General features: G+C 47.6%; 12 protein-coding genes and 1 long non-coding RNA gene across 21 annotated transcripts; 8 read left to right on the top strand and 5 right to left on the bottom strand.

Annotated features, from left to right (window-relative positions):
- The first annotated feature begins 61,203 nt into the window (after nt 1–61,203).
- On the top strand, nt 61,204–73,512 carry TEKT4 (tektin 4). The gene is made up of 6 exons (XM_051632337.1): nt 61,204–61,737; nt 68,210–68,280; nt 69,253–69,396; nt 70,426–70,648; nt 71,583–71,737; nt 73,231–73,512. The coding sequence occupies exons 1-6, from the start codon at nt 61,204–61,206 to the stop codon at nt 73,460–73,462; spliced, it is 1,359 nt and encodes a 452-aa protein (XP_051488297.1). The 3' UTR covers nt 73,463–73,512.
- A 22,438-nt stretch (nt 73,513–95,950) lies between these two features.
- Nucleotides 95,951–104,361, top strand: C1QTNF8 (C1q and TNF related 8). The gene is made up of 3 exons (XM_051632359.1): nt 95,951–96,035; nt 102,694–102,919; nt 103,677–104,361. Exons 2-3 carry the CDS (start codon nt 102,694–102,696, stop codon nt 104,222–104,224), a joined length of 774 nt encoding a protein of 257 aa, XP_051488319.1. The 5' UTR covers nt 95,951–96,035; the 3' UTR covers nt 104,225–104,361.
- Nucleotides 104,362–124,072: 19,711 nt separating this feature from the next.
- SSTR5 (somatostatin receptor 5) lies at nt 124,073–132,231 on the bottom strand. Its single transcript, XM_051632331.1, has 2 exons — nt 132,204–132,231; nt 124,073–125,604 (listed from the first exon to the last, which is right to left on the bottom strand). Exon 2 carries the CDS (start codon nt 125,538–125,540, stop codon nt 124,428–124,430), a length of 1,113 nt encoding a protein of 370 aa, XP_051488291.1. The 5' UTR covers nt 125,541–125,604; nt 132,204–132,231; the 3' UTR covers nt 124,073–124,427.
- Nucleotides 132,232–257,351: 125,120 nt separating this feature from the next.
- Nucleotides 257,352–263,275, bottom strand: SOX8 (SRY-box transcription factor 8). Its single transcript, XM_051632607.1, has 3 exons — nt 262,535–263,275; nt 260,643–260,881; nt 257,352–259,705 (listed from the first exon to the last, which is right to left on the bottom strand). The coding sequence occupies exons 1-3, from the start codon at nt 262,975–262,977 to the stop codon at nt 258,969–258,971; spliced, it is 1,419 nt and encodes a 472-aa protein (XP_051488567.1). The 5' UTR covers nt 262,978–263,275; the 3' UTR covers nt 257,352–258,968.
- A 7,813-nt stretch (nt 263,276–271,088) lies between these two features.
- LMF1 (lipase maturation factor 1) lies at nt 271,089–451,425 on the top strand. Its single transcript, XM_051632446.1, has 11 exons — nt 271,089–271,310; nt 280,150–280,459; nt 294,100–294,110; nt 325,787–325,935; nt 343,382–343,447; nt 394,462–394,629; nt 424,791–424,974; nt 426,149–426,302; nt 429,286–429,469; nt 438,903–439,015; nt 449,389–451,425. The coding sequence occupies exons 1-11, from the start codon at nt 271,124–271,126 to the stop codon at nt 449,561–449,563; spliced, it is 1,701 nt and encodes a 566-aa protein (XP_051488406.1). The 5' UTR covers nt 271,089–271,123; the 3' UTR covers nt 449,564–451,425.
- Nucleotides 451,426–458,786: 7,361 nt separating this feature from the next.
- LOC127390538 (uncharacterized) lies at nt 458,787–481,270 on the top strand. 5 transcript variants are annotated; one of them, XR_007890883.1, is made up of 7 exons: nt 458,787–458,981; nt 460,201–460,374; nt 472,116–472,239; nt 473,230–475,966; nt 476,572–476,882; nt 480,445–480,616; nt 481,211–481,270. It is a non-coding gene; the product is annotated as an uncharacterized LOC127390538 (long non-coding RNA). The 5 variants fall into 5 exon arrangements; XR_007890886.1 differs by lacking the exons at nt 480,445–480,616; nt 481,211–481,270 and having other exon boundaries at nt 473,230–475,044; nt 475,753–475,966; nt 476,572–479,489; XR_007890885.1 differs by lacking the exons at nt 480,445–480,616; nt 481,211–481,270 and having other exon boundaries at nt 473,230–475,044; nt 475,693–475,966; nt 476,572–479,489.
- Nucleotides 481,271–483,535: 2,265 nt separating this feature from the next.
- LOC127390588 (uncharacterized) lies at nt 483,536–509,663 on the top strand. 2 transcript variants are annotated; one of them, XM_051632397.1, is made up of 25 exons: nt 483,536–483,930; nt 484,535–485,704; nt 486,531–486,658; nt 487,545–487,800; nt 488,624–488,765; nt 489,499–489,719; nt 494,931–495,250; nt 495,692–495,821; nt 495,974–496,067; nt 496,839–496,989; nt 497,624–497,786; nt 498,609–498,734; nt 499,686–499,748; nt 501,107–501,229; nt 501,575–501,730; nt 502,424–502,477; nt 503,163–503,380; nt 504,447–504,523; nt 504,695–504,805; nt 505,340–505,426; nt 506,226–506,333; nt 506,534–506,655; nt 506,877–506,999; nt 508,353–508,395; nt 508,597–509,663. In XM_051632397.1, exons 7-25 carry the CDS (start codon nt 495,136–495,138, stop codon nt 508,672–508,674), a joined length of 2,142 nt encoding a protein of 713 aa, XP_051488357.1. In that variant the 5' UTR covers nt 483,536–483,930; nt 484,535–485,704; nt 486,531–486,658; nt 487,545–487,800; nt 488,624–488,765; nt 489,499–489,719; nt 494,931–495,135; the 3' UTR covers nt 508,675–509,663. The 2 variants fall into 2 exon arrangements, with proteins under 2 accessions (XP_051488357.1, XP_051488356.1); XM_051632396.1 differs by having other exon boundaries at nt 487,545–487,906.
- A 3,958-nt stretch (nt 509,664–513,621) lies between these two features.
- Nucleotides 513,622–515,821, top strand: GNG13 (G protein subunit gamma 13). Its single transcript, XM_051632501.1, has 3 exons — nt 513,622–513,989; nt 515,030–515,152; nt 515,272–515,821. Exons 2-3 carry the CDS (start codon nt 515,055–515,057, stop codon nt 515,375–515,377), a joined length of 204 nt encoding a protein of 67 aa, XP_051488461.1. The 5' UTR covers nt 513,622–513,989; nt 515,030–515,054; the 3' UTR covers nt 515,378–515,821.
- An 18-nt stretch (nt 515,822–515,839) lies between these two features.
- Nucleotides 515,840–528,050, bottom strand: CHTF18 (chromosome transmission fidelity factor 18). Of its 2 annotated transcripts, XM_051632500.1 has the most exons (22): nt 527,965–528,050; nt 527,637–527,822; nt 527,372–527,498; nt 527,115–527,289; nt 526,895–526,984; nt 526,707–526,759; nt 526,366–526,507; nt 525,649–525,855; nt 524,787–524,884; nt 524,561–524,684; nt 523,728–523,861; nt 523,022–523,115; nt 522,841–522,939; nt 522,478–522,608; nt 522,026–522,188; nt 521,549–521,773; nt 521,304–521,453; nt 520,587–520,717; nt 518,411–518,555; nt 517,376–517,492; nt 516,594–516,651; nt 515,840–516,150 (listed from the first exon to the last, which is right to left on the bottom strand). In XM_051632500.1, the coding sequence occupies exons 1-22, from the start codon at nt 528,044–528,046 to the stop codon at nt 516,014–516,016; spliced, it is 2,868 nt and encodes a 955-aa protein (XP_051488460.1). In that variant the 5' UTR covers nt 528,047–528,050; the 3' UTR covers nt 515,840–516,013. The 2 variants fall into 2 exon arrangements, with proteins under 2 accessions (XP_051488460.1, XP_051488458.1); XM_051632498.1 differs by having other exon boundaries at nt 527,372–527,822.
- A 46-nt stretch (nt 528,051–528,096) lies between these two features.
- On the bottom strand, nt 528,097–528,891 carry LOC127390620 (uncharacterized). Its single transcript, XM_051632445.1, has 2 exons — nt 528,869–528,891; nt 528,097–528,670 (listed from the first exon to the last, which is right to left on the bottom strand). Exons 1-2 carry the CDS (start codon nt 528,889–528,891, stop codon nt 528,097–528,099), a joined length of 597 nt encoding a protein of 198 aa, XP_051488405.1.
- On the top strand, nt 528,211–533,157 carry RPUSD1 (RNA pseudouridine synthase domain containing 1). 3 transcript variants are annotated; one of them, XM_051632503.1, is made up of 6 exons: nt 528,211–528,736; nt 528,880–529,071; nt 529,163–529,286; nt 529,399–529,501; nt 529,591–529,692; nt 530,323–533,157. In XM_051632503.1, the coding sequence occupies exons 2-6, from the start codon at nt 528,890–528,892 to the stop codon at nt 530,724–530,726; spliced, it is 915 nt and encodes a 304-aa protein (XP_051488463.1). In that variant the 5' UTR covers nt 528,211–528,736; nt 528,880–528,889; the 3' UTR covers nt 530,727–533,157. The 3 variants fall into 3 exon arrangements, with proteins under 3 accessions (XP_051488463.1, XP_051488465.1, XP_051488464.1); XM_051632505.1 differs by having other exon boundaries at nt 528,212–528,736; nt 528,932–529,071; XM_051632504.1 differs by having other exon boundaries at nt 528,212–528,736; nt 528,880–528,990.
- LOC127390618 (mesothelin-like protein) lies at nt 532,339–543,615 on the top strand. The gene is made up of 16 exons (XM_051632444.1): nt 532,339–532,404; nt 532,959–533,066; nt 533,159–533,408; nt 536,483–536,514; nt 536,966–537,015; nt 538,604–538,753; nt 538,854–538,944; nt 539,030–539,178; nt 539,710–539,923; nt 540,124–540,279; nt 540,455–540,603; nt 540,869–541,002; nt 541,173–541,273; nt 541,460–541,720; nt 542,348–542,909; nt 543,533–543,615. The coding sequence occupies exons 1-16, from the start codon at nt 532,339–532,341 to the stop codon at nt 543,613–543,615; spliced, it is 2,556 nt and encodes an 851-aa protein (XP_051488404.1).
- A 1,176-nt stretch (nt 543,616–544,791) lies between these two features.
- On the bottom strand, nt 544,792–563,568 carry MSLN (mesothelin). Its single transcript, XM_051632290.1, has 28 exons — nt 563,392–563,568; nt 560,488–560,528; nt 559,925–559,946; nt 559,778–559,805; nt 558,972–559,056; nt 557,841–558,002; nt 557,225–557,427; nt 556,701–556,792; nt 555,870–556,000; nt 555,625–555,746; nt 555,024–555,195; nt 554,499–554,714; nt 554,246–554,416; nt 553,145–553,291; nt 552,943–552,992; nt 551,991–552,111; nt 551,608–551,693; nt 550,973–551,102; nt 550,668–550,858; nt 549,797–549,887; nt 549,197–549,308; nt 548,780–548,964; nt 548,262–548,408; nt 547,893–548,026; nt 547,197–547,324; nt 546,480–546,574; nt 545,728–545,917; nt 544,792–545,323 (listed from the first exon to the last, which is right to left on the bottom strand). Exons 1-28 carry the CDS (start codon nt 563,432–563,434, stop codon nt 545,229–545,231), a joined length of 3,390 nt encoding a protein of 1,129 aa, XP_051488250.1. The 5' UTR covers nt 563,435–563,568; the 3' UTR covers nt 544,792–545,228.
- Between the last annotated feature and the right edge of the window lie 3,087 nt (nt 563,569–566,655).

Raw genomic sequence — 566,655 nt, 5'->3', positions numbered from 1 at the left:
AGCAGAAGGGGAACAGCTGCCCTCTTTAAAAAAGTGTCAGTGATGTGAGTTCTGCCAGAGGCCTGGAGCAGAGGCACAGCTCAGCACGGCTCCCAGGGGACAGGCGCTGGGCAAGAGGCACCCCCCAGCCCACCTGTGTGTCCCCTCGGGGTCCCTGGCAGGAGCTGGGTGGCTCTGCATGGCACCAAGTGCTGCTGCCTGCTCCTTTGGTCCCCACAGTCCTGGGCCAGCATTGACAGGACAAGAGGAAATGGCCTCAAGTGGTGCCAAGGTGGATTTAGATTGGATAGAAGAAACTTCATCACCCAAAGGGTTATTAAACACTGGAACAGGCTTCCCAGAGAGGTGATTGAATCACCATCCCTGCAGGTGTTTAAAAAGCTGTGTAGCTGTTGTCCTTAGGGAGGTGGTTTAACAACAGACTTGGTAGAGCTGGGTTATTTGTTGGTCTTAAAGGTCTTTTCCAATCAAAATGGTTCTATGAAAAGTTGCAGCCCGAAATTGCTGCTCACTGGACAGGGAGAGGAGATGGGACAAGCCAGATGGATTGAAATCAACATCATCAAACCCAACATGGTCCCATCAGCCCCTGAAAAAGAACACAGCTCAGTGGAGCCCCCAGCCTGGGCTCTCCAACAATTAGCATCAGCAAATGGGACCTTCATGCTCCAGCTGGTGCCCCAAGATCCCATTTGGTGTCACAGACTTCATGTGGCAACAAGGTCCCCTCCCCAGGCCCAGCATGCACAAAGGGCCAAAATGGACCATCTATCCTGAACATGAAAATCTAATCTGCTCTCCAACCACAGGCATGGCCCCTCGGAGGGAATAAAACCAGGGGTAACTGGCTTTCTTGCAAGAATAATTTGCTAAATTACAGCAAATCTCTAGGATTCTCCCAGGAAACAATCAAGCTGTGTCACAAACTGGCACCAGACAGCAAATCCCATTCACCAGGGAGTTTGCTGAGGGTTCCAAAAATCAACCCTGAGTGAATGGCTTTCCTAGAGGTCTTGTCTGTGAGATGGAGCTAAGGAGGGGACTGGCTTCTGGGGACAGCAGGAGCCACTTCTGTCACCCTCAGCCCCAGCACGGTCCCACAGGGCTCTGGCTCAGCCCAAGGCAAAGACCAGGCTGAGGTTTGCAGATGAGCATGCAGGGCTCACCACCACCTTCCCCTGCCCTCTTGGGGGATGTAAAACCACTGCAGAGTCAGTCACATAAACAAACAAGATTTTAGGCAGTGGCAAGAAAACGAGTGTGGAGACAAAAAACCCACAACTATCCTTGAGAATTACCTCTGCAGCAGAAACCCCCAAACACAGGCTGGCAGGTAAACAAAGCAGTGTGAAAGCTTTTGGAAGGAGGCATTTTTTTACAGTACAGATGGTCGTAAGAGCAAAATAAATCATCTTTCTTTTACCATGAAAATGTTTTATACCATTCAATTAAAGCCTCTGAGATAAAATAATTTCTCCTGGGTGTTTTCCTTTGCTCTTCTCTTTCTGTCGGAAGTCATTTCAATATTTTACTATCTTAGCAATAAAAAATACATAATGGCTTGCCAGGCAATATTATTTCAGCAGCTTTCTCACTATATGAAGGAATTCAGAGCAGTCTTTTGCTTCACATTATAGTGGAGATAAAAACATGTGCCTGAGTGCCAAGGGGTTGTGACCAGAATAGGTTATTTGCTTGGGGTTGCCTCAAGGGCTCTGGGGAATCAGAGAGAGCCAAGCCAGATGGCTGTTCCTAAAGAGTGTGGGTAAGGCATTGCAGATCCACACTTCCACTTCTTCCCCAAAGTACACATGAAAAAAAGAAAAGGAGAGGTGAATCAACACTCCTCTAAATATTAATCAATCTGTGCAGCCCCATTGTCTCCTTTAAAACACTATATGCCTAAGTGGTCCCAAGTGGAATGGTGCATCTTTCCCCTGGTGTTAAGAAGAGCAATAAATCTACAATTACTTTATTACTCAGTCCTACTAAAAAATGCATTAAGCCCTTTTAGCAAATTCTAGTTTTATAAAACAATTATTGGATCCTGACAGTCAAAAAAGCCTGAGTTAAATAAGATGCTGTTGGTTACTTTTTCAGCCCCCACAGGTTTCATTTCGAAACTGATCCTCCGTCACCGAGCTGTGGTGTCACCAGAAAGGAATTCCTTAAGTTAAAAGGAGTAAGGTATGTCTAGGGTAAATAGCAGGAAAAGGACTTCCAGGGAGCTGTAGGTCCACACAAATAAGACTCACTTGGTTCAGGAATGTGTGTGTGGATGTATATGAATATATACACATATGCACACCCAGACTAAAACATTAAAAATACTCTTCTGCACATCATTTAAGAAAACTCCCTTCTGTTAGATTTAATGGTATTTTCCCTTCTTGTGCAAGAACAAAGGGGTAAAAAGCCCCTTAGGAAACAAAGATCCCGTAAAGTCATGCAAAGGCTCCATTAATAAAGGATGAGCGAGGAGGAGGGCAGGAAACAGGAGCAGAGCTCTGAGCCTAATTAGACTGTTTCCCAAAATTTCTCAGGAGGCTCCTGCTGAGGCTGAGGAGGTAAATATTTTATAAGGGGAGCTCCCTTTCTCTTCACGCTTCTCCTTGTGCCCTCTTCTGAACTAATTACTTGCTTGGTAGAGGGAAACACTGCTAATTTTAGCCTTGCGGGGCCCTGCGTGGAAAGCAAGGGATGTTCCCTGGATGCCTGGGAGAAGCATTTTGGCTCCCATCTGACAGCAGGGCTGGCTGTCACTGGAAAAGGGATCTGCACAACAACCTGGCAAACGTGCTATCCTGGGGATGTGGGGTGGCCCCACCTTGTGTGGCCAAGGACAGGGCTGGGGACATTGCAGGTGGGGACAACACAGTGCCCTCTGTTTGTGTCCTCCAGTTCCCACTGCTCATCTGTTGGGCCATTCCCTCTCTCCCATGCTCTGAAATCACCCCCGTGCCATCCCACCCCTTGCAAAGAAAAGATGGAAGAAGCAGCTACCAAGGAATTAAAGTTGTTCAGATAGCAGAGAAAGAGATAAAGACAAAGAATAAGAGGGAAAGAAGAGAAGGAGGAAGAAATACTCCAGCACCCCAAATTAAAGAAACTCAGAAATCTTTCTGCTCTTTTCCCAAAAGCAAAGCTAAAAAAAAAAATACAGAAGGTATGTGGAGCTCTGACAGAAAAGTCAGAGCCACTGGAAGGTTCCTGCACACAGGAACGTGATGGGCTGAGCATGTCTGGACAGACCAGAGCAGAGTTGCTCAGGCAGCTCTTGCTCTGACCTGTCCACTGCTAATGCAAGGAATAGAAGGGGTTTATAAGCACCCAGCTCAAAAAACTGGCTCCACACTGAGATTCTGGCATGTTCCCTGATGCCTCAGTGTTCAGTAGCAGCCTCAAGGCCAAGGCCGGGTTGGGGGAGCACGTATGGGCTCCTGCACGTGGCTGGAAAAAGCCTCTTTGCTGTAAGGATCTGCCAGCAGGCTCTGGGGTGGGGAGCAGACCCAGGGTGCCCACCAAACCCTGGCTGCCTCCAAACCACAAGGCTGGGGGAGACTGGGCAGGTCTCAGTTTCCCCACTGGAAGCTCAGACAGGCTTCTCCATCTTCCCAGAAGGATGCAAGGAGACAAACCAAGGCTCCAGTTGAACCCTGCACAGCAGAAAACATAGACCAGTAGTTGAGGGTCCCTGGTACAAGACCCAGCACCCCATACTGTGTACTTTGGGGCATCCTATTCCCTCTCCCTGCAATGTTCCCCACTTCTTCAAGGGAATGACTGGAATAAGCCCCTGGGCTGGCACAGCCCTGCTTACTCTTGTGCTTTCTCTGGGAGCAGAAAGGAGAAAACCTCTGGGGGATCAGCATCCCCCCCTCCTGATCTGCCTGGCTTTTCCCCAGGCTGGCACTTGCAGACCAACATCGACCATTCTGGGCATGATCCTGCTGACATGTTGTTCTGGGTCCCAGGGGAGGGAGGATGCTGTGCAGCAGACAAGTGCCTGAAGCAGCAGGGTGAGCCACACTGCCAGCCCCACGGGGCTGCACGCCAGGTGGCAGGAACGCCTGCCTCATCCCTGCCTGCCTGAGAGTGCACTTCATCCCAGCGGGCTGGAGTTCACCTTCTCATTGTCTGTGCCCTGCTTAATCCATCACCTTTTAGGCTGCTCAGATGTTTCCCCTTCCTTTCCTCTCTCTCATATTTCAGCATACGAAATCCCAGCTCTGGGATCCCACGGAGCTGGCAGCAGTCCTGGCACACCTGGGTTTTGAGCCTTTGCCAGGGCAGGTGCTTCCCCTCTTAGCTACACGGTGCCAAGGAGACAACATGAAAAGCAGCAACTGCAAGCAGCATACAACATTTTCAGGGCATTGAAAAGGATATTTTTTTTCCCCTTTTTTCTTTGAAAAGCACTAAGAAAGGAATTGGACCAACAAATTGATCAGTGTGTGGCCCCTCTGCCTTTCGTTAGGACTTTTTTGCAGCAGTCCTGCCCTCCTGAAGCCCAGGGATCCAAAGGATTCTCTGAATGAGATGTAACACTTCCCTCAACTCTGAAAATCCGCACTGATCCTTTAACAGGATTTCCCATGGGGTGGCTATAAAGTGGATTAAATAAAATAAATAAATAAAAAACCCCACCCAGCTTTTCTCTTTCAGCTCTAGGCACTTGCTCAGCTCAGTGTGCTTTTATGCCAGGGAGGAGATTTGGAAGCTGTGAGGATGCAAAGCAGACAAAGGGTTTGGTCTGTAAATGAACACTGAATCCCTGTAAATTCTTGGAAGTTTATGGTGCAGCTTTCCCAGAGAGACCAGAGAGCTTTTGGTGGAGAAGACATTGCACCTGACTGCAAACCACTTCCCACTGGTACACATGTGCACAGATTATGAAGAGATGGCATCTTAGCACTGCTTCATGCTGGTAGCATGTCCTCTTTACTCATTAAGAATAATAATTAGGTGCCTGTAAGGTGTGAAGCCAGCCCTGCAGGACCCTCAGAGCCTGTGCACTTGGGAAAGGCTCAGAAACACACTGAGGGATCATCCTCGTGTTCCACAATCCCTGGGGATCCCTATTCCCATCCCCTGGCTGTGACTGAAGACGTGGGCAGGGCAGGGAGGAAGGCAGTAGAGCATCTTCCCCCCTGGGAGCCCTGGCAGCCCCAGAGCTGTGGGGACAGCAATGTCCTGTTGCAGAGCTGTCCCCCTGAAAGCATCAGAGACAGTTCAGCACCAGGATCCAAGCCAGCAGCAGCAAGATGGGCTCCTGGGCTATTCAAAATCCTCCTGCTCCTGCCCCACAGCCCACTCCAGCCACCTTTCCTCTGCCTGCTCCCCCCGAGTGCAGCACAACCAACTTTTGCCTTTAACCCCTGTGCAGCAATAGCTAAAAACCACCCGACAGCAGCAGCCAAACAACCCCCCAGAGCACTAATCCCTGCTCTACAATTACACTTCGGGCCAGATGAAAAATTCATCACTATAACACAGCCACCCTCATTAATCCCCCAAAAAGCTTTTCTTGTCTCTGCCCCCTCCCTCCCCTTTCCCCCCTCGCCCTCCCCCCGCTGCAGGGGTGTAGGAGACAGACAGAAAGGAGGGCCAGGACTTCTCCAGTCATCTTTGTCTCCTTCTCTGTTCGAGACAACTAATGAGAGCTGCGTGGGCGAATGTCTCCTGCGCCGTGTCAGATCTACCCTCACATGGATCCAGGCATGTGATGGGTGCACGGCGGGGGCTGGGGGGGGGGTGTGTGTGTGCACACACATGTGCTGGAGGTGCTCACACCAAGCTGGGAGCTGAGCACACCCAGCTGCTAATGCACAGCCCTGCTCTCCCCCCCTACATTTTCAATCAATCCATTATCTCCTTTATGAAGCTTCTGCAGGCTGGAATAGCTGTGCAGAAGGGGAGGGGGCTGTCTCTTCCCCTTCCTTGAGTTGTCAGAGGAATGAACTTGATAGGATTCAAGCTTTAACCTTTGTCCCCCCAAAATCTCTACCACCAGGCTGCCAGCCCTCTATCCTCCCTCTCCACTAATGCACCCTAGAGGGGGCAGCAGTGAAAAGCTTATTTAATGGGAGCAAGTTACGGACTCTGAAATCCGCATCTAATGCTGATGTAATGATGATGCTACATGTTCTTTCTTGCTGCTTTGCTCCCCCATAAAAGCTTTTCCTCAGTGTTAATCTGCTCTTCTTCCCCTGGGCAGGCTGGAGAGATTAGCTCTGCATCATGTGAAATGAGCTGGGCAGGTCTCAGACCTTCCCATCCCAGCCACACAGCAGGAACGAGCACCCCAGGAGGACCTCAGAGAGGAGGTGCTGGCACTCTGATAATGCTGCACTTCTCACATCAGGGACAGCAGGAGACAAACAGATTTAACCCACAGAAAAAAAAAAGATACCTGGTCCCACAGCAGAAAAGCTGAACCCCCCTGGCTGTTCATTGCTACGCATACTTAAATCAATCACGGGCCCAGATTTCTGGAGAAAAGTGGATAGTTGCTTAGGGGTGATTGGTGTTTTTCTGTCATCATGATTTTGTTTTGATTTTTGAGCTGGAAAGTCAGCCTCGTCAGAACACAACATTTCCATAAGAATATGTAGATTTGTGCATCAGTTTCTCAAGAAAAACCAAACGAAGACAATACCCACAAGGTCATGTTAAAACTGAAGCAAAATCTGTTTTTTTCTTGAGCTCAATGTTCATTTGCTGCTTGGAAAACTTATGGACATCTTAATTTGCCAGTCTCCAGACTGTCAGCTCATCCATCCCTCCCAGCCTTAGGTATTTATCTGGGTATGAACTTTTCTGGATCCACTCAGCAACTACTTCCCCAGACTAGGTTCTATATTAAAAACAAGAGTTAAAATTTTTATACTCAATTACCTAAGAAAGAGAACACCCAGCAAAAAATCCATTTACACAAATCTCCAGTGAATGCTTGGGCTAAAAATAAGCTCATTTCCTGCAGTTAAAGCTCATACCTGCTGCCGGAAACCTGAATCATGCTGCCAGCAAGATATCAATCTCCAAACATAAACAGCACCTTTGGCTTTTGAAAACTATTTGGAGATCATTGGGTGGATCCTAATAGATTACAGAAACTGTCCAGAAAGGGCCAGGAATGAAAATGTAAGTGGCAATGACAGCACAAATCAGAACTGGCTGGATTATTTGCCTAGGGTCAATCAGCAGGAATCCATGGACTTCCACGGAGCCCTGTTGTTCTGTAGTGGCTGACCCACACTTTCCCTTGAGAAGACTTTAATTTCAGTCACCAGGAAAAGAACAGGCAGGTTCTAATTCCCACATGTGGTGTTAAGGGTTCTACTCAGCATCAAGAGCTTGGTGGAGGTGAGACATTAGGTGATGCTTCTCTTGGGGAGCAATGGGTTTCTCCTACATGAACTGTCCCTTCCCTTGTGCCTCTGGTGGGCTTCTCACAGGAACAAGATCACCTGATTACAAAAATAGCTGGAAAATTTGAACACGCCATTTTTTGAAGCATGGTACCAAGTGCCTTTGCTCAGCTTCCAGCACATTCCTGAGTACAGCTGCTCCCTTCCCTACTCCTTGGAAACATCTGGTTTGATGCAGGTTTCTTGATCTTCTCACCACCATTATGGCCATCCCAGAGTCTTGCTCTTCCCATGGTTAGAACCATTCATTTAATGTCCAGTTTAAATTACAAGACCAGCTTCTCCCACATCATTGCTCTTTACAAAGTTCTTCTCCCTCCTTGGCACTTACTCTCAATGTCTGCTATCACAAGCAATGGTGCCTCCTCAATGCTCATTTTGGTAGGAGAAGTGTCTCTTCTTCAATTCCCAGCAGACAGGCAGGTCTGGCTCTGGCTCATCTCGTGTGTGGCTTCAGCTTGAAACTCCCCTTGAGAGCCAGATCCCAGGACTACCCACAATCTCCAGCAAAGGCCCTCCCACTCCCTTGTACAATGAAAAAACATCACAGATGAAACGTTAGAGGAACAATTTTGCCTTTTTTTCTTTTCTTTTCTTTTTTTTTTTTTTTTTTTACATCTCAGCTTGTTTATAAGCTGTCCTTTGGTCCTTTGCTTTGATCTCAGATAGTGGTTTCTGTCCTCCTTTTCTGAGGGAGATGCAGTGAACATTTAAACAGGATGTGGTGTGTGTGCGTAGCACTGCGATAGCCAAATAAATGATGAAAGGAAAATAAAGAGGCCAGAGCCCTGTGTTTGAAGGATTCCCTTGGAGGCAGCTTCCCCTCACCACTTGGCAGGCAGCTACTCAATTTACTTTTTCCTCAGTGGGATTAATTACACAGCCGGCAGAATTCAAGGAGTGTGATGTCCAAACTTGAAGCTTTAGCATGACTTGTGCAGGTCAACACAACCCAGCTGAAAACCAGCACGTGTCATACAGCGTGTTCAGTGCCCTACAGCAAGACCCACGCCACAGCAACGGGCAGAGTCCCTGCAAGAACCCTCCCATCCTGATCACTCTCAGTGGGCATTGCTCTGTGCTGCATCCCAGCAGAAGTGTCCAGCCTGGTGCTCACTGTCTCATTCCTTTTCTGTGGACAACATGAGCCCTGTGACTGGAGCTACAGATGGAGGTTCTCTCTTTCATTGCACCATGTCATAGGTATGAAACAACTGAAGAGTAAATAGGCTGGTCTCCCAGGCCTGCAATCATTTCTGTTTTCCCAGCAGCCTAAATGCACTGGGCCATTTTTACTCTGGGATGTCCCATGGGAACTTCCCAGGTGAGGTGTGCACAGGAGCAGCAGCAGCTACACAGACACGGGGAGCTCACATGGGTCGTCTGCTGGGGCAGATGCTTCTCAGCCCTTTGCTAAGGAGGGCACTGACTGTTACCTACAGTTACTTTCACACATAATTGGCTGTTTGTGAACCTCTCCTTGCCGTGACAGACTCCGATTTCTACTGCTATGTGAAGCATTAATTAACAGCAATTTTGCCTTCACTCAAGCTCCAAGAGAGCAGCTAGTGAAGCCTTCACACATTTAGATGCTGCTTTTGCAGCCTGCAGAGAGGTGCCCGTGTGCTCCCCTCTCTGAGCTCAGCCTACTTGTGCTGACCTTGCAAACTCAGGGGACTTCACTGGTGGCTTTTCTCACGTTCCCCAACTGGAAGGGCTGTTGATCTGTTTTCACATCTTACAGTATGTTTCTGTGCTGCTTATTTATTTATTTTTTCAGTTGGTTTCCCAAGGAAACAAGGCTTACGTGATTATCTTGTGTTTGTGCGTGAGACAGAGAGAGAACTCGTCTCTTAATAATCTTTTAAACCTGCTGGGCAGTTGCACCCAAATTAGGCAGCCAGGTTAGAGATAATATCTTCTGTAGATATTATTTTGCTGCAAACAGGCTGCATTGAGAGTAAAACCAGGGCATCTGTGTCCCTGCTGAGAAAGAGCCTGAACTAATGAGAGCTAAACCCCACTGCAGTCATCAGGGAATACACACAAAATGACCTGACTGCACAGGGAGACCAGCTGCCCTGCCAACTTCATGTAAAAGAAAATGAAGAGTGGGAAGTATTTATACAGGGCCCACGAGCATAAAATATAGCTAAGAAGGATAGAGCTAGGGATGGAGCCATGCTGGGGGATCTGCTGTGGGGTGCAGGCAGGCTCTGGCTCTGCAAATACTCATCGGAAACCCAGGTTTTCAATCCCTGACTCCACTGGAAGTCTGAATCCTTTGATAAATACCAAAATGGCCTTAAGCCCCTACAGTTTGAAAATTCCAGCCTTCCCAAAGAATCCCTCTTTGTTACCCTCCTGACACTGCCTCAGTGCATCCGCAGACAGACCACACGGCTGCAATTAATTTTTTAACAAGCTTTCAAAAAATCTTTCAAGCAAGGGACCTTCCTGGTCCACCACATGTTCCCTTTCACGAGGGCGCCAGCTTTGATGTTTGTGGGGGAAAGCTGCTGGGCCGAGAGGGCAGCAGACAGCAGTTTGGTTGCATGTGTCATAGGAAATGAAGAAACAGAACCAAAGCAAGAGACAAAAAGGGTTTATCCAGCTCCTAAGTGGGAAGTTTCAGCAGATGACACACAGCACGAGGAGATTCCTTTCATTGCTGATTTATTCTTGGGCTCTCAGGCTGTTTTTTATTTAGGTTATATTCCAATACACACTGAGCTTGGATTAAACAGATTTCCCTCTCTCTATTTATGAGATGGCAAAGGATCAGGGTGCTACTGGCCTGTGCAGTGAGCAGCAGCTCTGCCCAGCACTTTGCTTGCCCAACACACCCCATCGAGTCCAACAAATTCTCTCCAAGGCTGTGCTGATGCTTTCAGCCTAAGAGGGCATTAGGATGGTCTGCCTCTAACTTCAGAGCCCCCCTCCTGCCCTGCCCTCTCCTTCCTGGGCCTTGGCCTTTGCAACAAGGAATAAATCACTGTTAAGTTTATCCCTGCATTGTGTTCTTTTGTACTAGCAAAAGGGCTAACTGTTGGTTAGCCCTTCTGGCCAAAAACTTTCTTTCCAATGATGCTCCTGGAGCTCCAATGCAAACTCAGGCTCATCCCAAGCTCACTGAACGGCAGCTTCTGAACACCTGAAGCTGTGAACAGCTCCACTTTTCAGCCTTAAATGCAGGCAGAGTGAGCTTTGGGTGTTGGCAGATCAGGCTCTTGGATCTCAGTCTCGTCTGCCTGGCCCCTGCCTCTGATGATCCTGCTCTCTCCCTCTGTTCCATGTTCCCATTTGGTAAAACCGGGATATTGCTTGCAAAGTTTACCTTTTTTATTGTGCTAAGAGGGAATCTTAATGACCAGTCCCTGCCTGTTTGTCCTTTTTGCTCATCAGCCAAGCTTGCAGCAAGGAGCCCCCTCCCCTCCAGCCCCAGCCCATCGCCCGAACTCTCTGAGCCATGATTTCTGTGCTTTTCCCCAGAGCCAAAGAGCACAAGACCCTGGCAGTGATTTTCTGCATTTATACCTTCCAATTAAAATTCATAACTCTGCTGGCTGCTAAAAATCAAGGACTGGCAGAGTTGCTAGTGCTATGACATATTGTAAATTTTTCCATCCCTGGTTAATCCATCAGCAGGGCAGTGAAAATGAACTGTTTGCCTCTGCTCAAAGCAGCTTTGTGACTTTATTCCTGCCCTTCTCAGATGATCTCCGGGTACCAACCCCCTTTTCTCCTACAGTGTCTAACAGATGAGCACGATGGCACCTCAGAGCAGTTAGTCTCAACCTCCGTTCAGCTTGGGAAATGGTTGCTTTGATTTTAGACTAAAGAAATCTTTGTGGGTCTAAAAGCTCATCCTACTTCCCCCCCGACAAGTATGCACATGGTTTAATAAATGATGCTGCCTCTCCCTACAAACCCTGCTGTAGTTTATCCTCAGACTTCTAACAATACTGACAATACTGTTTCTGCTCTGCTCATATTGCTCTTTTTTTTTTTTTCCCCAGCTTGGATGGCAGAAGTAGGTGTGTTTGGAATTTACCTGCCAGGAGGTTGCTGTGAGGGATACATTTCCAGAGAGGTAAAGGCCGAGCCAAAAGGTTGGAGAGGAAAGCCCTGTGCCCCTCCTCTTGCACACACCATTGGTTTTTTCTTTATCCTGTGCCTCCAGGCTCAAATTCCCACCCAGGAAAGGCAGGTGCTGTAGAGTGGGGTTTTTTTGTGGTGTGGGTTTGTTTGGTTGGTTGGTTTTGGGTTTGTGTTGGTTTGTTGTTGGTTTTTGTTGGGTTTTTTTTGATAATTTGTTTGTTTGTTGTTTTCGTTTTGTTTTGTTTTGGGGTATTTTTGAGGGTGGGTTGATGGTTGAACACAATGATCTTGGAGATCTTTTCCAACTGTGAGTATTCTGTGATCTTAAATGCCTTTTCCAACCAGAACAATTCTGTGATTCTATGATGGTACCAACTTCATGTAACCTGTTCTCAAAACCAGCCTCAATATGTCAGAAGTCTCCAGGCTCGCTGGGCTGCAGCAGGAGACGGTGGAGGACAGCACTACTCTGTATTATGTTGGTAGCACATCAGATTAATTCTCCTCCAAGCTGTGCTAACCTACCAGCCTTGCAGCAATGAAGTATTTATGCTTGCAAAATGTGTAATTTACCCATATGGAGCATTTACAAGCCACACTGATTTCTCAGGAGTATATGCACATGTTCATCTAGGTACCCAGGCCTATATATTTAGCTGTATTAAAAGAGATGTGCTTTGATTGCATCTGATCTGTGGAGTGATGGAGCTCCCTGGCATCTATGGCTTCTTGTCACTGCTATTTACCACTCACCCAGTGAGTCATCTGCATTCTTTAGTAGTTATGATTCCAGTTTTTCCTCCAGGAAATACTGATACAAGTATTGACATCCCAGTATTGACTGGGATGAGAAGCCATCCCTGAAGGCCAGCACTGGGCACAGCCTCACTTGGAGCTGCCTCTATCAGAGATTACACCCAGAGATCTATTTGCATGCACTGACAAGGAGCTACAGATGTTTTGCCAAAGATTTCAGGAGAGGTACAAGTCAGTCCCAGGTGAGTTGTCACAAATGATTCCATAAATTAGATCCAGTTGAGCTTTTGCTCAACTGCCAAGATCTTGCACTGGAGGTAAGGCAGGGCAGAAGCAAACAGTTCTCATCTCATTTCATGGGAAATTTACTTCTTCAGTGGGTTTTTGCAGTGGAAGGAATGCTCATGTGGAAGGAGGTTAAGCAATCAGCACACTCCCTGCATCCCTGTCATTGCCTGGAACATCTATAACCTGATGAGCAGAAATCTCTTTCCAGGTATCATGGAAAATAAATCAAAAATATATTTGATACTGTCCAGAGAAATAATTAACACAAGAATCAATTTGGCCTTGCATAAGCTTTTTCTTAGTAAATGAGCCATTAACCTTGAGAAGGTCAATACAGGGTCCTCACTGAATTCAAGTAAAGCAACACTTAAAGCAGTATTTAGAAGCAATTTATTTTTTTTTTTTTTCATAGCTTCTTAATACACCCTCGGCTCCTGAACTATGACACCAAATCAGCCTTTTTGCTTCCCTTGCCACCTGCCCAGCACCTCCATCCTCTGCTCCCCTTCTCAGGGACTGTCAGGAATTTGGAAATGAGGGAAGAGCATTGAAGAAGCAGAAAGGCTCATCTTTCATCCAAAGAAAGCCCGAGTGATGCAGGTAATTTGGGGTCAGATTTCTTGTCATGGTCCAACACAGAACACATCATATTTTGGTGGAAAGAGAAATTTTTCAGCAAGGCTTAGAAGCTTTATTCAAACCTCAGTGAAGTCACCAACCACACTAGTCCATACTGAGTGCCCAACACAAGACCTTACAGGAACAGTGACTGAAGTAAAAAAATATCCCCTTCCAATTAACACAAGTACTGAAACTAGAGATTTTTCATGGCCTGAGGAGGAAAATAAATGTTAAATAAATAATTTGGGGCTGTAAAACCACCGTATGTAAGTGACATGAAAATAGGTTTCATTTTGATTTAGGTTTTTGCAATTTATTTTTTCTTTTTTTTTTTTCTTCTTTTCTTATTTTTTATTTTTATTTTATTTTTTATTTTTCTTTTTTCTTATTTTCTCTTTTTTGCTTTCTTATTTTTTCTTTTTATTATTTTTCTTTTTGTTTTTTTTTCTTTTTTCTTTTTTTTCTTATTTTTTCTTGTTTCCTTTTTTCTTACTTTTTCTTTACTTTTATTTTTTTCCTTTTTTCTTATTTTTCTTTTTTTCTTATTTTTTTTCTTATTTTTTCTTTTTTGCATTTATTTTTTTTAATCAAAATAGACTCTTTCCTTTGTCCTGACTGAAGTCACTGTTCCTGTAAGGCCTTGGACTGGGCACTCAATAAAGGCTTAGTATTACAAGGAGTTAAGGTGATGGCACCTGTTCTAAAGTCACTTCAATATCAGAAAAACCTTATCTGGTCCACTTTACTCAGTTGGCAGTCCAGATCCACCAGGAGTGGGTACCAAGCTATGCTGAAAGGAAAAGGGAAGCCAGAGGAAACCAGAGGCATCTCTGAGGAGAGCTCACTGGGAAACAGAAGGCAAACACAAAGGGTCTCCTGCTCCCCCGAGGACCAAGCACAAATGCTTTTTGATTTTGATTTAGGTTTTTGCAATTTATTTTTTCTTTTTTTTTTCTTATTTTCTTATTTTTTCTTTTAATTTTTCCTTATTTTTCTTTTTTTCTCTTTCTTATTTTTTCTTTTTATTATTTTTCTTTTTGTATTTTTGTTTTTCTTCTTTTTTCTTTTTATTATTTTTTCTTTTTTCTTTCTTTTTCTTATTTTTTTCTTTCTTTTTCTTATTTTTTCTTTTTTCCTTTTTTCTTATTTTTTTCTTTATTTTTATTCTTTCCTTTTTTCTTATTTTTCTTTCTCTTATTTTTTCTTTTTTTTCCTTTTTCCTTATTTTTTCTTTTTTCCTTCTTTTTCTTATTTTTTCTTTTTTCCTTTTTTCTTATTTTTTTCTTTATTTATATTTTTTCCTTTTTTCTCTTTTTTCTTATTTTTTTCTTTCTTTTTCTTATTTTTCTTTTTTTTTTTTTTCTTAAGCTAAAATTGACTCTTTGTCCTACATATTTTCAACTGAATTTTTTGTTTCAACAGTTTCAGTGCTTCCCCTTGAAGGAAATGGTTTCAAATGGAGAAGTGTGTTAATCAGCTCCCATCAATGATTTTGGTTTTAATATATTATACTTTCCTAAAGGAAAAGAAACCACAACAACTAACCTTTCATAAAAGCAATTAAAAAATCCTGACCAGCTGTTGATCTCAGAAACTTTAATTAACCTGGGGGACAAAAATGAAGGTTTGAGAGACCTGGCCATGGGTTTCACAAAAAGCTGTGAAAGGACTAGGTAAATAAATGCAAACATCACAGGGTTTGGATGAAGACTCTCTTGGTCAAGGTCACTGTGCCTCAGTCTCCCCATCTGTGCAATGGGGCTTTGCATTGTAAATACTCTGTGGAAGTGATTCCATCTCTGACTAAGAAAGTAAAAAAATGATTTACTTAGGAAAAAGAAACTTGTGTTTCCTGTCACAGAGGAAAACTGCAAGCGAGAACAAGATGTCACAGTTTTGTTCTCAGGGCAAAGAGCTGAAGTCAACAGCAGGCAGTGCAGAGCTGGTCCCTGAGGGAGCCCTCAGGAAAAACTTCAGGTGAGAAGAAGGGACTGATCTGCTCTGTATGTCCCTTGGGCACCGGTCAAGAAAGAATCAATCTTGTGCATGAAGATTTAGGCCAAAATGTAGGAATGGTGGCTGTCAAGGGGGGAGGTGAGCTGTGACAGGATCTGCCCGGGCACTGCAGGATCTCTCTCCAGGGCTCTCCTATCAGGCTGCTCCCACCCTTGGGGATGGCTGCTCCTGCCCTGGGGCAGGGGGTAGGGTAATCTACAGATGTCTCAGGGTCCCTCCAGCTCCTTTTCTCTGGTCTATAAAAGGTCTGTGCTATAAGCAGGGCTATAATGTTTCTCATTTGGCTGTTCAGTTCACAGAAAGACCCTGGGAGTGAGCACGAGGCACTTCCAGCCAGTATCAGCCAGCCTGGTGACTGCAGGCAGGGAGAGCTCAGGGGTGCTCAGATGGGAGCACAGTTTTCAGTGCTTTGTCACTGAGCTGCCTTAACTCTTCCACAGCCTGTTCCACATCCATGACACCCAACTGCTGCAATGCCTCTGGCACTATTTTATACGTCTTCCCCAAATGTCACTGGTGGTCTGGAGAAAATCCAGCAGCCAGCAGAGCTCCAGGAATCCACGTTTTGTTGCTCCCTGTTGAAAAGGGGTTGGATTTTTAAGGAAACAAACCCCAACAAAGTAGGACATAACTAATGTCACAGAGATCACAGCCATGAAAACAGCCTATGCCAGATAAGACTTAGCTGGGATCCACAGTATAACTGCTTAATATTTTGCAGAGGAGAGAAATGGAGACACACAAAAAATGAGGAGCTCGTAGAGAACAGACTCCTCACAGAACCTATTCTTGAGAGATTATTATTTTTTTTTAATTATTTTTTTTTGTAGCTCAGGTCCAGAAGGGAGCCAGTCTATAAGGAATCACAGAGTAGGCACCACTCTGGTTAAGTACTAATTATTGTAAAGTACTAAAACTGTAAAGTGATGCTAAGTGAGATGAAGAGGTGGTGCAGCCTTGGCAGAAGTCTGGATAGATGTTGCCTCTCATAGAATTACGCAGGTGACCTCTGCAGCTGCAAATGGAGTGACAAACAGCAACAACTCAAGAACAGTCACTGTTCTGAGAGGTCATTAAACCTGAAGTAAATAGTCGATGAAGCAACTCAAGCAACCACTTCCTCATCAGAATGCCACAGCCCCGACCTTGGCAAGAAATCAAGCAGACCCATCCTGAATAACCTCCCTGCTTCACATGCAGCATCATTTGGAAGTTATGAAGTAGTCATGTCCTCTAGTGTCCTTGCTGAATTTCTATTTAAGTTCTCTCCTTTTCATGCCACAACTTCTTGTTAAAATACAAAGGTGGAAAGGAAGAAGAAGACCCTGTGTAAAACCCTGTCTGCAACAGATCCGAGCTGGAGCTACCTTTGCTCATGTGCTTTTACCGTATCTACATCTGTGCTCATTTAAGGATAGGAGACACTGAAAATGTCAGTCAGGCTTTGCTGTGATTGCTGCTCTCGTCAGAGATGTCTTGATAACACCAATAACCTTCCTGGCCCCTCGTGCTGTGTGGCTGCACCGTGTAACACGAGGCACCAGAGCAGCCAGCACTGCCTGGATTTCTCTTTTGGTCAAACCATCCCACGCACTGCTCGTTTGGGAAAGTCATTTTGTAAAATTAAATGAGAAGAAATCTGGAAACCAAATCTCTGCATCAGAAAAGCCTTTTCTTTAGTGAAGGTCAACTCTGAGGCTAAGCAGACACAGCCCTTTTTCAGCTACCACTTCTGGGTAGTAAACAGATAAGACTAACAGTCTTTAACTGATTTTACATCTCATGCAAAGGATTTCCTGCAAATTCCTTCCTCAGGCAGTGGCTATTGGAACTTGAAATTGTCAAGGTGATTTTTCAATATTATTTCCCCCCCCCTCCTGAAGTCAGAGGTTTCCACTCTGATGGATGTTTTCTCATTTTCTGATTTCTTTTTTAGATATTGGCTCTCTGCATTCCTATTTTTTTTCTCTCTTCACTGTTTTCAGAGGACAAGGGGGACAGGTGAGTAAAACCAAATCAATTATTTTTTTTTTTTTTTTTAATTACAATTTACAAAAGGAAGGCATATATTTGTACTTCTGATCCCTTCAACCTCAGTTATCTGTAGATTGTTACCAGCTGTGACAACTTTATTGTGACAGGGAGATCTGCTGAACAAACTGGGACATTCAGTGCAATACACATGGGCCACTGAAGATCTCCTTTCTCTATTTTTGCCTTTACAATGTCTCTAAATGCCCAGCGAGTCTGGAAAGCCTTCTGCAGAGTTCTGGAGCTGGTGGCCAGCTGGGAAAGGGCTGGAAGGAAGGCAGTGCAAGAGCTCCAAGCAGGGGAAATTCCTCATTGTGTTATACTCTTTGTTTGGAGTAATGCTGGTAATAAAGCACTGCTCTTCCAAAAGCAATGTGCTTTTAAGAAGCCAGGCTCTTTTGAGCTAATCCAGTGCCCGGGCACATGACAGTGTAAAGGCCAAACTCTCATTCCTCTCATGCTGGGCTAAGAGGGTGTCATGTCACAGGCAGGCACAAATGTGACCAAGTTTAGGGTCTGGGACATCAACGTGTTTCCCAGAAGATTCCTACAGACACTCTTTCTGATAATTGCAGGGATGATATTTTACAGTAATGATGACATATTACTTTTGAGAGTGATGCTTTCACAAATTTAACAGCAATTGTGTTCAAAAGAGCAATTTGGAGGCCGGCTGTGCAGGTACATTACCTGAAATACCTGTAAAGACAGTCAGATAAAATAACTGGAACATCACTTGGGCTCGTATGATGCTCTGGGGGCAGCTAAAACACTTTCTTTTTTTCTTTTTTTTTTTTTCCCCCCATAAAACCTTTAAGTCCAACATAATAACTTCCCCGGGGAGCTGACAGCCCTCCCCACGTGGACTTTTTCTTTAAATAACTTAATGTGCAAAAGTAAATACTTGATTTCATCTGACAATAGCAAGACAGATGTTTTGCTTAAGGATAGGAATGAGTCAGGCTCTTCTCTGCCTTCGATGCAATCTGTCCTTGGCTACTTATTTCGGAAGTAACAATCCCTGCAAGCATGGACTTGGAGGTCAACCGGAGGTTGGGGATAGGACTGTGACCAAATGCTGTCTGAGCAGCTCTTCACTTGGTTAGATCCAGGCAGGCTAGTTTATGAAAAGGAGTCCACACAGCTTATCCAAAAGAGCAGGATGAACTGTGAGCTCGCCTGATTTCTATTGCCTGGTGCTTCATTTTTGGCTGCTCCAAGCCTTCGGAGTGGCCCAGTCACCAGAAAATGAAATAAGCCTCCACTCAGGAAAGGCACCCAGATTGGAACATTTGCTACTGCATGAGCAGGGAGTATGGACAGCCTGTTCTTCAAGAGAAGAAAAAAATAAAGGAAAATAGCAAAAGGAAAAGGCCAGAGTGTAACTGTTCCCTGTACCATGATGGCTGCATGGTGAACCTTGTCTAAGAAGAGTTAAAGGACATAAAATCTAGAGAGTACAGACTTAGTCTGCAAATTAGAAAGTTTTTAGTCATCAGAAGAGCAGATTTTTGGAGAGTCTCCTCACTGCAATAATGAGAGCATGATTTCAGGTGCATTTATGGACAGGTCTGTGTAATACAGCTGTTTGCCACAGCTGGGGCTGTTCACCACAACCCAGGACTCCTTTGGTCTTGTTCCTTACATGCCCTGCGCTGCTGGGTGGGACCCTGAGGAGATCAGTCCCCAGTCCCTCCTTGGTGACCTGCCTGGGGAGCAGAGATGGACCCCTGTATCTTTCATACACACTTCTGAGATCAGAAAACATCCTAAATCCTGTAACTAGGATAGCGAAACAAAGGCAAAGCAAGGAAGGCAGGAAGCCTTGTCAAATACTTTTCTTCTCTGCCTCTTGCTCTCTGTTTATGAAGCAACCTGAAGAGACACTCGAAACAGGGAGAGGAAGCAGTCACTGCTGAGCTCATGCTCAACTCCTTTATTTCTGACTTCTGTTCATTTTTATACAGGAGCAGGAGGAACTTGTACTCTCTGCACTTTTTTGGAATCTAAATACATTGAACACTTCATTCAAGCTGCAACAACCCTCAAATATTGGTGTGCCCCCAAATCAGTTCTATTTATTCTGGGAGAGAGTCCATTTTGCTTTGGACTGTGCTTTTGTTTCTCTTGGAGCTGCATGACATTGCACAGCTTTTCTAAGGATAAGATCACAGACTATGCTCTGTGAAGATTAAGGGGGCTCGTTCATGGGGATACTGTGGTTTTGTTAATGGACAAAAAAGGAGATTTTTGCGAGCTCAACTTACATACAAAATGAATGTACATTACTGTGTTCTAATTGCAAATAGCTTGGCTGGGGCTTTAAAAGCCTTTCATTCCAAGTCCAGGGTTTGTCAAATGTCTTTTAATACTAACCATGGTTATAAAGTGCACATTATTATTGTTAATACTTACAGGAGCCCTTTCAGCTATTGCCCTGCTCCCACCCAGTCCAGCACAAACACCCTCCCTCGCACGGAGAACTGGAAACAACAGAAATTCAAAGGGACCCAGATAAGAGGAAAGGAACCAGTTTCATGAGGACTGTGAAGCCTGAAAGAACTCTGAGAATACTGAAGACCTGGGACTGCATAATCTGACTGCAGACCCCCCTCCACCCACCTCACACTGCTGAGCTTGCAGAACTTTCCCCTTTTACACTGACTTTCCATATTTTTTTTGCTTTTTTTTCCTTTTTTTTTTTTTTCTCTTTTTTTTTTTTTTTTTTAAAGTTTTCACAGAAAAAACGACCCCCCTTCATTTCACACACCAGAATTGCAGGGGAGGGTTTGGCTTTTCAGTGCTGCCAGGGCAGATTTGTCTGTCTCCTCCTGGCCAGGAGTGAGCAGAAGACCCTTGGATGAGCACCCTGCACCATCCTTCCCTGCCCACTGCCAGCACCTTTGGGAAGTGCAGAATGGCTGTTACAAGCTCCCCCATGTAACTAGGACAGTAAGATCCTGATGTCCAGAGATCAAGACAGAAATCTGGATGAAATTCAGATGTCTCAGTCTATGAAGGATTAGGACTTCCAGTGAGACTCCAGTGAACTTTTAAGTGTTGACATCATCTTTGAAAGTACTCCCAGATTGCTGCAGGACTTCGTACTTTGAGTGACTTGACCAAGGCCATGAGGAAAAGCCTGCAGCATAACTAGGCATTAACTCAGGTGCTCTAAATCTCTGTATAGCCCTTTAGATCTGACAGATCCTGGTTGGTGCCATGCTCCAGGTAGGTCTACAGCTCTTTTTCTTAACACTAGGTTAAGCATCAGCCCACAATATCTCTTTAGGAAGCATTATACAGCAACCAAACAGTAAAATGTAGAGAAAAAGATTAAATCCCTTAATTGCTATTTGTTTAATTAGTTGTGAAATGGTTGAATAAGAAGTCTTATATTGATCTAAAGCAGACAAAGAACATTGATTAACAAATATTTGCTGGAGATGGCTACATGGACACAAGAGGAGCAGGGAGAAACTGAGGCAAAGGATGAACTTGAAGCCACTCAGTGCATTACAACACAGCAAGTAACATCCACAGCCCTGTTTGGTCATGTAACTCCACCACAGCAAAATTAGAAATGGAGTTGAAATTAAATACAAACCACATGTAATGTTATTCAGTAAGCAGGATACAATGCAGTGTAATAGCCTGATATTGTATATGAACCCTGGGAACTGCCCATGCTGACAGCAAACAAATACCTGGCCTGTAGGGTTGAGAGAAGAGACATTTTTGCTCTGCAGAGTCATAATCTGATATTTCTGCCAGAGACTTAGGAGATAAAACAATCCAGGAGAAAATGTCAGTCCTCTCTATGTACATTAAGTGCAATTTACATAAATTCCATGCTGTGAAGGATTGATCTATGATCTTGTTCATGGCTCACATGTTGTCTTCTCCTGTCACCCCAGGAGTGAAGCAGGAGGTGATTCATGTGTCAATCGATCCACAGCCTTGTGTGGCCAGGCCAATGTCAGCCCCCAGCTCTGGCCCTGCCAAGGACATTCTGAGTGTCTTCAAACTAAATGGCCAGGCTCCAATCTAGGCAATTCCCCTGGGTATTTAACATACTCTTCTAACCAAATGAAAAAGCAGAAATTTCTGCTTAAACTACACCCAGACACTGCATCTAACATCACTGCAGCTGAAGACGACAGGCATGACCTCTTTCCTTGGCTGTACAAGGGCAGCAAGAGCAGCCTGAATTTTTAAGCTGTTTGTTGTAAGTTAGGAAAAAACCCAGTTGTCTGAGAAATGTGAGACCCCGCAAGAAACTGTGCGATAAGATTATGAATGCTGCAAACTGCATGAAGTGTCCACAAGAAACTCTGCTTTATTGTTTCCCAGGCTGAGAACTCCTAATTGGAAATACCCTCTCCCAGGCTTGTCCAAACCCTAATGAGAACTGATGAATCCAGCAGAAGAGGGAAATCTCCTAGTCAGCAAGTCTGATTCTCTCCCTCCACAGTAGCCTCAAACATGCCAACCTCTACCTTAAAACATGGGAGGTTGCAGGTCTAGAGGGACTTCAGGCTTCCTTCTAGCCCTTTCAAATGGACAGCCTCATTTGTCTGAATCTTTCTTGGCCTCCAGGGAGATGAATAAAGCAGCAACCTGCACATCAGCAATTCCTGGGCTGTCTACCACTGTGCCTCTTGGCTGCAGCAGCTGCTGTGGAGAGTGTGTCTGGCTGTGCCAGAACCAGCCCACCTTTCAGATGTGTGGAGATTTCCTCTCCTTTTTGCAAGACTTCAAACCTCTCCTTATAACTTGGACTCCCTTGGCAAAGTATTTCAGTTTGAGCTTTTTCACTTTTTTGACTGCTGGTCTAGCAACACCAACTCTTGTTTTTACCCTGATTCTTTCTTCCCCCAGCCCCTCAAAATAAACTAACAACAAAAAAAGCCAGATGGCACAGAAATGTCAATGGTAGTTTAATGGTAAATGTGAGAAATAAAACAGAGGAGGGAAAAGCAAAGAAATTTGTAAGCAGTCCCTCTCCATCCAAAGCAACCCAAGGAAGCAGATTCTCCAGAGATGCAGTTCTTCTGGATTGGAACATATGGCAAATAGATTTTCTATTTTAAACTCACAAGTGAATGTTGGAACTTCCAAGCCAAAACCAATACACATTTTTTTGCTTTCTTTTTTTTTTCTTTTTTTCTTTTTTTCTCTTTTTTTCTTTTTTTCTCTTTTTTTCTTTTATTTTTATTTTTCTTTCTTTTTGTTCTCTTTTTTCCTTTTTTTTTCTTTTTTTTTTCTTTTTTTTTCTCTTTCTTTTTTCTCTTTTTTTTTTCTCTTTTTTTTTTTTCTCTTTTTTTTTTTCGTTCTTTCTTTCCACACAGCAGTAGTTAGGGCCTTCTACTGTGTCCTCCTTTAATAACTGAAAGGGCCAGAAGTGAAAACTGAGGCCTCCCAGACATGAGTGGCAAAAATCATCATGTTTACCAGAAGCAGGCTTTCAGTTTGACCCTGCCAGGCTTTCTCACTCAGAAGTCACTCATCTTCCACGCACTGAAAGCAGCAGAATCCCATCTAAGATCCTGGTGGCATTACAACCACACTCCAGGACCCCATCCCTCCGTGGGCAAGTGACAGGTTACTCTAATTTTAGAATAAGTTTACTGAATTCTTGAGATTCAAGAATGAAATCTTCACGCTTCTAGTGAACGTGCCTCTCTTGCTTCTCTCAAGCTGGCTGCATCCTGGCCTGCATCAGGAACTGTGTGGCCAGCAGGAGTAGGGAAGTGGTGGCACCCCTGTACTCAGCTCTGGTGAGGCTGCACCTCGAATATTGTCTTCAGTTCTGGCCCCCTCACTATAAAAAAGACAAGAGGGGCTGGAGTCCAGAGGAGAGCTACCAAGCTGCTGAAGGGTCCAGAAAACAAGTCATATATGGAGTGGCTGAGAGAACTGGGGTTGTTTAGTCTGGTAGGTTTTGCTTTGGTTATTTATTGTTTTGGTTGATTTCTTTGGGCGGGAGATTTTTGTGTGTGTGCTGAGGCCTGGACTCTTGGTGATCTTACAAACCCTTTCCAACCATGAGAGGATTCTGTGGTTCTGGCACTTTGCACCACAGAGAGGAGGTGTGTTAATGTGTCACCTCCCATGTGCTACCTGTCCACTAACATCCCTCTCTGACAGATAACAAGTGTGAACCTCATCTCCTTTCCTCAGCAATGGCAAGCTCAAAGCAACCAAACTGCTCATTTATCCTGTGAGCTGAGAGCCAGCAGAGTGGGGAGCCCTGCTTCCATCCCAGGAGCCCAGCAGCTCCTTTTGCACAAGGCTTTTCCTTTCCATCAGCCTTTTCTAAGCTGGCTTCCACTAACCAGCTGTGAAATGTTCTCTCTGAGCTGCTGCTTTCCTCCACCACAGCAGAGGCTGAGTTTCCGTCTCTGCTGGCTTGAATCTGACAAATTTCTTATTAAAATTGTTATCAATGTATCTGGCCTCAGGACTAGGCCAGCAGTTATGATGCAGCCTCGGGCCCTTTGGGAAGTATTTTTAAAATGTAGGATGGTGTTATTAATGATAAGGAAGGCATTACAGTGTATAAAATTAGGCTGCTGGAGACATCCACCTCCTGTTCCTTATGCGCTGTGACATCCTTATGTCTGTGCTCTTATTATCTACACCAAATTTAATTTAATTAATAAATTGGAATAACTCCATCTCTCTTAATTATTCATTATTTCTTATAGCTTGTTAAGAACAACTGAGATGTTAAAAAACTTGCTGAGCAAAAGCCACAGCTGCCTCCTCCACAGCTGCCTCCCGCCTGCACAGCCCCTGGCTGGCGCTGCCACGCCGAGCGGAGACCAGCGCAGCCTGGCCTGAGAACAACCCGCAGCCCCTTGCCTATCAAAATCTCCATTATTTGCTTTCAAGCTCCCCTGTCACCCTGCCCAGCCCTGGGGACAGGAGCTCCCTCACACAGCAGACGACCATGCCTCTCCCAGCTCTCCTGCTGCTGGTTTTCTCTAGAGGTGAGGGCTCCCGGACCCCACCGGGGCTTGCAGCAAGCATTTGTATTTAAAAACCCCATTCTCTTAAAACATGCGAAGCCAACTTCTGAGAGACTTCCAAGAGAAAACGGGTTTCCAGTCTGCAGTGGCACAGGCAGGCGGGAATCCAGAGGGAGCAGAAATGACGCAGACCATGACTGGAAGACACGTCTTGCAGCGTCCCTGCAGTGACCGCTCTGCTGCCTCTCTGCCCTCCCCAGAGCCAAGCCCACAGCCTGGAGCCCCCTCCCACAGCAAGCAGAAAAATCAACACCATGATGCCAACTACGGCGTAACGAAGGAAAAACCAGACAGCGCCAAGAGCCGCCTCCAGCCTGAGGCGCGGGAATGTCGGACATTGGGGCGCGGAGCCGCCCTGAGGGGAGAGGCGGGAAGCGCTCTGCCCGCCTCCGGGGCCGGCAGCCGCCTTCTGATTGGTCGGCGAGGGGACGAGTCTAAGACGTGATTGGCTGGCAGGCAGGGGGAGCGGGAAGGCGGGAAGGGCGGCGCTTCTGGCGCCTTCCCCGGGTCCGGGCTCCACTTCCAGCGGGGCGGCGGGAGGGAGGGCAGGGAGGTCGCGTCGCTGCGGGGCGCGGAACCGTGAAACAATATCTGCAGTACTTTAAAACGGGAAACCAGGAGTGAACCGGCAAGGGTTTCCGGCAGCTCAAATCCTATCCCTGTTTGGAATCGCTGTCGGCTTCTGAGCGGGCAGGGAATGAGAAGTCCAAACTGTGGTGAAGGATGAGGAGGCTTAGTTGTGCTTGCTGCAGAAGAATGAGCCCGTCGAACGAGACCGGGCTGTGTGCCTGTGTGAGGCTACAGATGCGCAGCACGGAGTGCACTGCTAATGGGGTTGATGCTTCTATTGGGAAAAAAAAAAATAAATCAGATGGCAGCACCTTTAAATTGGCTCTTGGCAAGTAGTCTGTTATTGCAAGAGACCAGTTAAATCAAATCAAGCTTAAGAGTGTCTCAGGGCAGGGACAAACAGTTATCAGCTTTGTCTGGCTTGTCAGAAAGATGATGGGGGGGTAATCAGTCTGCTGGGTATGAGGTTCCAGTCAGCAAACTTGTAATTGGATTCAGTCTAGTGTTTTGTTTTCTTTAAAATACTTTAAATTAAGGAAAAAAAAAAAAAAAAGTGTGAAGGGAAAAAAACCGTCCCCTGAAAGCAGAAAGGAAGGCAGGCGGGGAGCTAGGCATGCTGCTGTGCCCTCGCCCAGCCGGGCTCCAGCGCCTTCGCACTGCTGCGCTCCTCTGGGGCAGACCTCACCACGGCGGAGGCAATGCTGCCATTACTTCGGGGATGAAATTCAAGCATTGTCCAAAGCCCTCTCCATCACCCGAATACAGTTTAAACCCTTGTGTTAGGGCTGTAGAAATGCTTTAAACAATATACTCATCTTTTTGCTGTCTGTAGTGGGGAAGGCAATTGAGTCTTCCCTATGAGACCCATTTAAAAGCTGCTTGTTATTAAAGACTCACTAAACCCCCTAAACACTTGAGATAAAATGATACCTATGTGGGATTCTCATTATGTTGAGGAACACAAATAACTGCCTCGTTGTGTTCAGAGGGATCTCACTGCTGCTTAAGGAAGACTGCACCAGAGTCACTGCTTATCCTCTGGAGAGGGGTAGCTTGCTGTGACCAGAATATAAGTGATTTTTGCTCCAAAGGCAAACCAAGGATGGACTGTTTGCCAATGACCACAGTGACTTGTGCATTAATGTGGTCAGGACTTGTCCCAAACACTTCAGTGTTCGCAAGAACATACCAAAAATACCAAGAGAAATCTTGAGCCTGTTGGGAACTGCGCTCCCACAGTCAGACTTGTCTCAATCTCAGAGATCTGAAACTCTGGGCTACCAATTGATTTGTATTTGACTCTCTAATAGCTCTGAAAGATTTCTCCTGCATTGGCTTGACAAGAGCCTCTTCATCATGCTGGCTGGATCAATTGAATCCTGCTGATAACTCTGCAGTGTTATTTTCTGTGCTCTTTACATCTACATGGACAACATATGAAATAGGATCCTCTAAAGATACTGGGGGGGAAAAGTACAATATCCAGTATTAATATACTTAGACATTATCCCAGCGTCTCAGCGGGGACTGACTTCACCTGATTCCTCATTTGGTACATTAATACTTTTCCAGATCAGGTTACATAATTAATAAATCCTCTGTGTTATGGAGCGTTTTATTGTGCTGAAGAACATAGCAATAAAACAGCCTTCTGCAACTTTTTAAAATATAAATTCTCTTTGTTAAAAAAAAAAATAATAATAAAAAAATCCTTCAATAGCAAAATGCTACTCATGTAGCCTGTGTAGGATTGTTAAATATCTGCTGCCTTTCCAAAGATTGTTGGGGTCATTAACAGTACCTGGAGTATAGGGCAGAAGCTGGTAGTCACAGATGTGATTTTCATATGACACAGCAGACAGCTGGATTTAAAAAAAAAAAAAAAAAGACAAAAAAACCCCCAACAAAACCTGGAAGGCAATATTTCATACAGAAACCAATACCATTACTGACATTCAGGGGAAACTGAGACTCAGTAATGCAGAAAGCCAGTGGGTCCAATATTTTCATTCCCCAGGCAAATACTAGATCCTTTATGTTTTATGTTTTTCTCCATCATGAACATGCTCTGGTGGGCTTTTTTTTTTTTTCTTTCTTTTTTTCTTTTTTTTCTTTTTTTTTTTTGGTGGGGGGTGGGTAGGAGGGAGGTTGGGGTGGGGAGTGGGAGGAGGGAGGTTGAGGGTTGGACACATCTGTGACTGCACTTAACTGCACTACCCGTGTCTGGTAACTTTGCCCAGACAAGCTGTTAATCTCCTCTTTCCCTCTGTCCTTCTACACTCTTCATTACCTGCTCTCACAATCTTTAACCTTTATTTCTGTTCTGCCTGGCTGCTTTGTTAACACTGCATTTATGGATGGCACGTGCAGAGTTAGAAACAATGACAGCTCTTAACAAATTGATAAATAATGCAAATCATCGTGGACTACACCAGTGTTTGCAAAGGTGCTTATAAATAGTTTATAATATGTTAATCAGAGATGAAGACATGGTTTAATAAATAGTTATCAGTGGTGGCTATCTGTGTACAGTGATAAGGTTTCAGCACTGTCTCTATCGCTTTTCAGCTTTCTGGTGTTTACTGCATCTTTCCAGGACTAGGGAGGAATATGTTGTTTTTTTAATTTGTACCATTCGTTTGCCATTATTAAAACATCTCCTTCCATTTATTATCAGTTTGTAAAAAAGTCCTGGTATGAGATGCAGTTCCTCTTGCCCCTGCTCTCTCCACAACACCACGAAAGCTGTTACCCTTCCTTGTTTCATATTCCAGTTCCAACAAAAGTCAGTGACTTCTGATCGCACGTTTGTGTCACCACCTTCCTAAACTGGCTCTCTGTGTTAGCAACACTTGAAAGGAGCTGGCAGCTTTCTGCCAAAGATTGATTGGTACCAGCACCCGGGTGGTGGGTGAGACAGTCGTCACTCATCAATTCAAGTCTGGGCTGTTTGTTTTTTTAAAAGAGATAATGGGTTCTTTTGTACACCCAGGGCAGGACAGCTCATCTGTGTGCTCTGCACACAACTCCCACAAGCCACATTTTGAATCAAGGCCAGCATAGCACAGTGAGGTTACAGGCATGCCCAGGTTTTCAGTATTTGCTTAGTGTGATTATAATGTCTGAAATGAACTCCTGAGCCATCGTGCTGCAGGGATCATTTAAAGCACTTGCTGGCCTTCCTGGCCTTTGGAACCAGGTACGAGGAGACAATTGCTCTTGGCAACAGATCACCCCACTGCAATCTTCAACCTTCCAGATGTACAAGGAGTAACTGAATGGGATTATGATGACTTTAAATTGGCAGAGACTTGTTCTCTACTCTGTTTCATCTGAAAATGAAAATAGCCCAGCCTGGCATTGGCCTGCACAATAACCTGGGTCTGTTAAGAAATTTCCACTCCTCCAATCTGGAAATGTGTGTTTTGTTCAGACAGATAACCCTGGAAAGCTACTGATGGTAACAGTTGACAAACCAAACATGTTTTCTATGGCTGTTTTTTCTCTGGTATGATTCCCCTCAGGTACTGCTTTCACCTGAGTCCTGCAGTTTTCACTGGTTGCCATCAGGAGCTCTTCTGAGCCTCCTGACTCATCCCTCCTGAGTTGTACAGGTTGTACAGGTCTGGGGTAGAACACACCACCCTCTCATCTCTGCACATGCACCTTCCTGTTCCACCACAGGTGAAGCTCTGTTCTGTTTTCACCTCTCGATTCTCATCCCCTTTTTCTTGGCAAAAATGTTCATTTCAGAACCAGAACACATAGCCATGCTGTAGTGGAGAGCTTTCTTTTACCTTGGAACAAGTGTGTGCAGCTCTTCTTGGTATCGGTGGGAGGTTTGAATACATATTTAATATCAAAAGCTTTTTTTTAAAAAAAAAAAAAAAAAAAAAAGAAGAAAAAAAGAAAAAAAAAAGGCAAAAAAAAAAAAAGGCTGATGATTCTTGTAGCCCAGCTTTGAGGCACATGAAAGGGATCTGATTGTGAAGCCACACTGAGCTGAGAATCAGGCCAGAAAGTTACACACCCAAAATACTTGTTTCTTTTTATAAATCCAGCTGAAACAGCTAGATTTTAGAGAAGCAAACATGTATTTGTTATCTATGTCATGTTTGTAATGGCAGTCCTCTGCTTTCCCTGATTTCCTCACCATTTACATATGAACGAGACATCATATCACTGGGTAGCTTTACTTCTCCAAAGCACTGTCAAGTATGTTGACAAAATTTTGAGGCTTTTAAATTAAATCTTTTCACTAAACACATCATTTGTCATTTAGTTTAAGAAGGAACTGATGTAAAGATATGGGGAGGGCTTTGAGAGCAAGCAGCACAGCAGAGCTAAAGCCCAGAAGGTTCCCAGTCTGGCTGCTGGTCTGCCTGAGAAAGCAGCAGTCACATTTCTCTAAAGCCGTGTCCAGCAACGGGCGGGTCCAGGAGAAGGCAACTTTGTCATCTGCAGCAATGGTTTAGGCTCATTTAGAGCCAGTTAACATCTACTGCTTAGTGTTGAGCAACAAATTTTGCCATTTAGGTACTACTCAATTAACATAGGGTAATCTAAAGGAACTCTTTGGGGCAATTTACATTGGATGAAATAACTTACGTAGGACAATATTTTTTTTTAATGCCTGCAGATCTAATCCTTTCATATTATCCCTCTCATTTACCTGTTGCTTGTTGCTAGGGATGTGGGCAGGGAGGAGGCTGGCGAGGAGCTCCATGTCCTGCTGCTAATTGTTTGGTGCATCTTTATGAGATGTGTCCCTCTGGCTCTGATGTGCTCACAGCTATCACGGGAATCAATCCCCCCTGGCTGAAGTAGGGTTATTGCTGATCCTCTTCTCCTCAAGACTGTGAGTCATGGGCACAGAACCTGCCTGGGCCTGTGTGAGGGAGAAGCACCAGCTCTAGGGATAGGCCTTCTTCATGCAAAATGGAACAGATGGAGACCATGCGAAGGAGTTACAGTCTGCTTAGGACCCAGCACATCCCTGCACAGATGAGTAGAGTAAATCCCTGTGCAGCGCCTAGTTGCAGAAGAAAGACTGTCAGATCATGTTTGTGCTTTGAAGAGATCCCAAAACTAGAACACAACCAGCAGCGTTTGCATTTTAGGCTTTGTTTTGATGCAAAGAGTGTGCATCCAAGCATATGGTTAGTCACCAAACCTTTCTGAGGACTCCACAGGCAGAAGGAGGAACAAAGAAGCATGGGATCCATTAAAAGCAAATGATGGGAGAAAAGCAGTTAGTGGCGGTGTTAATAAAGCATTGCTTGCCATCAAAGCTGGATTATTTCTCCAGCTAATCATCTTCAGAGCATAAAGACACTCTGGAGCAAGCATGATTGATGACTGAAATTCTCTTAGCACTATTGTAGTGAGAAGGGATATCTGTAATCCTTGCTGTGGTGTTACCCTAAAACTCAGAGGTGCTGGAACAAGCTGGGGCAGATAGCAGGCTGAACCTGAGCAACAATAATCTCTGCAGACCTCAGGATCCTCATTTTTTTTTTTTTTGCATGATTTAGGGTTTTTCAAAAACAGCAGTAATCCTCCCAAGCACAAGTAATCCCTGCCAGGCAGTGTCAGGATTTAGCCAAGCTTCTGGCTCTAGGATGTGGCAGATTCACACTCTAACCTGCCTTTCCTGCGTGGGAGTTGGAGCCTGGAGGAACAGGATAAAGAAAAATCTTGTTATGGGCAAGAGGACGGGCCAAAACCTTGGGAGTCACAGAATCACAGGATTGTCCTGGTTGGAAAAGACCTCCAAGATCATTGTGTCCAACTGTCAGCCCCTCCCTCATGCCCTAAGGAAAAAAAAAAAAAAAAAAAAAAAAAGGAGAAAAAGAAAAAAAGGGAAAAAAGAGAAAAGAAAGAAAATAATAATTAAAAAGTAAAAAAAAAAAAAGAAAAAGAAAAGAAGATAAAAATAAAAATAAAAAAGGAAAAAAGAAAAAACAAGAAAAAAGAGAAAAATAAAAAAGAAATAAAAAATTAAAAAGGAACAAAGAAAAAAGGAAAAAATAAATGAAACAAAAAATAATAAAAAAGAAATAAAAAATAAAAGAAAGAAATAAAAAATAAACAAGGAAAAAATAAGACAAAAAAGAAAAAATAAAAATAAATTATAAAGAAAATAAAAAAGAAATAAAAAAAGAAAAAAGAAAAAGGGAAAAAAAAGAAAAATAAACAGAAAAAAAAAGAAAAGAAAAAAAGAAGCAGCCCACTAGAGCGTGTCCTGAAGTGCCTCATCTACACAGATTTTAAATACCTCCAGGGATGGTGAGTCCACCACCTCCCTGGGCAGCCCATTCCAGGGCCTGACCACTCTTTCAGTACAGAAGTTCTTCCTCATCTCTAGTCTAAACCTCCCCTAGCCCAACTTGAGGCCTTTTCCTCTGGTCTTATTGTTATTTAGTTGAAAGAAGAGGCCAACAATCATGTCCTTACAGCCTCCTTTCAGGTAGCTGTACAGAGTGATGAGGTCTCCCCTCAGCCTTCTCCAAATAAACAATCCCATTTCCCTCAGCCTCTCCTCACAGGATGTTCTCCAGCCCCATGACCAACTTGGTTGCCCTTCTCTGAACTTGCTCCAGCCCCTCAGTGTCTTTGCTGTCCTGCTACTTTGATCCTTTTTCTCGTATTTGTCTTTGGGTCACTGAAATGCTTCCCTTTCTCTAGCAGGTCTAAGTTTCCTTCTGGATTTCACGGGATGGTAGTTATATTCAAACCAGAGTGGCACAAAAAAAGAGTGCCAGAATGCACAGATAAGGCCAGTTACTGATGGATTCACACTGATTTATTGCCCATTGCCAGATTTGGGGGTTCAAAATTATGTTACAATTTACAGTGACACTTAGAGCTGTGAAAGAGAAATCAGGGATGCTCTGCCAAATCTATGTACCATCATCTTTCATTTATCAGTTGGATCCAGTCAATCATCTAACTTAATTCACTGCCTTTATAAAGACAATTATCAGTTTAAGGTCTAAACACCACATCTGTATAATCCTGGTACTCCTGTTTCAGTGTTGTTCTGGGATGGATAAGTAATTGCATGTTAGGAGGACGAGCTTCTGCACTGGCTTTACCAGCCCACACCATCATCTTCTGTCAGTTTGGCATGTGGACTAACTGCCAGCAAATTAGATCAGTGTATGTAATTTTTAGAGAAGGAATGTGAGGCTGGAAGCCACTGCAAATGAAGCAGAAATACATCCCAAGCTAGAAAGTGTTTTTCCAGCCAGCCTGGTAGGAGATAACACGTACACATATTAATGAGTTGTGACTGTAGGCACCAAGCTGTAACAGGAGTGCTGGAATAGCTCAAATCATTCACAGCTACGCTTCCTAGGGCACAGAGATTTCCCTCCTCACTGAAGTTTTGACAGGGAGAGAAGGGGAAGCATCTAATTTTATGCAAACAAGGATTCTGAAATATTTCACTCGTGTTAGTTGTTTCATTGCTGGGGACGTACAGCAAAAGCATTTTCAAATCCAGACCTATTAAAATCCAGATTTAAAATTGTTTTATTTCTTGCATGATTCTGGTTCCTGGGTAGCCCATTGAGAAGCAGGACCCTTGTGCTCAGAGCTGCACAACCTCTCACAGGTTGGTGCAGACACAATACTGTGTGCTTGATCCACAGTGATCAAGAGTCATTGAATCATAGAATCATAGGGGCTGGAAGGGACCTCTGAAGACCATGGAGTCCAACTCCCCTGCTGCAGCAGGAACACCTAGGGCAGATCTCACAGGAACACGTGAAGATGTTCACGTGAGTGCTGAGTACTGGGTATAAAAAAGGTAAACCAATCTTTTTTCTGAAGATTTTATGGTCTAAAAAGAAGGAAACATGGAAAACATGCTCCAAAGGGGCAGTGAATTAGCAGAACCAGAAGCAAAACCGCATTCAAAAGGCACCTGCCCCTTAAAACACAGCTCCTCCATTCCCCCACGTGTCTCCATCCACATCAGCAAGGAAAAGCTTATTTTTCTTGACATTTTTAATAGGCATTTCGTTAGATATTTTTGCCAAACACTAGATCTGTGTGTAGAGGTGACAGATAGAAATGCCAGTTGTTTTCAAAGGACTGGATTTGCTTTTCCCACCCAAAAGCCAAAAGCCAAGGTGCAAACAAATATCACCTGGATTTTTTGGCAACACTGGAGCTAGAATATGACATTCTTAATGAGACCCCATATGCTCTGCCATCCCACAGAGCCCAAGGGGCAGGCTCATGTTTATTCCTTGGGGTTTGCTACAAGGGCTCCATTCCAGCTCCTATTGCAATCACAGGAAGGATTCCAAGGAATGTGGAAGGGAATTGTACCAGACCTGCCATGGTACTCCTGCAGAAAAAAAAAAAAAAAAGAAAAAAAAAAAAGAAAAAAAAAAAAAAAGAAAAAAAAAAGAAAAAAAAAAAGAAAAAAAAAAAGAAAAAAAAGAAAAAAAAAAAGAAGAAAAAAAAAAAAGCACAATAGTCTGCCAATGTTTTCCACCTGTTCATTATATCTGGACTAGCTTTGAGAGAGCTTGCCAGAAATGCATTAACCAACTAGTTGGGATTACCTTGCAATCCTGTCCTGACATCCCTTTAATTGCTAAAGGGAAGAGCTATAGAATGTCAAAGAAGAATTCAGTGCTATTTAGCAAGTCTCTGGCAAGATCTTAAGGGCACCAATGGAAAGCGGAGCTCAGGGCAACCTACTCACTCTTTTTCAGTAAGTGTATGTATTTATGAGTATTACACGCCCCCTCTCTAGATACCCAGCATTCATTTTAAAAGGATTCACCTTTTCTGGAAGATCTCCAAACATTGCATGCTGGCTTTGCAAAGAGTCAGCCTTACTGCACTCTAGTGTAAGTAATCACTTTGGCTCGAAGTCCTGTGATTAATCAGAAAGCAGTGGCCAAGCTGCATGGCCAGACCTGCACGTTTAAACTAGGTGTTCCATTGCAGCTAAAGCACAGCTGTCTTGGTAGGTGACTTTTTTTTTCCCTCCCCCATTATCCAGAGTGGCCTTGCAAAGTCCTTTGCACTCCCTGACTAGGAAGTCTGGGATGGATCAACTGTCCTTAGGCCCTTGCAGGGATATGAATGAGGAACAGAGAACTTTCAGATTGGCTGTAGGAGTATTGGAAAGACATTATTATTGAGCTTCTCCTCCCTTAAAACTTGTGGGAAAAGACCTGTACAATAGGGGAGAGATAGATGTTTTGGAGGGGCTGAAAAAGAAAAAAAAAAAGAAAGGAAAAAAAGAAAAAAGAAAAGAAAAAAAGAAAAGAAAAAAAGAAAGGCAAAAAAAAAGAAAAAAAAGAGGAAAAAAGAAAAGAAAGAAAGGAAAAAAAAGAAAAGAAAAGAAAAATAATGAAAAAAGAAAAGGAAAATAGAAAATAAAAATGGAAAAAAGTAAAAAAGGAAAAAAATAAAAGAAAAAAGAAAAAATAAGAAAGAAAAAAGAAAATAAAAAAAGAAAGAAAAAGAAAAAAAAGAGAAAAAAAGAAAAGGAAAAAAAGGAAAATAAAAAAGATCTAGATCACCAAGCCCAGGGGAAGCAGCTAACAGGAACCAAGTGGTCTGTGTTTGGTGACCTAAGGCACGATGCAGCTGCTTCATATCCAGGAGGTTAATGTGCCATGTGCAGAAAATGTCTGTAGTGCCATGGAGACAGTTCTGGCCTTTCACAGCAGGTCAGCAGAGCTCTTCTGTGCAAGGGCTTCATCAGCTCCTCTATAACCATGGCTGACAGAAGCTCATGATCCACACGCGTGACTCAGACTCTCCTGCAAGGCACTTAGCACCGTTATCACTCCCATTTGGCAAATGGTCAGGAATGACACTTGATTTGATGAGGTGCTGGGAGATAAATTTCCTGTCGCCTCTCAAGACAGACGTTGTGGAGCAGCAATCAGTGCCAGCCAGCAGATGTGAGCAGCACCTTCATGAACAGCACTTGCTGGGAGCTGAGCTGAAGGACATTCACTGGGTGTTTTACCTGCTCATAAATATTCTGCTGCACAGGGGCTGCCCCTGGCCTGGGCTGCAGCCTGCCTGGTAGTCACTGTGCATGACCCATGCCAGGTCTGCCAGCACAGGATCTTGGGACCTGCTCTCTGTTTAATCCCAGGAGAACTAATGAACTTCAGTTTGTTGGACTGTCTTTTAGAGAGATTTTTACTTCATCAGTTTTATCCCAGTATTTCCTGTAGGTAGGTGAATGCTAGATACCATAGGAATACACTCCATTTATACAACCCAAAAACCACCTCACGAGCCAGCAAAAGACCTAAGTACTCAGTTCACTTCCTTTCTGTCCCAAGAGAGTTTACCCAACTATCAGCATTTGGGGCCAGCATTGGCATCTTGTAACCTTTGACATCCCATTTCTATCATGGTACTTTAAAGGTGGGATACTTGCTGGGGAGCATCTTGTCTATTATTTCTGTACATTTTTGTATGCAATATATTATATATTGTATTATGTATGTTGTCTGTGCAATAATTAACATAATTCCATTAGAACAATCTTTAAATGTCCAAATGCCAGCGAGAATATTACTGAATTTAAGCAGATTGTTCCAGTATTATTTACATTATAGTAAAAAAACCACAACAAAACAAAACAAACAAAAAACACAAAACAAACAAACAAACAAAAATAAACAGGAAAAAAAACACAAAAAAAACCCCCACACTTTTTTTTTTCTTTACTGGAAAATCTGCCTAGAACAGCTGATATTCAGTGTGGCTGCTGGGATGGATGTCAATGCTTGCTCAAATGACTACATTATCTTGTTGAAGAACACTAGGGGTAAAGTTGAAGTCACTTCCTAGGGAATGCAGGACACTGCAATGCACTTTTGCAGGGCTGGAACTCCTTGTGTGTGTGTTTGTGCTTTCAGTGCAACTGGCCCAGCTCTGGGTGCATCCAGCCCCAGGGAGCCAGGTCAGTGATCTACAAGCCTTTAGATGGAGGCCAGGGATGATGTGCAATGTTCTTAGTGTGCTTGCTGCTGAGTCACATTGGTGCATTTCTATCTGCAGTAGGGCTTTCTCTGCTAGCTATTGAAGGTGCTAATCTGCATATGCTGTGTTAGTTATGTCTTTAAATATAAGGAGTGTAAGAAAAGCAAAAGTCTTGCCTAGAATTTTAAGTTAATAATTATCTGTCTCCCCTGCAACCTGCATATGCTTTCCTCATTTGGGCAGAATTAAATCTACAGCACTTAAGGAATCTCCAGATGTGAATGGATCAGAAAATAAAAGCCATTTTTTTCCCAGCAGCTGACTGTTCTTTCACCCCCACCCCAAAGACAAGCAGTGATTTGTAGCAGGGATTCCACTCTGCTCCTTGGAAGTGGTGGTGAACAACATGATGTGGTGTTATTGCCCTCTTGCAGGAACGCAAGGACATGTCTAAATTGATCTCTTTTCACTCCCATTTGGGAAAGTGCTTCAGCCAGTCCTGCAGAAGCCATCATAACTGACTGATGTGTTCCTGCTGGAAGAATTTATGCTGTAGACATGGATGCATTTTGCTAATGGAGATTGTTCTTGAACATGAGTATAATTGCAGTACCTCTGAGTGCAGGCCAGCCTGTGTAGCTGTCACTGACTGAGCTGTTGGGTGGAATTTTCTCATCAGGTGCCTCTTCAAAGGCCTTTCCCTGGTTCCTTCTGTTAGCAGCAGTGTATTGCTCTTCATTTGCGAAGGGAATGAGATTTAGGAGAGGTGTGCCAGAGAAAAACTGGAGACTGCTGTCTGGCCAGGCATCAGCGTCCAGCCAGCATCAGACAGCAGAATAGTTCAGAGTGGCTCGTGAATGAAAACACCTTACTAAGACTCAGCTCTGCAGCTTCCCAGACAGAAGGCATGTTCCCCGGTACCATTCCCTGTCTTCATTCCTCTCCCTTGCTCCTGCACAGCTCCATCCGTGCCTGGTGGAGCCAAGACCCACACGATGAGGGGCTGCCTGGGATTTGCTGAGAGAAAGCCCAGACCCAGCAGCCTGGTCCTGTGGGCTCTTGCCTGCCAGGCGAGGGGGTGCACGGGGGCTCTGGCTGTCGTGTGACCCAGGGCACTGGCACAACCCCTCTAATGTCCCTTGGTCCTGCCCCTGCCATCCAGCCCCACACTGTTTTCCTGCAGCCCTGGGCAGCCCGGGGTTTGGCAGTGTTCTCCATGGCAGGCCGTGTGCTGCAGCAGCACTGAAATGGGTCTGGAGGAGGTGGAGGGTTCATGCCTTCCCCAGGTGCTCTCAAGGAACTCAGATGGCTGGGTCAGACGTAAAGCCAGGCAACAGACTGGGAATCCTTGTATCGTGGGATTGTGAGAGTGCATCATAGCATGAGGCAGGAGCCTGCTGGAAGGATTGATGGGCAGGAAAGCTGGGTGCTGGCTGCTTCTCCAGAGGGGGTTGTCTGCTAAAATCCAGCAGAGGAAAGATGGAGAGGACACAGGTTAACAATAGTTAAATAAAACAGGCCAGGCCAGGCAGGCTGCCTGCCATGAAAGCCTTGGATCTGGGGCCAGCATGCAGCTGAGCAGGCACAGCTCCAGCCTCCAAAGAGCCAAACAAAGCAATGGCAAAGCCTGCACTGGCCGAGAGGCTGGGGAGCATCTGGGAGAGCAGAGATGAAACTGGAGCTTCAGAGCTGGCAGGCAGCTCACCCACACCGGTGGGGTGGGAATGGGAGGAAAGCTCAGGAGCTTCCATCCCTGCCTTGCCTCATGGAAAAGAATCAGAAGAAGCCTTGGAGCAATAGGAGAGCATTGTCCTGCAGGCTGGGCACAGGCAGGAGGGAGAGGAGAGGAAGGAGAGTGGAACCCAAAAGCCCCTTACAAGGGATTTAATGTGAGAAGCTCTTTGAGAAGAGACACTGGAGAGTCAGGGTGGGTGTGCAGGGCTGGCCAGCCAGCTGAGCTGCAGAATTGCTGGAAATGGTTGTCTTTGAGGTCACCTGAGCTTAGATACATGGTTTGTCCACCTGTTATTATTCAGAATATGCCCTATGAATAGGCACAACAGACAAGAACAGAGGAGGAAGAGGGGCAGAGGTGGTATAAAGCTACCCTTGATCACTTTTGAGCAACGAGTTCCTAGACCTGCCATAGAGATGCCTGTGGCACCACTGTCTGCAGAGCTATGTGGTTTTTCTCTGTCCTCAGTTACTGCAACGTGCAGGCTCTGGGCCTCGGATAATTGGGCACACGTTTGGGTGTTAGCAGCTTGCAGTGGGCAACTGGCAAGATCAGAAATGGAGGAGTTCATGTCAACCCTTCGTGCTGCCTCTTCTCCAAGCATCAAGTCTGGGATCAGCACCATGGGTGTGAACCAGCCCCAGCAGACCCAGACTTCATGGATGTCATGCAATTCCTCTGCCAAGCATCAGACAGCACTCAGGTAGTCCCAAGCACTGTTGTAACAGCACACAGTGAAGTCCAGGGAGATCTCACTGTGGGACTAAAAGAAAAAAAGAAAAAAAACCCACAACAACCCATAAACAAACAATCAAACAAAAAAACACACACACATACAAAAAACCACTACAAAAAACCAAAAGGAAAACAAGCCAAAACAAAAAACCCCACACCTTTATTTCTCTTCCTTACTCTCCCAAGAAACAAGCAGAAGACTTTATCTGACATTAAATTAATAGTTTTTAAAATAATAGATTGAGAGACTATTTATGTTTAATTATCCAGCTTAGAGGAAGAAAACAGCAGAGACAAGTTGCTCCTGCTGCAATCTGTTTTGGTATTCGTTGGGTGTTCTGGGGGTGCAGTGAGAATCTCTGTGCTTGTCTTGCTCTCAGTCTCTCTCCTTGCATCTGTCCCATCTTGCCAAGGTTTCATTCTGCACTTCTCACAGCAGGGGACTTGCTGATTACTCTCCTCTAATTGAGTTTGGGTAATGAAAGTCACTAAAAATCTTGTATGTTGTCACAGATCTCATTAAACCATTAGATTTGTTCTAGACCCTTTGAAAAGAGGCCAGAAAAAAAAAGAAAAAAAAAGGATTAAAAAAAAAAAAAAGGAAAAGGAAAAATAAAGTAAAAAAAAGAACAGAAAAAAAAAAGAACAATGTGCTAATATAATATTTTTCAAATGTTTCCAGAGAAACTGCAGAGTGTAATTACAGCTGCTTTTGCATTATTTAACCTGCCTACACACCCTTGGGGCTCAGAAGAGAGGAAGTCAGAGAAGATCCCAAAGAGCTGCTTTGTCACACAAGGTGTGTGGGATCAGGGTATTGAGGGCACCAGAGATTTTACAAATATTCCCAAATGCAGGTTCTCCTGACCAGTTCAAGGTCATCTGGGCACGAGGCAGTGTCAACACCAAAACCAGACCAGCCTGGGCCTGCTCCAAAGGCACATCTTATCTAGCTATCCCCTTAGCCCTGTCCTGTTTGCTCTCAGTAGCTCACATTTTTTAGCATATTTTACATCTTTCTCTGCTTGTATTTCACCTGTAATAATACTATTTACTTCAGAATCTGCTATGGCAAGTGAAAGAAGCCCCTCTTTTTCAAGGAGAAAAGGTATTACACCTCCCTCCAGACTTTGCTATGCCTACAGCCCATGGCAGCCAGCTCACTGAGGTGTCCACCCTCCCTCAGACCTGCTCTGTCACTTGGCCAGGGGGTGGCACAATGGGTGTCCTTGTCTGGACAGGACCTGCTTGGGCTGCAGGTCCAGGCACAGGCTGGAACAGGGAAGGTTAGTGCTGAAAGTTGTACCTGTCACTCCCTGGACATCCAGACCTGCTGTAAAATTATTCACAGCTGAGATCATGGTGGAAACCTGCATCCTGCATCTCTTCTGAGCTCCCCTTCAGTGGCTGCAGAGTAGGGATGGAAGACCTAGCCCTAAGAAAAGGTTCTGAACAAGCTTTTACAGCCTTTGCTTTGGAAAGATCACGTTCATGGGTGTGTTGTGCTCACCTGACCTGCTGTAAGGAGCTCCAGAGACATGGCAGTGTTAATGCCCCTCCTGGTACACAGAACCCCAGCAGGTAGAAGCAGGAGCATGGATATTTGAAATTTAACTTTCCCTAATATCACCCCATTTACTTTATGTCAGACTGTGTTTATCTTCCACTGCTCACATTTAAATGTCAGAGTATCAGCATGTCTAAATTCCTCCTTTCACAGATGGAAACTGTCGATTTTTAAACACAAAAGGCACCCAGGAATGTGATATACATATTACCCTAGCACAGAGTTTAACCTTTAAAGACTGTTCTTTAAGAATCTGCTTTAGGATAAAGCAAATCACTTCAATAAAATGATAATTTACTGTTATATAGCTCCTGGATCCTGAAGAAACCGTAAGTACTTTGCAAAGGATAAAAGCAACATAGATCAGGCTCTAAATAATATGAATTAATGTGCAAGATAATGGAGGACTAAAATTTTCTATTCCCAATGTACCTCAGGGTCTCCCTGGCACGGGCACTGCAAGACTATTAATAAAGAGGAGGAGGGCTTAGGCAGAGCCTGGGAGGTTGGTTCTTTGCAAGAACTGAACCTGACGACCTATTTTCAAGATATTTCTATATCTTTTGGACCCCAACTAAAGATGTGACAATTAATAAAATAAGGCTCAGTAAATGAATAGATGTTTTAAGTAATCAGAGTCTGCTTTGGGCATTTTGTGAAAGATGAAAGCAATTTTGCTGTTTGTGTCCCACAATTTTGTGTGCCTTTTGGGTGACAGTGGCTGATTATTAAAGCAGGTGAATTTCAATGCAAACTTGATGACAGGAGCAGGGGGACAAAAGAACTCAGGGACATTATTTAGAAGACAAAATGGAGGCAAATTTTCCACATATTTTTGACCCTCAATGCACTCCAGTGGGCTTGGATCCTTCCTTGCCAAGAAGCAAATTCCAGGGATGCTTTTCTATCACAATCACACCAAAAATGCCTGAGCCACTAAAAGCCAACACTCAAAGAACAAGGTTTCACTGGTTTGGACATCAGGTGGAAATCTATATGGATTCCTTTAATTTGGGTAATACCTCCCTCTCTTCTGTAGAAAAATATGCCTCTCTTTCACTGTGGGAAAATCTCTCTCACTTATGGAGCCCTGGAGATATCACCACCAATTACCATGTTATTAGCTCTTTTAAAGGACAGAAACAAATGGGCAATTGAGGTTTGATTGCATTACAGAATGGTCTTTTTTTCCTCTGTTTATTTTTGTCAGCTGTGTCTAGGTAATATATTCCAGGAAATGAGACAGTGGTGCTATCTGGGGGCAGGGTTAGCACAGACAAGTCTGCACAGGTTTTTTTGTCTCAGCTCTATGGACACCCTCTGGAGTTTCATACCCAACCCTGCTGCTGCTGCCTGGCTTGTCCTTGCTTTCATCTCTGCCAAATTCTGCAAAGCTGTGTTGAGAAAATGCAGTTTTGCTGGGCGTGGGGAAAGGGCTGCTCACGTGCAGCAGTGGAAACAGGGTCTGGGATCAGTCCTAAACTCTTTGCATGATATTAGACAAGTGGCTTCCGGGGCTCCCTCAGCACTGTGGCTCCTATCCTGACTGCTCCTCTGCACCCACTGACCTCAGCCAGCCCGAGGAAAGGGTGTCACATCCCCTGTGCTGTGTTTGGAGTGGGCTCTAAGCTTTTACCCAGACTGGAGAGAGGCTGAGTTCAGAGACTCACGCAGAGAAGCTCATGGAAACAAGCAGGGATTAAAGGTGGGACTGGCACGATTCATCCCGTACAGCTACACATACTAATCCAGCATGCTGCATTTCCCACTGATCCCTGAAAAGCATCCCTGTAACCATTCCTTGATGTCTGTGTGACACAAGAAATTGCTCAATTAAATCACAATGAAATGGTTGTTTGATACCCTTCATTAGAACAAAGCTCTTTGGCAGGAAAAGGTGACGAATGGGTAAAACAGTCTACTAATTGCATTACATTTCATCCTCCAGCACTGTAACCTCCCCCTTGCAATTACAGCAACTCTGAGCTAGAGGTTTTGAGGGATGGGGAGTAGAGAGCATAATACTGCTGAGGAAGCAGTAACTTCTGGTGCTAAGAGGAGAAGGGCTGGGTAGGACATCTGCCCAGGGTGGCAGGGTGTCTCTGAAATCCTCTGTCAGCACAAGTGCAGAGCTCTGCCCGCTCGCAGCTGCAGCCACCAGATGCTGTGTAAGCTGATTTACTGTGTAATTTTATGGCTCGCTTTTAAAATATGACTGTTGGGCAGTGATAAGCCTACAACTTTATCTGCAAAAGAGAGTTGTTATTTATCTAGATTGATTGGATTATAAAGTCAGGACCTTTAATTAAAGAGTTCTGTAATCCAAAATCAAAATAATACAAGTTGGTGCCCAGCACATCAGGAGTGGGTCTTCCTTAAAGCAGCTGGGCTCTGTTCTGCTGCTGCAAGTCCATTCGTGCTCTTAGCACCTTCTGCCCAACTCCATATTCTGACTGGTTTTCCAATAAAATCTATGATCTTGAATTCACCAGCTCACATTTGTGTACACTCAGCAGTCAGCTTTACGAAGAGGTGCTAGCAGCTAGCGCACAATTTCCAAGCATCCCCTTTGGAAGTCACACCAAAAAGGTGGTTTCTCCCCCTCCTCTAGTGCTCCAGTGTGCCAGGGCAGTGGGAGCACTTGTCTGTTCGTGTCCCAGTCATGGCTTGTCTGAAGGGTGCAACTCAAAGGAGCAAAATGGACTGTTCCCCTGGGGGTGCTCCAGCCCACAGGGAGCTGCCAGCAGCTTCTGCTTTGTCCCAACGTGGGCAAGTTTCACAGGGGGAGAACAGCAAATCCTTGCCCCGCTCTGAGCCTCACATTGGGATTTGAAAGCTGGTCTGTTGGTGTTCACAGCAAAGCAAACCATTGCCTTGCCTTTACAATAAGGCCTAGAATGTATTTTTAAACCTCCCTCTTTTTGAGCAGCTGGAATATTTTAGCCGGTTCCTCTTCTTCTCTCTCTCTTTAATTTAAATGTTACAGAGGAAATTTCAAGCTGATTAGTTAGAGTCTGGAAAAGTAATAAAGTGACTGAGAATAGTGTATGAAAGCAGAATTCCCAAATCCGAGCCAGTTGTGTGGCTGCTCTGAGGTCCCAGGCGGGGCGGGAGCTTCGCTGTGCCCGTGGCGGAGCTGGCAGGGAAAGGTCGGGGCTTCGCTGCGGAGGCGAGAGGCGACTCAGGCTGAAGTCACTGCAAGAAGCTTTAGTTTCCCCTGAGCTCTGAGCAGTGCAAAAGCCCAGCAGCGAGTGCTCCTGGAGCCCGGCTGATCCTGGTGGAACAAATAAAAGCCCCAAACCTCTTCTCCAAGATGAAGGCATCATGCAGCCAGGGACTGCAGATGAGCCTGCTGGTGGCTGTGCCAGGTTGCAATCCTGCCTTCTCCTCCCCGATTTCAGCCTTAGGATTTATTTGCTTTTCCTCCTGTTCACTTTTGCTTGTGGGTGCAGGCTCAGGCAGGGAGCGTGCTGCGTTCCAGATGCTCAATTGGATTCCTGGATTAACTCCTCACAGAGGCTGGAGGTCAGGGAAGTTATTAATCCGCAGCCTCCTCCATTTGCTTACTGTGAAAGGACTGGAGCTATTGACTTAGAGTCAGTGGGATCTTGCAGCCACATTCCAGCGTGCATTTCTGTCAGCAAGAAATCAATCTACATCTTTTGATGCCTCTTGTTATCAGACAAAAAAAGAAACACGCTCTATCACGGACACATACATGCACCAAGGGGAAAAATGCAGAGGGTGGGAGATGCTCCAGCCTTTCCAGCTGCAGATTTTTTTAAAGATGAAATTATTTCAGGTGTAGCCTTTTGGCTTTCAAGTTGCTAGGAGGGACAATATCCCCAGGAGACAACTGAAGAAGTTTCTGTGCATCTGGAATTGGGCTTTAACATGAATTTTATCCTGCAAGGAAGACAGATTTGATTGCTGTACAATCCAGAGCATAAGAGCTGATCTGTTCTTATAAGCGTACGAACAAAGAAGCCCTACCTTACTGACAGAAGAGTGGTTTGGTTTCAGGAGTTTAACATCTATATTGGCTGCTCAGCTGCTCTTGAAATGCAAATTGCCATTACTAAAATGCACTATCTTATACTTGCTTAACAATAAAAATAGGGATTTTTCACTTGTTCTCTGTCCTTAGTCTAGACCGATTGTTAAAGATCAGTTCTTATTTTTGTATTTCTAGTATTCCTTATGTGGCAACATGAATCAACTGTCTATAAATAAACTAAGATGGAAATCAGAAGTGTAATTCTAACCATCAGAGACATGAGGTTCAGAAACAGCCTTTTAATATGATTAATGAAGCGAAAATCTAACTAGTTTGAAGGAGGAAGTCAATAAATATAAAAGAATGATGTGACAAACTTGCATGCAGAGCATCCTGAGAGAGTCCTTTTGAGCCAGTGCTGCTTTGTAATCAATAAAAATATAATTTGTGTAATATGTTTAGAGAAGCCACCCGTTGGGGCGTTTTTAAAGGGAATTCTGCACAGGAGTGTGAGGACCATCCCACAGAGGGGAGCAATGCTTGGTCTAGCCTAGGACTGTGGCAGAGCAAGTGGGTTTGGGGCATCAAGCACATGGGTGTGGAGCAACTGGTGATCAATCTCCTGGGAGAAAGTGATGCTTCATGGGGGCTTTTGTCCTTCTGTGCTTCTGTCTGAGCCACCTAATACTCATGAGAATTCATGTGTCAGGGTTTGACTGATTGTGGGCAAAGTCTGAATAATATGAACTGAGTTGGGCACCCTTTGAAAATCTATTTGTCTATTAGTAATCCTCGGGCAACAGGTTTTGGCCAGAAAGCTAATTCCTAATGGGGATTTAAGGTTGCAAACTGAGCTGGTACATCCCGACATGCCTGGTCCCCTCTCTGTTATTTTTCAGCACAGAGCATTTTCTTGAGAGAGATCCTTTGGTGCAGAAGGATCTAATAACATTTTGGATTTGCTATAAAATGTTTTAAAGCTTTACTGTGTCCAGGAACATCCACAGAGTATGGACTGATTGTAGGCAGGAGCACAAGACATGAAAACATCTGTGTCTCTCAGACATGTCCAGTCCTCTCCACCAGCTGTGGAGGGTGTTGCAGAAAAAACCAGCCTCTTCTTCTGGAGCTGTTGGTAGTGACAGTGCCAGGAGGAGGAAATACCAGCTCCTTAGCAAGCAAGCAGAACAAAGAGAGCCCATTGAAGCCTCTCTGTGTGCCAGGGCAGAGACACCAGGAGGTGAGACAGGGAGCTTCAGGGCCCCTGGAGAGTTGCTGGCAGAGGGTGGGTGGTAGGAGGAGGAAAAAACCCAGTAGGGAGGATTTGGTTCAGTTTGAGATCCAAAGACATGGTGCTGAGCATCCAATAAAAATTTAAAATAAAAAAAAAGAGCATAAAGAGTTAAAAATCCTATTTCTCACATGCACCTGATAAATAAAATAAAATTTCCAACTCAGAGATGATCCAAGACCATTTTCCAGTAAGAAGTAAACCCAGGACTTAGAAAATGCACACAACACAAAGCAGATGAGAGTTAAAAGCATTTTCCCAGCACAGTAGTTTTTTGGTTTTGCTTTTGTTTTTTAAAAAGGTGACCTTTTAAGAAAGCCAGAGAGAGTTCATTTTCAGTAAAAAATAAAAATCAGCTGGGTTAATCCAAAAAGCCTTACCTGCCAGACATTCTTCTGCCATAGTTCAGTACTCTTTTTAATAGGTGTTTCAGCATTAGGATTTAAAAATTCATTTTCTTTTAGTGCTGGAATAAATGGCAGTCAAAGGCTGAAACAACCTTTCCTTTCCCATCCCCTGTCTCAGTGGAGCAGAGCCAGGGGTGGTGGCTGCTCTCTGGCCTTGCAGTGCACATTGCTTTCATCCAGAGGAGTCTGAGCTTTCAGTGGCATCAGGTGGTGAAAGGGCAGAGGTAGAACATCTCCCTGCCTTCACTCTCCCCAAGATCAGCCCCAGAGCTGAGAAAAGTCCATTAATTCCATCCAAGAATTCTTTAAATTGGGAAAACCTGCCAGCCTAGAGCTTTGCTCCACACGTGGCAGTGCCCTAAGCAGATGTTGGAGCATTGCAGAAAGACATCTTCCCGGGCAACTGCTGTGAAGTCTGGGGTGAATCTTTTGCTCCCTCCTCTCAGGAAACCCACTCTGGGTGCCCACATGCACCAGCCATTTATGTGTTTCACAGTCCTTCAAAGAACATCTAAACCACAGCCAGGTGGCACAGACCTTTGAGGTACTTGTAGCCATGAAGGTGTCTGTCCCCATCTCTGAGCTGTTGCTCCTGCAGCCAGGGAGCCTGGCTTTTCTGATGGGAGCATCATGTCCTCCCTAGGACCAGACCAAGAACATTAATTTCCTGTTGGAAAACATGACCATCACAGAGCAACACTGTTGTGAAATGACTGCTGTGGAGGTCTCTGGGGCAGTGGTCACTCTGTCTGCCTCTTCCCTGCTATAAGACCCATTTGTGTTTAAAAGGACAATGGCTAACTGAAGATGCCAGGCTGAACAATTAAGGTATTATCGTTACACACAGGATGTCCTTGCCTTTAAAAGATCAGAAGAGAATTATATATATTTATTTCATGGTTTTCAACGTCATCAGTTCATGCAGCTTGAGGCTCTCTATGTAAAGCACCAGCTGGTGGAGACATATCATGTGGTGATGGTCTCTTCATTAAAAAATAACTGAGTGATGAAAAATAAAAGAAGTTCCAGGTGAGGGACTGAGCTGGAATGAGGCTCCCGTGCATTACCTGCTGGCCTGACAAACTAGAGTAACTCTGGAATAATCGTGGTGTTTTCCCAGGATTTAGAGCAGGGAAAGCCCAGCAGGAGTTGAGGAAGGTGCTGGGAACACAGCTCCTGCTCCCATGTGCATGCCAGCTCTGCCCAGCTGGCACACCTGCACGGGGGGGGGCAGCATGCCCCCCTTAAAGAGCTGACTGGCAGGGCAGCCTGCACAGCCTTTAAATCACATCATCCTTCATTGCCTGTTACAAGTTTTATTAATTTTAAAAGCTTTCTGATCTCTTCCAGTTAAGCTTTAATTACTGCTCTTCATTTCCAGCCCATAGGAAGATCAAAACCAGTTCAGAGGAAGAGGCCTTTTATTCCTTACCAGCCCTGCCCCTGCCTTCACTGGGGATTATATTTCTTCACTTGCACATCCAGGAGATCATTAAGTATAAAGCAGCAACATGTCCAGACCCCCATTCCCACCTCCTGTGGCAGGATGCCAAACACAGTAAATATGACTTTAAGGTTGTGCAGTTGGTCTCTTGAGCTTTTACAGTTTCTAGCTGGAAGGGGAAAGCAAAAAAAGGGACCAGCTGGTGTGATTACTCCTGTTTTCAGTTGCCAGTTATGCAACAGGCAGGTACAGGGATCTGCTTCAGACCCTTCCTATTTGGTGTAAATCCACTGCCACCTTCATCTTAAAACAGCAAGAAGTGGCCAAGAGATGTCACAGGTTGGGGATCTCATTGGTCGCTTCATTTGAAATGCAGAATTGCTTTTAAAGAGTGATTTTTTTTCCCATCAGTGCCCAGCAGCTCTGACATTTGGCTTCCTCTCTGCATCTTCTTACAACCATCTGTAGGTTTGTCAGCTCCACAGAAGGTGACAGCAGCATGCTGCAGCTCACCAAGAGCCACGTGGGAGAACTCGCCCATGCACAACGTGACGGTCACTCCTGTGGGTGCCCAGGTGGGCTGGTGTTTGGCTTGTTGACCAGACTTGCCAAGCTGATCTTCAGCTCTAGCTGTGGTGTTTAAAGCCTGCAGACTAAAAACTAAACCTAACAAGTTCTCAAATTCCTAAACAAGCCACTTACTCTCTAAGGGGCTGGAGAACTGAGGGGCTGTTGTCCTTCTGCAGCACCAGTTCTGAACGGACCGACCCATGAGGTCTCCCAGTACTTGGCAGTGATAAGGCTACCACACCAAAAGCCCAGTTGGTGCTGCCCTTCCTGGGAATGAAATGGTATTTCCTCTGATGAGATATAGTCTGGGATGCTGGGAGCTCTTACACTGAGCTTTGGACATGAAGGGGTCCCTGCTGGAGGACCACTGGATATCTATCATCCCATCATCCTTACTAAGGTTGGAAAGTAAAATATGAAGAGCCAGCCACTGTCATTCTCAAGTGTGGTTTCTGCAGGGACTTCTCTGGGTTTCAGAAATCTTTCCCTCTCTTCCCCAGCTGTTGTGAGATCCCTTGACAAGGAGTCACAACTTTCTCTAGGTTTCACTTCAGTCCAACAACAACTGCAGTAAAGAGCAAAACAAACAAGCTGAGAAGTGTGCTGAGCAAGTGCAGGGTAAATATTTTTTACAGAAAGTCTGAGCAGTTTTGCAGAGCTCTTTTCAAGTGCATTTACTGAAATTTCCCCAGAGCCTTCCTAATGTAAGTACCGTTGGAAGGAACCTAACTAAGAGCAACAGCTCCTGCTGAGTGATAGTCCATGGCTTTATTAGTGGAGATCAAAGAGAATAAAACAATTACTGTAATTTCCAAGGAACATTTTTTTCCAGGGGCAGGGGAGATGAAGCCTGTGAAAATGGGTCCATGTGTGCTTAAGTAATGGGCTGGCATTTCAGGCTTTCATTTTTTGCTGGCAGAGGGAGTCACCTCCTATTCTGGGATCTACTAACGCAAATGTGAAGTAATTTTTTTGGCTTCCATAGAGTCCCTGTGGTTTTAAAGCTGTGCACATGGTGTGAGTGTGTGACTCTGTGGCTCTTTCAATGGCCTAAAGCATGCAGGACACAGGCTGCCACCCAGCAGTGGCACTTGCGGACCTAAGAGTTGGGTGGGGGACAGGACCCCCTCCACCCTCATGTGTCCCTGGATGAGGTCTGATTCAATCCCGTGGTCATTTTTGGGGTCCCAGGAGTCAAACCCTGATGAATCAAGTGCTGCCACTGTTGCATTTGCATGTGAGACGCAGGGTGGCGGGGGAGCCGTGGCTGACACGTGCTCTGCAAGTCAGGCTGTGTCACCTGCTGTAGATGCACAGGGGACAATCCTCAGGCTGAAATGACCCTACAGCTGGTCTGGGCATGGCAGCTTCTCTCCAACAAAACAATTGTCCTTTTATCCTATTATATCGTAACATGTGATTTAGAGATGATTCATCCCTTTTATTCGAGCCTGGACTTTGCCATTATCTTGCCTTTCAGCCAAATGTTATTAGGAATGTTGATGTGTCTACACAGGGACATTTGCTGCAAAATTAATCTAAGAACTTTTAAAATGAATGGGCATATATAAAATATTCCTTGGGAACTAAAACAGACTTAATTTTGTTTATCTTAATGCATTTTGGAGACAAATCACAACAAACCAAACAAAAGCCTCTGACATTCTGGCCATGTAGAAGCGAATGCAGCTGAATGAATCTGCTTCAGATTCCAGCCTTCAGTTAGTCCAGGTTAGTTTTCCAATGTAAACAAGCCCTAAATTAAAAAATAAGAGGCAGAAACAAACCCAATTCATTTATGACAGTTGTACTCTCAGCTTTGGAGTCTGCAGCTCTGGCAGGCTGTGTCTCAGGCTGCATTTACAGAACGGATCTGCTGGAGGAGCAGAAGTGCCAGAAGGTGCTACCTGCTCTCTCCATGGCATGGCCAGACTCTCACTTCACCTGCTTCAGAGCAGCTCAAAGCCAAGAGCAGCAGCAAGGTTGGCAGGTCTGTCAAGCACAAACCTTCCTGTAACTTCAGGTGCTGGAAAACAGGAGTGTTAGTGCAGGTGAAGGGAAGTGACACTGCCCAGAGATCAGAACTGCGTGATCTGAAGGAGACGTACCAGGAGTGAAGCAGGAAATCTTTTTCTTCTGTGGGAGAAACAAACTTACAGCTCTGAAATCTTTCTCTTGCCTTAGGAGATCAAGAAATGGATGGTACAAATCACTAGGGTGTCCTCAAGAGACACAAGTGTGAGGCCAGAGGCACTGCAGAGCACCTGGGAGGTGGGCAGCTTTGTGTCCCGGGTTGGGAAAGGGAAGAGAAAGAGCACATTCCCTGTGGGCTCAGCCCATTACACAGCACTATCAGGGAGATGAAACAAATCTGACAACAGCAGTGACTAAAGGGAACAGCTAATTAACTATCAGTGCTGATGAGGGGAAAAAAAACTGCCAAAGATTCTTGCTACAAAATGGGTCCTCATGTGTAGTCACAGCCCCGGGAAAAATGTTAATTTGGCACATGTCCACTCATTTGAGAAAATCTTATGATAAAATTCTGGGTAGCAGTCATGGGTATCTCTGAGAGAAGCTCATCTCTGCTAGAAGAGGGAAGGCAAATTGGAGAGCTGGTGCCCATCAGAACAGGGGTGAGCAGACCCTGGGACCTGGACCCAGCAGAGCTGAGGTTGCCCTTCACCAGCTCTTGTCATGCAAAGCCTTTAGTGTCTCCAGTAAATAAGCAAGGGATACAAACATTTTAAGATAGCATCTTTGTACTGTAAAAGACACCAATCCTTTGTTAAAGATGGGAGAAAATGATACCATCAAGAAGAGAGAAAACTGCTGTCAGAACAGTTTTTACATGTAAAACTCTGCTGTTTCAGAAGCAAAAATTAGCTTGGGAAGTGCTGTCCAAATGTGATTCTAATAGGAGACCAAGCAGAAAAAAGCAGAATTTATCCTGTGGATGGTTAGCTAAAACTATCAGTGTCCATTACCAATGTGCAAAGATCTCAAAATCACATACAACATTTTCTTAAGATCTTCTGCTTGTTTTTGTTTTCTCTTCAATTAATTTCCATTAAATGTTAGTTTCCCTTTTATTACCATTTATCAAGCCATTCTTGTGCAGTTTTCTGTAGGGACAAGAATGTCTCTCAACCCTTTCCAGACAGAATATTCATTATTTAGTTGAATGGACTGAAAAACAAAAAGGCCTGGCCATGGCCAGGGCCACACAGCAGTAACTGGGCTGGGAGCAGGTCCAGGCTGTGGCTCCTGGTCTCTGCTCTCATCACAAGGACAGCCTCAGTGTTTGAAGGCAAAAAGGGAAATGAAAGTGATTGTAGGACACTCTCCAGGGCACAATCACAAGCTAAATAGCCTTTGTTTATGTAGGCAGCTTTCGAAAAGTCAAACCATTGATAATGGGGGATCTTAATATCAGGCTGGTGTCTGGGATAACCACAGCCAACCTGCTGGGACGGCCCTTGGAGGGTGTACAGCAAGCTGCCTTTACACTGAGACTCCAGCAGTCAAGAGCAGAAGCAGTTTTGGACTCAATCCTAGGACATGAGCCAGGTATGGTAAATAAGATAGATTCTGGGGAATATGTAGGGCCAGTGAATGACAGAGGCAGGTTTGGTATCAGGGCTGACTTGCCTCTCACCAGTCCCACTGAGAACACAGCCCAGTGTCACCCAGATGGCTCTGTGAATCCTGAAGGAGCACACTTGCCTCCCCAGAGCATCCAGGACTTGGGTCCTTTCCCTCTGCCACTCACAGCAGCTCTCCAGGCTGCTGAGCCAAGCCCAGCCCGAGCTGTCTGGGTGTCAGGAGCAGACAGGGGGAGGCAAACAGCATCATTCTGGGTTAGCTCATACATGCATGACTTGATGTTTGAAAAGAGACCTTGAGCTTTGCTGAACCCAATGTACTCATCTTTAATTTTCACTTTCCCAGCAGAGATACACCCACATTTCTCCAAAGAATTTCAGTTTGTTTGGTCCAGGCATTTGTTGAATAACATTCAACTTCTCATTGCCCCTGCTTTAAAGCATCTGAGAGAATAAGCTGATCTGGAAACTCAACAGTTCTGTTTGCTCTTTCCTAAGGGAACTTTGTATTATTAATGTTTTGTCATAAGTATCTGGAAATTATGGAAAATGTTCACCATCTCCTGCATTCAGGGCTTATAGAGCCACAGTTTTATCACCCAAAACAACGTGCCAGAAAGTCAACTGCTGGTGTCAGCCAGGGAACAGGGAGCAGAGACAGTGTTGGCAATTCAGGGGACCCATCAGACTTCAAGATTAATAACAGAGAGTTACTATGAACAAATGATTAATGAGAAAAGAAACAAGCTGAGATGCTCTGATGCTGCTAAGTAAATATTTACCAACAACTAATAGCATTGCAGAAGATCTGTTAATGTCAGATTTTCTAATAATAATAAGAGAGTAATATATAATGTGGATATTACTCAAACTTAAACATTCGAGTAAGTTCCTTCCCAAGACAAGGACATTACTTTTCAATTTTCCTTGCAGTTTATGAAGATAAATTCAATGGCTGAGATCAGAAGAATCTTAGAAGAGAAACACACTCCAGGAATTTTAAGTTGTTGTCATTAAACCCAAAACACACATCAATTTTAAATGCATGTTGAAACCTCCCCGTGTCCCCTCCCAGACAGTGGCCTGATGGAGCTGCAGCCTGGCCACTGGTAGGTAATCAGCAACCCACAAAAGATGGGGAAAAAAAAAAGTGCTTTTAGTGCTGATCAGTCAAAACCTGACACATCATTTTCATTAAAGCTTTTTCCACGTAGTGGCTATGAAAATCCTGCTGTATCCCTGCGAGTTTTCCTACTGAACACCTCCTAGCAAGTGGGATGCACACGGGAGTAACAGATCAGTGATTCTCAGCTTCCTAAAAGGAAACCTGGTTTGTGGATTTTTTTGTGTATTTAAGAAAATTACTTTCAGATCCCTCTTCATATTCACACAGAGGCTTTTATTCACTAAATCCTCATCACTCTTCCCTCTTCCTGGGCCTGATTTTCTTGAGAACATTTTGAGGGACTCATCCTCCACGCTTGGAAATTGTATGGGCCTTCAATTTTTTATTTTTTTTCAGAAAAGGAGAGTAAAAGTAAAGAGCTTGAAGGGTTGAGCTGCACAAGGTTGCTGCTTTGGTTAGAGGGACTGGGTGTTGAAATCTGGAAAAAGCCCTGAGCATAACCTTGTTGTCTGTACAAACATTTAGTGCCCTTTTCCATACCATGCCCTTGCCACCTGAGTTGCTCTTGTGTGACCCCCAGGGCTCACTTGTCTCCTGGCTCAGCTCCCCCTGCTTAAACCACCTGGGCTTGAAGCTCTGGACCTTTCTGATAGGAAATAACATCTCAGCACAGTGTGGCAGTTCAGCTAAAGCCATTTCCAAGTGACTCACTGCAAGGTACTGCGGGAGGTGACAACTTGCAGGGTGCAGATTATCAGCTTTCTCTCCTGCTGACTAATTCCCTGGTACAAAGTGAGATTCTCAGACCATATTGTGCTTTTGATTAGTGCTGCCAGAGATATGGAGAGCAGCAACAGGGCCAGCCCTGGCAGCAGATTGCAAAGACACAAATCCTGGGAAACCACCTGCAGCAAGAGGGGTTCTGCCTCCAGTAGTGACATTGGGCTGGAGATCTCCTCCTGCTCATCTCTCCAAGGGCAGCCCTGTCCCAAAATGTGCACACTCCCTCTTTAGAGCTTAAAAAGACAAAGGTACTAAGTCCAAACTGAAGATTTCACCACCTCAGATGTTTTTCCTATGGCTTCATGCAGCAGCGTGCAGCTTTGCTGCCCATATAGGAGCTGGGGATGCTCAGCAAGCCCAGAACACAGACCAGTTTGCCCAGGATACAGGCTGGTTTGCCCTGGTGGGAGCAGGGACTACTTTAGGAATGCTTTTCAGGGGAAATGCTCCAGCTCTGCAATGGAAAAGGCTTTCCAAGACTACCGTGTGCTGAAATTCCCACCAACTCAGGTCACAGCTTTTGAAGATTTTTGTCCCTCCCCTCCCTAGTTTGAAGCCAACATGAACACCACACAGTGCAACCTCAGCTCAGGTTTAAAAAGAAAATCAAATGTTTTTCTGCTTACATTTTGCAAAAACCTTCAGGCTCAGGCTTTTGTACTTTTCACATTTCTGCACATTTTATATCTTGCCAAAAAACCCCAAAGCAGCAGCTTCACTCTTTAATTGTCCTTCCATTATGGGGCAAAACTAAACATGGTCACTGGGGCTTCAGTGAATTTCTCTCAAGTACTAATGCAGTGGCTGAGGAACACTCCTTATTTACTAACAAATTATTAATAAGAGGCTTAGACATGCTGAGAAAAACAATTAAGCCCCCAGCATCAGCTCCCTGACCATTTCACCTGGCATGGTTTTACAGTTGGAGCCTGCCAGGATCAGACTGTGGAGCGGTGGAGGAGACAATCACGCTCAGCATTGAGGGGGCTCTGAAGGAAACCCAGGAAGGCCCAAGAGGGAAGAAATAAAGCTAATTTATGCATCTATTAATGCACAGTTTATGCTAGTGTACCTCATGATGTTGATAGACTTGAGCCATCCTTCATAAATCTCAGGCACTGGCTGGCTGCGTGGAGGCCACAATGAGGGTGGATGGTTCTGGTGGGGCTCCGTGCCAGAACAAGGATCTTCCCAGGATGTCTCAGCGCAGGATCAAGGCCCTGGTTTGTACCAGACAAAATCCTAAACAGGCCTGAGAGCTTGTTCAAACAAAATCCCTGCTTTCTGCTCTGCCTGCAGATGTACGTTTTGGCTGCAGAAAGAGAACAAAGCCGAAGAGGAGACTTTGTTTTCAACTACAAAGTTGGAAGATGCTGGGAAAATGAAGCTAACAGAAACTGATGGCCCATCCTTCCAAACCACAGCAAACCTCCAGGCTCCATGCAGAGAAAGCAGCGGCCTTGGGTGATAAATTGATTGTTTTACTGTTAACTGCAGAATTTGTTAGTGCTGTAAAACTGCTGTCCATGCTGAGGACTCCTCCTGTTCTCTTGAACCAAAAGAATAATAAAAGGCTTCTCTGGAAATTCTCTGCATCTCCATGTTAAACAGATGGCTGCTGAACTCTGTCAGGTCAGCAGTACACTGTCTGATTATCACCACGTGGCTTCTTTAAGCAGAATAAATTAGGAAAAGAGAAAGAAAAGCACCAAAAAGCCAGCCCAAGATTTGCTTTCTGCAGAAGAGCTGGCTGCAGCTGCGCACAGGTTTCCATTTTGAAGGATCCCAGGACACCATTCCCAGCACTTCCCAGGATAACAGCAATTGTTGGAAAGCAAAAATAAAGGTGTGTGACTCATTGTTCATGCAGGTCTAGGGGACAGAGCACCAGATCCTTCACGTGGGCGGGCAATTTGGTGAAGGAGGCTCAACAAACTGAAAAGACTCAATCAGAATTCAGCACTGTGCTCCCACTCCCACACACAGCCCGATGGGACCCACGCTCACGTGCCAGGTGTTTGATTCGGGAGGAAGACGTGCTCCAAAAACAGAGATCAGGATGATGTTTGGTGAGCATAAGGGACTCAGAAGAAAACAGCTAGGTGGAATTTGAAAGTCACAAATCGGAGAATTTTTTAAAGAGAGAGAGTATCTTGTCTTGCTATAAGCATGAGATCAGATTTTCAGCTGGTAAACATCAGTGTAATTTAATTTACTGACTGGAACGAAACCAGTTTATTCCAGTGAGGGTCTGAACAACCAGTCTGCTTTCTCTGTCCTGCCCCCGCCTGTATGAGAGGCTCCCAGCAGCAGGAAGGGGCCTGGCAGCACTGGGTAAGGATGATATCAGTGATGTTTCAGTAACTCAGTGCCCACCTTGCCCAGTCAGACCCTGACCAGGCACTCGCCAGCCTCCACTTCCAGTCCTTCTGCCCAGCAGCACGTGGCAGGCAGCTGCCTCAAGGAGGGGAGATTTAAATGAGCTATTAGGAAGAAATTATTTCCTGTGAGGGTGGTGAGACCCTGGCCCAGGTTGCCCAGAGAAGCCTCATCCCTGGAAATGTTCAAGGGCAGGTTGGACGGGACTTGGAGCAACATGGTCTAGTGAGAGGTGTCCTTGCCCATGCAGGGGGTTGGAACTGGATGATCTTGAAGGTCCCTTCCAACCCAAACCAGTCTGGGATTTCAGCAATTATCCTCATCCCCAAGTGTCCCTACAATGCACCTTGTCAGTTTGACATCCCTGCTGTGGTGGCGTAAGCAGCAACGTCCTCACTTTTCTCATTGCCACACAGTCCTGACTCACCACCACCAGGAACGTGGACACGTCAGGAAGTCATGGAGGTGAGACAATCTCTACTTACTGTCCCTATCCCTTCTGGCCCAGACTCACTGCTCTCCACCTAACTCTTTACCCACGTCTGGTTTTAATCAAACCTGTTGGCACGGAGACCCTGACCTTCTGAAAACCTCCAGTCCCTGCACTATAATTAAAATGATTTGTCTAATGCTGCCCCATCAAGATGGATTTCAGGAAGGAGAAAGTGCAAACTCCCAGAGCTGGTGGAAAATGTAAATAAACCCAGTGTTGAGCTGGCACAGATACCTGTCACTCTAGCTCATCTCCCCTGCTGGATGGATCTCATCAAACTCAGTCTGCCTCCAAGATAGAAGGCTGGGAAATGAAGCTTTAAATGGTGTTTTCACCCATGCTGAAATGGCTCAATTTATGCTTTGTTTTGTTTGTGCATTAACTGCTTTGGAAAAAGAAATGCTAACACTGCTACAAATAATTAATGTTATCCAAATCTATCAGATTCTAGAAGGGAGGGGTTAGATTCAGAACAGCAGAGATATTTCTAATCTCAGTTATATGAGACAGTATAAAAACAGTGCCTGTGTTCTTACATGACCTTTGCTCTCAGTCTTTTGCTGAACATCCATGCTCCCGAGGCTAGCCTATGTTTATTTCTAAAGCTGAACTGTAACATTTTGCCCCTATGTTGATATTAAAACAAAAAAATTCACTTCTGAACTCTAGAATCTTTTTATTCATGTGTTCTGTTGCTCTCAGGCAGGAACTGCAAATACCAGACACTGCCTTCTGTAAAATAATTGACTGTATTCTCTCTCCTCTGAACTAATTCACCACATTTTCTCCCTATCTATCATCTAGATGACTGCTCTGGGTTTTCCATCCATCACCCTGCTAAGGTACTCATCACTGGGCTGTGCAGCCAACAGATAAAGAGTATAATGATGCTATATTAAATAAAGAAAATCGATGTCTCACTCTCAGTAAAGCTGAGCCACATTCTATCAAGTGGGTCTCCACAAGGAGAATTTGGCCCTCTCTTTCCAACAGAGGACTTCTACCAGCATTTTTTCTCCTTGGTCAGAGGCTGGGTTAGAAGCTGCTTTTCAGAGCAGACCTACAGGTTGGAGAGCTGTTCAATGGCTCAAGAAACTGGATCATTCAAACGGGAGCTAATATGACAAAGCTCCAGCAGTTGAACAGGTTTTGTGAATACCTGCCTGATTCGTGCAGGAAAGAAAAGCAAATCAGGATCCTTGGCTGCAGGGCCTCTTGGATGTGAACCAGTGCATTGGTTAGGGGCCTCGGTGTGAACTGGTGTGTGATGGGAAGAGTCCCGACTGCACGATGGGGGACTGGCATTTGAAATGCTGTGAAAGTAACTCCTGGCTGCTTCACAGACAGTTCCTCACCAGGATGTCCATTGTGCACGAAAAAAAAAAAGGGAGATCAATTTTGGAAGCAGGTCTGTCCCGAGAACAAGCAGCTCAGGCCAATGCCCCCCTAATGTGCCATCTAAACTGCAATGTTCCACCTCTCCGTTTCAGCTGTGTCTTTTTTCCCCCTCATTGCAAAGTGCTGAGTGACACCAAAGCAGCAGCTGGTGTCTCCTGCCTGGGTGGCTGCCTGCTTGCCTTTGTGCATGGCTGGGCATTGGTGAGCAGGGAGCACTTGAAGGCCAAGCAGCCAGCCCAGCCACCCAGCAAAGTGGTTCAGCTGTCTCTGCCCACCCCACTGTGGTAGTTGAGAGAGAGGAATCATCTTCTGGCACTTCACCTCAGAGACATGAGAAGTGACTGCACTGCTTTTGAGGCAGAGGCACCGTGTCCTCCTGCCAGCCAGCACATCCAGACATTTTCTCCATGGAAACTGGGAGAGAAATGGGAGTAAATTATATTTATGCCTGCTGATCAGTCTGTGGTGTTTGCAGTAGATCTCTTCATCGCTGGCCAACTCTAGAAGGTTTATGATGTGCTCTCCATTCTTAGCAAGGCTTCCCAAAATTAAATGTGAGAACAAAACTCCTTCCAAGAAAATATGTGGCAGGTGGGCTCATTGGTTTTGTTCCTGATTTCTCTGCTAATGGTACAGCATTTAATTAGTAATTATGTTTATTAATTCGAAGAAAGGGGCCATGATGTAGCTGCTCTCTGCTGAGATTTTGTTAAGCTTGGAGCAACTAAGTAATTTGGGTTTCCCCCTTCAGCAGGTCCCCACAGGCATCCCCCAAAGCATCAGCACAGCTTGAAAAGCACACTTGCAGAATGCTGTCTCATGCATTGGCCTCTGCTTGGGGTAAGGGGTGAGTGTCAGGGAGATGGAGTTAGGCTTTTCTCAGTGATGACCAGTGATAGGACAAGGGGTAATGGGTGGAAATTGGAGCATAGGAGGTTCAAGGTGAATATACGAAAAAATTTTTTTACTGTGAGAGTGACAGAGCCCTGGGACAGGCTGCCCAGGGAGGTTGTGGAGTCTCCTTCACTGGAGACATTCAAAACCCACCTGGATGCCTTCCTGTGTGATGTGCTCTAGGTGACCCTGCTCTAGCAGGGGGGGTTGGACTAGATGATCCTTCGAGGTCCCTTCCAACCCCTAGGATTCTATGATTCTATGATTCTATGAAGTGGGTCACATTTTCAAGCTTTCAATTGCCTTTACAAAGAGTATAAATAAACATTAAAGTACCCAGACTTTCTTTGGAGAAACTGTTTCCAGTACTCCTGTGCTGTGGACAAGACAGGAACTGCCCAGCTGCTGGAGTGTGAAGGGAAACCCTTCCCTCCTCCATGCACAAGAACAACTCTGCTCCACTGAGCAGTTTGCTCCAGTCAGCAGCATGGAAGGAATTAGATGTGAACATGAAGACTGGATCCAGGTGACAATGTTGCCTTGGCCACTCGAGCTAATGGGAAAAATCAAACAAAGGAAAGAAGGCAAAAAAGCAGCAGCAGCAAGTGAAAAAGCTCACAGGGCACCTGCCTTAAACAGGAGCATTTGCTGTGGGAAAAGAAAAGGGATTCTAGCCATGAGAAATCTTAATCTATTATATGTCAAAAGAATTGAGCTGGAAAACATTTCTGTTCTTTTCTTCCAGTGTGTTTTGTCATCTTGTGCTCTGGGAACATCTCAAATAGCTGTTCATAATTTATATGTTACAGTGGCATATTAAATCACTTGGCTGTCAGAGAGGCTCTGAAACACAGGGTCCCTGGGCCTGCCCTGGATAATGAAGGGAACTCCTGAATCTTCCAGGTGCCAAAGCCCTTGCTTTTATTTCTTACAGCAGTGTGATGTGCAGCCTGTTAGGACATGATGTATCTTGTGAGCAGTTGAAAGCAGATTTATACTGATAAAGTACTCAACAAACCAAAACCCAGCTGGATCAAAACACTCTCCAAAACCAGTCTGGTCCTTGGAAACACAGACCAGTTGGGATAACAACCAAACACTGCTCACTGATGTAATCCTTGCCCTGGATCAGGAAGAGTTCATTGTGTGTGTGTGTCTTTCCCTGTTGGAGAAGGTTGATTTACTGGTCTCACCTGGGCCTGGGACTCAGCTCCAAAGTTTGCAACCTCAACCACATCCCGTGGCCCTGACTGACCCTTCCTCAGAACTGCCTGGGTGACACTCAGTGGGCTGTGATAAGATGCCCCTCATAAAAGCTCCTTGGAAACCTTCAGACAAAAATGCTACTTAACAGCAAACTGGTGCTGCCCTTATTTTCAAAAAATGTGTTTTCCATGCTAAAGACTTTCACTCTGAATAGCTCAGCAGGGCTTTTCCCGCAGACTTATTGTACTTTTAAAAGGCAGAATTTGCACAGATCGTCGTGCAGAGAAGGCCACAAGCAGAGGAAAGAGAAGGAAAGGGGCAGGCTGGGACTGGTGAGTAGGACAGTGAGAGGAAAGGGCTGGGAGCTGCAGCACGGGGTGGGTGGGCAGCAGCTCCCAGCCCAAGCAGGACCCACCTTCCCAACGCAGGTCATAGAATCAGCAGGGAAAACCACCTGGTCTTTCCAAAGAGTGCAAGATCCCATCAGGAAAACGACCGTTGACTTTCTGTGGATTTAGAGCAAACTCTGCTCAAGCCGAGTGCCTGCTGTCTCTCAGCAGCGGGTGCTCCAGGCCCGGGGAGTGTGTGTGTTCTCTGCCCTGCACACCCCGCTGCAGCTCTGCCATCCCTCTCCTCAGCACCGGGGAGCAGATTAGCCTGGATGACCCTGGGCGGGCTGCAATGCACGTGGCTTTTCCTTCCTTTTCATTTTCTAAATCCACATGACATGGAAGACAGAGGATGTGTCGCAGTGCAAGGACGAGAGTGCCCTCTATTGTCACTCCAGCACCTTCCCTCCTTCCTCCAAGTGCTCTGAAGAGACGCCCCTGCCTCGCAGCCTCTCCTGTCATTGCTTCCTTTGCTGCCCGGTGCTGGCAACCCCCACAAACGTCCTAGAGCTCCAGCACTGCGTGTCCTTATCTCTCCCAGGGAAACCTGAGCAGGAGGAGATGCGGCAGCAGCTGGATTTCCCCTGCACCCGGTCTGTGACAAGGTGCACAGCTTTGCACAAATGGTCTCAAGAGGGAACGTTTAGTTATAAAACTGGAGCGAGGTGCAAAAATGGATTAAATTGAACGGCTTAAAAGCAGGGGATGCTCGAGGCCCTTCCTGAGGCCTTTGCTTGCTGGGCCAAGGGGCACCCAGCGCCCCCCTCACCTCCGGCTCTCGCTGGGCAGCTACAGGGCTGCAGCCCTGTCAGGATCCTCGTGCATTTCCAAAACCAACTGAAAACCGCCCTTTGTGGCGCACGCGCAGCGGCTGGAGCAGAGAAGCTCCTCAGCACAAGGCGGAGGCGGAGCGCGAGGCAGGGACTTCAGCGTGTCTTTGTTCTCACCAGCACAGCCGCACCGCGATCTACCGGCGCCCCGGGGGCCCCGGGGCCTGTGCCGGGTCCTGCCCCGGCCCGGGCAGCGGCGCCGCCGCCATGACACCGCCCGCGCGCCGCCGCGCTCAGCGCCCTCCCCATTGGCCGTCCGCGTCGCCATAGCAACGCGCGGCTGGGAGGCGGGTCCGGGCGGCCGGCGTTGTCCTATCCGAGGCGGCCTCGGGGCGGATCCGCGCTCTGATTGGTGGTTGCCGCGGTGAGGTAAGGAAGGGGCGGGGCCGTTCCGCCCGCGTACCGCCTCGGGTTTCCCCTCGCGCCGGGGACACCCGGCTGCTGATTGGCCGCTGCCCGTTGCCCCGGCGACGGGAGGACGCGGTGCGGGAGCGGGAGCCATGGCCTGCCCCGCGGGAGGCCCCGCCGCCATGGCGCACCCCGGGGTGCTGCTCACCAAGCAGCCCCCCCCGGACACCGTGCCCGTCTCAGACCTGCCCATGAAGGTGTACGAGGTGCCGCTGAACACGGGGCCCGACTCCTCCAGCGGCCTGGCCACGGCCGGCTTCCGCACCGCCAAGTACCTGCCCCACGAGTGGCACCAGAGCAACTCGGAGCTGTACCACGAAGCCTTCATGGGCTGCGAAAAGGCCGAGCAGGACCAGGACAGGTCCAAAGAGCTGGCCGAGCACACCGCTGCTGCCACTCAGCGTAACCAGCAGGACTCCACGACCGCCCTGGGCCACCGCCTGAAGGACATACACTTCTGGAAGTCTGAGCTCCAGAGGGAGACTGAGGATCTGGATGCCGAGACCAGGCTGCTGGCAGCCCAGAAGCTGCGGCTGGAAAGGTCTCTGGATGCCACCGAGTTTACTTACGCTATTGCCATGGATAACCTGCAGTGTCGGGAGAGGAGACAACCCCCAGACCTGGTCAGTGATGAGGTGGAGAACGAGCTGCTGAAGGTGAGCAGGACCTTAGGATGCTAAGGGTTGTGGGCAGCTCTCAGTGCTGCTCTGGCCTGTAAAGTGACAGCTTGGTCAGAGCTGAGAACTGCAGCTCATGAAGGTACCTTCTGGAAATGCACAAAGACCTGGTGCTCCTTCTTAGCAGCCTGCACTCTGTGTCACTCTGAGGTTTAAGAAGGATTTAAAACCCTTGCTCTGTTCACAAAGTATTTAAAATCACATGAGCATGAGTAGAGGAGACCAGATCCCCCCTCTCAGGCCAGGTGCAAACAAAATCACAACACAGGTTTCCTGAACGGAGATGGGCATCCCATCCTGGCATCAAATTCTTCCAGCCTCCCCTTGGCTTGAAGTCCCATCATCTCTGCAAGGTACTCTTCAAAACTGCAGTACCCAATAAGCAGCCAGAATGCTCAGTGAAATGTTCCTTGCCTTTTTCCACACTCAGGCTGTCCAAATCTGGCAGTCTCTGCCATTACCTTTTACTACTGAGTCTGATGCTGTAGCCTTGCCAGGGTTGATGTGGAGGTGGTGATCCAACACTGCACAACAGTGTTTCCACACAAACCATCCCTGGAAACATCCTGAGGCAGCACAATGAGCAGTGCAATGTCACCACCTGCATGGGATGATGCTCCAGGCAAGTTGGGCACAGACAGACAGGTGGTTATTTCTGACAATGGGACTTCAACAAACCTGAGACTCAACTGAAATTTGCTTCATTCTACTAGTTTATCCAGCTGACACTTGGTTTTCTGTCACTGAGGTGGTGACATGCTTTATTTTGCCTTCAAAGCTGGTGTAATTATTGTGGCTCCACATGTTACAAAGAACAGATTCTGGGTCGTATTTCATTCTGGAAGGATTCATATTCTAGTGTCCCACAAAGAAATGAGTGATTATTTGCCTGCAGCCACCAACACACTGTGAAGGTTGATTCATGATGAGTTACTGGCTACACCAGATGATTAATATTTGTTGTTAGGAAAATACTGAAGAAACATCCATAGTTGATGGCATTATTTAGCAATATTTTGAATACAAATTGTGTACAGTTGCTGAATCATAATCAATGTTTAATAGGTTGTTCCAGTCAAAAGTACAGAGATGTGAGAGTCAGTGTATGGGGTATTTCAGTGTGTGGCTACAGGAGAGAAACTTTTCATCAGCTGCTGATGTTTCAGAGAAATCAGGAAATGAAAGATTTTTTTAAAAGAAAACAAAAGCATTTTCTGGCAGGATTTCTCTCCTGAATTTCTTCCCTCCTGATCTCAGAGAATAGTTTGTTCATTGCTCAGCAGTCCAGCTGCTGCTGCTGCTAGTTCTTCACCTGAAGTTGTGGCTGTGCTTGTGAGGACAGACCCTCCCCAGCCAAGCAGGACGTCATCAAGGAAGAACGATGTGAGTTCAGCTGAGGGGTGGAAGCCAGCACAGATGGACTCTTGAGAAATGAGGATTTTGTTGCTATGCCAATGACCTTTGCAGTGCAGAAGGAAGAGGAGTACATAATATCAGAGGAAATTCTTCCCATTTTCAGAGAGGAAGGGATTTTATGGCACAAATGGCTGCAACTAGATGTGCCCTCTGTGGCTTTGCCAGCTCTTCAAGCTGCAGCTCTGCTCTGCACCTCTTTCACTGCAAGAAATCAGACTCTACCTTGTATTTCTTACTCTCCAAAAGTCACTAATAATTCCTGACACTAGAGCTGCTCTTCCATGAGTTCTGACTGTTCACTGTGCCATTTCCAAGTTAATGGCCCAGTTCCTGGGTAGCTCCGTGTTACAGCGTCTGCTGATTTGGAGCAGTTATGCACATTTTATCACTAAAGCACTGACCTACTTTTTCTGCATGTTGCTCACTTGTCCAGTCGCTCTCCAAGCCTAACTCTATTGAGAAATGGTAACTCAAGGGGGATCAGGAGTGATTTATTCTCACCCCATGCAAAAAATGAGGAAAAGAAGAAATAGTGCCCAAAAGTCAGCTGTGGTTCGAGAGAGGGATTCTTTTCCTTGCAGTTTTAACTACACAGTTAATTGATGTTCTGGGACTTTGTCCTTCCTGTGAAATTCTTCCTCTCCTCCCAGCAGCCCAAGCTTGTGTTGGAGTCATTCTCTGGGATCTCTGCCATGTCCCTGCCAGCTCCCATGAAGGAATCTGCACCTGGGGAGAGAGCAGGTCTGGACAAGGGACTTACCTTCACATTGTCACTGAAAAGCTTGGCATAGGACATAGGTTTTGCCTCTGCTTTCTGCAACGATGAACATTTCCCAGTTCCCAGAACATCCTTGCAGCAGCAGCCCCTTGGCAGGTGACATTTAAAGAGACAACATCAAATACATGTAATACAAGCAGTGTTGAACCTCTGCGTGTAATTGCACTTTCATTACCTCATCAGTAGAAATCTCTTCAGGTGACTCACAAAGAAAACAGAAGTATCTCCAATGAATGTTTTATGCATCCAGATAATATTTGGGGTTAGGGTTTTTTTTCACTGCATCTATTTCTTTTAGGGAGTTTTGGTCCCAACTCGTCCATCCTGTTTGTCCAGCATGGAGTTATATTTAGATCACCTGTTGCGATCTCTGCCTCTACTAAACAGCCACAGCTGCAAGGAGGGATAAGGGTATTTAAATTAAACCTCCTGACATTGGTAACAAAATCAACTGTTACTCAGGAGTTCATTAACTCCACAGCATATTCATCTTTTCTTAATGCAGCTCTGGTTAAGAAATAGAAGCAGAAGGACACAATTGTTTTTCTCAGTAAAGAAGAATCCTTGATGTCTAAAAAGAAGATAAAATCTCTCAAATAGAGTAGTTTTATTTCTTCATGCTGCTGCACTGGAAATGGCTGAATTCATAAAAAGCAGCACATGCATCTGTTTTTTAGGAGGTTTTTGACTTTCCTAACCTGTATTGCACCTCCTCTGAACCCCCTTTGCATCAGGTTTGTCTCAGTTTAGTGTGTTTATGTGAATGTATTCAATATTGAAAAGGTAAACAAAGCAAAGACTATGCCACGTGGTGGTATCCTGTCCATAAATCATGTTCCAGCTGCATAGACACTGCTTTTCAAGGTTATTTCCACATGTCCTCTGTCCAAGCTCAGTAACTGAGTGCCAGCTACAACTCTGGAAGAAGTGGATGTACTGCCATTTGTGCCATGTTTTGACCCTAGACTCAGAGTGTTGATTTGTCACGTGTTCATTTAACAATGAAGTCAGCCCCAGCTATTCCCTGATGCTGAAGACAAAGGCATCAGCCAAGAGCCCATCAACTGGGGAAAATTAAAGTTTAAAAAAGTGGAGAAAAGCTCCACATGTATGGATTCCTGCTGACTGCAGTCACGGGGCAAGGAGAGGAGCAGAATTCCCATTCCAGCCACCCTGATCTGTAGCTTTGCCAAGTAACTCAGACCAGTAGGACAGTCCCATTCACAGCCAGCTCCGGGATGTGCAGTGCTGGTTTTCAACAGCTGGATTTTGAAGCTGCTCCCCCAGACCAGCAGGGGAAAGGCCAGTCACAGAGCTGGGGCTTTGAAGGCTGTCCCCTGCTTTCACTCCCAACTGTCACCACTAAGTTTCCCTGTTACACACTCCGGGGGTTTGAATCTGCTGTGGTCTGTAGGTTTGCTTTTATTTGCTGTGCTGCTGGGACATCTGGTGTCACCTTGTTGCTGGGGGCTGGATGGAGCTGGATGTGCAATCAAGGGCAGCTGCACAGCCTCTGCCACGGGGCTCCACCAGCTCCTCTCAGCTGCCCTCATTCTGCTGCTGTATTTAGACATGACTGACAGCTGCAACTCCCTAAGGCTGCAAAAAACCTGGGTTTGGAAATTCATGGAAGGCACAAACTTCTGCTCTTAAAACGTTTTATTTGCACCGTTAATTAGACACCTCCAAAGTCAGGAACTGGGGGATGGTTTTATCACTAGGTTTGAGGAAAATCCATCTTTTGCATCATAAACATAAAATAGTGTAATAAAATAAATGGCATGCTAAACTGCAAAATGTTCTCTCCCTGTTAATTGACAACCATTTATAATAACAGAGGTTTATTATTAGTGGTAACTGTGAAGAAGGCAGCTGTAAAGAAGCCAAGATCACTTCAGATTTGACAGTATTTCATTTGAGGAGACAGCAGAAAGGAAGAATAAGGAGGGGAAAAAAGACATTTCATCCATCAAGTCCCCTCATGATCTGAAGAAATGCAAATCTCAGTTATGTTGGCCTCTGAACCAGAGGTGCTCAGTGCAGGCTGGGCCTTCAGCAGAGACCTGTGCCCACTCTGCACAAAGCTTGTCTGTTCTGCCACTTGCTAAAACCCAGATCTGCCCCCAGGATTTTAATGGGGAATCATCCACGTTTTTTATGGCTGAAATCCCAGAGTCTGGGAGAGTTGTGCTCCCAGCTGTTCTCAAGTGAAGAAAATTCATTCAGGAGATAGGTATTGAAAATTCATTGTCCTTTACCTTGCTTATTCACTCTAATTAGTCTCAGACTGCCATTAATTAGGAGAACTGTGTCCTCTGTTTTAAATGTCATATTTGAATGCCAATCTCCTCAGCAGGGGATCCATTTTGAAAGTTTATGTCAGGTCATTCAACAAGAGAATTCTTTATTTTTGCATCATTTCACTCTTTCCATGGGAGAGACCTTCTTTGCCAAAGGAAGGCTTTTCTCACTGAAAATTGTGCACGTTGCTCCCAGGAAACTTGTTAGCTCTTTATTTACATGGAGACTGACTCCTCTCCAGAAAATAATATCAGTGACAATAAATGTCATTTTGAGTGCTGAAGCTTTCTAGCCCTTTAAAATCCTCCTGAATTTTTACTTCCACAACTCAACCATTGTAATACTTTCACCCTGCAGAGTTTTAGTGTTCTCACAGTTTGTAAAATGATACCTGCAGCTAAGTATTGATTTTAATTCTGCTTTTTTAGAGCCTGAAAAATAATATTTTCTTTCCAATCAAGGTTGTCGCTTTCCATTTGGAATAAAATGACCTTTGCTGTGGTCCCCATTGGTTCTTTAGGATGGAAAAATTGACAGGGTGGAGACACACGCACTCATTTATTTGTCAAAAAAAGTACAAGGATGAACAAGTGCCAGCAGTGTTCTGGGAATAAAGTTTATTAGTCAGAATATACTCCCTGAGCTGCCACTGGGTGACTGTCATGGAGGTAAGCCAGCAAAATTAGTTAGGAGTTTTTGAATACAAAAGCTCTTTTTAATATCTGAGCCTCAAATATTAAATTCCTTTAAATAATAATAATAATAAAAAAGAAAATGCTTGCTGGTCTGGCTTTTATGTAACAAGTTGTGATCAGCAGGTCAGAAGAGTCACTTTGTGGAGCATTGCTGGTTAATCCCTAAAGCACCATCACTGCAGCCCAAAATGAGCAGCAGGGACTTCGTGTTTAGCAAGAGATGATTAGAAACTCTGCTCTTTTCTGGTTTGCTCACCTCTGTGGTGAAATGAACATTCCTGCTAACACCAGCTTGAGCTGAAACTTCAGACTCTGGGTCCCTTATGGGCTTGGAGCAGTCCCAGTCTTGGAACTCAGAGGAAATTAACCCCTCAAACAACACTGTGTGGTTGGGAGAATTGTGCAGTCCTCAATCCTCCCCATCACCAGAGGCAAAACAACTTCTGGAATAAGTAGATGTAGTAGAAAAATCAAAGTGTCACTGACCTTATGTTTGGGCACCTTTCCTGTCCCTGGTGGAATTGTGGAGTAGTAACTTCTATTTGTAGTGAATATGAAGCATTCAAAGGGGACAGACCAGCAGCAGATGATGCTGCTGCAACTCCTGTTAGTTAATTAGCAGCTCATCACTGTAAGTCAGACCAGCTGTAGGTCTGGGGAGCTGCAGGAGCCAGGTGGGAACCTCCCCTTGCAAATGGCCCCAACCCTGGCGAGGGTCAGAGCAAGGCAGCAGGCTCTGAAGGGTCTGCAAGGGCTCCCTGGGGTCTGGAAACCAGTGTTTTGTCAGAGAAGCGGGTCTGCTCCATCCCACCCCTGTGCAAGGCAGCAGCCTCTGGCATCTGAGACTGTTCTGGAGGGCAGACAACTGTCCTCCTTGGCTTTAACATGCCCCCTTGTGCTTGACAAGGCAGCTACTCTGGTCTTCTGCTGAGACGACTCCTTATTTTTCTCTCCTTCAAGGCTGTGCTAGTTGTTCAGATATTTTCTTTGATATGATGAAACATGGAGGTTTTTTCCTAGCAGACACACGTAATATGAAAATACTGAACCCTCAGGCTTTAGAAGTGTTCCCAGCACTGCTGGGCCTTAGGTTTCAGCTGAGTTCCCCCAGTACCTGCTAACTTGGTAAATGATATCCTGCAATAACGGGGTAAGAGGGGGTGATGATTCCAGCATTATCCCCAGCACTGAAACCAAGCTGCCCTGCAGGCTGCTGGCACCTGCTGGGGACATCCCACAAGCCTCCCTCTTTTTTATCTAGGAAGCTGAACTGATCAGAAGCATCCAGGAGCTTCTGAAAAGAACTATGATGCAAGCTGCTACCCAGATGCGGTAAGACATTGGTCACAACATCTTAGCAGCTCGTTCCTGGAAGCAGAGAATTCCTGGCACATGGGGGTGCAGTGCCCAGGGGATCAGGGTGTTACCAAGGCCAGGCTTATGAGCCACAGGAGTGGTTGTTACAAAGAATGTCTGGAAATGCAAAATAATTCGAAGCCACATCAATTAGAGTGTGGGAGGAGGCTGCCGAGTTAGGCTTCGCTTTTTAGGATAATTTTTAAACCGTTTTAGTGCCTTTTAGTCCCTTGGCCCCCAGAGTCTTCTTCATTCCTTAGGAGTGAGTGACATCTGGTGTTAACAGCTGGTAACGACCCACTCTCTTTTGTCATCCCAAATCATTCTAATTAATTTGGTCACGTGTGACTCATTTAATTGACAACAGATCAGGAGTTTTAACTCTCATTGTACTTGAATCTTGCAAGGACAGATGACGCTGTCCAGGTGCCGCAGCCTCTGAAAGGCTCAGAGAAAGCTACAGGGTCACTTTGTGAAGGTCTTTAATTTGTGTCAGCCTCATTATACTAATGAATGAGGAGCATGGGTCTTGTACAATCACTACCTGATGTCTTACCATGAAAGAGTGCTTTTGGGCAAACCTCCTGCCTATTCTCCCCATATTCAGCTGGCACCACTGCTGAAAAACTCCTCTGTGATTTAGAATTCTTATGTAAAATCCAAAGTCCAACAACTCCTTTGTCTCAGGCTGTAAGGGCTCTAAGATTTCAGTGGGCACAGACCAGTACTGAGGGTCTAGGGCAGTGGTTAAAACATCAGGCTTGCTGTCCTTCTAGCAAGTAGTTGTGGGAGTGATAGAGTTTGATTTGGATTTGCAAGACGAAAAGGGAAGTTTATGTTCTGGTCACTCTTTGAAAGACAAAGGCTCAGAGCCCAGCTTCACAAGTGGGTGTGATAGTTTTAAGTGTTGTGTTCCACTAACGATGGGTGAGAATAATGACTTTTCAGAATAAATCGAGATCACAAAGAGATTTGTGAGAAGGACTGGTCAGACAAAGTTGAAACCTACAACATCGATGATAAATGTGGAAGATACAATAACCAGAGCACCAACATCCAGTTCCACCCCAGCTCCATCAAGTTTGAGGAGAGGTGAGTAGTCACTCTCATCATCCTCCACAAGTAACTCTGGTGAGACACAAAACCTTTGTGTCAGGGAAGGCTGCACTGCTGCTTGGAATTAAAGGTGTGATACCTGCTGCTTTGGACATCCAGTGGCCTGGCTGTGATTCAGCTGTGTGGGAGTGGTGGTGGTGCTGCCACCTCAGCATGCTCACCACTGATGGCAACGCTGGTTTACTAGATGCAAAATGAGCTTGTAGGTATTTTTCTTGGAAATAATTGGCTTTATGCTTTTAGAGGCTGATCTGAAGCCTGCTGAGGTGTTCTGTGTGCCATGGGCAGGCACACTGGGCTTCAGGAAAGGCAAGGGCTGCTCCCTGAGACAGTTACTATTGTCATCCATCCTGCTGCTGCCTCCCCCCTTTCAGGGAGTGTTCATGTCATGCAGTGTCCCCAGTGCTGTGGAGTTCCTTCTGCTGCTCAACATGGCAAAGTATAACTAAAGATCTTGTTTCTTGTTGTTTCAAAGCATACACGGCCTGTAAAGCTTGAATATGTTCAGGTGTTCATTTGCTGGTGACTTAACTGCTTGTGCTTGCACAAAAAACTATGTGTATATTTTTTTTGGCCTTTGTATTAGCTGAAGATGGAAGAACCTAGGGAAGTTGTGGGTACCACCTCCCTGGCAGTGTTGAAGGGCAGGTTGGATGGGGCTTGGAGCAACCTGGGCTGGTGGGAGGTGTCCCTGCCCATGCAGGGGGGTTGGAACTAGATGTTCTTTCAGGTCCCTTCCAACCCAAACCAGTCTGGGATTCTATGAATTGGGATGATTTTATGCCAGGTGTTACTTCCCTCAGAGGCCACAAGATGAACAAGAGTTCATTGATTTTAAATGATTAGTTTTCTTCCTTCACAGTAAGTCTAGACTACATGCAACAGCAGAAACAGAGCTTAACAACCCTCTTGCAGGGAGAGAACCAGCTTTAGCTTGTCTTCTTAAGTGCACCTTGAACAAAAGAGCAAGATTCCTATGTGTGTTCGCTTCATCTCTTCTTCCAGTGCCTCAACACCAGAGACTTGGGCCAAGTTCAGTCATGACAACATCTACAGGGCAGAAAGAGAAAGAGTGGCTTCCAGCAACCTGCGTGACTTGATTGACAGTATTTTGCATGATGTGTCTGAGGACCTGAGGAGACAATGTGCTGCTGTCAACGAGGCTTTTGTCAAACACTGTGAGGAGCTGGACGATGCGAAACACAAGCTGGAGTATCATTTGGGAAAAGTAAGTGTCATATTTTGAATGCTGGCTACAGGTGTGATAGTCTCCTTGGAGAAGATCACAGGAGATTTATCCCGTAGAAAAGGTGGTCTTGGTCTATGCCAGGTATAAACACTATTTTGTGTGTCTGGTGAGAGTCTTCAGAGCTGGTTTGTGGCTCCGATTCAGCTTTTTCTGGCATCTGTTGTGCTTCTGTAAAGAGGGACTTAAATGTGAAGAAAAGCACTTTCTTCCACAACTTGCTGAACTAAAACCTAAAACTGTGTGATCAAGGAGCTGATCTTTGGGCCAGGCTTCCTGGGCCAGGCTGGTTAGAAGCAGCAGCAGCAGCAGATCCTGGCAAGTGACAAGAGGTGCCTTCAGCCTCTGCCCCTTCTCCAAAGTGGAGCAGCTCCTACTTTTGTGTTAGACCATTGACAAGTCAGGAACAAACAGTCATTCCTTAGCCCCTGCGAGCAGTGACAGCTGGGCAGGCTTTGGTTTTTGGACATGTGTCAGTGATAATGAGGGAGCAAGGATTCAGAATTTCCTGTGTTTTCCATTTCTTCACCGATGCCAGAAATCCATGTGTTTCCAAGCTGATCAGCAGTTCTCAATCTTATTCAACATAACTTAAATTTGTATTGGATCATTTACAGTTTAAAAACTACCATTAAAAGCAACTCATGGAGGTGGGATGTGCTGTCAGGAGACGTGGAAGGGTTTTTGAGCAGGCTGCAGAGTATTTTCTGCTTATTTTCAGTCCAAAGATCAGATTCTGCTGGTAGAAATAAAGAGATCAACATCACCTTAATGCTTCTATTTCTTCTATATTCTGGCCAAATGTAGGTCAAACCTATAACTGATTCACTAGGGCCATGAACAGATGGGTGGCAGGAGCAGAGATGATGTGAATCTGTTTTTGAGCCATTCTTTTTTTCCTGGGTATCCTCCTTAGGTCCTTCAGGAGATTGGAAATCAGGAAGCCAACATTGCTGCTCTCAAACAAGCTATCAAAGACAAAGAAGCCCCAATGAAAGTTGTTCAAACAAGGCTGTATGACAGGTCTTTTAGGCCCAACGTAGAGCTCTGCAGAGATGAAGCCCAGTTCAGGTAAACACTATTAAACTGGCTCTCCAAGGCATCCATTCCAGCCAGACATTTTTTGCACTTTTAATTGGCAACACGGAGCCTTGAGCTTTTATTATGAGGCTTAGTTCTGACTTAAGTCAGAAATAATTCAGTTGCCTGAAATCACTGTGAGGAAAATATCATTTGAACCTGATCTACTGACAAGTAGACAAGCTATAGACTTAATTCTGCCTTTTGTCTTTAAGCTTTTTTCTTGGAACTCTGGTTTCTTTTTTGATTTAGATGATCCAAGCAAATCTGACAGTGTGTGAATCACTTGCAAGCCTTTTGCTGTCAGCAGAAGTTCACCACGAGGTGGACTCTGTGCCAAATAAATTATGCTTCAAGTGCTGAGAGTGTAAATGGGCTGCACATATTCCTAGGCAGAGCCTCAGCACTGGGAAGCATTAGGCTGGTGACGTTTGATTTTCAGTAATAATCCATTTTTAAAACTGGAGGTCAACAAATCCTTTCAAATTAAAGGTCTGAGTGTCACATTTGTCAGTTTTGATCTCGTTATAAGCTTTGTAATTGATTCTCCTCCTTCATGTTTTCCTACCCTTAGGAAAAAGGGGGAATCAGCTTTTGCAGGCTGACAAAATCCTTGTAGCAAAGGTTCCTGCTGATCAAAGCCAACGTGCTCTTCTTCATACAGTGAGGAAGAAGTTAGAGTCAATCCAAATGCTTTATACTGTCTCAGAGACCCTCCTTTGAGGTCCTGTTTCAGCAAACCAGCCATGTGCAAGCTTTTCAGCCTGCCTGTTGCCTTTAATGGGATTTAAGGACACAGGCAGGTCCTCTGCTGAGTGGGCACGTGTGTGACTGCCAGGCTCATGCTGTCAGGAGTGACTGGGTTTGCACAGCACCAGGGGGATTGCTTCCCCAAGAAAGTAACTCTGTGCCTCTGCAGGGAGGTTGCCTTCAAGCACCCACCCTCATGGACTTGCCCTTGAAATGATGTGCTTATTTTCAAAATGCTTTGCTGTTAGTTTTATTTGTTTTCTTGATGTGCAGCTACTCTTTAAAAGCTTTTCTGCTTTCAAAGTACAGACAAGTACCAGTTTCATCTCTAATACCTGAGTTCTGCACCAGGGATTAGGTATCAAAACCCAAGCTTAATGCAATGCTGATCCAGTCCAACTGAGGGACTTACCCAATGATTTCTGTCCTGTAATTCTTAGTACAAGTGTCCCAGAGAGCGGAAGAAGGTAGGGATGGGTAGTTCCACAGTGCTTGGTGGCAGAAGGTGTCCTTGATGCTGTCTAAAACACGGGAGACTTCTGTACAGAAGCTGTGAAAGTCACCTCTGCTCTTGACCACGTATCCAGGAGCTCTCTGAGGCCCTTTGTTGTTGAGTGTGGTGGATCCATAGCTGTTGTTCTCTCTTCCCCTTACAGGTCATAGGTCTCTTTGCACACTGACTGGCTTCTGCTCTTTTTTTGGTTGTTGTTATTACTTCATGTAATTCTTTTCAGGTTGATCAATGAAGCTGAAGAACTAACAGAGTCCATCGAATCCTTGAAGAAAAAGCTGGTGGAATCAGAAAAGAGGCTGAGGAACCTGGAAGACACACGGATGAATTTAGAAAAAGAAATAGCTGTGAAAACAAACACTCTTTTTATTGCTAGGCAGAAGTGCATGATCCATCGCACACACTATCCTCCTGCTTTCAAATTAGCAGGTTACACACAGCAATCTCTGTTCTAACCATGCAAAGTCTGGAAGCAAAATATAGTCTAAAATCTTTCATGTAAAATTCATGGATAATATTGTAGACAGAAGTGCTGTATTCTCTGTTATTTTCCTCTTTTTGGAGTAAAATGCAGTAGTAAGGTGAGTTGGCTTTGAATCTTGCCTTCAAAACTTCTGGGTACAGATGTTTAGAGTGAGATTAAAACCCAACTTAAAGGTATTAAAATTTATCTTACATGTTTATTTTGCACAGGATGTGATATGTGGAGCTTTCACCATAAGAGAATATGTTGAGTGAATATTTATTGTGAATAATAATAATAGACACAGATGCAGAATAACATTTATAGCTTTTTAGCATTTTCAGGCATCCTGAAATGAGAGCAATAAAACTGGTTGCCTGGCAGGGGATCACATGGTCAGCAAGGAAGCAGATGAGAGACTTTTAAGCTGCTCAAACATTATTAGTTAAAAAAAAAAAAGGTTTGCACGGGTTAGATGACAATGTGACCATTGACAAATCCACTCCCAGTTCCTGACTGGACTGGGCGGGTTGGATGGGACTTTGAGCAACCTGGTCTGGTGGGAGGTGTCCCTGCCCATGCAGGGGGGTGGAACTAGATGATTTTTCAGGTTCCTTCAAACCATTCTATGATTCTGTGACAGTGCTCATTAGTTGCCTGCTTTTTTCCCAGGATGTGCCCAAGAGCTGGGTCAGACACTGGCTTCACAGCAGCTTGACAGCAGGAGCACTGAGGAACCTTTAAAGCAGATCCAAAAATTCCTCACACAAGGGCTGCCTGCAAGACCATTGCAAGGTGGTGGGTCCCCGGGCTCCAGGAGCATGACAATGAGGCAGGCAGCTCTCCTTCCCCCTGCTCTCCCTCCTGCTCCTTAGGTTGGGATCACAGAGAACTGACTTCCCCGAGGCTGTAGCACGGTTTCTTTGGCACAGCCCCAGCATAGGAACCACTACATCAGCTCTGCTGGGATTCAGTCAGGCCACGTCGTGCTCCTGTGGCTGTTCCCTGGCTGAGAACATCACCTGCCCAGGCACTGCAGGACAAGAGGGTGCAGGATGAGACCTCTGCTCAGCCAAGATTCCTGGCATTTTGTGACACTGGGTTTTGCCCAAGGATAAATTTGAGTCTGTAAAACTGAGGGAGGGGTCATAAAGCCTTGGAACTCCCATCCATATGGATCAGTTCATATGGGCTGCACTCCTGAGAGAGCTCTTAGGTCCCTGTGTATGGATCTTTGGAGCTGCAAACAAGACACTTTGAGCCAGCAAACCAAGCCCAACCTGCGAGTCACTCGTGGTTTTGGCTTCACCACCAAAGGACAAGCAGGAGGTGGATGGGGCAGAGAGCAGCCAGGAGCTGCAAAATTGTCATCCTAAAGCTCTCTAGATTGAAGCAGAACCACAGGGTTTGTCCCAGACATGGAATGGCAGAAAAAGTGGCAAAACCTCTGAGATTAAAGCTTTTCTGAGGTTGGAGATGTTTGCAGTTTCTCCTTCCTTAACCAGCTCTTTTTGAGAACCTATTAACTGGGTGAATCATTACTGGAGGGAATTAAATCAGCCAGGACTGAGTCAAGGCTTCCCAGCAGCTCAGGGGGGTGGGATGCAGGGAGGTTACAAATTTAATCCGTAGCAGCTTTTCCTGGAGGAGAAGGCTGGCAGAGACACCAGTGGTACAGGAATATGGAGGGATCTGTTCATTTTGGGAGGGACATTTCACTTTGGGACCATTTCATCTACCAGGCAGTGAAGTTACCTGCTGTAGCATGAGCCCATCAAGGTGGCTCAAAATCCTTTGTCACCCACTTAGAAGCAACTGAGTGTCACTGGCCCCCATTGGGGCACATCTGGTGGAGGTGGAGCCCCCAACAGTGGTCCCTGAATTGCCCTGTGTGCTCAGCACCCTGAGGACAGCCCAGCTGGCACAGGTGGTCCCAGCTGGGGACAACACTCCAAGCTGCCTGTCCAAGGTTTGGTGGAAGCATCACTCCCTGGGCTGAGCACATCAGAGCAGGATTACACTTGGGATACATGGAAATCCAGTAAAGTCCTTGGCTGTATTCCCATTTCATACACTTATCCCAGAATGATGGAGTGTCTGGTTCAGATGTGAGCTCATGATGAAGGATTGTCTTCAGGCCTTGCACACAGAAGATCATTTTTATGCTTGCTGCAGTGGAGGAGCTCTTCATAGGGAGGGCTTTTAAATGTGCATGGGTGCAAGAGATTAACGCAGGGCTCCGTGCATCCACCTCTGGCTGCAAATTCCAAATTCCGAAGGCCAGTCTGGTTGGAACACTGCTCTATGCTTTCTGTGAAAGCCTGGGAGACTTTCTGTGCCCCTGCACAGTGGTCACTTGTCTGGAAACCTGGCAGGAGGTCACTGTGAATCTAAAAACAAGGGAGTAGCTGTAAAAACTTGGGTTAAGTCTCTACCAGCTTCCAAAGCAGGGGAGGGCAGAGCTTTGCTGTGCTGGGAGATGGTAAAGCTGAGCAAGCAAGTTCTTACCTTTCATTAATTTTAGATTATTGCTTCCTGCTATGTGGGACTTGGGGGTCTAAAGCAGAAACTTCCCCAGGGTCTGTGCTCCCTGCTCTGAAACCAGTGCTGGGAAGGACCAAACCTCACCCTTCTCCTGCACCCCTTGCTCTGTCCTCCTGCCTCTGACAGTGCTGTTTGGTCACCCCAGTTCTGACATACTCAGTTTGCTTTGCAGGCAAGCGTGGTTTTTACAAGGATTTTTACCAAGCACTGTCTCACTGAAATCACTGGGAATTAAGTGCTTTCCTAGATTTTAAATATCTCATCCAGCAGGAAGCACAGGACGTCCAGGAGAGCAGGAGGAAGCATCATGCCCAGTTTTGGCCTTTCCTTGGGACAACGCTTCACTAAACCCCTCTAACATCATTTATCATTTCTAATTACCTTCCTACTTGCTTGCTGTGAGTTTTTCCAGAGCTTAGTTCACACTTTGCTCCAACCTTGAACCAGGCTGGGCTGGTCCATGGGTTGGGGATAACCTCAGGCTGAGGGGCTGCTTGGGCTTGTCACTAATGTCACTTCTTCCTGTCACCCTAACACTTCCCCATGGCTGGACTCTGCTGCTGAATAAAGGCCCATTTTTCAGTGCCTGCCAGAGAGCACCTTTCAGAAACACAAGCATCAGGCTGTGATTACACACACAGCCTCCTCATTCACAGCTTGTGTCACAGCACAAGATGTTTGTCTGCTCCCAGAGGGAAAATCATCCCATAGCTTTTCCCCAAACCCAACATTTAAATTAAAAGAATTAGGCCTCCCACCCCCAACCAACCTATGTTTCAGTGCTTTGCATCTGCTTCAAAATTCCAGCTGACAGTTTAATCAGAGCTCTTACAAATACATTTTCCCCTGCTTGCTGCCAGCTCTGGTTCTGTCTGGTTCTCCCTGCACGCTGCGATGAGCTGAGGGTTGGGTGGGAAACATCCCCTGTCAGCCCCATTTCCTGCCTTCTGGTGATCAGGCTCAGCAAATCTCCTTGTCACAATAAGGAAAACCAGAATTAAGGCTCTAGTGTGGAGTTATGTGATAGAGCAACCCAACAGACCCCTCATGCTGATGCTCTCATCAGGTGTTTCTTTGGGAAAACACGATGCTGTGTGTAGGACTGGCTGCTGGGTTTTGTGTGTTTGTTTTTTCCCTGAAATGTGTTAAAAAACAACCAGAAATGCCCGAAGCACCTCTTCTCGAGGATTCTTAGTGTTGCTGTAGAACTGCAACCATGTCCTGAAGGTCAGGTACAATAAGAGGATGTTCTGCAGCAAAGAAAGGGGCTGGAGAGCAGGGACTGAGGACGAGGTGTAGTTATTTTGTGTGACCTCGTCTGACCAGCTGCTGCCAGACCAGTGAGGAGCTTCCAGCTACAGAGGAGGGAATAAACTGAGGTTGAACCCCCAAAATCAAGGAGAGATGTGAAAACATTTCTAGTGGGTTAAAATCCTGCAGGGAAGGGGCAGCTCTCTTGCTTGCCTTCCCTTCTGCTTGACTTCCATCTCTGGGACCTTCTCTGGTCACACAGCTCCAGGTGGGGCTGGGCTGCCCTTGCACCAGCTTCCAGCCTGAGGCTGGAGCAATCCCACCTGGAGGGAGCCAGCTCTGGCATAAACACTTTGTAAATGTATTTTAACAAATGGTTCATTGCTGCTGCTGTGTGGGATTCTACCCTGGCCACCCGTGGGGTTGCAGAGAGTGGGACACCCCGTGGACCATCACCCTGGTGCCTCCTGTCCTTTGTGTCATTTACACTCTAAAAAATCCATCACTGCCTAATAACTGTGAGACCTCAGCCACCCTGCTGGAGGAAGATCTATTGAGGTGTTGGAGGCTACAACCTTGTTCTTCTGCCCCACATTGCAGTTAGTGGATCACAACATTTGATGCATTGAAAAGAGATTAAGGAAATTAATGAAAAGGGGAAATCAGCCTGAACCCACCTTCCCCTCCCCACAGAAAGCAGAGAACAATGGTTCTGCTCCCATTGACGTGCATGTCACTTGAGGCTTCTAATTGTTCCCTTCTGACACTTCAATTATATGTTTTATGTAAATAAATGTCAGTTTTGGGGTTGTCCAGAATAGGATCTTTGTGGAGACTGCCTTCAGATCCTCATTACTGATCAGGACTGACTTACCAGCTATCATTCCATCTCTGTCAGGTTGGGTTTAACTGTAGGGGAGGGAGACTTCCCAGCGCTCACACACATCTCTTTTTTTCCAGGTTCAAAACTCTCCACGAAAAAGAGCTATTCCTTTCAATCAAAATCACTGCTAACACTTTTCCTAGGCTGACCTGCTAAGTGCAAAAAGCTAAAAAGCATCTTGCAAATGGAAGTGGGTTTTAGAGAAACAGTCTTTTTCTCTGGCAAATGGCTTGAAGGGAAACAAAGCAAGACGGAGCCGGAGTTTTGCCCTAGAATGAAACCAGCCCTGTGGCTCCCAGGAGTTTCTGCAGCAGTGCCCTGGCTCATTACCCTGCAGCCTGAAGGCTGACTTAAATGATCAGTTCAGCTATTATTTTTCACCATGATGAATGCTCAGCTTCACTCTTACCCGAAATAAAAGCTTTCTTAAATCCAGGAGAGCAGCAGCTCCCCCGAGGCACCCGGTGCTGCTTCTGCATCCTCCACCGGTGGCAGAGAGCTTGGCCTTGTCCCTGACACCCTTCCACCCAACATCTTGCAGCACAGGGCAACCATAGAGCTTCTCTGGATTTGTAGTCTCTGGTGGAAGATTTTTGAGCATATTTTTTGCAGTTTGAGGATGCCTGGGCAGGCTCTGGAGGTTCTGGGCACCGTCAGCCCCAGCTGACACTTCTGTGCCTCCAAGAGGTAAATAAAATATCACCAAAATCTCTCTCTTATTCCCACTCCTGTGCTGGCATTGGCCTAAAAATATCCCTCTGGGAGCAAGACGTCATTTGTGTGAGCCTGGTTTTGGTTCACTGCTCAGTGCTTGCCCCAGCTCCAGAGGGAACCTCTCTGGCTCCCCTGCACACCGGGGACTGACCCTGAGCTTTGCTGTCTTGAGGACATTTTTCCTGGGCTTTGGTGAAGGGCTGGAGCTCTGCACAGCAGCAGGGAGAGCCCAGCGTGACCAACATGCCCATCTCTGAGTTACTAATGATCAAATTCTGGGTGTGCAAAGCCCTTTCCCCTGCTTTCCAACCCCACTGTTCCAGAGGCAGCTGGAGATGTGCCCAAACCACTCAGTAGCTGTTCTGCTTAAAGCCAGAGCTGTCTCCTCAGCCACTTCCTTTCAACTCCACTCATCTTGTATTGCCAGGATCAGAGGAATCTCTTCACCTTCAGCCTCTCCAGCTTTTCCTGCACAGTTGGGTGTTCAGGGAAGGGGAAGTTTGTGTCCAGGTCTGACCAGCACTGTGTTTAGTGGTGACCAGGCACTGAAGTGGCTGGGAACAGAGAAACCAGCACCCACCAACGTGTCCTGTCAAACAGCTCCAGTTTTCTACTTTAATCTCTGAATCACTGCACCCAAATCCACTCAACTACATTTGAGAAGAAAAAAAAAATAAAAATGATGGAGGGCAAAGAAAAGCCCAGAAGCTGTTTTCATGCAAGAAAAGGAATATGATCTGTCACAAAGATTATTTTTTACAAATTGTTTGTCTGGTTATGATGCTGAACAAGAGTGACATTTCTCTCCCTGACAGCTCATCACAAAGTGAGTGCTGAGCAGAGGAGCACTTATGAGAAATGGAGCAACCAAGATCCTGCTGTCCTGGTTTATCTGCTCTCATTGCTTATAATCCTCGTGGATGAAGAGGAATTAAATTCAACAACAACCGAACAAACCCAAGAGCTGCCACAACTTGCAAGTGCTTTTCTCTCCTGCCCACTTTTTCTACTAAAGGAGAAAAATCACAGCTTGAGAAGACTCCAGGACACATTCACCTTTGGTTTTTCAACCAGGATTTTCCAGACCTTACTGGGTAGGACAGGGAAAACATCACACAAGACTTTGCCCCATTTCTCCTGTGGTTACAGTCAGCAAAGTGTGTGTACTGCCTGTGCCACCAGCTCTTAGGGCATGAAAAGTGGGACTATGGAGTGGGAAACCACTCTTTAATTAAAAATAAGTACAGGAAGATGGAAAAATGGACTGGAAAACAAACTCAAACCATCAAAACTAATTTGTCTTCCTCTGCTGATACGAAATTACATCTTTTTTTGCAGCATGTTTGCCTTAGTGAGATGAAAGTTGAGGGGGAAAACTTGATTTACAAGTCAAGCGAAACTTACAGTGTGACCTGCTCTGAAACAGCCTGGTTGGTTTGCTGATCTTGACCCTTTTAAACCCTGCTTAAAAAATTATACTGGGTAATTATCAAGATGGAAATATTTCCTCTGGAAAAAGCTGGAATTAAATGTCCTGACTTCTTTCATTTTTCCTCTGCACTCACTCACAGGTCACTCAGGCTGCCAGGTGAGCTGCAGATGGCTTTAATTTAGCAGAAATTATTAAACTTCCCCATCTTGCCCCCCCAGAATATAATTTTGTTGAAGAAACAAGTGGATTTTCTTATCACTGGTTGAAAGGAAGAGCTCCTGGGCTCATTAGCAGAGGAACAGCACTGGGATGTATCAGGTTGTTTTCCTTCAGGCTTTTCAGTGTCTGGCAGCAACCCTGGCATGGATCAAATTATGTCAGTCACTGGACCTTGATGGGAATTGGTTTGAGCACATCCTCCAGGGCTGGACTGGGCCCTCAGGGCTTGGGCTTTCAGGGTCATTTAGAAGAAATGAAGTGATTATGGGTGAAGATGAGAACAGGGAGGCAGGTCCTCACCACCCTGCTGCTGACCCCAGATCCCAGTTCAGTGCCCAAGGAAGGACCAGCAGCAGCCAAAGGGCTTTGCCCCCTCCCCAGTGCCCACATCCCCAAGTGGAGATGAGCTCTGCCTCTGAACACTCAAATATAATTATTTATGGAAATGAGAAGCCAGGCAGAGCAGCCAGTGGCTTCTGCACAGGGACCCAACAGGCTCTTGGCTTAAAACACCTCCAAGGTCCTCCTGGGCTGGGAAGCTGCCTGTGACCCCATTTCACACCCCACAGAAATGAACTTTTTTCTGCTGTGCTCTGAAGTGGTCAGACAGGGGGACTAGACTGTGGTTGTAGGGCCCTTACAGCTGAAATATTCTATTCTAGCCCATTCCATTCCAGCCACATGCCAGTTTTCACTGAACTAGAGACTTTCCAACCATGCTGCATGAAATGATTGAGAAATCCAATCTCACACAGGCTCTCAGGCTTTGCCAGGACCTCTTTAGCCCCTTCAGGGCCATGAACCACAGCTTGTGCCAGTGATGACAGTGACTTTCTCACTGGGAGGTGTCCCCCAGCCCCAGGCTGCAAGTTCCCAGCAGCCACAGCCAGCCCTTGCCATCCTGCAGCTGGGAAACCCCGCAGAGCTGCTGCTGGGGGCACAAGCCCTGCCCTTCCCAACCCCTGCCCTTCTTTTTCCCCCATTAAATGATCCAAGTGAAACCCAAGGAGCATGTCTCTAACTGTCCTGGCTTCTGGAACACCATAATGTGCTAACATTTCTGCAAGTCCAAGTGGTGAGAGATTAACTCCCCAGCACAGGAGGTGCTCATAACAACATAGCCATGATGTGAGGAAGCCTGAGGAGCATCAAGGGGTGTGTGAGTGACCCAAAGGGAGGTGTTCATCCCTTTCAGCTTTTCTCACCAAGCCATTTTCATTCTGTCCCTATCGAAGGTGACAGTTGCTTTTCCAGCTGTCCACCCAGGGAGCTGCAGTGTCAAACCCTCTGATTGAATTAGTGTGGGTAATTTATATGGAGAGAAAATGGAATGAAAAGTAAAGTAGCCAGAAATGAGATTATTTTTCAAGGTACATTTAACTTACTGTGACATTTGAGACCACAAACCTTAACAGAAATAAGCAAGGCCCATTTGTCTGAGAGTTTAAATATTTAATTCCCAGGAAGACTGACACCATTTTTCAGATATAAGAATCATTTTAGACTTGTTCAGCAAAAGAGAGAAGTTTTGAGCTGGAATAATAAAAAAGTCAAACAGGAAATGTAATGACAAATTTGCCATGGGCTGGAAGCCCTGCACAGCCTCAGGGGTGAGCAGCTTTGGGCTGAGAGTTAAAGGACTGGAGCTTCTGCTAATCAGCAGTTTAGGAGCCACAGACCAGTCTTGCCAGCTGGTTGCTTTTCCTTCCTGCTTTGTTTTCATCCAGAGCATGAGCTGTTTGCAGCACAGGAGCCCTGTGCCCTGCCTCAGGAGTGGTGCTTGAGCCCTTCTTCAGCCTCTGGTTTCCAAAAAGAGCAAAACCAGGCACCCAGAGGGAAAGGATTTGACTAAGTTGCTTTTAATTGCCATGGTGCTAGCTGGTTTGAATCTGAAGTGGTTGCTTGGAGGCTTATCCCTGTGATCCCTGACCCAGTGTTGTGTCAGTGAAACCCATGGGTGCTCACCACCATGGGGAACACATCAGGTTCTGTGATGGGACCTGCACTTTTGAGGAGCAAACCTCAGGAGTCTGAGCAATTACACCTCACCCTGCAAGAACCTGTGAGAGGCTCTGAAACCCCACCAGTGTTACCCACCCAGCCCTGCCAGGTAATAGTAATTATTCTGACCTGACCAAACAGGGCCATACAGAAGAAGACACTTGGCAGCAACAGAAAAGTAATTGTAGCCTTTTTCCTTGGCAAGCAGCTGGAATGAACTCTGCTGCAGCAGTGAGCTGAATATATAAACAAATAATCCATTCCATTAGATAAATTATTAGATCAAAGGCCACCAGATTTGTCACTTTCTAAAATGCATCTATGAACTGTTTAGCAGGAAGATCTTTTTTATGTTTGATTCATTGCCACCTCTTTATTATTTTACTTCTAATTTCTTTCTCAAGTGGTCCACAGAAAGGTTTTTTGTCAAACTGAGGCAGGTTTTCTTTGTGAAATTTTCCAGGCAGCTGCTGAAAAACAAGCACATTGAATAGGCTGAGCAAAAGGGTCGGTCTAATATAAAGAACAATAGAGCAGAGAATAAAAAAGAACAAAAAAACCAGGGAAATTTCAGTCCATGTGCAGTGATGAGGGTTTAACATGTTGAAACGGTGACTCCTTTTGAGGACTAATTTTGGGAATTCAGACCAAAAAACCCCTCATCGATTCAACAGTAACTGGCAAGAGTTTTGTGTTCAGAAAGGAAGGATGTAACTGAAATGGAACAATTTTTGCTGGGAAGCATCACTAAAGCTTGTGAGCAGTAGGATTCCAACAGATCTGGCTGAGCTATCAGGGATTTTGTGCTCAGATCCCTCAGATACAGTCAATATTACTCCCTGGCAGCAGACAGAGGAGCACAGTCCCAAGACCTGTGGGAAATACCTGAGCAGTGCCCTCAGTAAGGCTTATGATGCAGAAACAGGGATGGAAAAGCCCAAGAGTTTTTTTTTCCTGGTACTTAAGATCAGCATCTTCCAACTCCTTGAGCAGGTAGCTCAGGATAGGCTGCACAGAAACCCTGGGGAGAGCCCAGGGGCTCCTGCCCACAGTAGCACATCCTGAGAGGTCTCTGCATCAGCCTCCTGCACCTGGCTGGGAAGTAGGAGGAAGCCTGAATATTCATTTCTCAGTTTTTTCTAAGGGTGGGGACAACTGGTGTGTTTTGGATCCAGGTGGAGCATCAGAAGATGCTATTGTCACCTCCCAGAATAAGGGGTTTAACCTCATATTCTCCCTTTTCACAGTAAAAGAAGAGTCTTTATCCATTTTGTCCCCCTTTGCCCCACTTTTTGAGGTTTCTGGTCATTGTGCAGAAATCACAACAAGAGACCAGGTTTGGAAAAATAATCATGGAATCATAGAGTCACCTTAGAATGGTGAAGGTTGGAAAGGACCACCTCCAGGGAGGGGGCTTCCACAATAACCACAGGGGGCTTCCACAAGAATCTTGATCCAGAAATGTCTCGAGTGAAGTCTTAAGGTATCAGGTGGCATCTCCACCACCAGCCCTTCTGCTGGATGACATCCATGTGTTTCTTGCACATCTCCATCCCACCCCTCCTCCGTGCACCATCCATTTCCAGGGTGCTGCTCAGCCATTCACATCCACTTTGATTTATAACCCTCTAAAGTGAAGGGAAAGACCTGTCTTTGGTTGGAGGACAAGCTCCTAATTTCACACTTTGTCTGAGAAACAGATAAAATAGATTTGAGAAAAGCTTTTTTTTTTTCTCCTTGGAAAACTATTCTTCTTTAAACTACTTGAAGAATGCAGAATTATTTCTAAAATGTCCTGTAATAGGAATAACTGGTACATGGGAAATAAATAGATTTTACAGTAATCAAATTCTTCAGCCTGGCTTTTTATCCTGTTTCTTGCTCTGTGAACTCCTCCATCATAAACAGCAGCACTTAGAAAAACAGAAATAAGTCACTGCCAGGAAGCTCAGAGGAGCTGAGAGATTTGCTGTAATTATACAGCCTAACACCCCCTGAATGTGACTGCACCTTCCAGGTGTTTATCTGATTCAATTACAAGGTGCACGGGGGGAACAGAAAGTACATCCCAGTCACATTCCTGTCAGCGTGACAAAACGTGACAGCTCCTGCTGGAATGCTCCCCAGTCTGCAGCCCCAGTTATCCCAGCTGGGACACAGGTTGCTGGGGTATGGGTGGCTCCACTGAGGTGGGATGAGTCCTTCATCTACCACGTGCCTTCAGGAATTGGAATAGATTTATGTAATTAAGGAAACCCCAACTATTGATTGTAAAATTAAATCTTCCAACCTAGATAGCTAAACAGGAGTCACAATCTGTGTCTAGCAACATCCCATTTGGAAAAAATCCCAAGGCAGACAATGTAACTGACCCATTAAAGCAGCCAGAACTGTGGCTGGGAAAAGAGGCACCTTGTTTCATTATTTTTTTCAACTGAACTCATTTCCATTGTAAAATGGAAGTAATTTTCTAGGAAAATATACATAAAATTAAAATCAATACAGCTGGTCAGCTGAGCCAAAATTCAGAAGTTCATTGATTCCAGTTCACAGAAAAAATGGAGGTTTTCCATCCTCTCACAGGTTTGGGCTGGAAAACCACTGGGAAATCCTGCAAGCTCCTCGGGGAAATGGGAAATCTGTTTCTGTTCTGCTCTGCTGGAGATTCAAGTGACTGAGGCTGACACAGTGAGGATGACACCCCAGGGGGAATCAGCCCTACAGAGCAGGTTTAGCTCTTACTGAAGGTGCAAACCCTGACACTTTGCTGCTTTGCCATGTTTTTGACTCATCCTGACTGAGGGTTGGGGCTTTGGACCTGGATGATGCAGGATAAGCCAGCTGCTGCTTTGCAGCTCTGCCTTCCCTCTTCAGTGTAAAGTCCACCTGGTTTTCAATTCTCCTTCCTGAAAATATTGACCAAATTTATTTTTTTTTTCCCCCTCCCTCCTCCATTTTTTGTTTAATTTACTCTTTATTTGATGTATCTATTTTATGGCATCCATTCAGGAAACAGAAGTAATATCCCATGATGGGCACACTAATGAAAAGCTGGGATTCATTAAGTGAACAGGAACAAGTTGGGCAAACATGTTTGTGAACAGCCCAGAGATTGGAGCACGTTTGCAGGAAAGATATATTGAACAGTTAAGAACAAACAAATTAGGGAAAATCTAAAGCCAGATCTCACATGGTAATGATGGAGAGGGAAGCTGTAATCCCATCAATAAGCCATTAACCCCAGTGACTTGCAACTGCTGGGGCTCAGCTCATTATCCCTCTGCTGTTCACTGCTCCCTGCAGCTGGGTGGTGGGTGCTGTCCTGGTTTGAGCCAGGAAGAAGCCACTTTTTCCAGGTGCTTTACCTGTCAGGAGCCCAACACCTTGGTCAGCCCTGAGCTCCTCCTTGGACCCTTTCCCCAAGTCCTGGTATTGCTTTGGGAAGGAGACAAGAAGACCACCTTGTGTCGAAATGTCCTCTTCTGACCCTCCCAGCATGGAATACACACATTTTATTGTTTTGAAATTAAACAGTTTCCTTCTATGCACCAATATTTATCCCTGGAAACATCCAAGGTCTGAGCAACCTGCTCTAGTTGAAGATGTCCCTACTGATAGCAAGAGGGTTGGACTAGATGATCTTCAAGGATGCCTTCCCACCCAAGCCATTCTAGGATTTGATGATTCTATCATTTTATTAAGTTTGAAATCCACATAAAGCATCATCTTTGAATCACAGCTTTTCTTCATGTTTAATTGCATTATGTTTAATTCCTTTCACCATAAGAAGCACCATGGGCTGGAATCCAGCTCCTGGCCAAGCCCACAGACACTGAGCATTGTCAGAGGCTTCCACACCCTCAGACCAAGAGCTGCATTAAACCCTGAAGGTGATTGAATTCAGGGAAAGATTCAAATTCCCTGCTGATGTGAAGCCACCCATTGTAACAGATTTTTTTTTCAGTTAATAACGTGACCCAAAATGGCACAAGTCTTGAGTCAGTGCTCTGCATGACACAGCTGTCATAAAACCCTGTCCCAGCCCCAGGAAAAACCTGGCTGCACTGATGAGGCAAGCCTCGGGATTCTCTTGGGCAGCAGAGAAGTGCCATTTGATTGCAAGAAAAGAGCTTCTCTGCTCTTTGAGCACAGGGCACTGCAGTTGAGAAGGGTTTGTTTTGCTCAGGGTTGTGCTGGGGCAGAGCTGAGCAGCCCCTGTTGCCACCACAGGAGGGAGGAGGGAAACGTGGGCTCATCCCACACCAGAGGGACAAGCTACACTCCTTTCCTGCACAGGAACTATTTTGCAAGGAGGTCAGCATAAGAAAAGATGTCAAAGGAGCCTTAAAGCTCTTTGCAGGAAGCCCAGTGATGCTCATTTTGACTGAGACAAAAAATGATGAGATAGGCTCTTACAGTAACTTCTGGGTTTCATCTTTTTCTGAGTGGTTTTCTGAGAAGCAGCTCAGAAATGTCACTGAGCCTCCTCAGGACACGCAGCAGCTGGTGACACTGGGTTTGCAAAGCCTGGAGGCAACTGGCTCTGTGCTCTGACAGGTCCAGCACTACCTGCAAGTCAGAGGAAGGTGGATCTATCCCAGGGGCCTGTGTCACCCCAGGCACGTCCCACCTCTGCACTCCCTATGCTCTGAATTTTCACCCTGAATAAATCCTTGCCCTGAGGCACCTGATGCTGGGGGTGCCTCAGGGCCCCACCACAGAGTATTGATAATAAATCCTCAGTGCCCATCCATGGGTGTTGTGGGGGGAGTACTTGTTGCCAGGAGCACCAGTCTGCTGAACTGCAGCGTGCCTGTGTTGTGGAAAGGTAAGAAAACGGACCTGACAGCAGCTCTGCTCTGGGCAAGGCAATGAGGCTGCCCTAATTAGAGCTAATCGGGGCTTTCCATCACATTAAATTATAAAGCAGAATGTTTCAGGTTAGTCCATGGGTGAGTCACACTCGCTGTCCCCCTCCTTCCCCTAGAATGTTCAGTGATGTTTTTCTGCCTGTTCAATCGGCAGAAACGGCCGCTCTTAGAAAGCAGCATGGAGAGCTGAGTCCTGCTGGCTGGTGAGGAGGAACCTCAGGGCAGCTTGGGGTTGGAGAAAGCTCTCCTGCTTCTCCAGGCATTTGTGCAAGTCAGCTGCACCCACACTGCTCCATCATCTGCCTCCATAAAAACCATGGGATGAAGTTTTGGGTCCACCCTTATTGGGAGTCTGACACTGATCTAGGTGGATCTTCTGGAGATTTACCTCCTGGAGAGGTTAACCCTGCAAGTCTGGAGCCCTTCTCTGTGGGTTGGGTGGGAGCTGAGGAGATGTGCAGGATCCTCTGGATCAGCCCCCTGGCAGCACAGCTCTGGGCTGGGCTCTGGCTGGGTTTTAAGCTGCAGTGAGCATTCAGTTCTTGGCATCTCCTTGGGGGGTTACTCAGCCAGGTCTCTGAGATCCTGTCCAGGAAAGGAAGGCAGAACTGGGGTGGGAGAAATGCTGCTTTACAGCCTGGATCTTCTGCATATTCATGGTAAATATCTGCTTTTTGTGGAGAATTTGGGCTCTTGCTGAAACTCATCAACATCCAAAATGTAATTTATTTCTTTTTTCCAGCCAGGAAAACGATGCTTCCCCAGGTTTTCTCCTGTGCAGTGCAGAACACAAAGGATGCATCACCCCCTCTATTTTCACCAAGATCTTCCCATGCAGAAGATCAGGACACCCTCCCAGGCTGCCCTAGAGACTTCCTACCCACAGCCCATTTCCCAGTGGTTTTGCATAACACCCGAGTGCCTTGCGGTGGGACCTGAATATGCAGAGCTGCCCAGCCCCAGGGCACTGCTGTTCATGAGACAACATCTTTTCCAGGCATGCAGGCAATGTCATTTAAGACCAGACAAACATCTGCCTGTTGGCAGTTGCTGTTCATGGCCAGGCAGATCTGCTCTGGCTGGGTCTCTGCTCCACATTAAGTCCCTGGCAGATCCTTTCTCTTCTCTGCTCTATCAGCTTTGGCCATCCTGAGACAGGAACCCAGACAAATGATGAGCATCACGAAGAGCAGCTGTAGACTTTGCTCCCTGGCCAGGCCTCTGGACAGCTTTGTCTGCATCTGCCTTTGGTCCGTGGCAAAGACTGAAGTGTGGAAGCAGAGAGACAGGATTTTGATTTCACAAGGCTCAGCACTGATGCATTTTGCTGCAATTGCTCATTTGATCCAGGCAAGAACACAAATATGAGTAATCTTTGCTCACATTTTTTAATCACAGGTCCTTGCCCTTGGAAATCTCTCAGGTTGGGTATCCTTCAAATGTTCAGAGCAACCCATGACTTCATAAAACACCCTCAATTTAAGAAATAGACAATAATTCTCAGAGGATCAGAGGGGACAGATATTTCAGCCAGCTCTTCCTCATTGCTTCTGCAGCCACTGTCAGGGAGACAAAATTTACTGACAGCTTCAGCTCTGTTGGCCACGGTACAGAAAATCGGTGTTAAGCTGGAGCAGGGAGAGCTGGGGAGTGTTTAGTAGGAGATTGTTTGAGGAACTGTGAGCCAGCCAGGAGTGGAAACTCTGCTGGAGCTCAGGAGGTGAAAAATCCTTCAGAAAAGGCAGCCTGAGCTCTTTTGTGCTGTGGAAAGGTCTGTGAGGAAAAGCTGAAATGCTGGAGTAAGGATTGGGCTGGAGTGACTGACATGTGTCAATAATCTGCAGGAATGGGCTGAGCCATCCAGGCAACGTGTTCCCAGACAAAAGGCTTGCTCAGACCTGTCCCTTGTGTTTATCTCCCCAGTGAAAAATTACTGTGACAGCTACAAAGCTGAAAACAAATTTTAAAAGCTAAAAATAAAAATCTGGGCGGAAAACCACCCTCCATCATTTTTACTCTGTTACCCACAGCCCATCTCACTCTTGTGAGTTTGAACCTTTTGAAGATTATTCTGACACCATCCCTGCATCTCTCTCTGGAAAGCAGCAATCATGATGTGCTACAGGGTTCTACCCATCATTACTTCTGCATAAGCAGGCATGGGAAAGCTATTTCATTCAGCCTAGCAAATTAAACCAGCCCAGTTGCTGGAATGCAGAGCAGCAACGTGATGAATGACACACCAAGTGAACCCTACCAAGGGATTAAAACAAACTTCCAAGCCATTTACAACAAGGTAGAGCACCATCTATTTGCTCAGCACCATATAATTACAAGTAATCTAAAAACTGGAAAGGAAGTGAAATCGAAAAATCCAAACTCACTTTTGTCCTGGAAACAAAACAACCAAGACAAATATTTTCCTTCTCAGCTCATTTTGGTTTCTGTACAAACACAGTGAGTGTGGTGAGCCCATCTGAGCCCTGAGCAGGGGTGCTGTGCCAAGGGTTTCTTCCTGGGTTTGGCTGTTTTGATTTGAGTCTCTCACCAGATTGGATTTTTAGGAGAATCTAAGGGCAGGAGCAGGGCTCACTGCCTGATACTGTTCTAAGTGAGGAGAGTTTGCAAGAAAATGAGTTTTTGAGAATAAGTCAAGCCACCTTTTATGTTACATGATGGGAAAATTTCAAGACTTCACAGATCTGAGCAGACACTCTTCCCACCATCAGACACTATGAGGATGGCCACAAAGCTGGGCTGTTCCCCCCCAAAAAAAAAGCCCACAAAGGGCTCAGACAGTGTTCTCAACACAAACCTGAAGTTTGATGAGGTGGTGCTAATCACTCCAAGCCCAGCGTTTCAAGTGAATTCTTCTCTCCATCCTAAGAGGTTGTTCAGCAAAACACAGCTGCTGCTTCTGCAAAGGGAAGGTGGACACAGGAGGAGATGGATCTGCTGTTGATGGCCCCTGTGAACTCCCATTTCCATTTAACAAACGTTTAAGTCAAAACCAAGTTTCAAATCTTTCAGGATTTCCAAATTTGGATTTCAGAACAGGGCTTAAGTGTCTGCAGCCTGACAGGTGGGGGATGAGGTTTGGTGACGAATCGATGCTGTGGCTCAGCTGAGTTGCAGTCAATGTTAAGGGCATCAGCTGCTCAGCAGGTTCCTGGCCAAGCTGACCCTGTTCCTGGTCATCAGGACTTTGTCAGCCCTGATGGCAGGAGGGACCAGCCCTCCCCAACACGCTGCTGCAGACACACTCACCCATCTCTCCGTGCCAGCCTGAATTAGTATCACTTTCATTTTTTAATTAAAAGCTGTTGACTGGTGCTTTGGTGAAGTCTCTGTACCTGCATCAAATAAACTTGTAATAAATAATAGCAATTAGCTCTGAGAGCTCTGTTTCCCACCAGGCCTGGCTGATTGACATTGGCCTTGTTACCCTCCATTAACTCTTCAGTAGAGATCATCAGCAATTCTGCTACTTTGACAGGCTGATTAACTTGTATTTATCCAGGTCGTTTCACTTCTCTTTTGCAAATATTGCTCAGCATGAGCCTCCCTGGAAGGCTCCAGCAGCCTGGGGAAAGCCACCCACTTCTCCTCCTTACCTATAATTTGCAGCATTTCTTCTCCTCCAGAACCTTTCAGTTCCCCTCTGAGCCAGGCTCTAGATGTAAAAGTTTTCTCACTCTCTTGTGTAAATTTAGTAAATTTAGTTTTTTATTTTTTTAGTAAATTATTTAGTATTATTTAGTAAATTATTCTTAAGTAAATTATTCTTAAGCAGCTCCCACTTATCATTCACAAGTTGCTGTTTAAAGTCCAATTAGCCCCTCATTAGTTTTTGGCTTTGTGCAAGTGGCCCCTTAAAAGCACCACAGGCTCACCCATGTACATGTATGGAGATAATTTGTTGCATTGAATTATTTTATTGGTGGGGTTTTGCTACATTAGAGGCTTTTAAAAGCTCTGCCTGGGCTGACAAGGCAGAGCACAGAGAGCTGCTCTTCACTTTTTCCACTCATTTTTGGAGCTTAGTGTAAGTTTAATCATATCTCTGTGCACACCCCCTGCATGGGCTGGGCTCCCAGGGACACACTGCAGGGACCTGGCTGCATTTTGGGGCTGCTGGGGGGCTGCTGGGGTCCAAACTGGCACCCCAGCAGAAAGCCAGGAGGGACACTTGGTTTAATATTTAATGTTTCCATAGGAATCATCTGTGTGTGTGTGTGTCCCTGCCACGTGGTGCAGACGTTGTCATGGCTCAGAGCCCCAGCCTGGAGCAGGAGGGGAGAACAAACACCAAGTTCAGCCTGGTGGAAAAATCCATATAAAACCTGGCTTTTTGTTTAAAGAACTGGCTACAACTCTAATAACTTCAGCCACTATATGTAGTGCGTTTGCAGGCTAGCAAAAGGCTAAAGAAGATGTACCTTCATTCAAGGAGAGAAAGGATGAGCTCTTCTGTGGACACTGGCTGACATGATTCCAATGCCTTTCTCCACCAGCAGAGCCAGGACTGTGCCTGGACCATGCAGGGAAACACGTTTTCAGAGCAGAGGCTCTGGCATCCCAGCACAGCTGGAACAGCTCCAGTGCAGCACAGGGTCACTGATCCTGGTGACCTGGAGCCACAGCTCGTGTACCTGTTTGCCTCTGGGTGTCCTTTCCCAGCGTAAATGCTCATCCCCAGCATGCACTCCCAAAGAGACAAAGCTCCTCGTCCTCCAGCACCCTTCTAAAAACCTAGAGGCACTTCATCAGTCAATGAATTTCTTCCTAATATCTCATCTAAATCTCCCCTCTTTCAGCTTAAAAGCATTTCCCCTCATCCCATCCCTCCCTGCCCTTGTCCCAAGCCCCTCCCCAGCTTTCCTGGAGCCCCTTCAGGCACTGGAAGGTGCTCTAAGGTCTCCCTGGAGTCTTCTCTTCTCCAGGCTGAACACCCCAGCTCTCCCAGCCTGTCTCCAGAGCAGAGCTGCTCCAGCCCTCAGAGCATCTCCGTGGCCTCCTCTGGACTCACTTCAACAGCTCCACATTGTTCTTGTGCTGAGGACCCCAGAACTGGACCCAGCACTACAGGGGGGTCTGATGAGGGCAATGAAGAGGAGAAGACTTCCCTGCAGACCAGACTGTCTTTAGCACACCAAGCCTGCAAAGAAAACCATGGCTTTGCCAGCTGACCACTTACATCCCTTCAACTCACCATCGATGTGTCCGTTTTCTAACTGAGTGCTGTTTAATTTCTTGTCACACTCATGGCAGGAACTGCCCTGCTCCCTCAAGCAGGGAGGAGGCAGAAGAGCTCAGCCCCTCTGGACACACTGCTCCACCACACACAGTTTCCTATGAATTTCCTGCAAACCTTCAGCACTGTGCAAGCTGATTTTTATTTTTTAGATTTTTTTTTTCCACCTTGCTCCCTGCATGGCCAAAAGCCAAGCTTTATAAATCAACAGGGTAAACAGAAACATCCTTCTTCCTTGAATGTGATCATTATTTCAGAAAAGGAGGCTGTCGTTTGAAGAGGCGGAAAAGCTGTTTAATCCGGAGACACCAGCTCTGATGCCAGGCACTGGTTACCATAACGTTTCTCTTCTGCCCTAGGTTTCAGGGTAAAAATCAAAATATCTCACACAGCCTGGTTTTGGACAGTTTTTGACCAGCTAAGATAGTTTGCAGGGCCCCAAACACTCTTTTTATTGAGTTACATCTATAAACTATTTTTGTATCCATGCAAGTAAGCTCTCAGTGGAGGCCTCCCACCCTCTGTGAAACCAGAGCTCTGCCCACTTGCACTCCCCTCATACATTCTTTTTGCCTTAAAGAGTTTAATCTAAAAATAGCAGATCAAGAATGGGAGAAGAGACGTGGAGGGGAGAGCCTTCCCAAAACCTCAGGCCTCAGCAGCAGGGCCAGGAACCAAACCCCAATCTCCTGGGCACTGCTCCTCAGCTTTAAATATTTTGGCAAACACAGATGTCTGCTTGTGTGTGCATTGGTTCCTGTTGGAGGGATGTACTTGATGCAAAGCAGCTCCCAGGCCTCAGCAGGGCTCATAGATATTATTTACTAATTGTGTTCTAATTATAAATATTTGCCAGATGACCAAAGAAGGAAAGAGACTCTCCACAGTGTGCAGAAGGTGCTCAGAACACACTCACTGATCTGTTCCAGGAGGCAGATAAACCCAAATCTTGCAAAGACATCGATGTCACCCATGTGGTGTCTCAGATGACTGCCACACAGATCTGTTCATGCAGAATATTTGCTTCTGGAGTCCAGGTGATTTGTGGGACCAAGTAAATGAAACAGCAACTCCAGCAGTATGACTCTGGTGCAGGACACATGGAAAAAACTCTCCCTTCCATGGAAAGTGCCAACCAACATCACCAGGAGAACAGGGAGGTGAAGCAGGACACCGAGGAAACAAAATTTATGAGCAAGGATTACTCAGATTTGATGTTTAATCCAGAACAGAGAAGATGACAGGAAAGGATTTTGGTTGGTGTTTGTGAGGCAAAGTAATTTCTTCAAGTCTGTTTGAGGTCCCTCCAAAAAGAGCATGAGTCAGGTTTTTCTTTTCCTGGCAGCTCTGGGAAGGCTGCAGAGGCATTTCCTCCATTCCCAGGTGGCTTTTGCCTGGCTCCTGCCCATCATGTGGGGTTGGGATGGGGACAACTGCTGTGGTAGGATAATACAGGGACAGGGACAGGGATGGGGACAGAAACGGGGAGAGGGGGCTCCAGCAAGGCTGGGCTGGAGGAGCCCAGGACTGGAGGGGCACTCATGAAGAGCTGGATGCTGCTGGGGTTGGTGCCAGGACAGCAGAAAACCCTGATGTTTCTCCTCAATGGAACCAGCACAACCCTGGTGGCACATGTAAATCTTCCCTCTCCCTTCTCATGGGGGCAGCCCTCCCTCCCCAGCAGCATCTGTTCCCCTTCCTCATCACTCTGGACGCAGATTTTGTAATTAATCACCTGCTGGTTCTATTTAACACCACCAATATAAAACCATTCCCAACATAAGCTGTCTGCAAACAATTTGAGTTCTCCCCAATGGAACCCAGGTCTACCCACATCTTTAAAGGTTGTTTTGTTTCTTATTAAATTTTGAAAAGATGTGCAAACCCCCTTTTCCATCATGACAGCCTTTTCCTTGTCTCTGATCCAGAGAGGACTGCAGGGGAGGAATATTTAAAGCACTGAGTTGTGACCTGAAGTGGGGAAGGGCACCAAGAGAGGACAAAACACACCTTTTCCTTTCTGATCTTCTCAGGACAATCAAAGCATTGCTCTTCTTCTTTAGTCCCAGTGCAGGGATGATGCTGGCACTTGCACTGTGCCCAGCTCCACTAACCACCTCTTTTACATCAATGGGAGGCAGTTACAAAACAGAAAAAGAAAAAAAGAAAGGGAAGAGAGGGTGAAACAACCAAAAAAAAACCCAAATTCAGAGCCCAAACCTGGCTTTAAACAAAGCCACCAATGTGTTGGGTTTTTTTCCTCAGGGCTGGACATGGTGAAATTTGCAGTTCCAGCTGAGAAAGTGAGGGCACTAAAATCTCACAGCCTTGGTGCAGCTGCTCAGCTGGGGCCAGGGAGGTGTGTCACATTCAGGGTGCTCTGAGACCCCCCTTGTCCCAGCAGGCCCTCGGACAAAAGCCACCTGTGCTACAACCCCAGTTACCTTCTGGCAGAGGGATGATCCTGTGGGCATGTGTGACCGTGCTCAGTTCTGCATCCTCCTCACCCCGTGGTGGCCATGAGCCCTCCCAAGGGACTCACACATGGGCAGGACCACCCTGAGCTCCTCTGAAGATGGACCAGCCCAGCAAGGACAGGTCTGGACAGCTTCTCTGAAAATGCCTGGGAAGCAAAGAGGGCAAAAAGCATCCTGCAGCTGCACATCATCTTCCTGAGACTGGCCCCACTTCTGCTGACACAAAGCAAAGAATCACCAGTTTGTTTTTCAGCAGGGAGGTGACACCTTCCCTTGTGCTGGCCTGTTCCCAGGCCCCCAGACACACACCTACACCCTCCCCAGGTCACTGCAGGGGCAGTTCCTATGGCTGCTCACTTCAAAAAGCTTTTGGAGCTTCTGCAGCTTGTACACAAAAGCCAGAGCTTTTATTGTGGCTTGTTTGGTTTCGGGTTTTTTTACTTCTTCTCCTTTCTCCTGCCTAAAAAGATGCTGCAATCTCTCACAGAAAAATTATTTCCATATGATCCCAGCACTTTCTCTCTTGGCTGGAACACTGGATGTGGTTTTGGGTCTGTGGTTTTTTGCTACATTTTTTTAATTCACAGTTTTTTCAGTCTTCATTGTGAGAGGCACCACGCAGCCTGGCTGCGAGTCCGCAGGAAACTGTAACGGGACAAAAGCACAGGAACCCAGCACGAGTTGATGCAAGCAAAGAAACAAGAAAAAAAAAATAAAAATAAAGCCCTGCTTTTGCAAACAACTTAGCTGCTGGGTTTCACAAGGAGCTGGGCTGACTTTCCATGTTTCATTTGGACTCCAGCTGGGAAGCTGCAGCCGCCACCGAGAGCACAAACCCCCGAGTGAAGGGCACCTTTCAGTGTGTGTCCTGCTCAGCAGCAGCCAGGACAGTGAGAGGCAGGGGGTCCTGAGGCACGGGGTAAGTTAAATGGATCTGAAAAAATTGGGGGGAAAAATATGCTGTTGGGAAGAAAGATCCCTGCAGAAACAGGTTGCTTGGTGAGATGTGCAGTGCGGTGGTCTCAGCCTGCTCTGCTTTGCCTCCTTTTTTTCTGCTTCTCTGCAGCAAGAGCAGTAAGTGCCTGATTAGTGCTGAGCTGAGCTTTCATTTGTTCCTCCCAGCTCTCCTTGTTTCACTGCCCACCTTTAGCACTCCAGGATGCTGCTTCCTTCTGGTCTGACTTTGCACCCAGCTGTGGCTGGGCACTGGGATGGGGACGGAGCCCCATCTGGCTCAGCTGCAAGCTCAGGAGCCCCGGGCAGGAAAGGGCCATTTCCTGGCATCCTCTGCAGATATGGAAACTTTCATGGGACTCTGCTTCTCCAGCCTTGCTGGAGAACTGCAGTCATTTGGAATGTGCTGCTCATTCCTGAGGTGTAAGCAGGGATTCACAGTGAAGATGGGATGGTCCTCTGCTGCCAGCACCCGTGTCCTGGTGCTCCCACCCACCCAGCTGGGATGGCATGGGACCCACTGCAGGGACACCTCTGCTGGCTTTCTTTGGGCACATGTAAAGCCAAGTTCCTGGAGCACTGAGTCAGCAGTGACAGTCCAAGGAAAATTGCTCTCCTCCTGGGAAGGGCAAAGGAGGGGTGGGTGCCTTCCATTTTGTCAGGAGGATTTGCTCTGTGGGAGAAGCTGCCCTGGAAATTACTGACTGTACGTTCGCCTGTGCCTTGGCAGCGGAGTCCCTGACTGGGCTGGCTGTGGAGGTGGGATGGCTTTCAGGGACCCGCCCAGCCTGGAGCAGGGCCTTTTCCAAGACATTGCCAAGTACACAGGACTGATTTCCATCAGACACAGCTCCTGCTCCCATAGCACCTGCAGGGAACTGCTTTAAATCCATCCCATCTCCCAGGTCTGTGCAGGTGATGGGAAGGGGTGTTTGCTCGGGCTCCTGGGCTCTGCCCGTGGCTGCCAAGTGAAATCACAGCTGGAGAGAACATGTGGTGACCCCACGAGCTGCTGCTGCACAAGGACATGGGTTGATGGGGTGAAGATATTTCCCAGCTCCTTCCAGGACAGCAGAATTAAGGCCCTTCACCCACACTGGAAATAGGCACACTCTAAAAAAGCACCAGAAAATAACAAACAACACAGATAAAGGAACTACAGCTTCACGGACCAAATATTCCCCCAGGCCATCATCAGTATGGATGCAGCTCACATCCTTGGACCAGGGCCAGATCCTGGCTGTGCCCCTGCAGGGCTCAAGCCACTCCAGCTGTCCTCCGCAGCTCTCCCAAACCTGCTCCTCTTCACCCCAGTGCCCGTGTAAACACAGCAGGCGGGAGGGCGTTAACATGGGTCAGCTGCAAAGCACTGCAGGCAGCCGAAACTCTGTGACCACATTGCTTCTCAGGATCCAAATATCCCTGTCTGGGAGCCCTCCAGTCACTTCATGGCTGCAGATGGGCTCCTGGTGCTCGGCTGGAGTGGAGCATCCCAGTGGCATTGAGTGGGAAGGAGCTGCCCTGGGCTCAGCTCTGGCACCACGGACAGAGGAACGGCTGAGCTGTGGCAGCTTTGCCTTGGAAAATCACACAAGATCTTTCAGTGTTTTGGGCTTTTCTACAAGAAGTTGCTCATGAAGAAATTTTAGATCCTCCTGGGGAAGAAAATTAAAAAAAAAAAAAAAGAAAACAAATCTGAAGAAATAATTTCCAAGAGGAAGTCCAGTGTCCAGACAAACCCAGCCCTAACGATGCTTCGTTTCCTGCTGCTGGTGATGCAAGGAGCTCTGGAGCAGTGAGAAGGTCAAGGCTTGACACAAGATAAGAGGTAAAAAAGCAGAACTGGAATATTTTCCACCTCTGGAACAGTGCTGAGATGTGAGGCAGACACATCCATGTGTTTTCCATCTCTGCAGTGCAAAGAAGTGGTTTTAGTCTTCATGCCCCTCCAGGGTTTTCAGTCAAGGTTTGTCACTAATTAAAATGGGCAGTGGCCTCTGTTGTCCCATGTGCTGTGAGTTTAGACCAGACAGTCATAGGGGGCTTTTCCCAGTGAAGTCTGAGGAATAGCAGGAAGGAAAAGATTGACAGAAATTTAAAGCACAAGCTCAGGGATCCAGGAGCAATTTCTGCAGGGTGAATTCTCAGTATTGCAGCGTGTGAGCTCAGCACAGTTACTGGTGGGATTTATTCTTTGTGCGTCACTGCAGGAGAGGACATTCTGCACCCAGTGACAACCTGGGTGGGTTTGGAGCTGTACCTTTGCCTTGCCCTGCACACCCCATGGGCTTCTGGCAGTGCTGAGGGACCAGTCATGGCTTGGCCAAAATTCAGCTTCAAGTTCCAAACATCAGGTTGCTTATCCCAGGGAAAACCTTTTGGTCCAGCCTCCAGGGTGGCTTGCTTTGCATTCTTGCTTTACTTTCTCTGGGTGCAGAGCAAGTGAACTATTTTTGCAGATATGATGGGGATTTCTTATCATTCCTGTTGCCCAGATCTGTTACTTTATATCAATGTGTTAAAATCCTTCAGGTACACAGGATGATTAAAAAGCTTTGCACAAGCAAATGTACCTCATACATAAACTGTCTACCTTGATCTGTAAGATTAAACTCAATCATGAACCAAAAAAATCAATCAAGGTTCTCTCCAGCTGTAATAGTGTCAAGAGAATATATTCAAAGTCGTTATCACACACAAGAAGAAAGAATCACATCACTTAACTCCCTGAACTGGGACTAATGGTTTCTGTCCCTCCCTTGTAAAGGTTTGTGGCCTCTCTGAAGTCCTGCAAGGGAGGAATTTGGCTTTTCTTGCTGGCAGGAATGCCAGTTGTTGCTGGAAAACCAGGTCTTCTGGTGTAGACTATTCATGGCATGAAAAAAAATGCAGAAATAAAAAGCTTGGTGGATTGTACTTAAATCAGCATACTTCCAAGGTCAGTGCAAAGCAATAATCTGTCACTTAATCATCTGTTCTGCCTTAGATTGAGCATGGTAGACAACAGCATCCCTGGTTTGGGCACTGCATCCTCACCAGCACTGTTGGGCAGCAGCCATCAAAGGATTTGTGTTTTCAGCTCTGCTTAGACAGACCAACAGACCCTTTAACAACAGGAGGGGTTGAGTTTTAGGCAAGGAGACTGGTAATTTCACTTACTTTTGCTTCTTGTTTTGGTCCAGGCAGAAAAACTTGAACAAATATTTTAATTTTGTCTTTCCACTCAGAAGTTCAAAAAGGAATAAAAGGGAGAGAAAACTCAGTCTTTTTAAACCTTGGTTAAAGGGTGGTTTCAGTCAAAGAAACCTTTCATGACATTTAAATAGGTCTCCAACAATAACATATATTTTAATGTTAGAATGAAGGCAACCACCAGCCATCCTCATCAAAATTCACTGAAATTAACTGCCTTTTCATCAAGTTCAGCTGTCTCATTTCATCATTCCTAAATTTTAATTTGGTTTGTAAAAATGTTGCCCAAAAGCTTGATCTGCCCATTTACCATGTGCAAAATTCCTTCCTCGGCATCAGATTAAATTCACATTGATTAGAATCATAGAATGGTTAAGGTTGGAAGGGACCTTCAAGATCATCAGGTTCTAACTTGGTTGTTGAGTTTCACCCCAGTTCCACTTGCAAAAGCTGTGCTGTGCTTCATGGCTTTGGAGTGGAGAGGCTTGAAAGTGTCATGGGACAAGCAAACAATTTATCTTAAAATTATCTATTGCAAGCAAAGGAGTCATTCTTTTCTCCAGGTTAACATGATTTTGGTATAAGGAAATCTTTACCTGATTTGTTTCCTTTCCTATTGCACATTTGATTTCTCTGGTTTCAGGTTACTCTTCACCCAATCTCCCATTTTGTGCTGGGTATCTTCCAGTAGTCATCCCTGCTGAATCCATCCCCCACTGCTTGCAGTCCTCTCAGGCTTCTTTCTCCCCTCCTCTTCCCTGTTTCACTTCTCCTGTCAGGAGAAAACTGGAAATCTAAAGCTGTTTATTCATAGTCATCATTAAAGTTTCATATCACAGATACTGTAACTAAACACACATTTCTGTCACTTTAATGAACTGACTCTTCTAATTTTTGGAAGGAAAACCTGGTGTGGGGGTGTCAGCTCCAGGATGCCCTGAATCAACTGGGTAGTTGAATCATTTATTTCCTTCTTTTTTTTTTCTTTTTTTCTTTTTTTCTTTTTCTTTTCTTTTTTTTCCCCAATGCAATTTCTAGCCAATAACTTGAGAAATTGTTCTTCATGAATCATGCAAGTAGCCACAATTTCTTCACTGGGTGCTTGGATTAGAGCAATGTGCAACGTGCACAACCTGAGCACTGATTTGTCAGACTATTTTTGCCCCTGAAGTCAATTCTAAAAATAGGAAAGCCATTCATCTTGAGGAGAAGAATGACCTATAAAAATGTAAAGCAATTTCTTCATATTTATTAGTCCTTTCATTCCACCCATAATGACTACCACATTTAATGAATGCTCTTTCTCCTTCACAAAAGTATTATGAGCACTCATGTCTTCTGGTTTTAATGTCTTGATAGTGTAATCTAATACTTTATCCTGAAGTTATTGACTGCTCACACTCCTGAGAAGGGCTAAATAACTTCTAGTTCAAAAGAGGATATATTGGCCCTGGTTGCCCAGGACTCTGAGTGAACACAGGATGGTTGGGATTGGAAAGGACCTTTAAAGTTCATCTAGTCCAACCCCCCCTGCAGTGAGCAGGGACATTTTCAACTAGATCAACAGAGACAATTTCAGCTTGCCCTGCAAGAGTCTCCTGGTGCCTGGCTTCTTGGGGGGTCTTCTTTAAACCATTGTATATATACATGAACTATAATCCCAGCAGGGGAGACTCCAGAAACATTATGTGAACCCTAGATGATCTCCACAGTACAAACTTTCTGTTCTGGTCACGTATGAGCTGGTTATTTATGACCTGCTGTCCGTTTAGACTAGTATTGCATTCCTGTTCAGAAGCACAAAGATGGCTGAAGAAGAGCACGAAAATTAAAAAGGACTTATTGAAAATGGGATTCAGGCTCTGAAGGTGGATACAAAAGGTGTACAAATCCCTCCTCAGGCTTGTACCTAAAATGAGGTACAATAATGAATAGAGAGATCTTTGCAAGTTATGAGAGATTTCATGAAAGAACTTTCACTGCTGTCAGAAGAAGTTATTATGTTGCTGCTAAGTATTCAGCAGGCTTCCAGGGAGGGGGATTGCACCCAGTAAAAGGTGTGAATGACAGTTCTTTTGGGGCAGGTAAGAACTAGAAGAAAGCATCTCCTGAGAAGGCCAGGAGAATCCAAGTACCTTGCCCTGTGCTGATCTTTTGTCTCCCCATTTCCTCAACTGTTCATTTTGTGCCCAGTGAAGCCTTTGCAGAGCTCCAGGCTCCTTCCTTCCCTCGGCAGATGGGACCTGTGAGTTCACTGAGTTATTCCCAAAACCCATGGCATCTAGCTCCAACTTTCCCCAGATATTCCAGGAATTAAATCTGGTAGAAGAGGAGCTGGAAAAGTTGTTCCCAGCCTGAGGTCAACAAGAGTCCATGGGACTAATTGGGCTTTGGATAAGGTCCAAAAAGGCATCAGTCCAAAATCTGTCCTATATGGAACACCACTGCAATCAGGAGAATGACATTAATTACACCTGGTAGGAGGCAGTTGCCCATCTCCAGCTCCAGTGTCTCCTCAAGAAGGAAGGCAATGGGGAGCTGGAGAAAACTCTCCTCCTTTGCACCACCTGAAGCACTTTGTCTCCATTATTTCACCCAGTGTTCAGGGCCTTTGGAGCTTGCTACTGGCAGATGAAGATGCAATAAATGATCTCAAAAGCTGGTGTTTGTGAATCCCATTTCACTCTGTTTTTTTGCAGCTATTTGTTTTTCCATTCTGCACATTGGAAAATAAAAATACAAACCATACACAGAACTTGTGCTAAGAGCAGCAAATGGATATGGTCAAAGCCACAAACTTCTTGGCATAGTCACCTTGGAGAGAGGTTGCCAGCAAGAGGCTGCAGGAAACTATGTAAAGGGACAAATACTTTTGATTTCTTATAGTTTCATTTCCCTTCAGGTTTTTCCTAAAAACAAAACAAAACAAATGAGAAAAAACCAAACAAACAAAACCCCAAGGGAAATAAAACAGCTTTAGGCTCTATATTTAAATCAATTTTCATTTTCTGCTTCTAATTTTGAATTTTTCAGGGTGGCAAGAAACCACTGTCAGAGGAAGACATTGTGCCTTTTCCCCAGGACCTTTTGCCAGGCAGTGAGTGTGCCCTGAGCAGAGCTGCTGTGACAGCTCTGGGCATCTCAGCCTTAGCTTCTGATCTCACAGGTTGTGGTTGGGTTTTGGGTTTATTTCTTCTGTTTCCCTGATGTCTCTTGCCAGCTATTTCAACCGTAATGGGAGGCAGGGGTTGCCCTTTGTGTTGCTTGTAAACAGTACTTGGTGGGGCACCCTTCCCACCTGGAGTCTCCTGGTGCCACTACCAATCAGCTAATATTTAACCAGCAGAAACACACTGTGTGGCGACACTGACAGATGGCCCATCTGACTGGAATCACCCTGTTAATCATTTCTGTTCCTTTGCTTACTCCAGATGGCTCTGGTGTTTCTCCTGCTCTTGGTGTCCACTGCACCCGTGGGTGCCACCCTGGAGCAGGGGCTGCCGAGGCGGGAGCCGCGGCGCCTCTCGTGCGTGCGCTGCTGCGGGCCCCAGGAGCAGCCTGTCTCCATCATCTCCTCACGATACACGAGGATGAGCAGTGACCCTGCCTACTCGGTACCCAAAGTCCAGCCCACTATAGATATCACCATCCTCAAAGGTGGGTAAAGCCAACTGCTGTAAGGACATCCTTTGTCTTGCTTGCTCACCTTCGTTTTGCACGCTGAGCTCCTCCCCACACCAAGGAACTCCTCTGCTGATGTCACCCAAAAGAAGGTCAAGAGGTGACACGGCACAGCCTCTAAATTGGTACAAGTAAGGAGCTGGCAAAAGGCTCGTATCCATCAAAAAGCAGAATCCCTGGAAGCTCATGTTAGGTCACGCTAAAAGCCAGATACAAATGTTAGTTCAGAATTACTAAATGCAGCTTCAGAAAGTGGGAAAGAGGCTCATGCCCTCCTTCTGGTGCTCGTTGCTGTCTCAGTAAGGCAGGCAAACAAAAACTAAGTGTATCCCAACTGGAGATGGGCCAGGAGCCCTGGGAGAGGGAAAAGCAGAGCAGAGAAAACCAATTACCTCTCCCAGGCCCAAATCAGACCTCTGCAAAACCAGGAGCATTTCTTGCCCTAACCTCTGCACAAAGGGCTCATCAAGGCTGGGTTCACATAAACAGCATGATCAGGTCATAGAGTTCTACTACTGGATGTTGAACATTGGCACCAGAAGTTCCATGGAGCCAAGCTCTCACCTGGCATTTTCACCCTTCTGAGAACTGAGAAGGTGCCAGCGTCTTCCAGATACCTGTGCTGAGGAGATGATGGTTTAGCAGCTGCTTTGCTGGTTGTCTCCAGCAGGAGGTGGCTGCAGCTTGGGGATTGTGGGCTTCTGTTTGACAAGGTTTTCCTTTATGCTTGCAGGTGAGAAGGGTGAAATGGGAGAGAAAGGATACCCTGGAACAGTTGGGAAAGCAGGAGAAAGAGGGCTACGTGGCTTTAATGGGCGGAAGGGACAGAAAGGCCAGCCTGGCCCTCAAGGCCATTCCTGCAAGCAGCTCTATGCTGCTTTCTCGGTGGGTCGGAGAAAACCCCTTCATAGCTCCGACTACTTCCAGCACGTCACTTTTGACACTGAGTTTGTGAACCTCTACAAGCACTTCAATATGTTCTCGGGGAAGTTCTTCTGCTACGTTGCAGGAATCTACTACTTTAGCCTCAATGTCCACACCTGGAACTTCAAGGAGACCTACCTGCACTTGATGAAGAATGAGAAAGAGGTGGCCATCCTCTATGCCCAGCCCAGTGACCGGAGCATCATGCAGAGCCAGAGCCTGATGCTGGACCTGCAGGAAGGAGATGAGGTCTGGGTGAGGATGTTCAAGCGGGAAAGAGAAAATGCCATCTACAGTGAGGAGTCTGATGTTTACATCATCTTCAACGGCCATTTAATCAAGCCAGCAGTAGAGTAGCCCTTCATCAGCTCTAGGCTCAAAGCTTTGGTAGATACTTCCCTCTTAGAAATGCATGTCTAGTCCCACATGGAGGGGTTACAGGCCTCCTGGCCTGCTGACAGGGTTGTCTGCCCATGCCAAGAACACCTGTGTGGATGGAGGGGACTGTTTCAAGGTGATAGAAGCTACCCAAGTACCAAGAAGGCTTCAGCCCTTATGTGCCCTGGGGAAGACACATACAGAAGACCCCAGTTCGGCTGCCCTCTGTAGACCCCCAGCAACATCCCTAAAGAGTTTGCCAAGTTGGTGGCAAAAATTTAACTTCTTTGCTCTGCTTTAGAGAAACCATTTTAATTCTATCTAAGGATCACCTGCAGGTACCAGTTCTCTGGGTGCTAGTTACGAAATGTTTTTACTCCCACAACAATACTCAGGTACCTTTGCAGCGTGCAGTGTTGCCAGTAAGAGCCCACACTCACCAGCATCTGCCCCAGCTCTGCTCCATTCAGGTAGGCAAGAACCCAGCTGGTGCTAAGAACAATATTTTGCACAGTACATTTACCCTAACTTACATTTTTTCTCCATTTTGTGTAATATTCCCCGCAGAGAGCACGATGCTGGAGTCAGCTAAATACCAGCGTGTCCACCTGGCAAAGCTTTTTCAGAGGGAAAAGGCTTTCAGTAGAGCTGGAGCCACGTGCTCTGCCTTTGCTAGACTTCGTGCTGCTGGCAATGCTTCTCACACCAGCACCTCCAACGTGGCTGGGAATGTATTTCCCATTTTAAGGAATACTGTGGGGCCTGCCTTAGGATCTGATTTCAGAGCTGGAATTTGCGGCTGTGCTCAAGGCTGGAAATCATGAACTTACAGGACCCTCATTTCTGGGAAGCAGAAAACTGGAAAAAAAGAAAAAGAAAAATAAAACAAACGGTGCTTTGCTGCAGGCAGAGATATTTTAGGGGATTTATTTTCTTTCTTCCTCCTTTCCAGTGGCAAGGTACACACAGCAGCAAGAAAAATCCTTTTCCCCAGTTCCTCCTTGCCCACCCCCCAGCCTCTTGTTTGCATCCAGAGCCATTTGTGTGATGGGTACATTAAAATTTCTTGCCAGGAAAAAGCTTCACTGCTGGACTTACCCGCAGCTGTTTGGAAAAGTAGCTGAAATAAAGATATTGCTCCAAGCACCCTGGCTTTGTTTATCTTCTCTCCATGCTCTCTTTCATAGGACAGGGCTAAAAGCACTAGACTGAACATATGACAGTCTCAGGTGGCAATTTTACCAAAAGTACCAAAGTACTCCAGAAGCTAGACTGGCACCAGCTCCCATCCCTGCTGGGCAGTAAAAAACCATCATCATGTATCAGGATGGGAAGACACAGAAGTTAATGACCCTTGTGTAAAACAAATACCAAATCTTTGAGATCTCAGAGCCTTTGCAAAGACAGAATCTTTTAAGTGGCCTCTCCGCAAAGTAAATGAATGATGAAAATGGGTTTACAAGCCTGGAAGCATCACCCCTGCTCCTGCTTCCATCACAGCCTGCAACCCTGAAGAGGATGCGTGAGAAATTTGCATACTTAGAAACAAACCACTCTCAAAGGTATTTTATGCAGGTCCTCCCCTGCTCTCAGCTATCTCAGCTGCTTGGGTCCCATTGCCCAGCATTTCCTTCCCACCCTCCTCATCCTCTGTTTCCATCAGGATGCTGGTGAGAGCCCCAATGGCTGCATTGCTCATCTACAGCACATCCCTTGGTGCCCAGAGCCCTGATGGGAGGTGCCAGCCCTGAGCACACACACACCAGCAGAAACCTTCCCTCTGCTCTGGCCTCAGTGAAGGCTTTTGCAGACCATTTTTCCCCTCCACGTACCCCATTGGAGCCCTCCAAAATCCTTTCTCCACCCTTTCTTTGTCCCTGTTTCTAGCCCATTCCCCAGCCAGACCCAGATGTTGCAGCTGCAGGAAGTCATGCTCAGGGTGCAGGGTACTGCTGGCAGAGGGACCTCAGGAGATGCCTGTGGTGGAGGAGGCTTTATCCGTGGGAGGATAATGGGGTTCCAGAGCTATCTGACATTCCTGACACATCCAGCAGTTTCACCACAGCTTCAGCTCATTCCAGTCTGGAGTTCCCTGCATTGACTAAAATTAAAAAGAAAAAAAATAAATCAAAACTATCCAGTCCTCTTAAAACTGTCATTCCCAGCTGGAGTTACTGACAGTGCTTAATCCAGATCTGGAAAAAAACACACCCAGAACTGATTTTGGAAAAGTTACTTTCTACCAGGAAGCCAGCAAAGATCCATCCATCTATTGCAGCATAGATGCAGCTCTCCATGACACTGAGACACGCAGGGAGAGACAGGCTGGGTACTGGAGCAATAGGACACACTCAAAGTGCTCATGACTGATACGCCACTGGCATAAGCAAGTAAATCATTAAAGCCCCACTGGCTTCAGGTGCAGAATAACCTTTCAAATAATATGAAAGGTGATTGGGTTGCATACATTATTCAGAATTGTCATTTACAGAGGAAAAAAACAACCACCTAGAAGTCTCAACCTGCCCAGCTCCTTGGGGAAAAAAGTGAAAAATCTAAAAAAAGTCTTAATGTACAAAGACATTCCTACTGCCACCTTCTGAATGCAGCTATAAGTTTTTTCCAACTTTGAGGGCTGGGACCAGCATCCTTGTTTAGAGAAGTTTAATGAGCCAAAACACAAATATTTGAGATCTGCTCTTCAACACACAGGCAGCTTGCCAGGGTCTCTCATATAGGAACATCATTTAAATCCCCTTTTTTTTTCCCCAGCAATATGTATCTTGGAAACTAAATATTAAAAACAGCTTTTTTAGTTCTCTTTTGGAGAGAAGAAAGTGGGAGGTTTAAGTGCTGAAATCTAAATTAAAAGGAAAAAAAAACCTTAATTGGTATTTGTTTTCCCCAATTATTTCCCTAAATTGGCACTTTGTGTTTCATGCTTGGAAATAACTCATCAGGGATCTGTCAGAATCTTTCTTCCAATTCCTTTGATGACAATTTTACACAGAAGTGACAAAACTGCCTCCACTGCCATAAATCCCTGATGCATTTTATCAAGATCTATCAGATCTCCTGGAGGTCCCTCTCAGCCCAGGATCCTGGTGGGAGATGAAGCCTCCGTGGTATAAAGCCCCAATAAACCAATTTGCCAAAAGGACTTTACCTGTCCTTGGGGCTGGGCCAGAAAGAGGGGAAGCAAAGGAACCTGTGGAAATCATACCCAAGGAGCTGTAAATGGAGAACTGGAACCTGCTACAGCAGAAAGATTATGGAAAACACCAGGCGAGAAGCACCGACCCCCCAAAAAAAATCTTTTGGTTGGCACAGGAAGATGAAAACAGGCTTTAAGACAACAAACCTTTTGTTTTCTAACTGCAAACCTGTATGAAATTTACACTTAGTAGCCCAGACTTCAGCAACAGGAGATGAACTCACCTAACATCCTCTCCTTTAGTTCTTTGGCATCCAAGCCCCAGAAGAGCAGCTCACAAGGAGACAGTGTGTTGAGACAGCATCTGTCCTTGTCTCAAAGAGGAGAGGAAAGGCAGAGACCAAACAAATGATCTGCCAGTGTCCACTGGGATAGGGCAAGATTTATGTTCAATGTAAGGAAAAAAACCACTTTAATCTGGAGAATCAGACTCCACAAGCAGCTGCAGCAAGAAAGACAAGCTCTCCATCCCAGGGAGCCTTCAGTAGCATCCCTGAATCTGCCAGGAGTGATAAGGGCAACTCTGGCTTGGAGCAGAGGAACATACCCCAGAGCTGCACAGTGTCCCTTTAACCTGCTCTTCCTGGAGACTTAGATTTCAGCTTCTTTTCTTTCTTGAGGAAAGCCTGAAAAAAACCACATTAAATAGTTCCCACTAAAAATCCCCTTCTGAAGAAGCTGAGCCAGGCTGGTTTTCATAGCCCTTAAATCTGCTCCAGCTGCAATTTCCAATATCACAAACCCACACATAAGAAATCCTGCAGCCCAGCTCAGTAATTACTGGGGATTTATCTGCCCCATTGAATCCTCTGCTTAAGTCTATTTTATGTTTTCCAAATGTGCTCATTCCCTACCCTGCATGACTGCACAACATGAAGCAGGGCATTCTGCCTGTAGGATTTCTGCAGGGTCCTTCCTTAGCTGCAGATTTGTTCTACAACTTGGCCTTACTCATTTTCTCTGTTCTTACCCTTGCAGGTATAACACAGGAGAGAAAAAAAAAACACAACTCCTTGCACTGCAGACTTGACCTAAAGACACAACTTCTCTGAGCCCAAACACAGAAATAAATATTTGACATATAACAGAGTCCCTCTCTTCCCAAGAAACTGAAAAACAGCATAGACCTTCCTTCCCCTTCCCTCCTCTCTTTTTTTCCTGAAGCAGAAGTTAGGAGTGGTGCTTGAAAACCTCTTTATATGGAGAAGCAGCAAATTACTTGGAGCCCACCTGAGCCTGCCTGAACCAGGTGAGGACTGTATAAGGCAGCAGTGAAGGCCATAGTGCCTTTTGGGCTTGCTGGGAGAGGTGAGTCTCATGTCATTCAAATGAGCGAGGTGCTGGGGAAAAAATGATTGCATTTTTCACTTAGTATTTAATAGAGTATTAGAGGAGGTGCTATTTTATTTTATAGTGTTCTGAGTGTGTTTATGTCTTCTCTGTTGCCTGTGATGAGTTGCAGCAGTACTCAGTGTGAGGGTGTTGTTATAAATACTCTAGTCCTATTGCTGGTCCTGGAACTTCTTCACTGACCCAGCAGAAGACCTTGCTCCTAGAGAATTTAGTGCCTTTTTGTGCAGTCTTTAAGCCATGCTGTAACTGCTCAGAAATATTCTCTTGAAAGAGGTGTTAAAGGGCTGTGACAAACACACACTGGTCGGGTTAATAGCTCCTACAGTGCTATTAGAGCTCATTTTCCCTGGCAGAGCTGATGATGGGGCTGGTGCTTAGTGCCCTTGGTGCCAAAGGGCATCAAGGAAGCAAAAACCTCGGTGTGCTCCCAGTTTTCTCTCCTAATTATTCTGTTCCTGTGTACTTGCTCCTGCTCTGTACTCTTTGCCTCCTCCAAGTTGATTAAACTTCTGAAGCAGTTCATTGACTCTCTGAGACTCTCTGAGACTGTTCTGGTGAGCTGCAAGCAAAGGAAAAATCATCTTCTTTACAGGAACCCTTCTTATAGCACCTTGTAATTCTCCAGACACAGCAGCAGGTGAAGGTGAGCTCCTCATCTTGTGGTAGGTTCAGCAGTGAATCTGAGGCACAGTTAATTGCCTTGCTTGCACCCCTGTGGTGGTAATGAGCAGTCAAAGCCAGGTGAGAAGAGGACCTGGAAGGACTGACACTGTCTCCTGAGTGTCCCCAGAGCTACCCACTAAAGCAATCTGGCTCCTGTGCTCTCTCCTGCTGTTGCTCCCTGCTCCCAACAGCTCTCTGAGCCAGGGTCAGGGTTGTGAAGCCTGAACTCTTGCTCTGTGCTCAGCCTTCCAACTGTGCTCTTCCAAGACAGCTCCGTGCCTTGATTTGAGACCAGCCTGCACAAACAAGTCACTGCTTTTACTAACTGCTGTAACCACAGCTCTCTGCTGGCTGATCTTAAGCCCAGTAAGGGCTGTGAGCTAGGGAGGGTCATGCTTTTCCCAGTCAAAAAAAGAGTGGCAAAATCCCTCTTCTGCCAGCTTTCACTCCCAATAATAAATTCCCTTAAACTCCAGCTCTTTGTGTGGCTTTTTTCCTGCCTGTAAATACTCAGAGCGGGACCTGTCATCAAACACCCTCCTCCCCAGCAGCAGTTACAAGGCTGCCTGGCCACTGAGCAGGTGGCTCTTGTAGATGTGCTGGATGCTTCTGGAAGTTTCATTCTTATCCTCTTGAAACCTCTCTTCAGGTCTGAAAAGCAACCACCACACGAAAACTAAAACCTGAAAAACTCTTCCCCAGCACATCTGGAACATCTGTGGTGTGGATGAGCTGCAAGCATGCAGCACCTTGGGTGCTTGGTCCCTAAATTAGATAATATAGCAAATATCTGCCCATGCTGCCCCTCGCTAGATCCTGTCTGCTCTGCTTGTCCTTGCTGACCTCCCTCCATCACCAGGATATTCCAACCTATGGCAGCAGGGGCACCCAACACATCCTGCAACCCCATCTTCTCGCAGCCCGGTTTGGGGCTTTAGTCCCTCTTGCTTTCTGAGGTTTCCATTTAGACCTTCTGGAAGCATCCTTCTCTGTGGTCAGGGTAAGAACAGAAGGAACCTCTGCCTTTGGCAAACTGCTTTCTTCCTCTCCATGAGGAAACTTTTCTTTTACAACAGGAACAGGCAGATAATATCAAAGCAGATAAGGAAACCAGGCAACAAATAAAGCTAATGGGTTGCATTGGGGTGAGTTGAATGGGATTTAATGATTCTAGCAAGAACCTATGCTCTAAAAAAGATTCAAAGTAGCATATAAAATGTAACAGATAGAATAGGAAAGTGTTAAAACAAATAGAAACCACTTAGAGGCCAGGGAGCAATACATGGCTAAAAGGCTGGAGACTTTGGCCTGAAAGAGCTGTGCTGACATTGGCTGCTTCCCCTCCCTGCTCGGGAAGGGTCTTTCCCAAGGGCTGTGTCTCCAGACTGAGCAGCAAGGAGTGCCCCAGGACAGGCTGGGAGCCCCCAGCCTCCCCCATGAGCTGCTCAGGGAGAGGTGGGACAGGCTGGTTCCCTGTCCTTGCTCCAGGGCTGGCCCTGCCCAACCTTGGTGATGCTGCTCTTCCTCCTGCCCCCTCATTTTCCCTGGTGGCAAAGGTCCAAGCAGCAGCACCTGGAAACTGCAGACCTGGGTGTTCTCCCTGCCAGTTCACCCTACCTGGCTCCTTGGCCCCTTTTCTTTGCCTCATTTGGTTAGGGTTTTAGATGTTTTCTGCCTAACCAGGTCTTCAGTCCCAGAGCAAAAAAGTTCATGTGCTGTGTGACTACAGTGAGGCAGGACTGATGGTGATGTGGGAAGAGCTCAGAGCTGGTTACTCATGTCCTTGCAGCTCTGGATTTGCACAGGGCAGATCTCTGTGCCCTCTGCCCCCTCAGGGACTGGCGCACGGGGAGGATGAGCTGCTGGAGCCCACCCAGTGCTGCTCTGCTGGAGCCTTCTCTTCCCTTCTCCCGAAGCAGTGCATGTTTTCTTGGCAGCATCTCCAGCCAAAAGCTGCTGCAGAGGATCTGGGCACCCCAACAATTGCTGCCATCCATTGGACATGACAACCTAATGCTATTTGCAGGTCCTTTTTTTTTTTTTTCCCCAGGGAAAATTGCATTAAAGCCAGCTTGCACAGACATTGCTTCCTCCCTCAGTGGTGGGGGGAGCAGACACCTTTTTGCTGGCTCCAACCACAGCGTGAGCAAGTGGAGGTTCTCCTCCTGCCCTTGCCACTAAAAAGCCATTTAAGCAGTGAAACTCCTGGTGCAGGAAACACAGGAATTGCCACTGGGTTTGCTCTTTTGTTACTGTAAAATGCTGGGCTGCCTGCTCCTGCCCAGGGTAGCACATCCCCCTGTTTCCAAGCAAGGAAGAATCCAAATCAATTACCCCACAATATCTTCTTCCCTCTGTTCCTTTATCTGTGCTTTTCACCCCTTTTCCAGGTAGAATTTTGACTCTCCCTTTGATTGAAAAGGCAGTGAGGTGTAAACCCCACACTGCTCTGGAGATCTCGGATGGCAGGTCCAGACATGAGGTTGCATCCAGGGAATTTAACAATGTCTGCCAGATTTTAGGGGTCTGCCACTCTCATCTGCGGTGTCTGTATCCCAGTGATAAAAATTCAGTTACTGGGCTGCAGCATCAGGCAGGTGCTGAGTACAAGGAGTTTGTTTATGTGTCCATGTTTGTACCTAGATTACATCCAGCATCACTTTTGGTGCAAAGTGGCTTGTGCTGTTGGTTCTGATGCAAAGAACAACTTGCAAAAGACCCTTGGGGAGTTTCAGGTGTGATAGAACACGTCAAGCCACGGAGCAAAGTGGTATTTTCCTAGCTTTGTGCTGCAGGAAGAGATTTTTTCAGGCTTTTTGAGCTTGCTGTGATTGTTACTCCCTGGAAATGACATTTGCTAAATTGTCATCTGCCACAAATTTGTGCTTTCGTTTCCCTCTGAAATTCAGTTTGACTGGAAAAACATCAGTGAAAGGCTGTGTATGTGAGCTCCTGCTGTGCTCCTCACCGTGGAGCTTATGCTCCTGAGAATTTTGCAGCACCCACGAGTTTTATTCTTTATCTCTATTAAACCTCAGATCTGTGAGGCAGCCAAACAGGGCAAAATATCCCAGCTAAAATGATGGAATTGACACAAAAGAAGGCTATACTGATTTTTTGGGGAAAACACACCAAAAAAATGTGTTCAAAGCAGAGCACTGACAGTGTAATTCACCCTCCCTCCCACTCAGCTGAGTCCAGCTGGCCACAAACCAGAAATCAGTTTGGAGCAATTCTTCACTAAATTATGCAGAACCTGCACCTTGTTTTTCTGTTTTGGTCACATTAAGAATAAAATAGCTAGTACTTGTTCAGAAGTGTTGCATGAAATAGGGGTTCTCTGCCCGTCCCTGGACCAGCAGCACCCTCTGGGATGCTACCACAGCACCCAGAGTCCAGCAAGGCCCTGGGTGACACAGACACTCCCCAAGCCACAGCTAAATTAAACATCTCAGCTCTGTGTCCTATCAGCATTTCAGTTACTTGTATTGATTTATTACAATCATCCTCAAGCTAAGATCTCCCCAGTCCCAGAGTGAATCAGGGAGCTGGTGATGCATCATCAAAACTCTAGATATTATTGTGGGGTTTTTTCATCTTGATGGGCAGGATATGCTCAGCTTTGAAATTTTTCAGCATTTTAATGAAGTGATTAGGACCAGCTTCAGCTTTCACTTTGTTCCTTTAAAGGGCTGGGGAAGTAGAATGGTTGGAAAAAGGAGGGGGGGGGAAGACAAACAGCTTCATGTATGGGCTTTTCATACAATTCCATTTCACACGTTCTCTTTTTGTGCTTTGTGGAAATTACAAATGTTCTTTGCTCGCTGAACAATAATGGAGGTGTCTTAATACCCTACTGGAAAATTTCTCAAGGGATTCACCAAGGCTGGAACCCACCCCCATGCAGCCAGCCAGCACCAGGTCCCTTGTTGTGAGACATAAGTGGTTCATAGACTTCACTCTGTTCTCTTGCACAGCAGTGAATTTCACCTAAATGAACTGCCTGAAGTGATTTGAGGCTAAATTCAGGCTGGTTTTAGCTGGTATCTGTCACTCTGGCTACTGGCATTGTAGAACCTGGACAAGGACCCCAGAGTGGAAGGCAGGGTTGATGTTTCCCTGCCAATAAACCTGCCCAGTTCAGGGGTGCAGAAAGGCCCTGCTCACATTGCTTGGCTTGGTCTGCATGTTCCAGCTCAGCTCCACATTCACATCAGGGCTACAGCAGGTGGGAAAGCAGATCTAGTTGCATTTCCCCCACATGAGCTTTCACGGGTGTTGGAGAAATCCGAATACAATCTGGTGAGGTGAATTTATTCGATGTAAATGAGTCTTTGCTGCCTGGAATAGCCAGGCACATGCATGCCAGAAATGAAAATATTTGCAAGGCTGGGCTGGGAGGCCCACCAGACCTCTGTCTATCACCTGGCATATGGGACTGGCTTCACACGTGTGGCTGCAGCAAGCGAGCCCAGGCTGTGGTGTGAGGCTCCCGAGCGGCGCAAATGGGAAAGCAGAACGAATTCTGGAAGCTGCACAATTAATTGGCCCTGCCCATGGGAGCTGCTGTCATCACGTCCCTTCAGAGCCAGCATTTCTCCTTGTGACGTGCCACAGCTCTGCCATTTCTGCTCCCTGCCTTTGTTCTGCTGGTTCTGCAGAGGAGCTGGGGTGCTGTGCCGCGGTCCCTCCTCTTGTGCAGGAGCTGCTGCAGCCCCAAGGGTCAGTGGTGACCGTGACTTGTGCCCCAACCTCAGGTGGTGGGAAGAGCCTGTGCAATGTGTCATGTTATTAATTTGAGTAAAAAAGTTCCTTGTTGTTTTGTGAGGGCTGTAAGTTCATGGGTTACATGTCCTGACCAAGCACAGACTGGAAGGAGCTGCCTGCTGGAGAAATGGTGGACTGGAATAATGGACCTGGACTCCTGAAGCCTTAGACCTACATGGTGTTGCTAAGAGCCCTTCATAGAGTCATAGAATCACAGAATATTTGGGTTGGAAAGGGACCTTAAAGATCACCTAGTTCCAACCTCCCTGGGTGGGCAGGGACACCTCCCACCAGACCAGGTTGCTCCAAGCCCCATCTAACCTTTTTTTTTTGTAATCCCCACCTCCACCCAGGTTCTGTTTGTACTCTCTGGGCATGCTAGGCACTTCTAGGCAGTGACACAACACACCTTTAGTTCAAGTTTCAAGAAAGCACTAGAATGTTGTACTGGGAAAAGCCAGGAGAAAGTCAGTTAATTGAAAACTTGAGAGGAAATTTATTTTTTCTTCCCCTCCAGGTTCTCCACAGAAAGACGTGGTGGGACTTGCCCCTGGAGCACTGGGAGAGGAAGCCCAAAATCCTCCTCTGGAGTTTCAAGATGGGGAAGCTGATGGCACATGCTCTGGAACAATGATGGCTGCACCCTGGACCTCCCATCCAAACACTCTTCTCTTGCACAAGGAATACAACACCCAGATCCCCAGTCTGCACCTAAGGTTGCCTGGCAGAGGGACAGCCTGACTCCATGAAGAGGTATGGTGATACACTTCTCCTGAGGGATGTTCCCAGCCCACCGTTGAGCTGCAGGGCCCGGGCTGTGCTGTGGGTACGTCTGGCTGAGCTGTGGGTACTTTTGCAGCATGAGGGCCTGTTGGGTCACCAGAGGACAGGACTGTATGTCCCCAGAAGCACCCACTTCTTTGAAAGGTTGTTGCTTTCCATGACCCACATTGCAAAAAATTAAAACACTACAGCAACTCTGATGGTTCATCCCAGGAAACAGAGAGTAGGCTAAGGGAACAGGACACAGCTGATGTTTGGGACAACTCAGTGCTCGAGGTCAGAAACCTGGACTGAGAGCTTAAAGGCTCAAGATATAGACGGTAAGAGAGCAAGTAGAGAAAGCTGTCACCTTTAGTGGCTTTTCAGGGAATGATGAAGAGATACAGAGGATTAACTGTTACGAGATTACAGCAGGAAAGAGAGAGAACACAGAAACCCCAGAGCATCATCCATCTCATAGCAACAAGGCTGGATTTAGATGGAGTTATTGAAACAGCACAAAAATGTGCAGGAATAAATGTGGCATGAAAACAAGGTGCAGGTTGAGGTGACCAGCTATCTCAGGTAACCGAGATGGTGAAGCTGGATGAGCTGTTCTTGGAACACAGCACAGAATTATAAAAAGAGCAATTTTTGCTTTCTTTCTGGCTGCAGAAGGTAATGGGCAGTGAGCAGGAGCAGGGGACAGGCACTCTTTGCACATGCCAGAAACATGACCTGGCAGTTTTTAAGGATGCTGCTGCCTGTGTCAAGGCTGTGCCAGGACCACATGCCCCAGGAAATGGTTGGATCTCAGTGATAACCCAGGGCCAGCAGCTCTCAGAGCCTCAGGGAACAGAGGTCTGGTTTTAACAGGTGTTTTCTTAGGGCTAGGGTAGTCCCAGGGAGGTTTGCATTAAGGCACATACAAACAATATGGATTTGGAAAGTTAAACTACATTTAACTGCAACTCAAGGAGAGAAGGAGCAAAAAGTAGGCACTGAATATGTGACTTTACCCCCACACTTACATCCAGTTCTATTGGAATAAAGAGTGACTTTCTTAAGAAAGGTGCTCTTTGATCCCAGCTCTTGCTTGTTTGGATTTTGCTCACATGCTTCAGGCAAGCAGTTCAGCATCCAGCAGTTGGAAGTCTGTTTATTGAGAGGTCTGCATGAATCTCAATCAATATCCATAACTGGGGGCAGAAACAGAAATGGCAACAAGAAAAAATATTTTGCAACCGAGGTTGGAAAAGGTCAGATGGGCACAGGACAGGGTTTCCTTGACCTTCACGTGCATGTGGGTTTTTGTTGTCAGAGCTAAGATGTGTAATACTTTAATGAATTAAAGTGTTGGCCAAGAAATCCGTATTTAAAGATGAATAGGAAGTTTTAATGTAAAGAATTGTCTGGCGAAGTATTAAAAGTGTCAGTCAGTCCCTCAGTGACTGGATTTGAAATGTGTAAAAAAAAAAATAACTGCACTGGGGAGTGTCATGCCTGTCTCTTGCTTTCTGGGAAGGCCTGGCTGGGAGGACAGATTTTCATCTGATTTTGTCAGTCTTTGTCAAAGCATGACATGTTTTGATAAAATGCGTTCAGAGATGCTGTCAGCTTGCCTGGCTCCTCCAAAATCCACTGCCAAGCTGCTGGGGAAACCCACAACTCCCTTAGAGGAGGGTGGAGGCTTTGGAGAAAGAGCAAATGGAGCTTTTGAAGGCACAAGTCAAGTCTGAGAAAAGTCTTCCTGGGATGAGGAGAGGATCCATGGGGAAATGGCACCATGTTGTGGGGGGACATGGTCTGCAGCTCTGCAGGAGCCGTGTAGGAGACCTGTGAGGAGCAGAGCAGCTCCCTGAAAAAAAAAGGGCCAGATAAAAGCTGTCAAATTGACTCTGAACAGCTTTATCTGGGCCATGCTGAGGAGATGACACCTCAGAGCCCAACTGGACTGACCCAGGGGCTGGATTCTCCCCGAGGGTGGTAAGCAGACCCTATGTGTGTTCTTGGCTGCAGGTGCCCCTGGTGCTTCCTCCTCTAACCACAGCTGGGGTGTTCATTATGAAACTGAGCTCCTCAGACAGTTGTTTGTTGGAAAGGTCACCTGGCTGCCCTATCTGAAAACTGATGCATTGAAAGCTTTCCTAAATTTGCTCATTTAATATGATGCATTGCAATATTATCAGCGAAAATGTTGGCAGGCAGACTTCTCACCAGGACATCTATTTTCCAGCAACTGTGGTCCCAATCCTGACCCAGGGGTGATGGGAGTAGAAGCAGGGTAGGTCTGGCCCCGGTTCAAAACCAGGACCCCAAATGGTGCCTTTTCAGACCAACCTCTTTCGCAAATTGTTGTAGTAGGTAGATCCAAGGTTGATGAGAATAGAGGAATAAAAGCCAAAGTTGCAGGAGAGATGATGGAGCTGGGACAAGGTGTGGGAATGCCTGTGGGTCAGACCTGAAGGAAAAGGAAAGCAAGTGCAATCAAGAGGAAATCTCCTGTCTCTAGAAGCAATACTTCAGCTCCCTGCTGGACGTTATTGCTCCTGCCAAGAGCTACAGGGACTGGGACATGTTTATAGAGATACAAAGTGCCCCCCAACCCATGCATGGTCCCTGGCAGTCCAGCTCCTCTTTTTCAGAGACATTTAGGGGTTGCGGGAATCTGTGTGTGTTCAGAAACCTGAAACTGTCCTCCCAAGAGAAACATTGTACTTGATACCAGTGCCCCAGCTCTCCCCATCACCTGCAGATGCTGCAGTAGCTGGTGGGCCATGCGGTGGCGTTAGAAAGGATGTCCCTGTCCCCTCTCCCTTCCGCCAACCTCTGGGAGCAATTTGTCAAAGCAACGCTGAGACGCTCTGTGCTGAGGTTTTCAATTAAAGAACACAAAAGCCTGTTTAATAAACTCTTAGAGGCTTGTTAACTGAGACATAATTAAGATTAATGTTGACTGGGGACCAGAGGAAACAGGGCTGAGAGTGAATCAAAGCAGGGCAGACAGTTTCCACCATGAAGGTAATGCAAGAATGAGTTGGTCTCCTGGTAGCGGGTGCGTTGCTGTGCCAGAGGGACCCCTGCTTGTCCTGCCCGGTCCTGTCAGAAGATCAGGCTGTGTTTGCTTTGGGCTGAGGGGGGTAAGGAGGGCTCCCCAGAGCTGCTGCAGCAGCCCGGAGCTGCAGACCCACTGCCAGCAGGAACAAGGCAGGTGAGGTGGGACCAGGGCCAACTTCTCAGCAGCTGCAGGTGGCCCAAGCGGCCACGGGGCTGAGGTCCCAGCAGGAGATCCCTGTCCTTCTGCTGTTGCCTGGGGCAGGTGTGCTGAGTGCAGGCACCACTGCACAGGCCTGTGCTTGGCCAGCCTGCCAAGGCAAATCTGCTGGCCTCCTGGGAGCAATCTCAGGAGTTGGCAAGTGCAGTGTTAGCATCTCTGTGGGACCTCTTCCATCAGGTCCTCGGGGTAGATGATGGATTTCATGATTAATAACATGCCCCTTCTCATCATCCTTGAGAGCATAAATCTAGCTGACAGTGCAGCAAAAGGCTGAAGAGAAGAGGGGCTGTATGTAAATGCCTTTGGGCTGGGCAGGGACACTCCAATGTGGCTCAGCTTGAGACAGGTATGGGTGGCCAAGGGTCCTGCCAGGCTTGGGAGGAAGATGAGTCAGCCCAGCTGAAAACCTTCAGAATCTATTTAACCAGAAACTCTGCTCTAATGCAAACGATGAGCATGCCTAATTTTTTAATGTGCATAAAGAGGATTTGGCAAAAACAGTTCCCTGCCTTTTTAGCAACAGGAATGACATGTTTCTCATAGATCACACTGACACTTTGCAATCCTTTCTGCATTTTCACAGCCCAGTCAGTCATCTATTTGCCAGTCATTAGCAACCAGCAGAGAATGAACTCAGCCAATACCATTTAGGTAAGGTTGGTTTTGAAGCACTGGCAGAATCCTTCCACTGACTGTGCCTTGAAATTAATCAGCAGTATGACCTGGCAGATGCAGATTTATACTTCACCCTCTGAAGGTCTTTGGTGTTATGTCCTCATTGGTGGGAATTATCTTGTTCAAGACAGACAGGGTGACAGCAGATCTCAAAACACCTGCATTGGTGTCGGATACAAAACCTATTGCAAAAAGCTAAAAGTGCCTGGCTATCCTGGTGATTTGCAGGGGGGAGGAGAAAGAAGTATTACTTTATATTTTTTATTTTAATTCAGACCAGTGCAGGGCTTTTGAGGAGGTCTGAATGAAAGGTCTGGCCACGGGAAGCAGAGCATCACCCTGCTCACGTAGCTCTGCTTGCAGGGCAGGAAATATGTTGGTGGCTCAGAGATAGGGAGGGAAATTGTGGACAAGGTTGAGTGTGATAAACACAACAGATAAGAGGGAGCAAATATCAAGGGCAGATTTGGCTGCAGAAGGACACAGCAGCCTGGGTTCCATTCCGATTTCAGCATTCAGGTTATCAAAGCTCCTGTTTCTTGCTGTATGCTAAAATGCTCCTTCATGTGCTTCAGAGATGTGACTTCCCAAGGCTTTACCCAGATTTCATTCCTCCTTTTCTGTTACTGAGTACAAGTTACGAGCATTCTTTCCATAAATTGAGGATAAAATGTTCATGGAGCATTGGTTGGCACAGCTTTACATCATCACCCTTGTGCCACAGATGGATGGTTCATTAGCATGTTGAATGGTCCATCAAGGCTCAGTCTGTGTCATCTATTCAATCCTCTTTGTCCCAAAAGAGTTGCCCTGGAATTTTCTTTCCAAGTGGTCCCTCTTGGCAGGAGTAATGACACCCAGGCTTCTGGTGCCCAGACCCAGCTGCAAACTTTCTGGAGATGCAGTGTCAACAAAAGCCACCTGACTGACCAGCTAGCACAGGTTTTACCAGCAAAACTCCCACCTGAATAAGGGAAAGGAGACTTAGGTCACAGAGACACAAAATCAATGTGCCAGAACTTGATCCTTTTCATAAGAAGTGACTATTCCTGCAAGACATGGACAAAATTGATGCCAATTCAGTGGTGCCAGCACTGAACATGCACTTGGTGCTGGGACATTCCAGTCCCTCTGCCACATAGGACAAGTGTGAGAAAGGAAAACCTGGGTTAGTTTTACAGGCAGAAAAATGTGGGAATCAGAGCCTGCCTCACAGCCAACCAAGTGGTAAGGTTATAATTAGGAACTGAGTCAAGGCCTGTGGGTCTCAGCTGCCACCTTAAGCACAAGCCCATCTTCTCTTCACAGAAAGCGCCTGACAAGACAGTCATCCCTTCCTCTTTAGTTCCCTGTTTTTATGGGAATATATTGCATTAAATTAAATGTGTTTACAAAACAAAAATTCCTTCTGAAATGCACGTTTATCCAATTGCTGGAGCGTGAGCATTACTCTCCTCTTAGTAAATAAAAGCAGGTTTGATTTTTTTAAATCAGAAAACAAATTAGCCATTAGCATAATGGAAAGCTTGTTTCTGTCTTCTTTTTTTTTTTTTTTCAGTCATGTGGGTACATTCTGCATGTATTTCTAAATTTGTTTTGGGTTTTGTTTGCTTGTTGTTGGGTTTTTTAATGAAAATTAATAGGAGCTTCTCTGCTGTAAGTTAGAAGAGGAATCAAAAGTAAATTCAGACACTTGTGAGGCTTTTCTGCATTCTGGTGTCATTCTTTCTTGGAAGGACTTAATCTTGAGTGTTTTATCAAAACCAATTCCCTTTTAAATCAAGGGAAAGAGGATCCCTGGCTTGATCAGCAGATGGATAGTGGTTGTCAGTATCTTTTGTGTCTTTCACTGGTGGTCAGAGCATCAAATGGGCCATTATAAAGTACTGGGTGATTAGCAGGACATTGTGCTTCCTTGTGGACTGCAAATTTGATCTCACACTGAAATCAGCTCTGATTTGTTCCACTTCTGCTCAATCTTGACCTGGCATTGAGTTCAGGGGTAGCTTGGACATGCTGGTGAAGCAGCCCTTATGTCCCAGGGGGCTGAAGCCACTGTGTCCCCAAGGGGACAGTGCTGTCACTTGGGAAATGGGCTGAGGGCTGAGAAAACAGCCTGGCCAGTTGGACTTGGGCAGGGGTTTTATTCCTGATGAGAAACCTAGGAGTTAGCATCATAAATAAGAGCTGGATGACTTTTTTTAAAAAGACTATTTAGTTGTGCACTTGGTTCAGAATGTTTTAACGGAGGAAAGTGAAGCCAATCTCTGCAGCAGGAGCCTGAGGAGCACAGCAGATTATTAGTCCATAGTAATTCCACCCAGTACATGCTGACCTGACTCAGAGTCAGAGAAAAGGACTAAGAAATTTTGCTGGGTGCACAAAGAGCTTATAGTTTGCACTAAAGCTCTTCCTCTGTGGTAAGAGCTGATGCTGTTGTTAGGACAATATTCATGTTTATAAAGCATGTTGGCATGAAACACAGCTGTTTTTTCTTTCCAGCATGTTATGAAGTCATCATGGAAAGGAAAACAAAGTCTCCCTAATACACCAGGTTAATGTTACACTGTTGTGTCCTGATATCACACCAGATTAACATGACAGAGGCATAAAACTCTGAATCTTCATTAATCACCCCTCTTCAGCTCCCTCCCGTGCTCAGAGAGGTTTGAAATGAGTATTAGCTTTTTCCCTGAAGAGAAAATGAGATGTTACCCAGAAATTATCACTATTCCAACACTGCCAGTTTTTACTCAAGTGTTGGTCATGTGAGTATTTCTCAGCTCTTCTGTCTTCTTAACTAATGCACCAAGGAGGTGTTTTATTTTCTTTGGTTTTTGTAGTTTATTCTTCCATCTGCTTCTTGTTACAATGCTCAGTCTTGAGGTGTGAGACTTATTCTAGCAATGTGGTTTTATTTTTTGAGACTGAGACACTCAAGCAGCCCTTCTGCCAGGCAGCCTTAGGAGGGCAGGGATTACTCCTTTCCCCTCTCTTCCCAATACATCGTCACTCTCCAGGACTGCCAGGTTGGAGTTTTATGGAGCTCCAAGCACCTGGGTAGGAGACAGCAAAGTATAAAAGTTCTTTTTTGGGTGCTGACTTTCAACCCTGACAGAGATCAGCACCATTCTTCCCAGTTTTACAGCTACAGAAACTGGTGCCCAAGGGTTGAAGTGGTTTGGGCAGAACCTCTCAGCCTCAGAGGCAAATTCCTAAATCTTACCCTGGCATTTCAAATATTTTCTGCTCATAACTGTTTCTTGCCACTTCCACAGCAAATACTATTATAGCAAGCAGCTGGTGAGAGCAACCAGCATTGCTCAGCTTTGCTGTGAGTGTGAACAACCCCCTGGTCGCTTCATTCTGCTCATTTTCCCTGTGCTTGAGAACTCAGCTGCTCCAGAGGATCAGGCCAGCGATGGACGATGGCACAGATGTTCTCAGCAGCACACTTTGATTTGAATTATGCATCCCTGTGTTCTGCAGAGCTGGCTCCCAGTGCTGTGTACGTGGGGCACCCTCCCTCTGTGAGAGCATTAATTATTACGGCTGCTTGCAAAATGATCTGTGAACTAAAATGGGTTTTTCTGATTTTGTCACGGGAGAAGAACTTCTGGCTAATCAACTGGGGGCAGATGGAATTGGCAGAGATGACATAAAGGCCTGCACTAATTATTCCATGTGTCTCAAGAACTGATAAGAGAGTTGATTTATGCCTGGAACAGCCTGATAATTCTGGAAATAATAGATATTGCATAACTGAATTAATGAATGTGAACCTGGTTGTGCTGTGAGTTTGAATTAACAGCCATGGTGTAGCACAGGGCTAGGGAAGGTGGGCTCCAGCCTGCTCCTGTGAGAAGCCTGGACATGCCTACTAATGGCCCAAAGCAGGGACCAGGACCTGGATACATCCTGCAAAACCTGCAGTAATTTCAACATGGGGCCTCTCACATTAATCACTCATGTCCACGCTTCTCTGGGTTGCACTTTAGGGGGGGAACCATCTCAGCACCACACCCTGTTTACAGTTATTTCAGTGATCTGCCCTGCTTGTACAAACACCAGGCTGATGTTTGCTGCTGGGCTCAGCCATGTTCCTTAGAGATGCTACAGAAGGTCACCAAGATTGGAAGGACAGCTGAGATGCCCTGTCCTATTTTATCCCCTGCCCCACTGGCTGTTCTATACAAACACATTTATTTACAAAACTGTTTGACCTGCTTGGGTGGCAGTGGTGGTAGACAGTAATTTCTAAAGAGAATAAATCATTTGTGCCTGGATAACAAGAGAAAAATACATCTAATTTGCTTTCTTCCTTTGGGTTTATGAAGGGTCCTCACTCAACTGTGCAAGCAGCTTGGATCAGACAAGAGGCAGAAATCAGGTTTGAGTCTGTTCCTTGCTCCCCTCATCCTGCTGTATGGTCCCACTTCAGCTGTTGGATCTCCATGGATCTACTGAGCTCCTGAACACCACGAGGCACAGTGACCTTCCTTTTGGTGCTAGAGCAGGACAGAGTCCCTGTACTTGCCCTGCCATAACACCTGTGCTGTGTCTATGATGATTCAAGCATCAGAGACTCATCTGTATTTTTTTGGCAGTGCCTGGCAGAGCTATGAAATGGATAGTCAGGAGGGGATTGAACTTGTTTTAATTTCTGAAAATGCAGTTTATATTCATGTCCATACTTACACTCAGAGCCAATAAATATACACAACAGCTTTTCCAGGACTTCACAATCATCATCACTTATATAATAATAAAGTGGTTACATTACATTTTATATGCAGTTTGCCTTAAAACGTGAAAGTACCATGAACACAGTGAATCCTTCCAGCAATTTTTACCTAGTCTTGTTTTTATTCTTTCTTATTTTGTTGGAAAGATTCTCCAATACTACAAATCTCTTATATGGGTTAATGACAGTAAAACAATGTAAATGAACTCCACAGCACATTATAGCCATGGCTCCTACATAATGTCAAGATCTGTGCTGTGGCCTTTTTTTTGTGTGAAACTTCCTCTTCAAAAAAAATCATGGTTTTCTTTGAAAAGATCCTCTTGAAGACTTCCAAAGATGTTATCTGAGTTGTTTTCTGCTTTGAGCTGATCCAAACAGTGCAAAACAGCCATAAACTCAGCTGAGCAAGGTAGTTAAAACAGGTTTAGTGTTGCTTTCCATCACCAGAGCAGTAGGAAACCAGCAGTGTGCACCAGTAGATCAGGTCTCCAGGCACAGAAAGTGGCAGCACACGCCTGAGGCAGCTGAAACACCATAAGGGCCAAAGCACCATCACAGCCCAGTGCAACCCATAACACTTTTAGCTGGGAAAGGAAGGGGAGTGAAGAGACATTTATGTACCTTTATTTGAGCTTGTGGGTCTTAGCTTTTCGCTTTGCTATGAATACATCTCTCCTTTAAGTCCCCAAGGTCTACAAGAGCTTTGCAGTCCCAAACCATGCCCTTAGACCTTGCTGGTCTGCATATGCCCATTGAATTCAATATTTCTCTGGGTTAACATGGATTCCTGCAAGCGGCTGCTGTTCTCCTGCCTGTGTTCAATGGGGTCACCATCCTCTACACCATTGCCCCTTCGGAGGCACAGGACTTTCTGAAAACTCTGCTTGAAGTTGTCAGAAAGGAATCCATAAAGAATGGGGTTGGCACAGCTGTTTGCATAGGACAGGACCACCACAAAGAAGTACACTCCTACCAACACAGGGTCTTCTGGCAGGATGAATATCAAATTGACAATGTTCATCATGTAAAATGGAAGCCAGCAAAACACAAAGACCACCACAATGATCACCACCATCCTGGTCACCTTTCTCTCTGATCTCCTGCGCCTCGTAGACCCAACTCGGATCCCTGAAGACTTGACTTTAATCACAATCAGCAAGTAGCAGAGACAGATCACCAACAAAGGACCAAAAAACCCAAGGACTGACGTGTAAATGATGAATGCTGCTGACCAGATGTTGACAGGCTCTGGCCAGTTCATGTTGCAGGTGTGAAAGTCTTCCTGCACATCTGAAAAGATGATGACTGGAAGCACCACCAAGAATGAGAATGTCCAGACAGTCACGCTGATGAGCTTGGCCACCCTGGGACGTCTCCACTTGGTTGATTTGATGGGATGAACCACAGCCAGGTATCGGTCCAAGCTCATCACAGTCAAACAGAAAATACTAGTGAATTGGTTAATACCATCTACAGTCATCACCAGCCTGCACAAAAAGGAGCCAAAAGGCCAATAGGAGATGGCATTTTGGGTGGCCAGGAATGGCAGGCCCAGCATGAAGAGCACATCAGCAACAGCCAAGTTCAAGATGTATATGTTGGTGACAGTTTTCATCTTGGCATAGCGCAAAACCACATAAATGACCAACGTGTTGCCACTGAGTCCAACAGCACATACCAGGAGGTAACAGATGGGGATCAGGACTTTGTGGATGTATTTGAACGAGGGCTGCTCTGAGAGTGTCCCATTCTCTGTCACACTAGTCAGCAGTGAGGAATTCACATTGCTGGAGCTAACTTCTGGGCTAAATGTGTTGGAAAAGTATAAAGGATCCATAACTTTTAGTCCTCAGTTTTTCTTTTAAGGCTAAGAGAGATTAAACTTCATGGGCATCTTGTTCCTAGAAAGGAAAAAAAAAAAATAAATAAAAAAATCAAGAAGAGAAGGAGAGAGAGAAAGAAAGAGCAAACTCAAAGTAGACTGAGTTTTACACATCATTTCATTTCTGTCTTTAGTCAGAATTTGTGCTGGAATTATGCCTGAACAAAGAAACCACACAGTGAGAGCAGTCAAGTGCTCATCCCAGTAGCTGGTGGTATCTGTTTAATTTTCACAGATTCCATGGGATGGGGTCAGGGCTGGATGTAAGTGTGAAGATGGGAAGCAGTAACTCAGCATGCATCCTGCCAGAAGACACCAGAGAGAGGACAGAGGGTGATGGGGCATCTCACTTCCCAGGCAGAAGCTTTCCTGCAGCAAAGGGCTCTGAGTGCCCTGGCACATGGGCTGCTTGGGTGCAGAGCCTGCTGGCCACAAGGCCAGTCCTTCCTCTGCTGATGAGCAATGTTAATTTTTGCTTACTTCCTGTGCCATGTGGCAAGCAAACCTCTCCCTTGGCCTGTCTCACTCCCATAATCTGCTGTACACACATGTCCTTCTTCCCAACTTGCACAAAAATACACAAATCCAGAACCCACCTTTCCCCTGAGCTTGCAGTCTAAAAACCTATACAGAAAATGTCAAAAGATAATATTTAAAAAACTGACAGCACAGCAGACACCAATCAGACTGAAAGCAGAGCCCTGGCACTAGTGATAAGAGTTTTCAACCTGATTTGATGCAATTCTGCTGTCACTTGGTGGAAGGTGCCTGGAGAGGCTCAGAGACTGAACCAGTCCTCTCTCCTTCCAGTACCAGCTCGGGGTAGTTTCCCAGTCCAGCACCACAGACAGTTCCCGGCTCTTCCCATCGGAAGCTGGGCTGTTTCACAGGTCTCCCTGTTTAGAGAGAAACAGTCTCAGCTTGATATTTTCAAATGCCACTTACTGCCTGGCAGAACCAATCGAGAACCCCCAGGGAGCATCAGCAGCTGTGTAGGAGGGGAAATAAAACCCTCCATAACATCCAACAGAATTCTAGGAAAGGAAAAAAACCCATTAACTCCAAGCTGGAAAGGCCCATAACTGAGCACACCCCTCCCTGGGGTCAGGCCACACTCACACAGCTGAAAATCACAATGGAAAGGAACAAGCTGTTCCTTTGCCAGCTCTTGAGACTGCGCTTCTCTTCAGTGTGTCTGAATCCCTCTCCTCTCACCTTGAAATGTGCTTTATGTCTAAGGAACATCTTTCTTCTGCCAGAACTCCAAACTGCAGCAGGCAGCTTCAGGACACAAACAGCTGAACAGATTTGCTGATAAAATAGGTTTTGTTAGACAACTGAAAAAGGCTGAAAATGTCCAACACGTTTTCTGTGGCGTGCTTGACTCACATTAATACTTCTTCATTCTCTGTCTGAACAGGGTCTAAGTCAGTATTTATAAAGCTTTCTGCTAGAAAGACTTCAAAGCATCTGCTATAAAAGAGCAGAGATTCCAAAAAGGGATCTGGCCCAAGATCTCTCCTAGGTCTGGCCAGCAGACAGTGATGAAGGTGCTCAAGCAGAACATGCCCAGCAACTTTTGTTCCCATCAACCTGATAGTTTAATTTCCATAATAATCTGGGGGGAAAAATGTGGATTCAAAACCACCCAGCCCACATGACACCCATGCCTGTCAAGCACAAGCAAAATCCTCTATCCTGTAAGCATGTAAAAGGCTTCTTGTCTCCAAGAGGAACGCAAACACCTCCACGGGCTGGTTGCTGTGCCTTCTCTTTGGGTGAGAAAACTGCAGTGGGTGAGAGCAGAAGTCCCTCCAGCTACCAGCAGTAATCATAAATATGTTATTCTGATTTGGAACTATGCAGATGGAAAGTAGGTGTCTCGCATATAACTCTGGGGTTGGGAGGAGATGTACCAGAGAAAGCAGAAAGCCAGGGTGGCTGCGATGGGAAAGCTGAGAGAGCTGCCAAAGCCCAAACAAATGCTGGCTTGAAGATGGAAGTGAGAGAGGGACAAGAGATAAGAAATAGCAAATTCCAGTTCTGGCCCATAAGAACAGACTTTTTAATTCTGCTCTGACACTAATTTTAAATTGTAGAGTTGTATTAAAACTCAGATTATTTATAGGGGAAATCTAGGAGAAGCCAAAGCAGCCCCACACTTAAGCTGTGAGGGTTCTGGCCTCTGGAAGAACACACTTTCTTGCAAGCCAGATGCTGTGTGACCCAGCTGATATCTTTGATGGAAAGAACACTAAAAAAAAAAATAAAAATGGGTGATGCAACCTTTGTGTGTTCTCCACGGAGGAAGACAGCTTTTCCAGCCTCCCTCAAAAGTAGCTGTGATGGTCTCCTGCCTTCCTCAGGAGCCAATGATGCTTCACCAGTTTGTCTGACTGCTTCTTTAGTATTTTGGGCTCTTGGTTTTGTGTAACATTAACCTTTACTCTCCCTTCTTTTTGTTCCATTTATGAATTTTCCCTTTCATAGCAGGTAGGCTCAGAAGGCAATGCTTTTGCTGAGAGGCTCTCACACAAAGTCTTTAATGACTTCATTTGGTGACAGCCAACTGGTTGGCAGCACCAGCAAGGACCTCACATCATCTGAATGCTTCCTGTGCACTGGCTGGGGATGAGATGTATTTAAAGTCATCTGAGATCTGAAAACTGAGCCCAGATCTCCAGAGTCCCCATCCACTTCTTTATCCACTGAGCCCCTGAAACCTCATCCCTTTGCCTCATAGCCACTGGTGGTTTGGGGTCTGTTCTGGCAACAGCAACAAAACCTGAATGGCTGCAAAAGCACGTTTTGCTGGCAGGCTTTGGTGAGCACAGATACCCCCTCTGTTTCCCTCTCTCCAGCTGACAGATTGTCCCTCACCAGCACAATTTTACCTGAACTAATATTGCCACTACAGCAGTTGATGACCATGAACCTCAACAAAAGACAACTAAATCTAATTAAGGCATGCTGACTGATAATCTTATACACTCAATCTGGTATTCTTAATTAAAGGATCAGTCAAAAAAAAACACCTCTAGGGGACTTCCTGGTGTTCAGATTTTTTTTTTCCCTTTAGTGTCTGATCTCCAAGACCTCACATTGGTACACTCCATAAATTCTGGACTTTCTGCTTAAAACACACAAACCAAAAGGGACAAGCTAGGGAGCTAAGAACACAGATCAGAGTAATCACTAGTGTAATTCCAAGTTCTCCTTTCACAGAGCAAGTACCCTGAAACACAATAGGCACCCACTGCAGCTGAACACCTCTGACTGCCTGTGTCCCTGCCTGAAAAAATGGAGAGAAGAAATAGCAGAGATGTTCTGGTACAGACCATTCCACCCAGAAGAAGGTATTTAGCCTTTGTGGAAACTTCTCTAGCAGGTATCCTAACATGCTTTTGCTGGGCACAAGAGCAGGTATCCACCAAACAGCACAGAGCAGCCCTTTGTGACTGAAGCATCATCACAACATAAGGAAGAACAAACCTTAAAGCTGTCTTGGCAGCTCAAAGTTGAAATTCCTCCTGGCTGTGGTTACAATAGTAAAGCAATAATAACTATGAAGTGCCTTGCATCAGAGTCAAAGCTGGGTATGGCTGGGACCAAGAAGAAATTGCATAAAGAAACCCAATTTTAGGAATCAAGGTTTGATCTCACTGCCTGTTTACCACTGGAGTCATAGCTCTCTCTTGTGCAGCATCAAACAAAATTATTGTGATGAGAATTACAGCAACAGAACTGCAAATTACTGCTTTCAGGTGCAGAATAACTAGCAGGAGGAGACAAAAAGGTAATCCAAAAAATAAGTTTTTAAAAGAAGTATTCTTGGTAGTAATGGGAAAAAAAGTAAATCACCTGGAGAAGCATCCAAGAAGTATCCAATAGCAGCAGAATGTCACCTTTGCCCCCCTTCTCCTCCCCCCAATCCCGTGGAGTTGGCTGTGATGGGTAAGTGCAGCAACTTGCTGAAATGAAGAAAATTAAAACTCTCCTGGACCTGTAGCAAATTTGGGGGTGAATGTTCATCACCTGCTTCCCCAGGTACAGCCTAAGGGGCCTCAAGCTTTGTGTTGGTGTGGATGGAGGAGGCAGAGGCCACGTGAGCTGCTGCATGTGGAGAACTGGTGGAAAGGGGTGGGAGGGAGGTGGGGAGTGTGGAAGCTGGTGTGACCTGACAGAGGACTCTGAACTAACACAAACACCCAGGCAGGGCTCTGATGAGGAGGAGGGAAATGCAGCATCATGCCAAAACCTACTTCAACTTCTTATGGTTGCAATGTTCTTGTACTAAAGCAGTAGCTCCCTAAGAGCACAGAAATCTCACCAGTTCATACACAAAATTATTGGTTTTCCCCCCCTCCCATGCCTATTCCATCACTGGGGGCAAAAAAGCAAAAGGATTCAGCTTGGATGGGAACTTTCTCCTTGTTCAATCTGCCATTTGGTATTTCTCAGGGTGTGTTTCTCACTGCAAAATTGATTTTCCTCTACAGAAGACAAACCAATGTTCTTGCACTAAATTTTGCTTCTGTTTTAACTGGTTATATTGGTATTAACAGTGACCAACTGAAGTCAAAATTAAATAACATCTTGCCACCTCTAGCACTATCAAAATCTTTAGAAACTCTGTTTTCAAGTTGGCAACACTTCGTTATCACCCTTCCCAGGCCAGCAGTGTTTCCCAGAGCCCTCTGCAGAGATGTAACCTGAGGACCTGTTCCCATTTTTAGTTTACAAACAAACAGCCCATAAAACACTTTCTCTTTTGCCAAATATCTATTAAGTACTTTTTTACTCAAACACAGGCTCTGTTACGCTCTCAAGTTACTCACTTTGGCTGAGGTGGTCCTGTCACACCAGTCCTGTAAATCACATGCTTCTGATTTGGCTCCCAGATCAGTTAATTTAAGCAACTTCAGCCAGAGGAAAATGTGGATGGAAGCCCCCAACTCTGTGCTCACACCTGGGCAGATGTGGCTGGGGCTAGACTCCAACCCCTGCATCGCTGCAACCAGGGAGGTTACCAAAATGTTTCTTTTTTTCCCCTCTCTCCTCTGCAATCCATTAACATCAATTGATTTCAGCAATGTAACAGCTTCAAAGACAATTCAGCTGAGGAGTATTTAACTACAGGCTGTGAAAGAGCTGAAGCAGCTTCAGATCCTTTCAGCTCAGATTCCTTCCAGGACAGAGTCCACCAGTCAGACCAAGCTCAGTAACAGGTTCTCTTGCTGCATGAAGTGGAGCAGCTCCAGGAGAGGACCTCTGGGGATCCTTTCCCACCAACAGTCGAGGTGCAAGGTCTCTGAAGCTCCCCAGGTGCAGATCAGATTCACTTCAGCCACCAAGCTCTAGTACCAGGCTGCCCCAAGGAGCTGGGATTCCCTGAACAAAGACTAACAGACTGATCCCAGCACCCTAAGTACTGCCTGCCTGGTGTGACCTGCATTTCCCCTTCCCCACAGAACTATAAAAAATCTCTAGTCTACCCCAGTGCAAGCCTGCAAGTTCAACTCCTCTGAGTCAGGTTTTCTTTCCCTGCTCTTCAGTGCAGAAGTCAGGGCACAGGGAACAAGCCGTGCCCGGCCCTGCGGATGCTGGGAGCTGCAGTGACCCAGCGAGGCACAGGGACACACGGGGCTGCTCCCAGCCCAGAGCGATGGTGACTCCCAAGACTTAGCTTTGACCTTGACCATCTCGCTGACCACCTGAAGCACATCCCGACCTCCTGCTCTTCCCTCCCGTGTCTTAACAGAAGGAAGAATGATGCCCCCCCCCGGCTTGCTGTGCCCCATCCTGCAGAGCATTCAGGGCTCTGCCACCTTTTTGGGTCCCGATGGGGCTTAAGCCTTGCCGAGCGGCTGGCGGGTCGGGTCGTGCACGCGCATCCCTTCCGCGGGTGCCTCGCTCCCCGTTTCAAGCTTCAAAGCGAGGCGAAGGATTGTCCCGCCTCGAACCCCGCATCCCCGGCCCGCCCCAGGCTCCTATCTCAGCCACCCCCCCGGCCAGGACGGGGCTCCTCCGCAGAAGCCCCCGAAGAAGGGCAAACTCAGGGGGGGTGCGGCAGAGGGGACCGAGTGCCTCCTTCATCCTAGGGAGCCCCAAGAACCGGGGTGCTCCTTGCAAAGCGCCCCGCCTGCCCAGTCCCATCCCTCCCGTCTCTTCCCTCCCCATCCCTTTAGGCTCCTCCAAGCCCTCACGCTGTTCCCTTTTCCTCCGACAATGATTACCTGCAGCTCCAGGGATTCCTCTCCGTCGGGTAGAGGCATGAAACCTGCTTTCCCCCCTCGGGCCTGCGGCTGCTCCGGCTGCAGCCCCCCCTTCCCGGGGAGCGCACCCCGCGATCCGCCGCTTCGCTCCGGCGGCGGGCGGGGACGGCGGCCGCTCCCCCGGGAGGGAGGGACGGGGCTCCCTCCGGGTCAGGCCTCCGGTGGGAAGGGGGGCGGAGCAGGGACAGGGGAGGGGGCCTCAGCCCGGGGGGGGGGGCCAGCCTGGGGCCACCGGCTCTGCAGAAAGTTGGAGCCGTCGGTGCCGCAGACGGCAGGTCTCTGCTCCGCACCCCGCTCCCCCGGCACCCCGTGCCCCTCTCCCCACGCTTAGGGATGCCCTTACCTGGCTCTGTCGTCTCGCTGTGCCCCCCGGACCCCCACTCCAGGCACGGGTGCGGAGGCTGCGCCTTGCGCGGAGAGCGGCGGCTCCGGGGAGGGGCTGGGAGCACCCGCTGTGTGCCCGCGGAGCAGAGCGAGGGCTGCCACAGGAGACCTGCATGGCTTCCTCCGGTCTAGCTCCCTGCCAGCTCTGAGAACTCCTTTTAAAGGCTCCCGCAGGCTGACGCGGAGGGAGCCCCCTCCCCAGCGCAGGGACCCGCTGCTCCTGCCCGGGCCGCGCAGCCCCGCGGGCGCGCTCCGGGGCGATGAGACGGGACCGGCATCTCCAGCACGTTTTACTCTCCTGTCCCTGGTGAGCATAATGGAAGTGATAGGGTGGCTCTCAGCATCCTGCCCCTCCACGGCAAACGGGAGCCAAAATCCCATTTTTTGGGGGGGCACGTTTTACTCCAGCTGGCTACAAATCAAGCCCTAAAATTACTAGCTAGAAGGAAGATGCAGGGCTCGGGATCCAAGCTGGCAGGCTGGCCTGGGGCTTTGCTTTACTCCCTCCTAATCTCCCATTGACTTCACCTGCTGGGCAGGAAGAGGCTGAAATATTTCACCCTTTGAATGCAACAGGTGAACAAAAACAATCCACAGCCCCCCTCCCTCTGCTCTTACATATCTAAACACCCACACCAGGGTCACCAAAGGCCCTTTGCTTCACCGCAGGGGGTGGTCAGAGCTGGGTGGTGAACTGAGCCCAGGGCTCCTCAGCCCCTGCCTTGTCCTCATCAGCATGCACGAGGTGTCATGTTTCATAATAATGTATATGATCTTAATCCAGGGCTGAGGCTTTTCAATTAGAGATCTATGATTGAGTCAGATGTGTGAATGCACAGAAAAAAAAAGAGAAGCTGCTTTTGGCATGTCACTTTCTAATTCAATCTGTTGATGTATTTATGGTCATGTATTGCTAAATTGAACTAAGACTCCAGTCTGCTTTTGCCATGACAATGGGGAGAGTCATCTGATAAAAATAGAGTTGGGATGATAAACAGAGAAGAGGAGATTTTGATTGTCTTCTCTGCAAGCAAAATGGGATACAATAGTCCCACTGTGAATACCAGCTTGAATCTAATTTAGTGAATTTCCCTCGTATATTTTATTAGCATTTTATTATCAGTTGTTACATTAAAGAAGTTGCTGAGAAAACACAGCGGTCCCTAAATTTCCCTGCAGAAAACAGCATTCTTCTTCTAAATAAACACCTTGACAAGAGCATTTTTACCAGGATCTGTGCTGTGATGGAGACAGGATTTTCAAAAGCTCTCCAGGCTTGTTGAATTCCTTACCCACTCCAGACAAGAGTGACGCTCCATTCTGGGGCTGAATGAAGGGAACACTAAGGCTGGCAGAGGACACTGCTGGTTATCATGCTTTCAATGGCTAATGCCCCTGCTCAGAGACCAAAGATCACTTACACCACCTCCAGAATAAACATGGGAGGAAAAACAACTCCTGGCACCCAAGCGTGGGCACAGAAGTGTGTGCAGCAGGTGAGATGTGTGGGGGACGAGCACACAACAGTGGTGTGCCAGGAGTCTTCTGCACAAAAACACTCTACTGAAAAGCAGGTGAATCTGCATGGCTTTGCCAGGCTGGAAATTGACTCCTTAGTGCTTCAAAATCTTCCTAAGTGGTGAAAATCTTTCTTTTAAAAAATGGGAGTCAGAGGCACTGGCAAAGAGTATGTTCTTGGTTGAACTGCCAGCTGGGGCGGGGAAACATGCCCCTTCCACACAAGAGTCCCCAAGTGCAGGATGACCATGGTGTGAAGATGCCTATCCCAGCATACTACAACACTGGCTGTCACTGGGTCGAGTTGTGGCTCCCAAGACTCAGATCCTACATGAAGGTTACAGGAAAATTTTCTCTTCAGATTTTGAACTTTTTTTTTAAGATTGTCAGTTTTGAGGGAAAAAAAAGAAGTGATCAGGGAAGGAAGAGCTCTGCTATATTACCTTGAAAGAAAATCATCGAGCTTGCTGGATGAGAGTGGTTGCTCATCACTTGGAGTTTTCAAATCCAGCTGAGATTTGGGCTCTAGTGTAGCCCTGAGTTATTCATGTTACCATAGAAATAAATGGATCCATTTTCTGCTGTTCACTGTTCAAAGCTTCAGACCACACTGGCTCCAGATTTCTGTCACACGTCCACCCCGTCAGCCCTGGCCATGGCTGTGGGGTTGGGTTTCCAATCTCTGCTTCTCCCAAGAACTCCACATACAGCAGGGGCTTTTTTTTCCCCTCTTTTTCTTTTTTACTTTTTTCTTTTTTTCCCCCCCTCAATGATTGGTTTGCATTCAGCTCAAACACTTTCCAAGCTCACAGAAAATATTCCTCAGCACAGCTTCTAACTGGGACATAGTTGCTCCATTCCCTTACATTCCACTGGGCTGGCTGAAGCTGAATGTTTTCACTTTTCCTGCAGAACATGCTGCAGAAAACCAGGCAGTGGGAATCACAGTGAGGTTTTCTTCTCTTTGTTATTCTCCTTATGAGGAAGAAAAATCAATGCCTTTCAATTCAGTGCATTAAAAATCTCTCAAATGGGCTGTAATTACAGACCCACCTGTTGTCCAATTGTGGAATCACCCCTGCCGGAGATGCATGAAGATCTCACCAGTTGGTCACTGCTGAGCAGCCTGGGATTCCTCCCCACCTTGGTGATGCTCCAACAGAACTCTCTGCCTCCTGGGAGCCCTATTGGAGGAGAAATCACAGGCCAAGGGCTTGCTCACTGCTACCTCGAGCGATCATTACTCTGCTATTTCCAACTTGGTTGGGGAAGAAAACTTTGTTTTTCTTTCCATGACTTTCGAATCAGCTGTTCTCACCAGCCATGCACCAAACTCATTGCTCCTTCAGCCCTAGATCTGGCAGACAAACTGTTGTTAAGGTCTAAATTTTTGTCCTGTCCTGCTGATCAAAATATGTATCCTTCCACAGAGCTTACTCCTCTCTGAGCAAACCCATCTATAACTCTCTGCCAGCCTCCAAGCACCATTTCCCCAGCACTGGAGAAGAATCACTGGTCTTAACCTTTACGTGGCAAAATGCCACACACACCACTTTGTACCAGCAGCATCTGGTGGTTTCAGCCAGTATTTCTGACAATGCAGTTTTTGATGAGAAGCTCATTTTCCATCAGAAGGACTTCATTCTTTTTTCTTTTAACCAATTGTTAAAACCAGTGAGGGGACACACCTCTAGGTGTTCTACCTGTTTCTCACTCGGTTCATTGCTGGTGAAGGGTTCTGTGACCTTCCAGAACCTGGTTAGAGAGGCATGTTGGTGTCACATGCCATCATTCCCACCATCCCTGTCCCTCCTCCTTCTGTCCTCCATGCGTCACTCTCCAGCAGCATAATTGGTCCTGAGCACACAGGAATGGTCCTGGAGCTCTGATTCTGTCAGGTTTTTGGGCACTGTGGGTTTGAAAGATGAATAATTCAATAAAATAATTTTGCCCACATCCTGCTGTTTTCTGGTTTTGAACTGGCATCCTGTAAGTGTCTCCAACAGACTCAACTGACATTTGAAGATAATTTCCCCATCCTATTGAAGTCATGAGGAAAATGGCAAGATTCCAGCTGCAAAGCAAAACCTTCTTAAGACCTTGCTGGGTTTCATCAAAGGGATGAAACAGGAAAACCATTTGAGGTGACCAATGGTTAACTGCAGAATAGTTGTGGGAAGATGTTTGCAAGTGTACATGTTTTCCTGTTTCAAAGCAGTGTACTTCTCTGTGTTGTGTTTCAAATTGGTTCCATAGATTTGTTCTCTGATAGTCTACAATTAAATGTAATTACATGCATTTTCATTTAATGAAGGTGCTTTGTTTTCAATGAGGTGATGTCCAAGCAGCACATCTTCTTCAGAATGTGACCTCCTTCTGTTAACCTTGTGTTAGGAGAAATGTGAGGGGTTGCATATTGAGAACCAGACTCAGACCTGTGATGTGCAGACCTGCGGCTCAGAGGAAGGTCTTTCCCTGAATTCTCATCATGTTCTGCCTTATGCACCTGCTCCTTGGGCAGCACTTCTGTAAAAATGCTCTGCATTCCATGGCCACCCTCAAGCAGTGAGAGGACCACATGGAGGCCAGAATACCAGAAAAGCAGAAAACCAGCTTTTCAATGAAAACTTCTTGTCTTCTACCAGTGCAACGAGCAGACCACCATGATTAGTTAGTAGGTAGCATGTAACCCTTTCCAGCTGTCTTCTAAACAAAGTTCACCAGAATTCTTCAGAGTTCAGCTGTCCAAAACAAAAATCTCCTGCATAAATGTCCTCTAAACAGCTCAGTGCAGCTGAGGTGCTCCAAACCTGAAATGGTTATTGCACTGGTGCTGGCACTTCCAGGAATATGTTCTGTGGGAAGAGGACTGGAGCTGCTGAAGTCACTTTGTGACCTCCATGAGTGGTTTTTTGTTGTACTGTTGTGACTGGAAAGCACAGAGAGGAGGTGATTTACCTAATGATTCATTATTCCTTTTGTAGTTGTTAATGGGAGCAGCAACCAGCACCTCAAGCCTGCAAAACTGTTTGGTTTTCTGCCAGATTCCTCATTATGTGGGTGTAAACACAGGTAAATCATTTAATAGAACAGCCTTTATTAAATAAGGAGGGAAGCCTCATTAAATGGAAAGCTCTGGAGGTCTAATGACAAATATTTACACGCCTGGGGACTTGTTGCAAGATTGGAGGGGATAATAGAGGCAGTTTGGTAAAAATGAAGTATTTGATAATATAATGCTCATTTTAGGATTCAACTCCAGAACTTGTTGTTCTCTCCAAGGAAAAGAGTAGGAAAATGATCTTTGACTTACAAGTGCTCTCCAGCACAAAGATGTGGAGTGTAGAAGCAATAGCATCTGGCATCTGATACAGCCCTAAACAAGTGTTTCCTTTGTGTTATCTGAGAAACACTCAGAGCTGAAGGAACAATATTCCGGTGATACAAACAGTTTTTTAGAAACTGTTGATTCAGAAAGGCTTGCAGCATTTTATTTCCCCCCCCCCCCTCTTGTTTCAGTCCAGGAAGGTTTTCACACACGGTTGAGGCTGTGTTTTCTGCATCTATTCTTTGCCATGGCCTCTGCTGGCACTTTAGCTGTTTTCTAATGCAAATAACTTGCAGCCTTTAGTCCTGTTAGGAAATTAAGTCTGCAGACAAATTCACTTCAATGTATTGCTTTGCTTTTAATGAGAAGCAGGAGCAAACATAATAATAATGATTAAATATTAAAACCCATCTCCATGCTCACGTGCTGATGTGTGGCACATAAGAGCCTCATGATTAACCTCCACAGTCGAATTTGCTTTGGTGCTGGGGAGAGCCTGTCTCATTAGCAGGCTTACTACTCCTAGCAAGTGTTTGGTTAATAGGTAGGATACGTCTTCTTGGATTCTTCCTGGCACTTTACACATCTTGCTCTATGAAGAACAACATTACACAGGTTGGTTTTTGTCAGCTATAATGTCCTGTGCTTAAAATATTTCAAGTCCCTCTTCTGAAATGCTCTACCAATACTGAGTTCCTGGCCCTGGGGAGTATTCTGCCTGTTCTGCTGGCACACTGTGTTCTGCAAAGCCTCGACTGTGAGTTGATAACAGCACTGAGAAAGAAGCTTTGATATCTTCCCTCTCACTCCACAGCAAAACCCAGATATTTACTGAAAAAAAAGCTGTATTCCTGTGACCAACAAGTTTCATTTCCATTTTTGAAGTTGTTATGAGACTGTGATTTTTAAGACTAACATTTAGGAAGCATTTATTTACTCCTTATTTACTTCTTTGCTTCCTGGTGTTAAGGTGGAAAGTCATATCAATTTCTGGTGAGGTTTTGTTTTGATCCTTGAAACAAAACCTCATTTCTGCAGCTCGAGTTTCACCACTTTATTTTCTGTCTGCTTCAGGGAATCAAAAATGCCCTGCACAGAGAGACTGGGAGAGAAAATTTGGTAGAGATGGTTATATTGGTGCTTCTAATGTCACATTTCAAACCATGACTCAGGCTGGTCAATTTAAAATGAAAATTCTTTGGAGCAATGTACCCCCTAAAGTGTGCAAACCTCCCACCTCTAAAAGCAGCCAGCAGTGCATTAGCTGAGATTGCAGCTGCTGTAAATGGACAAGGGAGCAGGGTTAGTCCTGCTGCTCACCAGATTTCTGGTTTATATCTCAGCAGCCTGCTCAGCTCCTGTCCTTCAGCCTCCCTCTGCAGGTGGGTTATGGCCTTCGGAAAACCAGCATGGGGGAAAGAAAGAGCCAGACTCAGATGGTAGCAACTGGAGCTTCCACTTCCCCAGGTGCCTCAGTGCTGCCCTTGGGTGAGGTTGCATCTCGTGAGCTTCCAGCTCCTGGGAGGAGCTGAGATAGCCCACAGGGACACTGGAATCCACTGGGGATGATCCTGCACCAGGGAAGATGCTGGAAGCTGGGATGATGTTCCCATCAAGTCCTTGTCAATAAAAGGTTTAACAAACAGGATTCCTCCTCTACCAGTAACCTTCTTCCAGCAGGTGCTGGGTCTTTGTTGAGGCCTGGGTGAAGCTTAACCCCAGTCTGGGTGCAGATATAAGCTCTATGACTTTTAATCTTTATGATTAGATGCTTCATTCAGTTGTGCAATGGGCAGCACCACCTCAGTGTTCAAGGTAGAGCCTTAAACAAGCATTAAATCCACTTGGTGATGGATGGAAGGCTCTAGAGAAGGGCCTGTCTTGCCTATCACCTTTTTTTAAGGCTTATCAGATCTATTTTACTGTTTCTCTTCTTCAGCTTTATCCAAGTTAAACTTCCCCCTGGTCGCTGCACATGAGAAGCAAAACAGATTTTCTCTTTAATAGAAAAAATTCCTTTTGGCAAGTAGGATTTCTTGTCAAATAAGTTTAATTTGTGGCTGTTGCATCCTATATAAACCATGGAGGCTGATCACTTACATACAAAGTTTGTCTTCTTCTCTGCCCTTGTTTCGTTGTTATTATAGCATTTTATTGAAGAATCCTGGGCTGGTCATTTTACCACCTCGTATTGTTGTTTTTTTCTTTAAATACTTCAGTGTTTGCAGCCCTCAGCAGAGGATTTCATCAGGTGACAGATTTATTATAGTGGTTTTACTTACCCATTGTATACAACATTCCTACTTTGCATTGACAGTCTTTGTGGTTTGATGAACTTCCTGAGTGTTGCAACTTTTTGAACACCCATTTTCTGTCACCCTTTGGAAGTCAGGGTATGAATGAGCTGGGTAAAAATGTCTGTGTCTTTTCCCAAACTTTATATCCATCCATTCCTACCCTTGTTTCTTTTCTTGAATTGAAGACACAAACTATCCAGAAGCTTTTGTGGCTCTCCCTACGTCAGGATTTGAGCATCTACAGCCAGTGATGACATTTACATACAGAGTGTTCTCTTCTTTGTCAGATGGGGAAAGCAAATGCAGGGTAAATTAATTCATCTCCCCAAAATCACACAAGATTTTTGTGCCTTGTCATTGCTCTCATGTCCTTCTTGGTCACGAATTGGGGATGAAATTCCCTATTTGTGCTCATATATTCAGATGAAATGCAAAGTAAAACAGTGCTGGGAATTATTTTTTTTAATCAAAATGTTTTAGAAAATCAAGATATTTTGGAGTAATTTCTGCCTTACTGCTATTTTGACACTTTGCTCTTAATTTTTTGCTGCTCAGGTCTTTAAGTAGCAGGAGACACCTCCACTTTCATAAGAGCTGAGGCACAGATGGTGAGAAAGGGAGGTGGGTGGTTTGTCTTCATCTTTGGAGCCTCTGTCGTGAACCAGGAGGGAAGGATGGAGCCCCTTGGGATGCAGAGGCTGGGTGGGAGCTGCCAAGATAATTTCTTGCTTTCAGCACCAAGCCATGGGGTTGAGCAGAGACAAGAAAACCTCCCTACAAGATTATTTTTTCCTAAGGTTTTGTAGGATTTTTGGTTGGTTGGTTGGTTTGGTTTGTCTTGTTTTCCAAATATAGAAAGAAAAAGAACTGTGAAAATGTTTTTCAGCAGTTTAATCTCTTTCCACTTCAAGAATAATTGCAGAGTGTCCAAGCTATGTCTCTCTCCTTTGCTTTTAGGAGTCACACTTTGGGAGTTTTTCCTCTACACAGCTAAAATAAGACTACACCCAAGATCAAATGATGCCCGTGTTCCACCTGGAGTCCTTCATACTCTGTGGGAGCAGTGAGAGGAGCTTACACTTGGCAATTCACTTTCTTCCTCTTAATTTATCTCAGATTTTTCTTCCTCCTTCACCATTTCAATTGGAGCCGGTATCAGGAGAGTTTCTGCCTTGCATCCCCTCAGCTGGCAACACAATCAATTCTAATGTTAATTCAATTTACTTAATGTCTGGTTGCAGATAAACACGGGGCAATTAATCCTGAATTTCCAGCTTACTGGAGGACTGGCAGCAAGTACCTGCTGATGGAAACAGCCTTGTGTTCACTCTCTCTCCACGTCCAGCACCGACAGATGTTTGACAGCCACAATTAGTATCTGTCTTGTTTTCCTTTCTAGCTTTTACTTAGTGTATTGACAAGCTGGATTGGATTTGGAGAGGGGCAGGGAGCCAAGCCTGAGCCACCAGAAGAAATCCATTAGATCATCTGAGTACTGGCCATGTCACTGACCTGCTCTGCTCTCCCTGCTCTAACAGCTCAGAGCTGAGTAGAACAAAGGACGAGGAAAGTTTGAACCAAAGGATTCAGCTCCAGGGAGCATCAGATATTTCAAGGCACAAAAAGCTGGTTATGATCCTTTGGACTGCAGCAACACAAGAGTTTCCCCAGTCATCTAGTCTCAATGAAAAGCTGTCTGAAGCTGGAGGACCATCCCAACCCCCTTGGTAGTTAGTTTGGGAACACCACAACAGGAACCTGTGCCTTACCCCAGCCTGAATGTAACCTTCTCCAGCACCCAGCAGCCCACTGGGATGAATGGAATCTGAGAGAATCACAAGCTATTCCCACACTGCAGAAAGCAGACATATCCTACAGCTATTCCTGTTATGCTGGTTAGTATTTAATTTCTCCAATGTGGTCAGTAGCACAAGAATATCCCTTTGTCTCTTTTTATAAGCATCTCGTCCAAACTAAATCTAAAACCCCCAAATGCTCAATATTTTCCAATACTTGCATCTCATTACCCCTGGGGAAATCCATTACATGATTGCACCTCAGTTCTTTCTCATTTGGGGCACTTTTTGCAGCATTCATCCCCTCTGAAATGCATTCACCTGCAAATGTGCTGGATTTCTGTCATCCATCTTCTTCTTGGAGCCCAGGCTCCGTGACTGGTAACACAGACTTCCAGAGACTGACACGCATGAGGAAATGCTCCTGAGAATGAATAAATGCTGAGCCATGCATCAGCTTCAAGTAATTTGCAGACTATTAAGTTCCTTCCTCTGAGGGTTAGTCAGGCTGGGCTTTAATTACTTCTGTTAAGCTTTCCTCCTAAATGAATTTCTTGAAACTCCAACTCCTGTCTGTGTCCTGAGTGTAAAACACTGCTCTTATTTCCAAAGCAAAACCCAACAAAAGCAGCCTCTTCTGAACACAAAGAGCCCTTAACTCTGCTTTCTCAAACACTGCCACACACATTTGCAACGTTTATCAAGCCCTGATGAAGGATGCTATCTCAATTTTCTGGCCAGCAGCCAGCTCCCAGCACCTCAGATGTGAAATTAGATTCTCCTGAGACTAGTGCACCACAACATACTGATTAGGTGATTTATGGCCTGGGCACGAGGGCCTTAATATGGGCAAGTCTGCAAGGGGCACTTAGAGGTGTGTATTTAAGATATTTTAGTTCAAGCCCATTAAACCCAGGATGGATGTTCTTGTTCAGAAGCACAACATCCACACTGGTGGGGAGGGAAGAGAGGGGAAACCCTTGACCATAACTCTCTAACTCCATAACTCTTGTCTTTGGCTAATCCAGCTCAATATTTTTTCTTTATCTTCTCACAGAGACGCACTGGAAATGTAAATCCAACACCAAGTATTTAATTCCTTTTTGGGATAAGACTTCTGCTTTTTAAAATTATTTTGGCTACAAAGATTTTACCCAGATTTGTACAATCTTGCTTAACTCTGGGAAACTCTTCTTGAACGCAAAGGGGTTTAATGTCAGTATTTCTCTGCCAAGAGTGACAAAGTCTGTCCTGCACTGCTGCTCATCTGCTGCTAAAGCTCTGCTGTACTCAGGGTGCAGAGCTGCTTCATGGTTAGTGTTGAGGAAGAAGAAGGCAGATTAAGTCACTGCCTGGATCACACCTCTGTATGTGTTAGCTTTTGTATCCAGGTAAGGAGCACAAGTCCTGAGAGACTGGAAGGGAACATCACATTTACCCCCCAGCTTCCAGAGTCTAGAGGGGTTCAGAAAAGATACACAGCACAGCTTGGAGACTATTTCCTGTTATGTAGTACATTTGGATCATCATTCTATGAAATGTAAAGCCCACAGCAGGCTGAAAGCTACAATTTAGGTGCAATATGGATGAGGAGCATCTGGACAACACACATATTTATACACATCATCTTGGATCCTTTCACACTTCTACCAATGCACTTTGAAGTTCCCATGAAGGTGCTCATTTGCAGCTCTTCATGTTCTTTGTAATTAACACTGTTGCTCAGATGACAGCCCTGTGCTAACAGAGGGATGGCACTGCTGGAATGCCAAAAACAATGGGAAGGGATGGAAAGGGGCTGTTTATGCAAGGCCCCTGTGCTCCTCCAGCTCCACTAATAAAATGTCACACCAGGGAGCACTATGATACCATCAGTGCCTGGATCATTGTTCTCTGTCTCCATGAGAAGCTTCAGAAGGGTAACGGGATAATACTCAATAGGAGGCATCACTCACTGCTGCCTTTTCCTGCCTTGCTGAAAAGGAGGGTGAAACACAGCGTGTGCTCCTGCAGCTTCAGCCACTGCAGCTGCCTTAAGAGAGTATGGTCTGAAAGGGACAGAGGCTTCAGAACACAGCTGAGACCGTTCCTGTGTGCAGACCGAAGCAGGCAGACAGAACTCTGCATCCAGAATAGCTGGTGATGATATGGACAACCTCAGTGGCACTGAGGGGAGTGAATTTGCCAAGAAATGTGGGCAGAGCCCTGAGCAGTTTGGCTCTGCTGGAGCTCTCCACGCCTGAGGGTTTTTCTGCTGCCCCTGCCAACCTGTCAGTTGGTCTGATAGAAGATGTCACTTCTGCTGGCTGCTTTGCCTTCCCCTGGCTGAGTGGGGGAGGACATTAAAAGGACACTCTCCAGGTGACTCAAGGTTGCACCTGTCAGTGTCAACGCTGGTTTGGGAAGAAATTTAGACGTTATGGACTAGATACACCAGCTCCAAATAGAAAAAGGAACAAAATAAGGATGTTCAGCACCAAGTGGAGCAGACCATTTGGCCAACAGCACAGGTCCCATTCTGGGGCTGCTGCACTACCAGCCAGTTTCTCCTCCATAAATGATTCAGGTTTTAAAAAAAACCCAGAATGTCCCAATCTTTTCTGCTTGTGTGCAACAAGCTCTGCTGCCCTCTCTATCAACCCTCAGGAGTATAGCAGGTATTAGACAGCAACAGAAGACCTTCTTCTAGGGGAAAAGGGAGTGGTAATCCTCCAAGGAGAAGGGTGGCTTGTTCTTGTGTTCTCTTGTTCTAACCCCTTGGTGGTAATGCTGCTGTTAATTGCTCAGGCAAGAGGCAGCCATGAGCAAGCCTTGCTTGGAGTGAAGTAAGACCTTGATGTCCATCATTCTGAACATTGATCTTGTTCTATTATGAATGAGAGATTCTGGACAGATGAACTGATCCATGGCAAATGCTAATTGTATTCATGGTAAAAGCTTCCTTGTCTCAAAGCCATCACAAAACTTAGGGAAAGAGGAAGATATTAAGGATGGTGATGGAAACTATGAGCTTGTCAGGAAGCTTTTGTCTGAAAATATCTCTGGTGGGGTTCATTAATGTCTGATATGGGAAATGACAGGGTGTCCATTCCCAGCAAAAAGCCTCTCTGGCTCCATCATGCACTTGACCTTCTGTAGTCAGCCCCTGCACTAAATGCCAGCAGTGTCATGCTGCATATTTGATAGACACCATGCAATTCAGAATGGGTCAGAAATAGAAAAAAAAACCACACTCCAAATCAATAGATTTTACTTCTGAGTTCAACAGGACTTCAGAGCAGTTAAGCCCCAGCTGCTCAGCTGTGGTCTATCTGCTCTGGAGCAGAGCTTTCAGTAGTAGCCACTTCACTTCTTTTCAAAAAAGAGTTTCTCAGGCTTGATCCATGAATCAGAAGCACAGATCAGACTGCTGCACAGCTGGGCTGTTGGTGTGCACTCTCTTCAACTCAAAATCAACTTGGGTTAGTCCTAACTTGCAAAGGGATAAAATCATATTCTCCCACAAAACACTATGGCTCTCAAACTGTTTAACTAAGGAGATTTCATTTGTTTCCCAAAGTGGTGCAAGAAGTTCTCACACTTAACCAAAATGCACTCACACAAAGAGAAATTCTTGGCTCTGTCAGATGATCATAGAAAACTCAGCAACTTTCCACAGGCTGACCTGTGCTTTTGTGCTTGGTTGGGTAAAATGCTGCAAAACTTGTTCTATTTTTACATTTCTATGTCTTGATCTCACCAATAGCCACAAAATGTTGGGCAAAGAACTCTTTCTCAGGCTAAAAACAAAATAAAAATAAAAACATAATTTTACTGTATACAGGTGGATTTGGTTGAAGATTTCCATCCTTACCTATTTTTCACTTGCTCCTCTAAAAGAGACTTCAAGAGTAACTGAATGAATCCTCCCAGAAATTCATTGCTTACAAGAATGGGAGAAGTGGTCAGAGTCTTATCAGCATTTTCAAAACATTAATTAACAGGGTTCCCCTGTGCTTTTGGGACTCAGTCTCCCCACAGAAGCAGGTGACCTTTTGGATTCTGTTTCTATTCCTTCCAGCAGCTCTGTCTTTCCCAAGCACAACTGCAATGCAATCGTGTTGTTCTGAGAAAGGCCCCACAGGGGCTCCTGGGGTGCTGGGGTTAGAAAAGGGCCGGTGTATTCTGATAGTCCTAGAATTCAAATTCCGAGTGCTTCAGGTTCTTATGCCCTTGGGTACACCCATCCATTTTCTCTTGCTTGCATAAATGACTGCCTGAATGATATTGATAAGAACCAGGGCGTTCTTTTCTTTGCAGAGCAGAAGCGTTTCACAGACACACTGCAGGGGGCTCGGCAGTGTAAGCAGCGTTTGCTGCTGCTGAAGATAAAAGCAGGAGTACAACAATCATTTGCAGCCCTGCTCTGTGGAAGGGAAGCCATTCTGTGAGACCCTTCCACCTCGAAAGGTTAATAGCCTTTCTTTCATATTATCTGGGGACTGAGGCCACCCAGTTTAAGCCAGTTGGCAGCTTCACCAGTTAAGGACTGTAATGTTATTGAGAGGGGGTCATTATCTTGCTTGGATGAGCTCCCAGTGATCTGTGCAGACCTCTCCTCCAACCAGCCTTCAAGCTGTGATAGTCACCCTTGCTCCAGCAGGGTTATGCCTTGTAGCTCAGCTCGTACTGACACTCCAGGTCACTTCTGGTGGAAACAGACACAGTTTGTTCACTTGTCCTCAGTGACATCCAGAAGTCAGCAAACCCCATTGCAAATAATTTTTGAGGTAAAGGTGCAAATGGAGCTCAGTCACCTAAATATGTCAGTGGGAAATCCTGTCTCAGTCCAGAAGCATCAAGAATAACCAGTCTGACCTATTCCATTTCCTCTTGACCAACATGGAATGAGACGAAGCTTCTGTTGTCCACCACACATCTCATATGTTATGTTCTCATCTAGTTACAGCCAGGCAAGGACTCCTGCTGTCTTCAGAACTGCTTTTGTTCAATCTCTATTCGTATCAGTCTCCACCTACCAGGATGGGTTTGGTACCTTTATGTTCTAAGAAAAAATATTATTGTGCTGCAGAACATGAAAGCAAATGTTAATGGAAACTCTGAGCTTTAACATCTTATTCAACACCATAATTAAATGTCACCACATTATCTGTGTAAGTGTTGTCATAAGAAGGGGAAAATTGATAACGTTTTGGCTCTTCTAACATTATTATTTCAGATTTTAGAAACAAGGAGATCTAAGTGTTTCACAGGTATATGCTCTAGGATCTAATCAACTCTAAAGTAAAAATTATTTTTCTCTGAAAATAAGGTAAACTGAAGCCAAAATTTGAATAGCAAAATAACAAGCTGTTCTTTGCCAAAGGCAAATAAACAACAACAAAAAAAATCCTTATTGCTGTGCCTACTGATGTCCCTTCATAGGCCTTGGGTTTTATCAGTTATTGACACCTCCATCTCCAGTGTTATTTAGTAAAGCCTCAACCAGACTGTGGGATAATAAATATTAAAAATTATGGTTTTAGCTTAATTCAGACATTACAGACTATAACGGACCCTATGAAGAAATCTAGCATGTGAGTCATTTAAAACATTCATGCTGTCATTGTGGGCATCCCAATCTGTTCCCTTCCCTGCAAGCTGGGGCATGAGGAAACCCCGGGGCTGTTTCCCAGCACAAGGGGAGGTGGCTTTTGGAACAGGTGTTTGTTGATCTCACCAAGCTCCAGCCTGCCCTCCGAAGCAGATTTCCGAAGCAATAATCTCATCTATTTGTTTGATGGATTAAAAAGTCGTAAGTCAACTCCTAGATCTTCCTCAGCTGCCCTGAGAGGTGCCCAGACCCAGGGAATTCCTCTGGAGCTGGAAGGGGCGGCGGGGGCGCGGGGGGAGCTCGGCCGCTCTCCATGGTGCTGCAGAGCCCGGCCCTGCCCCAAACTGCTGCTTCTCCTCCAGCTCTAGAATGGGTCGGGCTGGAAGGGAACCTAAAGATCATGTAGTTCCAGCCCCCTGCCATAGGCAGGGACACCTTCCACTAGACCAGGTTGCTCCAAGCATCCAACCTGGCCTTGAACGCTCCCAGGGATGGGGCAGCCACAGCTTCTCTGGGCAAAGTGTCTCACCACCCTCCCAGAAAAATAATTCCTTCTCAGAGGAGGCTCTCAGAGCACTTGAACACCCAAGTTTGTGTGTCTGCCCCACTAAATAAGAAAGAAACCCCGGCTTTGTTAAGTATTTTAAGCCTTTCCTTTAGAATTTTGGTAAATTCTCATAGAATCACAGAATCATGGAATGGTTTGGCTTGGAAGGGGCCTTTAAAGGTCATCTAGTCCAGCCCCCCTGCAGTGAGCAGGGACATCTTCAGCTAGATCAGGTTGCTCAGAGCCCTATCCAATCTGACCTTGAAAGTTTCCAGGGATGGGGCCCCTACAATCTCTCAGGGCAAACCTGGGCCAGCATTTCACCGCCCTCAATTCAAAATTCTAATCTCTCAGCCTCAGATGGAAAACCTGGTGCTATTTTGAGCTAGCAGAGTTACTCCAATTATTGAAAACAAGTGTGTGGGCATCTTGGAGAGACAACAGCAGAGTCTATGAAAACACTCATTTCAGTGAGAAATGTTTTTCCTCACTGGAATTTGTAATTAATTTGTTGGCCTGAGGCAGTTTGGATTTTCTGGCTTGTGATAAGAACAACAAATGATGGAGTAGCTTTTGTCTGAAGTTTGTTACCATTTGTGCAGTGCCCAAGGGGCAGCTGGAAATTAACTACTCTGAGGAAGCAACAAGATTGTAGCCACTTAGCAGATGTATTATTATATGACTTTTGTTTGATGCTCAATTTCTTTTTGTTTCTAATGATACCAGAGATGAATAGAGGTGGTGCTGAGGCACTGACACGAACTCACAGTCATAAAAATGTACACAAAATTAAGAAGGATCCAAAATGAGCAATTGGCTGGCACAGGGGAAATCAACTTGTTCTGAAGTAAGATCTTCTTTTTACCCTGAGAACTACTCAGTGTGTTCCATCAAGCTGAGTTTAATCAGGATGCCTCGTTCACTCACACGTTGCAATCCAAGAGGCACATCCTGAACATAAGTTCCTGAGAGTAGCTGCACTTACCCTGGGACCTGACATGAAGCCACAGTCACAAAGATCAGCCTGTGCAGAGAGAACATGAGCCATGCAAATCCGTGGAATAGTCTGGATTTGGTGTCATAGGCTAAAGGGTGTTTTAAATGAGGGGCTTCAAGGTATCCCTAGATCCCATTCTTTCTCCTGGGACTTGATATCCTGGAAGAACTTGTCAGAACATGATGTTCCTGGTATTCATTGGTGCATGTTCTAGTGGTAAAAGGAAAAGTATTTGGTGCAGAACTTCTGAAAAGAAGGAAGAGCACGAAGGGACTAGATCCAAAGAAGTCAATAATCAGATAAAAGTATTGTATCAAAACATGTTAAACTTCCCAGCACCTTGGTAGCCAGGGCAAACCTCACCCTTGGTTGGAAGAGAAGAGCTTATCCCACTCTATGACTGATAAATCGTGCAGATAGTTATATATATGGTCCCTCTTTGTGACAGTGCAGCCCTAAGCTCCCTTGGAAGATGAGTTGCTCTGAGATTTGCTGCTATTACTCAACATTATTTCCAAAGTAAAGGATCATTTTGAGAATTCATTCAACATTGTCTCCAAAAGATAAATGCATCACTTGGACACTAAACATGCAGATCTACTTAGTGTCATCTTCGCTGTAAACAAGAAGAGTTTGACCTGAACAACAGGGGGGAAATTGAGTCATGCAGAAGGACTGTTCTACCAACACAAACTGTTGTGCTGTCAAAATAGGACTGAAGGATTGAAGTGGCCTGTGGACTTTCCTGTCAACCTTTGCACAAATATAACTTTGATTCATGGAGATTTATTGTGTTTTATACCTTACCTATTGTCTACACAAGGTGAATTTCAAACAGAACAAAAGTGACTGAGTGTATGTGCTTAGACTTGGAGGAAACAGGTCCTTGGTATTTGCATTAATAAGTCTTGTTGTTTCATAACACAGTTCAACACTTTATCACTCAGAATGGTGTTTTGATGCAAAGTTTTGACTGAATTTTCTTCTGGCTTTTATATGAAGGAATTAAAGCAACTGACAAATGGAACTTTCTCTATCATTGATGATTTCAGCTGGTCTGCAATGAAAATAGCAAAGCTGACAACATCTCAGATTTTGGTGGAATCTATTTTAGGATCAAGCCAGTCCATGTGTTCTGCTGTTGTACAGAGATAATCTGAAATAGATCTTCACCGAATTGTTCATTTCATCCTCTTCTCCAGTTTTCAGCCCTCACTCATGATTTTTTTCTAATTTTATTAAAACTGGTGCAGCTTGACTTGAAGGTTTTGTAGCTCATAGGAATACAAAAGCCAAAATAGAAGATGGGATGATGAAATTCCACTTTAAAAAATTGTAAAACTCTGGAAAAGTGAAAGTGAGCAATAAACAAATTATTTAACAACTCTTTTCTTTATGCCAGTCTTTGAAAATATCATTATCTCTTCTGGAATAAAATTCAGGCTGGTCTCACTGGAGTAAGTTTTTGTCTAGTCTCACATTTGATAGAAAAATTAGTGGCTGATGCAGAACATGCTTTTTAAACCTTGACAGGTTAAAACCTGAGAATGACTGCCAAAATTCATGAAATCTCATTAATTAAGAACCTAAAAAAAAGTTTTAAAATTCCCCCTTGCCCTCCTTGGAGGGGATTCCAGCCTTGCAAAGCAAATGTCATTGGAAGAGTTTGAGTTCACGGAAAAAGAAATTCTGTCTGACAGAAGAGAAAATTTGAGGGCCCCAAGAGTGTAAGAACACAAAGTCAAGCCAGAGCAAACCAGATCTGCAATATATTAAGCCTGAATCATACTACTGAGTCATTCCCACACTGAAGGAAACCAGCTATTTTGATTTGGACCGTGAGGTCCCAGTGCTCAGATTTTACTCCAGTAATACTCTCACTGAGGATTCTATGTAATAGGTTTACACATTTGTTTAAACTTCCTCACTTGCTGGTCATAACCCCCAGTCTGAATAAGGAAGGGGAGGGATTAATACTGTTAGATATCAATGGCTTTTTGACAGTGTGGGATGGAGAGACCCACACTGTGCCCCAGCCTGGGCTGGGGAAGTGTCTCAGGCCCTCAGGGCCAGGACAATAAATGAATCCAGAAGAACTCTGTATTTCTGGGCTTTATCTGCCCACAGAGATTGTGCTGTTATGTCTTTATTTTCTAGGTTTGTTTTTTTTCCCCCTCCTCTCTACTGTTAAGCTCTGAATTGTGTTTCCACAAAAAGACCTTGGCAGGCTGAAATTCAGCTTGCCAGCATGGTTTCCTTTGACAGCAGCACAATGCTGGAATTAAATACCAGTTGTAGGCTCCACTCAGTCATTCTCCCAAGCAGATTGGAGACCCGCATTGGAAAGTGCTTGTGTTTTTGGAATTGGATTGCTTTACATCACTTTTCTACATCTAGTGTTTTTGTAGCTATCTGTACTCATCACACTAAGTGGTTTTAGGTTTACCAAACTCGTGTATGGAAAATAAATAGGGATACATGTTTGTGTGCACACACACATATTGTATTTACATATGTATAAGGTCACTCAGCCCATAGCAGGCAGTTGGAACTGGATGATCTTTAAGATCCCTTCCAACCCAAACCAGTCTGTGATTCAATGTTTCTATTATTGTGTATGCATATATGTAGATGTATTTCCACACATTGGCCTATGAGGAGCAGGAAAACTTTGTCTCCTTTTATGATACGTTTCCTCAGTTGCTGCGGGTCCTCTCTCTTTCTGCTAGATGTGATGCAGATTAACTGACAGGTCTAAGAGTTCCTGGAAACAGATCCACTTGCCATTCATAAACTCTGTAGATGCTGCCCACACCCCCATGTAGGGCAGCACCCACACATTCCACTCTGTACCCCTAAAGAGCTATGGCACAGATTTTTGGTCACCTTCTTGCTAAGCACACGCTTCAGACACCTTTGCCAATGCTGTAACATTCATGGCAGACTAATTACTCAGCTCTTTAAAGCATAGTAATTAAGCTGCAATTAAACTGACACCCAGAATATGGTCCTGGTCAAACACAAACAGTATTTCATTCAGGTCACCTTGTCTAAATCAGAATCCCAGCACACACCAGCCTGAGCAGGAGGGATGAAGCAGTCCCGGCAGCTGGTGGGCACGAGGAAGCAGAGGGAGCTGCTGACACCCAGCACGTAAATCCCAGCTCTGCAATCTTGGCTGCCTCCTGGCAATGTGTGAATCCTTGAAATAGCATTCTCTGCTTCAGCTGTCAGGAAACATTCCAGGAAGCACCACGCAGGTTTATTAAAGATAATTTCCTGGAGTACAACACACACCAGTGTTGCTGCCGCCCGGTGCTGGGATTTGCAGCCTGTTGTACTGGTGTGCTGAGCTGCCTCCTCAGAGCTTCGGGGTTCCCACTGCTGTCCCTCTGACCTGCTTGTCATCTCAAGGGACTTTCTGGTGTTTGGGTCAAGTGCTACAACAAGAAGTGTAATGAGGCTGTTCCACAGCAGCTTGGCAAATGCCTGTCCCATTATAATATTCATGGAGGAGAGGCATGAATAAAAAGCCATGAATTCATTAGGGGGACAGAAAGGGGCAGATTGACAATCCTTTCTCTTGGTAATAGAGATTAACTGACAAATACTCTGATACCCCCTAGAGAGTCAAGCAAGAAGCAGACCTGTTCCCTCTCCATCCTGCTGGTCTGACTCCCCCACGTAATGGGAATCAGGATTAAAGCCTTTGGGCCAAATTAATTTGCTAAAGTAAGACAAGAAGTCTGTGTGCACAGCACTTCTCTTGCTAGCTGAGGGCCTGATCTAGTTGGCATTGGGATGTAATCGCTGAGAGTTGAAATCTATTTCTTCAAAGGAACAGTTCCTGTGAATTGACTCTTTAATTAAATCAGTGATTAACCAAACGTGGCTTAGAGTGGCATGAGGAAGCATTCCAGAGCTGAGCCCCAGGAATACTTTCAATAGAAAATTGCTTCACAGGAAACAAATAACCCTGGAAAAATCAGTGTGATTTATGAAGGAAGCTCTGATCTGTGGAGGAGAGCTGAGCCACTGAAGTCCAAGACACAATTCCATAAACACTGTGTCAGTTCTAAGCACCAAGCAATAAAACCCCAAATAACTATCCTCTATGTCTCTGCAAAACTCAGTGTGTGCCAAAGGGAAAGGAATGAACATTTTTGGTGATTGGACTGCAAGAAATCTGCATAACAGGACTCAGCTATCAAAAAGAGAAGGAGCATGCCCAGAGGAGAGCTCAAATGCAGCTAACCACAGGTTGGGCTGAGAAGCATGGAAACAAAAGTGAATTTGGATGAGAACTGGACTATACATCCTGAGGTTAAGCATGAATGTAAGTTTTTGGCTTCAGGGCTGGCCTGCATTCAGAGAAATCTTAAAACAATTTGTTGAGTCTTGGTCATAACACACAGACCTTTAATATCTGTGGTCCTTTGGAAAACTATTTATAGACACATAGTTGGTCTTGCAATAAAACACAGCCAGGATTCCCTTGTTAAAATGGGTCTGTATTCCAGAGGAGAAGACAAGAAAACATTTCCTGACAGACTGGTCAGCAAGTCCTGTGCTTTGCCAGATTTTGCTGTTTCTTTCCTTCTGTTCTGAGGTACCAGTATTTATTTGTGCTTTAAATTCATCATTGTTGTGTCTTCAGCCTTTAATACTCTGTGACCTTCCCAAAGGCAAGGTCTGGAGCCAGGTTTGGCCACAGGCAGCTGGGGTGGAGATGCTGAGCACCAGAGCACAACACACAGAACATGCAGAACATGCCCTGTGCTGGGCTGCAGCACCCAGCCTGCTGCTCACCCCACAGAGGCACCAGAGGCACTTCCAAAGCCAAGAGAAGCCCCACCACAGCTCCACCAAAAGGTCTGGAGACTGTCCCTTGCTGTGGCCACTGGGCTCCTCTGCTAGAGCTTGTTTGTTTCAGAAAATGTTTCAGATGGTTCAGAAAATCCATCTCCAAGATAAGAAAGCGTGGTAAGCTGGTGACATTAGCTGGGATTTCCACAGGAATTAAGAGATCAAGCAATCACAATCCCTTAGGCTCCAGCTGAAACAACCCTCTTTGTACTTTGCATTGAACAGCATTATAGCAAATGCTGCTTTTTTTTTTTTTTTTCCTTTTTTTTTTTAAATCTTCACAGCAAAAAATCCCAGGTCTTAAAAAGAAAACAGATATAACAGGGAACAACGTGTTTACCACCTCTGCAGGTTTTTGCCATTAAATTTTTACTCAGGCTGTGTTAGACAAATGTGGCCCACATCATCCCAGATTAGGTTTTATTTCTTTCCAACAATTTGTGTTTATTTAATTCTCTCCTTTTTCCACGTCTGGAATATCACCTTCCTACTGCCCCAGCAGCAGATGCTCACTGAAACCTGAGAGCACAGCAAGGAGAGCTGCTGCCTCACGTGTCACTGGTCAAGGCAAAAGCTTGGGTTTAGTTTGCTCAGGTTTCACCTTATTTAGCTTTCCCTTGTTTTATTAGACATGTAGTAAGAGGAGTTTACTCAGGCAAGCCTGAAAGCAGGCTGGGCTCTTCTGGTTTGGCTCAGGGAGAGGTAAAAGGCAAAGCAGGAACACAGTGCAGGGCTGAGAATCAATACAGGAACCAAACTGGAAGAGATTCAACACAGCTTTGTAGAGCCATGCCCTGCTTCTCCTTCCTGCCCTGCCAGGCTCTCCCTGCCTCATCCTCCCTGTCTCAGAGTCCCCCATTTAATTGTCCACTGCAGAGCACAACCTCTGTCTTGCTTTATCTCTTCGATAAAACTGCTCAGTCTCTGCTTTTGGCTGATGATTTTGTTTTGCTCCATGATGCCACTTCAGATTAAGAGAGTGGAGACAGCTTGCCAGGAAGAAGGAACCTAAAGCCAGGTTTGTCACCCCCACACTGCTCCTGAGCAGTACCCATGCCTCAGGCCTGGGGACAATTTTACCAAGGTGCTCAATCTTCATCCTTGCTTAAAAGCAAACTGTTTGAAATAGACACATTAAACCCAGAGGTCCCAATCATTGATGCCCAGATTTGGAAGCTCTTCTTAGTGGTTTGAAGTAGCCAAGCTGCCTCTTTGGTCTCCCACGTGAGTTTTAGCTGGTTCAGATTTCGCCCCCCCATGAGGACCCCCACGTGTGCAGATAATTTCTTCTGTGGTTCTGCCATCAGCCCATGGCATCAGAGCTGCACCTGAGCCCCACCTTGCAGGACACCTGGAGGACAATGTTTATTCACCCAGGACTTCTGAGCATTCTTCAGTCCATGTTTCTGTCACATGGAAACCTGGCAGATCATAGCCAGAAGCAGCAGGGTAGGAATTTACTAGGCAGTTTGGTAAAATCCTGGGATCTCTGATCTCTCAGGATGAGGAAGGTGCACAGTGGTCCCTGGGGCTCCCAAAGCTGTGTGCACAGCTGTCACTCTGGCAGTGCCTGCTCCTGGAGAGGCTGATCCTCTCTCCACAGGGGGTGCTCACCCCAGGGCTTGACAAGCTTCATGTGAGCCCTGACATTTAAACTTGTCTTGACATTTTGCCCCTCTAAGCGAGAACAAGGCAGACACAGAGTCACAAGGAGTCAACATAAACCTGCCTGAACCTTGGACCCTCAGGGAGGTGTTTGCCCCCTTGGTGCTGAAGGCCAAATTGTTGGTGAGGCAGGGAGGGCAGCGTGCTCCCCGAGAACAACACCTGCTGCTGGAAAAGGATGGAAAGACATACAGGTCTGAGACAGAGAGGTGTAAATGACTCCCTGTCTGCTGGACCTGAGCACTGACTTTCTTGTCAGACAGGAATGCAGGTGATAATATGATATTTGTGTCTAGAAAAGCTGAGAGGTTGCAATAAGCTTTGGCTGAGCCAGCTGTATTTCCAAAATGAAAGATTGCTGGCAAGCTGGCACATGCCAGGGCTTGGATCCTTACACGTGTGATTGGGATGCTGGGCTGCCTTCCCTCTCCTCCACTTCTGTTTCACAAGCTCACTTCACCCATGTTTGGGTAAGTCCTACGTGGGAGGACTCAGCAGGTGCACAGAAAAGCAAAACCACATCCCTGTGGTCTGGGAAAGACTGGAAGATCCCTCGAATGAACACAACAATGGCTTTTGTAGAGGTCAGCTCTCCAGTCAGCTTGGCACTGGCACAGCTACACAGAGGCTTGTGTGGAGGCTTGTGTGTGACACACTTGTTTTCTAGTTTACAGAAGAGGGTGGTGGTTGAGTCACACGCCATCTGTGGGTTCACTCTTGCGCACCCTGGAAAAACTCCTTCATCTCCTTGTGCTTTGCTTCATCTGGACGTGGCAGCACTTCCTGACTCAACAGGGAGGATAAACAGGATTAAAGAAAAACAAAGATTTATGCTGTACTCATTCATCACAGAAGCAGGAGGTGACAAAATGATTATTTTTTTGTGTGTGAGCATCCAATGTGTAGATGTGAAGGACCTGTTAGGACTTTCCCATTGGACAACAGCTTCATCCAGTTATGTGCTAACACTTGCCAACCTTCATCTTAGCATGGTCCCAATGCCAGCATTCCCAGGCTGCTCCAGGCAGTCAGTGGAATGGGATGTAGCTCTTCAAAAGCACATGGAGGCTGGCAGGCCTGGGCCATCAGGCTTTCCCCAGGAGCTGGAAATCAACAGACAGCCCAGATGTTTTTACTGCAGCTGCACTGAGCCTGGTACTGATGTTCCAGCTGCAAACCCCCCTGTGCATGACAGGGTTGCTCTGCTCTCCCTTTCATGACCTTGCCTGTGCCCAACTTGCGGTGCCTTTCTGTGGCTTCTTCTCTTCTTGGAGTATCAGGGGAGCCCATTCTCTCCTACCCTGCCAAAAGGGGCCTTAACTGATGGTGAAAAGTCTTTATAGCAAATAAAGACCATTTAACTATCCAAGACAGACAGCACATTGCATCAGGAAAACTATTTTGGCATGGATGTCTTGTAGCCAGGTGTCCCACGTGTGGGTCGAGCCTGGGACATGCATTGTCAGTGCTGCTACAATGCTATCAGTTACCTTTTCCCAGCTGTCCTGTGCTTTAGAAGGATTTCCCTGAGCTCCACACTGAATAAGAGGATTTCTGCAGCACCACAGCAACACTCTTGTCCCCACACGGTGAGCTTAAATATTTGGTTTGTGGCTAAAACCTTATTTTAAAGACAGTTTTTTATTTCAATGAAGTGATGTTAAAGTGTCACACATTGTAATTTATGACCCATTTTCCCCAATTAATGAATTTATCCTTTATCCTGTGAGTTATGGGAATAGTATTACTATTATTTTGGAGATCTTTTAAAAATATTTTTTATTTATTTTATATTTTGTTTTATTTATATTTGATTTCCTTGACATCCAACATGGAATTGAACTTTGCTCTTCTGCCTTCCAGCTCTGTGCGTGAGCTGTAAAACATGCCTGTCCACTCTCCTCTCTCTTTATTTTCTGTAAAGTGTAGCAGGTAGAGTCCAAGCTGGTAAACACAAAGCCTGGGTCTAACCAAGCCAAGGTCTTCTCCCAAAGAGAGGTTATGGTCTAAGCTTGCAACAAGAGCAAGCAGATGGCTACAGCAGACAGATGGGTAGCAGAGGGTTTGCTGTCATTTCTTGCAATCTTTTATTCAGTCCACGTCAGTTATCATCTGATCTGAGCCTTATCCTGAATCTTGGGCTTCAGATTTATTTGCACTCAACAGGAAATCTTGGAGCTTTCAGAAACCTGCCCAAACTGGCAAGGATGTGCTGGGACACTGGGTATAGCCAAGGATGGAGAGAAAAACAAAGTCCTTGGTTACTCCTGCATTTCCAGGGAAGCACAGAGCTGGGTCTGGCAAAGTCTGAAGTGTGCTCAGGAGGTCTGTGCCTCTCTGATGCCTTGAGTCAAACCTGATCTCTGAAGGTGGAAGGTGAAGTTCACCACCACTCTCCTTGTGCCCCTGTGGCAGCCCATGGCAGCAGGGGTACCTGGCACCACATCTTCCTCTGTTCCCACTCCCCCTGGCTGATGCTTACCAGGTTCTTACCTCTTCCACACAGGTAGAAAAACCACAACACGATAAAAATCCTTAAAGCCCAGTTTTTCTCTCTCCCCATCCCAGCAAAGTACCATGTGATAATGAAATCTGACTCTATATTTATCTTTGCAAGAGCCTTGAATCAGAATTAATTCCTGGGAGCTGCATTTATTAAGAGAACAGTATTTCAGATGGGGAAACTATGCTGGCAATTATTGAATTAGAAACCCAGTGCCAGACAGCAGAACAGGATGTGCCCTGGGCTAATCACTGCAGGCTTCACAGCTCCCCTCTGCATCGTGTCCCCTCCTTTAATGTGCCTCCAGACAGACTCAGGGGAGGGCAGGGCCAGACAACACACAACTACACATGCACCATGATGGGTTTTACTCCCTTTAAGCCTTCTGCACCTTGGGTCAAATATTGTGATTAAATTCGACATGACCTCAGCATCTCTGAGGGAGAAATGGGGGTGTGACATGAGACAGACTATCATGGCACAAATCCTGATCACTTTAATTGACAAACCAAAAGATCCTCAGGTCCTATACTTTCTCTTTGATATATTTTTAAATCCCTAAGAGGAGTGGAGACTCAGTCTGGGTTGCTCCAGAGGTTTTTCTGGGCAAGTTCCTAGGCCAACTGCAACGCTCAGTGAAAAAGTGACTTTGTGGAATAGCTTGAGCTTCTTTTTTTGTGTGTGTGTGGGAGCAGCTTGTGTGCTGCAAGGTCAGGAGAAGATCATTGTGCACCTGAGGAAAAAGGTGGTGGGTCATGCATGGTGATGCACAGGCTGGGGACAGCTTTCCTTGCTGTGAGTGAGCAGTGCAGATGGACAGAGCTTTGGTGCTTTCCTCCTGCACTCTGGTCTCTGGTGTCTGTGGAGAGCAAAGGTGACCTTCCTCCTGCAGCTCTTCCTCCCCAAGCCCCAGACCTCCTAAAAAGGGTCTGTTGTGCTTTCTCAGAGGAAACTTCTCCTCCAGGCTGGTCCAGAGCAGAGCTTGGTATGGAATCCCCCTGTTCCTCCCATGCTTCCCCAGCAAAGACAGGGCTACCACTGCTGTTGCTCCTGCAGAAGGTTGTCTTGGTTTTGCCCTGTCTTCTTGCAGAATTATTGCCTGTGATGAGGCCAGATCTAGAGACCTTTTTAATCCAGGAACCTGGAAAAAGATTGCCATGTAACTTCTTTCACCACTTTTTTTCCCCTTTTGTTTAAAGGAGTCACACTGGATGCTTTTTGTGAGATGATGATTTCTGAGCAGCTGTTGCCTGCCCACCAGGAACATCCAGGTTCACACAGATCTTCTCTCTAAATTTGAAAAGAGAATGTGTTCTTTCCTGTTTGCCCAAATCTCCAGAGCTGCTCTTCTCCTCGGCTTCTTGGGAATCATCATTTATCATCATTTCAATTCTTGCTGAGGTGGGAAAGAGGGCACTGTGTGAACTGCACTGAGCAGGGGGGTGAAGTTGGTTGGAAAAAAAAAAAGAAAAGAAAAAAAAAGAGAGAGACATAGAAGAGAAATAATAAAAATAATCAGCTGAAGTGATTAGTACAGCTTTTGAGAGAGCTGGTACCAAAGACCAGCCCCAAAGCCTGGTTCTCAGTGCTTTCAGGTAATTTAATCAGGCTGCCTGAGCTTGTCTCTTCAGGTGGAAATCAAAGCCTGGTCTTGAGCGCACGAGGCTCCTGCTCAGATGTTTCAGTGTTTCTTCTGGTGAGCTGAGGGGACAGGGACGCTCTGGGCACTTATTCTGCAGCATGTGAACTTCGCAGTGTCCTCTGTGAAGTGCTGAGGTGACAACTCTGCAGATGGCTCTGGAGATGGGCCCAAACCAGGCACGTGGCATGTGCTGCCTCCACTGCTCAGGTGTTGAAAATGTTCACAGCTGGGGAAAGAGTTTTATTGAAAGCACATGAGCCTGCAGCTTTCCTGGGCTTCTCTGCCCAGGCTGGTCCACAACAGGCTAATCCCTTCCCCTTCCCAACCAGGCTTCTAGAAATAAAGTGCAATAAACTCTCTTTCAAAACAGGTTTAGAATTTCTAGGTAGGGGCTTGGGTGATGTTTTTCCCAAAGCTCTGATCTACTCCTATCCATATGAGGGGGTTTTTCCCCCTTTGCCCCGTGAGTGTAGCTTTTCCTTCACATTATTAGCAGGAAAGGGTCCTCGCTGGGACCAGGAGAGAGTGGGGACAACTGTCTGATTGCCAGGTAGAGGTGGGAATGAGGAACATGAGAAATGATGGAATAACAGGAGAAAACATAGATAGGTTTTGTTTGGGGTTTTTTTTAAGAGAACTTTGTTCCACATCTTCATTTATTACCAAAAATATATATATATAAACATTTTAAATATACAGAATTAATTTCATCCCCGATTGTGATAGTAACTGGCAAGTGTCAAATGGCACCACCTTAAAATGTCCCTAATTTTTGGTGTAAAATTTTCTTGGAAAGCTCAAGACCAGCAAGGAGCAGAAAAGCTGTTGGGCAAAGACATCCTAGAGGGATATATTCCCAGAAGAGTTCTTTTTAAATTGTTTTCTAATTATGCTTTATTACTCATTAGTAAGGCTGGGGAAGGACCGCTCAGCAGAAGACACCACTAGAGGCCACTGTTGGAATTCAGCAAGAAACTTCGGAGGGAAATGCTGCTGTTTAATCGCTTATTAATCCTTTAATGAAATATTCGGATCGTGGAGCCAAGAAAAGGGATCATGTTTGTTTTTCTTCCTTTCTACTCTAAAGACAGAGTTTGCATAGTCATCCGAAGAACTTTCAGGGAGGATTAGACGAATTTTATTGGTCTGAATGTACAATAAAAATCCAAGTGTCCTGGAGATCCAGTTTTGAGCTGCTCCTGGTTATCACTAAGGACCAAGGGCTGAGCTGGGTGGTCGTGGCAGGGGGCACGTCCCCATGTGCCACTTCTCGTGCTTTCCCAAGGAAAAGCCAGGCTGGTGACAGCAGGACATGGTGATACCAGGACACAGTGACACGTGCTCAGAGGGACACCCACATGTGGTGACACTGACACAAGCAGGAGTACAGGCCAGGGTGATGGTTACCTGTGAGCCTGTCAGGGGATGGGGAGGTACCACAGGCTTTTCTCTGCTCCAGTTTTACTGGTGGAGCTGGTATTTGGGGAAGGCTGGAGTCAAATTAACTAGAATTGCCTGAAAACCTTAAAAAAAGAGAGAAACATTTTGCATTTTACAGATGTCAGAATTTTCCCCCCAGTGTTATTCCCTCTTCCCCACTCCTGCTGGGTTTTAACACCTCTCACTTTTACTGGGTTGCTTTGCAGGGGAAAACCAGCAGAACTGGGCCAGCCAGACACTGCAGGAGGGTTCCCAGCCCTGGACCCCCAAGGCAGAGACTGAGGCTGCTGCATCCCCTGGGCCATTCCCCTCTGCCCAGGCCTGTGGAGGGGACACTAAGGGCTCAGGTGGCCTCAGAACCCTTCTCTTGCAGGAGAAAAAGTTACATCAACCTCTGAAGAGTTTCCCTCCACCAAGTTGCTCCCCAGGACCCCCCACACCTGTTTACCCCTGCAGGGGAGGGAGGTCTCATCATTTCATGCCCAGTCACTCTCCCAGTACCACTGCAAGGCAGGGGATGTTGATTCTCACGAGCTGCTCCTCTTCCCCAACAATAACCCTTCTTCCCTGGCTCCAGATGACTCTGACTACAGTGACTGACAGCCTAACCTCTTCCAAGAATCCGTGTCACAATGCCTGTGCTCAGCCTGGCTGAACTGGCAGCTGGAAATGCCCCTGATGCCCCCAGCCATGCCTGGGTATGTCACCTCCATACCCGAATTCAAGCCTGCAGAAGCAAAACCTGAGCGTTGCCTTTGCAGGAAAAAATTCTGACCTCTGAGGAAGAAGCAGTTTGGACTCAGCTGCCTTTTGTGCATGTACCACTAGAGGGGAACAAAGATCTATAATACTTCCTAGATTTACAGTGAGGACTGAAAAGCAATGTGGGGGCCACCGTTCCTGCCTGGAGATACTTCTGTGCCAGCACCATGTGAAAGCTTTTTCTTAGCTCTGACAAGAAAAAAACTCCATCAATGTAATTAATTACATTTTTCACAAGCAAAGAAGAGCGAAAACAATTCTTCCTGAGGATCTGTGAATTTTACTAAGCACTGACACCCACACCAGGTGAAAAATGAACTGCAGGATACTGCTTTTGGCAATGCTTTTTCTGATGACACTATCTCTAAATTGGGTGTTTGTCACATACACAGGAGGTGCACGTGTAAAAAATCAAGAAATTCGTTCCAAACCATTCATACTTTACTTTGAGAGCTTCATAAATGAAGTACATCATCATCTCTTTGCAGTTTGTCTAGAAATAAGAAAGGTTGATATCGTGATGATTAGGTTATTCATTCTGGAGGCATCATTCATCTGCAATAATCTGGAGGCGTTGGAGCTGAAGAGCTCTAATTATGATGCCTTTAGAGGAAACACACATGAGATAAAAATATGGGGTAACTTGTAATTCTCTCCATAAACTTAGTTCCTAGATTAAAACGAAAGGGTCAGAAAATTAGTTATTGAGTTAATTAGTTCAGGGAAAACTGTAAATTACCTGAAAAAATAATGTTGGAAAGCTTTAATGCATTGAGAGGGCTTGTAATGGGCAAAGTCACAGAAAAAATTGGATTTGGCAGTGATTTGATCAGTGTGATGGAAACACTTTGGCCAGGAAGAGGAGATAACAGCCATTGACTTCTCTGAGGGTCTGTTTCAAGTTGTCAGAGGAGCACATCACAGCAGACAGAATGAACACAGTCCTTGAGGCCACAGGAAGACCTAAAAGCAAGAACAGGTCCAGCCTACTGCTGGGCTGGGTTTATGTCTGCTGTACAAGAGGAACTTGAACCTGAAGTTCTATCTGTTTGAAGTGTGATAAAGCAGCGAATCATCACTTTTAATCCCCAAATGGCTCCAGAGTGTCAGTCCCTCTTGCCCAGGTTCAAGATGGGACATACATCTCAAATCCTTAATGGCTCACAACCCAAGGAGCAGGGAGATTACCAGTCTAGGTGGTCCAGCCCAGCCTGATGTCTCCTGCCATCTCTGAATTGCACACCAAATGTCTTCTCCATTTATTAAAAAAAATAAAAAAAAGAAAAAAGTGCCTACCTGTTGTCCAGAACCAGAGCTTTGTTCCTCCCAAAGTTCTCCAGCGGCTTAATCGAAAGCCCCACAACTAGAAAAAACCCACGGGTGAATACAGTGAAGTTTCCATCTGTGCTGCAAACACATCATAACATTCTTACAAAAATAAAGCCCTGTGGTCATGATTAACCTTTTTGTGGCTGAATTCCCTCCCCAACATTCATATTATAGAATCATAGGATGGTTTGAGTTGGAAGGGACCTTAAAGACCATCGAGTTCCAACCCGCCTGCATGGGCAGGGACACCTCCCACTAGACCACATCACTCAGGGCCCTATCCAACCTGGTCATAATCATAACCTGGTCAATATCACAACTGCAAAAAAGCAATGAGCAAGATGACTCCTCAGAAGAGGCACTTGTTCCTTCCACATTGTGGAAAAGGTTCCCTGCTGTCCTGTCAGAAAGAGGTGAGGACACAGCAAGTCTCTTCCCCAACCCCATCAGACATGTTTGTTTGGGACACTGAAAATGAGTCACCACAGAATTATGTTTCCCCAGAGGCCTGATAAATAGTTGGACACCAAATCTCAATATAAATCAGCCAAGAGTTAATGTTTATCTTTTATCAGAGTAATGGGAAAAGTTGGAGCAAGCTGCCTAGATTCAGGGGAAGTCGAACTCCCCAAACTTTCTCTTAAATTAGGCCCAGCGGGGGCGTAAAAGCATCCTTAGGGACCACAGAGCTCTGCAGGAAATTATGCCAGCTCCACCAACTCGTGTTCATTATCAGTGTCGCTCACTCATGTCACCTCCACAATTATTTTAGGACCTGTCACCAGGAACATTCTCCCACCAGCAAATGTTTCCAGCTCGCTCTAATGGGGAGGCTGAAGTTCACAGCAAAAGTTACCTCTGCACCTCCTCCCTCACGCTGCCTATTCCCACCCCTGCTGAGCAAAAGCAGCCAAAGGCTCCCGGGACCCACCCGCACCCAGGAGCTGCTGGGAGGCACTTAGGAGTGAGGGGGATGTGCAGCTGGGATGTGGAGTTGGGGGATGTGGGGTGGATGGGCAACCTTGGACTCTGGGAAGAAGAGCCAGGGCTGAGCTGGGGTCTGTAATGGAAAAAATGAAGTCCACAACCTCCAAAGTTTGCAGGGAAATTAATGGCAGGCTCCTGTGGAGGTGGTAGTGATGTAGGGAGAGGACAGGGAGGAGATAAGCAAAGTCTACCCTGTTATAGGGCTGTCATCCAGACCCTGAGGGCTGGTCAGCTTGGATGCCCATTTCTGAGCTTGCACATGTTGTTGTTTTTTTTCACCATTGTAGAAGGTGGAGCAAAAGACCAATGTCCCACAAGCACACGAACACACAGGTATGAAGGGACCCCCAGGTCTCTAATCCAGGCCCCTGCTCAAAGCAAGTTTAACCTCAGGATGAGGCAACATTGCTCTGGGCTCTGCCTGGCTGGTGTCAGGTAGCTCCAAGGAAGGACACTCCACAGCTTTCCCTGCCCCTGTGCCAGGACTTAACCACTCTCTCTGAGACCACTTTTCTCTTGCATCTACTGGGTCTTCAGCTGAGAGCTGTGCCTTTTCCCTCCCACCTGGGAAGGGTCTGGCTCCATCTCTATTAGTAGTTCCCCCTTGCCCTCTGCCCTCCAGCTCTCAGCCACCAGCAGTCCCCCAGTCCAGCCACCATCTCTGCCCCGTGGCAATTTGTCCCATGTTTCTTCTTGCTACTTCTTCTCTGAACCAGGGGAGGTTGTACAAGGCACGGGCTGCAGCCCCACCTTACATGTGAAGATGCCCGACCAGGCATCATGGGGGGTTCCAGGGATGAGCCGTGTGCTGGGGGGGAGCAGCTTTCATTAAGTGGATTATGCTGGAAATAAGCAGCAGACAAAGCAGTGAAATGTTGACATGAGCTCTAGCGATGAGAGCAGCAGTGATTAATAAGCTGCAGCTCTGTAACTAATCACTGCTGGTGAGCACTTTGGACCTGGAAAGCATCTGCTGAGAACTGTTGTTCCCTGGGAACATTTCCTATACCATCATAACAAATCATACCAATATCATAAAAACAGGGGAGGGCTGATGACTCCTCTGGTGGAAGGGTTGTTCTAGTGATCTTTCATTCAGGTAGGCACACCAGGTCCTCATCACAGGCTGCAAGATGTCACCCGCTCCCTGGCCTGTGGTTCTGTGCCTACATGTGCATCAGGCTCCTGCTGCATCTTCATCCCTCCAGCACACCCAGACCTGCACAGAGCACAGGCAGGGTGCAGGCAAGATGGCTGAGGGGCACATTGACCCAAGGGCACCTGCAGGAACATCAGCTGGAGCCACGACTTCTTCTGCATCTCTTCCAGTTCCATCTCCTCCCTCCAGCCCTGTTCTCCAGCCACCAGAGGATTCCCTGGGTTGGCATGAGCTGTGCACCCACATCAGAGCCTAGTGTCAAATTCTCTTGCTCGGCAACTTCAGCTGGAACTTAGTTTTCTAGAGAAGAACTACAACTTATTTATTATATAAGCCAGAAAAAGAGTCCTGGGAGACCAACCGATGGTCTCATCTAGTCACCACTGGTGCAGGCATCTCACCTCCTCCCACAGACACCCTGTCCTGAGACAACAGGTGAAACACAAGTTCACGGAGAATTCTTTTCTTCCTCCAGTTTCCCTTTTCTTTCCCCCCTCTGTCTCACCCGCCTGCCTTTTATAGCGTAACACATGTCAGGGTTCATGTAACAAAAAGAATTTCCAATGTCAGGCAAATAATTTTTCCGTCTGTGGGTTGTTTTACCTCCCCATTTTATACTTTTTAACGGAAGTGGCATCTGGGAGGTGCTGGCTGTAAGCGATCCGGGCCGGGCCGGGCAGGGCCCGCAGCCGCCGGGCCGGCATTCCCTGCTCCAGCTGTTGTTCTGGAGAGGGCAGGGATCAGTTCAGCTGACAGCTGCAGGCTTGCCCAGAAAATGAAAGTTGTTTTTTCCTGTTCAGCAGTTGTCTTATCCTTCCCAGCACACCCTGACAGGGTTTTCTAGTAACGGGCTAAGGTTAGAAATCATGAAAAATACGTGAAGTGTCTTCCCGATACAGGTCAGGTCTTGCTTCTCCTCCAGTCAGTTTTCAGAGCGGCACATCCCCAAAGGTGGTTCTGCACCAGCCTGATGGACCTGGCTGGGAAACACTCTGCTCATTAAATGCCTGGAGGAGCTGGAAATGCTCTTTCCATTGCTCTCCTGCCCACACTCCTCCTGTGAGATCCCGCACACGTGGCAACCAAAGCTGGCCAGGCAGCCCTGACTTCCCCAGCGCTTCTTGCCTCTTTCTTGCCCACAGAAGGACATGGCAGGGGAGAGCCCTGGGGCTGGTTCCAGCCCTCACTGCCCTCCCTTGCGTCTCTCTGAGGTGGCCAGGGCTTGCACCTACAGTGGGAATGGCAGACTGAGGGGCAGCTCTCACCACATGCTGCTTTCAAATCTGCAACATGGGTGTAAGAAGAATACTTCTCCCTAGCAGAGTATCATAAGGTAAAAATTAATAATCTTTATATTTCCAATAAATGCATGATGGGAAGGACAATTTCCTACATGCTAAAGCACAGACTGTATCACACCAAGAAAACTGAAGGAAATATTGCTCATCTATTCCTCTTTAACTGCCGAGACATTTTCAAGCATCCTTCTGTTATTAAATGCCACATGAGACCTTTTTTTAATACTACATGAAAGGAAGGTACTTTATTAGGTAAATATAATGAAATAACCATGTGTTGTTTCTCACTTCATGGCAAATGTTTCTACTTCCTGACAGTATTGATTCCAGATAGAAAAATGCTGCTTTATCCCACTACCACTTACCTTCTCTGGCAGGGGGTTGGACTAGATGATCTCCAGAGGTCCCTTCAAGCCCCAGCATTCTGTGTGTGTGTCATTCCACACAATCTGTTAAACTCAGCTAAAGAGCAGTATAACATTTCCTTTTCCACCAGGTTCCATTTTTTTAGTACAATTGTGGAGTTGACAGATATTGGTCAAACTCAAATATTAATTCCAGTGCAATGTATTTTCTCTTTGTTTTGCTTTTTCTTTTTTTTTTTTGCTGTGCTCTACACTTCACACACCCGTGAAAAGAGCATTTCCAGCTGAAACTGTGGGGAAAAAAAATGAGCAAGGTGCTGGGGGTAACTGTGCACCACCTGATAAAGGACTGAATGCACTTGGGGGAAGATGGAAACCATAAAAACTTGAAGTGTTTGCAAAAGGCTCTTTTTGCAGGCTGAAATACTGTGGAACTGCAGCTCTACAGACACCTGGGACCAGCAGAAGAGATCAGCTCCTCTACAGAGAGGAATTAATTACCTCAAATGACAACATCCATGCCACTTCTAATGAACAATGTTATTTTGGGGGTATGTTCTATCAAAATCACATTAACAATTTCCCATGGAAACCACGTTGATTATGTTGTGGATGGAAATTAAGCTGAATATTAACATCTTTGTCACAGATCAGTTCAAAAAGTGGATTTCAAATTACTTAGGATTTTATTTTCCTTCGGACAACATCCAGAAAGCCAAATGTTCATGGGGATTTGCACAAATCTGATTAAGTCATGAGGAAGGAAATCTTGAGATGGTGAAATCAGGTGCCTTCCCTAGGGTATTATGTGGGGAGACCCAGAGCCAGCTCCAGGTAAAGGTGATCTTTAGAATATGAAAAGAATATAAAAACAGGTGTAAAACCAGGTGCTACTCCTCTCTGCCCTGGGCAGCACAGCCCCAGGCTGCATGGCTGGCTCCTACACCTGAAGGCAAGATCAGCGTGTAGAAGGAGGTGGCTGTTCTGGGTGACAGGGGTACAAAACAGCCCTGAAGCATCTGTCACCCCCCTCACCTTCCCTGTTCCTATCTGGCCAGGAGCAACTGGAATAGACCACTCCTCCCAGCTGGTCACCTACCACAGCACTGCTTGGTCTTCTTCCTGATCTTCAAGGTTGGTTGGGAAAATTCAGGCACGGAAGCAAGCTTGAGAAGAACCAAGTCAGCTTGGGAAGGGTTGGAGGATCCTGGGATTACTTCGTGGAACATCCCTCACACCTCACCTGTCCTTGGCGTTTTCCTCCAGCTCTTGGTCCTGCTGCCAGACACAAGGAGACCACCTCCTCCTGGCTCTGCTGGAGCTGGTCCCTGTCCCAGCTGGGCTGGCTGATCCCATTCATGTTGGACATTCTACAGCTTTTCTTGGCAATTGCTACTCACGTGTGCAACCAAACATGCTCTGCATGACATAATCCCGTATCACTTACTGCTTATTTCCTCCTTTTTGTCCCTTCTTGCCTCATTCAGACACAAATTCTTCACCTCCTACATCAAATGTGTTGCAGCCCACTTCCTCCAGACACTGACTGGGGAAAACGTGGCACCAAGAGCCCAGTGCATATAAGATGACTTTTTTTTTTCTTGTTGATTTAAGCAGTTTTAAGCTGTTGATTTATTTAAGGCTCCACATCTTCTCAGCATCACCAAACATCTGATGATTTTATTTCGATTGCCTGGTTATTCATGGGCAGGCCTGCTTTTCCACTCACCCAAACCCCTTTCAGTTATGAAAAAAAAAAAAATATGAAATGCTGGATGTTTGTTTTATCTCTTTTCCCCAGAGAAGGAGTTTAATAATTTAGCAGCAGATATGAAACTGCTCCATAAGGAGTAATTTGTTTTAGGGGGGAAAAAATGAGATGATTTTTTTCTCTCTCTCTCCCAGATCCCCATATATAAAGGTATAGTTTGCTTTGGATCATGTTCACTCTCTGAAGACTTGGTTTTGCTATTAAAATCTTTATTTCACTACAGATTATTCTACCATTCCTTTGCCTCTCTGCTATTAGTCTGCTTTTGGTATGCAGCTGTCACCATGGCTTTTAGGAACCTGCTTTCTATTGGTTCCCAGAAATGGTTTATATCCCCTTAGAACAAACCAGTAAAGGATTTCAGGTGGTGTTTAACCTGCCAAATGCAGCTCATCAAGAGGTGCATGGAAAGGAAGGGCAGGAAGCAACAAAGTTTTTGTCACAGCTTATTTACTAACTCCGTATTTGAGTTTATTGTTTGCTTCATCTCTTCAAGAACTCTTTTTCCTTATGAAACAGCACCTTGATGCTTGTGGTGACCACTACAGAGATGGACAAGTCCAGTGTCACCAAGTGCAGGACACCTGTGAAGCTGGAGAGTGAGCCCCGTGGTCCCTTCCGTGGTGAGAGCAGGGCTCGACACACAGCATTTCTAGACTGGCGACTGTCAAAGGACCTTATAGATATTGCCCAGAAATTTTAGAGGTTTAATGGCCTCTGAAATCACCAAGATCTTCCAAAGATCTGTTCTTTAAAGACCTGTAGGAGCTGGGTATCTTGCCAGCCTCAGTGGCTCTGGCCCAGGGGGCTGAAGCTGGCGGGGCAGTGCAGGAGCAGCAGACAGACGGGTGCATTCACAGCAGCCACACAGGGCTCCTTTCACCAGCCAGGTATAAAAAAAACCACAACCCAAACCCTGCAAGTCCCTGCTGTGCTTCTCCCCAGGATCCTGAGCCCAGCTCTGACACACGGGTCCTCCTTGATCCCAAGCCTCCTCCCCAAGGACACCCCAACACCACGGGTCCTGGCATCCTCCTGATGGGGAAATGCAGGATTAACTAAATAACAGGCTCTGTAACTCCTAAACAGTATCACTTTTGGCAAAGCTGTTTTGCATTCTGACCAAATGGAAATACTTCTTTATAGCAGAGAGTTGGATTTATTTTTCTTTTAATTCCCTCTTTTTTTTTGTTATTTAGTAGTTCTTGTGGGTTCCCCCTCCCCTTCAGTTTTGCTGTGCGTCACATAATAATATGAAGCTAAGGACACTGTTCTGATAATTCCTTGAGCAGCCCTAGCAAAACACTATCCAGATGTGTTCCTGGTTTTCTGCAGGGGGAAGGCATTGTGCATGTGAAAAAAAAATAAAAAATGTAAAAAGGGCAATTTTCCCCTCCACTTGCCCTTCAGCTTTAAATGAAGTGAGGTAGGCCACCATTTTGGAGCCAGAAGATGAAAACCAGCACACCCAACCCTTCCAATAACCTCATGAGGAAGGATCCAGAAGAGTTCATTTGAGGAAGAAAAAGCAGGAGAGAGAGAAGGGAGAAAAAAAAAAAAATAAATGGACCCAGGCTTAGGAATCAGGAGCAGAAATACGAGCCTTGTTCCTTGTAAGCTTGGATAATCTAAGTCAAAAACCACATGAATCAATTCAAGCTGAGTCCAGACTGCTGTTCTCTACAGATATGTACACACACACACTGCATTTGCTCTCTTTTATAACATTTTAGTGGCTGCTGCTTTGTTGGGAACTGTTGGGAAATGTGTTTGCTCTGTTCCCACTCATGAGGAGGGCTGAAAATGTTTTGATTTTATAATAATTGGACTTTCACACCCCGAGCATTTTCAAAGCACTGCACGAGCATTATCTAATAATCCTCAAGGCAGCTCAGTGAGGTAGGTAAAAGTCAGCATCATTATCCTCATTTTACAAACCGGGGTGAAACCCAGACAGGGCTGATAAATGCCTTGCCCAAGGCCACACAGCACGTCGGTGGCAGAGATGGGATTAATGCTAAGGAGCTGTTGGCTCCTGGCCCAGGATCAGGGCTCTGTCCTCTGGCCCCAGGTTTCCCCCAGGATGGAAATGCATTTGTGCATGAGTGAATGAGGGGAGTGAGGGAGGGGAGGGCAAGAGAAGCAGGAAACATGCACTGTAATGGGTAGCACCGAGGTATGTTTCGTACTAAAAGGATGAGCTCAGAGAGCTCAGTGGTGTTTCAGAGCTGGTGCTGGTGCTTGGTTGGAAGGAATGAGTTTTTCCAAGGCAGAGGTTGGTCGGTTGGTTTCTTTCTGACTGACCTTCAGACAAGAAGGAGCTGAACTCCGAAAGGGAGCAAGCAGCAGGTCTCTGCTAACGGGGCTCCTCCGGACAGAGATGGATGAGGGAGCACTGACCCGGCAGCTCTGCTGGCAGGGGAGCAGTGACAAGCAGCTGGGAGTTGCAACTACCTCCCCCAAAACAGCTGGATCTGAGGGAGGACATCTGGATGCAGTCTGGGTGGTTTTCGAGAAACAACGTCCACTGAGTCAACAGGAGAGTGAACCCAGGTCTTCTGGATGCAGAACATGGGATGTCCCGTGTCTGCTGCAGGGATGGGGCTGCAGAGATGGGCTGGGCCTCCCACACTGCAGGGGTGGGAGGAACAACTGTGCTGGGGGGTTACACACTCCAAACCCTGCCCCAGTGTCTGGGGATTCTGAGCTGCTCAGAAGCCACCAAAATCCTGCCAATACAAAGGCACCACCAAGACTCCCCAGCCTGTGAACACAGTGGGGTGAGGAGCTAAACAACAATGCAACAGGCAGAAAAAAGCTACTACATCTCTCCAGACCTTCCCTGTGACTGCCAGACCTGGCTTGGCTGGCTTCTGGAGGTCCAAGATGGTTTTTCTTCCAGTGCAGAGGTGGGTTTGCCAAATCTGCATCCCACTGCCAGCCACAGCTGTGCCTGGAGCTTCATGGGTGACAGGACCCTCCAGCAAAGCACCTGAGGACCCCAAATACAGTTTTCTAGCCCCTTTCCCTGACTTTCAGCAGGAGGGGAGGGTGAAGCTCCACCCATGGGAACATGACCACCTCTGTAGTTTCTGTAGTCACTTACTGAACACCAATGCCAAGCAGTGCTGCCTTTAGCCAATTCACAGCCACCTCTGTGGAGCTTTCCTGACTCCAGGGCTACTGCCAGACTTCCCAGAGCAATAACACAACGTGGCATTAGTGAAAAATCTCCCCTAACATCAGACACCAGAAAATCCAATTAGTGACCACCTCTGCAGATGCTTAATCAGGGAGATTAAATTAAGTCAGAGCTTGCATCTTCTTAGACATCAAAGCCTCAGAAGAGCAAGAAAGCATAGGAAACCAAGTTTTACTAGTTCTGGTGCTCAGGGTTGTTTCTTACCAAGATCATAGAAAATACCCTTGGGGTGTCCTTCTCCCACACTAGGAAGAACACTGGTTATAGGATTAAGCCCAGCTCTGTTTCCTTCAAAGTTTTGCTGTCTGCAAAGCAGCTACATGGTTTGCATCAAATTGCTGGGTTTCCTCTGCAAGAAACCAAATGTTCCCTGTTTTGAAACACCTTTTGCCTTCCATCCCAAGAGACAGCATGTGCTGACTGACTTTGTGCCAGCCAGTTTCCAGACCCAAGGGACATGTCTATAGTTCTGAAGACAGCCATGGGACCATCACACTAGCTCCAGCACCCTCTCCCAAACTGGCATTAGATCTCACCCTTTTAGCAGGTTTTCATTAACTACACAAGCCCTTGAAGGCTGTGCTTCCTGGTTACCCACCATGGGAATTGTCCAGACCTGTGGCCACCACACTGTGCAGCTTCTGAGAGCTGGAGTCCCTTTTCCTAACTTTGGCTGGAAGTTCATCTCAGTTCATAACAGTTGTGTTTTACCTTTGTTCTGCTTCCCTACGCACAAGCCCTTGGCCTAGAGGGAGAAACACTGCTTGAATGTGCAGGAAACCTGGGCTAGATTCCCGTTCCCTTGCTCCTTCAAGTACTTTAAAAGGAAAAGGAGTGGGGTTTTCCAGCCACATGCGTGTCACATTCATGCATCTCGTTAATGCAGCATTGGGGGAACTTGCTCTCCAAGCCTCATTACCTTTTGTCTCCAGTTCCAGGAACAGAGCCGACGGTTGCCAGACCCTGGTATGCAACACTCACCCCTTGAAAAACCTTTAAAGAATTTAAGCTTTGCACAGACGTTTTAAGCAAGCCCAGCTGCCAATTCCACATGAGACAATCTTAAGATAAATGGATGTTTGCAATCACCCGGGTGCTGGGGAAGGCAAGAACCACCATTCAGGTAAGCAGCTTATTAAATTCACCGGTGTGCCCTGGGTGATTGCACTACAGGGTTTGCCCGTGTCTGTCCACACTTTCTTACTGTGCCACTTCTTCTGTGCTCAACACTGCAATTAGCTTGATTTATATTAAACATTGTTACAGCTCCCTTTCCCTGTGTTCCCAGCTTTGGGAAGCCTGGAGAGTTTTGACAGGAGTAAACCGTAACTAATAGGAGAGAAAAATGGTCTGGTGACAGGGATCTAGGCTCTGGTGCCACAGACCTCTTCAGGGGGAGCAGATAGCCTAAAATAAAAGAAAATAAAGTATTTGGCTTGAGAAAAGCCACAGCCAACACCCGTGGGTGTTGCTGGCTCTGTCAGAGAGGAGGGAGGGACCCTCTCCCCTTGCCCTCCTGGCAGCAGCACTTGGCGCAAGACTTCAAGCAGGTAAAGATCACCTGGCGTGGGGATTTCAGGCAAACCCACCTCTCCGGCGAAAAGTTTGCTGTGTGGGGTGAGACTTTCTGAAGTGGGATTTGCTGCCGGGCAAAGGGCCAGCCCCCCGAGTGCCAGAGCCCTTGGGGCTCACTTAACCCCCGCCTGGCACCCCACGCTGCTGCTCGCCTTTGATAGGGCCTCGCAGGCCTGCAGCACCCAGCCCTGCCTGCCCCTGCCTGCACTGAAGCCCCTGCAGCACACCCCTCTGTCCTCACTGGGCAAGGGTTTTGCCAAGAGCCATGGGCAGATTTTGGGACAGAGCATCAGAGGTGATCCAAGAGTTGGAGCAGCTCTGCTCTGCAGACAGGCTGAGAGAGTTGGGGCGTTCAGCCTGGAGAAAAGAAGGCTCCAGGGAGATCTTAGAGCACCTTCCAGTGCCTGGAGGGGCTCCAGGAAAGCTGGGGAGGGGCTTGGGAGAAGGGCAAGGAGTGACAGAATGAGAGGGAATGGTTTAAAACTGGAAGAGGGGAGACTGAGATTAGACATTAGAGAGAAATTCTTCATTTTGAGGATGGTGAGACCCTGGCCCAGGTTGCCCAGGGAAGCTGTGGCTGCCCCATCCCTGGAAGTGTTCAAGGGCAGGTTGGATGGGGCTTGGAGCAACCTGGTCTGGTGGGAGATGTCCCTGGCCATGGCAGGGGGTTTGGATCAAGATAATCTTTAAAGTCCTTTGCATCCCAAACCAGTCTGTGATTAAAAGACTTTAAGGAAAGGCTGGTGGAAAGGGGGTGGCCACTGTCACCCAGCTGCAGCCACAACCTCACTGCACTGCCCTTGGTCTCCTCTGAGCTGACACCTCATGGCACTTCTCCCACAAGTGCTTGTGCTTAACTGAACTGACTAAGCCATGATGAGAATTTACTGCAGCCAAGGAGCAAGAGACTAGAAGGTCTTGGGTATCTGCAGTAGGGCAGGACTGAGGGATGCACTTGTCTTGTGTTGGATCTTGGGTTAAGAGTGGACAAGCTCCAGAGGGTGGCATTGACCCTGTGGACAGGACAGCTAGCCTGCAAAGCTTGGGTTGCTCTCCTTGCCCTAATCCACACTGGATCAGCTGATTTCATTTCTAATTTCCTCACACATGTGCTGCAGCACAGCTGTGGAACATGAGCCGAGTCTGCAGAGGAAATCCTGAGATTTACACAGGCCCCAGTGGATTATAAAAACCTGGAAACCGGACAGATAACACTCGTGTAACAGACTCGAAACATGCTGAGGAGAAAAAAAAATTAAAAAAAATCACAATAGATTAAAACCTGCTGTTCTCTGCAAAATGTAAAAGTGTCTTTTCCAACACTTTGAACTACTGTGTTAAAACTTTGTAGGTAGCTATCCTTTCAAAGGTGTAATCTTCAGGAAGGGGTTTTTGGGTTTGGTTTGATTTTGTTTTTTAATGGATCCAGTAAAGTCACAATAAAAGAGTGTTTAAAAGGGCTTGACCTGGAGGGCTGCAAGCTTTCTGCCTGGTGAGACTCATTTCTAAACTGTGTGCAGCTTCCAGAGCTTCTGAGAACTTCCAAAATCTGAACTGGCTGATGATGTTAAATGCTCAAGGTAGCGGAAATAAGAAGTAAACATTTCTTGTTAGGAGATACTTTGTTTTCCACCCTAGTGGAACCAGTTGGATGCTAAATGGGCTTGTGACAGGGACAGATAAACCTATTTTTCCAGCTTCTCCCTACAGAAAGCACAGATGCTGAGGGTTTGAGTTTACTGGGAGAGGACCCAGCTAGAAAATGTTTCACTCAGAGGTTGGATGCTCAGCTGATTTCAGAGTGTGACTTCATGGGGGTGTCTCTATCAATCTACACCACTACCTGTGTCTTCAGGTTTTGTAGCCCAGGAATGCTTTTCTTCCCATTTGCAAAGAAATAATGGCCATAGCCACCATTTTCTTTATGCAATGTCTTGGTCCTGGTTGCTGGTTTCATCTCTTCTGGGATCATTGCTTCTGTTTCTCTGGCTTTGTTCTTAGACCTTTTTAATAAATTCAACTGACAATTGATCTGGAAGGGGTGGCCACTGTCCCAGAGAGACATTTTCATATTCCCCATATCAGTAATGTGAGAAGGACTTTTCCCACATATTCTCTGGTTGGCCACTGGTTCAGAGCTGCCATTTCTGTGTTCCTTGAGATCTCCAGTTGCATCAGTGGGATCAAAACAGGCACAAGGTCAGACTGTTTTTTCTTAAGCTGTCAAATGTGATTTATTGCTTTTCTTAGGATCAATGACTTCAGAATTTGGGTTGCCAAGCTGTGATGGGTCACCTCCATCCAGGGTGGTTAACAGGGCCAGAACCTCTTACTCCAAGGCCCCTTTTTTCCCCAGGACTTTGTGTGAATCTCAGTTCCATTTTTATCTTGGGCATCAAAAGAATTTCGAGGAGGGGTCAGATAAAAGTTTGGGGGTTTCCTCCCTCATTTCTATGAAGAGCAAACCAAGATGATTTGGGGTTTGTGAAAGCAAAACCAGGTTGACTTGGATCTCAGATCTATTTTATCTCAGTCACCAATCTTACATTTGAATTTGGGGTTTCCAAACCAAAACCCAGCTAAGACTTTGTAAAAAAACAAACCTGAAATCCAGCCTCCTCCACACATTCCAGGCGGTTGCTGAGAAGAATTCTCCTCCAAGTTCAGTTCAATCAAACTGTGACAGGAAGAAACCTCAGCTGACATCCACCTCCCCCAAGAAAGAGCAAATCCTGTCCTCAGAGGGGCAGAAAGAAGAAGATTGAAAGGCAGACAAGACCTGACTTGGTGTCTGCACTATCAACATGCTCCCAGTTGGAACTATTTAAATGCAAAGCAAGGACTCCAGGCATCTCATGACCTTTAGCATGGTTTGAGACACTGTGAAATGATGTTGCAAGTATCATATGACAAGACAGAGGAAACACTGCTGAGATTTCCCTGGACTGCAGAAGCTGTTGGGGTAGCCAAGAGAACAGGGTGGTTTGAACCTTGGTGCTTTATGAGATGATACAGAATGTGTGAAGGTGCAGACTGTGTCGCCTTGAAAGATGATCATCTGAAGGACGTGGCAATGTTGACCTCAAAAAAGCAGCCACTTCTATTACAGATGGGGTTAATATTTTAGGATGCACAAACCTGGGGGGTGTGGAAGATGAGGCAGTGCAGAATGCTCAGTTTTACAAGGTGGGGCCACGGCATTTGTGGTTTGAGCCTTTTTCTTAATACTCAGAAAGAATCAGGTCTTGGGAGAAGGTCAGTGACAGAAACAAGGAAATCAGTCACTACGGGTCAGTTTTTCCATGAGTAATGTGATCCCACCAAAAAAAAAAGAAAAAAAAAAAAAAAGAAGAAAAAGAAATAAAAAGGAGTCATTTCCATCCTCTCCCCCAGGAATCTGTCCCTCCTATTGGATCCAACTCTTTTTAAAAATTGCTTCCCATTTAAAAAATGGATTTCCTCACCTCTAAATTTGCACACAAGCCCCTTCTCTCGTGCTTTCCAAGGTACAAGTTCTGTTCTACATTTCAGCTGCCAGTCCCATGGGTTTTGTGACAAAAACTGTGGCTTTTGACCGAGAATCAAAGCTTCCTGGGGTGAGCACTGTGTGTTTTCTTTTGCGTTCTGCAGTTCTCCCACTTCAGTAATAGGCAGCCAAATGAAGTCCTGCCCATTCAATGCAGCTAGAACATGTTCACAGCAATCATCTTTCTTTTCTTTTTTTTTTTGGTGCCCACTATAGGATTAATTTGGGTCAAACTGAATGGGAAATTAGCATGAGTCAGAACCTGCAGTGGTGTCTTTATTATTTAGTCCAGCCTTTCAAAACTGTGTAATGTGTGTAATGCAGAGAGAGGAGATCCTGCAATATTCTGGAGAGCAAAGTCAGTGCAAAGTCAGATACCAGGAGAGAGTCTTCAGAGAGGGCTGCACACACCATCCCTCTAATTGCTTCTTCAAGATAACATGCAGGGATGTCCAGGGATGTTCAGCACTTCAGCTTGACACACGTGCCCTCCCATGTATCCCACTGGTTCATAGTCACCCCAAGGTTTGCTCTGACCTGGGCATGTTGCAGTTGCCAACACACTGCACCTCAGGCCACAGGAGACAAGCAGAGACTGATAAAGCCCAAATCCAGCTCACACTTGCACACACACTGCTGTGCCCAGCAAAGGGACCATCCTTGAGCACAGCCACCTTCTGCACCCCTGACACCAGCAGCCAGAGACCCGCAGTGCTGCCCCGTGTCCCCAGCCCTGCCCTTTCACATCTATCTGAGGAGAATCATAACCAGCCAGAACCCCTCCCTGCAAAGCCAAAGGCCCAGACTTGGGGATTTTATTGGACCATTGACTTGGACAAAGACATTCTTCAGGGAGGATATTTCTTGAGACAGACAGTTTCGTCAAGCAGGGGTTTTTTTCCATCTGACCCTGGGCCCCAAAAGTAACTACAGTATGAACACAGAAACGCTGTTTGCTGATTGGTACCACGATCCCCTGAAAGTCAACCGTGAGCCTGGTGAATTTTTCTCTTTAATTAGGTGTGAAAAGTCAACGGAGCCTCACGGCTCTCACAGGGGACCCGTGGGAGGCTGTTCCATGGACAACCCCTTCCACCCTGCTGCACCACAGACCTCAGCCCTGTACAATCACCCTTTGAAAGCTGGGCCACGGTTACAGCCCCAATTTTCCTTCCCCTGATGGCAAACAAGGGAGAGCCTGGAAATCCTGTAACCCCAGGAGAGTCAAACAGTGCCTGGCTGAGTCCATTCTTTAATAGATTTTTCTGCTGAACCACCCCTATCACTTCTGGGCTGCTTCTGTTTTGCATTTCAGTGCCTCTTTGGTGTCTCAGAAGTTGGAGGCCTTCTGTGTGCAGGGTGAATTCTGTCCTGCAGTGCTCCTGATGCAGATGGGGGGATCATGGACATGTGCTATAACAACATAGGAGACTAAGAAACTGGGTTATTCATAATTTCAGGGTTTCCAAAGAACTGAAATCCTATTTAAATGCCAAAACTCAGGTGCTGTGGGCTGTGCTTCCTGAGTGAAGTGGTGCAGCACCATGCACTGTCACTTCTGGAGATGGTGTGCCATCACCTCCAGAAGCCAAGCCAAGCTACCAAATCAAATGTTTGCAAAGTCTTCCAGAAATCTGTCAACCACACTGTAGGCTTCCTGCCAGAAGATGCAGTGCCTCTTGTTGCCTTTAGACTATTTTGATGTCTAGTTTGATGCCATTTGGTGCATGAGAGGACCCATAGAACCAACAGAGAGATGAGACAGAGGCCTGAGTCACATTCTTGACATGCTCTGCCTTGGATGATGTGAGCCCTCCCTGCAGATACCAACATCTGCCCTGGCAGCTGAGTGAGGAGCTACCAGGGAACTATCTGAAGGACTAGTGATAAAAAATGAATCACAACCTGCTGATGACACATGCCCAAAGACAGCAGAAACATGGCTCAGCAGCCTCCCAAATGTGGTGGCTCTGTCATCCGGGAGAGGACGACAATGGGGAGGCCTGAGCACATCTGTGACCTTGGCCCCAGCTACGGCCACCCCAGGGGATGTGGGAGCAGTTGCTCTTGGCTCTCATTTTTCCACGCAGGAAATCACAGACAGAAATATGATGCATCTACCATAAGGCAAGTCTGGTGTGTCCTGGACCAACCAGCTGCTCTCCATGGCTGGGTGTGCGGGGTGGAGCTCAGCCCCAGTAGCCCCTTTCCCCTCTCCCACCTCCAGTGAAGTTGTCCCACCATCAAACCACAGCACTTCACCAACACAATGAACTCAAACATTCCTCTTCCGGAGAGGATGTGGTCAGTCACCACACACATCTTCTGGGGCCCGACCACAGATCCAAACAGTCTGGTCACACATCACATGTAATCTTAACAGCAAACTTTCTGACATGCAGTTCAGACCTACCCCTGTCCTTGTGGGATATTTCCCTTATATCTCCATGATAATAAAGAGTGAGACTTGTTCAAAATATTAGTATCTGGGGAGTGAGAAAAAACGCTTCAGCAGACTATGACTCACACAAGAATTCCCTGAACCTGAGATGTGGGTAAGTCATTAGGAAGAATGAACTCATCCCAGCTCAGAGGTGAGGAGTCAGGATGTCTTCCCAAGCTGAAGCTCCCAAAGCTTTCACCAACAAGGTCCTTACCAGGGGATTCATGCTGGTACCACACGGCAGATTCCACCCCACACAAGGCTTTGCCAGCTGGGAGATGCTCTCAGACACTGTGGTGGAGCCCCAGGCTTAGAGCAGGGTCCATCCATAAGATGTAGCCTGTCGAGGACATCTCGTAGCAAGGTCTCAGATCTAAGGCTGCCATTTCATGCTCTGTGGTAGGACGTCAGCCTGGACATGATGTGATGACACCTAGAGACAGCAGTTCCTCTCCCACCAGCAGCACCTTGTGAACTCTGAGCTCTTAACATCTTCTGTGTCCTCCCTTGTCCACTGGCCCAAACACTCCTGCATCTCTGCAGCACCCACAGCACGTGCCACCATCATCTCTACTTAAAAAGGGCGAAGTTTGCTACAGCAACACTCTCCTGAGAGATTATTGTCCCGTTTGCAACACGTGACTCCCAGGCCTGCACATAAAGAGCAGAATGACATTCTTCCACCTAGATGTTTTTTAAAGAAAATAATGCTTATGAGTACACCTATAAAAATAAAAATTCCCTTGATTTTTTTTTTTTTTTACTGAAAACTTTTCTATAAAGCAAATAGTTTTGGTTTTGTTTTTTTTTTCAAATCTGATGTTGATTTTTCTTCCTGATGTATATTTTTCAGGAAATACACCAGGGATAGGATTTTTTCCAGGGAAGTTTTCTGCAGTTGGGTAAAGTATGTTTTCCCACCAGCTGTAGAGGTTGTATCAACACATTCATTTAATCAGCCTGAAGTTTCCCAGTTTAATATCTCCTGGTGTCTATTAAAATCCAGTAATATATAGTCCCCATCTTCCAGCAGTTAGTTCCAGAATATCAGTAATTTATCAGCACTTCCACCTATGCTTGGAGCTGCAGATAACTGAGGTAACTATTTAGTAATGACTTTCTTACGGCTTCTGTTGCAGATATAAAGGCATGTAATGTTGAAATGATTGGGTTTTATCAGTCAAAGTATTTTCCAATCTGTCCCATTTCCTCCACCCACATATTTTGTTTTGTGTGAGGAAAATTAAATAAACGGGATCCATTTTTCCAATGAAAACAAAATTAGGTTGGGAGCCAAAAGGAACTCAGCTTGAATGCAGTTGGGCCGTGAGCAATTTAAAACTTTCTGTGCATGTGCTAATGAAGAAATTAAAAGTTTAGAGGGAACAAAATCACCGGGAATGACGCAGTGGAAATGGTCTGAGTCAGCTCCACAGGATAACTCAGATCGTTTGGCCATGGCCCTGCTTGGTGATAACATCACAGGAGCATAAAGGGCATGTGGCAACCAACCTTTGGGAAACCAGAGAACAAACCAGCTGCTTTTGTGGCTCCAGATCCAGCTGCTCGGAAGCTAACAAACAGCATTTCCTTGTCTTTGGCCTCCCAAGCAGCAAGGAGTGAAACAGCAGCCCCCAGACCCCTGAGATGGTTTGTTGCAGTTTGTGGATGTTAGTCAGGGAGTTGGGAAGGGCAGAATCCAGTAGGGCAAGGCACTGGGTCATGCATGCCAGCATGCACCTTCTGGACCTGCAGTCCCTTCTGCAGCTCCTGGACATGGAGAGATGAACTTTCCAGTCTGTGAGCCATGCGCTCACCCAACTCTCCGGCTCCTCCTCAATTTCTCCTGAGCTCTCATTAATGCCAGATGAACCACTCTGGCTACTAGTTCCTGTCCTGCTCCCAGCAGCCCTGTCCCACAGCCCATCCTCTTCACACGCAGCACATGATCCTCCAGCCACGTTCACATCCCTGCTTGAAATTCAGAAGTGACTCATGCCGAAGGAAAGGTCACTTCCCTCAAAAAACTAGAGGAGCCAAGTGCTCCTGCCTCCCTGACACTCCCACATTGCTGGCCAAGTGCGTGTGGTGATGGATGACTTTTTAATAAACACGGCCAAGAGCCCAGAGAGCTACAACCATCCCTGCAACGAGCCCAAAACAAATGGCACTGACCAGCAGGTCCCCAGGGGATGCTTGGCCATCCAAGGGTTTCTTCGAGAGCTCCTCACTGTTCCAGGCCATCCTGGGATACTTCCCTATCAGGACTTCAGCAGCTGAGGAGAGCTTGCACTGAAGCAGAGAGCAATTCCACAAAGAAGGAGAATATCTAGAAGCATTTCTGAGGGTAGAGGTGACTTGAGAGGGTTCAGAAGTAGGACAGGCTCTGTGGGATGGGGCTGGGGGAGGGAGGGCAGCAGCAACAGGTTGCCTCCGAGCTGGCACATGCTCCCCACCGCCTGTTGCTGTCTCTGAACAGATGTGGGCAGTTTCTCAGATGATGAAGCATTGAATATGTTTCTCCTTCAGGGATTATTACTACTAAATAAATCTGCAGGTTTATATGTTTAGCAGCTGACAGAGATTCTTTTTCCCTCCCCTTCTCTGTTATATTATTCTTTGCAGCAAGAGCCAAAACAAGGCTCTTAAGCCAGGGAGCAAAGAGAGAATGATCAGGATGTGCGTTGGGAAACTTTAGAGACAACGCTACAGCGAATGGAGGCAAAATACCCTACTCAAAACATAGCTCATTTATACATTTAAGCTTGTTTCATGGTGTATCTTGGACTCCATGAACTGGTTTAACCACCAGTTCATAAATTTGTCTGGTATCTTCAGAAATTGTGGCCTGGGAAAAGATCTTTTCCTCTCTCCTGGTGGTATTGGATTTATTATTTTTTTTCCTTTCTTATTTTCTGAGCTGACTTTGAGCAACTTGGGGCTTGGATTTACAGTGTTTTAAGTTCCCCTGAAAATATTCCCTGATCAGCCCTGAAATGAAAGACAGTGTGTGATGAAGGAGCCTGACCTGTTCGCAAGGGTGTTCCAGCTCTGCTTTGGTAACAGCAGGTTGATCCAGGGGCAGGAGCTGAGTCATGCAGTCTCAATGTTTTGATGTCTACTTTTTTGTTAGAGGGTCTACACTTACTCAAATGCACTTCTAAAACCTTCCTGGAGAGAGGCTCGGTGCAGTTCCTGTGGTCTCGGTGGCTCCTGGGTGTCTGGCGCCAGAGACCCCGTCCCAGCACAGTTGCAGGACTTTGCTTCCTAATTCCTCCTTCCAGTTTCTAACTTCTCCTTGTTTCATAAACATTCAACTCAGGCTGCCAAAAAGCCCCAGCTCTGGAGAAATAAGGGACGTGCAAAAAACACTTGCCCATTCACTGAAGCTGATGGCAGCCCTCGCTGCACCTGAACAGCTCCAGGACTGTTTTACCTGGGATGGGAAATGGCCCAAGGGATGGGGAACTCCTGCAAGACAGCACTTTGCTTGGCTGTTCTGGTTTAGGAGCCCAGCCCAACACTTACTCCCTGCACATGGAACCAAGGAACCACACCTCCTGTCTACAGATACCTGTGTCCTGATACTTGGCCATAGTCATCAGCATCATCATTATCCCAAACTGACTGTGAACAGAGGAAAGTGGTTGTGAATTCAGCTTAGCCAGAGGCTTAGGAAGCCAGGGAAGCAGAACCCACTTGGGTGGAGCAGGAAGGTACATTCTGTTGTTTGAAACTCACTGCCAGTTTGAGCACAGATGTAAAAGCAAAGATCTCTGCAGGAAAAAGTCAGGAGGAGGGTCAGAAGCACAGGGCAGGTGTTTTGGAGAAGGAGGAATGCCACATGCCACCACCCCCTTGACAAGGGACACAGCTGGCTTCCTGCACTGCTCTCCTCAGCCACTGCCTTTGGGATGGGGCTGTGGCCAAACATCCAGCCCCCAGGAACTCCAGGTCCAGGCAGTCCTTACTCCCCTCCCAGCTCTGGCTGCAGACATAGCCCTATGCCCAGGGAGACCCAGGGGAAAAAGGGGACACTTGGAGTAGGTTTGGTACAAACCCCCCTCAGCTCACCTGCATTTTTCCTCGATGGAAATGTTTGAGGCCAGGTTGAACAGAGCTTGGAGCAACATGATCAAGTGGAAGGTTTCCCCACCCAGGACTAGATGACCTTTAAGGTCCCTTCCAATCCAAACCAGTCTGTGATTCTATGAATACACGCAGCTGTCTGTCCCACCTGTCAGACATGAGCTAATTAAACCCTGCAACAAGCCCAGTGTCAGATAGAAGTGGCAGGATCCAGGTGGAGATGATGAAGCTGATTGCCTCCTGACTGTGTTTCTGGTTCTTGGCTCTTGGCTGTGGTCAGCCCAGCATATCTGAAGGTGTCTCCTCAGTGCTTGCCATGCGGCCAGCATATGGTGGGAGCTGGGCTGGGCCAGTCCTCCTCTGGCCTTGGAGACCTCACTGAATCACCCAGCAACTAGGTACGGATAAAGCTGAAGGGGGCTCTGACGTTGCCAACAAACACCCAGTGCAAGCAGGACAGAGCAACTGACATCACGAGCCTGAGGTTAATGCATTTCACAACAGCACACACAAAAAATCTTTTAACAGATTGTTCTGTATTTAATGGTTAAAATGGCAAGGGAGAAGGTGCTGTGTAATCCCACGGTTGTGGGGAGAAACCTGCTCTTGGAGTGATCCTTCCTCATTCTCTTGCAAAGCTGGGGAGGAAAGAAATATTATTTGCAGTGTGTTTTTGACAAAAAATACATGCATTATTTTTTTATTTTTACATCCCAGTTTGCGTGAATGAACATGATATTATACTGGTTTAGGAGAATTTTGGCAGCTTTTTATTGCTGTTTTACAGCACAGTTGTTCTTAGAAACAAAAGGTTTGAATTAATGGTGTTTTAATGTACAGGATATGACAGAAATGAAATGCAGAAACAGTTGGCTTGCACACTGGGATCCAAGTCAAAATAAAATTTGGCCGTAAGCCTGCAGTGCTCCTCTGGGACACCCAAAAGGGGTGTGAACATTAACTCATACAGCAATAACCTGGGAGATCATGAGCCTGCCTCAGACTCCCACTAATGCAATAATTGAATAAAAACCATCTTCAATTGTCATATCAAAGAGCAACCTCGATCACTGGATAAAGACACAAGAGCAGAACAAACCGCATGTCCTGAGCCATTCCAGGTTCTGGTTAGCTGCAGTTTTCTTTTTAAAGGTAAGTCTCTAACAGAGGCTGCAGCCTTGGTTTGTATCTTAAGATTTAGCAAACTACACCCCCCCAAAAAAACAAACAAAAAAACAAAACAAAACAACAAAACAAGAACAAAAACCACAAAAAACCAAACCTAACAAAAAAAAAAAAAAAAACAACAAAAAACTCTGCAGATTTTGCTTTTTTGTTTTTCCAAAGCAGCATAAATCCTCCAAGTACCCAAACCGGAAGGCAGGGATGATTATCATTGAAATATCTCTGACATTTCCTTCAGAGTTTTTGAAATACTCAAGACCTCTTTCTATCTTTGTCAGTGTCTTTCTCTGCTGCCTACAACCACGTGCCTTAACTCCTCCATCTCTCCAGCCTCCAACTCGCCTCTGATGTTTCATGCAAGAAGGACACATTGTGTAGCTGATGATGGTTTCGTTGTGGTGCCAGCTTGTTCCACAGACTCGACTTTTTTTCTTTTCTTTATTATTTTTTTTTTCTTCATGTTGGTAATTGAGAACAGGCTGAAGTTTGAGTATTTAAAAAAAAAAAAAAAAAAGGAGTGTTCCACGTAATTTAGAGAAGTTAACAAAGCATGAAACTAAATAAAAAACACCATCCGGTGCTGATCTCAACATTTATATATGCATGAGTGCATGGGGCTGCACAGAATATATTGGAACTAGATCTCTGGTTTCAGAACAAGCTTGTTGCTCTTGCTCTGACACTGCACAGTGTTTTGAAGGCTTGTGGACCAGCTCATTTGTGTGAACCGTGGTATCTGCCTGAAGGCTTCATGTCTCCTGCTTTGGGGGCTCCACCATGTTACTGGCATCTCTCTAAACAATCCCAGTGGTATCTTGGAAATGCAGCTTTCTGGGCACTTTCTGGAGGTCTGTTTGGCCAAAGTGGCCACCTTGCATGGAGTCTCCTCTCCTTCTGCTCTTTCTGAAGATCAGAAAGGCCTATAATGAGGAAGAATTAGTAGGGGAAGAAAGCCAGTGAGTCCAACTGCCTACATCCACTGGCATTGCTCTTGCATGAGAGGATGCAGAAGCACAACAGAAATGCTTTCAGACTGGGGAGCTGGAAGCTGGGAGGTCCAGAGCCAGAAGCCATAATTTGCCATTGTCACTGAATGTGATGCCACCGAGAGGTGAGGCTGCAATAGGTTCCTCCAGCAGACTTCCCAGCAGCCACATCCACAAGCACGATCAAGTGCAGGACATGCTTTGCTTGTGCAGACCATGTCACTGTCACCTCTTGCATTCGTTCTTGTCTCGAGGGAGATGGAGTTCCCAAGATCCCACCGATGGATGTTGGCCCCAAAGTGCAGAGCAGCTTGGTGAGGTTCTGCCTGAAGCGCTGGGGCTGGCAGCTGCCTCGTGTCTGTCAGTGGGAGGCTCCGCATAACACGGTAAAAATTGATTCCTTCTACGTTTCTTCTGTTCCTACCCCAAGCCCCAGATTAGACACATGCCTAGCCTCTCGCTAGCAAAGTTGATTTCCTGGTTGTGATTAGGAATGGTTTACATATATTTCCTAAAGTTGTTTTCATTTTATTACTATCATTTAAACAGAATTCTGTGTATCATTGCTTTTCCGAGACATCTGCACTTCAAAAGACCCTTTGCCAACTTTGGTCCTGAAATGGGATGTGGAAATCCACCCAGCCAGGAGGACTTGTGCTGGCTGAGGCTCCTCCTCTGAAGTCCCAACCTCCCTGTCATCCCACCACTCCAGACTCGAGCTGCAAGAGGCAGTGCTGGAATCAGAGCATGTTTAGCAGAGCACTTAGGGGAAAGTGTGATGCTAAATCACTACATGAGCAATAGCTGCTGCCAGGGGCAATGACCAAGAGTCAGACTGTCACTTCTCTCCCTCGGGATGAAATGTGGGCTGGAGCTGGGTCAAGCCAGGTGTGGGGGGAAGGAGCTGTGGGGCTGGGTGTGCAGGTCCTTCTTTGCTCACCCTCCCTCTGAGGAGAAAGGTGGTGGCTGCTGGACAAGATCTGCGGCAGGTCTCCTGCCTCTCCTCCCCAGCTCAGCTGGCTGATGCTTTCAGCACGAGTCTAACCCTCCCCTACCCATCCCCATGTCTAGGAGGAGTGAGAGGGAAGGTGAAAGGGAAACTTGCAATCCTCATGAGCTCATTTTCCCTCCTGAAATCATTTCATACTGCTGAGTAAGGAGGTGGATTCACTCCTTCCGTTCATCCCCTGCCATGGTACAAAGAGAAATGAAGCTTTTCCCTCCAGCACTGAGCAGTTCTGTGCTTGTGGTTTCTGTCCTGCATTTCACATACACCTTCAGCTTTCTCAGTGGGGTTGTGGGATTTTATTCCTTGCTGAAGGCAGAATAACATTTTCAGATACATTAGGAGGCTGCACATTAATGTACACCTCTCATTTCTAAAAAAAAAGGACCATGGACTGGCCTCCAAGGGCAGAGCACCCAATCATCCATGAGAGCAGAGTGGGTTCAGGTCCAATATTTCTTCTACACAGGTGAAACTGGGAATGGTGGTTTCACTGCACCTACACCTCATGGGACCGTAGTGTTTCTTTCAGACCTTATCTCAGCTGGGAATCACAGAGAAGCTGGATGCTGGGATTTACCTCCCTTACCAAAAAAATAGTCAAAATATTTCAACATTGTGTCCCATTGTGAAAGTCTCACTCATGTAACCAAAACAAAATGTTCTGACCTTATTCACACAAAACTGTGTCATAAGCTTTGATTTCTCCTTTACTCTTCTTGTGACTATAAACTTTGCTCAGCCCTTTTCCTTTGGCAGCATCTCTCTGGTTTTATGAGGCCTGTGAGAGTTATTAATGTAGTTCCTGAGTCCCTGACAACCCAGTAAGAGAAGTGGTTTTCCCAACTGAAAACCAGCCCTCAGATCCCAGCTGGTCCCACAGAAACAAGTGTCATTCAGACACAAAGATGTGCCCACCTGAGGGGTGCAGCTTCCAGGGGTCTTGCTTTGCTCTGAGCCATTACTCATCACCAGGGGAATTTCTAACCACCCCTTCTTGTTTCAAGCTCTCCTCCTCTCCTGCTTCCCCTCCCCATTCTCATTCCTGCTTGGTGGATACTTGCTATAAAAATACTTCTGTTATTCTGCTGTGAATAATGGATTTAAGCACCTGCCATGGTGTCTGAGGCTGAAAGCCTGTGGTGGTGGAGGGTACAACAGCCCCCCTTGCCCCTGCACTCTACATCCAGGAATAACACCTTGCAGGGGGGAAAGTCACCTCTTCTAAAATATGAAATTCCACAGATCTTTTCCACAAAAGATCAATATTTTCCTGAACAGGAGAGGGCTCGGTGCAGGAAGCAGTGTTGTTTGTTGTAGCAAAGCAACCAGTAGCTAATGTGAAAGACCATTCCAAGGCTGTTTTTTATTACCTAAGGTCCCTTTGAGTTAGAGTTTTAACAAGCACTACTGACTCAACTGGTAAACATGGTAACTGTTGCTAACAGCGTGCAACAATTAAGCAAATTAATCTCATCTCAGCCACATGCTGTCATGCTCACGGGCCTGCTAGTCTGGCTTCCTCTGTGAAACCAGAAGGGCTTTCTGCTCCTTTCCTTGATTGAAGTGATGCTGGTTTTTCCAACCCCGAACATCTGAAGGTAAGTGGATGAGGCACCTTTGCAACCTGACGTGCCATAGGAAGTTCCTGCCCTCCAGGGCAGGCAGCTGACAAGTAACAAAACTGCAGTGATGCAGAGGTCCCATCAACGGACTGGGGGCAGAAGCAGCAGCCCTTGCAGGCTGTTGTTATGCCACCAGGGGTCTGCTGTTCATTTTGAGACGGCTTTAAATGATGTCAAAGTGCTGGTCGGATGTACAGGAAGATGCTGGACCTGCCAGCTGTGAACACGTAACACAACCTCATCAGCCTTTCTGCCACCAACATCAGAATGAAAATACCATTTTATTTAAATCTTAAATGAGGTCAAGTGAAGCAGATAAGTACAGAGCTGCTGTAGCTCAGCTGAAGCCAAATAAATTACCCTGAAAAACGCTTATCTGTTACTAACTTCTGGGTTTAAACCACAGACAAAAAAATACCAAAACGTGACTAGAGTGCATGAGTGGGGTGGGTGTGAGAAGGCCCTTGGAGATGATGCAGAGGAGTTACTTGCACCCAGCTGTACCATCCCTGCCATTTAACCATGCTGTAAGCAGAGAAGTGCCCTGTCACTGCACAAGCACCCCAGGATGGCCCAGGAGCTCAGTCCACTGCCCCTTCCCCTGGGCACTGTGTTTCTGATGTTCACTGAGACCATCAGGTGAACGAGATTTTACTACATTAATATCCAATATCCTTCTCTTCCCAACAGAGAAGGTCAAGGTGGTTTGTGGACTGAAATTAGAGAGAGCTTGGACAGTCTTCCCAAGAAACCAGAAGGCAGTGAAACCCAACCCAGCTTAGTAGACTCAATAAAGACTTTAAGTGATGCTTCGTTTTCATTACTTATAGAAAGACAAAAATCCAAGACAGTAAGAGCCAAGACATTTACTAGGAAATTCTTGGCATTTCTTCTCAGAATGTTTCATGATCATTCTGGGACATGGGTTTTTCAGGAAAGCACAGAGAGGAAGGATACATTATACCAGGAATGTTGCAATGCCACAGTGTTGTGACCAGCATTATTTTCAAAATATAATTTCAAGAACAAACAAAAGAAAGGAAATAAAAAGCCACTGCAGTGTGAAGATGAGGAAACTGAGGCAAGGGGTCACCTAGGTGAGCAGGAAAGATGCAGATACCCCACAGTGGTCTGAGCAGCTATGCTTGGCTGAAAATGTGACTGTGTATCTCTGTTCTCCCCACGTGGGTCCTCCTCCATGTGGCTGTGACAAAAGTGACCAAAGGGTGAAAGACAGAGGCTACAGGCAGAGCTGGAGGCAGCTGCTCACCCAGAAGTCAGAACAGTCTGTGGCCAAGCAGGGATGGTGATGAACATCTGACACAGCAAGGGCTTCAGAGAAAGTGCTTAGAGATGAGTCAGGCCTCTGATCCAATGGGGCTCTGGTCTGCTAAAAGGCTGAGAAAAGACTCCACTACTTGGCCCATGACAGTAGAAAACCATCCAGATGAAAATCTGCGGTCAGAAGCTCTCTAGCTTGGAGGTCTGCACTGGAGCAAGTGAGCTTTTCAGCAATGCAACATGAACCTCGAGCAGATCAGCAAGGAAATCACTCTGTGACAGTAGCTAAAAATATGCTGGAGCAGAAAACATTTCAAGGCAGGCCAGGGCCGGCTGGAGCACCCTCTCCCCAGCAGACCTTTCCAATCACTCCAGCATGTTTCCTATGGCTTCCTTTCCTTTCCTTCTTTCCTTTCTTTCTTTCCTTTCTTTCTTTTCAGGGTTGCTTGTTTTGTTTTCTTTTGTTTAAACTGAATTGGATGGGGCTTGACTTCCCATTGCAACCAAAATTGCTTCCGCAGGACTGTGGGGGAGAAACCAGAAAATAAATACATTAATTTTTTCCTCTGAGGCCAGAGGAGAATATGAACAGAGAGGGTGGATATGCAGTTGGATAAATGATTAACCAGGCGCTGTCCTTTATCTGTCTGGAAGTCCTCTGGAAAATAAAGGTTAAGAAATGAGTACAGAAGCAACTGGCCACAGACCTCATTAATCTGTCTCTTTTTGTTGGCACCAGGCAGGTACTGGACCCCCAGGGGCCATCAGCATCCACTTTCAACATATTTCTTTGATAATCAAAGCAGTTTCTCATGTCCAGGAATGACTAAGTGGTGGATTTTGCACTTTTACCTTACCCCCAGTGTTCTCATATCACAGGACAACACAATGATCAGCTTGGCAAAGGAGCTTGACTTTTAATATGATTTCCAGAAAGAAAAAGCCCTTGAGTTTATGTGAGCAAGAGCCCAGGCTCCTCTAGAGTTAAAAGCTAAGGGAGAGCTGAAAAGAGAAGAAGGCATCTGAAAACACAACTCTCCTTAATGAGGGAGCCTTGACCAGCATAGTTGATCTTTTTCCAAGTATTTTCATTGTTTTGCTCCAGTAGGGAAAAGCAGCCTATGTTCCCAATATGCTGTACAGGCACAGCTGAGACAAACCATGGTGGGAGTTTCTGGAGACACCAAATCTTGTCCTCACCAGCTCAGCCAGTGCTGGGCAATCACTCTGCAACTGGACTTGGCCCCTCTCCAGCCCTTGGCCCAAGCTCCCCAAGGGCCTTAGGAAGCCGAATCCCTGGAAATACTCAAGGTCAGGTTGGACAAGGCTCTGAGCCCCCTCATCTAGTTGAGGATGTCCCTGCTTACTGCAGGGGGGTTGAACTAGATGACCTTTAAAAGCCCCTTCCAATGCAAACCATTTTGTGAGCCTATGAGTAATGCCCAAGGCCATTGGAACCCCACAGCTCATTTATGCAACTTTCTTCCTGCAAGAAAACATCCTTGAAGTTACAACACAAATGTTCAAGTCCAGGTTTGATGGACCTTGGAGCAACCTGATCTAGTGGAAGGTTTCCCAGCCCATGGTGAGGGGGGATGGAACTGGAAGAACTAGTTGGTCTTGAAGGTCCCTTCCAACCCAAACCAGTCTGTGATTCTGGTGTCAGGGTCTCTGCAGCCAAGGCTCCTGCCATGCAATGTCACCACCCCATGCTGCTCTGGGAATTGGGAAAACGAAGGCACGGTCCAGGGGCAGGCACAGGTGTCAAAAGGAGTTTGTCATCTCATATCATAAATCCCTGATCCAGCCCACTGATTGACTCACACAGAGTCTTCAGCAGGCTTGACAGAGGAAAATAAGCAACAGGGGATGAGGGGAAGAAAAGCCAAGCAAAATAAATCCCCTTTTCCTTTCATCAGGCAGCTCACGGGGAGGGAGGAGAAAGGGTTAAAGTGATCTACCCAGCCCGAGATCACAGGAGACCCCCCCCTGCATCAATCTGGAGTGCTTGCCAGATATTGGGTTGAATAATTAAACAGCTACTTAACCCTGGGCCAGCACCCCCATCCCTCCCCAGCTCCTGCCAGCCTGTGCTGGGGAGCTATGGCAACGGGTTGGGCGCCAGCCTGGTGACTGAGGAATATGGAAATCACAAGGATTTAATTTTGCTGTGACACAAAAACTTGTTTGATCTGAGGGTTGTGGTTTTTCTGCAGCTTTCAGCAAAGAATAATTTCTATATTCATATCTCCCATTCTGATGTCAGTTAACAGCTCAAAAGAAAAAAAACCAACAAACCCAAAACAACGAAAAAAAAAAAAGGCAAAAAGATTCTCCAAATAATTGTCTGTTTTCTAAGCTGGATTAACCCTTGAGATGCCAGGTGGAGGGATCTACCCCTGCCTCATCCTGGTGCCAGAAGAGCTGGAGATGCATCTGTCCCAGCACTTCCAAAGGAGTAGCACAATGGGAAGGGGGGTGGGAACAGCACCAAGGGAAGAGCCAAGGAGGAGTCAGAGGACACCAGAGCGAGCCAAGGAGAGGAGCAGTCCAAAAGACTTCAGGGGTAGAATGGACTGAAGGGACACCCAGGGAGGTTGTAGCAGAGGAGCTGCTGGTGGGGTCAGGGAGTCAGGGGATGAGCTGAATCCCAGAGAGCATCTGCTTGCACAAAGCAAGGAGGTAAATTCCCAAAGCAGGGGCCTCCCTGCAGCAGCAACCGCTTCAGTGCTGCGCAGAAACCGAGGTGGAGGCAGAAGGCAGCAGGGAGCTGCCAGCTGGGCAGGCAAGATCCAGCCCTCACCAGAAGCGGCCACCACGGAGCAGGCTGCAGGTGGGCTGGTCAGGCACAGGTAACCTGTTCACTTGGGAAATGTTGTTTCCAGCCCAGTTATATAGGTGCTGGTTGTGTTATAACCATGTGAGGAAGGCCCAGAAGGAGGACAATTCATCAGGGACAAGCAAGAGTCTGTTCTCTTCCCATCTCTTTACCTTGATAACAACTGCCTGGCAGGAAGCTCCTGTGGGGGGATCTCATCATGCACAAAGACCAGAGACATTTAGCCCTGGGAAACGACCAGGGAGTCCCACGTCCTGATCTTCCCTCTCTGCTCTCTTGTATCCCTCTTCCAGGCTGCTTTCCTGAAGGAAGCTCATGGATAAGGAATGACAGAGTATAAAGGAATCAGCTGTTTGTTAAGATGCTCACAATCTACAGCCAGAGGGACCAACTTAAACTGCTCTTGCTGTCTTTGTTTTACCTTTTTTGAATGTTGGAGGGGTGGAGGCTGCAGCAGAGAGGAGAGACTTGAATGTAAAAGCTGAAATTCAAAACACATGGTATAAAAAAAAAAAATAAAAATGGCATGCACGATTCAGGACCAAAGTCAACAAACCTTTGCCACAAACAGTGACAGGACCTGGACTGCTCCCAGAGTTTGCATGACAAGCTACTGCTGATTCATGGACAAAGGGTCTTCCTGCAGCCCTTACCTCTGGTCAGATGAGGCTCAAACTGCTGCAACCAGGATGATGCACCCACCTTTCCCACATGCCAGTTCTTCTCCATTTTCAGAAGCTCTAGGGTATGAAGAAGAAATAAAGCTGTGATTTGGGCACTATTTAGGCCCAAAGTACTTTCTAGGCCCAAAGGACCTGGCTTTTCCCTGCAGAAGATGTGAAGACACCTACTCACCATGACTTAGCTCCTTTGCAGGTAGAGTCAGGAGGAATGCAAGGAGCCAAAGTGCCTGACATACCTGATCCTCGGAGGGCAGGACAGGATGACCATGGTTCAGGTACCACCTTCACAAGCTGAACTTTGCTCATGGGGACCCTCTTGACTGCCAGAACTGGGTGGTGCTGAGGCTGGTAGGAAAAGCTCAGCCTGGCAGAAAGCTGTTGTTCTTAGTGGGACGCCAGCACCAGACAGTCCCTTTGGATGCAGTATCCAGTGTGCTGGGGCTCCCAAGTGCTACAGAAGTACAGAAAAATCACAGTCCTGGCACTGTGGCTTCTCCCCAGTGGAGCCTGTGAGCAGCAGCTGACTGTGCAAGCTGCCAAGGGAGCAAGAGGATATAGTTAATGGGAGAGCTAAAGCTCATTTTTCTCATCCCTGGTAAATCCACTCCTCAGTTAAAAGCTGTAACAGCTTGAACCAAAGAGCAGAGGCTCTGCAGCTGCTGGCTGTGACAACTCGTGACCTCTGTGGATTGGCAGAGCTGGAAGGCTCTTGTAACACTCACCCCAGGAGGTTGCTCTGGCTCCTGCGTGGGCTGAGCTCTTCATGTCTAGCCTTATGTTGGAGCTGAATTTTAAACGCTCAGTGCAAGAGTTCCCTGGGGCTTGGGGTTCCTCTGAGGTACTGCTGCAATGCAAGAAAATCACATGGTTTTTTTTTAAATACACTACAGGAGAGACAACTTTAACCAGGTTGGTTCACTGCTTGGATGGATGTTGATTTGCAGGAGCACCCAAGTCTCTGTCCACCTCTTTGGCTCTGCTTTCACCCATCCAGATCCTAAAGAAGTCAGCTGGACTATCTCACAAGAGTAGGTTTTCTTAGGAAAATTCAGACTCAGTTTGTCTTTTGGAAGCAAAGAAAAGAAACACTAGAATAGACCTCCTAGGAATAACGTACCAGGTTTTTTTAACTGGTCCAAGTCCAGGTAAGCAGAATGGTGCAGAGGGCTTTGGTGGATGTGTCAGGAGCAAGGAGGGAGGTAGGAGCTGAGTGGTGTGAAATTTACCCCAAGTTTTCAGGTGCAGTGTGAACTGGCAGCAGGTTTCTCTAAAAACAGCCATTTCTAACATCCTCAGCACCTACTTCATTCTCAGGAAGATGGAAGAGCCTTAAGGCTCCCAGAGTCAGTTCTGGTCCATTGAACACATACATTATCCTACATTTCAAAGTTGTCTGAATAAAGTATGCACAGCCAGCTGGCCAGAGGACACTAATCCCATGCTGTAAAAGGTTTTCCTTTCTCAGCCATCTGCCTTTTTTGCTATCCATAACTATCTGCCAGCTAAGTGCAGAATGGGTCGGGCTTGGTCATCAGCCATCCTTGAGTGGAGAACTGCGGGAGAGAACCTCACTGGCTTCCACCCAAACACACTTTTTCCTTTCTAGGAAGGCAGCAAGCCCGGGTTGCAGCAGAGGTCCTTCTCAATTCCCTGTCTAACAGCTGAGGAGGGCACCTCCCCTGTGCACCTGGTGGCCTGAAATGTGTCAGCAGCAAAGCAAGCAGCTCAGCAGTTAAACACAACTCCCACAATTGCCTGACCTTGAAATATCAGCAGTGATAGAGATCAGAAACCTTGGAAAAAAAGTAATGAAAACATTGACCAAGCCATTTGCTGATGGCCTCTAATTTGCTTGAACAACCTCTACACAGTCCTACCCAAAGAGCACTTACCTGTCCCCTGTGAGCACTCTTCCCTTTACTGGAATAATTGGGCTGACTGGGATGCACTGCACAGGAATCAGCTCTGAGGACAAAACTCCAGACCAGACTCCAGGCAAACTTAAAGGGACAAGCCTGTGAGCAGAGGATGACAACCGTGCCCCGTGGCAGGACTGTTGCCTGGGCAGAGTCACTCGAAAATAGAATTTTAACTTTCCAGAAATTCTGGTATTGCAAAGTGTTGGGTTTTGTTGTTTGGGTTTTTTTTAATCTCTAAATATTTTTTAAAAGGTCAAAGTCAGAAAAGCTAAATAAATAGTACAGGTACTTAGAAATGGATGTGTTTAAAACATTACAACAAAACTTATTGCTATTTAAAATGGAATTTAAAAAAATCCCAATTCAATAGTTTTATTTATTTCTACGGGAAGTTGGAAAAATCACTAATTTTATTTGAAAATTGCTATTTCAGTGAATTGCCAAGTCTCCTTAGAACGTTCCTTCAATGAGTACATTTCAAGTGCCACAAAGAAGGAGTGACCAAAACAAAGTTCCATTAACCCTTTGATGCCCAGAACTATTTAACTTCCCTGACATAAACAAATCAGCTTTTCCCTAAAACAAAATCCCTTAAAGCAACATTCAGAAACATTTGCTTAAAAATAAATAAATAAATGGTTCTGTAAGTAATATGATTTCAGCAGAATTTTTTTCCCTGGGCTGACGTATTTGTAAATACTCATCTGTCCATGGTCAGATGAATTTTGCCTTTCCAGTCTGCAAGTTTATTGTCCATTAATAATTATGGGTATCCATTTCATTCTGCAGGAATGAAGGGATTTCAGCACTAATGTGTTAGTGTGAGCAGCACTTTGCTGTTTTCTTGAAGTGGAGGAAAGGATTCTGTCTCTCCCTGTCACCCTAGCAAGGCTGGGGTGGATAGATTGCACCACGCCATGGAAATCACTCAAGGTTCAGGAGTTTAAGCATGTGCTGGGCTGTGGGGGAACTGCCACCCAGCTGTGTCTTGCTCTCTGCCACCAGGCTTGCCTGCAGCTCCCCAGTGAGTACAGTCTGCAAGACCATGGAAGACGTCTCTTTCGTTCCATGCTTTGTACACACATTTCATAATACCTTTTACTTTTCTCCTCTCCAAACTGCACAGTCTCATTCTAAGGCTTTTCACATCTTCATTCCTTCCTGTTGCCCTCTTCCAAAATTGTAGAATTGCAGAATGGTTGAATTTGGAAAGGACATCTAAAGCTCACCTTGTCCAAGCCCTCTGCAGTGAGCAGGGACACCCTCAACTATATCAGGTTCTTCAGAGCCCTGTCCAAACTGACCTTGAATTTTTCCAGGGATGGGTCTTCTCCCACCACTCTGTGCAACCTGTACCAGGGTATAACCAGCCTCATTGTAAAAAATGTCTTTTTTATCTAGTCTGAATCTACCTTCTCTTAGTTTGAAACCACCACCCCTTGTCCTATTGCAACAAATCCTACTAAAAAGCCTGTCCCCATCTTTCTTAGAAGCCCTTTTTACTAAAAGACCTTCTCTCCTGCTAGAGATGCAGCATCGGTGATACAGTGCAGCATTTAAACACAGTTCATCCTGTGGAATGACATTAAAATACCTTTGGTCAAGTTTTCTTGAAGTCTTGTTAGATTGTTGAGTTGCCAGGTGGCAAGACTGATCTTAGGAGAAGGAAAGAGCCAGTCCTGCTGCTGTGCAGGTCCACGTGGCTGAGCAGGATTATTGGGCAGGAGCGTGGTGAGAAGCGGGTGGGCTGCAGAGGCTGTGATTAGCCTTAGTTCCCAGGGTGGAAAAAAAAACTGCTTGGGAAACCGGCTGTGATTTTGAGCTGAGATTTCTGGAAGACAAGATTGTCCCTTTTCCAAGACTGGTATCATTAAGATAAATTTAAAAACTATGTATTTCTACCAAACCCACGCTCTGCATTAGAGAAACGATCTGCAGAGTCCTGGGTTTCTGCTGCAGCTCAACGGGGTGAAGCAGAGTGACAAGGAGAGATGAGATACCAGAGGAAAGACCACCCAAATGAAAGCTTGAATCTTGCAAGCCATTTAGCAGAGACAACTGTGAAATCTGCATTCACTTTAAGAAGTTTCTGTGGCTCTTGAACACCAAAAGGTTTTGGCAGATTTGTAATCCTCTGCCTCCCTACCTGCTGCACCCCAGTGTTTCATTCCAACATCTCTCCAAGTTCTGGGAGCACGCAGAGCACTGGGCAGTCTTTAATGGCAGCCAGGCATTTTCTCTGGGTGACCAAAACCCCTGTGACCCTAACTATGTGTAAAACTCCCTCCAGAAACACACTGCCTTGCGTTGCACGGGCTTTCATTCTACAGGCTATGGGGTGAAGGCTCCTTCCAGCCCCCTTCCCTTTCCAGCTGTACCACGGCTGGTTTTCTTGCAAAAAAAAAAAAAACAACAACCAAGAACAAATGAGGAGCAGAAGGAGCTGCTGCACTGCACTCTGTGGTAATAGCTCCCCAAGGCAAATTTTGCTGGCTAATCCTTGGAGCCTGTCAAAACCTCTCTGGAGCCAAGCGGTGCCGTGGTACCAGCCTCAGCCCGTCCCCAAAGAGTCTGTCACTGCCCAGATCCTGTGACAAAGATTAAATCAGGAGACCCGTGGGTTTTCATTCAACTCTAGCCTGAATTGTCCTTTTTACTACTTTTTCTGAAGAGTAGGGGGGGGAACCCTTGCAAGTCCTTTGAAAGGCTCCAAGCCCAGCTGTAATTAGCTGATAAGTTTCTTTATCGTAAGTCAAATGACAAAGTCTTTGGCTGCAGCCAGGTTAACATTTTGTCTGAGTTATCTCTGCACCAATGCCAGGTACAAAGCTCTTAGCTAGCAGTAGTTAAATCACCCTGTGGACCTGTGCAGCTCCAGTTTATGTTTTACTGTGGTCTGCTGCACAATGTCACTGAGGTTTGTGGGGGGAAATGGAGCTGGGTGCAGATAGGCAGAGCACCAGTGGGGAAGGAGGCACCACCAAGTCCAGGATTTAGGGAAAAATCAAGAAAGGGACATTCAGTAAACCATTCTTTGTCATGCTAGAATGAAGGTAACAAGGTGACTTAGGAAGAAAAGCTTTGGGAACACAGGATTGCAGTGGACCACACTCAACCTCCACACCAATTCCTTGATTTTTTTTGGAAAACGAGAGGCATTTGTTCCAGAGAGGTTCACAGGGCACTCACTCCTCACATTATTGCTATCACAGAAACTTCCCAGCACCTTATGACACACAAAAACACTATTGTAATGTGCAAGAGCATCACTAATGTCAAGTTTCCTGCAATAGCAGGGAATTTGCTGGGGGAAATCCGCACTGATCCTCTGCATGCTCCAAAGTCCTCACCCCTCTGACCCAAGAGAAGTCATTTCTGCACCCTAAATCAGACAGTTTGTTTAACCCAGAGCACAGAGGAATGATCTATCCACCAGGCATCCAAGAGATTTTAATACCACTAGGAGCAAAAGTGCTTTGCTCAACATCCTGTTTCTAGCTGTGGCCAATTTCCACTGTTTCAGAGGAAATATATATATGTATAAAAAAAAAAAAAAAGAAAAAGAATAAAGAAAAAAAATCTCAAAACCAGAAGCTAAATCATGCTAAAAGGGTCAGAATTAAATCCTTCCTTGTCCCTGTGGATGAGCTGTTGAATCCCTGAAGAACGGGACTAATATAAAACAGTGCAAACAAATTTGAACAAGCAGCTAGTAATTCCCTTTCACATCTCCTCTCCATCTTCAGGATATATAAGACAATGAGATTTATTAAATCAGAATATAATAATATTTTCAAGGTGCTTTTTTTTCAGGCTGTCTTCATATAAAATACCCCTCTTATTTGTATAACACTGAGTAGGGCAAAAAAAATGGAGCTTAGCTGCCCTCTTTTCTCTGTGTCTAACTTGGGGCCATGTGTCTCGTCCTCGTTACCTCCCCCAAGCCAAGCAGGTACCTCCTGACCCCAGCCCAGCCAAACTTACATGTTTCCATTTCCCCTTTCAGGTTAGATATACAACGAGCATCACCTAAACATGGTCCTCGTCCTCCCTAACAGACCAACTCATAATTTCTCTCGCACCTCCTACAATATGTATTTTATGAAACTGAAGAAATGCTCTCTGGACACAAACCAGAGGCAACTACCTTCAAATCTTGAAAATCCTGATCCTTGGTAACCTGGCATGCATCCCACACCACCTCATATACCAACCAGGGGAAGCTCGGGCACCAGTTCCTGCTGCCTCTGCTCAGGAAATCAGGATCACTTGAACCTTCATCCCTTCCCTCCTCCCAGGCACCCAGGAGAATCCGGTCGTGACTTTATCCATTTCCCAGGGCCCTGCAAATGTGGAGCTCAGATGCTAAAGCAAATAGATAAGAAATAGGCAGATAAATATAATTCCATCACCCAGACCACCCAGGGTATTTTTTTCAGAGACCCTGTAGCTGGTGTTTGAAGGAACCTGCCTTAAGGTGCAAGAAGTCAAAAAGTATTGTGTATAATCTGTACCTATATATGAACACATCCATATGTGTGTATATATATGCATACATATATATATACATGCATGTGAGTGTGCATATCCACGCATACTCATTTATAGGAAGTAACCAACAATTACCAGAGAAAAGCCACAAGTTAATGTGTGTAATCATGTCAAATCCCCAAAGCAATAAAGGGGAAACCGCCTCTGCTCGAGGTTTTTGCTGGGTGAAGTCAAGCAGTCAGCTGTGCTGCTAAAAACCTCCCCAAGACACCCCTGTTCCCATGGCAAAACTGTCCCCCCCCCTCCAGCCACTCTCTCCTCCCTGCTGCCGCTGGGCACATCTCAGCCCAATCCAGTCCCTGACTCTTTGCAACCACTCTCTTGGCTCCCATCTCCTTCCCCGACTGCTCCAGGACACTGCAGCCAAAATTTCCCTCAGATTCTCTGCCTTCCCCAACCCCCCTTTCCCCTGAAGAACAGGGCAATAAAAAAAAAATAATAATTAAAAATAAATTAATGGGACAGGAGCTTCTTTTGGAAGTTGCAAGCCTGGAGCCTGAGGTTAGTGAGAGAGAGGAGAAAAAAACACACCTAATTATAAGTGTGTAAAAAAGAGTTTGCCTGTAGGAAATGGGAAGATTACATGCTGAAGGGATTGGCAAATAGCTGCAAGACAGGCAGTCTGAAATGAATTATGGCTCAGCACAGCAACTCCCCACTTGTGACTATTTTCATTTAAAATCGTTGTCTTCCTTCCTGATGATTGTTCAGGGGACTCCAAATCACCCTTTGCCTAAGCAACAGTGTGGACATTCCCAGCCACAGAGCAGGACGAGGGAAAAGAAGGGATGGATGGCATGTTTGGTTCTTCCTCTGGGCCCACCAGGTTTGGCAGAAGGAAAAAAAGGCTGTTGGGGTAGAGAAAGAAGAGGAGGTTAAGTACCTACCTGACCTTGGGACTGCACTGCCTTCCCTCGCCCTGAGCCCACAGCTGTGCCCACATCCTGGCCAGGCTCTCAAAGCTGACCCCCAGCATCCCTGCAGCCACCATGCTGTGGGAAACACAGCTCCCAGGGAACAGCAGCACATCCCCAAACTGCCTCCACACCAAGCAGACAGGGCTGGAGTTTTGCAGCCATCTCAGGTACAGCTGAAAACAACTTCCCAGGAACCTTACTGAGCTTACAGCCCTTAATTAGCCACCTGGAGGGCAAGTTAAATTTGGAGCTAATTGAAGAAAACCCCACACACTTACCTTATCAGGGCAACAGAACCTTTTGCTTGAAAATATCTCAATTTGCTTAAAGTCTGAGCAGGCAGAACAATTGCAATTAGCCATGGCCTCAATTTTCATACTCTCCCTGACACCAGCTTCTCTGCACCATCCACCAGCAAAACTCAACTCAGGGCTGCACTGGCAAGAAAAGAATTCTCTTTCAGTTGGGAATGTTTTCATCCAATTTAGGGCTTAATTTCTTTTTGGTTGCCTGGTTGTTTCCCTTCGTTTAAACAGAAAGGAAATAATTCAGCCAGCAGATATTGCAATGATGAGCAATGAAGGAAATGGATCAACAGCTGGGTTTGGGTACGGTATTTTTATGACCTCTGTCTTACTGGTATTCTCCTTCCATCAAATTCTGATGCCTTCCCTTCCATATGAAACTGCAATTATTAGTTCTGCCAGTGAATAAACCACAAATATGGCATGCTTGAGAGAGCAAAAAGGCTCAGAAATCACTGAAACTCAAATGCAAAATGTATGCAATGATCTGAGCCTTCCCAGTGATCAGCATGTGCTTAAATATGAATTATCACCTTAATAGGTTCATAGCATGTGTGTTGGAAAGAAATAACACTGTAGAAAGCCCAGTTCTGAGCAGAAACAACCACCAGATTCTTGCAGTGAGATTTGGAGGTGGCAGTGAATCTTTTTATTGACCAAACAGTCTCCAGGTTCCTCCAGCCAGCAGTGGCAGGGGAAGCTGCACCAGAAACAGCCACAGCCTGATTTATCCCACATATTTATTCCTATCAGTCATAGAAAGAAAACACCTCTTCCTTGGGCACTGCCAAGGAAGAAAGTGGCTTTCCAGCTTGATGGGTTAATTTTGGTCTTAGCCCAATGCTCTCCTGCACATTTTAGCACTTGCATGACTGATCCCAGAGTTAGATGGAAGCCCCTGAATGTTGCATCATTGCCTTACAAATTGGGCACAGTTTAAGAACTTTGACCCCAGGCAGTTTCTCCCAGTGCTGAACTCCCTCCAGTTAGAAAGACTTTTCTAACTTCAAACTCCTTTGGTGCAGTGTAGCCCACCTTCTGGGATGTCTCTGCAGTGGGGACAGAGAGAAGGGTTGCTCCTCATTGCAGCACTCTCTTATGTACTAAAATTTTTAATAACACAAAGGAGTGAACTCTCTTTGGCTTCAGCAGGAGATTGATTCAATAATTACTATCATCATTGGCCTGCAATTCATCCCTTGCTTCGTACTCATCCTCTTCAAGTGTTCCCCAGGGATATATTTTCAAATTTTAAGCAACAGACTGTGAATCCCAGAGCCAGATCTCCAGGCACTGCCTCCTCTTTGCCCTCCCAGCTCCTGCTCCCTGAGCTGCCTTCCTCGGTTCACGTGTCTCTTCCCATTTCTTTGTTGCTTTATTTTTAGAGCTGCAGAAAAGAAGCTCCACAGAGACATCCTTCTCTGCAAAGAAGCTGGTTTCTGTTGGTGGCAGTGCCATCTGTGTGTCTCACTCTGGTGGCTGGCTGTGGGCTTGCATACCAGCGAGGACAAGGAGGGGTTGTTTCATGGGCAACCAGCACCACGTTGGGGCAGATCTCTGCCCACCCACGAGCTGGCACAGAAAAGTCAAGTGTTGTAGGCTCCTGTGAGCAGAGAGCTGGAGATGTTGAGACATTTGGCCTCATTCTTCACAAGCCGAAGGAGTCCTGATAAATCAGAGCCAGCTTCGCTTCAGGAACGTGCAGGGACCATAGATTTTGTGTTTGTTTAATTAGTGCATCTGGTTTTGCTCCACTTTGGCTCTTTGTTTTCACTTATCAGAATATAAAATAAGACTCAAGCTTCCCCAGGACCCCAGAAGAAATAAGGAGTGTTTTTCCAGGAGAGGGAATCTCTGCTGATCATCAGTCTATCTGCGGGCTGAGCAAACCAGTATGACCCAGAGGTCAGGAGGGATAAGGTCAGAGCCATGTCTCATGTAGGAAGGAGAGAAGACCTCTTATAAACACTATTTCTATCCTCTCCAAGGTTCTGGTCTTACCTGCCCCATGCAGACCCTAAAGGCTACTGCTGCCTGCAGCACATGGCAATGCCAATCTTCTGCAGGGGGCTGCATTTAGCCCTGCAGTTTCTTCCATGTCCTGGGATGACTAAGTGGGAGCAAGGCTGCTGGACTCCTGATACAGCACTGCATGGGTGGGAAGCCTGTCCTCAGCTGCTCAACCTGTACATCATCCTGCAGCTTTGCTTGAGCTGGGAAGAGCCCTGGAAATCCTGCCAAAGGATGCAGCAGGCTCTTAAGGACAGGGACTTGGCTGGTCCTTCTTTGGGAGGAGGGATTTTTCTCCTCCTGCTCCAGGGCCAGGGAGCAGCAGAGCTCTTTGGTGAGCAGGGAGGAAAAGGGTGACATTGTGCAAGGGGAGGGGAAGGAAGATGCTGTTGGGATCCCAGCCCTGCCGGGCTCAGCTGTGGGTGTCACCCACTGCTTTGTCAATCTATATTTTTGCCGTGGCAGCTTCTCCCTGAACTGACAGCTCTGAAGTAAAGGCTGGGGTATCAGTGGTGATTTTTCAAAGATTTCCCTGATGTCTTTGGTTTTCCACCAAGAAAAAAATCACCCCAGCCCCAAACCCAGCAGTACAAAACAACTCCCCTCCCCAACTTAACAGCTTTATCAATCTTAGAGTCAAGTTTTGCCAGGACAAAGATGGAGAGCACTTGCCAAATTGTTTGTTGTCATTAAAATAAATTAGGTATCAAGTTATAGAACAATAGCGTGGTGACAGAAAGCTGGAAAGCAAGAGCAGTCCTAATCAGAGGCAAACATGCTGCGTGCTGTGGAGCCGAGAGCACGGCACTGGGACAAGATCCTCATCCGGTGCGGGGCTGCAACACATCTGCTGGGCCCAAAGGCTGAGAAATTAACTCACAGGGACTAATTACCCCAGGAATTAGGGTTGAGGAATGTGTCTTGTGCTGTTTTCTCAGAAGATCTCAAAGCACTTTGGGAAGAGTGACAGCGATTTCAGCACTGGGCACTACGTGCTTGGGGCTGGAGGTGAAGAGGCTGCTGGGGACTGAAGGGACAGCCAGGCTGGCAGTGAGGATGACAAAGTGTTGCTCCCTTCTGCTCTACAAACATGGACCTGAGAGGAAAGCACGGGATTTATCAACTTGAGATGGCAACTGTTCTGTCCAATGCAATGTGCTGGGGATGCTCAAAGGGAGAGGTGAAGAGGAGGCTTAGCAAGGTGACCTGGAGGCTCAGAATCACACAGAATTCTGGTTGGAGAAGACTTTTAAGATAATTGAGACAAACCATTAACTCAGCTTTACCAAGTTCAGTGCTAAACCATGTCCCTCAACACCACATTTACACAGCTTTTAAACACTTCTAGTGATGGTTCTTCAACTGCCTCCCTGAGGAGACTGTTCCAGTGTCTGATAACCCTTCCAGCAAAGAATTTTCTTCCAATACCCAATCTAAACCTCCCTGGTGCAACTTTAGACTGTTTCCTCTTGTCCTGTTGCTTGTTGCCGGGAAGAAGAGACACACACCCCCTCACTCTAACCTCCCATCAGGGACTTGTAGCTCACACACCTCCCGGACCAGAGCCAGGCTGAATCACCTGGGCAGGGACCAGGAACTTCCATCCATGGCTGAGTTGCTCCTGTGGGTCAGAGGACGCAGAGGAGCCGTGGCTGTGCCGTGGCAGGTCCTGGCAGTGCCCTGGCCCCAGGCCCCCCGGCCGGGCAGCTGGCGCACGGCGGGTTGCGCGGGGGGATCAGGCGTGACACGCACACAGCTGCGCCCACCCGGCACACCGCGCCTGCACCCGAGATGGGTCGGGCTGGCAGATTCCCTGGGAAGGGCTGGGGGAAAGGACACCCACAGTTGTTGCCCGAGAGCGCGTCTCTATCCAGCGGCACTAATTCCCACAGTAATCCCCCTCCACAGCAGGCGCAGCGCTGGGGGCCGGGTGGCCCCTTGGCTCCCCGGCTGACCCCGCCGCTCGGCCCCCTGCCAGCGCTGCCTGCCCCGCTCCACAACTGGATGCTGGCCCCGGGAAGGGGCTGCCGGCCCATGGGGGCTGCAGGCACAGGTGGCCCAGCCAGCTGCGGGGTTTTGGTTTCCCATTGATTCAGTAACGGCCCTTGGTTGTGGCAGGAGAGCAGGAAAGGCAGAGCAGGCTCTGGGCAAGGGCAGCTGAGGTGGGTTCCTCAGCTGATCTTCACCTACGGGTTACGTGGCGAATGCTGTTGGTATCTTCTTCCACAGACCCTGTTTGAGATATTATCACGGAGAGTGTGAAATGGAACGGGATTTTGCATCAGAACTGCTGGACACTTTTGGTAAATTTCTCATTTTATTTCTGCTATCTAGGAGACAGTGGTCTAAATTTAGAGTTATTGTCCTCTTTCTTCAGCAAAAAGATCCTACTGGATTTCAGCTTTCCCTTGCAGAATCTTTTCTGCATCTTTTCAATAAACTTCCCACATCCTCTGAAAACAAGAACAAGGAAGTGAAAATGTCTCAAACTGGCCAGACAAGTTTCACTGCCCAAGCCAAATAAGCCTGAAAACTGGTTAAACAATATCCTTTTGGCTAAGAGAGGTTCCTGTAGATCCAAGCAGAGGCTCCGTGCACACCCCTTTGAATTCACTGTCCCTGCTCCAGCCAGTGCTGGGGACACTCATGTCCAACTTTTTTCCTTCCTTTGTGACACTGTAATATGATCTCATTGAAGTCTTCTCTTTAAATTAGCTTTTCATACCAGAGCAAACAAGAATGAGAATAGAGGGAAAGTCATTAGACAGGATATAACAATAGGTCTGGTTGGTAATTAATTAATAAATAGAAAAGGAAAGTACCTTTATTAAGGGAAAATAAAACCGGTTCTCAGGACCTGAATTTCCTTTGAAGTCTCTGTTAGTGAGTCACCTGCTGACCCACAGGTTTATTTCATAAGGGATTTGTGAGATTTCCTGGTGCAAGCCTTGCTGAGACATCATAGACTCATAGAATATTTTCGGTTGGAAGGGACCTTTAAAGGTCTTCTACTCTATCTCCCCTGCAGTGAGCAGGACCATCTTCAACTAGATCACGTTGCTCAGAGCCCCATCCAACCTGACCTTGAATGTTTCCAGGGATGGGACATCTCCTACCTCTCTGGGCAACCTGGTACAAGGTAGTTGTGACCTTTCACTGTAATATTTCCATGATGCTATTGCTTTGATGACTTAACTTGTGAAAGGAAGAGGGACCCATGCAACGACATCCTGCTGAGACAGGTGGCTTTTCAGTGTTGTCTCAAGCTGACTTCCCACCAGATGGCAGATGCAGGACAACAGGAGGTGTTGCTCCAGCCCAGTCCTTGTCCCAGGCTCTTTGTCTGGGGTTTGGTTCCCTGCAATCCCTGCAAAATCTTGACTTTGATGCCTACCTCCATATCTGGTCCTAACCATCGAGACCAGACATCTATCTCCTGCTGGTAGAGATCCCATTTCAACATAACCCAGTTTCTGGAAAATGCAGAAACTTTTGCAAGGGAATCTGGGTTAGGAACAACTAAGCTGCTTAGCACCTTCAAGTAATGAGATGGAGAAGTGTGGGGGGGACAAGGTAAGCAAACGCTCTCCACAGAGCAGATCTTGGCATTTGGAAGCTCTTTAAAGTGTTTTGTGTGTTGGCTGGGTTGCTTTTTTTTTTTTTTTTTTCTTTCCTCAATGAATTTCTGTGGAATGCTCACTGGAGACAGGAATGTTGGTTTCCCTGCTGCCCTTCCCAAGCGTGCAATGGCATCCAGATAAATTACACACGCAGCACTTTTTTTAGCTCTTTTTATTCTTTTTCTAGCTGGGTTTTGCTCAGAGTTGGCCAGCAGTTTGGACCAAAAGCAAGATAGAGCTCCTCTTCTGCTGGGGTTACTTAATTATAGAAATCAGTACACCAAGGCTTCCAAAAATATTAACTATTGACTAAGTGAAAGACAACAAAAAGGGTAAAGAATGTTTGGTTCTTCTTCTCCCTTGTGAGTCTAATGGTGACTAAAGGTACCAGACCAAGAGCCCTGGAGAAGGAAGACTCCTAAATTTCTACAGAAGAGAATTGCAAAATACTTCCCTATCAATGTGCTTCAGCCCTGAGCAGTGGCACCCAGCTTTAACAACCCTGCTTTAACAATCCTGCTTGGGTGAGCCTGCCATCTAGCAGAAATGGAGCTGGTGACCACCAAGACCTTTAGGAACCTTTGTGTCAAAAGCTCCAGGTCTTTCCTCTACCATTTCTTCATCCCTGCAGCCCTGTCAAACTATTTACATACATTCATGACAACTTTTGATTCAGTTTTTCTAAACTACAGTCAGACAACAAGACTTGTGATCCTTCCCCAAGATTTCAGAACTGGGTGGGATCTGTTTGAACATAGTTTTGAATCATTGACCAACGCTAGCTCCATATCCTGGCACGAGTTCACCCAAAGACCAGGAACAGGCCATCAGATTTGCCCCATGGGCAAGGCCAGCCATCCAGCCTCACCTTCCAGGAGCACATGGAAACATGGGGGGACTGATACACCTGCTCATTTGGATTTGATTTAGGCCAAGGCTGGATTTTTCTTCCAAAGCCCACTGGAAATTGTGAAATCACTTGGATCTGCAGAATGAAGTAGGGAGGTTGTGGGGTGTGGGGTGGCATTTTGTCATCTCTGGTACGTCCTACTTCTAATGGAGTTTCTTTTAAACTCTTTCCAGCATAATCCCCCAAACTATGTGATCTTTGCTCCAGAGGAGCTGTGCTGTTTCTATGGAGTCCCAAAGACACTATCCATTTTCCCTTTGATTTCATTTCAGCAGGTTCAAGAACTCCAGTAAAAGAGCAAAGGACGAATAGAAATATTCATTAGAAAAATGCCTCGGAGGTTGCCCAAGTGGCCAGAAAGGTGCATGCAACAATAGGTCTTGACTTTGCAATTCTCTATGCTTTGTACCCCACCGGGCACTTGTCAAAGGCTGAAGATTAACACCCGCAGAGCTCTGTGCATATCCAAGGCCTCCCCAACTCACAGCAATAAAAGCTCAGCTTCATATCAAAATCTAAGCTTGCTGAGAATTCAAAATAGCTCCTGGCCTGGGCCCTAAGCCCAAGCTCAGCTCAGCAATGCTCAGCCTCGTGTACAGGTGTGAAAACCTGTGCCTAGTGCCAGGATAAACCTCAGCGAGGCTCTGCAGGCAGCTGCCTGCTGCTGGTGGGAAGTCACCAGATGTGCACAACGTGGCCCAGCATCACGTTCAGCTTCTGGACCTTTCCCTGCTCCTGCTTCCACCACTCCCAAAGGTGGCCAGAAGTACTAAAGCTTTCTGCTAACACATGAGCTGCTTCCAGCTGAGGATCCCCAAGCAGCCTGAAAGCCCTGAAGTTCATTATCTCAGCCCTTCCATTAGACAGGAAATTATCAGGCAGATTTTACATGGAGGGAAAGTGAAGCAGGAAGGCACTGAAGGGAGCTGCAGGACTTTGGAAGAAAGAGGGGGTTGGGGGCTTACTGGTAGTTTTAAAAAACTAAGGAAAAATTCATTTAAGGCTGGATCAAAACCAGGCTTTTTAATTCAAATTTTATTTTTCATTTTTTAATTAAAATTTGGCAAATCTCAAGCTGAAAGAAAAGCAAAATGGGTCATATAAAATGTTACATTCAATGAAATTGAAACCATCCCTCTCACTGATTTCTTGAAAATGTCTTGAAACCACTTAGACAATTAAGGGGAAGCTTGAAACAAGAATTCAAATGGTGCATTTTGAAAAATGTCAAAACAGGACCTTTGAGTGCTTTTTCAGAGTTATCTCTTTGCTTTTGCAAAGCTAACCATCAGGCAAAGTGAGGAGAAATTCATTGCATGTCTCATTCTGGTGGAATTCCCATTTTCCATTTTAAAATAAATAGATAGATAGATAGATAGATAGATAGATAGATAGATAGATAGATAGATAGATAGATAGATAGATAGACAGACAGACAGACAGATAGACAGACAGATAGATAAATGCTTCAGGAATTTCTCTCCAGATGCAGCCAGTCCAGCAGGCAGGCTGGAGCAGAACTCTAAATTCCTCCATCAGCCCAGTCCAGAGGGTGAGCTTGGGTTTAGGGTCAAGCAGAAATACAAGCCTAGAGACAGCAAAGCCCCATCTCTACTTTGGATCCTCCTGTTGGCCTTGCTCTTGGATTTCATACTTTGCTCCCTTACTTTCTCAGCCTCTAACACCAGGAATGTGAATGTTTCCCTGTTCTTAGAGCATTTTGAAAAATGGATGAGAAGCATGACTGCTAACTCTTAATATGTTCAGTGCAATAACCTTCTGTTCATGGAATAAACATTCATATTTATGGAAAAATTATCTGATGATAGATGCTATTGCATATGTAATATGGGGACTAAAAATCCTGCAGCAACAAGGGCCTGATCCTGCATCTCTGACCCTTGCAAGTCACTCAGAGGAGGAAGTTATTCTCATTAACTTTAATAGAGCCCTGAACTGAAGTAAATAGCCCTCACACAATCAAGCTTTCCTCACACACAAGGAAATGTGCTCCATCCCTCTACTTACAGCCTCTCCCAGTTCCACTGGCTGAAGCTTTGCAAACCTGTGGTTTGTTTAAGAGCTCAATTAAATTTAAATTACAAAGACCCATCTATAGCAGCAGTTCCATCATTGCAAAGCCATGTTAAAAACTGGAGGACTCATTTAGAATTTAAATCTGCAGAGGCAGTTTCTAGGTTCCCTGGATTATTTGATTTTGCACAAATGGGGTAGGAGAGAACCCAAATGTGAAATACAGGGGGTTAAGGGGGGAGGACTGGATTTTTTCCCACCTGACTGCAAAGCCAGCAGCACGAAACCAGACCACAAGGTGGCAATTAAAGTAATTACAAAAAATTAGATCCCTCCCTCTTTTTCCCTCCCATAATGGCAGGTCATTAAAGTTAATAGTCAGGATCACATTTGTACATGTCAGCAAAAAGTCATTGCAGCATCTTTCATCTCTGCTCCTGCACACAGCTTTCCTCCCATTCCTTCAGCCTCCAAGGGAGCAGCACAGTCTGTTGGCTTCTGGGTTTGTTTTTTGTTCACGTTACACCTGTTGCTGGGACTCACCAACAAAGACTTTGAGGTGCTAAAACTAGTCTGTTGGGATAGGAAAGCTTTCAAGTGCTCTGAATATTTTGAGGTCAGGGTGGAATTTGTGTAACATGTAACCCCAGAGATGACTCTTGTCTGGAGCTGGAGGTGGATATTCAGCAAAGCAAGGGGAAAACCAGCTTGAAATGCCTTTGATGGTGATGTGCTTCTTCAACAGACCATCTCCAGCCCGAGGAGGCAGGTCCATCCCTGTGCTGTGCCACAGTTGCCATGCATTGAGCTGTCCATCCCTCTGCATGGGGTGGCTTTGGTCTGGAGCATCTCTCCACCACCGCTTCCTACTGGACCAACCCTCCCATTCTTGAAAAGACCCTGTGGAGGTTCCCAGAAGGAGAGACCAGGTATTTCCAAAGCAAAGGGATGATGCCAACCCCTGCCAGTGCTCAGCAGGCCCGTGTGTTTTCTAAGAGAGGCAGGAAGCTTCTCTCTCCTAACAGGCTCATTTTGACTTACAGAAAGGAAGGATAAGAAGTGGGGTGCAGCTGGGCTTGTGGCAATCATCTTTCTTCTGCTCTTCAGTCTGAGGACAAAGTTTGCTTTTCTTCCCTGCTGACAATTATGCCTGTCTGGAGCAGGGAGGAAGACTTTGTCTCAGAGATACAGTCACCAGGGAGTAATAATCACTAACAAAGGGAAACAACTACAGGCAGTGACCATGCAGGGACATGGCTGGGTTTATAGCTGCAAATGATACTAATAAATACATGGGTCCCAGGGGAATCTGCCGTCACGAGGGAAGTCCCAGGTTTCAAACCACCAGCTGCTCCAGCCAGTCTGGTATCAGAGCATGACCCAAAAGAAAAAAAAACTACCCGATTCTTATTTTCCATTTGATCCCAGGGAGATAGATAGTGTCTGGTTTTGCTGAACTCCTCAGCAGGCCTCTCGATGGCTGAGTGTGCCAGAGGCTGCTGCATGATGTTATCCTGGGAGAAAATTTCATTTCCCCATTTTTACACTGGAACATCTCTGAACCGTTCCAGCTGTTTGGGAGTGAAGGTTCTTCGGGAATGATGCACCCCTGTCCTACTCCTTTTCCTCTCCACAGGTCAAAACCAGCCATGAAGCGACAGTGTGAGGTTTTCTGGAAGGAAAAGGGAAGAAGTTCTTCAAGTGGTCCTTTCCAGGCAATATTTGCCAAGTGCAGAGACGTGTGCCTGGGGGCTGGCAGGGTCGGGAGCTGCTCTCCGTACTCCTGCCACCCTTGTGCAAGAGCTGCACTTCCCTCTGGACCTCACTTGCCCAGCACAGATGTTGGGAAACCCTTTGGAGACATAAACTGTTTCCTCCTTTAGGAGAATAACTTTGCATGGATTCATCAGCATGCCTGACTTTGGGAACCAGCTTCACATTCCTCATCTAAAACCCAGAAGAGATGATGATTTTGAACCTAATCTGATACATTAGATATAGCCATCATAGGGGTGATTGCCCCCAAAACCCTCATTGAAAACCTTCACTTCCACTCACTCAGCTCGGGGCAAGGGCTCATAGCTGGGTTGGTCCTTTACCTTCTCTTCACACCTCGCATAACAGAGCATGTGTTTTGCAGCCAGAACTGCAATAGGCAGTTGCAAGTCTGTCTTGTGGCTTCCAGTGGCCCTGAAAACTGCAAATAATATATGCTGGAAATTCCCGAGCCTTGCCCGTGCTTTTGCTGTGTGTGTCTGAGTCCCTCCCATATCATTAGTCCTCCTTTGGCAAACAGCTATTGTGCATTTGATACTTTTATCTTTTAACAGTTTTCCTTTACATTTTTCATCTGCTAAATTGCATTTTTGTGGGCTTGTCTCTCTCTTTTTATTTTAGTTTATGTTAGTTCTTTCCCCGGTGTAACTATACTCTTAGGAAGATTTTAATTACCTTCCTTTAAAGCCAAATGACAAGTAGAGCATGTCATTTGTAGCTAAAGTATCACTTGAAAATGCAAAAGCTCTGGCTTTACCGAGCTTAAAAGCTTTCCTGGAATATGTTCAAAAACTGCTGACTGGGCAAGATTAAACATCACAATGTTAAGTAAAAGATCTCCGCATGTGGTATTCTTTTATTCCCCTGGGTGATCAAGTTAAACTGCAACACAGCCCTCAGGCCTTCTTCTAAAATAGTATTAAGGGTTTTTTTTCTCTTTTGTGCAGCAGAGAGAGGGGCTGGGCCTTTGGTGATGAGACTCTCAAAACAAACGTGCCCAAAAGCACAAGGGGAGCTGAAGCTACGATGCCTTCAAAAGAGCTCAGGAGTTTCTAAAGCAAAGCAGGGACCAGAGAGGGCACCTGAGGAACAGCCCATGTCCCAACACTCTGCTCATGCACATCACACTGAGCAAGAACCTCTTGCAAGCCTGACTGGCTCCTCATCTCATGACACAGAGACTTTCTGACTGCATCGAGGTGTTAAAGGAAACGATTCATTAAGATGATTTGTTTCCTAGGGGTCAGCAAACCCAGTGAGGGACCTGTTCCTTAATTCCTGGGACAATGACAGAAAGTGAGACTGGGGCAGGAGGTGAGCAGGACACCATGAGCCTGGCAGAGACCAGGGCAGTTGCAGCACTGGCTTCCCTGCCTGGGGAGCCTGGAGCAGGGCTCAAAAAAATCCACAAATCCTGGAGGACCTGCATGTTTCGATGTGCCAAGGACAGGCTCAGCCTCCCTGCACCCAAGGCTGCCAGGTCTGGGCTACTCGTCGCTGTAACCTGTATTTTCTGAGCTCAGCAAGCAGAGTATCAGCCCTGCAGGCCATGGATCACCAAGGGGGTTGCACCTTTCCCTGGGCAAGAGACTGCAGACAGCAGCAAACAGCCCAACAGGACAGCAGGGACAGCATGGGGGCCCTGCAAGGCAGCAAGGCAGAAAGCCAGTGCTGGGGGAGGAGAAGCTGTGATGATAACTGAGATACCCACAGAGCTTGGAGGTACCAGCCAAGCTGGTGGACCCCAGGGAGGCTGGGGATGAGGTAGAGATGTCACCCTATCAGGGGCAGAGTCCTGAGGGCAAAGGGACCCAGACACGAGTGGGCAGGACTGAACATACCACACCCATGAGGAGCTTTGGTTTGGATTTCCCGGAAGGCTGCAGGGAGCAGGGGATCTCTTAATTTATGGTAACAGGTTTTCCCCTCCCTGAACACAGTGAGATGATCCTGATCTGCTGGCCAAGAGCTCCTTAAAAATGCTTGGAAAGGAGAACTCTGGGATGTGGAGGGGAAACACTTATGGTTTAAAAGGTACATTGGACTTCCAGGTCTGTCCAGATTGTCTCTGAAGAAATCCTCTGAGAGCTTGAATTACTCATTTTTAATATGAACAGGAACCACCTGCCTGCAATCACACACATAAACTGTTGGTTACTTTGCAAAGGAAGAGCAGCTTGAATGTTTTTCACTGTAATGTTTAACCCACTGTGTGTTTTGGAACTTCTTCTTCTTTTAATTGAAAACACATTTTTGAGATGTGTGTTGTGCTTGCCTCTGTCTCCCCCAGCCTTCCCAAGCAGCAGGAAAAATTCCCAGCCCTTGCAGAAGGTGCTCTGTGGTTTGAAGTGGGAGGATTTGGGGTGTCAGAGTGAGCTGCAGGGCTCAGTGTACAAACATGGCCCCAGCTCTCCCCATATCATCGTGGCACAAGATCCACTGCACCTTTGTCTGTTCCACCATTGCTGCTGAAACCTGCGTTTGGCACCCACATCCCTTAGAGCCACTTGCATGGCACAAACACCGAGCTGCTTCTCACCTTTGCTCTCATCTTTCCCCAGAATCCCCCAAATTGATAGAAGGACACATCCTCACTTCTTCCTCCAACTGCTGAAACCTCCCAGGTTCACCTCTCTCAGGCAAAAGCTCAGCCAGCAGCCGAGAGATGCTCTGCACATCCTGTCCCACCAGGCAGGAGCTTACAAAGAAAAGACAACCCCACCAAGTCACCTTCCTCATCCTCAATAACTGTTTTTCATCACTCAAAGTCAACTTCAGAAAGCTTTTTTTTTATCACGTTTTTAAAATTCCTTTCCAAACCCACAGAGAAGAAGAAAAAAAAAAAAAAAAAAGCAGCTGACCAAACAGGGAGAGGAACAGGCAGAGGTCTTGGGGAAGGTCACCCAGAAATATTTCCATTTTTCTCTCTGCAGATTCTTTGAACCTGATGAAGTTTCCTCGAACCCACCAATTAAGGCTTCCAGATAATTTTCTGGGTTTGGGGGGACAGACAGGCTGAGCAGTGCTCATCACCCCAAATTTTAACCAGCTTGGAAAACACAGCTCTCAGTCTTGAGCCCAACATCCAACACCGGGGTGTCCTGTTGCTCTTCCTCTTCCCCCCCCTCCACTCAGGAAAAAGCAACAGTTTTGCATCCTTGACCTGCGTGTGTGTGTAGCTGTGGTGTCTTAGCAGCTAGAATCGCCTTTTGTCCCATCAGGTTTCCATAGGGACTGAGCATTCCCTTCAATAAAGGGCTCCAAATGAATGTAGCCTTCTCAGGGATATCACACACCAGGCCTGCAAAAGCCTTTTATTAGGACATTCACCTCTGATGGGATAATTTTACCTATCGGATCACATAATCTCTTCCCCTGATGCTGAGCCAGGAAATGAAAAAAGACCAGTGGGGAGATTTTTGACTCAAGAGCCAGGTTCTGCTGTGATGACAGCCTTGATTACTTGGTCACAGTTGTCTTAAAAGATGAGCACATTGAGCAAAGCCTAAAATTACAATGCCCAACTACACAATAGGTGAGGCAAGAAAGAGAGCAGCCACCAGACACTTTTAGATCAAATTATCAACGTTTAGTCTATTCATAAATATTTTAGCAGGTTAGTAGCTAGTGGAGCACATCAGGCTGGAAGTGAAGACATCTTCTGTTGTTCTATTTTCTTGTCCACACTAGGGATGTTTGATGCAAACACAGGTGATTGAAAAAACTCAGAGGTTAAGAGGATTTGGGAGAGGAGGCTCCAGATTAGCACATAAGCAGAGTGAAACGTTAGCCTTCCTCTGCTCCCTGCACTCTGACTTGTTACCACAGATCCTGCTTCATGGGGTAACATAATCACAGCAAAGCAAAAGGCCCTGCAATCGGGTGGAAGGTAATTAACAAATACCTGGTTGCAAGAACAAACTGTTTCTACCCAGGAGGAATGGAGCCAAGGGTTTCACTAAGCCCTTTGGGTGCAAATCATCAGCCCCATGAAAAGGAAGCTACGAAGCAGCTGATGGGCAGTGTCCCCACTGCTCTCTGCCTGGGAACAGTGATCCCAGCACCAGCCCCAGGAGTAAGGATGGGCTGTTTGTCCTTTCTGCCTGAAGGCAGGATCAGCTTCTCGACTGTCCTCTCTGGCCAGTCTGCTCTTAAAGCAGACAAAGCCTGACAGATCTGTAACACTGCTTTGCTAGCCTCCCCCTTTGCAGCTTTCAGCAAAATTCAGTCTGAACCTCTCTTACGGAAATTTAAGCCCTCCCTTCTCCACCCTGCAGAACTGATTGTCCCCTCTCTTTTTTGCAGCAGTGTTTGAAGTTCCTTGTTTTCTGATTTTCCAAGCAACACTCGTCCCTTCACTTTCTCCATCAGGCTGTTGATTCATGCTCAAATTGTTGCCTCTAACAATCTTCAGGCTGTGTTCTGAAGAGCCAATGCCTATTCAGTGGGTTTGCATCCTCTCTAATTGCCCATGGGTTATTCCTGCAGGATCTCACACTTGTCCCTCAGTACATCCTATTTTGGAGGTTACCCACTCAACCTTGTTAAGAGCACTTGAGTTCCAACCTGCAGCCCCTCCAGCCCAGAACACATACTCCTGATCATTAATCAAAAGACTGAATAACATCAGGCTTTGAGTAGATTCCCCAAGCCTGTAGGATCCAGCTTCCTCATCCAGGTGAGCCACCAACGGCTTCTTCCCCAAGGTTCCTCATTTCACACCCAGCCTGCTACAGGTGGTGGTTTTAAAAGACCAAATAGCAAAGCCTTGTACCTCCACCACCAAAGTAAGGCCAATGTAACTAATCTGCTTCATGTTTGTACTTCTGTCACCACACCTGAACAAGTTGGCTTTTGAAAGAGAAGGCATTTCCCATCTAGAATGTCATTGCTTTGCTGGAAAACAGTGGCTCACAGTAAAATGTCACCATTGTTCTCCCAAAATAACTTATATGCTTTTATAACATATTAGCAACATCCACTGAACTGCTTGTCAAAACATTGGTTGTGTTCCCACTAGCCCATCTGAAAGAGCTGGGTCCTGTTCTTCCATTTTTCACCAAACATAAAATCAATTTTTTGATATCAAATGCACATGATGGTTGCAGAGTTCATTTAACTTCCCAGTTAGGAAAAAGATTACATTTAGTCTAAGCAAGTATCATGGGGCAGGGTGGCCAACCTTCCTTACCCCATGAGCCACAACCCAAAATCTCCACCACAGCAAGAGCCACAAGATCCACGTCACATCAAAAACCCCAAGGGGAGGAAGAGCTTCAGGGCATCATAAGGACTAAAGGTTGTGGCAGCAAAAAGGAGAACTATGAAGAACATATTCCTGATGGAAACCAGTCCATTGACTCTGGACGGGGTCCAGCTCACCCCTCTGAACCCAAAGGCATGACTCGGTGTTGACAGGAATGCCAGTCTGTCCAAAATTCTTGTTTATAGCTCATGCTTAGTGAAGGGAAGCCCTCACCTTCACTGAGAAGCTGTAGCTATTTATAGGGATCTGAGGGGTGAAAGACAGAGACTCTCTTTGTGCTTACCTGGGGAAGATAACTTCTGGGAATTCCACCTTTCCCTTGCCCTACAAGTTCATTATTCACTTATTAAGGGGAAGCAAGGCAAGGCAAAGACACGCAGCCGGCTGACAAGTCACCTCTTCGGGTATTTTCTAGCCAGAGCAGGAAGTTGCAGCTGGGTTGGTAACAAAGACATCTTCCCTTTGATTTTCCCCCTGAGCCATTCCCTGCTGCCTCAGCTTGCTGCTTCAGTGTTGAGCTGCCATTTCACCTCCACTGTGAGCCTTCCTTGAGAACGTTCTGACATGAAAGGGAAGGAAAACCCACGTGGGACGATATTCTCTTCCAGCCAGACAGAGCCATTAGGATCATCAAGCCTGACTTCACACGTAATCCAGGACATACCTTTCCACACCAAGCTTATAAACCCCGTGTGAGCCATAGCAGATCTTTGGGAAAAACTCCTGGGGTTAAAGTCTTTAAGTGACAGAGAATCCACAGCACACCTTAGTAATTCCCTGCTCCCTCCTACCACTGTCTGCAGCTTGCAACTCCCAGAGAGGGCCAGGACAAAAGGCAGGCACAGCTCCCTGTTCCTTTGCATCAGAAGGGTTTAAATGAGCTGAAGGGCACTGAAGGCTGTTTTCATTCCTGGAAAGGTGAGATCAGGCTCAGTGCTAAGCTGCAACTTATTTGTCACACAAAACCAGCACCTTTAGCTGCTTGTAAACTAATCCCTTTGAAAATAAAAGCACTCCAGAAAGTCAGTATTTAAGAAAACTCTGGTGGAAATGGGGATTTGGAATGACCAGAATGAACTAGAAGGTATTTTTTACACCGTTTTGTTAAAAAAAAACAAAACAGAGAACCTCTCCTGGTACCTGGGTTGCCAGCCAGCCCACCTGAACACCACAGACTCTTAACTCAACCCACAATTTCCTCCATCCTCCTTGTCACCACCCCCATGAATTAGCTACCCAACAGCTTGGGGTGAGGACCAACTTGTTGAGGAGCACAAGCAGCAGCAGCATCCTGAGCAGGATATCACCAAACTTTGTCTTATCACCTCTTTCCTCTGGATTATCTCAGAGCTGTGCCAGGGGTGAGCACCAGGTGCCAAAAGGGTTAATCAGGGCTATCTACCAGTTCCTGGTGGAGGCTGGAGCATGTAGCTAGTGACCAATTAATTAATCAGACAGGCCACTTTCCACCCCCTCCCTTCCCTCCCACCCCACCAGCTGGGCTGCGTTATGATCCTGATGGCAAATAAAGCCAGCAAGGAAAGAAAACCCAGGCCCTGAACTGGGCAGATAACCCGGCCCCCCCTCCCAGGCAGATTCCCCCCGTGTCAGGCCCGAGGGAGGCAGGTCACCCCCTCTCCTGGGGAGGTTCAGAGTTCAGGCTCATTAGTGCTGGCTGAACAAGAACAAATCAGGGAGGAAGGGCTGATGTCAGAGCCCCACTCACCCTGGGGAGGAGCAGCCCTGAGCTCCCACAACAGCAGCCAGGCCATTAATTAGCTGCTTGACGAGCCCTGGGCTGCCCTGCCCTGGCACAGCCTCTCCCTGCCCCGACCCCAGCTGTGGTGCAGGTGTGAGTCTCCTGAGAGCCCCCCACCACTAGCAATGTGGGAGGGAAAGGCCGTGTCCACCAGTTTTGAAGGACAAAAGTCATGTTTCAGGTTAAACACGGCCTTTGTAGAAGCTGAAGGACCAGGTGGGAGCATGGCATTCATTAAGGCCAGCAGCAAAAACCACCTGGACTTTCTCAAGGTTGGGATTTTAGCCTGGGGAGAAGCTAAACAGCAGAGCAGAGCGACCTCATGTTGTCCTTGTGGAGCTATAGCTTCATCCTGCAAATGCTGCTCACTGTTAAGAATGGCCCAAGACCCCCCCATGAGGAGGAAGGGGTGTCAGGCCCTGGGCCAGGCTGCCCAGGGCAGGGGTGGAGTCACCATCCCAGCAGGGATTTAAAAGCTGTGTAGATGTGGTGCTGAGGGACATGGGTCAGTGGTGGCCCTAGCAGTTCTGGGTTAAGTGTTGGGATTTGGTGATCTTTTGGTCTTTTCTAACCAAAATGATTCTATAATTCTATTTTATGATGCTATTCTATGTTTCTAAAACTTGTTTGCCTCAAAAATCATTACAGAAATTTGGCAGAGTCAAGCAGTCCAGTCTCTAATAACTGAATCCAAAAAGGGCTGCAGAAATGCACGATTTCAGTTCAGACCAGCTGGGCCCTTGTGTTGCATTTGTCACGGTGGTGCTGGATGGTGGAGCAAGGGAGTGATACCAAGCAGGGGGGCAGAGACAGGACACCTAGACATCTGCCCTGCAAACCATGCACAGCCAGTTGGGAACAGCCAAAACCCTGAATCCATGGCATAGGCCAATCCTTTGGAAGCCTTGACCCTGCTGTGGTGGGTTGCTGAGATGAGCCAGGTCTCTGCAAGCACCTTCTCAGCACAGAAAAACTCCCACAGTCCTGGGTCTACACACCTGGTTCACCTGCTGCTGGTAGGACCCCAAAGAGAGCAGTGAGCCAGGCCAGCCCCAAGGCAGAGGAGCATCATCTCACTGTTGGAGATGTGCAGGGGAAGGGCTGACCCTGGCTGGCTGCAGATGTCTAAGTGCACCCGCACATTCCAGGCTGAATTTGATTTTCTGCTCCTCACCCAGGGCCCTGGAGAGAAGCAGCTGCCTCAGACTGCACCTAAGATGCATATAAATAGAGGCATAATACCTTATTAGAAAGGAATGCATGCCTAAGGAGGAGATACTGTTACCTTCTGGGGAGGAGGCAAAATGCTGTGCAGAGGAAGGAAAGGCAGGCTGGCAGAGATCTAAACTGACTTCCAGTAATGAGATGCTGTCAAGATTTAAAAAATCACATTATCCCCTTCCTCTTGCATTGCAGCAAAAGAAAGGGCCAAGTCCTGGCATCCTCCGCTGTGCCATGCTGGGGGAGGACTTGGCTTTGCTTCCAAGATGTTGGGAAGGGACCTATGTCCTTGACTGTGTGGCACAACCACCAACACCTCTGCACAAAGCACAACTGGGGAATTCTGAAAACTACCACCACTAGACTGCAAGACTTGAGGCCAGGTTTGAGGGCTGAGAATGACCTTGGACATAGGGGAGCATTTGGTCTGACGTGTCCCCAGGCATCCTGCCCAGCAGCATGTCCAGTGGCGTGAAGTGCAGCATCTCTGCTCTGTGCAACACCCACACTGTGCATGACCTCCTCCCTGTGGTCACAGAACTTGGAGACCCCCAGTGCTAAGGGACATGGCAGAGGCCACCAGAGGCGTCAGTGGCAGAGCAGGGCTCTGACCCCGCGCTCCCCGCAACTCTGCTCTTTGTGCCGTTTGGGGATAATCCTGCCTCTCACCTGCAGCCTGCAAATGCAGGCAGACCTTCAGGCTCTGCCTCCGGACCTGGCACAAATCCTGCCTGACAAAAACCAGTGCAGGAGAGCTGAGCCAGACCCCAGAGCTTCCTGGCCCTGTGCCCTCTCCTGACACAGCAGGCCCCCAGGACCTCTAGGGTCTCCTTGGGGGCTATACCTATCTATCTATCTATCTATCTATCTATCTATCTATCTATCTATCTATCTATCTATCTATCTATCTATCTATCTATGTACCTCCCTACCTCCCTCCCCACCCCTATCCCTGCGTGGGTCCCTGCAGAGCCCCCCCAGGCCGTGCCCCTGGCACGCTGCACGGGTGGCTGCTCAGGAGGGTTAATGCAGAAATGAAGTTAATGTTGGGCTGAGCTTGCCAATGCTCCGGCTTTGATCTTCCCAGCTGGGGACGTGATGTAACACCTGCAGAAGGAGACTGTAATGAGGGAAAGGAAAGGTCCTGGCAATTAAAAGGGGTTGGGAACGCGCCGGGCAGCCTGGGCCCAGCGCAGCGCTCTGCACGTCTCGGGTTTAGGGAGCTGGTTTTCAGAGGGATATTTAAAGTGTGTTTGTTTTTCCAAGACCTCGACTTATGCTCTCATATTTGCCTGAGCACCCATATTACCTGTTAGCTATTGTCGTGGCACATTGGGAAAGGGAGGTGGGGGTGGCCCCGAGCCAGCATATGTCCCTTCTGGGCAGTGAAGGTGCCCACCCCCGCGGTGGCCCCGTGTGGACCTCGACACACTGCTCCGCTCCTCTGGCCAACTTCTGAGGTTTCCTAGCAATACTATGTGCTACCTCAGACCAAAGAAAACACATTTGTGGAGCATCCACTTTAGAACAAGGACACCAACGGGTGCCAGCAACCATGGAAACCCCAGAGAAAACAACCGAAATTCATGTTCATGTGCAGCTCCCGGTAGCTGCAGAAATTGGATTCCCACATGAAAGGGGACCTTGGGCAGCCACTGTACACACTGACAAACCCTCTGGTTGTGACCTTCTGTGGATGGGCTGTTTAACAAAGCCAGGAGAGAAGGGAAATGTAAAGCTCTGTGTTCAGTAGTTAACGCTCATCAATTCTTTGGTAGGTGAAGCTGAAAAGCCTTATGCAAAGGCTGGACCTTGACCTTTTAGAGATATTCCTCAGCAAGTTCAGGTATCAGCAGCTTTGGGTTAGACAAGGATTGACTCCATGGCATTACACAGTGGTAAGAAAAGAGCAGTTTAGGCTGCAGGAGTTACACTGGGAGAAAGGAATGGGAAAAGCACTTGAGACTTTGACCAACTGTGCCAGAGAGGTCAAACAAGATTCCAGACTGATGGCAGCCAGAGCTGTGGGTCTTTATTCCATGGCAGCACACCTGGATTAAGCCAGGCCCTCCAGCCCAAGTATTTCTACACACCTGACAGTGGACAGAGACTGTCATCGGTGGAGTCATGTGGATTTACACCACTGCAGAAGTGGCCCCAGCTGGTGGAAGCAAATGTCCTGAGTCTGGTTTGTCTTTGTATTTTCTGAGAAGGCTTTTCAGGGAGAGGAGTTGGTTTTCATGTTAAGGATCCTTCAATTTTTTATTATTTCTGACAAGCATAATCCTGTACTAATTAGATTTCAGTGCATGTGTTGAAAGCACTGAGCACATTTAGATGAACTGGGGTTTATGGAGACTCTTGCTTGTTCTGCACAATTGTTTCCAAATTAATCCTTGGAAGACAGAAAGCTGAGACCAGATAGAGAGGCCAGAAATACAACAACAACAACAACAACAACAATCACTTTTTGTTTTCTAATTCCCCTGATCAAGGTGGGCACTAGGCAGGTTACAATTTCTGCCATTACACTACTCAGTAGTGTCCCAAGCTGTCTGCTTTCATTGCATCAAGGCTATCAGCTGTGTTGACCTGCTCTTAGAGAGTTTTAATTCTGTTTGCTCTTGGCTAAACTCCATTCCTAATCCTATTTTCACCCATTTCTATCCAATTTAATACAGCTTCTGTAAGTCAAAATTAATTACTCCATGTACTCTCCCAGCCCTGTGGTCTAAAGCAATAAGAGAGAAATTCCCACCTCATTGTTGGTGGCACCTCATGGCTGCTCTCATCCAGGGGAGCTGAGGGAGGGAAAGGGGGTTGGACAAGAAAATTGTAATGCTCTTTTTTGCAATTACTATTGCAAAATATATATGCCCGTATATAATACGCCCATTTGCTCCTTACTAGATAGTGATACCCATGGAGGAATGCTGACCTCCTGGGGCAAAGCAGCAAGTCAGCACCTCCAGGGCACCTTCTGCCTTTTCCTTCACCTACTCAGAAATAGCTCATTTGCATTTCATTTCCAGTATTCATTACTTCTTCTGTCCAACTTCTGCCAATGGGACTCCCAGGAGGAGGAAGGTTGGTTATCTGGTCACAGGCATCTCATGTTTCTTTAGTCAGACCTCCTGGTTCAGCACTTACCACTTAGAAACTGGGCTTATTCTATGCAGGGATGCTGTAGATTTGAGTTAACTGACATTCATGTAGTATCCCAAGGAAGTAAAGCAGAATTCTTTCTGAACTCTCAAATAATTATATTATCCTTGGTTTATAAGCATCTAGGAGCTCTTCTGTATCTCTAATATTAATTCTTAATTTTATTTCTATTTTTTTTGCCTGTGTGCATTCTCACATCCTGCATTTTCTTGTTCTCTGCAGCACAGAGCTGAGAGGCATTGCCTGTGTTGCTGTGCTCCAGAGCTAACTACCTTTCTTGGAAATAGGACAGGGCAAAGCTTTAGGAGGAAATTTCAACTACAACATGGCCAGCTGCTCAGCCAAGAGGATGCAAAGGGGAGATTTCCTCTCTAATAGTCTGTAAATTGTAAGCAGAGCGTAGTCAGAGTCCACCAATAAAAATCACATGGATTTTCCTGGGAAGTGGGATAAACCACAAATAACAACTACATGACATCAGTGAGAGTGTTATGGGGCTGAGAACACCCAGCCAATAAAAAAGTTTGAGTTTTCTATGTCAGAGAGGAAAATAAACCCACAGTATAATGAAGGAAGGAGTTTGCTTTCATACAAGATTCAATCATTCATGCTGCCCCCTCCTCTCTACCAAAGGGTACAATCCAGCTACAGAAGAAGCTACAAGAAGCTAAAAATTGGCATCATTAAAAAGAGAAGATGCATTTCTGCCATGTTGATCTTGACAAGATGTCACTGCAATGCTCAGGTGCTTTATGTTGCAGAGGTTATTTGACGTTTGGGGAAATACCTGCTGAATCACCGTTAATGCACCTCCTAAACCTTCATTGCAGGATTTTGCAGGCTCCAAAACCTGGTTGCTGTGTGTTTTTGCAAGCAGCAAAGTGGCATTACAGATACGAGGTGATCACCAGACATTCCATCTGAACATCTGTGCAACAGCAGCACTGTATTCAGGTGACATTTACGAGCAGCTCACAGCTTCAGTTTGCTCTCAGAGCAGATGCTGTGGTCATGATTTTGCTTGTACCTCAGACTTTTTACTCCAATGTCTTGATGAAGATACTTATACTTAATCTGTTCCAAAGACATCAGAATGAAGGCCAAGATATTAAAGAAGAGAGGCTGCCGTGCCAATAAATCACTTTCTTACTCAACATTTGAATGTCCTGCAGCTAACTATAATGGAGACAAATTCTCATCTCAAGTAACTGCAGTGTCCCAGGTTTCAAGGCAAATATATTTGCAGGCTAGAAATCACAGTTTTCCTACAACATTATGCTAATTCATGTAAGCAAGCTGAAAAGGAGAGTTTTTTCAAAAATTAGCTTCATTTCCTTCATTTCCATTATATATGCTGCATTGTGTCCCTTTTAGCCTCAGTAAATTGTTCCTCTTTCCATGGTTCAGTAATTAGCACATCCGTAGGTGTTGGTCAGGAAGTTGTTCGAGGATTTGCTCACCTCAAAGTGGTAAGACAAAAACATGTGGAACAGTACTGGAGGTGTTGTGCCTTTCCTAACTGCCTGGGTCTTACAGAAAATAATAACATACTGTTGTTGTTTCTTAATAGCTTTACCCCTTTAGCTTAACTGCAGAAGCTCCTGCTGCAGAGCTGATGTCTTTTGCGTAGGACTGGCCAAAAAATTATGTTCCTGCCTAATGAAGAATGTCAAGGTTTCGTAAGTCCTTTTAATCCCCACCAAGGTTTTCTGGAAACTATTTGTGAAAATAAACCAAAACCCACGGAGAGGAGAAGGTCCCTGATTTACCCTCCCACCCTGTGCCACAGGAGCCAGTAGCTTGCTTGGTGGTAAAGCATCTCCCAAGGGAAGCAACAGCCAAAACTGCTTCTTATAATAAATCTGTGTTCCTAAACACTGATATGTAAGTGCTAAAATCCAGCAGGCACAAAGGTGCTCTTTCATTCATGGAAGCCATCATCTTAAAGTAATTAACTGGGGATTAGTCAGAAATTATGCCCAAACAAATGAGATACGGAAGGGCAAGAAATTGTACTCTTCTCCTGAACCCTGCGTTACGTGGAGCTCTGCCAGAGCAAACAGCACTGAGAACAGAGCGTTATGGCTTAAGGATAACGAAAAAATAAGGTTGGCAATTCAAGCTGGAGGGTTGTTTTCAAAACAGAGTGTCTCCGGGGTGGACAGTGCTCTGCAGGCGACCAGCACTATCACCTTCTACTGTCCAGTGTCCTGAGAATTCGGCCTTTCTCCTCTCTCTTCCCAGTTTTCAGTGAGCATCCCACTGGATGAGGGTTGCATGGGATGTGCTGCAGCTTCCATGGCTGTAAATCACAGGCTGTGGCAATGGTGTGTCAGTGGCACGAGGGCAGAGCACCTCTCCTTGTGCTAAGTTTTCTTCTAGCAATCTCCTTTCATCTGTCTTCCCACGAATGGCATACAACTCAGGAAGCAGGCGCTGGGACTGTGGATTTGTTGGAAATGAAACTGCATCAACTATTGCATGGGGAAGTTTTATCACTGTGAAGCACCCACATAGCAGGGCTGGGCTGCCCTTGCTTAGAAGGGAGCACAAGAACTGCTCAAGCACCATCTCCAAGGGTTGCTGCTCCCAACAGACTCTTAGCAGACTAAAGCCCCAGTCTGGCCTTACTCCCTGAGTGCAAAGCTCACCTTCAGTTCCCCCCAGAGCTGTAAACACCACGTAGAGCCAGTGCTCCCAAGCTCCTGCAAGAGCCAGAGCACCTTAGGCAGATTGGTATTGGACACCAAAATCCCACCCCTACTCTAAACGAGCTTCGTGGCTCCTCCTAAACCTTCACAAGGAGCAGGGGCTGCCATCAAACCCCAGCAGCTTACGTGTCTGCACAGCTCCTCTTACTGATGTCCTGATAAATGCTGAATTTACTCCCTTGGGAGTGGCGACCAGCTCCTGAGGGATGCCCCAACCCAGCACACTGGGGTCCTGTGGGCAGCTCTAAATCTTCATTCCTCTGCCCTCCCCCAGGTCCATGGTCAGCAGCTGCCCTGCACAACGTGCTGGGAACAAACCTGCCTTGTTGCCAAGCCCATGGGGAGGAGAAGGAGGCAAGTTGTATAATCTGAGACCAGTGTGTGAGTGTGTGTGTGAAGCAACTTTAAAACCAGGCTTCATGAGGAAGCCAATAAAAGGGCAAAACACAATGGCAGGGTTTTAATTAAGAAGCTAACAGTTAAATGAGGTGCATCATCTGTTTGTATTAAATGTGTTTAATTTAATTTGTTATAGTACACTTATTAAATAAAACAGCTTTATTGAATTTGCTATGCTGGTGGCACGTTCAACAGAAGTGAATGGAAAGAAGCTGGGTCTGGAATTTTCTTTTTAAATCAACCAAGGCTCTGCCCGCATGCAGTAACACTTAGGAAAATTAATTCCAGTTAATTAAAGGTGTGAATTTAGAGCAAATCATTTCTGCCACCCTAAAACTCTGAGCAGACCTCTTCATTCAGAATTCAAATGCTGTTGATTCAGTTCGGCTTGATGCACTTGGCATGTGAAGTAAGAAACGGAATTAAGACCTTTTAAAATCTGAGTGAATGTCTGCACCAGCCTCTCACGGGGTTTGCTTTGTCTCCTTCTTTTTCCTGAGCATCCCTCTGAGGAGCAGAAGTTTGCAGGAGCTGTTTGGGCTAGCAGCCTCTGCTCTCCCAACCTTCAGCCTTGTTGGGGTTCACCAGCAGCCAGAAAAGCAAAGTGCTGAGGGTCATAAACTGCCCTGGCTGGCACCAGCTGATCCCTGCCCTGCTCCATCTTCTCCCATCTTCACGAGTAAGGGTTTGGGTTCACTGCTGCACGAGATCCATGCAGAGCTGTCAACATGGACCAGCTGGGGAGAAATGTTCCTGTGAACATCAGCCTCAGTCCAGACAGCAAATCCCTGGATGCAGCAGCTGCTGGAGCTGGGGGTCCAGCTGGACACCAGGACCTGGCCTCCGGCTCTGGCTCCTCCAGCAGCACCATGAATGGTCTTACACCATGGGTGGGGAGCTGATGGACCCATTCCTGCAGCCAGGGGGGGCAGAGAAGTATATCCAGTCCTGCTGTATTTGAATGCACCCCCAGCACCTGACAGTTTGAAAAATGCCATTAAGGAGGCTGGGTCTTTTCCTGGCTCACCTCCATCCCTGTGCACACTCACGTAATACCTACTTATTTCACAAGGCAGCCAGGAAAAGTTCCAAAGCTGCTCACAAGCCCCTCTGAACTACCCAGCCAGAGCAGCGAGACCCAAGCGCTGAGAGTCGGGGAGGTGGCTGAGGTGGCACCTTGTCCCCACTGCCACCAGTCGCTGTCTCCCCAGGATCTGCTGGGGCCCTCAGGCATGAAAGAGCCCTTGTGTGGCCAGGCAGCCCCTCGGCATCCCTTCAACTTTGTGCTCACTTTTCCTGGGAGGAAAAATGAAAATCCTGGCCTTGGAATTGGCGCCACCGTGCCAGAACAGCAGTGACCTCTGTAACCACACAAGATTTAGTGGTTACTTTATTTCAGCTGTAATGAGGCTTTGTAAACCACTAAAAGCCAAATGTTTTCTTCTCCTTTAACTCTTGGTGGATCATGTGAAATAAATAACAGAGCAGACAAGCTGTCTGTGCATGAATTGAGAATTCACTTAACATTACCCAGCGTCTGAAGTGGGTGAAATGGTGGTACTGGGAGCAGGTAGGTGCTGAGTGAGAAGTTATTTGGAGAAAGGAACCCTGAGCCCCTTCCAGCTGGTGCAGTCACTGCTGGCACAGGGAATGGCTCTGGGTGCACCTTGGAGAGCCTGATCTTCCTCCCTGCACCATGACCTGTGGGGAAATTTTCTCCAAGCCTCACTCAGGCACATGTGAGAGGTCACCTAAGCTCAGCCAGAATCATGTACTGACTGTCCCAAGAAGCGGTGCCACACAGGATTCATCTGGGTAACCCAATTAACTTGGAACTACTGGAAACATCTTTCTCTGGGTTTAATTTTCTGCATGACTAGATATCTACTGTGTGATGACCTGATGGGGGAGAGGGGCAGAGCCCCAGGCAGGGTGATGGCACTGCATCATGGAAATGAAGGCTCAGTTCAAGATCCCTTCTCCAGATGTGTCATCCCGGGGTGCTGGTAGCTATGGGGCACTGGTAGCTATGGGGCACCCAGTGACCAAGCTGCTCATTCATGAGTCAGCACAGCAAGTCGTACAAGGCACCAAGGGACCAGGGACCTGCTGCACAGCCCACACCCAGCACAAGAAGGGCATAACCTCTACCCGCTGGTAGCAGAGACAAGCTGCTCGTCGTGTCGAACTGTTCATTCCTCAGAAAACTCTATCTTCTGCTTTCCAGACAACAGTGATGAACTGTGCCCACCATTCATTCCTCCCCATAGGGTAAATTCAGCTGCACAACTTACCCTCTGCTGTGGAGATCAGCCCTTTGTGGTGGAGATACCAGGAGTCTGCAGAGGGTGAACTGAAAGTCAGGATTGTTGGTTTCAACCCCCAGCTCAGCCCCAAGTAAATAATAACAAGGGAGGAACGAGCTTTCATCAGGAGATTGATTCGCTCGTGCTCAGGGAAGATCAAGAATTTCCATTAAATTCACCTGGTGGGTATTTTGTGCCCAACCCTTTTCCCAACCAACATTGTGCAGAGAACTGTGGCTGGAACAAGGGGCTGGTTTCAAAGTGTTGGAGGGATTCACCAGATTTTTCCAAGTCTCTTTGTTCATTTTCTGGTGAACTAATCTAGCTTGATATTCTAGTTTTTGTTACAGCCGTGACCTTTTCTGTTCTAATTCACATATATAAGTCTAACCATTTTGGCATCTGTTAAGCTATTTGCTGTAACAATAATCTTGCATCAGTAAGTTCCACAAGTTTATAACTTATTGTACTGCACCAGATTTATTTAAATAGATAAAGTCAGATTCTCACCTGCACTAAGTTGGAATGAAGTCAATTTATGCCATCAAAAGACCTGGCCCAAAGTTTTAATTTCATCAAACGCCTCTTTGATCTCCTATTAGAGGAAAGGGAAAATAGAAACACTTAATAACCAGAGGGGGTTACACCACATTTTATCTTCTTCTGCCCCTTAATCTTTCAGAGTGGAGCTGTGCTGTCCTTTTCAACTGTGCCTGCTTAGAGACTCCCACCACTGACCCTCAGGTCTGTACTGTCCTGATCCCCAGGAAGGTCCAGGGGATCACCTTTTTTGGCTTGACCTGGAGGACAAGGCTCCTGCTGGCTTATCCACTATGAGACGAGAAGACACCTACACATTGCAAATGTGTTTTAGGAAAGAAAGCAATTAACTCCACACCTGCAGGGTGTCTTGCACCTCTCGGCTATGTCGGGTGCAAGATTCCACACAACATGGACGTGGCCTTATCTAATCTCACTGCTCTCAGGTTAAGGAAGGACCTTATCCTGTCATTTGCTCTTGCTACCAGGAAGAAATATCTCTGCATCTCTGGTGCTTCATGTAACAGAAAACAAAGGCTATACTGTGTGATACCCAACCACTTTCTCCTCCTCACCTTTCCCTTTAGTCCCTCATTTGACCTCCCCATGTTGCTCAGATGAACCAGCTCTCATCCCACTGAGCAGTCCCTCTGCAGTCAAACAAATTTCATGTCCATGTTCCCAACATAATTTTGCTGTGATATGGCCTTTGGGTTGAAGAGGAACCTGGGAGAGCTTCTGGAAAGGCACCTTTGTGCCTGCATTGTTGAGTGGACCAAGGAACACCATGTGAGAAGTCATTTTCCCAGTTAGATTCCAGGTTTTTACGCGTTTGTGTTTGTGTGTGTGTGAGATCAGTCTGAGCTACTAAAAGGGTCTGAAAGCTCAAACTAGGTCAATGTGCAATGATTGCATCATTGGATTGCTGCCTTGGTAATATGTACCTCACCAAGGACAAATCCACATTGCCTTGGCAGGCCTCTGAGCTATCATCTAAAGCTGAACATTTTCTATCTCCACCAGCCAGAGCTGGATCTGAAACCTCAGGCAGTGATGGATGCATAAGCTGTCTGCTCAATAAAACAGCTCACCTTGGAGCCACAGGAATTCTCACACTGGGCTTTGAGCAAGGAATTTAATCAAGTTGGGTCTCCCTCATCTTCAGAAGTGACTCAGGCCAACTGATTGAGAGGAAAGTGCAAACAGGCCAACGTGCCCAAAAAGGAAGTTTAGTCCTTCCCCCTCTTAATTAGGGCTTTACAGAGCACCAAAGCATGAGGGTTTATAACCTTTCCAACCATTGCTTCTGGGTTTCTCCTAAGGCTCCTCAGCTCAGGGTGCTGGTATTACCCAACTGTCCCTGCTCCAGCTCCAGCTCTGGCTCACCTGCCATGGCACAAGGCACCAGCAAGTCCAGCCAGCAGTTGTGCAATAAGCTCTTGGAAACTCTGAAAGGTTAAAACATCCTTATAAACAGAAGAAGAGCTATACAAGTTGTATTTCCAACCCTTCACCTCTCCCTGGGTGCCTTTGAGTCATATTCTTTATGGCAAGGCAGAAAAGGCAGTTTTTGATTCAGACTGTGAGCTGAGATCCACTCAACATGAGGAAGAGGGCACTGGGTTCTCTTCTGCTCTTACAGAGCCTACATGTGGCCATGCCAGGTTTTTTCCTGAGGTTCTGTTAATGGGAACAAACCTCAAGAAACACTGATTTTTGGCATCTTATCTTAACGTCAAGTTGCCCGAGGACAATGTGGGACACTCTTATGTGCGTTGCACTCAAGCAGATCCAGTGGGCTCAGCAGAACCACATGGATCTGTGAGTATTGGCCTCAGGGCCAAAGGCAGAATGAAGACAATGTCCTGGACCGTGGGCTTCCCCCCTGCCCCAAGGCTGGTCCCACAGAGGGGGACATCAATTAGCGAAGCTGGATCCAAACTCTACCTGCTGACCCAGTATTGATGCGGCATCATCAAACCAGCTCACACTATTGACCCTGGCCTGTATTCTCCTCTCCTTCCAGCTGAGCTGAGCTAAAGCTGCATCTCCAGAGACAAAACAGGCTTAGTTAATTCCTTTTAACTAACTGACGTACGTCTGTTTTTTTCTTTGTCTAGGCAAAAGCAAGAAAGGGCTCATTCCTGGTGTGTAAGACCATTGCCAGACATACACCTGGAGCAGCAGAAGCTGTGACAAGAGCTTGGGGGCAATTACCATGCAAACATAGCTGTGACCCACAGGAAGACCCTACCAGCCAAGAGCTGGGAGTTTACTCCCTGCACGGGCAGGAAAACCCATTGCAACCGTACCCGAAGTAATTGTGCACACTGCAAGGAGGTGTCTGCCACTGGGCCGAGCGGCAGCAGTCACGACAGAAGTCCCTGCCTTGTGAAGTTGTCAAACTGTAAAGTTAATGAGGTAGAAATGAGAGTTTGGTGCAGGCATCTGAATGTTCGAATTACTCCCCAACGGGTTTGCCCTCCTCTTATTGCAGCCTGTGCAAATGAAGTGACTAAGGGCCTCCTTGGCCCCTGGCCAACTCGCCACTGCTGCTGCAGAAAAGGGCCCAGCCTTGTTTTGCAGATTAATAAATGCGAAGTTGTTGGTGAAGGAAGAACATGTGGTCTCCAAGAACTAGACAAGCAGGAAAAGCAGACAGACATTACACTGCTCCTTGTCCCAGAGAAAAAATAAAAGCCATACGAGCCATGCAGGCACCAATAGCCCTCCACTGCACCAGGGAGCAGTGCTGGGGTAAGATGAAGCAGGGGTGTTTTGAGGAGGCCAAGGGGTGGTTGGGGAAACAAGGACTCAGGTGGAAAATGTTGGCAATATTTGTGCTTTTCCATTGAAAGAAGGACCTAAACTGGATTAATTTGGTGGCCTTGAGGTCTGCTGTATCTGTATGGAAGGACAAGGTGATGAACACACAGCTGGTGTGCTGGAGAAGTCACCTGGGAAAGGAAGACCTTTTGCTTTTGGAACTGGTGAGTGAGTGGCTTTTTGGAGAAACCCTCGGTAGGCAGAGGGATGCCCAAGGGCAGCATGAGGAGCACTGCAAGTTGAAAACAAATCAACAGCCTTAGGCTCTATGGCAAGGTCAGGGACAAATTGAGACATCTGCAAACAGCCTCACTGGCTGAGTAACTTGTGTGTCCTTTTGGGACCCCAACCAGCTGACCTGCAATGCTACACTGAAGTGTAGGAAGAATATTAATAACAGAGAGAAAGAGTAGAGCTAATCCCACAGAGACATTTGTGTCTAAGGCTTGTGACTATCAGATTTTGTTTCTCAAAATCCCAAGTTCATTTAGAGAAGCGGATCAGGGAACTCATCATGGTCCTGAAAATAACTATGCAAGACCTTCATGAGAAGAACTGAAGGAAGAGCACACACTGCAAAGTTTGAATCATCTTCTGAATTGCCAGAAATCTCAGAGAAACTCTCAAGTTTTAGTGCAGCTTGAAGCCCCAACACAACCACTTAGGGGAGTGCAAATGGTGTCCATGAGCTCAGCAAAGCACCCTCATCTTGAAGTGACTTACTTCAAATAAATCCTCTCTGCCTCTCCCTGCTTCTAAAGAGAGGAGGGGCCCATCACAAAGCAGAGGCTCAAGGAACAACTTTTAGCTGAGGATACAAGCAAGTTCAAAGGGATTTGAAAGTGGGAACAAGGACTGGAACAAGCCTTTCACTGTTGTTAAGACCACAGGAGTGATCTAGTTAGATTTAAAAGAGGATTTGGACCCCGTTGCCATGTCTTCCTCACATGTGAGGAACTGATCCAGATGTCAGCTTTGAGAATAAACATCCCAGCAAACCCAAACCATTACGGACGTGCTGATCATCATGGAAAAGAGGCCAGACTCTCCCAGCTAACATCTGTACACTCTGCATTATCAGCACCATCAAGGTTTCTGCACTTTGGGCTCAAATCCATCCCCAGTGCATGTTATTTTGATAAAGCAGCAGCTGTTTAGAGCCCACATGGTGTCCAGTGTGCAGACAAACGTGTGATGGCAGCCCAGGAGCTCTGCTCTCTGCTGATGACACACCCAGCACTGGGGAAATTGCAAAGATGTATTTTACACCTAATTTAACATGAGTTAACGTGTCTCGGGAAGTTTCCTAATGGAACCCAGTCCCACTTAGGGTCACTTACAGCTGTTCCCATTATTTTGTGACTTCCAAAATTGTCAAGTTGTGAGTTCAGGCAATTGCCAAGCCATGACTTTGGATTTTGCCTATTCATGTCTTCTAAGAGGCTCTGGAAAGGTTCCAGGGAAGCTCTGTAACAGCTCTGAGAAAGCTTTGAAGTGTCTCATTGGGAGTGAGCTTGTCTGAGATGACTCTAGAATGTGTCCAGAGAAGCTCTCAGATACTTCTAAGACTCGGTCTGCCTGAACTCAAGAGAGGCTCTGAGGTTGTTTCAGAAAGGTCCTATGAGCTCCAGGAAGGACTTTCAAGAAGATCCAGGACCGCTTCAGCAGACCCAAGAAAGGTTTGGTTTTCCTCCAAAGCAGCTCTGGAAAGGCTACAGAAAAGGTCTGGGATGGCCCTTGCGGAGGTAATGGGGAGCACCATGAAACGACTAGAAATGCTGCAGGATCTACACGTCTCCAGAGATCTGCAGACACCACAGCATCACCCTTCAAAATCCACAGTCAAAACTCCACAATGTCGCCCAGTTTCGATTGGCAGCATCAGGAGGCTGGGACAGCAAAATTCACATTTGTGACCCGGTGACTCACAAAGGCTTTGATTTGCCATGGTTTACTACTTTTTGCAAATGTTTCACGTGTGTGGGTTACAAATCTGAGAAGCTGTCAGTTGAAGGGCCATCTTCAAGTGTCCTTCTGTTCTGTTACTGCTGCTCCATCACCTCTGATGCTTCCTTTTCTCTCAGAGAGAAAGCCCAGAGTGCAAAGCAGACAGAGCTTGAGCCTCCCACACACCTGCACACCTTCATTTGTTTCTCCAAAGAATCAGTAATTTTCCACACACACATTTAATCACTACTAGGAAGCCCACACTATCCTGCCTCCCCTACTTCTCCCACAACACATTTTTTTCCCTTACAGGTTTCATACCAACATCCAAGGACACTTTCCTCTGCCTTAACTTCTCGCTGCTCTAATATCTGCTTCCTTTGGTGTCCCTTTACTTTCCTAAGCAGGATCCAGGAGCTTTTTTTCCCAGGTGTCTTCCAAGCCTTGCTGGATCTCTGATTTTAACTCCTATTTTGCCACTAAGGCATCACTTACTGCTGGTGACAGCTCCTCCCCAGACAGGGCTGCTCCGAGCCAGGTGAGCAGCCACTCTCTACTTCTCCACGTCCCCTCACAGGGCAAGGAAACACAAGATCTTGTTCAGGGGACAAATAACATATTTCCAGAGCACAGATGAGTTTATGCACTGCAAGGCAAACACTCTTTAAAAGCGGTGGCAACAGCTCCTGTTCTGCAAACCTCAACTTTATGAGCTCTCATCCCAGAGCTGGAGCCTGGGGTTGGTTGTTTGGGTTTTTTCTAAACGCAAGTGAAATGCTACAAGGAATCAAAGTGCTGCTTCTTCCAGCAGCCTCAGTCCTTGGAAAAACAGCACAGCAGTTTCTTCTTACTGCAGGAACTAAGACTTGTTTCTGCTCTGTCTGAAGCTTGTTCTTATGCCATGTTCCCAGTTGTACATGCCAAAATCCTCCTTTACTCAAAGATACAAATCAGGCACAGTTCACGCTGCTTTCTGCCTCACCCATGCCTGTATTTTCCCCCTTTTCCTATGAGGGCCTTTTCATCTAGGCTGAACCACTGGGAAAAATGTGATCTGCCTCCCAGCTCCTTGGCTCCCTTGTATGGATGCTGGGATTATGTTGCAGATGTTGCTTGTGCTGAATATGTAAGGATACTACATGGTGGTGTCACAGCTGGACATCCCATTAATAGGAACAATATTTGGTTTGAGCCATTTTAATTGAAACCACGGCTGTAGCAGCATGGATTTTTTTCTTCCTCGTACACAACCGTGTTCCTCCCAGCCCTCCCCGCCTCCTGTGCGATGGTTATTGCTCTAAGACATCTGGTTTCACAGTTCAACAAGCACAGGCATATTTCCACCATGTAGTTCTTTGCTTGTTGACAGGGCAGAATTTTTTAATATGGGGTTACTATCATCCAGACTTCCTCCACCTCCTCATTTATGTGACGGATACCTCTAAACAGTCCCTCAGCTCCTCCATCTTCAATCTGCTGGCCCAATTTTATTAGCTCGCATACATGACACCTCTATGTCTGATTTCCCTCTCCCCTCCTAGGTGAAACCCAAACCCCAAATGTGAACTGGACCTGATGCTTTCCCCCCCACACCTTGGTTCAGGTCTGTTCCATCAAAACAAGGGCAGCAGCTTGCAGCCCCTTCACCTTGCAAGTAATTTGCAAGTGGATATAAGGGCAGGATGAGCCCCCTCCTTGTGCCTGACTGGGGCTGCAGGACAATCCAGAGCAGAGCAGCTCTGGAATGTCATTTTTTTTCTCTCTAGCCCCAGATTTTGCACTGACATATTGTGCAAACTGCTTTGGTACCTGTGTGAATGTGAAGGGTCCCACCAGCTGCCAGAACACTTCAGGCTTCAGCATTTTGCAACACAAGTGGTTGTTTCACCCTGTGCCACCCTCACCAGCTTTGCTGCCCACCCAACCTCCCATGTCACTTCTGAACATCAAAGAAAAATCAGTTCCATCACCTGTGCACCCCAACACACACCCCACTCCCTCCAAAAGGGTCACGTTATCTCTCTTCACGCTCCCTAATTTTTGGCTGATGCAAGTGAGGAAACTAGCCCTGGCAGCTCCAGCCTGGTTCCCTCCCCAGCATCCTGGAGCTGCTTTCAGCATTTCTCCATGACATCACTTGGAATGACATCATATGGTGTAACTGTGACATCTCATGTAGTCACCATGCTCAGCATCACCCTCAAATTCAGCTTTTCCTCCTTCCCTCTGGGAAGGTTTTCTCCAGGTATGAATTAACGCCTCCAGCCTTCGACGAAAACATCAGCCCCACCGCAGAGACTGAAGGTGGAAATGCTCCACCCCTGAAGGTGTTCAAGGGCAGGTTGGACGGGGCTTGGATTAACCTGATCTAGTGGAAGGTGTCCTTGCCCATGCAAGGAGGTTGAAACTGTATGAACTTTAAGGTCCCTTCCAACCCAAACCAGTTTGTGATTCCATTACTTGCACAGATCAGAGTGGAGGTGACATGAGCTACCAGCAACAGGGACACACAGGTAGACTGTGAAGATGGAGTTTGTTTATGTAGATCATCAAATAGATTAAAAAAGGCAGAGTTTACATTGCACTGGGCTGGAGGGAGCCCAGTGGCAAAGCAAGGGCTGCAAACCAGAACTCCTCACACTCCAAACTCTTTTTTTGTTCAGCTTAGAGCTGAATTTAAAATAATTCCAGCAGACTCCCATTATCTGAATACATGCACCACCTAAGAAAGGTTTAAGCCTGGCTCACAGAGGTGCACTTCGACTGGAACAATTGCACCTGCTTGCCCAAAGGCATGAACACAGCTCTTTATTTTCTTTTTAGGCTTTATTGTACAAAAACAAGGCAAAACTCAGAAAAAAAAAAAATCAAATTATTAGGTAAGGTAAAAACAAACTTTACCTTTCATTCTTGGTTTATTGGTTACTGGAAAATAAGTTTTACAAACTATCTCTTGCAAAGGACTTGTTTTCAGCTAGTTTATATAGTAGCTTTTGTTCACATAAAAATTTAGAAAGCTACTTTCCTCTTCTCCTTTCCCCCCCTCCAATCCATAAGGGAGGTATTACAGTGTGAAATATATCTACCGCTAGCAGGGCTGTGTTGTGAAGCTAAAATGAACACAGTAAATTCTGAGAAGGAATTTGTTTAACCTATAACCTTAAAGTAATAAGTGGAGTGCTAAATGTTTTGGCTCACACTGATATATTTTTATAACACTTGGCAAGGCAGCTCAGAGTCTGAAAGAAAAACTTGAGCGCTGGAGAAACAGCTCTTTGCCTCTCCATCTCCAGGAGACTGAGTCTGGGCCCAGCATGGACCCTGTCCCTCTCTGAGGACACTGAGAGCACACATGTGGCCCTGTGTGCACGTGTGTGTGTGTGTGTGTGTGTGTGTGTGTGTGTGAGCGCAGGAGTCAGAGCACGGTGGGAGGGTGAAGCTGGGGCAGCTCGACCTGGCTCACCCTGTCCAGCCTGCCAGGTTCACTTTGCTTTTGTTGCATTTGCTTTTTTTTAAATTTCATTGAAATGCCTCTGGAGGATTTTGGAGAGAGCTGGACACCCACTGAGAGTGGGTGCTCAGGGTGCTGGGGCACCTGTGGTGGCTCAGCCTCAACGCCGACCAGGAGCCACCCAGGGATCCTGGGGCTGGGAGCAATAATAATTACCCTCCTCCTTCCAGCATGAAAACACGTTTTCCCAAAGATTTAAGAGGGATGCAATATGCAGGCCTGGTTTTCCTTCATTAACACCCATTTGACATGGATTTCAATAACATCACCCCTGCCCGTGCCACCCCCAGAGCTGCGCCGCCGCAGGGTGGATGCTGCCGGCGTTGGGCTGTGAGCTCCCTCCTGCCCAGCCCTGGGGTGACCTCGGCTCCCCCGCCGCTCCCTGGGTGGAAACCTGGAGCCAACCACCCTGAAACCACCAAGCAGGAGTTTGCAGGGCCGAGACACAGCCCTGGATCCAGCCCATGGCCTGGTGGGGCTCCAGGGTACAGTCTAGCCTGACGCCTGCCTGTGTACTTTGGTTGCAGACCCGGGGGCTGCAAGTTAAAGCAAATCCTTCTTTCTTTCCAGACAACGTCACTCCTGTTGCATCTCAGCCCAAGGTGATATTTTTCCTGGGGAGAGACCAAGCAGTCAAGCTCTGGGCTGCAGAGCATTGGTGAGGTGCTGCTGCTGCCTCCTCACTCGGGACAGAACCTGCCAGGAGCCTCAGGGGGGTGCAGGGGCTCTGGCTCCATGTATCCATTTCTGGGGGTCTGCAAAGGTGGGAAACGAAGGGATCTCTCATCTGGGAAACACCCCAAGGAGTGTGGGAGGCTGGACTCCGAGCAAGGTGCTGGGGGAGGTGGTAACCTCACTGTGCAGCAGATGGGAGAGTGGATTTGAGGGGGATAATAGGAGGTCCACGTTTCCCAGCCCTCCCAGTGGGATCTTCAGAAGCACCATGAATGGGTTTCATCTGCAGCCAGTCATGGTTCCCTGATAAAGACTAAAGGGTTTGTGCACAAACTGGGGCAGTGTGGGTCCCCTCCAACTCTGGGTGTGCCAGCCACCCCCATCGCTTGGGAAAACAGCATGGGACAAAGACCTTCCACATGACCTTGGTTTAAATACATCTAGTGGTGCCTCTCATCCATGCAGGACACTGCCCTTGGGAATTAGAATGCAACAACATTCACTGTTTAAAGGTGGGAAACTGAGTCACAGCACTATTAAATGACTTTCTCCAGGGTTTATTGAAAGCCTGTGGTTGTCCACGAGTCAGAACAACATGAGATGCTTGACCTGCCTCTGTCAGCTCTCTAAAGCTCCTGAACAACAAGGGAGGACTCATCTTCTGAATTGGGATATTTCCCCTCCCATTAGCAACCCCCCAGAAAAACACACCACTCCCTGGGGACCCAGGACAGCAGCAGCAGAAACATTTCACACTCCTCATCCTTCTTTTTTTTTTTTTTTTTTTTAATTTGGCATTATTAACCTCTGGGGGGGTATAAATAACCTTGCTTACCCCTTCCCTGCCTCCACCTCCCAGATCATTTACTGTGGATTAATATTTGCTAGCTCGTTTGCACAGTAGCCTGTAGATTTTCAGCCTCCTCTCTGGAATGATGTTGACTTGCAGAGAAATTACAGGGGCTTTACCCTGGTACAAAGCAAACAGTGTGTGCTGTAATCAGACTCAACACCTCAGCAAATAATGAAAAGAGATATTATGTGGCTATAATTTCCACACGGGATTAGGTGTTTGTCTTGTAAAGCATTCAGGTGCTGCCGGGTGTATAAACGAGTGTGTAATTATGGTCATCAGGTTAAAGCCAGGGAGCAGGAATCCGACCCAGGGTTGGGGCGTGCACAGATGGGCCTGATGGTAGCTGTTAATTTGCAGCTATGAATGGCTCTTACAGGCCCTGGGTAGGGAGAGACTCCACTCCTGTTTACGGTTCCCAAAAGCAGAGCCTGGTCCAAGGCTTGTGGGGGTCCACAGAAGCCTTTCCATGCCCCTGAACTGAGCCCCTTCCTGAACAGTTTGTGCTCATCTTATTTCTGGGGTAAATAAATCTCACGTTGTCTCCCCAGCTGGCACAAAGCCACCTTCTCCCACATCAGCAGCTGGAACTCGTCTGCCTGTGGGGTTTGTGTTAGATCAAGGAGAAGCACCCAGGATGGGAGAGCATGGAGTGACACTGCCATCCCAGAAACACACCCCAAAAATAGCTCTTTGAATATGTTCTGGAAGGGTTTAGGGCACTGAATAAGAAGATGTGATGGGACAGAAGCACACACTAAATTTCTTGCTGAATCAGTGCCTTGTTCCCTAAAGGCTGGAGAGGGACCAGCCTGTTTTGCCCTGGCCAGCCAAGAGCTGACAGCTGTCCCTGGAAAAACCACCAAAGGCGCCCCAGGGCAGAAATGTCCACCCACAGTGAATAGGTGGGGTGGGAACAGTAAACCCCAGTGGGGTCTGGACCAAGTAAAGCCCAGATATGGAAACCAGGCAAAACACAAACTGGGAATAGGGACTGGTTTGGACTGGGAAGAAGTGTTAGGGGCTGTCAGAGACCCCATAAAAAAGTGATGGACTTGGCAACTCCGGTTCTCCAAGAAAGAAGCTCTCCTGGAGAGTTTGTGCATGGGGAACCAGAGCCACTGGACAAGGTGACTCCCAGAAGGCTCCCAGGCAGCCAGGAAGGGAGAAGAGCAGCTTTGCAGAGGAAGGAGCATTTTGGGGTGGCCTTGACAAGGCCTGTCCCATGTAGGCAGAGCCAGGCGGGACCCCAGCTGCTGGGAGCAGGCCAGGGGAGGCTGGAGGAGGAGGAGGCTGGGCTGGCTGCCCAGCTGGGAGGACACGGTGCCTGCCCAGGCACTGGCACAGAACCCGAAGACCTAGAGGAGGGTTTGCAGCCCCAGCAGACACCTGGAGCCATCCTGCCCACCCAGCCTGAATTTACCACATGGGGGAAGGCAGGAGAGCAACACACCCACTTAGCCCCCCCAGGGCATCTCTTGCTTTCCCCTGCCAGTCCCACCCCAAGGCGGAGGTTCCCTTGAGCAGAACCTCCTCTCCACTGGCCATGCCTGCAAGGAGAGGTGTCCACAGCCCTCACCCACCACCCTCAGCCCCCTCCAGGCAAGGAGAGCAGCTGGGCCAAAACGTCTACACCACCCTCACACCTTCCCTGAAACGGAGTCGTGGCTTATTATAGCAAATGTTATTGCAGCAGCGAACAGAGGCTGTGTCCAGGAGCAGGCAATATCCTGCCTGAAATGTTCAGGGATCTCTGCCATGCACACATTCTTCCACGGAGCAATGAGGGTGGCAGGCCCTGGTGACAAGCGCCCAGTCTGCTCAGGAGCGGGTTGTTGGGTTGCTGGGGTTTTGGGTTTTTTTCTCTCTTTGCAAGAGATTCACCTCAGAAGGGGAACACACTAGTTTATTGCACACAGAATGTTCCAGAGGAAATCATTAAAGTGGGGTGGAGTGACAGAACTCTTGGTTAATGTCACCTAAGAGAAAAAGAGCTTCCAGAAAGGAAAAATTCAGGAAAGCCCTAAAGGACCCACTTGCTCTCAGTGAGAAATGGGGTCATGGAGCCAATGGTCTCCTGGGGAAAGGCTGCAGCAAACTGGTGATTTCTGGGATTGGTGCAATTAAAACATAGTGCTCGGTCTGGAGGGATGGAGAGCCTTGCCCAGGCATGGCAGCAGAGGGGACGTGCTATCTGAGCCATGCTTGGGGCTGTCTCCAGCCAGGGATGCTGGATGCCCCATCCTCTTCTGAAGGCTACGCCTCAGCCACAGCATTATTCAAAATTAAAAGTTTCAATGATCTCTTTTCAATGCTGCATGGCTTCTGATTTGGGCAAAGCCCACACATCCCTCCTTGCTGGAGACTCGTGCTCTCAGAAAAGGTCCTCACAGCTGGAGCTGCTGGAGCCTGAAGAGTCTGGGCTCCAGACCAGCCCCTCTGGTCACTGCATCTGTCCTATCTCCTCCCAAGTGAAGTCCCTGCTGCTTAGTAGGGGTTGGGTTCAGCCCTTCCCTTAACACAGACGTGAGCAGCATATCATAGAAAACTGGGATTTGTCCTGTGAGTAGTCATGGGACCATTCACAGCACTGGGCTGAGTGAAGATCTACAAATCTGTACTGTAGCCTTTGTGGGCAAGGAAATCCAGGGTGCTTGGCAGGGGAGGATGCTCTAGGTTTGTGGTTTGTAGTGCCCAGATATCTGGTGCCCTGAAATAATCAACAACACATCTAATAATAATTCTCTATTTAAGTCCTCTTCAGCTAGGGAAGCACAGAATTTTAACCCAGACTAAGTAACCATAAAACCCATCTCCTTAGATTGCAGAGGAATTAAAGAAGGGGGGAAATCAACTGCTGAGTAGTTTTGTGTTTGCTGAGGAATCCTGGAAATAGCTTCTTCCTTCATTCCACACTAGGTGGGTGTATGGGGGAAATGTGCAGCCCTGAGCGCTGCCTTTGGGTTTCACATTCAAGCAGACACTTCATATTAGCTTGTTGTTTTCCTGTTTGCTCTCCGGGGTGAACAAGTCCCCAGGGAGAAACCTCCTCAGCTATTTTGGAGCCCAAGGATGTGATCCACTTCAGGCAATGGATGCAAACAGTGACAGGAGTGTGTGTCATGCCTGTCCCCACAAGTGGAGGAAATCTGTCGTGCTCTAGCTCTTTGGTGGACACTTCTCCCTCTCACACAATTCTCTCCCAGCAGCCATTCAGGTGTGTGCCACGGTACCACTGCCAGGCATTTGTCAGGCTGATACTCTAACTTTTAGTCCAAGCTCAGGACAAATTTAGGGATTTTAACCCACTGGAAGCTGCTCCCTTCCCAAGCATCCCTCCCTTTTGCTACACAGCTGCCGATCCCCTTACAGCCATGGTCTTGCCTTCCCATCGCAGCAGCCTATCCCACAGAAACAGAGCACAAAGCAAAATGAAATATATGTTCCAGGAAAAAAAAAGGGCTGTGCCTTGGCTAGAGAATGAATAGTCACCTCCCAGCTCTGCGCCAGACGAGTCTGGCAAGGAGCAGGGACAGTGAGGGCATCCAGGGCCCAGTGGCCCTGGGGCAACCCAGCACAGCGGGTTGTCCTTTCAAACCAGCTCAGTGCCCCAGCCTGGGCTGGAGCTGAGTGGGAAACCTTTTCCCAGCAAAGCAGGGGGATATTTATTACCACTGTCAGGATTTGGGAGACAGAGAGAGGCAGCAGAATACAAAATCCAAGCCCGGGGTAAAAAAATCAAAGCCCCTGGGAGTAGGGAGATTAAAGGAAAAGGCTGTGACCCACAGAGAAGAGCCCACCTCTCCCTCCTGCTCTCCAAGGATGTGTTTCTGGTCTTGATGGCCATACAGAGAAGCTCTTGGTCCATGGCTGCTCCCTCCACCCCCACAGCATGGTCCCTGCCTGCCAGCATCCCCGCAAGCCCTGCTTCAGCTTTGGCTGACCTGGGAGGTGGGTGCTGTCGTGCCCATGGAGCTGTGGTGGGCAGGGACAACACTGTTGAAGAAGATGACGGGATGGGTTCCATGTTTCCCTGGGATTTTGCACCCTGCATTCATACCACCCAAGAAGATGGCACCTTCTGCGGGCAAGGGGAGATGCGTTTGCAGCTACACGGGGCTGTCTCCTTCAGGAGGAGCCAGAGAGACGTGAGTTACGGGATCACAGCAGCCTCGGCCCCGCTTGTGCTGGGTTCAGCTGACGCGGCACAGCCCAGACCCCTCGGTCCAGCAGAAAGTCAGGGACCCCCCCCCCCAGGAGCAACACCCAGCACCCTCTCGAGGAGCTGCAGGGAGAAGGGATCTTTCCCTTGACATGCTGGGACCATGGGTGTGGGACAAGGAGTTTTATTTTCTACAGGCAGAAAAGTTCTTCTGTAAAGCAGCATCGTTAGGCTCAGCAGAACCACCTCTGGGAATGTTGGGAGCAGCCATGAGAGAGCAGAGCTCGGGTATCCTCTGGGCTCCTATCCCAGCATAGCTCCAGCAAGGAGAGGGACCAGAGAGCTTGTGGAAGCTGGAGGGGATGCAGAGCTCTGGGATGAAAGGGAAGAGGACGTTAACCAGCTAAAACACAGGTGGCTTCACAACCAACAGGTAAAATGCAGGCAGCTAATTGCTACAGATGCTGCTGCCTTTGCAGAAAAGAGAACAGGATTTTTAAAAACGGCAAAGAAAAAGCTTTAAGGTCCTTGTCCTCCAAACTCTATATCCAGAAACCCCTTGTGGGCCCAGCAGCAGAGACACCGGTACCCAGCAAGAGCTGTGAAACAATTCCCTCCCTCCCTGGTACAGGTCCAAGCAGCCTCTACACGAGCAAATTATGCAAATCCATGTCATGCTCTTTTGCATCTCATCTACATGCCTTCTTCTGCACCGTGCCAGGCTGGCCACGCTGCAGCCCTTGGCTTGGGGCTCTGGGGGTGAACAGGGAGGCACTGCCTAACTGGGGTGGGGATGGGGATGGGGGTAGGGATAGGGGTGGGAGTGAGGCATTGGTGCCTTCTCATTCAAGGCAGGACACAGCTTTGAAGCCAGCAACATCATCTGACATTTATCTTCCTTGTCACCTCTGCAGGAACTGAGATGATTCAGCTTTGATAATCTTTAAAAAGTGAAGGAAAGTTGCAGGGGAGGGTGATTTCAGGAGCAAGTCCTGGGGCTGTTGGAGGGGAAAAGCAGGGAGGGGGCTGCTGCCCCAATGGCAGTGACCATCGTGCCTCCAGCATCTCCTCAGAGAAAAGAAAACCAGATATCTGCAGGAAAAAAATAAAAATAAAATAAATGAAAAAATAGGCCCTTTGCTCTCAGAGCAGTCAAGTCACTAGGAATAACTCCGAGTAGGGGGCCTAAAAAGCCAACTACTCCCCTGTTAGTTATCCTGGCTATGGGCCTGGGCAGCTGCTGTGAGCTGGCTGTGGTGGGCTGTGGCCAGGGGCTGCACCAAGGGCTGCGGGGGAGCAAAAGCACAGACCCCCCCACCAAGAGCCCCCAGCTCACCCCTGGGCACCCACAGCCCCAGTGAGCACTCCCAAACCTTCCAGTCTGGATGATCACAGGGAGAAGTAATATTCACGAGAGTAATCCCCCCCTCTAGCAGTGACAGGGCGGCCGGAGTGTGGAAGAAAGAAAACGTTATGCAAATGAGGCTTATCGGCTGATCCGAATAACAAGTGAACGGGACCTGGAAGGGGGCAGCCTGCCCCGGGTAACCAGGATTATTTCCCCATGATTTCCCTTGCAAATCAACAACGGGTTCCCAGAGCCGGGTGGGCACAGGGCGGTGCTGAGCACCCAGCGAGGCGCGGCAGAGCCGGGGCAGCACCCAGGGCTCCCCAGCAAAGCGGCAGCTCCGCGCAGCGCAGGGTGGCTGCTGGGCAGGGCCCCCCCCCCGCTGCGCCCCGGGGGCTGAGCCGAGCGCCTCCCGGACACAGCACTTGCTTTTCACGGCCGTGCTCTGTGTAAAGCGAAGGAGCTTCCACTCCGTCCGCAGCCTCCGCGGAAGGGGGGGGTGCGAACCACGGCAGCGAGTTTACATGTTGGCAATTAGCAGCGTTCATAGCTATTTTTCTCATTATTATTGGCCAGAGCATCTGTCCTGTATCATGGAACAGCACTCACCAAGGGCCTTGCAATCCCCTGCAGCAAGGCTGGGGTCTCAGCAGGCTGGCTGTCCTGCTTCCTCAGCTCCAAGGGATCGCCCTTTATTGAATCCAGCTTCCAAGCGGCGCTCAGAGAGTTGTCTCTTCCAGCTATTTGGGTCTTACCCATGCTTTCCAGGCCAGGACTGTTCCCATATGTATGATCCATGTGTTCCAAAATATTAGTGTATTGGAAAGGTCCTAACTCAATTTCACTCTGCATTTTCCAGGCATTTATTAAAACAGTGACCTGTGAAATTCTGATGTGGATTCCCCCCGGCTCAATTTGTGTCTGGGATGGAGGAACCTGGAGAAGACCCACCCAGGGTCTAGCAGCACAGGGTACACCCTTGCTGGGTGCTGACATGAGTCTCTTGCAGGGATCCCAGAGCCATTGGTGAAGTCCAAGCTTTTCCTTCTGAATATTCAGTACCGGCCACAAGGAAACATCACAAATTTCCTTTGCAAGACGGATGTTTGTAGGACTCTTGAGAGCATCACCTCCCATTTTACTGAGTTCCCAGCTCAGTCTACAGTCTTCTGCTGCCTGCAGGAGGAGCAGACACCTGGAAGAGAGAGCAGATGCAGCACAGATGTTATGCTTATGCTGCTGGAGATGGACAGGACGTCAGAATTGAGCCCACCTTCCCTGTGCATGCTCTTCCAGGCTTCTGGGAGCAGGACTTCAAAGGCATAACCCATCAGTGTGATCTCCCATCAGGGCTCTGGACCAAGCACCAAGGTAAAATGTCTCTGAGCTGAGGGTCTGGTGGACATTCATGGTTTGTGGGACAGGGAATTCGAAAGAGGAGATCTTGCACTCCCAAACCTTGCTCCTGGTGAAGGACCTGCAGTGGGACTGTGCAGGATGCCTCTTCCTTCAGCCCCAGCTCTACTCAGGGTTTCTCCATGGAACAGTAGGATGTGGCTCCTTATGAATAAATGTCCAGCTCCAGAAATACCTGGCTGGGGAAGGCAGGTAGGGCTCTGCCATGGGCAATCTTGCTCTGCCAGCAGCACAGGGGAGTCACCACAACCCTGGTGAGGGCATGGAGAAGTAAGAGAAAACGGGAACAAAATTATTAAGGCCATGCGAATATTTGGGGCAGAAGTCCAAGTCTGGCAAGCTCAGTGTGCTGAAACCCACCACACCCATGGCCAACAATGCATATTCATTTTGGCGTACGGGGGGTGGAGGGCAGCTCCTCACATGCTTATGCTAGGACTTTGTTTCAGAGCATCATGCTGTGGGACAAGGGACATCCCAGCACAAACACTGTCCCATTGTCCCTCAGCCCAAGAGCTCCCACAGTCCAGAGCCAGTCTCCAAAGACCAGATAGAGGAGGTAGTTCAGGGTCATGTTTCCAACCTTGAGGCCATCTGGGCTGCATGAACTTGCCAAGCACAGAGTTGCTCACCCCAGTGATCTACAGAAGGATTTGCACCATTGTTAAAAACGTAGAGGCCAGCTTGTTCCAAGAGGTTGTAGTTTCATTTTGGTGATGGCTTCACCAGGAGTTGCTTTAATCAAGAGCTCAGTGTCTCCTGGGCTTTGAGCACGCTGGGGCCAGGTTCAGCTCTCACCACCCTCGTGCAAACCTGAAGTAACGTTGCTGCACGTTTGGAGGCTTATACATGAAAATAGGATTTGGCCAAAGATTTCTCCCAACAAACCTTTCTCATGCAAATATGGCCGTTTTGCACACGCCTTGAATACTAAATCAGGAGGTGTTTTACTGCTCAGTCTCACATTTTCCCCCTGTAGCCCCCACCCCACGTCTGTCCATGCTGAGTGCCGAGGGTTCCCTCGTGCCCCAGACCCCAGGGTGTATCTGCTGGTGGTGACTCTTCTCCCTGCAAAACCAAACTGCTGTTGTTACCTCAATAGCAATGTTGGCCCATCAGATGGGATGGCTGAGGGAATACTTGGCTGTGGCAACTGGGAGGAGCAGAAGAAATCAGGATGCAACAGGGCACCTGGGAATCCCATGAGGAGCTTTGCTCTGGCTCTTGGTTGCAGATAAGGTGCCCAAGCATCACAGCACTAGGCAGGGATGGGTGTAAAACCCCCAGATTAGGTAAACAACCCTTAGGCAGAAGTGCTGGAAGACTAATGGCATGTTTCTGTCCCACCAGCTGTAACCAAGGAGTGAAGCCCTCCCTCCCAGCCCCTTCAGGTGCCTCGTGGGACCGGAGCTGAGGGAATTGACTTTTGTCTGGCTCCGGGTCACGCTGATCCCGCTGCAGCTGGGAGGGGATTTCCTGTCAGCTCCAACCCAGCTGCTTAAAAAACTCCTCCAATAAGTGAGCTAATATCTCATGAATAAATTGAAGTGGTCAAGTCCCATTTTGTGCAGAAAGCAGGGTTCCCTGCCGATTAGCCTCCTTGCTACTTTCGGGGATATAAATAACTTCACAGGCTCATTCTCTGCGCCTTTCAAAATAAAAGCAACATTCAGTTATTTGATTTTTTTTTAATTTTATGCAAATGATCTTCTCTTCTGTGTTATTATGTAAACGAGCCAACTGAAATGGTAATGAGGGAACCCAGAAGTATGCATATATTAACTGCCACTATAGAGCTTAACACCTACAGACGTGGCACTGAGTCACAGTTCTATGGGAGGGACAGGTGTCCTGAGGGTGAAGATTTTCCTCCAGGACTTGGTTGCTTCTGAAATCCCTGTAGATGAACACTTCTTCCTACAGACAATAGTCAAGCTTCCAATTTAAAGGACAAATCAACACTTCTGTCAGAAATTGTTTCTTTTCAGTGTGGGAAAATGTGTTGCACTCAGTTGCCATCAGTCTGTGCAGCAGCAGTTCATGTCCCACCCTACTCCAGCAAGTCTGGCTTCAACCAGAGCCCACCTGAGTGTAAACAGCATCAGATAACCCATAAGGAAGACTGCCATAGGAATTTTTCTCTCCACAGGGGAATCTGTGAGGAAGGCATCCCTGTGTGCACTGCCCTAGGGCTAGGGGACGAGGAGCATTTCTGGGCTGGGGTGAACCCAGGACATGATCTAAGTATAGGGTGACAGACACTAAGAGTGGGTGATGCACACCAAGAGCAACTTTTTGAGTGCTTAAGGCAGAGGCAAATCCCGTTTCCAAACATGCAGTCTCTAGTGAAGTCCACAGTAAAATTCAGTGGTGTTAGAGGAATGAAAATGTTTCTGCTTCCTAAACCACATCCTTGCACGTCCAGTGGGATTCTCTGCCTGCCCTTCTCCACGGGGCTGCAGGGGACACATCTCCAGCTAGAAAAACTGCCGTGAGAATAAGACAACTAGTATCTTCATTTTCTACACTCTTCAAGAATATTCAAGGGTTTTAACTGAGGTGAAAGCATCAGAGTTTCTCACCTTCATAAAACACCCTGAGAGAGCTGAAGCTCAGATCACAAGGGAACAGATGCCTTAAATCCTCCCTAATCCCCGTGTTTAGAGACGATGCTTGGAGTGGTTAGAGCTCCAGTCCCAAGAAGGTAGAGCAGATGTTATACACAGAGGTGCCTTAAGCTCTCAGTTGTGGCTGGACTACAAAAATGTTGGCCAAAGTCCAGCTCAGCATGTCTATTATCACTCTGGCTCCAAACACAGTGGACTGGACCTGTAACCTAACAACATGGATCCATTTTTCACAGTTTGCAAACTCACCGTGGAGTCAGGAGCTGGAGTGAAACCCAGGGACCTTCTGAAGGCAAGGGGAGTCTTGTCCTTGATTTCAAGGCACCTGGAAGCTTAGTATCTGCAGCTTCTGCTTAATAATTAAATGAGAAATAGCAAATAATGGATAATTTGTTGTAGGAAAAAGTAGTCCAAATGCCTAAGTCTGATCCAAAAGCCTGTGAAAGCCTTCTGCTGAGCCAACTGGGCTTTGGAACAAGCCCATAGTGGTAAAAAATAAATAAATCCCTGTAATTAGGCAAAAGGGAAAATTCAAAAGATGCCATTTAGGGCTCAAGATCTGTATCCTGGGGTTTGGGCTGGGTGTCCCTGAAACCTCAGGAAACTCTGTGATCCCAGGGGAGGTGGGTGATGGGGAAGTTCAGCCATCCCCGCAGAAGAGGATGGGGAAGCATCTTCTGCACCCCATGTCTCAGCCTCCTGATGAGGAGACATCGCTCCTTTAGGGCTGTGGCTGTCCTGGTCTCTGGTGACATCCAGCCCTGACTCTGGCACCTTTGCCTAAGAAAGCTCCATCTGCCCCATCAGATGCATCCTTCCTTCCTGCAGGCATGTGTATGACAGTCCTGTCCAGGCTGCTTCTCCATCCAAGATATAAATGTCATTTCAGGCAATGCTGCAGCCTTCCTCACTCTGTCTGTTTGCCCGAGAGTGTATTTTCCCAGAGATCTAGAAATTTTTCACTTGGAAGACATGGCCCAGAAAGCAGGATTTATTGCTCAGAAACCAGGAAATCCTGACTTTTAAAGCATGTTTAAAGTCCATTCTTCACACTGGGATGAGACAAATGTCACCAGCATCAGTGCCAGGAGCGAATTGAGTCAGAGTCAGAGAAGAAATTCTGCCCAAAGTGGATATTTAAGGTTTGGAGCTAAAAGATACAACTTGCTTCTAGCAGACTCTTTCCAGCCCAAGTCCAAGGTCTTCTGGTGTAGGCAGCAAAGCCCCAAATGGGGAAAGGAGAAGGGAAAAGGAGACTGATCATTCTGGTGTGTCTCATGATATGATGGGCGAGTGTCCCACAAGGTAATTGAACAGAAAGCTGCAATTAGATTAAAAGAAAGACTTTTTTCTTTTTTTCCATAGAAACTTGTCCAGCTGCAGAGCTCTGCCACGGGAGAGGCCAAGGGCAGAGCTGGGTTCAAAGGGGGCTTAGACAAATTTGAGGAAACAATTCAAGTTCTAGGCACAGCACTGAGGCAATGCAAGGGTCTGACAGCAATTGCTGCTTGCCAGAGGCTGGCACAGACCAGGAAGGACTATTTTATACAAACCCTGTTTGTTTCCCTGGTTTCAGGGATTTTTGTTTGCTTCTGCATGATGAACCTACACGTGCCTTTGCAGGATACTCCTGAGACAGACCTTTGCTCTCTTCCCATGCAGAAATTTCCATCTTCTCTCTTTCTTCCAAGTAGATCTGAATATCTGCATGGTCTGGGGTTAATTGTTTCAGCATTTCTTTTTTTTTCTGGGGGGTTTCAGAGGATCTTTCCGGCATTCCCAGAAATAGAACACAAACATCTACTACTCGGATGTTTTGTTAAGTTATTTTCATTAAAAAAAAATAAACTTGCTTCCATCTGGGAATTTGGTTAAGTGTTTTAGATATGTTTTTAACTTCTCTGTATCCCATCACCAGGCATGGATGTCAGCCAACCATTCCAGGGCTTGAACACACAGCTCTTGAGGGATGGTCGGATCTGGCTCTGAAACTCTCACCTGACTTTGTTCCGGTAGACGTCGCTCCAAGCTCCTCTTCCGCAGCTCTGATTTCTCCCAAATGTTGAGAATATATGGATTCCTGCCTGAATTTTGTGCATTTGGGTCCAGCTTTGTCCCATCTCCATCTGTTGACCAGGAGAGGTTCTCAAAGCCAAGAGAACTTCTGGGGTTCAGGTGGCCCTTGGGCAGTGAGAGCCTCAAAGGGACAGGGGCAAGCACTGGGGGACCTCAACAGCCTGGGACATTGCTGCCCACCTGCAAAGGGCTCATCAGGGGTTGCATTAAGTCCTCCTTGTTAGGAAAAGGAGATGTTTGCAAAAAGAGCTGACTTGCTAGTCTCCAGGGCTGGAGCAGCTCTGCTCTGGAAACAGGCTGAGAGAGCTGGGGTGTTCAGCCTGGAGAAGAGAAGGCTCCAGGGAGGCCTTAGAGCACCTTCCAGTGCCTGAAGGGGCTGCAGGAAAGCTGGGGAGGGGCTTGGGACAAGGGCAGGGAGTGAGAGGACAAGGGGGATGGATGAAAACTGGAAGAGGGGAGATTAAGATGAGATATTAGGGAGAAATTCCTTCCTGTGAGGGTGGTGAGACACTGGTCCAAGTTGCCCAGGGAAGCTGTGGCTGCCCCATCCCTGGAAGTGTCTAAGGCCAGGTTGGATGAGCTTTTAGCAACCTGGTCTAGTGGAAGGTGTCCCTGTCCATGGCAGGAGCTTTAAATTAAGATGATCTTTAAGGTCCTTCGAAACCAAACCAGTCAGGGATTCTAGGATTCCATGAAGCATGTTGGTGGCTCGTGGTTCAGCTCCAGGGGCTAAGAGGCCAAGATGATTGCAGTGAGAGTGCTCTGGTGGCAGAGAGGCAGGTGGTGTACCCAAGCTCAGGGGACACCAGCACTCCCCAGCTCATGTACTCCTCATCACCCAGAGCAGCTTTTCCCTTTACCTCCTTCCCAGCTGCAGCAAAAAGGGAGGAGCTCAAACAGCAGTATCAATACACACACACAGATTTATTTTTCTCTCCTTTCACACCGTTAAGAAGCTGAGGTCTCAGGAGGAACATTACAATTCCCAGTGGAACCAGCTACCTTCCCACCTCTTTTTTTTTATGATTTTATTCTGTGTTTGTTTGACACACATGCCTTTACTTCCCGAGTGCCACTAGCTGCCCCTTAAAATGATTACAGAGGGGCTGTATTCGACTGAGAATGGCGTATTTTGTAATAACCTCATTTTCCTTTTCACTTATTCTTACCTAAAAAAGTTTCAGATTGCAGCTCATCCATCTCCCTGACACCCAAATCCCCTCTCACGTTTCCAAATTTATACGTACGTTGTTAACCCCTTATTAGCTCATAGTGTCCAGGGGGAAAAAAATAAATAAAGGAGAAGCATGAGAAAGTGCCAGGCCCTGAGCAAAGGTATGGAATGTGGGGGGGTACATCACTTTGGGCTGCTTTTTGGGGGAGATTTATCTGCAAATGGGTGTATGTGGAGCCTGCTTTCTTTCTGCAGCCTCTGCAAAGGGCTTTGTGGGGACACTTTGGTGTCACCGGTGGAGGTGACATCCCTTGTTCTCTCCCCAGATCTTGCTCCAGCACCTGGAGGGCAGCTCCAGCCCACTCTGCCCTACACCCTCTGGGGGATGAGACCCCTCACTCTGCCCCCAGCCCACCCAGACAGGAAAAACAGAGACCAAAGACTGCAGAGGAGGAGAAACCAAACGATCCCTGCTGTATCCTCCAGCCAGGACCTGAGAGGTGTTTTCTGAAGGATGTGGTGTGCAAGCTTGGCCCAGCAGGGCTGTGGTGATTCACAGGGTGCCAACATCTCCCTGACATGGATTTCTGGGGTGGAAGAAGGACAGAGATGGGGTATAGCTCAGGATGCAGAGGCAGACTGGCAATGCTGTGCTGCCCGTCTGAGCCAGCAACAGTCCATCCCAGCTCCCTCAGAAGTGGGCAGGAGATTATAGGCAGGCTGTAGGGACAGCTGGATGAGGTACATGAACCCTCAAACACTTGTGCTCCTCTATTCTTTGGAGAGCTGGGTTTCACCCATGGCATCCCACAGCCCCTGGGAGATAGCAATCCCATAGGAATGACCCAGGCAGGCAGAGGGACCGTCACTGCCAAGGATGGAGTGGGGGAGCATCGTGCCTTTGGTTATCAAACAGCAGCCAGGTGGGGTGGCATCCTGGGGACAGGAGGGACCTCGTCAGAAAGGAAGTTTTCTTCTGCAATCAGAAAGGAAGTTTTCCTCTGCAAATCCTCCAGGGTTATCCTCTGAGCAAAATGTAAACTGTGATCTTTATCAAATTAAAACCTCTTGGTCAGACAACAGCTTTCTGCTTCCATCAGGCTGCAATGAAACCTTTGCAGGGGGGGTAAAAAAAAAATAAGAAGAACAACTATATTTTCATTAAAATTTCTCCTTTTTTTTTCCCTTGAAACTTTCTACTGGCTGGGTACAAACCTGACAGCAAAATACTATTCCTATTTGTTATCCTCTTATAAAAAAAAAACAAAACACATTCCTCTTCAGCATCACACCTACCCAACGTGCTGGGGTTTTATTTATTTATTTATGATCCTTTCTTTCCCTTCTGTGTGTGTGGTTTCTCTTATAACTCGCAGGCAACTGCTTAACATCAACAACAACAAGGAAACTTTGGCAGAAGCTGCCTCAAAGGGTCCGTGTGTGAGATGTTCAATGAACTTCCTAGCTACCAATAATTCCAGCTGGCTGCTTTTCCTTGAGCTGCATCCTCCCGGCGTCGGGGTGTGGAAGTGGTCAGTGCCCCGTCGCTCACGGGGGCTCCACCAGCTGCACGAGGCTTCCCCAACCAGCAGCTCTTTGGGAACAAGAGGGAAGTGGGAGAAGTTTATTAGTTCTTTTCCTTTTTCTAAATGAAGCTACTTCTCACAAGTCTAAATATTTACTGCCACTTCTGGACGTGCACACAAAAATTGATAAAACTATCCGCGGAGGGAGATGAGGATTCCCAATTATTTTGCCTTCGTGAAGTTAGGGGGGGAAAAAATTTTAAAATCCCAACTTTGTTTGTGCATTCTTATGGCAAACACAATGCCAACAATGGCTAAATAGACAGCATAATAAATAGCACCACAATGCCAACATAAAGGCCTTTCTGGTACTGCATACAAAATATAAACTGTGCCACGCCATTATTATTCCGGAGCCCTTGCTGAAACAGTGCAGTTGAAATTCCACCCCCAATGTGCACCTAATCAGCCATTCAGAGCCCCTTAATGACTTGTCAGTTCTTTGCCCTGCCATTTTCTGTCCAATTAATTCTTTTATTGTGCACCGGATAAAGGAAGACAAAGGCCTTCCATGCAATAATGAATCATTAAAATTCAGCAGCTCCTCTCTTGTGCTCTTGGCTCCTCACCAGCAATTCAGGCTGTTTCGCATTCGTTATGTGTGTGGTGGTTAAGATTCACTCTACCTCAAACAAGACCTTTCAAAACGCTTAACCCTTTCCTGGGTGAAGACCTCCAGCGCCACAGTGGGAATTCAGGCACGCATGCACCAAAAAAAAAAACCTCAGCTAAACCTGAAAGGAGGAGGAGGGGGATGAGAGAGGGGAGGAGAGAGGCAGGCAGAGGTATTTTGGGTAAATGTTTGAATATCACGTCTCTGACAGTCACAATATTGCCTGTGCACACATCCACAAACAAATCGGGGAGCAGGAGGGGTGCCAGGAGATGCCAGCAGGGCGGGGGGGCTCGGGGCCGTGTTCCTTGCCCAGGAGGAGCTTCCCAGCAGCTTTGCACCCTTTCCCTAAACCAGCACGGGCCTGGGAGCAGGCGGCAGAGGCAGGGATGGACTCTCAGATTTTGGATTAGGAGGGGCTCGTTTTTCACTCCTGATCTGTTTAAGATAAACTGGGAGCAGCCGCCTTCTAAACCTGAATAAGTGTGTCCGACTGGCTTTTTTTTTTTTCATGGGCTTCACTAAATCAGGTCAAAACCAACACCCCAGTTAAACCAGTAGCACACTGTGCATGGCTGAGCTCCCTGGCCATATGGGAGCAGCTTAACAAGGGTCGGTGGGAGCAGCAGTGGCTCTTTCAGCAGCACCCACCATATGCATAGATCATTGAATCACAGAATCCCAGACTGGTTTGGGTTGGAAGGGACCTTAAAGATCATCCAGTTGCAATCCCCTGCCATGGGGAGGGACACCTCCAACAAGACCAGGTTGCTCCAAGCTCCATTCAGCCTGGCCTTGGACACTTCCAGGGATGGGGCAGCCACAACTTCCCTGGGCGATATGTGCTGGTGTCTCACCACCCTCGCAGGAAGGTTTATCCAAGTGCTAAACCATTTTGGAGCAAGAGCCCCCTGGCTAGTGGCAGTGGCCATCCCACTGGTGACACTGTGGTGGCTGTCCCCCAGGCAGCACCTTTGGCAGGCAGCAGCACAAGCCAGGGTAGGTTTGCTTTCTGAGCCCTGTTACGCTGTTTTTTTCAGAGCAGACTGTGTGGTTTTATAAAAAGGTGCTGCCTGCTGGTTGCCTCCTCCTGCTGTGAGATCCTGCAAAAAAACAAACTCACTTTCCACCTAAGCCATAAAAGCAGCCATGACTCCAGCCACAGCCCCGCTCCCGGGACCTGCATTTCTCTGCAAATGCTCTGTGGCAGAAACCTTATGGCCCAAGACCCACCATGAGCTGCCTGGGCTGAGCAAAGGGCTGTCATCCCCAAAATCCCACGCTTTGCATCAGGGAGCAACCCCTGCACCACATCACATCCACAGGGATTGTCCTGCAACATCTGTGGCTCTGGCACCAGCTGGGATTGTGGGATGGCAGGAGAATCAAACCATTTGAAATAAACACCATTTTCTGTGGTTTGGGCTCTGGGAACTATTCTTAGCTCCTGCTGACTCCTTTGGGAAATGGCTTCCCCTCCCCAGGACTCATCCTTCACCACTTGGTGCCATCCTTAATTCTTGCATATAAGACACATAAAGTGAACTTCAAATGACACCAGCCTGGATCAATGAAGCAGTGGTGCAGGAGTTGGGACTCGGGCTGGACTGTGTCTCCCTGACTCCCACAGTCATGTGTAGTTCCCCATGCTTCTATAATTACACTGCCATGTGATTAATCCCCCAAAAAACCTTGTGGAGCCTCTGGAGGATCTCCAAGGAAGTGGAGCTCTGGTGAGGTAGGGGACATTATCTCTCCTGGGAGCTGTGGTTCCTCCTTCCATCACCATGAAGTGGGCAGGAGTTGATGGGAAACTCCCTGCTTCCACTCCCACCCCCCAGAAAGGGAGTTTGGAGCCCTTGGTTTGGTGAATTAATGCTTAAAAATATACATTCAGACTTAAAAGAAATCTGAATTTATTGGACCCAACCTGATGCTCTTGAAGACTGAGAATCTGCTGCCATGCAGCAGGTTATTAAAGCTGAACACGGTCATAGAAGAGCCATGTAAGAAATTCTTTGCCATAAACCTAACACCCAGCTGTAAGAAGTGTGTAACAAAAGTTGATGCCACTCCAGGAAAAGTTATAATAAGGAGGATGGGAAGGGACTTTTTCATTTTCCACCATGCAGAAGGAATGTTGATATGGTCTATAAAATTCATTTCCTCTTTCTTACTAAAGAGTATCTTCTGAGCAATTCAGACAAATAACAACATTCAGTGTTCTCTGCACCAAAAATACAATAAAATAAATAAATAAGAGGAACTTCTACCGCTTGTGTATTCCTGCAATTATCTTGAGAACCCTTTTTTGTTGACAGCCAGGGGTCAAAAGCCAGGCTTGGTTTCACCTGATCTCATTGACTTCTGCAGAGACATTCCAGATTCACGCCAACACAAGAGCCATCAGAGCCGAGCTGGGGACACACAATGCTGCCATTCACCTCAGCTCCTGGAAAATCACTTCTCTTTCTGTAGACAATATCTACACATAAAAGAGAAGGACAATGCATGAAAATGCATTTCTACAAGCAGCATTAATTTTAAACCAAAATGCTCTTCTCTGAGTAGAAACTGTTCCCCCCCATCAGTGTTTTTCTCCTAAGGAAATTAAATGGGAGACTCGTAAGTTTAAGTGTAAATCTGGGCTTGGGGAGTGAACTTCTGGTGCTCTTAGAAATTTCCAGCACACCCTGAAGCTTGAGTCACCAGATTATTCAGGCCAGTGAATTCCACCTGGCTATCACCTTCTTGAACATCTATTTTGTGCTGCCTTTGAATTTCACTCAGGAAATGTGCAGTGAGTATCCCTGACTCTGAGGGCAGGGGGGGAAAAAAATATTAAAATAAATAAATATTGAATGTCACAGTTCAAAATCAGCTTTTCAAACAGGAGCTGCTTCCAGGAGCTGCAGAGGAGTCCCCAGGGCTCCCATTACTACCTGTACCCACCGAACAGCACAAATCAATCAGATTTTATTGCTGTAAATATTAGTAAAAGTTAGATTGACTTTGCAAAGCATGTAGAAAGCAGGAACAAGTGGCAAGTAAGTATGGACAAAAGAGAATGAGATTTAAGAACCATGTATTTTGGATGTGTGTCTCCTCAGTGCAGTCACCAGGCTGGCCCAGGGGCCCCACATCCACCCAGAGCCCCCCGCCCAGCACCCAGCAGGGCAGAGCACAAGCCCCCTGTGGCTGTGGGACCTGCACGGTCACACGTCCCCCTGTGCTGGGAAGGCAGGGCTGGCACGACACACCAGGATGTTCCCTGATCCTGCAGCTGGGACCCATCCTGCTGGGTGCACAGATCCCATCACATTCTCCCATGAGCCAGAGAGGCTTCGGTACAATTTTTTATTTCAATATTTGTGGGTGATTTACAATATCATCAGATTTTAACTCTGTTTTAAAGCTTAATCTAGATACCAGTGAATTCACTGTAAGCTTTGCTATTAAACATCCAGAAGAAATTAAAGATAAGCACTTCTATTCCCAGCTCACCCTTTTTTCTCTTTTGCCCAAAGTGTTTGACTTTGGAAAGGACTCTCTACCTCAAGATGCAGAACAGACAAAGCCAAAAGACATCTATTTTTCAAGCATGAGTTGGGATACAACTTAAAACTCATGTTGTAACTGGAGGGAGGGGAAAGGGGAAAGGAAAGTCTCCTCGGAAAGTTACTCTGCAGTGTTGGCTTATAGCATAATCCTCATTTTTGCTGGCACTTCTGTAAATGAGCACAGAGAAAATGGTGTCCAGTTACAGACACTCTGGCAAGATAGCTCTTGGCTGATACTGCAAACAGCACATTAGCATTGGGACTCTGTTGTTCAGACTTTATTAATGTTCTTGAGCTTCATTAATTGTCATCACATTTATTTTCCCCATGTTAAAACATTTTCCACAGGGCTTCACTACAACCAAGCCCTGAGCTCATTCCTCAGGCTGGATTTCCCTCATCCTGATCTTTCCCTCCCAATTAGGGCCTGGCCTGAAAATCTTGCACCAGTTTTTCCTGAACACAAACTGCAACTTAATTTATATAAGGAAAAAAAAAAATAAAGTCACAAATATAACAATTTTAATGACCGTATTTTAAAAAAAAAAAAATCAATCAAACAACACAACCACTACATGTAACATATAATTTTGTTGCTATCATAATTAAGAAGTATTTACAACCAGAAAACAGAATTTGTTGCTGTAAAATTCCTACGTGCTGTAGAGAACAAAATGCACTTGGGCTAAAACCATGCACAGTCTGACCTCACAAACCCTTCCTCATGTGAGCAGTCTCAATGAAATCCTATGAAATCCTTGGGATTACGGGCATGGAAATGTACTTCTCAAGGAAGTGAAGAATAAAAAATGTAAAATCTCATCGTACGACACCTTAAATACCGGGAAAGGGAGCAAGAAAAATAACAAACCAAAAACCAACAAACCAGCACATTAGGGGAACTGAGAAAACCTTGATCCAAAGTATTTTATTCTGAATATCCTGTCTGTTTTGAAACTGTTCTCTGCATTTCTCTTCAGCAGAGAAACAGGCTCAAGCAGAAAGAAAACATCACACGTACTTGATAAAAAGCAATTTTTAATTTTATCAAATTGATCTGTACAAAAGTTAGCATTGCTTAGTCAGAAGCTAGTGAAGAGAACAGATAAGTAACAGCCAAAGTGTTTCAAACTTTATACAGAAAAATAGATTGCATAAAAACGAGCTTTCTGTACTTTCCCCCACCCCCACCTCCCCCAAAAGGAAATATGCAAAAAATATTTTTAGAAAAAGAGTAGGAAACATAGAAAAGGTAAAAAGATGATAACCTCTGAAATGTGTTTTTAGATTTACAAAGTTTTTAAAGGCACAATTTACCATAAAATAGATGGTTATTATATGCTCAGCATACAATGGAAGAAGTAGAAATATATCAATGAAATATTAGTCTAAAACTAAGTACCTAAACATTTTTTTTTAGTGGAGAAGATTTTAGTTTCACAGCTTGATGGGTGATATCTGGTCCCTAGAAGCCAAAATTAAAGCAGAAGTTGATAATTTCTCATTAAATTACATCTTCCTATAAAGTAGTCCTGGTTCTGAAGGTGTACAAAGACTCTGCAATGCCTGACATCCAATTTGAACCCCCCAAAGCAGGTAGCCAGAAAAATTCCCTGCTCCTTTTTAAAATCTTTTTAACCTCCCTGTGTAATTAGTAATTTCCCCCCCCACCTCGTTATTTTGCATTCCCAGTTGAGTTTCCCATTGGTGACCAGGTCTGTTCAAGTCCCTCTCTCAACCACGTCTGCTTCAGTGGTTCAAAATGAAAAAACCCAAAAAACAAGGAAAATCTATAGACTCATAACACCATTTTATTGTATCATCTCCACTATTTTTATACTCCCTCCCCACCCCATCTTTAAAATCTTTTAAAATTCTACTTTTTGCACAAAATTACTTCATTAATTAAAAGACAAAATAATACAGAACATAAATACATATTTAACAGATTAAAAAAAAAAAATAACAAACAAAACCAAAACACTTTAAGCTTCCAAAAAAACCAAAACAAAATGTTAATTACAGCCAAACCTTGCTTAGAAGAACTCTTGACTAAAAAAAAACAAACACTTCAGACATTTAATTGGTTGGTCCCACCAGACTCTTTGCTCCCACGAGATTGTTCCACGGAATAGCCAGGTTTTTGGGTTTCATCCACATTGGTCCGAGTGAGTTCTTGCCCTCAAGGTTGGTCCGTTCCTCACATTGCAATAGACCCTTAAAGTCTTGAACAGCTTTTTTATTTTCTTCCCCCCGTTCCTACCCTCCTGCTCCACTTTTGCACTTCTCAACTTCCATGACGAGTAAATTCAGTTCAGTCCTCACAGAGGAGTCAAATGGTTTTGTCCTTCATTTATTCAAAAGGAATTGCCAGTCCTTTTAATTTTTTTTTGTCTCCTTTTTCTTTTTTAGTTATTTTTATGATTTTTTTTTTTTTTTAATAATTGTATTAATTAAAGAAAAATAGAGCTCTGTCCTTTTGGAGAGTTTTGAAGCAAGGGGACGTCCAGTCACAACGAGCAGAGTTCCCAGTGGCTCAGGAGGCACTTCGGAAACTATCGCGGCTCTCCCCACTCTTCATCTTCATTCCTTCATTAGTGCATACGTCGGGGAAGCCCTCGGGGGCTCCACGCATCCTTTAAGGCCTGGTCAGGGTTGTATAGACCGGCTGGTCCCAGTTAGCGGTGGGGCTGTGGGCCGGTGGGATGGACAAGCCGTTGAGGATGGGCGTCGCATAGGGACGACGGGAGGAGTGGAAATAGGGATACTGGTAAATGCTGGAGGGATAGCCAGGGTAGGGGTTGTAGTAGTTGGAGCTCTGGAGGTCCGTGTAGTCGCACTGGGAGCTGGAGAAGGAGGCGGCGGCCGTGGCGGGGGAGGCGGTGGTGGCGCAGGCCTGGGCGCTGTAGGAGCCGTAGTCGGAGTGCGCGGGGGAGCCGTGGGACTGGTCGCTGTAGTGGCTGGGGCTCAGCTGCTCCGTTTTGATGTGTGGCCTTTGCTGGCCCGAGTCAGCAGATGAAGGTGATGCCGAGGCCGGGCTTTTGTGAGTCCAGACCTGGTTGGTCCCGCCAGTGCCCGTGGCTGAGTGGGAGTAGGACGCGCCGTAGGAGCCAGCCGTGGCGTTGGGGCCGTGGTCGGCTGGCATGGCAGCGTGGCCGTTGAGCGGGAGGTACTGGTCAAACTCGTGCACATCAAAGGTCTCCATGTTGTTGATGACCTCGCTGCTCAGCTCTGAGATGTCCACGTTGCTGAAGTCAATGTTCTGGCGGCCGCTCTCCACGAGGCGGCGGCCCTCGTGCTTCAGCTCCTGCTTGCTGCCATGGTGGAGGTCGGTTTTGGGGGTGGTAGGTGGGGTGGGTGGCCCATGGGTCTGGCCTGGAGACAAAGGGACAGCAAGGCTTTAACAAGAGCTGCCACAAAACACACAGCTCCTTCAAGGATGATTTAAAAAGGCAGAACTCTCTGTCCTCTTATTGCAAGAAGGGAATGAAGATTTAAATCTACAGCCCGATGCTGGAGGAGGCTGATATCCCCTTGTGACCACACCAGGGACTGTGTCCTTCAGTTGGAGTAAACCACCACATGAATGATGGTTTGCAATGGGAAAGAGAAGTTGAGGAGTGAGCTGTGACCATCAAGGTCACTCTGGGACATGGCAGGACATCCCCAGCTCCTCAAACTCCCCCTCCCCTGGGAATCAGAACCAGGGGCTGGATTCAAAGGCACCCACTCTGCCTCTCCCCGTGGGCAGCCTGAAGCCATCCCGACTCTCCTGAAGGGAGAGAAGCCATCTCAGCAGAGTGGGCCATGGCCGGGATCCCCAGCCAGGCTGGGAGAGAGAACAGACACGTCTGAAGCTGCAGGACGTTCGCAATCCTCCTGGAATCTGTCAACACGCTCCCTGTGCCAATTCCCAGCGCTGAGAGAAGTGGGGAGCTTCGGGGGGAAGCCGTGTCATCAGAACCTGCTCCCCCAGACACCTTTCATATGGCCAGTGGATTATTGACCCTTATTAGCTCACAATTAATTCTCCCCACTCCCGGGCCAGCTAATAAACCAGGGGCCCTGCACTTTGGGGATATCCTATGGCACAGTCAGCTCTATATGTAGCAACTAAAGGAAATCTACAGCCGGGCTCACAATCTGGAGCAAAACCACCTCTCTCAGGGCACCAGCTCCTGCTTTGGGATGGTCCCAATCCACGGATATGGATCCGGGGGACAGATAAACCCAGTACCCTCGGGTGGATTCATGTCCCAAACCAAGGGCTTGTGGGACCTGCAGGTTTTTTTGATCCCTGGGGAACCTTTACCTGTGTGATCACCGTGGTGGTGGGAATCAGCCATGCCCCCCAGCCCACTGTCTGCTTTGTAGATCTGGGTGCCCGCGTGGTGGCTGAGCTCGGCGCCCGAGTCGGAGTCACTCTGCCCAGCTTTTACACTTTTCCTCCTCCGGGGCTGGTATTTATAATCCGGGTGATCCTTTTTGTGCTGGACCCTGAGACGCTCAGCTTCTTCCACAAAGGGACGTTTCTCGTTTTCGCTCAACAAACTGGTTTGGGATGGATTTAATTTATTATTTTTTTTTTAAATAAGGAAGAAGGGGGAAAAAAAAGAAGAATCAAAAATTAATATATTTTCCTTAGAAGCTTTCAGCCTATTTTCAGACTCGCATCCCCACTTCCCACTAATCTGAGCAACCAGAAAGTTATTTACAAAATAAATTCGCAGCGGCAAGAAAAACAAGAGTGAGACTATTTTGCAAAAATTTGACACCTTGTTGCTAAAAATGGAAATGCATTGCTGAAAATTGAAACACTGTTGCCGACTTTTGGAAAAACTGTTGCCAAAACCCCAAACTTGCTAAAAAAAAATCTAAACTGTTGCTGAAAATTGAAAAGTTGTTACTAAAACCGGAAAGTGTTGCTACCGTTTTGAAACACAGTTGCTGGCTTTTTGAAACACTTGCTAAAAATCAAACCTGCTGCTAAAAAAAATGGAAAGGCTGTTGCTAAAAAGGTGTTAAAATACTAAGTATCAGCTCAAAAGACACCAACCACTACGGACAGCGATAACCAGGCAAAACAAAATCCCCCTGCCCCGTTTGAAGTGTCTTTGCCCAAGATTGTTCCTGTGTTTGCCCTACAAATGCCACCCCCTCGCCGCGATAAACAAGGCTGCCCATTTCCAGCTTTGTTTGGTGCTTACAAAGAAACCACCAAGGCGAAGCGGTGGGATTATTTCTTTCAAAACTCTCCCCAGCCCGGACCTCCCTTTGCAAACTCTTGGAGAGTCTCAAACCGCAGCGGGAGCATCGCTGGCCCAAGCAGGGAGCAAAGATGCGCGTTTGGTACAAGCAGAAGCGACCGAACGTCCCAGGCAGTAAAACGTGGCTGGCGGCAGAGCCCGGGGAGGCCGAGCACCCTCGGATGCTGCCCAGCACAAAAAGTTTGCGTCGGTGGGCAGCGCCGAGCATGCAAACATGCAAATCAGAAGGGAAATCGGAAAGCAGATTAAAAAGAACTGCTAAAAATGGCATTGTTGGGTTTTATAGCTTGTTCGGGAGCAAGTAAGGAAGCCAAGGGAAAAAAAAAAAAACACTTTTAGATAAAAGGCATTGGAAAAGAAGGAATTTTTCAAAGGCTCGGTCTCCTGGGGCACGGACATGGGAAATCCCGACCAGGAGAGGAAAGGGCCAGGGCTGCACATCTCAGTGATGGAGAAGGGAAAATCCGCGCGTGCCACAGCGCTAGGGCAGGAACCATGGGCAGTGCCCCGGCCGGGGGTACTCAGGGCCCTGCACGGGGGCTTTTTCGGAGCAAAGACCGGCGTGTCCTTCGCAGCGGGCCGATACGCTCTGGGGGATTTCTGCTCTTCAGTGTGAAACTGAAGAATCCCCGCACTTCAAGAATCCCCCGCGGGGGCAGCCAGCCAGAACAGTACACACAGATTAAAGAGGGGGGGGGGGGGGAAAGAAAAGAAAAAGAAGAAAAAAAAAAAAGAAAAGAAAGATAAAAGAAACGCTATTTTAAAAAGAGGGGATCCAGCCATGCACCCCAAGGCAAAGCCCCCGTCACATCCCCGGGCAGCCCGCGGGGGTCCCACCGGTCCAGCCCCGCAGCGCGGGTGTCGCGGTGCCCCGCGGAGGTAGATGCGCGGGGTCGAGCGGTGCCCCGCGGAAAGGGACTCACGTCCCGAGACTCACCGCCAGAGCTTGCCCAGGGTCTTGCTGAGCTCGGCGTTGTGCAGATGCGGGTACTGGTCAGCCAGTTTCCTGCGGGCGGCCTGCGCCCACACCATGAAGGCGTTCATGGGCCGCTTGACGTGCGGCTTGGCCTTGAGCGATCCGTTGCCGCGGACGGGCATCGGCACCAGGCTCCAGTCGTAGCCCTTCAGCACCTGCGAGACGGCGTCGCGGATGCAGGCGGGGAACCGCTCGTCCACCTCGGCCGCGTCCACCTTAGCGCCCAGCGGAGCGGAGCCGGGCGGGCGCGGGGCGGGGGCGGAGGCGCAGCCCAGACCCTCGGAACCGGCGGGGGAAAGCGGCGAATCGGAGTCCGAGTCCACGTGGGACATGGAGCTGGTGGTGCCCGCGGGGCTGCACGGAGCCTCCAGCGCTTTGTCGTGCTCCTCGGTCATGTTGAGCATTGGCGGTGGCGGGTGGAAAGGTGGGGAGGGGTCGGAAGGGGTGAGCCGCTCCGAGGGCGACGACGTGCCCGGGCGGAGCGGCGGGGAGCGCGCACCCCTCCGCGGGCGCCCGGAGAGCGAGAAAAAGATTTGAAAATCGGGAAAAATTAGGAAAAAAAATAACAAAACACAGAAGATTAAAAAAAAAAAAAAGCTAGGAAGGCGCAAAAATCAGTCGAAAACCAGAAAACAACCAAAATCAGTCCTGCTGCTGGGCTGGGCTGTACGTGCTGCGCTGTGTGTGCTGCTGTCCCGCCGCGCTCCACGTCCAGTGCGAAACTCGGCCCCTGGCAACAAGTGACTTTAAGGGGAGGACAAGCGGCCCCGCCCCCGGCGCCACTTCCCATTGGTGGAGCGGGAGGTACATTTGCATAAGAGGCGGGGCTTCGCTGGCAGCGCTGCCGCGGCTCCCCTCGTCCGACCCGTCGAGGGGTCCCGCGGCCCCGGGAGCGGCTGGACGCAGCAGGGCCCACCGCGGGGCTGTGTGCCGTCCCACCGCGGGGCTGTGTGCCGTCCCACCGCGGGGCTGTGTGCCGTCCAAGCCTGCTGTTACTGCTGCGAGTTGTTTTGAGCCTTCACTACAGGGCGGTACTGGCAGAGATGTGTTTTATGCCCCCAGCACACGGAGGTGACCCTACTTATGGGGACTGTGGTGGCGGGTACCGGGGCTGTCGGGGCTCGGTGTCGGGTTATTGAGCCCCTTTCTAAGCTCTGCGGAACGGGACCCCCGGGACGAGGAGGTGCGGAGCGGCGACGGGATGGTGCGGCAGCAGCCACGTCCCGGGGCTCCGCTCCGCTGGAACGCAGCGGGCGGTTCGTGCCTTGGGGAGAGCTGGTTACTTTTTAAATCCTTCTTTTTTTCTGAGGGGGCTTCAGGGGGGTTCGGTGTGTGGCAGAAGCACCGGTGAGTCCCGGTTGCAAGCGGAGCCGGAGCTGCTCGTTTGGTTCCGCAGCCGGTGCAGCTCCTCGGCAGCCCAGCCCCGGTGCCCCCGGGCAGCCGCGCTCTCCCCGCATCCCTGAGCGCATCCTTTCTTCAGCGGGGAAATAACGGAGGAAAGAGGGGAATTACCGGGAAGAACCGAAACGAGCCGTTCCGCGTCCCTTCGCCCCGTCTCACCGCTCCGCTCCCCCACCTCCAGGCTCGGTCGCGGGGCAGCGGGGACTCTCCCCGGGAGAACCGAGCAGGGGCTGCCCTGGCCGCCTCCTGCCGACACCGGCGGCTTTGCCCCGTTGGGAGGTGGCTGCGGTACCTCGGGGTCAGTCTTTGGGTCTGGGGTGGGGGGAATTTGCCAGCAAATCTCCTCCGTCAGCTCCGGGTGCGGGGCTGCGAGCCTCGGGCAACCCCCGCAAAAAAAAACCCCAACAAACAACAAACCCAAAACCTTTTCAAGAGCTCTCCTCGCTCGATCCGGAGCGCTGCCCTTCTCCAAGCAAGCCCTGGTTTTGCAGCATTTATTTGGAGCATTTGATTCTAATTATCCGCGGAATCCAGCCTTCTAATTGCGACTGGAAAAAAGCAACTCCCCAAATTCCAGTTTTAGCCGCTGCTTCCCCCCAGCCCCGCTACCCCTCGGAAAAAGAGGTTACAGGACTTACAGGGAAAAAAATAGAAATTATGCGAGTGCTTTAAGCATTCCCGCTTTGTCAAAGTAACAGGAAAGTGGGAGCTTTTAGAGCATTTTGCTTAATTACTGCAACGTAGAATCACGTTGCAATTCAGCACACACTTTGAATTTAAATGCAACACTGTTTAAATGTGCCTGAACGTCCGTATGTCTTCTGTGTGAAAATGAATATACCCCATTAAAGTGCCAAGCTAGATTTGATTTCATTTTACAATTCTTTTATTTCCTTAGTAGCAAATTTCTCAACATTTCAGCTTTCCTTTCATCGCGCCACAAAGTGAGTTGCCTTTGGACAAAGTTTTTTAAAATATGATTTTACATAATGCCTTTAAAAAACATTTTAATATTTAAGACTCAAGGCATTCTATAGATGTTGATTTGCATGTGAGGATTAACTGAACTTCTCTTCCAGGACCCAATCCAAAAGTAATGAGATTGTGGAAGAGTTTCTGTTCCCCTGGTCTTGGTTCTGGTGGCTTTGTGCTGCTGTTGGACACTTGGCTAAACTTTATTTTCCCCTCAGGTGACAATTAATATACATTTCTATAATGGTTGTTTCTTTTGGTTCTCACAAGTCTTTATGAAATTTACCTCCTTGAAATTCTGTAAGTCAAGTAAATTGTATTTCTTCCGTTGTAGAGATGACTGAATCAAAGCAATAATCCCTATTTTTAGTCCATCTTTTCAAAGCCACCCTCTCCTGTGAGATACTTTCCTTGGAAGATTTGAGCCTCTTTGCCTGGCTGAGGCTGGGAAGGGATTTGTGGGACACTTGGAGCTTCTGGACAAGCCCACAGAGGTAGGGATGAAAACAAGAGCCCCTATTTTTTTGATCCCTGCCTTCAACTACACATCAGATTCCTGCAAAAGAAATCCCCAAGGACAGCAGGAATTAGAGAACTTGGTTTTCTTCCTCCTCAGAAGCTGTTACCTTTGAGGACTTCCCAGCTCTTCCCGAGGGAGGGAATTGCATTTCTCAGCCCACACACTTGAATTCCTCTTTGTCCAATGCAGGTAGAAGGAGGAGGATAACTTGTAGTTACTTCCTCTTACTCTGGAGATGGGCACAGGGAAGAGATAACATCTGGAACCCAGAGCAGGATGTATCATGTTTTGTGTCTGGCTTGGTGACCTTGCACAAACCATTGCATGTCTCTCAGTGTCAGTTCTCAGCTGGTGGAGGGAGCAGCATTGTCCTGCTCTGCAGACTGATCTGAGCTGGGCAAGGTTGTGGGAAGCTGAGATCACACAGGGAGTGGAGGGAGCTGGAGCACCTGGGAAACTTCAGTAGCTCTGGTTTCCTGAGAAGTTAACTCATCCATGAAATGGAATGAGATTATGCTGGGACAAGTGGGTTCAAGCATCACTGCTTGTCTTGCAGGGTCTCATGTTCAAGTTTTGTACAGCACAGTACCAGGGATGTTTGCACAGGAATGGGCAGATGATGAAGCCCAGGGGAGAAGGTCTTGCAGTGATACCACATGATGCATCATCTAGACTCAGCCTAGTGTTTCTCTGTCTTGCCCCAACCTGCTGCTGGGCAGGCCATGACATTTCCAGGGAAAGGGTGCAGATCTGGGAGGAAAGACCTGAGATTCCTGTTGCCCAATGGAGCATTAAGGTTCGCACCTAAGCAGGGTGTGTATGGAGAGGACTGGGTGGAACAGAGGTCTGCCAGCTGCCGGCCAATACTGTCAATATTGCTTCATTTTCCTTGAAGTCCAAGATGGCCTCCAATAAAATTCCTGGCCAGTTCACACCGCTGTTGCTGTGGATCAGGCACTAAATATGAGGTCTGATGCCATCACATTGTCACTTGTCACCGAGGAACCCTCAGAATCCCCATGGGATGGAGGCGTCTTGACCTCCCATCCCAGTTCCTCTCTGCTGTGCCTATTTGCTAGGCAGAAATAAGTGTGTGTGCATTGGCTGCAGAGCAGTCAGAGCCCTGCTAATGTCTAGAAGCAGAAAGTCCCTCTTCTGCAAAAGAGAGGGAAGGTGTTTTCAGAGCCTGAGAGCACATGGGAACCACTGCACGTGATGGGATGTGCTCTGCAACACGCACACGTGCTGGGCTCCTTCCCTGGCTGGGTTGAGGCCCAGCCCAAAGGTGGGCTCTATCGCTTCATCTGATCAAGTGGGGAAGTTATCGTTTTTAAAAAACTGGCTGCCTTTGAACTGCCAGCAGATTTTACATGGGAATTTCAAAGAGCAAACAGAGAGAATCTTAAAGGGGAAAAAAAAACACAGCCCCGTATCAGATAAGAGTAACTTATGTGTCATGTTAAAATGAGCTTCTGACATCTGCAGAATTAATGCTCTGCCCAGGGGATACAGCCCTTCAGTGGCAGCTCAGAGGTTGCTGTGAAACCAAGTGCAATCCTTTTCAGGAAAGCTCCTGATACCTGAAAAAAGCAAACAAGAAAAAAACCACAACAGAACAAGCAAACAAACAAACAACAAACAAACAAACAAAAAAAGCCCCCAAACCAAAAAAAAAAAAAACAACAAACCAACCAACCTGTGGTACCTTTCGACTAATTTCAATTAAAATAGCAGAGCTGAAAAGCTTTGCTCTCAGGATGAACCATAGTGATGAGTCCAGTCCTCTGTGTGCTTGGGAAGGGTCCAGCACACAACTGGTGCCTGCTCATGCAATTTTCAGGCTAACTTTATATTGCTCTGCTGCTTGCAGATCAGCTTAGGTCCAAAATTTGGCTTCTGTTCATATGAAATGAGCCTTGATGCTCTGGATGATTTGGGAGTGAAAGGGACAGAACCTTTCTGCAAAATTCTAATGAACACTTTAGGTCTTTAGTCCTCGGCATTTCCACAGCACCCACCTCTGTGCTTAGCTGTGCTCTTGAAATTCTTTTCACCTCTACAGCAGTAGTAAAAATGACTGTGTGCTGTCACAGAGTCACTGTGTGCTCCCACCGCAGAAAGAACAAGTTTTTATTGCACAGCCTCATCCAAATCCTGACATTAGAGGCATTTCTGTGGATTGGGAAGAGCTGGGGTCTCAAGGACTCCATCACTGTGAGTAGATGCAAACTTGCACCCCTCACACAGCTGCTGCAGCCTGCTCAGAACGGGGCGGGGGAGGAAGAGAGAGGCTTAAATATTAGTTTAATATTAGTTTTTACTGTGTTAATGGGGTACTTAGCTCTGGCATCCCTCCTTTTTGCTGGCCAGGGATAGTTTGGCAGCTGTGTGACAAACAATGGAGGAACATGTCCCCCAGCAGCTCTTTTCCAACCCATGGACATTTACCTGGCGTTGATACAAGAAACTCTGCACACCTGCACTGGGCAGGACCCTAGTGGAGAGGAGAGCATGGGATTCCTAAGCCCTTTTCTAGGGTTCATCATGGTGGCAGTTATCAGAGAAAAAGGACATTTATTTTTTGAAAGCTTTTACTTGAGTGTGAGTCAAAGGCAGTGGGGGCTTCATGAAAATCTTTACATTTGGACTGGTGTGGCTTTTCTGCTGAAGTAAAATCAAGTAACCCTTGCTAAAAAAGAAACATAATTTTAAATGGTTATTAGTTTTTTAACATCCCAGCGGAAAAAAAAAAGAGTTAACCAGTGGCTTGTTCTGAGTTTTTATCTTGAAGCTGCACATCGCGGTGCTGGCAGCCAAGGACCCGGAGGGGAAAGCAATTACAGACCTGAAAGGGACAGCAGCCTCTTTCGGTCTCAAGAAACATGCATGCACAAAGCCAGTGGAGAGGAAAAGATACGCCAATGGGTTATTGCTGTTCAAATATTCTAAGGCACCAGCTACAAAAATAAAATACGCTCCTGTGGGATCAACAACACACAGGTGAGACACTGACAAAAGATCTCTTCCTTCCACCAGAGGATACAGCCCTTCAGTGGCAGCTCAGAGATCTCTGTGAAACAGCAGCATCTTTTCAAAATGATGGAGAACCACTGTTCTGTTCATTACGTGTTTATTAATTGTTTGTCCTGTGGTACCGCTTAGGAATCTCTTTTCTGACTCAGCACCCCCTCATTACAGATGCTGTACAAACACAGGAGAAAAAAAAAAAGGTAATTCTTCCTCTGAAAATCCTTTTCAGCCTTAATCCTGCTAGCCCTGGAGTGAAAGATCAGATTTCCACAGGGAAGGATGAGGGATTTTAAAGGAAAAAATATTACCGCAGGAAAAATCTTAACTCGTAGAAGGAAGCCCCCAAATTCTTTGCAAGATTCCCCACCTCCCATTTAGCAAATGCAGCTGAGTGCTCAGGCGGGTTGTGTATAACTGCATTATACATAAATCAATGTATGTTTTCTTTAGAGGAGTCCCCAAATGTTAACGCTGCTTTACAAAATAGTTATTTCTGCACACATTCACTTTCTCTGTTTTATTTAAACCCAATTCCTGGCAGCCAGAGGGGCGAAGGACTAGACCTGAATGAACACAGAGTAATTTAGGGTGCCAGGGACAGCAGGGTTGAGGTGCTGGTGGGGACAGCTGCTGGGTGCTGTGACAGTAAATGCTTGTTTCTCGGTCACTTTTGCAGCTGTTTGGAACACAGCAAAATAGGGTCGGGCGGGGGGACGTGGCGGGGAGCACTTTGTTGAATGAAGATCGGCATCAATGATGCCTCAGCGCCTGCCTGTTGGCCTGACATTTATGAATCACTTTCCTTTTGAGACTTTCAGGCTCAGAGCCTCTCTCTTAAATATCTCGTTGGCCTTACTGGCTTGTTTTTTCTTTTGTGGGGTTGTTTTTTTTTGGTTTGTGGGGGTTTTTTTACATTGTTGTTCTTTTTTTGATACCTTACTTTGAAAAGAGGGAACGCCAGGGGAAATCGTGACATGAAAATAAAAGCTGACAGTAAATAGGTAAGTGAGGAGAAAACCCACCACGGATGAAGGTCTGCACAAAGCCGTGTACCAGCAGGAACTCAGAGCAGGGAGGAGGTCATTTGATATTCTAATCTACCCTTTTATCGCATGTTTTCCTTTATAGCTTGATCCATCTTCCAGTAAAGCTGAAGGAAAGGCTTCCATTGCCTTTTATGATGGTTGGATCAGTCCCTTAGAGCAACAGCAGTTTTATGCCATTTAATAGACTTTAAACTTGGCAGCTCGTATTGTTGCAAGGCGCTGCTGACACACGATGTCCCCCGAGCTGAGTCTGGTGTTTGCTCCTGCTACCGTCCCGACCTGCGCAGCCGGCAGCTCTCAGGGCGACCTTCAGCAAGGAAAACCAGCCCAGCTCCGTCTTCCCTGCCCAGCTCCCATTATCCCTGTCTTTTTGCTAGATCTTTAGCCTAAACCCTCTGCTTTCCCTCAGTAATTTCCTCAATTATCCAGTTTGTTTTACAGACATTTCCATTGAATGTGGAATTCGCCGTAAAAGTTTCATGAGGACCCCACAAAGGAAACCATGAGCTTACATCTCTCTACTTTTATCTGGCCAAACCTCACGGCTAAGCCAAAGGGAGAGCGAAACTCCAGTATACCAGAGGCCTCCAACAAATAGCTTATTTTTCTTTTCCTTATACAATGCACCATTATGCAGGGTTGGTTTTTTTTTTTCTGAGGAGAACAATGTAAGCAGCAGTGATGGGAAACTGGAAAAACAAAAGAGGCATTTAGAAGGGACCGGTTTACAGTCTGAAAAGCATTGAATAATGTTACACCTGATAACAGATACTTTCTCAGAGCCCATCGGACCGTCGGGCAGGGCGGTGTTTCCTCCTGCAGGATCCGTGACACACGCCTGGGCTCCTCGAGGCGCGGTTAGAGCCGTTCGGCTGAAAAACCAGTGTTTCTGAACACAACACGGAGCCGAGTGCTTGGTGGCTGTGACTGTGTGAAGGGGAGTCACAGCAGACTCCGAAGGGGCCAATGTCGAAAGCCTGAGGAATTTAGCTTAATTGTTTGGGTTTTTTTTCCTTAGGGACTCAGACCAGGTGCGGCGGGAGGGCTGCGGGGCGAGCTGAGAGGGCTGCGGGGCCAACTGAAGGAGTTGCTGGGCGAGCTGAGGGAGCTGCGGGCAGAGCTGAGGGAGTTGCGGGGAGAGCTGAGGAGGTTGCAGGGCGAGCTGAGGGGGCTGCGGGGAGAGCTGAGGGGGCTGCGGGGCCATTTGACAGGGCGACAGGAGCCCCCGGGCTCCAGGAGCAGGCAGCGAACGCAGGGCTGTGGAGCCAACCCGTTTGGGTTTTTTATTTTGGTTTGTTTGTTTGTTATTGTTATTATGGTTGTTTTTTTTAACTTTGCACCTTCTCCCCGGGGCGGGGACGCACACATGCCGTTTTCCCGCAGACCCCCCCGGGCGCGCACACACCCCGCACACGCACGCACACACACACAAGCTCGCACACACACACACACACGCGCACACTCCGCACACAAATGCGCGCACACTCCGCACACACAAACGCGCACACACACACGCGCACACCCCTCACACGCACACACCCCGCACCCCGCCGCGCCACGCATGCTCGCTCGGGCCCTGACATGGCGGCGCCCAGCGCGGCGCTGCGGCAGCGGCGGGGGGCGGCGGGCGATGCCTCTTCCCGGGGCTCTTCCCAAAGGCCGGAGCGGGCTGTGGAGCAGCCGGTGGGCAACCGAGCCGGGCCGCCGCCCCCGGGCACCTTCTGGCTGACCCGCATCGTGCTGTTGCGATCCGTAGCGCTGCTTTACTGTGAGTCTCCGGCCGCCGCCCCGCGCCTCCTTCTCTCTCTCCGCTGCCCGGGGAGCGGGTGGGCGCCCGGCCCGGCCCCGCGGAGCCCCAGGATGCTGGGGCCGGCTGCGCTTGTCCCCCTGCCAAGTCCGGGAGCTGCTCCATCCGTCCCTCACGGTCTTCCCCGCTGCAAAGCCTCGGGCGGGCCCCCTGCGGCGGGGAAGCCCCCGGCTGCTCGCCCACCCGTGCGGCGGGGTGAGGTCCCCCCGTGCTGGGAGAGGAGCCCCGTGGCTGCCTCGGGGGGGTGGGTTTCTGCGTGCGGGACGGGGGCTGCGGGGCGCTTTGCCCCCGCTGCTGGTGGCAGCCCCTGTCCTGCGGGGCAGGGCTGCGGCTGCTGGACCGAGCAGCCCTGCCCGCCCGGCCACTCGTCAGTTTCAGGTCTTAGCGACCCGTGTCTGTGCGTGCAGAGCTCGAGGGGCCGGCAGAGAGGTGGAACGGGGACAGCCTCTCCTTTCCTCCTCTTGCTTTCCTGCGGGGCAGGAACCCTGCGGCCCGCGGCTGCGGTGGCGTTAGCTCGAGTTGGGGCTCCCGTTTGGTGGAGCTGGAAAGAGGGTTTGCTCACCCCATGAGGCTGGTACCTGTGAGCAGGGCTGGTCAGAGCTGGTAGCCCTTTTTCATCAAGGTAGATGTTGTGAGTCAACTCCTCAAGGGAGCAAATCCTCATCTTGCACAGAATCAGGCCTTTAGCATCCGAAGCAGGGCTGGAGAAACATGACATCCTTGGCTGCCAGCGCTGCCTGTTGGGACCTAGCATTAACAAGACTATGGACATTGACCATTAACCATGGTTACTGCTGAAACAGGCTCCTGACCTCAGCTGTGCTCGTTCAGCTCTTGCTCTGGCACGGAATGCTGAGAGCCGTGCTGGAGGCCCACTGGTGCTCCACTTGGAAAAATATTCACATGGAAACTGAAACTGACATGTAACACACTATGTTACAAATTCTAAACTTGCCCCAGATTTGTCCACAAAATCGTTAGGATTTGTAGGCTGCCAGCCTGCTTAGGTTATTTTGCATCAAAACCATGCAGAAGCTGTAGTTTCGTATGGTTTTGACACGTGCTCTGTTTCTAGTTTGGTTTCAGCCCTCGGTGAAATGCAGGGTTATGACTCTTTCAGTCAAAATGAAAGCGATTCTGATACTCCCTCGTGTGTAAATCCAGACTGCTGAGTTTCCCGTGGCTCGGTCTGCAGTTTCCTTAGGAAAAACTGATTAGTGTTCTCTGCTGTGCGTTTGGAATTCAGGGTTATAAACGTGCCACAAAATGCTGTCCTGTGGGGTGGTGATGGGTCCGATGGGAAGGGGCTGGTGGGGGGACAGAAAGGGAGAGACAGTGGCTGGAGGGGTGGGAGTTGGTAAGGGGGTGATGAGGCAGGGGAGGGTGAAGAGTGAGTGAACCAGGTGGGACCTTCTGGTGAGTGGGAGACCTGATTCAGGGTAATGAGAGCAGGAGTGAGCATCCCGTTCAGGGTCAGGTGAGTTAAAGCATGGAGATGATTGAAACCTGTGGGCTGCAGGGAGAAAGGGATAGAGTGATTGCAGGTCAGAGGATGAGGGTGAGATGGGGGGTTGGGAAGTGAAAGCAAGATGTTGGGAAATAGGGAGAACTGGACTTTGTGGTTTTCAGAAGAGGAGTGGGAGCATCTGGGAGTGGCAGAAGTGGGGGGTAGACCCTGAAATGTTTCTGCAGTCTGGAGTGAGAAAACCCTTTTCAGAGAGGTAGCCTCAGAATAAAGGATTTGTGCAGCAGAGCTGAAAGGAGCTGGGTAGGAGGATGGCTCTGCCCCTTGCAATTGACAAAAGTTTGCCTGCTTGTTATGCAACTTCAGCTTGATTGCAATCGGGTAAAGTGATTTCTGGTGTTTGTTTTGGTTGATGAAGAGCCAAACAACCTGGGCCAGATTTGAGACAAGTCAGTTTCTGACTCAGGCTGTCAGTGCAGTGGTGCTAGGGCTCCAGTCCTGATCTCAGAGCACAGGAGATGCTGTGCAGCCTACAGTGGAAGCACTCGTGGAGTGGGAACTAATTGGTGTGTCTGAGATGGAGGGGTTGTGAACAGGCAGGTTCCCCTGCAGTCAAAGGCTGCAGAGCCATGACACGGCTGTTGGGGTGGGATGCTCTCCAGGGAAGGTGGGTTGCCTTTTGATCTCGTCTGAGAGCCTGGGCTTAGGAACAGCAGAAAACAATTTAAAAGCCTGTGTGCCAAGCTACTCTTCCAAGCTCTTTTCTGAAGATGGAACCATTTACTCTGACAGATTATTTTTTTTCCCAGACGTGGCGATCCTGCGCACGCCGAGTCTCAGGCTTGCTGAGGAAACGGTTGATGCCACCGTGACAGTTTGACATTCCTCACTGCTGGGACGTTTTTCCCCCCTTCTTCCACTTCACTCATTTAAATGTAACCCTTTCATTCCTGCTTTGTTAAGCAACAAATCCTTTGGGAGGGACTTTGTGTTAAAGCATCAGGGAAGTTGTCGTCCCCTGATGATTGTAGCTTTTGCCTGTTAGTGCAGCTGGTTCTTCTGTGGAAAGGACAGGTGGAGCAAGGCAGGTGTGAGGTGTCCTGTGTGCCCTCCCTTCTGCCCCACCCCCTTTGGTTATAAGAACATGCTCCTTTTTTTCAAGGGGGTTTCCAGAAGCAGCCAGAGCCTGGGAAGTCCCTGGCAAAGCAGCTGTTGTCTGGGAGGCAAGCAAGAGATGGGAAGGTGGGAGAGGATGTGAAGATTCATGGACGTCGGGGTCCAAAACCACCTGCTGCTTGTAGGAATAGAAAGGAAGGGGAAGATGGATTCAAGCTGCAAGTGCTGATTGAGGTTTGCTCTTGGCAGCAGGGCTGTGCCAGTGGGATCTTCCCAGCACTGAGGTAAATGAAAGGCCTGTCTGTCCATTTCTGGTTTTAATAGTAGCCAGCACTGTGCACTTGTAAATTAGGTGGCACTTAAATTCTTATAACTGACAGCTCTAGGAGACATTTTCAGCTCTGGGACTTCTTTCTCCACTTCACCAAGTAAGTGTGAGCAGTGCTAAAACCCTTTTGGAGGAGGAGGATTTGAAGCAAGACAGAATCCAGCCTTGCACACTGAGGAAGAGAACAATTATGTAGCTTTTTAGCCAGTGCTCTGTGGCCCAGATCCCTCTCTTTGTTTCTGTAAAGGCATCTTTGTATATTATTGGTGTGCCAGTTAGAGATTTGTGTCACAGATTTCCACCATTTCAGCTTGTCCAGTTGCAATCTCTAATACAGTAATTCATGGGACAGGGTGGTTTGGATAAATGCCCTTTTGGGATTTGAAGGTTTTCTGTCCTGGTCTCGTACTGTTGTTGTTCTTTATGGCAGGGCTTGACATTTTATAAATACATAAAGCCTTTGAGGTCTGGTTGGAAGTCCTGTAACAGGTAAATAGCTCCTGACAAAAAAAGTGCATTATTTGCTCCCCTCACCCTCCTTGTAAATTGCTAACTGCCCTTTTTGGACACTGTCATCAGATTCCAGATGTAGAAGTTTAAGTAATTAGATACCACCCTTCCCAATTTCAGCCAGGCTCTGTAGAGTGCTTTGAAATACAAGCTATTCTTTAAATCCAGTTTATCTTCTCCATACAGATTGTTTAACAGTAGTATTTTCTTTTCCCAGAGCTAGAGCCACAGGAGGTTCATGCTACTTCTTCCTAATTCTGACATCTAAAGCCTTCTTGGGGGGGTTTCAGCTTTCTGTAGGTTCCTGGCTCTCCCCAGTGTCCTTCCTCTTCTCTGTCTCTGCCATCTCCCCTGCCTTTCCCCCAATCTCTTCCCCTAGTGATATGAAAGGACTCCCAGTAGCTTTCAGCTCGCCTAGTCAGGATTACTTCTGACACTTTTTCTCACCCAAAATGTTTTATTGCAGCACAGCACTTGTTGGCAAGTCTGCACAACACGGGCAGTGTGTTAGCTCTGTGTCCTCTGAGTGAGCCACACGATCCCCACGAAGGAGCCGTGTCAGCGAGACAGAATTGTTTGGTCCTGAACAAAGCACTCTCACTGTGGGCAGATAAATTCATAACAAGTGGAGAAAGTTTCAGGGAAATGCTACCAAGAAGTGAGAAGGGGAGTATCTCCCAGTCTGCTGCTTGTCCAGAGCTGGTCTGGAGCAGAAGGACCTTCTCAGGGCATCCTCCAGCTGCAGGCTGGACTGCTGCTGGTGTGGTTCTGAGCGACCTGGCTCCTCTGGGGAAACATTTTAGCAGTGCCACAGCCCAGCCTTTTCTCTTTGCTCCCACATTATTTCAAACAAAGGGGAAATGTGGAGGTAAGTGCTTAAAAAGCCTCCAAAGCAACCACCCCGAAGCCTTCAGCTTTGCTGCAAATGGTGATAAACTAAAGCCGTGGTGAGAACAGACTGCTTTGCTGTGTGCTTGCTTGTGGCTCTAGGGTGGCACGATGAAAAGGGGGTGCCTGGTTTCGCTCTGGCTCTTTGCTCAGTACCACAGTGGTGTTGCTTTTGTGTTGCAAAACTTCGTTGGGGAATTTATCAATTGAAAACTTGATTTGGTTAATTTATCAGACAATAATGAGAAGACTGGGCATATCTCCCCTTTTTCTCTTTCCAGTAGCATAACCTCAGCTTGTCAGGATCCAGCACAGGGCCCTTTTTGAATGCTTTTTTTGGGTCAAAGGTGCACTTGATATATGGCTCCACACAGACTTGTGTGTGTGCAAAATGTAGTTTGGTTTTTGTGCAGAGGTCTTTGCTCTTGGTTCATTCCTTCTTGTGGTTTGGGCTTTAAGTAAAAGTTAAGACTTCTTTTACTGGAGGAGAGAACAAGCCGTATGACTGGAAAGTTTTGGATTTCACATCTTTAAATCTTTACAGAGCATGAAGAATGGGATTCTCTCATTCTCCTACCATGACAGGCTGAGCCTGGACTGGGGGAAAGGAACTGAGGTGATGGGGCAATATGGATAGACCAAATAACTTCAGATGGGTGACTCGTGTGTTGCATGCTTGGGTTGTGTTTATTGGTAGCATGTGGGTTTGAACAAGGAAGGCGTTCAGTCGGGGGGGAGAGGAGGCTGGGAGGGGAAGGAGAAGGTGGAGGGGGAGAGTTAATGGAAAAGTACAGTAAAGCACCATCTGAGGTGAGAATAAGTAGTGAAGGTCTATTAGCAGTTGCTGACAATTTACATGTATTACTTATGTAAAGATCAGCTTGCAGCTGGTAGAGGAGTGTGCTCCCATGTGAGCTGTCAAAGGCTCCTTCTGCCTCCTGAGTGGGAGGGAGCTTGGGAGTCACTGAGACTGAGCATTTTTAATCTGCAAAGGAGCAAATAGTCTTGCCAGGAAGACGAGGGGAGCAGTTAACCTTCCCCGTGCCCAGCCAGGCAGCAGCCATGCCAGCCACTGCCCAAGGTGGAAGCAAACTTTTTGACCAAGTTTATCTGGAGGGAGTGGGAAGGTGAAGAGTGGAAAATGCCCAAATATAAAGCCAAAGGGAGTGAAGTTTCAGAATAGGGGTTAAGGAAGAGGAAGAAAAGCACAGGCTTTGTGGGCAGAAGGGACTTCCCCCCCACCTCCAACTAAGCCAAGATAAAAGGGGAGGTTGCTGGAGAAGGTAGCAGGGTCTGTGTTATAGACAATTTAAAGATACATTTTCTGGGTAGGAGCTCAGGGAGCAATGACAAGCTGATAAATAACTTGATATGTACATCTCCTGTGTTGCTGGAATCCTCTGCAGAATCTGTCTTTAGTTTCAGCTATTGCACGTGTCTGGTACCACGGGAAGTGCTGCCTCCAGGGTGAAGCCTCTTGAAGGCTTAGCTGGTGCCTTGGGAGAGGAGGGCTAGACAACTTGGTGGTGGGGTCTGGGAAGCGGGTCCTGCCTCAGGGAGGTGCCTTTCAAAGATGTGCTCCAAAAGGTGCTGGAGATGAGTGGAGAGACAGCACGACTTGAGACAGCAGCTCAGCTTGGGGAGTGTCCAGGAGAGGGAGCTGGATCCAGGATGGAGCAGCACAAGCTAGGAAATGCTGGTTCATGAGAGTAATAAACTGTACGTGCTGATGGACCCTGAAGGTTTGGGAGAGTGATGGACCAGGGCATAGGTGGGATGGTCAGGGTTTGTTACGGGTTAGGTGAGTTCTTCATCAAATTAGGGCCGTTGTTGGTGGGGTTTGGTTGTAAAATCGTAATGTATGAAATAGCAGCAGTGCAGTGTCTTGTGAGAAACCAGTGCTCTGGGAAAAAAAGACCACTTTGGAGCCCAAACTGTGCAATCTTTAGATATGCAGCTCATGCCAACCTAGAATGCAGTCTTTGCTGCTTGCAGACTTAAAAAGGCTGTACAGTATTTTGTACATACAATGTGTACTTTTCTGCAATTGCTGTAGTTTGTTTTTCCTAATATATCCTTTCCTTGTTTATCTTGCATGCTGTACAGGGGTCTAATTTAGATATTTTTAATTTTTTTTAAAGAAAAAAACAACTGCTTAGCAGTTATGGGTTGGGGCAGTAATTCCTGTGGCATTTAGAGCTGAATTTGATTAACACTTTTAGAAAACTGCAGTAAATTGTGGTGCTAATCAAGAGAAATCCAGTCATGGAGCTTTAAGGCAGAGTTAGTTGGTTTTTTTCAAAACCAGAAATGAAAGTAGGAAGTTGTCTGAGGCTTAGAACCACTAGATTTCTGCTTGTTTCATGGATCAAGCACTCTCGTTACACAGTTGTGCCCATTGGAGTGTTGGTAGAAAAAGATGAATACTCTAAAATACAAAACAATTGGTTTGCAGTCCAAAGCTGATTCTTTAGTGTTCCATCAGTTTTTTCTCTTCTCCCTCCCTGTCCATAATTGAGTAAAATATTCTGCATTTCTTTTATTAGTTTGTAAAATCCTTCACTGTGTATCAAGACAGATGGAAAGGGATGCAACCAATTAAACCCCCAACTTTGTGTTACTGTGGTTCAGGATCTGTTGAAATCAATGGAAACCCTCCTAGTGACCTCAGAGATGTGTTGGATTGTGAGTTTTAGTGGTTTTTCAACTGAGAACAAAATAGCGTGTGCAAAGAGCTGGAGTGTTAAGTGGATTAACTGAAATCCACTGGAGACCTTTGTGTGTGTCTGCAGGGAATAGGACATTTATTTTTGCTCCCTGGGGCTGCAGACATTTGATTGCTAGTCAGACTTCAAAGAAATGGGGATCTGGGTCTGAACTTGGGATATGGTTTCCCATAGAATTTCCACCAGTGTTCCCAGTGAGAGTCACCAACCAGATGAACACTCTGTTTGCAAAATGACAATATTCAGATAAGGAAGGAAACAGATTTGATCATTAACTAAGGAGGATTTTTTTTTGGGGGAAAGCAAATTGGCCTTTGTGCAAGGCCTCTGGTATTGCTGCATGTGACGTGGCTGGTGTTTGGATCCTGGTTAAAAGATGGGTCAGTCAGCTGCTTGGAGCCAAATGTATGGAGCCTAATCAGGAAATGTTTGCCTTAATCTTTTTTTTTTCCTGAGAAATGGAGATGACTTCAGTTACAAACTGCAAATTGGTAACTGGAGGAGATTCCTAAAATATGAGCTAATCCCTAGAAGCTGACCAATTTTCTCTGTAGAACATCAAATTCTAGGTCTATAATCTGTAATTAAATTGCTTGTGTGCTGTTAAAAAAAGCATCTGGCTGTTCTAAGATTGTCCAGTGCAAGACCACAGACACTATAAATGAGAGAGCTGTAATGACATGTAAAAAGTAGCAATTTAGAGGACAGGAAAATATTAAGACTTTGCATTTCCAGCCTACCAGGATGTGAGAGGATCCAGAAGGTCAACCCATAGCATGACTCCTGTGTTCTGCATTTACCATGATGCTGCCAAAGGAATTAAGGTGTCCTTTGGACACCTCTTGAATGGTGTGCATGAGTTGAAGTGGTTTCATTCACAATATTTTTAAATATGACATGTTTTCAATACAAGGCAATGATCCAATACTTGGTAGATGGATGTTCTATATAAATGGAGATGTGTTGTCCTCTTAAGTCCAAGTGTAACCTTGTGAGCACAATCTGCCCCCACTCTGCCCTGGGTTGTGTGTGCTGGGAAGAGCAGGCACTGTACATCACCACCCACAACAAAACCCATGCTGGAGCTGTTGTCTATTTACATTGCAGAATGTTTTGTGAAACTGCAATAGGAGGGGTTGGAAAGTCCAGCTGTGTCTTTGGTGCTGCAAAGGTGAAGGGGTTTGTGTGTCCTCTTCTGGCTGCTCCCTGGTCCCTGTGCAGGACCCGAGGGCTTCTCGGTGTCTCCTTTCCAAATGCTTTTTGTGGAAAGGAAATTCAGTCTGAAAGTCTTGAAATGATTGTGTTACTTTCACTTGTACTCTGCAGTGCAATTAAGATGAGGAGATGAATAGTGTGTGTGACTGACCTCGGGTCACGCGGCGTGGAACGGAGCTGGGCTGAGCCTCCTGTTCCTACCCTGGGTCAGGTTGCTCAGTTACAAGGAGCTCTTTCCCAGAAGAGCATTGTTGAGTTTGCCTGAAGCAAGTGGCATGTCCCTTCCAGCTGCTGAGGAGAGAATTATCTCAAAACGGGCTCTGTGCCACTTCCTGGTGTGAAGGCAGAGACAGTATTTATAGAATTCTTCTGCCTTTTGCATTGTGGTTAAAAGAAACGACTGTCTTGTATTTTAATGGGCATGAGGACATCTGAAAAAATTCCTTCCCAATGCATGAATCTACTTCTGTAACTTGGACTCGAAATATGTACTTCAGCCTGGGTGATTTCTGATACTTCTTTATTTTTCCCTCCTTCCTTGTTTTCCTCCAGTTGTGGCCTTCCTGGTGGCATATCATCAAAACAAACAGCTGATAGGAGAGAAGGGGCTGCTCCCCTGTAAACTGTACCTGCAGAATGTCAAGAAGTATTTCAAAGGGAAGATCAACCTGGATGCTCTCAGCTATGCACCAACAATCATCTGGTTTCTGGACTGGTCAGACATGGACAGCATCTTGGACTACATCTCCCTGTTTGGCCTGGCAACTTCAGCCTTTGTATTGGTAACTGGGTGTGCAAACATGGTCCTCATGGCTCTTCTGTGGCTTCTCTACCTCTCCTTGGTCAACGTTGGACAGATCTGGTAGGTTAACAAGCTCTCTGTTTTGTTCTATTCTATAATCTCTTGATGTTCGTTGTACACATGGAGTTTTTGTTACTGTTTGAGGTTGATAATCTGGTAAGGAGCAATTTAGGAATGTGAGATAAGGGAAGTGTTTGGCATAAATGAGTTATGGGCAAACCCATGCTCCCTGTCTTACCCAGGATACCTGCCCTGATTTCTGTTGCCCTCTCTGAGAGGCAAATTGGCTGCATAACATGCCATGTTACACCTTGTCCCGGCTGTGGAGTACTTTCCCTCATGCCTGTTGCAAGGGAATTCCCCTAACAATTACCTTTGGGATGGATTCTCAATTTTCAGTTCTATCCAGAAGAGAGCTGAAACGCTCAGGAGAAGATTCTCAATTTTCAGTTCTATCCAGAAGAGAGCTGAAACGCTCAGGAGAAGTATATAAAGCCTGGAGGGAAAAAGTAAAGGAAAAATGGTGACTGTCTGCATATCACCTTGCTGCACGGAAAGGCTGTGGTGCAAAATAAAAGGCTTTAGGTGGTTCTCACACTTGATAAGGTCCCAAATACATTGGTTAAAAAGATGACAGGCTCTTAGAACCCCCACTTTTGTTAGTTCATCTTGTCAAGTACCTCTCTGCCTATAGCAGAGGTGGTATGGTAACTCTGGGGAGGTAAAAGGCTATGAAGAGATGCCCAAGCTGTGGGCACGATACAGCTGCATTACTGGGATGTTCTTCCCAAATCATCTGGCTCTGCAACGTATGACAGGACACCTTCCCTACAGAGGGGCTCAGTGAATTTAATTGCAAGGATTTGCATGTGCTTGGGCAGCCCTGAGTCTTGTCCTGTCCTATTCATTCCTCTCCTACTCCCCATGGTATGTAAGTGGGTGAAGGATAACAGCTTCAGTTTTCTGAAAAGCTCCATTCTCTGAGCTCCTAACTCAGCGTGAACTTCAGGCTGTGAAAGAAAGCCACAAAAGTTGAAAAATAACTTGGTGGATAGTTCTCTGTTACCTATTTCCAAGCTATTCCAAAATGGCTTGTCTATTTTTCTAGATGTTTTATGTTACAGGGCAAGAATTCAAGCATCATCCTGCTCTCATTGCCAGAGGCGCAGGAGCCCCTGTCATTGTAGCAGCAAAATCTGGACGTGGTCCTGGACTTGTTTCTGTTTGTGAGGGTAAAAAAAAATCACCCTAACAGCCTTCCTCTCGAGCTGCAAAGGTTTTGTAGCTGAAAGCTGGACCTGCAGTGACTCCTGAGGCTGAGGGTTTGATCTAGCTTGGTCCTGAAGTAGTGGGCTAGCTAAGACGTGAGCCCAAGTGGCTTTCTTGGTTGGTGCCCACAAGGCACTCGGGAGAGCTCCGTGATGCTGTGGCTACAGTCGAGCTATGAAGTCATTACAGTTTGGATTTGAAGGAAAGCTGGCTGGAACGTGTGCTCTCTGGCTTGCTGGGCAGTTGTGCTCTGTGCTGCTCCTCTGCTCCCAGTTGCTTTTCCTGGCACAGGCAGACTGGAGGCAGAGATCTGGTGTCTTCTCTGCTGGAGGGGTGACAGTTCTACAGGACTCAAGTTTTTGCCAAAGAAATCCAGTTGTGCCTGTTGAATTCTTGCCTGGTTTGTTGTCTTTCGAGTCTCTAAGGGAGAGGTGAAGGGCAGGGGATAGAGAAGGGAGCCTTTTTCCACTTCTGCACCGAACCACTGCCAATGTCCAGCAGACCGTGTCCAAAAGCTTCTTCCTGAGGGGCGATAGAAGAGTGAGGTCTCTGCAGCTCAGAAGACAATGAGCTGGCCAGCAGGAATGCAAGTGGAGCCCAGGGTTTGCCTTTTGTGGATGCTGTGGTTGAAAGGAATTGCCTCCTGATATTGGAGATAAGGCTGTATTATTTTCCTCCTTTGCTACTTCAGCCTAAGAGTTAAAAAGTTACTCTGACACAAGCAGGTGCCTCCTGCTATACAGCAATAACACCAAGGGAATGGGGCAGGTTCTTCTGGGGAAGGGGACGAGAAAGAAAAGAGGGGGGGAAAGAAGCCATCGCCTCAACTTCATCTCGTCTTTATTGTGGCGTCGGAAATATTAAACAGGAAATTAGGTTCTTCTTGTAAAGGGGTGAGGGAAAAGAATCAAAGCAACCCAGCAGTACAGTTCATTCAGCTGTGGTTACATTTTTCATTAGATCCTCTGAAATGGGTCACTGGGTGGTCAAAGCCATATTATTGTTGTGCATACAGTGTGACATGCAGTTCCTGCAGAAGGGGTGCTGGGTGCCTGCAGCACCAGTACACACAGGCAGAGAGCAAAGGAGGGATGAACTGATTTCTCACTGTCTTTCAGGGAACTGTGGTGGCACGAGGGATGAGCTGAGAGCAGCTGGATTCTCATGAATTCTGCTGCAGACCGTGGGTGGCAGGACTGACCTTAAGACTAAGGCTGGCTTTAAAACTCCCTTCTCATCCTGGTTTGTAAGTGGGGTTAGATGGTTCATTAGCTTTGTCTTACTCTCAAGTTTGGGCAGATTGAGGGGTTTTGATGAGTTCAGATTGTTCTCCAAAGCATCTGTTGAAGACCACCGTGAATTCTTATGAAGGGGGAAAGGACAGCATTGTTGTCAGGCATTCCTGATCAGAGTTATGAGATAGCTCAGCGAAGAGCATCTGAAATGAGGAAGAAAATCCTCCTGTGGCCATGTTGTTTTTTGTCATTATTGCAGTCTTTTGTGGTGTTCCTCTTCGGCTGGAGGTGTGGATTCCTGCAAGCTGGCACTGCTGGGCTGGGCAGGGACCCATGGGCTGACCTGATCCAGAAAAATCCTTTGCAGTAGTTGCTTGGGAAGCCAGTTCAAGGAAGATATGGAGTGATAAGGAGGAACAGAGTTTTCCTCTTTAGGCCAGTGAGGAACAATTTATTCCTTTTATCGTCTTTTCTTTTTCTATTTTAATTTTAAATGTTTCTATTTGTTTTGGGCTGGAGTCTCCAGATACTGGGCACTGCTGAAGGAGTGAGTCTTTCAACTGCTGTCCAGCTGGCTTGGGCTCAGAGTCAGAGGAAGCTTTAGAAGAGCAATCCATCTCCTTTGAAGGGCAGGACGTGCTGCTTGCCTGCCCTGTTGTGTCCAACCTCCACCTGGGGAATACACTGAGTGCCTGGGGACAGCTGAGCTGGCTGTGACAGCACAGTGAGTGACCAGCTAGAGGTCTTTGAGGCTGTTAGAACCCTCAAGAAAGCTGCTCTGTGAACAGGCTGCTGTTTGTGATGGATTTTGTGGAACAGGGATTACTTTGGCAACCAAAAATCCAGGGAGCCAGGGTGTTCTCCTGCCTCTGAGTCCTTGACTTTGCCAGTTCACTGGTAGCTCTGCCAAAGTGCAGGTGAACCTTCTGAAAGAAGATGTGGTGGCTCTCCAAACTAGGCTGCCTTTCAGAGAGCAGGGATTTTGGTCACTGTGAAATGTGGGGTATAATAGAAGTTATTTGATGAAGCTAAGGATGCTTAAAATTTTGTAGGAATTCCTCATATCAGGGTCCATTTTGTAGATTGCAGATCTGGATTATCTAGGTTCAGTCCTTAGAAGAGCAGTGCAGCTCCACAGGTCCAACACAAGTGGCTTTGCCTTTCTCCCTGCCTCCTCCCTCCTGAATATTAGTATCATGGATTGTCATACATTTAAACAAGGATGGGAAAAGCTGCCCCTTTGTTTAAAAGTAAAAATACTCATTGGATGTGACCTCATGAAACCTCCATTTGTGGTTTTACTCCGTATAGTTTCTGCTGGGGCACGTGTCTGCAGGGATGGACCAGTGGCAGTAGAAGTTCTCTGTCAGGACAAGCTCTTTGGGAGAGACATTCCAGCAGAAGTTAAATCCTTTTTGTACCAGAATAACCAGTGCACTTCTGAAGTGAATTTGTAACTGTGGAATAAAATCACTTTTATCCCACAGTAAGGTGTCTCCAGAGAGCTATTACATTTTCTTATATAAACAAACTTTTAAACTACTCTGCCACTGATCTCCTGTTTCTTCTTCTGTTGTTTCCTCACTGAACCACCCACCCCCCATCCAAAACCCCTTCCTTTCCCTTGGTTATTGTGTTGTTTCATTTTACAAAGCATGTTGCCCACTGTTAGAGAGTATGGTTTGTAAGACATTTGATACAAAAGCTAGAATTGTGGTATTAAATCCTATTGCCTTTTTTTTTTCCTTTCCTGGCTAAGATGCTGGTAGAGTTACAAGAGCTCAAGGGAACAGCTTAAACGAGCCAATAAATGAAAAGTTTCAGCACGAGGTGGCTACACTTTTCAGTGGGTTCTTCCCTCTGTTGGTGGAGCTGCTGCTGACAGAGCATGGAAGGGAGGACATACCTCAGTCTTTCTGGCCCCAAATGCCCAGTGTTTTTTCATTACAAGCTGATTGGACATAATATTAATAGCTTTTAATTTTAATATTCAGGATGGATTGGAGGGTCAGGTGTACTGCAGGTTGAGAAAGCATGACTCTGAGACATGTAATTTAATTGCAATTAAATTACTGCCTTCAGAAGTTCATTTGCAAGAGAAAGAGGAAAGACTTGTATGTCATGGAGGTTTTGTGGTTTATATGTCTCATTAAAAACCACTTGACCTATGCAGGACTTTAATCAGTCTTTTGTGTGGTTGCAGATGAACTGGTGACTGGTTCAGGCTGAAGTCCAGGGTTGTTAGGGGGCTGATCAGATGCTCAGGGCTGTGTTTTCATTCTCCAGGAGGGCATTAGTAGCCATTAAATGGACCTTGTCCCCACTTTATTTCCTTTTATATTCTACAGCTTTGGTTTTTCAGTCTAAAGCCCTTGGGTTTTGTCTAGTGTCATCCTATCTATTAAATTTAGAAACAGAGCTCTTCTGAGCTTCTTATCCCAGCCTGTAAAGCAGCCAGTGTGTGAGTTGTGGGCTGGATTTAGCAAAACATCATTCCCATTTTTGTGTCCTGGTTTGTGACCCTCTTATGAGAAGGGCATAGCACTTATGGAGATAGTAATTTTATGACTGCAAGAGTCCTGGTCTGACATGCAAAACGCAGATGGAGGAATTTCCCTTCAAGCTTCCAGCAGACCAGAGCCAGATCAAGGGGGAACGAACGTATCCACATGGGTGCATTTGAGCTCATGCACATTTTATTAAGTAGCATGGGTAATTCAGTAAGACTTTCCTGACTGCCCCTGAGCAAGCAAACACTTAAAGATCGGGAGCTGTGCAAAGGAGCAAGAGCCTGCATGTCCTGGGTTTCATCTTTACGCTTGGTTCACTGTGGAAGACTCTGAGACCTCACTGTACAGCCAGGTATGGATGTGCTGGGCTATACTTTGCTGTGTGACCTGGGCAAGGTCTTTCCATCAGTCTGTGTCATGCTTTATCTGCCTGTCTGCAAGTAACACAAGCTTGTACTGAGGGACTGCAAGACTTAATTGATATCAGCTTTGCAGATATTAAAGTCTGAAATGCAAGCAAAAATGAATGTTGTGCCTGAATTCAGTGTACAATTTGTGTATTTAAAAGAAAGTATCTAGGTTTTTAGATGAATCATGTTAACAAATATCACCTTGAGGCACAGGCTAACTTGGAGTAATTTGAAGTTTGCTAGAGGCTTTGCAAATAACCCACTTGCAAAGAACCTTTTTTTGCAACCTGGTTTTGTTTTCCCAGTTCTCCAAAATATCCCAACGGCAACAACAACAAGAAAACCTAGAATATCTCATTCCTTTATCTGACCCTGGCCTTGGCAATAAACCTCAGGAATTTCTTTGTTATTGTGGATTGCAGCCTCGCATCCCTTTTGCTCCCAACTCGCCTCCCTCTTTCCCCAGAAAGAAAAGATTATCTCTAGAAACGTAAACCAAAAGTTGAAGGATCTCAGGGGGTCATCCTTCCTGTCGAGGAAGCTGCTTTTTGGCACTTCCTACTCACACAGAAGAGAAGGAGCGGGTCGGTTTCAAAGAGTGCTGTGAGCAGTTGATATGACACATTAATGAAAACAGATATTAATGCCATGTGACACTGTTGCCTTGCAGTACAACTGGGAGCTAATGAGGCTAACGAGAACCATATTTTTGTTTGAGAGATTAAAATTTAATCATGGCTGATGTCAGAAATGAATCATTTAGCATTTCCCCTGCAGCATGTGTAAGGTTTCCCCTCCCTGCCTCAGGCTGGCCTCTGGTTTAGCAGCAGTCCTGGAGAGGGGCCAGCCCCTTGCCAGCTCCTCGCCTGGCTTTGGACATGGCTGGGAAGGAGCAGGGTGATGCCATGGCTGCTGGGCCTTCCTTAGTCCCTCAGACCTGTAAATGTGTGCTCTGCAGTGGGAGGTTACTTGATATGGTTGAGGCACTAGGCTTAAATGCAGATGGTGCTGGGTTGTGTGCCGGGGATTTGGGCTGTTTTTTTAAAAGGGGCAAGTAGGAGCAAAGAGCACAGTTGATGTAGGATGTCCAAGGAGTCTGAGTGTGCTCCTGCCTGCATCTACTGCAACCCCCACACGTTACTCTGTGTGAGTGGAGTGGACTGGAAAGGCATGTGGCGATGAATCTGATTAAGAAGCCAGGTCCAGCTATGACATGGATTCGAGAAGATCCCTGTGAGCTGTCAGTAGAAAAGGAGCTGCCAGAAGAATTAAGGGCTGTCAAGGGATGCTTTGGTGGGGTCTTGGGCTGCACCAGGTCTGGTTGTTGCCTGCTTCTGTGAATATATTCCTGGAGAAGAACTGACCCGTGGCAAGTCTAACTTGCCATTGAAACATGATATGAAAAACAAGAGAAGAGGCTCTGGTGAAGTGGTGTGCTGGGGTTTCTTGAGCAGCTGCAGTGTGGAGATTGCAACATGACTGCTGAGGCTGTTGGTTTTGTAGCAAGTGGTGCCTCTAAGATTACTGCTGTCTGAATACTGTGAATGCTTGTAGGAACTGATTTAAGCTTGAAAAGAGGGAAACTGAAGAGGAGTTTAAATATTTAAGCATGATTGGCTGCATGTAGTGTTTTGACTTACAACTTTTTAAATTTAAATCTGCTGTAAGTAAGCCAGAGATCTATATAAATTAATTCTCCATACATAGAAGAGATCGTGTGCTTGTCTAGAGTAGCAAAGTGTTGTGCTGAGGGTCTCCCCAAGGGACTGCAGGGGCTGCAGCATTGTTGGGGAGCTGCTCCCTCCAGCATCCAATTGCCAGCCAGCTCCTCCTGCCCCAACACGTGCTCTGCCTGTTCCGTGTGCACTGTAGGATTGTTCTCTGAGTCCTGGTTCATCACCCTTCCTCATGTTAATCCCAGTCTCAGTGTCAGGACTGTTACTTGTGTCCAGTGCTCAGCAGACCCAGAGGCGCAGCGGTGGGGACGCTTGCTGCAAAGCTGGACGGAATGCTGGAACCTCCCAGTGTGATGGTGTAATAGCACAGCAAGTGTCAGCAGCAGGCAGCAATGTTCCCTCACCTCCTTCCTGCTTCCCCTGCCACCCACCTGACTTCATGAGAAGACCACATTAAAACATCAGCAGCAATTGTGCTGGGATGGGGGTAAAGCCGTGGCTGCGGGAGCTGGGTGTGCTCTGAGGACAGCCAGGAACACCCCACTGTTTGCACAAACTGCCTCTGGCTTCCACTCACTTCTGCAAATCATGGCCAATGAGAAAATGAGAACAAGGAAATTATCAGAAGATTATGTGGTTGGTGGAGGGGCTGTGCACTGTCTGATGTACCACAGGGCTTTGCCAGAGACAGAGACAAATATTTTTTAATTGCTTATTATCTGGCACATCTAATTGCCAGCTGTATCCAGTGTGTAGACTTGGGTATTGATTCCACAGCTGAAAGATTTAGGAAAAGAATGAATAATGGCTTTCTCATGATTTATTTAATTTATTTTTTTTAAACTGCAACTTGCCAAATAGCTTCATGCACCCAGTCTGGTCCAGCACACGTTTGTGTTAACTCATCTGACTTCTCAAACAGCTGTGGTTGGAAAGAATGTTAATGCAGTGATTGGTACAGCTAAAAAGCAATCAGGGGGTAGGGAAGGGTCCAAGCCATGGTGGGATCTGTGTTTACTAACTTCCCTAAGGGTCTTAATCCAGACATTTATTCTTGAGAACAGTGTTTTCTACCAGTGGTGCTGGCTCATGGCTGGGCTGGGCTGACTGCACGAGGAGTTCTCGCAGGGCTGAGCCGTGTTGCTGGAGCAATGCTCCAGCTCTGCCTGGGAGAAGGGGAGGCAACTGATGGCAAAAACAAGCAAGCTGTCTTGGGAGAAGGGTCTGGGGTAGAAAGTAGGTGGAAAATGTAGAATAACTCATGTCTTTATAAACTTAGCATGGAGGAAATGACCATGCCCTCACTGAACCCCATCGTCTTGTTGCAGGCTGCTGCTTTCAAGGGACAATCGCACTGGGGCTGTGGAGTGCTGGGCAGTGGGGGACCAGCCTTTGGACAGAGATGAATTAGTGCAGTTTTTTCTTTGGTTAAGGAATGGAATGCCTGCAATGCAGTTTTCCTGGGATTTTACCTGCCAGCATGCTGGCAGCAGAAATACAAAACCTTTCTGCTGGGGTCCTGAAGAAGCAGGATTGCAGCACCCATCCTGTGCTGCCTTCCTGGGCACAAACCTGCACCAAAACACCCATGGTGGGATTGACCTCTTGCTCTAGGGCTTGAATGTGCTCAAGCTGATGCTGAGCCCCTTATTTTCCATCCATGTCTGTTTCTACCCTCTGTGCACGTGCTTTCCAGGTTTATTTCTGCCTGGGGAAATGCAGTAATTCTGGCGGGCCAGGCAGCCTGGGATGGCTTCGGCAGGGCCAAGCGGAGGAGCTGTCATGCTGCTGCAGATGCCTTCCTGCTGCTGGCTCCTCCTCCCACTTTTCATGCTTTGGACTCATTATCTGGCTGGAGGGTCATCTCAGAATAGGGTTCCCGAGGCTGTCATTTCAGCATCTAGTTTTGGCACTGGCAGCATTTAACCAAAGCAAACATCGCTTAAGTTTGGCAAATTCAGCAGTTGCAGAAGCCAGAGCTTGTAATAATTCTTCGTTTTGGAAATGAGCACAGACAGAACAGTTGACGAGTGCTGGGGCTTGGTTGGGTAATTCACATTTGGTCTCTTAACCAAGCCTGGTTCCCTGCCTTGCAAGGGAAAAGTCCCTGGTGCTTGGGTGGCTCGTTGCCTGGGAGCTGCCGCTCGCGTGGGACAGGCGTGGGTCTGGCGGGACAGCCGTCCCCTCCTGATCCTTGCCTGCTGGCTGGCTCCAGCTCTGCTCAGGCACCTTTCCCAGCACCGTGTGCAAACTGAGGACTAAACCTCATCCTTGAGCCCTCTTTTAAAAAAATGTCATCCCGGTTCCTTCCATTTAAACGTGGATGTTGTAATTACAGAGTGCAGAATCCCGGTTTTTAGAGATCTGTGACCACAATAAAGTGAATCCAGAAACCAGACGAGTGGTTTCATTTGCTGCCATTCTAGCTTATTTCCTCCCCCCATGACTGCTGTGCAACACTAAAGGCTTGGCAGCAACTGAAACCAGCTGTCAAAAATGGTTCTTGCCCCCACACTTTTAAGTTAATGATGTTCCAAATTTAATGGTGCACTTGACTAACTGTGTCATCTCGTTTGGATGGACTCTGTCTCTTGCAAGTGATTTTTCCCAACTGGTTTCTTTGTTTTGAGGCAGGGTGCTGAGCAAGTGGCTCCCCAGGTGCCAGGTACTGAACATGTATGGACATTGAAAAGATGGGGTTTTTGTCCTGAAGTGTTTACAGCTTTAATTTGGCTGGTATATTGTGGTTCACCAAGCAAGCTTTCATGCATGTAAACAGTAACTTTTAGGAATGTCACATGCAACACATCACTGGATGAGGTTTTCCATTTCTTGGGGCTGGGGATGTATCAGTCAGCATCTCCTGTCTGGTCATCCCATTGTGCTGGAAGTGGTTGTTGCCTCACACCAGGCAGAGAAGAGGCACAAGCCTCAGCAGTAGGGAAGAAAGTGGCCTGTTATGGTCAAAAGCTGAAGGAACTGAGTTTGAGTAGTTGAGAGAAAGGAAAACTGGGAAAGGAGACAAAGATCTTCAAGTGAATGAAACCAGTGGTGGGAATGGAAAGGATCTGTGATCACTGTCTCCATGTGAATAGGACAAGAAGTTGTTGGTGTACAGGGTGGAAAGGAAGACACAGGCTAGGCATAAGGAGAAGCCTTGTAAATAAACATGTGGTGGGACACTGGGCTGAATACCTGGAGAGGGAGGTGAAGCCTGTCTCTGCTATCAGAGGTGATTCTCACACTATTGGTCCTGTCTTGGGCTAGGTGGATTTTCCACAGTTTCTATGCTTCTGTGGATTACCCTTCCTCTTCTGCCCCAGTGCAATGCCTGGATTCATGGCACGCAGCTCATCCAGCTTTCCCTGTTGTTGAAGTTTTGGAAGGAGGCTCTTCCCTCTGCCACTTGTGTGTCCATTTGATTGCCTGCTGTGTTTGATGCTGCTGTCTCCTGAGGAAATGGTTCCCTGATCCTCCCCTCCCTGGCTGGGTACTGGAGAGAAGACCTGGGTAGTTAAGGTCATCTTTCCATCCTTCACAGGGAAGAGATACCTCACAGGGTAACTTCTACCTGATTTCCATTGTGGAGAGGTGCTGCTGTGGAAACCATGTTACAGCAGATTTTGGAGCCATATCCTGATGGAGAATAGAAAATGTGTCTTTACTACCCAAGTACCTTTTCCCTCATCCCACGTTACAGAGCACAGAGAATGAGAGGTTCATAATGGAGATGGAAGCTGACATCTGGGTTCACTTTCTGGAGAGGATGTTCTCCATGGAGAACAGTGAGAGAAGCTGTTAACACCAGCTGCAGATTAGGGATGCAGCAGGGAATTACTCTGATTGTGGAAATCAGTTTAGTTAGAAGGATCTTGTGGTGTTGGACACTGCTGGGATGTGAATAATCTCTTTCTTATGGATACAGATGTATTTTCCTAGTAAGCATCAAGAGATGTAAAGATAGGAGTTTCTGTCTGTCCTAATACTATTTCTTAATAGAGTCTATTTAGAATTTTGTCATATTTTACAGACTTAGAAGAGGAGTCCTGGTCCCAGACAACCCTTGCATTAAATAACCTGTGTAGCTATGGGCTAGATGAGTGGAGAAGGAATGTCAGTTTGTTGGGCGACTCTGGCTGATCTGCTTTTCTTCCTCCTTCAGCAAATAGAAAGCATCATCCCTCCATTTCCCTTTGCACGCAGGGAAAAAGAGAAGATGTTCTACAGAAAAGAAGGTGTTTTCTGCTGGGTTGGTTTGCGAGCTGGTGCCCAGGGCTGGTTTGCAGAGCTGGGAAGCTCCTGCAGAAGAGTGTCTTCAAGCCCAGCCTGGCCCCTCACTGCCTGCCCCACGGCCACTGGCATGTGTTTTCATCAGGAGGGATGTTGTTTCATGTAGCTCAAACTATGTTTTGCTAGATCAGATTTTGCTTTCCAGGAACATACTTGAGCTCGAATTAATCAGCATGACAGTGTGGTGAAAACAATTTAACCCAAATATTTGATGATGTTTATGATTCCCAGCTGATGCTTACAGCCTTTCTAAGTGCAACATGAAGTTGGCCTCTAATGACAAGTTGTGGCTAATTACATTGTTTCTCCAGCAGGAGAACAAAAGTGACATCATGTTTTAATTTGAATTAGAAACTCCAAATGGAATATACTTTGAATTTGCAAAAATTTCTGGTTTTGACAGTGCAGATCAAAAGTTACTCTGTTGAAATTTGCCAAAAACCCTCAAACCCTCAAAATCAAATGCATGTTTTTACTTGTCATTATCTGTCAGTAATGTTTCAAATGCCAAGGCAGGCAATAGGGGAAAAAAAAAAACAACAACATTTTAAAAAGGTAACATTTCTGTTTGCTCCTTATGAGCAAGGAAGAGGACCTTGAAAAGCAAAAATGGTAATTGGGTTTCAAACTGCAACCTGAAGTCTGTGGGAAGTGGGTACCTGCCTGTTTGTACCTATTAAAATAAACCCAAACTCCCTGCATGAAGCCCTGCTGCTTTTATGTGTGTGGAGTGGCCATTTGGTTTGGTTTCCTTGGCATTTGTATCACAGGCTTCTTCAGAGAAATAAATTCACAAGTGTTTGCCTGTCATCACATGACAAGTCAGGGAGCTGAGATTGATGTAATCAGCAACAGACACACGTCAGAAAACTTAATGTGGTTCAGAAGAATACAATATTTTATTAATTCCTCATTTTGTGTGTGTCTGTGTGTGTGTGTGTTTTAAATGAGCCTCAGGGGGTTCTTAACTTCTGCCAAGAAATAAGAATAATTCCTACAAGTTTATGTTTAACTGCACCACAACTGTGGTGGAGAATAGCAAAGTTAGGTTGCCCTTAATGACAGATATCTTTATAAAGAGTTGCTTTTATTAAGAGAGGTAAAACTTATTGTGCATTTTAGAGTTATTGCTCTCTAAACACCAGTATATGTATGAAATTGTTGTTAAATATGTAGTTAAACACTTAGATTGATGGATTTTAGAACTATTGCAACGACATGTGTGTGAGTATTAAATTAAATTTGCTGACCTGTTCAGGGCATTTTCAAGAAGAGCAAATCTTTCTGAAAATCTTTAAAAGCTTGGCATTTTTGTTTTGTTTTGGGGTTCTCTTGTTGGAGTTTTTTTTGCTAGTGTGTTGCAATATGCTGCAGATACAAATAATAAAGCCCTGATGTGGGACTGAAGCCATAATGGGAGTAAACACAGGCTGTCTGTTGCAGAGCAGCATCTTAAAACTTGTTAAACTTTGGGTTTTACTCTTTATCAGAACTGGTGATCTTGCAGAAAATCATTATGTTGTAGCCAAGGCTAACTGTAATTTTTATGAGAAGCTAAAAAAGGAAGTTAAATGATGCACTAAAGCTCTGAAAATTCCCATGAAAATGATACAGTGTGTGTCACTGTTCCTGAAACAGAACTGGTGAGCATGTAGCACCCAGCCCTCAGCTAGCAGAGGACACAGGACTGGGCTTCTCTGTGTTCAAAAAGGGAAAAAAATCAATCAAATTTCACCAGCAAGAAGTAACTTCTTGCATTTAAGCAGTGTGGGCTTCATCAGAGCAGAAGTATGTGTTAAGCCTGATGTGTTGAACAACTTTGGTTGATGCCTTCTGTCTGGGAAGTGCTCAGCATCCTTTGGAAACAAGGAATGAATGATCTTGCTGTAGAACCTGGTTGAGATGTGCTATCAATGCTTACCCAGAGGAGTTCCTGCAGGTGGAGGGAAGGGGAGGAGCAGCCCTTTGTGAAGTGCTGTGATTTGGGACTATGTGGTCTCTCCTGGATGTGCTGCCTTTGCATCTTTATTGAAAGAAGGGTGGCCAGTTGCTTGGAGTGTGAATTAACAGCTTAATTTTTCCAGAAATGAGGGAATTAGCTCTTCTTGCATTTCCAGGTAGCAGCAATTTACCATTTAGTGCCTTTGAGTTGCAAGTTACAGGGCTCATGCCTGTCTCCGTGTTCCTCGACTGAGGTGTTTTGAAACTCAAAATGTGTGAAGCTTGAAAAAAAACTAATATGAGACATAGGTTGCTAGAACTGGTAAACAGATTTTAATTTTTTTGCTTTTTCTTAATTTTGTTTTGCAGGTATTCCTTTGGTAAGTGAATAAAAATGAGAGAATCTGCAGTTATAATTATTGGTGCATTTGTGGGTATGTAGATTTTACATTACTCTGGCTTTCTTTGTCTGGCTCTCTCTGCCAAGTGTTAAAGATTGTCTCCGTTCTCTGCCTTTCACTGGATTAATTTCTCCCTGTGTGCCCTTGAGGAAAGGAAAACTGGTGTAAATTCTGTAAATTGAGACTGAAGGAGACCTGGTGGCAGGGTTGTGTGAGTATCAACAGCATCAGCTGGAGGGTGATGTTAAAGATGAATATTTAAATAAGCTTGAGGCAACCAAGGGAAGTGAGATCTGAAGGACATCCCATGCAAGGAAGCATGTTTCACCTCAATTCCAATTCCTTTTTCACTGGTGATTTATATGAATGTCAAGAACCTCTTATTGGTATCATCTGCTCTCCCACTGGTGTGTGTGGGGCAGATATTACTCCCTTGGAGATCTGGGAGGTTGATTTGTGCTTTGCACAGGTTGGGTTGTTTGTTGGGTTTGTGTTTTTTTTTTTTTTAGCATTTAATGCTCCAACCCACAGCTGGAGCCTAAACAGAAAGTTAGAAATCCCAGTTGAAAACCTGTTTCTCTCTGTGAAAATATTAGGAAAACTGTTCATGCTGGTGGGTGGGTGGATGGAGAAGGATGCTGCTTCATTGTTGGATGAAAAGTGGATTCCTATTCCCATGTTGTCACTAGCCAGTCACAAATAGAAATGTGGTTATTCTAATGTAAGGCACAAGAGCAGTGAAAGTCCATTTGTGTCAGTGTGTTATGAAGGTTTGCAAAAGTAATGACTGAGCACCCCTCCCACACCTCCTTCAGGGAATTGCATCTGTCTCCTTTTTTAGGAATTTATTGTTTTAATCAGTTGTAAATGAACAAAATGGTTGTGTGTGTGTGTGGGATCATTGAGCTGGTGGTTCACCAAGGGGAGAAGCAGAGGAGGATGGAGAATTGCTTCCACTCCTCTGTGGTTCAGCTGATACTTTCACACTGGATGAGGATATTTTAACCAGCTGGACTTTGCAATATGCACCCAGACTTTTGTCAGGTTAGTGAGGACACCCATCTTGGTTTTAACTCAAGTTCCTCATCTTCTGTTTGTGTTTTTTGCTCTTACTGATGACTGTAGAAAAACGACTTTTTGCAAGTGGTGTTTTATCTTTCTTTGGCCTTTCTTTATGTCCCAACTGGGAAGCCACCCTATGAGGATTACTGAAGCCCTTTGTACGCAGTAGGGTCTCTCCCTTCCTTGTTTTTGGCTTAAGGGCAACTTCTGAATAAGATGAATGAGATGTAAATCTTGAGTTACTTTTGTTAGGATACAGGAAAACCACAATATTTTTGTTATAATATAGCTGAAACAACAACATTGTCATCCATTGCTGTTGAAGTACATTAAATATTGCTGAGCTCTGGAAGCCTCATTCTTTGGTAGCATCTACTTCAAAGCAAGATCTTAAGGGGGAAAAAAAATATTCCTGGAGAGATCTTTGTAAATGCTGACTGTTTCCTATTCCCCTCCAGGAAGTGTGGGGTTTTTTGATACATCTTAGGATGGATTTTGGTAGCCTCTGTTAAAACTGCAGGCTGTCCCTATGAATTTTAAAGAACTCCAGTGTCTGAAAATAACAACAAGCTGTTAGGCCAGCTGGGATCAACTGGTATTGCCACAGGTTTTGCTCTTTGCTCTTACTCCTGTCAGGTAACAGTTATTAAAACCACTCCTCAGTTCAGGGAGTGAGCTGTGAAACAGCCATGTGAGAGCCTTCACAGTGCAAAGCACAGGTCAGGTTGGACTTACTTCTCTTGGAGGGGTGAAGAGGAGCTCAGCACTGCAGGTCCTGCAGCGGGCACCAGCCTGGGGGTCAGTGCAGCTCTTCAGTGAGCTGAGCTGTAGTGGCTTCTTGCCTTTATTTGGTGGTGTTTGGGTAGAAATGTGGCTGTAGCTGCTGGTGTGTTTCAGGGAGCATGCTGTGGGCTGCACCGGGGCCCTCCCTGTGGGCAGGCACAGCTCAGGTGTGTGAGGAGCACTGGGGGGGATGGATGGCCCCTTCTCCTCCCTGGTTTGGGCTGTGCCCTAGTTTGGGCTGTGCTCTGGTGGGAGTTGCTCCTTGGCTGGTGTACACTGGGTGGCTTTGGGTCTTCCTAGCTGAGCTGAGGCTGCAAAGAGTCTCAGGGATGGATGGATGGATGGAGCACACCTGCAATACCAGCAGCCAGGCTGCTCCTGGAGAGTGATCTTCAGTGGCAACTTCATCCTCAGCCTAAATCTCCTCTGTTTGCTTTCCTATTCCAAGGGCTTTCTTCCATGAAACTCTGTTCAAGCCCTTTTCTAGGTGTCTTGGTGGCCTGTGTGTGCCACCACGAGCCAGCTGGCCTTGCTCAGCACCCTTGGTCCTGGCTTAGCTCCAGAAATGGCAAGTCTCCCTCTCTCTGAAGGTTGCAGCTGTGGTGCTGGGATTAGAAAGAACCAGCAAGGTCAACTTTGGTTTTTTTATGCTTCTTTAAAATTAAGGACATCTTTTTTCCTGGCTGAGAATGAGGCCAAAGCTGCTGCTTCAGCAGATTTGTGGTATTGACAGCTTTGCTGTCTCTGACCCTTTCTGAGCAAGGGTGTGTTCTCCTGGAGCAGTAGTTCCTCAAGATGCTTCTGTCTGAGATGCCCTCAAGGTCTTTTTTTTTTTTTTCACTGGAAGCCTGATTTAATGTAGTGATTTATTATCTCTGTTCTAACACAGGATTTGAAAAAAAATTGTGCTCTTTTATGGACTTTCTTGCCTTCTTTCTTCTGTTCTGCCTCATAATTGTGTTAGAAGCCTCAGATATTCTGAAGGCAGTTTGTTGGCCCGATGGATGTCCTGAGGGTGCTGGTGGAATGAGACAGCAGTGGAGAGCTAAGCAGAGCTGCAGGAAGGCTGCAAAGATCACTGGAATTGTGATGGACAATCAGGTCCCTCTGTAGGGGGAAAATCCAGGTGTGGTGTGGGAAAATGATGCAACCATGCAGGGAGATTCTGACTCCACACTGATGCCTCTATGCCTGTCAGATACCTCTCAGCAGCAATCTGGATTCCCAGCAAGGGATATGCAGGAAAGACAGAAATGCCTCTGTTTCCCTTAAGGTTATCAATGGGATCCTTGAACACAAAGGATTGAGAGGCAGCTGATCTTATTTGATTCCTGGTGCACAAAAGTGTCCTATTTGGAGCCAAAGCAAATGTTGTCTTGGGGATTGTTCCAGAGGGCCCTGCTTCTGCACTCTTTGCAGTCCAACTCTATGGCTAGAATTAGAAGCATATTTTTAAAGCAAGAGTATTTGCTTTTTGGTGGGTTTGGTTTTTTTCCTCTTATAGTAAGCTTTCTTGTTAATTTTGGTATGGAGAGAAGACAATCATTGAATGTTGAAGTCCTAGCTTTTTCTCCATTATCTGTAAACATGGGATAAGCAAATGATCTAGTTTGTACCTGTGCCTGCCTTCAAATTTTATATTGCATCTATCATCTCAGAATTTAAGATGAAGTGTGTTTTGATTAGAAGTAGAATAAAAAGTTGAGAGCCGAGTGTATGTAATTCTCCATTACTTGTTAAATCCTTTACTTCAATGCAAATTGTTCCGAGGAGGATTTTCTTTTAAGAGGTCTTCAGGGATCTTGAATTTTAGATGTGCATTGACATAAAATGAAATGTTAGAGTGCACAGCTGGGGTTCTGGCTTTTGCAGTACAAGATTGAGATGTTTCTCCTTTGTGAGTGCATGTTTGCAAGGAAGGGGTGAAGTTCTCAAACCAGCTGCACTATGGCAGGGAGCAGTGCTGCAGTCCTGGAGAAACTGAGAGCAAGTTGAAACAACTGAAGTCAAACTTCACTAGTGAAGCTCCAAAAGTTAGTTGTAAAGTGTTCCGAGATGAGATTGTGTCTGGGCTGAACTGTGCCCAGAGCTGAGCCCTTGATTCCTGCAGACCCATCTGCAGTGTCAGGGTGGTGGGTGTGAGGTTGCCCAAGAGCAGAACTCCCTGGCAGAGGTTTGCTTTCCTCCTGGCAGCAGGTCAGGGTCCGGGTGGCACTTGTTGCTCCGGTAGCTCCCGGTACAGACGGTGTGTGGGAGAGACACTGGCAGCAGGACCTGGAGGATGGGTTGGTCTGTGTTATTCCTGGAGAACTTTGTTCTGTTCCCAGCAGGAGACCAGGGAGCTGAGGAAAGAGTGTCCCAGCAAGGCCCTGGGAATCGCTGGGGGGCTGAACACCCAGATGGCCAGAGGCTGCTGTTTATTCATCCTTCCCCCACGCCGAGATGGGAGGGACAGGGCTGCTTACCCTCAGTTCCTGGCTAATATTGTGATCTGCTGTTCCTATTTCTCGTGTAAGAGTGGGAAACTTTTCTCTCTGTCTTATTAAATCTATTTTTCAAGCTGTCACTTAACCAGGTCTAGTGACAGAGTCGGATGTTTATGTGGCCCTGGACACTTGAACTCTGGTGTTTTCAATCACAACAGCACCTTTTGCCAGCCGTTGTGAATTAAATACTCCTCGTGACCTTTTACCCTCGCCGCTCTTAAATTCATGCTTTAAAAACAGCTTAATGAGGGGTTTACTGGCCCAATTGGAAGTTTTTATTAAAACCTATTAGTGTGCTAGAGTAGCCTGCCTGAAGGAAACGATTAGCCCAAAGCAACTCAACTCAGAGCTGGCCCCTAGCCACACCAGGTTTCCACTAAACTGTTTCCAGACCCACGTTAACCCTAACACTGCAGCCTGCATGGTATTCATATCCTCTGCTTTAATTTATAGCTTGTCTGATTCTCTCCCCAGCCTTTCTCCATGTTCACGAAAGCATTTTGTTTTAATGTAATTAGGCCAGCATTAGAGGCCAACGTGTCTTCATTCAGGCCTGACTCCTTTGAGAACCTCATTTAAGTGGGAGTCTTGCCCCCAGGTCCTCTGCTGATGCTGCCTGGAGAAGGAGCTGCTCTACATACATCATGTGGATCCTACTTGAACAAGGCCATGATGCTTCTGGGGTCCTGGTTAAGCTTCCTGTGAGGAGCATCCCAGCATCAGCTTGCTGATGCAGCTGCCATGGCAGAGCACCCCAGGGTTTGAAATGAAGCTGTGTTATCTGGAGGACATGGACCTGAGGATCATGTGCAGGAGCTGGATGGTGGATATCCCAGCTGGCTTTACTGCTAACTTTCTGTTGGTTCTTAGCTTGTTTGCTCTAAGTCCTTATTTTATATTCAAAACTGGGCCAGTGGTTCTTGCCCATCTTCAAGATAAACTTTACAATGGAGCCATTGTCTGTGTTCTTATGCTCATGTCTCCGTGCAGCTGAGAAAAGCAGGCCAGAGCTCCTCCATGTTAAGAAAATTGCTGTAGCAAGTCCCATGCCCCAACAGTGCTGAGCAACTATCAACGTTGAAAATAGTCACTCCCCATCCAGGCTGTTCCTCTAGGCTTCCTGCAATGTCTCCTGAAACCACAAGCTTTTTGGAGAAGGGACTTCCAGTTCTTTTATATATACTTATATATATATATCTTTTTTTGACACAGTAGCTCCCCTGTTTGTAGATCTCTGCAGCTACTGAGCTGAAGGCATAGAAAGATGGAAAGCTTGTAAGCTGCATTTAATATTTTGTTGCTGGTGCCCCTGTGTCCCTGGTGCATCCCCAGGGTGCTGGTCCATCACCCAGGCAGCCACTGCTGTGTGTAGTGAGTGCCCTTGTCAGGCTTTGTTTTCTTTGCTAACCTGTAATCAGGGAAGGCAAGTTGAAGAGTGAGACAGGGACTCTAATTTACAATTCCTTGTTTCAGCCTATGAAGAAGCCAGATTCCCCCGTAATAAGATTACAGATAACAAATATCAAAATTAATAGAAAGAACTCCAGGGAGTTGCCAATGTTAGCAACTGTCCTGCTGTTTAAGTGACAGAGGCTTGGGTTCTGGGATGCATTTTGAGCATTGTAAGGTGATTTTCTGTAAACAAGGCACCAAACGAAAAGCAACTGGTCCTTCCCTGCACCCTGCGTTTCCTGAGTGCTCCCTCCTCTCTTTATTTTTACTGGCATATGGATGCACCAAAACTGGGAGGTATCTTTTAAAAAGAATGTTTAAGGAAAAATCTGCCATTAAAGTTATTACTGTAAAGTAGTGCCTTTGATTGCAGCAATTATGCAAATGATTTGAAGGGATAAAATACTTACCAAGGACTGATGCAGGTGGTGGTGCTGGAATAAGTGCTTAACTTTTTCAAACAAGGTCTTTTCCTGCAAGTTAATTTTTTTCACCCACTTGCCACGTTGCCTGGATGCTGACCTGAGTGCCCGGTGACCAGCCTGAGGGTGGGATTTTATTTTCTCTTAATACAGGAATGTAAGTGGGTGGAATGGGAACGCTGGTCTTGCAGAAACTGGGAAGCCCTTTCCCTAAGCAAATTGTTTCTCCACAGCTCTTGTGACTGACTTTTGTCCCAGCCTTAATAAAAAGGAAACAAACCAAAATGCTTTTTGCAGGCAGAGATTTTTCCTCAGAAAAAGGAGTTTGAAGGTGGACTGGGTGAATAGCAAGAGTGGAGCTTGTGTCTCACACTTTGGTTGAGACTCTGGCCTTAATGCGTTGCTAAAGTGAAGGTAAATGAAATTTCCTCCAATTTTAGTTTGACAAGACACAGGAACAGGTTGCCCAGGGAAGCTGTGGAAGCCCCATCCCTGGAGGTGTTCAAGGGCAGGTTGGATGGGGCTCTGAGGAATCTGGTCTAGTGGGAGGTGTCCCTGCCCATGGAGGGGGGTTGGAACTAGATGATCTCTAAGGTCCCTTCCAACTCAAACCATTCTATGATGCTATGAAGTTGGATCCTTGTCTTCCAAAGTTTGGAAAAACATTGACAATGATTACAGGACAAACTTCTCTTGGTGGTGTGGCTGAGACTTAGCTCCTACTTCAGTCTGTAGTGCTTAACCTAAGCTTTGAGCTCTTGATGGAGCAAGAATGTGGTGCTGCATGGTGTGTGGCCATGGTGTGGGGAGGGTTTACTGCTTCAGTACAAATTATTGCCCAAAGTGCCAACGGGCAGTTAGTGCCTTGGCTTCAGACTAGGTTAAGGATGTTCTCCCCAGGTTATAGTTTTGTTGCCACTGGCTCCCTGCAGCTGGTGTGTAATGGCTTGAAAGCCAAAAGCCCTTATCAATTGGTTGCAGTGAGCAGCCTTGGCCGTGCAGCAGTATGGCAGGGTGCCCACGTGTGGATGGAGTGCTGTGAGTGCTCTGCATCCCTTGGGAACCTCAGCACTGAAGGTATGGTGGAAATGCAGACTGTGTTTCATGACTGTGTCCAGTCTGCCTGGAAACCTGGGTGGTGGGGAGAAAGCTGCAGGAATTACAGATAGGAGGAAAAAAAAAAGGTCTTGAAGGTCTGATGGGATAAATGTCCTGCACAGGTCTTGGGGTGCAGTGGATTCCAGGGTGGATTTTGTTCATTGTGTGCTTCAGAAGAGGGCAGGTGTGCAGGAGAGGGCTGCAGGAGGGGGCTGCAGGCAGCCCCTTGCTGGGCAGTGCTTGGGGCTGTCATGCAGCCTGAGCTGGGATACCCCTGGTGCAGGTGTAATCATTTGCAATTCTAATCAGAGCTTCTTGGTTTGCAAATCTGTGTGCAAATAGCACAGGTATTGTCTTCAAAGCTTTGTAGCCTCCACATTTTCTCCCATAAAGCTTTCTCTCCCCTGTTGGCTGCTTTTTCCTCCTTTATAAGGGAAGGATTTGATGTGCTTACTGCAATGGCATTAATGTCTGCTTAGATTTCTGTCCTTTTAAAAAGATTCTAAAGAGAGGAAATTTGTATGTGGGTATTTATTTTAAATCTGGGCATCTTTATACTCGGAGAAAGACAAAGCAGTTTGATTAACTTTGGCTGCTGTTATGTATATAGGCATATATATATATATGTAGATATAGATACGTATGCACCTCTCCACAGATATACCTGACCGGTTTGGCACTGGCATGGAGTTAATTCACGTGCTTTATAAAGCCAGCACTTCTTCTCTTGCTTTAGTGTCTCCATTGTTGCTGTCCTGAGCTCACACTGGATTTGTGTTAAGCCTTTCAGTTAAAATTTGTGACTTTTTTGCAGTGTTCTGAGTTGCAGCTTCCTGTGCAGAACCAGAAAAACAAGAGTAGGGTTAATAAAAGTGCCAGCTCACTTATTAAAAATAATAATAATCATCATAATAAAAATGTTTGTAGTAGGCTTTTCATAGAGAGGTGTATCTGAACCAAGGCACTGGCTCCCATCAGACTCAGATTTTCAAGAAGGATTTTGACTTATGTCCAAACATCCCAGCTTGGACTGATTGCTACTTGTTTGTGGGAAAAAAAAAGAAAAAAAAGAAAAGGCATTTCTTTTGCCAAAGGATCCTAAAAGCATGTTCCAGACTCCCACCAGGCAGGGGAGATGCTGCCACTGCTGCAAGGCTGCCACTGCTCAGGGTCAGGTTTAGCACTGCCTAGTAATGCACGGGGACTGTGCAGAGTGTGAGATGGGGTAACTGAACACAATGTCCACTTGTTCAGAGGGGTTTAAGGAGGTCAAATGTAATTACCCAGTTGGAATGTGGCTGGGAGAGGGTGATTAATTTCCCAGCTCCTCCTGAAAAGCCTGTGGGAATTTTAACAACCTCAGCAATAAGATCCTGAGTTTTGTGCATCCTCCAGCCAAGTGGAGCTCCACCTGCCCAGCCTTGCTGTAAGGCTGGGTGTGGGATTCTGGACCTGTTCAGCAGTGAGGAGGGCTGGGGAGGTGCCATCTGCAGAGTTACCACCCGTGTCCTGCAGCACAGATGGGTTCCCAAAAGGTAATGGGCAGGTAGAGGGCTCTGACCTTGCTCAGACTGTGAGTTAGCAAGAGGTCACAGCAGCTCTACGGACTGCTGGGAGTTTGTTCCTTCTCCCTCTTTTGGTTGTTTCTATTTGAATTGCACAAAAGCATCATTTTCCCGCTGTAGAAGGTAGAGCAAAGTCTTTCAGCAAGACTAACCTAGTACAATAGCCACAAAATTGTTCTGTAAATATGTACTGTGCATTATTTTTTCCTTTTTGCTCTGTTTTCAAAAACAAGGCTCATGTTACTGTTTTCAATAGGATTTTGTGAGGAGTTCATGCAATTGCAGAGGATATTGGCTTTACTTTGTCCTCACCTCATTTATGGGTTACTGCTGGTTTTTCTGCTTCTGAACAGTACCTTCTCTCTGGCCATGGTGCTCACCTACCTGACACCGTGTTTGAAGGATGGTGAGTGTGCTGCTGAGAACTGCTGAGCAGGAATAAGGACACTCTTGTTGTCCTTGCAATTTTTGCCAGTTGTCATAAATGCCAAGAGTCAGCACAGCCCAGGAATAGTCCCTCTACTTGGTTTTAGCTGGTAGAAAGCAGTTGGCTCTAGTGCATGTGTCTTGCAAGCCAGAAGAACAACATGAAAGTATAATACACCTCAAAAGTGGGAGGTAGTGAAGTTTTCTCTGATTTTTAGTGAGAGAGACAAGTTGGGGAGAATCCAGTGAAAACAAAGGAGTAGCTCCATGGCAGTCTTGGCTTCAACAGGCTGACACTTCTCAGCAAGGTGCTATTTAAATTCATTGTGATATCGCCAGGCTTTTGATGGGAGAAGGATGAGAGATGAGCAGAGTTGTCTTCAAGGAATGCTTCCATCAGAAGTTCAAGTCTGGCATCAGGGAACAAGTTTTATTGTTGTTTTTCTATTTTTCTGAAGTTAAAAAAACTTTGATGTCCAGAATAACCCCTGAACAATAATAATAAACTGAAGGACATCCAAGGAACTGCTGCTGTTTTTATTTTTCATTAACCACACTGTCATTTCTAACGTGTGTCTGATTTATCTGTGCCTGGTGGCCATTCAAATGCCCTTTTTCTGACCTGATATACATCACGTATAAGTTTTATGGCAGTAATTTATAGAGGATGATTACAGCTCTGATTGTAAACTTATAGAGCACTGTTCTTCTTGGGATTGGTGAATCTTGCCCTTGGTTGGCAATGGGTATGGGGCAGAATTAAAAATCAAAGACCTGAGGTCTTGGGACTTGGCATCTCTGGGCAGCAAAGAAGGTTGTGTGTGGAGCTCTGAGGAAGGTTGGTGAGAGTGTGGGCTCTTTTGAAGGAATCCAACACTATTGGGATGTTCTTAAGCCTTCCGTTATTCTGGATTTGATCTCAGGTGGGGAAGTTTGAGTGGAAGTCCATAGATTTCAGTTGCTTTCCATCAGGATTGTTTGATGAGCAGAAATGCACTGCAGTTTGGGTCAGGTTAAATGTTCTAGGTGTTCTGTCTTTTTAAATCAGTCATGGGATTTTAAAAGCTCTTTGTCTGGAGAATCATCAGCAAAACTGCACCATTCCCTGAATGTCTCTGTGCAAGATCCCAGCTGCTCAAACACAGATGTAGAGGAGCAGTAACAGCCTTGCAATGGACACAGCATTTTGAAAGGAGGAAGAAAACTTTAATATTCCTGCCCATTTGTATCTGGTATTAATTTTCTTTGGCCATGCATTAAAAAAATCATGCTAATCCAGTGACTTGACCAATAAAACAAAGGGCTGGTGTCAGGACACAGATCCTAGTGTGCTCTTAACTGCTCTTACTTTCTTCTTTTTCTTGATAGAGGAGGAGGAGTGTGGGGAGTTTGTGGGGGGGTTCTTTTAAATTGTCCTTTTAAGGGTATTTATTTGGCTGCTCAATGCTCCTGAGGGCTGAAGAGGTTAATGTATTTCTGTTGGCAGAGTCCCTTTTTGAAGTCTGTGTGTTTCTTCACAAGTCTCTATTTTGAAGTTTATTGCATTTTCTGTGTTCACTTCACATATGAAGACTAGTAGAAGTCCTGGCTTTGGGTAATGGAGTGGGAGCCAGAGGTCAAGTTTGATCTTCCTCTAAGTGCTGGATGCCTTGATCTCCCCAGAGCAGGGAACAAGCTGTCACTCTTCACTGTCTTTGCAGAAATTGATGCAAAAGTGAGTGACCACATGAATGGAGCCATCTATGAATTTCTTCTTAAAGTTCCTTTGTCCAAAAAGTGTCATTTCCTGGAAATAGAGATGATCTGTGGGAATGCACTGGTTTGAACAGACATGTGAACCAGACAAATGAACTCAGCATTTTGGGGATTGTTGAAGCTGCTTTGGTTTCGCCATCTTTAAATTAGGAAAAAGGTGTGTTGTAGTTGAGAGAGGATTACGGTGCAGAAATTTAGACATCAGTTGCACTTGTTATAACAAAAAGTGCTTGTATTAGTGTGTGCATGTAAAAAATGAAACTGCAGCACCTCAAAGTTGAATTAAGATGAAATCTGTAAGTTATTAGCAACCAGAAATACTGCGTTTCTTTGCCTCTTCCCAGAGTTAAATGTGAACTCGTTTGTGTGAATGAAACCATTAATGACTTGGCAGCATTTAAACTGTACCTTTTTTTAGATTTGGAGCCATTCTTGTGCATCATTTGACCTTCAGATTTTGGGTAAAATAATGTCAAGAGCGAATGTGCAAAATCTGAGACAGAAGAGTTTGCTGTGCTGCCCAGGCCTGTCTCAAAGATACCAAACCAGGGAGCTGGGGCCTTGGAGACACTGGTTTTCTCACTATCCCCAAAGCATCGTGTTTGACTGCAAGGAATTTACTGCAGCAACTGGGAGGTCAAATATCTTGTGTGTCTTTGTATGATTTGTGGCATCATTGCACAGAAGTCGAAGCTGATGCTTGTGCTTTCCCCCGAGCCCCTCGGCACGCTGCTTGCCCTTCTTAAACATCATACTAACACTTGAGAGCTATGGGTTGATGTTACCAGTTTTGGTTTAAGGAGAAGGCTACCTAGCCAAGTGCTTCTGACTGCCTCCTCCTTGCACCCACCATGTGCCCTTAAACTCTTAAAAAATCAGATTCATTTATTTATTTTGAGGCAAGTAAAATAATTTTCTCATGGGCTTCTTTTCCGTTTCTAAGCTGGGGGAAACCACAGTGCTGGGCCACCCTTTTCCCAGGCCTATCTAGGAAGGGAGTGTGAGCCAAGGAACATATTTTATATTAATCAAGAGAGGTAAGTGTCAGGATTTCAAAGTAAATTCCACCCTGCAACTTCCAGTGCTGAAATCTCTGCCTTACCTTGGCTCTCGTGCCTTGGTTCAGAGCAGTTGGCACATTTTTGGTAACTGTTCTGTATTTTCTTTTTTGTTTTGTTTTGGTTTTTGTATGGGGGGTGCCTTCCTGTGTGCTAAGTGATCTGAATCATAGTCCCTCTAGGAAAGCCCTTGAGTGGCAGGAACACTGCAGGTAGCAAAGCCAGGTGCTGGCCTGAGAGCTGCAGGTGAGCTGGCTGAGGGGAGGAGGAAGGCACAGGATGTTGTGCTTTAGCATCTTGGGAAGAACAGAAGCAGCTCCTGTCCTTGCTCACAGAAGGCTTAGTGCCTGCAGGAGGTGGCCTGTCCCCAAGGGTATCTACCTGTCACGGGGAGGGCACAGGCTGTGGTGTTGGTGGGGCAGGAGATGAACCTGGGACTGTGGTCCCACTTGCATGGTGCACATCAACTGCATCTTCCATGTCCTGTTTCCCTTGAGAGATCAGATGGGGACAGGACTCTCCACAAGGTGCTTCCAGACCTTTATGTAAAGCTGCTACATAAGAGCCAGAGGTTGCTGCTTGGTTTAGGCACAGTGCCTAGAATAACAGTGTTTTAGTGGTGGGATTTTGATTTCTATCCTATGTTTTCAGGCTATAAGGTGATTAAACCACCATTAAAACTGGACTAAGGAGCTAAGGGTTTTAGTGGAATGAGTAGCTGAGGTGTGGAGGTTTATGAGGTTACTTCTTGATTGCCCATTTATTATGAACATTTATCAGGGAGGAGATAGGGGGTGATTTTCTGTTTTGTTTCATGGTTCTCTGAGCCACAATGGGTCGTGTTTGATTCAGCAGTGTCACCTCGAGCTTGGCTGGATATGGGGTGGAGCTCTTTGCCTCTGTGAGGAGGTAGGACAAGGAATCCTGAGCACAGGCTGTGGTCTGAGCCCAGCAGACCCAGTCTCTCTGCAGGGATTGCTCAACCTCCCTGGAGCTGGCTCAGGGCTGCGTGGGCAGGCTGGGCTCCAACCTGCCTGACACAGCCCACCTAGGGACAGCTTCTAGGGATGACTGGGAAACAGCAAAAGCAGGAACAGGTCCTGCAGCTCCAGCCTGGTCAGCTGTCAGCACCCAGCCTCTTGCTTCTGAGGGTGGTGAGATGCTGAAACAGGTTGCCCAGAGAAGCTGTGGCTGCCCCATCCCTGGAATGTTCAAGCCCAGGCCAGATGGTGCTTGGAGCAACCTGGTCTGGTGGGAGGTGTTCCTGCCCATGCAGGGGGTTGGGTCTAGATGATCTTTAAGATCCCTACCAACCCAAACCAGCGTGTGACTCTGCAGACATGGACTTTTATTTTTCCTCTGCAAAGGGGGTGTTTGGTGCTGGAACAGGACAGCTGCACTTGCACACAACCTGGGAGCTGAGCGGTGGGACTGAGGGGGGAAAAGTCCTCCTGTGGTTCTCCAAAAATAGGGTGGCACTTCTGTATGAGAGGGGTAAAAAAAGCAAAGATGATCCCCCAAAAAAGGGTGGTGGTGGGAATAAACAACCTGTGTAATAAATAAGCAATGAGCAATCTGGGTGCAGGGTGGGGAGGGGACGTCAGGAAGGCTCCTCTGGGGCAAAGGAGCAGTGGGAAAGGTGAAGGGCAACGGGTAGAAACCGATGGGGAAATCGCTCTTGTCCCTTGTTTTGAGTTGCTGAGGTAATGTTGTTATTTTTGGGTGGAGAGCTGGAGTGTGGGGCAGAGCTCTGTCCCCGTGTGATGGCAGAGGGAAGGACGGGCTGTGGGACAACCCTGTCTTGTCGCCAATTGTCACAGGGGCAAACGCTGCTGGCAGCCTTTATTTTGTTGTTTGGTTTTGTAATGCAGTTTGGTAAACACGAGGAATAAATTCTGGGTGAAAATGTGGAGCAGGTTCAGTGCAGTTGGATCTGTCCAGCTGTGCCAGAGGAAGGCATGGCATGGAGCTGGCACGCCAGCCTGCTCTGCCCCCCTTGGGACACCAACAGTTAACTGAGGGATGGGGAAGGGCAGCAAGGGGGAAGGAGATGCTGGGGAGGTGTCTAAGGAAATAACAGAGCTGTAGCTCTTCCCTTCTATTCTGCCCTTTTTTAAGCTTTAAAATACCACTTTTTGTCTTCTTTATTTAACTGAGAAATATATTATGTTCCCATTTACATGGCTTACAACTTGATATGACCTCTTCTGGCTTGTTCAGCTTTTAAAACAGACGTGCCTGACAGCTAATGACCAAGGAGAGGAGGAGGATTTTTTAAAATCAAGATTTGATGCTTTAGATTAAACACCTTAAGTTGGAGCTTCAGAAAATGCAGCTATAGGAGTTGATGTTTAGGTGGGAAGGTGTGTGCCTTCAGCAGGAGCTTCACCTGCTGCCTGGGACTTGCCCAGGCTGTGCGGGCACTGAGCAGCCCCACATGATGGCAACGGAGCCAGGGCCAGGAGTGGCCAGCTCAGGGCAGGGCTGGCATGAAGCAGCATCACTCCATGCTCATTCCCACACCCGTGGGGATCTGTGGGCACAGCACAGGGATCTTTGTCCTAAAAGGCTCCAGGATTTACAGCTGTGTTGGCTGTTGAGCCCTCGGGAAGGGATTTGGAAGGCAGTCAGTGCTAAGAGCTGTCTTGCCTCTGTCCTGGCTGCAGAGTGGGTGAGGTTCAATCTGAAATGTCATTTGGGCTTTAAAACTTGCCCCTGGGTACAGGAGTGGAGCAGACCTCAGAGTGAGGATCCATCTGCATCCTTGGGGGGTTTCTTCTGGGCTGCTGGGTCTGGTGATCAGTGCAGCAGCTCCATCTGTGCCACGACATGGGCACAGCTTGTTGTGCAAGATTCTTGCAGTTGTTTTGCAGTGGGGTGTGAGCCCTGAAGTGTAGCTCAGATTTTACTCATTTGATTTTATTTGAAAATAAAGCTGTTTGGTGCATGCATTTCAGTCTAGAGAAGTATGGAGAGCCCTGAGATCTGCTCAGTGAAAATGGTGTAGGGATAGTTAAGCAGGGGAATTTGGCCAAGGCTTTCTGGCACACAGCTTGGACAGTTTAAATAATTTATTGTAATATTTTCCCATCTGTTTGTTATTATTAAATATGAAGTACTGATGTTGCACAATCTTACCTTTTGGATTTATGTCCAGAAGAAATTGGTGTACATTTTTATTGAATACCTTTTAACTCTAGCTTATGGTTACAAACAGTATTTTGAAATTCTCCTTTGTGAGTTTGAAGTAAAATTAAATTTAAAAAACCCCTGACACATGCCACTCTTTAAGGGTCAGCACTTTCCTCTTGGAAAATTACTCTGTACATGAATATCTTTCTCAAGTGTTTTATTTCACTTCAAAATCCTGAGTTGCCAGAAGCTTCTTTTCCTGCTGAGATTGAAAGTAGTCAGTTTTGCAGTTGTGTCACTGGCCGTGTACACATGGAAGGCAAAATAGTCTGTCTTTGTAGCAGCACCAGGTATAAAACTGGTGTGAATTAGAAGGTTCATGTGATTGTCAGAAAATAGCTCCTGCTGCCGGGCCACTGGTACCTGCTGCCTTGGGCTAGAGCAGCTAGTGCCAGTGGGAGCTCTAGGTGTCCATATGGTTTTGTCACCCTCTGCTTTGTGAGGCCTTCCTCTGTAATGGAAAGAGCTCTGCAGACCAACAAGCATCTCCAGAAATTCCAGGTAATTGCTGAGATCTCCCCTCTCTGCAAATGCATTGGTTGGAAGAAGATCTGGGCTCTTCTTTTGAAGCAAAGCACTTTCTCACCCCTTTCAAAAGTCCAGGGGCTTGCTGTGCTCAGTTCTCTTCATTTCCACTTTTCTATGTCTCTTAAAAAATGTTTTATCTTTGGTATGGAGTCATGTGGAGTTCAACATTGTGTCACACTAAAAAACTACTGATCTCTCTTAAGTCCATCTAGTCCAACTGAGCACTACTGTGTTTATTAGAGAGCGTGGGGGTTTTTTGTATTAAGTTACTGCCATTGGTACCATTTAAAAATTGGCTTTTTTATAAAGTAATTATTTTTACAAATAATGCAGATGGTGTCGAATTTTGGTTCCCTTACCATGTTTCACATGATTTTCAAATAAAACATTTCTTTCCTCTCTTCATTCCAGGCCTTTATTGGTGTGAGCACACCACGGGCTCAGGTGTATGATAAATCACTGGGATAAGGGGGGCTGGTGTTCAAGCTCCTTACGCACGTGTTTCCAGTTAGTGAGTTTCAGCCCCCAGCTTTACTGACAAGTTTCCCATTAATGATTGAAAGTTTGCATCAAAGACGGGGTGGTTATTTCTGTCGATAAAAAGAGCGCATTCTTTGAGCGACTGCTTGAGAGGTGTTTCCATTCACTTGCAATTTCAGCAGGAAAGCAGTTGCAGGATGTTCTCCCCTGCTTTGGGACATCCATAACCATCTGTATGGGAACTCCCCAAGCAGTTCCTGCTATTTTGCATTTCCAGGCTGGCTTTACGTTGCTGAACGCTTAACGAGCTACGCGCTCCCTTGCTGGATCACCCTTTGTTCTGGGGCACATGCCTTTTCAGCCTGAGTTAATAACACTGCAGAGTGAGGACAGAAAAGCCAGTGATTAATTCATATGGTTCATTTTATGCACTGAAGTCTTTTGGATTTCTTGCAGCAGGGAGAACTGAGCGGGTGTATGAGGCTTGTGGTACTGGGACACGTGAGAAGCTGTTTAATGTCAGTTGTCACTCTCCTGTTTGACTTTTTTTTTTAATGTGGTTGATTTTGGTGGTTTATATAAAAATATAAAAAGCTTCTTCTTCAAATTAGAAGTGAAAATTCTAATTATATGCTACAGAATATCCTGGCAAGTGACTTGGATGTCCCATGCATGGGAACCCCACCACCCAGGCTGCCGGCAGTGCCGTGGCTGGCAGCTCCACACTGAGGGGAGAGGGAAAACCTTGCTGTGCCCTCTGTTATGTTATCATTAAACTGCTGAATCCTTCCAACTGGCAGCTTCTTGGTAGAACTCAGGGAATGGTAATATTGGTGGGAAAATATGCGTCTTTTCTTCTCCTTTCCTTTCTTTACTGGAAAGGCTTCATGACGTTTGCAGCTGGGCTGGAGAAAGGGGGTGGTTCTGGAGATGCTGTGGGGAGATGTTTGCTGGGATGCCCAATGCATCAAAAAAACATGATGCAGGATCTGTCAGAGAGGCAAGAGAGCTACTTTGTTGGAGTGATCTGAATCAGGACAGTGGCCAGAGGTGGCGTAAGCGTTAGGACACCTTAGCTTGATAAACTGCCTGTGCAGTTTGCTCAGTGCTGCTGGGTCTTCACACCTCACCCATGGGTCTTGCAAACCCACCCAGCCCATGAGTGATGACCTGGCCAGAGTCATCTGGGCTCCTCTGGACAACCTTCATGCTGCTACATCCTTAGGAAATCTATGCTGACTTATGTGGAGGAGATTCCTGCTCTGAACATCTCCAACAATTAATTTGCAATTGGTTTCAAATTGTAGCAGAAGCAATAAGTAGTGAATAGTTGTTAAGATCTCTGTGAAGTAGGAAAAGGGCTAATGATGTTAAAAATGCATTCCTGGGGGAGTGGGAAAAGCCTTGCCAGTTAAACTGTTGGATAATTAAAAATGAAAGATTGCATCCTGTGAGTGTGGTGGGGGGGCTTTCTTGTTTGTTTTTGTTGTTAATTTTGTTTTGGGGTTTTTTATGATCTCCTGGCTAGAAGAGACGAAAGATGGGACTGGATTTAAGGTTGTCTTTATTGCTTTGTTTGGTTACTGACTATGGGATGTAGGCATGAATAAAAATAGAACTGAGAGACATAAAACATTAGCTGTTGCTTCATAATGTTGCTGTGCCAGGAGCTTCAGGATTCCCCCATCACCCTGTCTGGCCCTGTAGATGCAGCAGTCATTGTCCAGACCCTGCAGCTGGGGGGGCAGTACCCTGGGACAGATATCATGAGTGTGCTCAGTACCCTGTCAAGGGAAACTTGTTTGATGGATGGGGCAGAAAACAAGAAATGAAGAGCCCTGCAGTTCTCAACCTGATGGTGCTGCCACTGGTGCCTCAGGAGCGGGTCTGCCTTTGGTGCCTGCTGTGGTGGCACCTGAGGGACAATGAAAAAGCCACCCAAAGGGCACGGGAGAGGAGGTAAACAGGTAAACTGAGGCAGTGGCTCAGCCTGAAGCAGATTGTGGCAGGTCCCATGGAGTATGCAAAAATTGTTGAGTCTTGCACAGTCATTGCTGCAGAGTGCAATTCCAGTTCCTTTGCATTGGGTAAATAGAGATTTCAGCTAGCACTAGTCTGAGGTAGATGTAATTTTGGAAACATCTATCTGTTTTCATTTCCAAGAGTTTCTTGATCACTCCCTTGATACTTCTCCCATCACATTATTCTGTTGACAGTTGAGTGTGACAGCTCAAGTATATTTGCTTCTGTCCCAGATGAATTCGGGCTTGGAACTACATTGAAGGGGACAAGGGGGAGAGGTTATGGCCTCACCTTTGCCAAAGATGTAAATTATGGATTTTTGGGTTTTATTTGTGTTTTTTTGTTTGTTTGTTTTTGTTTTTTAAGAGTATAAAATAGTATGTAGGTTGCCATTTTGTTTGATGTTGAATTCTGCCTCCTTGGAAACTGACTGTAGCTCTTCTGGAAGTTCCCTTTCAGGGAAGTGTTTTTAGAGGAATGTATGCTAACAAAATGTAAGACCAAAAGTAATAATATTGACTGTTCAAAAGTAGGAAAAAACTCTAAAAAAAAAAAAAGCCAGAAAACAAAGAAAAATATGTATTATTTTCCAAGAGCTAGGGAACGCTAGGAAAGGTAAAAGTAATTTATCCTAGCTGGCATTCCCAACCATAAACTGAATGTGTAGTGTTTTCCAAAAAAGAGGGTGGCTCATAACTTCCAGGAATGGACAATCTTGTTTTTGTTCAGGCCATAATGAGTGGTCATTCTCATAGAAGATGTGCAGTTGATGCCAGTTAACTGTGGCTGTGTCATTAACGGAGTGCTTGCTCTGGTAGGTCTTAATTATATTTCATGAAGTCTTAGCGTATCTGCAGAACTTCTGCTGATCAGGGCTAAGACACAGGTCCTGTGAAAGAGCAAGTGTATGAGAAAACATGTAGCCAGTCGTCTGTGTTCCTCTGCTGTCAGTGTTTCCAAGAAAAAAAAAAGGGGGGGTTACAGAGGAATTAATTCACATGCAGAAACAAACTCACCATTGGAAATTGCCTTGTTATTTCTGTACTATGGTTTGGTTTTGGTTTGGGAGTTTTTCTCCTTTCCTCCCTTTACCTTTTTTTTTTTTTTAAATTTCGTGGCTGCATCTTTGTGCTGGAGCCCATCCTGCTGTGCCTGGTCCCTGTCCCAGGGGTGGCCAGGGAGCACAGGCTGGTGGCCAGGACTGCCACAGCCCCACGCCAGGCACAGCCTCCCTGCCCACTCCCTGCAGGCTCCATCAGTCTCACTGGGATGCTGGCAGGACCTTCTTGAGGTGCATCAAGGTGAGACCTGTTTTTAGGTGCTAGAATTAGCAATTTATTGTGCCCTTCAGGTGAATGGCAGTTAAATATTTGGAATATATGAATGCTAAGTGCTTTGTGTTGGTAAGTCTAACTTCCACTGAAGAGAAGCACGTTCATCTTGGTTTCAAACAAACAATCCCAGGGGGTTGCTGTGAGTGATTTGCTCAGGCCAGGCAGGGGCTTCCTGTTGGGGTTTCAGTGTAGGGAGCCAGCCAGGAGTGGGATTCCCCAGAGCCACCAGTACCCGCACCTATATGGACAAAACTGGGGGGGATTTTGGGGTCAGGTAGTGAGTCACAGGGTCATGCCCACCTGCCTGTGCTCAGGAGGAGGCAGGGGCCCTGCACCCACTGGGCGCTGTGCAGTGGGCACCTGCAGCTCCCAGGAGCACCCATAACCCCAGGGGCACCATAGCCCTTTGCTGTGTCCCTGCCCCTTCCCCAGGGTTGTCCCCAACCCCAAAAAGTGCAGCTCAGCTGTGTCTCCTCTCCTAACTCACAGCCTGGCTGCTGTCCCTGAGGCTTCCTTACTTTTACAAAGTGGATTTCAGAGTTTCTTTTTGAACCATCATAAGCAGTTAAACCAACTAAACCACAGCTGTCAAAATAAATAACCCTGCTTTGTGTTGCTTTATCTTTTTTGTTTTCTTACCATTCTGAAACTTGCTTATTCCTAAAAATGGAATGCACAGTCATTCTCACAGCTGCTGGTTCAGATTAATAAGGGTGTCTGTCTCTGGCTCTCTTGCCAGCATCTTGAGATTGTAGAGTTTAACAAGTCGTATCTATACATGTGGCAAGGCAACATAGTGAATGGCATGCTAATAAAAGCAACACTTAATGAATGCCACACCTGGCTGTTTTTCAACATAAAACTGATTTATACTTACTTTTTTTTTTTAATCAACTCGAGTCTAAATTTATGTATTAGATGCCTATGATAATTGGGCATATATATAGTTTTGTAGGTCTTAAGATTAACTTCTTTCCGCTCGTGTTTGACACGAGTGGAAGCTGCTCTGGGTGGCTGCTGTGAATCTGCATTTCATAGAGGGGGTAAAATATTAGGACAGGCTGAGAAAAGAGCATAAAGAAATGACCCGAGATCTTGAGACTTGCAGTTACTTCTCTCTCCACTTAGTGTATCCTGGTGGAGACCGACAGGTAATTTGATTGTGGCGGGGAATTTCTGTGGTAGAGGGAATAGAAAAGGCAAAATTGGGGCAATGTTTGGGGCTGCTTTATGGCAAAATAAAATAAAATTATGGTCTTGACATGCTACTTAATAAATGTAGCTCTTTCTGGGGAATGGGGTGGAGAGATTGCCATTTGAAATCTTGACACCAGGCCTGCAGGATTTTAATTAGCCTTTCTCTGTTTAAGCTGGAAATAGCAGGTTTTGGTCTGAGGTGGCTGTGCAGGGAGAGAATGACTTCCTAAAGCAGTTGGCTTTTTGGCACTCATCCTGAAATTGCCAAAAACCTGCTGCTTCCTCCTACGTATCCATCAGATCTTTTAAAAATCTGCTGGGTTTTGAAAGCAGCTTTTTGGTTTCCTGAGATCTATGTTTGCTCTTCCTTCCTCCTGCTCCTTCCTTTGTTCTTGGAGGTTAAAGCTGTGGGTGTTGAGGTCCCATTAGTCATTTTGGCCCCTTCTGAGCTCATCATGTTGAAAAACGCCTGGATGGAAACCATTCCTGAATTACAGCAGGTTTACATCACTGAAGCTTCATTAGTTAGTTGAGTTACTCCAGAATGATGTAGCTAAGTGAAGAGTCTTGTTTGCTTCTGCTGGGACAGAGGGGATGTCCTAAAGGACACAGCAATGTCAGTTTTCCAAAAAACAGCCTTCACTTCAGACAGAGCAAATCCCCTTTTAGAATCAGAAAATTCATACCATAGGTACTGTAGTGGTTTTCTCATGCTGTCTTGTATAAATAATGTCCTGCACTTTTTTGTTTGACTTTTTTTTTTTTTTAATTTTGAGTGTAAAAGATGGTGCAGGAATGTAAATGAAAGCTCCATGTGTGGGTTAAAGTAGGTTCTGGTCCCTCCTGGTGTGTAAGGCTTGAGCACTGCTGCCTTTTCCTTGGATGAGTGTGGTTGGTGGGATCTGGGCTGTGCAAACACTGTCTCTCCCCACGCTTCATTCCTGGCTTGCAGAGCTGCTGGTGCCTCCTGGCCATCTGACGTGTGCCCATATACAAGCTGTACAAGGCAGCTCCATGTTGAGAAAAAAATTAGGGAGGCAGAGAAAATTTTAAATGAGAAATCCACTACAAAGTGATGGGGAAGCCTGAATGGAGTCATCCCTCAGTGAGAATCATCTCTTGCAAATGTTGATGCCAAAGCATGTGCTTGCATGAGGCTAAAATGTCATCTACCAGGGGTAACAGGAACCTCACATGATACAGCAGGAAAAATTTGTCTACTATGCTTTTAATTTCAAGACTTGCTTTCTGTCTGCTAGCAAAATAGCTTGCCAGGTGCCTTCATGGTATTGCATTTAATTTGTTCTTGCTTGAAGTGGACAAGTGGGGAATGATGGTTTTGAAATGGTGAAGAAAGTGGGCTGGTTGAGCTGTTGGGCTCAACGTTGCCATGCAAACCATGTTAACAGCTGCTAATGGTTTCTTAAGCTGCCAAAGCAGCCTGGAGATAGATTTAACACCCAACAGACACCTGTTTTTAGCAATTTAGCTCTGCAGGCACATGGCACAGTCCTGCAGGGGTCCTGTCCATAAAGAACAGATAAAATGTGTTCAACAGGTTGCTTGAGAAGGTGGAAATTGCTGGGTCTCTGCTTCATATGAGAGCTCTCTTGGTGGAGAGTAAGCACAGTAAGAAGGAATCTAACCTAGAAGAGATGAGGACTAAAGGGATTTTTTGGAATTTGAAACTCAGTTACATTTTTTGAAGCCCTTGGTGTCTTTCTGTCAACCAAAGGACTCTTATGCCCTTGGTTGCAACAACCTCTCAAGGTTCAGGGTGCTGTGCAGGATGGAATAAGGTGGGACTTCTCCCAGATGCTTGAAGACTCCTGTTCCATTTCTGAAAGAGTCCATCTGTAGCAAGGCCAGGTTGCAAGATGACCTTCCCAGGAGCTTTATTCCCAAGGCAGTGCCAGAGTTCCTACTTGTTCCATCAAGACTTGCTCCCAGCAGCACCAGCACCTCCTGATTCAAAGGAAATTAGGGAGCTTAGCAGTAGGTAGTTTATGGGTTCCACAGGGAAAGTTTTCCTCCAGCCTCCAGCCAGGGATTGTTCTCTGCCTTTGGGCTTTTTTGTCTCAAGCCTTTAAAGACTTTCTTTTCTTCCACTGAGCACTGGCTGAGTGGGAGCTCACAGCCCTTGCAGAGCATGTGCTGTGCCCTGGTGCAACATGTAGCACCAACACCAAACCAGTTCTATCACCTGGTCCTGGTGGTGTCTTTTGCCCTTGGCTTCTCCTTTAATTCTGTGCCTGTTTCTGGCTTGGTTCTTCAGTGTCTTGTTTCACAGTCAGTCCCTTCTGTCACTTCCCATTTAATTTACAAAGTTCCCTGTTGTGTGGGGTTTGTGGACTGTTGCAGGCTGCCTAGCTTTTTTTTCTCCCTCCTTTGTGGCCAACCTAAATCCTGCTGAACTTTGTCCAAGTTGATTGATGGCCATTATTGACCCTGCTCTGAATAATCTGTGAGGGTGAGATGGGGTGAATCCCCTGCTGTGGTAGGTGAGTCCTGAGGAGCTGTTAAACCTGGGACCCAGCACCAACCCAGGCTGTGCCTGCAGGAGGATGGTGAAGAACAAGAACCCTGGGATGCCACTGCCAGCTCTTGGCACTCCTGCTGCTCCTTCCCCTCAGCTCACCGAGAGCTGTGGCACAGGTCTTGTGGCTGGTGGCCATGGGAATATCTTGAGGGATGGCTTGAGATCCCAATAAATGAGCAGTAGCTGCTGTGGTCCCACATCTCCAGAGGCAACACACCCCTCACTGAGGAGCAGCAATGCTTGTATCTTCTCCTTGCCATGGTGGCCATGCTTGAGAGATGCTGGTGCCCATGAGTTCACCCAAACACAGATGAAATTATTTTTGTTACTTTAAGGCAGAGTAATTAAATACAGTATGTACAGATCCCTCAAAATGACAGCCGCCCACAGAGCTAAAAACAGGAAATCCATTAACTTCATTATTTAAAAAATAAAATAAAAATCCTCCCAACTGATTCCTCTGTCACTTAAAGTTCTGCATGGAAGGAGGACTAATTTAATGCTGCATTAGCTCACTGTTATCACCCTTCTGTTACCTAAGTAGTTTCTAATGACTACCCTGGAGAGCACTTGGAAGCTTTTAAAAGTTTTTAAGCTAAATTTTTTTTTCTATGTGGTTTATACTTTAAGAACAAAAGTTATTGATAACATTTTCCCAAATCTTCCAAAAACATCAAGAACTGTTCTGTTGGCTGCAGGAACATGAAGTCTAACCAGTCTCTTATCTCTTTGGCAGACGAGAAGTTTGAAACATTGAATATAGGTGGTGGTTGGGGAAAATAGATATGGCAGAGTTTGTCTGCAGGAAGCTGGTTCAGATATTGGGCTTGTTGGTGTTGGGGGAGGGAGTGGAGGAGTGAGGTTATCTCTGCAGGAAAGTGCCCAAGGGGACTCTGTCCTTCAGCCCTCCGAGCTTTGGCTTTCAGAGCTCTGAAAGGACTTGAGTCCCCATGGGACAGGCAGCTGGAGAGAGGTATGTCTTTGTTCTAGGATCCGTAAGTGAAAGGCACCACCAAAATGAGAAGCAATAAATCATTGTCTTTCCTCCTTGTCTTTTCCTCAGAGCTGTGGTGACCAGTTTCTTCCTTTTTTGAGCATCGCTCCTAGTTCTGATGTGCTTTTGACCTCAGCATCTGTTGCACTCAGAACTTTTTTTTTTGGGGGGGGTTTGGGTGACTTCAAAATGAAGGGGTTTTTTGTTGCTCTGCAGTATTTTCAAGTCTTAAAGTTGAAGTTTTCTGCTTGCTAGCAGTTGAGAAGAGCTTTGCTGTGCTCCTGTGGTGTGTGCAGTGCTGATGCCTGGGCTTGAATGTCCCTCTGGTTGAAGACCTACATTATTTCAAAGTTAAGCCTTGTGTGCGTGCTCTGCCTGTTGATGGAGGAGATTCAGAGCTTCTGTCTGACATTATTAACAGGGTTTTCATGTTTACAGATGGACTGTGGGAGACCTGGTCTTTCTGTTAGGAATTGCCAGGAATCCCATCCATTGGGAGCCCTGGGAAACTTTTTAACCTTGACACAAACTTGAACATTTCCTTGTATGTGCTCTTTGTGCCTCTACTTTTACTGATAACTGGAAAGCTAGAGAGTGATGGGAGTGAGTCTGTCCTCCTGGTAGGTTTGTTGTCCTTCTGGAAAGGAAAAAATAATATTGGGGGCAAAAAAGGCAAAATGTGGCAGGAGGAGGGCAGCTGCTGGTGATGCCTTGTGGAGCACCCAGTGCTTATGGGATGTGGAGCAAGATCGATCCTGGTGTGAACTTCTGCACATGGACTTAAAGCAATTCACTGAACATCCTCTGCTTTCCAAGAGCTTCCTTCTTCTGTAGTCAAAGCTGTTTGCATCCAGCTGTTGCTCTCCTGAAGCCTGCAATGGCACAGCAGCAGACAGATCCTGCTCCCTTGGGTTTTTAGTGTCACCTTCAGCACTGTGATGCTCTCCCTTGTCCCTGGGGCCAGCCAGTGAGCATGTTCCTCTGGTGCTTGTCTGCAGCAGAGAGGAAAAATGAGCATGTTTGAACAGGTGGTAGCTGAGACATGTGAAAATCCTGCCTGAAAGCCAAACCCAGTTGAAACTGGTGATAATTTTGCCATGGGTTTTAGTGTTGTCAGTATTTCACGCTGCCAGGCGCCGTATTTTGACTGACTAGAGGACAAGTTAGCAGGACACTTCAAAATGATGCAGCTCTTCTTAGGAGTTTTGGGACCTTTGCCTTCCTTTGAGGAAGTTGTTGTTCTGAATGATGGAAGTTGTATGATTTACAGAGTATTTTGTTTAAAAAAATAAATAAATAAAAGCAAGGAAAGAGCAAAACCAAGTATTTTTCATGGGTGAGTTTTTTTGAATATTTTTTTTTTTGAGTGTTATCTTTCCCAGTTGGAAGAGGGCCAGGTTTGACCTGATTGTCCTCCTTCCAGGCAATATGTACTTACTAAAATAAATGTTGATATATCAATAGAGCTCTGAGCATTTTCCTATTTGATCTGCTTTTCTGCAAGTGGGAGGTGAGTATGGATGGCAGGGGAAAGGAGGAGGTCCTGATGGGGAAGGTGACAGGGATGAGTGGTGGGTGCAGAGGAGAAGAGCAGCCCAGTGCCCACAGGAGCACACGGGCAGGTAGACACCAAATTTACTCCATGTGTTGCTGCCTGCAGGATGTGGAGCTTTTTGCGTTGGTTGAACCACCCGTGGTGGTTGCAGGGAGTATCTGCAGGCTGAAATCCATGGTCAGAATATCCTGTGGTCAGCAGCCTAACCCAGACTATTTTCAACAGGTGTTTTAATGCTAGTGCTGAAATGCTATCAGACTGAATTTCAGGGAGGTAGGAGGAGAGGCTCGGGAGCAGTTAATCTAATTCCAGTGTGAGTCAGTCCAGATTGGGTATCTCCCTTGCTGGGGCTGCCGGGGCATCTGACACACAATATTCATAGGGGACAGCTGCACTGTCCCTGCTCCTCCTGTGCTGCCTGCAGAGAGCCATAAAATGCTTGTACATTGTAGAAGCATTTGTCTGTGCTGTGCAGACATGCTCTCTATAAATTTTCCGTGTAGGTATGTACACAGAGACAGTGTGCTGTTTCACCTTGAAGGAAGGGGAAATAATAAAAATAAATTATTTGAGCTATTTCTGCCATAACTAGGTGTGACTTTTGGTTCTGATCAGATATTTTTTTCTCAAAAAAAATAAATAAAAAAGGTTAATTGAAAAGAGGAGACCTCATTATCTTTTGGACCTGGCTGGTTTATGTGCAGTTCTGAAGGCTTTCTGTCCTTCTCTGCCTTGTTGCTTTCTCCCCAGATGTCCATGTAAACTGGTTTGGGATGTAGGAAGGTGGAAGGTGCAGCGTGTGGGACTGGTGGGAAGGGGTTGCACTGGCTTTCCTCTATAGCCACAGCAAGCTGCCATAAGTTAGCTGGTTTTTTCATCAGGTATTTGATGGTAAATAAAAAAGATGAAAAATGGAAACCTTAACGATATAATGATATATAATCTATATTCCGTTGGAAATAATACTCTCTATAGGGAGCCATAATGGGGCTGCTTTGGACTTTTTTAGAGGCTGTTGGTGCCAAATTGAATTTTTTTATTATTTATTTTATTTTTTTACTTGTTAAGCACCAGTAATGTTTTCTGCAGCACATCAGATGTTCCTGCCAAGGGCTTCGGTGTGTGCCGAAGGACGCGGTGGGGCCGCGCGGGGCCGGCTTCCGCCGCTCCTCCTTCAAGCAGCAAATGCTTTTTGACTCTAGAGATCACTTGATGTTCTCTAATTCTGAAGAAGAAAAACACTTGAAAACCCTAAAAGAAAAATGGCAAAGCTTTTTATTTTGGTTTGGTGGGTTGTTTTTTTTTTGCTTCCTCCACTTCCCTGTCTCTCCTGCCCCCCCAGCACGTCTTCCTCACTTCGCCTCCTCCCCTGCCCCAGCAGAGACCTCTAGAAAATACCAAACTACAGATGTTGCTGCATCAAGTTTGGAGCACGTAACAAACATTTGAAACGCGTGTGGGGCAAGTGCAGCCACCATTGGCAGTTTATTTTATTTCATTTTTCTTTTTTTTTCCAAAAATAAAAAAAAAAAAGAAAAAGCAAAAGCAAAGCCACCGAGCCCGTGGCTCCCTCTCCGGCTGCGCGGGAGGTAACAATGGGGCGCTTTGTGCCTTGCTGCAGCTGCTGAAATTTGACTAGATCCAACTGAAGAAAACAGGAGCAGGTGGGTCAACAACGTGACCCTTTCGTTCCCAGCAGTATCAGTGTGCGCCGGGGCCGGAGGGACCGGAGCGAAGGTGAGCCCTGAGGTTTAGCCCAGGCAAGGAGGCTGTGTTGGTTTGGGGCTCTGAGGATGGGAGCTGCCTTTCTGAGAAAGCCTTGATGCCTCTAAATATGGTGGGGTTTGATGCCATTTATAACACGTTTCACTCCAGGAATGCTAAGATTGGGAAATGTCAGTGGATGTGATAAACTGGTGCTGCTACAGGCAGGAGGTCTCTGCTCTGTCATCACTGCTTCGGTTCCCATATTTCTGCTACTTTCTCAGTTGGCGAGACTCTCTGTGGCTGCTGTGCAGATGCTCTGTAAGCTCCCAGTGCCTGCCCTTCCCTCCCACTGCCCCAGAGTGAGGGAATCATTGGATTGGATAGGTCTCCCCCAGGTCGTGGAGCTGACTTCCTTCATATCCATGTTTTTGCTGTGCTAGAATTAACTTAAAATGTGTCAAGGCTGGGAACTCCTGCAGCTTGGAGGAAGGTTGGGTACGTGGCTCCCAGTGTGTGTTTGGTGGTGATGGAGGATGTGGTTGGATTGGGCTCCTTTGCCTGGCACTGCCACATTGGCAGATACATCCCATCAATGCTGCCCACTCGGAAGAAGAGGAAGAAGCAAGAAGAGGAGGATAAGGATAGGGAGAAAAATACTGTTATTACTTAGCTGCGCAGGTCAGCCAAGTACCGGTTATTCCTAAGGTCTTCTCTGCCAAGGTGCAATGACTTGGTTGATATCTTGTAGGTATCACTGTGTGTTTGGGCTTTGTGAGCCTCAGAAGTGGTGTTAGAAGGTGGCAACACTCAGACTTCAGCAGTGTTCAGCAGACACATGGTTATGGCCTCAAACCTGTATAAGATTGCAGGGGATTTTGAGTCTGAGGCTTTTAAGGGGTAGACATGAACAACTGTTTGTAAGTCAGCAGTTAGAAACGCAAGGTTTCTGTTGATGGATCTCATAATCTTGCTTTCTAATATCAACTTACAATACAGTGAACGTGATACGGAGCAGAGCTCCCTCCTTTTACACTGTACAGTGGATACAGTTGTGGTGTAGAACAATGAGGTCATGTCCCTAAAGTTTTGATTATTTAGCTGTAATTTTTAGTAGAAAACATGATGTGTAGCATCCCAGATAGATCCTGTCATCACAAGCACATGCATTTCTTAGGGAGTAGCATCAAGCAGTGCTCTGTTTGCAGACCATGAAGCCTGGAAGAGGAATAACATATTACACCAGGATGAGCCCATGTTGAACAGGGGAGGGAAGCGTGGTGACAGCTTTGGCAGGGGGTTGGGAGCAGGAAGGCTGCTGCAGGGAAGGGTCTGGGGTGAGGAGCTCCTTGGGGTGGAAGGAGGATAGATGGAGTCTTGAGAGGAGCTTTCATGGCTGAGAGCAGGGTGACTGGGTGATGTGTCCTAGTACAGAAAATTGATCTGCATGACCACATTACCAGCTGTGGAGACTCAGTCCACCAGGAAGAGAGTTGTTAATAAATCAGAGGCTCTCTGTGCTTATCTGCATCTTAAACTTGTTTTTTAGCAGGAACCTGCTGTGATCTGACGTGAAGGTCAGTCGCAGAGCAGGGCACAGCACTTCAGCTGTGCCATCAAATCTGCCATCGCTGTCGCTAGGGCTGGACAGGATTGAGCCACAAGCCCAGAAGGGTTAGACAGAGCCTTCTGAAATCGGGCTGTGACCGGAGTTTGTCCTTGGCTGCACTTGCAGTTAAACCCTGGTTGGTGCCGGCTGAGCTGCGCCTGCTGCCAGCCCCGTTGTCAGCAGCGGGTCATCTCGGAGGCTTCTCCCACCAGCTGGCAGCACCGTGTGCTCCAGCCCTGCCCAGCTCTCCCCCTCGCTGGCAGAGCTCTCGCTGGATTATGCTCTTGGACTCGCAGCTGGGTGGTGGTGCCAGGATTCAAACTTGTTGCTCTGGAAGCAGCAGCACAGGTGCAGGCTGAACTCCTGATCCCTGGAGGCCAGTGCATCCCGGGAAGGCTCTGGCTTCCCTCTGGCCACCCGTCCCTGGGAGCTGGATGTGGGCTCCTAGAGCCCCTTCGACGGGCAAGAAACGTGTCGCGTGGGATGGCGCTGGGCTTTCCTGCCCCTTCCCTCTGTGCACACCAACACCTCCCCTGGAGCTTGGTTTTCAAACGAAATTGAAAAAATTGCTTGTGTGTGCTTCCTGGCAGGAACCAGCGCTGCTCTGCGAGGGGAGATGCATCCGTAGGGATCTAGAGGCCGTTGGAGATGGAAGGGCACACGCCTTCCTGCTCAGCCGTCCAGCCTGCATCCTATAGTCTGCAGGGGAACAGTGATTAACATATGAAAACGCTGATAACAGTGGGATTCTTGTGCAGGCAGAAACGGAGGAGATAAACTCCCCATAACTGTTGTTTGTGCCTGGGTTTAGTAACAACCTTTCACATGTGGTGTTAGGTGTTAACCATTGCTTTCCTGGTGCGGCTGCTTTTATAACAATATACTTCATTTCTCCTCTCTGAAACACTAATTCTGGCAGTTGGAGTATCTGTTCTAGAAACCACAGGATGTATAGAGGCAGAATGGGGATTTTTTTAATAGCTTTTTGACATAGAATGATCTTTTTTGAGAAAAAAAGGAGATTGCATGACTGCTACATCAAATATTTTAAAGCAAATTCAATGTAATTTCACTTCTGTGACAATATCAAATAATGGATTTTAAAAATCTCAACCTGATGTGCAATCAGGTGTCTCAGGCTGGAGCTGGGAGAAGTTGATGCCTTTGGGGGGTTGTTTCCCTGCCTGTCAGGGCTGGTGAAGGGACCTGCTATGGACCAAGCTTTGTCACTGCCACCTGAAAACTAGTGAAGTGGTTTGGGGGACGCTTGGGAAGGAACATGGCTACAAGTGGCCCATGAGCTCTGTCTGGGTTCATTTACGTAGACATGTAGATTGGAATGCCAGCATCTCTAATGGCCTCCACAAGGTTGCTGAATTTTCAGGAATTGTCCCCACTAGTGTGCCATTGAATGTCCTTTTTTTTTTTTTTTTCAGTGGCTTCCAAGTGCAGTCACATCACACAGAAATGAAGTGTGTGTAATTAGAGGTAGGACAAAGCTGGAATAATTAATTTCTGGAACCAATATATTGTTACTTAAAAGCAGAGTGAAGATTGGACTTCACCTGTCAAAACAGAGCTGCTGGCTCTGGCTCTTCCAGCATCATCATTTCAATATTTATACTCTCTGCTGTGCTGGAAAAAGAAAATGCAAAATGCTGAATTGGCTGAAGTAGGTTATAGTCTGTCTTTTCCAAAGCATCCCCTGTCGCAGGTAACAGGCTCCCTGTGTGGTTTCCAGGCTGTGTTTTGATCTCAGCTCTACTGGTATTCAGGCTAGACTAATTTTGCCAGATCCAGCAATGTGTAAAACTGGCTTGATGGATCATTTGGATCTTTTTCCTTAGGATTTTTCTTTGAGATTCAAAGCTTCTGGATGCACGTTATTGTTGATGGTGAATAAGACTTAATGTGGTTTAAATACTAGCGAAAGACTGTCCCATTTTTTTACAAATCCATTTAAATCAGTGGGACCTTTGGCAAGGGCTGGGTCAGATTGCAGTAGTGGCACTGATGAGTTGTGTGCCTGAGCCACCTTGCCAATTCCCAGGGCACTGAGTTAGCTTTCTCCTTTGTTTCATAAAAGTTCTTATATCTACTTTGTCTTCACACTGCACAAAATAATGATGTAAACAACAAAAGTGTTGGTGAGCATGCTTGGAGAAGACCAACACAACCCAATGCACCATGTCATTCACACTGTAGCTTAAAATAAGTGAATTCCCAGTGTGGTGTGTGCATTAGGACAGAGTTGCCCAACTTAAACTTAAAAAACATTACGGGGTTGTTTATTTTTTTTTACTTCTTGCATGTTTAACATCTGTGAAGGGATAACTCGCAGGTCTTGTCCAATAACTATTTTCTTTTTTCGTTTCTTACACCTTGGCACTACAGGATGGGAATCACAGCTGCTGGAAACAGGGTTCCTGGGGATATTCCTCTGCCCTCTCTGGACCCTCTCCCGCCTGCCCCGCCACACTCCTCCTTCCACCATCGTCATCTGGGGCTTCCGGTGGCTGATCTTCAGGATCATGCTGGGAGCGGTAAGTGGGACTTTATATTTTGGAGGTGACAGCAGAAGGAGGATCTCATCCTAGCAGAAAACCTGCCCCTGATCCAACACGTTGGAGTCCTCTGGTGTAGGGATTTTTCTGGCTGCAGGGAAGGAGCAGGAAAAGCTTCATGCTCTGGTTTGCAGTGTCTTTCAATTTATTATTGGTGCTTGGTTGAAGGAGGACAAACATTGGGGTAAGAATCTCTGTGTTGATGCTGCTCTTGGGATTGGCTCTTGGAAAGGAATAACAGTGAAGTCTGAGACCTGGGTATTGTGACTTCTTCAAAGATGGTTGGGAATCCAGTGGGTATTTTCCAGGAACCAGGAGCTTTACCCTGAGTTATTTTTTGTTTGTGTGCTTCACTGACATGTCATTCTCTGCTCTGTGTTTTTGAAGAGAACAATTGCTGTGATACTGTCCCAGGGCCAGTGGAAATTCCCAAGCAGCTTGTAAAAGAATGCAACAAGAACTGACACACCTTTGTCAAAGGTGTACCAGGGGCATTATCCTGTCACCTGGATCTAGGTTTTGGCCATCTCAAAATATCCCAAAATTTTAAGCTAAGGTTCATCACTGTAGAAAGAGATTATGGGTGGATGGGACATTCCTGTGTCCGTTTGCTCAAAAATCCTTCTCTCACTCCAGCTCCTGGAGTGCTGGAACCTGTAGTCAAGCTCAGTAAGCTCTTAATTATCATCCTCATCTTAAATGTGAAATAAGTTAAAGACAGACTTCTTATGTATTACCTTTTGAGTTACCTGTTTTCACGGCAACTTTGTGGAGAACGTGTTATCACAGTAGGTATCCTTGGAAAATGGGTGCTGTGTGCTTGCAGCATCAAAGGGAGGCTTCCCAGCCCACCACAGTTCAGCAAATTCACCTCAAAAGAGCAGAAAAATTGGGGTTTTCCCCTTTGTCCCTGATGGTTGGAGGCTGATTCCTGTAGTCTTGAGGCTTCTCAGCTTCTGAAATATTTCTTCTCAGTGTGATGCTGATTATAGAAAGGATCAAACAATCCATGACAACAAGTGTAGGGAAACACAGCTCATTTTCTTAATAAGTTACGTGATCACCAGGTTTGTATCCACCTTTCCTTTTAAAATGGGAGTCTGGCTCTGAGCTTTGCTCTCTTCCTGCTAACTTGTAATATATATTCTGAATTATGGGACAAGCTGGATATAAAGGAAAATGGTGCTCACAGAACATCTTTGTTACTGTTATCTCTATGCTGCTCCTGGGTTTTATCTGGAGGGCCATAACTCTCCTGTTATTTTAGGGAGAGCCTCTGCAGAAGAGATGCTGCCCCTGGAGTCCCTTGTCTGTCTGGGCTACTGATATATAAGTAACAGGCATGGGAGAGGAAAGCATGGAAAGGTCATTAAATGGGGATCTATACAAGCACATGGAAATGGGTGATTGATGGTATCTTTAATGTTCTTGGGGCCCAAACACGTGTATGTTTCCTTCTCAGCTGGGTAATGACGCTTGCAGGCACCGGGAAGGGATTTTAATGCGTGAAACCGAAATATCCTCCCAGAGCACCTGCTCCCAGGTCATCTTTGATTTCTTTCCTGTTTGGGTCAGGAGCTGAAGTATGCGTCCAGAAGGAAGATTTTCCGAGGAGAGGGATTGGTGGTCATTGTGTCTTAGACAGAAAGAAAGTTTGCCTTTCCCCCACGGTTCTCCAGGGTCTGTTGTAGCTGGTTGGGGTGAGGCTTCCCGTGGAAGGTGCCATCCTCCGAGCACACAGCGTTCCCTCAGGTCAGCTTGGTTTTTCTCCCCTTGTGCTGGGTGTCAGGTGAGCAATGCCTGCTGTGGTTTGAAGTGCACCTTAGATGGCCACCTTGTCTTTCTTTGCAATGCAGTGGCTCTCAGTGAAGAATCCAGTTTCCTTCCCCATAGCTCTCCTCTCTTCTGCAGTTGGTTCCTCTATCATGAACAGTCCATGGGGGCAGATTTTGCCTGTCAGCCCCCCCCACCCCTCCCCCTTTATTTTTTTTCTCATTCAACATAGGATATTTGGGAATTTTTTCCATGTGGAGCTCTAGCAATCAGAGACTTCACACTGGAGCACTAGGAATTCCTACCAAAAGAAGTGCTGATGTGCTGACTCCTGTTGCAGCTCCTCTTGTATCAGTCTGTGAAGGAGCAGATGATCAAGCCCAGCAGCTGCTCAGTACAAAATAAACCTGACTGTACAGAAGGTTGTTGCTGTCCATCTCCACAGAGCACACCAACCTGGGCTTTTTTAGGGGAGATCCAGCAGATGAGAGTTACAACCATCCAGGCCGTGAACTTTCAGGAGTGAGCAGCACAGGCAGGCTCTGCATCTGGGGTTTGATTGGCAGCAAGTGCTGGGCTGAGCTCAAATATTGCTGACTTGTTAAGAGGCATAATTATGTGATTCAATCTATATGTTTGATGTTCCTAATGATCCATTAGTGCAGGATGTAAAGACAAATGCTTCTTAGGAACATGCAGAGGCAACAGAATAGTGGTCCCTTTGTGTGAGTGAGCAGCTTGTTAGGAAATAAGTGATGCAAACAGACATTTATGGGATTGATTTGTCTCAGAAGTGCTCGGTGACTTGGTGTCTTTGTCATTTTGCTTGCAACTCTTTGTCACTCCGATCTCTTGAAGCTTGGGAGTTGCAAAGCATTGGTTTGTGTTTCCAGGAGAATCAAGGGGATAGGTAAGAAAAAGTGTGTGCTCAGCCTGTCAGGTTAACCAAGAATGTCACCCAAACCAGTGGTGACTTGTTGGAGGGAGCAGCACTTTGCTTGGCCATGTTGCCTGGTGGTAGTGAGGTGTGTTGATATCTGCAGCTACCTGGAGAGCCATCCATGCTGCTCTCTCAAAGCCTCAGCCCTCTCTCAACTAGATACATATTTTTCAGCAGTTTCCAGCTGCTCCGTTCCCTGTGGAGCTATTGTTGGACTCGGTGTGTTTGAAGGGTTTAAGGACAGTGGAGCTGTCTGAGTGCTACTGGCCCAGCTCCCCACTCTGGGTCAGCTTCTTCTCCAAGTCCCTCACTGCAGGCTGGGGTTCCTGGGGGGAGGTCTCAGCTCCTGGAAGCCTTTTAGCCAAACCACAGATTTTATTTATTTATTTATTTATTTTAATCACCTGATCCTCAGTAATGGGACTTGTTGGAGGAGTAGCTGTGCTTTCCCAGCTCACTGGAGCAGCATCTCCCCTGCATCTCATGGCTTGTCAAAGCCAAGTCTCACCAGCGTTGTCTGGGCTGTGCTGTTGGGGAGATGTCCTGATTTGAGCCAGGATGAAACCAATTTTCCTTTTACTGATTCAGGTTTCATCCTGGCTCAAATCAGGACAGGAGAAATTCTGGTTGAATTACCAGGGCTGGGATCCTGTGCAGCACTGGTACCCCATTCAGCAAATGTTTTTCCCCTTCTTTTTTTTTTCTTTGCAAAAGATTTGAAAGTAGATGGCAGGTTTGTCAAGTTCATATCTGCTGTGCAATTACCTGCCACAGGTGAAAACAGTGTGCTGGGAGAGTCCAAATACCTGCCCAGCTTGGGCTGGGGGCAGGCTGGGCAGTGGCAGGGAGCTGCTGGGGTGCTCACATCATGTTGCTGAAACTTCATAGTAGCTCTATGGATCCTGAAGGTCCCTAGTGATTGCACACATAAACCATAAGATTCAGTTGCTGTTTCTTCATTAGTTGAGTGTCTCAGAAACGTTACATAGATACTTCCTCAGAAAGGTTAGAGCTTGATTTTCATCAACACCTGTGTGGGTAACTATAGTAACTTAGTAACTGAAAAAACACGTGGAAGGGGAAAGAAGTACAGGAATGTGATTTGACGAGATCTGGGGAAGAACTCAGACAAGGTTCATCCTGTTGAGCCCTGCAGCCAGCCTCAGCCCTAAGTGGCTGGTGTTCCTCCTGGAAAATGTGAGGCACACAAAATGCCTTTAGGTGAGGTTGGACTCAAGGACAACAAGAAGCAAGAGCTGAGATTGAGATTTCTTGCACCAGAGCAACAAGAAATGCTTCCTGCTTGCAGGTGGCCTGTGGCCATGATGCTGCTGGTTTTTAGTGGTCCCTCTGGAAGTGCCCAGCATTGATGGTGAGCTTCCATGTACATGGCTTTTCATCAACTCCATTTAAAGCTTTCTCCTGTGCCTCTTCCCTCCTAGCCTTTCTTTTTGTGAGACGTGGATCTGGAGCCTGGCAGTTCCCTGTGTTACACACAGCCAGGGGCTCATGATGGCTGTGCTGGTAACATGGATCCCAACCTGACACATGCTTGGAGCAAGGGAGGTGTCCATGGGAACATGTCAGCAATGGTGATGAAGAAGTTTCAGTGATCTGAGGTTTCCACTTTCTTGTTTCTGCAAACCTGCTCATCTCCTTTTCATGGCAGCATAGACACATAGATACAAGTGAGGCTGTGGACATGCAACACAGCTTGCTTGGACTGTTAATGGAGAGGTGGTAATTTCTGAAGGGTTTCAAATAAGCAATTCCTTCTGCTCAGGATGGATTGCAATACTGAAATGTGGATGGTAGTCAAAGACTAGGCAGGTAATGTTTGCCAGCTTGATGATGTGATGTTCTGTACAAATAATTATCTCAACTGGAGATGCAATGGGGAGGAGGGAGGGATTCAAGTGCCAGGGGTGTAACAGCACGTTGGGAAACTGGAAATAAATAGGGAATTAAGGTGGAGCTGTGTCTTGCAAAGGATCACAGACATATGGAATAAGTTACTAGGGAAGGTGGCTGGGGCAGAGACTATAAGTGAGTCTGAGACATCTTGATTAGTTTCTGGAGGAAAGGATTGAAGAGTGTAGTGAAAAACCAGGGAAACAGGATTTAAAGCACATTACCACTTTAATTTAAAAGTGCCCAAAGCAAGGAAATTCAGATTTAAAGCTGCCAATCTATCACTGGCTGATGCAGGTGTTGGGAGGACTCGGCGGGGTCTGGGTGCAGATGGGTCCATGCCCTGCAGGCTCCACTCCCTGGCCCCAGCTTGGGCAGCTTAAGCCTAAGCCTCATGTTTGCCTCAAGAATTAGTTCCTTTCATATGTGTGTTTTGTAATAACATAATAATATATATTTTTACACAATAATATTGTAATCATCTTCTGTGTGTGCAGTGTCCTTGACATCTTCCTTGTGTGATGCCCTTAAAGCTGTTGCAGGGACCCTACTCAAGGCTGGTTGCCCACCAGGAGCCCGGGGTCACCCAGGAAAGAGGGTTTCTTCTCCTCTTTACCTTCATCTATTGGAGAGCTCTTTCCAGGGGTTGCTCCCTCACTCCTCCTTTTGCAGGGTGCATTGTGCTGAAGGTCCAGAGGGAAACTCAAGTGCATCTTTTTCAAGCTGCATTTTGTGACCTGGCAGTCCCTCCCCTTGGTTTACTTCTTGTAAACAGAATTTCTCTTTATTTTTTTTTTTTCACTTTCCAGATTTCCCTTTCTGAATTACAGACTGACCTGTTTCCCCCCCTCCCCAAGTCTGAATTACAGACTGACCTGTTTCCCCCCCTCCCCAAGTCTGAGCTCTGCCTCTCCAAGCTGTTCAAGTACATCCTTGGAAGAAGCCACTGCAGAATGAAGCAGCCTGAGAGCATTTTTTGGCAGGCAGACTTAGAAAAATAATTTAAATCCTCTGGTGTTTCAAGTCTACAGGAAAGATATATTCCCTCTTTTACAGGAGAAAAAAAAAAGATCATTTAAAGTGGTAGTCTTGGGAAAGAAATAATGCAAAAATATTTATAAAAATTAGCAATAAATTCTTCCACTAAGTTTTCACCATTGTTTCCTGGAAGATGTTGCCCATCTTTCACACAGAGATGTGTGTTCACAGAGGAAGGATCAGTTATTTCCAGATTACTTGTACATCACTAGATATTTAATGTCTTTTAAATTATTTTTAATTTTCTTTACTATTAGAAAAAAATGCTTATTTTGCCCAACTCCAGCAAATTATTTTAGAAGCTAGTGGGTCACGTGAAACTTCATTTTTCTTGTTTTGTTTTTGCTTGGATTCTGTTGAAAGTGTCATAACGTGGGTGGCATTTTAAAGGTTACTGGAAAGGGTGGGGATGTGATTAGCTAATAAGGGAGATGAACTTTCTGGCAAAAATCATGAAGACTTTGAAGCAAACAGAATCTGGATGCCTGGAGTAAAATTGCATTAGATGTAATGAAGTAAAAGTTGGAATGTAGGCAATCTCTGTAAATGTAAAAAGAAGAATCAAACGGATGTAGTTGTCATTTCGGTGACAAGCGTGCCCTGATCCTGGGCATTATGGCTCTGAAATTGAGAATAATTATTCTAATTTGTTTTATTACATTAGCGTGGGTAGGAGGGAAGAAAGGGAGCTTTCTTTTATGGCTTTCTCATTATTCATAGGCGAGCGCGGCGGGGCCAGGCTCCCGACTCCCGCGCCGGGGCTTCATGGGAATTTTTGGAAAATGATGTCTGCAATGTTCTGACCTTTGCCGTCCCAGCTGCAGCCCTCCTCCTCTCTGCAGGGATCCCACACTTGACTCCTTAGCAACCTCCTTTGTGCCTCTGATCTCTCTCCATTTGTCTAGTAATAGCCCTTGGCAGGAAGACTTGTTGTTCCTTCGGTGGCTGTAAAAGGCAGGGAGCTGCTGATGCCAAGGACTTCTCAAAATCCCTTTCACCCACTCCTTGCAGCGCTGGCTTCAAAGTCAATCAGATGCTGGTGCAGTCATGGTGGCTTCTCAAAGGGTCTTTCTGACAGCTGGGGGGGAAAACAGCAACAAGCAAACCAAAAATCAACACCGATGACTTCTGAAAAGTGTTTTCCAGGTGTGGAGTTGAGGTGCTTTGCAGTTGTGTTTGGTGCCTCCAGCTTTCATCCTGGACAAACCTGTGTCCGTTGCAGCAGCATTGAGGTGTTCACCTCTTCTGGGAGGTAGGAGTTGTCCTGTGAGGCAGGTAGGGTTTGTTCACCTGAGCTTGGGTTGTTACAACGACCTCAGAATCTCAAGCCTTGTTTTATAACCTGCTTATATTCGTCCAGAAGTAACATTCTCGGGATGATGGAGAAGTCACATCCTCTTGGCAAAGGCTTGAATATGAAGGGGACTGACTGAGGGCTCTGAAATGATGCAGCAGGCAGAGGAGAAAGCTGTTTAAACAGCAGTGTCATCTGGTGAGCATAAGCTTGTCATTCCCTGGCTAAGGCAGGGGTATTCTAGCCCATTATTTCTCTCTTTCAATTGAAGAAGCAGGAGAACTGAATTACTGTGTGCTCATTTAATGAGAGCTTTGTATGAACATCAGGTACAGCTCTTCTTAAAGCCTTTAGTTTGCTACTGTCAGCATTGTAGACAAAAGTTTCCAAAAAGCCTAATACCTGCATCACATCTTTCCTGTGTGGCATTTCCAGAAGAAAGGAATAAGACACCCCTGTGCAACACCCACCGTGCAGCTCATCCTTCTGCACTGCAGAGCTGGAACCTGGTGGGAGATGGGGCTTCACGTGGAGAGTTTGGGTAGGTCTGGCCCAAATCCAGCCTCTGCCATCAGCACAATTCATGGCAAACCCTGTGCCAGAGCACTCTGCAGATTTGGGCTCATGAATTATGCAAATATTTACAACTATGGAAACAATGTTGATGGCCATAACATGAGCCTTGAGGCAGAAAAGGACCATAGAAAATGTATTGAATTTTCGAAAAGCTAGAGCCCTTGCTGGCCTTGGGAATGAAATATTGTTCTGCTATGATCTGTATTGGAAAAAAAAAAGGCATAAAACAATGTTGTGGAGCTCAGAGGCAGTTTTTAAGGACTGTGGCACTAGCTATGTTTGCTGCTGTAGTGTCACACCCACCAAGCACCCTTCCCCTGGTGAGTGCAGCTTTTGAGCATGATACTCATTATTGAGGCAGCAGTAAAATCCAGAAGCTATTCAAGATTCATCCTTTCAAATGCACAAACAAGCTGGAGCAGGTGAGCAGGCTGGGTGGCCTGGTGCATGTGAGCAGGAAAACTTGAAGTGCTTTAGTATTTCTGTTGTGGTCTAAAGACATCATGTCTGGTCCCTCAGGTTTGAGTGCCAGGGTCGGTGTGAGGCGGGAGCAGCCCAGCCCTCCGGCCCCTCACAGCCCTCTCCTGCAGCCCTTGAGCGACTTTTTAATTTTAACTTTGTAAAGATCCTTCCTTTTCCTTGAACTTGAGGTCTCAATGACAGCTGGTTTGTCTTCAAAATACACCGGTATATATTTGGCTTTCGGAAGATGTTGAAACCCCTTTTTCTGGGGATGTCTGAGGCTGGTGGGTGGCTGAGAGCGGGAAGGCACCATTTGGGATTTTCTTTGGGAGTGTTTCCTGTCCACATTGTGAGAAAAATTAAAATCTAGACTTTAGGATTGCCTGTCATTAAGATTTACTTTTTTTTCTTATTTACCTATCTTTTTGTATTGCGGAGACACAAAAAGAAGGTCTTTAAATTGGCTTTAAATGTATAATGCTGGTGCCCCCTACCCCACCCTTCTCTCCAGAGCTGGGATCAATAGGGGTTTTGCAGACAGAGCCTGAGTCACCAGGCTTTTCTCAGCTTCCCGTGCTATTGGCCTGTCTGTACCATTTTTTTCAGAATTAATTTTGGGCTGAAAAAGTCTCAAAGAGTGCTTTGTTCCTCCTTGACACTCACTCCAGGGGAAAAAAGAAAAAGAAAAAAAAGAAGAAGAAAAAAAAAAGAGAAAAAAAAAAAAGAAAAAACCCGTGGAAAATCTGACATCTGCATTGTAGAGAAAAATCAATAGATAGGGAGGAATATAATTATCCCCCACTCCTGAAAGAATTTTAAAGATATTTTTTGTAACAGTGACTCATATCGGCTTAGAGCTTGAATGACATTTTAATTATTTAGGCTCTTTTTTTTTTTCATTTTGAATCACCAGAGTGCAGCAGCCTGACGGGTACAGTTGGGCAGAGCAACCTGCCTGGGCTGAAAAGGAAGGACTTGGTGTGGGGGAGTCAGTCCAGCCCTTCCCTCCCTCCCAGCCTGGCTCGGGGTGTGCAGACAGGATCCTGCTCCAGTCCGAGGCCACGGGTGGTGGATCACCCCCGGGTCCATGAATCATGTTTGTTGGCATCGAGTAAATAAGGGAAGAGTTTTCCTTCCTTTGGGGATGTTTTGTTCCTTACACCAAGTGTAAAATCCATACGGAATTTGTGCGGGTGCGTCCGTGGTGGCTCCTGAATGGGTATTTGTGGCTGGGCTTGATCTTTTGGGAAGGGGCTCAGGGATGCAAGTGGGACTGATGGACTCCAGGGGGAGGAAAGGGAGCTAGAGCAATGTTGTAGGTTTTTTTTGGACATAAGCAGCTTTAATTAGAAGGGGATCAGCTAATCAGAAAGGCAGTTGAAAGGAGAGTGAATGCAGGAAGAAAGGAAAGAGAAGCATGAAGTGAAGCTGGAGGGCAAAGGTGTTACTGGTGCCCATCTGTGTAGGGCAAAGACAGGATGAGCGCTTAGGAGGAGACCTGGGGAAGCTGGAGGTGCCACTGAGACCCACAAAGACCTTCCCCTCAGGTTGTTCCCCCATATCTCCATTGGGGTGGCTGAGCTGCATCCAGGTGGGATGGCAGCCTTGGATTGCGCAGTGGGTAAAGCACTCTGAGGAGAGACTGGAGATGGGTTTCTGTGGTTCTCATTGTCCATGGTGGCTGGGATGTGGGCAAGGTAGAAGGGGTCCTCCCCAACTCTCCTGGGACAGACCCATGTGGTTCCCATGCTCTGAGCCTTCTGTGGATCTAGAAGGTCTAGGGCAGGTCCTGGGCACCCAGGGTGAGGTTTCACCTATGTAGCCTCTTCCAGGGGTGGGAGGGACCAGGCAGCCCTCACAGCTCAGTGTTCTGCTTAATCCTGATGGCAAGAGCTAGGCATGAGACAATAAAAAGGAGCAGTGTCCAGATATTCTCCTCTCACTGAAAACATGCAGTAGGAAAGCAGGGACCCATTCCCTTCACACATTCATCCTCTCTTTGATTTGAGAAAGTGCCACGCTGCAAATTCAGATTTCAGTACCCTACACCTGAGGATTGAGGAGCATTTGGAGGACACAGCTGCACAGCTCACATCCCTCTTGGTTCTGCTTTCCAGTCTCATTACATTCCCTGTGCCACCACGTTCCATGGCCTTGGATTTGGGATCTCTGCCATGATTTAATCAAACTCATGAAATGCAGCAATCGAAAGCTGTTGGTAAACTTGCTCTCTATGGCTTAATTTCCCCTGAAATCGCTTTTGTTGGATACTCTTTCAATGATGGGGAGAGAAAGGGGGCATGTGAGGTTACCCAACCAAGTGAGACTGGGATTGATTCAGCAGGAGTGAAGGGGTGATTTTGATTTCCACCCCTGAAGTCCCTGGCCGCCAGTTGGCAAACCTTGCAAATGTATTCAACAATCTACTGCATTTGAAAGAGAATTTATTAGTCATAAATAGCTGGTTTTCAGCAAATCAACTAAGTTATAAACCGGACTGGTTGGGTGCTTTGCTGGCTGGGTTGAGCCCTGCAGCAGGCAGGCAGGAGGATGAATTTTTGCAATGTGGGTTTTGCCAAGAATTGGCTGGGAAAAAAATATATATATATATATAAAATATATATATATATATAAAATTTATTTTTTTTTCCCCTCTGGTTTGCTTGTGGATCTGCCCAAGTGACTGTGTGAGCATCTTTCCTTTAAAACTGTAGTAACAGTCAGAGTTAATGATGATGCTGGAGGCAAAATAGGGTCTTGTTCCACACAACCAATATCTTATCTGTAGCCAACGAATAAAATGAGAGTAGAGTGACAAAAGTCACCCAGGGCTGAGGTTGGGAAATGCTGTTTGTACATGAGGGGAATGCACGGAGGCAGGGCTGGTGGAGGAAGGCTCACGGGGGCTGAGAGAGGACAGCAGAGCAGCTCTGGTGATTCAAACCAGGCATTTTATTGAATACCATTAAAAAAAAAAAAAAAAAAAAAAGGGAGTCCTAAACGTGATTTTCCTTGCCCTGTGAAAAATGCTGCTGAGTTTAATGCACCTTCATTGTGAGAGCCTGGGAGCCCTGGAGGTCGGTGTTTCCGAAGTCCAAGCAGGTGCCTCATCTCCAGCCTCCCCTGTACTCCTCAGCCATGCCCTAAAGGGAGCAAACTTAGCAGGGGAGAAGGTATTGAGCACATATTTCATTCTGGGATGCTAATTCAATCCAGAGTGAACATTTTATAGTTCTCATGCAGACAGCAGCGTGAGGAGATTTCTTAGTGTGCAGAATGGCCTGGAGCTGCAGTCAGCTGTAAATTAATATGACAAAGATCTCAACTTTCCCCTTCCCCAGGCCAGGCTTCCTTATTCCTGGCAGGGGCTGGTCTGCACAGTCTGGCTGCCACGAGCTCGGCCAGAATGATCAAACCCTTTGTAGCTACCATCCCATCAGTATGAATTTAATAATTCTGGTTAGAGCTAGATTCAAAGCAAGGCCACAGAGGTGAAAGGGCAATTGCTGGTTCACTTAGCCACCTGTTTCCTTCCCCTTAGCTTATATTTAATTTGTATTGCTGAATACCTTTCCCTTCTGATATGCAAGGCTTTGAAAGTCCCTTTGCCCACCCCCCACATGCAAACAGAGCTGGTCTTCCTGGGGGTGCTTGGTTTTTTTCCTGGGGATGTGAGCATGCCTTTGCCTTCATCATGGGGAAGAGAAAACTTGAAAAGCCATTTCCCTGTCCCTCCCCAACACATACACACACTTTTCAGTTGTATCTAATGATTAGAGTGGATCATAGAAGGGGAAAATTAAAAAATGTTTAAAAAAATTACTATTTCCTGCCCATTAGTTTTCAATCTTTATGTCAAAATAAATGCAGGATTCATGTATTTTGCTAATGCTCTGCTAGCTCAAAACTAGGAGTAAACTTCCTAAATTTGTAAACTTGAAGTTTTTTTCCTTTTTTTTTTTTAATAATTTTGGAATTTAGAAAAAAAGTTAGTGCACTGAGCTTCCTCTAGTGCATCTTTTCCATGTTTCCCAAATGATTGCGTTGCCACACGACAATATTAGGAGCATTATTCCAAGCTGGAATAACAGAAAAATATATATATAAATGAAAACAACTTCTTTCAACAGCAGTAGCTGGAGCTGGCAGAGGAGGCCATCAGACTGGGGACAGCATTAATTAGCACTGAGCTAACAAGTCAATTCTGATGTATCAGAAAACATGTGGTACCTAGAGATGCTTGAACACCAGAGGGACAGACTAAAATTGGGAGGGCTGGAAGGAGACCAGGCTTGTCATGGAGAACACCAAGCACTTGAAAATATGAAGAGGGCTCTGCAGGTGTTGCTTTTTAAAATATTCTTCCTGAGCCTTGAACTTATCCTTTACAAAAACTAGAGAGATGTACAGGTGAGATAAAGAATGATAAAACTGGAGGCTGGTACAACAGGTTTGTGGTAGCTGCTGAATCATAGAATGGTTTGGGCTGGAAGGGACCTTGATGTTCTAAATGACATTATATGTTCTTGGACTTTGAAGGTATCAGGCAGATTGTGCTCTTAACGCTCCCCAAAAGTAACGAAAAAGTCCTTTGTTAAAACATCTCCATCCTGGTTTTCCTGTAAATTGGGTGTTGCTTCCTGACACAGCCTTAACACAGCAAAACACCAGGTTTGTCCTTAAGTTTGTTCCACCTAAGGCTGATCTGTGGAGCTTGGTTTCAATCACGTGTTTAAAACTAAAAGCTGCGTGGCAGTGGAACCTAGAGAGGGGCTGGTGCCTTTCCCTCCTTTCCTCCTGCGTGAGCTACCAGGAGGTGGCTGGAGGTGAGACCTGACTGCTGTGCACTGCAGGACAGGAGCAGTTAGAAATGTCATCTCAGGGTTGCGAGCCCTGCTCTCCAAAGTGTTTCTAAATTGTCTTTCCTTGTTTTCCATCTAATTTATGCATATTTTTTACCTCTTAAACTCTACTTAATATTTGCCCCCAAAATACCCCTTGCAAGATGTTTGTAGCTTATGTCCAAGTGAGGGGAGGGTCTTCCAGGTCTGCTGCAGCCTCACGGGGTTGTCCCATGCATGTTTTCTCTGGCTTCCTTCTGGTCCCTTGCAGGTCCTTTCCTCGTCCAAAGAGAGGACAGTTGAAGTACATCCGAGATGCACTGGCCTCTGCTTGTCTGCAAGCAGGGGATGGGGGTTTTTCTGTGGGCTTTGATCTGTGGTATGGCAGCATAATCTGCTGCAGATGTGGAGGTTGCACCAGTTTCATACACACAGAAAAGTCTTGAAAATGGATTGGGAATTGTTAGCAGACTGAGGAATCCAGCAGATGTGGGGACCCCCACTTCCGTCCTCTTCTGCTCACTTGGACCTGGACACCCTTTCTCAAACTAAGTTTGCATCTTCCAAAGAACAGGAGCTGACTTCCAAAACTGTCAGCAGAAGGCAAAGAATTAGAGGAGTGTGTGTAAAAACAGGAGTCCACCTGAGCACAGAGCAGTAAGGTGTGTCAGAGCTTGTCCTGGATGTGTCCATACCCAGGGATCCACAGCTCCCCACAGCCACCAGGTCTTATCCTCTTCCATGCTCCTCCTCAGCAGATGAGGCTGCAGAGCAGGCAGGTTTTTGTGCACTACACGCTCTTATTTCTTGGTCCAGCTTAATCTGAAAAGTGGAAAACTCACATACCAGTGTGGGAGTGGAAGTGGACTTGAAGACAGCAGCAGGGGAAAGAAGATTTTGATACACGTCCTGATTATGAGAGTGGGAGTTTTCTATGCTGAAAAACAGATTTTATGTTAAGAGCTTGAAGTGACTTTCCTGTTTGAAAGCTTTATAGTAAACAAAATGTGATTAACTCCCTTAGTGACTCATCGCAGGAAAGATTTTTGATTTTCAATGTGGTGCTTTTCTATCATATACTTGTTTTAATTATCCCTGCTGCATAATAGAGTTTGATAACAGCTTGGGCAAGGCAGGAGGGAAGGTCATCAAGATAGCTGTCCTTTTTTAATATTCCAGCATTCTTGCACAGAGCCTTTCCTAGCGGCTGTCCTGCCACTGACAGCGCTGCCGGCTGCGGCACATCCTGTGAGATGCTATCAATGCATCCTGTAATCTTAGAAAAGGTTGGAGGGGCAGAGCAAGCTGTGCATGATTCGGGGGGGTCGGAGATGAAGCCCTGACTGTTGACAGCAAGTCTGTCTTGTCCCTGCCTCTGCTGCCCCAGCCCTCGCAGAGTGATGGGGAAGAGAGAGATGGGATCTGCGGGAGCTAACCCGCAGAGCAGCCCTTGGTACCCACCTCGTGTTCCCTCTTGGACCGTGTTACTCTGCTCTGTGCCTTTATGGACCAGCTCTGCTCAGGGCTTTTTTGGTGGTGGTGTGGTTGCTGGGTGGGGGGTGTCCCCTTCATCATGGGGATGAGATGGATACCTTCCAGGCCAGGGTAGTTCTAGGTCTGAGCTCCCAGTGTGGAACCATCTCAGCCGTGTGTGGAGCCAACTTCAGCTGTTCCCATTGCAAATTGCATGAGATGACAGCATGTCTGAGGTCTGAAGGTGCCTCTTCCCTCTGGAGGCAGCTGGGTGGGCCAGTGCTCAGACCTCACTGTAGTTCTCGGGGAGTTTTATGGGTCTGAAGGCCATGGGGGACGTGCTGGGCACCAGCATGGTACAGGCTGCCCACCCACTGGGGACAGAATGGGCACCTGGCTGCTTTGGTACCCTTCCTTGCTCTGTTCCTTGGTCCTGGTCCTTGGTTGTGCAGAGCACCATCACACACCATAGCAACCTTTGCCTTATTGCTATCTTCCTTATCAATCACTTCTGTAAAATACCAATTAGCCCTTACATCATCTCCTTGTTCCTCCTTGCTGGTTCCCATGGCGTTGATTTGCTCCATTGAGTCTCTACTATTTGCCTCCATCAGGTGATGATTTTCCTGCAGCTCGTAGTTGCTGCCAAGAGCTCATGGGGACCCTGCTGCCTTATCTGGTGTTTTCTTTGTTGGCCACAGGATGATATTGTGTACAAATGGCCCTGTCCAGGGGGGCAGTTTCATCCTGTGCTGTGAGATGTGCCATGAGGAGTTTGGGCTTTTACTGCCTTAAATCTGTAGGGTTTTCCAGGTTAATTCTAGGCTAAAAATTACTGGATGTAAATTGTCTGGATTAATGGATTTTGAAATTGTTTAATAGTTTCTGTTTACTGTCCTCATCAGCTAGTACTGGAATGAAAAAAGATTTCATTTTTTTATTACTAAGGAAAAAAATAAATAAAAAACTTATCTGGAACAGCAGATGGGTGAAATCTGCTTCAGCTCAGCAAGGTGCCTGACAACAGGTATAATTTAAGGCTGCAAATAGCTCTACTGCACACTAGTGGGGTCACAAAGACATACATGTCTAAACTTCATCTGGTATCCTTAAGGCTCAGACCATGAAAGAAGCTTATTTCCTAGTAATTTACCTGCCAAGTAAGCTTGTTACTGCTTTTGTGGATCTTTGCTTAAGAAAGTCTATGTTTGGTTAAGCCCAAGGTCCAACTAACTTTTTATGTTGTCTCTAATTGCAGCCATTAGCAGATGCTGGGGAAGGAATATAAAGCGATCTTTTGGTGGCAGCTCCTGGCAGTCAAGTGGTTTAGGGACTTTCCTGGAAGGAGGATGTGTTCAGAAGTCACCCTGAGCCTGGCAATGTCTCTAATTTCTTTTGAACCCATTTGTACTTCCGGCTCCCATAAAGTAAATTATTTGCTCTATTGAAAAGTAGATCTTTGGTTCAGTTCTAAACCAGCTCCCCGTGCCTTCCATCAGATTATGGCAGGAGAAAGGGTCAGTGATCATTCCCAGGTGACCCCTTCTGTGTCAGTCAGGACTTAGCAGACTCTGTCCTCCCTTCTCCAAGCTCAACAGCCCTGGGCTTTCAGACCTCGTACAGCCTCCCATACAGCCTTGGGAACTGGATCTTTCTGCATATTTACTCATTAGGTCTGGGCAGGTTTTTTTGGAAAATCTTTAAGTTCCTGGAATTTGGGATTTTTCTTGAGCCCCAGACCTGCTAAACTTTGGTTAATGCTGCAAGTGCAGAGTTTTAAGTGATTTGGATTAGAACAATAGATCAGAACGTGCTGTAGGGATCTCCTCCTCTGAGCTCTCAGGTTTGAGCACAGAAAGGTCACTGGACTCTGCTTGAAAACCTCCCCTGCTGCAAACTCAGGGAAGCTCAGGATGCTGCTGGTGTAGCCTGCAATGAGTCCTTACAGAAACTCCCTCCCCTCTGTTTTTCTGCTGAGGAAGGCAGGAACATTATAATTAGGGGCAATGTCAGAGGTAGGCAACTACCCCCTAATTGTATGCAGATGATAGAGCTGGTTCAGCCTTTTGACTAGTGAAGCTTTCCTCAATTTGGGATATTGTGATCCTAATCAGGGACCTTTCCCCATACATCAAAGCCATCAGGCTGAACCTGCATACCTTCAGGCTGGCACAGCTTGATTGCAAGGCTTCCTGCTAGCAGGCTCATCCCTGGCCAGGTGTCCTTCCTGCTGTGGACGACTGATTCCTTTTGACTCTTCATCACTGAGGCAAAGAAATTTAATCCCAATATTACTGCCAGCCCTGGAATGGACCCACTGATTTGGAAATTTCACCCTCTTGTTGCCCTGAAATATCAATGCACAGCAACCTCTGATACCTGCTTATTTCATTGCCAACCTCTAACCTAAGGTGGAGCAGACCTGTCATTAGAGCATTCATCTGTGTTTAGATCTGTCAGCTTCCTTCCCCTTCTCCTCTTTTGTTTCTCTAATTACTTTGATTGCATCTCTGGATCCTGCTCAGGGCTGGGGAGGCTTCAGGGTCCCATCCCAGTCTGAGTCTCTATTTCCTTTTCTATAGGCAGCAGAGGTGGCTTTGTCAGAGGGAGAGAACTGGGTCTGGGTTTTAAAATGTGAACACGGCCGTGTTTAGATCTGCAAGGAACTTTTCAGTCTGTTCCACAGAGATGTCCCAGCAGCAGAGCCTGGTTTTCAGCCTTTTCCTACAGCTTCTCCATGCTCAGTGCCTCCCTGGGTTGTACCCAGCAGTGCTGGAAGTCAGGACTGGGAGCACTGGGCTGCTCAGCCAGTCTGCAGAGACCCACCTTCCACCACCCTGTAAGTGATGTGGCATATTCCAGAAAGACAGAAAGATTCTGTGTCAAATTTTCAGTAAACAGGCAGTGGAAGGAGTCATGTTGGAGCTCTCGTTGTGTTATGTTCCCTTGGAGACAATGACTGGGCCTGGGATGCAGATGTGGTGGGTCTCCGGGGGGGTCATTCCAGCCTCTGTGCTTCTGTAGTTTAAAATCTTGAGATAATACTTTCATGTGCAAGATAAAGTAAAATAAAATATTTGTGACGGTGCTTTTGTCTTCTTTTTTTTTTTCCCCAAGGGGCTGATTAAAATTCGAGGAGATCGCTGCTGGAGAGAGTTAACTTGCATGGATTATCACTATGAGGTGAGCAATCTCCACATTAAAACTGATTTCTTGTGGCTGCTTCACTTTGCTAGAAAAATATTCTCCCACCATTTCTCTCCTGCCAGGCACCTCTCCATGTTTTCTTTCTTATCGTAGCCTTCTCCCTCTGGCAGCGCAGCCAACATCCCTGCGCCAGCTCAGTGATGCTGTTTTTCCCAACCACAGTCCTAAAAGACCAGTTTCTCCCCTTCGCCCCCCTCACCATCAGAGTGAAAGGCCTTTTCCCTAGCACTGTGCTGGGTGCTTTCTGTGTATGCTTCCAAAAGGCAGATGTGTGCAGACGGAAGTGGAGCATCTCGGTGCCTTCTAAGATGCTGAGCACTAATCGCTGGCAATTCAGAATTATACGGTTTTATCTCTTTGACATCTGTTTCAGTGATTACATTGCACTCTGATTATGAGCTGTGGTTTGGATTCTGGCTCTGAGTCTTGTCTCCCCTTTGATTACAGAGAGAGGGAGCTCAGTTTCCTCTCTTTTCATACTTATGTTTTTGCATGTGCATTTTGTGTAAACAGTGTGAAAAAAGTTGCTGTGTATAGTGATGCTGTTGGGCGAGTGGCCCTGGTTTAATGAAGGAGATGGTGCTGAAGCAATATTCCCTTCTCCAGAGTAACATCACAGCCAGTGAAAATGGCACAGTGCATTTGAACACCTCTGGTCTCTAATCCCTGTCAGTGTAAGGAGCGGGTGAGCAGCACTTCTGTTGGCACGAGGTTGCCAAGGCTCAGCCTGGGGCTCATCCTGTGCTGCTCAGACCTGGTACCTCTTTGTGCCTCAGCCACACAGTAATTTTCAGGCAGCCTGAGCTCTCAACCCCTGGAGATCTACCTTGGGGGTGACATTCTCAGCGGACCTTCGTCATGTCTGGAAACCATTTCCCCATTCCGGTTAAAGCTGGCAGAGCCTGACTCCCCTGGCCTGCAGAACGTGTGCCAAGGTGTTGCCTGTGAGCTCCTTGTAGCAGGGTAGGCACAGTGAGCAGTGGGGACAGGGATGGTGTACAGGACCTCTGCCTGTCCACTGCTGTGTGACAAGAATTGCATATGAGTGCCAAAGACTGCAGTACCAGTCCTGTTACAGGGCTGCAATTCCTCTCCCCAAAACAGGAAAAAAAAATAAAATCCAGAAATGGACTTCCCAGGTGCTCCCAGGACTCCTTTGGTTTTTGCTTCTGTGACTGAGTTAACTGGTTGCATGTTGCCAACTGGAATTTTGCAGGTCTAGAAAGCTGTATCTGCCTTTTCAGCTTTAATGCTCCTTTTTTCTGTTGTTCTTATCATTTACTTTGAATGGGGTTTCACCTGCTGAATGCAAGGGTGACCTTTAACCAAGGCTGCTGCTCAGTTAACTCTGTTGGACCATCAGCCTCCTGCCCCATTCTGAGTAAAACTTGGGATGCAAAGACCCTTCAGTGCTGTCGTTCTTAATCCCAAACACAAAGGTGGCTGTGATGAATTGCCCTTCCTTTTTGCCTGGCAGAATGAGGGCTCTGCTCCATGTGCTGCCAGGCTCCCAGCAGCCGTGGGGGAAAAGCTGCCTCCAAGGGAGCCCCCAGAACCCCCTGGCTGGCTCTGCCAGTGACCCCAGCCCACAACAGTCAGCTACGTAATCCCAAATACTTCAAATCAAAACCAGAACGAGTTCTGTAGCCCAGAAGGCTAATTAAGACCATTTCTGTCATATCCATAATGCTGGATCCCCAGCCTGTGCAAGTAATTGGGAACAGGGGCAGGGGGCAGATCATATTATCAATATCAATTATTTTAATCCACACAAAAGAAGCTGCAATAAAAGGAAAATGAAAGAGGCCAAACTTTGTCTCCCAGCAATAACAAAGGACTGCAATTCACCTGCTGGTTTCAACCAGCTGGAGAGGGGTAGAGAAGGGTGAAGCTGAAGATACCTCTGCAAGGGGGGGAGGGAGCTGGGAATCTGCTCATAATTAGGATGATCAAACTGGGTATTGGACCAGCTCGTAAATGGACCTGGGCCAAATGTAGTCTGCTGTGATGTATGTTGGCCACCCCAGCTCTCCTGTTCCAGTCCTGATCTCCAGTCCAAAATCTACATGGGCTTCTCTGCCAAGAGCATTAATGGAAACACATGGCTTCCATCTCTCATGTGGTGAGCACCCTGGACTATTTATTTGCAGTGGAACCAGCAGCTATGCTCGTGGAAAATAACATTTCCACTTTTGTCAGGAATCGTGTGTAAAATAGTAAAATGTTGTTATGGCTTGGGTAATTAAATGGAGCATATTTTTCCTCCCTCTTTCCTTTCTAATGTGCAGGGCCTTAATCCCAGCCTTTATGGAGGCCTGTTCCTCAACTGAAGACTCTCTGTTTAGAGGGCTTACGATCTGTGACACTGTGTAATTTGGAGAGGGAAGTAGCAGAATGCATGGTTTGCATAGGAAAGGTATTTTCCTACCAGCCTAACTCTCCTCTCATCCCTGAGGAGTAGATGGGCTCCAGTAAGGCAGATGCTGATGGAGATGAGAAGACTTTGCTACACCACCATATGCCAACTTGGAAACTACCTGGAGTCTGGGATGAGGGTAGAAACACTTGATGGTTTAATTGTGCCTCTGGGTGTCAGGAGCCCCAAGCTCTGACCCCAGCTTGGCCAGACACTGTAAACAGGGAGTTTAACCTCCCTCTGTTTAGTTTCTTTGCTAATGTGGCCAGAGGCTCTAAGGTGTGTGTGTATGTTTGTACCTTGGTGTGGTCAGGGCTCCTGATGCCTGTGCCCTGGAGATTCACATGCAGCAGTGTCTGCATTTGCCTGTGAACATGGACATGCCAGGGTGGTGATTGGCAGGTGAAGTCCTGGGGTCCAACATGCCATGGGCTTTATTTATTGGTTGGGTTTGCTGTTGGTTCCCTGCCAGCTGTGGTTAGATGGCTTTTTTCCCCTAAGAAAAGAGAGGCTTTTGCTCAGTGGAACCTGTTCCTGATGCAGTCCATGCAGAGGGAAGCTGCTTCTGGGTTTTAGGTCTGTTTGTCATCATGATTATTAAGCATTTATCTGCTGTGTACACAATGGTTTACAAATATGTGTGCAGTGGTTTGCAGGCTGGAGCTAGATCTCTGCTTCCACTGGAGCACATGGCAGGGATCCCACAGCGTTTGGTGGCATCCTGCCCTTTGGGTGAGATGGAGCAGCTTCCATTCCCTGCCTGTGTCAGCTGGCAGACTTGGCTGAGCATGTCCCCTCCCTGTCCCTGCTTGCTTCTGAGGGCATCCTTCCCCCCTGCAGAGGGCAACAGCTCCCTCCCATAGCCAGGCTCCCATATGGACCAATGAAGAAGTCTGCTATGGAAGGTTTTGTGCCACTTGAGGCCATTTCTGGAGCTTGCAGGACACTGCTGGAGCATGGGCTGGAGCAGCTTTCTAACTGATGTCTGTTGGTACCAGGACTGTGAGCCAGGCACAGGACTGGGGAGCACCAACCTGCTCCCCAAGGGCCTCTCACCACTCCCTCCTGTGTCAAGGTTTATCTGGCCCAGGCTCTGCTGATTCTGGGTGTGCTGCTCAGCTGGCACAAGCACAGTGCTTTAACATGCTCCAAATGGAGCAACTCCTCTTGTGCAAGACCCGTATTTTAAAATCTCCCCACCAACCCTGCAGCTCTCCCACCTTCCCGCTTACACCACAGAGCACCTTGTGACCATATGTCTTGGCACAGGCCAGGTTTGGGTGGCACAGGCAGGAGAGGAGAATTTCTGACCCACAACCACTCCAAATGGAGCCTGCATTTTTGGATGCTGGTGGTGGTCTTGGCAGAGCAGTTAAGCAGATAATCTTAGGGGTTTAGGAACGGGGAAGTCCTACGTGGTCACATCTATTGCGTCTCCCCGTATTCCAGTGCATGAGGCCTCCCTGTGGGATGCAATCCAGTGATGCATTTTTATAATGGTTGCCAAAGTATTGTTGCTTTTTAATTACAGACAGATATCTTGTAAAATTCAGCCACCAACTGGTGGGAACAGCTGCTGAAGCAGCTGCTCGGGGAGGCGAGTGCATGGAGGGGAGCCCCACTGAGCATCCTCCTCCTCTGCCAGCTTTGCGCTGAAACTGCTGGAGCTGGTAAACACATCCAGGGGGTCCCTCACGTCCCCGTAGCCTGTTCTCAGCAAGGCTGGTGCTGGGTGAAGGTCATCAGAAGTGGCACATACCAGGCAAAAAGCGTGTGGCCCCTCTGCTCACAACTAGAACAGCTTGCATTGCACAACTAGAACAGCTCTGCATTTTAACGTAATTATGTTTAAGTGATCTTAGGAAGAGAACACCTTTTATCCAAGGGTTTCTCAATGATGTCCATTCCTTGCTGCAGAAAGCCAGGCTAGGAAGGCAAACTTACTACTGAGACAAAGATGAGACAAAGGGATAAAGGAAAAGGAAAAGAAAAACCCACTCCCAAAGCAGCAAAATCTTTGTCAGCATTGGAAGTGAGACCCAGGATTTGCTTTCCCACAGTGGGGTTATCTGTAGGGGCTCAGAGTGGGTTGGTTGCCACCAAGCAGGAGAGTCTGAAGGACTTTACTGAACCAGCCTCTACTTACTAACAGAGTCACATGTGAGTTCTGAATTTGTCAGTGCTGCTGAGAAAAGCTTTGTGCTTTACGTAAGATGCTGCGCAGCCACAAAGGTCACTTCTTCTGATCTGTACAAATTGTCACTAATTATTCTGTAACTGTTTTTCTTAAATAGAGGCTGTCAGTCAGTGCTCCAGCTTCTGGCATACAACAGCCCTCCAATTCCTGGAGAAGCTCTGGGAGCACAATGTCTTTTGTACCTAATTAGGGGCTTGCTGACTGATAGCTGTGCTGATAACGATGAGAAGGAAGCTCTACTGCTCTTTAACTGCCTCTTGATTTCTTTTCTCCCTTCTCTACACTGTTAGACTTCTCTTCACCTTGTTAGACTTTTCACCTAGCTTTTTCCAACCTATTAGGAAACAAAAAGTAAATAATCTCTAGCAATTATTTTTGATAAATCAGCAAATTATCTGCTTTCATGATCCCTGATGTCTCAGGATGGGCTTTATTCCAGCAATTTGTGTGGCTGGGAGCAAAACTGTTCCTAACAGGGAAGCAGGTACCAGATCTCATGCTCAAAATATATTTTTTAAAAATCAAATTAATGTGAGGGGGAGAGTGCTGAATTAGAAAACAAGAACATTTAAAGCAAGTTTTAGAGTGCCATGCAATGTGGTTTGGAGATCTACTTTTTAATAAAATATTATAAAATATTTATGTAGCATTCTAAATTTACAATTATTGGCCATTTACAGGTTTTTCTCCATTCTGGAAATAATGTAGTTGAATCCTGGAAGGATCAATGGTCACAATAATTAATTATTAAGGCAAATAAAATGTATTCCCAAGCTGTGGCTTCACTTTGAAACTCCTGAGTCTGTCCAGGCTGTGAGAGCTCAGGTTCAAGAAGTGGGCTTTCCCAAACAGGTGTCTTTTGGGGGAAGCACAGATCTTCCCTGTACAAGAGCCACCAAAGGGAAACCAAAGAACCCACCTGGTGTTTCTGGCTCAGTGTGGCTGAGCCCTTCAGTGAACACCTTCCTCCCTTGCTGGTGTGAAAGGTCTGGGTTTGTTTCACTGAATGCAGAGCAATTTGTGTCTCTGCTCCTTCCTCTGCACAGGGCATGAACTCGCCCACTTTTGATGATGGATTTTGCTACCAGGTCACAGCAGTTACCAAGGTCATGGCTGCTGCCAGGTCCTGGTGTGTGTGGTATTAGACAAGGTTTCTCACAGAATTGGTTGAGGTTTGAAGGAGGGACAAGATGCAGCCTTGACATGGGGAAATTCTACAGGGTTTTTTCCAAAAGCATTTGAAAAGGGCATGGGAGTCAAGCCCTCCAGGCGTGGAGGGCCTGGGGTGCATTCAGCACTCCTGGACATGTGGCTGTAAACCCAGGACAACTGCCTGTCCTCAGCATTTTGTGAGGGTTTGAAGAAGTGACCATGGCACTTGGTAGATGTGTCCTGAGTTCCTGGAGTTGCTCACAGCCTGTCGTTCCTGGAGACAGGAAAATTTGTACTCTGAAAGCTGTGTTTTTATAAAATTATGAGAGAAGAGAGTTGTGATTCATCTCTGCCCTCACTGGGCAACTTGCCCCATAGAAGCCAAAGCTGCTGGTGGTGAGTCCTCCACAAACACAGCAAGGCAGAAACCCACCTGCCTGTGGGGGATTGTAAATGCAGGTTGTTTTCATCTCCTGTTGTAAAAGTAAATTGTTCTTTGACTTAAGGCATCTGATACCAGAAGGAAGAGCACCCTTGGGTTCAGCTTTGGTTTTTGTTTTGGGTTGTTTGTTTTTTTCCAGTTAGTCTTAAGTTTTGAAAAATGACCCTTTTGGAGCCATAATTGAGAAACCAGTTGTCCTCATTCGCACATATCGAAGGGCTGCTTAGTGTGGGTTTGAGGCTGAGGATTAGGTGCTTTCTTCTGGTTTTTGGTGATTTGCATGATGTCAGTGCTAGCACTGGAAGAAGGGCCAATTCCTGACCTGGCCTGTGATCAATTAAGTAACAAGATCCATCATAAGGTAAGTGCATGAAGCAATAATATTGGCAGATAAATGTCAACACGACATCAAAAGCTTATTATTCTGTATCTGGATTTTGTATCAGGCTCCTGCAAAAAGGTCTCCATCTGAGACAGGTTTTCAGATGAATCCCAGGTGCTCTGTGTTGGATGCAAAATATCTTTGAGTGCAATTTGCTGGAAATATTTGTTATTCCCAACTTCGGGCTGGGCTCTGTTGTTCTAATAGTATTTAAATGTGCACATCACTTAGAGAGAGAGCAAATGCTTTTAGTAGCAAAAGTTGTGCTCAGCTTGCCAAGATAACCTTGCTAGGTTTTCTCAGGTTGGGTTTACTGGCAGAAGCAGCTTCTGTGACTATGTAGCTTCCAGTCAAGCAGTTCTGGGAAGGAGACTGAGTTTTCCAGGCTTTGGGCATTGGCAGTGGGCTCTGCTGTAGATGATCAGTGCTGCTGGACATGTGGCCTGAGCTCTCAAAAGCTGCAAAGCAATAAATTCTCCAAAGTGTAACCATCCTTATGGAGTTGCAGCTTTAGGAGACATAATGAAAAATACTGACATTTATGCCCAGTTGTGCTGGGTTTTGAAAAGTGGAAAGGAATATGGGTCTTGTGCAGTCAGAGCACGCTCCAGAAGAGCAAGGGTGATTAATACCATTGAAACTTAAGCAGAACAAAAGCAGATTTCTCCTACTTGCAGGGACATAGTGGGTGATACTTTATTCCAAGCAGGGCAGGCAGGGAACTGCTTTCCAGAGTCCTGCACTTGGGAGAGTGCAGGTTTACTGTCAGCCAGTGTTTGGACCAGGAGTCTGGCTTGTGTTACCCTGCACAGCAAACATGACAGACGAATGGTAAGTGGATTCCCAACCACCTCAAAGTCAACATCAGTTCAGCTGTCATCTTAGTCAGGATCCTGGTAGTGAATTTAGGAGAAAGGGGAGGAGCGTCTGGTCAGAGAAATATTGAAATAAAAGGCAGAGCTGCAAATTAGCATCATAAACCAGACCCAGCATCTTTGGCCCAGCTTCAGGAAACCACACAGTACTGAAGTAAATTGGAAATAAGCAGGTGCTGAGAGAGAAACTTTCAAAATAGCTTCAAAAGGGACCTGATGGCAGGAGTTGGAGGGATGGGGTGTAAGGATGCAGTAAGTGATCCCTCCCAGAGCCCAGACCATGGGCAGAACAGCACCCACCTTGCTGTGGGATTTTATTGAAGTTCAAGAACTGCTTTATTTCTGTCAGTTTTTTCACCAGAAGCAACTGTATTGCAACAATCCCAGGTGAGGAGAGCAGCTCTGGCAGTCTCACCTCAGCGTAAGCCAAGCAGGTTAGTGGCAGCTGCCACTGGAGGCACCCACCACTTCCCACCAGTTGCCCTAGCTTCCCCCTGATTTCCAGCAATATTAAGCCAGGACGAACTAGCAGAAATTTAGTGGAAATGCCCTCAGGGAACTTTCTGTTGTGAAGCCTTCTGAGGATTTTGAAGCGTAGGAAGACATTATCCCTCCCCAGTGCTGGGATCAGCAGCAGAACTGTCAGTCACAGCCTGTAAATGCATTGGGAATATGCCAATACCGTTTTCAGCAGTAATACAATTCCTCTTCCTGGATTCTTTTCTGTTTTTCTTAAGGATTTGTTTTAAGCCTGGTGAAAGCTTCCTGTACAACTATTGGATTTCGTCTCTTCGTTACACTCTCCCACTGTTTCAAACTCGTTTAGAGACCACCCAGGACCCTCATCACTTGCCTTAAATATTCTCCTCTTTGCTCTTCCTCCCCCCTCTGCCCATTTGGTCTTTTTCAATCCTAATCAGATTAATCTTTACAACCCAATTTGCAGCCACTGAATCAGCTCTCCATGCTCTGCCCCTGTAGGTGGCTTTAATCTGGCTGGCCAGCTTCTCCAGCGGCCAGGAACGATGGAGCCTGTCGCTTCCCCCTGCCAGGGGCTGTGGGGAATAATCTCCTGCTGATGAAATGTTCAGGACCCAGGAGGTTTGTCAGCTTTGAAGATAACAGAGGCAATGCTCCGATAATTATTTAAATTGTGGATTTATGAGCTAGTTAATGGTGTGTTTTAAGAAATCTGCAAAGAGAAGAGAGATGACAAATTTCAGTGCTATCTGGAAGGCAGAAACAAGAGGGGGAAACAGTAGAAGAAAATGTAAGAGCTTTCCAGTCTTTCCAAGTAACGTGTCTGTTGTCTCTCTTGCTTTATGGACAAGAATTACTCAGTTGGCCTCTCTGGTATGGTGAGAGTAGCTCTGTTTCTATCATGGCATCTTGATCCTTCAGGCTGCACAAGCCCATCCAGCAGGGATGCTGGCCAGGCTGCCCGGCCCTGGCCCCTCTGCTGTGGTGGGGCAGCCTTGACACCCAACCTAGGACTTGCTCAGACCTTGTCCAGAGCCCTCAAACAGGTGCGCCCACCCCTGCCTACCCCAAGTGGTCAAATCTAGTCTCCGTGGCAATAAGTATCTCAAATTTTTGAACATCCTTTGTGGCATGCATGGACTTAAAATACTCTCTTTTCTGGTCTCCTAGATAGCAACGTGCCAACTGCAGTCTAGGGAAGAGTTGATCTCCTCATCCGTTCCCACCATACCCTGGGTTGTGGGGCTTTGACCACCATTCCAGTTCCCTTGCTTTGGAGATCTTTGGGATGATGCAAACTGTCAGTGTTTGCCAACATTTAGTGCTCTTTTTTTTTTTTTTCCATGATGTTTGCTCTCAACGGTCCAGAAATCTAAGTGAAACTGAAACTCGAACACTGGGATTTCGTGTCGTATAAACTGAAAAATGGTCTCTACAGAGCTCCAAAATACAATTAAATTATCTACAAAACAGCCTACATCCTTGCCATCTGCTTTTTCAGGGAAAGCAAAATAACTGCATGCTTTTAATTGCAGATAGGATTTAAACAAATAGGATGTTGGTTTACAAGCTGGTGCTTTTTTCTTTGGAGGTGAGATTACATTTTCATCTGATTATGAAAACATGCTACTGTTTCATCTCTTTCTTTGACTATTAAATGTGATAAGTTGCTTAATGAATTTTCACATAAGAGAGAAGTCTGTCCTAATTTAATAAGTAAAATATTGAATTTGTTGTTTACAAAATAGCAGAGACAAAGTTCTGTTGAAGAAGCTGCATTCCCAGGGGTGTTTGCCTGTCTCTCCTCCTCTGTTCTCTTACTAGGATTTTCTAGTGGGAATAATCATAAGGAACTATTCCAGTTCTCAGGTTAACGGTGTATTAATCATTACATGCACCAAAAGCTTTAAGCTCAGCTTGAAGTTTTATCTCCACAGAGATGTTGGTCTGTCCAGGAGAAGGACCAGCCATTGGCAGAATTTCCTGAACAGCAGAGCTTTTCCCTTTGCTGCTTAAAGTTTGAATCATTTGCATATCTTCTATTTGCATTTAATTTATACCCTTCCCATTGCAATTCTGTGTTCTCAAGCTTTCCATGTTGAGCATATACTTGCTGGGAATGGCAGCACACAGGTAAGATCACTTCAGTAACCAGGGGGCTGAGAACCTGATAAAATTCCCATCCACGTACCCCTTCCTATTGTAGATCAAGAAGAATTCCACCTATTTCTCCAATACAGTTTTTTTTTGTGTGTCTTGCAACTAGTCCAGTGCTCCCAGCAAGCCCTCAGAGCTCTGTAAAAAGAAAAATAAGGCATAAGAATGGTCCATGAATGAGTTAATAGCAAGTCTCTGCTGGGGTGTTTTGCTCCAAAGTCGTGTGCGCCAAACTGACCTTTAATCTTGGAATATAAATCACTTTCCAGTCCTATTATTTGTAAAATCCTACAGGCTTGCAAATGCACAAAAGAAGCCTTTGTCTCTTATTAATTTAATTTATAGGTTAAAGTTTCAAATCAGTGGCAAGCAAAAGCTGATTTACTATTCACTTCAGGAATTGCTGCTCTGGAAAGCACGGCATTTGCTGGACTGCCTGGGAATTGTGATATGTAATTAGGAGCTTCTGTAATTATGTATAATGTAATATAATTTGCTTATCTTTTTTGGTATGTATTATACATAAAAACTTGGAGGGCAACTCAATGTGGATTAGCTCTTTCAACCCTAAAAACTCAACAGATCAGTAAAACCCCCTTTTTTTGGTCTTATTCTATTAACTTTGTGGCAGGATCAATGTTTTCAAGCACTTGAAGTTGCTGCCCTTTTTTAGCTGTAGAATCATCCCATCATCTCCTGTCCAAGTCCACTTGTGCTGTGATAAAAAAGAACCACTTTTGTGATGAAATGTAGATAAAGGCTGTACAGAGCTTTTCCCCACCAGTTTAAAGCAAGACAACCATTCCTGTATTTTAATTTGATTTAAGCTATGAATTTCCCATGTGGAGTCAGGTGTGGGACGCTGGTTTCTCCTCCTAGGGTTCAGAGTCTTCCCATCTCCAACTCAGACCCATTTCTTCCACTTCTTGGGATTTGTAGTTAAGCAATTTTGTAACCAAAGTTTTTTGTTGTTGTTTTGTGGCAGGTTTTTTTCTAGTCTGTCTCAGAATAACTTGAGACAAAGGAATAGAACATTTTCATAACTGCTGTCATACCACATTCCAGGGTAAAAGCTTTGACTGTCCAAGGTGCTCACTAGGAGCTTTTACTCTTGACCAATTTACAAGGTAAAAAAAGGATTGTGAATTGTTGGAAATATTTCTATTAAAAATGGCATTTGTCCTACTCATATTCCTGAATTCACTTATCTGTATTTTCCAGGGATCATGTTCTTCCTCTTCCCTTTCAGCCTGGCCGTCTCAATAGCTAAAAGGGGTTTTATTGCCTTAGCATTAATCAAGACATTTGACAGAATTGAACTGGATCCTGTCCAATTAGACTGAGACAATATAGAATTTCGAGCTGTCATGTTGGATCCATTTGGATGTAACACAAGCTTGTCGGGCTCTGCAATCAATCCATGGGTTCAACCATCCCAGCCTGGGGTGGAGGAGTGCCCACCTTGCCCCTGCAGCCAGTGAAGCTCTGCTGGGCTTTCCTGTCAGCTGCTGAGGGCACTGGACAAAACCTCTGCAGGACAAGCAGGGAGAACCTTTTTTTCCTTCTTCTTAGAGCCACGTCCAATGACCACATTCAACGACCTGTTAAAATCTGGAGTCTTGCTGCTGGTTCCTCTCTTCCCCCAGGCTCAGCACTTCAAGCCATTGGCTGCCTTGGTGAGTTGGGACCAGCACCCCTTTTTCACCTGCATTTCCCATTAGGAGTATAGATATAAGGAAGAAATATTTTTCTGGTTTTATTATTTTTTTACACTCAGAGAGGTGGTAGATGCTCCATCCCTGGAAACATTCAAAGTCAGATTGGATGGGGCTCTGAGCAACCTAAAGATGTCCCTGCCCATGCAGGGGAGTTGGACTAGATGATCTTTAAAGGTCCCTCCCAACCCAAACTGTCCTGTGATTCTATTATTCTACTGTTGTTTTTTTTTAACTTCTGGATGTCAGGCCATCTCTGCTCAGGAAGAGGAGAGCATGGGGAGACATGAGCCCACAACTCCCGAAGCTAAGTGAATTCTGCTCTGCAAATGATACTATTTAAGAGCATTTATTGAAATATAAAATGTGAGTTGGCTTTAATACCCACTAGTCTAACTTGCATCGCTTCCACAAAGAACACGTAGGTTTGTTGGTAGCTCAAGGGCCTTGCAACAGCCTTCATCTTGTTTGAGAAAATTTCCTGTCATCTGTCTAAGGAGTAGAAATAGTATCCCACGCAGGAGGTGGCCCACACTCTGTGTGAAATGAGCTAGGATTGGGAAGTCCTGAAGGCAATAGTTGCAATTAACAGTTTGCGAGCAGCCCACAATGGAAATCTGCTTCAATGTGTTACCCGTGGCCCCGAGGCAAATAAGTGAAATATTTTAATTCAAGGAGTTAATTGCAATTTTAGCAGCCTTTCCATACCAAGTTTGGCAGATGATGTGAAAAGCTGTCCTGCTCTGCTCCCAGCCAGGTGACTGGGAACAGCAGCACAGATGTTAAAACCCAACATGAGCAGGAACAGGCTGGGAATGATTCGTGACTCTTTATGTCATTTGTTAATGATTTTTAGCATTGCTGAAAATCACTATAAAGAGGTTTCCAGCATTTACAGCAAGAGCCCCATGAATGTGGTTAGATCCTGAGATCTCTAACAGTTTGTGGCTGTCTCCCTTGCCCTCGCTCACCAGCTCTATTGGTAAACAGAGATGATGGACATTTCACAGCCTGTTCCTCCTTTTGAACATTGAACCTGAACTATCTGAGTGCACAAAGGATTGACAGGAGAGAGCAGGAGCCAAAGAAAACTGCAGGAACCTGTTTTCTCTGCCAAAAGAAGTGAAAGGATAATGTAGCATGTAGTTATCAAAGGGTAGTTTTCTCCAAGCCGGTCAAACCTGACTTTCCTAATTGAACTTTGGTTTTATTATATAGAAAGGACTCTTTTTTTGTAACTTGCTGAGATTAAAGTTTACATGAGGGTGCCTCTCTGAGTTCCAGCATCCCTGGTCTTGTGTGCTGACCTTGGATTTGGGTGCTGTCATTCAGGAAACTTCTGCCAGCAGCTCTTGTTCGAACTTCAATCCCAGAGAAGATGTTTGGGAAGGACCTACAGAGGTTGTCAAAGAGAGATGTAGTATCTTAGGGGAAAAACAACACCTGAAACCCTCCAAGGCATGGCAGCTGACCCCTCTCCACATCCGGGTGCTCTAGTTCACTCCTGACCCACCTAAAGGGATGTTCTTTTGCCAAACATGTTTCCTTTTATCAGCAGTCCCCATTCAGTGGCCTTGCTGGGAGAGCAGAGCAGTTGTGAGGGGCCTGGAGCTCACCATTCTTGGCCAGATCCTGCTGGGATGCTGCTTGTAAGAGGTGCTGAGCATTTCCAGCAGGTCAATCCCATTTTTTTTCCCAGAAGCCTGCACACACAAAGTTTTAGAAGGGCAATCCTTTAATTCTTTAAGCTGCTAGTCTGAATTTCACCATAGTCTGTGAATTTGTTGTCATTGAGAATTTCCTTCAGGAGTTTTTTAAGAAAGGCAACCAGAAACAGGCCTTCAAAAAGCCATTTTTCTCCATTTATGCATTTTGCTCTGCAAAACGTTTGATCATTAGTATTCCTCTGTGTGTGTTTGTGTGCAATTTTCATCAAGTTGCTCCTGCCATACATTTTCCTAACCAGGAGCAGGATCTAACAGTGCTTTTTATAGCTCCCCTCTGCAGTTCTCTGTGCCAAGTTTGCAGCAGCAACACACATGACCCACCCGTGCTACCAGCAGACAAGCTTTAGCTGATTACCTCAGGGGGATGTAAAGGCCAGGGGTAGTTAACAAACAGGGCTCGTGAGCTGCTGAAATATTGGAGATGTGCTCCCTATTGTTCCATTACTCCTGTAAGTCTCAGCAGTGCCATTAGCATCCAGCCCATCATTTTCCTCATTACTGTAATGAGTTTATCAAGCTGATGGGCCAGGCTGGAGGGGAGCTCCCAGGGCTGACAGAGGGCAATGCTGTGCAGACCTGAAAGCCACGTGTGGTGTGTTAGGACATTAGATGCCAAACTTTCTCAACTAGAAAGTCCTTCTGAGATTTGCAGTTTATAAGCTTTCTTATCTGTGGGACAGCTGCAGGTAAAAGGCAGAGCTGCTGTCAGAAACTCTGGAAAAGATCTGTGTGTGTGGGTTGATGTGTTTTTTTACTTCTGAAGGTCTTCTGAAGGTGACAGTTTAGCAGCCTGGGTGCTTTTGGGGGTTTTAGCCCCAGTTTTGTCCCATTTAGTGCCTTTGTGTCTGTTCCCTATATTAATTTTTGGCTCTTAATCTTCTTCCTAGCTGGAATAAGTGGAGAGTAACCCAGCACAGAGGGTTGGGAAGCAGGAGTTGGGACCCTGCAAGGCTTGAAGGGCCCGAGGGAGAAGCTGAAGCTCAGGGGTGGGTGTTTACTTTACTCCTTGCTCGGCACCGTCTCCTATTTAGTCTGACAGGGATGAATCCAGGTTTCATTCCATGTGAGTTGCCTCCAGCAAGTCTCAGAGGGGCTCATGCCAGGCTTGAGACCTTTCAGCCTCTCTCCCTCTGAGCATATTTTCTTTGGGCAATAATATGGGCTTTTTTTAGCATGGTTGCCTCTAGATCAAGCATGGTATGGGTTTAATTTGCTGGTTAAGATGTTACTGACTTCTCCTAGATTTCTAATATTTCCTCTTCTAAGAAATCTTATATGTCACCTGAACGGGAGCCGTTCTGGCTGGGGGTTTTTAGGAGAGCACTCAGGAATTTCTGACTGTTTCTCTGGCACTTTAGTTCAATTTACACTGTACACTGAAGAAATCGTTCCCTTTGGGTTAGGATAGGTTACGTGCTCCCTTCCATGGAAGAACAAAGGACTGTCTGTTACAGCCAGTGTGGTGAGAAGCTGGGAGATGATGCTGCAGACGGTGAGGATGCGAGGTGGGATTTTTGGGGTGTGTGTCATGTTCAGAGGGTTGACAAGCAATGAGAGCATTGCAAGAAAATAGGAGGCAAACAACTCCTTCAATACTGGAAATGTAGAAATAAATGAGACAATGAAAGCACAGGGTGTTGTTTGGCTGCATTGTGGGTTCCTGTGGGGACACTGTAGCAGCTCTTTGTGGGCTGGGGAGGCTGGATCCTGAGGTCCTGGCTTGCTGAGAGGGGCAGCAGGGTCAGGCAGGTCCTTGCTGCCTTTAGGCTGTGTCACTGCCTGCAAACAGCTCTGCTCTCCTCCAGAGCATGGACAGACTCCTCCAGCTCTGCAGAGTCTCTTGATGCTGAGCTTAACTTGCATTTTTGTACCAGATTTGGGCTTTTCCAGTGCTGCTGAGGTGCTGGTCACATGGTATGGCTGAGGGTGATGGCTAAAACTGAGTGAAATCATTTATTTTTTATTTTATTTTCATTAGCATCAGCCATTTAAGCAGATCTTTGTGGGGACCACTAGCTTTTGCCTTCCCTTAAGTTGCCCTGGGGGATCCCCAGCATACTGCAGCTTTTCCTGCTTTTTTGGCTGCATCCTCTCCAGTGGCTGGAGGCTGCTGCAGCCCGTCCTTGCATCTCACTGGCTGGGGAGCCCTGTGTGGGGTGTGCTTTGGCATCCCCAGAAATACCTGACATAAAAGCACTATGTAGGCATAACCCTGATGGCTTTTCATGCAGACTTTTAGTCCACCTCTTTTTCAGAGCCTGTTGGAGCTGCACTCTGTGGCCTGGTGTTCACGAGGCTCTGGTGCACCAAACCTCCACACAGTAGCCAGCCCTGACCTCTCCTGCAGGACTTTTTGCACTGGGAAGAATGAACCCCCCTAGACCCTTAATAAGGGTTTTCGTGTTTGGTTGAAGGAGGCTCCACAACATGCTGGTTTTATGAGTATTGCATCTGTGTGTACCAGAGCTGGGTTTAGGGTCCCTCTGGGATGGATGGCCCAGTTACTCCCCCAGTCTTTTCTTCCAGAAGTTGTATTTAAAGGCAAAGCAGCTGTAAAATTGTATAATCTCTCCTGTGCCATCAGACACTGCTGCTGGAGTGTGGGGCTGGAGGCCACAAAAAAGCTTGGAGGTGATTTTTACCCTGCAACAGTGGTTGAAACTATGATTTGAAGTTTATTTCTCCAGCTGTTAATAAAAACCACTGCTTTTGATCCCAAAGAATAGCTGGAGCAGACCTGGGCACACAGTGCTGAAGGTGCGGAGATTTCAGCACCTGACACCATGCAATGGGAGCTGACTTCTTATGTCTCCTGCTCCTCTTGGACAGCCCCAGGCCTATGCCCTTGCTCTGTACCTGGTTTTATCCAGTGCAGACATACGGATTTTCATAGATTTTGAGGGGGCTCTGCCTGGACTCAGAGATTCGTTCCAGATGGTCATGCCTGGACTTCCAGATTCATTCAGGAAGGTCATCCATGTGGTGACCAGAGACCACAGGCCATCCAGGTTGTGGTAGCTTGTGTAGTAGGCTGGGGAGGCAGGGAGAGAAAGGCTTTCTCTGTCTGGAGCCAGGTGGGTGCAAAAAGCTCAAAAATAATTGTCAGCTTTGGATTTCAGCAGAGCAGTGCACTCAGTGTGCTTATTCTCAGGGGAATTTCCATGGGCTTGTGGCTTCAAGAGGAGCTGTCCACATATTTAATTGTCTCTTTATAAACCCCTGTTTCTTGAAGATGATCCCCACTTTGCCAGCTGGTAGATTTGAGCCCATCCTGCCCAAGGTGATGCCAGACCTTGTGTTACTGTTCTGAAGTTTGTAAAATGGCTTAGGAAGGAGTAAGCACCAGCAAAACCAGGAGGTGGGTTTGGCTGTGGAACCCAGAGATGGCACGTGTCCGATGCCTGCTGTATTGAGTGTGTGCTAGCCAGGTGACAGCAGGGGACATGGGAATATCTGATTTTTAGCCAAAACCTCTCTCATAAAGGCATCCTGGGAGTCACCTCTTGCAGCATGCCTGTGCTCACCTTGGTCCTGAGCAGTGTGCTGGACATCAGCATGGCCAGGGGACTCGCTCGTACGTCAGGGGGTAGTAATTAACTCATCATTTAGTGTTGTTTTCCAATCATTTGATGCCCTCTGAGAGAGCCCAACTCTCAGATTACTGTTTTTTTTGTTGTGGTCTGTTAAAAAAGCTTGCTTCAGGTTTTGGCCCTACCTGCAGAAAGAATTTATTAGAAAAGATATCAAGAGCTTTGTCTTGTTTCGTTTACAGATTTCATGGGATAAATTGTATCCATGTTACAGGACCATGAATGTCTGTCTGTGACACCAGCTGGTTTTGATCAACTATAAAATGGCCTGTCTCAAGTAAATGAAACACAAATTTTATGAAACAATTTTGCATCAGCCTTTTGATTCCCTTCCCTCAAAGTTTGAATTTAATTTTATTGCTCGAGATTTAGCAGAAATTTAATACTTTATCTTCTTCAGAAGGGTGAGCCATCTCTCCGAGGCCCAGCATTCCTTTGGCTGCACAGTGTGGATTTGGGGTTCCAAGCACAGCTTATGTTTTGCCAAATTGAAGTCGCTCTGTGCCCAAGCTGCCCAAGTTCAGTGGATGGTTAAAGCTTTTGAAGTTTGCTCAAGAATGTGCTTTACGTTTAGTTGCATGGCAGGAAAGATTCCTCCTTTTTAATTTTTCATTTCAAGCAGCCTTTGGTCAGAAAGCCAAACCCAACCAAGATGTCATGAGTCACTAATCTTTCAAAATGCTGGGTTAGGCCTGCAGAGGTATCTGTTTATTCAATAATGATCCAAGACTTATCTTTATTGAAAGAAAGTAATTTAGAGCCACTGATGCAGTGCCTAGTCTTGTGGTCATTAGATGAGCATCTAATCTGCTCTGTGGTGGGGATGTGGTCCTCCAGCTTTACTAATGATAGGAATTTCATTAGTGTCTGTGGGGCTCTGGTGTAATAAATAGTTCCATGTGTGAGAGTTTTGACAGTTAAAGGTAGGAGTTCTGTGGAAGTTTGTGCACAAAGGCATCCACCAGCTCAGGAACATTTAATGTCTGGTTGAAAAAAAAAAATATGATTGGTGTTGCTGGAGAAGGAAAACCTGGCACACGGGTGGAAGGGAAGGAGGGTTTAGAGAATGTTGTGAGCGTGGCTGGGGCCTGGGGAACCCTGAGTCATCATGACATTGATGTCATGGGAGATGTGGTGGGCCAAGAGTATTGAAGTGGGATGTAGTGGAAGAGAATGATGTAGGAAACCAGGCTTCAGAGCTCCACTTCCTGATGGCACAGTTCTCACGGCTTGTGGCACTGTTTGCTGTGTGCAGGATATCCTCATCCCAAGAGAGAAATCTAGGAAGGAAGCTCATATTCTTGAAGCGTTCAGCAGACACCCAGGAGCTACCTTCTGGATCAGACCATGGCCTGGGTCCAGAGATCAAGACTTCGTGTATTGCAGAGCTGCAACTTTAGGCTGTCTCTGGAGGTGCCATCCAGTGCTTCCCCACAGTACTGGGGCATCCCAACCCCTTTGGTTTCAAGAAAGTGAGGCCTCCATTGGTTTATTTTGTTGTGCTAAACCAAGGGCTCATGGAAAGCTGGGTACTTTTGTTCTAAGTTTATTTGGAGTGTTTGTCTTCTGCTTGGTATGAGTTTCTGGACCAAGCGTGGATGTGAGGTGGAAATCTCAAACAGGTTTATGTCCATACTACAAAATGAGCTGGTGTTACTGTCCTCTGTGTTTGGGAGGGGGAGTTTCTCTGCAGAGGCTCAGGCACAGTCAGGTGAAGACCAACAATCCCTGTTCCCTGGGTTTGGGGATCACAGCTGGGGAGAGATGAGGGGTTTGCCTTCCCTGGGGGTGCCTGGTGTAGCTCCCAAACTGCAAGAGTTAATTTGTTAGAGACAGGCTCCAGCCTGACGACTGTCAAACCATGAACATGCTCCATGTTAGCAAATATGGTTGATCGTGATATTTATGATACGCTGCTCCCGGGAGTTACCCCCTTGCTGTTAAAGGCTGTGGGGTAAAACTCTTGGCTTTAAATGCTTATTTCCAGTCTGCTCCCTCAAAGAGTGCCCTTTGTTCCTTTCAACTGAAATGGTGCAGTTTCTGTGGAAGGATGGTGCCCTGGGCTATCTCGTAGGAGGGTTGAGGTGGGTGGAAGAATGATCACATTATTCCCCGTAGACATGTGGTTACTGCACATGCGGAGGGGCTGCTTTTATGGGCGCGAGTGTCTGCGAGCACAGTGGGGCTTCTTCTGATTTGCAGGGGGAAGGAGGAGGGAGCAGTTGGGGTTTGCCCTGAAGGGCTTCACCCCAAAGGTTATCAAGATTTTGTAGCATTTGCCTTCGGTGAGGTTGGCTCTGGTGTGCAGGTCCCCAGCTCCCCATCGACACATTTGCAGGCAGCTCTGAATTGTGTTGGGTTTCGTGAGTTTGTGCCAGAGCTGTATTATTTTAATGTGGCTGTTAGTGTGTAAATCTGTTTGTGTTGTGGCCTATGAACAACAGCCTTTTCTCTTTGCAGTTTAAAAAAAACCTTATGTATTCCTGCTTTTTGTCCAGGAACACTGGGCATCTCCTGCCCCAGGTCAAAGACTGAGAAAGCGAGTCCTGTTTTAAGATAAAATAGAGAGCTCTACCTTTTCATATTTGAAGTAATTTCAATTCTAGTGCTTTTCTAGAGGATGTTCTTGAGTAGCAAGGTGGATGAGGGATGAGCAGTGGATATGGGGACTCTCCAAGGCAGGACAAAGTTTTCCACATGGGACACAGCCCAGCAGGTCCCCGAGGCGCGCGGCGCTGGCAGGAAGGCCATTGTGAAGCCATTAAAGGTGTCACGCTCCTTATCTGCTTTTTGTTTGTTAAAAAAAAAAAAAGAAAAAGAAGGGAAAAAAAGGCTACAAATAAAGCAGTGTCACAAGATCCTACTTGTAATTGAGGGTCCTAAATTAATTAGCTATGGTGAATGTTCTGCATGGCTTTCTCTCTCCTCTGAAGAAGGACCCCTTTGTGCATCACTGCCAAAGGCTGCCCAGGCAGGATCTGCACATGAAATACCTGAGGGCATCATGGGGCCTTTTCCTCCCTCTCTTATTTTCACACTTCTCTTCCCCTTTCCCTGCCTGTCCTTTCAAATTCTCTGGATGGGAGGATTTCCTAACATCTCTTTTCAGTGTCACTTCCTCTTGGCTCTCTCACGTTTCCCTGAATACCCCTCAAATCCGCAGCAGTAGCAGCGTTACCCTTGTGGTTTGATTTTAAATAGCAGGGCTGATGCCGCGGATTTCCAGACCTCCACAGCCTGGTAGATGCAGCTGATCCTTTTCCACGGTCTGATGCTGCTCCTCTCACTCCTTTCGAGGGTTTGACCACTGGGACTGTCACAGTTTGTGAAGTGCTGCTCCTGCTCCTCTGCTGTGCCTCTTAATTTGGGGCTTTCTGCTTTCTCTTTAGAGGTGCTTTTTGTAGCCAGTTCCATCCTTTTTGTGTGATGGTTGACACTGTTTTGCTGTTTGTCTGTTGACTGAGCTGTGGCAGGAGCAAGTCTGGATTTCTCTAGTGCTGGGGTGTTCTGCCTTTTTCTTTTCAGTCTCTTCCATTTTTTTAGCAGTGACTCCTGTAGATCAAATTCAAGTCCACAGACATTAGCTGTTAACCTTGAAACTACAATTGCATTTTGTATTAGTCTATTTTATAGAATTTATATTACAATTATAGTTCTAAATTATAATTAAAAATAATTAATCATGAGGCCCTTCCAGATTTTTTGTTTAATTTGTGCTTCCTGATCACACAGGAGTGGGCTCTGCCCTTGCAGTACGTGCATGAGCTTTTCCCCTCCCTACACCCCCTTTTGCAGGGGGATCTGCAGTTGAGGAGTGAAGCTGCTGTTGGATGAGGAACGTGCCCACTAGCCCCAGAATCAACCAGGATGGGAAGTGTGTTGGGGAAACTAATCCACCAGCTGTTCCCCCAAGCTGTCACTGATTGCTCACAGACATAAAGTGGAGCGACAGAATAAATCCAGGAACATTGTTCTGCTGGCACAGCCACACCAGCCCAGGTTGTCTTTGTTCCCTGTAGGGAAGCGATTGAGCCAAGCTCCCTGTGGAGCATTCCTGATGGCTGAGCATCCTCTAGGAGTGAGCATCCTTTTTCCAACGGGTGTGTGCTGTCCTGCTGCTGCACCAGGAGCTGCTCCAGCACTGCTGTGTTAATGTAGGTAACCTTAAAGAGGGGGAAATCCAGTAAAAACCCGTTCCCCCACAACCAACCTACCAGTGCAATCTGGGAACCTGACTATAATCTGTTCCAGTTGTAAACTTACAATCAGTCCTCACCCTACTACCCTTTTAATACTTTGGGGGCTGTTTAAGCTAAATCTGCTCAGCATGAGTATAATCTTATTTTACTGTTCAATGCAATGTTGTTGCAAGCAGGCCAGGCTAATTAAACTCCCCGGCCGCTGTGTACGGACACTTCTGATGGAGTAACTGGAGTAATTCCTGTTTAAATCCAGCAGCCAGCAGAGCCAGCCCTGACTTTGGAGACATATTTCATAGAGCAGTAATGAGTCTAAATTTCAGGTATGCGTCCTCTTCCCCAGCCCTCCACAACACGGCTGTGACACGGTGTTTACTCAAGGAAATTAAAGCCAGCAACGTGCATGCTGAGGGTTTTTTTTATTTGTTTTTATGTTGGTTTTGTGTGTGTGTGTGTTTAAAAAAAAAGAACACAACACAAACAACAAAAAACCCCTCACGACACCCTCTCCGACTGTTACAATTTGTGCATGATTGATTTTAGTGGGTGAGCAAATCACTTCTACCACGTTCCAAATCATCCATCAGAAATCATAGGGGAGACATTTCTGCCCTAGGAGCAGGGTGCATGTTATCCCAGTTTTAATTGTGAGGCCTGGATGTGTGCAAACTGTTTCTTAACGTAATTGGATGAGGGTCACTGCCTGCCCTGAGATATATGGCACACTAATCAGAGAATAATTTCAACCAAGGTTGAAGTTGCCAGTAAAAGTTGTAAAAGTTAATTTTATAGGAGTTTGTACAGAAATATCAACGAGCAAGTTTGTACTTATGGTTTATTTGCTTTGTCTACTGACACTTTTATTATGTTTTATTATTATTATTTGTGTTTTAAATGCAATTTTAGGCAGCAGGGAAGAGAGAGGAGGGGAGCACTGACCTGATTAGCAGCAGGAACAGCGTGTAGAGATGGAGCAACCAAAGTAGGAGGAATTCATAAACTGACATGAACTGCCCCAGTCACAACCAGAATTAAAACAAGTTGCAGGATGATTTATAGATTTTTATGCTTATATTCTTTCCTTTGATTTCCAGAGCCCATCTAGAGTGTATTAAATACGTGGGTTTGTACATGCCTAGCCTATTGATCTGTCGGGATGAAACCACTGTCCTTGGCTGAGCCCTGTGGTAGCTGCAGGCAGGGAAAGTGGGACGTGGCTCATGCTGTGGGAATGCTCCCATTTGGGGATGTCTGCAAGACAGTAAATTGGTCAGTTTGGAGCTTCCTCAAACCAGTCTCAGAAGATAATTTTTGGGTCGCAAGTGTGTTAGATTGTGCAGTTCCCGTTAGTATTAATAGATATGGCTGAAACCAAATGTCATCAGGTATAGATTGCTCCCATTTATGTTCTTATTTCAGCTGAAATGCTTCATAGTTGGATTTTTGCCATAACTGCCTTTTTTCCTCCTTAAGTCTCAGCCCAGTCTGGTGGTGAGCAGTGCAGACCCTTGCCTCACATCCAAAAGAATTTGTTAAGGACCTAATTGTATGGGTAGGCATGCTGCAGCCCACAGGGAAAACAAATTAATTCTTATTGCATCTTGAAAACATGGGGTGGGCAAACTAAAAGTTAAGCAGCAAGGGGAGTTAGCCTGGAGCTCAGCAGAGAGAAGATCTGGGGGAACATCCAGCAGATCCTCACCGGAGCCCCCTCACCCCACCCCTAGAGCCCTCCTGCCCGACACGAGCAGGCACCCTGCCAGGCACAGGCTCTGCTGGGTACCACACCAAAACACACTGTATAAAAATGTTACAGCCCTTATAAATGAGTAATTGCTTGGGAAAGGGCCCTGGTAAGAGAGGGAACGATGTCAGTGCCGTGAAGTTCCCCATTAAACCTGAGCAAACACCTCCAGCGTCCCGGTGCAGTCCCTGGATCACAGTGCAGCTCTGGTCCGGACTAGTGTTTGAAGGTCTGGACTCTGGCCCCTGCAGCTCCCTGCTTTTTCAGCAGCGTGACTCCAATGGACTTTCTCAAAATAATTTTCTGTGGTCCTGGAGAATCCCCTGAGCTTTTCAGTTTAAATAAAAGCCAGACCTCAAATGAAAGCTTTGTAACATTCGAGCAACCCATGTTGACAGTTCCCTCGGCATGGCACGACCCTTTCTCCAAAAGCAAACAAGATAGTCATACTTCTCAATGGAAGATTTTGGGCTACTAAATGGCCTGAAATGTTTTTTGATGTCTGTCTGGTTACCTTTATATTTTCTTCTTCCAAACTGAAAAGTTTGGTGTCTGGAGGTGTTGCTGGTAATTTTGGGCTCATGCTTGTTCTATCCCCAGCAGAGATGTTACTGGTTGGTGATGAGGGGTGGCAGTACTATCTCACCAAATTCTCCTTGGAGGACATTGAGCAAGGGTTTGGAATACAGGTTAGGAGAAAATCATTCACAGTAGTCTGCCATGGCATCAAAGGAACATCCTTGATTTGAAATGGAAATCCAGGTTGGGTTGTCTGAAGGTCCGTTCCTCAGAAATGTTCTCATGTGGTTTGTTCACCATCTTTTAAATGAAATATTTCTAGCTGAGTATTGCTGGTCTAAGTACAGTGTTCTTCAGTTTGCTCCCTGTGCCACCTTCAGCTTGTGCTCAGAGGTGTCTGTACATCAGAGACCTCTGTCCATGTTGTGCTGGTGACCTTCCCTAGCCAAGCTGAAGGCCAGCAGAGCAGGTGGCAGCCTGGCAGCTTATTGCCAGGCAGCTCTGAGCTCCCAGCCTGCCTGCAGCCTGCTCAGCACTTCAGTTTGCTCATGGGCACAAGAGTTTTCCACAGTTGCTTCACATTAGGCAAAAATGTGACTTTTTGAAGAGAGGATTGGATAATTAGAATAGTTTCTCAGAGCCTGTTGGGAGCAGCATTCTTCTTCACCTTCCTGTTAGTCAGTCAGCATGTAAGCTGAGCTGCAGAATCACTGTTGTTTTCTGCTGGACTGAGCCTGGTAGCAGATAAATTGCTTTGGAGGAACCTCTGGGGGACTTCATCACTAATAATAAACCCCTGGAGGAATCAGGGAGTATTTTGCATTGGCTTTTGACATGAAATGGGCATTTTGCCACTTGACTTCAGAGTGTAGCTGCTTTGGTTTTTTTTAGGCCCACTGCCTGTGCATTGAGGTTACTCTGCTCAGCTGCACCTCTTCAACTGTGAGCCAGGTGATTTTTTTTTATTATTATTATTACATAAGACTGATAAAATGGAATGTAAACAGCATTTGAGAAGTGTTTTCTTTGTGAAAAACTGCAGCGTTCCTGTAGAACGGGAGCTCAGAGTTGGACATGGTATCAGAAGCAGGAGAGGCTATTGCTATTAAAAACAAGAAGCCCCATGTTTTGAAGGTGTATTCAGTAAATTCAGACAGGTAAGATGTTAGAACCGTGGCACTTGTGGGTTGTAACATCCCAGGGACAGATGCATTTTAATATTTCTGCAAATTTTAAGTAAAAAGGTTCACTTTTGTCTGTAGTTTTTAAAAGCAGGGAGGTCACTCATCCCTTTCTACCATCTGTACAATATTTGGTCACAGACCTCATCCCCTATATGAAGAGAGTCATAAAAGGTATCCTCCCCACTTACAAATTGAAGCAAATTGTTTCTTTTTAGCAAATGTGTGACTATACTGGGAAACGTGCTCTTTGAAACTCTCTTTCTATATTGATGTGCTCCAGTATTGCCAGCTGTCCCCATCCATGCTGCAAACGAGGAGGGATTTTTACAGTAAATAACCTTTCCCTGGCACTGTTGAGCATCAGCTCTTAGTTTAATCTGCTGCTTTCTGGAAGTTTTCCTCGACGCTTGATTCTGTTTATGCCTAATCGTGACATTGTTTAATACGTGGTTCCTGGTTTGCAAAGTGACCCTTTCTAATGCGCTTCTGTAGAGAAGGATTCATTAACACACTGATTAGGGAATTCTTGAACACTTTCCCAGCAGTTGCCTTCATTACTGTAGACCTTAAATTCCAAGCTCTGGGCTGCAAACAATATTAGCATGGGGATGACAGATGGACGGTTTAATTTTGATGCCTGCACTGCTTAAGTTTTGATGTTGAAGTTTCATTAACCAGAACAAAAAAGAAACAATGGGGACAGGAGAGATCTCCCCTACCTCTGTTGGTGGGGTGAAGCTGGGCCAGATGGGACAGGGGGCTTCCTGGGTTTCTGCCCTGGGAAGGGGAGAGGATGCTGCAGGCAGGGAAATGCGTGTTGTCCGTGCCTTTGCTTTCCTCTCCGTGTCTTGAACTTGTAGTCCTCTTTTCTTCAGTTCTGAATGAATGCCAGGGGTTGTTTCTGGTGGTTGTGGGGTCAGCAGTGGCCGGCTGGTCTCCCTTCCAGGTGGTGGTTACCTTCTGGCTCTGAGACCAGAAGAGCAGAGCGTGGTGGGAGGTTTGGATCGGGCCCCAGTTTCCTGTGCTGCACCAGCCCATCATGCAAAGAGCAAAATTAAGAGCTCTGAGAACCTGCTTTAATTAAAAAACCCATAGTTCCACTCATTTTTGCTTAGCATGTAGAATCAGGACATCATGCTTCTGGCTCCCAGGCTTCACTGAGGAGCCCAGCACAGTCTGTCTCCTGTAACTTTTTGATGGCTGAATCTATTAATGGGTGAGAATTACTTAATTTGACTCTTCTGTTTAATCTGACATTGAGCAGTTTCACAGCTCCAGTCTCTGGATCCAGGAAAATGTGTTTAATTTTCACCATACATCAGTGTGATTTGTCATCTGTAACCTCCTTCTCTCACTTAGATAGCATCAGTATCTAGGTTCTTATTTATTTAGGGTTTTTTGTTACTGTGTAGATCCACTCCAAAGAGCTCCATCCTCGCCCCAGGCAGTCCCCAGGGAGGGGGTGGCTGAGCTGAAATACACTTTTCTTCTAATATATTATTGTTTTTATTTTACCTAAGAACTGCCTTTGGTTCTTGACATGTAGTAGGTGAATTAAAAACAGAATTCCAGATCTTAATGAACAAAACTAGGATGCACAGACTGCATCTCCGCTGCTGTTTAAAGAGTTTAGGGACATGGAATGGGATGTGGCTCTGGAGTGTGTGGTCTTGTGGTGCCCAGTTTATTTCACTAGAGTAGGATGCAAAAATGTTTCTGAAGTCCTTTGCGTGGGTAGGAATGGATGTGAGGACAGCTCTCTTGCTGTCTAAAATCCCCTTACAGGCATGAAATGTTTCTTGCATTGAATGTGGGATATTGCTTGTTTTCAGCACCAGCCTTTGCAGAATTTCTCAAAAGGAAAAAAGTGGTTTTAATTATTTTAAGTAGGAAAAGTATTTGCATTATTAGAAACATCTGCATCCAGCCGAGATTGCGCTTATCAAGTGAAACGTTAATTGCTTTTGACTGAAGCAGCAGCATGTTTATTCAAATGTGTCTTTCATTTTGATGATACTGCTAATTAAGCCCTTTATTTTATTTAGACAATTATGTCTAAACAGTTGTGGAATTGCAGTAGCTCTAATTGAGCTCTTATTTTCTTACCTGCTTAAAGATTACGTGTGGCTTTAAAGAGAGAGAGAGGTGGGGCTGGGTTTGTGTCCCAGAGGATTTAAAACCCCAGAACCTAACATGAGTTGGTCAACTTCCAGTTCCTGTTTCTGGCTGTAAAGTTTACGGGGGGAGTGGAGGACTTTTTTATTTTTTTATGATTATTATTATTGTTAGTGGATTCTGCTTTCCACAGCCCAGTAGCGACGTGCAGGGTGTGTAGGCAGCTCCTCCTGTGAAGCCCAGACTTGCTCCTGGTGTCCTGGTGCAGAAAGGCAGGAGCTGAGACCATGTGTAGGAGCAGGAACAGTCATTGCATTGATTTCTGGAGAAACCCTGACCTACTAGGCTTGTACCCGTGTGCTTTTATTCCTACCAAGCACATGGTTTTGCTCCCACTTCTTCCTTTTCTTCTATTCCTTTAAACCAACAGCGATGCTACTAAATTCACTGGAGTCATGGGAGAAGGGCTTTCTGCAGCCCTTCCCTTGCTGTTTGGTTTCTATTTTGAGGGCTGTTGGAAGGAAAATAGGATCCTTTCTCCTCTGGTCACCAGGCAGCCCTTTCCCCATCTTCTCCCTGTCTCTGTGCCTGGCACCCAGGGCTCAGTTGCTGCTCTCTGACACTTTAACTCTTGCACCCTCATCCTGCTCGCTTGGCTTGCTCAGCTGTGCTGCTTTCCTGCTGTTTTTAATCTATATCCATGTCAAGCTAAGAAAAGAACTTCCAACTCATAGAATATTTATTTCTCCATATTCTTTTTATTTATAAATTCCTCTGTTTTCAATGTAATTAATAATTCACAGCCCCACACTTAGCTTTTCTCCTCCTCTGCTGGCTTGTTTGCAACAGTTCTGAACTTACAGGTCTGTGTTATTTCTCCCTCTTTCCTTGTTTTATTTTGATTTTTCACCATGTGCCTTGTTTCTTTGCTGTGTGGTTTTCCCTGTGCTGCAGCTGCCTTGTCCCTGCTTTCCCCGTGAGACCTCTGGGGCATTTCCAGATGGGAAAGTGAAGGGCTGAGCTGGCTTTGCTGGAGCCACCTCTCGTCCAGCACCTCAGCAGGATCCATCCCCTTTGCTTTAGCGCTCCCAGCCCACACTCGAGCTGCTGCTCTTCCTCACTGCTTTGCCTTGAAAAGTCACTGCAAGAGGAGAGTGTGGAGCGAGAGAAGCAGGGTTTTCAAACTACTGTATCAGTTTAGTAACGGGGATCAAGAGTTGTTTTAACTACATTTCCTAAACATATTCCAGGTGTGAAATCCATAACGTGCCTTTCCTCCTTTCCCTCTCTCTTTCCTTCCTCTCCTCGGGCACTGGGGTGTGTGTTTCTTTCTTGGCTGCAGCCAAAAGCTTCAGCAAACCCTCCACCATGCCCAGCTCAGCGGCTGGAGCAGACCCTTGGTGGTCTCATGGCTTTGCCAGCCAGAATTTCAGCTCTGCAGTAGGAGGATATGGTTTCTTGAGATATTCCCAGCGTGGAGAAGGGCCACAGAGCCCTGGCTTGGGGCTCAGATGCTTTCTAGGTAGGGAGCAAAGAGCTGGCAGAGTAGATGATCAGCAGGTGGACAAGGGGACACAGGCGAGATTAAGAGTATACCCCTCAGTCCGGGGGGCAGGAGTGTCACTGCTTTAGCTGATTTTTCTACATGAAACAAATTAACATGGCCCAAAAGCCCCAGGATTTAGGGTTCCTGGCCACTGCCTGGCCTTGTTGTACCCAGGCACCTCCCTCCCAAATGAGCAGAATGAGAGAGGATGCTGAGTCTTTCTCTCCCTCAAGGCAAGAGCTTGTTCTTGTTTTTTTTCAAGGTGGCAGGTTTCTGCAGCCATGTGTGACTGGGGCAGCCTCAGTGGGGTGTGTGTCTGTGCTGCAGAAATCTGTCCTGCCAGGAGATTCCTCTCCCTGCTGGGAGCATGGGAGCTTTTTGCAGGACAGTCTCCGTCACCCAGTGTAGGGCTGATGGAAAAGGCAGCTCCTGGGTGCTGTGCTCTGCCCACTGCTCCCCTCACATCCTCTGCTCTTCCCCTGAGCCCCAGTGCACACCCACAAGTAAATATAAATAATACTTTGTCAACAGCAAGGGGAGGGGGGATGTTTTGAGCCTTACAGGCTTGTTTGGAAGGAAAAGCAACTGAAGCCCTCCCTTGCCTTTTCCACTTTGTTTATACCTGCAAGGCTAGTTATTAAATTAAAAATACACCTGCCCTTTGGGCTTGTGTCTGTTTTAAGGACCAAGAGATGTATTTTAGAGCTTCTGTGGTCTGCTTCCTTAGAAATATGGGGTGCTCTGGCCCTTTCCCTTGTTACCTTCCTGTGTCCTGTCCCCCAGTACCTCCTCTGTGGTCACCAAGGGGTTTAGCAGTGCCAAGGGGCAGGTGGTGCTGGTGGTGGGCATGGGGGGACCAAGGACCTCCAAGCCATGGAAGCTGCACATCCCTAGGACCGTTGTGGCCACCTGAAGTGCAGGTCCCCTGGGGCTGCAGACAGTTAACCCCCTTGTCCTCATCTGCCTTGCTTGGAAACTAAGCAAGGGAAGTTATTAGCAGACTTGTGCTAACTAATAGCATGGGTTAATCCAAATTTATTTGGTGTCTTGTGGTTTGGAGAGGAAGGTGATGTTGGTGCTGGGAATCTTCTCTTTGGGATGGGGCAGAGGGGTGTGCTTGGCTGCAGTGAGCAAAGGGAATGAAGAAAATAACTCCTCCTTCTGCCCTCTCTGTGCCATCCTGTCCCAGAAAGCCTCCAGGGAAACAGAGAGCCCAGAGCACTTGCTGGTGGTCCCATCCTGCATCTCCCCCTGCTCACTGGGGCACTGAGGCCCTGGGCGTTGGCAGGTGTCTGTCCCAAGGGGGTGACTCCTGTGATCAAAGAGTATTTACTGTCCTGGGGACAAGGAAAGGCTGTGTTATGTCAGGTGTGACCTGAGGCTAACGGCAGGTTTTGTGCTTGTGTCTTGATTCCCATTTTCTGGAGCTGTTTAGGAAGTGTCACATGCAGAGGGTTTCCCAGTGCCAGACCAGAGCAGGTAAAGTGCAGACTTCATCTCCTTCTGAAACAAGCTGGGTTTGTTATTTCTCTCCCTAAAACTCTGCAACAAAGCTGGGTTTCCTTGTTTGTGTTTGTTGGGAATGTCAGGGGGATGATGGATTTGGCTGGAAAGGTAAATAATCTGCTGGGCTGAAGTGTAGCCCAAGCAACCCTGAGAATGTGCAGTCACTATTTTGAAGGCCTTTCATTTGTTATGTTTGATTTGACAGATTTTGGTGATTGCTTAATATTTTCACTCTGCTCTGGATCCACACTGTTTATTTCTGTTAGAAGTTACTTAAACATCCCAAATTTGTTCTTCTGAAACAGTTGCTTCAGTCTGTAGAGGCTTTGAGGCAGTAGATGCCTCTGACTTTTCTTGCAGTGCAAATAATTAAGTAATCTGTTTCCAGGATTTCCAATTTAGTTCTGTTTGTTTTCTTTTAATACACACACATGCACACAAAGTAGCTGGAGCTCCAGGCCATGATGATGCATGGGGTTAATTCCACCCTTGTTTGTTTAAAAGTGATGCACCATGATGTTCTGGAGCAGGAGATGGGGGAGATGCAGCAAGTGCTGGGTGAAACACATGGCATTAAATGGCTCTGCTGCCAGAGGAGGGGCAGGCACTGCTGAAGCTTCTGAAGAAATGAGAAGTGTGGACACTTTTGGGGAAGGCAAGGCTGTAGAGTTGACTGATGGCCACGTGAAGCCTGAGTTCCAACTCGTTTGTGAGCTTCCTTTCCCTTCTCCCCAGGGCAATGCTCACCACTCAGGTTCTCCAGATCATCCCTTGTCTCCGTCCTCCCATAGTGCTGCCCACCTTAAAGATCACCTGAAGCATCTCACAGGTCTGCAAAGTTAGGTTTTGCTGTGCTGCACAGAGGTGACAGAACAGGCCCCCATAACACACATGTACCTGTGTCTTCCCACCTGCTTGGTTTTACAGAAAACATGCATCATCACCTTCCTTCCCCAGCCCTACAGGATGGAGGAGACTCTTCTAGGGACTCCACTGCCTTTTGGATATGTCCCTGAAAGAGAAACAGCAGTCACTGAGACTGGAGTCATAGGGAGATGCTACCTTAATTAAGGCTAATTAAAATGTAAAGTCTTTTGGGCAGGGTCCTGTCTTTGTTTCAGGCATTTTGGCAGAACAAATATGCAAACCAATAAAGCCGTAGCTGTGTAATAACAGCTTGTCCTCAAGAAATTAAACCTATTTAATTCTAGTATTGCCCAGCTGAAAAAAGGAGCAGGAGGGAAGCCCCCCTCTTAATGCCAGGACTTTGAAATGCTCCCAGCTGCTATCCTATAAAACCCATGGAAGGATGATTTTTGGAAACTTTGTTGGCACAACAGCAAGATTGTTCTTTATTGTCGGTCACAGTCATGTCATTTTGGGGCAAAGAATGTTGAATTTGCTCAGGTTGGTGCTGAATTCCTGTGGGGTGCAGAAAGGGGGATGAGGGGCAGCTGGGCCCTGGGTGCCCTGTGGGATGCTCTGTGGGTGCAGAGCTGGGGTTCATCAGTGCAGAGCTGGCATCAGGAAGTGGTCAGGGCATCGTGTGGCAGGTCGGTCATCCTGCTCCAGGTACGAGGTGATTTGTCACTTGTAGCAAGTTGGTGGTAGTTTAGGATGGAGGTTTCCTTCCAGGAGCCTCTTACCAAGGGCTCCTTGGAGCATGGTGTGCAGTCAGAGGTGTCTGCTGGCAGGACAGGTAACGGAAAGAGGGAAACCACTTGCAAGGACACTTATAAGCATAATAAACTGCTGGTGCAATTAAAGCTGTGAAATGTTCCCTAAGCAGAAAGGCTCCTGGTGCCAGATGCTTGGTGTGACCCAGATACATCTGTGGGATAGGGCCCTGTGCTCAGCAAAACCAAAAAAGGGGCAGAGGTGCAAGCAGGGCTGTAACACCACTATGAGGGCACAGGTCTTGAAGTCATAATGAGGGCTGGGGAGCAGGGCTCCTCACTTCTTGTTTTATTTCAGTGCTCCAAACAAAACAAGGCAATATCTACCCAGTGCCTGCAGCCATTTGAAAGCAGATTAAAAGTTTTCATCGGCTCTTCTTAATAGAGCCAGATAAACCAGGCTAATAGTCATGTGTTGAGTTATTGAAGGGAAGTTCAGGTAATATTCAATCACCTTTAACCTTCGGCTTCCTAAGACCTCCTGCTTAGCGATTGTTTGTCTGTGGTGTAAACCATAGTCCAGTTCATAAATTATTATGTAGTTCCACAAACCTTAATGCAGTACAGGTTTCACGGTGTTTCATTTTGTAGTGTAAGCTAATTCTGCCTGTGCACACAATCAGGCTCCAAGGTTGTTAGAATTAACCCTTTCCCTGACAACTGGAGTTGGCCAGTAAGAGAATTACTGCTACTTGGGCACTGGTGTCTGTAGGTTGTTCATGGCCATGATCCATGTGTAATTCCCTCCTTTTGCAAGTTCCTATTGAATCTGAAAATTTCCCAGGAAGTGTATATCATTTTTTTTTTTTAATTGGTCTAAAATGTCATTTTTAGAATTGAAAATTAACAACATTGTGATGATTTCAGCCTAAAATTTGCAGTTAACTGTTTTCCACCAGGAATAGAAAAATGCATTTTGGTATGAAGTCATATACAGTAGGTTCCATGCAATGTCTTTTTCTCACCATGAAGACTCCAAAATTAAAAAATTCAACCAGAATTCCTCAGCAGTCCCTATCTGCTGCAGGTTTGGTGCTCCAGGACTCTCTTTTCCCCCTTTCCCTGCTGGCCTGGGCTGGGTCACAGCACAGCTCCTTGGGGTGCTGGTGCACGTGGATGGGTTGTTCACTCCCACTGTGGTGGGAGAAGGGCTCCCATGGGAGCTGGGAGCAGAAGCTGTGCCATATGAAAGAGTGTTTTCATCAATGTACAGTAGTTTTGCCTTTTTCCTCCATGATAACCTAGTATTTCATACAAAATAACCTAATAGATTAATATTGCTTTAACATAATAATAATGCAACAAGATAACAGTACATCAATATAATTTATTTAGAATTTAGTTGATTAGTTTCTGAGGATTTAGTTATGGACATCTATGGAAATTTTGTGTGTATTCATACACTTCTTTTAAAATCACAGTTACTCTGAATTTCTTTTAGTAGGTCCTCCTCTTCTTCAGCAGTTATTGTTTCCCATTTCAGCAGCAGATCTCCCACCCTGTGGTGAGGAGTGGCTGATATGCAGACAGACTGATGGGTAAGAAAAGGTCAAAAAGCTTCTGAAATGAAAACAGAACCCTGTTGATAATGGAGACTTGGAGTGCCTGTGAGAGGAGCCTGGATGCAGGTACAGGGACATCGTGGGGTATTTATGCTCACACTTGTGTATCTCTCCTCCCAATATTTTCTTTTCTGCTACAGACATGGTGCATTTGCAGACAAGGCAGCAAATAGTCACCACTGTCCAAATATGACACTGTTGATTCAGAAAGTGCCAGGAAACACAAGACGTGTCTCAGCTCCAGCCCACCTCTAGAGTCATTGGTATTACAAATAAGCCAGTTATTGGGGCAGCAAGTTTATTTCAAAATGCATAGTTTTGAGGAAGAGATGCTGTTACCAGCAAGCTGGTCCCCACTGGTTTGCTGTGGACACTCCCGGGGGGAAAGTGGCAGCTGGAGTTTCCAGCAGCTCACAAACTCACCGAACGTGGTGATGTGGTTGTACCACATCACATGAATGTTACAGATGTGATGTGGTTGCAGAAGATGGGGTGTTGGTACGTGCTGGGTACAAAGCCCCTCCTCTCTGCAGTGCTGCTCACATCTCCTTGTAGCTGCCTGATTTTTAATTTTTTTTCCAAGGAGTCCATTTCCCTCCCAGCAGCAGCCGCCGATGTTAGTTTTTCCATATCCAGCGGGAACCACACTCCTCATTAAAGCTGCTCCAGGGTGGGAGGAGGGGAGGGATCCAGTTCCTTCCAACAACACTCCGTGCTCTCGCCCTGGGCACGGCGCTGGGGCGGCCAGAAAACATTGCCCCATTGAGGAGAGCGGCGGCCGCGGTGGCGACACGTACCTGCCAAAGGCTCCCAGTCTCCTTGCTGCAAGCTGACGCCTCCTGGCACTGCCTGCACAAAGAGGTCCCTGATAATTTAAGAATCCTCTTTAAACATAACCAGAATAAGAACAAAAGCATAATTTTCGCCTTCCTCTTAGCTTCGTGACCCATGCAGGGAGCCCAGGAAAAGTGTCCTTCAGGCACTCATTCGCCCCCACTCCTTCCCTTTCCTGGGCTTGTTTATCTGTATTTACTAATTCATCCAAGCCCTTAAATAGTCCAGAAAGTCACTTGCCCTCTTTGCTTTTCCCCTCAAAGCTTATGAGAGGAGGACAGTGAATTTTTAATGAGACTCTCTTCAAAGCATTTGCTTGCTGTGGAAACCAAAAGGTTCATACAAATCTGAATTTTAGAACCTGTCTCCCTTGAGTTTCCTTTGCAGGGACTTATCTTCTGTTGTCCTGAGCCTCCACAAATCTCTTTGGTACTTGACATCCATTTCCTAGATTGCTGAAGACCTGCTTTCTCCAAGTAAGGATGATCATTATATATACCATGTGAGTGCTGTGCCTCTGCTGGGGTGTCTGCCCTCATGGAGGAGGAGACAGTTATTTACATTCAAAGCTCTTGGTCTCCTTCATCAAAATGTGGCAGTGCTTTCCTGCTTGTCCTGTGAAACACAGGTTTATAAAATGGTACTTCTGTGCACAGCTTTTTCTGCCTGCCTCCCAGTTGTGTTGCCAGAGAAACCAGCTGGACCTGTAAACATGCTGCAGGTGAATGGGGTGTTGGAATCACGTCTTTGGAGTTCAGTTCTGTGTAAGTCAAGGTGCACTGTTGGACAACAAGTTTGTGGGAAAATACTTTAGCTCTTAGTGCTTTATACCAAACACAGGTCTGGGTTGTTGCTCTGCCTGTTACAGGTGTCCCTTGTAGCACCTGGGAGAGGTGCAGACTCCCAGGAAGATGTGTGCCACTGCAGGATGCTTCTGTATTTCAGTCCACAGGGTCAAGACCCTGTGCAAATGCTTGGTCAGGTTTTAAATACGTATTTGTCCATGTGAATTTCAGTTTTGCACGTGAAGCTGTGGGACTTGTGCATTGTAACTGTGTGTGTGTGCAAAAAGGCTGCTGTGTTTGTTGGACCAAAGCGGGTGCTCCTCCAGCTGAGGAGCAGAGGAGTGTGTCCATACAGCATCTATCACATTGTTGGTAGGGAACATCAGAAATGGGTTTCATATGTGCTCCATATTGACAACTTCTGTGCTGGGATAGGACTATCAAGTCTTTTATTATTTTTGAACTGGAAAGTTCTGGTTTATTTCTTTATTCAGGTGGGGTTGCCTTCAAATAATTTAGCTCTATAAGATTGACCACAGTAATGTTTATATGGAGAAAATTATTTTGATACATATGCTGGCAGTGAGGCAAGGACATGGAAAAAATGGTTCAGCATGGAAGGGAGGGATTGTGGAGGGGAGGGATTGTCAGGGGGATGAGGGAGAGGAGCTGGGCTGACGTGAGCTCAGCTGCCTCCACAGCCTGGGCACATCTGCTCAAAGATGATGACGGATTGTAAAGCGTCATCGTTATTGAACTGAAGTGGTCCCAGTTTATAAGTTTGATTAAAATTATCCCTATCCACATTTTTCTGTAGCGTTTCCTCCATCCAGAGAGATGCTGCAGCCTCTCCAGTCCACCTGACTCAAGGGTGGTCCTGGTGCTTCCCAGAGTCAGCTGCTTTTCCCATGTTTGCTTCCTTGCTCCTGATACCTGGCAATGAGATATTATTAACACCAGCTTAACATTTAGCAATGATTAGCAGTCCATAACTATTTTTCCCCCTAAACATAGGAGGAAATCACTTGCTGGAGTAAACTATAGATATTTTAATGGCAAGTGCAGTTGAAGAGTTTTATTTCCTTACTTATTTGTAAATTTTATTTTAATTAGTTCATCGACTTGGAAATGTGTTTATCACTAGTATGTAGGTTTGAGGAACTCTTTTCTTTTTGGGTTGGTGCATACTTTTTAACTATTAATGCACTGAGCTGCTTGTGTGGGCGAGAAGCTTACTTTTAAAATATTTTGTGGAAGGCACAAAGTCTCAAAGGTGTTTTATGTGGCAAGCTAAAGATGTAATTTAATAACAACAAATAGTTGAGGGGTTATTTGGGGCAAGTTTGCCTCTGTGCAGAAATGCTGAAGAATGTAATGGATGATCCAAATTACCTATGTGTGGCACGTTGCTTTCTATTGCCCCCCAAAAGGACAAGCCTGTGGCTTTATTTGGCTGCTCTTTTTATGGTAGAGTCTGATCCTGAAGTCTTTGCTTTTCCCTGCTGGGTTTCTCTAGCACATGGGGTTACTGGTGGTGGGACATCTTCCATTGGTACGTGGCTTTCAGGAGATGTTTCCAGAGGTGGTTCAGGTGGTTGAACCCACTGACCACTTGTACATTCTAGTTGTGATTGTAAAAAAAACATGTTTCTCTAGATAAAGGATTTTTTTGTTCCTTCCAAAAGAGCATGTGCTGAAAGATTTACTGAAAATTTCTAGAGGGGAAAAAAAAAGAAATTTGATGTTTTCCAAGTCTCTGTAGACATTTTTCTGCTCCCACCAGCTATCTCCTTCTTGGCACTGAGACAGAAAACAAAAGGCCAACTGCAAACCCTGGCTCTTCCCTCCTGGCAGGTGATGGGAGCTTGGCACTGCCCTCCATCCTCCCAGGTAATGCCTGCATCGCCTTCCAGCTCCTGCTGCTGTCCAGGAACCAAGTTACACCTCACAAGTGAGAGGGATTATAAAGGAAATGTAAAATGATTTCTAGCAGAAATGGCATGAAATGTCATTACAGGGGAGGTGTTCTAGGGGAGGATCACAGGACAGGGAGACCCCTCTTCCGTCCTGGCAGATGGTGTTAATTTAATATAGCTTGGATTTAATACAGCAATTTAGCCACATCACTGCTTTTATACTCCTTTCCTCCCAGAAGTTATGCCCTGTCTTTATTAGGCTTTCTGTTCTGATCTCTCCATTCCTTGGTATTTCCACGACATTCAGCAGAACCTGGTCCCAGACACAGACAAACTGCTGCCCAAACAAAAATATCAACTTTTTGGTGCAAACACATTTGGGATGAGCAAATGAGGCAGCTCTGAGCTCACTCTCACCTTCTTGTTTGCTCTTTCTTGGCAGTGAGATGTTCAGGACTGGGTTTAGACAGTTGGAATAATTTATAAATTATTGGCAAAAAATTGTGACACACAACACAGGTCTGTGCAGTTATGGGCAGTGGCTCCATGTAATGAAGCTGTACTGCTTTGCTCTGCATTGCAAATCCAAATTATTTAAATACTTGGGAAGGCAGAGACGTGTGTGGGGGTGGCCTCATCCTACCATTGCTCTTTTGCTCTCCGAATTTCTTGCGGACAGTCGCATTTGCTTTATTTTGTCCTTGATTTAAGTACAGCTGGAAAGGCAGCTTAGGCTGTATTTAATAACTAGTCCTTCAACACAGAGAGGTGCAGAAAGTAATTTGTCCCCTTGCCAAGCCCCAGAAAGAATGGGCATTTTGTTCTTGCCTTCACGGTGATTTTACCTGGGTGTATTATGGAAAGAGAGAAAGACTTGTGCTACTGTTACCCTGCACGCTGTGTTGATTTATTGAAATTGGAGCCCGCGAGTGCGAGTCGCGAGGTACGCTCTGACATGGAATTTCTAGGAGAAATATACAATTGGCCTGGTTATTATTTTTTCCCTCCTCCCTGTGCTTGGGCAAGTTTCCAGCTTTTGCACTAAGGAACAAGACTTTAAATTAGTCTTGAATTTTAACGGAATGCAGCTTCGCCTTCCTATTCCCAGCAATTTATTATCAAGTGTCTGAGCTTGCGTTCTTGTTTCATCTCCATCGCCTCCTTCACCTGCTCCAAAATGGGGAGTTTCTTCTTTTATTATTTTTAACAATTTTTTTTGGACGTATGAATTAAGAAAAGACTGAAAACAACTGTCCTGCTGGGTTGAAACTGTGGCTTTGCTGTGAATTAAATATAGTTGTCCCATTTCCTTGTACATCCACAAAAGCTCCAGTTGCCTTTGGTGATGTGGACATCCAGGCAACCTATCATCTTGAAGCTCCCAATGGAGCCAAACCTCTCCTGGATGCAGGATTTGCCTGTTCTTGTGGCTGAGGGGATGCTGTGCTCTGCCTCAGAGCAGATGGGAGGAAGAGGAGGAGCCAGACTGGGCTGAAAATGGATTTTATCAGATTATTGAACAGGAGTTGGCCACTTGCAGTGGAGCAGAGCAGCAGAGCTTGAGTAAAAGCTCGGCTGTCACCTGGTTCAAGCCCTGCTCATACATGGCCTCAGCAAGAGGGGGATACACAGGAATGTTTTATCTTATTTAGGCAATTCTTAAGTTGTTGTAGAAACTTAGGATGCTGCCATAGAGCACTTGCTGCACTGTGGCCATTTCACTTACAAGATTAATGGGAAAATGAGATAAATTTGTTGGTTTTAGCAGAACTTTATCTCTTGTTTAAGTAAAAGCACATGTGAAAGGCAGGAGGAGGGTTTGTGGGGTTAGACAGTGTAGATTGTCTTTTTGGTAGGGCTTTATTTTGATTTATGTGCTCATATTTAGCTATAATTTTCCGTCTGCTTCCAGAAGCTGCTAATGACACTTCTTCAGTTTTAAATTATTTACTGGGCAGGTTTTAATTCTTGGAGAAAAGCTCTGATGTTAGTTAGAACTCTGTGAGCCCAGAGGGGTTACATTGTGAACAAGCCTTGAATCTGTTCCCATTAATAAATTCTCAGCACATGAACTTGGGATTTGAGCATAGCAACGCTTAGGTTTTCACCATTAGTGGGTGTCTGTTAATTATTGTCCCACACAGTTATTAACAGTATTGTTGGTCGTCAAGTTAAAGCACTTCCACGAGCTGGTGTTTCTCCATGGAAAACAGATCTGCCTCTTGACACGTGTAGTAATTCAGCAGGACACTTCAACACGTGCTTGCATTGAGACCTGGAGCCCTCGTTTGCCAACAGATCAGGACCAGCATGGTGGTGGTGGCCTCATAAAAGGCAGTGGGCATTGCATTGGAGTGTTAAGAGGCAGTTTTGGTGAGCACTTGGGTGGAGAGCTGGAGCTGCTCCTGGTCCTGTGCAGTCCTCCTGCTTCCCTCTGTTCCAGTTTGATCAATGGCAAGAAGCCACCTTGCCTCTCCAGCAAAAGACCAGCTCCCAAGTAATGATGTCCAGCTGTCCCGAAAAAAGTGATTGCTCATCAGTTTGGTCGATGACTTAATCTGGGTCTGATTAGCATCCTGGAGGCTGTCCAGATGATCAAAAATTATGCATAATTTTGCTGTGGGCCACAGTTCGTTTAACATGTTCACATCCTCATGCAGTGGCAGGGGTGCGTGTTCGCTCTGCATGAGGCTTGGTTTTGGGGAGAAAGGCACGGGCTCCTGTTATAGGGAGAAGGGTGTGAGCTGGCATGGCTTGGCTTTGTGTCATGGGTCATAGCTGCAGGGAATGTGTTGATGGCTGGAACATCACTGGGTGAAGGTCCAGAGCATCCCATGCTTACCCCTGGGCATTGCTCCCCGCAGAAACTTGCTGGGATAATCCTTGGAATAATGCTAAATCTTTAGGAGCAATAAAAATCCTCTCCTTCCCCCAAAGAAACTGCTTTGTCAAGCAGATGGATACATTTTCTAATTCTTGGAGCTTTCAGATCGTCACCCCAATAAGATTTTTGCTACTGGAGGGTTTGGGAAGCGGGAGAGATGGCAGGGCTGGGGGTGGATGGACGCGGGGACATCTACAGCTGTCAGGAAGGCTGGTGGAGGCAACCCAACTCCTGCCTGGCAAGGGTTAAAGCTGGAGCAGGGACTGCTGGAAGAGTTCAGTTGTTTCACATTAGGCCGGGCAGCCCTGGCTGCCTTCCGTGCTTGGGGAGCCGGGGGCCGGGTCCCCAGTGTTAAATCTGCGTAACCGATGCCGTACAACTGGCACCAGCCTTGACCACAAGTGGCCGTTAAAATAAACATCCCCGGGCTTAACTGACAGGCAGGCTCAAGGAGAAACAGGCCTGCATGACGGGGAATATTAAATACCCGGCGAGAACCTTAACTTCATCAGACAAACACCCCCCCCTCGCCACCCGCCATCGCCCCAGCCCCGCGGCATCAATGGGCGCAGTGTTGGGGCCGGCGCGTGCCGCTCCCGGGGGTGTCCGGCTGGTGCCAGCGGTGGGGGAATATGCAAGAAATCCAGTCCCAAAACCCATCCCGGGTAAACACGGCGGCGGGAGCCCCGCGGTGGCACAGGGCACCGGCCGGCTCGGGCACCGCAGCAGCCAGCTGGAGGACTGGGGGGGTGCCAGCCCTCGGTTGCTCTGTGCTGCTGCTCCAGGATATGATTTGGAGTTAGGAAAGGAGGTAAAAGGCTTTATTAAAAATGAGATGTTTGGCTTAGGTCGGCAGTCTTATTAATAACGATGATTTGCGAGCTCTCCAACTCGGGACAAGCGTGAGGGCATTATTATGTCCACAGGGGCAGCGGAGCGACACATTTATTGGGCAGAATTTATCTGCCTACAGAATTTATTTATTTCTTTTAGCAAAGCGTAGGAACAAGCAGCACTTACAAAACAAGCAAGGCAATTACACAAGCACGGTACTTGATGGACCTCAAGGCAAAAGGATTTGAACATTCAGATGCGTGTTGGTTGGTGCTGGCAGGAGAGACCTCGCCCAGCCCTGAAGGTGACTTAAAGTCCCTCTTGGTTAATGAATTTCTCCAGCACATGCTGCTTAAAATCCACCACATTTTTGTGCAGGAAGGTGAACCACCACAGTTATTAAGAATATAACATAGATTCATTCCTAAATTGTACTTACAAATATTAGTATTATTTTTACACAAGAAAGGCCCTGAGCAGGATGAGGACATTTAGAACAAGCACACCTTTGTATCCAGGTGTCCAAAGATGTCCCAGCCTGTTTCCTGGCATTGGCAGAATTTAATATTTCTATCTATGTCACTGTGTATTGCTTCCTAGCAAATGATCATGTCTTTGTAAGAAATCACTATTTTAAGCCTTTAATTTTTTTTTTTAAGAGTTATTTGGATTGTCACGAGATGATGCAGGGCCTGTTTCCATGGCTGTGGAGGTGCAGTTCCTTGGTGAGACAGAGCAGAAGTGGCTGCTGGATTCATCCAGCTGCTGGTAGAGTTTGTGCATTGGCTCCTTATGGCAGAGTTTTCTAGTGAATTGTTTTACTTGTCCTAAATTCTTGCTGCCTGTGTCCTTTGCTGCTAGGGAGAAATCCTAGAACAGAAGTAAGCTCTGCTGAGCTGTTGGCTGCATCTTTGGGACAAGCTACCTGTTTTTTTTGCCTTTTTTTTTTTTTTTTTTTCCTTGGTTGCTAATGCAGGAGGTAACTCTTATAGTTTGGCAGACTTCCTTCCTTCCTTCCTTCCTTCCTTCCTTCCTTCCTTCCTTCCTTCCTTCCTTCCTTCCTTCCTTCCTTCCTTCCTTCCTTCCTTCCTTCCTTCCTTCCTTCCTTCCTTCCTTCCTTCCTTCCTTCCTTCCTTCCTTCCTTCCTTCCTTCCTTCCTTCCTTCCTTCCTTCCTTCCTTCCTTCCTTCCTTCCTTCCTTCCTTCCTTCCTTCCTTCCTTCCTTCCTTCCTTCCTTCCTTCCTTCCTTCCTTCCTTCCTTCCTTCCTTCCTTCCTTCCTTCCTTCCTTCCTTCCTTCCTTCCTTCCTTCCTTCCTTCCTTCCTTCCTTCCTTCCTTCCTTCCTTCCTTCCTTCCTTCCTTCTCCCCTAGGAAACAAAAAGATTCTTTTTATTCTACTTTGCTCTGTAAGTGCTCTTGAAATCTCTGTTTTAGTGTCTGTAGCAAAGAGGTGAGGTCTGCAGGAGCAGAGACACCTTCTCTCTGCTCTGGAAGGTACGTGGGTGCAGTATAGAAGGACTGAGCAGCTCCACACCCTGAGCTCTGTCAGATCCCAAGGACCTTTATTTTCATCTTGCCCTCAGTGACCAGGTAATAAAGAAATATTGTATTAATCTGGTGCCACAATGACTTGAGCATAGAAGAGCAGACTGCACTGACATTACTCACCCCAGAGCCGTGCCCAGGGCTTCTCAAAGACCATGTGCTGGGGCTCTTAGGCAAAACATATGTTCCTAATGATGACCATCCATTTGTGCACCTCTCCAATGGAGTGGAGAGTCAGTTCAGGGATTTTATTATTTTGGGAGGATATTTTAAGTTACAGTTAAAGCATCAGGGCAACACATGGCAGCTCTTCATACAAAGATGTAGGAGGATGGGTGGGTGCTGACTTCCTTCAGCTCATTTCACCCTTTCCAGCCTTGCAGAGACCCCTGGTCAGCATTGGGATCACTCTTTTTTTTAATTTTAATATGAAAGTTTCATTTTACATTATTTTCCTTTTTCTGACTTGGCTCAAAGTCTTCTCAGTAAAGCCCAGGTGATTCCCAGATCTAAGCAGCACCAGGATGCCCTTCACTCCGTACCCTCAGCCCCTTGGATGCTTCTTTTACAACAACAACTGCTCAAGCCAGGAAGCTGGTTGAAATGCCCACGTTTGAGGCAGATTATTCTGAGTGTACTCTGTCTCTCGGGCAGTTGGAGAGTTAAACAAGGCAGTCCATGACTCCTTGTTCCCCCTTCTGCTCCCAGTGCTGGATCTGGCGTGGTGTTCCAGTTCGGAGAATTCAAATGACCATCCAGGTAGTCAGTTCCTAATGGCACAATTTACCCTTTGTGAACACGTTTTATGAAAGATCCCACTGTTTGTCTCAAGTTGTGGAAAAAAAAAAAAAAAAAAAAACACCAAAAAAAACCCAACCCTAACCCAACTGCAAACATCCAGGCCACGAAACTGCCTAATCCAAACCCCAGCACGAGCTGGGGGCTTTGCTGGCGTTGGCCACCCGTGGGTTTTGCCCATGTGTTCCTTGGCCTGGTGCTGAACGTTGTGTTTATGAGCACACACCAGTAAAAAAAAAAAAAAAAAAAAAAAAAAGCCCTCTGAAGGAGATACAATCCTGATTTTAGCACTGGACTTTTTTAAAAGGGAAAAAAAAAAAGTAATGAGGGCCTTTGGGAGAGCAGCCGTGGTCCATTTTTAGAACTGTGAATGGTAGGTTAAAGCCCAGGGTCTGCCTGTAGAGGCAGAGCAGCTGGAAAAATGTTCAGAAAGATCTTGACCCTCTCTCTGAAGCAGTGGACTTGCCCTTTAAAGCGCATCCCCAAAGAGAGAGAAGGGACCACGCTGTATCTTGAGGGTCTTTGGTGTAGATGGAACGTGAGCAGTGGGTAGTTCTAACTAGAGTTAAGAGCATGGAAGTTGCTGGTTCCTAGGGTGACCTGTGAAATTTGGGATGTTATGTGGACACTCTTTCCTTCAAAAGACTTTGTACTCAGGCAGAATAAGTAACTGCTTCGAGCTTTAGTGTTAGAAATGTGAAGAACTGGCATCTGAGTCCACTTGTTGGTGGAGCTTTGGGTCTTGCAGTGATAAATGCTTAATGTGTTGTCCTGGCTCCGTTTTCTCTCCTTTCAGCTGCTTATTCTTGGGATGTGGCAGGACACAGCCCACTTGAGAGACTGTGGGCCAGCGTAGCTGTTGTCTGTTGTCTGATTTCCCAGTTTCTGATAAGGGGGTACCTGGTGGGAGCTGGCAAATCTATCAGTGTGCTCCTGTACTGAAGTGATACCTCTGGTCTGCAGGAGCACAGACTAAATGAACCCAAAAGTAACATGTATTAAAAGAAAATGTAAAATGGCAGAGGCCACATGAACTAAGCAGAGGTATTTTCTAGCTGTCTAGTCTAACGTTTGGTATCATTTTTCTCTGGGATTACAGGGGCTTTCACCTCATAAATTTGTGCCTGTTTGAGGTCGTTAATCTTTCTTTACATGTTGCCTTGCAATTTTAGAGCTTTGCCACCATCTGGGATCACATTTTAAATAGAGTTTCCACTCAGTATGTTCCTTTTCGTGAAATTATTTATATATAGAGAAATATATATTAAATATATCAGGACTGGGTTGTTTTTAAACATTTTCAGTGCTTTCGTAAGGGATTACCTTGTGTGGAAAAACTTGTCTTCTCTAATAGGGAGCCATAACAGTGACCAATTAAAGGATCACATTTGCAATATGCTCTTAAATGGCAATTTAAAATATTAGTGAGCAGCTTGCCTTGCAATCTGCCAGGGAAGGTGAGCTCTGTTAGAGAGGGCCAGGCCAGGGAGCACATTTCTGTGTTGGAAAATCTCAGAGTATGAGACACACTGGGACAGCACCATCTGATGGCAGCTGGATATCAAACCATGGTGATGGCTGGAGAAGGGTTGCTGCAACTCCCTCATCTCAGCCCAGTTGCTTTTGGGATGGGATCTTCCTGATAAGGATATAAGTTCCTGTTTCTTATAGGCATACCTTCCAGTCTGGTCCACTCCTTAAACCAAATGTGACTCATCCCCAAAGGCATCAGTGACCTGCAGTTGGTTGCACCAACTTCTTCTGGCCCCACCAGAGCCAAGATGTCTGTTCCAGGCCCTGCTAATTATTTTAAAGGGATTTTGAACAAATAAATAGCCTGAACAGTTCAGTGGTTCCTTGTGTAATTTTAGCTCTGGACTCCTCCAAGAATGTACAGAATAAATAGGTGAATCTGTAATACATCCACAATTAACTCTATACACAGCGAGCAGCTCAGAGGCACGTTATGGAGGAACAGTGTCAATAAACAGGTATGCTGTGGGCCATGGAAATGTGGTCTTTATTACTGGGGAAGGATAGCTTTGACCAGGAGGTTGGGTGCAGTCTGGAAAAGCAAACAGTGCCCCTGTAGATCCTTCTGCCCCCACCCAACTAGTTGGAATTTAAAACCCCATCATTTCAGTGTACCCCTGGTAAAGTACATCCTCACTCGTGCTGGTGGAAATCAGGGCTGACTCATCATGAGCAAAGCTTGGCTGTGTAGCTAAATGTCACGGATGTGGCAGAAAGGTTTCACCTACGCTGGTGACTTTGCAAGTGCAACTTTGTGAACAGGAAAAAAAAATATATATACATATATATAAAATTCCTTGGGATATTTTAAAATGCTGAGGCATGAAATTGCACAGCAGAATTTTCTCCCAAGACCCTTTCTCCTCCAGCCTCTGTAGCCACACGTGCAGCCATCGTTCCCCAAGAAACCCAACGCCCAGACGTGAATCATTGCTCAGATTTTTCATGCTTTTAACTTTTCATTGCTGGGGCTTCGCTCAGCCAGGAGAAGCAGGGACCTGTTTCAGCTTTGAAAAACCATAGACAGAGGGACGGCTGGGGAAAGGAGTTAAAAATGAAACAGCAGATTTATATATATAAAAAGTAAAAATATATGTTCTACATCTGAAGTTTATTTAGGTCCTTTGGGAGAGTGGCGCGGCACTACGTCTCTACTAAATTGCCAACATTTTATGGTCGTGCTGGCACCGAGCCAAACACACATCTCCTTGGCTTGGGTTGCTGTCTTAAAGCAGGCAGATTCCAGTATGTTTTTCTATGAACTGATTATTACTGTTGACTGGACAAGGGAAGCTCTGCCCAGCAAGAACATGTAGGTAACTTTTCAATAGCTCTATCGAGACTTCATTATTTTGATATCACGTTACTGAAGAGCCAGCCCCTGTGACCCACCTGAGCATTAGATCTGTGTGTTTTAAGACAGATACAACTTTTTAATTTCTTCTTATGATTTTGTTTTCATTTGAGTCATATTAATAATTGTAAACTTTCAAAGGGCCTATTTTTCACTGGTTAGCTGTTGTGTGGGGGGGTTTGTTAGTAGGGTGCACGCGGAGCCTTGTGTGTGTGAACGTACAGACAAAATACATGTGGCACAAGGTACTGCTGGGGTTTACACAAGAGGCTGAGCAGTTCACTGCTCAATTTCCTTTCAAAAGCCTTGCCTGTGTGTGTCTTTGTGTAAAATTGGTGTGTTCTTCATCAATCAAGGCTGCTGCACATGGAGATTGTCTACCACAAAGCCTCCTCCAGTGGTGCAGAAGCAGCAGCTCCCGGCAGCCTCCTCCGGTTCTGCAGGAGTCCTGGCTTACTGGGCAGCACGAGACAGTCTGACTTCAGTCACGACATGCATCTTCCCACACTTCCCAGCAGCTGTTAGTGACCCACTTTATCTCCTTTCTGCCTCTTGCTCTCCCGTATGGGGCTGAGAAGCCATTTCTGCTCGAGCTTGGGAAAGTGGAGCTTTGATCTGCAGATGTACAAGGAGGAAGGGTCAAAATCTGAAGTGGAATGGACTGGCAGAGAAACAGCCTGTTGGATCACGTTTATCAAATTATGCTCTGTGATGGAGAATCATTTTTAATTTTTGGTCTGAAGTACAAGAGAACTGAGAGCTTTTCTTTGAAGCTGAGATTAGTTCATACCTCAGTGCCTTGGGAAGCTGGAGAACTGTGCTTCACAGTTCATCTGGACCTTCCACAAACCCTAAGTAAAACATTCAATAATACCTTGCAGCCTGGTTTTTCAGGGTACTGCTCTTCAAGTCTTTCTGTTTGTGCCACAGGCTTCCCTCCCTTTTGACTGTTGGAGCCTCCGGTGCCCACAAGCTGCTACTGAAGTGTCTGTTGTGCCAAGTTAGTCCTATTTCTTCTGACCAGCTAATTGCTTCCTCTCATCATTTTTTCATTTTTGCTGTTGTTCTGTTTCCTTCTGGTTTTCCGTATTTTTCTCCCCTGAGTTTTGAGTATTTTGATTAAGTAGGTGCCTTTCAGTGGGGAAAGAAATGATAGTGTCTAGAGTGTATAGGAATATTGGGTTTCACCCAGCCAGATTTCTGTGATAGGCACCCTGGGTGATGTTTCCAAAGGCTGTCCTCGGTGGTGTTTTAATGTCAATGCCGAGTGTGCTTTTGGTTATCCGAATCAATAGAATATCTGAGTTTACCTTATACAAACAGGTAGAATAATGGATTTTTTTGTTCACCTTTTGGAACCTATTTCATTCATCACTTGCTACTGTTTTTTGAAAGCTGCCCTGTGGGTTTAAGCTGTTGAGGTGCTCGGAAGAGCAAGCAGATACAACTCCTGACACTGTGCCACAGTTCATTGTGGAATGAGGGAAGGTACAAAACCTTCATTGCAAAGGGTAAAAGTTCCTTGATATATCTCTGGGCTCCTCTTTGAGATGTTGAGAGGACAGGGTCTTCTGGACCCTCCAACTTCATGCTCTCATGCCACATGGTTCCTTGCAGGGAACTTGTGCCTCTGAGGCTGTAAGAATTAACATCCCCAGCCCTGTGAGCAGTGGGTTGTTTGAGGACAATGCGAGACTTGTTTTCATGCACACGTGGAGGAGAGCCTGGAGATTTCCCTAGGCTGAGCTGGGGTATCTAACACTGGGATTAAATCCTCTGTTGGAGTTTATGTAATGCCATTCCAATCAGGAGGCTGAGAGGAGAGACCATGTGCATTTACAGTCCCAGAGAAGAGCGTTTACTCGGGTGTATAATAGCCTTCTGTTGGCTTTTAGTAGTGTATAGTTTAGTAAATTAGGAGTCTTCAGGTACTTAGCACTTTAATGGTTCTCACTAAGAACATAATTAAACCGTAGACCCCTTAGGGAGAAAAAACAGTTTATTGTGCATATTTTTAGAATCTGTTACCAGCCCTCATAAAACCTGGTAGATAGAAGCCAGAGAACATGCTGGAGCTGGCGACCCAGAACTCGTTGGCAGCCCCGCCGCGTGTCGCCCGCGCTCACACCTTACAAATCTGCCCCGTGAATTATGGAATTAATTTTCCCCAATCTGATTTCAAAAGGCATTTGCAGTGCAGTTTTTCTCCGGCTGCTGGAGGTGTGAGGGAGGCAGAAGGTTTATTATATTGCACCTTGTGCTGACACATTAAGCTGGGTTTTGCCAGTTGTGTTTTTGTTGGGTTTTCTTTTTTTTGAATTTAAAAGCATTTTCTGTTTCACAGAGGTATCCACAAGCAGGGCTTGTTAGAAACAGAGCAGAGCCCTTGTCTTGCTCTCCCTCTGTTTGCCTTGGGCTTGTTTATTTAGCTGCATCTGCATTGGAGCTGCATTTTTCTGTCTGTGTGTGTCAGGATTTCACAGTTCTGGATGTGAGAGAACTCTTGACTGCTTTCTGGGATGCTTCTCCTTGCAAAGTGAAGTGTAAAGCTCAAATCAAGCTGGGTGCAGTGAATCTGGAGTGCTTGTCCCTTCTCCTGAGCTCTGACACCACCACCAGGATGTTTCCATGGGATGTGATTACCCTGGGAATGCACTGGGCACCCCTGTGTTGGGCAGTTTCCTCTCTAACCCCAGCCATGCTCCCTGGGTGCCCTTTCCCAGATCCAGATGGGTGCTGACATCCCCTGGATGGAGTGTTGGGTGCCCTCAGCACCCTGGGTAGCCATCAACTTGGGTGCAAAAAGAGATCAGAAATCTTTTCAGCACCCCAGTGGTTCACATGCTGCTCTGGGTCTTTGCTCTTGCCTCAACACCCCTTTCTGAGCAAACAGGGTGTTCTCCTGTGAAACCTGGGTCATGCAGCACCCCTGCTCACAGCATCTGGAAGGCATTGGGAAGAACACACACACAGCACTCTCCTCCCCCAGCAGCTTTTAAAACAGATTTCTGATACATGTGAATCACTTCTCTATTGCTGTGTTTTACGTTCTCAAGGTTTGCACACTGGAGAAGTGGCTGCAGTGGAGGGGAGGAAGGGTCCCTTGCTGGCAGTGTCCCCAGAAGCTCCATTGCTGCTCTGATCATACACATTTCTTCCCCTCTGTCAAAACAAATGCCGAGGAACCGTGTGTTGTTTGTGGGGTGTCTGCTGCTGGTCTAGACTTTCAGCCTTGCTTGGTTTGAGTTCTCTTGCCTGTGGCACAGCATGGCCCCCACTGACACTCTGGTAGTGTGAGAAGGTGAAAGATGGTGATGCTATAGCACCTGGGAGTGAGTTATTAATCCACACCAGATTTCTGTGGGTTGTTTGGGTTTTTTTCTCCTTTTTCTACTCTGGGATAAGAACTAGGCTGCTGCAATAAAGCCTGAACTGTGGCAGACCCAGTTTACCAGCCTGGGCCATTCCCACGCAACCCTAAATTGAGAACTTCCTTCTACTTCTTGTCCCCCTGCAGTTGGAGTAGAAGAATTTTCTCCTTCTGCCCTAAAGTGCAGTGTATTAGAGGGACAATATCTTGAGCCCCAGCTCCAAGCAGCAAGAAGGATTTGCTGGCTGGGATTGGCCTTGATGAAGGCATCAGGGTGAGGCTGTGATGGGGAACTGATGGCAGGTTGGGTAGTGAAGGATGGTTTTTGCTCTGAAATTAAAAGTGTCTGCCCAGTCCTTCAAAGCCACAGTCAAGTGTAAAATTGCTCAGCACCATCACGTTGTGAGATTTAGTTACAGGTATGTGATTACCTGTGAAATCCTGCCTGTTTTCCATGGTCCTCAGCCTTATGTGCTGCCTACATCCCAGGGAGCAGATCCAGCCTCGCCTCCATGTTACAACCCTTAGGGCCAATACCACTTCTAGGTCAGTTTTGGTTCATGCACATACAAAGTAAAAATAAAAAAAAGAAATAGCAGAAGCCAAGAAAACAACCTGCCTTTTTTGGAAGGATAAAAGCATTTCTCAGCAGTTTGGGATCAAGGTAAAAATTCTCTTTGTGAGCCTCCCTGACGTTCTGGGAATGCTCAAGAGCAGTCTAACGGGCAGATTAACTCAAAACAGGTCCCATGTGGAGGGGAAGGACCCTTGGTGGCACCTGGGGCATGGGGAGCCCTGACCTCCTGCTCCTGTGCTGGAGTGGCCTTGGCTGAGCTCCTTGACCCCAACACTGCTCCATCCGGCACCGGTGTCCGAGGAAGGAAGGATGCGGTCTCCTGTCCTCAGGGGTTACAGCAGCCTCAGACCCGTATAAAGCAACAACTTTATTAATCCCAGCTTTGCTAATAAGGAATTACAATGGTTGTGGGATTTGGCAGGGGAAGTGTGCTCAGTTGCCATGCATAGTACAGTATTTTCCCTGTTTTGTTTGTATTTTTTATTTAACTACAAATAATTTAAAGATGTGTTGCGTCTCCTTCGATTAGAATTTGTCTCTTCATCCTCTTTTTTTTTGTTGTGGATTTAAAACAATACTGATGAATTTCAGCTGGTCAGGTATGCTAAGGTAAATTGTTAACTTCTTTATCTTGGCTAAACCTGCAGCATTTTGAAGGGTGGCAGCTATGAACATATCAGGATCTGGTTTTGTCTCCTTTGTAAAAATGTGTAGCTTTGTTGTACTGGATGGAAGATCTCCCAGTGTCAAAAAAATTCAGGCTGGTAGAAGAATAATATTGTCACAAGGCCAGTGTGTAAATACCTTAAACCAATATAGCATGTTTAGAGGAATTAGACTTTCCCCTCCCAAATTACAATTTTGGAAAGCAACTCTACCTCTGTATTTATTTCAAGTTTAAATATTTTGAAGGAATATCTCCTAGGTTTTGAAATCTGGTTTCCATTCCTGGCTCTGTTTGACCTACTGTGTGACCCTGAGAAAATCTTTGTTTCTGTATCTGCTTAGTTGTTCTGATGCTCCTCAACACTCACACAGAGCAACTTAACATCTGTTGGTGTTGAGCTACGTGTAACATTTTGGTATCAAATAATAGTGGTTTTAATTGCAGATTAGTGCATATGGGTTAGGATGGAAAAAGAGAAAATTAAAACTCTTGTTTTTTAGAAGATGTATCAATTTAAAAATTCTTTGGGTTTCCATGAAAAAAATGGCATGAAGTCATTTTCTCTGAAAAGAAGGGAGTGCTCAGAGGCAAAGGACTGTTCTCCTGTGAACAAGCTTGGGGAAAGAAATAAGGAAAAAGGCCAAGAGCTCTGCAGCTTCCCCTGATGGTGAGCCTTGGAAGGACTGATTCTTTTTTTCTCCCATCTTTCAGACACAGCCAGTGCCCAACCCCATCGCCTACTTCATGCATCGCTCGCCCTGGTGGTTCCACCAGTTTGAGACCCTGGTCAACCACTTCATCGAGCTGGTGGTGCCATTCTTCCTCTTCCTGGGACGGCAGATGTGCATCGTCCATGGCCTTTTGCAGATCCTCTTCCAGGTGAGATGCTCCTGGGTTTGCTTTTCAAGGGTCACATCTTCACCCAGGATGGGGCAGGGGGTGTGTTCCAAGGGGTGTAGAACCTCTCCCGCTGCCGGTGATTGGGTGCTGTTGGGTGAGCTGGGGTCTGGATGGCCAGGATGGGGATGCACATTCCTTACATGAGCTTCATAACCAGCAGCAAGGACATGGACACACATGCCATGAGCATTGCTGGGGTGGATGGGCTTGCTGGAGCCCATCTTCTCCAAGCAGGAGCAGCATCCAGAGGAAGTGACTCAATCAGCAGGTCAGGAGTTCAGGCTCAAGTGAATCAGGATGATTCACACTATTCAGTGTTGGCTCTCTGGTGGTTTGTGCTGGCCTGGCTGTGCTTAGGGTGTTGCTGGAGTTTGTGTCCCTTGCTGCTGGCTTGGTTTCTGTTTGTAAGGGTGGCAGAGAGACCTCAGTCCAGGGCTGGGGCAAAGGGTCTGATCCTGTGGTTGCCCATGGCTGGGATGAACACTTGCAGTTTCTCCAGAAGTTAATTTTTATAGGTATACTTCACACTTTGGAGGATTTTTTTAATACATATTTGACATTCAAGGGCTTTTCTTTATCTCTGAAAAGGTTTGAGCTGCTTTTTACAACCACCAGCTTTACTGAGCCTAGGCTCACAGTGAAAAGAATTTATTCAAAAATTAGTGACATTCACACTCCAGTTGATTTTGTTGGGGTTTTTTTGTACATGAAATAAATAAATCTGGGCAAAAGTCAGAGGAAAGAAGGTCCTGCCCATATACTTTCCCAGACCACATGTGATTTCTCCCATCTCTGCCTTGGCATAATTCAAAGAGCTCATTAAGCCCCAGCCACTCTGGCTCACAGAAGCGCAGCTTTCAGCCCTTGCTGGCTGCAGCCTTTGTTCAGTATCATCTCAGCATCATGACATTCATCCTCAGTAGCTGTTACTGCTTCCTGTAAATACATCTGATGCTTAGGCTGGAGAACAGCTTATAAACTCTATTGGTAAGCCACAAAAATGCTGATCAGATTTTATAGAGACAACATAAAAGCCGCAGGACTCGTGCCCTTGCAGGGATGCTCGCTCCGTCTCCTGCTTCCGAACGGCTTCCCGCTGTGCTTGGGTGCACGCAGCTGTGCCCCTGCTCACTCAGTGCCTTTTGGTGTGACGTTTGGTTTTGCTGAGTTGGGCATACCCAGGCATCTGGAGAAGAGGTCTGACCCAAGGAGGTGCTGGGTCATTGCTCCATGAGGTGTCAGTCATGTTGGCAACGGGCATCGCACCTGAGGTTTTCAGTGTCACTCGGAGGATTATGTTCAGCCCGACTCTTTTGTCTCATGGCCAAAGCAGAACATCCCATCTCTGCTGGCTGCTCATTGCAGGAGCAGGTGGGTGTTGAGACAATGTAGGGATGGGACCAGCAAGCAGGAATCATGAGTAGAAATGCTTTTGCATGCAAGGAAGCATAGGGAGGATGGTGATGGCTCTTTCTAAGGCAAGTAGACCCAGAAGGGAGCAGAACGCACCGTGGTGAGTGACTCATCAGAAAGCAAAGCCTGTTGCCAAATTCCAGGCTTTGGCATGGCTGCTGTGCCTCAGGGCAGACCTGTGCAGCTCTGCTCACCTCTGTGCTGGCAGAAAAGCAATAGCTCAGTGGGCTGAGATGGTGATGCTTTGTCTTCACATCTCTGCCAGAAGAAACTTCTATGACCAAACAGCCTGACCAAACGCTCCTCTCTCATCCGTTCCCTTCTCGGTCCAGGGTTTCTCCATCCTTGCCCTGCTTTCAAGTGGGGACTGAGATGGGGCAGACAGGGGATGCTCCCTGAGCCCCTGGCCGTGGCTCTGTGGCTGGTGCTCACCCCCAGCACCCTCATGGTTCCTCCAAGGGCCCCAAGTGAGCAGCACGACTCTTGGTGTGCTGGGGACCTCAGCCAGAGCCAGTGGGATCTGAAAAAGCCAAGTACACACAATAAAGGCTCATAATGACATATTGTAAATGCATGCATCTTAACCACCCTTTAATTGGTGCTTTATTGATAGTTTGCAATTACTGACTTATTTCTATCATGAGGGGAGTCTGCAAAGGAAAAAAGGGTCCTAGTGTAAAATGCAGCTCTGGTGCATTTATAGCATTTCAACAAAAACCTGTTTATTTAATATTTACTGCCCTTTTCTTCATTCAGAATGACTTTTATTGACAATACTTCTGCTCTGCAAAGGAAGCAATAAAGTTTAATGTTGATATACCACTTAATTCTGCTTTTCAAGATTTGAATTGACATTACATGCAAGTTTTATTGGACATTTTATAATTGTTATTGGAGTCATGGTGGCTAGGTTGAGTAAGTGTATTTTTCCAGATTCCATTTGGCCAGGAGAATATTGCTTTGTCGGGAACCCAAAAAAAGTTGTGCTTTAAAGAAAAAAGTCTCTCTTTTTTTCCTTTTTCAAGTGTGAACTTAGTCTTCTTGCCCAGTTCATGTTTGTAAGGAAAAAAGCTTAGTGAGTTTGGAAGCATCAGAGAGGAGAGGCTCGGCAGCCTGCTGGCTCAGCAGAACAAGGAGCATGCCAGGAGTATGGATGTCTGTTCCCCACCAAATTCCCATGAGGTTGTGCTGGTTGTGCTGTAGGCACACTGTGCTGGTCCCAGCATGCTGGACTGGAGTACCTGGGCCACCTACTGCGTGGGATGTTTGGGTGACGACAACTGAAACACTCACTATGTAGGCAGATCTGTGCACTGTCCACTTTGGTGCTTGCCCACCCACCCGTGTCCTCACAGGACCCGCAGGGGGGAGCCAGGATGCCCCACAGTGTTGGTGCTTCATGTGCATTGATGTTGCTCTGATCTGGGTTTGGGGTCTGTCTGCTCCAATATGAGTCCCCATAGCTTGAGCTCCTAGAAATCTCCCCTTTGATGGCTTTTTGAAGAGTCTAACTTATTGCAAGTCTCTCAATATAAATAGTCTTTGCTTAAAAAAAAAATACATTTTAAAAAAATTAATGGGTGGGTTGAATGCTGGCCAGTTCCCCTTAGAAAAGTCATTCTTTGTTGCCAACCACTAGATTGGAGAGGGTTTTGTAGTTTGCAGCTGTGGGTGGACTTCTTGCAGGACATCTGCACACAGAGAGATTCTCCATCAGATTGCAGCACCCAGAGCACGTTTGCCTGGATGAAAGGTGAGTGGGGAGAAAATGTCATCCCAAGATTTTATGGCAGGCCCCATTGGCTACTTCCCTCCCAGGCAGGCTGCAGAAATGCTCCCCAGCCACCAGGGCAGCTGCTCATAGTCCCAGCCAGGGGCTCAGGGCTGGGATTGTCCCCACAGTGTGGCCACCTGCTGTGTGAAACGCTGAGCCTGAGGAAGGTGTTTGCTGCGAGGATGCTGAGACATTGGAACAGGTCAGCAAAGCTGCCTCATCCCTGGTAGTATTTTAGGAGAGGCTGGGATGAGTCTCAGAGCAACCTGGTCTAGTGGGAGGTGTCACTACCCATGACAGGGACTAGATGATCTTCAGGGACCTTCCAACCCAAACCAGTCTGGGATTCTGTGACTCTCAGACTCCTGTCTGCACAGGTTGACATCACCCCATGAGGCCTTTGTTTTTTCCTGTACTGCCTGCTGGGATTCAAACCCCTTGGTTTTCTGAGATTCAAAGTAGTGCATTGACCATCCCACCTGCAGGGGAGCCTGCTCAGAAGATCTCAGCCAGCCTGAAAGCATTAGCAGGTGATGGTGGCAAAGCCTCCCCTTAGACTGTCTGTGCTGAGAGCATCCTTTTGCATTTAGAGATCTTAGATAAAGGGCAGCCAATTATTGAGGATCTCCAAGGTAAATACGCAGCATTGTTTCAAAAAACCTCTCTTTCTAGCATTTATTGTATGTAGAAATGCAAATCTAAGCCAGAAATTAAACTAAATGGACATTTAACTTTTCAGCATCATTAAGGATTTATTGTAAGCAGGTGCCAGACTCGACGTGCTGAGCAACACTGCTGCAAATTGTCTCTGCCAGGAGGAAAGCTGGAGGAGAGACTTGTAACTCAGCTCCTTCCATGCTCAGCTTTGTGCTCCAGCCCTGTAAAATCAGGCTGGTGAGAAATGGCCAGTCTGAGCCACAGAAACCTCCAAAAAAGCCTGAGGTGGAGTTTGCTCATATGTAACTGAGAGTCTTAAGAGTTTTTGAGAGTTTGCTAAATATTCAAAGCTGTTTGCTCGCATTGATTATTGTTCTTTTGGGGGAGTATGGTTGCATTTTGCAGCAAGGTGCTCATGTCTGGAGCAGGCACATTTGGGTCCCCTCATTAGGTTTATACTTCCTGGGATTTTGGACACCTTTTCTAATTCCTAAGGAGGGGGTTTTCACTGAATGTCTCTTGATGGTGGCTACTGAATGTCGTGTTCACTTAATAGGGTGGAAATCCAGCTGCACATGGTGGCAGTGGCCAATGTTTTGTCATTTTGAGTCTGATGGTGCCAATTGGATGATTTTGTAGTAGTGTTAGGGTCTGAGCCTCAAAAATATGCATGTAGATCTGACCCCAAAGTTCAGGAGAAATTAGGTTTGAAATGTGTCTGTTAGTATCTGGAAGTGGAAGAAGAGATCTTGGAGGGTCTAGGGGACCACAGGTGAGGTCTGGCCTCTGTTTTTCCTGTTTCTGTACAAGCATCAATAGTGGAATATCGGGTTGGAAGGGACCTCAAGGTTCATCTGCAACCTTTCTTGGCAAAACCTGTCCATGCCCTTAGGAGCCTGTGGTTTTAAGGGGAGGGAGGATGTAAGTGCTGCTTGGGCAAGGCAAGTCCTTTCCCCTGCAGGACCCCTTCCCACCACACCACCCAAAAAGCACCGCGTCGTCTCCCCTCTGACGCCTGCATCCCTTCACATGTGGTCACCATCATGCACCCAGAGGTCTGTCCCTGTGCTCAACCACCCATAGCCAGAGAGGTCCAAGTACCAGCATCCCAGTGTGAAACTCGAGAGGGTGCAACCCCCGGCCCCGCTGCTCTGCGGGTTTTTCTCTGCAGCTGGCTCCTAAAACCCTGAAGCTGCATGTTTTTCATGTCCAATGCACAGCTTACACCACTGAACGTGTTTCTTGGCTCCTTAAGCCAAGCAGTAAAATTACACTGCTTGGTAAAAGAGTTGATGACGGGAAGCGAGAGGAAAGCCAAAAAAGCCAGGAAAAAGCCACCTTGCCCCTGCGAGCTGGCAGGTAGTGCTGGCTTAGGGGCTGGGCAGGAGGGGGCTGAGGTTTCTTACAGCCCAGAGGGGCTGGTTTTGGCTGGGCCAGATGGGAAGGAGCTTCAGTATCATAAAGGTAAAATCCATAAATGAATAAATAGTAAATGGAAAGAGTAAGGCTCACCCTGGTGGAAAGGCAGGGGCCCTTCGTGCCAGGATGAGCTCAGCCCCCAGTGTCACACGTCAGGACAGAAGTTTCCCAAAGGAGCCAGAGGCAAAGCCTTGGGGTTGCCAGTTCCTCACTGCCACACGTCCTCCCCCTGTGGAGGTTTGGTGGTGGGCTGATGTGGGGGCTGTCCCAGGAGGTTTTGCAGCAGGAGCTGTATGTAGAGCAGAGGGATGGCAATGCCTAGACTGAAGCTGAATTCCAACCTTGTGGAAGGCCAAGATAAAACCTCCACAGCCAAAACCCCTTGAGCTCAGAGCACTGACAAAGCTCCCAAGGTGGTTCTTGGGGTTCAGCCAAGGAGCCGTGCAGGAACACAGTGGCTTCATGAGCTGCTGGGGAGTCAGGGTTGAACTCACTGTGGGGGACCCTGGCATGGGGGACTGTGGCACTTTTATCTCAGAAAACAAGTTCTGAGCAACTTTGCCCAGCTGGATAGAGACATGCAGCTCCTGGGAGCTGGGAACATGCAGGGAAGTGGGCAGCAAACCTTTAGGAGGTTGTTTTGAGATGAAATTGGTCTCTTCTCCCAAGTAACAAATAATAGAACAGGAAGGAATGGCCTCAAGTTGTGCCAGGGGAGGTTTAGATTAGCTATTAGGAACAATTTCTTCCCCAGAGGGTTCTCAGGCCCTGGCACAGGCTGCCCAGGCAGTGGTGGAGTCAGCATCCCTGAAGGGATTTTAAAACCTTGTAGATGTGGTGCTGAGGGACATGGTTTGGTGGTGGCCCTGGCAGTGCTGGGGTTGGGTTGGGTTTGATGATCTTAAAGGGCTTTTCCAACCCAAACGATTCCATGATTCTGTGATTATCCTCTTCTGATTGTTTTGGTTTGTGTTTTTTTTTAAGCAGAAAACTGTTGTTGAATAAAATAGATATTTTCTGCCCTTTTTTCCCTTGGCTTGGACAAAGCCCAACCCCCTAAAAGCTTTGATGGAAATGGACACTTCCTCTAATTTGATTCCTTTCCCATCTCATCACCAAAGCTGTGCACGGGGAGTGAAGTGGGGGTTTCCCCTCCCTCTCTTTTGGGAGGGGAAGGACCAAGCCCCCCAGGCTGCCACCACTGCTGCCTGTGCCATGCCACAAGCCATTGGAGGGATGAGCTGATGAACCTTCCAGCCACACACATGCAAATTAAATCCTGCTGTTGCGGTGCCACAGCTGCAACACATTGTGTTGCTGACTTAAGAGGTAGCAGAGGTCACAGCAGCAGCCCAGAGAGAGGGAACACAAAAATTAAACAGCTCCCCCCTTCTCTGCAGAAAGGGTCTGAATCCAGTGTTTGTTTTCACTTGTCAGATTCGAGCTCGGTTTTTGTTCTTTTTCTTAGACTGGTGTAAATCAGATGCGTCTCCAAGAGGATTATCGGGGTTACACAAGTCCCAGGCTTGTGGCAGAGGAATCAGGCCCTTCAGCTGTGCTTTAATTGTGCCCCTATAGGATGTTTGCACTACTCGAGTGGTTGTTTTGCTTTGTTGGTGCAGAGCAGTGTCAGTACCTTATGAACACGCTGTGCAAGAGGATGAAGCTCCTGCCCTGTTCCCTGTGGGAGCTGCCCCAGGGCTGCTGGGATGCAGCAGCTGGAAAATCTGGGCATCCCTTCAGCACGGCTCACATGGAGCTTGGCACTGTGAGTTCCCTGGAGTTAAGACCCTAAAGGAGTCTGCAGATGACACCCCTCCAGGTGGTATCCCCAGGGGATTCAACTGGCACATGCCTGGTGAAGTTGGGTGCAGGGAGCAGGGTTCCCCCAGAGGGATTTCAGCCTTCACAAAAGTCCAAATTAATTTTATTTTTATGTGGTTTGGAGAAAAAAATAATAATAAAAAACCCCAAAACACCCAACAAAACAAACAAACAAAAATTGGAGAACATCCCAGGAAAATTAACAGCAGGACATGAGTTTGCTGCTCAGGGAGGAATGTTCTGATGAAAAATAGTTTTCCAGATCAATTATTTAAAAATCTGCTTGGACCCAAGATGGAGGATGCAGGGAGAGCATTTAGAAGATTGTTTGGGTACCTTGAAGGGCTGGATTGGGATTATGGAGATTAATCATGGTGGGTGCAGCCTCCCAGCCCCTGGGGCCAGCCCTCCACGCCTGTCCTGGTCCCACGGGCAAGGGGTGCCCGGGGTCCTCATGCCCCTCACTCCTCCTCGGTGCTCAGCCCTGGCACAGCTCCAGCTCCAGCTTTTCTTGAAGCAAAACAACAGGAATGTGAAATCAAAGGAGTTACAGGGGAGATTTTCTGTTGCATTTAAGCCACCTTAAATTAAATACTGAGCTCTACCCCACCCACCCCCCCAAAAAAAAAAATTCCAATTTAAGCAGGCAGAACCCAAACTATTTAATCACTGCTATATTTGATTTCACATCCAGCTTGATAATATCAGTTGTGAGGCAAGGCTGCTGTGCCAGACACGAGAATACCAGCACATACCACCCCAAATCAGTAAATAACAGTGCTCGTATAATGGTGTCTGGTATTAGTTAGCAACAAGTTAAGTTCTTGCATTCTGCAGTAGTCGGAGTGACTTAGAAACACTTACTGTTAGCCATAGGAGTGCATTTAATTAGCTTCTGATTCAGGGGGCTGGGGTTTTTTTCTCTTCTCTTTTTCTTTTTTTTTTTTTTTAATCATTAAATAAAGTGTCACCCCTAGCCAGTGCTGTAAACTCTATTTTGATTGTGGCTGCAATAACCCCTTTGGGCGTCATTCAAATTGTACTAAACAGTTTCTGGAGAGTGCTGGTTTCTCTCAAAATAAACCAAAGTCCGGCTTTGACAAGCTCTAATGAAAAACAAATTGTTATATTACTTAGCAAAATAATTTGAAGGAAGTCTGAATTAGTTGTAAAGGTGGAAAAGGTTCAGCTACTTGAAAATAGAAATTTGGAAGGTATTTATTTTAACCATTAAGCCAGCGGCCTTGAAATACAGCCTTGTTTGTTACAGAATGCGCCTAACGAGAGACATGAATCATGCTGTTAATCAGTATGGGAACTTGATTAATTGGAAGGGGGACCGTCAGTGACTCCAACGGGCGGGGCCGCCTGGCAGCACTCGGAGATGGAGCCCTGGAGCTGGTGTGATTTACCATCAGTCATCCTGCTGGCACATGGAGAGGAGCTTTGGAGGGATCCCACAGCCTTGGGATCTTGGGTTTGTTCTGTTTTTTTTTTTCTAAATTGGAAAGAAAATGTGGTTATTTGGTGCACTGTCAGCCTTTGGTTTTTTGGTGCCTCCGTGTTTGGTTGTCAGATTTGCTGGTTGTTGTTTTTTCCACAGAGGAGGTTTTAGTGTGTCTTGGAGGCATCTTGTTAAGATGTCCTAGGCAGGATGCCTGTCATCTCACCTTTGCTACTGATAGTGGTTTTCCTTATTAAACCTGAGAGTGAGGTTTTACGCCCAGCTATGAAATCAGATTTGCACGGGAGGCCCCGAGGATGCAGAGTGCTGCCACGGCTGTAAAAACGCAGCAGGAAGGTCTGTATTAATTTTCACTGTTGACTGGGGCTCTTGGTTCTGGGGCCAGGAAGAGCTTGGCCATCCAAGAGCACTGGTTTGTTTCAGAGCAGCGTATATTTGCTCATATGGCAAAAAGATTTGGTGGCCAGGAGGGGAGGGAGCATGTGGCTGTGCCAGAGGGATGGGTTCCAGCTGAGTTTCAGGTTTGTGGTGGAAGGTGCCACGTGTGTCAGGCTGTCCCAGTGGTGGTGGCCTGGTTTGGTGCCATTGGTATCATCTCTGTGCCACGGTAACCACCATGGCCAAGCCAGGAAGACCCAGAGACCAGGTAGGCTCTGGTGGCCCCGTGTCCTTGGGTGTATTGCTGAGCCCTGCATTCAAAGTTCAGAAGTTAGATCCCCAAACTGCAGAATTTGCTGAAATGTACTGAAAACACAAGCCATTCTGGCTGCCCTTGGCCTTTCTCAGGGTTACAGCCTTCCAGGGTGCTCTCAGGTCTCATTTTCTGCAGTGGTCTGTGTAGGCTTTACACCATTCTCCTCTTCACACTACATGAACACCTTCCAGAGCCGTATTAAATGACATGGCTGACATCCACCACATGTGGTCCTGCCTTTGCCAAGGGAAGAGGCTGTGGAGTACTTCAGCTCCTAGGGCTCTGGGGCAGGGTTGGTTTGTTGTTCTTTTTCTACTTCCTGTTTTAATTTTGCATTGGATTTTCAAGATTTCTCCACAATCCAGAACCTTTTTGTCCGCAATCCTCTAGCAGAACCACCAGGTGCTTGGGCTAGGAGAGAAAAATCAATGATGCTAATGCTGTCAGTGAAACCATGTGAGCTGGCAAGGCTGCACTAGCTTCAAAACATCTGCACTTTCCAGATGTGATCCGCTCACTGCTCTGCTGCAGCATTTGGGTCCAAAAAAAAGATGGGAGATAAAGTATGTGTTGCACATGTGATTGCATCTATGGGTAAGTGTATGTATAAAACATTATGTCTCATAAGAGCCAGACCAGCTGTAAACCAGAGATGTTACTCAAGTCAGTGACATGTTCTGGAACATGTACCCTTACCATATTCCCAGTGATTATGATGATTTGTTTACATTTAGGTGTAGCTACTAAAGCGAATGAAAACCATTAGGATCCATTAACGTTGCCCAAGCCAAAGGACTCGCCCACTAATACGTGTCAAATGTCTTCAGGCTGTAGGTTCATCCAGTTTCAGTGTAGTGACTTGAAGTGATGGGTAAGGTTCCTCCAAGTTTAATCCCGTTTTCTGCACTGTGTTCCTGATCCGATCTGGTCACATCACATCTTCCCAGCCCGTGGCTCTCACCAGGTCTTTGCTTTTCATCAGGGTGGGGGTGGTATTTGGATTCTGCTTTTTTCTCCTCCCATCATCTAGATTTCGGGACCTTTAAATAATGTTTTATATTCCATTTAAAAAAAAAAAAGAAATCAGAAGAGTCTAACTGGAAACAGATGGCAGATTAGGAACTTTTGTTTTTTTCAAGGGAGTTTATACTTTATGAAGAGAATTGTTTAATGTCAGATATAGACGTGTGAAGACAGAACGTGCCCACTGGAGGAGTGGAAGGGGCTAGGAGTGGGCTGTTGCCTTTGGTGCTGTGTTCTTGAGGGTGAGGGGAGGATTTGGCTGCAGTTCATGGCTGCAGCGAGCTCTCCTGGCTGAAACCTGGGCTTCTACCAGTGCTGCTCTGCAGTCTTTCCTCTGCTATCCCTGGCTGTCGCAGCAGCTTAAATTATGCTCTTACCTTGGGTTTCCAGGTTCAGGTTAGCAAAGCCAGGGAGCCCAGTGGGTCAGAGCTCCTCTGAACAAGTTGTCCTGTCTGTGCATGGAAAATCTGTCTCTGTTGACTCTGCCTTTAGCCGTGTCCAAATTTCCCTGCAGAGATGTGGCTCCAGGCATCATCCTCAGCAGCAGGAGCAGCCAGGCTCTTCCTAAGTGGCTGCACCTGCAGGGACAGAAACACAGAGTTCACTGAGCCTGCCCAGATGGTACCTGCTCTCCTCCCAGGTGGGCAACTCAGGGTCTTTTTTATTCATTTGTACATTTCAAAAAGTGATTTTCTGCAAAGGTAAGTTAGTGCACCTTCTATGCATGTGGATAGTTGGATTTAAGCACACCTTGTGTCAGCTGAATGTGTGTCCCTAAAACTCCCCAACAGATCAGAGGTGCAAGTTCTACCAGTATCCCTTGCTCAAAGATTGGATAGCTTTTACTAAAGCCATACTAGGGGTCCATTTTAGGACCCTATGTCATTTCAGAGTAAAAACAAAGCCTTGGAACTCGGGCTGCTTAGGGATAGAGGTGAAGATGGATTTTGTAGTGTCCTGCTTTGATGAAAAGAACTCATTTGCTTATTCTGGGCCAAGTTGCTTGGTTTAATGTTTCTGTGTAATGATGCTGCCTCCAGAGAGGTTTTATTTTGATTTGGAAGTGTTGGGATGAGTATGCAGCCTTGAGATACTTTAGCCCACACGCAGTTTACACAGCTGTATTATGCAGTTCCCCAGGCACCACCAAAGACATTATCCCTTTGGTGATGCAACAGCCAGAACTTGCAGGAAACCTGTGTCACTCGTTACTTTCATCTTCCTATGAAAACTGGAGTTTCTCAGAGCCAGTGACTCAGAGAAATCACTGCTTAGTGCAAGATCCTCTTGGAGCAGCTGGGGTTTGTTTGCTGCCATGAGGGATGTTGTGCTTGGATGCAGGCTGTGGTGCCCAGCTCTCCCCAGGGTGTGCACCCACCCACCCCTGGGATGGAGACACTGCAGGGTGGTCAGTGGTGATCCTTGCCTGCAGAACTGTTTGCAAACCCCAAGTCTCACTTTCCTTTCCTTGGGGGAATGTTGGCATTTTGCAGTGGGTTTTGGATTGTTCTTGCTGCTATTCATCGAGTTGGTGGCTGAGCTCAGCTGAGCCTCAAGCCCCAAAGCACCTTGTTCCAGGCTGGTGTTTGCAGCACAAGGTCTCACCTCTTGCTTTCCTCCAAGGGGCTTCTGAAGTTCAGTTTCATCTCTGCCAGCAGCAAAATGATGGTTTGTCTGTCCACGGGAGGTGTTGTTGATTAACTGCTCATTTCACACATATGCAGCCCCCCTTTGAAGATGGGTTCAGCTGAACAGGAACAAGGTAGGTTTGGTCTGGGCTTGGTGTCCACATGTGGAGCTACTCAGGAAGAGATGTGGCACTTTAAATTTACACCCTACTTTAACTAGAAAAACTTGTAAGCGCCAAGAAGCCCCAGCTCAGTGCCAGTTCTGCACAGGCTGAGAAAGCAAGTGCAGAAAAGTGTTCCTTGCTCATCACATCGGCACTTCTTGTGACTCGTGCTGATGAGAGGTGAGATGAAAGGGAAAATCTCAGAGGCCCTCTGGTAGCCATGCAGCTGATTCATTCAGCTAATAAAGATCCAGGGATCTGAACCCTTTAAAAGCTCAAAAAGCTGGTTCCCTTCTTTGAAACATATTCCTGAACTCATGCTGGTGGTAGAAGAAACACAGAATCCCAGACTTATTTGAGCTGGAAGGAACCTAAAAGATGATCCAGTTCCAACTCCCTGCATGGGCAGGGACACCTCCCACCAGACCAGGTTGCTCCAAGCCCCATCCAACCTGGCCTACCACAGGTCTGAGATGCACAAATCATGTAGGCAAGAGAAAGTCTAGCAGAAAAGAAGACAAAAAAAAAAAAAAAAAACAAAACAAACCAACAGTAAATTCTTGGAGCATTTGGGGAATGTTCAGGACCAGATTACAGCCTGTGTGGGATGGCAGTCAGGGTTGGTAGGACATGTGGTCTTGCTCATGTGAACAAGCAAACAAGCACAGAGGAGCAAGGGGTCAGGTACTTCAGAGGAGGACTTCTTGCCATGGCTGGTTGCTGCCTAGATGCCCCTCTTGCTCCTGGAGTACCAGTCAACCACCACATCATGGTCTGCTTTAGAGCACCTGCCAGCTCCTGCTGCTAGGTGCCAGGGAGAGATGCAGGGGTACAGAGACAATAGAAAACTCAGAGTCAACATAAGTTTAAAAAAATTTGTCTGGGAAAACAAACCATCCTGTATTGTTTGTTTGGATTGAGGCTGGGAATTAGTATGGCAGGAGTGGAGAATGGGAAAGGGAATGCTTTTATTGCATCAATAATGTCATTTATTCCATAGCCAGCCCTTGCAAACCAGTTCTAAACCCCATGCAGATCCCTCTGTAGCAACAGCAGCAAAACTGCCCGTTCTCCCAATCCAACACTGAGTGTTACTGTGGGCCAGAAACCTCAGAGGGAGCAAAGCCAAGGTGGAAGGGTCAGGGTCTGGGGGAGGGGACACTCTGAAACCCAAGGCATCCAAATCGGCTCCATCTCTGTGATTCAGCAGCAGATGGGGTGGTGCCAGAGACACTACGGGGCCAATATTCTTCTTTTCTCCCCACTAAGTGTTCAGGGGCAGACAGTGGTTCCTAAAGAAGTTCAGAGACCATTTTTCTGGCTGTTTTTAGAAGAAATATGACCATAGATAAGAAATGGAGCTTCAAAATGTCACCATTCATCCTATGTTCCTTACGCCTTCTTCCCCTTCTCCACCCAGGGATGAAGTGGCCGCCAGCTGCAGAGCGTCCATCAGGTCACTGCCTGCTTCTGGTCCCAGTTGCTGTCAGTAAAAAGGGTTGTTGGTGCCTCCAGTGTCTCTGGTGGGTTTTTCTCTGGCCCCCAGTGCTGATTACTGGAAGGCAGGGGAAGGGAAGCGAGATGTTTTCATGGAAATCTGTACCTCAACCATCTTGGCAGCCAAACCTGAAATAGCTCAAGTCTTTTGCCCCGAACTTGATGTTTATGGTCAATCTGAAACTCCACCTGTGGTCGCCACATGCGTCCTCTGCAAGACTGCAGTAAATTAAAGCACAACAGGGGATTTTAAGAAATACATCCTCTTCCTTCTTGGAGTCAGGTTACATCGACCTCTGAACATCTGGAGTCAGTGTCCTAGGGCTCCCAGAGGTTCTGCTGTATTAAAGGTTCATCTGCCTTTGTTGAATTCCCGGCCCTTCCCTTCCCCGTTGCCTCCTCTCAGCCCAGCGTTGCTTTCAGTGAGGCTGGTCCTCTGTGCAGCCCCTGCTTTATGCTCAGTATGTAACACACACTGTGGAATTTTAGTTATCTCTTGCCATGGGTACACACAAATCCATAACCTGTTGCCATTTACTGTGCTTGTGGGAGAAGTCTAATATGAAATACACTCTTATTTTGTCATAAGTCTGAATTTCTTCTAAGCTACTGGTTAACAGCATCCTGAGGGCTGGAATAGAATATTCATTTTAAACACATGCACAAAAAAAAAGCTATTCCATAGGTCACAAAAATGGCCCTTTGCTTTGAAGGTCATTTGCTTGCTCTCCAGGTTGCCCTGATAAATGAGAGGGCTTTAATAACCAAGTCCTGCTAATTGAAATGCAGAGTACAAAGGTGGAAGCAAGTGGGTCCTGCTGCCTCTCCAACCCTTGGGTTTTGTTAAGAGTCCAGAGTAGGAGAGATGCAGAAGCCATTGGGTGGTTGTGCAGGAGCTGCAGCGACCAGTCCCATGGTGGTCCATGTGGTCCCTGCTCAGAAGGTAATGTTGAAGTGCAGCATCCCCTGGAAGTCACCCCAACCATCCCTGGGGAGCGACACATCTCTGTGCTCCACCCCAGCACCCCAGCCCTTCAGCTCTTCTGCAAAGATCAGCACCCAGAAGGAAAGTGCAAGTCCAGCTTTTTGCTTTCTGCCTTTCAGGCAACAGGCCTCAAGGTTTAAAGACTTACATCTGTGTTTCCCTTGATGTGCTCTGAGTATTTCCCTTGAAGTTAACTAAGTGGATAAGACTTTGCAGGATTAAAGCCAAATGAGTCCTCACCCACCATGCTGGGAAGTCTTGTTGAAGTGGGTCATTGGAGGGAAAGGAGGAGGAGTCAGCACCAAACTTGCCCCTTTCATTTTATGCTTCTATTTATTTAAAAGATATTTTTTTTTCTAAGACAGCTTGAGGGGAGAAGAGAAAGAAATAAAGCCCCAGGCTGTGGTGTAACCACCACAGTCAGATGTTGTCATGACTACTAAACAAGAAACCTAATTTATAAAATGAGGAAAACCATATGAATGTGAAATAAAAGAGAAAAAAAGAAAGAGGCAATCTTACAATATTAACTATGATGTAGAGAAAAATATAAACAGACACAGTTAGGAAATTCCACAAAGAGTATGACTTGTTTAATATTAATCATGAAGGAAAAGATTATGAGAGCTCCAAAGATTGCCAAATGAAATACTCCACACACATCCAGGACTGTGATAAGAGTCCTTGGGTGGTTTTCCTCAGCTGCTTGGACAGTCAGTGCTCTTGGCCATGCTCTGTGGAGATGCCCTGATCAGAGGATGCTTCAGGGATGTATGTGGGGGTTCTGCTGCTTCTCTCTTTGTGGTGCTTTTCCTCTGGTGCAGTGTCTAACTGAGTGCAAACTTCCATCCCATCCATGGCTGCCAAAATGACATGTACTTTTATTTAAAATATTGGTAAATTGGGAAAAGGAATTGTCTTTGGGCATGTGAAATGGATCAGGTCAGGAATGGTTCTGATGTTCCTTAAGCCACAGCTTCGTTGTCTCCTGAAGCTGAGGTTGCTGCAGAGAAGTGCTGGGCACATCCCCTGGGGTGTGCCTTGGGAGGGCTCTTCTCCTGGTCCTATCTCCATAGCTGCTATGTCACAGTGCTTCTTGCCTCTGTCTTGCCATCTGTCCTCTCCTGACTTTGGAAAGCACATGGAGATCCTGAAAGCAAAGCATTAGAGAAGTCCCAGATGTTCATGGTTTGATCATAAGCACCCACAAAGCTTACAAGCATACAGGCTAATGACCATTCCTTGTTGAGGACATGGTCAGAACAGGGAACCCTGAGGGTCTTTGGGACCAGGCTCACCCACAAGACACCTCCCAGCAGGTACCAAATGGCTCCTTTGAGCTCACTGGGTCCCTGCAAATCCCTCTTGGTGTGTTGGGCTGGCACCACTCATCTGTTTTCTGGTGGCAGGGCCCTGATGTGGACCAGGGACCTGTGGCCACCAGCACCATTTGCAGCAGTGGTGCCACCACAAGACGCCAGAAAGGAGCTACTCTGACCACAAGTGCTGATGAGTGAGCACTGGGAAATACCTACGTGGTATTTTGGGTGGAAAATCCTGGGCAGAGCTGTAATTTGCTGCTTCATTAAGCTTCCCTCAGTCATGTCTGAGCTGCTTATGTATCTGTCACACAGAGATTTCAAGGCTGAAATTGTGCACTGGGAGATGAATGCCTTGTGGCACGTCCCGTGCTGCACGGTGTCATTTTGCAGTGGTGGGGCTGGCTGCTCCCAGGCTGCTTTGGACCCAGCTCTCTCTTTGGCACTGACTTGTAAACACACTGGTTTACAGAAACCTTCAGGGTTCCTTCTCACTGTCAGAAGAAATTAAGCTACAAAGCCATGCTGCAACTACCCGTAACTGTGTCGGACTCAAGTCCACAGCATGATGGTCCAGGATGTAAATGTAGAAGGTCTACCCTGGCCAGGACCTTCCAGGGGTGGGGGCCAGATTGTCCCTATGCCAGATGCCTCCAGCACATGAGAGCAGCACTGCTGCCTTGCTCCCAACTCCCCAAGTGCCTTCTCCCTACTCATGGTGCCGCGCTGCTCTCTGTATCTCATTTCCTGGCTCCCTGCATCTTCTTTTCCCAGCTCCCTGCATCTTTTCCCACCTCTGAGCTGGCATGGTGCTTCCTGGGAACATTCAGATCCCTGCTCCTTCCCACCACTGCAGTTTCCAACATGGCTGCAGCAGCACCCACCAGTGCCAAGCAAGTTCTGGGCTCTTTTTCCATGAGTCTTGTTCCCCCTCTTCTGTCTTAGTGTCAGCTTCACTGTCACTGGGCTCAGAGGAGCTCATGGCTCTGCTTTGCTGGATGAGGCTGTTGGGATCACAGACCAAGAAACATTGAGCTTTTGCTCTCTCGGTCTGTTGACAAATCTAATTTGCTGGTGAATAATGAGTAACCTTTTAAAATCAGCCCCATGGCTGATGTTCATGCACTTGGGTTTTGCTGAATGACTCACTCGCTCACTTTGGAGCGTAGGAGCTTCCTCATGGGCAGGCAGCTGTATTCCATCCTCTGCTTGAGATCATTTGGAGCTGGAAAACCTCAGTGCTGCTTTTTTTTTTTTTTTTTTTTTTTTTTTTCCAAGGTTGCATCTCTCTTTGATAACAGTGCAGCTGCCATGAGGTTCTTGTCAATGCAAGGGCTCGTCACAGCATTACTCTGCTCTGGTGACAGCTTTTCCCAGAATATTCTGATATCCATGTATTTTCATTCCTCTTCCAAGGTTTGTCTCATATGTAAGCGATCAGTGCAGCAGCATGAGCAGGGATCTCCTTGCAGCTGTGACCTTGAAAGTGGGTGGCATTTTCTGCTTCCTCTCCAGCATCCTCCGGGATCTACATTTCATGTGATCCCATCTGACACTGGCCAAATCTGTGCTGGGAAAAGTAGTTACGATACTACCAGGAATACCCACTGCACTAACCTCTTTATGGTCAAGATCTTCACAGCTCCTGGTAGGAGACAGTCTCCTTAGGCAGCTTTTCAACCCATGATATGCCATGTGTGCAGACAGCTCCCCAGTAGTTAAATTGCAAAGTTTATTCTTTTGCATATATCCCTTCAGAGCATCTTATCTTTTCTGTCTTCCTCTGCAAACCTCAGTGCAGGGCTTTCATTTTATTGAAATATTTTATTTAGTGCTAAGCTACATGTTTTATTTAGTGCTGAACAGATGCTATCATTTCCTCTGTTGGAGGTTTATTTCGATTTACACCAGGCAAATAAATACGTGCCAAGATAAAAACTGCCCCCTCATCCCAGCAAGGCTGGAACAACTCTGTCCTGGTCTTCCTGGCTTCCACACGTCCTCCCTGACTCCATCCCGCCAGCCATCCTCAGGCAGGGTTTGGTCCTACAGAGAAGGAACTGCTGTGAGGAGGAAGAGCTTCTGGGAGGGAAGTTCTTCTTTTTTCATCACGTTCCTATTGCAACCTAAATTACAAGCAAGGTACCCAAACATGAGCTGAAACTGCTGCAGGTGGCAGCATGAAAATGTGTTCTGTAACATGGTTTGTGTCTTCTTAAGCTTATCTGGGTTTGCCCAGTGCCCTTTTCATTGGCTGTTGACTTAAGTCTCTACCACGGGCAACATGGGGATTATTGAGTTTGTTTATATTTCCTCCTTCTTCTTCTTTTGGCCTTGGAAAATTTAACAGTGTCTTTATGTCCACTGGTTGGGCATTTTGTATTTTCAATATGTGTCAGTGAGCTGGCCAATTACATGATACATTTATCACAGTTTTTAACCTATTTTCTAAGGCAGTGGAGGGAGCAGCTCAGGGTAAGTGCAGTGAGGAGCAGCTAGTGCGTTGCTGCTGCTTCAAAGGCTCTTCACCAAGGGACATGCTCTGGTATGGGGACCATTCTTTCTCCAAGTTTCTCCTCTTCTTTTTATATTTTACTTTGCACTTTTACTAAATTTTTTACATTCAATCCTTCATTTTTTATCCCAGAGGCTTTTGCAGGCTTTCTTTATTAAAATCAAATGGTAACCAGCCCCAAATAAGGCACTGGATTCTTTTTTCTTGGTGTGTTTTCACGCCACAAGTGTTTTCTATTTCTCAGGAGCTTGTTGAAGCCCCCGGCCGGTGGCTCAGGTCTGTGCCCCAACATGTCTTAGCTCCAAACGTGCTGCAAGAGGTTGGTTTGGTGGAAAAATCCAGGTCATCCTGGATTTTGAAATACTCCCAGCCTTGGCTTTCAGTGACACCGAGTAGCCAACCCAAGTTAAATATTTTACTACAGATGTTGCTAAGAGCTTAGAGTTACTGAAATTACGCATTTTAATGAGGCAAAAAAAGTAGCTGCAGAAAGATATAAATCAGAGAAGCCACCAGTGTTTTCCACCAGGGTGTCACACTGATCAGATGTGACATCCCCTTTACTTTTTCCCTGCATTTTCCTTACGCCTGCGGATGTGGTTGTGTCCTTTCCTTTTAACTTGAAGAGGAAAAGATGAGTTTGAATCTGTTGGGGTTGAAATGTCAGTGAATCTGGGGAGCTGAGCCCCCATCCAGCTTTTGCAGCTGGCTGCTATATCTCCACAGTTGGTCAACCCAAAACCTTGGATCTGAATTCTTCTGAAAGGGATTCGTCACACAGATCCCATCCCCCTGTGCCAGGGCTGTCTGAGATTGGAGGTACTCAGCCTGCCCATCTAAATTTATCCCAAAGAACATTGTTTTCCCCATACTGTGGCTTTAATACCAATTTAATCCAAATTTTATCGAGACCTGGTTGGATACTAGGCAAAAAGTTTGCTATCAGAACAGATTTTTTTTGTTATGTGTTCTCCTTCTCTAATGGGGTTTGCTCTTACTTTGGCAATTGTTGGATGTGTCTAAATATTGTAGGAAAAAAAGTGAGTTTCAAAGGAGCCTGCAATGACTCTGTGTGGAAAGGGAGTTGAAGTATTTTCGCCAGAAGTATTTTAGCATTCCTTCAATCAAGGGATATAAACAGTTCCATGTGACTTCAGACTGATCCAGGATTTGAGAGAGCAGGGTTTAATTCCCATCATTTCTTGCAGAGGGAGTTTTGAACCCACACGTCTCTCGGTGAAGAATGTCCTAATTAGTAGAGAAAAGGATATTCTGGAAAAAGGGCTTTCACTTTCTAGTTTTAATACTGTTCTACTTTATTAATGACGATTCAATAATCATCCAGCATTTATTACAGGGGAGCCATAGGCTGGGCCCACTCTTATCAGACCTGCTGTTCCTCAGGCCCATGTGCCTTTTGGGAAAGATCAGGTTGCCATGGTTGCCCAGTGCGGGGCTCTTGATCCCTGCTGCTGTGTAAGGCTAAAGGGCTGTAATTTTGCCACTTGAGTTAGTGACCTTTTCTTTGCACATGATTGAATTCAAAACATCACCATGTGGAAGTGCCTCTCCTTAGTCCTGTATTCCATATTCCTAAGGAATATGGTCCTTTCATTCAAGGGGATATATAATCTATCAACATCAAGGCAGCACATCCCCTGTTCAGGGTTCCCAAATCCTGTCATTATCTTAATCTACCCATCTGATGTTCCCACCTTGTTTCCTCTCCCCTAGAAGGTGAACCATGGAGCACATGGCTCACCATAGGCATCTCCAGTGGGATCCACAGGCTGTGGATGAGGTGTCCAGTGGTCACCTACCGAACCTTGCATTACGAGTATCAACCATCTGGGGTGGTTTTAGAGGGATGACCCATGGGTGGCAGATCCAGCTGCCAAGCAGGGCAGGACCAAGCCACAGCCACCTCTTGGCAGCTGTGTGGTTCTCACAGGGGCAGGGAGTGCTCCTGAGGTGCTGGAGCCTGCAGCTCCTCAGGCATTTGTCTGCAGCTGCTTCCAGAAGCACATCCAGCCAACGGCACAAGCCGCCCGTGTAACTGGTTAGGTTTTTGACAGTTTTATAACCTTAAATTTGCACCTTATGGAAAACTATGACACTTAATGATTAATTGCCATGTTGGAATTTTTCTTATGATGTCTTAATATCCCAGTATGTAGCAGACCTCAGCAGAGAGGAAAAATAAAAGCCTGCAGCAAAATGCTCCCAGAACAACTTGACTGGGCAAGTACTGCCCAGGCCAGCTAGTGCTGTCCAAAAGACATGGTTATATTTAGGATTATTTTTTTAAGGCTGTAATGCTATTTACTAGGTGTCTAGCTCAAATTTGAAACCTTGAAAGGAAGCTGTGGAACAGTTTTTCATGGGTGCATTCTTCAGCCACTTCTCAGTAAGAAAGTTGGTTTTGATATTACAAACCAGCTGCTGGTTGTTAAACAAAGCAGGCAAGAGCTTGTCATTAAACACCACAGCTCTTGAACTCTGAGACCTTGGTGCTGTGCTAACAAGAAAAAAAAATACCATTTTTTAGTCGGGTAACTGCTTTTAGCTTATTTGCCATTATCTGCTTTACATTGTGTCTGTCTGTCTCTACTGGTGAGGTTGTAGGTGCTCCATGTTGATGTGCAAACCACCCAGCACTTGTCTCCCTGTGGCTGCAGAGGTTGGGAGCTCGGGCTGGTCTGTGGCTCAGGGTTGTGCACAGAGACAGAGAGGATGTTCAAGGAGGCTGTAGCCTCACTCTGTTGATCTTACAACAAGAAGAAAATGCCAATCACAGGTTGGCAAATTCCACTTGCGAGTCACCTCTGCAAGTTCAGATTTGATGGTGTCCCACAAACCAGGGTGATGGTCTTCAAGCATCCTGCATGGGAACAGGGTTCTTGGGGAAGGTGCTGAGAGCTGGGGCTGGCCAATGTCACGTCTTGATGAATCCACAAATTCTGATTGGAAAAAATCCTTTCCAACCTTCTCTCCATGGGGGAGGCAGAGGGAGGACAGGGCCCTCAGGAGTGTGTGGCATGGGGCTCTTTTCAACGTAACCCATCTGGAGATACCACTGAAGCAGAGCCACTTCTGCTGGACTTTAATTTTACATTTGCTATAAAAGCATTTTTAATGAGCGGGACGGAGCTGGTTAGTGCAACGTTTGGACCATTAATAGAAGTAGAAATTTTTAATGTGCTGTTTGACTTTATTGATGAAATGAGCTAATCGGAACGAGAGCTGCTCTCGCGCCGGGTGAGGAAACCCAGGCGTGCTCGGGGGGAGCAGTGCTCTGGTTTTCCACAGCTCTCTTGTCCTGTGGATGGATCCTGAAGCCTTTTGCAAGCAGCACATCCAGGGTTCTGTGCCAGGTGGGACATCCCTGCTGCATGCTGAAGCTCCGGGATCCCGTGGGGGTGCTGGGAAGGGCTGCGGTGCCCTGGGTGTAACAACCTGACTTGGAGTTTGGGTTGAGATCTTCTGCATCCTCCTCCTCCTGGCTTCATAGAAAATTCCATGGTCTCTTTTATGACCATGAGTAATCAGGATCTTGGTTTTATGTCCCCTTTCGAAGTCCACACAAGGCCTCCTAATTACATGCTAATATGGCTTTCTCGGGACTGAATCAGGGCCAGATCCTGATCTCATGCTGGTACAAACCACTGGGGCAGTTTGCTCTGGTAGCTCTGTCTCTTCCTGCTCCAACTCTTCCTCAGAGCTACAGCAGTTTTGGTGGTGACCTGCCAAGTTTTCTACTAATGGTTAGGGGTTTGATTCGGTGCCTTGTGGGCATTACCTGCTTGCAGGGCTGGTTTGGGCCAGCAGTGAGAATTTTTTCTCTATTATCCCCGTACAAGCTCAAAATTGAGAGTCTGCGGAGAGGATTTCCCTCTGTTCATGTGCTGACATGTTCTCCATGGAGAATCTCTCAGTCCCAAACTTACAGGGCTTGGTCTTACCTGGACTTGCCTTCCTCCTCTTAAACAGCATCTTTATCTAGGAGGTGTGCCACTAAAATCAACTTTTTGGGGCAAATTGGAGTAAAATCAGGAAGAAATCCTCAGAAATTTGTCCTCTAATGGAGGATCTTGCTTGAAAGTTTGTTGAGATTTGCTGGTTTGTGTAAGGTGTTGAAAGGTTTTTGCTGTCAAGGGTCTTCGTGACAGCTTCCCCCTTTAGGAAGTAACTTTACCATCAGGGATGTAAAGATGTTGATAATGCAGAGCAGAGTGGCAAAAAATTCCTTCCTCCTGTAAAATTATTCTTTCATTTTATATTGGTCCAACACTTACATAAACAGTCCTAGGGCAGTTATTTAGCCTGTAATATATTAATGTGAAACACTGTAGCCTCTAGCAAAAAAGTCAACGGATCAGGCAACACCAAGAGGTATTTTACATAACAAAGCTGCAGAGCAGAATAGAAGTGTCAAAGTCAGTAATTCCAAGACACATCTCAGCTCTGCAGGAGCAGGACAGGAGGAGCCCAGTTGTGTTTCAGACCCAAAGTGGGCAACTGATCCCAAATTCACACAGAGCACTGCAGTAATCCGGTTAAATGTATAAAAATTCCTGGGGTAGGAATCCTTACTGCAACATCTTGGGCTGCATGATAAATGAAAGAAACTAAGTTTAACCCTTTGGGGACTGGACTTGTCTCTCATCCCAGTATGGAGGTCAGGTGGAGGGCTGGAGTGGGAGATTTATGTATGTATACATATATAGATGTATTTTATATATATATACCTATATTTTTATATATTTATTTTTATATATATATATAAAATCACTCTGCTTTCACTCTCTTTAAAATTTTTCCCCATTGAAAATCTGGAAGTTGTGCTTATCCATAGAAATGCTCCACAGTCAAATCCCATAATCCGTGGGAACGACAGTAGGTGGTTCATACAGCTACAAATTAAAAACGAGTAGGGAGTGAGACATTTATATTGCTTTGCATTTAGATCAAGAACAAATGTGGGGTATATAACAGGAATGGAAAGGGTTTGGTTCCCTGTTGCTTTAGCACAGTTCTGTTTGTAACTTTACACCAGGTACTTAGGCCATGGGTTGCAAAAGCCTTACAGTGCAATTTGTAATATGTCAAAATCAGGCCTGGCTGGAGGGTGGGTTCCAGCTTAGGTCGCTGGCGGCTGCTTTTGGGCATCTCGTGTGGTTTTATTCCTCAAGAGTTATTTCATTCCTCAATGTATCCATTCTACATTTATGGAGAGGCTCTAACTATCCAAGTATTTACAAATATTTTAAATACTGAAGCCTTTTTTTGAGGGATAAATATGGGTCATTTTAAACATGGGTCATTTGAAGCATGGGTCTTCAAGCCCCCGGCCACAGCTACTCAGGCAGGCAGCAGCTCTGTGTGTAGCCTGTGAATTGTCCGATGCTTTGAATGTGGCTGGTTCCTCTGCCTCTAAATGAATCATTTGCTCACCTTTGGTCATTTGGTCATCTCAAGGTTTTTAAAGATGACACAGGTGGCACAAAGGCTGTGGGGCCTGAATTGTCCCCAGAGCAGCCAGTAGCACTTGTGCTTCCAGTTTCTGTGGCATCAGTGTGCCACCACCCACCTGTCACCCAGCCCAGAGGAGAACCAGACAGAGGGTGAGGAGTGATGCTGGGGGCTGGGCAAGCAGATTGAGGTGGGTGTTGGCAAATGTCCCTTTCCCTTGGTGTCATCTGTACTACCAGGATTTGTACCCCTCTGCTCAAAGGCATGACCTGGTTAGGTCATCTCCAAACTCCCACTTCTGTCTGGCTCCCACAGAGAGCTGAGCAGCCTTTGCTCAAACATGGGAAATAAGTCTGATGTGGATTTTCCTCTCAGCTGAGCCTTGCCATTAGTGGAGTAGGACTGTTGGCACACACAGCCTGGACAGGGATGGGGGACCAGATGGTCCTTCTGGTGCTGAATGCCACCCAGAGCACAGCACCAGGCTCTTGGGTGCTGACATGGGCTCATCACATCTGCTCCTTCATAAGGATCCATCAAATCCAGCTTAGAAGACTGATTTCCTCTTCCATTGGTGACATTCAATTCCACCGAGGAGCGTTAAGTTCTGGAGATCCAGCAGCAGGTCCATCAGGAGGATGGGTCTTTGCTCTCCATGTGTGGCTCTGAGGATCTGCAGTGAGAAGATCCATGTGGGACCCAGGTACTGCAGTTTCCACTGGGCTCTTTTTTCCCTAGCTTTGACCAGCAGAGAGCGAATAAGCAGTTGTTTATTTTGTGTGCAAGGAAGGAGGTTTGCTTTTGGCTTTCCTACATCCTATTATTTTAATTGATAAATTTGGTCTGTGTTTTATCTTGAAATGATTAGTGCCTTTTTTGTAACAGCCATCGCTAAAAAGTCACATCTCATGTGGCTGTTGGTGTAATTGATACCAGTAACAAAGCAGTACAACCTCAGCCACAAGCCAGGGAGAGCTGGAGAGGACTTAGCAAAGAATGATCTTTTCAAATCATCTGAGTCTCAGGAAATCCATCGTGGGGCTCTTAAAGATTTGGTTGTTGAAATCCTGTCAGCATTAGTGATTATCTGTGAGAATTCATAGAACATAGGTGAAGTAATGAAGGAAGGGAGAAGAGCTAATAAAGTACCTGCCCTCTAAAGAGAGAAAAAAGGAAGAGTCAGGACATTACTGGAAAAATACTGGGGGGAAATGATGAAACAGGCCAGTTCAAAAACTTCCAACAGCCAGGGAGATAACTGCAGCCCTTGTGGTTTGTCAGGAGCAGCCATGTAAAAGCACTTGTCTTTCATGCATTGACAAAGCAAGGCACATGAACAGAGGATAAACAATATATGCTTTTACTGAGGCTTTTGAAACTGTTTCACGTAAAATCTCATAAACAACCCAAGAAAACGGGGTCTGGAAGAAGTAGAAAGTACTGTCCAGAGAAAATGGGTTGGGAAGTCTCTTCAGCAGTTATCAATGGCCCCTGCCAGAGGGAGGGGCTTATCAAGGGGGCTTCCCCAAGGTCTATCTAGGGATGTTCAGAGTTTTCGTTCAAGGTGTCTGATATTAGTAGACCACACTCAGGTAGAGGGTGTTCATGAGGAGAATTCAGAACAATCTCAGCAATGAGATGGAGGCAGCAGGGCTGTGGTGTTGCAAAAGGGACAAACATCCTACTGAGATATATAAATTCTTTGTGCTCTGGGTATATAAATCCTTCCCTCCCACTGGTAAGGCTGGAGCTAAAAGCTGTGGCTCAGTTCTGGGGATTCCCTTCAGGAAAGACAGGTTCCAGCTGGAGAAAATCCAGAGGACAGTGAGAATAAGCAGAGATCTAGAGACTGGGTTCACAAGGATCACTGGTATCATTTAATCCAAATGGGAACATTAGTGGGAGGGGAAGAGGCAGTGGCCAAGAGACAGTTTCCCCCTATGTGAAGGATGATGTAGATAGAAGAGAACAGACTATCTTTGATTCCAGAGAGCAGAGAATGAGTCACGGGATTAAATATTGTGAAGGAAGAGTCAGAAATTATTAGGAATAATTTCTTAATTGCAAAGACTGTGAAGCCGTGGAGCAGGTAGCCCAGGGAAGGCCAAGGACCTGGTTCCATCACTCAACAAGGCTTCTAGAAAGACTGTGGTCAAACACACAATAGTGCAGGCAGGGACAACTCTACCTTGGGGCAGCAGGACAGACTGGATGGCTTCTTGAGATCTCTTCCAGCCTCTGTAAATCGTATTTCTTCCAGACACCCCAATTTTGACTTTTCTGTGCCAATGGCTTAAGATCAGAAAGCTCCAGTGCTGTGTGGTGACCATGTCCCCATGCTTGGATGGAGCCTGCAAGCTCCAGCCAGCCCTCAGCAGTGTTTAAGAGTTTACAGCCCGTTGTTGTTGTTCCTTCTGGACAAATATACCGTCTGGTACATGGAAATGAGCTTCTCCTACCTACTGTATGTTTATAACAATCTGTGATTTAAAAAACTAAAAAACCAGCCAAACAAAAGAGTCTAACCTGTAAAAAAGTTATAGGTGTAGGTGCCCATTTTCTGACAGAGGGGTTTGGTAACAGTGCAGGGGACAGAAATGTAAGGAATAATTGTTTTTGGGCCTAGAACCAGGAAAACTACTTTTGCAAATTAATCCAGTGAGAGCCATGAATCCACAGTATTTCATATCACACTTCATAAAACTCCAGTCATAATCCATAAAACTGACATTATTAGATTAAAAACCTCAGTTCCTCCTATAAGGAGCTCGCTCATTAGACATGCTGTAGTTTTATAACCTTAAAGTTCCTACCCAATTACCATGATTAATACTGTGCTTTAATAAAAATTTTTTAAAAATCACCACAGGGGTTGAGACCATCTGTTTGTTATAATTGTGCATTTAAATATTGTCCAGCAAGAGAAAGACACCTAGTAAACACAAATCAAGACCAAGGTAGGGAGAGCACAGCCCATCCACTGCAGCAGAGGTGTGGAGCGTGGAGACATGGAGATGCAGTTGGGTTGTGATTGTGGTGGGAGCACAGGAGGACCAAGCCTGGCATGGTGCAAAGGCTGAAATTACTGTGGGATGTGTGGAACAGATGCTGCTCCTTCATGCAAGATGGGATTCAAGCAACCTGGTCTAGTTAAAGGTGACCCTGCCTATGGCAGAGGGGTTGTGACTAGACGGTCTTTGAGATCCCTTCCAACCCAAACCGGTCTGGGATTCTGTGCAGCCAATGGGGAAGGAACAACGATGCTCTCTGTGCTCTGCCAGACCAGCAGCACCAGGTCCTGGAGGGGTTGGGTGTCCTTGTCCCAAGTGTGGGTGTGGAGGAGGTCCAGACCTCCTTTGAATGTGGGTGAAGTAAGATCTTGAGAAGTTTGGTGGCTGACTCCAAATCACCAGTGCCAGGCCTGCACCCCATTCAGTTTCCAAGACAGGAGGTAAGCACATGGGGATCACAGGTCTCTGCCCTCCCTGCCGTGGGAAATTCATGTGAAGTTCAACTTCCCACCAGGAACCAGGGCAAGGTGGAGCCTCAGGAGGTTTCACACAGAGGAGGAAGGATGTAGGTGAATGTGCACTGCTGGCCAGGGCAAGTGCTAGTTGGAATCGCAGAGGGTGAGCTGGTGCTGGGGGCTGCTGCGCTGCAGAAGACACTGGTTGCTGGGCTGACAAAGCTTCACCCTCAGTGCTGGCCAGGCATGTCCACCAAATGAGAGAGACCTCATGCAGAAATGGCCACCAAGCCATTTGCTGGGACAAGCCACCCATCGACGTGTTGGAAAGATTCCCGATCTTCCTGCTAACTGACTTTCAAGCGGGAGGTTTATTCTTATTAACCCTTTGAGGTTTATATTTTGCTGACTCTTTGAAGTTTACATTTGCAAGGCTGAGGGGTTCAAGGTGCTCACCCCGCCCTGGGGCAGGAGATGAGATGAACCTGTGTTGAATCTGGTGCTGGGGCAGGAATGGCAGCGACCGGCGTGAGCATCAGCGCTCGGCTGGAATAACTGAAGTGAGAAACGTGTCAGGTTCGTGATTCCGCCCACAGACCAGAAAACGCCAAACTTGTATTATTTTTGAATCCCCTGATTTCTAAGGGCTGGTGGAAATTAGATCTCTTGCTTCTGACTTCCAAGCAATAAAGAGAGGTGAATCACTACTGAAAAAAATAAACCAACACAACCCTCCCGTGGACCACCCAGTTGCTCCGCATGAAGCTGTAAAACGAGCCTCGGCAGCGGTGGCAAAGTGCAGAACTATTTTCTTAACATTCCTGCAATTGCACGAGGCAAATCACAGCAGAAAAGGATCAGAGTTGCCTAACGAAGTCACTAAGTGAGAAATGTGTTAATGAACACAGGCTGATTAATGTGCATTCGACTAAATGTCATTCGGGTCCAAGGGGGAGCACCAAACCTTGAGAACAGCATGTTGCACTCAAGGACCTAACATGTGTCTGTAATTCAGATTTAAATACTTTTTTCCCCCCATAATTCTGGATAATTATCCAACTCAGGATAAATAAGTAAATGTTTTTTTAACTAAATCATAGTTAGGACTTTTTGTTATTTACTGTCATTGGTCAGATCTACCTTAGGGAAACTCCAGGAACCAGCACTTGGGCGTGCAGGTGTTTGGGGGGCACTTGTAATTAAGACACTGCGTTTGTAATTAGGTCGTATTTCAAGTTGTGTACAAGATTCTCTAGGTGATCCTGAGCGAGTTTCTTTAAGGTGACATCCCAGAGAGTATTGCTGAAATCAGAGTGAGGTGCCAAAATTCTTCAGCTCTCTTCCTGTAGCACAGCGTTAATGCATCCTAATTTTGATCTAACTTTGTCTGGTATGTTTAGATTTAGTTTTTTTCAGGACAGGAACTGTCCTCTCACCATCTGTTTTGACAAGTCCAAGCTAAACAGGTCCATGTTGCAATTGGAGCCTCCTCGTGGTATGTGAGTATAACAATTTAATGCCCAAAAGCCCTTGAAAGCAAATGTGAGCTGCTTGTGCAGGAAGGTAGTGGGCTCGTGTCCTTATCCCCAGCCATATGGTTGACACTGCCATGGAGACCTTGCTGAAGGTCCCCTTGGTGGAGGACCTTGTTGGAGACCTCTGAGCAAGGTCAAGAGCCCTTCCCTCAAAGCTAAGGCCAGCATGAAAAAATATGTAAAAAATATATTGCAGCATTCCCAGACACGTCAGGATTTAGCCAAAGACCTGCTCTGGGTTGTGGTCTGTCTTGTGCTGTAGGAGATTTAACCATGATAGTGGCTGCATGACATGTTACACAGTGGGCTTGATATCTGCCAGAACTTGTCTGAGCTTTCATCATCCTGGCCAGAGATGTCCTTTTTGGTGTTCATTGTGGGGTTTTTGTGTATGTTGGAGAAGGGAAACCCAAAGGTAGGAAGTTTGTGATGGCCTCCAGCTCCCAAGGAATCTTCTTACATTTGGCTTGAGTTGGCTCTTCAAAGCAGACGGGTTTCCTCCAGACACTTGCTGTCCTTGGGCACAACATAGGCTGGGGGAGCAACAGAGAACTTCAGCTGTGTCTCCTGGGTCTGTTGTCAGCCCTTCAGCTTCTGTATCTCCTCAGACTTTCCAAGAGCTTCATCACTTGTTCAGTGAGTGGAGGAGTCTGGTGGAGTGGCTGAGGTTAATTTGACAGGACCGTGGTCTACACTGCAGCTCCTCTGCCTGTGGTGGGATTCTGGAGTTGCTGTGGGTTCATGTGTTTGGTCTTGCACTGTCTTGAAAGTCTTCCTTGACCGCATGTACTAAAATTGTGAGTAAATAGTTCACAGGGGGACAGAATTCAGCTGTGTGAGTGGAGAAGTGTTCTTTAAATAAAATAATATTGGTGGCAAGCAAGGTTACAGCTTCCCACCCAGCTGGAAGGTGTGGAAGTTCTCACGAGCTGCTCTGAAGGCTGAAAAACAGATTTACTTGGTTACATCAGGGCATTATTTTTCAACATGTAATACATTAAGTCAGTTTTATAACTTTCATTTTTTATGGATAAAATGGTGAGACTAGTTTCTTTTCTTTCCTTTTTTTCCACCTCTTTTGTTTCAGTGTGTCTGAAGAATAGCTTGTTAATTAGGGCTAAATCCTGAGTAATGTGGCTAATGGGACAAGAATCCAAATCAGCAATGATAAAAAATCAGCAAAATGTGTGCAAGGTGCTCAAAACCCCCCAGCATGTCCTCCACCACCACACTTTTCTCTTGCTGTTGAAGCAGATGCAACACCCTCTGCTGCCTTCTGCTCCCCATTAGGTGCTTCTGATCATAAGTGGCAACCTGAGTTTCCTCAACTGGCTCACCATGGTGCCCAGCATTGCCTGCTTTGACGACAGAAGCCTGGGCTTCCTCTTCAGCTCCAGGCCTGGAGGGGTGAAGGAGAAGCTGGCACAGATGCAGCTCCAAGGGGCAGCCAGGGAGCAGCATCCCCTGCCATATGGTGAGTTATCCCTGGGGCGAGGGAGAAGTTGCACAGGTGTGGTTGGAGTGGTTGTCTCTCTGTGACAGTCACTCCTGTGCTTGCCCTATAAAAGGGGACCTACTTTCTCAACTTCTGATTGCTTCGGGGGAGTTGCACCCTTGATTTTAAACAGTGAAAAGTCACCAGATCAGTTGTGCTGAAGGACAAGCAGTCCGTCTGGGGCCATGAAGTGTGATGCTGATGCTGCCCATGTGGTGCAGGGCTCTGTGTCTGTGCCTGCTCTTTAATTACAGACTGGAAAGTTTAGTCCATCTAAAAGGAGAAAAATACAAAAATGCCCAACGGATTCATGCTGCTCTCACAGGGGGTGCTGGGAGGCATCTCTGTGAGCTCCTTCCCAAATCAAATAATTCTCCAGAAATGTTCTCAGACTAAACAATTATTAATAGCTTCTGAGAGGGATTCAAATAAACATCCCTCTCCTGCAGAGATAAGGCTAAAGCTACATGCACTTGCCTTGAATCTGATCCCCGGGTTCTTCATGTTAAATAAATTTAGAACAGCCATAAGGGCTAGAACCCCTCAGAGGTCATGGGTGCTTGTTTGTCTCCTTGCAGTCGGTGTCTCAGCCTGAACCCAGTGCTGCTCCTGCAAGCCCAGCACTGCTGGTGGAGCAGCACACGTCCCATACAGAAATGATAAGCACTAGAGGTTTTGCAAAAAGGAAAGTGAGGTTTGAATGGAGCCAGTGAGTGAAGAGGGAGGCAAATGTGAGAAGCGAGGCCGTGGGGGGAGAGCCTGGGGCAGCAGGGGAGGCAGGAGCAGAGCCCTGGGGGCTGGAGTCACTCCACACACAGCTCACAAACCAGGGGGCAATTCTGAGCCAAGGTGCAAGTGCCAGCTGCGTTTTTTCCCCTGTATTAAAGCAATGATTAATCTTACATTTTCGACATTTTTCTTTTTAGCCCTTTCTCAGACTATTTAGAGAAAGGCAGATCAGGGGAGCGATAGTGTCCGGCCCTTGGCAAGGTCGGGTTGATTACAGCAAAGTGTTTGTCAGCCCCAGAGCAGCTGTGAGCACCCAGGCAGGGTCCTGGCCACCACGGGGGGTCAGGCAGGGGAGCAGGGGGTGTAGAGCCCATCGCCAGCAGTGGAATCACCTTCTTCTGGTCTCCTTTTGTGTCCCGAACAGGCTGTTATGTCCGCAGAGTGGTGAACATCTCCTTTGGCCTCCTGATTGCTTATCTCAGCATCCCAGTTGTCCTCAACCTGCTCAACTCCAGACAAGTCATGAACACCTCGTTCAACTCTCTCAGAATCGTGAACACCTACGGAGCTTTTGGGAGGTATATGGGGTTTAATGGCAAGTCCTACAGCTCTGCTCTCCAGTGCAGTCTGATAGCCAGTCTGTGCCTTAAAACTGAATGGAAATCCAGTAGACCTAGAATATTTGTTTATGGTAGAGGAAAACAGGAGCAGGTTTCTTTCCCACTTAATTATAATTTTAGAATATTTGTTTATGGGAGAGGAGAGAAGGAACATGTTTCTTTTCCACTGAATTATAATTTATATTCTTTGAGCTGCTTCTACTTAGGTCATGAAATAGATGTAGTAAATGTAGCAGGATGAAAATATCTGTAGGAGAGTTCATCCAGTGGAGAGTCTTCACCATCACCAGCCCACTTTATTTATGGTGAACTTCTCTTCCCCTGCACGTTTGCTCTCCCTCGTGTAAATATTCACATAAGCTACTGGGAAGCAGGTTTTAGGCCAACAAAAGGAAATGCTTTTTCCAACTTGAGGAATTCATGGGTACAGGAGACTGTGGAGAAAAAAACATAAATGGCCTCAAAAAAGAGCAAGACACATTGAGAGGCCCAGCCCAGCTTTCAGCTGCAATGTGGGATTGGACAAGGGAAGCATCTGCATTTTAAGCATCTGTGTCTGGGTTTTCTGGGGACAGGTCACCAGGCCTAGGTCAGTCATGGTTGGACTCACCATAGCTGTTCTTGTGTGCTGTTCCCTCTTCCAACTGAGAAAATGCTGAAAAACAGGGTTTCATCAGAACAACTTGCCCCAGGGGCAGCAACAGGGCCAGTCTGCTCTGCACGGACCTCTGGCTTTGCCTCCACCTTGCTGTGGTATCCTTGGGGTGTTCCACAGAGGTCTGAGCTGAGGGGTGAGATGGGCAGCTCTGGGGTTAGTGGGCTCTGGACAAGGTCCCACAGCAGAAGCCAACAGTAATTAAACAGGTTTTATAAAATGGTTGTTGAGAGGGCTGGCTGAGCGGATGATGAAGAGGAGGAACAGGTCTCACTGAGGACGCCTGGAGCACATCAAATTTATTTGGTGTTCTCCCTAGTTTTTTAAATAGCAGAAACTTCTGTGGAAAGAAAGTTAGAAAAAAACATGATTAAAAGTATCAGCACTAGAAAAGTTGTGGAAAATGCTGAAGTTTCTCCTTTTTTTGAGAGAGGGAGAAATAACTCCTAAACCTCTTTGAAGGCTGGAGTGGTGAAGCTACAGGAGATTGTTTTCTTTGGGTTGTTGTTCTTTTTCTTCTTCAGTCTATGGTTTCTGTTTCAACAGTTACCAGAACCTAAAGAGCATGTGATGAAATGCTGCTGTAATATGTTTGTAATTCCAGCCTATGTAAACCAATAAAAAGAGGATTGCAGCTTATAATGAATATACGATTATGTGAAACTTGACATATTTTGAATCACACAGTAGGAACATACTTTTATTAGTAATTTGGTGTCCCTGATTTACAGTGTGTTTCTAACCATTGGGCAGCTGGCCATGGCTCATAACTCAGCCCAGTGTATAATATGGAGCTTGGCTGGAGAATCCAGAAATCTATTAAATGAAGGTAACAATTATAAGTGGAGACATACAACATTCCTTGGGCTGTAAGCATCTATCACTGGAAGCCATCAGGGGAGAAGGTGGAGGGAGGCTGTGTGTTTCCAAACTTTCGGTTTCTTGGGTTGGAGAAGGAAGGACCAGAGTACTAAAAAATTAAAAGGGTGTTGGGAGCTGGACAGCTTTGATAGGCAGAGTTAGGCAGTTACGTGTCCGTTATAGAAAGCAGCTCTCCAGTGGAGGTGAGCATCACTGACAGGTCGTTGAGAACTTGATGATGGTGCTTTCACATGGGCTTTCTGTGGCCTGGAGAGTTTTTGCCACCCCCACCTTGCTGTGCAAAGTCCAGCCAAGGAGTGAAGGGAATGCACGTGCCCTGCCATAAAGCTGGGGTGCTTTTTAACCAACTTTCTAAACATCGACTGGCTGTGGAGGGCTTTTTGTTTTCATCTTCTGCTTGTTTTGGCTTGGTTTGCATTGGCTCACACATTACCTCCTCCTCCTCTTGCTCAGTAATAGCTCCTTGAGACTTCTCTTCCAGCTGGGATGGGGAAATGTTTTTGGACATAGAGACAGCTGTTAATGGTGCCCCAGGAGTCAGCTCTTTGGGGATGCTCTGTATGGGGCCCACCACCTCCCCAGGGCTCAAGCAGCTGTAGCCAGTTGACCTGGGCTCATTGCCATCATGTCCTGCCCTTTGCCTTGGCCCAGGCTGGAGCTGGAGCCCAGCAGCTCATGGCCAACAGCACTGCTGGGAAAGCCAGGCTCACAAAGGGGACGCTGGAGTGGTCCCAGCTGGAAACTGCTCTGCTGATCCCACAGCTGGAAGTCATGGGGCCAGACCCTTGAAATGCAGAGGCACAATCACCTGTGAAATATTGTCACTGGCCTTGTCATCAGGGCAGCCAAACGTGCCAGTTACAAGCCTGTATTTTTGCACATGGTAAAAACCTGGAGCTGGAGCTATGTTTTGTGGCCATCTTTCATCTCCATTTTCTTATATTGTCAGGAGCTTGTGGTCAGAGAGCTCTTGTATCATGGGAGTCACTGGGGTGGCAGAAAAAAGGTTTGCTTCAGAAACGTGGAACAAAGAGGGAAGTTGGTGCATGTTGAGCATGCTGATGTGGGACTTGGGAGTCACTTGTTATATTCTCTCACCACCTTGGACAAGTGTTAGGCTCTGAGAAAGACCCATCCATTTCAGTAGGCTTCATCTTTTTGGGCTGTAGTACCTCCTGGGACTGGCTACACTGTGGTGTGATAGAGGGGAGAGGGAAGCTGTCGTTTTCCATGTACTTGACTGCTGGAGAGAGAAGTCTGCTGGATAGACAGTTTCTCTGTAGCTTTACCCATCAGGATCCAGCTGTACCATGAGTTCACTGGCTCTTGCTGCCGTGTTGTCTCTCATCAACTACCATTCTACATGACTTGAGAGAAAAACCAATATCATGTTGTGTCCCACAGCATTACCAAGGAGAGAACAGAAGTTGTCCTTCAGGGAACATCCAGCCTGGATCCCAATGACCCCAGTGCTGTCTGGGAGGAGTATGACTTCAAATGCAAGCCTGGGGACTTGAAGAGGAGACCATGCTTCATCACCCCTTACCACTACCGCCTGGACTGGCTTATGTGGTTTGCTGCCTTCCAGGTACGTGCCCTTGAGTGTCCCTGGACCAGGAAAAACAAGTTATATGAATTAATATGTGCTGGGACAGGTGAGGGGACACTTGAAGCCCCAGCTAAGTTAATTATGTTTAACAAAAAAAGAAAAAGTTTGCATTCCTTCAGGATGTCTGTTGCTAGTGCAGTGAAACTCTTGGAAATGTTGTGTGAGGCTTTTTAATTGTTTCTGAGCAATAGCAAGTGTTAAAGTCACTGAGAAGGACTGCACCTGCCTGGTGAAGTGGTGGCATGGTGGGGCAGAAGCTGCCTCCCAGGCTGCCCAGGACTCTCTGGTGCTGGCAGTATCTCCAGCTGCCCACTCCATGGCCACCCTGAACCCACATCCCTCCTGGGGACACCCCTGGGGACTTGCTTCCCTGGCCCTGCCTGCAGGTGGGCACAGGGTCCCACAAAGTGTTTTCCCCAGATGGTTTCAACAAACCAATGACAGCCATAAATTAGAAAAGTGAAGGGGAGAGAAACTTGTACAATCAATTATTCTGTATCTCTTAGTCCGTTTGCAAAATCTTATTTGTGTGAGCATGAGAATTTGGACCTGGTTTTAAAAAACTGGGGTGTACAGCAGTGGCATGAGGCAAACCCAGCTCAGATTATCACGGGCTTGTCTCTTTGTTCTTGGATCCTCTTCCTTCGCTCCTCTGCCCCTGCCCCAAACTCCTCTCTTTGCTTTCTTTGTGGTATTTTCATTTAGGCGCCTTTTGGATTCCTCAGCGATGACATAACCATGGCTCTTTGGCTATGGTTTTATATTTACCCCACTAGTTTTTGTGTGCTGGAATTTCATTTAAGCTGCATTAGGGATGCTTATCCCTCAGCAGGTCAACAGCAAAGGTTCAGACTCGAGCCAGCAGCAGAGCCCAGCATCACCCAAAGGTGCAGAAGGTGGAAAGGGAGCTCTTGGTTTAAATCTGACTCTGTTTTGGGAGGGCTCTGGCAGAGGAGGAGAAATCCAGCTCACCCCAGCAAAGGGTGGTTTTGAGATGAGAGAAGAGAAGTTTGCTTCCAGGGCAGGAAGGCATTAAAATACAAAGTGATCTCAGGTTTAAAACCAGAGGAGGAGCACAGGTGAGTGCGTGCTGAGGGTCACTGTCACACCACAGAGCCACCAGATGGACAGGAGGCAGAAGAGGAGATAACACCTCTTCACGTCTTTATTATTAGTGTTGGATTCACTGAAAGGTTCAGAGCAGAAAGCAGAACAAAAGCCTTCTGAAAAGCAGTAACAAGGCAAGAGGCCCAGGCACAGCAGCAGCGTTTTCAAATCTGGATGCTCAGGCATGTAAATACCTGCTTAAGCGTGGAAGTAAATCCCATTTGGAGTGTCTGAATATTTGTTTGAGATCTGTGAGCTGTGTGTTTGGTGCCAGCTCTCCCCCGGGGAAGAGGGCTGTCCCTCTGTCCCTCCATCCCCCTGCATGGCTGCAGCAGGAGAAGTTGCCATCATTCGGGTGTTGTTCAGACTTTGGTCCCGCAGAGCTGCAGAAAGGAGGAGAAACCAGAAGTTGATACCCCAGGAGTTTGTGAAGGCAGGCAAGTTTTGCAAACCCCGTACAGTAGTTTATGGAGTCCATAAAACCAAGTTACTTCAGTCTCTGGATTAGATTTAATTTGTTTTTAGAAGTTCTGTTTTTTTTCTACACCGCTGCCCCGTGGCTTGGTGAGCCGGCGGCCGCAGGGTTGGTTTTGCAGTTCGGTGGTGGTGGCCAGGTAAGGAGCTGCCATATCCCACTCTGACAGGCTGTGGAAAAGCCAGGCAGTTGGGGGGAAGATATTTACCATCCCTTTGTGCTGCTCGTGACAGGTTCCTCTTTGCACCTCATCATCACTTGACATACGATGCCTTCCTCCACTCAGGGTTTCCTGCAAAACTTTTCCCCTTGGCTAGAGCGGCAGGATTGGCTTTGGAGAGCTGGAGCATGGGAGAGCTGGGCCCTTGGCACCCTGGGAAGCCATGGCACCACCCCAGCCAGGAACAGGAAGAGCCCCAGTGCTGCTCCACCTTGGAATTGCAATTTATTAGTTGACTGGCTCTTAATTACCGTTCCATAGCGCCATAATTATACATCATGTAACACAGCATTATTTTGCAGGAAACAATTTTCATGATGTCAATTTTATTATCTAAATATAATATGCCTTTTCACTTGTTTTCTAAATCCCCTCTTTGTTTTGTATGTCTTGACATCCTGAGGGTGCTGTAGCTCTGAATTGAAGCCCTTTATTTAGTTCTGGCAGGGACATAACTCGACCAGGATCCTGTCTGCGCCGCTTCTTCCCGTCTGCAGAAGGGGAAAAGCTCCCACAAACCAGCAGTGGCATGAGGAAATCTGTGTGACCCTTTTCAGTTGTTTCTCAGCAGTCACCTCAGACTGGACCCCCTTGGCTTCATTGCCTGGCTGATACCCTGGTCACCACTATGTGACTTGTGTTGGGGTGGCTGCCACAAAAATCATTCATGTGTCTCTTGGTCAGGAGCTGATATTCAGGTGCTTGTTGTTGAGGTTGGTTGCTCCAGCTAATCTATCTCCCTTGAAGTGATTCAAACCAAGGTCTGACATAGACATTTTGAAGAGGAGCTACTGCTTCTTGGGAAGAATGGCACGATGGATGTGTTTATTGCATTTGCAGGTGCCACCAAGCCATGAGTACCACAGAGGACAAGGTCTAAAAGCCCAGAGATGTTGCTGGTTTTGGTCTGAGCAGACAGGAGAGCTGTGTGCAGTGCTGGCCATGGGCAGGACCCCCAGCTGCCCTGGGGTGGGATGGAGCAGGGCATCATGCTCTGGGGAAGCCTCTTGGTCATCACAAGATGGGCACACATCTGAAAAGGCACCATGAGAGGACAGACATGATGATAGGTGAGCAGGTGTTCGGCGTGGCTGGTGTCACCCTCCTGCCAGGCTCAGCTGAGCACCCAGTTTGGGAAGCTGCAGAAAAGAGCAGAGGTGCAGAAACCTGCTCCCACTGCAGCAGAGCAAACACATCTGCATGGCAGTGGCAAGACAGGTTTGGAATAAGTGAAAACCAACTGCAAAGGGGAAAGCAGCAAGCTGTTCTCTGTGTCCCTGGGGAGAGGGGAGGAAATAATGGATGAAATGGCAGAACATGATTTAATCTCAGGAAAATTCAGGTTAAGCACTAGGAAAAACTTTCACCCCTTGACACTTTATTGCGTTAGTGCAAAGACATCCTGTTTTTATAGAAGCTGGAGACACACTGTTCAAGCTTTGTCTGTCCTCCAGCTACTGATAGCAATGCTCCTGTAATTATTTGACTTCTTGTTTATGGTGGGCATTTGTAGAAGGAGCCCAGCCATCACAACCCAGAGCTGAGCTATGCTGTGCCACGGGTACAAAAAGTGTCATGGGCAGATTTTTGGCAGGCTGTGGGTGAATTCAGCATCACTACTAAATAGCAAACAGAAAACAAAATACTGTTCATAGTTCTGGGGCTTCGAGTTGGTCACTTTTCCTGGTAGCAGGATGCCTTGAACTTTGCAAAAGCCAGTTGTTTATCGTACCAGGGATTTGTTCTTCACTGGTGGGCAGGAGTGGAAAGCCTCCAGTGCTCTGAGTGAAGAAAAATCAAAGGGGAAGGCTTTTTCCCCTCCTTACCATGGCAGGAAGGTTACTGATTCTGTTTGGGGGCTGCATTTGGCCAACACAAAGGCATGCTCTTGGTGCTTACCAAATAATAACTACTCAAAAAATAACAAAGCTAATGCCATCTTCATAGTGTTTTTCAAAGCTCAGAATGTCACTGCATTGTGCCTTGAAGCTGCTCCAACAGTCTCTGAACATCAGGACAGGCACAAGTAGTTCACACAGGTGGCCCGTGTTGCCCTGTCGCTCTGCCAACCATCATGAGCCCAGAGCAGAGCAGCAGTTGCCATGTGGGAAGAAGCAACCTGTGTTTTCCAGATAGGATGGGTAAGGTTATAGATAAACTGCAGCTGCCTTGCTAAGAGAAGAGAGAAACTGCAGCAGGGGGATTGATGCTCTGGGGATCTCCCCTGGGTGGTAACAGGGAGTCGTGATAGAGCTTTCACATCATGACACATGAACTGGAAGGCCTGAGTAAAAGTAACTCTGTTTATAAAGAAGGCAGGTTCATATTTTATAGAATATGTTATTCAAGGCTCTGTTATCTCTGTTTTCCAGCCAGAAGGTGCTTACAGGAAAAAGCTGCGTGGCAGCAGAATGGAGGAGGAGGTGTGTGTAACGTAATAAAACCCAAACCTGGTGTGCAGGGTACAAGCACAGCCTTTTACATTTCCTTTCTTCCCCCTTCTAAAAAAACAGGCCTCACTTCACTTCCATTTTCCATTGCAACATTCGTACCTTTTGGTCCATGCTCAGCATGTAAGAATTTGACTTTCTTCTTTTAACTGTGATTACTCGTCTCCCAGTGAATATGAAAAATTTCAGCCGCTCAGGCTGCATTTAGACAAACTGCAGGTTGGGTCATGGGCAGACTCCCTCCTAGAAGCAGTATTGGAAGGGAAGTGCCCAGAAACCCAAATAAGACTGATAGCCTATCATGCCACGGGCTGTATAAATACAGAGTAAGACCTTGTGTATGCAGGGAATGATTATTGTCTGCAGTGGCTATTGTAGCTGCCTGTCTGGACTCTGTTCTGGGACAAAGTGACTTTTCTTTCCAAAGACAGAGGTGATATGGGAGCTATGCCAGGTGTGCTGTTTCCCTGTCTAGGAAAGATCTAAGAGCTGGTTCCCAAAGTCTTGCTCTGCCTTTTATTTCTCAGCCCAGACCTGCTGCTCCCTGCACCCACCTCCTCCAGGGTCTTGCTGCTTTTCCCAAGGATTTTCTAACAGGACAGGCAAAGGGATGGCTTTTAGTCAGGCTTGAGAAACTGAAATCCTATACGTAGAGCCCGACCTGTGGAGCAATGGCTTGTCTCTTTGGGAAACTAACAGGGAGAAGGGGATGTGGTTATTGGAGATAATGAGAAGTGATGCGACCCGACGTAGCCTTTGACCTTCCTTGGTTAAGTCACTTGGGTAGCAGGATGGTAACAAACGGTGGTGAGCTGGAGTATTGTAAAAAAGCACAGGGTTGCATTAGTTCTGCCCTCTTTTCTGGGGAGATGGGTCATTTTTCCAGCTGATTGCTCAAGTTCCCTAAGCAGCAACAGTTCAAGGTGCTCAGCTGCAGCAGTGGAAACAGCAATTGGAATATTAGGTGAAAACATCCCAGATGGGGGAGTTGCAGCTTTCCCTCCCGTGGTGGGCAGGCTGTGATGCAAAAAGTGCCCCTTATGACATAGTGTGGGAAGTGCAAACCTCCCCTGCCCCTCTGCCGTCGCCCTCGCACGCCGACGTGAAACCCTGCAGGGCTCCCAGCCACGTGAAATAATAACCCTGGGCTCCCATGCCAAGTTTCCAGCTGTTTCCACATGTGCATCTCATACTTACCCCCTCCCGTGTGCCTGTGCCAGGACTGAGATTCAATAAAGTGCCACACTAATCCGCAGTCCTTTTTCATTAAATGACCAATTAAAGCTGGAGGAAAAGGGTTCTTATTATTATTGTTGCAGTTGGGAACATGTTCCCTGTAGCTCCGGGTGGTTTTTATGTGTAGTTTTTGCAATGATTATGTTTTCTTCTACATTGTTATCTCTGCAGTTTCGCTGCTGCTCTTTGCTGGTGCCTCCTTTGTGTTTAAAATCCTGTAAAGTTATTAAATACTCCTGTATACAAGTTAACGTAGTCAAGGTGAGAATGCCATGTTTATAACCTGGTCCGTGGGGAGGTGAGAGGATATAAACAATTGATGTGAAGTCCCAGGGCAGCCTTGCCCCCAGGAGGTGCTGATACCCTGGGATGTGGGTGGGGAGAAGCAGCAAACTCCCATCCTGGAGCAGTGGACCCAGCAAGACTGGCAGGGGAGGCTGGGGGGAAGCAGCTGTCCGAGCACTTCATGAGGCTGAAACCCATCAGGAAATAAAAGCTGATGGGGTCGTAACACCTAGTCCCAGGTCCTCTCTGTTAGTGTGTTGTGTTGTACCTAAACCTGAGTTTTGGAGGTCTTTAATGCTGGTACTGGCTGTACGGACAGTTAAGGGTGATCTGGGTTGCTGGAGAGCTGCAGCTGTGGCATTTCTGTGGGTCTGCACAGACTGTCCATGGACACAAAGGTTTTGGGTTGGTGGTGAAGGTAGCAGTGCTTTGGGAACCTTCACCTCTGCCCCAGCTGCCTTTCTCAGGCATCTTAGTTGGGTTGATGTGCTTTTTGTGTTTAGATTTGTTAGTTGCTTTTGATGCTAAAACAGAAAGGAAATCCTCAAAAGATGAAGACAAGAGTCATGTCCACACTCCTGATGGGCTGCACCTCCCCAGGGATGCTCTGTTCAGGGTTGGACAGTGAGTTGTGCAGCTTGGGGCACATTTCAGTATTCTCTGACCAGCAACTTGTCACAACCAGCTCTGGGGGTCACTGGTTCCCCAGCAAACCCAGCACAGGCATGGCACTGGCCCTGCATGGCACCCAGGGAGCTGCAGCCCCGTCTTTGGGAGGGCAGGGGGCAGGTTTGGGGGCTTGGTCCGTTCCCCTGGAGATGCAGAGGGTCAGAGCAGCTGGCCAACCTGCATGGCTGGTGCAGGGTCTGTCCCCAGCTGCTGTCCCTGTGCTCGGTGAGGATCCAAAACTGAAAGCTGACCCTGATACGTGCGTGCATTCCCATCTTAAGGCAACATGGGTGTTTGTCCTGGCTTTTTGATTCATCCACAGGATAGTTCAAGCTCTGACTCCCCTGTTTTGCACACCCAGAGCTCTGTAAACAGTGTTGGGGTCTGGGTCCCGCTGGATCTATGGACAAAGGAACTGCCAGTTTCCCACCCTGGGGTGTGATGCTTCCCTGGATGCAGCCCAGGTCTCCTGGATTCTTTTTTCTGCCTCCCTTTGCCACCATCTCACTTTACAGAGTAATGAGTTAACTCACCAGCGTGGTGGTCAGAGCAGCTCAGCCCCAGCTCTGAGCACCAGGGATATCTAAGCCTTGGTGCTGGGGGAGGGCAGGGGGCTGCACCGCCTGGAAAATTCTCACCACAGACTTTGCTGGGGCCAGACATGTTGTAAATTTTACAAGAAAAACACTTTACGAACCAGAAGTCCAACTTTCGTGCACGTGGAGCTGCTAATTAACAATTTGGAGACTGGGTGAGCCAGGGAGCCAATTGCACCATTACAGAGCCTCATGGTTTTGAATCAGGCTTTGGAAGATTTGGGATCATCCATAAAGCTCTGGCTCTGGGAGTGTTCTCTCCAATTGGCACACAGGAACCCTGGCACCTCCCAGGTCCTCCTAGAAATAGTGCTTAAAATCATGCAGAGCACTTCAAAAAGACACTGAAGGTCTGACTTGTGATATTTTATTGTCTGCAACTGCTGTCACACCTCTTGCAAGGTCCCAGAGCCCAGAAGCAGGTTCCCAGTGTGGCACCCACCCCCCCAAAGCCCAGTCTGAGCTGAACATCCAGGGCATTGCCGAGGGGCAAAGTGTCACTCAAAGTCTTGGCATGAGTTGTCCTGTGAAATGTGACATGGTGGGGCCCTTGGGGATGCTGCCAGCTCCTCTTGCAGCCCTGCCAGCCCCAGCAGGGTGAGAGTGGTTCTTGCAAGGTTACCCTTCGACATCTCACATGATGCCAAGCTCCAGACTCCAGTCTCACCCCAGATCCATGGTGCATCAGGGCCACGGTGGCCTCGGTACCTCCTCGAGAGCCTCCAACACCTCCTCTGCAGCTGGAAGGGGACCAGGTGACAGAGGATGGCACAGGGTGTCGGTGGAGAAGAGCTGTGCCAGAGGCTAAAGGGGGCTCCAGGGTGGTCAGAGCATGGCAGGGGGCTGGTAGTGGCCCCAACATCCATCCATGTCGCTGGTGCAGCAAGGACAGCTGATGGAAGGAGCTGTGTGGTGAGGCTGGACAGAAGCAGGTGGGTGGGGAGAGCAACCTTTTATAAAATGTTGTTGGCTTAAATAACTGTGGTTTTCCTCTAAATGGTGATGAGCACAGGTCAGAAACCCTGCGAGGCAGAGCTGCCAATTGGTGGGCCTTCCCACCAGTGTTTGCTGCTTCCCATCTCCTTTCTCTCCTTTGTTTCCCTTAGCAACGGAAATAACAAACTTTACCAGTAGAAAAGATTTGCAGGGGAACTTTGCCTTGATGTTCTGCATTAGTCATGGTCCTGCAGGTACAGCTCCCGGGTTTTGCTTTCCCACAGTGTCCCCTACTGCTTGCACTAAAAAATCCATTTAGGTACACGTTAAAAAAGGAAGGGGCGGGGGGGGAAATGTGAATGGAAGCATAAGGTACAGAAAGCTGCCAGAGGGGAGAATGCTTTTAAGGGAACAAGAATCCCTGTGAAGAGCATGAGATGCCTGGATTCCTGGAGGGAGGTAAAGGCAGAATCAAGCTGTGCCACTGCAGCTTGGACAGAGCTGATCTGCTCCCTCTCCGTGGCTGCACGACTGAGGGAGCGGCAGGGATGTGGGGTGCAGAGAGCAGCCTGGATTAGAGGTTATAAAGAGGATGCAAGAGAAAGGAGTCAGGAGCAGAGGAGGCTCTTTTTTCCCCTCTGTGATAACTCAGCTTACTTTAAAATGATGGGCTGTCATTGCAAAACATGCTGTTACTGCTCCTCTGTGGAGCTGCTGCTCAAAGAAACCACAGCAATGAGGTGTCTGGGTGCAGGATTGGCAGGACGCGGCAGCTACATCAGAGATGTGTGCAGCCAAACAGAGGTTTGTGACCAAGGTCTAGGAGGAGCTGCAGCTGATGGGTGTTGGGGAGAAGCAGGGGTGGTGGGTGTCCCTTGCCCAGGGAGGATGGTGTCTGTGCTACACATCTTGGGGCCAGCAATACTTCAGCTGTCCTGGTGGCATCAGTTGTAGGCTGCTCCTGGCATGGGGACAAGGCAGTGCTGTGGGCTCGGGGGGATGCAGGGCTGGCAAAAATGCCCCCTCAGGCATCAGACCATGAGCAGAGGTCACCAGCTGGTCTGGGTGCAGGTGGAGATGCAGCCCTGACCATCATCTAGTCTCTAGTCATCAGCTGAGCTGTGGCTGCTGACTGTTAGCAGGCTCTTCACCTCTGGATGGGAATTCCTCAGAGGAATGCTTGAGATGGAGGATGCTGCTTTGTGGCTGGGGCAGGCTGGCAGCATCCATGTAGCCATCCCAGCTCAGCTAACAAGCAGTTAATTAAACCTTTGCAGCTTGCACACCCTTGGTTGTCTCTGTACCCTCAGGAATGATTTCTAGGTGAGCCCAGCTCAGCAAAGCTCTCTCTGCTCCCCACAGATGCCAGAGGGTCTTGGTCTGGACCCCAAGGAGTCAAGCAGTGCCTAACATTTGTGCTTCTTATTTCTTCCCCTAGACCTATGAGCAGAATGAATGGATAATCCACTTGGCTGGGAAGCTGCTGGCCCAGGAAGAGGAGACCTTGTCCTTGATGGCAACGAACCCGTTTGCAGGCAGAGCACCTCCACGGTAAGCCTGGAGTTTTGCCAAGGGACCTGGAAGGACCTCGGCTCCATGTTGCTCCTATCTTGGACATGCACACATGGTTTCTAGGATGGACTGGGTCTGGAGTTGGTGGTACCCAGGTGGTCTTTAAATAGGGTGGGTTTAACATTAGGACATCTTATTGTGGCCTTTCAAGGGGTCTATCAGAAAGATGGGGGCAAATTGTAGTGGTAGGACAAGGGGTGATGGTTTTAAACTAAAAGAGGGGAGATTGAGACTAGATATAAGGAAGAACCTGATCTAGTTGCAGATGTCCCTGCTCACTGCAGGTGGGGTTGAACTAGATAACCTTTAAAGGTCCCTTCCCACCCAAACCATTCTGTGATTCTATGAAGAGCTGGTGCTCTCAGCACCTTCGTGCCCTCCTGGTGGGAACAGAAGGACCCTCCGGTTGAGTCTGTTCCCTGGCAGGTCTTGGTGTTGCTTTTCTTGGACAGCAGTTGTGACTGCTGCAGTGGTTTCCTGCCTGACCATCTCAGATTTTTCACCATGATCACTTTGCAAGCTCAGATCCAAACCACCATTTCTACTGGCCCACTGAGGTGTTTCAAAGACAAAAAGGTCCTGCAAAAATGATTGTTTTTGTGGACAGTTGGCTGGGAAGTGTTTGTGTTTTCAGTGGAGAGATAAAACAAACATCAGCAATTGAAAGGCTTGGATGAAAACCCCCAGGTTTTCTACAAAAGGAAATTTTTCACAAAAGTGTCTGTTTTGTTGCTGAAGTTATTTTTAGCTGAGAAAACATTTTAAGGGGATTTTGGATCTACTCAAGTAATATTATGCTCTTGCTAATATTTTCAATTTGAGGCTCTCAAGATGCACTGCAAACAAGGATGAAGGTTCACAGCACCATGTGAAGTGAACTTCCTCTTGAACCCAGCTGATGTTTTTCAGCTTTAGCTCAGGGCATCACCCAAACCTGAGGAGAGACTCCTTTTCCAGCTCAGACCCTAAGAACTTCCACATTAACCAAAACACTTCCTCTGAGGTGGTTTGCATATCCCAAGATGTGATATATGTATAAACCTGAGATGGCTGAGGTTCCTCAGTTATCCAGCCCTGCCTCGGAGTGTGCAGGCACCTTATCAGAGCCTTGGTACAGCTCAGAATGACAGTGGTGAGACACTGGCCCGGGTTACCCAGAGAAATTGTGGCTGCCCTGTCCCTGGAAACATGCAAGGCCAGGTTGGTTGGGGCTTGGAACAACCTGGTGTAGTTGAAGATGTCCCAGCTCATGGTAGAAGTGTTGGACTAGATGATCTTTAAGGTCTCTTCCAATGCAAACCGTTCTGTGATAAGAGCCCATGGAGGTGGCACCTTTCTGAAGGCCAGGGAAGGGGTGAGATGGGAGGGTCACCCCCCAGGATCTGGCTGGAGCTCAGTCCTTCAGGAGTTTGTCTGGGGGATGGTGTTGGGGCACCAGAGAGCCTGCATTGTGTTGGCTCCATTGTAGGTGGACTTCTCCGCTGGGTCTCTCCAACCTTTGCTGGTGTCCCCAGGGCCGAGAGCCATCAATTCACCCAGCAGCAACGTTCCTTTGCTCTGCTTTTATTTATGAACCAAGAAAACAGAAGAAAGTCAGACCCGAGTGCTGGCTGACCCCAGGGTTTGAGCAGAACCTGGGGCCTTTAGACACCATGTCACCCTGTTGAATTAGGTGTCCCCTGGTGCCAGAAGCCGTGGCCATCTGGTGGCTGCTGGCAATAAACTGCCCTCGTGGCCCAAGGGGCAACAGAAGTGTTTGATAATCCCCGAGCTGTTTATTACCACGTGTCCCCCAGTGCCATAAATGTCACTCTTGGTACTCACCACAGCTGAGGCTGAAAACAAGACATCACAACAGATGAAATATCAAGACAATGTGCAGCACACCTTTGCCATGGGCAGGCTGCAGCTCTTCTGTGCTTTCTGGCATCAGTGGTGTTTTTTAAAAAATAATTAAAATGAAGTAGTTGAACACAGGAACTCATTTTCAAATGAAAATAATGAAGTGGGATGTGGCTGGGAAAACAGTACATTGCTCCAGGTGGTGAATAGGTTTGTTTTTATTGTGTTCTGTAACAGGTGAAGAAGTGAAATGTTCAGGAATTTAAAGCAAAACCAAAAGCAAATCTTTATCTTTATTGGATTTTATAGGGTAATGATTGCAGAGCTGAGTCCAGCAGGTAACTGCCCAGCAGCCTGGGTGCTGTGCTGAACACACGGTGCTACAGATCCCCTTGAACAGGGTCTTGATTCATGTTGCCTTGGGTCAACCAAAGCACAGACTCTGTTTTCACTCCTTAGCAGCTACTTTATAGTAGGAAAAGATCAGGATCCAGGGCTGGTTTTGTGTGTCAGCTGCCTCTGCTCTGGTGTTCGCTTTGCTTTACGAGTTTTTCATGGGTCTAGGGTATTTTTGGGTGGCGTAAAATAAAAATAACAGTTTGCAAATGCTGGGGTTTGGCTCACACCAAACCCCAACAGCCTGTTTCGCTCTGGGTCCCAGGTTGTGGGTCACATTTCAGATCTCTCTGAGCCCAGTCCAACCCCTGGGACATTGGCACCGTCTGGATGCTCACCCAGGTGCACAGACAAGGGCTGGGGTTGGATCCTGCCCCAGCCACTGATTCCTCCTGCTGTTTATATTTCTTTAGTTATTCCTTGTTTGCTGTTAGCACTTCACCTGGGTAAGGAAAACTAAGTTACCATTTGCCTTTTCTGTTTTTTTGAGGTTTTGTGCTCCATCCCAGTTCCATTGGGTTTACATCCGTGGTGCTTGTGCCCAGTGTGGGCACAGCAGCCTCAGCAGCTGCTTTTCAGCAGTGTTCCTTCTGCTCAGGCAGGCTCCTCTTCTCATTTGGGGGCTTTTTTCCCCTTCAAATTTCAAATCCACAACTTTCTGGCTGCATTTTAAGCATCCCCTTGTCGCAGGTTGAAGCCACTGGTGGGGCTGTCAGACCCCTGCTCCCACAGCACCACCCTGGGTGTGAACCCATGGGAGAACCACAGCCAGAACCCAAGGGATTGACCTGCACCCTCTGATTTGGGTGCCAGAAGTGTGAGCAGAGTTCCTTTATTTAATCTAGATCCTGACTAGCAGAATGCTGGATCCCCAGTCTGCCCCTTGCAGCCAGCCATCACCTTTTGGTCACCATTTCATTGTAGTTGTGAGCAAAAGCCCTAAATTTAACCCTCAGTGGTGGCATCTAGGAAGAAAAGATAACCTAAGGTGGCTGTAGCTGGGATAGTTTCCGAAGAGCCCCCTCACCTGGAGCCCACCTCCCAAACTCTACTCCCACCTCCCAGCTAAGGGTCGTGTCCACCATGGCTCCTTTTGGTAGCTGGCTGGAAAAAATCCCTCATTTTCCTGCCATGTTTCCCCCTCCTCCCTCCACTCTAAAGGGAATTTTGAGACTTAATTATTTTCATTCCCCGCTAGACTAAATAATTAGGGGAAGGGGCTGTTTTCCATAAGAGCATTACGCTCCCATACTCCACGGAGTTTATTCTGTTAATGGAAACTCTACACCTTAAATAGCCAAGGGACTTTCAAAATGAGTTAATGCCTTCGAAATGAAATTTCTGAGACCAAAGTTTGTAGGTTCCTTTACAGCTCTAGAAATTATAGTATTTTTTCAAGTGTGATAAACTTCAAATGAGAAACAGGTGACTGATTAAAAATGAGGGTATTGTTGAGCACCCAGCCTAGCTGAGTGTGAAGCTTTACTTCAAGCACAGTGATGTTTGTGGAATGTAGATTTGCAAAATATTCTCGTGCAGCGGATAGTTCATAAAGCACCAGCCACCATAAATCTGAATGGTGGGGCTTTGGCTGAGGAATTAATAAGTGTTTAACACACCGTCATGGAAACAGACTGCAACAATGAGAGAAAACAAAAATCAGACTTTCCTACATAAGGGGAGGGGGGGGGAAATAATCAGGGTGTGTTTTTTTTCTTTTTTTGGCCTGAAGTGTTCGGTGTCTCTGATATTAAATCATGTTCACTTAAGGACTTTTATTCCAATTATAGTAGCACTTTGTTGAAAAAGCCCCAACATGTAGCTGAAGACCTGGCGTGGTGGTGGTGTTATTTATGGAGGCAGCACTTCCCATTTGATGCAACCTGGCTGCAGGAAGGCAAGAGGAGTATAGTGTTTTGTATTCTTTTTATATTTAATTGCCCATTTATTTCCCATTTGTGTCACAGCTACTGGGCTTTATACCTAGGAGTGTGTTGGACTGGATTTTCAGGCCATGTGAGTCACCCTGGGTGCTGGCAGAAGGTGCAGGTCCTTTCCCATGGGACCTGAGAAGTGGCAGGGACCAAGGGCTGGGAAGGGCTTTGTCTTCTTTGTATTTGCAGGGTGTAGAAGCTACTTTGGGGGCTGCTCCCTTGGACCCCCCAAGAAGGATAAAGGTAATTGTGTTGCTATTAAGGATGGTGCTGGGAGCAGGCAGGGAGGATGGGTTATTGGAAAAGATGGGGATCGTTGGGATGGAGATGGAAACAGCATTTCTGGTCTGCAAGGTCTCTCCAGCAGTCTGTAGAGGAGGCAGGAGCACTGCTCATGGGCATGGGATGCTCCATGGGGATGTGAGTCTTTCAGGCTTTGGACTTGGTTGTGCTGTATCCCAAGTGCCTCCTCTCACCCCAAGGCACTTCCATGTCAGGATGAGTCTCGCTCCAAGTATCCGCATGGGCCACGTAATGGGACAGGGTAGGGGGGTGATGTGCATCCCCAGAGCCTCTCCCACCAGCACTGGTGTCTTCTGTACACAGAAGTAAAATACTTTGTATGGTTTTCCTACTGAAAAGCAGCTTTGCCAGCAATGAAACTGTCCTGGGGAGTGACAGGATGCTCAGAGTTTAGAAAGGGTCAACACCTTTTTTTTTTTTTCCCTCTTTCACTGGGCTTTGCCAAGGTGAAACATTTTCTTGCAGTTCCTTTCTTCTTTCCCTATGTTTTTTTTAATTAAAAAAAAAAAACCACAACCAAAACCAAACCTTTATCATCTACAGTATAATGTCTGAGATTATCACAATGAAATTATTCCACTTGCCTGAATGAATGTTCAAGGGATTTTCTTTTTGTAAAAACACCCTCAGTCTCTTGGTGTTGTCAGGGAGGGCAGAGCTCATCTCCCACTCCCCCAGAGTGGGAAATTTGGTTTCCAGCCACCTCTGATTGCAGTGGCAGCTTCACCATGGCCAGGACTTCACCACATGTCCTGGTGCCATGGGAGGCATCTTCCTTGGCAAGGGCAGCTCCTGCCTTGACTCCATTGGAAGCATCACCTGCATCCCCATCACACCTCGAGGCATGAAAGTGAAACTCACTCCCTGAGTCTGTCCTTGCCAAAAGTCATCCTGGCCAGTGCTGTGAGCCCTGGGGAGAGCCAGGTCTCTTTCCCCCAAGGTTTGCTCTGCCCTCAGTGTAGATTCAACCACTGAACTTCCTTTTCTCACTTGTCTGTGGGGGGATAAACCCACTTTCCCGTCTCCCAGGAGAGTTTTGAGGATGCTGCAGTTCTGCAGGGCCGGACCTTGCAGGAACTTTGGAGAAAGAGAAGTCAGCAGTGTTGAAAAACAACCCATAAAACTGCCCTTCTTCTGCAAACTTGGGCCAAGATGAATTTATGATCCCTCCTGCTAACGGGGCTAGAATAAGCAAGCAAGCCGATGACGGAGGCTGTTACTGCAGTGAATTTGTACTTTCCACTGCCACTTGTCCCTGATTTACAGTGAAGTGGGGAACCTCGGGATGAAAAAAAAAACACAACAAAACCCAACCAAAAAAACCCACCAAACTGAAAAGAAGCCCCATGTTTTGGTTTCTTTCTTCCCTCTCCCACCCCTCCTTGCCCTGTCAGGCCATTAATTCTAACCGAAACCACTGGCTCTGGTTTTTTCCCTGGAAGCTTTTCCTCAGCTGTTGCAGGGAGACAGCTGCACCCTCTGGAACTCATTACAGCTGTCTGGGAGATTTAGCCCTCCATCCCAACAGCTTCAGTATTGCTGCTAATTTTTAACACGTACAGTTGGGAGATGTCATAACAGGCTGATATATGATCGAATCTCCAAAGTGCTGCAGCGCAGCTGCTACCGGGCATCTGCTGGGGTGAATATATTGATTTAAGAAATAATGCTTATTATTTTTAGCCTTTCTGCCCTCCCCAAGGCTGTAGCTTTGCCCGCTCTGGGTGGTGATGGAGAGCGGGTGCTTGCTCAGAAGGGATGGGGCAGGCGGGTTGGGCAGGTCCTTCAGGGCAGCTTGGTGGTCCTCCCTCTTCCAGCTGTCTGCACTGGGATCAGCCCTGTTGCTCTGCATGATGTTTCTCTTCTACTCCCAGGCACCACTGTTGGACTCGGGAGAAGCTGCCAAGGGGCCCTTCTGTCCCTTGTCCTCCACCACTGCTGTTAGAGCACAGAGGGTTTTCCATCTCCTGGAGGAGAAATGTCTGACCTGCTTTATCTGACTGCAGCTTGCTTCTTGACTCTCAAGTGATTATTTTTCCCTTGTGTGTCTCCTAAGGGACATAACCTGGGTTCAGCCTGGTGCTTCTCCTGAGCTGTTTCCCCACCTGACTGCAGTACCTGGTGCCTGGTGCTTCCAGGGGAGCCAGGAGGAGCTGCTGACTTGAGTTCACTCTGCAAATCCTGGGAAACTGCTTGCAGCCAGGGTTGTCCTTCCTGACCTTTCTGTCTGTCTCCTCTGAAACATGGGTCTTGCTCATCCTTCTCTGAGTACAAGTGACCACCAGTGGCATTAGAATCATTTTAGTGTAGATGAGGTCAGGTAGCTTCTTCATGACCTACTGGAAGATGTTCCCAGTTCTCCAGAGCAACAAGCAAGGTTCACCTATGCCAGCAGCCTCCTTCTTCAGAGCGAGCTCAGAGACGTGTGGATCCCTTCCAGCAGCCAGAAGGTCCCTGTGTGATCCCAAAGCTGCACAAAACAAGCAATTGCTGCTGAAGGTGACCTGTACTAGTTTCTAAATCCACAGGTGTCCATGCATGTGCGTGCTTTGCCTGACTGAAAAGCTCCAAGTTATGCTGGTAAACTCTGTGAGCTCTGAAATGATGGACTCAGCGGTGTTAATGCTTTGGTCCTTTGGTGCAGGAGCATGTTTGCTCCCCAAATCCTGGGAGTAGGGAGCAGGTCCAGTGAGGCAGCACTGGAGCAGTTTGCAGATCCTGTAAGCTCAGGACTGAGGCACCCAGGTAGGTTATAAACACTGGGGCAGCTTGTAAACTTGATCAGTCCTGAAATGCAGGGCTCCAGTGAGTATTAAATTCTGCAGCTTTTACATCCATGAGCCTTGCAAGGAGAGATTCCCACAGGTTGCAGGTTTTCCATGTTTCTCCCACAGTCCCTAACCCTGGGAAGGATGGAGAGGGGGGATGGTGCAAGGTCTGGATCCTGCCATTGTGTTTTGATGCTCAGAAGTATTCTGAGCTCCAAGGTTTTCCCCTATGCAGTTTCTTCATCCTGCAGCAAATGGTGGCTGCTGCAGCCATGGAAAGGCTCTTTGGTACCTCCACTGACCAGAATGGAAACCTTCAAGTCTGGAATTTCCAAAAAGCTCTGGGGGTGCAGGACAGCAAAGGGCCATGGGGTGCTGTGTGCTGGAGCTTGGTAGTTCATCGCTGGGTGAGTAGTTCAGCTCCTGGAAGAGCTCAGCTCCGTGGGGTTTTACAAGCTCCACAGCTCACAGAGCTGTGCAGGTTCCTCCTCCATGGATCTTGTCATCCTGACATGGACAGTGCATCCCAGCACTCCAGCTCACAGCTCAGGTGGAGCAGGCTGGGGGAAGCAGAGCCACCATGGCTGGGACAAAAGGGTGGCTGAATGTCGAGGTCAGGGGGCTGGGGGGACTGTTCTGATGGGTTTAGACTCTGTACAGAAGAGCTTGAAACATGGTCAGATAGAGAGGCAAACTTTATGCCACAAAAATGTATCTTCAATGGCATGTGGTCTCTTTAATGCTCACACGGTTCTAGTTTTACATGCTGATCCCTTTGATAGCAAACATTTTAATAGACAGAGAACATATGGGAAAAATCATACCAAATCAGATGATAGATATTATTTAAGCTGGGCAGGCAAGCTTGGTCAAAAGGGACCAGGAAACTTTCATTCCAGAGGGGTTATAAGACAGTCCTTGAGGTTGGGGAGAAGGCACTGCTGTGTCTGAGCAGAGACCTGTAATCTCCTGAAGTCTCCTAGGTCTGCCCTGGGAGCTCAGATAAGTCAACTTAATCTCTCTGTGCTCTGCATCTCCATCTAGAGAATGGGAACTTTGCCAGATGGGGTTTGCAAATAGCTCCTTCAGCCTGAGAGACCCCGTTCCACCCACATTGTGGGTGTACATGGAGACAGGTAGGCTGATGCAGATGCTCTGCAGTTGCTTAGTGAAGAAGGACCCCCAAAAGCCCCAGTGTGGTGGGCAGAGGGAGGCTTCAAGAAAGAGAGGGATTGACATAAAAGCAGCCCCTGAAGGTTTTTTTTGGGAGGTGGATATGTTGTTGTTGTTGTTTTAAAAAAGCCATCAAGCAGCACAGCTTGGAAATCTCTGACCATCCCAGCCAGGAATCTGCAGGCTACCTGGACCCGTGGGAACGCTGCTGTTCAGTAACACTCTAATTATTAACAGGAAATTTTGTGCTCCTGCGAAGTAAACACTGTGGGAGTAACACTTCAGCCCCCGTTTGACTTTTACCAGCCTCAGAAAAGGGGAGGGAAGAGGGTGTGGAAATGGCCCCAGCTGCATTCAAGCCAGTGGCTGTACAGCAGTGTTAGCAAGGGTGAGATGCAGGTTTGTGCACCCCAAGCCCCCAGCCAGGGTGGGGCCATTGCTCCCTCCCCTGCCCCTTTACCTGCCTGTATTTGAGGGCTGGGCTCCTGCCTCCCTGCAGCCCCAGCAGCAAGGCAGGGGAGGCTCTGCCACGCAGCTGTGTGGCACTGGGAGACACCTTTGTCCCCACCCTTCCCTTGGCACCCAGCCCTTACCAGTCATTGAAATTAAAGCCATCCCAGTGCAGCTCCAAATGCTTTAGTCCAGGCATCCTTGGATCCCCGCTTTGTCCTCAGCAGAGGGTGAAACATGGAGATATTTGTCCTATTTTTGTTCCAGCCAGAAATCAGATGTACTGCCAGTTGCTGCAAGCCAGCAGCAAGTGATGGGGTGATGAACAGCCCCGTGTTGACATGTTCTAGTAGGAGAATCATTTCTGTTCCCTCACCTGGGTACCCAGACAGGCCTAAATGGGGATGTTGAGCTGTGGTGGCATCAAACCTTTGAACCGGGCACAGTTTTATCTGTTGTCTGCAATCTCCCTTGTATCCCCGTTGGAGCAGGGGTGTCAGGAAGGTGAGTGCTAATGGCAAATATATGAGTCATCCCTAATTATTTCAGCGGTAGGAAGGATCTTTGTGGCTGCCCGAGGTGCAGCCCTGGGAGTGAGCAGCTGCAGGAGCACAGTGCCCTGCTCAGTAGCAAGGTTTGTATTTTAGTAGTGAAGAAAAGCAGGTTTAAATGAGCATTGACATGACTTTGACATTTTTATTTTGTGGGTTATTTTATGAACTTATCCAGCAAGCGCAGCGATGCACTCGGCAAACAGGGACCACAAGGCTGGAGGACCAGGGTGTTACTCCTGCTCTTGTCAGCATGCCCTACATCAAGCAGGACGAGCCCTCCCGAACCCAGCGCCGTGGTTTAGCCTCCGAATGTGTTTCGTGACACTGATGAATGCTTCTTTCTGCACTGTTTTAAAAATCTCCTTTTCTGTCAACTCCCAGGGTGGCCGGAAAACAGATGCGCTCGTAGCCTCACTAATAAGCTGTGGAGCAGAAGGAGCAGCCACTGGCTGGGGCAGAGGGATTCTTGGGAAGCTGGGGTGGAAGTTCGGAGCTGGACGTAAAACTGTCCCAGGCAGAAATACTCATGGATGCTCACAGAACATTTCCTGCTTTTATTAGTATTATTCATTCGAACTTTGTCGTAGAGAGGTGTGTAAAGAGCATGGCAGAAGTGGGGAGCACACAGGGCCAGAGTGTTAAAATTCCTCTGCCTTCTGCAGCATTCCCAAATGGCATACAGAGGAGCCTGGGAGCTCCCTGATACCTTTCTATAGCAGGGGTGGCCGTGTCACTGCCTCCAGCTGCCAGCAGCCCAGGAATGGAGGGAGCACTGGGATGCAGGAGCCAGCCAGGCTGAGCACCCGCCAGCTGATTTCTCCATCTAGCTACAGAAAGGCTCAAAAACTCCACTCCCAGGGGAGCAGAAGTAGGGTCTGATGCCAGCTTGGTGCCAGCCCCTCCTGAGCAGCCTGTGCTTTGTTTCTCTGTAGGTGGATCCGGGGGGAACACTTCAAGTACAAGTTCAGCCGCCCCGGGGGGCAGCACGCCAGCCAGGGCAGGTGGTGGATTCGGAAGAGGATCGGCCCGTACTTCCCCCCTGTCAACCTCCAGGGCCTGAAGAAGTTTTATGAAGACAGGAATTGGCCGTACCCTGTGCGGGACTGAGGGAAGAGGAAGAGTGAGGTTGAGAGGGACCAGCTGGTGCTCCCTACAAACTGCATGTCTTGCCTCTCTCTGTATTTCTTACCCATATCCTCGTTTGCACATATTTTACAGAAGGTTCCCAGCCAACCTCTCCACCTGCTGTTGTTGTCTGGTTTTTCCTTGTTTCTTTCTGTCTGTCCTTCTCACCACAGCCTTGCCTGATCTGTGATTTCTTTTGCCAGGCTGCTCCATTTGGAAATGATAAGCTCTAGAATTTGGGAACAAGGTGAACAAATGCAGCAATTAGTTTTGGGTAGGTGTTGGTGTTGCTTTCCCTGACCCATTGTGTTGTGTGATGGCTGCAGAGGCACAAGCAGAGATTCTGGGGCAGTCTCCTGCCTCCAGCTCCGCACCTGGCTCATGTGGATCTCCACATGGCAGGGGAGAAACCACTTCTTCATTCCATCCCCATCCCATGTGGGTACCAGGACTGAGACATCAAAGCTGCTCTATTCCCAGCATTGCTGTCCCCATGCTGCCCCTACTGCCACCCTGAGAAGGGCCTGGTCATCACCCTCTCACCACAGGTTAAGGACAGGTCTAAGCTGTGTCCTGCCTGCTGGGCATGGTCTGCCTGTCTCACAGTTTGTCCCAGGGACAGCACGGCAAGCTCAGGCTGGGGGAAAACACCCTGGGACCTCACCCTGAATTTCTCCTGTACCTCCTTTGTAGCCTCCCATCTTCTCAGTGTCTGTTTAAAATCACCCCATTGTCCCACCATGTGGGTTTTGCTTGATGAGCCTGAATCACAGTGATGGGAGGGAAGTGGACAGTGTCTGAAGAAGCCAGGGCAGTTGATTATAACTGATGGCTTGTTAGTGATGGATGTGCTTGCTAGCACACTCAGCTGCACATAGTTCTTCTGGCAGGGGAAAAAAAACTGCCCAACGTGACCTGTGTGATGCATAAAACCCCTGGTGTGTGGGGCCTGCCTGCTGAAAGCCACAGGTTTGCTGAGAAACCTGAAATAGCTCCTCACTGGAGCTGCCTGTGGGCTCCAGGACTCAGCCCTGAGGACAAGCTTGGCCCTGTGTGGCTGTTCCATCCCCTTGCCCTGTCCCCTGCCCCATGGCTACCAATGCTCATGGGTGGAGGGGCTGGGAAGGTGATGGAGACACCAAGTCTGCCGCCAGCCCCAGCACCTTGAAGTGGCCCTTGTTTGAAGAGGCCTGGCAGCTGCCTGCTGCCCTGGGTTATAACTGGTGCTTTTTGTCAGCAGCCCTGGGGCTGAAATCCACCCATCTGGGGTGGTTGGTGCTGGAGGGGTCTGATCAGCTGATGTTCAGGAGGAGCCGAGAATCCCACAGGCACGGTCCATGCACCCGGAGCAGGAGAGGGCAGGAGAACCAGGCTTTTCCCCCTGGATTTTTGGAGCAGCATTGGCCTTGCCTCCCCAAGGGGGGAATTCCAGAGGCAAGAAAGCTACACTGAGGCTGTCATCCTGCCAGGGCAAATTCAGCCCAAGCCACAAGTGACAGGACAAGCATTGTTACGTGCCGGGCTCTGACATGGCTCGTGCTCAGGGCAGAGCCATCCTCCCTGGGGCCACCAACATGATGGGGACCAATGGCTCTGGCCCTGCCCAGCTGAGTCCATCCCTTCCCACATGAGTTGTGCCACAAGCAGCTGGAGGTGGTTGTGAAGGAAAACTGGATCTAAACTGGCAAAAGCAAACCAGCAGGTAAAGCTGGCACCGGTGCAGGGCAGCACGGGCCATGATGCAGGCAGAGAAATGTCATTTCACGTGTTTCTTCCCCTTTTTGACTGAACGGGCACCACCAAGGGTGTGTATCTGGAAAGAGATTAAAGCAAACAGTTCTTCACTCCTTTTTTTATTTTATTTTTTTTATTAAAAGCATTAAAAAGGGAAAAGAGCAGAGCCCCAGGAGGGCAGCCCAGCCTGGGTACTGTCCCCTGGTGCCTGCCCTGCTGTGACTGCCACAAGGTCGAGGTGACAGCAGTAAAGAAGGTGAGTCCTGGGTGTTGTGGCACTTCTTTGTGTTTGAGGGAGCACCTGGGTGTTGTGTCTGAGCATCTGGTCACCATCCTGGACTGTCAGAGCATGGGTCTCCCACCCCTTCTCCAGCATGTTTGCACAGGACTCACACTTGGTTGTGGTTGCTTTTCCTGCCCAGCTGCTTCATCCCTGGCCGTCCAGCTCGGGATGGCTGGAGGGAGCAGGAGAACTCTCCAGTGACCTCCTGTCTGAGGTCCCATAGGACCGATGCTGCAGGCTCTGCGGGGTCCCAGGAAGTGCCCAGCTTTTCCAAGGAAGAGCCAGCAGGCAGGGAGCTATGGCTGGCCCATCAGGACCCGGGAGAGCCATGAGGGTGGCAGAGATCCCGAGCTCGAAGCCGCCGAGCTTCTGCTCAACATTATGGCTCCTGGCCAGGGAGCGGGGAAGTCCCGTGTGTCTCCCGGACGTGTTCAAACCAAGACAAATAGTTTAATTGCAGGGCTTGGAGCAACATATAGAGCGCTCCAAATTGTAAATATGATTATGACTCTATTGTGTTTTCCTAAATATTTGCCATAGTTGGAAACCGATGCTCTGCTGAACAATGGCAGAACGTTTTGTTCCGATTACGGCGGAGGGACGAGGGCGGGCGCTGCCATCCCGGGTCCCGCTCACGTCATCGTCCTTGCTGGCTCAGCCAACGTGCCACAGGATGGGGAGAGCTGGGGGCCAGGCTGGGCCCTCCTGATGCAGCATGGTTCATGGATATGTGGGAGCTTCACACCAAGCATCTCCAGCGATGTGAGCTGGGGCACTGCCTGCGCTTGCCTCATTGCCAGGCGTTAGCTGAAACATTTTATTTGGCTTTTCCTTTTCTTCTCCCATGGCTGAAAGTGAGCCCTGGAGCTGGATGTGCAGAGCAAGGCTGGGCCATGTCCCACAGCCTCGTCTCACCTCAGGAAGGGTTCCTTTCAGCAGGTGAGTTGGCTGAGAGCATCACACGCTGTCCCTGTGCTCCCTGGTCTGACGGGATTATGGAACCTCCCAGGAGAAGGTATTTTTCCCAGTGCCCAGGACAGCCACAGTCACATTGCAGAGCCCATGTCCCACTGTCCCCTGCCACCAGCACCATCCCTGCCTACTCAGGGCTGGTCCCTCTCCCAGGCTGGGGCTTGCCACAACAAAAGGCTCTCCCCTCTGTGGCTGCACTCATCCCTGTGCCAGGAGGTCCCTGTGCTGGGGGTCCCTGCCTCAGGATGCTCCAGGCAAAGCCAGGGGCTTCTCAGTCACTGTGAAAAGTGACCCTGTCCCCCAGCCATGCTGGCTGCTCCCTGTCCCTGTCTGTCTTTCAACTCTAATGTAAGTAAGTTGGCATGAACTGGCAGCCCCAATCCTCTCCATGGGTGCCAGATGTGCCCCCTGCATGGGTGACAGGTGATGGGTGACAGGCACCCTCCGGGCATCCCTCCCCAGTTGCTCACTGGCAGGAATGGTGCTGGCCTCCTTCCCCTCCCCAATTTAATTAATTTCTTTTGGTTTCCAACCTCTGGGTCAGGGATAATGGAACCCAGACCAGCATTTCCATTCCTGTTTGCTGTGTGTTGTGCTTGTTAAGCTTTTTTTCCTTTTTTCTTTTTTTCTTTTCTTTTTTTAAATCAAGAATTCTCGCTCTGCTCTGGAGCACTGCCTGGAAGATAATACCCATTCAAAGGCAGTGAGGAAGGTGCACGCAGGGGATTAAATTAGAAACGTTTCCCTGGGACAAAACTTTAGAAAAGAAAAGAAACAATTATCTAGAGGGGGTGAGGAAATCGGAACCACATTGTGTTATCTGTTGACTAGAAGTTTCTTGGAGAGATTTTTTCCCCCCCGTAGCTATGCACTGGAAGTAAAACATTGTGGTGTTCCCAAGTCAGTGTGTTGTAAATCCACTTGAAAGATATCTCCATCTGACGTCTGCTCCTGCCAAGCTCATTTTCCTCCAATGGCTTTGAGGAGGGGACAGGGACACCCATCAAGCACCTGGCAGAGAGGATCAGTGTCCTGATATAAACCCCACCAGCTCCCAGGAGTGAGGTTTGTGTCCATCAGTCAAAACAATGATCAGCTGAACCCCTCTGGGACAAGTCTCTTACCTTGGCTCTGTTTTCCCAGCTCATCCCCTGATCCTGAGCCTGATACAATCCCTCTCCCTCCTACTGCTTCTCTGTGATGTCCCCGAGTCACAAGTGCTGGGAAGGGATGGACATCAGCCATGGCAGCCCAGGCTCCCACTGCAGCAGGGGCATCACGGGGGATGTTGGCAGATCAAAAATAAGCAGAAAAAGAATAATTTTCTTTTTCTAGATGGAAGTTATTGACCCTTGGGGTATTACAAAGGCATCTTCTCCAAGCTGTGCTTCCCTGAGCTTCCTCTGTGGGTTTAGAAGGGTCCCTGCTGCCACGCTGGGGGGCAGGAAAGGCTGGAGTGGCCACTTTGGATTCTCCTGGGGAGGGGAACAATGGGCTCAAGGATGCTTATGTTTAACTGGCTCTGGAAGTTGAGTTCCTGGTCCTGCATGTGGTGGGGACAGACTGGACCACGCTGGACCTCCCAGTGCTGCCCCTTGCACCCTGTGTCCTGCCCTGCTGGCAGCTGAATGTCCCTTCATGGATGACCCAACTCAGGGGTTCAGTTTGCATCCAAACCCCAGGTCCCAACACACCCAGGAGTTACTGTGAGTTCCCAGGGATGGTCCTCAGGGGCAGGCTGTCCCCTGCAGCTCTGTTTCGCATTCCTCTACAAGTTCCCTTGCTTAGATTTGATTTGATTTTATTTTCCTGATATCATTGCAGGTTCCATAAGACCCAGCAGTGCAGCTTTGGGAGCAAGATGGGAGGGACAATGCCCATGGCAAGCAGAAGGTGGGGTGGGAGGCTGGATCAGACCATCCAGGGTCTGAGGGGCTGGGTTCCTGGGTGACTTTATCTCCCTGCCCACCACATGAGACTTTGGCTCAAACTTTATCAAACGTAAGTCACAAAGGCTTTTGAGGCTTTATAGATCATCTACCTGATTCCAAGCCCTCCTGGAGAGCCGTCTTCTGGTGGTAAGATGAAAACCTGGGCTGTGTGTTAATGTGCAACGTGTTTACTCTCTCATAGGAATTTAAGATTCCTCTGAAAATTCTGCAGTGATGTGTTTGTGTTTGGAAGTTACATTTTCCCACTGGGGATTACTTCTGCTGCAGGAACACAGAGAAGTTCCCAACTTCATCATCATCCTGCTGGTTACCCCTGGGAGGACATCCACCCCTCCCCACACCCCCTTGAACTGACAGCCTGCCTTTAAAAAACCACCTAAGGTTAGTGTAAAAACCTGAAGATTTTGGGGGAAAAGTCATTCCTTTCATTTGATTTTCTGACATCCAGGCAGGTCACATTCTTAAACCTTCCTCTGGCTAAAAAGTGTGGATTTGATTCATGGTTTGGGAACGTGGTCCCTGCAGTGGGGTCAGTGGTGAGGAGCTGCTGGGGAACATCAGCTTCTGCCTGTGTTTACCTGTCCTGGTAGGATCCATAGCAGCAGCTATAATGCCTCAACCCAGAGATTTCCTTATTCCTGGATCATTTATAAATCATAGTTATTTGTTTTAAAGTAGCCAACCTTCAGTCTGGGAGTTCCCGTAGAAAATACTTGTGCTCAGATACCTTCCCTGCTCCCAGCTGTCTCTAGAAGCTGGCTTTACTTTAACACATATTAAAGGAAAGAGCTTTTTTTCCTTCCCAGTAGATTAAGTCTGGCTAAACAATTCAGTGTGAACTGCTGGGCATGAGGCAGAAACCTGTAGGCTAAATTACCCAGCTGCTACACGTTTAGACCAGCATGGGATGAATTTCAGGATCATATATTAGTTTTCATTTAATCTGATTATTCTGGGCTGGAGTTCCTGGAGGGTCTTCAGGTTATTGTCAGTCAAAAGAATCTTTAAAAGCTTCCATTTGCACTAAACTTTTCCCATTAGAAGTCAATTTTCATTATGGATTGATTTTTATTTTAATGAAAAAGTTGTTCCCACAACCTCCTGTGTTCTTGTTGTGTTGGTTTTTTTTCCCCAGCCAGAGTTAAAACTGAAGCTATGATGGGGTCTTGCCACTCAAAACACCAGTTTTGTGTTTTGCTGAGGCTGTTGGCTGCTTGAAGGAGCCTGGGCAGACAAGAAGGGAGCAGGTAGTGGGGAAAGGCACCTCCTCTGCTCCCAGGATGCTTCCCAGTACCCACCTCCTCCTCCCTGAACCTTTCCCTCACTGGGAAAACACTTTAAGTGGTTTGAGTCCTGGGGGGATTTCCAGCTTACAAGTCTCAGAGACTAATGCAGGACTAATTGATCTTAAAAGCCCGTTGCTGGATGGCTCAGAGCTGTGCTGTCAGTGCACGGGCTGGTCTCTATCTGCCACCACTTCTCAGCTTCCAGTCTGGGGAGCAGCCTGGCAGAGGGTGCCCAGCAGGAGCAGCCACCCCAGGACCAGGAAGGCAGGAAACCCCCCCTCTTTGTGGTGTCAGGATTGTCCCTGTCGGGGCTGCCCTTTGGGCAGCTCTGGGGACTGGTGTGGCCTCAGGTTTCCTTGGGGCATCCATCCCACCTCACCCCACTGCTGCGAGTGGGCAAAGGGCCAACACCCCCCAGGGCTATGGTAAGAAAAAATGCAATGTAGAAATGTCCAGAAATAAAACCCAAGCCCCTGCTCTTTTTTTTTTTAATACAGGATTTTACATGGGATGTGCTAGCCTGAACCTTCTGGAGTCCATGTGCCATCCATGTTCCTCCAGTAGGCGATCCCAGTGCTTAACCCGCTGTGGGACCAGGACCCTGCCAGTCCAGTGCAAGGCTCTGTGGGGACACCCATGTTCTGGTACCTTGACACTGACCAAAATCCTCCATTTGTTCAGGTTTTGCACACAGGCAGGTGGGGAGGAAGCAGCTCAATGCACCCGGTGCAAGTTGTGCCCCAGCCATGATGCTGGGCACCAGGTGGATCCTCCCCAGTAGCATCAGGGTTTTCCATCCTGCTCTGCCTCCTCCTTCCCCCAGCAGGCAGGGTAAGCCCCTGCCTTCAATTCCTGTCTTCATGCCTCTGAAACACTGCATTTCCCTCCCTTTCCACAGGCTTCCTTCACAGCAGCAGCTCCAGATGAGATTGCACGTTGCTGAGCTTTTCCCTGGGCATGTCTGCTGCTGGGCTAATGGTGCTACCATCACACCACCTGCAAGCAGTTAGTTAGAATAATAAATAAGTGATAGATTATCAAATAAAGCACTGGTTTCAGATGAGGTCATCCTAGCACCATGTCGTGGGTCTCGGAGGGTTTGCAGGCTGCTTTCCTGCCACTGATGGGCTAAAGAGCTCTTGTATCAGGCAATAAAAAAGTTGTAGAGATTAAAGAATCAATTAGGTATTAGCCAAAGGGGCAGAAGCGTAACCCAAACATGCTGATAAAATCCAGTAGGTGATTATGGGAATGGTTCTGATTTCATTTTACTTTCAAAAGAAATAATTGCTCATTACAGAGCATGGAGCTAGCTGGACTGGATACTTTTCCAACTTTGTAGAGGAGGAAAGCCTCACCCTCAGCTGACGAACGGGGAGGCACGCTGCTCTTTAGGGCTGAATGGGTGCTTTTTTTTGATCCTTACTTTGAAGAGCATCATTTTGTCTCTGCAAAATTGGCCACAGGAGCTTGGTTGGTGATTTGGTGCAGCCTCAGCCCACAGCACCCTTACCTGTGCTGGTGGGGGGAAGAGGGGTGCTCTTGGGGGAGATGTGAGGGATGGGACTGACCATCAGCACCAGGGTGTTTTGGAGCCCTGGAGCTCTGCTGCTTACCACATCAACTTCGATTAACCAAGTGAAATCTGATCAGCTAAAAAAACCACTGAGAGATGTATATATTAGAGGGGTTTTTTTCCAGTATTTATCATGTGGATTCCAATTTTCCAGGAACACACATCTGCAAGCCAGCTCCAGCTGGGGCTGGCAGCTCAGGGTGGGGAACTGGGCTGAGCAAGGTGATGTTCTGCTAATTCATGGGAAGGTGTATGAAGTGCTGGTGGGAGCAAAGCTGCAGGAGCAGGAGGTGATGGAGGCTGCAGCAGGGATGCACCACTGCTGAGGCATTGCCTGGCCTCTGGTTTTCCGTACCCCCCACAAAAGAGAACAATAAAATAGAAGCCCAAGGGCTAGCTGCCTAGCCAGGATAAAAAAAGCCTTGCAGAAACTAATTTTGCCTGGCTAACGAGGGACGGCTGCAGCACCTGGTGCGGGACCAGCCGGGAGTTGGGTTTCAATTGCCGGGGAAAAAAGAGCCCGATCCTGGCTCGGGGGCTGCAGGCTGCTAATCCCCTGTTTACTCTCTGTCTAGCCCAGCCGCCCACACTCTCCAAAGCTTTTGTTCATTAACAAGGTCGAGGGTAAAAAGATACCTCTGCAGCAGCTGTCTGCAGCACGGCACGGCCAGAGCCTCCAGCCCCGCCGCTCCTTGGCACGGGCAAGCTCCATCCTCTGGGCTGGTGGGGCTCAGCCTTGCAGGATTATCCAGCTGAGGCCCACGGCATCGGCGCAGATACAGGCTTGATGCTTTTAGGAAAGCAGCAACAAATGGGAGTTGTGTCTGCGGGGTGAGCTCTGGCGGGTGGTGTCAGGCCACAGGGTCTTCACTGGGGGTGTTAACCCCAGCAGTGCAGCCGGAGCAACCCCGGGTGCTGCCCCAGGGCTGCTGCATTTCACTGGCAAGTTAGTCCTTGTCTCCTGGGCCAAAATCAGGAGCCAACTGCTGCCCCAAAGTGATGGAAAGTGGGGTCTTCACACTTCAGGTTATAGATCCAGTTGTGCTCCTCAGTCTTGAAAGAGGCAAATCCCTTGTATGTAAAATAGCAGCAATTTTAAGTAGTAATTTTAATAATTGTAATTATAATAATTAAATATTAACGAGTGATGATAAATGTCATTAATAATTGATGATAACAATGCAAGTCCTGAGATACTAAGGCAGATAAATCTATTTGGGAAACACAAGGGCAATCAGTAAGGCTGGGCTGAATTGTTCTTACCAATTGTTCTTGTCTTTACTGGAGTAAAGTGACTTTTCTACAGGCTAAGAAGGTTTTGCAAAACTTCAAACAGATTCAGAGGTGACTGAATTTATTACTTCAGTCTCTGAGATGATCTTGTCTGTCCCCAAACAGGAGATGTTGCCTGGACCTATAAAGGTTGTAGCCTCCACGTACACGTGAGGGTTGGAGTGGCCACATCCAGCCCTGCCTGAGCAGCAGGAGCTAAGCCTCACCCCTGGAGCAGGACCCAGAGGCCAAGAACTGACCCTGGAAAAGTCTGAAGTTGAGTCAGAAGACAAGGATGAGAAATTTGGCTTCTCCTTGTCTCCAGGTAAGCTTTCAGCTCTGTTGGGAATGACCACACAGTGTGGACAACCCTTGCCCCCAGACCCCTCCGCTGCTCTGGAGCTGGCAGCGGTGGCCTCAGGGCAAACGGCGGGTGGCTGGGTCGACTCTTTGAGCCATCCCAGCATCCCTTCCCGCTCCTTTTCTCTTCATTAATGGCATTTTCTGTCCCTTTGTGGCACGGAGGGGCGAGCGGGGAGCGCGCAGCTGTGGGCTCGGCGGCGGAGCTGCCATCTGCGGCGCCCGCCCGGCAAAGAAAGCCTCGCAGCTGCGTGCGCCTGGTACCGCTGTACCCGGCCGAGGTCATTCATCACTGGGAGCCCAGAGAGGGGGCTTGGCAGGGGAAAGGGAGGACAGCCACCACAGGAGGCAAATCCTGAAAATACTCTGCCACGGCGGGTGTCGTATCCGCAGCCTCAGAGCGTGTTTCCTCCGGCTGGTACAGAAGGGCAGGATGACACGTTTGTGGGATGGAGCAGCCCCAACGTGCCTCCGTGGAGCTGGTGCTGCCCGGCAGGTGGGAGGAAGGAGCCATGCCCCAGGTCCAGCTCGGCCCTGGGAGGTGGGAGTGAGAGATGGTGAGGGCATCTCTTCCCAAGAAACATGGCAAGGGAGGGATGGGTTTTTAAATCAGCAAGGGAATGTGTTGGGTGGTGATGAAAGGTGCCTTTCTTGGTGGCTTCACCAGCCCTTCCTTACCATCTCTCCCTGTCTGTAGACCCATCTATGCTAACAGCAAATGACAGGAGAAGGAAAAATGTGTGAGTGGAGGCCTACGGGTATGTTTATAATCTTATAGTTTTGGTTGGAAAAGACCTTTAAGGTCATCAAGTCCAAGTGTAAACCCAGCACTGTCAAGTTCACCACTAGACCATGTCCCTCAGCACCACATCTATATGTATATATGGAGATCCAACTCCCCAGGCTCTGGTAACATGAAATGCTGCTGAAGGTTCTGACCCACTTTCCCAGTTGTCTCTCCTGCAACAGTGGAAGGTCCCCACCATGGGCATCACAGCATCATGGATGGCCTTGGAGTGAGGACATAGTGATAGGCTGAGGTCCCCAGGATGGAGATCTCACATTTGCCACCCTGATCTGGTCTACCTCCCCGTTCATCACTCAGTCTAGCAGAGGGAGCCAGCAGACACCCAACAGTGATGTCCATGGCAGGTTCTGACATTGCCTCTGGTCTCTCTTCCTAGCCTCCAGTTCACCCAAGAAGACAGTGGGTATCTGGAGCTGTATGAGGAACAGGGGGTGACCACCCCAAAACCCCACCTGCAGGTCCCTGGACACGTGTGCCACCACCAGACCCATCGATGGAGACAGCTTTGCTCCTGCAGGATGGGATGCAGTCACCTTCCCGGCAGAAAGAGGTGAGAGCTGGGGAGCATGGGGGACAGGAGACAGGGTGGCCCACACAGAGCAACACAACTCATTCCAACGATGTGCATCCAAACTGGTTTTCTCTCTGTGGGATGCTCCCTCTTTTCCTGTTTACTTGTTATTCTGGAAACAGAACAATAAATAATTTATCGCCGATCGGTTGGCGCGCGGCCGACCTGTCAGTTCGGTTGATTTTAACTGGCTAAGTGTCAGGGCAAAAGGCCAGGAACGCTGTGCTGGGGAACAGTCAACACCACAGTTATAAGATTAACACCTTGTTTAGTGGTCAGATACTGTCGAGTGGTAAAAGATTGCTCCGGTTGGTCTCTATAGAGCATCGCTCACAAATTACCTTATTAAGCAGGATCTTGCTCGCCGCCGGGCTCCTGCACCTGTGTCCTCAGATATTCCCATTCATGGTGGAGAGGAGGCCAACACTCTGCTGGGGCTGCGCAGCTGCAGGACCATTATTCCCTCTTACCATATTTGCATATCAATGAGCCCCTGATTAATATTTAAAGAGCCAGCTGTCCGAGCCACCTAGGAAAGAAAAAAAGCTCTATGAGGTTTTTATTTATCTTCTTTTTTTTTTTTTTTAAGGGATAACACTTACTGCCCTTTATCAAGTATCCTTCATTTTTATACCACACTCCCCCCCCCCAATTCTTTTATTTAAAAAAAAAAAGGGCAAGGAAAAAATATGAAATGCCATGAAGGAGTTATCAGTGAATGAGTTGTGCTGCTCTCAATGCTCCTCAGTCCTTTTGTGCCATCGTTGCAGCTGCATCGAGCAGGTTTTTGGGGGCAGGAGCCCAGCACCGACGGGTGCCCATGGGAACTGTATCAGCAAGCACAAGGCCTGGGAAACAGGCAGAGTCCCCACGGGTGGGCAGGACAGGGGCTGCCTCTCCGTTGAGGGGTGTACATCCATGCCCCCACTTGCCCAGGCTCCTGTCATGGAGCTGTGGCTGGTGCTGATGTCCCTGATGTCCCCAGGGTGGGGTGGATGCTGTGGTGAGGGATGCTTCTGGTGAGCTGGCACTTCGTGAGAAGCAAGACACAGCCTGATCAATTGAAATTAAATCAAAAAAACCCTAAAAATGTGTATTTTCCATGCCTCCCCAGCACTGTGGATGGCCAGGTGGTTTTGTTTCCCAGCTCACAAAGCTGTGATTTTCACAGACTATTCTCCTGCCATTTTTTTATGTTGTTTTTTTTTCCTTGTCAATAATCCTCCGAGAGCGGCAGCTTTGTTATCCCAACTAATTGGAGTCAAGTAGGGCTGCAAGAAAAGCTCGTTGCCGACCGAGCCCTGGGAAAAATGCAAAAGGATTTTAATTTTCAATAAAATATGCAGATAAGTAGAAATTAACGGTGGGGAATGGGGTCTGGAGCTTGTGGGAATAATGGTGCTGCTCAGACAGAGGCGGCTCGAGGGACTTAATGAGGACTTGAGTGGGTCGGTGGCGATGCTGGTGGCTCTGTGGGGCTGGGGGGCTGCAGGGACCTGCACCCACATGGCCACCCAATCCATGGCTCCGGGTACTTTTTAATATTTTAATTGATATTTCTTGGGCGTGAGAGGTGAGGGAGCTGTTTATCCCACTGGTGGTGCCAGGCTGCAGCTAGTGGGGGAATATTTTGGGCCAGGCTTTGTTATTTTCATATACAAACGAGGGAAATTTGGGCATCCCTTCATGGTGGGAATGGGATCACTGTGGGATGCTGCAGCTCTTGTGAAGCCAAGTATAGATATGGACCCTCTCTGCCTGCCCCAGTCCCAGCCCCAGCCCCAAGCCCAGCACTGACCATGGATCACTCCAGATTTTGGCTGGGATGCCCTGGCCAGAAACCCCCACCCAGCCTTTTGACCTGGCTGGTGGCAGATGGTCTGTTCTGCTGGTGCAGCCTCTGGAGAGGAATCAGACAGTTGGGAGCAGACAGAAAAATCCCTCCAGCTTCAGCAGATGCTGGATTTGTCCAAAAGACCTCTTCTGGTCCTGCTGCTGGATGCTCTGGGACTGGGGGCAGTGGCACTGCAGGGTGCTGTTAGCAAACAGGTTTTCAAAAGCAGTGGGATAAAATACTTCCCGCCGAAGGACTGATTGATGCCTCCTGCAATGTAGCCCTTACCAGGAGAATTTGCCCAGGGCTGGGGGTGGAAAGAGATGCCCTAAATCTGTGTCTCCAGGCTGTTCCCCTGGCCCCTCCACCCTGTCCCTGGATGCATTGGCAGGGAACCTTGTGCCAGAGGGGACAATGTGCTGGCAGGGGACAGGGTACTGTAGTGGACTGGGTGCTGGCAGGGAACCAGGTGCTGGTTATAGGGCAAACAACCCACATGCTGCTTGCAGGGTCTCAGTGCCGGCTCCACACCACCAGCAGCACGTGGAACAGGTCAGTCCTGACCTTCCCAGCTGGTCAGAGCACTTTTTAGGAGGATTTTGCCCAACTAATGCCTCTCAGCAGCCATGCTGGATCCCACTGGGATCTGCTGTCCTACTGAGGAGGTACCAGCAGTTTTCCGAGGGCAGGATGGGGCCAGCTGAAGCACTGGGGACCCACTGGCCCCCATGCCAGCCCCCTCCAGCGTGAGCAACCCCGTGGGGACAGGGACAGCTGAGCCCTCACCTGTTGGAGCTCAGACTGCAGCTGTGCCCAGCACCACCCGGCTGCTTTGAACCTTCTGGATTAGGCAGAGGAAAGGGCCACTTGTGCTCTGCATGCCAATGCCTTCCTCCTCCTCTTCCTCCTCCCAGCACTCTGCTGGCCAGGTGGCTGCAGCCTCCTGGACCCCACTCACCTGTTCAGCATCTTCTGTGCCATCTCCCTGCTCCTTGTTGCTGGTTTGGGGACAGCCCTGGGGGTGGCAGTGACCCTTTGGGACCTGGGGGTTGGAGCCCTGTGAGCTGGGGGCCAGTGGCCAGGCTGTTTTCAACTCTGGGAAAGCCAGTTCTGCTCTGAAGATGTGGACACAGCCCAGTGCCCTTTTTTTTTTTTCTCACTCCATCTTTTGTCATCATGTTCCCTGCTTCCCACTGGAGCCCTCCCAGGAGAGGAGCTGGGATCGTGTGACTTGGTTATTTGGGTGACAGACCCAGCTCTGCAGGTGTCCCCTCTGTGGGGTGGCCGGTGTGGGCTCCTCTTCTGTTTCCTTCCATCTCCATGTGGCCACTGCATCCCCAGTTGGGGTGTGTTGGGTCCCCCAGTTTGGGAAGGTACCCCCAGTTTGGGTACATGCTGTTTTCCTTTTTGCAGCGACAGTGGAGTGTGGCTCATGGTGGGTGGCTGTGACACACTGAGGTGGCTCTGTCTGCTGTCCTGGCATGTGTTGTGATGTCCCCAGCTCAGTGGAGGACAGATGGGAACATCAGGTGGCTGGATTCTCCATTCCATCCCTCTCCGACACACGTACGTGACACCCCCCTCTTCATGCCTCGGTCTCAGGGCTGTGTTTCCTGGAATGCAGGATTTTTCCTCTGCTTTTGAAAGCATAGAGGAGTTGGTTTGGCTCTCTTGGGTGCTTGCTTTTTTTTAACTTTGGGGGGATGAAAAAAGCTTTCTTCCCAGTACTGTACTTTTTAAATTACCCCGTTTCAGTCTCTGTTCCCCACGCTTGTGCTTTTGGTCTATTTAAGAGCAAGAGTGTAACATTAAGGTGATTTATAACAATCTCTGGAGTGGAAGGGCAGAGACTTGGGTATTTTTTTCCTTTTCCTCAGGTGAAAGAAAACCTCAAATGTTAACTCACGAGACATTACAACGACTGCTCCGTCAATCCTTGATTTATGAGCTCAAATTTATGAGTTAAAAATTATTATTCCACTCGCATATATTTTTTCCCTTGGCCGTTTTAGTGCTTGTGAAAGGTGAGGGATTTGACAGCTCCTGGAAACAAAAACCTTTAATATGTCCCTGAGCAAGGCTCTCCCAGGCAAGAAGAGAGATGCCAGGAGGGCTTTTCCTCCCTGCTGCAGATATTAGTCACTCCAGGCTGCTCTTAACCAAACAGAGCAGAAAGTTTGCTTGAGATAAGCCAGGACTAATTAGCAAAGCCCCTTCTTGGTGCCTGGGGAATCCCCTGGGATTATCCTTGGTGGAAGGAACAGTGCTGGGCTGGAGGGTGAGGCTGGATGTGGAGGATGCTCATCACCCCCTGACATTTTCAGACCCTTCCCAAATTGTTTTGGACACCTCCACGCTTGCTGGTGGGGACAGGAGGGGACTCAGCCTGTATGACAGGTCACCCTCCTCCCAGGTTACTCTGGGATTATTTTGAATCACTTTAGTGAAGTACCTCCCTCCTCCTCCATCCCCCAGAGCAACACCAACGTTTTGGGCCTGAACTAAACTGGCAGCAGCCTTTAAAATATAACATGCATGAAATACCAGGGAGCAAAAAATACCCTCTTTAAAGCATATGTGCAGTGGCTTCCAGAGTTGGGGGATTAAAACCTTCATGGAGCTTGGGAAATAAAGCCAGAGCCCCTGCTGCACTTCATTAAAGTACATTTTTGACACAGCTTGCCTTATTCAACAACAATTTAGTTGACCAGAAACTGAATCAAAAGGGACAGGCAACTGTGTAGCATTTTGTTGCATTTTTCATTTTCAGCATTTTTTCATGTGTATTTGCCATCTGCTGCCCCAGCAGTGGGCAGGCAAGGCTGAGCCCCTGAAATGGGGGAGGGCTTGTGTCTGTGTCCCTCAAAAAAGAAATCAGATGGAGCTGGAGTCAGGTTTGTGCTCACTGCCATGCCCACCTCCCCATCAGCTTCTCTGCTCAACCCACAGCCACAAGCCCCACTCCTGAGTCCTGAAAACTTGCTGTGCCCATGCTTGGATGGGGTGAACATCTTGGGTTTCCCCTCCGTTTCCACATATTGGGACTTAATCCTGATGTCCACAGTCATGGTGTCTCTGACCATGTCTGTTCCCTCCTGGTGCTCCAGCATTAGCATCAAAGAGCAGACACTGGGCTACAGGAGTGCTTAGGATTCAGCCAAGTCCTTACATTCTCCTCCACCTACACACCCTGTGCATCACATAGACCTTTCTGGGCCATCAGCCTCCTTGTACCAGGTGAGCTGGGGAGCAGGACAGAGTTATGGGTCACAGGAAGATATGTGTGACGCTCCTGAGGTCAAGAAAGAGCAGGAAGGGCCTCAGGGGAGCTGAGCAGCCAGGTCCAAATATGGATCCACCATGTGCATCTTCTCCAGGAGCAGCCAGCCAATCTTCCCACAGCCTGTCACAGTTCCCTGAATAACCAAGGCGTTCATACAAACAAAACAAAGAAACCCTCCGTCTCTCCGGAGACAAGTCACAAACAGAGAGCCAGGCCAGGCCCATTGATGGAGCAGGACACAGTGAATCACTCCACCAGCTGTAGTTTCAGCAATTTGGGTCAAATATGCAGCCTGGCATCACGCCACCCACTTCTCTTGGGCTTCACTTGTTGTACCTCAGCTCAGGGTTTGCCTGGCAGTTGCTTTTAGCCAACAGCAAAATCTTTGGGGTTGAAGGTGGGTACCTGCTCACAGGGAGTTACCCAGGGAATCTGCTGGGTTGGTTTTATTCCTGCTTCTAATGACGTCTGCTTTATTCCTGGCTAGTTTTTTCTGCAGCTGAACGTAAAGGACTGCAAGAATAGTATTAGCAAAGAGCTTTGCTGAGCTCTTAATGTTCCCCGTGGGTGCAGAGTGAACTTAGACACTCAACAAGTGCATAAACGGGTCCATAAAACGTGCCTGGGGTATCCCAGGGCCGAGGGGCTGTGGGGGTGGTGTGTGCCTGAGGCCCAGGGCTCAGAACAGCTTTGGCTTCACGAGGCTGGGCCCAGGGGACCTTGCTCCAGGATTACATCAGTAGCATGAGGATGCTGAGCGTACTGTCTGGGAATCTAGAAGAGCAGGGGTTTTTTGTGTTGGGTTTTGTTGTATTTTGTGGGTTGTTGTTTTTTTTTTTCCTTCAAGATTATGTATATGATAAAATATGTTTTTCTGACTGCAAAAAGGGATGTGCTGCAAAAGCGACATCGCTGGATTTTCCAGAACCTGGGAATGGGCAGCTCTGTCCTGAGGGCTTGATCCCCTTCTCCACATCCCTGCCCAGTTTGTAGCTGGTGCTGCTGCGAGCAGAGACCAGTGGCTGCTCTGCCCTGGACAGGGAGGTGTGTGCCAGCTGCCACACTGGCTGCTGCAAAATGGGGTCAAGACCACCCTCCTGAGGTTCACTGCTGCTCCAGGGATGTGCCAGGGGTCCCTAGGGACTGTCCCATGGCTCTGGCAGGGACTAGGGTGCAGTGGGAATGCACAGCTGGTTCTACCCGTGTGGGTACCACTGAGAGGATGCTCCCAACAGTAAGAAGCTCAGCCAGGGTGGTTGTGTCTGTGTTGTCTGTTTCTCCTTAGCACTGTGTGGGTGATGATTTAGGCAGCTGGGGGATGCAGCTTTGTTGTGTTGTGTTGCCAAGCGTTCCCGACATGATTATACCTGAAAAAAAGAGAGCAAGGTGGGAAAAGGAGCAAAGGGGTCGCAGCTGGGGAGCCTCCAGGGACTGAGGGAGAGAGCTAGACCTCTGTGAGGATGGATGAGTGCTGGGAGGAGGAAGGCAGAGCAGGACTTTGCTGATCAGCAAAGTGTGTGCAAGGCAGGAGCAAAAATGGGGAGCAGAGAGCAGGCCAGGGGCTTTCCCTTCAGGACAAGCTGCTTTGCACAAGTGTGTGCTAGAGGACTGGGGGAATCCAGCTCCTAAATTGGAGGCTGACTGGAAAAATGGAGGTTTGCCCCCCAGGCAACTGGGGATTAGCTGTGGGGATCTGTGGAAGGAGGTAAAACGTCGGGCTTCCTTCGGTCAAGATCACAGGGACATAGTTGAGCCCCAGCCAAAGCATCTTGCAGGCCAGGGCTCTGCAGACAGACTCCACCTCCCGAAACAACCACATTGCATCGAGCTTGGCAGCCCAGCTCCATCTGGCAGCCCCTCCTGAACAGGCTCAAAACTGAGCTCATATGGAGCCAGAAGAACCTCTGGTCCCAGGAGGAGACAAGAGGAGGAGAGCAGGACCCACAGCATTTTTGGTGTTGGCCTCAGGGCTCTTCTGCAGGTGCAGCACCCTTGGGAACACCCGAGTGAGTGGGAGAAAGGGGACTGAGCTGAGCATCACCCTCACCCTGGGGTGCAGAGATCAAGGAGACCCTAGTCGTGGCCCTTAATCCCTTTCACAAGCCTTCTGGATGATGGAGACAACTCCTTGCCCTTGCTCTTTGCTGAGCTGAGCCCACCCCAGGATTCTGGCTGGTGGGGAGGGATGCTCGGGGCAACTGGTTTCTCCAACCAGCATTGCTGGCCAGCTGAGCCTGGGGTGTGGTGAGAGTGAAGCTTCTTTAAAAGCCCCCCAGATTTGCTCTGATTCAACATTTCAGCCAGAAACTGAAGTTTTAGTATGGGGGAAAAAAACAGAATTAAAATGTAAATCCTTCAGATCCTCCATCCTCCCCAGGTACAGAGGAGGCTGGAGATGCTCCAAAACTGCAGTTTTAACCAAAAGAAGCTAAAACAAACAAACAAAAAACCCACAAAAACACTTGGCCATGTTTTTCATCATCCCCTTCCCCCTCCTTTTTGATGGTCTCTGTCTTGTACAGCCCCAGCACAGGCAGACAACTGAGGATTTCACTCATCTTTTCAAAGTAGCGTGGAGGAAGAAAGCAGCCTTTGTAAAGGGGTTTCTGAAGTTCTCTGTTCTGGGAAGGTTGGAAATAGCACAAAAACATCCTTTCTCACTATATTGTGTCGCTTCCAGCTCTAAGCTCCACCACGACCCAGATGTTTAGATGCTGATGCTGAAAAGGAAAAGAGCCATGGCAAGAAAGCCAGGAGAGTGGGGATGCTGTGTGAGATTTGCTTCTAGAAACCTGCACTGCTGTGGGTCCAGTGTCTTTCTTTTTGAAGCAGGGAAGATAATAAGAGGAGAATCAGACATTGTGAATTAATCTCTTAATTCTGTAGTTCTAGCCATGGCTATTGGTCCATCTGCACGTCTCAGGGGCAGCCCTGCAGTTTAGCTTTTAGTCAATATGCATGTTCAGCCTCAAGCTGTTCAGAGTTGGGTACTAGCAAGCTTTTTTTTTTCTGCGTTTTGATCCAATTCTCTCTTTTTCACTGTGTTGCTCCCAAGTTTTCCCAACCTTGGGGCAGTTACTGGTGCGAGTTCATTGGTCTGCTTTTAAAATCAGCTTTATTCAGAAGGATGAGGGACCTCCTTAGGTGGATGTATGGAATAACTCTGTTATTCCCTAATTGATTGGACAAGGAAAGTTAAGTGTGAAACTCTTCTTTATTGTCCGTATCCTCTCTCTAATCATCCCGTCTCAGCAAGAACATCTCTGAATGTCCAGTCCATAGTTCTGCCTCAGCAAGGATTTCTCCAAATGTCCAAGCTGCTAATCCATCCCTTCCAGAGGGGTCTCCACATGGGGTTTTTCAGCCAGCTTGAGCCAAGCAAAGTCCAGGCTGATGTGGGAAGGGTGTCAGGGTTAGGGGCTGTGGGTCGGTGCTGCAGGGAAGGTCCCACTGCCCAGCTCCTCCACGTGCTGCCCGTGGCCAGAGGGACAGGTGCAGCATCAGGGGCTCAGCTGTGCTGGAGAGGACAGCCCGCCATCACCCCAGGTTTGTGCTCATGTTTGCTGGGGGTCCCCCTGCCATCCTGATGTCCCCAAGCACCCTCATTGCTGTCCCAGCCTCTGCACTTCACTGCACTGGAGGGTGGTCAGAGAACCAGAAGTTTCTCCCCATCCCCACTCCCACTCTTCCTTTTCCCACACGGGCCTAATTCATAGAATCACAGACTGGTTTGGGTTGGAAGGGACCTTAAAGATTATCCAGTTCCACCTCCTGCCATGGGCAGGGACACCTCCCACCAGCCCAGGTTGCTCCAAGCCCCATCCAACCTGCCCTTCAACACTGCCAGGGATGGGGCAGCCACAGCTTCTCTGGGCAACCTGGGCCAGGGTCTCACCACCCTCATAGTGAAGAATTTCCTCCTAATGTCTTACCTAAATCTCCCCTCCTCCAGTTTAAAGCCATTTCCCCTCATCCCATCCCTCCCTGCCCTTGTCCCAAGCCCCTCCCCAGCTTTCCTGCAGCCCCTTCAGTCCCTGGAAGGTGCTCTAGGGTCTCCCTGGAGCCTTGTCTTCTCCAGGCTGAATGCCCAAAACTCTCTCAACCTTTCTCCAGCAGAGATCCCATTTCCTTCTCCCCAAAGGGCTCCCCATACCTCGACCATTAGCACACAGGCTTGGCTGGAGGCCCCAGTGACCATTTGCAGGTTCTGCTGGGCCCCGGGCACCCGCTCCTGCCGCGCCGCCAGGAGCTGCCAGATCCCAGCGGGGCTGGTGCCAACTGGGAGAGAAAGGGGTGAGGGAGCTGCTCACAAAGAGCCGTTTATAGCCCAGCCCGGCACCTGACACGGGGAGGAGGGAGGGCTGAGACGTGCTTAGCCCTGATAATCCCCAGTTTGAGTTTAATTTATTTATTTAATTTATTTTTTTAATTTTTTTTTTTTGGGTAAATCAAAAGCACGGCAACAGCTGGGGCTGAGGCTTTCCAGGAGATGAACTCATGAACAACTGTTCAAAATAACTTCATTCGTATTGCTATTAGGTCAGTCCACTGGGGAGCAACCAATTATTTTTGATTACTCGTGGCAGATAAGGGCAGGGGTAGAGCAGAAAACCACGTGAGAGGGGCGAGAGGGCACCTCGGGTACAACAGCTGTGCTGCTCCCTGCCAGGTCATGGCCCCCAGCACCCACCGGAGCCACCAGCAGCCAGGAAAGCCCCCTCCCCAGTGCCAAGGGGTTGTGCTGGGGGAATCACAGCAATCTGGGGATATTTGCAGGCAGATGTGTGCCATTCCTGCCTGAAAACCCATTAACGGTGATGCTGCAGAAGTAATTAGTCTGTCTGAGGTTGGTCTGTCCATCTCGTTTGTGAGTCCCAGAGCCAGCATGGTGTCAGCACAGGGGTTTGGAGCAGGACTTCCCAGCCAAGAGGAGTAATGCCCAGATTCTGTCCCCCTGTCCCCAAGAAGGGACGGGGGTCCCAAGTACCTGGTCGCTTGCCCTGGTCCCAGACCAGACTTAAAGCACCGAGGCCAGTGCTGGAGATTTTGCTCTCCAGCATGACATGGAGCAAACCTGAGTGTGAGATCTCTTGGCCAGCAGGATAATCTCCCGAGGGAAAGAAAGGTGGAAGCTAAACCACTAAAAACTGAGCTGCAGGGAACAGGCTGCACTGGCCAGGAGACAGACTGCATGATCTAACAGGTCTTTTCCATTTCTTGCTCCTGTGATTCAAGAAGTCTTGTCACTAGGGATTTTTTTTTAAAAAAATAGACCAGATGGAAGAGAAGACAGTGGATGTAGGGATCAGTCCTGCCTTGGCTGGGAGGCAGGTTGGTCTAACAGGACTTTTCCATCGCGCTGTTCCATGATTAAGTGAGACAAGAATAGAAAAGAAAAAGGAAACTGATAAACACAATAGTAATTCCATCCAGGGTTTGCCTTAGTCAGCTCTATTATCGTCCTGACATCATGTCTTGAAAAGAAGACTGGAAATAAATCTCTAGTAGATAATATCTGCTTGTTGGGGATGGAGAGGTGCCCCAGGCTGCCAGGGGCAGGAGGAGTTAATGGCTTTGGTGTTCCCGTCCCCTAAAAGCTGATTCTCCTGATTTTCTTGTGTCTCAAACCAGCGACAGGAGTGTGGGGCTTCCAAAGAGACCTCCCATCTTCTTCTGCCTATGCTGCCCAGCCCTTCCTGCTAAAATTACCCACCACCCCTTGAAAAAAGTCTCTTCTGAAGGCATCTCAAGGTAGTTGAGAAGTTTATTTCCTGCCAGGTCACTTAATGAGGACAAATGCTGGGAAGTTTGGGGTTGGTTTTGGTTGTGAGCAGTCTCTGGACAGCAGTGGTGTCCCAGTGGATGTTCCACCACTGGGTTGATGTGGGAGCAGGTCCTCACCCAGTTCTCCAGGGAGATTTTGCATTCAGACCAGCTGGAGCTGAAGGTCTTCCCAGTGGCCCCACACTCCAGAGGTGCAGCTCAGGTGAGACAGGATGTCTGCATGATGAAAACCAGGATGTTTTCTGTCCCTTTGGCCTTTATGGATAGGTGTGGATAGATGTGAAAGGCATGAGTGAGGTGGCTCAGGAACATGTCTTACCTGCAGTTCCCTCTCCAGCCCTCACTGACACTGCTGGGAACTCAGGAACTGCCATTTCAGGGAGACAAATGAAATGTTCTCCCTTTTTTCCCCTCAATGGTCTCCCCTAATGGAAGGTCTCAGTCTGGAATTGATTTGACTCCAGTCACCAGAGCCGCTGCTACTGAGGATTTCATAGAGTCCACAAGGCCTTTAATCTTTTTCCTCTACAAATAGGTAGGATGTAAAACCCAAATCCTGACCACCTCGTGGTTAGGAATCCTGTGGCACTTGCAGCCGGAGCCGGGAGCACGAGCCCTGGGCTCCTGGCCCTGCTCCAGCTGGGAATGTGTGTCTCTCTGCATCCTCTGCAGCTTCATCCCTGCAAACCAGAGCTGCTCCCACCACACCACAGCGCTCACGGAGCAGCCCTGCCCCAGGGAATGAGGCCTTGCTTTGTTGCTCATTTAGTTTCTTCAACAAGTGATTTTTTTTGCCTGTGATCTGTTGCTTTTCCACAGTCTCCTCCCCCCCCAGGGCTGCTGCTCATCACTCAGCTGCAAAATCCCACATGAAGTCCCACCTGTAAAGGAGGAATCCAGAGGAAGACACACAGCTCTGCCCTTACCTTCTCCAAACTCACAGGTATGAGGACACTGTCCTGGTGAGCTCTCAGCATCCCTGGATGATGCTCTGCCTTCACAAGCTTTTAATGAATTCTACCTCCCTCTGTTACTACCTGCCTTCCTTCACTTCCCAAGCTCTAGATCCTGCTTGGGGATGAGAAGGGAGGTGGCCACCCATCCGGGACCACCAGGTACCCAGTGCCACCCCAGCCTGCACTGTCCTGCTCACCGTGGGGCTTTCAGGCAGACAACATGACATTCCACTGAGGAAAAGTCTGTTTTCTGCCCAGCTCTCTGGTAAAGGAGTCTGGGAGTGGGGCCTGACACTCCCGGAGTGGCACGAGTGGGATGCAAAATCTGCCTTTGCCAGAGCATCCCTCTGCTCCCCTACCTGGGATGGCAGAGGCAGGGAGGTCTCCAGCAGGGATGTAGATGCAGATGTTTAACCACACCAGGACACGGGCAGGGTCGTCAGCGTTCAGGGCTATCGGCGCGGTTCAACCAGGCACACGTTTATTTTCCTTGGCTCTGACAGAGAAATGTGTTCCTTGAGGACTTTTCATTAAGCAAAAAATTTACGAGAGAGGATGAAAATTGTGTTTTACTGTCTGAGGTCTCGGTCAGTGCTGTTTCTTCAGACGTTTTAGTAATTCATCTTGGCAAGGACTGAGAAAATTTCTCCAGCGAAACAAAAAAATTTCACTTCCACACTTGGAGTGGGTTGCACTGGCCGGTTCTGTCCCCGGCCAATGCCTGGAGCAATGACCTGATCCCCTGGGGATTCGAAACAAAAACCAACCACCTCACAATTTATGTCCAGTGAAAAATAACGTGTACATGATGTAAAGTCTTCTTGGGATTTGATGCTAATTTTAGTGGTCACCTTGGCTGCGTTTAAGGAAGTTGCCGGTGCTGCCAAGAGCAAATTTACCTGATGATGAATGAGGAATTGGAGCATAAAATAAATAAATTATCAGCAACACCTTTTTTTTCCCTTCTTTTTTGGCAGATCGGTGTCATCCAAGGTCACATATTTGTGCAGCAGGAGAACTACTGCCAGAGCTTAGCGCTTGCAATTCATGCTTCAGTAAAGAGCAGCATCTTTAGGTGCTGGATTTAAAAGAAAGACTTAAGTGGAATCACCCAAAAAATTCTCGCCCATTGGTTACATTTTCATGTTCGGTGTTAATGTTCTTCCCTCCTTGTGCTCAGGCTCAGAAAAAGCTTGCCAAGACCTTCAGCAACAATTCCTTTTTTTCCTCCTCAAAACCAGGCCTGAGAGCTCTCGTGCTGGATTGCAGCTGCTCTATATTTAACCTTTTTTCTCATGTCCATGGAAAAACTTTCGGAAAGTTGTGCTCCGAGCTGAAGAAAAAGGAGGATTTTTATTATTATTTTTTTTTTTTACAAAATGCAACAAATCTCCACAAGCAGGAAAATCTTTTGTTTCCATCAGCAGTTTTCAGAGAGTGGGAATGGTTCCTGGCCAACTCTCAGCATAAACTCCAGCCAGGCTCAGCTCAAAGGGAGGCAGAAGATCCCTGTGGAGAAGCTCATCCCAGAATGGCCCCAGGCAGGGGATCATCTCCACTTCCCTCTGAAGAGTCAGACACTGGACCTCAAGCCTGGGGGAAAACACAGCCATTCCCACATTTTTATGGTTTCTTTTCATTACTCCAGGTGGGAGTTTAGAAGGAAGAAGTGTTTTCAGGCTCATGGCACTGCAGTGATGGGAAGCAGAGCACTGGACGTTCATTTCTCCCGGTGCAAACCCCCTGCAAATTAAAGCTGCAACACGGGCAGGAGTCCCCCCTGAGGTGACCCCTGTGCTCAAGGGGCACCAAGTGTCACTGCTGCCTTGCCAAGCTGTTGCTAATTACTGAAAGCATTTTATATATTAAGAAAAAAAAAAAAGAAGAAGAAGCAAGAAGTTCCCCCATTAAAAACCATAAGTTTTATTTGTGTGTAACACCAGCCAGTTCTGGAGATGACCCTGAAAGATTTGGGGGTTATTTTTTTCTTTATTTCTTTCCCCCCTCTCAAAAGAGATGCAGAAAGGAGATGGGTAAGGCTGCAGAAACAGGGTGGAAAGTTTGCATTACACTGAGCAGGAGAGACAGGGCACAGCTGAATTTATGGCAACTCTGAGAAAAAAATGATCAATGGAAGCTGTAATTTTTGTTGGGTGGGGAGCAGATCACAGATGAGGGAACAAAATAAAATAAGCATAAATCCAAAACGTGGCAGGACAGTTGGGAGTAGAAAGTGTTTAGCTCATGATGTGAGTTTCTTCTGGAACACAATCCAGAGCAGTGCATGGAAATGACCTGCAAAGAGATTTTCTGTTAAGTCATGTTAAGGTGAACTCTCTCTATGATGGCCTGATTGATTGGTGCTGGTACTTGTGCCCAGCCTGGAGCCCAAAGTGCCAGCCAGGTCCCAGATCTCCATGGACACAGGATCATAGAATGGCTTGGTTGAAGGGGCCTTAAAGATCATCCAGTCCCCAACCCCTGCCATGGGCAGGGACACCTCCCAGCAGACCAGGCTGCTCCAAGCCCCATCCAACCTGCCCTTCAACACTGCCAGGGATGGGGCAGCCACAGCTTCCCTGGGCAACCTGGGCCAGGGTCTCACCACCCTCTCAGGAAATAATTTCTTCCTCATGTCTAATTTAAATCTCTTCTCTTTCAGTTTAAAGTCATTCTCCCCTCATCCTATCACTCCTTGTAGAAAGTCCCTCCCCACCTTTCTTGCCCTACCAGAGCCCCTGGGCCACAGTGACTCGTGCAGAACATCTTCCCTCGCTCTGCAGTTTGAAAGGGTGAGTGTCCCCAGAAGACTTTACAGCTTGTCACATGAACCAAGTGACTCCAGGTCTGCATGAGTGAATAGAAAGGGCAGGAATGAACCCAGCATCTTTCCATGACACATTTCCATCCACCACATGTTACTCAAGATGCAGCAGACTTGCAGCATCCCAAACCTTCCAAGTCTCATCCTGAGAGCCAAGTTTGTCTCTAGACCTGCCTGCTTCCTTTAGGTTTCAACCCGTCTATTGATTCCCTTTTTTGATGCCAGAAATGCCTCCACAAGCCAGATTTCCCTGATAATTGTTCTTTGGATTAGTTTGGAAAATTGCATAAGCCCTGGGTTTGAGCTGGCTGGGTCTCCCCTCCGAGAGCCCAAGGTTTCATGGGGCAAAGACTAAAGAGCTGCTAAAGGCAGAGATATAACAGATGTTGACATGTAGTGAAAATACTAGACGCAGGAGCCTAAGATAATAAATCTGAAAAATTAACACGTAGGAGAACGAAAAAAGGAGCAATATGTTTTGGTAATCATTCTGAACTGCTGAACCCTTCTCCTGCAGTTCAAAAATCTCTGGTATTAAGCAGATGTCATTCAACCAATGATTAACACATTACCAAATTTCTCCAGTCGTTTAATAAAACTTTTACATAACATGCAGGTAATTGCTTCCAAATGTCAAGGTAACAATGTGGGCTTCTATGGATGGCATTGTTTCCAGCATCAGGTGAAAACCCCTCTCGTTGCCTTGATATCAACCAAGTCCCTCTGTGAAGACCCCTCTTCTGGCCAGCTGCTTTTCCCGTCACTCCTCTGCACGCCAGAGACAAAGAAACAGGCTGGGAAGAGCCAGAGCCTTGGATCTGGGAATGGGTTTTTCCCTTCAAGTGTCTGTACAGATAGCAAACAGGCCCTGTGCTCCAAAACTGGAACAGGTATATATGTCTTCTCTGTGATTTTAAATTATTCTTTTTTAACTTTTCTGGCCAGAAAGTCTCATTGCTGCTGAGTGCAAGGAGGAGATGAAAAGAACAGTGGGAATGGGAAGGGTTGGGCAGCGGGATGGGGGTTACTCTTCCTGGCAACCCTTGCCCTGAACCCAACACATGCTCCAAATATGAAATCATCCACCGTGAGACCAGGAATAAATGTCATCCCAACCAGTTAATCTGCTGAGGAAGTGGCTGATGCACAGTTGGGGACACTTGCTTTGCACCAGCACAGGATCTCACTTGTTATCCCAGCGTTGAGGCAGGAGGGTGAGGGGTGCTGGGAGGGGAGGGGGAGCCCAGCAGGCTCCAGGCTCCATGCAGGTTCAGAGAATTGCTGGTTAACAACTTTCAAGGCTACAAATGAGCTTCCCAAATTATCAGAGCTGGAGAACAAGACGCCCTTAAAATACCCACTTTGTCATGATACATGTCGTGTGTCTGTCAGAGGCCAGTGTGACTCCAGGATGGGGATCTGTGACAAAAATCAAGGGAAGGCCGTAAAAAATGCCCTTTTTTTGTGGTCATTTTGACATGACATTTCTTTTTAGGCAGCCTGGAGTGATTTCTGCTGCTACTGGGGGAGCAGGTGTCATCGCTGACAACCAGCATCTCCACTATGGCTCTTGCTGCTGCCAAGAAAGCAGGACTGTCCTGTGGTCTTGGGAATGGAGAGAAGACATGCCCAAGGTGCAGACACTGTTGGTGTAGTGCTCTCTGACAGTCCAGGCCCCCAGGAACATGACCAGGTGACTTCATCTCTGCACACTCCAGTTCCTTGGCTGCAGAAGAGGGATGACAGCAGCACTGACCCTCCCAAACGCCTCTGAGCACAGGACTGCTGATGGCTGAGGATGCACAGGTAGATCCCTTGCAGGCTGAGCCTTGTGTGGTATTAACAGCTGATCCCATGACCAAGACCTAGGTCCCATGTCAAGACCTTAGACACATTTTGGGTGCCTGGTGCTGTCTAGGTGCCCTGCAGGACTCCAGCTGCTCAGGTAACCTGTAGATCCAGCCCTTGTTTCCCTGGAGGGTGGGTTGCACTCAGTGGTGACCATTGGTCTTGGGTCTTGTTGATGGCCACCTTCATGCCATGGGGTGGTGGGGGGCCACCATTTGGGGGCAAGAGCAGAGGCATGAAGGGAAACGTGCTCGTGGCCAGTCCCTGGATGGCACGGGGTGAGGTCTTTTGGAGGCAGAAAGAAGGATGGCAGCACCATTGGATTGCCAAGCCTGGAAACAGCTTTGAATGTTTTTAGTTTAGTTTAGTTTTTAATAGAAGCACTTATCTTCTTTATCATGTCCACAACAACTTTTATCACGAGTGAAAAGCCATCTCCTTTTTGTCTTTGTTTCGTGGCTTTATGAAGACATAAATCTGTGGATCTCGGTTCCTCCATGTCCTTAAGGGACTCTTGAAGCTCTCAGTGTGCTCCAAGGGTAATGGCTGTTTGCTCTTCAGCTCCAGTGTTTTACAGCCCACCAGAACAAATCCCACTTGCCTACCCTCCAGTCCAAAGTCTCCAAGTTCAGAGAAGTGAGGATACTCCAGATGGTCCAGTGGTGGAGGCCAGGCTGTGGAGAGCTGGAGAGAGGCTGGATAAAGCTCATGGAGGGGGCTAATTTGCAACCTTGAACTTAATGGGCTTTTCTTATCACTGACATCTGTGGCAGGGCAAGAGGGGTGGGAGCATCTACCTGTCCATGGGCTGCAGAGCAGAGGTGACCTTTCCACGGGCCAGCTCGGAGGGAGCGCGGCTGCTGCAGGCGCCTGGCAGGAGGGCTTTACATTGCTCGATGGCTCTGTACTGAAAAGCAATACCTGCTGAGATGAAACCCTTTGGCCTCCTTCCCCCTGTCTCCAAGGCAAACACAGACAGTTCTATTCATACCCACAAGAAATACATATTTCAGCATTTGATTCTTTTTTTGGTGTGTGCTTTGTTTTATCTAGCGCCACGGAGCCTGGATGTCTTTTTCATCTCATATTGTGCTTTGGATGCAGCCTCTTTTATTCAGCCCTCTTGCTGCCTTCATAAAGAATAACAGCAGCAGTTGTTGTTCTTTCTCCTGGAGCATGAGCTGCTGTAAACTGAAGGGAAACGTCGTGCTGGAAGAGGGAGAGGGCAGGCAGGACACTGCCCGTATCCATTTCCACACCAGAGCTGCAGGCTGGGCAGTTTGTCTTTCTCAAGCCTTCATGGAGAGCAGCAAATTGTTCTATAAAGATTCTTCTCTTGAAATTTGATTTTTCTAAGGAGACAGGCTCAACTTGTAAACTTGGGATAAAAATCTCCCACTTCTTAAATGGACAGCAAAGTCCAAGATAGAAGCTGTGGCACTGAAACCTACCAGGCTCTTCAGATTCTGCCTCTCTCCTTCCCTAAACCTGCATCTGAAGCTTCTTTTTCCTGGCTGTGGAGACCCCCTTTTGTGGGCTTAGCAAAGCCCCACCTTGTACAACCCCTCCGTAACTGCCATAAAGGAGAAAACCTTGCAAGGACATTTCTGCATGTCTTCCAGTTGAGGAGGGACAAGAGCTGCTGTCCCAAGTGCCACACTGAGGTGGCTGGGTGAGTTTCCAGAGCAGCTCTTCTGGGACGCATGGTGCCTGGGAGGCAGTGCCCAACAAGACCCTTCCCAGCTCTACTATCTGGTCCTTCATGCCCAAGTAAATACCAAAACCTCATATATTTTTTTAACAGTTCAGCCTCTCTTCATCTTGGGCTGCGTGTTTGCCCAAAAGTGGAACCAAGGCTGCTCTGACTCTTGTTTCCCTGCTTGTTCAGGGCAGGTGAGGGATGGCTGGTACCCTCCCTGCTAATGGAGCTGCAAATCCAACCCTACAGCACCCAGGGCAGAGGGGGCAGGGTGGGCAGGGGTGGGAACAGCATCTCTTCAGCCACATGCACCTCTTCAGCTGCGCAGACCGCTGAAGACAAATGAACTGGAGGAAGCATTTCCTCTGCCAAAGGCTCACACCCGGGAGGTTTCTGTTCACAGTGTAGGTCAAGAGTTGAAAAACGAAGAAGAAAGCAAAACAGATAGAAAGATCCATCTTCCTTTATAAAATCCCCAGAGCAGGGGGCATTTGGAAGTCATTTTTCATGGAGCCAAGAGCTGTTTCTGGCCCTTTAGCAGACATGATTCGCCTCTCAAACCTCAGCGTTTGGGACACGGGGAAGTGTTTTCCCTCCATCCTCACAGGTGTTGGAAGAGGAGCATTATCCTGGGTGCAAGACACTTGGCACCTTCCTGTGAGGCAGAGGTCCACGGTGGTTTGGGCTTTGGGGCAAGGTGGAGCCCAGTGCATGGTGAAAATTGTTCATATCTTTGGTGTGTAAGTGTAATTTTAAATGTACCAGAGCTGAGATGCAGAAAGGAGTGGCTTGGATTTGCTGGTATTAATGCACAGGGTGAGTGGGACAGCTTTTAGGGAAAACCCATGCAAGAAGAGGAAAGAGAATTTCAGCATGGTTAAAAGAAATCTAAATAAAATTCCTTTCTGGAAGGAATTCAAGAAAATTATTTTTCTTCTGTGTTTCTGTCTCTCTTCTTCTGGCTTATAAAAACACCTTGACTTGGATATTACATCAACTCTGCCTTTTATTATAAACCCCTGCTCTGGTTCTGCAGATTTCATGCTGTTACATGAAAGTAAAATTTTATGACCAGAAGCTGAAATTAGGAAGGAGAATGTGTTGGGTTTTTTGTTGTTGTTGGGGGTTGGATTTTGTTGGTAGTCATGACAGTTTGTTTGGTTTTGCTTTTTCTAAAGCGCAGCCAATTCCCCCAGGTCTCGGCACTCCAGGCTTTTTTGGGGATGCTTGTTCCAAACAGGTGCTAATGTGGGGGAAGCTGAGCCCTGGATGGAGCAAGGGGACAGGGATGTTCTCCCTCTGTTAAGGTGCCTTTGAGCAAGCTGGGGTTTCATGGCTGTTCCAGAACAGGACGTGTGTGGGAAAGCAAATGCATTTTATTGCATGGGACACAGTTCATATCATATCCTAGAGGCAAAGAAGGGTTTGAGTTGGAAGGGACCTTAAAGATCATCTAGATCCAACCCCCTGCACGGGCAGGGACACCTCCCACCAGACCAGGTGGCTCCAAGCCCCATCCAGCCTGGCCTGATATTATATAAATTGATATGAATTACAGCATCGTTTTCGTGTGGGGCCTTGGCAAGGCAGCTTTGCACCTCCAGGATCCTTCCCCACAGCCCTGGTTGCTTCCCAGCCCTTGGGACAGATTCAAAGACCCCTGGGCTGGTGGGAACAGTGATATGGGGCTATCCCACCCAGCCCAGCTGTGACTTGAGGCTGGAGACCTCTCCCTGCACAGCTTCTGCTGAAGCACCCTGGGGATGGAGCAGCCAGAGAACATCTCAGGGACTTCAGGGCATGGACCTCCTCTCCCCACAGGTATGTGTGCACCACAGTGTGCTGGGAGCAGAGCTGGGCTCCTGCCACATCCAGAGACACTCGCCACGGTCGGGATGGGGGATGTAGGTCAAGCCCCATGGCCCCTCCATTTCCTTCCAGCCCAAATGTCTGTGCAACCTTCTCCTGCCCTCGGCAGATTTACGGACCAGCAGTAAGTATTTCACCAGCTCTTTATTAATAACGCGGCAATAAAAAAGGTGCAGCCTTTCCTTCCAAGGACTCGTGGAGCCCTTAATAATCCAAGGAGGGATTTGGCTCCCCCCAGTAGATAGCTGAGTGGTGGGCATGCTTTACAGCCCCTCTGGTAGAGCGGGGCTGTTCTCCCATCATCAAAGTGCGAACTGAGGCTCCGTGATGGGCTAGTCCATAAATCTCTCCCCTCTAATCCTTTCCTTTCTACTATTTGCAAAGTGGAGGGAGGAGGGGTTGGACTGGAAGAGGCAGACCAAAGCTTTAACCCTTTGTGCTTTGGGGGATCTTCTCCTTTGGAGAAGAAGAAGACGGTGGGTGGAAGGAGGGCTGCTCCACAGCAGCCTTTTAGAAGCAGGTAGTTACCTTCAGCAATTAAACCCCAAATGACAGCTTAAAGAGCTCCCTGGAAGTTTAATAAGCCCACCACTGTATATAAGAAATAAATCTGGCTGCATTACAATCACTTCAAACTACTTAAGCAATAAATGCAGAACTCTGTTCGCATTAATCCATTACATGGGTAATGTTGCTTCACTCCTTGCTTGGTTTCCAGGGCTGGGACACCAGAGGAGGACCCAGCCCAGCATCTGGAGCCAAATCAACACTGTGGAGATGACAGGTCTGTGGTAGGGCGGTGGGGCGATCCAGAGCTTTGGTCTGGGGCCACCTTGAGTCTGAGGCCAAAACTAAACACTTGTGGGCTCTGTGGAGGTGAAGAAACCATCTGAGTCAAATGCCAAAAACTCGTTTACTTTGTGGCTGGGGATGTTTGGGCTCTGGAGAGAGATGTTGCCCCCTGGCTTCCCGAAGGCTGACCTCAGATGCGGAGGTGATGGGGGAATTAGGTCAAGAGCAAGAGGGAAGATGGTGGGTTTGGTCTGCAAGTGTTTGTGCCAACACCTTTGTCAAGGCCAGGTTTGCACAGACTGGTCTGAGGTTGTCATGTTGTGACCCCAAACCACGTCTTGGTCGTGAGTGGATTTTTATCCTCCCAGTGCCTACTGGAGGTCAGGCACAGGTACAAGGTCCATCGGTGGTCACCTGAGGTTGACTCCAAGAACCTGGGAGCAGACCCTGTATGGCACTCCATCTGCTAAACCAGGGGTTCCAACCCCAAAAAGAGACAGGAACAAGCCCAGGGCAGGATCTGGCCAGCAAGGGGCTGCCTCCTTCCCCCTCCAGCTGCACACATCTCCACTTTTTAGGCATTGCAACAGTTGAAAAATGAACTTTGTGTCCATTTTATCATAAAAGATCCCGGGCTTTTTAAGCCCAGCTTTATGAACAGTGATGAAAGGTCCTGCAACGGGCAGAGGTCTGCTTTTGAAATTGAACAAATTGTCGGTTTATGGTTCCCGTGGGGGGGGGGGGAGATGCTGTAAATCTCCCAGCATTTAACGCATCTGTTCTTTTCCAACTGTGCTACCAGCATCTCAAGGAGGAGAGGGAGAAATATCTGACATTTCCTGACATGGGCTGCTCTCACGGCCCCCGGGAGCTCCTCAGGAAAGTTTTTAAAGCAATATTTATGGATGATCACGGTGAATCAGGCCCTAAAAGGTACAGAGAAAGGACTGTTGTTCATTAACATTTGGGAACTGTGCACCGAGGATTTCCCTGTGGGGGGGCAAAAGAAATGGAGTGGAAGTGAAATAGCTCTCGAGTTAATCCAGATCTTTTTTAACATTGTTGTTGTTGGTTAAAATCGGAACCTTCTTTTGAATGAAGAACGAAAACCCCAAAGCGTTCTAAGTACATTTTTGGGATGGTTTTCCTCAAAATGGTTTTCTTTCCAAAATTCCATTTTTAAGTCCTTTAGCAAAGATTCACACTGATCTACGGTTACGTGGTTGAGTTTTGGTCTTTGTTCATCCACACCTCAATGCTAAAACAACAATGTATCTGCTCCAGCTAATAACCTAGGAATAACTTCAATTTGGAGGGTTTTCCTGAAGGTAACTTCCTTATTTCCACAAACCACTTTGTTTCAATTCGATAAAAATGTTCTTAAACCTTTGCACTCCCAGCAGCTTTCACGTGATGCTCTCCAAGTTAAACTTCCCCATCTCAGTAAATAACAGATCTTTCACCGAGGCTTGTAAAATCCCTCAGTGGTTACTCAGTATTAATTGCTTGAGTTTTATGAATAGGAAAACTCAGCACAGGGGGAGGGATGGTTTGGTAGAGTGGAACAGCATCCTGGGATTTCGACTTCCAGGTCCTTTTCCTAAGGGCAACACTGGTGCCCTTGTGAGTCAGTTAAAAGCCTCCTGTAGACTATACTGATAAAACAAACTCCCTAGAGGTGAACTAATGTTTGTCCTTCAACATGTTTATGTAAAATAGCTTTGCAACAGATTTATTCAAATGAATGCATGGAGAAGATAAGGCCACACGTGTCCTTTGAGCTGGCTGTTTCTTTCAGTGTAACGTCTTGGGGCTTATCTGAGTGTGCCTGAGATTAGAATTAGCTAGAGAAAGAGAAAAATAGGGTATATTGGCAAAACAGCAGACAGACCCCTCCATAATCCACAGGGCTTGAATTTCATGGGACTTCTGCTGTGACCCTGCATGTCCTGCTCCCAGAAGGGACCACTAGGCTCCCAGCACCTTCCTGTGTGGGGATGGCATGTCTTTGGAGTATTCTAGCCATGGTGCTGTGCAGGCAGGCAGCAGGTCCAAGCCGATGATGGGTGGGGTACATGGGGTACATGGGGTCTTTGTGTCCAGTGCTGCTGCCACAGGGTCAACAGCAGGCAAGGTTTATTGATGTTGGTGAACCTACAGCCTGCTGGGCTGCCTTCTTTATGGTCCAGGTGATAGGATCGGTGGACAAAGCCTCTGAAATTGTCAGCTTTGGATCTCCTTCCAGAAGCACAGGATGATTTCAGAGTAACTGACCCTCTGCACAAGTGGTTTTGATGTGCAAAGCCATGTGAGTGCCAGGGTGTGCATACCCACACAGGCTCCAGCAATGATTTCCAGGGAGCAGCAGCTGGCCCGCTCCTCTTGTTAAGAGGTGATGGGCCTAACAGATGCAAATCACTAGAAATAACCAGGTAATAAAGAGAATGTGCTTCCTTCTTATCTTAAGGCATCCTACCTTCTCAGTGCCCTGGAGCTGCAGTCCCTCTGGCTTTTCTACACAGGATGATCAGAAGCCAGAAGGACCTGCTTGGACACATTCATCTATGAGCAAAATCCTCCAACAAGGAACTGCTCTTGACTCAGCTCCTCTGCTCGACCCTGTGTGCACTTGGCAGAAGGCAGGAGGTGAGGAGCTCAGCCCGGGCAGAGCAAACCTCTCCCCCACGTGCCTGTGGTGTCGGGGCCCCAGAGAGGCAAGAAGAGGCTGATTTTCTGCCTGACGCACGAAGCTCCAGCTGCTCTGCCCTGTCCCCTGGGGAGTGGGATGAGGAGGGGGGCACCAAGCCATGCTGACTTCGCCAGCAGCACGAGGGAAGGGTGGTGACCAGCTGACCCTTGCACAGCTCCTGCCGAGCGCTGGCCCTTGGGCACCCTTCCCAGCTCCCCACGTGCCCCACACTCTGCCCTCCTCACTGCAGGCACTTATGACCCAATACTGGGTTCTTACTACAGGCACCAAAAAAGGGTATTTTTTTTTGTTTGGTTTGTTGGGGTTTTTTTGTTTTGGTTTTGTTTTCTTTCTGCTTTTCCATGACTTCATGAATCCAAGACGCTGCCAATTATCTATCATTCATGGCATTTAAAACCTCAACACCTCCCTCCCAAATGGAAATGGAGTTAAAGGTCCTGAGCTTCCCCATGCCCTTAGCTCTCCCCATCCCACAGCGGGGCCATGGAGACTGGCATTTTAGGAAGTGGTCATAGCAATCCTGCCTTTTCTTCTGTTCAGACAAATGGTATTTGGAAGTCAGGACCATGGCTTTGCAGTCCTGCACCCAGCACATGCAGTGGGACCTGGGGCAGCAGCAGGACCTGAGGACACGTCTGGTGGGGAGCCTGATTTAGCTGTTCCTCAGATTTGTCACTGCAGCTCAGGAGCTACTGGGGGACACCTGGGTTTGGTCTGCAGTGTTCCTGGCCTGTCCACCTCAGAGGTATTCAACGCCCAAGTAGGTGCTCTCTCTCTCTTTGCTCATGACTCCTGTGTCCTCCCAACATCTCCATTAAAAAGAAACCTCCACCTCTCCCCCTCACTTCCTTTTCGCTGAGACTCTGCTTGGAACTTGCATAAATCTTGCCCAAAAATAACACTGGCTGCTCTCCCAGCTGTGGGCGTCGTGACTCCTGCGCAGGGAAGGGAAGCGAAGGCTGCGATCAGCTTCGTTTCATGGCAGATTTCGGGCAGCCTTGGCACCCCTCCATCCTTGCTGGTACCAAATTTACAAGGTTCCTCTCTCCAGCTTTTCACTCTTCTCCTGGGCTTACCTCTGCCTCTCCGAGGCCCTGTCTCTGGAAAGCTGCGGTGTTTTCTTGGCACAGCAGCCTGCGAAACGTGGCACAGACAAGCCAATAAAAGTAGCCAATAAACTCGGCGAGTTTTCTTTCCTTGGCTGCGAGTGGCCAAGGCAGCACTGCTTCCTTTGGGATGACATTAAAATGCAGCAGAGAGGATGAGACATGGATCCTTTTCTGTTTGTTTCCCGGCCGTGGATGATTTTTCCACTGGTGCGAGAAGAGTTCGGAGTAAATTTTTTACAAAGGAAAATAAAGGCAAGAGCCACGAGTGCTGGAGAGCTCAGCCTGGGGTCCCTGCTCTGTTAACCAGCCCTTAGGTCAGTGGCAGCTAATTAAAACTGGAGTGAAGACCAAGGCTCTGGTGCCCAGCTGGTGTAAATTGTTCGCATTCTTGTTATTTCAATGAGCTTGATACCCACAGATCACCTGTGCTGATGGCACCCTGCAGGCTCCTGGTGAGAGGCTTGATAAGGAGAGGAAGGGGAAGTTGTTCCTCTTGGAAATCCTCCTGCTCTCTCTGTGCATAGAGGAAGAACATCAAGGAAGCTTAGCCCTGGCTGATGCACATGGGACCTTTGAGACAAGGAACTGGCTTGGCTCTTTGGTAATTAATTAATTTGGATTATCTTCCTATCTAAGTAGGGTAAATCAGGAGGAAAATGTACTGGGTGGGAGTGTCCCATGGAAATAGCACCAGGAGAGGCCCTGGGAGGCCAGCAGGGGAGCCCTGACCCTGCTCTGGGGCTCTGGCCAGCCTGGAAATGCAATATCCTGCTGGCTTGCAACAACCCCCAGAGTGACCCACTTGTGCTGTGCTGGTGGGACCAGCCCAGCCTGTGGGATGGGGAACCTGCTGCAGCCCTGCTGGGGACCAGGGACACCCTTTGAGCTCTGCCAGGGTCAGTCACATAACCCCCAGGGCTGAGTCCCCACCTGAGACCCCAGTTCCAACTCAAGCCACGGGGACCCTCATGGACAATGATTACTTATGTTTCTTCAGCAGAAAAACTGCTTTCCTCTCTCCCCTGGGTGTGGCTGTAGATTCCCTGTGCTCGTGGTGGGATGCAGGGACCCTTCCCTCCATCTGGGAGCCCAGAAATCTCTCTCAGCCAACCCTTTGTCTTGGTACAGTCCTGCCCTTTCTGCACTGTATTAATTTAAGATGCTGTGAAGTGAGAGGTGTGGGGGTGGGGGATGCTGTCTAAAACTTGTTCGGAGCCTTTGCTGGATAAATCCCCATGGAATTTAATTTAAACGAGCTGACACCAGGATGAATCATGCCAGCATTACCAGCTCTTGAGCACTTCCTACCAACTGCCTGCAGGGCTCTTGCTTTCTTTAGCTGAAGTGAAGACTAAAAGTACCTAAAACTGTTAAAGACCTCTGTCCTAAAAGAATACTTCTTTTTTTTTTTTTCCTTTTCACTGTAGGAAGAAACAACATCTGCTATAACAATCTGCTGGCCAGGGGCAGTGGGAGTGGATAGTCCTGATCAGGGTTTGGCTGCTGGAGCCAGAGGCTGGTTCCCAGCAGAAGGACCCTCAGCCCTGTGGTTGTGGTGTGTACCAAAGCTGTGTCTCATCTGTCTGCAAGCTGGACTGATTAGATGTAGGCAGAGAGGATGGAGAGAGAGGGGGAAAAAGAAAAGGCAGAGAGAATTGGGTAGGAAAGAGGAAGGAAATTAAAGACCTCCAGGAAAGGGAAGGAGACAACACTATTTACAAATATGTATCTGGACTTAAATAAAGCCCCCTACGTGCTGCTGGGACACAAAGTCAGGCTGCTTTATAGTAGAGCAAAGTCTGTCAGGCAGCGTGTCTGTTCCTGGGCTGTAACTGAAGAGTGACATCTCTGAAGGGGCAGGAAAGTGGTCAGGAGTAGGCATGAAACATGTAAGATTGCAGAATTCAAAAGGATAAACATTATTTGATACCTTATTTATAGGGCACCACAGGGGAAAGGTAAAGGTTTCAGAAAAGAAAGAAGCACTTTAATTTTATCTGGAGATTTTCCAACAATAAAATCTAATCCATCATTCTCTCTGTGTGACTGCTCTTAATGAAAATTTAGAGGCTGTGACTGAAATTTAGAATTCACAGGGGATACTATTAGGAAGATGTCTAGCAGCTATGCAAAACCTGTTATATCATAGCCCCTGCCAAAGGCTGGGGAAGAGTGGGGTGTGAAATGGACAGCTTTCCATGTGGCGCGGGGCTCGGCAGCGCCCAGCCAGGCTCCTCGGCCTCCTCCATCCAGTGGGATCCCACCAGGAATCAGCTCGCCAGGTGACAGCCCAGCTCTGGCAGCTGCAGTGTTAATTTCAAAAGAGATGGGATTTGGCCTGTTTACTTTTTACCCAAAGCAGCTTGTTCACCCTGTGTTAGTTACTCAGAGGTGACGAGAGCTGTACATCTCCTCTCATGCAGTCTCTGCTTCTTCCCCAGATTTCCTGGTGGCAGTTAAGAGCTTTCCAAAAAGAAGAAGAGAACAAAGCTATTTTCTGTAGTGTGTTTTCTTCCAAGACTGAGTGGAAACCCTGCAGGGAGGCACGAGCTGCTGGACACCATGACGGGCAGGATGTTGTGATGGCTTGATGGGCTTGCCGAGGGGCACAGCTCCCCACAGCTCTGCTGCACCCTGTCCTGGGTTATGCTCCAGGACCTGCCCACACCAGGACTGTGCTGCTTGGTCAGCAAAAAGGTATGGCCAGTGCTTGGTGGGGTGGTAGGAGTATTTTCCTGTTCATCACTTGGATGGAGACCATTCACATCCCTGCACATGGGCCGTGCAGCCTCAGTTATTGCTGGTAAGTGAATTTGGGCCCTGACCAGGAACCACCAGAACCATCAGTCCATGTGTGGTGCTGTGCAGAGCCAAGGCTGACCCTGAGGGAAAGGCTGACCATCCCTAATCATTACCAATCCCCTGCACTTTATTTTTAATCAAAGCAGATCACTAGACTGTTTCCAATACTTTTTAATGGGCAAAAAGAGGCTTCGATTATAAAGACAATAATGTTAAATTATTTAAGGGCCTGGATGTACATCATGAATCAGTTTAATTCCAGAGTCACTGCCAATTATTCAACTGATTCAAAATGAGACTCCATCACAAAATGTTAAATCATGGGATAAATCTGTCCTAGGAAGGGTTTTAGTAATCAAAATTCTCTCAAAGCAGGAAAAGCTTTTCTAAAAGCAGGGGGAAAGAAAGGTTACAGCTTAAGCCAGACATTATATAGTAATGCCAGATGTTAAACAGTTGACTTAAATTATTGGCAACTATCAAATGCAAGATACTAATACTACTGGTTGCAGAGCTATGCCACCAAGTTTGTAATCTGTGGAATGGGTTTAAATATTCCTTTAATTTTCTGCCTATGGATAACAGGCAATTTGGATTAGCTTCCGCAGAATAATAACCTCCTAATTCTCAGCAGATGAGTATGAACCTTCTGCAACATCAAAAACCCAATACTCTCCTTAATATGTAACCTTTAATGGCATGTGTTTTTAAATTGTAGGACTCCATTGGACTTGTGTAATTAAGCATGAGAAATGCCTGAAAGCACTCTGCCTGCCTCACAGACAGCAGAAGGCACCTAGAGGGTCCCCTGCCCTCAAATGCAGAACAAAACATCAAAAAAAGTGTTCACAGATTTGCAGGTCAGTCTTCTCAACCCCCAAAATTTGCCTTTTAAAAATGTTGCTGTGAATCCCTGTGGCTGGAGAACACTGATGCCCCGAGACCACTTGGAGAGGTGACTCAGTGCAGACCCATCTGGGGTCTCACAGTGGCTCTGCCTTCCCCCCACACTCTCCTCCCACCCAGGTCTCCCATCATGTCACTGTTGGTCCAGCCAGGCCAGGGGGCCAGGACTGACACCTATTTATTTGTGCAACACCCAGCCTGGCATCTGTAAGCCTTTGTAACTCCAGCCAGGTGTCCTGCAACAACCCTCCTGTGTGGCACCAGTGACTGCTTGCCGCCCCTGGATCAGGAAAACGGGATCTGGGCACCTCTGGACTTGATCCCTCCCTTGGGCATGTGTCTTTACCCCTTGCCTGTGCAGCATGACCATGAGACCAGGCACCTCATGCCTTGTGGGATGAGATTTGTTCTCTCTCTGTGGGCCTGTTCCCCAGCTGATGGCTGGATGGTGTGTGTGTTGTGCAAATGACAGAACACCCCAACACAGCCACCACCCCCCAGCCCCTGAGCTCCCCAGAAGGCACCAGGACATTCCCCCGGCCTGACCCACTTGCTGAAACCATAATAAAATGTTTGGCAAGTCTGGGCTCAGACTGAAGTAACAAAACTCAGCTATTCAGATGTGCCAAAACCCACATTTGCTTTGGTTTTGATTTTTTTTTTTTCCTCTCTCTTTCCTCAATGCAGAGCTGCAAGTATTTGAGAGCGTGGACAGCAGGGCTGGGTTTGTTCCTGCCTCTGCACTGGAGGGAATGTCCTTGCTCAAGGGCTGGAAGATGGGTGAAATGCTGGTGAGGAAAGGGTCAAAACACATCCCCCCAACTGAGAGCAAAAGAAAAATGTTGGCAGAGCAAACCTTGCCACACGAATAAAAGGTTGTCCTGACTGTTCATATTACTCCACATGGGGTGAGTAAAACTGTCGGTCGGACTGAAGCGTCTGATATACAAAGGGGAATAAAAACTCATTAAAGGTCTAAAAGGAAACCCTATTAAAATACCAAATATAAAATGGAGGAGACTTGATCACCCTCGTGCTAGAGAAGTGTCAGGGTTTGAATGAACCAGGCTGCTTTTATTTTTTTTCCTCCCTGAAAGCAGAGGAAATGTGTTTTGTGGAAAGCCAGGTGGGATGAGGGGCAGGTAGAGTGTCAGAGAGCACTGATAATGTTTCAGGGTCTCGCTAGGAGTCTGAAATAAGGAGGGGATTTATTGGGCTTTCAGCAGGGAGGAGAGTGCTAGCAGATTTTTTGAAGACATTCCAATGAGGTTCATGTTCATCTGTTTCTTCCATTGAGGGCTCTTGGCTGCTGCTGTGCTGAGCTGGGGAGCATCTCCACTGCTCCCCTGTCCCGGGACACAGCCTGGCTCACAAGGGGAATTAGCACTGCTAGGTCCTTGGGATACTCCTGCCCTGGCCCAGCTGTTATCCCCCTGAAAAGCCTACAAACCAGACCATTTTTCAGGGCCTGAAATACCCTGGGAATGGTATTTCTCACAGCATCTCATTTCTACTTTATTTGGTCTCAGGGAAGGAGAGAAACGATGAGGGGGAAAGAGCTAAATGAGCCATTTTCTTTGAAGCTGGATGACACCAGGTTGTCCTGTGAGCACTGGGAGGAACAAAGCCTGGTTTGCAGTGGGTTTGTGCCTTGTGGTTGATGGACTTCTAAACTGAACTGTACTGGGACTGCAGCTTTCATCCCTTCTTAGACACCAGAAAAGCCATGTGGGAAAAACCCATGATGAATACCTGATCAGCCACCCCAAGTTCCCCTTCTTAGGCATCTTCTACTGTGTGGACTCTCTGGTGTCTCATAGGCATGAATGCTACTAAGGTTTTTCCATGACTGGGGAAATTTTGTCCAGTCTCATCCTGGATTTGTAGTTTCCTGATGGTGTTTGAACTCAGAGAAGGCATAAATGGAGCGTTTTTCTCTCGAGCATGCACACGTCTCTCATCACAACACTTCCAGGAACTTGTTACGTTTGGGATCTCTACCTGCTGTCCATTTGGTTGAAAAGGGTACCAGAATTCAGTAATTACTGGAGCCTGGGGCTGTGGGGGAAATATGCCCTCATACACAGGCTGTCACCATAGAAATCTTACTCCCTGACAAAACCAGAGTCCAAGTAAAAGTTAGTTTCTTACTTAGATGAAGGTAGAAAGCTGCTCAGGCAAGCCCTGAGCTAACCCATTTTCCTTGCTCTGCTACCATTTTTCTCCTCTTGCAGAGTGGGGCATGTTTGTTGTTTTTTTTTCTCAACTCCTCCTCTTGGATCCTGGTTTTTGGAGAACAAGGATGGTTCCCTCCCATCTCAGCAACACTGGGACACAAACAGGGCCTGTCATTCACTCACGTGCACATTATGATCAACGTGAGTCTTGTTTCCTTGTGAAACCTGAGCAGAGCTGACTCCACACAGCAGAAGACACTTTGACAGCCCATTGTAACATGCCAGGAGGAACTTCAAAGATTAAAGAGGGGGGACCCCCCTTCAAGTGGAAAGTCTGTCTGTTAATGGACTCACTGCTGGACCTGATGATCTTTAAGGTCTTTTCCAGTCTTGGTGATTCTGTGAACCTACAGAGACAACGGAGGTAGCTAGAAAAGACCACAACTCTTTTCCCAGAAGCTCAGTTATAATCATCATGGTTACAGTTCTAGCACTGAACATACTTTTCTGGGCCAAACGTGCACCAGAGCCGTGACATGAGTCAGCTCTGAGTGCCTGGCAAGACCTGCAGCACCTTGGTTGGGCTCAGCAGGCTGATGGATTAGCACTTGTCCACGTGGAATTGTAGGTTTCAATCCTCAGAGCCTTTTCCAGTCAATTGATCTATCCCCAAGCCTTTCATCGGGTACAAATGGGCCTTTGAGTTTGGGCAGAATGAAGCAGCAGTAAAATATAAATGGGACGTGAAAATCTTTTTGAAAGGACATTTTAATGGTCTGTTCTCTCTGCAGCTCTGCTGCTGCGGTCAGAGAGAAATTCCCCTTCTACTTCAGGAGCTGCTGGAGAGAAACCCATTCCTCCAGCCCTCAGAACGTTCATTCAAGGCACTGGTGAGACTGCATTTCAGGTTCTGTGTTCAGTTCTGGGCCCCCCACTGCAAGAAAGATATTGAGGGGCTGGAGCGAGTTCAGAGAAGGGCAACCAAGCTGGGGAAGGGGCTGGAGAACAAGGCCTGCAAGGAGAGACTGAGGGAAATGGACCCTCATCTTTATTCCCAAATCTCTACTCCCATTCCAGGCAGCTGCCAAGCTCAAGTCTCATAAGACCCCACCTGGAGAACTGCATCCAATTTTGGAGCCCCCAACACAAGAAGGACATGGAGCTCCTGGAGCAAGTCCAGAGGAGGCCACAGAGATGCTCTGAGGGCTAGAGCAGCTCTGCTCTGGAAACAGGCTGGGAGAGTTGGGGTTGTTCAGCCTGGAGAAGAGAAGGCTCCAGGGAGACCTTAGAGCACCTTCCAGTGCCTGAAGAGGCTCCAGGGAGACCTTAGAGCACCTTCCAGTGCCTGAAGGGGCTCCAGGAAAGCTGGGGAGGGGCTTGGGACAAGGGCAGGGAGTGATGGGACAGAGGGTAATGGATTAAAACTGGAAAAGGGGAGATTTAGGCATTTTAGATTAGACATTAAGAAGAAATTCTTTAGTGTGAGGGTGGTGAGACCCTGGCCCAGGTTGCCCAGAGAAGCTGTGGCTGCCCCATCCCTGGCAGTGTTGAAGGGCAGGTTGGATGGGGCTTGGAGCAGCCTGGGCTGGTGGGAGGTGTCCCTGCCCATGCAGGGGGGTGGGACTGGATGATCTTTAAGGTCCCTTCCTACCCAAACCATTTTCTGATTCGATGAAGAGCTGTTTCTTCCCCCCAAATGCAAAAGACACTGCCCTACAACACCCAGACCCCAAAGCAGGAGCCTGATGATGTCACCCGCAGACCTGGAGCTTTTCTAGGTCTGGGCAGGAAACCCAACATGGCAGAGCAGGCTGAGCTCAGGCGATGTGAAATCAAACCAACATATTTTACACCCACACCACTAAAAAAACAGGGCACCGACGCCAGCCCTTCCTCTGGAAGGGGAGGAAAGCCCCGCGCCGCCGTGCCGGGCTGCGGCGCCGCGCTCCCGCCCCGGCCGTGAGATCAGCTCGTCGGGTTTCTGCACCAGCCTGGAGGTTCAGAGCATTTCTTCTGGCCGAGTGCCAGCCCGCCCTGCCTCTCTCCTCTTCTTCCTCCCCGTTTCATCACCTAAACGGCTGCCCACCGGGGTTGCTGGAGGCTGCTAAAGCTGCTGTCGTGCTGCAGGGGCAGCTGCCTGAGGGAAACATCTCCACGGGAAGAGCTCCCTGCAGCTCCAGTCAGGCCACCTCTCTGGGTGTCAGGTTTAGATGTTTTCAGTCGAAGCCCTGAAACATTTTGCCCTGAATGTGCTGAAAGCTGCGAAGACGTTACGGATTATTCATGGAATACACACTCGTTTGCAGTGAGGCTTTTGCTGCTGTTACTATTTCAGCAGATGCACGCTGCAGGCAGCTCCCTGCAACGTGTGCCGCCGCTGACAGAAGAGGTGATTGCATCCTGAGGGTCACATTAAGGATACCAGGGATGTAGCAGGTCTGGGTGATGTAACGGCAGCTTCGGCTGAAGTTAAAATACTTCCCAGATTGTCCTGAACTATTGACTAATTAGTAGGAATGAAAAATTCCCTGAGAATCAAGCCTTCAAACGTGTCCCTCTCAAGTGCTGCAATACCTGCACTCTGCTCACAGTCTGTAAGAACAAATGCTGTTAAGACTTGTTGCCCTGAACACCGGGAAAAACGTCCTCATTTCATTCCCAACTCCCCTGTTCGCTTTTTCCCATAGAGAAGCGATTCCTTTGCCAAGACTCTGTTACTGCATCGCAGCTTTGCATCTCCAGCTTCCCGTGTTTCAGAAGTGCCTTTTTTTTTTTTGAGGAACTTTCTGGCTGACTCGGTCCCGCCTGAGCCTGTGTGGAGCTCTGGTGCCATCTAGCGCTACTGGGGGAACCCCCAGCTGCTGGAATGCGGCCTTTTCCTCACCGACCTCCCGCTGGATTCGCGATAGGAAGAGCCTGTCGTGACAGGACGCGGCCGTCAGGGATGGCCACGTGCAGGGAAAGTATCTCCTCTGCCAGCAGCTGCTGTCCTGGCCGCGGCGGCTCCGGATGAGCACGTCCCGGTGTGACCGGAGGGGATGCAGCTGGCGGGGCAGCTCCCGGGGCAGGTCCCGGGGCAGGTCCCGGGGCAGGAGCGCGCCCGTTGTCACCGCTGCGGCCTGGGCCCCGCGAGGCCCCACAGGCCCCAGGAAGGCCGCGGGGCGTCCCCACCTCCTCCTGCAGCGCCTCCGGCAACACAGCCCCCTGCAGCGTCGCCGGCTTCCCTCTCACTCCACCGCCCGTGGAGGAGGAAGGGTGTAAAAAGCGCATTTAAACATGAAATAACGCCGGGCGGGAGGCCGGCCGGCCCGCCCCGGGGCACTGCGCCCGCTCCTGCCCTCACTAAACATGGCGGCCGAAAGGCAGCGCTACCCGCCCGCTGCCCGGGCGGAAGTAGGGCGGCCGGCGTCAGCACGCAGCCTCCCTTCCGGCGCCGCCGCCTCCGGAAGTGGTTGTGTGTTCAAAGAGTGGCGGGTTGAGCGGGGCGCTGGGAGCGGAGCGGCCCGCCCGGGCGGGGGGGCGCGGGTGAGGAGCGGCGGGGCCGGGGGGCGGGAGGGGGTGGGTGGGTGGGTGGGTGTGTGGGGAGGGGGTTAGGGCTGGGGTGTGTGGGGGGGAAGGGAGGGGGGCGGTTGGGCGGCGGGGTGAGGGGTCCGTGAGGCTGGGGAGGGGGAGCCCGGGTGGTTGGGGGCGGTTGAGGGGGGTGGAGGAGGAGGAGGAGGAGGAGGGGGTTGTGGGGCGGGGTGAGCTGGGGGGGGCGATTGATTGGGGCTGGGGGTGTGAGCGGGTCAGTCAGTGTTTGAGCGCCCAGCCCGTCAGGAGCGGTGAGCAACTGCTGTGATCGTTCCAGCAAGGCTGGTCCCACCGAAGGAGCCCCAGCCCTCTCCTTCTGTTCTTCCCTTTTTGTTTGTCTTTTCTTCTTAGTTCTGCATCCTGTTTGTTTAGGGTTCTGTCAGCTCCGTGTGGAAACTGACATGGGTTTTGAGCTGCTGGCTACAGCAAGGGTTGAAGGCTTCTACCCCTAGTGTAAATGACTCAACATAAATGAAGAGTTCAGGTCTTGGAGAAGCTGTCTTCTTGAGGAAAGGAGCTATCTTTGTGTCCTGTTGTTTGTCACCAAGTAGTTCCATTCCTTTGGAGTTCAATAACCATGGGGCCACCAAAAAAAGAACAGGAGGAGGAGGAGGAGCAGAGCATAATCCTGATCAGTGATGATGAATCTGAGACCACGCTTGGGAACTCAGTTCTGCTCGTAGATCCACTGAGTAAGTACTGTGCTCTTGTTGGGAGGAAACTGATGAAAAATCTGATGTGATGTGCTTGAAATGTGTCTTTCTGCTGTTAGGAAAACAAAGTGCTTAAAAAACAAAGAGAACTACTAGGAACTGACATTATTTCACAACTGTTGGGGTTTCTTTGACAGCACTAATTACCCTAAAGGATAGTGCTGTTAGTTTCTAAATCTTACATGCTTAGCTCAGACTGGGCCTTTTCAAGGTTGGTTGGATCCTTTTTTATTACATTGCTTCTGTTTTGATCAAGTGTGGAAGTGTTTTGACCCAGACCATTGACCATTCTTGTTGGCACTATATGAAACCATATTGTGCCTTCAAGTGTTTTTAAAACATGTCAATAGCTGATCAAATTTTATTGAAGCTGTAGTTACCTTTTATATTGATTTATACCATGTATTCTCTTTTCTGCAGGTAAACCTGCCCTGGAAGAGGAGAAATCTGAAGAAGTTGTGGATGAGGAATGTGAACTAATGGTTACTTTCTGTAAACAAGCAAATGTGATGCCTCATGCAAGACATGACTGCACAATACACCCCTTTGAGTACGTTCAGTGATGTGGAGGTTCCATCTTCCACATTTAGTCTGTCTTGTCAAAGAACCTTGTTGGCTTCTTAACAGTTGGAAGCAGGAGCAGACTTGGAGGGGCTTGTGTAACTTGTTTCATAAATAACCTTCTGGTTTTCAACTTTGTAGGAGAACAGAATGTGATAGGTGCTCACCCCTGGGGAAAAATGCTGACATTTGTGATCAGTGCTACTGCTACATCTGTGATAAACTGGCCTCTGAGGTAAGCAGAGCTGTGAGCCAGAAATGCACAACTCTGAGTCAACTAAATTGCTCTTATTAAAAGAAACCACCCTTCAGCACACGAAAAGAATGACACGTGACACTTGATTATTTTAACAGCTCCTCTCCTGTCTGTCTGCTTCACAATCCTGCTAAAACATGGTCCCTGTCTGGTTTTATTTCTGGTAGTCCAGCCAGATGCTGGCACAGACATCCTCTTGGTTTAAGAGAACATCTCCTGTTTGCTTTAGGTGCCCAGTGTATTTGATGGGATCAGATCACTCGGTCAGGCTGCTGGTCGCTGCACGGGACAAACCACAGATGTTTAGACTGCCCTGACCAATTGTCAGGGAGTTGGCAGAACTGGGTGTAGGAGTGAGTTTGTTCAGGTTTTGTTTGTTTGGGTTTTTGGGGTTTTTTTTAAGAATCCAGTAAACTCTGATCTGTGAGCAAAGTTGGGGTGAATGTGCAAAGACAGTGTCTGGGTTATTCATTGGCAGTGGGGAGGGTGCCAGCCCCAGTGTCTCTGGAAGGGGTTTAAGAGTGATGGTAAATTGCTATGGGCCTTCTTTTTCTAGTTGAAGCCATGATATTGAGCTACCATGGTATTGGCCTCTTGCCCTGCCTGTCAAAATACTTCTCTGTAGCTTCATGGAGGTGTGAGAAGGAGGAGGTGAAGTGCAGACCCGGGAGGAGAGGGACTGACTTTCCATTTGCTCAGCTGAAAAAAAAACCCAAAACCTTTCCCTGTTTTTCACATGTTCTGAAATAGTGCCAGAATTGGACAACCCCTTCCCTCTGTCACTGCAATGCACACAACAAAAGCAAGTTCTGGAAGGACCAACGTGACTTTGCCCTGGCTGGTGTCCTGGTCATGTTTGGGTTTGAGCTCACGGACATCGACGCGGAGCTTCGGCGCGGCGGTGAGACCCCTGGGAGGCCTGGGGCTGGGCCACAACCCTCCTTCTGAAGGCTGGGTGCATGTTTTTAAGATAGCAGCTTACTGGTGCTTGGCTGATTCTGGGCCACACTCGGAGCAGACACAGGGCTGCAGGTCCAGTCTGTGCTTTCTTGCTGTCCTTCCTCTGAAAGAAGCAGTAAAGCTGCTTTTTTCTTCTAAAGCTGGGGAGGGGCTTTTCACCAGAGAGGGCAGTGAGAGGACAAGGGGTGATGGTTTTAAACTGAAAGAGGGAAGATTTAGGTTAGACATCAGGAAGAAATTCTTCACCATGTGGGCAGGAAGGTGCTGGAATAGGTTGCCCAGGGAGGTTGTGGCTGCTCCATCCCTGGAGGTGTTCAAGGGCAGGTTGGATGAGGCTTGTGCAGCCTGGGCTGGTGGGAGGTGTCTCTGCTCGTAGCAGGGAGGTTGGATCCTGATGATCTCTAAGATCCCTTCCAACCTTAACAATTCTGTGGTTCTATGAAAACTTTCAACAAGATTAAATAAAATATTTTTAGGCTGAATATTTTCCATGGCTTACCAATGATTGTCTTCCTGTTTCTTGTAGTTTTGAAAAAATGCTGCACTAACAGTGTCACTTCTGTCTGCTCTATTAGGAGATCTTCTACTAAAATTTATCCAGGAGCTTTCTGTGGAATATAATAAGTATCTGATTGGAGAAAGAATGCCTTCCATACAAGAGGAATGCTTTTGCCTCCCAAAACTGCCCCCTGGGCAATGCAATGTCTGCAGGTCACGCAACACGGAGGTTGTGTACAGGTAAGTGACAGCAGAACCCAGCTGCTGCTCTGTGCAGCCTGGCTTTCCTGTAGCTGAGTGATCATCAGAATTGTGGCACCTGATACAGCAGGAACATCACTGAGGGAGCTTGTTTGGCCAGTGAGCAATTTAATTGCACTTGGATCTAGTTTAAACACCCCCTTAAATACATCTTTAAACACTTCGTAAACACAACAGACCAGATTGCCCAGAGCCCCATCAAGCCTGACTTTGAATGTCTTCAGGGATGGGGCCCCCACCACCTCTCTGGGCAACCTGTTCCAGTGACCCACCACCCTGAGAGTCACAGAATCACTTAGGTTGAAAAAGATCTTTGAGGTCATAGAGTCCAACCATTAACCCTACTCTACCCCATTAATTAGTAAACTTTTTCCTAATGTCCAACCTAAATCTACCCTTTTATAGCTTAAAATCATTACCCCTTGTCCTGTCATTACATGCCCTGTGAACAGCTCTTCCCCAGCCTTCTCATAGGCCCCTTCCAGGTATTGGAAAGTCACTATAAATCTCTTGTGCTATACTGAGACACTTGATAATATTCCTCATTTTTATAACCTGAGGAAGCATGAAAGTAAAGCCCTTGGTTTTACTGATTTATTTATTTTAGGGTGGTGTGTGCCTTAGGATTTGGGTTTTTACTCCAAATGTGCCTTTAAAATGCTGGAAGTAACACTTGTTCAAATAACCATGTCACTATCTCATAGGCAAGTCAGTTTGCTTACAGACTGGTCATAATTGTCATTTGTTCCCAAGATGCATCATTGCAGACACTTTCTCTTATAGACTGCTTAACTTTCTCAGGTATTCTGGAGTTTTTGCACTGGTGACAAGATTTTTAAATCAGGCAGAAACAGAGAGTCCTAAAGCTGCTGCTGTCATGCTTCTGGGAGCAGCCAAAGAGATAGCACTTCATAAAGACCCTGCTTTGTAAGTACCCAGTTCCACATCCAGTGTGGTATCTTGGTTTGCTTCTCAAAGGGAGGGGACTAAGTGAGGGAGTTCTGGTTTTCCATTTATGGAGGGTGAGGACAGGATGGAGATCACAGCCCTGGCTGCAGCACAGGGAGGACAGTGAGTGCAGCTGAGGGGACATGAGATTGGCTATGGGGAGGGACCTGGGGGAAAGAGAGGGTTAAAGATTGGATGTGAGAAAACAAGTGAAGTGGGATGTGAGTCAGGAGGAGGGGAAGGAATTTGAGATGGAAGCTGAGAGGAAGGAGAGTGACAGAGAGCAGATGATGGCAGGTGGGGTTCATTCCCCAGGAGGAGGTGGAGGGGCAGGAGAACTTTCCTGAGAGGAGAATGTACCAGCTGCCTTGTGTGAAGAAACATCTGCTTCTGAACTGGAAAGAAGGGAGGATGTGATGTCCCTTGGGTAGTAAGTTTAGATGCCTCCCACAAGTCTGGAAGCTGACCTGGCAGCTGGGAGGACTGCATGATAAATAAATTTAAAAACACCTTAAATACTTCAGTCTTTACTGCTTGTGCTGTTTGTTTTCTTGTTTATATCATGGCTGTTTCATGCTTGATTACTGCCCAGCTTGAGCAAGATCTCAGAGCTTTGCTCTGCAAAACCTAAATACTTTGAGACTTATATTCCAAGGCTTTTTATAAAGGAGAAGTAAACGTGGTCTGGGTTGGTTCAACAGGCAATTGAGGTTGGTTCCTCTGCATTTTTTTCTGAGGAACTCTCAAGGCTTGCAAGGAGCAGGCTGGCTACATTGTTTGGGTAGGTTTCTCTTTGTACACTTACTGACTCCCACAGCATTCCCTGTAGTTAAGTGGGAATTCTGTAGTTAAGTGGGATGTGGTTTGGGCAGGGGAAAAGGCAGAGAAACCAGCCAAAGATTAATTAGTATTTTATTCCTCCTCTCTTAGAAGCTGGCAGAACCTTGGCCATACTGCTTCCTTGAAGGTAGCTGTCCCTTGTCTGTTGCAAAGGTAAGATTTCTCTTACATGTGATGGTGGGATGGCAGTGGGGTGGGGTGGGTGCTGGCTGCAAAACTTCTGCTGGTGTTTAAAATGCATTTTAAGTGACTGCCATCCAAAGGCATAAAGGAAAAAAAAACAACAAAGTGATGCTTTATCTCTTAAAAGCCAAAAGTAAACTTGCCCAGATGAGTCAGCTGGTGTTTCTGTAGCATCAGGAGCTCCTTATCCGGGAGCATGAGCCCACTGTGCTGGCACAGGCAGTGTTTGAGCAGAGCAAGAATAACCTGCTGTGTCTGAGCCAGGACAGGCAGCAGGACTGTCAGCCTGAGGAGCAGGGGCCTCAGGGGGCTACCAGGCTCCACAGCTCTGCACCACAAACCAAGATCTTCAGAAGTTCTGTTCAGTATCATTTCCTTTCTGTGAAGTCCAAGGGCAATACCTGCCTATCGAGAGCTACACAAACACTCAGACTCTTCTTTGTTGCCTCCAAGGAGAATAGCTCCAAGCCAAAGAGAATGGGTTGGTTTTGGACTGTGGTCTAGGAGTGCTCTCTGAGGTCAGACCAGAAGGTGGTGTCGGGCACCTACTTGTGGTTATTAAACCAATGAGTAAATAGTGTCTGTTGAAGATTAGCAGAGCAACCTGACAGTGCTCAGCTGAGGTGGGGTGGCCAGGGATGTAACAGATAAAGTTTCCCCAGAGGCTGATGAATGAGGACACCTAGCTCACTTGGCTTAGCTCATTTCTCATTTCACCTTTAACCCAAAATTCACTTGAAACAGAAGGTTAATGAATTAAGACTTTTTTCAGAAACAATTATATATCCTCACCTCTTCTTTGAAACTCTGACAGGTATAACCTAAATCCTAGATCAGTTTTCATTTGAAATTACTATTCTTGAACTTTTTAATTTCTCACTTTAAAAGAACAGGAAAATTATTAATTTTTTTTTACTACCTTCCTCAGTTTTAACATAGTGAACTCTTCTTAGTGTCAGCCTTGTTCTCTCCAGTTTTCAGTTTAAGATTGTTCCACTAGTTTTGGAGCTGCCAGGAGGTCAGGTTGATCAGGTTGCTTATCAGGCTCATCCTTTGTTTCTGCAGCTTTTCTCACTTCTGCTTACTGGGCGTCTTTGTTTTAAAACTTAAGACCACAGAAGCTTGGTTTTGCTGGTGTTTAAAAGGAATAACAAAAGCTTAATACTGTTATTGACTAAAAATCTTAACCCCAAATTTAAATATAGATCCAAACTATCTCACATTTAATTAAAAAAAAAAGTTTGTTTCCCATAGGATTAAAAAAACTGCAACAACTTAATAGTAATTCATCCAATTTTAAGATATTTTTATTTCTTTTCAAACCATAGGATCACAACACAACTTCAGAGGATGCTGGTGTTGTGTGATTTTCCAAAGAGTCTATATGAGAAGTTTATTAGCTTTTTTCAGTCCATCTCACTTCCGTGTCACTGTTTTGGCTTCTCAAATAGGTATGTTATTTGGGTTTTGTTTACAGAATATGTTTTTTATACAGTTGCCTGGTTTGAAAACAGCTCCATAAACTGGTTTTCACTGCTGGTGTTAAGTGTGAGCATTTGATAGGAGGATTTCAGTATTAGCTGCTGTGCATTTGTCCTGTCCTGACAGGAGAAGTTGCTGTTTGATGCTGTGGCTAAGTTGTTGTCCATATAGCTTCTTTCTTTTTCCAACCCTCCCTCAGAATTGAGCTGTAAACCCCAATATTCTATAGGTAAATCTTCATGATACTTAAGGGGAATAAATTGTGGTGCACAAACAAGGTATGGTTAAAAATGACTTTATTATTGTACTTCCAGCTTGAATGTTGTGCCATGGGACCACGGGTTACTGACCACGGTTTTAAAAGGCCAGAACATCACTGGTCACAGAACACAGAAAGGAAGGAAAGTTTTTCTGTGGGAAGCACTCCCTGTTATAGAGGCTCGAGTGGAGAAATTGGAAGACAACATGAAGTAAGATTGGTTTGGTCTTGGTTTGGATTGTTTCATTTTATTAGCTCTCCTTTTCCTCTTTGTGGGGCGCTGCCTGCAGAGCTTTCCTGACAGCTGCAGCAGGTCTGTGTGATGAGGAAACGTACCAAACAAAGACACATTTGAACCTCTTCATGCCCATTGCTTCTTATCAGCAAGGCCAGTAGCTTTTGGAAGTTTTTCAGAGCAGAATCAAGCCCTTTGGACACTTCAGGGCCAGAAGAGAATGTGGAAGTGGAGAATTTATTTGTTTCCATAAACCCAGTAACTTTGAGTTGTTGATATTTAAAACAAACTGTTCATCAAGGGCTGACTAGGTGGAAGACAGTGGGGGGAAAAAAAAGTGTTCTGGTCTCTGGGTCTTCAGAATTCTGTATTCAAAAGAATATAGTCCATGTAAAGAGAAAAACTGAAAGGCAGTCTCCTGTCCTATGTTGCTGGAGTACAGAAAGAATCTGTGGACAGCTTCTTGGAACTCATTTCCAGCTGTCTCTTTCTGCCAGTTGTATTTCTATCCTATTGTGCAATGTCTTGTGTGGAAAGATCTGCTGTTTTGCTTCATTCATTGCAGTAAGTATTTGTAAATACAAAAAATTATGTAGTTTGCACCTCCCTCCTCTTCCTAATACTCTTTTTTTGTGTGGTGGTGGTTGTTGTTGTTGTTGTTCTCTCCAGCTACAAAGAAGTTGTTCGTTACCTGAGAGCTGTGAAATGCAATGATACCATTGGGTAAGTGGCTTTTACCCCTTTTTTTTAATTCTAGTTTTTTCTTTGCCTTAAGATTGTATCCCAGACTGCCTTTCTTCATGGAATCACAGAATTGTCAGAGTTGGAAGGGACCTCTGGAGATCATCTAGTCCAACCCCCTGCTAAAGCAGCATCCCCTGGAGCACATCCCACAGGGCTGCACCCAGGCTGGTCTTCAGTATCTTCAGAGAAGGGGACCCCACAACCCCCCTGGGCAGCCCGTCCCAGGGCTCTGTCACCCTCATAGTAAAGAATTTTTTCCTGATATTTCAGTGGAACTTCCCATGTTCCAGTTTGTGCCCATTGCCCCTTGTTCTGTTACTGGGAGCTACCGAAAAGAGTCTGGCTCCATCCTCCCTGCACCCACCCTTTAGATACTTATAGACATTAATAAGGTCTCCCCTCAGCCTTCTCTTCTCCAGGCTAAAGAGTCCCAGCTCTCCCAGCCTTTCCTCATAAGAGAGATGCTCCAGCCCCCCAGTAATGAAGTGGCAGAAGGAAAAGCAGTGGGACTGTGGCCACTGTTTGCAAAGTGAAAGCAGCTCTGCCTTGCAACTACCTTATTGACACAACTTATTAGTGGTCAAGCATAACCAGATCTATACATACCTATTGTAAATCGTTCATGCTGATGAAAAGTAAATATTCATCTATTCCTCCTTTCCAGGTTGAGGGATCTCAGAGATAAAATCCCCTTCTACTTGTGTAAGAGCGGAGACTTCCTGGACGCGACGCACTCGCTGCTGTTCCCGGTTGGCAGCCTGGCCTGCTGCACGGCCTGCAGGCTCACCCCCTGCCAGTTTGAGGTCTACCTCAAGATGTTCCGAACAGGCAGTGTCCCCGTTGGAAAGAATATGCTGGACTCTGGGCCCTGGCTTACAGTGGGCAAGTGTCACTTCTTGCTTACCTGTGTTTAGACCCGGACTTAGTCACAGCTTTTACTTGTTGGTTAAATCTCGCAGCGTTCTGAGGGATTCTGGATCCATCTGACTCTGAGCCCCTCAGAACGTTGCTGGAGGTAACTGGACTGAAGCATGGTACATAACACTAGGCAGGAAGAGTGTCTTTATATCTGAGAGTGAATTTGTTTAGTACATTTCCTACAGAAGGCTGGTTTTGTCAGCTGTGAGGCTGTTTTGCTGAAAGCAACCTGTTAAGAGGAAACACAAAGCTCTGTTACCTCATGGCATCACCAAGGGCAGTGGGTGTGACTTGGCACTCTGCTGTGTCCCAGCCTTGACCTTGAGAATAAAAGCTTCCTGGTGGGAAGGGTTTCACAATCCTTGTGTTATGTTCTGGCATTAACTGAGACACTGATACCTGTGACCATCTGTCTTGGTGTGTGCTACTTGTCAAGGTATGTTCTGAGAGGAAAGGTTTATTTTGGAAATGTCCAGCTACTAGGAGAATTCTTAGATAAGATGCTGACTGTGTGTATTGCACTGTGCTGTGATGTACATCATGAGGACTTTGTTCTGTGATGTCTTAGTCTAAATTGTATTCAGTTCAGTCTGGATCAAAACTGGAAGAGGGGAGATTTAGGTTGGACGTTAGGAAAAAATTCTTTGCTGTGAGGATGGTGAGACCCTGGCCCAGGTTGCCCAGAGAAGCTGTGGCTGCCCCATCCCTGGCAGTGTTGAAGGCCAAGTTGGATAGGGCTTGGAGCAGCCCGGGCTGGTGGGAGGTGTCCCTGCCCATGCTAGATGATCTTGAAGGTCCCTTCCAACCCAAATCATTTCAATTCTTTCCAGCTTTCCAGAACAGTGTTTTACAGTTGACGATGCTTGTCTGTTCTGAACCTACAAAATACTGTAAAATATCTGTAATCACTCATTTGTTTCTTTTCATTAGGTTTCTGTAGAAACATATCAGTAACTAAGCTAATATCTGGTTTGTGTCTATTCTCTGTTTAGGGAATGTATGATAAGTTTTGATTTTTTTCTTCTTGCAGGGTCTCCCTTGAAAAATGGTGTTCTAATCAAGCAGGCCCTCAGGCTCCTTTATAGCAACATCTCCCTCTACAGGAATGTGAGTCTGTACTAACTGTGTTTCTGTGGCCCATGCAATGTTTCTGAGATACCTGCACTGTCCAGTTACTTCTCTAATGCAAGGATTTGCTATCAGACCCTTTTCCCTCTGAATAGTTTACACCTCTGAATGGATTTGACTCTGTAAAACAAATGTTCTGCTGCATTTCAGCCTAAATGCTGGAGTTCCCTCATCATGATCTTGGGGAGTAGCAGTTTACTGGAAAGAAGTGGGCACCTACATCCTCTGACCCTGAAAGAGCCACCACTTGACTTCCAAAAGGTAACTGAAACAATACTGTGAAATGGGAGTATCTGTTGGTTTGTTTTTATACAAGACTTCATTTGATGTGAGCACTGGCTCATTCTAAATACTGAGGTTAACTTTACATCAAATACTCCTGTGGTTTGTGCCAGGTGTAACACTTTGCAAAATGCTGTGATTCAGGAGTGTTAAATGCAGCAGTGAACAGATGAACCCTGCTTGCATCTCAGTGCCTTCTACTGAGTCTGCACCTTTTAATCTTGAGATGTATCAGATAGCAAAATGGATAGGAAGGTTAATAATAATGCGTTCAGATGGTCCTAAAGGTTGAGTATCTGGGTATTTTCTTCCCAAGAACAAGCAGCTGCCTGTCATTTGGTTAGTGCTGTAGAGCCTTCACCTTCCTCGAGGAGGGTGTTGAGTGGTCAACCTTGTCTGTAAAAATGCTGAATAAATAACTAAAAGCACGTGGAAGAACTGTCTTGGGCATGGTCTGATGTTTGCAGAGTGTCTGGACACCCCTTCACTTGTGACTCATTATTTCCGTCGCAGGGGGTGCTCGCTGTCGGTGGGGGCCTCCTGGAGGACCTGAAGGCAAGAATTAATGTTTCTTTGCCATCTGCTATTTTCACTCCTCATGTAAGTGTGCATGTGGCAACAAGGAAATTTACCATTTGTTGTATTGTGCTTGAAGATGCTGCAGAGTTGAAAACAGCTGAATTATTTACAAACAACTTTTAAGAGGGGGCTTGAAGTTGTTTTTGGGAATCAGCATAAGACTGTTCTTGGCACAGGCTAGAGCAGGTATCTGAGGGTAAGAAAATTATCAGGGTCTGTTCTGGTCTGACACCATCTTCAACCTAGGACAAATCTTCATCATTCTCCAGATTTGTGCATTTATAAAGTGCTAATTGAATCTGTCTGAACTTCTTCTGAGGTATCCTTGTATTGTTTGGTTCAAAATGAAGACTTTCCTTTGAGGCTTGACAATGTGTTTGTCTCAAAACTTGGAACAGCCCAGAATTTCTAAACTTGTTTAGTGATGGCTTCAAGTCTAGTGGAACACATTTGAAGATGGCTGGAAATGTATCCCATATTAAATACAGACAACACATCTCAGGAGCTATCTTATTCTTTTTTGCTTCTTTTCAGGAAGTTACATGTAGCTTACTTTCCAAATATGTGACTCCTGGGCCAGAAGTTTCTTTTCCCTTTAATTCTGTTTCTCTGGTGATGTGAGACTGTGTTTCTGTGAGGACTTAGAGAGCCCCAGGTAAAACAAGCTGTGTAACAAAAGTATCTGTTCATGTCTGACATCCAACCTGTCCTTCTGGAACGACAGTGATTTAGTGCTCATTTGACTGGATACAATATACAAGTAGTTGGAAAAATGGGCTTTTAAATATATATCCCTTCTTGTTGATGTCTCTTCCTGTAGTTGCACCATGAGGCCTGTCTTATCCTTGCAGTACAAGCAGTACAGCAGATGCTTTTTTGTGATCTTCCATACTTGAATTCCTTCTTAGAGATAACCCTGGCTTTTGGGGTGAGTCCTAGATACTGATTTCTGTTCTAAGAAGTTAAAACCAATTATATTTAAAACCTGCCTAACACCAACTTGGAGATTTTAGGCCTATTTAACTTGGTTTTGTTCCCCTTTAGCTTTGCTGACCTTGAATTGATTTTGTTTTTAAGAAATGATTGGCAATTAGGTTAAATCATTGGTCTTATTTTGTCACTTCCTAGAATAACTTTTGGGCTCTGAGATTGTTATTGGAGCATCTTTCCTATGAAGAACATATTCTCCAGGGCACTGTCAACCTGATCTTGAGAGATCTAAATCGTCAGAAAGCAACAATGTTCAAACTGTGAGTAAACACTTCCTGGCTCCCTGAGGGTCTGTCTGTTGGTGGAAACCAGAGGAACAGTCCCACAGTAGTGGGGTTTGGCAGAGAGATAACCCTTAGCTCTTTGGAACCAGCCAGCCCAGTGCTCTGAGTAACTCAAGAATGCAAGTGAGTTACTAGGAATCAACAGGAAAGTTGTCTCTGACCTGCTGTGTTCTGTCTTCTGGTTTTACATTGTTTAGGTGGCAAAACCTGGGTCCCCAATATGTGGGAGAATTCCTGTGCCTGTTCCTGACCTGCAGACACAGGAAGATGCAATCCATTGGCCTCTTTGCTCTGAACATCATTACAGAGAACCTGCATGTGTAAGTGTGAATCTTTGTGACAGCCAAACAGAAAGTCATTGTGTTGCACCACTGGTAGTTCTCTGTGAATTAACAGCCTCAATCCCCAGTTCATTCTTGTTTTTCATTCTTTCCTGTTACCAGCAGTGGTAAAGATACTGAGCAAGATGTTTTGGGTAGATTAGAAATTGTTCTGTGTTACCTGTTGCAGCCAAATGGCCTTCTCACTTCCTAATGCCACTGTTACGAAAACATGTTGTCTGCTCCTGGCAACCCTGACCTGTCATCAGGATGACTTGTAGCACAGTCTGGTTCCATTACCTCAATATCATTGTCATCAACTGAAAAACCTTAATTAAGACTTAGAGCAAAGCAGCTGCTGGACTCTAAGGAGGCATAGTACTGCATAAAGATAGATTTGGAGAAAATAGTTGAAAGTAGCTCAGAAATTATGTGTCTACAGTGGGTGTGCAGATGTCAATGTTTCTTTTAAACTGGTAAGAAACATTTCATGGGGTGGTGAGGGAGTAGATCCCCACCAAAAATCTCCAGATTCAGGAACATCTGTGCACTGTAATGCAGGCTGAGGACAGCATTAGGTTGGGGCCTCTCATTCTTACCCTCTTTTAAAAAGAAGAGAGGCCATTTGCTCTGCAGCAGCACAGAGCTTCAGTGGGTGGGGAAAAGAGTGCTGAAAAAGTTCTTTACTTAGATGACAAATGATAACAAACTGTGTCACTCCTGAAACCACTGGCTGTTGAGAAGTATAATCCTTGCTCTCCTGTGTTACGCAGTGAAGCATTATAGGCTTTAGAGTGAGAGACTTTCATGTACTGACATAATAGTTTCTAAATTAATTGACTCTGGTTGTACACCAGAAGGCAGAGTAATTGCTTGCTCTGGCACTTTTAAATCACATGGAGCTGATGTGAGAATTCACCTCTTAGTAACTGCCTTAAGTGGAAGTCACAGACATGTAAGTTGACCTTTGTGAAATGCTGTCTGTCTCTTCTCTCCACCTTTTGCAGTGCCAAGCTGGGAAAATAAAATGTCTAGTTGCACTCTGTTGTGGATGAGCTAAGCTGCATTTAACAAATGTACAGTTCCAATAATCACCTTTTCTGGGCTGTGAGTTTCAGTGTGTGCTCCAGCCCTGAGCCAAGGGAGGCTGATGAAATCTTGTTTATGGCTGATCTTTGTCTTCATTATTTTACTGCACAGCTGATGCTGAAATCATCTCTGTTTGGAAGTTGCAGTGAATGGTTGGATGAGCCTCTCGGGAGGCTTTGAGTAATGCAAAACTGGGAGGGGCTGAGGCAGGGGCAGGTCTGGCCCTCTGAGGAACTGGAGTGAGAATCTCTGTCTGTTTTTCAGGTGTCCATGGGCAAAGCATCTTTGCAACTTCTTTCACAACGTAGTGAGTATCTCTGTGTCCTAGAATTGAACAACAAAGCCTATCAATGACAAATATATTGCTTCTCAATTAGATATTTAAATGCATTGTTTGATAGATCATGCATCCAACGTGTGTCAATGTCATTTATTACAACATTATTATAAATTCATTATTATTTCATCATGCTGGTGTACCCTAACTAGTTTTTCTTTCTCTGCCCAGGGCTTAAGGCACCTGCCCCTTGGCACTGCAGCTCATAATGAAGTCTCCAAGTTCATAAACATTTTTGAAGAACTATAATTTAGCAGAAACCTCTAGGAATGTTTTCCAATTGGTCTTCATTGGAGAAATCTCTTCCTGGAGTCCCTTGTGTTCGGTTTTGGTTGTTATCTCCAGAAACGTTCAGCTAAGATCTGACTTCAGACAGATCTAAGAAATAAAATCCTTGGCTAAGGTGGTGAAGAGTAGCTGCATTTCAGTGACAGGTTTTGGAAATTTCCTGTCTTGCAGGCCCACAGATTAAGCAGTTGTTTAAAGAGGAAGAATGTTTAGGTTTTTGTTTTGTTTCTTTTTTTTAAGAAGCCATTCTACAGAGAGATGCTGATCACAGGGAATGAGGGGAGAGAAACACAGAGGCAGCAAAAAGCACCACAGGTCTGTACCTGTGTTGCCCAGGTGTGCTGTGGGGGAGGTGTCTGCAGCACAACAGCTGCTGAGGGAGCTGAAGTATCACAAAGGAAAAGTGCCTCTCCACAGGTGTCCAGCAGTGTGTGAGTGCTGTCTGCACACCCTCTTGTCTTTACTGTGTCATTATGAAAATTAAACCACTCTTGAAGCTGAAGGACATTAACTGAAGCTTTCTGACTTGCTTCAAGGAACCAGATTCAGGAAGGCCCAATGCAGTAAATAGCTTGTTTTGTTTGTAAATAAGAGTCTGGTTTTCAGGGCTTTCCAGTTATGTGGCCTTGTTTTTATGTTCTATATAGATGCTGGACTGGTGCTGATGGCTCTCTGGGTTTCTCAAATCCTTATTATAGTGAATAGAGAAGTATTTCTACTCTTTACGCTCTTGTATTTATACTCTTGGCCCTGCTATACCTGTCTGCCTTGGTTTGGCAGCTGGGGAGAAGAATCTTAAGATGTCTTGAACTGTATTTTGCACATTTAAGGCTTTCAGTGGCTTTTGCAGCTTTTGTTATCTCAGTAAGTTCCGTTGTTTTTCAAGTTTTCTACAAATGTGTACATGCCTCCAAATCCACACAATGTTAAGTAAAACTCTGTAGAAATTCTGTCGTTATGTTGTCAGTTCTGTTTTGGGCTTTTTGTTGTTTTAAATAGTTGCTGTGCCTTTATCTCGTGCTGTCCAAGTTCAGTCAGAGGTGGGTGAAGTCCCCAGATCCTTAGGATCTGCTCTCAGCAGGGCTGGCCAGGCTGTGTCTTGTTCTGCTCCCCAAAATGCACTGTGGTCTTTCATCCCAGTTTCCAAGTGAGGTGTTTCTTGCATGTTCCTGGCAGGACCTTTCTCACCTCCTTTGCCTGAGTAGGAGAAGGGTCTTTTTCCTGTTGTGGCTGAGGGGTTGAAGAAGAGGAAGGAGGTAGTGTAGGTCTGTACCTGTGTTCTCTGCTTTGCCCTGCTGTAAGAGATTTCCTTTCTCCACTGCTGTGGGGCCCGGGATGCTCTCTGGGTGCTCTCCCAGTGATGCAGGGTCTGGGCAGCCCTGAGAGCTCCTCAGCTCTCCAAATTCTGTTGGTCCGTGCCCATGGACTAACACTAGGGTGTTACTTTGTGCTTGTCACTTTGCTGTGGATGTAAAGAGACACCAGCAAACCCAAGTAAGCCCTAATGTGGGACTGAACTTGGACTGGGTGTAACTTCATGTCGCTGTCTGGTGCCCCAGGCAGGACTAGGCACAGGAGGGTGAAGGCAGGTGTTCTGATACCTCTTCAAGCCTGGATTTACCATCACAAGGCAAAGCTGCTTATTTACTGTAAGTAAATGACATATCTATTCATTATTTATCTACTTTGAATTTTAATGACTTATCGCAAGCCCTTATAGTGAGGGTTATGCTATAGATAATGACAGAGTCTTTTATATGTGAGAAACAGACTTTGTCTGAAGATCTGCACTTGACTTGGGGCATGGATTGGGGTAGACAGGTGTAGTCATGACACACTACAGTAGAAAACATCTTCCTGCTGCCCTGAGACTGACTAGTCCAACCCCAAAGGTAAATCGAAGGCTGGTCTCTTCTGCTTTGCTCCAGGTATAATTGAGATGAAGAGAGCTCATTAAAAATTGAAATGTGCAGTTTGGAGAGGAAAATGGGCACCTGGAGCTCTCATCCAAACACTGCATTTTAGCAAACAGAACTCTGCTGTTTTAGCAAGTGTTTGTTCAGCTGGTACTGCCAAAGAATAAATAGAACATTTGCAAGTAAGAGTCTGTATCAAATATAAAATTATCTCTCAAAATAGTGAAATTGTCTTATGTTCTTGAAGGCTGGAATAGGAGCCAGGAGCCTGATGTACCTGCTTGGTTGTGGTCAGCAGTTGGCAGAGCCCTTCTCATTGATTAGGGATAGGGTTTCTGCAATACATTGTGGATAGAGTGATTGTTTACAGGCTGGAGGGGGCAATTTTCAGTGTAATATATAAGAGCAAATAACCAACCCCCCCCCCTCTCTAGTGCTGCCAGGAAACCTGCCTGGCTCTTCCAGCTCTGCTCCACTTGGGAATGGTGCTGCCCATCCCAACTGGGAAAGCTTGGATGATGAGTTTGAGGTCTTTCTGGATCTAGAGGGTGGGAAGTGGGCAAGGATGGATTTGTACCAAAAAAGTGTTGGGAGTGGGGGGCGAGTCGACAGCCCCAGGGGAGCTGAGGGGGCTGTGCAGGGCCAGCCCCAGCCACACTGCCTCTGCTGTGTGATGCTCCCACCCCTGGCTGCTGAGTGGGAGAGTGCTGAGACCGTTCCTGGCAAGGACACTAATTAACCTCCTAAATGAGTTTATCCCTTTGGAGTGTGCACCAGAGAACCGAGTTCCGTAAAATACCATCCCAAAGAGCCAGAATTAGCTGGTGTGAAGGACAGACCCTGTGCTTCCCAGGGACAGCTTTGCACAGTGCTGGGGGCTGGTGAGGTTCCTCGCTCCCAGCATCTCCTTCCCTCCACAGAGCTCCTTTCCCCCTACTCTTGGACCTGCTGCACCTAAATGGCACAGGGGCAGCAAGAAAGAACAGGACACAAGTCAGTGCATGGTACCTTGGGACACGAGGAGCCAAAAATACTCAGTTTTAATAACTGGCCTGAGCAAAGTTAAAAAAAACCAAAAAAACAGCCCAGATCGTTGCTGGCTGCCAGATTAACAGATGGCTACAATCATTAATATTGCAAAACTTCAGGAGTTCATAATTCTTTAATCTACAAAGCTGGGGGGGGGGGGAGCTAATGCAGGCCTGGCAATCTGCTCCACGGGGGCTGCCACCATGGGCAGGCCCCCCCAGGCCCCCCAACGGTCAGGTGGATGTGGCCTTGGTCCTGCTGCCTGGCCAAGACAAGGCTCCCAGTGGCTTCAGAGAAGCTGTGTGCTGGGCAAGGGCTGCTGACAGGAGAGATGAGCTTCATGGACCCCTGGGCCTAGGGCCAGTGTTGATGGTGGCTCTGAAACACGCTGGGTGCTGCCCTGCCCCCACTGGCCCTGCTCCCTGCCTTCCCATGGCAGAAAATCCACAGAAATCCAGTAACCCATCCCCAGTGTCAGTTATCGTTAAACCCAAGCCTTTCCCATAACTGTTTGGAGGCAGGGAAGGCAGATTATGGTTGATGTCAACAGCTGGATAATCTGCAGGTCAGAGCTCAGTATCACTGACCCTGTTCATGGGCGCTGGTGGTGGTGGGAGCACGGGAGCTCCCAGAGGAGCAGCCAAGGAAGCCCACCAGTGCTGGGCTTACAAATATATATATATATATATATATATATATACACACACATAGAAATATATTACAAATATATATAAATTTGCAATTTCCTTTGGGTGACAAACCCCCTGGGGCTGCAGGGGGCACAGGGTTTGGCCCCAAACAGCCCCATCGATCCCTGGCCAAGCCCCAGGCTCCAGCATCCTCTCCCAGAGCAGGCAGGAGGGCTGGAGGCTCCAAGGAAGCTCTTACTGAGATCGATGGCTGAGGGAGGCCGTGGGGTGTGGGGGGAGCCCAGATCAGCCCCAGGCTCAGCACCATCCTGCCCTTGGTGCTGAGGCTGCTGTGGGTCCCCTTCACCCACATTCCTCCTGCTCAGTGGGTTAGTGCTATGCAGGCTTCTGCCAACCTGGAGAGACAACCTGTATGCACGTGTATGTGTGAGTGTGTGTATAAAAACCCATATATTTATATATATGTATTATATTTATGTATGTTATGTAATAGACAGTATATAATACATCTAAACATAATATAAATTATAAATACACACATAATATTAATATATCTTCCCTCAATAGATGGGGGATATATATGTGTAAGTATGTGAAAAAGTGTTTGTGTGTGTGTGTATATATATATATATATATACACACACATATATAAAATAAAAAACAACCACACCCCACACACTCATTTGTGTGTGACATCTATTTGTATAATTGGTTGAATCCAGCCCAGGTGTGTTTTGCAGAGGACAAACAGCCATCCCTACAGGCACTGGCCCCCACGGACACAGGTGGCAAGGAGGGGCTCCTGGGGCAGGATTCAGGTAGGTTTTTTTCTTTGTAGAAACTTCTATTTTCTCTGTTTTTTTTAGCTACAAAGCTGCAGTCACTGAAATTACCTTAAGATTTGGGCTTTTTTTTTTTTAATTGGTTGTTTTCATGAAGGGTCTGTGGGGGATGCTTGTGCTTCACTGCTGGTGTTCTTGCTTTTGCAGCCGTTGCACTGCCTTTAATCAGGTAACAGCTGCAAGTGGGATCCCTGCCCCTGCCCCTCCCGGGAGGTCACTCGGGATCTTTTCATAACACTGCACTTGGTTCTGCTGCCCCTTCACCCACCCCGTGGTTGGTCTGTTCCAACTGCAACAAACTTTCTGGGATTTGTTTTCTCCCCCCTGTTTTTTCAGTCCATCCCCAGTTCCACCAGCACCAGGGAAGTGAGAGGAAGCACAGAACCCAGGGGCAGCACAGCAGGAGCAGCTGCGGGAAAGCGGTGGCAGGGATGCAGGGCAGGGATGCAGGGCAGGGATGCAGGGATGCAGGGCAGGAGCAAGGGCCTCCCTGGGGTGCCATTGTATCCCACCACGTTGCCCCCTCTCCTTGGGGCCCTCAGGGCCAGGGGGAGGTAACCCCATTTCGGCAGCTCAGCCGCCGGGTACCAGGACGCTGCCTCCATCCAGCCCGGGCGTTCCCATTCAGCGGAGCCAAATCCCCCGGGAGCAGCAGGGGGAGGACGTTCCCATTATCCGGCTCCTGCCGTGTCGGAGGCAGCTGGACCAGCCGTACATTAATAGATTACACAGAGGATTTGGGCTCAGCAGCAGCCAGGGGAGCGCTGGCAGGAGGCGAGGCCAGGGCAGCGCGGCGGGGACGGACACAACCCCCTCTCCCAAAGCCTTTTCCAGCCCAGGTAGGTGGAGGGTTTGGCCACGGGGCTGGGATGGCTGGAGTGGGTCTGAGGATGCTGGTCTCCATCTGCCTCCCGCGAGCTCCGGCAAGGCCGGTTTGGGGGTGCTGGGGGGGGGGGGATGCTGGGCTCTGGGCACTCGCCTTCCTGGGTGTTTGGTCGGGGGATGCTCTGCAGAGAGGCCGGGCTGGGGCAGCCTGTGCAGCTGCCGAGCTGTGCTGGAGCCTGTGGCTGCTGTGCCCCTGTCTGTAGTACCCCCAGCCCCTGCCTGCAGCCCCTACCTGCACCCCCCCACCCCCCCGCACACCCCCCCATCCCTGCCTGCAGCCCCCCCACTCCCCACCTTGCCCCATGCTGGGGGTTTGCAGCCTGGGCTGGGTGTGTGATGGGGTGCAGGGGCATCCCTGGGGTGCAAAGCAGCTTTAGAGAGTCAGGGCGGGGGGGGGGGCATGAAAGACCACAAGCATGGGAAGGTCCCCTTGTGCTACTGGTTCTTGGGGTGGCACAGGGAGCCAGGTGCTCCCAAAGGCCTTGTGTAACTGTGGTCATCAGCTGCTATGCCTCAGTTTCCCCACCCTTAGGTGGCACCCAGGGCCACTGCAGCAGGGGGTTGGGGCAGGGTGGATGCCCGTGCAGACACCCAAAAATCCCTCCTGGGCCCCCTCAGGGCTACGGCAGTAAGGCAAATACCCCCCCGCCCCCAAAATCCCCCAAATAGCCCCTGGTTGCTGTTTGCTGTTCTCCACCCCAAGCACCCAAATCACAGTCAAATCTGGCTGATTCTGGGGTTTTGCATATGCCTGTGGGCACGGCCTGGGAACAAGAAGCCAGTGCTGGGCACCAGCCCCTGCCAGGCTGACCTCACATCCCAAGGTAAGTGCAGCCTCTGCCTCATGAAAAACAACCCTGACAGTTCCCCTGGAGCGTGGTGGTACACTGGCCCCAGTCTGGGGTGGACACCCTATTTTGGGGAATGCTGAGCTGCAGGGGGCCCAGGGCAGGATGTAACCATGAACTAGGGCACTAACATCCTTATTTTTCAGCCCTGCGGAGTCCCCGGCCACTGCCATGGATGAGTGGGACCTTCCACAGTGGAAGAAGGAGGTGGAAAGCCTGAAGTACCAGCTGGCCTACAAGCGGGAGATGTCCTCCAAGACAATACCTGAGTGAGTGACTCTGCAGCTCCCACCCCTCCCCCTATTCAGCCCCCCAACCCCCCCCGCCCAGGGTCCCTGGCCGCCCCTTCCCCAGCCCACTGCCCACCCCTCTGCTCCCCTCTCCGCAGGTTTGTCAAGTGGATCGAGGATGGCATTCCAGAAGATCCCTTCCTCAACCCCGAGCTGATGAAAAACAACCCCTGGGTGGAAAAAGGCAAATGCACCATCCTCTGAGTGGGGGGAGGACACACAGCCCCCTGCCCAGGCCAGCCCCACCACCCCTCGCTGCCCCCCAACACTGAATGTGCACTTTTTTATTAGCTACCTTCCTAATATGACTACCTGAACAAAAACCCTACCCTCGTCTTCTTCTTTTTAGTAGTAGATGTGTTTCTTTTTTAATAGGGGTTGCTGGGAAAGCCCCGGGGGGTGGGCAGGGTTGGGGGAGAGGAGCAGCACAGGTTTCTCCAAGGTCAGGCTCCAGCTTCCAGTCCCTCCCCTCTGCCACCACCACCCAGGCAGCTTTTTCAACTGGTAAAGGAACAAAACTTTTATAAAAAAAAAAACCCCACAAAACATTTTTCAGCCATTTTCAATATTCTTTTGTATACTGTAGGATACAATTTTGCAGCAACGCAGGCAGAAGTATGACAACCACGGGTTTGTAAATGAAATAAACAGAACAATACTTCATGATGAATTTTTTTATACATATTTTTTATTATTTTTTTTTAAACAAGCAGGTACTTAAAAAAAAAGAACAACACACAGGGATCACGCACACATGTCCCAGCCCTAGGTCAGAAAGCCAAAGCCAGCTTCTCTCTTCGGTTCCAGCTTTCTAATTTTCCTGGGTGTCATCTGCACCTGCTAGAGCAGGTCCTTGATGTAGATGTTCCTCCTGACAGCGTTGGAAACCCCCTCGTTGAAGCGGAACCAGACGTCGCTCTTCCCCACGGCCTTTCCCATCTGGCTCTCGATCGACCCTTCCTCTGAGGCCTGAGGGACTGGGAGGGGGTGGGGGGGGTGGAGATGGAGGTCAAAAACTTGCAGAAATTTTAAACCTGTGACCTTACAACCTGTGCCCAGGCTGGGCAGGGGCCAGGGAATTGCTGCTGGGCATGGCGGTGGGGGGTTCACACAGCATGAGGGGGGGTCACAGAGGCAGAGCTGATGCTCCCATGTCCTGGACCCTGCAAACACTTGAGGTACCCACAATTGTGTCCCCCCCCCCCCGCCAGCTCAGTGTCCCCAGAATCCCCCAACCTGCCTGCAGACACCCCCGCTCAATATCCCCCCTCACTGCGCTTACCTCCCCCCAGGAACAAGGACAGAAACCCTGTGCAGGCAGCTGTGGGAGGGGGTCCAGGTGAATGCAGGGACATCCCCAGCAGCACCTGTGGTCACCCTGTCCCTCTGTCACCCACCCAGGTGTCCCCCTGCCACCCACCTGGGGCCAGGGCCACCCGCTGGCGCCGAACGGGGCGCCCGAAGAAGTCGGTCTCAGGCTGTGAAAAGCAAAGAGCGGGTGGTGAGGGCGGCTCTGTCGGTGCCCACAGCCCCACCTCACAGCTGGAGACACCCAAAGCAAACCTTGTCACCCCCCCCACCCAAAAGCAAACCCTGTCTACCCCCCCAACTTCCCCCCAGGGGCTGCACCAGCCCCTTCCCAGCACCCAGTGCAGGAGGAAGCGGCTGAGCAAGAGCAGGATGCAAATCCCACGGAAAGGGGGGGGAATGCAAAGTGCATTCAAAACTGAGGGAAAAGAGACAAACTTTAAGGCTCCCAGTGCTAAAGCAAAGCTTTATGGATGGCCAAGGTCTCAATGCTGAGCCCGTGGAGAGGAGGAGGGCAGAAGCCACCTCTTGCTCCTCTTGGCCACCATTAGGACTCCCAGGGTGGAACCAGCAGCCCCCCCTACCCATCTACATTCCTCCCCCTGCCACAAGCGGCTCTTTCCCCCCCAACCCTGCAGCTTCCAGAGCCAAAATTCAGCTGCTGTGGCCCAAATACCCCCACCTCTTTCCTTCCCCACCCCTGAAAGCTTCTCAGGGCACATCCATAATGTTCCCCCAGATCTAATCCACCCCCACGCTCCAGCCCCAGCGATGCACTTACGGTGCTGGACTATTCTATTAAAAGACACTACTAAAAATAAATAAATAGCAACGGAGACAGCCAGTCTCTCACAGAGCTGGCAGGACACAAGGTAGAAATTTCAGCCCCCTCACCTTGTCCTCCACCGTCGCCCTCTGGACAATGTGCTCCAGGCGCTGCTGGTGGTTGGGGGGCATGGCTGGCCCTGTGTTCCCCTGCTTCTCCCTCTCACTGAGGCTGCTCCTGGGCTCCTGCAGGAAGGAAAGACCTGAGAGAGGATCCCCTCAGGGCCAGCCCAGCTCAAGGTTTGGGCAACCCCCACCAGTGATGCACAGACTGAGGGCAGGACTTGTCACCCATCCTGCGCACCCCTTCTCTTTGCCCTTCCTGGGTTCAATGTCAGTACACAAATAACTTGGCAAGGATTATTTTTTTTTTCACATTTTCTGTCTCTCAGCAGCACTTCAGGCACCCCTGTGTTTGGTCCCTTGCTCTGGGACTTCACAGTCAGCACCACATAAACAAGGAGCCTTCAGAGATGTTTTCACAGCATCTCTTTGCCCCATGCCTCCCCTGAGAAAGTCCTTCTGCTGCAAGAAGGGCTTCTCAGGGATTAATTATCCCCACGGCACTGGGGCAGGGCAGGCACCAACTATCTCTCAGCCTTTTCGACCTGTTTTCACCTTCTCCTGCCTCCTGCTTCATGAAGGGAAAGTGGGCAGACTAACTGCTCCTCCTGGGGGCTTTGGGATCTTTGGGAGGATCAAAGTGAAGCAGCAAGGGAAGGTCCAGGCAGAACAGAGCAGCTCAGCTCCCCCATGGACATGAACAAATCGCAGCCAAACAAACAAAAATTCCCATCTCCTCCCAACCCTGGTTGCAGAGGTGAAAGGTTTAAAGCTTTAACTCGCAGTGAGAGTTTCTTTCCAGAATTCCTGCAAAAAGACAAGCCCTGGGGGCACATCCCTCCAGCACTGACGTGCTGCCCAGGGGCAGATGTGCAGGCAGAAGGTTGCAACTGGGCAGGGGTTAATCCTGGATTTCTGCTTGCAGAGTGAAAGCCACTGGCTGCTCTGGAACGAGCAGGTCCCCACACCAGGCCTAAGGGCTTTATCCCCATCAACAGACCCGCTCCCCCCAAAAAAAAAGGCTCAAGGACCTCTCCCTACCTCGCCCAGGTTTTTTGCCTGCAGCAAAGCCTCTGTCCTCCTCATCTTCTCCAGCTCAATCTCCCTGGCAATGAGCTGCTTGGCCTGGTAGCTGAGCTGCCTGCGAGCCGGCAGGTCCGGGAACCGGCACACGTCCTCCACGTTCCTGCCCCGCGCAACGCAACAAGCAGAGAAAAGAAATCAACACCAAAAAAATAAAACAGTGTTATGCAAACTGCAGCCTGACACGGGCCCAGGGAGACCCAGCCCCATCCTCTGCAGCCTCTGGGTGTGATCCTGGCCCCCACGCCTCAGTTTCCCCCTCCCCGGGTCTGTGCGTGTGCTTGGCAGCGCTAGAGGAGCCCAGGGAGCGGTGCCAGCCCTGCCCAGCCAGGCTCCTGCAGGGCAGCCCAGCTGAATGGGAACCCGGGAGGGATTATGTGCTTTTTAATCTTGCCTGTAATGCAAGTGCAGGAAACTGCAGGCAGGTCTGTGCCCAACAGCCTGCCCTGAAAAAGCCACGGTCACATCACAGCTTGAGCACAAGCGGCACCACAACCCTCTGCATGACCCCCGAGCTGTCTGCAGGGAGCCCTTTAATTGAGATATGGCCATGAACAGTAATTGTGGCTAATCAGAGCAGTTTTCTTCCTAAGGAGGCTGGTGCAGCAACCCTGGAGTTTGGCCTGTTTGAGCACAGCGGAAGCCCAGGGACAGCCCCAGCACCCAGCTGGGCCTGCTCCCCTGCCAGCTCTAAGTGCTTCCCACTTGATCCACATTCAATATTATTCCTCTTAAAATAAAGGGAGCAAAGTCCTGTGTCAGATGGCTTTACAGTCATTCAGAAATGAGCTGTTACATTCATTAATTAAAAGGTTTTAAAGAGAAAGCACAGCTTTTTCTGCAAAGAACAACTCTGCTTGCCAGAGAGATGCCAGGACACCACTCACAGGTGCCCCAGTGACATGACATCCCCGTGGTCCCTGTCACCCCTGTGCCTGGCCTGGAAATGGGTTCAGACCTTACCAAAAAAGGTGAAGTGGAGCAAAGCAAGGCACCTGCTTGTGCCACATGGCTCCCAAGGCCCCGTGGTTTTCCCACAGCCACATTTTGGTGGCACAGCCCAGCACAGGGAGGGTAGGGGAGGAGGCTGGTTCCCTGCAGCCCCTGCAGCTCCCACTGGCCTTTCCATGGGAAAAAGAAATAATAAGGTGCTTCACTGTAATTAGATACAGCTGCTTGATTTAACAGAGGCTAACTTTTGTAATTAACTTTGCACCAGCAAGACATCAGCATTGCTCTGAACTGTGGTCAGGTCTGTACTACTTCAGCAAAGCCCTGAGAGTGTTTGAGGCTCCATACAGACTTCAAGCCCAGGGAGACTCCAGTCTAGCAACAGCTGCCTATATGAGCTCAGCAATTAAAACCAAGCTTTTTGACAACAAAAAGTCTCTGGGGGTGTAGGGGTGCAGCTCTACCTCACTGCAGCAGGAGGCACCGGCTGCAGCTCCTGCCTTGGCCTGTGCTGGCCATGACCCCCACACTCTGCCCTGGCCTGCTGAGCAGCAGCACACGAGGGGAGATGCTGCACAACCCAGTGCTGAGGTGTGAACCCACAGAACCCCTGGTACCACCAGCCCTGACTGCCCTGTCACCTACTGCAACAGCCCTAGGGTGTGGACACCCCCTCGACACGCCCTGTGCTATGGAAAGCTCCCAGCACAAGCCCTTGGAGCCTGTCTTGCTTTGCAGGGGAGGTTTGTCCTTCCTCTTCCTCCTGCTTTTTCCCCTGTGAGGCACAAGTCTGCCTGGAAAAACAGGCTCCAGCCATGACTAGGAGCACTCCTGTGGTCACTTCCTGCATGCAGCATGCCTGGCTGAACCTGCTGTCCCCATCACTGCTACTAGCCCCTGGCAGCTCTGGTCCCTCCTTTGCCATCTCTGGTAACAGGCACGAGGCAGCTGCTTCCTTTCCTTTAATCCCATTAAAGCAAAACCAGCCCCATTTCAGGCTCCTCCTCTGAAGAAACAAGGCAAAAGAGCAGATAATCCCTGCAGAGACACTCTCAAAGGAAGTTCCAGCACTGGGCAGCTCACAGCAACCCTGCTGCAAGAAACCAACTCAATAGCACAACACCCTCCTGAACTCTGCTGATGTTTTGGACCCTTACACCTTCTCCCCACCCTCAGGACTCACGGGTCAAGCCTGTAGACGTACTGGCCCTCGGGCAGGCGCTCCTGGTGGTAGGTGAGGTTGTAGGCCAGCATGGTGCTGATGAGGTCTGCCAGCTGCTGCTTCTCCTTCAGGCTGTAGAGCTGGGTGTTCACCTGGGGGGAGAGCAGAGCCCAGCACCGGGAGAGCATCATTAACCAGCAATTACTCCTAAACACAAAAATAACCTGAAGCATGAAGGTTTTTTCTATATGTGAAGGGATAATTAATACCCACAAGGTTCAGGCCAAATTTAGCTTCCTCTTAGAGACACTCCTCAGAACATCCCCCTGATGGCCCAAAAGGTCAATGCACCCAACACAACCGTGAACCAGCTGCAGGAAGGAGACTGCAACAGCCCCCCAAGCCCCTGCTGAGGCCAAGCCCCCCAGACCTCTGCTGAGACCAAGCCCACCCCCAGGTGCAGGGGTCCAGGAGGTGCAGGACACCCCCTTCCCACACACCCAGCAGTCAGGAATCTTGGTGCTGCATCCCCAGCTTCCCTCCAGCCTCTGCACCAGCTGCAATGTCAAACCCACCCTGAATTTGGGACAGGTCTGGGATAGCTCAGCCTGGACGATGCAGCGCACGGGATGTGTTCCAGCCCTCATGGGGGAGCGGGGGCATTGCGGAGGGGACAGGGACATGTCACCTGGGCAGGACCCCCACCAGAGCAGTGGGAGGGGGCTGGTGGGCACTCACCGGCCGGAGCTTGGGGGCGATGATGTCCAGCAGCAGGCACAGCACCTCCAGGACAAGGGACTGCTGCCCCGCGCGGCTGCGGGCACTGGGCGCTATCCCCGACACCATGGACACCACCAGGTTCTGCATGTGCTGCAGCTTGGCCAGGGCCTGGGTGGAGAGGACAGGGACAACTCAGCCGTGGCTGCAACTGCCCACGTCCCCACAGGTGACAGAACTGCCACCGTGCCCTCCCCAGTACTTGCATCGTGGTGGCTGCTGGGATAAGCGAGGCGGGGAACGTGGGTGGCTGCGAAGAGCAGGTGGAAAGCCACGGGCAGGAAGGGCAGGTACCGCATCAGCTGGAAGCTCTGCCCGTGCAGAACAGCCTGGCTGAGCAGGTCAGAGAAGCCCAGCCACTCCAGGGCCAAGCACACCGAGCTCAAACTGGAGTCCCGCACCTTCATGTTCAGGAAATTCTCGTACAGACCCTGGAAGCAGACCCAGGATTAGAGGCAGCTCGAGGCCAGGAGAATGATCCTGTCAGAGCATCCCACTGGGCCCAGCTCCAGCACAACACCCCAACAACTCCAGCCAAAACTAACACAATCCTACTGCAGGGAGGGATTTCCCAAAGCGCCTACCAGCCACAACGACCAGGATCAGGAGCTGCCCTTGCTCCAGTCACCAGAGCAGAGCAGAGGAAGGGGCCCAGCTCTTCCCCCCCACCACGGCCACTCTACCTGGGCCAGCTTCTCCTGCTCCCCTGAGGAGACAGCGAGGTGCAGGACATGGTGGAAGCGGTGAGAGGATTGGTTGAAGCCAGCTGTCCCCCCAGGATGCAACAGGTCCTCATCACCCACCAGGAGCTGGGTTGTCAAAGTAGGGTCCATTCCTATCCTGTGTCTGGGGGGAGTCCAAAGGGAAGAGCTCAGGGAGCACCAGCACTGAACAGACCAGCAAGGAATAACTGGGACCTTCCAAATCAGACTCAAGGCAATACCAATGCTGAATTATTGGGTGCTAAAGAGGAGTGGCCAAAGAGCATCTGGACATACAAATCTGCTGATCAAGATTGGCTTGGTGCAAGACAGACCAGCTCTCCAGAACCTTTCAGGTTTCTCCACCACAGGTCTTGATCTACTAGAAGCAGCATGCCCCAAGCAGACAGCAGAGATAATAAATTCCTTGCTACCTTTGGACCTTTGGGAGCTGGAAGATTTCTTGCCAGATGGAGAAGAGCCCTTTGTTTTGGTCCTTCAAGCCAATCCTCATTGTCTGCACCATCTGCACGTTCAGCTCCTTCTGACCTCGGCCATGCAGGAACTGCAACACAAGAGAGAGGGCTGGGGGGTCCCACACCAGGCAGCTGGTGCTGGGAGAGCTGGAGACAGAGGCACCCGTCCTTGCTTTGTAGGGGAATCAGGGTTAAAAATAACAAAGGGGACAGGTGTGGGTGTTTTAAGGATCTGCCTGGGACATAGTTGTTTTTTGCCTTCCCATCCGAGCCCAGATCAAGGCAAGAGCAGGTCTGTGCCCCCCCAGCCCCCCGTGGTACCTGCAGGGTGTTGATGCAGGAGCGGATGTCGTTGTCAGTCTTCTCACACAGCGCCAGCAGCGCTCCCGTGTCCGCCCGCATGCCCTGCTGCAGGGCGATCTGCAGGAGAGGGGGGTCAGTGGGGAGGGACCCCCAGCCCTGGCTGGGGAGGGGGGCAGGGGAGCCCCGGGCCACACCACACCTCACAGAGCCGCTGGGCCAGCCGGGACGGTGCCGTGCGGGGGAAAGTGAGCAGGAAGGACTGTTGCCGCAGCGGCCGCAGGGCAGGGACGTACCTGGCAAAGGGAAGCACCCAGCCATTAATCCCAGCCCAGGCTGCTCCAAGCCCCATCCAACCTGCCCTTCAACACTGCCAGGGATGGGGCAGCCACAGCTTCCCTGGGCAACCTGGGCCAGGGTCTCACCACCCTCACAGCAAAGGATTTCTTCCTAATATCTCAACTAAATCTCCCCTCTTCCAGTTTAAGGCCATTTCCCCTCGTCCCATCACTCTTTGCCCTTGTAAAAAGTCCCTCCCAGCTTCCTGAAGCCCTTTCAGGCACTGGAAGTTGCTCTGAAGTCTTCCCAGAGCCTTCTCTTCTCCAGACTGAACGTTTAACACTGCTCAAAAAGAGGTGGGTTATTTAGCAGCTGCCTGTACACCCCTGCACCCTTGGGGACACTCAAACACAACCGTCCACTCACACCCAGCTACAAGTGACCCCAGTGGATGCAGAACCTGGGGGGGTTTCCGGAAAGCTGAGCACATTGTAGCTTTACTTTTTATAAGCAACTTCCAAGCCGCAGGCCTGACAGCAGATAACTTGGCACCACAAAACTCTGGCTGGGTGCCCAGTGGGGCAGGGTCTCAGCTCCCCGTCCCTCCTGGACATGCAGGTGACACTAACTGGTCGTTGCAGATGCAGATGATGGGCCTGAGCAGCAGGCCACCCTCGCGCCGCCTCCGCCGCCCCGGGCCAGCCCCTGCCTCGCCCTCCCCGTCCTTACGGTGGATGATGTTTAGCAGCACATTGATAGATGCCTGGGGAAGAAAAAAGAACAAATAATCAAGGGCAGACAATCCCTAGCAGGATGAGTTTTTGCTGTTCAGAAGCAAGAAACCTCTCTCCAAGTGGATGAGCTGCTAAGATGGCAATAACTAACCCAGGAGTGCAGCACAGACCCTGATCCACCTGGCTGAGGAGCAGCTCTGTGGAAAGGGACCTGCAGGTCCTGGTGGGCAACAAGCAAGCCAAGGATGCAGGGCTGCATCAACAAGGGCAACACCAGCAAAGATAAAGAAGTCATCAGCCCACCCTGCTCAGAACTTGTCAAGCCACACTTGACACTGTGTTCAGTTCTGGTCCCTGCTAAACAAAAAAGGCACAGACAGGCTGGAGAGGGTCCAGACAAGGGCCACAAAGATCATCAAAGTGCTGGAAAGGCTGAGAGAACTGGGTTTGTTCAGTCTAGAGACAAGAAGGCTTAGGGGAGACCTTACTGCCATGTTCCAGTAAAGAGTGGCTGCCAAGAAGCTGGAGACTCCCTTTTTTATACAAGGATTCCCAAACACAGGACACTTTTAACACTCATCTTGACAAGGTGCTGGGCCATCTCATCTGAACTGTGTTCCTACCTAGAAAGGTTGGATGATCCTTGAGGTCCCTTCCACCCTGGCATTCTATGACTTTGTGGCTTAGGTGGTTACTGCAGGAAGTGTCCAGCTCCAGGCTGGGCTTACCGCGGGCGCGCCGTCGATCTCATCGATGATCAGGCAGTTGGGCTTCTCGTTGGCGCCCAGCACAGACCTCATCTGGGTGGCAGCTTCGATGCGAGTCTTGAAAACCTCGGGGCTGCGGTCGTCACTGCAAGACAAGACAGAGCTGGGCTGCTGTGGCACAGCATCACCCCCAGCACCAGCATCACCTCTGCCAGCTCCAGGGGCAGGGCAGGGGGTGCAGACTCACCTGGCGTTCATCTCAACAGCGTTGTACCCCGCGTGCTTCGCGATGACGTGGGCTAGTGTGGTCTTCCCCAAGCCAGGAGGGCCACAGAGCAGGGCTACCTGGGGCAGAGAGGTGCTGTCAGTCCAGCAGGCAGCAAGGCTGAGCTTCCTCCAGCACCCACTGAGGCTTCCACGCAGGGGAAGGAGGCTCTGCAACCTGCAAAGCCTTTTGCTCCAACCCTTGGGAGCTGCTGCATGGGTTTGTAGACATAGTTTGAAAATGGAAAGTCACCGGAGGGAGGAGAATATAACAAACTCCCAGAGGTGACACAGTCATCCTGGCAGCATCTCTCGTGAATATGTTAAAGTTCACAGTTGAAAGTTGAAAACGTTGAGTTGAAAAAGCTGAACAAAATCCCCTCCAGAATTACACTCCTGAGAAGCTACACTGTTAGTATCTCTGGATCACTGGACTGGCTGAAGCTGGTAAGCTGGCCTGGGCCTGTTATCGTTGCTCCCTGTAGCATCTGAGCATCACTGCTCTTTTCCAGATGCAGAAACTCCTGCTCCAAGGCAGGGCACGTCTGCCCCAAACAAATAAAGCCAAGACCAACATCTGCTAAAAGAAGTACATCTCTCCTCACCTGGCCTGTTTATTTGGCTGGAGCAAGTCTGTTCCCTCCCCATGTTATCACACTACCTAAGCCAAAACAGAAGAAGAAGAAAAGAGAAAAACCCATATTTGCTAATAAGTAACAAGGAACCCTATTTTTCCTGGATATGTACTGGAAAAGGCGAAAGGGAAGAGCCTGCTCCTCACCTTGGTGGTGGCATGAGTGGGATAGGAGACGAAACCCACCACGGTGGTGTCCTGTCCTGCTCACCTTGTATTTAGGTCTCTTGTACTGGTCCAGCTCAGCTTCCAAAATCTCCTCCATGAGCTGAACCTTTGTTTTCCACTTATTCTGCTGCTCCTTGGGCTTGTTGAATGGAGGATGAGCATCAGCCTTGGCTTTCTTCACAGCCTTCTCCTTCCCAAACACCACCGTGTCCCAGAGCTTCAGCCACTTCAGAAGGCAGCGGTTTGTGTACTGCATGTCAGGCAAGAAAGCAAACAAACCCCATCAAAACTCAGAAGGATCTGGCCAAGGACAAAGTAAGGTCCCTCCATCAGGGCTTAAGAACGAGGGTGAGCTGCAGAGGAAGGAACCAAGCCCAGGGGGCAACCCAGAGCGTGTCTGCCCAGACAGAATTTGAGTATGCAGCACGTCACCCCCGCCATGGGAGGGAGAGGCTGCCCAGGCTTCCAGCTATTCTAATATCCCAAAATTAATCAAAATAGTCAAGAAGTCCTGGTTAATGGCCACCCAATCGTTCTTGTCATCTTCCACAGTTTTTGTCAGAAGCTCCACAGCCTACTGCTGAAAACCCCCTGTCCCAAGCTCTTGGCAGCAGCACTGTCCCCAGGCAGGTTCAACAGTGCCAGAATCCCAGCCAGAAAGCTCCATAAGTAAAACCATGACTCCCCAGCATTAAGAAAGAGTAAATAAAAGTGTGAAGCCCACCTAAAACCCAAGCCCTCACTGATCCTAGCACCTCACATCATCACTGAGCAGCTCCATGTAGCGCCGGGGGGTGAACTTGTCCACCCAGAGGCAATGCAGCCCCAGCTCCTCCTCCTCTGCTGGTGCCACCTCCCCGCTGGGCTCCGGGCCCTCGGTGCTGGTCTCGCTCTCCAGGCAACTGCAAGAAAGAAATAAATTGCCCCAAACCAGCCGGGGAGTTGGGGCAAGCCTGGGAATCACACCCTGAATTCCCAAGCTGAAGATGCTGATGCTTCTCTGCTGGCAGGTCCCAAAACTTGGACCCCACCGGAGCATCTCGGGAGCTGTGTCCAGCAGCATGGCAGGGACAGAAGTGGGAGTTCACCCCAACATCTCACCTGCTTATTATCTCCGTGAGCTGCTCTGATGCCTTCAGAACGTGCCTTCGACGCTGGGGCACAAAGAGGGTGAGAGGGGGGTGAGAGGTTGCCTGCTAACCCATGGCCAGGGGGAGAGGGGATTCGGGAGTCAAGGCTGTGGCTGCCCAGGGGTGGCAGGGGAAGATGGGCAGGGTGGTATCTGATACCTCCTCATCCACTTGTTCCTTCAGGTAGGAGAAAGGCACCCCCAGCAAGTGGAGTGGCCTGCGTGCATTCCAGCCCAGGGAGTCAGGGAGCTGTGAGGAGCAGAGGACACAGCCCCATGTTGACACCAAAGCACAAACACTTCATGAGCCATCACAGATCCCCTCCTGAACTGGTTGGAGGTGCCAAAGAGGAAAGCCAGGCCTTCAGATCCCTCCTTACTTCCACTCCTGTCCTGGAAGGATCGTCCTTCACCACCATGAAGACCCTGGTGCCCTCGGTGGATGTCACATGGACGTAGTCCTCCAGGATGGGTGGCCGCTTGAGGACCCGCTTCTTCTCAGAGGGTGGTGTGGTCTGCAGGGGCACCATGCCACTCAGCTCCAGGTGGCCCAAGCTGGAGAACACCACGTTCCTTTAGCAGAGGTGAGAGGCTCTCTCCCTCACCCCGGCTGAAACTGGGGTTCAAGGTGGCCAACCTGGCAGTCTGAGGAGCAGAAGATGCCTCTTGGCAAGCATCTTGGAAATCATCAGGAGCCCACTCATCGTCTGCACCAAAGTTGAGCTTCTTAACAGCTTCCAGGCGCTGCCGCTTCGGCTTCGGGGCTGTGACAGACACCGGGACAGGAGAAACATCCCTGACCAAAGGGCGGTGCCCGGCACCCTCCACCGCGCAGGGGGGAAAGGGGCCAGCGGCGCTTGGGGGCCTCCTGGGGCCGCAGACCCGGCTTGGGAGAAACCTACTGCGGGCTCCGGGCAGTGCCGGGGAAGCGGGTGGGATGCGATCCCGGTCCCGATCCCTCTTCCTGGGGTTGGTGCCACCCGGGCTGCTGCCCCCGACGGGGTCCGCGGGGGGTTCGGGTTCCTCCGGCAGCTGCCTCCTGCTCCGGAACTGGGAGATTTTGGGGCCGGCGGGTGGAGATGGGACATCTGCAAGAGACGTCGCACAATGGGACCGGTCACCGGGGGGGACCCGCGTTCGGGCGGGCACAGGCGGCTCCGCGCCCGCTTCCTCCCTCCCTCCACCGCCGCCGCCTCCGGTACCGGGACACAACGCCGCAGCAGCGCTCACCTCCCAGCTCCGCCAGCACCTCCAGCTCGTCCGCGAACCGCTGGTAGAAGCCCTCCTCGGCGCCCTCCTCGGGGCCCGCCATGAGCCGCGCCGGCCCCGCGCCCTCCCGCCTCGCACTTCCGCCCGCCGCGCTCAGCGGGGCCGCCGCTGATTGGACAGAGCGCGGGGAGCTGGAGGCGGGGGCAGCGCTGATTGGACGCCGCCCGGCCGGCCGGAAGCGGAGGCGGCGCTGATTGGACGCGACGCGCAGCGCGGCGCCGCCGCAGCGATGTAGGCGCTGGGCGCTCCGCCCGGCCCGGGGACGGCGCTGCAGGTCGGGGCGCGGGCAGGACGCGGGTTGGGGTCCGGTCGGCGCCGTCCTTTCCGCCGGGCATGTCCCTCGGCCGTGTCCTGGGTCCCCAGCGCCATTTCCCGGGTCCCCACCGCCGTGTCCCCTCCGCCGTGCGTGTCCCCAGCGGGCGGGGGCGCCGCGGTGGCGGCCCGGCCCCGGCTGGCAGCGAGCGGGGCGCGGGGCTGGGAGCGGTGGGAGCAGGGACGGGGCTGGATCGGGCCGGCCCCGTGCGGCTGCGGGGCCTCCAGGCGTGACACCGGGACGGCGGCAGAGGTGGCCGGGCTGACACCGGGAGGCTGCAGGAGCCGTACGGCGTGGTGGCACCGGGACGGCTCTGGCTGTCGCACCGTGACAGCACCAGTACCCGTGTGCGACCTGCACCGAGTGACGGGGGTGACACAGGCGGCGTGACACGGGGATCGCTCTGGGACCCGCGCACCGGTACATTTCCAGCCCTGCTGTGTTCCCCAGCCCTGCCCCCTGCCCAGTCTCACTGGGTCCCTTTGCTCCCAGGGGCGCTGTGCCCACCCCGGGGGTGCACAGGCCGGAGGCTCAGCCCCCACTCCCCTTCACGCTCCCCGCAGGGCGCTGGCCATGGAGCCGGGCACCATCGACAACCTGTCCATCCTGTACCAGAGCCCTGACTTCATCGTGGTGAACAAGCACTGGGACATCCGCATCGACAGCAAGATGTGGTACGAGACCCTGACCCTGCAGAGCCAGCTCAAGCACCGCTTCCCCGAGCTGGCCGACCCCGACACCTACTACGGCTTCAGGTTGGGCTGGCGACCAGTCCCTGCCTCTGAGTTGGCCAGGGATGCTTCCCACGTGCCAGGGTTACTCCTCTGCCTCCCGTCCCCTCCCCAGGTTCTGCCACCAGCTGGACTTCTCCACCAGCGGGGCCCTCTGCGTGGCGCTCAACAAGGCCGCGGCAGGAAGCGCCTACAAGTGTTTTAAGGACCGGCTGGTGACCAAAGCCTATCTCGCCCTGGTAAGCTCGCCCTGCCGGCTCCTGCTCCTGGATGTGTCTGCTGAGCTTGCTAACTTGCTGCTTGTCCCGTCGTGCTGAGCCCGGGTTTGCCAACGGGCCTTGTGTCCTGCAGGTCAGGGGCCACGTCAGCCAGAGCCGCCTGACAATCCGCTACGCCATCGGGAAGAACACCACCGAGGGCATGACCCACATGATGTGCATCGAGGGGACGCAGGGTGAGCGGTCCCACACCCTCTGCGCTGCCCCCACCGCCCGGGCTGTGCTGTGAGGAGCTGACCCCCCCCCGCTCTGGATCTCGTTGCAGGCTGTGACAATCCCAAACCTTGCCAGTCGGAGCTGGTCGTGCTTGAGCACGGGTCCTACAGCGGAGACCCCGTAACCAAAGTGCTGCTGCAGCCGCTGACAGGTGGGGGCTGGGGGCTGCAGCCCTGTGGCTCTGACATGGTCCATGGGGCCATGGGTACAGAGCAGTGCCTGTCCCCAGCAGCACAAGGTGCTGAGGCAGAGGTGACAGAGGTGGAACCTGCACCTTCAGCCCTGGGCCTCGGTGGCAGTGTGGGCACATCCTGCAAAGTGAAACCTGGAAAGGGCTGAGCCATTTTGTGCGTTGTCACCTCCCAGCACCCTGCCCTCCGGGAGGGTTTCAAGGATAACCTCATGACGGAGCTGATGGAGAGGCTGAGGGAAGTGGGGTTGTTTAGTCTGGAGAAAAGGAGGCTGAGGGGTGGTTGGTCTCTTCTCCCAAGGAACAAGTGAAAGAACAAGAGGAAACAGCCTCAAGCTATGCCCGGGGAGGTTTAGATTGAATAACAGGAAAAATTCATTCACCAAGAGGGTTGTCAGGCCCTGGCACAGGCTGCCCAGGGCAGTGGTGGAGTCACCACCCCTGAAGGGCTTTAAAAGCCTTGTAGATGTGGTGCTGAGGGACATGGGTTAGTGGTGAATTTGGCTGTGCTGGGCTGGGCTCCACGATCAGAAAGGTCTTTTCCAACCCAGACAATGCTGTGTGATTCCTCCACTCCCGCTCTCTCCCTAGGGCGGACTCATCAGCTCCGGGTTCACTGCAGTGCCATCGGCCACCCCATCGTGGGGGACTTCACCTACAGCCACAGGAAGGACAGCAGTCCCTACAGGATGATGCTCCACGCCTACTACCTGCGCATCCCCACCGGCAAGGAGCTCATCGAGGTCTGTGCGCCCGACCCCTTCATCACCACCATGGACAGCAACTGGGTGCCCCACCACGTCACTCACCAGCTGGATGAGGTCATCCAGGAGCTGAAGGACAAAGTGGTGCAGAAGGTGGAAGAGGAGCAAAGCCAGGAAGCCGTGCTTGGTGGCAGAGAAGAAGAGGAGGCACGGAGCAAAGCCAGGAGCCCGGAGACGGAGGAGCAGCGATCCCGGTGTGAGCAGTGGTTGGCTGAGTGGGCTTTGGAGTGAGTTCCCACCACATCTCTGCATTTCCAGCCCAAGGCTCCCATTGTTGTCCCGGTGGGTCCCAGCAGAGCCCAGCGCTGACTCCACATCTGCACTCCCCGTAGTCTGTGGCTTCCCTCACTTCTGGGGCTGGGATTAGAGAGATTTTAGCAGTGATTAGGGTGAGTTTGGTTTTTAACGTACACATCATCCCTCTGGCCACTGGATGCCCCTTTCCTGATTCTGAGCCTCAGCAGCAGAGTCAGTGTGTCACATACCAGCTTAGAGTGACCCCAATGCTTTATGTCCCTGCCCTGGGGGCCCAAGCACAGCCGGAGCAGCAGGGCCACTGCCTTTGCCATGGGCACGATGGATATATCTGCAAACCCTCCCTGCATCTTAGGATGCTAAAATGCAGCCCAGCAAAGGGAGGGGAGAACATGCCGGGTGCAGCTTCTGTGCCCCTGCCCCCAATTCCCTTCATTCCAGCCTGCTGGAACACATGTTGTGTGGGAGGTGGGAGATCAGGAGGCTGAGGGGCAGCCTGGGGGGCACCAACAAATCCCCCTCTGGTCCCAGGGTGGCCCCATCTGTTTGATGGGCCCAGGCAGGCCCTGCCTGCCACTGAGAACCTGCTGCCTGCCCATCCCGGCCTGCCTCCAAGGACAAGCTGCCTGCCCATCCCTGCCCACACATTTTCCTTCCTGCTTCCACCCACGTGTGTCTTTTTAAAGGAGTGTTGAAGGTGAGCAAGTCGATACACATGGATTTTAAACTATTTTTTTTCGAATTTCTAAGAGAAAAACCTCATCATTTAGTGGTTCTGAAGTACGGGTGGTCTCGGAGACACGTATATTTTTAGTGCTTGTGTGGTCAGAGAGCCAGCAGCCCAAAGCTTTTTTAATAGATCTCATCATTCCTTCTACTGGCATTGCCTTTTCCTAGCACCCGCTTTTATCCTGGCTGGGGATGTAACCCTTGCTGAGACAGGTCAGAAGGCACAAGCTCCTTTCTGCTCTACCCAAATGAGGAGCAATAAGTATCATATCTTGGTCCTGTAGCTCCTCACTGGCTGGTTGCTGTGGGGTGCCAGTGCTGGGGGCAGGTCCTTTGGGTGGGCAGTCTGGGAGGGCTCTGGAGCAGCAAGAGCAACCAAGGAAAGGGTTGGAGCTGAGAGAACAGCCGAGGCCTGATACGAGGGGCAGGAAGGAGCTTGGCTCTCTGCAAGAAGAGTTTCTCTGGAGTTGCCCGTGCCGCTTCGCTCTCTCCTTCCCACCATTTCCAGCCCAAGGAGGATGTTTGGAGAACAAAGAGAGCAAGAGCAAGGCAGCAGGCATGGGCTGGAGGGACAGGGAAGGCTGGAGCCCGTCACATCCAGAGCACTGGTCCTTCAGCACCAAGCTGCCAAATCAGCAGGTGCCCAGAGTTATTGTCACCCTGCATTCCTGTCCTGTTTAACGTGCCCCTGACAGCAGTTTCACGCAACTAATATTCCTGCCCCGAAGGGGAATAAAGCAGCTCCGCCCTCTCCTTGGTGTGAGCGCACTGTGCGGGTCACTGAAACCCCACGGGGTGTTGCATTTCCTGTCCCTTGTGTCCCTGGGTGCTGGCAGCTGCCAGCTCACCATGTGGTGGCATGTGGCTGGAGATGAGGGGGCTGTCACCTTTGTTCCGTGTCTTGGCACCAAGTGCTGCTGTGACTGTGGGTTGGGGACAGGCACAAGGTGCAGGGCTCCGCAGGCACTGACTGGGGACTGTGGGCTCCTGAAATGTTGTCACGGAGGGGTTGGAGGAGCAGGAGACCTGTCTCCTTCCTCCCAGGCCTCATCCCTGCCCATCCCATCTCCCAGGAGTAGCTGGTAAGGGGAGGGGCAGCCACAGGCAGGTCTCAGAGCTGTAAGTTAAGACCAGGAACCTGTTTGTTGAAGAACGAGGTGACATTCTCAGGAGGCCCAGAGGAGTTACGGGTGAGATCTGCAGCAGCAGAGGCAGGACATAGCCATCCCTTCCCACAGCCTGTGGAGGGACTGTCCCCACTGTGTGACAGGGATGATTCTTCCCTCAGCTGCAGGGCTGGTGGTCACTAGGGGTGACGCGAGGGGACACGTGGTGCCCACACACAGGGGGAAGTGATGGACTGTCACTGCCAGGGGCTGGCACCCTGAGGAGCCCCCGCACCACCCAACAACCTCCTGCATTGCACCTTTACCTGACATTGCAGCAACCAGAGATAAATCTGCTTTCCTTGCCCTGCAGAGGGACGTTTTCCGCTTTCCAGCCCTGCTCCCTCGTCGCTGCCGCGGGGCCGTTCTCTGCACCGTCCACGAATCCACCGGTGTGTTGGGAACGGGGGGTCGTGATCAGGTGTGTGGCTCGTGACATCCTGCCCAGCTTGCTGTAACCCTTGTTCCTCGTTGCACGTTGCTGTAATAAACCATTCCCTGCGTACCCTGCAGTTCACCCTCTGGTCTCTCAATCCACCCCGTGCTGCCTGGGCTGGCGTCTTCCACAGTGTGGCCGGTGCGGTGCTGGGGGCTTCCAGGAATGAGCCCAGACCAGTCCAGCAGGACCAGCCCCAGGGCTTCAACCCGGCCAACCTGTTGTGGGTCCTCGCCCAGCTGAGATCCCCCTCCCTGGCCGAAACCACCTACCTGAAAGCCTTCCTGGATTTAGTAACTCTGACACAGATGACCAAGGATGCCCGAGGTGGCTGGGGCAGATGCCGCTGTCCTGGCCCTTCCCCTGCCCACCCTGCCCTCTGCCCAATCCCAGCAGCTGGGATTGACCCCAACCAACGAGCAGAAGCAGAAGAAAAATTCCTAATTTCAAAACATAGCAGCTCTTCCTGGCAGGGAAATGGGGAAGCAGCCCCAGAGCTCCTGGGGTTTAGGAGGTGCACAGGGAAAGCTGCTGCCATGCAAGTTTTCCATATAACTCTTGCACATTCCTTGGGTTGGAAAAGCTGGAAAAGTGAGCAAAGACCCAAAGGAATTATTTGCAGTCTTCAGGCTGTGAGGTTTTTAGGGTTAAAACCCTGGCAAGGGTGGAGAAGCAGCTGGTTAAGAGGAGGGAGCATTTCCAGCCCATCTGGCCAGCCTGGGGAAGGGATTAGGCAGATGCTTCCCAGCAAGTACAGGTTTGGGGTGGATTTTCCTGTGCCTGCTCCTCCTGGGGTTGTTTCAGGGTTGGTTTTAAGCTCCATGGGGACACAGCAAGACACAGTGACCTGCGAAGGGCCCCCATGTGCTCCTGCCCTCGTGCTCCAGCCACCTCTGACCATCCAGCCTGCAGCAGGGGCTGTCCCCCACCAGCAGCCTCATAGCAAACAATTTTCTGTAATTTTACCACTCTAATGAGAGCTATTTTTACAGGAAATCCTTCCAAAATAGAAACCAGAATCACCTGCGGGTGTTGAGCAAGCCCTGGTGCTGCAGGACTGGTTGCTCTGTGGAGGGTGGGGATGGGGACACCATGGCTGGGAGCACTGGGGGATGGCACACTCTGCTCATCACTGTGCCAGCAGGTCCAAGGACCCTTTGTGAAGGCTGGTGTCCCCAAACCCAGCTGAGCAGGTGGCGCAGCCAGGCTGCCAGCCCAGCCACCCACTGCCAACAGCTCTTACCCTTCCTTTTTTCCCAGGATAAAGTCTCAGGTAACATGTCTGGTGCTGCACAGGGTCAGGCTCCTCCAGGTTTTCCTCATCCAGCCTCAGAAAGGCTTTGCCTCCTTACTTTCTGGTCTCCTTCTTTATGGCACGTGCTGGGTGGCATTTCCAAGCAGGTTCAGAAGTGGAGAAAGCTGTAAAAAAAGGGAACAGGATTGTCCATGGTCAAGGCCAAAAGGACAAGTTTGGATGGGGAGCACGTCCCAGAGGAGTGCTGAGCCCATCACCCAGGACTTGGTTGTTCTGCACCCTGGTTGCCCTATCAAATAGCCCCCTGAATAGCTCAAAGGTCTTTCACTAATCAGGAGGAAGTTCCTCCATCAGGAGCCCAGAAATCACCAAACCAGGCCATTCAAGCCATTTGCCCCGAAGTTCAAAGTGACGTTTTACAAAAGAAAAAAAAACAACCCACAAAACCCAACAAACACACACCAAAAAAAAACCCCACACCCAACAACAAAACCAAGCCCAGAAGAGAAAGCAGCTTTACAAAACACTGTTGAGAAACTGCCCCGTCACACCCCAGTTTCAGAGCAACATCCCCACCCCGCAGCAGATAAGTGCCGAGTTGTCCCCAGCCCCATCCCGGCCCATCCCCAGGACAGCAGGTGGGTGAGCACCTTCTCTGGAGCAGAAGCTTCATCCCAGAGCCAGATCCCTCCTGGAAGGTGAGCAACATAACCAGGGCACCAGTGGGATTCAGGGACCATAACAAGACTTAGCGGGAAAATTCCAGGGCAATAAGGTAATTGCTCTGGGCAACCCATTCCTGGAGCAGGGATTAATTTCCTGACAGGGTTTCTAGCTGAGGGGTTTGGGGTTGGGGACAGGGGAGGGTGATGCCTGCTGGTGCTCCTCCACTGGGTTGCACTGGATTTCTCCCAGCCTGTGTTGGTGTGGTCCATGCAGAGCCAGGGGATGGAGGGGGACTCTGTCCCTGCAGGGCACAGGCAGGAGCTGGGCTCTGGGTGTCAGAAAGAACAGTTTATGGTGGAGTTTCTTTTAATAACAGATGGAGAATGAAGGTCTGTTTTCTCTTATTTAGGATTTAAAACCCTCTCCCTTGGGTGCAGGGGCTTGTGTGGGCACTCAGAGAGGACGGGTGGGCACGCTGGCCTGCAGTGCTCCACAGCTCCAGCCCCAGCATCGGACAAAGGAATCAGCTCCAGGACTATTCCCAGCCCAGCCAACTGCCAGCACCATCCCGGGGGTGAGACACACTCCCTGGCTCTGAGGAAGAAGCCCTGGAACAGCCACCATGGTGTGGGCAGCCCCAGCCACTTCTCTCTGCCTCCGTGAGTTACCCCTTGTCCCCCTCAAGCTGATCCTGCCCAGGACCCCCCAGCACTGGGGATGCTCCAGCCCACCCTGCTTTTCATTCCCAACCCTCTTGGCTTTGGCACTGCCTGGGCACTGCCTCCTGCTCCCACCAGCATCCACAGGGAGCTTGCCCAGCTGCTGCCAGCACCGTGTTAGAAATCTGCATGAAAACACTTTTCCAGGGGCAGATTCCTCACTTTTTTTGTCCTGCAAACCCATCCCGAGGCACCCCGGGTTGTCAGGGCTGGCAGAGGCTGCAGGGCAGCACAGGGGGATGCAGGGTGGTCACCAGCATTTACCAAATATTATTCAATTAAGAAAAATGGTATTAAATTTAAAATATTAAAATAATTTAATTAAATAATATTGTAGAATAAATATTTATCAACACAATGATAATTATATTTAGCTTTTAAATAGTTAATTATATTATGAGCTATATTATAGTTATTTAAATAATATGTAATCATGTTGAATTAAAAAGTAAAAAGTAATCAATTAATTTACATTAATTTACATTTAATAAATTGATAAATAAATTAATTTCAATTTTAAAACTAAGAAAAGGCCCTTCCCAGAATTTAAACATGAACCTGCTTTAGAACAGCCCCCAGTTGCCTGTACATACAGTCATGGATAGCACAGACGTTCCATAGCATGGACACCCCATAGCATGGACACCCCATAGCACGGACACCCCATAGCACGGATGTTCATAGCATGGATGTTCATAGCACAGACATTCCATACATTCCCTAGCATGGATGTTTCACAACCCCCTCCCGCTTCCTTGCAGGTTTCTCCACAGACCTGGCGAAAGTGGCAGTGGTGAGTCCCCCCCGGCTGCTCCAGTGCCTCCCAGTACACCAGGGCTTTGCTGGAACACGGCAGAGCTGCTGTGGGTCCCCAGTCCTCTGCTCCCCTCAGCAGACCCTGTCCCCTCCCGTCCCCTCCCTCGCTCACCCGCTGTCGGGCAGTGTCCCTGCCCTGCTCGCAAGCCAAGGGCTGGGACCCTAGACCTGATGGGCACCCCAGGTCCCCCCAGCTGTGGGGGAGCTGGGACAGACCCCCTGTTGAAGGGTCCCCACTCCTGAGAGTAGCTGTGGTGGCTTTTGTCCCTGCCCGTGAGCCAGGGCAGGCTCGGGGCTGCGGCAGCTCTCAGCCGCCAGCAGCCACCGGGAGCACCGGCCGGCTCGGATCCCGTTCCCCGCTCCATCCCTGGGGGTTTAAATCCCTGTGCTCCTGGCGGGGCTGAGCGTCCCCCCATCCTCCTCCTCAGGCCACCCTGATCATCGGAGCTGTCCTGTCTGCCGCCGAGCAACACCCTGAGTAAGTGCCACCCCCAGGACAAGGGTGCCAGACAAGCGGGGGGTCCCTGGGGGGGCCCGGGGGGCCGGGCAGGCGTGGGTGGATGTTGCGTTTCTCTCCGCATCCGTGTCACGGCCGCTGTGACAGGTGACTTGGGCCGGAGAGGATTTAGAGTCTTGAGCAGCCGGTTCTGGAGCTGGGGCCGCAGCTGCCGGGGCTGCCGCAGCACAAACACACCGAGCGCTTCCTTCCCTTTCGCGGGGCTGACTCGGGTGTAACCAGAGCCTCCCCCGAGCCGAAATCCAGGCTCCAGTGGCTCCTCCCTCACCCAGCTCCCAGGGGATGGTGGGCACCTCTGCCACCACCCTGGCCACGGGGACGGGCACCCTCCCGGCTGACAGGACATGCCCTTTGTCCCCACCGCTGGCATCAGGGGACAGCTTCATGACATCCCCGTGGTATTCCCGCTTACCTCACGCAGTCGTGGTTGGGATGAAGGGGGAAGTTCCCAAGGGAATGAGCAGGCTTGACCTCCACGGGGTGCTGGGGAGCTAAAGCTGACGATGAGCTGCAGCCCTGTCTCCTCCCCGCAGCCTCTGGGCCGGGGTCCTGCGGGGGTTCCCGTGCCTCCCGGCCCGCCCCCTGCCCGCCGCTGCCCGCCTGGCCTTGGCCCGGGGGCTGCAAAACAACCCAGCGGAGCTGAGCCGTGTCCAGGTGGGCAGGGGAGGGGCTGCACACCCCGCAGAGCCCGGCGGGGAGGTGGCAAAGGGGCTCTCGGCACCTCGGCATTGGCAAGCCCTGCCTCTCTCTGCCCAGCTCTCCTGCCTGGCCCGCCTGCTCTCTGCCAGGAACCTGACGGCTGATTTCGGCAGGTACCCGCCCGACCTGCTGCTCTTCTTTGAGTCAAGGGCAGCACACGGCTGTGGTTTTGGGGCTGAATCACTTCATCCAGGGGCCCTGGCACACCCCAGGGCACGTGGAGCTCTCTGAGGAGGAGAGTGTTACAAAAATCACCTGTGTCTGCGGGCACCCTCAGACCCACACGGGACATTTCCAGCCCTGCAGACCCCCTGGTTCTCTCCTCACCCCGCTTCTCTCCAAGGATAGGGCCTTGCTGGGCATGGCGTGGGATGCATGGAGTTGGGTGGCTCCCATCCTATGTCCAAGATGTCCTCTCCTGGTGAGAGGAGACTCCCCAGCCCTGAGCAGCTCAGCAGCTCATTGCTCAGAAAGGAGTGATCACTTAAAAGGACTCTCCCTATATATCCCCAAAAGCAACATTACAGACCTTCTGGTGGAGATGAGGGGCCCTTCACCCCGTTCCTCCTCTCCATGCTGGCTCTTGCTCCCCACAGTTTGGCCGAGGTGGACAGTGGGACCTGTGGAGCCTTTTACACCCGTGCTTCCCATGGGAACCTGGACCTGCTGCCCAAGGGCTCAGTCCAGCGGCGGGAGCTGCTGCAACGGGCACTGACCTGCCTGGTGAGGGGGAGAAGAGCTGGGGGGTGGCCAGGGTCCCCTGCACCCCTCACCGTGTGCTTGTACGAGGGCTGGATTGTCTCTCCCAGGGGGTGAGGAGCAGCCACTTGCATCCTGAGCAGCTCAGCAGCCTTGGGGCACTGGTGTGTGACATGGAGCCTGAGACCATCACAGCCTCAGACCCCAGTGTCCTGGAGAACCTGAAGCTCTGCCCAGAGCTGACAGGGGCCCAGCAGGACGCCCTCAATGCTGTGCTCCTTGGGGGTGGCACAGTGTATGGGTAAGGAGCCTCCACCTGCCCTTATGGGGCAGGCGGTGCGTGGGCAGGGTGGTGGACCCACCAGCTGGACCAACACCCAACCTTCTCCTGACCTCCACAGGGACCCTTCCAGCTGGGATTTACAGACTCTACAAAGTTTGGGGCCGCTCGTGCTGGCTTTGAACCAGACCACACTGAGCTTGGTGGCCAAGGTAAGTGCCCTCCTCGAGAGCTCGAGGGGAGCTGCCCTTCAGCCCCCTAAGGCTGCAGGACCCAGCACCCTCTGCCCCCCTACAGGCAACACGGGAGGCTTTTGGCAGGACAATCGCAGCCACTTACAGCAGCCAGGGACATTCCCAGTGGGAAAAGTCCCTGACCCTCCTCAGGGCCTTCCCAGCAGCAGTGGCTTTGTCTCGACCCAGGCTGAAGAGGACCACAGAAGGTGAGTGTCTCCCTTCACCGTGGCCATCCTAGAGCAGTTCAGAGCTCTTGGGGGGCAAAATGTTCCTGGAATGATTGGCATTTGTGTGCCCCCAGAAAGATGGACAGGACTGGGCAGAAAACTGTGGGATTCCTATAAAGCCACTGGGCAGTTGGGGGGAAACACCCCTACAGCCTGTTGGGGTGTTTGCTCTTACCTGGGAGCAGAAATACGGCAGGAGCAGCCAGGAATGAGCTGGAGCAGAGGAGAAAACTCCTGGAGTTGAGCAGGGGAGGATGCTGCAAGACCAGAGGATACTCATGTGGGTTCACCTTGCCCAAGCATTTCTTGTTGCCTTGAACAGCACAAAGCCCACAAGGTCTGCAGAAACATCAGCAGGCTCCTCAGGAGTAACTTTAAGGAATGAAAGCAAATAAGGTTCCTTCACAGGCTGGGGAGCCAGGGGCTGGGAGGATGATTCACAGTCCCTGATTCCATGTGCCTCCACTGGAGCTTTTCTGGGGCCACGGGGCAGGATCAGGGCCAAGGTGGGAAGGGAAGAAACACCTGACATGTCCTTCCTGCCCACAGGCTGCTCATCCAGCCCCATCACAGCCAGCACCATCTCCACCTTGTTAGTCCTCACATACAGCATCGAGGAGTTCAACCTGTGCCTGAGCGATGAGGTTTTAAAAGCAAACCTGGAGCTGCTGTCTGAGCAGCCCCTCCCCACGACGTACCTCAGGGTCCTGAAAAGAAAGCTGTCACAGGTGAGGGGTGACACAGGGCAGGAGCCCTGGCACAGCCCCCCTGCTGGCACGGGCACGCTCCGGGATGGGCGAGACCAGCTGCGGGAATGGGCATCACCAGCCATGGGGATGAAGGCACCTGAGCAGGTCCTTTGTGCCCACTTCTGCCTTCGTTTCCCTCCCCTGACCCTCTTCTCCACCCCTCCGGCCTGGCCCTACAGATTTACCCCTCGGGGATCCCGGAGAAGCAGCTGAAGGAGCTCGGGACACTGTCCCGCCTGTACACGCCGAAGGAGATCAGCCAGTGGATGGTGACCTCCAGTGACACACTCCTGGCCCTGCTTGACCCCTCAGATGGCCAGTGGAACCCTGCCCAGGTAAACCCATGGCAGCAGAGGGGTTCAGGCGCTGGTGACCCCAAACTGGGACCACTGGGTGCCAGAGCCCAGCTCAGGTGTTGCCCGAGGGCAGCACGGCAGCCTTGCAGCACAGGCATTTCTCCTGGGAGCATCTGCCTTCCCTGCCTGCAACCACCTGAACTGTGTTTCCCAGGTCAACCAGCTGCTGAAAAGGTACAGGGCCCTGGGGGGCACCTTGATGGGCTCCACCTTGACGGGGCCCTTGCTCCAGACAATTGGGGGGAGAAACCTGTGTAATCTGCAGGAGGAGCAGATCGATAAAATACCTCTAGAATCCATCAGGTAAGAAACTTTTTAGGGATGTTTTCCATCCTATGAGGCCCTTGGGGCCACAGGGGAAGTGGATGGTGGGATGCAGGCTCCCACCTCTGTTTTGGCTGTGCCCACTTGCAGGCAGCAAAATGGGATCCCTGTCCTGCTCCCAACTCCTGAGCCCCCAGCATTGCAGGCAGGGACAGTCCACTTGTCTCCTCCCACCAACAAAAGGGCTTTACCTGTGGTTGGGGTGGTGCCCCCAGCACTAACCTGTGACCTTCTCTCTTCCCAGGACTGCTGGGCAGTTAAACATTTCTTCCTGCTCTCAAACGAAGAAGGACCAGCTCTACAGAAAAGCCCATGAGGTCTTTGGTGACAAGGCTGAGTCCACCAGTGTCTATTACTGCCACATTTGGCCATACCTGGGTAGGTGCTTCAGCCTTCACCTTCCTTCCCACAGCAATGGAGGTGGGACACCCCTTCTTCTGCCGGGGGGGTTCAGCCACCCTAGAGACACACCTGGCAGTCTCCAGAGCCCCTCCAAAAGTGCTGGCAGTGTTTGCACGTGTCTAGGTGTCCCCTATACTTTCTTCAAGGTGGAGCTCCAGCAGATGACCTGAAAAGCTTGGCTAAGAGAGGCACTGCCATAAACATGGACATGGGCACCTTCCTTAACCTAAATCCCAAGGAACTGCAGGTACCTCCCTGGGAATCTGCAGGGCTGACTGTGGGGAGAGGCCACAGCCCCATCACATCACCAAGGCCCTGTTTCTTTACCCTTTTAAACTTTCTTTTGGAAGTTAGGACTTGCTCTGCAGTCCCATTAGAAAAGCACTTGGTGGTGGTGCTGAGGATGAGCAAAGATGATGTGTTTGTGTTGCAGAAACTCAGCATCATGGATGTGAAAAATTTGCTTGGGAAAAACCTCCATTACCTGAAGGCAGCTGAAAACGAGACGGTGGTGGTGGACTGGGTGAAGAGACAGTCCCAGCAGGAGCTGGACTGTATCCTGGGAATTGGCCTGCAAGGGGGGATGGTGGAGCCCAACCCCACAGGGACTCACACCCCTCCTCACCCCACTGCCTCAGCCAGCACCACAGACCTTGTCCCCATGCCCACCACCCTCACCACTGCCCCCATCCCTGTTGGCATGAGCAGTCACCCTACCTCTAATTCAAGCACCAGCCCCTCTGAGGCCCCCACCCCAAGCACGCTCAGCCCAACCCCCCCAGACAGCATTTCCAGTGCTTCCCCCAGTGCTGCTGGGGGTCCTGCTCCCACCTCCACCCAACCTGCTCCCACCTCCACCCAACCTGCTCCCACCTCCACCACCCAACCTGCTCCCACCTCCACTCAGCCTGCTCCCTTCTCTGCCACTCAGCCTGCTCCCACCTCCACCACCCAACCTGCTCCCACCTCCACCCAACCTGCTCCCACCTCCACTCAACCTGCTCCCACCTCCACCACCCAACCTGCTCCCACCTCCACCCAACCTGCTCCCTTCTCTGCCACCCAACCTGCTCCCACCTCCACCCAACCTGCTCCCTTCTCTGCCACCCAACCTGCTCCCTTCTCTGCCACCCAACCTGCTCCCTTCTCTGCCACCCAACCTGCTCCCACCTCCACCACCCAACCTGCTCCCTTCTCTGCCACCCAACCTGCTCCCACCTCCACCACCCAACCTGCTCCCTTCTCTGCCACCCAACCTGCTCCCACCTCCATCCAACCTGCTCTCACTACAGGCTCTGTCATCCCATGCTCCACACACCAGTCTGCCAGCTCAAGTAAGGCCACCCCTCCTGGTGCCACCCTCCTCACCACCCTCCTCACTGCTGTCAAGTCCAACACCACCTCTCCCAGCTCCGTCCCACCCGCTGCTCATGGGACCACCACCCCCAGTGTTGGTACTAACCCAGCTGTTACCTTCCACAACACCAGCACACCCTTGGTGTCCATGAGCCCTCCAGCACCTGGGGGTACCACCCACCCCACTCCTGCCACCCATAGCACCATCACCCTGAGCACCCACAACCCTCCCAGCACCCCTGCCCCTAACTCCACCTCTCCACCCGCCACCTCCACAGCCACAGAAATTAACCTCTCTCCTCACAAGCCCACCTTGATTCCCAGCTCCACCATCTCCACCCAGAAGAGTGTTGTCTCCTCAGTGGCCGAGACTACAACATTGCCTTGCACGACCAGTGCCCCTCCAGCACCTCCCAGCCCTTCTTCCACCACCACCAGCAGTGAGACCACTGAAAAGACACCCACAGCCGTGCCAGAGACCCCGAGACCAACACCTGATGGATACATCCACGTGGTGCCTGAAGCTGGTAAGACACAAATGCTCAGAGTCCGGAAAGGCTTAGGAACTGATGGTGGGGCAGAAGTCTTGACCCCCAAGGAGCAGCTGATCCACCTTGTTCCTGGGCAGACTCAGTACTGGTGTGCTGTTGTCCACAAGAAACCCCAAGTAGCTCCTGGCTAGACAAAGGGTCTCTCCAGGGTGTTACAGCCCCTGGGTCTGCAGCACACTGCCTGCAGCCCCCCTGCAGCTGCACCTCGAGATGTCTCATCACACACAGAACCCCTCAACCACCCTGCAGGAAGCTGGAACAATTCTGTTAAGGCAGTGCCTGCTGGTCACAAGGCAGGGATCTGGCCTGCCCAGCGTCCCCCAGCAGGCGCTGCTGCAGCAGCCCTAGGACCAGGAGCTGTTTAACCCGACAGAGCTACACCCGTGGCTTGGATGATTCAAACAGATTGATTCCTGCTTTACACTGGGGAAAGCAAGGACAGACTCAGTCCTGCTCGCTATTCATGGCCAGGTGACATCTAGGGGTTGTCCTGACAGGTGGATCCTCCAGGTACCCGAGTCCCAAAGCAGCTCTGCTGCCCTGACAGCTCACATGTGTTTGGAGAATCCAGTGCTATCTCATTTCTCTTCTCCACCTAGGATCAGGATCCAGACCCTCCTCCTGCCTCGTGCCCATCCTGGTGGCAGCCTTGGGAAGCTCCCTTCTCTGGGGGCTCCTCTGACATGGCCACCACCTCCAGCTCCTCACCCACGGGATCCTGCCTTTCATTTCCACCATCCTGCAAAACATCTGTGCTGGTCAATTCCCTGCTGGAAAGCAGAAACCCAGCAAAGGAAGAGAGTTTGCCCACTTGATACCAGCACAGGATTTCCTTATTACTCCTGAGGCTGGGCAGTGAAAGGAGGACAGGTGTTTTTCCAGCCCAAAGCACCCACCAGGTACTTACTACCTAGTTGCTCTGTGTAACACAGTTACCAGCACCAGTGCCTGCTCTGAGCAGGCATCACTGCTGGCAGAGGGGTCAGTCCTGCCAGCCCTACTTGCACTGGGAGTTATTTTACTTCTAAGCAGTCCCACTGGGACCTGCTGGACCAGTGGGACAACTCAGGGATCTGTGTTACTTGCCACTGCAGAAGCAGCAGAACAGGGCCCAGCACCACAGTCTGGAAGCTCAGAGATCCACACAATCATATTTAACTTGTTTCATGAACTTAGGAGATTTTTGATCAAGATGTGTACACAAACCTTGCTAGAGGGATGATCAATTGGAGATAATTTATCTTTATTACTGTACAAAGCTATAGAATAAAACAATCAACTCCTTTTTTCCTACTCAAATGTGTCCTTTGATGTGTCCTCATGCTTCATAGTGCAGTTTTATCTAGCTAGGTTAAATCTAAACATTTTCTACTTCTTTTGCTCTGACTCTCCTCATTATCAGATGTCTCCTCCTCCAACAGCTCTACTACAAGAGAGTGTTTCTCTCTCCAACTTGCAGACCTTCCACTCAGTAATTTCCTTCCCTGCAGGCTGGGGAGATTCCTGCTTCTCAGTTGTTGAGAGTCAAGGTCAAAGAAACAAATCAAGATTTGTGCTGGGGATCAACCTGTTAATGCTGGACACAGGTGATATTGAGGCTTTTTTGGACAGAAATTCCCAGTGAGTGGAAACAAATAAAATAAAAAGCATTAGGAATCATACACCAAGTTTTTATATCCTCCCCATGAAGAAGCTGAGAACAGGCTCAGCTCTGTAAGTCAACACCAAAAAAACAGGGATGTCTGAGCTTCCTGACCATTGAATTTGGACCAACACCTGCAGAACTACTCTGAATGAAGAGAAGACAAGAGCAACTCATCAATTTGCTTCTGGCACTTTTTTACTTAGTTCCATGATTTATTTACAAGCAGCTGGAAAGCTTCACTCCTGCTCAGGGGTCTTGGCAGTGTCAAGAAATCAGGCTCTTGGAGAAATGCAATCATTAACACCCAGAACAGTCAATTTGCTCACCCTCAAGCCCACCAGGGTTGTGCAGTAAAATATTGACAGTTTGTGTTGCAGGAACATGCCTGGGCCTTACCTGGGCTTGCTCTGTACGAAAGGCAAGCAAAGATCCTGCTCTGGAGAGCCTGAAATCTTCCCTTCAGCCAGAACACTGATTTGTTTTGAGTGATTTGAAAGAGGAAAGTACCTAGAAGTGAACTCTGGGCTGTGCAGCATCTGGCTGCCAGCACTGAGCACCCCCTGGCCCCCCAGCCCTGGCTGTCCCTGACAGACATCAGAGCAGGTCACAGGCTGGTCCCCCTCATCTTGCTTTCTCCTGAGGGAAGATTTTCAAGACAAGACAGACATCATCAGGAAACTGAGGAGCAGAGCAGGCAGGAGGTGGAATTCCATGGCCACAGGACCCAGGGAGGCTGAGGATGGTGCTAGAGGAAAAAAAGGGGGCATCAGTGCAAAGAAATCAACGACTGAACCATTGCCTCATGGAGGAGAACATCTCTTGATGTCACATCCAGGGGAGATCCTTGGCTTTCTCCTGAGGGCTTTCTACCTGTGGTGACCAGGGAGGAGCTGAGCACTGCCCAGTGTGCTGTCATGGGCTGGGTGGATGGGCAGTGACAAGTGCCACTGCAAGGGGTCTGCAGCAGCCCAGGTCAACAGCTTCTGCACTCTGGGCACAAGAGCAGCAGGCAGGACTCCCCAGGGCCTTGGCACAAGCCCTGCTGAGGCAGGACCTCAGCCCTTTGCCAGCATTGCTTTCACAAGGCAGTTTTTCTCCTTGCTGTAACCCCCCCAAAATATAAATCAGAGGTCCTAGCTTGATACATACACACAAATTTGGGTGTGACAATGTTGATGTAGCCTTCTGGTATTCCCCCAGTGAGCCCAATGTCCAGCTTATCCAATTCTGATTGTTTCTGCATGTGGATCCACTCCCAGATGGGAGACTTGTCCTGCCAGCTCACCAGATCACCAAGATTTATCCCCAGCAAGCCCTTAACCTCAGAAGGTGTCAGGCTCTAAGAGAAAACAAAGAGCAAGAATTACAGATGTAAAAGCAGGAATGGAAACAATACCCTCTGATCAAGGAACTGCTGTGGTTTCTGTTAGCAAAAGTGTGAAGAACCAGGAAGACAAATTCCTGGTGAGTGGTTTCAGACGGGAAACTCTTGCCTTAGATTAGAGGAGAGAACACAATGGTTCCACCAAGCCTATTTCTGTTGTCCTCTGATGACAAGTCTGCTACACCCAAGCCCAAAGTCCCTGCCCAAATCACGGGGCTTTCTTCCAAACTGATGGTGTTATTGTTAGAAGATTTGTCACGTTGCTGTGGACTGTTGTCTAGTGGACACTTGGCCCCTGCTCCTGCCACTCCTGCTGTGAGAGCCTACTCTAAAGAAATCTCCCAGCAAGACTGGCTTAGCATTTTGAAGGAGTTTCAGGACAATTCTCCGCTCCCCCCTGGTCTAGCACCATTCTGAATTTGATGGAGTGATTTCTGGCTTGCACCAATGTGACCAAAACCAACTACTCAGCATGAAAGGAAGGCAAGGAGTCAAAGGACTGCAAGATTCTGCTCACCATCAGAGAGTCTCTTCTTAACTTCACCAAAGTATCAACATTCATGTTCACGTGGTGCTTGCTTAGAGCTCTGAGATCCCCAACAGGAGCACCCCCTGGGAGCAAAGAGAGAAAGTTAATCCATGCATGGAGAGCCCCCAGGTGAGCAATGCTGAGTATCTGGATAAGCTGGAGCTAGAATGATGTCTCCAAAATGTATTAGGTTGGGACTTCTAACTGAATGAGTTCCAACTGCAAAATCTATGGATGCTGCTTCATTTTTGCTGGGAGGTGTTATTATGTCAGCCAGCAAACCCACCTGGGACAGTGCCAGATGCCTGACAGAGGGGTAAGAAGAGTTAATCAGGCTGTGAAACAATTATTGGCTTGACAGAGGAAAAAAATAAAGTCTATGTCTGGCACCATGGAGAAGGGCTGCGAGACAAAAGTTAAGCAATAGCAGCTTGACTTCTCATGGATCTAGCAGATCTTACCCATCCCAGAAGTCATGAGGTGGATTTTCCCTGTGACAGCCTCACAGCTGATCTGGGCAACATCAAGTCAGGTAGAGAATCTTTCAAGAATAATTTATTCCATCTACAAGTTGGTAAAGACCCAAACTCTCTAAAACTTGTAACAACTTCCCTCTGAAAACGCCCACATCTTAGATGGTGTCTGACAGCTCTGCAGCTTTTGGCTGAGCCCTCTTTCCCCACAGCAGCCTGTTCCTTTGCATACCCAAGTAAGGCAGAATGAGCTGATAATAGGCAGATGAGTTGAGCCGGTCTGAGAAAGCACGTTTTGCTTTAGCATATAAGATGTCTTTTGTAAGCTGTGAACAGGCTGAAGGATTCAGAGATGCCAGTCTGCAGAAAAATGAAGATTGAAGGAGAGAGAAGTTGTTATTTCCTTCAGCATGAACAAATTTTGGACTAGTCTATCTGGGATTCTCTACACAGGACAGGTTAACCCCTCCCCCTAATACACAGAAGAGGTCTGGAGAGAAGCTGAGGGGAAAAAAAAATTCCAGCTCAGTCTCCTGCTCAAAACGATACATCTTCTCAGTTATGATGGCTCTGCTGGTGCATGAGGAGTTTATGTGCTTGCAAAGATACAGTTATTTAATGATTTCATTTAGCAGTCTTTCAAAATAATTCAAATTGAATTGAATTAACTCTCTCTTGCTTCTAGATCAAAGCATGCATGCAGACCACATCTGTTGTCAGCTGAGGTGCCACAGAGGGAGCTGGATTGCAAACCTGAGCCCTTCCTGGCAGGATGGAGAGCTGCAGGCTTGTAAAACTGGACACACAGCAGGTACTAAGTTTCTTTCTAGACCTACTTGCCCTGAGCGGACAGAAAAGGAAACTGCAGTTGCTGATGGGAAAGTGCTTTTGCAAGAAGCCAAGAGCATCACCACAGTATTGGACTCACTTCAGGTTGTTGGGGTCAATCCTATTCAGCTCAGTTGCATTTAGAAGGCACAAGTATCTGGTCCCAATTGCCCTCAGGGCAGTGGCATTCAAGGCATTTCCCAAGTCAACATAAAGTTTGATTATTACAGAAGCCTGGAAACACAAAGTTAACTTGAACCAGAATTTTTCATTCCCCAAAGGAAAAAAAAACAAAACCAACAAACAACAAATGCAATCATTATAAAAATAAAATTGAATCATTTCAAATCTCTTTGTTTGGACCTCAGGGATGGGCCAATCATCTCTGAAGCCCCTGAGCTAGTCCTAACCCAGCAGCTCCTAAAACCAGGAAGCAAACAAGGGCAGGAAAGCCAACCCAAATTCCCACCTGGTCATTCGAGAGTTCATTTCCTAGCAGGGCAGCCAAGGTGTCAGCTGAAGTTATCTTCAATTTAGAAAAGTCCTCAGGGGTCAACAAGTCAATGAGAGGGCCCAGTTTGGGGAGCAGACTGTCAGGATACCCATCAGGGTAAGTCTGTGGAAAGACCATCATTACTGCTGGGAACACTGGTTATTGTGCCTGTGCTCATCAACTTCTGCTCTTTGCAAAATTAACGTGGAAAAGCCCAAAAGGTTTGCAAGGAATAAGAAACCAAAGCCAGGGTGGTCATAGGGAGGATGGAGCTGCACTCCTCTCAGAGGTACAGAGTGAAAGGAGGAGGGCCAGGAGGAAATGAAAATTCTGATTAGATATCAAATATAAGATCTTTTCACAGTAAGGGTGGTCAAGCATTGGAAGAGAAGCCAGAGAGTCTCAGTCTTTGGAGATACTTTAGCTCAACTGGACAAGCCCCTGAGCAGTCTCATCAATAGATCTTCACTATTCACTCTTCAGCTTGGCCTTACCTGATCCAGATGCCTCTTCAGCACAGCTAATTGCTGAACACTGAAGGAGTAGGTGAGTATCTGAGAGAGGTAATTGTCCAGGGAGACGTTCTGCAGGCAAGCCTGTAGCTCCTCAGGTGTGTAGTACACTGGCATCAAGGAATCACCAAGAACAGTCTCTGTTATCTCCTTGCCAGCTGGACAACCTGTTGAGGCAATTACCAAACTGCTCAGTGTTAAATCCTTTTGCTGCAAGCTCTGATGCTCCCTTGCTGGAGCTGGGCAGGTACACGAGCCCGGCACCACCCTCCTCCTGGGTCACCTGCCCCCAGGCTTTCATAGCTCAACTCACACACACTTAGGGGGGCCCTCAAGCACTAGGGTCAACCCTGATCCCAGGGGGATGCTGCCAGGGTGGGGCAGAGGGAGCTCCCATACCATCAGCACGCTTGTGCCGAGTGGGCAGGAGCTCTTCAACGATGGTGGCCAACTCCTCCCTGCTCAGAGGTGAGTCATGGGCAAAGTTTTTCAGCCAAACAGTTAAAGCATCCTGCAAAGAAAATGTTTTCATCAGGTGAACATTACCATCTGGGGTGTACCACCAGCATAACAAGCTGCTACTCACCCAGCCAAGAAATGGCATCATTCAAATACTCTGGGCAGCAGAACCTGCTGCTACAAGCCTGGAGACCTTTCCTTGCTGAGCCAAAGGCAAATTTCCAAATAGAGCTTCAGCTCTATTGTATCTCATGGCCCATAAGCTATTTTGCCTTCTCACACAGCACTGTGCACAGGTACTACTGCTTCCCATCTCTGGTGTTCTTCCAACAGTTCCAGGAAGAAGATGACAGTGACCCAGACATGGAGCTGCAGCTCAAGCAGCCCTCACTGCTCCTAGACCAGCCATGCTCTTTGGCACCTCACTTCTGAGTGAAGACACTGCTGAAAACACAGGGGCTGAACCCCCATCATGCTTCATCCACACTGCAGCACCTTGGGGTGCTTCCCAAACAGCCCTCACCATTATGAGCAACCCACCTTGGGGACCTTCTGCAAGATGCTGTGATCAAACACAGGAATCAACCCACTGAGCTCGTCCAAGGTAAAAGCTGACCAGGTGACAGGAGGCCTGTGTACAAAAATCAGCAGGGATCAGCTTTCGAGGAAGATGAAGAACAACAACAACAACAAAACCCCAGACCCTGTAGAAGGTGCCAGGGTTACGGCCTTGTAACATTTGAAGTTCAGAGAAGACAAGATTTAAATCCTAAAACTTCTCCATCACTTCCTGTCATGCAAAACCTGATTCCAGCAGAGCCAGAACAATTGTTAGTAATGTGAATAAGGGCATGGATGGGAAAATAGCATTTAATAAATACATTCTTTTCCTAAGCACAAACCCCAAGGAGTATCTGCTCCTCCTGTCACCCCATTCAGTGCCAAGATCTCAGGGCATTTGACACAGCAAAGGAAAATACTTTGCCTCCCTGGACAATGCTCCAGTTAGACACAGCCAGGAATTCATCAAGCATGGAGGAGCACCATGTTCTTCTGCAAGTCAGTGGCTGGCAAAGAGCTGGAGCCCACCTGGTGGTCATTAGGTCATCTCAGTCTGAGAGAAGTTTGGTAAAGGAAAAACAAGAGAAAGAAAGGAAAGGCTTTTATGACTAGAGCAGGTGAGACATAGACATGACAGAGTGTTTTTTCAGAGGAATTCCAGCTAAACTTTTCAGCTGAAATAAATTCAAGCAAATTAATGTAAAAGGGCCAGTGGGAAATGCAAAAGCAACAAATTATTCAAGTTCCTGGTCAAGGTGGTTGGCTGGAGCTCACTCAGGTCTGAACAGGACAATGGTTTTGTTTAAGGAAACTGTTTTGCTGATGCCCAGAAGAAAAAAAAATATCATACCCAAATGTAGTGTTACCACTGCTGATGACACTCCTAATAGCCTCTTCTTGGTCAGGCAGGAAAGACCCACACTGGCTTAAATGCTTCAGCAAACTCCCTCCAGTACTTCTAATGTATTCACCACCCAGGTCACAAACCAGACGTCCCAGAATCTCTGCATTTTCCTCATTTATTTGTGTGCCAGGAATCTTCTGGAGTAATACAAGACAGAGGTGTTGGGTGACACTGTAGAAGAGCATTCTTGCTCCTGCTGACAACCTCAAGTTGTCCCCAGCCTTGTGCAGAGCTGTCCCCTCATCACCTACCAAACATGCCAAGGCCTCCAAGAGCAGCTGTTTCCTCTGGGATGAGTCTCTTTGCAGAACATCAAGATTTGCTTTCCCAACATTAGCAAAGTACTGCACACAGCTCCCTGTGCCTGCATAGTCTGAAGGGCTAGAAAGACAAACACTCCATGAGTCCCAGGGAATGGCACCAAACAGCTGGGCAGGCTCAAGGCTGCTGGACAGACACCCTGGCCACTGTAACCTGCCACATCCACAGACTGAGCTCCATGCAGCTCTTGCCCCCAAAGATCCCAGCCCACATGTTCCCACTGGAACAAAGAAACCCACTCTACTGTTTCCTTTGATGTTGTGAGGGAAAAGCACCTTCCCAGAGGGCTGGAAGTACTAAAACCACACACTGGTTTCACATCTAAACAGATACCTTAAAAAAGAGTGTTTATATGAATATGATGGATGGTTGAACCTGAAAAAACCTTAAATCTCTTTTGAAAGCTTTCTGCAATCTGATTTTCTTGTCCCTGTAAGGAGGCCTGAACAAGTTTGAAATACACATCAAACATGAATGAACCAGTCACTGCCAGCTAGGATGGAAACAAAGGCTCTTCTTCCCACTAGGTACTAAGGCAACGACATGGACACCATAGCACAGTTACCTTAAAAACAGCAGCAGGTCTTTAGGATAGCTGTCTAAATCCTTGGGAATCCCATGCAGTGTCACCATCTTCACTAAGCAGCTCAGCTGAAAGGACACATCAAAGAAAGAAAGCAGCATGCAAACATCAGAAAAAAATTAAATTAATATTAAAGATTTCACTCTGCTCCAAAATAAGAGGAAGAAAAAAAGACAGAAATGGGAGGTTTTGGTTCCTGAGACACCCACAGCCCATGGGGGTTTGACTTATCTTTTAGGAAAAATTCAGAACTGTGGGATGGAGACCCAGGACATTTGTTCCAGTGGTTTTGCTCCTGCTGAGCAATCCTCGTTTCTATCTTCATGACAAGATCAAACAGGGCATTTTGAAGTACAGAAACTGACCTGGTCTTCTCCCAGCTTGACATTCTTCTTCTTCATCACTTTGGCCAGCTCCTGAAATCTTTCTTCTCCCACCTCATCAGCAGCTGCACATGTGAAGCCTTGGAGGACTGACTGGGAAAGCCTGGACATGGACAGAAGGCAAGTCAGAAGGACAAGGACTTCAGGAGAAAAGCCAGTGCTGACCTCCCACGTGTCTAATGACCAACACAGCAACACAAACCTCCCCCATTCTCTAAGCTTAACCCTCTCACAGCTCCATCCCCTTAAAACTGCTGATTTTGACCCATGTGGGGGCTCAGGAAGCTTCACTGGTGAAATAAACATAACCTGGTGCTGGCAGTAGAAATGCAGGGACCTCCACCCCAAGTGGCATTGCTGTGTCCTGATTTACAAGACCAGCCTGTGCTTTCAGTACAGGGTGAAGGTGGAATGGAGATGTGCAGATCCTCATCACTGAGCACAGCTTGGAGTCCTTGAAACTTGTGTTGGTTTTGATAGAAAAAGCTTCTGTGGTGAAATCAGCAGGACACTGATGTCAACTCCATTGTTCTTCCAGACTTGTATCATGGTTTTCATACTTTTTCACCTCAGATACAAGAGCTGACAAGAGATCTAGGTCAGCTAAATTTAATCCTTGGAATTGCATTTGGAAGGCTGACATTCTCCAGTGAGAAGCACCTTCCACAGAGGCAGTCAGAAGCAAGGTCCCAGGTGCAGTCTGAGCCAGCAGCATCATTTTAGAAAGCTGCCTTTAGAAAGTGAGGCTTGTGGGTTATGTTTTGCAGCTGACACTCTGGCAAGTCTCAATGCTGTGTTTGGGTGTGCATGATATTTCCCATCTGCTGCTGTGCATTGAGTATGGTGGGGCTGCCACATGTAGCAAGGGAAACATGGAAACTGCCCTGAAAGCAAACACAGAGATGGAGAATGGAAGGGGAGGACACAACCCTACCTGCTGAAGTCAGGCTCTGTCCTTATCACATCACCAAAAAACACAGCAGCCTGTGGAGCAAAGCCAGAGTGTCATGGGTTCATTGTGCTTTTCTGCAGCATCCCCTGCATTTCAGGCAGATTTGCAGAGCAGACTCACAGCTCTTGTGCAGGCCAGGCCTGACACTGCAGGGTGAGGAGGACACAAAAAGCTGCTGTATTACCTGCTCTCGGGTCCAAATTTTCCTGTTGAGATCCTGAATGTTGGGCTTCTCTTCCCCAAAAACAAGCAATGATTTTGGAATGTAACTGGCCAGGGCATCAGGGATAAGTTTAACCAGGTCACCAGGGTGGTTTACACTGGAGGAAATCTGCAAGAAAACCCACAGACGTGTCATTCAAACACTGTGGCTAAAACAGACAATTGCTGGAGAACAACTGGAAAGAAGCCAGGCAAATTCCCCTGCTGGTCACCTGGGCACTTCTTGGAGACCTAACCCTATGAAATATTTTCTGTTTGACACAATCATCAGACCAGGAATGCTGCCTGGAGCTGATACCTGGGGTCCCGATGAAAGGGAACAATTTGGTCTCTTACCAGTTTTCTGCCTCCTGGCTTTGTGCCCTAAAAATGTTTAACCAGCCAGAAAGGAGGGACAAGTCTTTCCTCTCTGCCAACACAAAAAAACATTATCAACTTGCTGCAGGCACATTGCAGAACAATCCTCTGGTGAAGGAGAGGTTCTTTCCCTAACACAGAGCCCTGGCAGCCCCATCACCCCAGGACAGACCCGGGGCAGAGTCTTTCCTGCCAGAGGGAGGCTGAAGAACAACAGGCTCGGATGCTGCACGTGCCACTGAGGATAAAGTCATGGCAAGAAAAGAGGCAAAGAGGTGTCCAAATCCTACAGCATCACAGGGAAGGGTGGAACGGTGCATTTCTGAAGGAGCAGTCTAAAGGGGACTTTCTAAGCTGCCTTCACTTCTCACATGCTCCCACTCCAAACCATGATAATATCCTTTCTCTGAGAGTGTTTTTTTCAAGTCAGTGGGGAGTGGTTTCTAGAATCAGCCCATAAACCAACTGCCCCTTCTGCTCTTGCCCCCAAGAGGCTCGGCTGGCAGCCAAGGACATCTACCCAGGCACAGTGACAGGGACTTGAGGTGTTTGTCCTGCTGCCTTCTGCTTAGCAATGACAAACACCCCCAAGGGAATGCTGTCTGGGTGTGCTGGGGTCAGAGCCTGGCCCCAGGGAACCAGTGTTCTTAGCTGGGACTCTGATGACACCTGAAGAGAAAAACAAAACCAAACCCCGCAACTTCACCTTTTCCACCAATGTCATTTTCAGAGCAGGGGGCAGGGTCACCACCTGCTGAACAAACTCAGGCAACTGAATGGCTTCCAAGATGACTCCTGAAGGCAGACTTCTCAGCGTGCTGCTGTTCAGACCAGCCACCAAGCTCCCCAGCTCTGCCAGGCTCTGTCCATCCCGGATCTGAAAGGTGATGCAGGCAGGCAATGAGTGCATGAGGGGTCAAACAGCACCTGGGGGCATCTCTGGGCCTCATCCTCTGTACCTGATAGCCAGAGCTCAGCAGTTTGTTGATAATAGCACTGGACTGCTCAGCATTCCAGCCGTGAACTTCAGCCAGGGCAGGAAGAGACGCTTCAAGGTCTGTGTCACTGATGCTGCTCTGGATGTCAGGTATGGACAGTCCCACCACCACCTGCCCCAGGGCGCGCAGCACCGCGGGACTCAGGTGCTCAAACTTCCCCACCAGAGAGGATGCAACCTGGAAAGGTCCCACGTGGGCAGAAAAGAAAGCCAGAGCATCAGTGAGGTGAGACTATTGGAACCCGTGGCCTTAGGATGTCTTAAATCCCTGGACCTTCTGCCTCAAACTTGTGTGATGAAGCCTCCTGATGGACTGCCTCTCCCCACTGAGATCTTGCAGATCATGCAGCACCAGCCAGATGCCACAATCAAAACCACAAGATGGCCTGCAGGAGTGTAGACAGCAGGAGGCACAAGAGCTGGTCCTCAACCCTCACAAATCCTGTCCAGGTAAATGAACAACTGAGTCCTGGGCTTGGACAATTACCTGCAGTTCATCTGTTGTCAGGTAGAAGGGAGATGTCTCCCTGGTTGTCCCTCTGCGTGTCAGGTTCCGTGGGCAGCTCTTACTGATCCTCTGGGCCAAGCTCAAAGCATCATCTCTGCTCAGGTTGCTCACTGCAGAGGGGCTCAGGTAGCAAAGAAACCTGTCTGGAAGCCTGCAGGTGGGAGACAAGGGGGAGAGGCTGCCAGCATGGTGGATGGTGGCTCCATCAGATCTTTCCTCTTTTCCCAAAGGATGATCTTTTCCACCTTTCCCTGATTCATTTCAGCTCTAAGGATGCTGAAGCTCCTGTTTACAGAGAGCACTGCTGTGCCAAGCATAACCATGCAAGTTGTCCTGTTGGCCATTAGTTGTGTTGGCCATGAGCAGGTGGCTGGCACTGCCTGGCAGTCATTTCCCACAGTTTGCAACTTGTGGTCTGGCTCTTCCCAAGGTCAAGTGCAATGCAACTATTTGAGAACCAGAAAAATGCCTCAAGGTTTCATGGAAGCAGCCATCAGAACCACCACTCAGCAAACCCTTGCCCAGCCACAGTGCCATGGCACATCAGCAGGCAGGCAGGAAACCAGGTCAGGTCTTGTACCTTGATAAGGGAAACCCAGGTCCAGAGGTCAGCAGTGAGGTGTAGTACACAGCTGTCTCCTGCAGCAAGGAGAGGTTGCTGACCATCTGCAGATTCACTGGATCCCTGGCAAACTTCTGAAGCTGAGGGTGTTGACATGCAGGAAAACACACACACAACAAATATTTAGATGGATAATTCCATCCTGACACTTACTTGGAACAGTAGGAACAAAGCTCACTTCAGACAATAAGGTCTGCACTTACTGTTGGTTCATCACCAAAAAGCTGCAGGTCTCCAACAGTAGCATGTTCCAAAAAGGATCCAAGGTAGTTTTCAAACCAAGCAGTGGATTTCAGACCTGGGGCAGCTCCAGTGTAGCACTTCTGCTTTGATTCTGCACAACAGGGAGACATCCTCAAACTAGAGACTTGCACTGTACCAGGAAATCAGTGGAGACTGGAAAATCCCAAACGCCAAACAGGCTTCAGTCTGCCAGAGAACTCAGCCAGCAGAGAAGTCCCCAAGTTTCTCTGACCACACGTTATGCTCAAGCCCATGTGTTTATGCACCCACTTTACAAATGCACACGGGACAGGAGAGGTGCCTCCTCCTTGCTCAGCCCTCCAAATATTTCATCACCAGTCCCTTCCTCCTTCAAACCTGCCCAAACTTTCTGCAGGACATGGCATTTTTTGCATGCAAGCTACTGCCTGGAGACAGAGAAATGTCTTACCTGGTTCCCCTTTCTGAGCTAACTTCTGAACTCAATTCTTAGCTCTCAGAACCAAACTCTGCTCTGCTCTTCACAGCAAAAGCAGTAAATGCCATTTGCATGGGGTGTAAGTCAGCATAGGGCTGCCTGTGCTGATTTATAAAACCCTGGGTTAATGAAGCCTTCAGGCAGGGAAATTATTCCTGATACCTCTTACCCTTGTCATATTCCCAGGCTATTTCCAATGAAGAGACAATATAAATTCTCACCAAAAGAAGGTACCTGTGAGCCTCAGTCCTGTCACAGGTCACAGCTACTGTTGTAGCAGACACCAGTGGCTTAAAGCATTCTGTTGTTTCTTAAAGAAAATCAAGTAATTTACCATCCTGGGTGAGATAGTACTTGATCCCAGTGTAAAGCTTCCTCTGGTCCTCCTCTGGCAGGTCAGAATATATGCCATTCAGGGCAGCCACTCTGAAGATGGGCAAGAAAGGCAGACATCTCATGCACAGATGAAGTCCAACCTGGCAGGGCAGGATCCTCACAAAAAGGGCTGTTACTTGAAGACTGGCATTATCAATCCCATCCCTTTTCAAGGCTATCAAAGTGACTGCCCCCCACCCCAGCCCCACCAGCAGCTGGGGCTGCACTGCCAGTCCTGGGTCCTGCCCTGGAGCAGAGTGCCAGCAGGTCAGTGCCCACACACGGCCTGGGGCAGAGGAGCAGGGAACAGGGTCAGCAGGTGTGTTATGGACCCTTGGAGAGGGCTTCTCAGAAACCCCTCCTGGGCCTCCAGCAGTTCAGAGGGCTTACAGGGTTTAGCACCTTGTTTTGGAGGCTGGAGGAAGGGCCCCTTTCCTACCTCAGCAACATGGGACTGAAGCAATGTTTGTGTGCAGCACTTACACCTTCCGGAACGTCTCACACGAGACGTTCTTGGCATGGAGGCAAGCAAGGACCTTGGGGTTGACCAGGAATGGCTGAAGCCCCCCATGGACCCACTGAGACAAAACAGGTGGGCTCTCAATATCAGGAACTCGCAACATCTTCTCCCACAGGCCATTCATGAAGATCATGCTCCACTCCAGAGAAAGAGGCACATCAGAAAACTGAAGGCAAGAGATGAGAAGAAAGACATGAACTCAAGTGAGTGTGGACTTCTAAACAAACATTAGCATAAATTCATGTGAACCTGAACATCATGAACAGACCCAGCCCCAGCAATAATCCCCTCTCTGGGCAGCAGCTCTTCCAGCCCAGCAATATTTGTGCCCTTCAAACAGCAAATCACAAGCTCCAGGTCTGGGCTGCCACTGCAATGAGCAGCGAACCTGCATTCACTCAGGCCTGTTGTTCCTGTCTGCCCAGCTATTTTTAACAACACTGAACCCTTCTGTGTTGGTGGGGATCTGCTGATTGAAATGGTGTCCTTCTTCTAATAAGATACTGCTAAAAATGTTAGTGAAAGCCTTCCACTGGCATTTGTTGCAGGTGAGCAAAGAGCTGGAGATGTGATACCCACCCGCTGGCTGAACACAGTCAGAGCAGCTAGAAGCTTCTTAGTATCAAACTTGGAAAAGAAGAGAAGGGAATATTCTGGATCCATAGCACTGGCAGGTTGAGGGGCAATGCAATAATATAAGGATATAAGGAAATCATCTGGAAGGTCCTGGAGCCAAGCACTCTGAAAAAGAAGAAGGAAATCCATAGGGAGTTACTAACAGGTGGGTCACCTTCAGATCTGCTCCTCCAGCTCCAGCAGTCACCACTCTGAGGTGACAACCCTGTTGACAGAAGTCAGAAGAAAGTCCAACTTACAGGGATTAAAACTAATCTAAACTTCCACAGTTCCAAATGCTGGATCCTCCTGTAACCTGACCTGTGCTTCCCCCAAGCAAAGGGTGCCTTTAAAAAACGTCATTAAAATGGTTGCCCACCAAAAAATAATTTAAATTTAAAAAAAGGGCATTTGATCAAAGCAGAAACTTCCACAGGGAGCTTTGTCACTTCAGGAAGAGTTTTCAGTGGAAAAAAAAAAAAAAGGAAACAAACAAGTATTTGGAGAAGTGGCATCTTTTTGTTAGAAACATTTGTGGGAAAACACAAATGGTTGTCAATTCAGTTGCAATGACTGGCAGCACAGCAACAGCAGGAAAGGAAGTAAACCTGAAATATTCCAGAGTACATTTTCCACAGTGAAACACTTTGAATTCTGCTTTTACCACTTTTTATGGTGGTTCACCCCAACGGACCAGGATTGCTCTCCTGCAGAGGTTTGTTTCAAGGCTCTGATGCCAGCTCCGAGGAGTCAAATTGTTTTGGAAATCTCCTTTGTCTCACCTTCTCAGTTGGGAGGTTTGGAAAAGACAGCACCCCCCACTTCCACAGACAGCCCCAGGAAGGCTGCAGCCACCCTGAGCCTCATGCCACAGAACATGTGTTGCCTGGGAAGGTGACACTGCCACAGCTCAGTGCTCTGGATGGTCCCCGTGTGTTTGATCCCATCCCTTCTCTCAGCTTCATGAGGGAAAGCCTGACCACCCTGCAGAAGGCTTTGGCCACCCACAGCCAATGGTGGGACTGCTTTTAGGACAGAAGTGGCACTTTTTGTCAAGGAAAACAAAACATATGAGAAGAAGGGATCTGCCATTACCTGCGCACAGGCGTATTGACCAAAAGTGAGGCTGCAGGGAGAGGCTTGGCCATGGGCTACCTCGAGGAGCTCCTCTTGGCTGACACTGGTGGGGACAAAAAGACAGGACATCACCTTCATGCCAACTGCCCTGGACCTGGGGCAGAACTGGGCAGGATCAGGCAGCCAGTGTCAGGTGTCTGAATGCCCCTGGCCACAGGGTTTTGCTCATGGACACTCTGTTCCCCAGCAGCAGGGACACCCCTTAGCTGCTCCGGTGTGAAGGGACCAGCCCACCCATCAAGGAGCAGGAGCAGTGGCAGGCAGATGTACCAAGGAGGAAAATCCACAGAGCAAACACAGAGGAATAAACAATTGACACAGAGGATGAGAATTATTTGCTGGCATCATTTGGGAGCACAGAGAGGGCACTTGTACATTGTTGGCCCTCAGGTAGAAATCAAGTTCCATGAAGGCTTGAAGCAAACCTGTTGGAGTCTTAGGCACCCACCACCAGCCAAGCTAAGCTCAGCACCAACACCAGGTTCTTGGAGCAGTAAATCCTCCCCCGTCAGGTTGGCTGACACACCAGGGACTTCCCTGCCTTTCTGTGTCCTGCACAGACACAGAACCTCAGGAAGGCATTTTCCCTTCACTGCTCCAATCATTGCAATTAGAGCCCTCCCTGCCCGCAGGCAACCCTGGGACTTTGTGGGGAGAAAGATGTTCCACCTCCTTTCAGACATCCCAAACTGACATCCCAAAAAAACCCCAGTACCACTCCCAGGGAAAACACTGCCAAGATAATTTGCTGATGGTTCACATACCTTTGCACTGAAGCACACACAGCAGATTCTGATTCCCAAAAAAAAAACAAACAACACAGGAGAGAGAGAAAGAAAAATAAAATGTGATAGGAATATACAGAATCATGTCTGACCTTCCTGATGGACATGACTTGGTAAGAGACTCACCATTGACAGGGGAGCTGGAGCACTGCATGGGGAGAGAGAAGAGACGATCTTAGCACAGGGTGGCAGTGGTAGCACATTACCTGTGGTCACTGCGTGCACACAGGTGTGTTAGATGCCACCACTTGGACTCAGATCTGGCCTGAAAACTCACAGGTGCCCAGATCCACAGCTCCCCTCTGGCCACCTGCAAAATTCCTGACAGTCTTCGCTCTGGACTTCAAACAGTTCAGAGCTATGTGAGTCCTCCCACCGCCCAGGCACAAGGGCCAGTGGGATGGACTGTTCTGGTGGAGCAGGCTCTGAGCTGCCTGCTGATGTGCTTGCACTGAAGCCATGCAAAGCCCTGGAAAAGCCATTCCCACCCCACCCACTGCCTGGGAGATAGGAAGGGGAAGGGCATTTTCCATCCACCTCCATGCTCAATGCAAGGGATCTGGCTGGTATCAAGGAATCCCCACCAATTCACCGCTCCCAGGAGGGGCCCACACTGGCCACCAGCCCCCACACACTTTGCAGGCAAAGACATGGATGACACAGATTTTAAACATGCCAGTTCTCCTCACCAGATACGTCCCAGGAGAAGATGCAGCAGCCGCCTGCCAACCTGGAAGACAATGTGGAATGATTTCAGCAGCAGATTCAGGACAAAGCTCGTTCCCACAGTCCAGCCCCTGTCTGGTTTGACAGACCCTGAACATCCCTCATCTCACTGCGCTATTTTGTTCCTCATTCTTGACACAGGATTTCACAGGATTGTTTCTGTCAGACCTTGCTGCTGTTTTCCCCCTGACCTGGTGAGAGCTGCCAGGGGCAGGAGGGTGCACCCCCATCCACCCCAGCTCCACCTGGCCGAGGGCAGCAATGACATGTCCCAGGTGACATGAGGGATTGCATGCACCTCTGTCCCCAGAGAGGAGAAGGCAGAGAAAGGGGCAGAAACACCACTCTGGGGACAGTCCTTCTCTCCAAGCCTGCCTTGCCCAGTATCCCTTCTGCATCATAGTGACTGATCAGCCTGGGAGGCCAAGCTCCCCAACCTTGTACTTCCGTGTTGTTTTTAGTTTATCAACTTCTACTTGTTTCTAGCAGTGCTCCCATCAGCATGTGAACCGTAGCCAAACCTGTGCTGCATTTCACACATTCTTCCTGCCAAGGCCTCAGCTGGATTGGAACCACTTTATGCTGCAGAACTGCACGGGGTAACCTGCGGGTAACACCAGTGCAGGGCAGCCCTCACACCAGTCCTGCCCCAGAGCCTGGCAGGGATTTACTGAAATAAATCCTCCTGTCACTGCTGGCTTTTGGCAGGTCTGCACAAGCCCTCCACTTCTCTATTCCTTGTTTCCCAATTTTTACATTGTTCCTGACAGTGACTTACACCTCCCCTGCCAACGCCACAAAGCTGGAGAGGTGGTGAAAGGCAACCTGAGGAAACCAGTAACAACACACAGGGAATCAGCTCTCACTGGCATCAGTGTTATGTGCTTCAGATTAGGAGCCTGGCAAGCTCAGCATCCCCTTTGTACAGAAAAAACCTTCTGACAGGACAGAACAAATGCTACATGGAACGAGAGGCAGCAAGAGGGACAAGGCAACAGCAGAGGCTTCTGAGGTTACTACAACCTGTTAGCCATTTGATTAATGGCAAACTGTCCCCAAGGAACAGGCGAAGGACACACACCCGTAGCTGAGCACAGGCAGTGCTTTCCTCTAGCTCTGACACACCAGCTTTGCTAGAGAAGGTTGTGAAAGAGTGACCGAGATCCCAGCCAAGAGCTCAGTGCCAGGGGCTGCCCCCAGGCCAAGCTTCCCTGCTTGCAGACAAAGCTGGACTGTTTCCACCCTTGACAATCACATCCTGCTCCCCTCAGCACTGGACCTTGGAAACATTCAGCCAAGCCCTTTGCCCCCACCTTTGGAAAGTTCTTACACGTTCAACTTCAGCATGCAGATTGCCCCACTGACTCAAAGAGCAGTGTTCAGCAACACCCAGCTTCCCACTCTGCAAGATCGGAGAGGACCCTGACTCACTATCCCAAAAATCATGGAAGGGTTTGAAATCCTCACTGCATGACAAGAAATCCTTCATCTCACAACATCCCAACAAAGGCCTCGGATTCAGCTGATGTCATGAACCACCCAAGCTAGGTGTGCAGCACCCTGGGAGCAACACTTCCCAAACATTGCTTTCCCTCCCATGCCTTGGGAGTGCTCAGGCAGGCCAGGCTGTGGTGAAGCTTTCCACACTGGAAGGCACTGTCTCCTTCACCCACATAGGCTGTGCTGGTCACAGCCCATCCTCCTCCATGAAGGCACTTGTGTGCCATGAGGTTGCTAAACACTGCCTGTCTCCCACTGCTTCTTTCCAACAAGGCCATTCCTGCTGAGAGTGGCACCACTTCCCTCAGATCTCCTGCCCCTCCCTTTCAGAAACTGTTTAGGGACTAACTTGCCTTTTCTTCTCTCTTTGATCCATCCCCAAAAGGGCAGTGCATGCAAGTTGTTGGATGGAAATTCTCTACAAGCTCAGCACATTTCTGATACTCTGCCTTTCCTCCACCTCCAGCCTTCTAGGGCGTTTGCAGAAGATGGGGAGATGCATTTCCCACGGCTGCAGGCTGAGCCAGTGACCAACGTGAGAACACAGCACCAAGACTACTGACCTGCCTGACTCAAATGCAATTGCATGAAGAGTCATTAGCTTTTACAAGCACCCTGTGAACTTCTGCTGGACAGAGACATCCCCTGTGCACAGGTTGTTAACAGAAAATGGGGAAACCACATTTTCATCAGTGTCCATAACACATTGGACAGTTTTGAACAGCAACAACTGCTTAACTAAAGAAATAAAGAAAATAAGTTATCTGTTTATTTGCTTTCCTTCCTACAGTTCCAATAACTAAGCCTACTGAAGATAAGTTTATGGTCCTTTTCTGTAGCTGTTCCCCAGCTCATCAGCTTGTTTGCAATATTACAAGTTCATGTTGTATTGTCATCAGCACTCACTGCAGATATGATCTCAAGTCTGATGAGGAGGAAACAAGAAAGTGCTGAAAGAAACAAAGATCTTGCTCTGGAATCTCTTAAAACCAACAAAAGCCAAACCAGACCAAGGGAAAGTAGGGGAATATAGAGGCAAGAAATAATTTTAGCTGAATCTGATGAAGTGCTTTCCCAGAGACAGCTGGGTACTCCAGCAAAAGGAGCAGTGAGCAGACAGTTCTGCAACGACAGGAGGAGAATGAGCCGCAGTTTTGTCTTTCCATCCTGTTTTTTACAAAAACTAATATATTTTGATTCACAGATGCAGTAACAAAGAAGCATAACCAAAGGCTCGGGATCTAGAGCAACCACCCAAGTCATGTTCAATGCTCTTTCAGCACAACCCTCTCTTTTGAGAATTATCTCAACTACAGCTGCTGGGAAGGACAATCCCGGGTACCCGTTCCCCTCGCAGTAATACTCACCAAGCAAAAGGAGGAATCCCAGCCCTGGGAGTGAGGGCATCATCACTTCAGAGGTCTTCAGAGCACCCACACGTGCAAGGAACCACCTTATTTCAGCCAAGAAAAATCAGATATCAATAATGCTTAACAAACTGAGGGCAGCAGAGTGAGGAGGTGGCAGCCTTGCAAGGAAGCCGACACACGCCAGGGCTCTTCACCGAACCCGGCGCGCGTGAAAAACTATTGAGGGTCTGCTATGCCTGGGAAGGCAGGGAGTTGCAGGCAGGGGATTCCGAGTTAGTTAAGCTGGATTCACTGCTATCAATGCCCCGAAGCCAGGCTCCCCACCTCTGGCAGAGGAGGAGGAGAGGTTGCACAAGCCCCTGGGACAGGCAGCCGCGCTCACCGCCGCGCACCGGGCACTCGCTGCGCGGGGCCACGTCGAGGGCTGCTTTTCACTGAGCCAACCAGGGTGTGTCTCTGGCTTCTCCAACCTACACCTGAAATTACAGGATGAATTTGGAGCACTGGACACACCTAGAGGTTCTTGAGAATGCAAATAAACGTGTGCTATTTGTTAAGGCTTGTCATCCCTAGGATACGGTAGGGAACAATGAGCATGGAGGGAGCAGCAGGAGAGCAGGAGGGAGAGCAGGGAGCAGGAGGTGTCTGCCAGTTGTAGGAGGCACCAACAATAAAGCTGTGACCCCAGGACAGAGCTACTCTAGGACCACTTTCCTCTGGTGACTAAAGGAAAGGTTGTCAGTAAGAAATTTTGCTTCAGTGGAGAAAATTTGTCACTAACAAATTGCACACAGTAACTCTCTCAGTTTCTCTGGATGCTGTGGAGTAATTTTGTATCCACAGATTTGAAAAAAAATCTGTCTTTGGTCACTTGATTGATGCTTTTCAATAAAGGTTTTTTCCATAAACCTGCTGTGTCCCAGGCTGAGGCTTGCCCCATCATGTCCACCTAGAATTCATGTGCTTGTGGCAACACCAGGAGAAGCCAAGGCTGACTCACAGCTTCTCCATGCACCCAGACCCTGGATCTCTCCACACTCCCAGTTTTCCCCCCACTCCCAGTTTTCCCCCCACACTTAACATGTTTATCAGCTATTTTGGAACTAGTGCAACAGTGATTGATAACTGTAGTTTGTCTGACTCAGAGGAGAAAAACATGAAAGTGTCTCTCCTCAACACCTCCCTGAGCTCCCCAAATCTATGCAAACTTGATACGCATCCTTCTGTGAACAGTCACATTCACAGACTCCTAGTTCAGAGCAAGAAGCCTCCTCTCCAGGAACCCCAAATGAGGTCTCTCTGAAAAGGATGGGAGATCCTTCACTCAGGTTTCAAATGCCAAAGATTTCAGTGTCTTGCACCTTTTGGAAATTCAACATTGTAGGCAGGCTGGACAGGATGGGGGTCAGACAGGCAGGTGCTCCTGGGGAGCCCTGGACATGTTCCTGGACAAACTCTGGTCCAATAAGCGTCAGTCAAGAAAGCAACAGAAACTGTATGGCACATCAGGACCTTCCCTGGGGTACTGGGAGGTGAAATGCAGGACCAGGAGAGCTCTGAAAAGCAGCAAAAAACAAGACAGCCTCAGCCATGGATGAGGAAACCAGGGGAGGGGGCAATGCAGAGTGTCAGGATTTCCTGCTGGTGTCACCAGGCAGTCGTGCATACCTGGAGGTGTGCAGAGCACCCCCCTTATGGGGAGAGAAGCCAGAGTTCACAAAGGCAAGGAGGAACTTTCATCTGTAAACAAACTGATATTTTTCTTGGGTCTGTTCACAGGGGGGCTGAGCAGAAACATCCAGTACCTGCCATTTGTGCTCCTCCTTCAGCAGCCACGAGCACAGATCCAGGGGCACAGATCCAGGAGGGCTGGCTGTGGAACCAACAGGAAGGTCTTTGGTTCAAAGAACATACACCTGAGGAGAGGACAGAGGAGCTCGAAGGTGGTGATTCGAGCACAGCAGGAGGTGAGCCACCATCACTTTTTGCAGACTTCATACCAAAGCAAACATTCTGATGAGGACATAATGCAGGTTTTCCTGCACTTCCCAGATGCCAGCCTGGCCCAGCCCAGGGACACAGCCACATCACTAGGGCAGGCTCAGCACTCTGAAAAACCCTCTGTCCAGTTTTCAGAGCAGGATAAGGTCACCCTGATGGATGGCCAGAGAGGTGAATGTCAGTCTCACACGAAGTGACAACTTTGGAAAAGCAGGTTTTATGCCCATAATTCAGCAACAACCTTCACACTAACCAGAAGGGACGTGGTCTAGGAGCTTTATTCTGAATACCCTTGGCAGCCTGCAGCCATCCACGTGGCAACTGTGACTAAATGAGGATGAGATATTTACAGCCCACACCTGGCCAGACAAGCCCTCCAGGGGACACAGCCCAGCACACCCTCAGCTACCACCCCTCCAGAAGCAGAGCCTGTCACTGGTCTCGTCTGCCCCACGTCCCCTTCCCAATCACTGCCCTCCCCAGCCTTGAGGAACTTCTCTCATTCTGCAGCATCAGGCATCTCAGCTGTAGGCAAATGGGAACACAGAGCAGGGAACAGGAATACTGATAAAACTTGCTCACAGGGGGAGGCAACTGGAGATCTACTCTCACCCAAGAAGCACAGAGCTGGGGGGGGTCTCTGAGACCACCCAGTCCATCCCTTGCACCCCAGTGCAATCATCTTTCTGAGGCTGCCAGAGGTACAGGCAGCCTGTCCCTGCACAGACCTGCGAGGAGGGTTTTGGAGCTCAGCTGCAATAACAATCACTTCCAGCTCAACACACCTACACAGAGACCTCTCTCTGCCTCCCCCTCTCTCACATTCCTCCCTCTCTGCAAGCTTCCCTTTTCCTAAACTGAAAAAAAATCCAATGCCTTCACATCACCTCCCTTTCCTCTCAAAGGAGTGAATTTCCCAGTGACAGCCAGTGGGAAGGGGAGCCCAGTGCTGCACCAGGAACCCTGACACACGAGGGGCTGGGGCAGGAGGGGGCAATGGAATCCGTGGTGGGTGGGCATGAGTGGGACAGACCTGAGATGTGCTTGGTCCCATGGGAAAATGAGTCAGTGCCTTAAAAATCCTCTTCTCACCCGACCTGATGGTGCATGGGTAGCATCCAGTGTGGCTCAAGTGTTCTTCATTAACACCAAGCTGTATAATTGACTGCCCAGGTGTTGCTGCCCTGTTAATCCAGGTGTGGCAACAACCACAAATCCTTCCCTGTCCCATCTGCACCCCACGCCACACGCCCAGCTCAG

This window comes from Apus apus, chromosome 14 (assembly GCF_020740795.1).
Source record: "Apus apus isolate bApuApu2 chromosome 14, bApuApu2.pri.cur, whole genome shotgun sequence".
NCBI lineage: Eukaryota > Metazoa > Chordata > Aves > Apodiformes > Apodidae > Apus > Apus apus.
The sequence above is the reverse complement of the archived record's forward strand: the minus strand, read 5'-3'. Positions and strand labels throughout refer to the sequence as shown.

Excerpts from the sequence above, each read along its gene's own strand:
- SOX8 (XM_051632607.1), bottom strand. The coding sequence starts at position 262,977 with ATGCTCAACATGACCGAGGAGCACGACAAAGCGCTGGAGGCTCCGTGC. Across the intron at positions 260,882-262,534 it reads ACCCTGGGCAAGCTCTGGCG|TTTGTTGAGCGAAAACGAGA; the intron begins GTGAGTCTCGGG and ends ATCCCAAACCAG. Across the intron at positions 259,706-260,642 it reads CCACCACGGTGATCACACAG|GCCAGACCCATGGGCCACCC; the intron begins GTAAAGGTTCCC and ends CTTTGTCTCCAG.
- SSTR5 (XM_051632331.1), bottom strand. The coding sequence starts at position 125,540 with ATGGATCCTTTATACTTTTCCAACACATTTAGCCCAGAAGTTAGCTCC.
- MSLN (XM_051632290.1), bottom strand. The coding sequence starts at position 563,434 with ATGATGCCCTCACTCCCAGGGCTGGGATTCCTCCTTTTGCTTG. Across the intron at positions 559,947-560,487 it reads CTTCTCCTGGGACGTATCTG|TGCTCCAGCTCCCCTGTCAA; the intron begins GTGAGGAGAACT and ends CTCCCCATGCAG. Across the intron at positions 557,428-557,840 it reads TGACTGTGTTCAGCCAGCGG|TTTTCTGATGTGCCTCTTTC; the intron begins GTGGGTATCACA and ends TCTTGCCTTCAG.
- RPUSD1 (XM_051632503.1), top strand. The coding sequence starts at position 528,890 with ATGGAGCCGGGCACCATCGACAACCTGTCCATCCTGTACCAGAGCCCT. Across the intron at positions 529,072-529,162 it reads GACACCTACTACGGCTTCAG|GTTCTGCCACCAGCTGGACT; the intron begins GTTGGGCTGGCG and ends TCCCCTCCCCAG. Across the intron at positions 529,287-529,398 it reads CCAAAGCCTATCTCGCCCTG|GTCAGGGGCCACGTCAGCCA; the intron begins GTAAGCTCGCCC and ends TGTGTCCTGCAG.
- LMF1 (XM_051632446.1), top strand. The coding sequence starts at position 271,124 with ATGGCGGCGCCCAGCGCGGCGCTGCGGCAGCGGCGGGGGGCGGCGGGC. Across the intron at positions 271,311-280,149 it reads ATCCGTAGCGCTGCTTTACT|TTGTGGCCTTCCTGGTGGCA; the intron begins GTGAGTCTCCGG and ends GTTTTCCTCCAG. Across the intron at positions 394,630-424,790 it reads TTTTGCAGATCCTCTTCCAG|GTGCTTCTGATCATAAGTGG; the intron begins GTGAGATGCTCC and ends GCTCCCCATTAG.
- CHTF18 (XM_051632498.1), bottom strand. The coding sequence starts at position 528,046 with ATGGCGGGCCCCGAGGAGGGCGCCGAGGAGGGCTTCTACCAGCGGTTC. Across the intron at positions 525,856-526,365 it reads TGGAGCTGCTCAGTGATGAT|TACACAAACCGCTGCCTTCT; the intron begins GTGAGGTGCTAG and ends CCTGACATGCAG. Across the intron at positions 516,652-517,375 it reads GGGCGACGGTGGAGGACAAG|CCTGAGACCGACTTCTTCGG; the intron begins GTGAGGGGGCTG and ends TGCTTTTCACAG.
- GNG13 (XM_051632501.1), top strand. The coding sequence starts at position 515,055 with ATGGATGAGTGGGACCTTCCACAGTGGAAGAAGGAGGTGGAAAGCCTG. Across the intron at positions 515,153-515,271 it reads TCCTCCAAGACAATACCTGA|GTTTGTCAAGTGGATCGAGG; the intron begins GTGAGTGACTCT and ends CCCTCTCCGCAG.
- LOC127390588 (XM_051632397.1), top strand. The coding sequence starts at position 495,136 with ATGGGGCCACCAAAAAAAGAACAGGAGGAGGAGGAGGAGCAGAGCATA. Across the intron at positions 495,822-495,973 it reads TGCACAATACACCCCTTTGA|GAGAACAGAATGTGATAGGT; the intron begins GTACGTTCAGTG and ends TCAACTTTGTAG. Across the intron at positions 501,731-502,423 it reads AAATTGGAAGACAACATGAA|CTACAAAGAAGTTGTTCGTT; the intron begins GTAAGATTGGTT and ends TGTTCTCTCCAG.
- C1QTNF8 (XM_051632359.1), top strand. The coding sequence starts at position 102,694 with ATGGCTCTGGTGTTTCTCCTGCTCTTGGTGTCCACTGCACCCGTGGGT. Across the intron at positions 102,920-103,676 it reads AGATATCACCATCCTCAAAG|GTGAGAAGGGTGAAATGGGA; the intron begins GTGGGTAAAGCC and ends TTATGCTTGCAG.
- TEKT4 (XM_051632337.1), top strand. The coding sequence starts at position 61,204 with ATGGCGCACCCCGGGGTGCTGCTCACCAAGCAGCCCCCCCCGGACACC. Across the intron at positions 70,649-71,582 it reads TGGAGTATCATTTGGGAAAA|GTCCTTCAGGAGATTGGAAA; the intron begins GTAAGTGTCATA and ends TATCCTCCTTAG. Across the intron at positions 71,738-73,230 it reads AGAGATGAAGCCCAGTTCAG|GTTGATCAATGAAGCTGAAG; the intron begins GTAAACACTATT and ends AATTCTTTTCAG.
- LOC127390620 (XM_051632445.1), bottom strand. The coding sequence starts at position 528,891 with ATGGCCAGCGCCCTGCGGGGAGC. Across the intron at positions 528,671-528,868 it reads GCCAGCGCCCTGCGGGGAGC|GTCGCACACGGGTACTGGTG; the intron begins GTGAAGGGGAGT and ends CACTCGGTGCAG.
- LOC127390618 (XM_051632444.1), top strand. The coding sequence starts at position 532,339 with ATGTGGCTGGAGATGAGGGGGCTGTCACCTTTGTTCCGTGTCTTGGCA. Across the intron at positions 540,604-540,868 it reads ATACCTCTAGAATCCATCAG|GACTGCTGGGCAGTTAAACA; the intron begins GTAAGAAACTTT and ends CTCTCTTCCCAG. Across the intron at positions 541,003-541,172 it reads CCACATTTGGCCATACCTGG|GTGGAGCTCCAGCAGATGAC; the intron begins GTAGGTGCTTCA and ends ACTTTCTTCAAG.